The following is a 541,136-nucleotide window of genomic DNA, read 5'->3' as shown; positions in this document are numbered from 1 at the left end:
TGGGCAGCTTCCAGCAGATATAAAAGCAAAATAAAGCGTTAAGACATTAAAAAAACCAAAAACCTTCCCTATACAGGATTGCCTTCAGATGGCTCGGGGGTCGGATAACTCCATACCCTCCAACATTTCTGCAATGAAAGTAGGGGCATCCTAAGGAAAAGTAGGACATTCTGGGATCAAATAAGAATCCAGGATGGCGTCCCTAAACCAGGGATGTCCCAGGAAAATACAAACACTTGGAAGGGTCTGTTGTTGCGCTGGTTGGGTTTAGAAAGTTCCCATGTGCTGTAGGATCTTCTCCATTGCTCAGTTGCCCCCACAGTTTAAGGGTCACTTCTATAGTGCAGGAAGAACATGTGGTTTAATTTGGAGTGTTAATGTGGAACTCCCTTCTCCACATGTGGATCCTTAGGTAGTCCCTGCATACAACTGTTGAGCTGGGGAATTGGAAGAGGGAAGAACATAGCCTGCTGGGTGGAACCCTGTGCTGGGGATCTTGTTTTGGTTTCCGGTTGTTTTTGTGAACGTAAGAGCCCTGCTGGATCAGACGAAAGGTCCAGCATCTTGCTGCCCACTCTTGCCCAACCAGTGGCCTTCAAGGAGTCCACAAGCAGGGCTTGGAAGCAATAGCTGCCTTCTACTGTTCCTCTCCTTTTGGCCTCAAAACGTGAGCCTGTTACTAGTTTAAGCCAATTCATTTATTTCTTTTTGTATTGATTTGCATTTGTATCCCATGGGTGAACTCAATTTTAGAAGAGTTACAGGAAGAAAACAAAACCTGGAGCTCCCATGCAGCCATAATGTACTAGTAGCCGTCTGTGGATCAATTTGTTACCCAGATTGAGAACCTATTGTCACTTCTCTTGTGGCAGTGAGTTCCACCAGTTCATTGGGGGTTAGGCTAGATGACCCAACTCCAGGAGTGGTCACAATATTATTTATTATTATTATTATTATTATTATTATTATTATTATTATAATTGAATTTATATACCGCCCTATACCTGGGGATCTCAGGGCGATTCACAGAATAAAATATATAAAATATATAAAATCACAAAATAGATAACAAAAATAAAAACAACAACCCAATAAAAAACCCCCAAAAGAACCACATTTTAAAAGGGTGTTGGATGTCAATAAGATCAACCAAAGGCCTGGTTAAAAAGGAACGTTTTTGCCTGGTGCCTAAAGGTGCATAGGCAAACTTCCCTGGGGAGAGCATTCCAGAGATGGGGAGCCACTGCAGAGAAGGCCTGTTCTCGTGTTGCCACCTTCCAGACCTATCGAGGAGGAGGCACACGAAGGAGGGCCCCAGAAGATGATCTCGGGGTCTGGGTAAGTTCATATGGAAAGAGGCGGTCCTTGAGGAATCGCGATCCTGAGCCGCATATTGCATTATGTGTATCAGCGCAACAGCTCTAAAGTAGCTTGAGCTAAAGGTTACTGAGTTCCCAACACTGAGCAGAGATTCAAACTACCGGTAGTTGACGTCCCCTGCTCAAAAACCACCACTATCCACTGCATCACCTTGGATTCCCAGCTATGCTGTATGTCATTTCCTTTCCCGAAATCATTCTTTTTAAAACTGTTCGTTCATTAGAAAGGCCTCTTGCCTGACAGAAGTGCTTTGGGCTTTTTTTGTTGTTGCAGCTGCAAAACCTCTGAGTGCTCTCCACATTTTCCATCGATGGGACTTAATGTGCCCGCATTAGTGTCAAGGGGGTGGTATTATTGCTACTGAGCCCAAGGGATAGGAAGTGTTATGAAGCCAAATGAATATTTTAAAACCATTTTACACAAACCCCCCCCCACCAATTATAAAAGAGGCCACCTCTAGCTAAGCACCATCAGCCCCTGCAAGGCTTTTGGGCACAGAAGCCAGTCTTCTGAGTAATTATTTGATGCCCTGATTCAGAAACCTTTGTTGGAATCAGAAATATTTTAACAGAGTAGATCATCTAGTGGCGAGATGGGAGAATGATGGGTACAGCTGCCTGATGTGTGCTTGTTTTCTTCTCAGCATCTTATGGCAGAGTTGCCAGGTTACATACTGAGTCTACAAGTTTGAATTCCTTAGTTAAGTCTCTGCATGCCTCGTCAGAGGTATTCAGTGGAACTGACTCCTGGGAAACGGGCAGAGGATTGCAGCCTCCGTAGCCATTAAATGGCCTGTCCTTTTGACTACACTTTAAAAAAACAAAACCAAAAAACTGCTTTCTCCAAGGAGTTGTATTGTTTGCATCAATCAGAGAAGGGCAGGGAACGGATGAAGGAAGTTGGTGATATTGCAGCTGCTGCAGGTCCAGCTTCTCTGGGAGATGTAGATACGCAGTGTCAGTCTCCGGGATGCAACCTAGCAACCTGATCTAAAAAGGAAGGAAGCGATAGGTGCGCAAAGTATATTGTGAAACCCAACGCATGTTGAGTTAAAAATACACTCTCCGGCAGAGAATATTTCATTCACAGAAAGCTTCCATCAGAAAATGTGGCTGCAGAACTCCTGCAATGAATTTCGAATTAATTTTGATTCTGTGGTTCTAGATGCTCTCCATTGCTAAGGGTTTAATAAAATAAATACAAGGGTATCCTATGAAGGATGGCACTGCAACTTGACTAAGAATCAGAGTTGAAAGGGAACCTGAGAGTCATCTAGTCCAACCCCCAGCAATGCAGGACTCCTGCCCACAGAAGTTACTGGATGGGCTTGAACCACCAGTCTTACAGTTAACAGCCAGACACACGGGCCCATTGCGCTGCAAAATCGAAGTGGATTAGTTCTCTCAGAGGGAGGCAACCCAGCTTACCCAGCCTTCACTTACAAAATGGTCACAGTGAATCGGTGATGTCACTGGAGCTTATATGCTTTGGATGGAAAAAGGGGAGAAAGCCGTTAGCGATCTTCCTCTAATTACATATACAGTACAGCAAGGCAGAATTGTGTGGAGAGAAAAAGCAGCGAGCCAGTGGCTCCGTGTTTGAGGCACATGTGTGCTCACCAAAAACAGGTAGAATTAGCCTGCAGCAGCCTTCTGCCAATAAGTGGAAACAATCTCTGTTCAAAGGGCAGGCAAGAGAGGCTTTCAGTCACCATGGTTATGTACTCCCGCTCTCTGGGGAGAAAGCCAGCGGGAGCATTAATCAGCATTGATCGTGACCAGACTCACAGAGCCCACATGCTCCTTGAGCCGGCAGATCGCAGGTGCTTTTGATCATGGGCCAGAGAAGAGCAGAAAAGGAGCTGGGAATACAGGCCCCTTCAACCCACAGGCAGGCGCTGGCATTTGTCTAACCCCAAAAGAGCAGCAGGGGAACCTGTGGCTCTCCAGTTGTTTAGGGACTACAACTTCTGTCATCCCTATTAGCCATGCTGGCTGGGGTTGATGGGAGCCAGGAGTCCAGCAACTTATCCATTGCTGTGCCCTAACATATTCATAGCGCATGGATTCTAATTCCAGTAGTTGTTGTTGTTGGAATCTGTCTGTCTCGGGAGACAATGGATTAGTGCACCTTTGGGGTTGAAGTCAAAACGCTGGAGAGTTACAGCGCCTGCTGTGGCTTTAGAGACCGATATGGGAGAGACATGTTTTGTTGCAGCTGGGGCAGATGAATACATCCAGTTGTGCTGCTGCAGATGCACCATGGTATTTCTTCTCACCGCGCTCCTCCCAGTGGTCATTCCTCCTCTGGTCACTGCTATAGATGCACAACACGACTGTCTGTCTCCAAACACTGTGATCATCTTCCAGGGATTCTCACATGGCAAGTTTAAAATTGCCAGGCTTCGTGTCACATTTGCAGACATCTTTGAGTGGCAGAGTTTGTCTGGTTTCTGAAGCCTATTCCCTGTAGAGCACATCCTTGGAGATCCTACCATCTTCCATTCTGTGGACAATGACCAAGCCAGCTAAAACAGAAGTGCAAACATGCTGGGCATCTGTGATTCCTGAACTGCAAGAACTAGATGAGTCTCAGAGTGCTTTTGCAGCTCTACAATTTTATGATTCTATGATTATTTTTAAAGTAAAGCAAAGCAAGCCACCATCATGCTCAAGCTCATCTGGTCTGCATATGGTCAGGGCTTGGGGAAACACACACGGGCCACTTTGGGATCCATGACACAAGAAAGGTAAATAGATAAGAAAATGCATGCACACATAATGCAATCTACCACAATTAACTTTGACCCTGAGAAGAAAAGCTAAGCCTACAGTCTCATGCACACTTACTTCTGAACAAAAAAGGCATAGGCTACAGCTGTAAAGATATGCTTGCAACCTGAGCCTATGTTTTTTGTTTTACTCAGAAGTAAGTGCCACTGAGTTCAATGGGTTTGAGATCTCGTAAGGATTGCAAAGGATTGCAGTCAAAATATGTGCTAGATATAAATGATTGGTAACAGCTGTGTTTATCCTATGGGGGGGAGGGGGCATTATAAGGATGTGTTTTCAAAGATTACATTTTTTGTTAGGCCTTATCTGAACTCTGTCCAGATAACTATGCTAAACTGTTTTGTTTTGCACAGGTAATTCCTGACTCTGATCCTCCTTGGACCTGCTGGGGATGTAAGTGGCTCAGGCTCAGCCACACCCTGCCACAGATCATGACCTGGGGCTGACCCCTTCCCACATCTACATTCACTAAATTATACCGAACAGAAGAGGACAAGCCTTCCTCTTAATATATCCCCTTTCAGTTAAAAAGAAGGGAGGCCACGAAACAGGGTCAGGTCAGGCTCCCTAAATTTGTTCCCCCTGCATAAGGACACGGACCGCTATATATCCGCTGCAAAATCCTCCCTTCAGATTTGTGCTGCGTTGGGATAAGTTGCAAAGAGGAACAGGCTGAGCTGCTACTGTGCAGAGGTAAACAAGGAGGTAAACTCAGCAATTCACACCATTAGGCAGAGGTGTCTGTGGCTGATGTCGGCTGGCAAGATAACCAGCTTCACTCTACAGCCCACTGGAGTTGGCAGCAAATCCCACTGGCTTTAATAGCTCTGAATGTAACACCTCTGGCACAAGCGCCTACTAAAATCAGTCCCTGATGACAGCTTCCTTTCCTTGCTCCAACATTAGTAGGGGATTGCCTCTCTCTGACGATCACGTTGCCTTTGATGAATTAGCTCTCTGCTGCTGGGCTTCTGCGACATTTGGAGAGGAACCGGGAAATATATTCCAAAGCAGCATGTGGGAGCCTCTTTGCCCATGCTCTGACGTGGTTTCGTTTCTTTTTCCTAAAAGTTAAAGTTCTATTAAATATGGAATAGTGCCTATGCCTTCGGTCCCATATGCAAATCAGTTCTTCCGGGACGTTATAGAAAAGAGATAATTAATGAGGATATTTTCTCTCCTGCCTACCTATGACTGCAGCACGCAGACCCTGGTGAGAGAGAGAAAAAGGAACTCATGGGAACCAGTCACAGGTTCCGGAGGGTTGGCAATTCATGGCGCCTCTTCAAGAACGATGTGGTAACCCAAAAGCAAGCTTTTTCCCTGGAAACCTCAGTGTTGTGGAAGGCCCTCCCTGCTGAAATGGGAGAGGTCCATCCACATTCCCATTCCCTGTTTAGTTTATTTTTTGAGACGGAGGATGGATACTGAACAATTTAAACCAAAGCCTTTCAGAAGATCATCTCAACTCTCCTGTTCCCCCTCACAAAAAATAACAAAAAGTAAAAAGTACTGCTTCCTCTCTGTAGTTATGGAAATCCCACATACTCACCCTGTCCTGTGGGAGTACTTATTGAGCATATATTAGCTGCTGCAGTGACATATTTTGCCAGCCTGGCTTTATGGCTCGCATATCAAAGGAGCGCATGCTTGAGAATCAGTCTTTTGCCTGCGTTCTGACTAGGCCTAGCATACAGTTTCCCCTGAGCAGGCCTTTCCAGGAAAGGGTTTCATATTGGCTGTTTGCCTGTCCTCCTATCTCCCCCTTTTTTAAATGTTAAACCAGGCAGAGATGAAGCTGTCTAGCTTGGTTTCATGACACCATTCATAACCCAGCTCTGATGGGCTTTTCAGAATCGGAGAGGTGATTTGGCTCCCATCTTTCTATCCCTCCCTCTCTCCTTTTGCCCCACTGCTAGACTTAGTCATAGCTTCTCTGAAATTATTGCAAACTTTGGGCTCCTTTGTCATGGAAGTGTTTGGGCTTCAGATATGTTGCTTTATGAGGAATCTGTGACTCTCTAGACTCAGGTTGCTAGACAACAAATCCACCACACCTGCACGTTATCTATGCTGGCATCTCCCAGTGGTGCAGCTGGATTATTTTAGATCCTGGACTTAAACGGACATATGGGGACCTGCCTTAGACAGCCATGTTGTGAAGCACACAAGTAACATTTCTTTATTTCATACACCCACACCCACACCCATTCCATTATTTACAGTGAAAACTGTCCCCACGTTTCTGATACATTAGAGCAAATATTCCCCACCAACAAATGGTCAACCCTGATTATTATTATTTTTTAAAAAGGAAGATATACTCTTAGCATGCACAGTTTCCCCTTTAAAAAACTCACTTAAACGGCTGCACCATCTTCATTACAGGGAAAAAAAGTAGTCCTGGCTTCTACTGACCTGATGTTAAACACATTTACTTGATAACAAACTCCATTTTATTGTAGAGAAGGATAACATGTTTTTGCAATTTAAATTTAAAAAAACCCTCATGAAATTTCATCAACATTTTACTGCGGATTTTCCCCAATATACACATTTTTAGGTGTGGTTTTGACTAATTTACACATTTTGCAAGCAATTTCCTCTAATTGAATGCATTTTTTTGAATGTTCATTTCACTGAGGCATGTATTTTTTGCACACTTTTCCCCTAATATATATGCAATTTTGCACATGTTGTTTGGTTGGACAACTGTGCCACAAAATTTGAGGAAATGTAAGTTTCAAAGAATAATTGTGTTTTAGTTTGTGGATTGGATTGAGAAGTGCAAATTAAGTAGTTTCTCCTTAAAATGCAAACAAAACCCAAATTTATCCTCCATCCCTGAGGACATATCCATTGCTCTATAAGATTCCCCCCTAATATTCTTCAGTTTTGGTCACTCTCTGTTTTTGCAAAATGAGTTACAACTTTCTTCATCTCATCTACCTGTCCAGCAGCTGGTCTTGGACTCCTTAATTTTAGCTCATCATGTGGAGAGAGTGGATTCTTAAACCCATGTTTTTTCCATTCATCATGCTGAGAAATCTCTCTCAAAAGATTAATCTTTGGATGAAGTTGGACTTTAATTTAATCTGCTTGATGGCTTTGGGTGAGTGGAGAGGAGGGCAGGCATGGCAAACAAGGCAATATTCAGGAAGCTCTGCCAGATCTTGAATGCTTTCAAAACTGCATTATAAAAATGAAAACTCTCTTAGGGCCATTTTCCTGCGGTTGTTGTCTCTTCCTTTTATATGTTGTGGAAATTTAACTGGGCCAGGCTGGCTCATACTTCAAAATAAAATGCTGGTGAAATTCCAGTTACACAATTTCTCTTGTATCCCATCTGTTAAAGGGGACTCTTCTCTAGTTTCCAGTTTCAATTTTATACCCATCACTCGGGTTGTCTTTTCAATATTATTTCCAGGAACTTTTCCCTATCTGTGCAGAAAACTGGTTGCTACCCAACCAGAGTTGCACTGAAAGCTCTTCCCTATAGAAATTCAGTTTTGTCCTGAGAGACAACTCTTAGAGACTATCACCACCAACAGAGCTGGTGAAATTCAGAAGAAGAGGTGGGCCGATCCAAGAATACACCTGGTAAAGAGCTTCCTGTGTCAATAAGGGGCGGCGGGAGAAAGACTCAAACCCGCAGTGTCGCACATGCTTGAAAGGTATGAGTCAATCCACAGAGCATGTTTCAGATGCAGCAATGTCTATGTTCCTGAAGCCTCTACAATATACCACAAGGATCACAGACAAAGCAACAATCGAGAGCCCAGTGTTCACAAGCTGAATGGGAAGAAACCAGGGGAGAGGGGTCATTTTCTATCTCAAGGGCCGCATTCTCTAATGGGTAATACTCTGAGGGCCACATGCCAGTGATGGGGGAGACCAGAAGCAAAAGCAAAAAGAGTAACAGATGTGGTTCTTACCTTTGTACAGTAGGTTATATTTGAGCCATGCAAAAGTCAGAGGTTTCTTCCCTATTACACTGGCAACCAATGAAAACCATTTGTTTTGTTTTGTTTTGTTTGACCTGGTCCTGCTTCTTCTCTGTATCTAAGATGATGATGGTGATGATGATTCCAAATTATTACAAATCAAACCAAATTACTTTAATTTAATACAATTTCTTAAAATCAGGTTTCCTGCTCCCGTTGCAATCCTATGTCCAAGATAGTTCCCCATAGCTGCTTCCTTTCTTATTTAGTCTCCAGTTGACATCCTTCACTTGCCATTAAGCCATTCTTCCAGCTGTCTGCTTTTTCATCTAACAAACACCTACCATGGTTTCATCTTATACGTATATACAGTGGTACCTCGGGTTAAGAACTTAATTCATTCTGGAGGTCCATTCTTAACCTGAAACTGTTCTTAACCTGAAGCACCACTTTAGCTAATGGGGCCTCCCGCTGTCGCCACGCCAGTGCAGCGCGATTTCTGTTCTCATCCTGAAGCAAAGTTCTTAACCCGAGGTACTATTTCTGGGTTAGCGGATTCTGTAACCTGAGGCATCTGTAAAAGTGTCTGTAACCCGAGGTACCACTGTAATCCATTTCATGTGTGTAGTTCTTCATCTAGTGTTAAGCAGGGGTCAGCAAACTTTTTCAGCAGGGGGCTGGTCCACTGTCCCTCAGACTTTGTGGGGACAGGACTATATTTGGGGGGGGGGAGAAATGAACGAATTCCTATACCCCACAAATAACCCAGAGATGCATTTTAAATAAAAGGACACATTCTACTCATGTGAAAACACGCTGATTCCAGGACCGTTCGTGGGCCAGGTTGAGAAGGTGATTGGGCCAGATCTGGGCCCCAGGCCTTAGTTTGCCTACCCATGGAGAAGGGCATAGGAGAAGGGCTGGTAAGAAGCAATCCCAGCACCCAACGTGGGATGGTACAAAGTTTGAAAATAAGGATTTCAACCACAAAGGCAGCTGTGCTTCTTTAAAGCCTAACCAGACATGTAATTTTATTATGTACATGGATTTTATCATCATTTCTATCATTTTGTTGCGCCTGCTGTTTAAAGGTCTGCTTTTATTGCTATTTTTAATGATATTTTTGGTACCATTTAATGTATACCACTTAGAGATTTTATAAATGAAATGCTATAGAAGTCTTGTTATAATGATGATGATGATGATGATGCAGCAACGCCTAGATCTCAGCATTCCACAAGTAGCTTCATATGAAACAGAAGTAGAAAGAATTCCTCTTTCTATCTTTGTGGGGCGGGGGAGCGGTTTATGTATGCAGCATCTCCACTCTCTGGGGGAAACAGCAACTTCAAAACTGCAGCTGCCCTAAAGAATAAATGCTGGGAAACAGCATAAAAGCCAAGATACAGACTGTAATTAATTGGTCTGCTTTTTAGATGCAAATAAATAACCATGAGTATGAGTCAAGGGGAAATAAACTGCTTGATAGCAGCACTGGACTCCCACAAGCTCAGGCGGGGGAGAAAAATCTTGCTTTTATTTGTGGTAGTTATCTAGGGTTGTCTGTAACAGCTGAGTGGCAAGGAGAAATGCCAGGGGGCAGATCACTTCATCAAGACGTCCTCATACTGGGAAAAGCTGCACCCTGTTTTTTTTTTTGGGGGGGGTGGCCATCATGCAGCTTTTATAGGCATAGATAATCTAAATACTAAAGTGCCAAAGGCCTCCTTCCTTGCCTTTTTATTAGGAGGCATATTGCTGCTAATGAAAGAGAGGGGTCTCCATTTCAGCATGATGGGATTCAAATTCCTAAATCAGTGGAAAGGGGAATCTCCAGCCCTAATTAATTTTTCCAGGTCTCCCCATGTGGCCCACAAGGGCATTTTGGCCAAGCCATGCCCACAGCTTACAGATGACATCACATATAATATCAAGGGGGGGGGGGAGTAAAGACACCGCTGGGACCAATCACCAGCCCCTCCAAAACCCTATGCCATGCACAACACTTTGCAAGCAGCAACCTTTTTGTGTCAGGCCATGGGCTTCTCCACTAAAACCTCGTTTCCACCTGTTCCCAAGCTGTACATACTCAAAGACACATTTTCCCACTCCTCTTGCCGCCCCGCCTGTTTTCTGTCTCTCTTTACTTTCTGCCATAAGTAGTGCTGGGATAGCTCCATTGGTAGAGATGAACCCACAACTTCATCTCAGGGTTGTGGGTTCAAGCCCCACATTGGGCGAAAGATTCCTGCATTGCAGGGGGTTGGACTAGATGACCCTCATGGCCCCTCCCAACTTTACAGTTCTATGATCTATGCAGGAGTGGGAAGAAGGTAGATCTGTACCTAACGGTAGAGACGTGGACAATTTGCAGAAGATTGGCGGAGAATTCTGACTCCCAATTGTTTGACAACAGCAGCAATAAAATGACTCCTGAATTTTACTGCTGAAAGGAAGAACTTTGGAATAAATCCAGGAGTTGTGTGTGTGTGTGTGTGTGTGTGTGTGTGTGTGTAGAAGAACTCCATTCAGTTCTGCTACTCAAACTTGGGCTCAACATTCTTTTCCAATTCCTCAACATTCTATTCCTGGGCTCAACATTCTTTAATTCTAAGTGTATGTCTTTGGCTCCAAGCTTTTGTCTGAGGATCTTGGGGTTCTGCTGGATCCTGCAGAAAGTAGGTATTGCAAGACTCAAGTCTATCCACACCTGATCTCTGGGATAATGAGATTGTAAGTTCCTTGAGGGCAGGGTCCCATCTTGTTTTTGCCCATGCAGTTCTGTAAAGTGGAGAGTGTGCCCTGAGAGTGCAGCGCTGTATAACTCAAAGGAGAAGGAGGAAGACAGGGAAATTCAAGTTCATAGTCAATGTGGGACAGAAGGGAGATTGGGATTTCCCACTAGTAGTATATCATTGATGGAGATGTGGCAAGGGAAATGGAGCTGTCTCACTAGTGGCAAGTCATTGACAAAATAAAATGAATGAATGAATGAATGAGTGAGTGAATGGTGGTCAGCTATCCAAATGGGATTTATCAATATTTTAAACACAAACACTCTCCATGCATCACTAAGACTCCACCACAGAAGTCTGTTGTTATTTATCGCGTGTGGGCACGTTTGTGTTTAAAGCTTTGCTAATGCTAAGAAGGTGCCCGATTTCTTCCCCCACCGTCCACCATTGGCGAATGTGCAGCTGCGCTTGCAAGGACTCAGGGCAGCACGTATCGCATGGAAGTGCTTTTAAATGTGTGTGCCTTTACCTAAAAGTTGCAGGTGGTGGGAGAGCTCTGAAACAAAGAGGTTGCTCTCCCCCACCCCTTTCCTTTCTTTCCGGCCGTGACTCTAAATATCTTTAACGACAAAGCGGAAATTCAACAGGTGCAGCACAAGAGATGCCGCACGGAAAAACAGCGGAGGGGGAGGAGGGGGGCTGTCACCTGTGTGGAGGTGCTAGATTAATGATTTTCACTCGGAGCAGCCCTGGAGATCTTAAGAGCAATTCCTTTCCATTGCAAAGAGCGTGCTGGTGGTGGTGCTTGTTTATTTCCCTGAAAAACAGCCAGCCCCCGAAAACTCCTCGGCCAAAAAAGAGACAAAAACAAGCCCCCACCCGCCCAACAAACTGGGGCGCGCTCTTTCTCTTTCGATGGAAAGGGAAAGCCGCCTCCTCCCCCGCGCTGGGCGCCTTTCAGCCATTGTCCTCCACGTTCCACGGTGACGCTTGCCTGGGGATGCTCCGCGCAGCTGGAACGTGAGAGTGGCCGGGCGGGGAAAGAAGCGGGCTGCTGATTCTGGAGAAGGGTTATTAGGCTGAGCAAGCGCCACCGGGGCGACGCTTTGCTGCCTCCGCCGCCATCGAGGGCGGACTCAGCTGGGGAGCTCCAGGGCAGCCAGCAGCACTAGGGGAGAGGCAGGCCGCCTGGTTCCCTGGGCGCGATGGCGCCGCCCTGCCTGGGCTACTCCGCAGGGGCGCAGGGGAGCGCGTTTTCCGGGAGTGCCTCCCCTGGTGACGCCCGGCAGGCAGCGAGAGAGGCTGGCCGCCCAGGCTTCTGGAAGAGCCAGAGACCCAGGTAAAGAGAGCACCGAGAGGGTGGAGGGGGGTCCTCACTTTGAGGAGGGGGAGGTGTGTGTGTGTGTGTGTGTGTGTGTGTGTGTGTGTGATGTCGTCGGTGTATGACAAAATCTGCGTCTCTTGACAGTCCTGGGGAGCTTTGCTCCTCTGTGTTTGTGTGTTTGCGTGTTGCTGGGCTTCCTGCTCGGACGCTGCCTCGCCCCTGTGGGCTACTGAGCTGCCAGGAGGCCTGGCCTGCTCGTTGGCTGCCTGGGGGCTGGGAGAGAGAGCCCTCTGTGGGGTATTCTTCCCTCCTGGCTGGTGGAGAGGGAGTGCTTTCTGGAAGGCATCCGCGCCTGTTTGGTTTCCCCAAATCTGAGTCCCACCGTGACGCTTCTATCTTGGCTGATCGTGCCGAGACTTGCCTTCCCATCGTAGTGGGGTCATCATCCACCCTCCCCTCCTACCCCCTTGGGATAGGGTCTGGGGCTGCCGCATGGCAACGTCCCCGCTTTGGGGGATTCTCACCGCTGCGATATAAAGTGTGCGGGAATATGTGTGTGCTTAGGCGGAGCAGCGGCCCTGCGCAACAGTTGCTTGGAAGAAAAGCCTCCATTCCAATGAAACTTGAGAGGTTTAAAGAGTGGGGGCGTTCCTTGCAGATGCTGTGAACCTGCTTGCAACAGGACAACGAAGTGAGGTAGGTTGCTGTTACTCCTGTTCCTTCAGCTGGAGGAACAGAGAGAGAGAGAGAGAGAGAGAGAGAGAGAGAGAGAGAGAGAGAGAGATTGCGGGGAGGGATCATAGCTCAGGACTAGAGTACATGAATTGCATGCACAATGTCCCTTGTTCAGTCCTAGATGTCTCCAGTTATCAGGATCAGATGGCAAGTGATGGAGAAGACCTCTGCCTTAGGTTCTGGACAAATATACTAGCTAGTATTAGGCAACTTCCTAGGTTTCTAGAGAGTGCTGTCCAACATGCTATTGGCTATTGTTATTGGGACTACTAAATTAGGGCTGTGCTCCTACTCTTGTTTATGGTGTGCACTTACTGTGTTTGGAGTGCTGAGTTTTTAATCTGTTTTCAGGCAACATTCTCCAAAATGCATATATGTACTTTGTTGCAAGATGCTACTGTTTGATGCTTGTTGTTCTTCAAACTCCTTAAGCCACCAGTTCCTTATTCTCTCTAGCCAAGGTGTGAACACTGTTACATACAGGGAAAGACATCCACACCCACTTCCACACTTCCTGGGTGTGTACACAAACAGAAATGAATTTAAGCCCTGCTGATGTGAGCAGAAGAAGGGTGGGGAAGTGTGAAGCACACCAAAGCAGCAGCAACTTGACTGCACCCTAGGATTTGAGTTCTGGTCTTACAGATCCAAGTCCGAAATCTTCTGTCTCTGTTGGGCTTGCTTAATGGCAGACATAGATCTTCCCAATGGGCAGCTGCTAGAGCTTGGGGAGGAAGTCGGCCAGGGGGGGGAATATCGGGGGCAGAGCAGCACTGGAAATTGCCTTTTTATGATCAGCACATGGGTTCCAAACTAACTCCAAGCTCCAGGAGATACTTGAGCAGGTTGGACTCCTCCTACCCCTTTGAAGGTTGTGTGGTCAACAGATGAAATGCTTTCAGAATGTGGATGTTGCGATGGCAAACATCACCTGCTGAATTTCCTTCTGTCCGGCTGTTAAAGGCACAGGGGCCCTATCACAGAAACAGCTGGCACACCTGCACCCTGCTCCCTGTTCTGTTCCATTTTAGCATTCTTGCTTTCTAAAACCCTGTTTCTTCTTATCACCTGGCAAAAGTGCTTCAGATTCTTTCAATGCTAGTGTTTTCAAAAAGCCTTGGCTGTCCTCCGTGCTGTTTGAGGAAACAACACAGAGGAGGAGACAAAAATGAACTTGGTGAGGGGCTTTTGCAGATTTAAACTTGAACTATGTGGTGTTTGGTTATTCAGTAATCCCTAGCCTTGTTAATAGTGAAATTTTTATTTTACTTTTATTTATTTGATTTATATAGTACCCTTCATTTGAAGATCACAGTACACCAATAATACATGCTTTAGTACAATTTTATTAAAGAGATGTTAATTCTGCCGCTAAAACAACTGCACAAGTAATAAATGAATTAATTGAAAAACATTCTGATAACTTTACCTTCAGAATTTTCTCACTGGAAAGGAACCAAAAGATGATTCACCCTGAAGGCTTGAAAATCTGCGACTTCTTTGCTTGGATTTTTGGCTAGTAGAATCAGGACTGAAGGGAAAACCCCAGATGCCTAAACTTCCTGAAGTAGAAATATTTTCCCCAACCCGAGCAACAGTTTGATTCTGTCATCTTGGCAAACAGCGTAGCCAATATCTCCTGTGCAAAAAGTATTTTGATCAGTCTATTGTTGTTGTTGTTTTAAAAATGAGGTGTTTGTGTTATTCACATATTGATAAAAGTGCTGTGGGTGCCAGCACAGCACAAAATGGCTGTCATGGGGAGCAGAGAGAGAGAGAGAGAGAGGTGCTGCTCCTCTGTACTAGTGAAAACTGTCATAAAAAGACCTGGTTCCGATACTCTTGAGACAACCCAATCCTGTGTGTACTTATTCAAAAGCAAGCCCCACTGAATTCAGCAGTGTTTATCCACAAATTATGCGTAACACCATGGCTTATGGCAGGTCTGCAGGATGCTGAGAATATTGGCTGGGCTGAATGGAATGTTTCCATGAACGTCTCGTCTAGACCTTGAGGAAACTGATAGCCTAGGTGTGGGGAACCCGTAGCCCTTCAGATACTTTAGACTCCAACTCCCATCAGCTCTGGCCAGTGTGGCCAATGGTCAGGGATGATGGGAGTTGTAGTCCAGCATCATCTGGAGAGACCCAGTTCCCTGACCCCTGTGATAGTGGATTAGTCTGCAATCCTAACCCTACTTGTCTGGGAGCAACCTCACTGAATTCAACAGGACTTACTTCTGAATGGACATGGTTAGGATTGCACGGTTATTCCAGTAGTCCCAGAATTCCTTGTAATTAGTTAAAATGAATGTCAACAAGATGAGGTGCGACTGCTTGCAATTCATTTTTATTTTTTTTAGTGATTTTACATCCCATGCTGCTGAGAATCCTGGGGCATATTCCCAACTTAAGTACTTACAGCACAGGAAATTTGTGATCCTTGGTATACATGCATGGATGTACTGCAGAGGGAAGGTGAAATAATAGTTAAAATTCCACGGTCTTCCTTTCTGGCCATGCAGGTGGTACACAGCAGGCTTGTGCTGGTGTTGCCTTTCTTTGACAGGGTTGGTGGGTCAAACCTACAAGGGGGCTGTCCTGCCTGCCTGTTGGCAGCTGTGATTACACCAGGAGGCAGCATGCTGGGCTTGTCTGTATTCATTTGCATCGGTCCTTCTGAGTAATGCAGCTGGATTGCTGAGCCTGTTGCTTCTTGAGAGCCAGTGTGGGCGTGTGCAGAAAACAGGAGAAATGGAAACGACAAACCCCTGGGATTCGCAGCCAACAACATCCCCCACCACAGCAGAAAATGAAAACAGCTGTGTGCTGAGGCTAGCTTAATGGGGAAGGGCGATCCTGAAGGTTTTGCACCAGCTGCAGGGCGTTCTGTTGCTTGGGGACTGAAGAGCATTAATGAGGAGGGCCGATTGATCTCCACTCGCATAGGCAATTATAACCTTATTTCGCCTTACAGCTGCAGGCGGATCAGCTAATAGGAGGGCTGCCTGTGGAAAGTGTGAGGTTGACTTGGCTCTGCTGCTTCCTTGAAATGTGGAGGGTTTGGGAGGGGGCGTTGTTGAATTCAGCAAAGGTTGTGGAATCTCTTGTTATGCTTAAGTTTCTGCCTTCCCTCTTCTCTCTCTCTCCAGACCTGCTCCCCAAGGGGCTATGTAAACACACAGAACTCCTCCTTGGTTTCCAGCCAAGCGAGCAATATGCCCGAACAAAGTAATGATTACCGAGTGGTCGTGTTTGGAGCTGCAGGTGTTGGCAAGAGTTCTCTGGTTCTCCGCTTTGTGAGGGGAACCTTCCGGGAGACGTACATTCCCACCGTCGAGGACACCTACCGCCAGGTGATCAGCTGCGACAAGAGCATCTGCACCCTTCAGATCACAGATACCACCGGGAGCCACCAGTTCCCTGCCATGCAGAGACTGTCCATCTCCAAAGGCCATGCCTTCATGTTGGTCTACTCCGTGACCAGCCGGCAGTCCATCGAAGAGCTTCAGCCCATCTACGAGCAGATCTGCCAGATCAAAGGAGACATCCAGAAGGTCCCGATCATGTTGGTGGGGAACAAGAGCGATGACTCGCAGAGGGAAGTGCAGGCCAGTGAAGGGGAGGTCCTGGCCACCAAGTGGAAGTGCTCCTTCATGGAGACGTCGGCCAAAATGAACTACAACGTGCAGGAGCTTTTCCAGGAGCTCTTGAATTTGGAGAAGAGGAGAAGCGTCAGCCTCCAGGTGGACGGTAAGAAATCCAAGCAGCAGCGCAAGAAGGATAAACTGAAAGGCAAATGCTCAGTCATGTGAGATGCCTGGGTTCTGCGCCGCCTTTGCGGTTGAAACAGGACCTCTTCTTGCATTGAAAACTGTCTTGCCTGTCCTGGGGTGTGCCTGGAGTAGCGATTTCCCGAGGAGCTGACCCAGTATGTTTTTGCTTTATAGTCTAAATTTCGTTTAGGCTGTTTGAATATTCCCTTGATGGAAGCTGGGGTTTGCATGTTTGTTCTGCACTAGCAGGCTTTTCCAAAACAGCCGCCGCCGCTCTCCATGCCCTCCTGTCCCTGCAGCAACCAGTATTAGCCATTTATGTCACAGGACAAGCTGCTAGGGTCACGTGCGTTGAGGAAAAGCAACAGAGGGTACTCTTGTCCTGCATTTTGCCACTGCTTCTGAAACCATCTCCAAGTTATCATAGCCTCTCCCCTCCTGCCCTTATGCAAATGCTCAAGGAACCAAGCAATTCTCAGTAGGGCTCCGGTCAGTAAGCCAGAAACAAACAAAAACAGTACTGTGTCTGATATTTTGTATATACTTCAAGGGGATCTCTTCAGATGGATGCATCACCAGGGTAAAATTGAATGCTGATTGCGGTAAATGATGACTTTTGATCATTTACCGTAGAATCTGCACGCTTGTAGGGAAGGAGGAGCTGCATTCCTCACCAAAGAAGTGCTTGTTGTTTCCTATTACATGTTAAAACTTCATTTGTGGTGTTTGTATATTGGCAAGGATTTTATGTGAACGATTAAAGTGATTTGAGTACCTAGTGTGCATCTGTTGACTTCTTAACCATAAGCAGATCCAAGGTTGTCTTCCCCTAAAAGATAGAATCTGTGGTCAAAAATACTCACTGTGCTTTTCAAATTGAGGATGGCCAAGAGGTGAACTTTGGTGTACCTTGGGCAGGGATGGGGAAGGTGTGTTCCTCTAGGCATGGACTCCAACTCTCAACAGCCTCGGCCTCCATGACCCACCAAGCAGTATCTGGAAGGCTACAGATCCACCATACCTGGTCTTGAGTCATGCTGCACATTAAACATTCTCCATTTTGCTACAACTGGCTGCAAACGTATTCCACTGTCGTCGTCTTCTTCTTCTTCTTTGGCGACCACTCATAGCCAAGTAAGATTAATGGAGCAATGGCTAAGTTGTAGAACAAAGATGTGGCTCAGAGAAGCTTCCACACAAGACGTTTAAGGTGGGATGGCTGTGCCTCCTTTGCTCACATTTTACAAGGCGCCTATTTTGCGCTGTCCATTTGTAATCATCCTTTGTTTCCCCAAGTGTTCAAAGGTGGTGGATGGTTGGTTGGTGGTGGGAGGCTAACACCCAGAGCAGGGCATCTCCTAAGAAGTCTAATAAGCAAGAGGGTTCGTTGGTGTTTAGCAGCTCAAGTCTGTCCAGCCATCTGATGAGATGGACAGTTCATTTCTGGTATTGTTGAGGCTCCTTATTGTTACTAACATTCTGCCATACAGTTATAATAAATCCATCAGAACTGGTAAATGCATAATAACTGATAACAAACAAACGGAATGGAAAACCACAATAAAACTTTTTATACGTCACAGTTGACGTTTCGGCTTCTAGTTATCATTTTAAATATTTCATTCATTGCAGCAGACCTGCTGCAGTTAGACCTTCAAATATATCTGAATGGCAAAGATTCCATATTAAAAGGACATTTAGTTTGAACATATGTGAATAGGGCAGTGCGGGGGGGGGGTCATCTATGCAAGCCCGCAGCCAGCAATGATGTCCCCACTAGAGAAGATGCATTTAACATGAAAGTCTGAAGGAGAATCTGAAGGGAAGTGTCTCTGCAGTTAGGAACCTGTGCAAAGGCTGGCAGAGGCGGACTTAAGGCAATGCAACTGGCTCCGCTGCGCTGGGCGCTGAGCCTAGGGGGCGCTGCAGGGCTATGACGTAGTGAATTGAGCAGAACAGAAGACATGAGGCAGCAGGCACCGAATTTGGGGCTTGGACGGGGAGTCGTTGATGTTTGAAAGACCAACGTGCACCCCTGAAGGCTTGGGAGTAGAGGGGATGGTCTGGCTCAGTGCCTGACTGGGGCAATAAAGTATGTCAAATCTAGGAAGAGTACTCAATAGCTAGAACACCTTAATTCTCTATGACCAGCAACTTAAAACAAAGGCATCTCCTAATTCCCTTCTGAGGTTGATGATCTGCCGTCTGGTTAAATAAATAAAATATATGCCTATAATTTTGAGATACCAAAAATAAAGAACCAATGCAGTGAAGCAAGTCCATTCCATTTTGTTTTTGTTTTTTTGTTTTTTAAATGATATTTATTAAGGTTTCCAAAAAAAGAAAAGTTACATATATAAGAAAAAGAAAAAAAGAAAAAATACAAAATACAAAATACAGAAAAAATAAAAAAGACTTAAAAAAACAAATCATTCTTTCCATACCTTACATTTCATTTACTTGTTTCCCTGACTTCCTCACGCCTCCCTTTTTTGTATTCCAGTTCAGTTAATTAATTCAGCAATTCCTTTCCCTCTTTGTTTTTATCTTAATCCTTTAACTTAATATATTATAGGTTTAGATTCTCACCTGTTAACAATCCATTTTTACATACATCTTTATATCATTGCTGCTAAAACCACTTAACTTCATTCTGACATCATTCTAACATTCATTAATTTTACAATATTTCTGTAAATAGTCTTTAAATTTCTTCCAATCTTCTTCCACCGACTCTTCTCCCTGGTCTCAGATTCTGCCAGTCATTTCCGCCAATTCCATGTAGTCCATCACCTTCATCTGCCATTCTTCCAGAGTGGGTAGATCTTGTGTCTTCCAATACTTTGCAATAAGTATTCTTGCTGCTGTTGTGGCATACATAAAGAAAGTTCTATCCTTCTTTGGCACCATTTGGCTGACCATGCCCAGGAGAAAGGCCTCTGGTTTCTTCAGAAAGGTATATTTAAATACCCTTTTCGTTTCATTATAAATCATCTCCCAGAAAGCCTTAATCCTTGGGCACGTCCACCAAAGGTGAAAGAATGTACCTTCGGTTTCTTTACATTTCCAACATTTATTATCGGGCAAATGATAGATTTTTGCAAGCTTGACTGGTGTCATGTACCACCTGTATATCATTTTCATAATATTCTCTCTTAAGGCATTAGATGCCATAAACTTCATACCTGTGGTCCATAACTGTTCCCAGTCAGCCATCATTATGTTATGTCCAACATCTTGTGCCCATTTAATCATAGCAATTAAATTTTGGGGGTACAATGTACATTTTGGGGTACAATGTACCGTAATTTCATTTATTATGAAATGTGTGGAAGAAGTGTAGCCACTGATGACTGGGACAGCTGGAATCTTTTTGCAGCCAAGAAAGTAAAAAACAACACACACACACCAAAATTTCAGCAAATACGAATGCTAGGCAGTAATACATTATGGTAGAGGGAGATGTAATTTTTTTTTTAAAAAAAATTATTTTGCAGTGCAGAAAACATAATATATTGGCAGAATATAGTAAGCAGAAATTAGAACTCTGATGTGCAGTAAAATATTTTTGAAGTCTTATGACTTCAGCTGCTGAAAGGCCTGATTCTGCAGTAATATAAATGCTAAATAACAAATATGTCATCATCCAAAAGCACAGCTCCCCACAGCCAAACTGGCTTTAAAGCAGTTTAATTTTCTTGGCTTTGTAAATGAAAAGTGCAGTGCATTTTTTAAAAAGTGGTGCAGATGAAGGAATTTTGGCAGGTGTGGCTTGTAAAGGAGAGCTGAAAAATCTTCCATTTCCCCCTCCACAACTGTTAAATGTACAGGAGCCCTAACCCTTTGCACCAGCTCAACATACAGTCTTTTCGACAAGGTTTGCCTCAAATATTTTTTCTCTCAAAGGCCCTGTACCAGGCATAGGCAAACTCGGCCCTCCAGATGTTTTGGGACTACAATTCCCATCACCCCTGATCACTGGTCCTGTTAGCTAGGGATCATGGGAGTTGTAGGCTAAAAATATCTGGAGGGCCGAGTTTGCCTATGCCTGCCCTGTACAGACAAAACAATTTCAGGGTGATTAAATCATGGTTTATTGGCCAGAGCACCAGCCATGTGCTCCCTCTTCTCCACTAATGTGTCTGGTTTCAGTTTCTTGTTTCTTCAAGCTACAGTTTCTGGGTTACATATGGGAAACTGTGGTTTAATCTTGACTTAGGCCAAGAATCCAGGATCTGAGCCTGGCAGGGGCAATCTTGCAACACTCATACTAAGGAACGCTACCTTGTTCCCTTCCTCTGCAATACATTACTTTAAGGCTTCCCTCTCTCCTTGCTGAATGTTGTGCTTATTTAATCTGCAATAAAGTTGACAGCCTGCACCTGCATAAATATGCTCAGGTTGCCCCGTGCCAGGCTGCAGGCACACTGTAAAGCACAAGCAATCTTACAGCAGAATTTTGAACTAATCCAGATTTTTGGACCCCTCATACAGCGTTTCACAGCAGCCTGGTGTCATGGACTGCTTGGATGCAGAGGAACCAGCTGGGAAACCACCAAGAGCTCGGGAAGTGGTGGTGGGACAATGATGAGTGGTCAGAGGGAGAAGACTGGGAGGAGGAGGAGGAGGTGTCAGAAGCTGAAGAGGTAACAGGGCTTAGTGAGCTGGGAGAGTCAGTGGCAGAGAGCAGTCCAGAACCAGAGACAGAAGAGGAGCTTGGAGGAGGTCAGAGAAGATGGAGACCAAAAGATAGAGTCAAGCTGGTGAAAGAGTCATGGGTGTCCTCCCCCTCCTGCTGCGGCAAGTTCTCCTCCCCCACATCTCCAAGAACCAGAACCGGCATGAAAAGGACAGAGGAGAGATTGGTAACACGCAGGTGCAGTCTTTGATTGCTTGGGGGAAACCCATGGAGGGGGGGGACTTAGGCAGCTGTGGGGAGGTGGGGACTATCCATCTCACCAACTGCTTCATGGGGGCAAGACTTCCTGGAGATGAGTTGCTGTGCTCACTAGGCCTGCCGGTCCTGTGCAGATTGCGTTCTTGCTAATAAAGAGTTAACTCCAACTTGCACAGTGTGATTTACTGCTGGCTCGTTCCTGACACCCACATTTCCTTGCTACTTCTTTTGCACACACTTAGCAGAGAGAAAGCCCCAGGCCTTTCTCGGTGGGGTTAAGAAAGACTCCTCTCGGATACCTAGAGAGCAACTGACAGACAGTGTATATCAGGGGTGGTGGGAAACTTCAGGCCAGGGGTCAAATGCAGTCCACCAGGCCTCTCTAACCATCCCTTTGGGCAGCTTCTATGAGCCACAGCCCTTGCCAGTCCTGCTCCATGCCCTACTTAAGAACTTTGCTGAGTTGAGAAGTGCCCTTGAATGGTGCTGCTGCTGCTTCCTGCGGGATGGAAAGAGGGGGGAAACGCCTTAAGAGTGACTGGAATGTAACCTACAGTACAAAAGGAAGAGAGTCTGTGGCTGGCCATCAGGCAACTGCTTTTTTCACCTGCCTTGCCCCACCCTCCAACCCTAGGAGCCTTTCCCAGTCCATGACTTTACAAACAGCAGAAGGTAGCTGGGAAGAGAGCAGAGGAGTTCAGGGATATTTTTTTAATTAAAAAAAATATTTTATAAGTTGTGTGCCTTTGTTTCTCACTTTGATCATTTTACATGGTTTTGTGTGCATTGAGGTATTTTATGCATTGTGACTTGCTGTTATTTTTATTGGTTATAGTTTAGCAGTTATTTTACTATACAGTACAGTGGTACCTCGGTTTTCAAATGTAATCCTTCTGGCAGACCGTTCGAGTTCTTAAATGTTCGAAAACCGAAACCTCAATAGCCAACAGCTAGGCCTCAGGATCTTGCACTCAGCGGAAGCTGTTGTTACAGATAGGTAGCCGTGTTGGTCTGCCATAGTCAAAATAAAAAAAATCCTTCCAGTAGCACCTTTAAGACCAACTAAGTTAGTTCTTGGTATGAGCTTTCGTGTGCAAGCACACTTCTTCAGATACTTCGCGGAAGCTGCGAAACATGTTCGACTTCCGAGGCGTGTTCAAAAACTGAAGCATTTCCGGGTTTACGGCATTCGAAAACTGAAACGTTCAACTTCTGAGACACTCGAAAACCGAGGTACCACTATAATTGTTAAGAGTGAATTTCCGTTTAATTATTGTTTGCTGATATTTAATTTTATTGTGCACTGTTACATTCTCATGGGTTCTTGAATGTTACTTTGTTTGATATACGGCAAGTGGTTTATCTTGAAGGTATGTTTTTTATTATGACTTGTTTTGTTAAGTTGTGGGTGAACATATCAGATGACACAGCGATTCTTCAAGCAGCTCTTGTTTATTCACAGGCCAGGACAGAACTGAACTGAAGGGTTCAGTCAGCCTGCTTATATAGAGCTCCAGTACAATGTACCGTAACTGTAACAATTTTCTAAAACTATCCAATCACTGAACGTCACTTTTGATCCCTTATTTGCATAACTATCTACAGTATCCCCCTGCTGGCCCAGGGTGAGAACTTCAGTACATAACATGTTTGGTATTGGACCAGATTGCTCTAAGGTGTGTGGTTGTTTCTTCAGCCCGTGGACCACCTTACATATAGTAACGTAGAAAGGCGGTATACAAATTAAAAGTGAAATGAAAGTGAAGAGTCAACATCTTTGGGCCCATCCACCACTAATATTCAGTCCCTGGAAAGTTGCTCATGAGGTGCTGCAGTCCATGGGTTGAAACATGTTCCTTATCCTAGACAATACAGAACTAGACGGACCGTTGGCCAGACCCAGTCAATAGCAGCCTCCTATTGAAATCTCTTTTTGATCTATGCCCCTTTCTGCTAAGTAGATGCAGCCCAATTAAATGTTTATTTAACATGTTGCAGGCAGCTACATACCTTGTTTTTCCTAAAATAATTGGAGGCATGGGGGATTCTTGCTTAACCAGTTCTTTACAGGGTCCTTTTACAAGGAAGGCAGTATGCAGAGCGGAGAGGCTAATCTCTTTCTTCCCCTGCTGGGATTGGAATGGAGATTTTAAGGAAAAGTCAATTGGCATTGATGGGGATTTCCCCCACAAAGCCTCCTGGCTGCATGGGGAGCCTTCTCCATTACGGAGCTGCCTGCTGCATATTAAGCAAAAGTCTAGTTTGGCTCTCAGCAGTGAGAGAAAATCAATCTGTGCCTTATCCAAAGGAAGCCTTTGTTAATATTTCACATTTTGCAGGACTGAGCCCTGGAAAGGACATTTGTTGCTAGTGACTCCTAGTGAGCCCTGGTATGAATTATACTCTCTGGATAAGCCCTAGAAGTCATCTGATGGGCCGGGTGTGAGGGAATCTTTGGGGCTGTTACTCTTAGGGCTGTTATAAGAAAAAACTGCTCCTTTTCCCTTATGGGGTATCCAAGAGCCCGTATAGAGTTCTTAAGTGGGTTCCCTATCAGTAGCAGAAAATAACAGAGGCAAACCAGAGAATATTGAGAAGCAAAGCAGCTAGTAAGCCTGATCTTTATTAGACTGTAGCAACAGGGTTCTCACTCACCACACGCAGGAGGGAGGAGAGAGCCCAGCACAATTGTGTGCAAGTCCTTATAAAGACTTTTGAAGTTGCTCACCCTGTAGCTCGAGACGACCCCCCAAAACATCATACATACATCAGAGAAGGAAGCGGTCTACAACAGAAATCCTGTTTGCGTGGCGAGTTCCCGCCCCCCACCAGGATAAATAAAGACACAAGACACCATAATTAAGGTTAAATAGGCGAATTAGGCCACAACTTTATTGAATTCAGGAATGAGAGGCATTGGCTTAGGCATTGGTCCTATCGACTATCCGGCTCCAGCCCATTTGCTGGAGACACGGGAAGGGTTAACACCATAGAGGGGGAGTTTCCTGCTGAGGCATGTCAACTAGGAGCTCCCCCGGGTCACCCCTCGGGGGCGTGCCTTTGGCCCACACCTCCATAGGCTTCGGACAGGGCCACGCCCCCCCGGAGTCCTTTATCGGACCACCCTTCGTTCACTGGGGGGAGGTGATGGCGTTCCCCCCCCCCCACATCCTCTTAACCCCTTCTTACCAATGCCTAACCACCACACGAGCAATCGCTCGCCGCCAATACTCTCATGCCTGAAACCAATCCCTTATCCCCTTTGCTTTATCCATCAGCCAAACATCATTTCCAGCATCCGACAGATGCACGCCATCAAACCGGTAGAGGGCCTCACAGTTGAAACGTAGGCCCGGGTGTTCAATGACCGTCCCACCCAGGCCTGCCACTCTACGCACCACCGCCCAATCCAAGGCTTTCCTAGCCCTATTCATGGCTATCAGGCACCTGCAATCTCTCCAAATCCGCCTCTCCATCAACGAGACCCAAATAATTGTGATGTTCGGGTAAGAGGCCTTAAGCTCCTCAAAGTCACTAAATATGTACCACTGCAAATCAACTGCCTTTCTGTAAGCTAGGTCATTTTCTCCCAATTGTATCAGTAATGCATCTGGGGGGCCCTCCGCTGCTGCTCTGGCCTTAATTGCGGGCAACATCTCGGCCCAGTGCATTCCCCTCCGAGAGACCCAGGATATAGTGATGTCAGACGGTAAGCCTAGGCGCGGCCCGAGACCGGAATTGATGGCGCGGACCCTGGCCCAATGCACAATGCTGTGCCCGATTATCTCCTGTAAGAAAATTGAAAGAACAGGCCATGGTCAGTTAACCCCAGGTGAGCCGTCATAAATTTTTTCTAACATAGCGTTTGTAAGCATCCGATTCCCAGCGGCCTAAGTCCTTAATCCTCTCAGCAGTGAGGCCCAGGTGCATTGCTGTGGTGGCTGCTCCTATCCTAAAAGAGTGCGCCGCGAAATCTGCGGGGGGAAGGCCGCATGCTGCCAGTGTTAAGCGCACGACACGAGTGAACTGGTGACGCGTCAGGGGTAAGCCATGTGCATGGATCAATAGTGGCCCTGGCGAGTTAGCCCTGAGAAATAAGAAGCGCCTGGTGTCCTTAACTGGACATGGGCCTGGTTTTCCGGTTGCCAGAAGCCGAATCAGAGCCCCCCTCCCGTACTGATCTGTTTTGGAGCTACGTATCCACAAACCTAGATCCTCCCGTGAAAGCGTAACATCGCTTAATAGCAAACCCCGGGAGGAACCGCGCTGACCCTCTTCGTATACCACCTCACCAACACGCATTGCGCCGAAAAAGGCGATGGAGTATGCCGCTAAAAATAAGCGTGCTTCATACTTCGACCAGCAGACCGTTCTCAACTTTTTATGAATTTGGAACAGGATGTCAAATGATATTGGCCTCCTCATATCGCAGCTTGGGGGCTGCAGCCTGCGCCAGCCCTCTAAGGTCTTCCGTACGACAAAATCGGCACATGGATCAGAGGAAAATACCGGCTTGCAAAAGAATGATATTGCCGCAGCCTGTAGGTTGAGGGTTTTAGGGGTGCGGCCCAAGCGTCTCAAGTATACTAAGTAGGATAAAACCTCTGACTTGACGGGAGGGGCGTTGCTTCTGGCGGCGCAGGTTTTACTGCGGAATTTTAAGAAATCCGACCAAGCCTTCTTATAAGATCTTAAAGTGGAAGGTGCCAATGAGGCTAATACTCCCTGAATCACTTCTGGTTCCCAAGACTCTGGTTCCCAAGACTCCACAGATGTTCCGGGAACGGCTGAGGAAGCGGCTGTGCGTCCGGTGCTAACAAGCGGAAGCGGTCCATCTGAAAACGAGATAGGGCATCCGCGATGTCATTGTTAACACCAGGCACAAATTTGGCAGAGAAGTGGATATTGAGCTCTAAACACCGGAGAACGAAGGAACGCAGAAGGGCACCCACCCTTGGGGACCGTGCAGCCTGCCTGGAAAGGACTGCTACTACTGCCTGGTTGTCGGTGTGGAAGCAAACCCTATGGTTACTAAAGGCTTCAGACCACAAGTGCACTGCCACTACGATCGGAAAGAATTCTAGGAAGGTTAAATCTCTGGTTATGGGGCCCCCCTGCCAGGCTGCAGGCCAGCGCTGGGCACAACATTGTCCCCTAAAGTAAACGCCAAACCCTAGAGAGCCTGAAGCATCTGAATGCACCTAAAAGTCCACTTGCAGCGACAAGTTATCCTGCCACAAGGAAATACCGTTGTAGTTCTCCAAGAACTTCAACCAGACTTCCAGGTCAGATTTTACCTCCTTAGATAGGCGAACCCTATGATGAGGGGACCACAGGCCTGCTGACAGCTTCGCGAGGCGGCCGCAGAATGGGCGGCCAGGGGAAACCACACGGCAAGCAAAATTTAAATGGCCTAGCAGTGACTGGATCTGCCTGAGGGTAACTTTTCTTAGGGGGAGCAGCTGCCGGCGGCTAGAGGAACTCCCAACTCCCCCATTAATGATGTGAAGGCTTTGAGAAGCTCTGCGCACTTAAGCCTGCTATCAGCCACGAGGATAAAGTTGTCCAGGTAGTGCGACACGCCCTCGGAGCCAGTTCTAAAGCGAAGCGCCCAGTCCAGGAAGGTGCTGAATGCCTCAAAGGCTGCACAGGCCACTGAGCAACCCATGGGCATTGCTTTGTCCACGAAATAAGCCCCTTCAAATTTGAAACCAAGCCACCGGAAGTCTTGCGGGTGGACTGGCAGGAGTCTAAAGGCAGACTCAATGTCACATTTTGCCAGCAGCGCACCCTTACCGAATTTGCGAATCAGTTTGACCGCTTGGTCAAAGGTGGCATATCTCACAGAGCGAAGTTCCTGCGGTATCGCATCATTGACGGACCCCCCTTTTGGGTAAGAAAGGTTGTGAATCATACGAAACTCACCAGGCTCTTTTTTAGGGACTATGCCTAAAGGGGATATGTGAAGGCCTTCTAATGGAGGAACTAAAAAGGGGCCATCTACCCTTCCTGCTTTAATTTCCTTACTAATTTTCCTTCGGGCAACCTCGGGCATCTCCCTCACTGATTTTTGATTTGGTGGCTCACTTGAATTGGGGGGGAAAGCTACTGGGATCCTGAAACCGGTACTAAAACCTTCCCATAAATACAATGCTGCTGTTCTGTTAGGATAAAGATCTAAAAGGTTTTTTAACGGGGTCAACTTAATAGGGGAAAAGGCCAGGCCTAGATTGAAATTACTGGCGGTTTCCCTGAGGTCCAAATGGAGCTCCATGGCCACCTCTGGGTCCCTGGTTGTAGGAACCTCTCCCACCCCGAAAGGGCTGCCTCCCTTTAATGCAGGCAGTGGCTGGGTGGTTACCGAGGCTTTTCTCGCACTCGTGGCTGTACTTACATGAAGGGAAGTTCTTCTTTCTGCAGTTCTCTTACTGCACATGACTGTGGTATTGTGGGAAGTCTTGCTATGAAATCTTGCTATGCTTACTATGAGAACTCTTGCTTCTTTCCTCTTGCATTCTGGGAAGTCTCGCTCATAATCTTCTCTCTGCTTCTGCACAAGAGTCTGAGAATGTTCTGAACAGTTCCCATTGAGTTCATGAAACAGTGTATCCTGACCTGTTCTTAATGCATTGCTGACCACATCTACGGAACGTGATTGTTGTATTCCTTCATGTTATGTTCTCTCAATATCAATCTTTAGTTATAATTTAATTAGGAGGCTTCATGCCTGTCTAGTTCCAGCTCCGTTTCCCAGTCTTTGATCTATCAGTGATGGATGTTATATGTAATTCCCGCCTTGTACCTATGTTAACCAATCAGCAACAAGTTGCTTTGTGTTTGTATCAACCAATCAGCCACAAGCACACCTGTGGCAATGTTTGTAATATTCAATAAAAGAGAGTTCCCGGGGCTTGCCCCGGCAGACGCCTCTCCTTTGACACCCACCACTCGTCTGTCGTGATTTCAACCCAACACTTACAGACAGGCCGCACACAAACCCCTTTGTTGAATTCCCAACACAGTCACCTCTGTTTCGCAGCGGTCTTCCAGGGTTTTGATGACTCCTGGGGCTTCTTGTCTACGTAGGGACCCACGTGCTCTGACCAATAGTTTTGGTCCCTCAGATCCCAGTGCGTGGAAGATAACAACGAAGCATTTCTGTGGAAATCTTCATCATAATTTAGAGCAGCAGTATTCCCTGCTAATTCTCGTGCCCTCCTAACATGGGCCAGGTAAGCAATTAGATGCATCGCCCGTTTTGGGTACGCCACGCTGACCACACCCATGAACATCTGGAACCCGTCCAGCCAATTTTCAAAAGTACGTTCGGCTCTGGGTGTTCTGTACCTGCGTTTTCCATAGCTGCGCCTCTTTTCCCCTTTACCCGTCAGCTTAGCTGGAGGTAACAATCTGAATATATCTATAAAGTCCCCATTAAGGATCTTATTCCTCTTTCTCTGAGATAAATGATTACCTACAATGAAATCTGTAGATAGGTTAGTGGAAGTTTTAACATCCGGAACTAGTGCGCCGTCCTTCCATTCAAGGGACCCGTTAAAGGACTTGCGGTAGGAATTGGCCCTCCTTTCATGCACCCATAAAGGAAGACCCACACAGTCTTCCCCGTGGCCCCAGTACTCCTCCATAGGAGCATCGCTATCCTAGTCGGATGAAGAAGAGGTACCTGAATCATCCTCCGATTTCGAACGCCTACTCTTCTTACTCTTCTTCGATGTGTGCTTCCTCTTTTCCTTCCTCTTCCCTGAATGGCCATCTGGCGTGGCTTGAGCCGGTACACCAAAGCGCAAAGGATCCAACCTTGCTCCACGGCTCTGAAAAAACAAAGAGCTAAAAAAACCTAAAGGGGGAGAGACAAACAAACCTAATACAAACCTCCAAAAGAGGAAAGCGTGGGGGCTAGCCGGCGAAAAGAGGGTGAGCCCCCTCTGCGCCTGCCCTAAATAGGGCAGGCCACGCCCCCCCCAGCCAGCCTATTGGTTGGCTGGGGGGGAAGACGCGGCCGGGATTCCCCTGCTCTCGCAGGGGCTGAAACCAGCCCCCGCTCATGTGGGGGTGGGTGTGAAGCCCGCAACCCCACCTCCTGGGCAGGCCGGAAGTGGCTTTGCCAGGTTACCTGATAATGGTCACTGATTGCTTTACCTGGGCAGCCTGGCCATTTTTTTGTGATGGTTCCTGAATCCAGGTCACAGGCTCACCCTATTCATACACAAATATGCCCTTAAGACAGGATTTGTAAGCAAAAGACAATGGGGAGGCTTTCCCATTTCCTTTCTCCTTGCAGAGAAATATTTTAGGTCAATTTGAGAGAGTCAAAATGACTTCAGGATTGCTCTCCTGTACTATTTCAGACACATGGTTTATATACTTACATATTTATGAACATTTAATTTATATTTGAGACCTTAGAATTCTTATAAGAGGGCTGTAGCAAAATGAAAGTATTATTATTGTTCCACAGGACAGACAGGTACACTTTCTCCTTCTTCCACAGCAAAGACTGCTCAGTTTTTACAGAGCTACAATACCCAGTGTTCCCTGGGAAAAGAGTACCCTTAACAAACTACAGTTCCCATGACTCTTTGGGGGAAGCCATGTCATTTTAAAGTGGTATGAAACTGCCTTAAATGTATAGTGCAGACGGGGCCCTATAATTAATTTCAGTGGGACACCCAGATGTACATGCTTCATTCTTCTGTAGGAACCAGTGGGATTTAAAAGCACTTTGCTGTGGCTGGATTACATTTAATTTGCTTGCCTGCTTAATGTGTTTCTTTGATCACTCTGGCTAATATACCTTCAGATCTCATTTCCTTTACACAGATAGCAAAAAAATAAAAAAATTACATCTGTTGTTTCACAACTTTTAATGTCACATCTACCGTAGTTTCTCCCTGAGCTTCTCTGGTTAAATTATAGAGACATTGTTTGATGGACTGTGGGCTAGGATGCAACCAGCATGCTTGGTTTTCCTGGCTGTGACTATGTGTGGGAGTCCTAAATGGAAAAAAGGAGGAAGGCCCTGCTGTAGGGTGAGGTCTGCAGCATGTAAGTAGATTCGAAAGGAGAGTGATCTGTGAGGATGCTTCATTTCTGAGTACAGTGGTACCTCGGGTTACATGCGCTTCAGGTTACATGCGCTTCAGGTTACACACTCTGCTAACCCAGAAATAGTGCTTCAGGTTAAGAACTTTGCTTCAGGATAAGAACAGAAATCGGGCTCTGGCGGCACGGCAGCAGCAGGAGGCCCCTTTAGCTAAAGTGGTGCTTCAGGTTAAGAACAGTTTCAGGTTAAGAACGGACCTCCGGAACGAATTAAGTACTTAACCTGAAGTACCACTGTAGTAGCAGATAACGAATAATAGAATAAACCCTTGGCCTAAACTCTCTCTCTGTGTTAAATCTGTGTGTGATGGTGTTTTGTGTTAAGGAGTGCATGGTATTATGTTTTGGCTGTGTAATTTGATGGTGTGACACAATCCACTGCTGGAATGTGGCTTCCCAGCTTCACCTTAGGGTTAAGAAGGTTCCCCACCACTGGCCTATAACAATCATGTGATTTTGTGAACACAGAGGAGGGAGCCCCAAAGAACATAGGGCCCCTACAGATTCCTTTTTATGGGGCATTCATGGTTGGTTTTTCTCTTGGTGGTTTCGGGACAGTCACACTTGATCCCACTTTGCATACCGCTTGCACCTGCTTCATTTCCAAGCAGTCTCACTTCCTGCTAAAATCTGATAAACATTTCGGTTTAGTTTCCCCCCTGTTTTTGTTGCACTATAGCCCCTCCAGACAGCAAGAGTGTGGCAATGTGGGAGAAGCATCACAGAGCAAAGTAAAGTAGAGAAACTCCACCACCTATGCACTATTATTGTGTCGGGAACACATTGCAGAATATGTTCCTGCAGATAAAACACCAGTCTGCAGGGACCCATAGTCTATTCTCAGATCACATTCAAGCTACTTCAATTCCACTTCAATGTTATACTGACTTTCCAGCTGTGCTCACAATCTCACGAAGCCGAATGATCCGCTGATGGGATGCTTTCTCACACAGAGGCAGGCTTGAGTTTGCAACTCAGCTTATGCTCAACATGGCCCCGGCTGTGTTTGAAAGGTTGTGTTTGTTGCAGTCACACTTTGCATTTTTAGGTGTAAACCTACCCTGCAGGATCACACCAAAGGCCCACCCAGTTCAGCCTTCTGCTTTTATCCAGTGTCCAGACTCCAGCCAGATGCCTCTGGAACTGCCTGAAGCGGAGCATGAAAACAAACACCCTCTCATACCGCCTCTGACGTGTAATGTGTGAAGTGACTCTGATTCACTGCTGTATCACAAGGAGGGGAGACAACGGGGTAACATTGGCAATGAAATTGCCTCATATATGACACAGTATTTGACAACCGATTTGAAAGCCTGAATCAATGCTTAACATTGTGTTTTATGACCATTTCTACTAAAATGTGAGTACAGCTTTGAAAACTTGTTTATTTGGTACTCTATAGTTTCCAGCTCATGTTTACAAACACTCTCCCTCCTGCTCCACACACACACACACACACACACACACACACACACACACGTTAGAACTTTTGATGGAAAAGAAATGTCAGTGGGTGCTTCCAGATGGGGCTTAATTCTGTAAATGACTTGTTGAGATACTGTTTGTTCACAACAGGTTGCTTTTTTACCTTTTTGGATTTCGCCCAGAAAGAGTAAATCTGAGTTAAATGGGGGAGGGGTATGGTCTGGCATTTTGATGCTGAGATCATGTGGACAGAACACTTTGCCTGCATGAGGAATCTGGAATCACCCACTGTAATATGTTCCTGCCTACATGCTTTTGAAAAGTGTCAGGAAAACTTCAGTTTAATAATCCAGAATGCAGTGGCCAGATTGGCAAAAGGACTGGGCAGACCCTCTGCCTGCACATCATTAGTATTCCAAAAGGAACAAGCACCCCAAATGCATACACTTCTCACACAATGTGGTAGACTTACATTTTGCTAGGGGGCTACATGAATACAAAATCTATATGAGAATTGGCCTCTAGGCTCTATGAGGAACCTGCAGTTTGGTAGGAAGCAATAAAAGGAATAGGGGATGACATCCCTGCTCACTTTGCTTGCCACCAAAGCCCCTCTCCTCTGAAGCCCCCTTACATTCTCCTTACCCATTACTGCTTGCCGCAGGCCCAGCCCCTTTACTCCTTGTCCAAGCAATCCCTTCCCTAGGCCCCTCCCCTCTGCAGCTCAGTCACTCCACTGTGCCACCTTGCTCAGACCGCCCAGCCATTGCAAGTCCAGTTCGCTCATGCACCCTCTCCAATCCCATTCACATCTTCATGCATCTTCTCGCTTTACCTGCCCCACAGCTACATGCCCTGTTAGCTCACCTGTCCCACCTGCCTCCTTGCTCTCCCACACTGCCACACCATTCCTCTTGCTCAACTCACTCCCTTGCCACAAGACAACCCCACTCACCCACTTCAACCCTCTACTGCAAGACCAGCTTGCTTGCCCATCGCCCTGTCACTTGCCTGTCTCAGATGCCCCCCTCACCCTGGAGCATGCACAGACCATCATCAGCCTGACGACAGACTAGTACAAATATAGTATAGAGAGAAAGGAACTGCTCGGGCAGAGAGAGAAAAGCCTTGGTTCAACTGCTTCTAACGCCAAAATCCATTTCCAGAGATAAAGCACAAATTCTGAGCTTCAGGGCAAGACTAGAAGAGACCCCTTTCTGAACTACTGGAGGACCTGTGCTGCTGTGCATAGACAATATTGAACTAGATGGAGTAAATGTCTGACGTGGTATAAGGCACCTTCCTATGGTCCAGAGATCTACATAGATCCTTATCTACCTTCTGCTCACCCTTAATTTATGGGATGGGAGGCACAATGCTGGAGTGAAGGGTTCTAGGGGAATCAAATACAGGGCAAATTGCTAATCTTATAAACCTCATTTGCAACACACGGCTATGGAATGTGCAACTAGTTAATTAGTAATATTTAATCACTCCTCTCTCTCTCTCTCTTTCTCTCTCTAGGGGTCCTTTAGCTCTTTGCTTAATCTTATGACTTAAGAAGCATCCAGACTCAGGAACATTATAAAATATATAGACTGCTATAAAGTAATTACTCGTATAAATGCAAATTGGGGAGCATATTTAAAATGCAGCTAACTTGTTTTTAAAAGTAGGGTTTTAAAACTATATAACCAAGTTGGAGAAATTTCCCACCAGGACCTATTTATTGTTTTTAAGCAATTGCAGCCAGCAGTAAATCAATATTTCTGACAGCACGATTTAATGATGAGGCACTGTCTGAGTCATATTTCAGCATCGTGCGCATGCTTTGCTATTATTCACAGGGCTGGCTCCCTTTGATACACTGCAGTTCATAAACATGAATCAGACAGGTTTTCTCCAGAGGACTGGCTCCTTTCTGACGCCTGCCATGTTTCCTCCTTGCGTAAGTTCTTTCTAACAGTAGTGTGATCCCAGCCCTAGAGGCTTGTCATGAATACAGATTCTTCAGCCTCAGAGAGAAAGCAAAGGAAACATTGTGAAAACTGAAGTTTGAGGACTGCAAATCATAACTGTGCTTCATCCCCAAACTCTCAAGAAATGTGGGTTAATGGCTCAAAGGCTGGCCCTAGGAAAATCAGAAGATGATAGGCCCATGGCTTCTTTCTCTGTCTCTCTCTTTTTTTAAAAAAAATATGTAGTCCTACTGCATTTAAGAAATGATGCAGCAATTTCCCACTACCTGTACCAATTGGTAATTTGATTTACATTGTCTGATGCTATTATATGCTTACAGCACAATTCTATACGTGTATGCTCAGAGGTCAATCCCATTGTGTTCAATGGAGATTACTCACATAGAATCACAGCCCCTGTACATTTTATGTTGTCTATGAGTTTGGATGCTTTTGAAGTCATAAGCCTGTCTCTCCCGTCCATTCCCAGATTCTGCTTCTCTCACTGATGCAGCAGAATGAACAAAATTTGAAAGCAAGCTTCAATTAGGCAAAAACAGGATGTTTGTTGCTTTCATTTCTTCCCCATAGTAGAACCACGCGGACTCCCTGATGACATTTGTCTCCAATTTTCCACCATTGTCCTGTTACTAATCTTCATACATTTTCTGTGCTAAGAGCCACTGATGACAACAGCAAGTGAAATGCTATCAAGAAACTGGACAAGGTTATACCGCCTCCTTGTCTATTTTCAGATTGCACCTTCAGGCATAACCTTGAATACTTGGCTTGGGACTGTGTAGCTGTCATCTAGTCGTCATCTTCACATAGGAGTGTATTGTGAATTTGCAGGTGAGGTTCTGAGCCCCCCTCACCCTGGAGCATGCACAGACCATCATCAGCCTGACGACAGACTAGTACAAATATAGTATAGAGAGAAAGGAACTGCTCGGGCAGAGAGAGAAAAGCCTTGGTTCAACTGCTTCTAATGCCAAAATCCATTTCCAGAGATAAAGTGAGTGGGTTTTCAGAACAGGAGGTGGGAAATTTAAGAAACACGCATGAACATCGTTCCTAAAGCTTTCCTAGCTCTAAGAAAGAAAGCAGCGCAGATGAGAAACGGTCAGGATTTGGTGCCTCAAGAACATGGAAAAATTCTCTTGTCTTTCTCATTCCTGTGTAAAACAGGAATAGAGAATTTGTGGTCCTTCTGAGGCCGTTGGACTCAAATTCCAGTCAGCCCCAGTCAGCATGCTCAATAGTCCGGGATGATGGGAGATGTACTCTAGCAATATCCACCCGGAGTGGTCACAGGTTCTCCTGCTGTATAGGGAATCTATTTACAGCTACTTCCAGAGGATTTTATTGGGTGCCAGCCAGGGGTACTTATTCAGCGCATCTGATGCCATTATATATACCTGCAAGCTATATTTGGATAAGAGGAACCTTGCTATAATACAAGGAAATAAACTAGAGGACCATCATGTCACCTTCAGCTGTACATTTTTATGATCAAGCGCTAGGGAGGTGAGAGAGACAACTGGAATAATCAGATCTAGCCATTAAACTTCAGTCATAGGGTGAGTCAAAGTCTGGGAACAGAGAGTGACAAAGGAAGCTCTATTTTTGGCATCGGAACCTCTGGGAAGGGATTAATATCCACCTGTGAGCTTTTTTCGTAGAAAAACTGCTGGACATTGCTTGTGAAACTGGCACGCATGTGTCACACCCCCTCCCCTCCATGTCTCCGTCTCAGCTGGTGTGTCAATGGTACAACATGCCCCATGCCAATCTTTACATAGATTAGTGGCAAAATAAAAACATAATCCTCCCTCATAATGCAAGGAGGGATTTAGGGGGAGGTGGGTGAGCTTTGCACACCTTCGGATATGCAAAGGGAACCTCTTGTAGCAAAACTCTGTTCCCTGAAGTAATCGTCTCCTTCTACCCATGTTTTAAATGCTAGTTGGATATTGTGCCCCTGCCAGTGGATTCCCGTTACTGCTACATTACCACTAAAGTGTATATTTTGCATTTCCCACCCCTGTGCCTGGGGGAAAGGCCCTCAGATTTGATACTCATTTTACTAGCCCCACTCCTGTAACGAAGTGCCAAGCTCTTCCTGAGTTCTTAAAATCTGAGATCCCACAGCAAATTGCACAACCTGATTCGAATTCGTCATCTTTGGGAGGTAAATAATTGTTTCTCCTCATATTCACGAGACAGTAGCACAAAGCTCAAAAACATGTACTACATCTCAGCTTCTTTATTAACTAGATGTACCATCCCTAGGAAGTAGCTTTTATATTTGTATGACTGAAAGTGCACTTGGCAGAAAATCGCTATTGAAAACCAAGGTGAAGGGCCATCCATAGAATTAGTCTGAACCAATGTACAGCTGAGGCCAGTTCTTCCGTTTTCAAGGTTTATTATGCCAACATGTCCTTTGGCTGAACTCAACCCCCTGTTACATATGAAATAATAAGGGTTCTGCGAAGGTGAGTAATTGCAGCACAAAATGGAGGAGGCCGAGATGCACTTCTGGGGGGCACCAAATCCCGAGGGAGAGTGACTCACGCTCAAAACTGATTTTAGGCTCTGTCTCCCTCATGGGCAAACAAGAGAAGATTAGAGGGGGGCCAGGCAGAATCCTGTAGCAGCCTAAAGGTTCTGCAGTGGCTCAAGAAGAGATATAATTAAAGACACGTTTGATCTATTCATTTACTTACTTAGGGCTAGTTTACATGTTATCATAGCCATGTGGTGGTGGCTGCTTGAAGCAGCGTGTGATTATTGCTCCAAGCGATTGCTGTAATGTGCAGCCTGCTGTGTGGAGACTCTCACGACTGGCAGTGCCATGGAAACCCTCCGCGCAATCAGGCAGGCCACTTTGCACGTCACAGCAGCCTTGCAGAACACCTGCAGCCGCTCCTCAGAGGGCAAGAGATACAGGCTGGAGTTTGTTAAGTTGTGGGTGAACATATCAGACGACACAGCGATTCTTCAAACAGCTCTTGTTTATTCACAGGCCAGAACAGAACTGAACTAAAGGGTTCAGCCAGCCTGCTTATATAGAGCTCCACTACAACACAACTGTAACCATTTCCTGTAACTATCCAATCACTGAATGTCACTTTCAATCCCCTATTTGCATATGTGGACCTGAGTGAAAACTATCTACAGTATCCCCCTGCTGGCCCAGGGTGAGAACTTCAGTACATAACAGAGTTCATGAAAATGTGCATTATCATGAATCTGACACAGAGCTGCCACTGAGTCTTGCATTTCGTAGCTATTTGGTGCCAATGTTTATTCTGCCACCTACACACATACCCATGCACCCCCTTTCTATACTGTACACAGTTTTGGATTGCCTGGAGGCACCACCTTGCAAAAGAGTTTCAGCAGCCTGCCAATGTGTTTCCCTTGGAACTAATTTTTAGACGAAACTGGTGGCCTGTGGCTATATCTCATGCAGTCCACAGAATCCCTAGTGGCCCTGTCCCTTCCGTCCCAAGAGATTCCACATAGAGGTGAGCCCTGAAGAACTTGGAAAGGTATCCTAGGTAGATCTGAGCTCTCTGAATGTACGCATCCGGCATTACGTAAGAGGATGGTCTAACATCCACTTCATTTTGTTCCCCTATCGCAGAGAAGGTTAAGTGATTTAGAACTGCCTGCATTAAAGCACCATGTCTGTTTTAACACAGCAAACCATGAGAAACATTTCACGGGCTTCCTGCAAGAGGTATTTGGCTGCCTTAGAAGGGGAGGGAAAAGCCTGTCACTCATCGGTGGCACAGACACTCTCCAACAGGTCATGACACACAGCAACCGAGTTACCAGTGTGAGAGCTATCTGGAAGGGAGAATCACATACAATTTAGGCACTGAGAAACTCTGAACAGCCCAGCAGCAGAACTGTTACTTGGAGTGGAGAGTATCTCTAGCCACTGTGTTTCTGCTGGCCTCCAAAAGCCCAAAGCAATTGGTAAAAGAGTTTGCAATCTTTTAAGCTAAACAGAACATTCCGTTGTAGGCTGCATACGGAAATTCAACTCCCTGCCTGGAGGGCTGCCTGGGGCACTAGTGGTCACTAGTAGTAGTTTCTGGCTATGGAGGAGTTGTGTTGCTTTTTGTGTGTGGTAATGCAGGGGTGATATGGTGGGGCTGTATCCCTTTCATGGTTATGTGATATTAACATATGAGAGTGCTGGAGGTGAAATAGTTAAACAGGTTACCCAATCAGAACCCAGGGGGTGGAGTCAGAGGGACTATAAAACCAGCTCTGAGGGAGTTCGTTGGGAGTTGGGTGGTTGGTTGGAGTGGGAGTGAATTGGAATAGAGTCTGTGGGTAGGTTGAGTTAGTGTAGTGAAATAAGCTTAGTCAGAAACCGTTAGGGGCTAGGAAGACAAGTAAATATCTGAGAGGTGGTTTAGTAAGTGAGAGCAGGTAGCGGAAGTTATAAGTCTGGATAGGCACCCCATGATTGTAATTGACCGATACCATTTATGAAACCACACGCTTGTTAAACTGCAATAAATAAACAGAAGTTTATGTTCCAATTTAACCCTGACTGGACTCAGTATTGTACCAGGTAAGGGCCTGGGTGGTGGCAGCGAGAAATAAAGTGGTGGCACAGGGATCAATAGACAGTGAAACGTCCGGGGACCCTGTGTGATCGCCACAGGTAAATTCATTGGCTCCATGTGTAAGAATGACCTGGGTGTGGTCACAAGCAGTCCCTGATTGGTTGTCACTGATGTTGTTTCAAGGTCACTGTGGGGGATGTGTGTCTGTGATCATTGCACGTTTTTGTACTTTCCGGCTGTTTCCCCTCTCCTTTCCTGGGCTGAACATGACATGGCAGTCTTTCTACCGGCAGAAATCTGGTCTAACGCGAATATACCGTAGGATTGCTCTTCCCAAGGAAGGCATCTTCTGAGAGGGAACTCTAGACTTGGATTGACTTGTTGATACAATAATGCCAATAATCTATGTGATATTTCCCATAGTCTCCACTATCTGAAGATAGACTACCCGATCTATTCAGAGGTTATCTTTTTGCCTCAGTAGATTAGCCATCAGTAACACCAAATATATCTGCCTTTTTCATTGTTGGATCTCAGAGGTCTGCAAGCACGAAACTGTAAAAAATATTTTTATAAAAATACATTTTAAAAATTCCATTCAACTTTTCAAATGTTTTTCACGTTTATTTATTTGAAAACTAATAGAAGTCAAAAGGAAAGGGAAAAAGAACATAATATAAACAGGAGATCACAATCTATCCTGCCGGTGAAGTAAGACTACAAAAAATAGTTCCAGGATTTCATGCAGCCTTTGCATGAGATGTTTAATTGCACATGCACACGTACAAAAATATCCAATCAATTTATTTATTTTAATGTCACAGTTAAGCTTATTTGTATTCAATACATGTACAGTGTTTAGATCCCATTGCATCGAGCAGGATTTCGTTGTCTAGGCTTGTGGGTTCGGGCTGACATCCAAGCGCTGCATGTGATTCTGTGTGTGCACACAGAGGCTTTTCAAGTCTCTTCCTTTAAGCAACGGTTTCTATTTCCCAAATGCCACACCCAAGGTAGCAGATTCTCTAGGGAAGTATTCTATGGGGCACTGAGGGGCTGCCACTGTAAGGAGGAAAAATGGCACTCCCAAACCCACCAATGGGATCTGTCTGGATCCTATGTATAGTCATGGTGTTGGGAAAATAACCAGTGGCTATCTGTAAGAGTGGATATCCATTTAAAGAGTTTAGGGAAAGTATTTTATCTCTAAAACAAATAATCCACACTAATGTTTAAGAAGAACATGCATTCCACTTCCATTTCACAGTCAGTATCCAATTACTGTATCTTTGTAAAAAAAAACTGCCATGAAACTTTATTGGGGATGACAAAAGTGAAATGCAGAATCTGTAGTGCTTTCACCCTTGCTATAAGAATAAAAACAACTGTTTATGTACTTTTGCTGAAGAACGTTTTCTAGATTACCATTCTGTTTGAGTGACATCTAGCAAATGTTTCAAAAGTATTTCTGGAGTTCTGATAATCTTCTACTACTTCTATTATTACTAAACATGTAAAACAGAATTCTAAGTCTTACAGCATAGCCAGTTGTGAATTCCAGTCCCCCCCCCCCCGTTTTTTCTTTAAAGTATCTAGTCATCATGATTGCTGAGAACAGATGGAATATATGAAGGCAATGCTTGGCTAAAAACTCACTAACTTAAAGAAGCATTTGGAATGGACAGTGGTAAGGAAATGGGAGACCATGTTCCCCCCACATTTCTCATTCCTTCAGGCTGCAATCCTGTATCCACTTACCTGGAAGCAAGACCTATGGTACAAAATGGGAATTACTTCTGACACATATAGGCAACCCTTTACTTGTAGAGCATTGCACCTTTAGCTCCTAAATCTTGTCCCTGATATTTGCTGTCCTTGCACATGCATTTATTGCCTTCTATGACTCATACTTTTAAAAAAATCCATTCTGCGAAAACATTTCCCTCGTTAGAATAATTTATGCAAATAATACACTTATCTGCAATCTTCGTAATTCTGGGTAGTCTATTTTGAGTGCAACATTTGGATTCATTTGCAGGGTGGCACAGGAGTTGTTGACTTGTTATACACGGCATGCGTAGTTCAGGATCATTTTATATCGGTGGTACCCAGGGCTAGCCTGAGATAACCACAAAATTGTGCCCCCCCCACCCACCATGGAGGAAAGGGTGAACAAGGATCTACATCAGAAACCAGGAGGATGCGAAGATGGGAATAAGGGGGGGGGGGATAAAGATTGACTTTGAGGTCTGCTACCCCTGTGGATCCTGCGGCCAGATGTGTTCACCTCACCAGGCCTCATGTGTGGGCTGACCTTGATGCCACCCAACTCCCAACTCTGGATGACCTTTTCCAGCTGTTTCCTGTAGATGCTAAATAGCATGGGAGAAGCATGAAACCGTGAGAGACCCTGAAGGTCAATGGACCAAACCACAGAGTCCAGCACCACCTTCCAAGAAAGTCCTACATGGTTAGGGCTCATCTGCCCACACATTAATAAAAAGGTAGTGCCTACATTCTTGCCTTTTCAGGATAGTCCACTAGTGGGCCTAATGGTAACTTTTCAAACAAGATAGTGCCATCTCCTGGCCAAATGTGATTATTTGCACAAAGTACCACCTAGGAATAAATGTAAGAGCAAGCCTTTGGGTTGCATTCAACTTGCACTCACGGTACACCTATTGAAATTAACGACCGCGACTAACTTAGGTCCATTCATTTCAGTGGGACTACTCTGAGTAAAAGTTAGTTGACTGCAACCCTTTGAGAATGTTTAAATTATAGCAGTTTAAACACATCAAAAACGTTTATTTTATTTTTTTAAATATAAAATTATTAAATATTTTATTGGTTTACAAAAGTATGTGCATTGTCTGAGGGATCTAAAATTTAATGCTCTGATTTAAATGCCTTTATGTGTAGATTAACCACTTAAAGCAACACATGGCAAATAGATATCATGGATGCAACAGAACAATGGGAGAATTTTGGGTTGAGATGGATCTCCAGTAGTACCATCTGTAATCAACTGAGAGAATATTTGCACCATTTGAACAATCCCTTCCAGAAGTTTAAATTAAGCACTTTAAAAAAAAAAACCACACTAACAAGGCTACATATATATATATATATATATATATATATATATATATATATATGAATGACTTCCGGGGTGGCGCCATCGGCAATGGCGGACTCCCTCTGATCTGGAGGGACTAGCTCCACGCGAAACGGGTCTTTTCCGCTACGGCGAAGCGGGGACCCTTTCAAAAATCACAGGCGGATGAAGCCTGTGACCATGGGACTCGGCGGGCACCTTTAGCGCCCCCCCAACCCGCAAAAGAACCCACTAACGGGCTCCGGAGCGAAGAGGGGGAAGTGGCGCGGTGCTGAGAGTCAACTGCTTCTTCCGTGGAGCGAAGCCGCACAGCTGTTGCCGGAGAGCGCTGCCTTTTTCCTGGAACAATTTGGCTTCTAAAATAATCACCCGTGAGTACTTAAATTTCAGACAATTGGACTTTAAATAAGGACTTGCGAGCAGAAAGGAAAATTGGACTTAAAAGTTTACCTCAGTTTGGCACTGGAACGGGAAGGTCTAAACAGGAAGTCAGCCTTCCGTTTCTTTGTAGATAGATTAAAGCAAAGACATGGCAAACTAGAGCTCAGAAAATCGCTTGTAAAAGATTAACTTTCATCATTTAAAATTGTTGAACCCCCCTTCGGAAGCAGGAGAAGGGGGGGATTTTTTTGGACTGTTTAAACCTGCAGAAGTGAGTGTAAAGTAAAGTAACTTTCCACCGTCCTGATCCTGGAGCGGGGTGTCAGGACTGACTTTTTTTGAAGCTCATTGACCAGAGACAAACGTTTTTGACAGATAGCTATAAGAAGAGAAACATTGATTCCATTGTTCCCCTTCGCATTTTAAAGGAACAAATATTGACAAAATATCTGAAAAAGGAAACTTTGTTGTTAGACTTGTCTTTAAAAGAAAGAACAAATAGAAGTTTTCCCCCTAGAGGGAGACTGTGAAACTGTAACCAACTCCGGGGAGCTTGCAGCTGTTACAGATTACAATCGTGGGAATAGACTTCTGACCTTGCAGGACAATGTATTCAGAAGCTCTGTTGCGTGCTTTCTGTAAAACAAGTGCCCTACTGGAACAGCTACATGAGAAGACGGACTTGATGGCTGATGCGATCAGAAATTTTGAACAGGCAGTGGGAAATTATACAGAGCCCACCCAGGAATTAAATCAGGAGTGTGCCCTGACAGAACAGAGGAGGGAAGAGGATGTTGCTGAATCTTGGGTGCCAGAGATGAAGGGAGCTGTGGCCTAGCAGGAACATGAGCTTTTGGACTTGACAAATGAACTTGGAAAAAGCCAGATTTGGAAAGATAAAGTTTGGTTTGGTTTGGAAATGGGGGGTTGGATAGACCCCCCTATGCAGGGATGTTTGGACCTTTCAAGTCTGGCAATGGGCCGTGAGATGTTTGGGGTTGTGGGGGCTCTTAATTTTGGAGGGATTTTGAAACATGTTCTTAAATACCACATGGAGTTTAGTGTGGACTATGGAAAAGGGGCTGATTTGTCGAGAAGGGTCAAAAACATTGTTAAGCTGGAGTTCCCACGAGTGAAAGGAGCAGGAGACAAAGGAAAATACAGTTATAAATATGAAGAAGAGCTGCGGAAGGGACATGGAAGAGACTTAAGGGCCTCGGATACAAGGTTACCAGGTTAATGCGCTAGATTGATGGGATAATAAGGACTGACAAAACCCGGGACCAGGAGGAAGGGACGCTGGATGAAGACTGGATTGTTTTTATTTCTTTTTTTTACTACTAGGATTGTTTTATAAAATTGATGAATGTTAGAAAAATGTTGGAATGAAATTACTTGGCTTTAGCAAAAATGTTTAAATGGCAAAAATAAGATTTAAGTTTTAAGCTTTAAGGTTCTTTATAGTAAGATAAGATTAAAATAGATTAAAGTAATGTAATGACAGAATATTATGAAATATGGAAAGGATTTGCTGCGAGAATTAACAACTAGGATACAAAAAAAGGGAGGAAGAGGAGGTCAAAGAAAGAAGGTAATGACAGTTGAGGATATAAGAATGATGGATTTGTTTTTGAGTGTTTGTGGTGTATTTTTGTTTTTTGAATTTGTATTGTTTGATGTGGAATGTTTTTTCTTGGTTTTTTCTTTCTTTTTTTCTGTTTTGTTCTTTTTTGTAATTCTAAAAATTTTCAATAAATATCATTTAAAATATTATATATATATATATATATATATATATATATATATAATGGTGAATATTGACATTATTTCTCAGTTAGATTAGATTAGATGTGCCTTCCACTAGCAAAGTTGTTCTGTACAAATGTTACCATCTTAGGATTCATCATATACTCTTTTGTATTTGCTGGCCTGTTGCTTGAAATGTCAGATTTGGCCATGGTGGCACATGCCTGAGTGACATCCCAGTGGGACTAACATAATGCACTTTTCTTGGCTGCCTTTGAAAAGTCTTCAGAAGCTTCAGCTGGTCCGGACGGCTGACCGGGGCAGGTTACAGGGAGCACGTTCCTTCAGTTAAAACTACACTGCCTACAACAGGTCTATTTCCTGACACAATTCAAAGCACTGGTTATGACATATAAAGCCCTATATGGCTTGGGGCCAGGTAACCCGAGCAATTTATCTCCCTTTATGAACCTTGCCCAGGTGCTAAAGATCCTTGGGTGAACACCTTTCTTCCATCCCATCACCGCCAGAGGCCCAGTTGGTGATGTAACGAGAGGGCTTTTTCTGTGGCTGCTCCCACATGGTGGAACTGCCTCCAAGAGAGGTTAGATTGGCTCCCTTTTTGTCCTCTTTCCACAGCTTCCTATATTCCAATAGATGCAGACAATCTTTATTGAGCTGCTATCAGGGCAATCAGTATTTTAATGCTGCTTCAAAATGTATTCTCTTGTATTTCAACTATTGTTTTGAACTAGCTTGTTTTTATTACTCTGCATTTTATACCAATGCTTTTAAAACGTTGTAAGTCACCTTGAATTCCAACCTGGGAGATAAATAGATAAATAGGGTGGGATATAAATAGATTAAATAAATAATATCAATTGAGAAAAGCATTTCACCTTTCCTCTTTAGTATGTCAGCATGACTGGATGGAAATAAATGGAGACAAACATGAGACATGTTCTGAGGAACTGTTCCATTATTATCATCTTCAACCATTTTGACTCACATTTAAGAGAGAGGTTTTACAGTATTTTGAATCTACACGACCCTGAACTCTTAATATACTACTCAGCTATAGTTCACAACTAGTAAGTGTTCTGAGAAGAACATAGGCTATAAATACCTGTTTGTTGGTTTTTAAAGCAAAATCATTGCAAATTATTTTCAATAATATAATATATTCAGCAGCAGATTATGTTTTCTGCTTTGTTCTTGAAGACGTTCAAATACATAATTAAGACTTCAACATGATCTAGCCTAATGAATATGTCTCGGTTCAGTTATGTTAAGATTTTGAAGCTTCATGTCAGCTCCTTTCCTCTGTGTTGATTATAATTTTCGACTCTTCACTGTGTTTAGTTCATACTTCCACATGAGGTCATTTTTATTTATTATATACAGTTGTGGAATTGGGCTGACAGGGAAATGGGGGAGACTCTTTTTGGACTAAATGAGACAGTATAAATTTAACAAGTACATGTAATAAAAATAAATACAGCAGTTTGTTCAAGGTCATTGAGTTATGGCTGGGCATGGATTTTAACATATGTCAATAGCCAGAACTACAGAACCATGTTAAGCCAGTTGGGCTTTTTTCAAGCAAATCACAACAATATTAAAAGAAGCCCAATTTCCTGGTAAGTCTTCCTTCCAACTATTAGCTATGATGGGTAAATGGAACAATCAAATGCAGTGGGGTATTTGGTGGAATGAATAGATAGGGAAGGTTGTTGCCCTCATGCTTTGCATGTGGGGTTCCTGGGGGCATCTGGTTAGATAGCCTAAAGAGATCTTTGGTCCGACCTATTAGGACTTTTCTGGTGTATGTCTAAGAACCGGATACAGTCAACATGCAGGCCTACCAGGAGTGGGCAGACTTCAGGCTGGTGGGATCTACTGTGTGTGTCTGTGTTTATAGAACCCTGAAGTCCACCAACAGGTGCAAAACGTTATTATTTTATTTTTATAATTGTTAATTTATTAATTGCCTTATACACAATTGTCTCAAGGCAATTTTACACATCTGAAATCCAGCACATGCTCAGCCCAATAATTTCTTTTCAAAACCAGAATGGAGCTCACACAGCTTCTTACACAAACATCGCCTCCTAGTTTTACCCCAAATTTGAGAATGAACGCAGGAGAGGCCTGCCTTTCGCCTTGAAAGGAGAAGCCTGCTTGAGAGAAGGTATCATATCACATCTTCAAATATCTATCACATGGAAGATGGAAGCATGCTTGGTTTCTTCTGCCCCTGAGTGTAGGACCCAAACCAACTGGCTTCAAGTTACAAGAAAGGAGATTCCAACTAACTTTTTGACAGTGGGATGGGCTCCCTCAGACTCGAAGGGTTTTAAAGCAGAGGTTGGATGGCAGCCCCAGTTTAGGGGAGTATTTAATGATGTTTTATTGTGTTTTCAACATTTTGTTGGGAGCCGGCCTGAGAGGCTTTGGCAACCCAGTCTGAGGGGCAGCATACAAATGATAAAAGTGTTGTTGTTGTCATCATCTGCCATGGATGCTTTAGTTGCGATCCCGTGCTGCAGAGGGTTGGACTACTAGATGACCCTTCCAAGTCTACAATTCTTAGGGAGGGAAAACGACCAGCAGCCACTTCCCGCCCGCCCTTGGCGGTGGCCACGGGCTCAATCCTGTTCCTGCCTTAAAACGAAACTCTGCAGAGGTGCTTTAGGGCCGCGGGGTAACTCAGGGCTCCCGCCGCTCCCCAACCCCGCCTGGGACGGAGGCGCCGCGGACCCTGCCCGGGAGAGAGGCTTCCTGCTGCCTCCGAGGAGCCGAGCAAGGGAGGAAGGAAGGAGAGGGCGCTTCTTCCCGCCCCCGGATCCTCTCCCCGCTGGCAGAGGCGCTGCTGGGCGGACGAGAGCAGCGCGCAGTCCTGGCCCAGGAAGGAGCCTCGTCCCTTCCCCGCCCGGGGCCAGGCGGAGCCAGCAGCGGAGGCGGCAGCAGCAGCAGCAGGAGGAGGAGGAGCAGCGGGTGAGAGGTCGGCTAGCTCCGGTCGCCCATAGAGACGGCGGAGTCCCGAGTTGCGAGGGCGGCGGCGGCGGCGGCCGGAGAAGGGGCTGAGGCGGCGAGGCGCACGGTAAGGAGGGCGGGCGCGGCGCGGAGTCGCCGCCGCCGCCGCCGGAGGGAGCGGGAGCGAGGGAGGAGGGCCTCCCCGGGCCACAGGCAGCGCTGCTCTTTCCTGCTTCTTTCTCCGCCCGGGCGCTGTCCCCGCCTCCCGCCATTGCAGCCGCCGGGCCGAGGACTGCCCCCTCCGCGGCCGCCCGCTGCCTTTCCTCGGCCGCTCGAGGCGCGCAGAGCCGTCGTCGTGGGGAGCGGGAGAGCCGTCGGCTTGCTGCCCCCGCCGCCTCTTCCTGGCCGCGGTGCGGGGCGCTGAGCAAGGCGTGGTTGCCGCGCGCGGGCGGGCGCCTCCCGGGCTCGCTAGGCCACTGTTTCCACGCCACCAGCGCCGGGTCGTGGGGAGAGGGTGGGTTGGCTCCTTTTTCTCGAAACGAGGTGTGCTAGGGAGTCCGCACCCGGAGGGTGGCTCTTGTCCCGTGTTAGAGAACATGGAGGGTGATTCTGTGTATGTGTGAACGTCGGAAGAGTTTTCGGGCTGAAGGTCCGTCTTGTTTCCAAAGTGGCTTGTTTCCAAAATGGCTAGCCAGATGTTTCTGGGAAGCCCCCAAGCAAGGACCAGAGTGCTAATCTAGTAACTTGCCTATAGATTCTGGTTGATTCTAGGGTGGTGCACAACAACACCACCACCACCACAATATTGATAAAGAATTGCATCAACATACCTATCATAACAGTAAAACTTGTTTCAGGACCTAAACCTGGAGCTTCCATTTAGCTATTATGACTGTTACGGTAGTGTTGAACTGCCAATGGTGCATTTCTAGAATCCCCATTTAAAACCATCTTGAGTTTTCTGCTGTTGCCACATCTTGTTGGCTCTGATGGGAAGAAGCAGGGCAATGTGAGGTTGCTACCTGAGGTGCCTTGGGTTGCTGGATGGGTCTGTCTTCCATAATTGCACAGAGGCCAAAGTAGATACAATGGACAGATATAGACTAGTCCAGCCTTCTCCAACCTGGTGCCTTCCAGATGTTTTGGACTACAACTCCCATCAGCTGGAATAGAGTACCAGCAAAGCATTGTTGAGTTCTCGCACCGTGTGCATTATCTGCTTTCATTTCTGAGTTTCAGTTACCAATGAGACCTCACTGTAGGGTCAGAAACAGTATCAGTGCCTCAGACAGCAGGCAAGCACTGCATACAAGGCTGCTATCCTATTATGCTGCAGATCGGCTTTTGCTTGATGATGGATATTCGGCACTGATATATATTTATTGGCTGGAAGATAATGTGGCTGGCTGTAATGTTTAATAAAATGGTGGTTACCTACATAACCATACTGCATCGCTGGTGTCCTTGCCAACCATTATGGCTTAATGATGCTAATTATTCCCTTTTAGTTCTGTGGCTTCCTTAGTACAGTGTGGCTGCTCCTGGTTTCCAGTGTGTCCAAAAGACGATGAATGGTGCTGGCCTGCAACACTCCCAGCTCATTTTTGCTGATGGTTGGTGCTGAGCTACATTGTGGTGACTGCCGTGGAGAAAGGGTCACTAAAGCAGGGGGCCCTCCAAGATGTTGGTCTCCAGTTCCCATCAGCCCCAGCCGGCGTGGGCAGTGGTCAAAGATGATGGTAGCTGTCACCCAATAACATCTGGAAGGCCAGCGGATCCCCACCGCTGCACCAAAGACACGTAGTCAGCATTTACCTAGTGGTGTTTGAACTCTGCATTTCCGTAAGAAACACGCCATTCTTCTGTTGGGAGTTTCAGAAGGGTAGAATTTGTAAATGAAAGCAAGAAATTAATGCACAGTTGTGCAGAAGTGGCTCACCATGTGGGGCAGAGCTGCTGGGCTTTCCAGCATGTGGGTCGCTGTTGCTTACCAAGAGGGGCGGGGGGAGGACAAGGTGGCAAAGAGTTTGGTGTGCCATGCCTGCCTCCCTCCCAGTAAGCAACAGCATCCAGCCTACAGGGAAGCTAGTGCAGCAACTCTGCCCCACCCAGTGAGCCACCTCTGCTTCCGTGGAAATAAAATACAAGGAAAACAAAGCAAGCTATGGGGTCTGTGGTGAGGTTTTCCGTATTCTCCTGCTCCTTGAAGCTGCTTGTGTTTAGTTTCTACCAAACTCCCATGCTTTTATGAAGGAGAACCTGATAAAACTGCTCCCGTAAGTCATCTTGATGCTGTTGCAAGCAAAAGGAAAAGAGTGGTAGTTGTTCTAGCCTGAACTTAGTGTAACTCTTGACTGTGAGCTGCTAGAACAATAATAAGCATCATATAGCTGGTGTCTGCTGGATATTAAGTGCACTTTTCTCCCGAAGGAAACAGCATGAAAGGGAAGAGTCCACAAAATGTTGGCTTGACTTACTACCCAGCCGTACTCCATAGTTGCCGCTGACTCTCTCCATCCCCTTAGCCTTCTGCATCTGCTAGAGAGCTTGGGAAAAGAAGGGGGCATCTCATATCACACTGGGAGTGGGCTTTAATCTTGCATGCACAGTATGCTTCTGTTCAGTGTAATTTAAAAGAAACACCCCTTCCTGACTGTAGTGTGTGTGTGTTGTCACGGGGGAGGCGGGAGTGTCTCTTAACTCTCCCCACAAGCACTGCACAGTGCGAAGGCCCCCTTCTTCCCTCTCAAGGTGAGAGGCAGGAGAGGGTTTCTCAGGTTACACTGAGTAGGGGCCCTTGACCCAGCAAGCTGCAGCGCAGGTGGATTTATGGACGCCTACTGATCGGAAAGCCTAGTCACAAGAAAAATCTCACAGCGAGAACATAAGGGAGTTTATTTAACAAGTTCTGTCATGTTTAATGATAGTCTTGCTTGCTATGGAGGTGAAACATAAAGCTTACTGGATAGTGAAACCTTGCAGAGTGGGATTAAACTTTGCTTCTTCTTACACTTTAGCTGTTTCAGACCCAACATTTTTAATGCTGGAATCTTCCATTTTGTACACATTTGCTTCGTATACTTGTAATCGTCAACTCATTTTTACCTCTTTCCGCTTGAAAACACCCCCCCCCCCATTAAAGCTTTCTCTCAGGCTGAGGGAACCCTTTTCAGCCTAAGGGTCACATTTCCTCATGGGCTCACCTGCTAGCTGTGGGCAGGATCAGAGACAAAGAAAAGTGAGTGGAGCAATAGGTGTGACTCTTACAGTAACCTGTATTTTTAGCTACAACCCCCCCCCCAAGGTTTTTGCATAAACACTCCGCATGCATTGTTTTTGTTCATTATTTTGTTATGTATATTTTATACTGTAAACTGCCCTGTAAACCTGAGATGACGGGCGGCATAGAATTTTAATAAATATTAATAATAATATTTTTTTGATCCTCCAGTCAAGGAAGAGGCAGAATCACAGTTCAAGGACACATTTCAGTTGGCAGAAGCACTTGAGGAGAGTGCAGAACAGGGTTGTTAAGAAGCAGGGTCCTGGGATAGGGGGCATGGACTGGGAAGAGTTTTGAAAGTCAAGTAGAGAAGCTGCAATGTGGTTCTCCCCACCCAGGCCTGATGTTCCCAATTGCTACTTAAACTGCAGCTTTTATATTTTTATTAACTGTTGTTAAAGTTCCAGAAACGGAAAGATTTATGCAAGTACCAAATGAAGTTTGTCTCGGTTTTGGATAGCAAACTTTGTGCCCTTAAACATGGTGAGATTCCAAATAAATGCCTGTCTCCTCTAGATAATAATGTTAAAATCATAACAAATGATTCACAAAATAGAGAGCAAGTTCTCCAGAACTCTTTATCAGGCTAGTTCTTAAGCAAAGCAGAAGGGGAGGGGGTGTGAAATGAAACAAAACAATACAAAAAAGTAGGGAGATGTTGTAGCCATGAAGTCTGTGTTTAGACTCTCTTCCAAAATGGAGATTGCAGAATAAATTGCTGTCTGCTAGGTGCTGCAAATATCAGGTTACGTCTAGGGTTCTGTGATAAAGAAGCAATGGGTGATCCCCGTTTCTGAAAACATAAATCCTGTCAGTTATCCAGAACTGTATTGTGTCTTAAGCAACACGCGCAAGTTCTTGCTTAGGAACAGAGTTAAATATGTTCCAAATAGAGGAAGATCCATAGCTCAGTGGCAGTGCACATGTTTTTTATTTTCCATCAAGGCCATCAAGGCAGCTGACAAGATAACTCAGTAAAAGAATAGAGCTGAAACTAAATAAGACCACAGCGGCGGGGGGGGGGGGGGGGATCAGGAGTGGTTATATACAACATTTGTCCCAATATCCCACCCAAAACAGCTTTTTACTTTTCTAAAGTTTAGTTACAGTATATTATCAAGCAGTCATTGTATTTGAAAACAAACTGCAAAATATATAATAACTAAATCTTTGAATAGAGCAAATTAAACAAACCAAAGGAGTATGGTCTATTGGAAAATTGTACTGAAAACCGTAAAATAGGCACATATTACAAATTCAATAATAATGAATAACCAAATCAGTTGCCCTACCATGTCAAGGGAAATTCATCACAATACTAAGCTTACATTTGTTCATAAGCAGGCTGAGTCTCAGATGAGTCAGAGCAAAGCCTCTGATGTTAATCTGAGATCCGGGGTAAACTCTTAAGGTAGGTGTCCTAAAGATACGTCCGCTCAATGCAGAAAATCAGCACCCAGAGACATTTTTCTGAATGTTTCAATATTTTACAATATTTACAATACAATTTACAATACAATTACAATTTACAATATTTATAAACCACTTCACATCTAGAAGCAATGTACAATAAAATAAATGAGATTTGAAAATTATACAGTCCCTGAAAACAATAACACAGTTTCTACAATTGTGCAATTAATATTTCAATAAATGTCTGGGCTGCAGTTCCAGGAAATTACAGATATCAAAGTTGTTATATGCTGTCCACGATGAGCCCCAGTTTATACTGTGACCACTGTGTTTTGAATCCATTGTACTTCATGAAAATTCTGCAAATGGCAGCTCCACATAAAAGTGTGTTATTGTACCCTAATATGGATGATACTAAGACACGAATGGCAGTGGCCAGGTCTGTTTTATTCAGAAAAAGCTATGGCTATTGTGCCCGTCTGGGCAGAGCATTCCAGCCCCTACCCCACCCCGCAGTTCTGGGCTGTGGGGTGTTTGGATCGAGTAGAGGTGCCCCTCCTTTACTCAGCACCCAGGGACAGTGTCAGATTCAGGAGCAACCACAAACTACGTGCCTGGTTTTAAAGAGACTGTGCCATTCCTAGGCTCTGGTTTAAAGCAAAGCTGCACTGAGCAAATCTGTTGAAATAATGGACTAAAATTAATCGTGGCTAATTTAAGTCTGTTTATTTCAGTGGGATTATTCTGAGTGTAACTTGGGGAGCTGCTGCTCGCTGGGGTACATAACCCCAGTCTAGGTGGGCTAATGATCTGATTCCCCATAATCGGTGTAAATCTCTGGAAGGCTCTTTTTTTTCTTTTCTTTTTTTAGGAACTTGTGATGCACAGTAGGAACACGAATAATAATAGTTCCTGTGGGTTGAGTGGGTGGAGAACAGAAGGGGAGAATTTGTTAAATTGGAGATTATTCTGTCAAAAATTACCATTGTTACATGATGACTTTCGTAAAGCAATGGCTGAATTGTTATCAGTGTTCTTGTTTGGATAAAAATAGCTTCTTAGGTTTGTGAAAATATTTACAAAATAGTTTAGTTATGGGTGGCAAACCAGTGTTGCTCATTATCAGCACTGCTCTTTAATACTTCTGCAACCACATTCTTTACAGCATTAGGGACCTATTCTTCGTGTCTGTGAAGTAATTGCCTAGTTGTTTTTGTACACAATTCAAACATCTTCGCTCATGTCAGCACTGGGAGAAAGCAATTTTTGTCTTATCTAATGTGTCTGATGCGGTAATTAGGGCTATGCTGGCTGTTTCATTACAGTCCAATCTTGTGCATGTTTACTCAGAAGTAAGTCCCAGTGAGGCTTACTTCTGGGAAAGTGTTTAGACTTGCCGTCTGAAAACTTAGTACTCATGCTAAGTTTTGCTATATTATGATAACTAATTATACACTCAATATATTTCCCAAGCCTATTATTTCTTGCCTGTTCTAGACAAGCTCTTGCTTACACATAAACTGGTATGCAGTTCAGTATCTGTGGCCATGGGACACAATAGTACTTAATAGTATGAAGGACAGGGCTATTGAACAATTTTCAGTGCTCATCCTACTTTAAATTTACTACAATTTGTTTCCATGTCAGGAGGCTTGGGGGGGGGTCCATGGAAATACACGCCGCACAAAAGCAGCTGTCTTCAGCTTAACATGGGGCTTCTGTGTACTAAAGTTTGTCCTGTGTTCTTGAAAATTGTGGAATCAGACAGTTATTCATTTATGTTGCCCCCATTGCTTGATTTCAACTTTGGGTGCCACCATTATTGAGGAACACGCTCTTCTGTTTTTATGTTCCCATCTTCTAAAGGTCTCATTATGCTTCACCTGTAGAATTTCATTATGTCTCTGGGACATGAAACTATGCAAGAGCCTCTCTCCTCTGGAAAAGCCTTGTAGATGTTGAGCTGAACACGATACAGCTGCCTTGATGTGATGCTTACATGAGGATTATGTACCGGGAAGTCTTGTCCCAAGTGTTTAAATTTCAGCTGGGGTTCTGTACAACAGAAATAAAACACGTAATATTTTTTTATTTGTGCCTACTTTAATCAGATTCCTTTTTGGCAGTTTAAGAGTACTACAATTTGTTTGCCACATCTTACTTTCACTTTTAGCCATATAAAAGCAAGTAGTTTCAGTTGCTCTTTTTTCCTCGTTCCTGTTCTTGTTGTGTTAGAGATTTAGGCACTGGTAAAAGTTTATGCTTTCAGTGTAGGTCTGGAAGAAGCAAGTATCGTTTTGATCTTGTGTTAGCGGTCAGAAAATAAACAAGTGGTTGATACGTTGGCTAAACAATGTATTCCAAGGCTCAAAAGACAGGTAGAGTCAGTTAATGTGCTTAACTGTTCTCCCATTTCATGATGCACCCTTGCTAAACCAGAGTTGCAACAAAAAAAGACCATGCATAATCTTGCATTTCTAATCGGTAGTAATCTGTGAATGTTTTTATATCCAAACAGATACATATTGTGCCTATAACTTCCTTTTCCTTTGATCCCATTCCACCTCACCTGGAGGAATAATAGGATGCATTGTATGTAGGCAAATAAACCAAACGAGCCACTGACATACTTGGATGTAGAAATATCCAGGCTCAGAGCCATGCGTAGTCATTAAGGTTCCTTTCTGTTCTTGGTCAAGTCACTTAAAGTTCAGATATGCAGAAAAATAGTGGTAAGTTGGGGAAAGACAGGCTTGAATGTATACAACAACTTTCATGTGTCAGGGTGCAGATCAGTCTAAACTCATTATCCCTAATAAGGTAAAAGGTAAAGGACCCCTGGATGGTTAAGTCCAGTCAAAGGCGACTAAGGGGTGCTGTGCTCATCTCGGTTTTCAGGCCGAGGGAGCTGTTGTTTGCCCACAGTCAGCTTTCTGGGTCATGTGGCCAGCATGACTAAACTGCTACTGGTGCGTGGAGGACCGTGATGAGTGCCAGAGCACACGGAAACACTGTTTACCTTCCCACTGCAGTGGTACCTATTTATCTTTTACCTTTACCTTTTTACCTTACCTATTTATCTACTTGCACTGGTATGCTTTCGAACTGCTATGTTAGCAGAACCTGTGACAGAGCAATGGGAGCTCACCCTGTTTTGCAGATTTGAACTGCCAACCTTCCAGTCAGCAAGCCCAGGGGGCTCAGTGGTTTAGACCACAGTGCCACCCGCATATCCCTAATACAGTATACTAACTTTGCAATGCAGATTTTTTTATGTTATTAATTTAGAAAGACTGCACTGTGGGTTTTGGTTTTTTTTAGTAGATGCTTGTTTGAATCAGTTCCAGGTCTGTGTTTGAAATTCGTGGGAATACTGGAAAATCAAAAGAAGTGTTTGCATGAATATTGATGATAGCATCTTGAACTATATTAAATAATTGCTTCACATTCCTACATCTAGTAGATATTATTCAAAAGGTAAATGTGAGGCTTACATTTTTAACAGCATATTCCTAAGGAAATAATATATTCTGCATTTTAAAATCTAAATTGTATGAAACATTGATAATGTTTCTGTAGGAATAAATCAACCATTGGCAATGAGATGCATTAGCTGATCTCTTACTAGTCTATTCTAGTATATCGTATAAATGTATTTGTCCTCATTAGTCTACAAAATAACTTGAGTACCATTGTTCATGAGAGAGAGCTGTTTTCCTATCCCATTTCTGCCCCAATTTAAATTAATTACATACCACTTTTCTGCTGCAATATCCTTTTGACCTTAACCATATTCTTTTTAGTAATGGCATGGGAACACAAACACTTTTGGGTTTTTTAAAGCTTGTATACTTTTCTTCTACCTCTATTCCTTTAACGTGACTTCATGAGAAGTATTTGTAATGCATTATAATAGCATCTAAGGTTAACAGCAATACAGTGGTGCCCCGCAAGACGAATGCCTCTCAAGATGAAAAACTCGCTAGACGAAAGAGTTTTCCGTTTTTTGAGTCGTTCCGCAAGACGAATTTCCCTATGGGCTTGCTTCGCAAGACGAAACATCTTGCGAGTTCTTGCAAGTTTGTTTCCTTTTTCTTAAAGCCGCTAAGCCGTTAATAGCCGCTAAGCCGTTAATAGCCGCTAAGCCGCTACTAGCCATGCTTCGCAAGACGAAAAAACCGCAAGACAAAGAGACTCGCAGAACGGATTAATTTCGTCTTGGGAGGCACCACTGTACATGTTTTCTTGCCCTTTGACATTTTTAAATGGATGCTGTCAGTCTGTCCAGGCCCAAAGGCTCTAGAACTTTAAAATACTTTAATGAGCAATAATAAGCAAAGGTAGTCATGTTGGTCCTTAAGAGTTGGCCCCAGATTGTTGGCCCAAGGCCTGTAAAAGATTTAGCCATCATTGTCTTAAACAAAATGCAGAGGTTACTGGCATAGGCACAGAGCAGAAGTAAAGAGAAACTTGGCAGTCTTTAATTTAGCAAAAGCAGGGATTACCTTTGGATGGTGTTCTAGGTACTAATTTTAATTTTCATATTAAAATAATTTTAATATGAACTTTGGATGGTTGTCAAGTGCACCACCCAAAATTAATCCCTTACTTTGGTAAATGAAAGACTCTCATGTTTCTCTTTATTTCTGTTGTCTGTGTAGCTCAGGAACTAGTGTGTTTCATTTAAGTTTGAGATATCACAATGTACTTAAAGTGAGTAGTTAAAATATAATTTGCCCTAACAGCAGCCCAGTAATCAGCATCGTTTGTATGGTGTGCATCCTCGGTGTGTAACCTGATACCTGTAACCTGGTAACAGGAAGGGACTCAGCCTGCAGTCTCCATCATGAAGTCAACCTGACCTCATGGCTGCAACATCAACCTAATTTTTGTACTTAAAAAAATTATCCTCATCTCCCTTGCCCCCGGTTTTGCTGTTGTGTCTTGCTTGATTAAGAGTTCTAGAGAACTTTAAAGCTTGCCACTCTTGTGGACACTTTGGCTAGTCTCAATAATTGCATTGTAATGATTCTTCAACACCAACGTCCTTGGACTGGTCATGTTGTTTGGATGCCTGATTATCATCTTCCAAAACAACTACTCTTATTCCCAACTTAAGAAAGGAAAACGAAATACTGGAGGACAACAAAAGAGGTTTAAAGACACTCTCCAGGCAAATCTTTAAAAAATGCAATATAAGCACCGATAATAGGAAACACTGGCCTGCAAGTGCTCCAGTTAGAGAACAGCCTCTACAAAAGGCATTGTGGATTTTGAAGAAGCATGAATTCAGGACGAAAGGGAGAAACAAGCTAAGAGGAAGGCACATTTGGCAAATTCTCACCATGATCAACTCCCACCCAGAAACCTACATCCCCACTGTGGAAGGGTGTGTGGATCCAGAATTGGCCTCCACAGTCATTTAAGGATACACCGCTAATACTGTGTTCATGGAAGACAATCTTACTCAGCCAGAGAGAGAGAGAAGAGATTGCCCAACTAGATTTTGGAGCTTAATGATCGAAGCATCCTCAAAAGTCAGATAGAATTAAGTTCAATTTAAAATGCCAAAAAGCCTTTGATCCACAAAATAATTTGTTTTATGCCAGTACTGGTGACTAGTAACCTATTCTGAGAATATCCCCCACAGTAGGAGTTCCATTCATAAAAATGGCTGTACTTGCAGTAGGACGAAGTAAATCAAGAAGTCTCTTCTGGTTTGGCAGTATTTGCTCCAAGTAAAGGAGACATTACCAGTTTAATCTGAGTTGTGGGACTGTTAGCTCATCTACCACTTATGACAATTACAATTTTTAAGATCTGTTTTAATGTTGCTGTTTTTTCTTGCTCTCACTCTGTTGTTTTTAGTATTTTTTAAATATCCTTGATTGTTTTAATTGTAAGACACCCTGCACATTGTGAAACTGAATGACAGGATATACAGTGGTACCTTGGGTTAAGTACTTAATTTGTTCCAGAGGTCCGTTCTTAACCTGAAACTGTTCTTAACCTGAAGCAGCACTTTAGCTAATGGGGCCTCCTGCTGCTGCCGCACCGCCGGAGCACGATTTCTGTTCTTATCCTGAAGCAAAGTTCTTAACCTGAAGCACTATTTCTGGGTTAGCGGAGTCTGGAACCTGAAGCGTATGTAACCCGAGGTACCACTGTAATATGCTTTCATTAAATAACTGGACAGTGGGAGATTCAGCCAATGCATCTAGTGTTTGGGTATTAGATGTATATTTAAATGATACTGAGGCTGTCTTGTTTTTAACACTCGATTGGAAGCCGCCCAGAGTGGCTGGGGAAACTCAGCCAGATGGGCGGGGTATAAATAAATTACTATTACAATTACTATTACTATTACTATTATTATTAATCTTCGGGGGGTGGGATGTATGAAACTGCCTCTTATTGAGTCAGACCACTGGTCCATCTAGCCCAGGAGTCAGCAACCTTTTTCATCCGTAGGCCAGTCCACCGTCCCTCAGACCATGTGGTGCGCCGGACTATATTTTTAGGGGGGAAATGAATGAATTCCTATGCCCCACAAATAACCCAGAGATGTAGTTGAAAAAAAGCACACATTCTACTCATGTAAAAACACGCTGATTCCCGTGTTGTCCGTGGGCCGGATTGAGAAGGCGTTTGGGCCGCAACTGGCCCCCGGGCCTTAGGTTGCCTACCCCTGATCTAGCCTGAATCTCTGACTGGTGAAGACTCTCCAGAGTACCAGACGGGAGTCTTTCCCAGTTCTGCTGCCTTAGATCATTTTAGCTGCTGTGCCCTGGGACATTTTGCATATGAGGCACTTACTCCATCACTGAACAGTGTGCCCTCTTTCTCCTTGCTTTTGTTCAAAAATATAAATTCTGAATGCAAAATTCCAAAGCTTACATTAAAGGAATTTAAGTAGAATTGAGAAGAAAACAAGATGAGAAATCAGATTAATCAAAACATGGACTTCAAAGATGATTGAGAATTTCATTCTTACATTGGTGGTGTATACTGCTTGTATGTTAAGATTCATAGGCAGTTTATGGCAGGGGGCAGGGGTACCCAGCATGGTGCCCTCCAGATGTTGAACTGCAGCTCTTGTCAACCCTGATTGTTTGTCACTGATTCTTTGACAGAGCCCTGGATGCTGCATTTGACTGGAGAATTGTGATCAGTGATTGTGATCACCTGTTTGTAAGAGTGGCCTCCCATTCAGCAAGAAAACCGCATGGGTTTGGCATCTAGCTTGATCCTGAGTGCCATGTTTTAGCTTACAGTATGTGCTGGGCTTTCAGTTTATCTTAAGTTAAACATACATCCTGGGACATATTAAACATCAGGAAGAAAAATATCACATTTTCCAAACTTCATTGTTTCTGCTTTCTCATTCCCATGACTACCTTTATGATTTTTCAATACTTTTTCTTGTATACTTTATCTGTCTTGGTCAAAACAGTATCCATTAATTAATGAGACCTGCTCTAAACTATGGAAGTGGGGCTTTGGCTTTGCCAGGTGCTCTTGAGAGTAAACTAAATCCAGTGTTTCCTCTGAATCTTGTGGGTGGGTAGAAATCTGGGATCATCCACTCAGCTCCAAAATTAGAAGGGAGTCTGGGGCTCATCATACTTGCCAGAGACCATGTGACTTCTTCCTATGGTGAGTGTGGCTTGCAAAATTGTGGACCTTGGTTACTGCTTGTGGTTAGTTCAGAGAGAGTTAAATTTTGAGCCCTGGATTTCGACAATATGCTAAGTCAGTTCCTGGCTTATCTCAGTAAAGCAAGGGAGCAAGCTAACCAGGGAGGAGCAAAACAGCCACAATCTCCTTCCCAGGAGCCTGCAGGTTCTCACTAAACCATCATTTGGCTTATTGTAATGTGTGAACCAGAACTCTTGTTCTCTGGCTCCTGGTACAAAAGTGCTGCCTAGTCACTGACATTCTGAAGCTGAGAGGATTTCTAGCAGCAGAAAGAGAAAAGAGTTAGGATTGCAGTTATTTCTAGGAAGGTAAATATTTGGGGGTCAGGAGAAGAGACATGGGATTTGGGATATTTGGAAACCGGGTGTGGGTTACAGAAATCATGTATAAAACTAATGAATGGAACACATCTTCATTATTCTGCTGCAGACACTTTCTTTTTGCCTATATATTTCTTAAACATTCTGTTCATTTGGAGTTAACGAAGGCTGCTTTTCTGATATTTGGCGGAATTCAATGTCACACTCTTCCATTCGTTCTGCCTGCGCAAGCATTATAGCTTGCTAGATGCAGCAATGCCCCTTTCCCCTGTGCAATGTTATGGGTCATGTCCCAACCCAGAGTCAATTTTGGAGGGAAGGGGGGGAAAGCCCCATTGTGCATGTAGAAGTCCTTTCACAGGGCTTCTGTTGACAGAACTGGTTAGCTGAATCCCATCCTTTGCTTTGTTTAACTTTGTGTTAGGATGGCAGTTCATAAACCTTTTTTTTAAAAAGCACCAGGTCTTTTCATCAGGTCATGTTTAGTGCTAATAATACTGGTAAATTTGTACATCCTAAGAAGTAATTTTATACTGTTGCAGTAGGAAAACACACTCTCTCCTTTCCAGATGCTACTGTCTTCTTTTCTCATCATTCCACTTAATATCTGTTTTCCAGATTTTTCCAAAGGCCAAGTGCAAGATTTGTCGCAGAGCAAGAACTGGAAGCTAATCACCTGATTCCTTGTTGGTGCTTTAATAGCCAGACTGTTCCTGTCATTCACACTAGAAGGTAAATATTATACCACAGCAGAAACCTTATTTTTGAATTCAGATGTTCCTTGTATCTTTATAGATAATTAACATTTTTTAAAATTCAGAGATGAGGTTTATAGTGCCACCTGGTGGTTTAACAAGCAAATCTTCCATAGAAATATTAAGTGCAATTCTGTGATGAATTCTAAATTTGCCTTTAACTAATACCATACTAGCCTAGGGCTTGCCGAGCAGAAGGTCGGCGGTTCGAAGCCCCGCAACGGGGTGAGCTCCTGTTGCTCGGTCCCTGCTCCTGCCAACCTAGCAGTTTGAAAGCACATCAAAGTGCAAGTACCGTATTTTTCGCCCTATAGGACGCACTTTTCCTCTCCAAAAATGAAGGGGAAATGTGTGTGCATCCTATGGGGCGAATGCAGGCTTTCGCTGAAGCCTGGAGAGCGAGAGGGGTCGGTGCGCACCGACCCCTCTCGCTCTCCAGGCTTTGCGCACCTCTCCGCAAGCAGCGGGAGCCCAGCGCTGGGCTCCCGCTGCTTGCGGAGAGTTGCCTGCATGCTGAAGCCTGCACGCGCTGAGCTCAGCGCGTCCAGGCTTCGCGGACCTCTCTGCAAGCAGCGGGAGCGCTCCCGCCGCTTGCGGCGAGTTGCCTGCATGCTGAAACCTGCGTGCGCTGAGCTCAGCGCTCCAGGCTTCGCAGACCTCTCAGCAAGCAGCGGGAGCCAGCGCTGGGCTCCCATGGCTTGCAGATAGCTGCCTGTTTGGGGGCTGGGGTCGGGGGAAGCTCGGGCTTCCCCCGCCCCAGCCCCGCGTCTGGGGGGGAAATAATTTTTTTCCCTTTATTTCCCCCCAAAAAAACTAGGTGCGCCTTATGGGACGGTGCGTCCTATAGGGCAAAAAATATGGTAGATAAATATGTACTGCTCCTGTGGGAAGGTAAACGGCGTTTCTGTGCGCTGCTCTGGTTTGCCAGAAAGTGGCTTAGTCATGCTGGCCACATGACCCGGGAGCTGTACGCCGGCTCCCTCGGCCAGTAAAGTGAGATGAGTGCCGCAACCCCCAGAGTCGGCCACGACTGGACCTAACAGTCAGGGGTCCCTTTACCTTTACTTTGCACAGTACTACAAATAGGACTGTGTAGATGCATATGGAATACGTGCCCACACTCTCACCCCTCGACTAAAGTTTATATAACTTTTCACCTGTTTCGAAAGACAAAGAAAATGTTTTGCTGCTCAGTTTTCACTTTACAGCTGCAGAGAGGACAGTAATATTTAATTCAGATAGTGCGTACTCCTGACAAGATTGATCCCATTGGGTGGTTGGGAGAAGGTAGAACTAGCGATTGGTCTTCAGCTGTAAGTATTGAGTACCATTGTGGAGGCTGCGTATCACACCAAAGCCGAGTGGTCAGACATCCTCCAGAACCTTGGACAATTCTTAGAGACCAAACAACTTGTTCTGATGGGTTCCTAGTTCCAGACAAGTACTTACATACTCAGTCTGTTATGTTCACTATGTAGCCTACGGTCAATCTCCTTCCTGAGGAGTGGAAAGCTTTAAAAGGGCAGTCTCTAATAATTTCATTCTATGTGTGTTGGGAAGCAGGCATTGCAGCGAGTTACACTCTTGGTAGCAAGAGCTCTGGGGTACCAGGGGTTACTTTCTCCACCAGGCCAAGCTCAGGGGGTGGTGTTGGGGCCCAGGGACATCACCCCTGCAACTTCTGTCATTGGTCCTTCAGACATAGCTGGCCCCTCTCGTCAGTACCTGGGTTGCTGCTTGTAGTTGAGTTCATGAAAGACCACAGAGCGGTTCCTTGAGCTCCTCTGCTTGTCCCCTGTTCTGCTGGCAATCTGCTCTGTGACTTCTGAATTAAGCCTAGGGGGTTCCCCTCTCCCTTCAATAATTTACGTTATGTTTATCCATCAAATAATTTATTAGCTGTGCAGTAGATAAATACTGATTTTAAAACGTGTTTGACTTTTTCACCACACAATTTCAGCTCTGTTTTATTCTCATCTATTCTAGTTTAATGTAAAATGGAATTACCGGTAGTTTTCTGTTCATTGTCAACTCTGCTGAGTTGGCTCTTCCATTTGTCCACCAGAGGTCAGTCCTCTTCTGATACTAAATCCACCATTAAACAGTTCTGCAACCAGCATCCAAACGCAGAGGAAGATAGCTGCATAATCATACGTCAGAACAGAAGAGTACATAGATTTTGCCACTAAGACTCCTGAGCAGGAATTATAATATTCTGATTAAAAACCTTTCCTGAAAATTATATATATATATATTCTGATAAAATGTTTATTCATATAAAATGTTACTTGATAATCCATCCTGTTTAACATTTCATCACCTGAAATGTGATCATTCGTCTGAAATCAGTGCTTATTGTTTTTATTCTGATGAAGAAGATTATAGTTCATGAAAGATTTGTGGAGCTGGCATAGAATAATCTTGGGGCTGCCAGTCCCAAAAATTTGAAAATCATAAGATAGCCTTTAGAAGAGGTTTTTTAAATCTGACTCAGAGTTTTGTTACATTATGTATTTTAGTTTTGAACCTTCCTTGTATAGATTAATTGCTTTTTCTACACCCCGATCGTTTCATTAAATCTGGGCACTTTTCATGATTTTGGAATTTTTCAGTGTACAGCTAGAAATTTGATAGTTTTAAAAATAACTTGTCTGATATTCTTTGGCTACAACTGCTGTAAACAAAGCTTTCTCTTTTATAATCTACCCACAAAGGTTTGAGAACTAGTATAGAATATAACTACACATAGCTCCAGAGATGTTAGGTGCAATATTTATTTCAAAACATAGGAGACACAAATTATACCTTTAAGTGTACCAGCACACCTTGTTCTAGGAGTGTATGGGGTTTTTTTTTTTTTTTGCGGAATGCACAACCCAGAGTTTTTCTGCTTGGCCATTATAGTTTATCATGTTAACGTTAAGAGTGTTTGTACAAATAACCAAACTAAAAAACTTTGGACTTTGTGCCCGTTGTTCTGGGAATAAGACAAAATGTTTCGCAGTATTTCTTGACATCTTGAATAACTGAGTGATCCCCACCAAGAAAAAAGGAGGGCGAGCTTTCGAAAGCTTATTAGCGTAATTACCTTTGACTCGTATGTATAATAAGTATCATTCCTCGTTACGGAAAGGTCAGGTGCAATTGCATCGGATGGCTTGCTTTCTAGCCTGTATGTCCATTGCGGAACTACAGAATGCTTGGTGCCGATTCATACTACCTGTCCACGGGGGGGGGGGGGGGACCTATATGTAAAAGATTTGAGAATTTTAAAAATCCAACCTAAAAGAGAACTGGACAAATTCATGTAGATTAAGGCTGCCAATGGCTCCTAGCCAGGATGGGTATGTTATACCAACAGTATATGCCTCTGAGTAACAGTGGCTGGGAATCACAACTGAAGAGGGTACAGTTGGACTCAGGTTCTGCTTGTGGCTTTATGGGCATCTGGTTGGCCACTTTGAGAACAGGATGCTGGATAGTATGGGCCTTTGGTCTGATCCAGCAGCGCTCTTCTTATGTTCTTATGCTCTTACCCTTCAAGTGCAGAGAACCAGCTTTTTCTCAGGGTAGGCATTTCCCCAGTATTCTTCCTTTGACTAGTACTTCCCTTAGGGGATCTCAATGGAATAAACAAGATAGACTTATAACAAGTTTGTCAAGTTCCACAATTTACAGGCGTTTCTGAAAGCAACACATGGGAGTTTAATTTGTGTCGCTGACCTTTCAGCATTGTGACACATCAGTTTTCTCTAATAATTATTTGATGAGACATGAGTCTCATTTAAGTTTAAAATGGCAAAATGTTATATGGAGCCTAACAGGGTTGGGGCTTGAACCTTTTGATTCAGGGTGGTATAGCCTAGCTCAGGGGTCAGCAAGCTTTTTCAGCCATGGGCCAGTCCACCATCCCTCAGATCATGTGGGGGGCCGGACTATATTTTTTTTTGGGGGGGGGGGGAGGGAAGTGAACAAATTTCTATGCTCCACAAATAACCCAGAGATGCATTTTAAATAAAAGCACACATTCTACTCATGTAAAAACACGCTGATTCCCAGACCATCTGCAGGCCGGATTGAGAAGTCGATTGAGCCGCATTTGGCCCCTGGGCCTTAGGTTGCCTACCCCTGGCCTAGCTGCTCATTGGACACAGTTTTCTAGAAGTTTTTACATAAGGGAGAGAGGCTGGTGGTCAACTGGCCAGATGTCCAGGGAATGACAAGATTATACTCCGCAGAGAATTTTCCTGGAGTGCCTGTCTTTGTCCTGCTGCCTGAGCTCCTTAATCCTAGTCTCTCTGCATGCCATTTTTGGTATTCCCAAATTCAGTTTTTACCAGCTCATATAAAATCTGCCTGTTAACGCAGCTTTGCAACTAATAATAGAAGGAGCAGCCAGTCTCCTATTATCTGATAAAGCCCCTCGGCTTCCCTCTGTAGTGATAGCAACACTTAGAAGGGAGCCAGACCAGAGAAAACTACATATACAATCTGCCATGGTCTGGTACAGTATTATAGTTTCGTTGCTCAAGGGCATTTGTTCATTGCAACCAGTGGGACAAGCAGCAAACTTTTAAAATCCTGGGATTTTGCAAAATGTATTTTTGATGAGGAGATGACATCCCGTGACGCGTGACACATTTTCTTCTATTAACCAACATTGTGTAAAATAAAAATTTTGAAACCTGAACTTTCCACCTACACTAAATCATGGATTGTGGATGACAAGACTAGTGAGTATGAACAGGAAATGGTTGTGAAAGCACTGTGCAAATAGCAATGAACGAAACTGGTAACATGTAAAAAAAAGTTTCATGTAAAGATTGTCAGAGGGACCTTCAAAAGAGGACATTACCAGAACGGCTTTCACAAATACTTAGAAAGGAGTAGAAATTTTACTATTTCTATGAGAAGGCAAATGTACACATCAAACCCGCTCCTTAAATAGAGTTTTTGGAAAGTAACTAAACTCAGAATCTCCTTACCTTTTACCTTTACCTTAATGTCTTGGAACACCTTAAGAATGAAAACTGCCAATCTTATATGGTAATAACAACAACTGCTAAAGCAGACTGAACTAGATTCCATTCCTTTCTGTTATTGTCAGCAGAACTGTTTACCTGATCCAGGAGTTTAGTAATAGCACTGCACAGGTGTCTGCATTCATAACTGAAAGACCACAAAATGCCACTGAAGGAATTAGTTTGCCTGCAGAACATTTATGGGGAAAGAATGAGAGAACAAGAGTTTAGTCTAGACTAGAAAGCTTGTGTGGCTTGCCTTTCCCTCCCCCCCCCCTTTAAAAAACGCACTCTTAAACTTACCCTGCATGCCAGTTTGTGAATAAGCTGTCTTTAATTGTGCAGGGGAAATGATCTTTTCCCATTCTTACTTTATACAGTATCTGGAAAAGGTTGCTTCACTGTGAATTGGAGACCTAGACTAGTTTGTGATCAGTTATTGGAGTACCGTATGTCTTGTCCTTCTGGTTAAAGGGAAATACAGTGGTACCTCGGTTTTCAAACATAATCCATTCCGGAAGACCATTCAACTTCTGAAAAGCGTTCGAAAACCGAAGCAGTTACTTCCGAGTTTTTGGCATTCGAAAACTTTCGACTTTTGAGACATTCGAAAACGGACATACCACTGCAGTTAAAAGTTGATTTCAATGAAAAGGAGGTGAGGTGCAGAGAGAGAGAGAGAGAGAGATCATGGGCATGGCAAAATGGTTAGTATTTCATATTCAGTAAGCTTTTCATTAAAAAAAACTCAGGCAGGAGTGAAATAAGGGAAGACAGGGATAATACATCTAGCAGAATTTTTTGCCTCTTGAAACATGATTTTTATAGACTTCAGGCTGCCTTTTTCCTCTTGGGGTCCAGCAACTCTGCTAAGTCCCACTCAGAGTAGAGTCATTGAAATAAATGAACATAAGTTAGTTGTGATTATTAACTTCAGTGGGTCTACTCTGAGTAGGTCTAACATCAAATACTGCCCTATATAATCTCCTTGCTGTAGACTATTTTAGTATTTCTGAGGAAAAGGCTGAGGTGTGTGTGTGTGTTGCATCCTCCTTTTTTATTCTGGAAAGATTATTAATATTTATGATGTTTAAAGTGACATACATTTTCTAGGCACTGTGGGCCTCCAATTTCATGACACCGGGATGAATGTTTCCTATGGCAGTCTTCTGAAAACTAATTGTCTGATTTGGAATTGAGAAGCCATTTCGCTCTGGTCATTGTGGTTTAGCTCACAAAGAGTTTTTGCTTTCTGCATGTGTTTTATGCCACATATTTTCTGTCTTAGAGATACTTTTTCTGTAGTGTATCTTGGCCCCATCTGTTTTCTGTTTCTGGCAAATAAATTCTGGGAGATGTTGCCTAGTTTGTTAGAGACATTTGCATATAGAGGACTTAGGCTCCATACCAGAGTTTGGTCCAGATAGCCTTTTGAAGCTCAGAGCTTCACTGGAAATTGTTTCAAGAAACATACAAATGCTTCAGGGATCTATGATAATGGATTGTGTAATGGATTCAGGGATCCATGGAATGGGAAGCTAAACTGTTATGGTGGCAGTTGCCCTTTGGGAACACAAATGAGTTTTGGGATTGTCTAGGACAAAATGGGCATGGGCACAATATTGGTATTCTTAATTGTAGGGTCCAGTTACATTTTAATTTGGCTTGAGCTCTGGTTAGTCATAGATCACGAGCTCAGGCTTCTATGAGCAATGAAGTATGTAGTCCTTGCAAACAATAGACTGCAACTTTCTAAGGATAAACAAATTAGTCATTAGTAAGACTCTGTAGCTGGCAATTAAACATGGAGAATATACAGTAACTAGCATAATAAGCTTATTAGTGAAAGGTTTTGTTAAAGTAGAGCTATTAAGTTCTTTTTTAAATATTGCGTGTATCCTTGGGGTGCATGAATTTAGGTACAATAAGTGGATAGGCAGATGGTTTGAAATGCCAGCATTTAGTTAAGAAAATAGCAAACAACTACTATTAGACAGTACGGTGACAGCCACTGTGTTAGTCACACTCAGAGGCTATTTAAATAAATGGACAAGTTTACTCTTGAGTATGACTCACATTGGCTGGCACCCTGTTCGCCCTGTATTTAATATACAAGAACTTTGTTTTTGAAAAATCATTTAGAATTATGAGAATATCGCTGAGCATTGTTTTTTTTTTTTAAATGATATTTATTAAATTTTCCAATAAAAAGAACACATCAATGAAAGATTAAACATGAAGACATAGAAAAGAAATACACAATTCAAAGATACACCATACATAATCCAAAAAAGAAAAAAAGAACAAAAAAAAGACAAAAAAAAAAAAGACAGTTAAAAACAATATCACCTTTTCATCTCCATTTTTAAGTTTACTTATTTTCTGGACCTCCTCATACCTCCCTCTTTTGTATTCCAGTTCAAATTGTTTGTCCAGCAATTTCTTTCCCTCTTTTTTAATCCCAATCTTTAATCTTAATATAAGATAACATTAAAATTTTACCTCTTAAAAACCAAGTTTCCATTTCCTTAAACTTTTTTAATCCTAATCCTTAATCTTAATCTATCTATAACTTTAAATCCTGTACAGCTGGAAGCCACTTGTTTTCAATCCAACATCACATCGCTGAGCATTGTAGCCTTAAACTTAGATGTATTCTTTATAAAGTAGTTACCAGACTAGGATTTCACTATCAGTGGGAATATGTTGAATATCTTCTCCGGGTCCATTGTTTCTGCTGCACATTTGTTAGTTGTCTTTGGCATACTAAAAAAACAAAAAAAACAAACCCAGTGTTCAGTTGTTGCCATCTTGTATTCAGGGGCGTCTATGTGACATACATAAATGAAACAGTTTTTCAACAATGCCACGCTTCCTCCACCCCAGTAGCCAAAGGTATTGGTGCCATGAGAGTGCTGGAACTTCCGTGCTTCAGGTCTCCAAGCCCCATAAAGAGCTACATTTCCTTGGGGCGAAGCTCTACACTAGTTCTCCTCGAAGGAGGGGATTCGGGTTTATGAGGAGAGATGGGAGTGTGATAGTCTGCCGAGGACATCTTTTTGCCACACCTTGGTTTGGGGGAACTGTTGGTCTGAAAAGAAGTGTGCAGCCCACATTGGATGGGATTGCAAATGCCGGTTCACGTGTCACAGTTGAGAGGTGTTGCACTTCTTACCACATCCACCTTTTTGTGACTTCTTATTGCTAGATTGGCGGTTTTAAATTTGTTTTTTTTTTTTAATGTAATTGCTTTTTATGATTTATTTTGTAAGCTGCTTCGAATTTTTTTCTTAGGAAAACTGGGGTACACACTTCAAAAATAAATGGTTTGGCAGCTGACCAATGAAGAACATCAGAACTGAGCCAATATATGTCTGGAATTTGATGTTAAAGTGGAAGAAGTTATATTTTAATCTACCAGTAAAGATAGTTAGCCATACTTTATGGTTTCCTTCAGTCCTCTGCATTCCACTCTTAGTGACAGCTGTTCAGTAGTCCAAATTCATTTGTAAAAGAATGTGAGCTGAGCCTGGCTATGGGGCTATTAACTTTTGCTCAAAGGTCGATTTGGAGCCAGGAAAGAGAAACTTGGAAGTAGTGCAGGGAGTATTAATGAAGCAGGAAAGGGTCACGGAAGTTTACAACAAATGAATGCAGGCATTAAACAAAGATATTCATAACCTCCAAAGGTTCTATTCAAACCTTTTAATTGTTTCATAACAGAATGAATGTGGCCCATTTATTGAATAATACTTAAAAGTGGAAGAGAGATTTTTGTTTGAAATTGAGAGGTAGCTTGCAGATTACAAGCCCTGTAAACAAGACGCATCAGCCAGTTTACAAGGGCTTCTTCACACTTCATGCAACAGTCATGACTTGTCGCAACTACAATGGTGTTCTCTCGGTGTTTCTTTAGTAAACACATGAAGGCTAGATGCACATCCCTAAAAGGTAAAGGATGCACAACAGGGAGCATCAGTTGACTATATCTCCAAGAAACGTGGAATTTGTTTGAGCCCTCACCCCCCCCCAATTGTTTGTTACATAAAGTGTTGAACAGCATTTAATTCTTCTGAATTCAGTGTAGCAAGTGTGGGTGTGTATACACACATGTAACATATGCACACAAGTACAGTCGTACCTAGGAAGCCGAACGCCTTGGCACTCGGAACGTTTTGGCTGCCGAACGCCGCAAACCCAGAAGTGAGTTCCAGTTTGCAAACGTTCTTTTGGAACCCAAACGTCCAATTTTGGAACCCTGCAGCCAATCAGAAGCCGCGCCTTGGTTTCCGAACATTTTGGAAGTCGAATGGACTTCCAGAACGGATTCCATTCAACTTCCAAGGTACAACTGTAATGTATCTCCTCACAATCTCCACTTAGGAGTCCTTCCTGTAGCTTTTGTGTGTGTGTGTGTGTGTGTGTGTGTGTGTGTGTGTGTGCGCATGTTCTTCAAAAAGGATCATTTCTTGTGATTCCAAATGACTGGACAACATTCACAAAGGGATTGTGAATCAGGTGGGGCTTACAGCTAGTTGCAGCCATTTTCCTGTTGACATGACCAGAGAAGCATCTTCATGCTTTTAGTACAAGAGAGAATTTAATGCAGCCTCCATAGAGGTGCCTACCACAAGGTTTGCAAGTGACACTGTGGGATTGGTTTCATTTGATGCAGCCTGATGTCATAGACAAAGTGTTTGCATCTGTGCACCTAGCCATATGCTCCCTCAACCATTGCCCCTCTTGGCTTAATGTGGTGGCACCTGCCATCTTTTTACAGTCTTTTTGGCACCTACTGAAGACCTTTCAACATGCTTTTAAAATGGAGGTTGTCATCCCAGTTTTTACCTGCATTAGATTATATATGTAAACAATGTGTGTGTGTCATTCAGTCACTTTGTGATGCTTCATGGGAAGCAATTCATAAATAAACGCAGCTTTATATGGAACAGTACTGCGGTTTTTTTGTTTAACTGCACCTGCCAAGGTTCCTCATCTGCATGAGTTCGGGAACCCTGTCTTCCTTTGCAGCTGGATACTCTCTTTTCTGAATTTCCCTTTCTTTAGGTGTTTCATTTAGTGAACAGATGGGGAGGAAGGATGGCTTGTGAATTATAAGACAGAAGGGGAAAGTGGGAGTTCATAGACTTATTCTTGACTTCAGAGGTTTCCTGTGGAATAAAATGAGTCACTAAATCTCTTCTTTAACTGGGTGGTTCCTGTCTGCTTGCCAGAAACTTGGTCAAGGGTTAATTCAGGGATACTCACTGGGCGCTGTGACAACTTTTGACTGGTGGGGCCACCTCCTTCCTGGCTGAGGGTTGTGTTAAGACCCTGCTTTGAAAGAATCAGCACCAGGTTCATACAAGTTTTTAAGTCTGACACTGAATCCACAGATCGTTGGCTGCTTCTAAGCTTTTTGCTTTCAGACAGAATCAAGTGGTCTTTAAATGAGTGAGAGCTTTAAGTTTTTACGGTGGTGGTGAAGTGAATAGACACTGAAAGATGGTGTTTAAACGCTGAACACTAAATTGCTTTGTTCTGTTCTTGCAGTCTGAAATATTGGTCTGTAAGAAGGAGGAGTAAGTATTAATAGCATGAACAGTAACATTTTGAAGAGTACACGATCCTATTTTTTGGAGAAAGAATCACTTCTGCTCTGTCAGTCTGTGGTTTCGTCACTTCAGTATTGCCTCAGTGAGTAAGCCTAGAATGACCAAATCATGCTGAGTAATGCAAGACCAGAAATGGAGCGTGTGAATTGCCTTATATGGAAAGGCTTATGCTGCAATCATAAAGCAATGTCATCCAGAGGTTTTGATTTTATTTATTTTTCGTTGGGGCTTGGCTGATAATCTTTCCATTAAAGTTTAAACACAGGGGTCATAATCCAGCCAGAGTTAAGCACTTTCAGATCTGCTGAGTTCAACGAAGGTGGCATATACTGAACCTAAAAATATTCAACTCAGGCTAGATCAGGAATCTGGACCAAGGTTCATTCTGAGTGTGCAGAGAGCAGCTCACCTTTGAAAAAACCCAGAGAAGACATATGTTTTTGAACATAGTGCGCTGTTGGAGTTTCCCTGTTTTTGTGAAATCTGCCGCAGGATTGTTTCTCACAGTTATAGAATATTGTTGCTATTCACATTTTGAGACACTGTTAATCCTCAATGGAAAAGTTAGTGAGGATGCATTGGATAGTGCTGATTTACAGTCACAGCTGATTTACCTTCCTGTAGCACCATCCTGCTCTCTGAAATAATTATGGCTGGGAAAGAGAACCCAGCACCAAATCTGAACTGGGAGCAGAACCCCATTCTCATGCCTTGTGCCATTGAGCCACTTACAGCAGAGATACTGGATCTCGTTTTTCCATTGTTACCAAGTTATCACTGCAAGTTGGCTTCAGATCAGACCAAAGTGAAAGCTTGCAATTAATGGTAACTAACTGTAGTCTTATATATTTGTCTTTTGTTAGAACCCAGTTTCTAGTTATTTGATTTTAGAAAAGTTGTATGAGCTAAACGTTTGTAATTGTAGTGAAAAGCAAGGCTGCCCACAAAGCGACACAGGCACAATCTCCTGCATGCTTTGTCATTGTGAGTTAATTGCATTTCACTCAGCAGGTAGCTTGTACATTCAGGGTCTAAGAGAGTCAGTAAAATAAGCTAGGCTGACCTTTAATTACCTCATTTGGAGCTTACCTTTTAAATTTTGAAATTTAAACCTACTGTGAGTGTTTTAAACATTTGCACTGTGGCTTTGGGCAAATTTCACATAGTTTGTAAACAAAAGCAGAACAGTATTCTAAAATTAGTGCATATGATTCTTCTTAAGAGAAAAATACACCAAATGCACATCCCTGTGTATGTGTCTTGCTGAACACAGTGCAGTTTAGTATGTAATATTTGTTAGCTGTTCTGACAGGTAAATAAAGAAAAATATGGAATGGAAACTTGAATACTTCATGTATAGAAAATCTTTCTCTAAAGGTTTCTTAATTGATAGAGTACAGTCATACCTTGAGTTGAATGCGCTTCGGATTGAGCACGTTCAAGTTGCGCTCCGCGGCAACCCGGGGATAATGGAGCGCGTTACTTCTGGGTTTTGACTGCTCGCGCATGCACAGATGCTCAAAATGCCGCCATGCGCGGAAGTGGCAAAACGCGACCCGTGCACGCGCAGACACGCCGCCGCATCTTGCGTTCCGTTCGGGATGCGAATGGGGCTCCAGAACGGATCCCGTTCGCATCCCGAGGTACCACTGTATATGAAAAGAAAAAGAAAAGGCTTTAATGTGTGAGTGAGTTTGAAATGATCTGGAATTGCTTTGAATTTCTGGGAAGAGCAAGTAATTTTGTGGTGTTTTAGTGTTTAGAGTTTCACAATCCAGGCTTCCAGCACTTGTTTTTTTGCTCTTTGATTATTATTTTTAAGAGAAGAAGAGGAGGAACAATTATAATGAGCAATAGTTTATGATGCATATGACTATTCAGCTCTTATGCTATAAAATCATAATATCAGCCTCTAGTTTGTCATTTCCACAAAGCTTGTCTGGTCAGTTTTCCTCCAGTTGGACTATATAGTGAAATTAGCAAAACACTTCCAATGAGCACAGTGAAGTTAACTAATGTCGGGTACAAAAACATACCATTAAACCAGTGCTTTTTTCTGGGGGTACGCATACCCATAAACATTTTGTTAATCTCTGTACTTTTGTCCATCTACTGTATTTATTTTTCCCGATTTGAACTATAACATGATGATTTTCTTGAGCCGAAATGAGAGTACCCCTAAACGTGTTTTTTTAGGGGGGGAAGCACTGCGTTAAACTATAATTAAAATATCTGCTACTGGATGTTTAAAATGCACTATTTGGCAGTTATAGCTTTCTGGGCAAGTTGACTGACTAGAATTTATTACTGTATATCATAATTTCAATTGGTGGGTAGGTAGCAGATAGTATGGGTTGTTAGATTGAATTCCTGTTCTTGAGTTCTGACTAATGTAATTACATTGCAATTGGCTCAAAGCCAAATATTTATCTGAAAGTACACTTGCATTTCTTCCTGCTGAAAACTGATCTAATTTCCACAGTAATTGAGTCATATCTTTTGCTCTCATGCTTCTTTCCCCTTCCTTTGAAAGGTGAAGTCATATGTACTTTGAGTATCTACTCTATAAAATCTCCTAGGAAGTATATCATTTATAAATAGTAGTAGAAGAAGGCTGTAGCTGAAGAGTTGGTTGGATTAATCCTCCACTCGCTCCTTTTGTTTTCTTGGGGTTCATGAGTCATATCTCTTGCAATGGCAATAGAAGCCACAGGTACAGAATTCTGTGATTAGAATATAAACTCTATACATAGCAACTTGTGCCCTATGGCCCACATAGCCAAGCCTGCTTCCTTCCTTCCTGCCAGTAGGGCTACAGCTAGTCTTACTTTCTCCTTGACTCTTCTCCCGCCCCACCCTTCAGCTCCCATTTCCCACACCATAGAATTATACAGTTGGAAGAGACCCCAAGGATCATCTAATCCAATCCCCTGCAGTGCAGGAATACAGTGGTACCTTGGGTTACATAGGCTTCAGGTTACACACTCCGCTAACCCAGAAATAGTACCTCGGGTTAAGAACTTTGCTTCAGAATGAGAATAGAAATCATGCTCCGGCGGCGTGGCAGCAGCAGGAGGCCCCATTAGCTAAAGTGGTACCTCAGGTTAAGAACAGTTTCAGGTTAAGAACGGACCTCCAGAACGAATTAAGTTCTTAACCCGAGGTACCACTGTATTCAGTTTGCCTAGGTAGGGTAAAAAGGTAAAGGACCCCTGGACGGTTAAGTTCAGTCAAAGGCGACTATGGGGTTGTGGTGCTCATCTCGCTTTCAGGCCGAGGGAACCAGCGTTTGTCCGCAGACAGCTTTCTGGGGCATGTGGCCAGCATGACTAAACTGCTTCTGGTGTGACGGAACACCATGACAGAAACCAGAGCGCACCAAAACACTGTTTACCTTCCCCCCGCAGCAGTACCTATTTATCTACTTGCACTGGCGTGCTTTTGAACTGCTAAGTTGGCAGGATCTGGGACAGAGTAACAGGAGCTCACCCTGTAATGGGGATTCAAACTGCCGACCTTCTGATCAGCAACCCCTAGAGGCTCAGTGGTTTAGACCACAGCGCCACCCGTGTCCCCACCCGTGGCCTATATGGGGATTGAACCCATATAACGGAAAATAAAATGGCTTGGGAAACTGAATTGGATCTTCAAAAACTGGCTTGAAAAAATGTTCACAAATAAGTCAGAACTGTTTTGTTTTGTTTAGGTTGTGGACTAGATTGTTGGCAGCTAGTGTTTAAAAATTCTTAGGAGATATATTTTGCAATAGTGATAATCCCGAAAAGTGTTTGTATAATTAAACTATAATGGAAGTATCTGGCTTTGGATGTTTAAAATTTTTAGTTTGGTGTGCTTTTTAAAATTCTGGCCACATTGACTAGAGTTTAATATTTCGTAAATTGAAGAGGTGTAAAGAGGTAGGGGTTTGTATGGGTATTAGACTATTCTATCTTAAATTGTTTAATATGTACCGTATTTTTCGCTCCTAAAAAGTAAGGGGAAATGTGTGTGTGTCTTATGGAGCGAATGCAGATGGGAAGCTCTGTCAATGCTCCCTTTAAAGAGCCACACACACACTCCGCACGCTCTTTAAAGGGAGTGCGGCTCTTGGGGGAGCCTTAGCCGTGCACAGCCTCTCCTGGGCAGGGGATGAAGGCTCCCCTTGCCCGGGAGAGGCTGCGCGCAGCTAAAGAAGAAGCCAGGACAGCCAGCGCGTGGCTCTGTCCCTTCCCCCACCTCCCAGAAAAGCCCCCAAGAGCCGCGCTCCCTTTAAAGAGCGCACGGCTCTTGTGGGAGGAAAGCCAGTAGGCTTGCTTTCGCTGAAGCCCGGAGGGCAAGAGGGATCGGTGCGCACCAATCCCGCTTGCTCTCCTGGCTTCAGGGGTAGCCCCGCAAAGCCTCCTGAGTGAAGATGGAGGAGCGCTCCCTCTTAGCTCAGGATGCTTTGTGTTCCTTTCTTATTTCTTGTTTTCCTCCCCTAAAAACTAGGTGCGTCCAATCGTCCGGTGTGCCTAATAGAGCAAAAAATATGGTATTTGAAAAGCTAGATACAATACAGTGAAGCAATGCCCTTTTAAGCCTTACTAGCTTTACAGTGCAATCCTATATAGATTCTTATTCATCCTGTTTTAAGTCCAGTGGAACTTGTTCCTACATGAATGTGCTTGGGATTGCACTCTTAAATTTTGTAAAATTCCTTAGAAGCAGGACATTGGAGACATCTGTTTAATTAAGATTCCAACTAGAGAGTATAGCATGCATTTCAGTTTCTTCCATTGAATTCATTGGAATGTTAAAGTGATGAGCTTGGGATGCATTATGCCCTGTGGTTTTAGAGTACTGGAGAAGTCGTGAATGGGCACACAGCCAGATTTTCTGCCCTGTGAAAGCAATGTCTCCTTCTAAGTTGTTGTTGTTGTTTTTTTTAATAGTGACAAGTCACTGTCTGGTAATGTTTATCCCCCTGACTCAACTGGCCAGAGAGTAGTATAGTTATACTGACTGTGTTACTGGTAGAATTATAAACTTACTGGTTCAGGTGCTGCCCTTGGGACAGTGGCAAGAGAACTTTGGCAGTGGGCAGTCGAAATTCTGGTAAGGAGTCTTTTGAAGACCGTCCTGATTACGCACGCTGGGGCAGCCGGCATTCAGACTTTTATTTACTTAGTTTCACAACAGGAAATGTGATCTTGTTACAGGGGTTGTTTTTTTTGTCTGTGAACTGCATGCACTCCTGATTCTGTGGTACTCAAGCGTTTTACATGCATAGCTAGCAGAACTTCTAAAGCGAGTCAGTAAGATTTTAACGTTTTATCCTTTCCACACACAAAAAATGTACATGGTATTATGCATTCTTCAGTGACTAAAGTTTTTGTTTTTGGAAAAACAAAACGGTTGCTCTGAGCAGCCTTATCATCCATATATCTGGAAATGAGCAATTTCTGATTAATTGTCCAAATTCCAGTGGTAAAAGCAGTTCATTAGGTCAAATGGTAGAGCTGCAGTACTTGGCATAATTTGACACCATCCCTTCCTCCACTCCATCACTCATACCACTGCAATAGCATTAGCTCTGTATGGGATCCCAATCAGCTCAGGGTCTCCTCTGCAGAACAGGACTACGGTTTTGCAATAAATGTATTGTATAGCCGTTTTCTATGCCTCCAGTTTTATAGTAAGTTTCAGCGGCAAGAGTACCCCTTAGATCCCAAATCTAACAATGATCTCATTGTCCAAATGCTGAGCTTTATGTAGCCAAAATGGCAGCAGCATCTATTGGTAGGTTTGAGAGAACTCCATGTTTTGTGGAATTACAAGCAAATACTTTTTAAAAAAAAATTCCAACCCCCACCCCAAGCCAAATGAGGAACAGCTTGAAATGGTGAAAGTCTTTGGAGAGAGGCAAACTGGGCAGAGAGAAAAAATGGATTGGAATGCTTTGGAAGACACCCCCCCCACACACACAGAATCTTGGGAAGTGTAGTTTGCTAAGAGTGCTGGGAACCATAGCTATTTGAGAGGTAAACTACAGTTCCCAGGGGAGAGGGGCTTTAAATATCTGGTATGCATACAGTCCTGGTTCCCCGTTTTGAGAGGGGTAGCCATGTTAGGCTGCTCTAGCAAAAAGAACGAATGAGTTTTGTGGCACCATTAAAAAACTAATCATAGAAAGCAAACAAAAAAAATGTGATAGGCTTTATGGTGCCACAAGGCTTTTTGTTCTAGTTCCCCACATTTTTTATGAAATGAGTTTTTATCAGAAGACCTTTAACCTAACATGCCTATCCTTTGCTGTTCAGGATTATGGAGGCAGCCAGTGACTCAGTCGGAGCTGAAACTTCGGGTGTGGCGAGCTGCCATCACAACTTGCGGCATTGGTCTGGCATGCAAGCTACGCAAAAGCTATTGCACTGCACAATTAGTGACCCTCGTGTATGTCACCATTAAGGCTGGGGTGTTTGCTTGCAGTAGTGAGCGCTCTTCTCTGGCTTTCTAAAGTGAACCAAGTTCATCAGATGAGATTTCCTAACGAAAACAAAAAACAAATTGAAAGTGGCCCTCCCTTCCCTTATAAATAACAGCATGTCCTATGCTGCATTCCCTCTCACCTCCAACCCACAGAGAGATTACTTTGCTAGGAAGGGGTAGGAACTGAATTTGCTGCCAGGAAGCTTGGACGATGACACATTCGTGCAGTCTGGCACAAGCCGTTGCTGAGATCTGATACTCTAATAGCCACCTACACTGCAGCTGATCCCGTTAATACATGTTCTTACTGCAGGACTTTGGATTACAGTCCTCCCTCCCTTCTGGACACTATTTCTCATGGATTATACTGGCTGTGTACTTGTGTACATGTTTTGTTATGGAGCCCCTGCTCTTTTTCTATAGGTGTCATATGCACAGAATTGGCATGTGTTCACAAGAAAAACTAGCTGTGCCAGTGTAGGTGGCTTTTAGAGTGCCGGTGTCTCATAATGATCAAAAGGGGTAAATGCATCTAATAAGTAATAAAACAACAACTAAAAACAAGCAAGACAGAAAAAGGGGCTGGGTAATAGTAAAGATAATGGGACCCCTGACCGTTAGGTCTAGTCACGGACCACTCTGGGGTTGCGGCACTTATCTCGCTTTATTGGCCGAGGGAGCTGGCGTACAGCTTCCGGGTCATGTGGCCAGTATGACTAAGCCACTGGCGAACCAGAGCAGCACATGGAAATGCTGTTTTCCTTCCTGCTGGAGCGGTACCTATTTATCTACTTGCACTTTGGCGTGCTTTTGAACTGCTAGGTTGGCAGGAGCAGGGACCGAGCAATGGGAGCTCACCCCATCACGGGGATTCGAACTGCCAACCTTCCTATCGGCAAGCCCTAGGCTCTGTGGTTTAACCCACAGCGCCACCCGTTTACTGCCTAATTAAAAGTCAACATGGTTTTTAGAGGGCCAAAACCTTATTGCTGGATTAGCTGATCTTCTGCCGCTTGGACAAAACTTCAGTTTGTTAGCCCACATAAAATCCATTACTAATCTTGGATGCCCATTAAGAATCTCCCCCTTGACTGAGTTGGACATCTCAATAAGGCTATGGCTTTTGAAGACAGCTCCGTAATTCAGTAGGTTTACAACATACAAAGTGTTAGTATTACTGGGGGGGGGGGAGCTGTAACAGAATGCACTATTGGGAATATAGTGATGAAAAAATATTTTCAAAGCCTTAAGTGATTTACACCTTACTGTAAACTGCAAAAGGGTGAAAGTACCAGCCTGAGCTCAGACTGATAATGTCTTTGTGCTGCAGTTTGGTTTTAGGAGTTGGGATTTTTTGTCTTTGCCAGTCAGAGCCAGACTTGGTATTGTTATTGTTTTTCTGTGTTTTTTCTGTTTGCTTACACAAGATGCAAGAATCTTGTTTATTACTTCATAGAGTTTGGCTGTAACAGAGCATCTACGCACGTAACTATCAGTAAACGTTTTAGTATTTGGCACCATTTCAGATATAACCTTGAAATCTGTTCAGGAATTGCATTTAGCCACTCATATGCCATTGCAGAGGCTGTCATGTGCTACTGTGGTCAGGCTTTGGCTAAACACGATGATCAAAGTCTTGACGATTCATTGGAAGGCAGCCAGTCGTAGGATTGTTAAAACCCTGTGACTCAGTTGCTGCTTTGAACTCTTGTTCTCGGCTATGCAGTCAAGTCTAAAAGTGAGGAACAATACTGTTTGGATTGGCTAAAGAAAAGGGATTTGATTTTTTTTTAAAAAAAAAACCGTAGTATCTTTCTTCTGCTTTTGAATCACTTATATTCTCACATCACTGCAGATTTCCAACACAGAGACACCTTCTGTAGATGTATTTAGAGCTTAGAATTTAGAAGAAAATACATGGTATTTTGAAAAATGCCTTTGAAATATTTGAGTTCTGAAAAGGTCCTTTGAAGCATGGGACCAGATAATAATCTAGGGATAGTAATTAGTGGTGGAACCGCCAGGTGATGTTGGAAATACAACTCCCATGAACATTGGCCACCCTGTCTGGGGTTGACAAAAGTTAAAGAGTCCAACATCTAGAGGGCCACACAGCTTTCCCATCCCTGGAATAAACACTGATGAGCATTACTTTGAATCAGTTTTAGCACTGTCATTTTCTGAAGGAACACAAATTTAAATGGGGGGAAGTGGGTCTATTAGAACTTGAATATTGAAAAGATAAGTAGAAACAAAGTTGTGCATTTGAGCAAATGATTAAGATAATAAAGTGCTGTTAGCGTGATCTGCCACATTCACCCCAAACCTTAAAAAGGAAAGGAAGTAATATTTCTGCTTTGGATTGTGAAGGGGAGGAAAAGGTGAGGAATTCAGTGTACAGTGGTACCTCAGGTTAAGAACTTAATTTGTTCTGGAGGTCCATTCTTAACCTGAAACTGTTCTTAACCTGAGGCACTACTTTAGGTAATGGGGCTTCCCACTGCCGCCGCGCTGCCAGCGCACAATTTCTGTTCTCATCCTGAAGTAAAGTTCTTAACCTGAGGTACTACTTCCAGGTTAGCGGAGTCTGTAACCTGAAGCATCTGTAACCTGAAGCGTCTGTAACCCGAGGTACCACTGTATATAGAAATGTACCTGGGACTTTAATGCTACCATTTGTTTGGAGAGCAAGTAGAGATGCAGGAACTCACTCCACATAGCCCATCCCCTGCTCCCTGATGAGGGGGGGGGGGGGAGTGCTGGACTACGACTTTGGAGATGTGGGTTCAGGTCCCCACTCAGCCTTAAGGCTCCCTGGGTGACCTTGGGCCAGTCACAGTCTCTCAGCTTAACCTACCTCACAGGGTTGTTGTGACAGAGAAACTGGAGAAGGGGAGAAGTGTGTATACCACTTTGAGCTCCTTGGAGAAAAGATAGGATATAAAGTCATACCTTGGAAGTTGAATGGAATCCGTTCCAAAAGTCCGTTCGACTTCCAAAACCGAAGTGTAGCTTCCAACTGGCTGCAGGAAGCTCCTGCAGCCAATCGGAAGCCGCAGAAGCCACGCTGGATGTTCAGCTTCCAAAAATCGTTTGAAAACCGGAACATTCACTTCTGGTTTTCGATCATTCAGGAGCCAAAACATACGAGTTCCAAGGCATTCGGCAACCAAGGTATGACTGTAAACTATTTTTTAAAAGATGAAATTGTTCTATTCCTCTTAATTGATACTGGCACAAGCAGATGTGGGCAGATGAAATCATGGGGATCCCAACCCTAATTTCACAGGGGAGCAACTGAAGAATAAAACGCTTTGTACATTCATGTCGTAGAACTATTGCTATTGATGATAATGATGACATATTGTCCCTTCTTATTTTTTTAAGGTAGTGGAACAAGTAGATCTTAAACAGAAGTCAAATTCCCTTGGTAGTTTCCCTCTGTAACACATTTGAAAATGAAAATGTCTGTGGTTATGAACTGGAATAGCTGTTAAACTGAAAATTTATGTCTATAAACCCAACATTCCTAATAGTTTTTGCTGCTTTATTTACTGTACTGTGAAATCATTTTTTCTTTCCAGCTTAGTAGCAACCACAGATCAAAGACCATTTGAACAGATGGATTTTCTGAACAACCATCGCCAGTGTTAATCAGAAACCATTGTTGATATGTAGAAAAGTAACCAGTTGGCTTTTCTTTACAGTGCTTGAAAGAACTCAGTGAAAATGTCTAGCAAAACATCCGGCACAACAAACAACATAGCTCAGGCCAGAAGAACTGTTCAGCAGTTGAGAATAGAAGCTTCTATAGAAAGAATAAAGGTAAGAAGAACTTATTATTATTAGTTTATTTAAATCTGCCTTATAAAGCAAAAAATCGGCATACAATTTGGATAAGAAAATAGGCTTCCAGGTGGAAAAATCAAAATTAGAAACAGAACTGTTAGAACCCAAAACTAAGATTTTGTCAAAGATGTATAACTTGCTGTTGAAATGGAATACTCAGGATGAAACGGTTAAATCTGCTATGATTAAGTGGGCACAAGATGTTGGACATAACATAATGATGGCTGACTGGGAACAGTTATGGACCACAGGTATGAAGTTTACGGCATGTAATGCCTTAAGAGAGAATATTATGAAAATGATATACAGGTGGTACATGACACCAGTCAAGCTTGCAAAAATCTATCACTTGCCCGATAATAAATGTTGGAAATGTAAAGAGACGGAAGGTACATTCTTTCACCTTTGGTGGACATGCCCAAGGATTAAGGCTTTCTGGGAGATGATCTATAATGAAATGAAAAAGGTATATAAATATACCTTCCTGAAGAAACCAGAGGCCTTTCTCCTGGGCATGGTCGGCCAATTGGTGCCAAAGAAGGACAGAACTTTCTTTATGTATGCCACAACAGCAGCAAGAATACTTTTTGCAAAGTGTTGGAAGACACAAGATTTACCCACTCTGGAAGAATGGCAGATGAAGGTGATGGACTATATGGAACTGGCGGAAATGACTGGCAGAATCCGAGACCAGGGAGAAGAGTCGGTGGAAGAAGATTGGAAGAAATTTAAAGACTATTTACAGAAATATTGCAAAATTAATGAATGTTAGAATGATGTCAGAATGAAATTAAGTGGTCTTAGCAGCAATGTTATAAAGGTGTATGTACAAATGGATTGTTAACAGATGAGAATCTAAAGTTATAATATGTTAAGTTAAAGGATTAAGACAAAAACAAAGAGGGAAAGGAATTGCTGAATTAACTAATAGAACTGGAATACAAAAAAAGGGAGGTGTGAGGAAGTCAGGGAAGTAAGGAAATGAAATGTAAGTTATGGAAAGATCGATGTGTTTTTGTTTTTTTAAGTGTTTTCTATCTTTTTTCTGTATTTTGTATTTTTTTCCTTTTTATTTTTTTTATATTTTTTTTATATATGTTTATATATTGAAACTTCAATAAATATCATTTTTTTAAAAATTAAAAAAAAAAATAAAGCAAAAAATCCTCCTTTCCCCCGCTTTTCCAGAGCACATTATTATTATTATTATTATTATTATTATTATTATTATTATCAACAATAATTGAATTTATATACTGCCCTATACCCGGGGGTCTCAGGGCGGTTCACAGAATAAAATCAAGATATAAAACCACAAAAAACCTAATAAAAATCAAAACAACAACCCCATAGCCCCCCCACCCACCCACAAAAAACACATTTCTAAAAGGGTGTTGGATGTCAATAAGATCAACCAAAGGCCAAGTTAAAAAGGAATGTTTTTGCCTGGCCCCTAAAGGTGTATAATAAAGGTGCTAGGTGAACTTCCCTGGGGAGAGCATTCCACAGACAGGGAGCCACTGCAGAGAAGGCCCATTCTCGTCTTGCCACCCTCTGAACCTCTTGAGGAGGGGGCACACAAAAGAGGGCCTCAGAAGATGATCTCAGGGTCCAGGTAGGTTCATATGGAAAGAGGCGATCCTTGAGGTATTGCAGTCCTGAGCCGTTTAAGGCTTTACAGGTCAAAACCAGCACTTTGAAGTGGGTCCAGAAACTTAATTAGTAGCCAGTGCAGTCGGACCAGGATCATCGCATCACCATCTACTGTTAAGAACACGTTCCTTTAGTCTAGGCAGTCCCAGAGAGAAGCGATATCTTTCTCGTCATATATATTGGGATTGTGTTCACATATGTACAGTATGTGTGCCATCAGTGTGAATTTAGTGGAGAATTGTACTTAAAAAAGAATGCCACTGTGTGAAAATTGATGTACATACTGAGAAGAAATGTACACCAATTAAGAACACAAGGAAGAGATTTTGTTTATCGCCCAGTCAGTGCACATAATTTCCAGCAATACAGTGGGGAATATACAAAACATCTGACCATCGATTTATTCTTTCACATATTTTTTTATTTGCTGGTTTCTGCTGCTTTTAATTATTTTACAAAGGCATGCAGTATTATTCTAAATCCACGTAAGGCTCAATCAACATGAACTTTTTTCTGCCTCGGGAATTTTTTTCCACACAAAACGTAAAAATATCACTTTGAAATCTCGTAAGATTTTGCTTGTTGGCTGTTGTTGGCAACCTGCTCCATATTTACTGTGCCCCTTCTCACACATTCCTCAGGTGTCGAAGGCATCGGCAGATCTAATGTGCTACTGTGAGGAGCATGCCAGGAAGGATCCTTTACTAATGGGAATACCTGCTTCGGAAAACCCCTTCAAGGATAAAAAGACCTGCACTATCCTATAGGCTAAGCAGCAAAATGCCTTCAAGACCCTCCCCTGCAACCGAGCAGATCCTTAGAGAAGTAACCCGAAGGTTACCTGGTATCAACCGCATAAAACAGCAACTCATTTACATTTTGTGTTAAAATGAACTTTTAAGTTTTCTAAAAAGGTCTCTTTTCTTTATCGCATTCTAAATGGGGATGCAAGGTTTATAAAGTTACTTCTTGTCAATGGAATGGTTCTAAGAGCATAGTTGGGAATTGGATTATGTTGGCTTTGGGGGTTATAAAGAGAGGGTTGGGTTGGGTTGGGTTTTACTTAAAAGTGCAATGAGTGTTCACAATTCCAGGTGTGAGGTTGAACAATCAAGACCAAAGTTGCCTGAGCTTCATTTTCTGACTAGTGAGGCAGACCAGCGTAGAGTCCTAATCAAGCTTACTTTTAACATTTTGATTTTATACCAGCGTATAGCCTTGTATATGTAATTGGTGTCTGTATCTATGGTCCGTGCATATGTTTGTTTAGATATATACACGCATTACCAAGTGCATTCTTTAAGTACGCCCTTCAAAGTTTATTGCTGCATTTATCAATAACTCCTGCAGTTCATGCCTTTTATCATCAAGTATGTCTTAAGCTTTTTCACAATGTCTTAAGGACTTGTAGACTTGTACTTAGTATAAATTCTTGTTCTCAAAATGATTTTGAAAGGTGACATTTATAGCCTTTGGTTCTTCTGCCTTCTCGCATTTCCTCTGAAATTTAGACTGTCACACATGGATTCTGAAAATGGAGTCTAGATAAGTTTCTCCTTTTTCGTTGTGCTTTAAGGGGGAATCTGCCGCCTAACTTTCCTACGCACTTCCCTGTTGTGTTAATTTTTCGGTAAGCATCCAGGCTATTTTCTCTCTCTCATTGCTAAATTCACGTCTATCAAATGCCAAATAATATCTACAGAGGAGTGGGAGACTCTGGGTGCAATCCGTGGTGCTATTGCTTCTGCACAAGGCCTATGGAAAACACTGGTGGTTGTGCTGAGGAAATGCTTGAAAGGTTGCAGCAATGCACAGTACTAAATCTCTGATGAATGTAAATGGTATTAAAATGTTTGTGTAGCCTTCGTGTGTTGATGGAATACTGAGTGGAATGAATCAATATCAACTTCTAAACCCAGGTATGTATCAGTATTCTGTGCGCTGCCAGTCCTTTCATGTTTTTAACTTTGTGGTCTGCCATAGCTGTATATTTGCAGAATGTGTTAAACATTTGGGGTTCAGGGTTGTTCCATGTGCAAGGAGACTTGAGATGCATGGCTAGATACAACCTTAGCAGTTCTCAAGTAGCACAGAAAGCAAAGCCACTCAACGTTGTTTTTACAGCAAGGCCCAAAGGTTTCCATCTTTAGCCAAACTAAAGAAAAACCTCCCTAGTTGCAAAGAACTAGAATTCTCACTTTAAACTAACAGGAGTAATAGCTGGTTCGCTGCAGATGGGGGGAAGGACCCCAAAAGACCTGACTTCACTGTGACTGGATCCTGAGAAGCTGGCTGCAGAGCCAGCAAAGCAAGGTGCCTATTCCATTCTATAATGCTCTGCAATATATTAACTTGAAATTGCAGGAGCAAGGTCTTGCAGATTTCTGTCTAAAGGCAGATTTGGCCTTTGTTTCTTTTAGTACTGCTCTATAAACTTTCACACTGATTTTGCTTGCCATATACTTCAGTCTGCCCTCTCAAAAGGAAGGTATGTTTGTTGATAATATTAATTAATTTGACAGCAAATAATCTGTATTTGTGCTACCCATTGCAGCCATTTCACTTGCTACCCGAAACGTAGTTAATGGCTACTCCATCAAGAACCAGGATAACAGGTCCTATGAAACAAATACTCCCGGTTACACATTTTGAAATAGCGGCATTCCTTTCTCTGATGGTTTATTTCAAAATATGGTTTATTTCAAAATATAGGGCAGCTTTTGATTTGTGAGATACCCAGATCTGTCTTTCTAAAGGCTGATTCACACATCCATATTATTACATGGGCAGTCTCGCATTTTCTGTAGGCTTGTTCGCAGTGAATCAGTCATGCCAGTACAAGCATGGGTCTGGGTCATGACTTTACTACATACGAAGATCTTTAAGAAGTGTGTCAAATGAGGATGCGGTGTCTTGCCATCTTAATACCCATTCATAGAACTAGTTCACCACCTACAAATCAGTGTGGGAAGCCATAAGTTGTGGTCTTTACCAATTTTTAAAACATACTGATTTGTATGGCTGTGCTGAGACGTGACAGGCACAGAAGCTGTCTCCACTACCATGTAATGTGAGTATTGTGTCTGTCTGGCATTTATTCCAAGTAAGCCTCTAGCAGCAACTCCATGTCTATTCAGACATACCGTATTTTTCACTCTATAGGACGCACTGGACCATAGGATGCACCGGACCATAGGAGGGGGAGAACAGGGGAAAAAAATTCTCCCCCTTCTATTTCTCCTCCTGCTTCGCTGAAGGGGCGCTGCGCAGAGAGGGAAAACTGTGCAGCACCTCTCCAGCTAAGTGAAGCCTGGAGAGCAAGAGGGATCGGTGTGCACCGACCCCTCTCGCTCTCCAGGCTTCAGGCGGCTATCTGCAAGCCTTTGGAGCGCAGCGGGAACTCCTGCTGCGCTCCGAAGGCTTGTGAATAGCTGCCTGAAGCCCCCGGAGCGCATCCTTTGAAGCCTCCGCAGAGCAGCGGGGTGAAGGCACCCCGCCGCCCTGCAGAGGCTTTGCGCAGCTAAGCCCAAACTAGAACAGCGAGACGGAGCGCTGCACAGCGAGACGGAGCGCTGCACAGCGCTCCGTCTCCCTGTTCTGGCTTTGGGGTTAGCTGCGCAGCCTGCATTCGCTCTATAGGACGCACACACATTTCCCCTTAATTTTTGGAGGGGGAAAAGTGCATCCTATAGAGCGAAAAATACGGTAACTTCTGTGGACCTTGCTACAGATAAGTGCATATAGGGTTGTGGTCTAAATGTGGAGAAGTGCATGGGCACAATTGTTATGTAACTGTTCCCTCAGAGTGTTTGTGTCTTATACTGGACCAAAAGCTGAAAAAAAATCCTGTCTCAGTGTCTTAAAATGATGCTAGCTCCCTAAAAAATGGAGTTAATCCTAGGAATGTTATTCTCCTTACTCCAGAAGCCAAGCTGTTGCAGTTTTTAACTCATTAAATTAATGGAGGGTTGTTGTTATTGTTAAAATAGAAAAAACAAAAAGATAATTTTTGATGCATTAATCAGTTTGGTACTTTCATATTAAAATGAAGATGCTATGTCATCATTTGCAATCATTTTTAATTGCTTGCATATTAAGTTTAGGTGTTCTAATTCCACAAAGCGTTCCCCCCCCCCCCCCCCAGTACTGCATACACTACTACACTGTCACCAGCAACTGCTGCTGTGTATGCTTTATTGGACAGTAAATTTGGACACATTCCATTGTTGCAGGCGAGAAATTTATGTTCTGTGCATTGCTCCCTGCCTTCCATTTACACTCCATTTTGCTTGAGATAAGCCATGTCCTTAAACCTTAAAATCAAAGAATTAAACGTGACACAGTGCCGATAGAACCCGTTTAAAATATCTTCAAATTATTCAGTTCCCAAATATGTAAAGCTTAAATGCTGCATCAGTATTGCATACCTGTTGTCAAAGCCAGTGCCGGCACTTGCTGACCTAGGCAGTTGGCATGGTTCCAGCTGGACAACCATTCTCTCTGTCAGAAAATTCTCAGGCTGGATAGAGTAAGATTTGCAGGAAAAATGGGAAAGAAGTCTACGGAGGCTGCATTGCCACTGTCCAATGCCTTTCCTATTTTCTAATCTCTCATCTCCACTCCCACGCCCTAGTTTTCCTTATGTATGCCTAGAGGTGCGTACCCCTAGATGCCAGACCCATTTTCTGGGTTTATTGTTTTTTTCCTCGATACCAATGCTATTATAATCTAAGAGTATTTTAAAACCCTTTTCACGTATTTGGCATGCTCATGTGTTGCAGCACCAGGACAAAATAGCTTGGATCCAAAGGTGCTCTTTCGCACATGACAGAAGGTGTTTTGTGCTCCTAGATGGGCACTGTTTTATACCTCATGCTAAAGAGTTGCGCAAGAAAAATGAAATTATGGCTTCAATCCTGTACCTGCTTACCTGAAAATAAGCCCCACTGAACTCATTGAGACTTTCTTCTGAGTAGACAGGTATAGGATTGTGCCGTGAGGCTGCAATCCTAGACACACTTACTGTGGAGTAAGCACCGCTTAATCATAATAGGACTTACTTTTGAGTAAGTACATAGGATTGCAGGGCATACCTAAAGCTGATGGTTCTGTTTGGACTAGTGATTGCATGAGAACTGTTCTAGAACTTATCTGTTTGAACACTCTGTGACTTGCCAGCTCTTACAGCACAGAGCTAGTAGCTATTTTACTTCTGCTCACGGTGCTTTGGATCCAAACCAATATTTTCACCAGCAGTGCTTTAGAACTGTATTATACATAATGTATTTTACTAACTGAAGGAGAGTATTAAAAATGTCATGTTGTAAGGTGTGGGAACACAATTTTAATTAAGTAAAAATTGTGCCAACTTTGCATTCAGAAATGCCTTTTGACTTTCTCTTTAAAACACATGGTTTGAAAACTTTCACCCCAGTATTGGTTTCTTTTTAAGTTTTGGACCATTCATAGTTTTTAGTCACAGAACAGCTGTAAACACAACACCAAAATACAGCTAGCTGCTTCGGGACACTTCTATCAGATTTTAGATAACTGCTAAATGCATTGTCACATTTTTCCAGCCTTCCAATAATGGCATATTGAAGAGTCAAAACATGCATACATTGCCTTTTTTGTGTGTAAAGCAAACTTTGCGGTGATGGTTATAATCATAATGCAAAGCGTAGAAAATACTGCCGTCATATGCAATCCCACTTCTCATTTTCCATTTATTTCTGTGGGGTTTGTATGAGGCTCCCATAGACCACAATGGTGCTTAGATAATTGCACCTACTAGAATTCAACAGGGAAAACTGAACCAACCAAAATAATTACTGCTAGACCACTGTGAGGTTTTGAAATTAAAGACTATGATACTTAAACAAGAGTTTTCAACAACTGTACCACTACACTGCGTCTTCATGCTTTGATTAGAAATGCCTCAGAAGTAAAATATTACTCCAGTAAACGCTTTGTTTTCTTTTTTGGTCTTTTTTATTTAAAAAAATTGTAACCTGCTTACTTCTTACAGGCACACTTCTCTGGTTTTTCTTTGAATTGCTTTCACAAAATATTGCTTGTATTATCTTTGTAATCCTAGATTGACAAGAATAATACCATGATTTGCCTTTGGGGTGGGGGATGAAAAAGGATTTGTGAAATTATTTTAATAGAGCTAATTTGTTTTGTTTTTTTGCCTTTCACAAGCAATCGTTCTCTAATAAGATTGCATACCTTGTGCATCTGCATACAACCTGATCTTTTCTTAAAAGATGGCTTCCGGTTGCCATTATTAGAGGGGTTAAAAAAAACAACCCTGTAATTAAGATACCTGTTCACAATTAATATAGTACCATGGATATGAAACACTTTAATTAAACATCACTTCTTTTCATACGGTTCTCTGCTTTTCATTGTAGTTCAGTTGACTTCAGTTATGCTGGTGACCTGCCTGTGAAGGTAGCATGATATTCTAAGACTGCTGATTAACACTGTGTTGTGGCATTGTGCTGCAACTTTATCAGTTGGGAGGGCTGGGGAGTGTGGCTTTCTGTGTTGTTCATGAAGGCCAAATAAGGCCAGTGGAGTTGTGAGTTCAGAATCCTGTGTTCCACTGGACTTCTACAAATTTGACCTGTCGTTTGCTTTGAATCAATAAGATTCAGATCTCAAATGAGTCCCTTCTGGCTAAAAGGGAAGCTGGTTTCTGTTCCTCAGAGTACATCCTTCCAAGTTCAGCCCCTTTATGCAGACTCCCGGAAGAAAGAGCCACATTTGCAATCTGTGTTCCTGAAAGTGCTCTGAACAAGAGGGAAGAATGGCCGAGTGACATAAAAAGGCCTAGAGCAAAATGAGTGTCTTACACAGGAAGGAGCAGTTGCCTGTATGAGGTTATTGTGTCCTCACTCAGGTAACTGACCTATTCTTCAAGGTGGCTCATTTTGCTCCAGCCATCTTCATCCCATTAACTTAACTCAACTCTCTCGTGTTAATAGATTTTGTGATTATGTCCCATGCATTCATCAGTACATGCCGGTACCTGGATTTCACTTCCATGTTTTGCAGCAGGACTGCTTGATTCAGGGAGACTTTGAGTTGCTTGGGCTTCCACATAGTCATTCTTTATTAATGTTCCAATGGGACTGCCTTAGGTAACATACATACCGTCAGATTTACACCTGGTGGCAGTAAACTCAGTGCGCCTCCTTCAGTTCTGTGTGCTCAACATGAAGACATGGTGACTAACAAGTGGGAGGAGAGGGGGGATGCTTGCCATCCAAAGAACAGAAGTGCAACTGACGCAGACAGTTTTTATTGAACAGCATCAGTGATGGAGTGAGTGCTGACAGCACCACATGGGGAATGGGATTGCCACCTTGCTGTTTCTGCAGGGCGTCTGTGCCTGAGAAAGCCGCTTACCAGAGGAGCAACAGGTTCAGCTTTCCCATTCACTGTCTTCTTGTGCTGGGTCCCAATGTACCTGACACACTGCTGCCTGTCAAGCTCTCTAGAAAGTCACTGAGCCCTGAGAAGATAAACACCACCCCCACGCAAGGGAGCATTTGCTTCCCCACTGGCAGTTGCTGCTGCTGAAAGCTTCACGCTCAGTCTGCATGAAACTGTGGATGTGGAATTTCCTTCCATCTGTGCATGTTGGTTGTCCACCTAGTTTGTGGGAAAACAAAATCCTTCAGGGTTAGTAATGACCAGCAGGTAGAAACTGCAACAAATCCATTTTCTGATGTCTGGTTAAATGCCCATGACCACACACAGGTGTCATCCCACTTGCCCCAGATCCACTTCTTACTCCTGTCGATAGCCTCCTGGGGTCAACATTGAAGTGCTACTTGTTGAGCAGGCTGATATGAGCATTCAATAGTTTCTCATTCAACCTAGAGAGTTTGCCTGTGGTTGCTGTTCTGCTCGGTGTGCCTGCCTCTGGTCCAGCAAGAAACAATGAGTCGTGGACAGCAGTGGTAATCGGTGGAGTGGAATACATGCCGTCAGCTAGCAAAAGTTGTGGACATTCCATTGCTTTCACCAGTGCACGAAGGGAGCTCACCTGGATTTTGGCAGTCTGCAGCCTATAGAGGTCCCTTCTTACATTGCATATATTTCTGTGTGAAGGCTCCTGTTGCAGCCTGTTGTGTAAAAAAGGCTTGTTAAGCTAGCACACCCTTTTCCCTGCTCTCAATGCAGTAGGAGGCAATTTTCTCTGACTGAATAATCCGCTTGCTCATCACTGTGCATGGGGAGAGTTGGGATGAATGACGGAGCTGCAGTCTTCTGAAAAAGCAAGGTGTTCATTTACCCTTCCTATCTTTTTTTTTTTTTTTTTTTTTTTTTGCCTCCCTGGTTAAGGCATATTTGTAAATTTCATCCAGAGAATGCATGCCATATACCACTTGTGTATGTTTTGTGCATGCTGCTTTAACATGTTTCAAGTGACACTGCGTGGCACAATTAGACACGCCTGCAGAAAGATCCAAGGGCATTCTCCACCTGCAGCATTCCTAATGTGTACAGAACCCCAGTTGTGTGTGCACAGAGGATAAGATGGGGTTGATACCTTTCAGGTTTTCGTTTCGGCAGTTTCAAGTGATGACTTGGCAAACTAGTTTTCAAGTTTTTGCAGCTACACACATACTTTAGCTTCAGTTTCATCAGCAGTTAGTCATAGTTCTTTAACTGCGTGCAGGATTCTTGGCCATCTGGTTCCATCCATCTGGCATATGCTGCTGAGCAGTCTCCATTCCATTCCTTTCATTCAGGCATGCAGCATTCCATACCAGCAATCCTTGAATGATGGCTCTCTTGCTTACTACCAGCTTTAAAAAATAAATAAATAAAGTTTCACATACTTATTTTAATGAGCAGCATTTCTGCCTCTAAATTTTTACGATTAAAATACAGTGGGAAAATATTTTTGGAAGCCCAGTATGCTTTAATTGTATATATTTCAGTGTCAAACTGATACTTAAAACTGCATGCAAAGCAGCAATTCAAGGTTTCAAGGGACAGTGTCATGTTTCAAATAATTGCATGCTTTCTTTCATTGCTAATTTTTTGTTGTTCTTTGTGCTGCAGTTTGTGCTTTTGCTGCTTCTTTCCTTCAAGGCTCAATAGCTTAGGGTAAGCTGATGAGTGATGCGTGCTTTTTTTATCCCTGTTTTCTAGCTCCCAATAACATTATTTTTGACATATCACTAATGCTTTCTGGGCCTTGAGTACTGACCAGGTTCACAACAACATCCCTTGCACCTAAGTCTGGCCTTTGTGCAGCATCACTTCCTTGTTCGGTGCAGCGTCGGAAGCTGTGCAAGAGTGGTATGATGCCCAGCTCTATTGTATCATTGTATGGGACACTCATGTGAGATACTCCTTTATGAAACACGTTGCCCGAGGAAAGATTTGCACAATTAGGCTGCTTCCGCATGTCCCATTTGCAAAGGGTGGGGAACCTGTGTGCCCTCCAGATGGGACAGAAATAGCCTAGCTTCAGTTGTCTGCGCTAAGTTGTATTACTGCAATGCATTGTCCAAGGGGCCGCCTTTGGAAACTGCAGCTGATGCAGAACTCAGCAACCAGATTGCTGACTGGGGCAAGACTGTCTCCTGCCTCAAATTGCACTGGGTGCTAATTAGTTTCCAGGCTCAATCCAAAGTCCTGGTTTTGACCTATGACGCCTTCCGCAGGCCAGGCCTCCCAATACCTCAAGGACTGCCTCTATCCACATGAACCAACCCAGACACACTGTTGTGTACTCTATCCAAGGGAAGTGCTGAGAGTGGCGACATGGGAGCAGGCCTTTTAAGTGGTGGCCCCTTGCTTGTGGAACGCTCTCCCCAGGAAAGCACACCTGGCACCATCCATATCTGTCCTTGGGCACAAGGCAAAACCTTCTTTACCTGGGCTTTTGGTTTTTGGGGAGGGTGCCCATCTTTTAAGTGGGGCGGGTAGCTCACGTTCTTTTAAATATATTTTTGGATGAGTGTTTTCATTTTTGTTCATTTATACCTTATTTTAATGTCTTTGTTATTTCTATTTTTATTGTGTAAGTCACTTTGAGCCACTGGGGTGCAAAAAAAATTGTGAGTATTAAATAACAAGAGCAACAGTTACTAGGCTGCCACTCCCATCATACTGACCCACAGCCGCGCTGGCTGAGACTGATGAGAAATGGAAGTCCCAACATCTGCAGGATTACAAGTTGCCTTTTAAATGTAGTTGCCACAGCCTAGGAAAAAGCTAAGATCCGGACGTGTTCTCTGGAGTATATACTGCAATGTATGAGAGCAGCATAAGGCATCTGCTACGGGGCAGCTGTACCATTACTCAGGATGTAAGTAGTCTGCAGCAGATACTGGATTATGGGATGCCATTAAGAGAGTTTCTGCCTCACATATGAAAATGCATTGGGCTGTATCTGGTCTTGTATTGAATACAAAGAGCATCTGCTGCTTTTATAAATGTGATGGTTTAGCCTTTAAAGTCCCCGGTGAGTGCTCATACCCAGAAAATTGTAAATTTGATTTCCTGCTCACTGACCTTCACAATATGCCCTGACCTCTCTTTGTTTACAACCCTAGTGTTGTTGATCTTTTTGCCTTGTTCCAGAATATTCCCCTTTACTTTCAAAAGCTTCTGCAAAGTGTTTGCCTTTCATTTGCTTCTCATGTGTATATACTTAGGCAGTGCCCTCTTCAAAACATATCTCTTGTGCATAATACAAGCAGCTCAGTGGGTCTTTCCTAACAACCTGTAAAAATGAAATCATAATGTATGTAGCTATTGGGATGGTTTTCAACTGGCCTGATCTCTATGAAAAAGTTATGTGATGTAGCTTACTGAGTTTGGTGCATGCCATTCCCTAGATTCCACTCAATTTTGAAAATATCTTTCCTGATTCAGCTAGCTACGGTAATCTTTTTAAGACATTTATCAAGTGGCATTTCTCTTTCAAATATCATCCATCCTAGGAGACTTTCAGAGAACATTTGCAATTTGATTTGTTGCTTATTCAACTTGCAGATCTTAAATAATAATTGGCCCTTCATAGATGTTTAGGTCCTTTTATCAGAAATGTGCCTTTATTGCACACAACGTATGTTTCCCCCGCATTCCAGCGATGCCACATTTTTATTTTTTCCAGATACGCTGTGTAAAGATTTGTTATCTGGGAAAATACATTTCCTTAAAATAATCCATTTGCTCTGACTGTATACAGTTGAAGAGTGTCAAGAGGGACCATTTAGCTACTTCCTGGGAGGCAGGTAGCGACAACTTCTTCCCCCAATGTCCACACAAATTCTTTCATTTTGTTTGTGAATTGTTCATCTTTTGTGCAGGAGTGGACATCCAGTTCATGATAATGAACATCTAGGACCTTTCCAGCCACGTTTTGTACACCCTGCGCTCTGTGTGCAATGTCCTAGAGGCATGGTCCTAGATCAGCATGATCCAGGTATTTGCAGTTATCAGCTTTCCAAGAACTGCTTTGCCAAAACCAACTCCTTCTGCTCACTTACAAAAGCAAAAACACTGATTTGCCATAGCTTTGAAAATTTTATTTCAGCGAACACAGTCCAGTTTCAAACAATTTATTAAAATATAGCAGTTCAAACATTTTTAATACAAGGGGTGCAAGCAGGATTGCTCTTGAAAATCCCAAGCATAAATAAATCTTTCATCGGTATCATAAAATAAGTTAATATTTCTTAGAATAAAAACTTAAGAAATCAAGCATGTTGGAACAAAAGATTTAAGAATAATTAACCCTTTTAGCTCTTACAAGTGAAAGGTATTTAAAAACGGAAACTAAAAGTTGCTCTTCTACAACTCCAACAAAGCACATTTGATGTGTTCTGAAAGGAAATCGGCACACTGTTTTTGCAACCTTCTTGCAGAACTCAGACTTCCTCCACAAGGACTTCCTATTGCTCCCCCAACATAGCTCTGCTTCAGGTCCATCATCTTCCAACAGCAAAGTCAAATGTCTCTCCGTTTCTCACAACATGTAGTTCAACCTCAACTTGACACCAGTTACTGTAATCCTTGTGTCAGGCTGGGAAATTGCTTCCTGAGCAAGCTACTAAAGTATTTTGAAACTTCAGTGCAATTTTTCTGTTCAATTCAGCTTCATCCATATGCTGTCATCGTTCGGGAAGGTTAATCACTGGAACCCACTGGTCCATGTAGCGGCTTTCCCGGCAAAAGCAAATCAGCTGACTTAAGGCTGGATCCTTCCATTGAGAGGCATGTGGATTCTGAAAGGGGGAGAAAAGGGAAAAGGATCATTGTCAGCATGAAATAAAATTAAATGATACTGCTAACAGTAAAAGAGACTGAATATAAATGATCTGCGTAAATTTTGAGTTTGTAGCACATTCAACAGGGTATTTTGGAATTAATTATTTTCTTTAAAACCAGTAAAAGAAACATCATTTTTCAAAAACAAACCAATGTTCATGTGCTATGGTTAACAAGTCCACAATTCCCATTCAATTGGGTGAATTGAGTAACAGTGACGGAGTATTTTCATCACAGTTCAACTGAGTTATCTAATAATGACCTCTGAGCCAATTAGTAATAAGGAAAGACAAATATAGACAGGGAGTTACTGTAGATAGTGACTCATGGGGTTGTTTTCTCCTGCTGACAGCAGGATGAAACATGCTTGAACATGTCTTTGCCTCGAAAATCCCTATGAGCAAAGTAGGAAGCGTCGTATGATTTGTGCAGGGGGAAAGGTTAGTGAAAGAGATCATGCTGATCTTTCCTTCAAACCACAGAGGCAGAGATGCACCAGTGCAAGGACACTGAAGAAACCACTACAGTTTTTGTTTTAAGCCAGAGTGAGATTAGAGTATTTAGACAGATTTTTACAATTTGCAATTCAGCTTCTTTCAAAGAAATGCTGTACAGTCCAGAAGGAGACTCTGAAGCAACAGTGAGGTAATGCTGGCTGCCCTCTATGCCCAACATGTTAATGAAACACAGCACTTACTGTCACAAGCACACAGTGCAGGTCTGCAGGCTGCTCGCCCCCTCCACTCGCCCCCAAGAGCAGCAGCTCCGCTAGCCGGCTTGGGTTGCTCACTCGGAGTATGTTAATGTCATTCTCACAACAGAAAGCTTGGATCAGGGTGAAGTGAATTTGTAGCGCAACATCCTGGTTGTCTTCCTCATCGGCTGCCAGCAGACAAAGCACCACATTATCTGGATCCCTGGAGGGATAAAACAATGCCAGCTAAGTTAGTCACAGCCCCAACAAACAATGATGCATTTTTCAACGACATAAGGGAGACAAAACAGGAACCAAAGTCACAGGGCATATGAACACATGGTAATGCGACTGTCTATATACTATACACGGGGGGGGGTTCCTATTATGTTATTTTCTATGAACTGTACTCAGCTAAATTTCACTCACCACTGAAATCAATGAACATGATTATTATATCTATTTCAAGTCAAAATTCATTGGCTATCACCCAATGTGGTTGACCTTTCACACCCTGGATTTTAAGCGCTGAATTTTCAAGGGCTATGTATCTACAACTAAGGTCTGTGGAGCAAGGGGGAGGGTTTTTGTTGCACTTTCTCCCCCCCCCACACACACACAAAGGGGGAGGGGAACCCGATTACATTTCAGCACCAAACTAAAGGGGACGGGCACATTTTCAAAACCGCTGTTCAGCAGTTCCCATTGTGTCAACTGTCAACTGGGTGCTTGGAACTCTGGCATTGTGGGTAAAAGGGGGAGAGGTTTTTTTCTGAAATCTGTCCCACAGACGAAACTCTGTGCCTAAGTAGGGGCAGTTATGCATGATCAAGTATTCAATGTCCACACAGCTGCCCGGAAGTTTTCCTATCTGCACAGTGCAAGTTTGCCTCTTAACTGATCTAGTGTTTCCTCAGAAAAGTCCTCAGGCACAGCTGCCCTAAGAGAGGTGGGAGGACCTGTTTCTTGTTACTCATCAATACAAAAGGGCACCAGCAAGCCAGTTTCTCACTTACACGTTGAGCAGCTTGGCAGCCTCATACACTCCGATGGTGATGCTTCTCTGAGTCAGGGCTTTGCTCAGGACTTCCTCCAGGGCATCCCCTACCTTCTCCATGCTGATGGCATCCGAAGAAAAAATAAAAAGGGGGGTGGGGAAGCAGCGAGAGGCTCTAATTAGCGTTTTTATTTAAATAAAACACACCAAACAAATCCAAAGGGGGGGGGGGAGAATAGATCACCTTGCCTTAAGTAGCGCCCCCCCCCCAGCCCACATTCCCTCCTGGCGCCCTCATGCCCTGCAAAACTGAGGGGAAGCTGAGCCGGAAACTCCCCTGAATGGGATCTGCTCAGAAATAAGCGGGAGCCAAGTGCTCCCACAGGAAAATCGCTTCCAAGCGCAGGTTATTTGGAGTTAAAGGTGCGCTTGCTTATCCTGTCAGGAAAAAGAAAAGAAGGGGAAAAGCTACATCCCGCCACGCCTCTCTCTCTGCCTCCCTTTCTCTCTCTGACACACGCACACTCTGCAATCGACTCCCGGTTTTCTTCCTTACGCGCGGATCTACTTTCTTCCGCAGATCCCCTCCAGGCAATTTTATTTTTTTGCACCAGAGCATTTTTTCCTCCCTCCCCGCCACCGGTCCCAGCTGTGAGGCGACTGGCGGTCGCGGCGGCGAGCTGGGCGACCCTGTGCTGCCCCGATCCGGAGAGCTCAGCGAAATCTGCAGCAGGCAAACTCCTGTCCCTCCAACCTCCACACCGCCCGCCGCCACGCATCGCAAAGCCGAGCTGCAGCTGCTGCCATCGCGTACCTTCCGAAAGTCTGGTGCTCCCCAGCGAGCTCTTCCAAAGTCATATTGCAGCTGCAGATCCCTGCAAAGAAACCAATCCAACGGGGGGAACGGGAGAGGCAGCCTTCAATCCTCCTCCTCGCCTTGCTTCTCGGCTCCTCCGGCTGCCCTCAGGGGAATCCGGGTAAGTGTTCCTCCAGTAAGTCCTTCGGGGCGGCGGCGGTGCTGCTTCGCTCCTGCCTTTCGCCTTCCTCGCCCACCCGGGCACTTGCAGCCCCGCTGCTCAGGCCGATCCCTACGCGCACTTCCCCGCTCCTCCCTCTCCCCACACGGCGCTGCCACTCTGAGGGACAAAGGGCTCCCCGGGCCGGAGTTATCCTGCCAACCCCCAGCCAACCGTCTCCCGGCTCGTTTGCATGCGGCCACCCTATTGGGGCATGCAAATGAGCCGGGGCGTTCGACTTGGGGCCACCCTGGGAGGGGGGGGGAGAGAGAGAGATCCAGGCTGGGAAAGCTGGGTCAGTAACTTTCCCTGCCCTCGCCCGGCGCTGATTGGCAGAGGGAGAAGTTTTGGGGGGCGGAGTTTGCTGCGGGTGCCTGGTTGCTCTCCCGCCTCAGCTGTTTTTTCTTTGCTGGTTGCATATTCCGCCCCCCCTCCCCTTGCTGCCTCTCTCTCTTTGTTTTGAGAAAGGGGAGGGGGGATTGCGCGCGAGCTTCTGTTTGTGGGCTTAATGCTCTGCAGATCACCCCTGACAATAAATAGTTGTTAGTAAGCAAAGTTGCAAAAGTCAGGAGGGAGCGGGCTCGCAGCAGCGGCTGTTTTAACTCGATCGGCGCCTGGTGCTCGTGTAGATATGGGAATCGCCACCTCGGGATGAGTCCTGTTCCCCCACTTGCTGCTGCTGTTTTCCAGCTTCTAAGGACACTGTGGGTTGTTAGGATGGCACGCACGGCAGAATTTTATGAGCGCGTTTAATTAGACAGGTTGTGGGGATTTGAGTTTCGGGCTCTTGTTTCTTAAGCGGGCTGTGATCTGTGTGACCTTTGGGTCGTAAGATGCAGCTTGATTTAAATGGGGAGGAGCTGGCCGCTTGCTCAAGATCCGGGATGGGGAACTTGCCCTCAGGTGGTGTTGGGCTCCTGCTCCCGCCTCTCCCAGCTCCGGGGTGTTGGGAGCTGAGCAAAACGCCCAGAAAGTACCACAGGTACTTACACTTACACCCCAGCCCGCCTACCTACTGTAGAGGTGAATGTCAGGGAAGCAAACCGCTTTAGCCTATGGAGAATTGTGCTTATGCTGCAGTTTTCCAAGTGTGTGTCAGGCAAGTGACATTGAGGTAACCAAGCTTTGGAAGAGGCAGGGCGGCCTCCTCAGCTCGGGTCAGCTGAGGCCTTTGCACTATCACTCGATGACAGCTGCCCCAAGTGAGGTATTGCAGGTGTGAAGAGTGAGCCATCAAAGATAAAGCACTGCGACCACACCTTCCACAGACTAAAGGGCATTGGTAGCCGTAGGTCTGCTCTGAGGGCTTCTCCACACTTAACTTTTCCACTGCTGTTTCTAGGAAGATTTCTGCACTCCCCCCCCCCCACCTCCCCAAGCTTTCTTGCTCCGGTGGACCATGCCTGACAAGGGTGCCAACTTGAATAAAATATTGGGGGGCAGGGGAGTTCAACCCCACCCTGCATAATCACAAAATGTGGCACATACACACCATTTAAATGGCAATGCCCATCAACCTGGGGGGGGCACCCCCTCAAATATTTTATTTGGAGGCCAGGCAAGGGACCTCAGCCCCTAGGAGTTGGCTCCCAAGATGCCTGAAAAGAGCAGAGAAAAGGTAAGTGTGGATAACCCCTACGTTGGGGACAACCCAATGCAGTTCAGTCTATACCATTAGCTTTTTCAGCTGCCTGATAAAAGGGAACATGAACAACATGTACCGCTTCACTCAGTGAGAGAGGCCAGCCCCACTTGGCAGAATTCCTCATGCCCCACCTCCCCACACCTTTGCATGTTTGCAATGTGTGTAAAAGGGCTCTCCCCTGGATACTGGTATATGTGGGTGGAGCTGCAAGCAATGAGGGGCCACGATTGGGCCAGAGTCCAACTCTGGGTGGAGGAGTTTTACCTGCACACACCAGTATCTGGAGAAAGCCGTTTCCCACACTGTTTGAATGTGTAGGCAGTAGAGGGGCAACCCAGCAGTGAGGCACCAGTGCAGCCCCCAGCCCCCCCTCCACCAGTGTTTTGCCACATGGGGAGGGTTGTGTGAACACCATAAGTTAAATACATGCATGCATGAACCAATCCTGATTGTACAAATAACATTTTTCTTTATTTGTTGCATTTCTACCCCATATTTCCTGCAAGGAGCTCAAGGTTCTCTCCCTCCTCATTCTATCCTCACAGCAACCCTGTGGTGTAGGTCTGGCTGAGAGACTGTGACTGGTGCAAGGTCATCCAACGAGTTTCATGACTGAGCAGGATTTCGAACTCTGGCCTCCCAGGTCCTAGTCCAATGCTCTAACCACTAAACCAAATATTATAGTTCTATACACTGGGGTCAAGGGGGGGGCGCGACAGCGGGATGAGAGCAGCTATTTAAGATGAGAGCAGATCTTCAAAAGACTGATAAGGCAAAAGCACGTTCCCTTATTCTTCCCAGCAAGCACTCTGAAGCAGAATGAAAACCCAAAAGTTCACTAGTAATGCCAAGGAATTATTATTTTTTTACACAAACTGTGTGAAAAATATGTTTTATTCAATCATTCGGTGCAGGAGAAGTGGAGAATAAGAACCAAACAGGACAAAATAATCATGAAGTACGCATTCTTCTTTCCCTTCCCTAATTTACATTCTTCACATTTCACACTGTTAACTGGGGTTGGTGTGGATCTATATGCATAAATGCACGTGGTTTCAACAGATAATTTTGCAAGTTAATGACATTTTTAAACCTGTCATCTCAGGGCAAAATATGCAGGTTGGCTTGATGTAAAAGAATTCTCCTCTCCCATCCCTTTTGCATTCAGGCCAATGAGGAAAGCTTCTGGTCTGACTGACAATCAAGTGAAGCATTGAAGAGTCCTCCTCTCCAATTGAAAGGCCTATAAAGGGGAGGAGTCTCCTGCTTCCTATTTTCTTCCTAATGATATTACTGTTGTTGGCCAGAATCTAATCACCTCACATGGAGGTCACAGGTGATTGTTTTTCGAAGGCACCCATTCCATGAGGTGCCTAACGCAGGCACAGAGCGTTTCCATGTGACTAGGTGAAACCAAGAGTAAAACACATTTCAAACATTACAGCTTCCATGTTGAGAACAAGCTAACGTGACTTTTGTTCTTGTTAGTAAATCCCTCATGGAGGCCTTGAGGTCTGAGGCGGCTGTTAGGCCCGGTTCATTTCAAAAAGGAGCTGCATCCGAGGAGAACATTGTTTGTAGAACATTGTTTGTGTGAATTAGCTCCTCACGCGGTTGTGACAATTTCAGTCACACCAATTGAATCCCCCCCCCCAATTTTTTTTTTTAAAGAGTGTCACAAGTCACAACTACCTGGTTCACTCCAATTGTTTTATGCATTAAATTTACACAATTCCCTTTTAAGTGGCAACCACACCACTGTATTAAAGTGGTCATTAGGAGGCCTGACAGAGAGCAAGACTATTCATGGCAAGAACAACTCCAACGTGCTGAAATGTCATGTCCGGTTGGAGCTGTTGGACTATAGTTACTGGGGAGCGGGGAGAGCCACACAGAGTGTTATTTGTGCCAGGTTTTAATTCCTGGATCCGGTTTTGAATGTCAGGACTAAGCTTCAGCATTCATGAAGTGATAAAAAGGTGCCTCTGAGCATGTGCAGTGTGCACTGCCCTGACCACTGCAGTGTGCCTTTCTGCAAATCTCCAAGACTGGTGACAGGGGAGCAAGGCAGGCTTGATGCTGCATGTGCTCCTTCCTCCTTTGCAACCTCCAAATGAAAGAATACATACATAAAGGATGCAATGACTTTAATATGCCTCTAGTCAGTAGATCCAGGAGCCAGTCTCAAAACTCTTTCTCTTTTCTTTTCTTTTCCACCCCCGCCCCTCATAATCTGGTTGCTTTCTATTCCATACTAGTTTTTTATTTCCTCTTCAAGGCCACAATACCCACTTCCCAAATATTAATTTCCGCCTGGGGTCCTATATTAAAAATCAGCACCGTAGATACATAAGCTTACACTTTCAAACTACAGAGATTAAAAACCCACACAAATGATATATTCTTCTATATATGCAGCCTAATCATGTGTGTGTGTGTGTGTGTGTGTGTGTGTGTGTATAATTTCTTATCCAGCCTTTCATTAGTACACTGGGAAGTGTTAATGAAGGAAACACAGAAGATGTTTTGGAGTGTTTGCACAAGACCCAGTTGAGAGAAAACAGCTGAAAACTACCAGGGGGCCCTTTGGCTAGCTTGAGGAAGGTAAGGAGCCACTAAGCAGTGAAAATAAAAGGGGTGGGAGGAATTCTTTAAAAAAGGTTCCCCACCCCTATGTTAGGGGCGGAAGAAAGCAAATTCCCAGTTTTCTGTTTCTCCTTTTCCAACAGCTCTCAAAATATCATGGCTCATAGAGACCATTGAGCATGCTCAGTTTTAAAGCCCCTCCCTTTAATTTATAGGCATAAATACTTCAGCCTTTCTGGGCAATATCCTAAGTACCAAGAAACTACAATGCTATCCTGGTTGGTTTCAAACTGGTAGACACTCAATCCTCTCTCTCTCTTTGTGTGTGTGTGTAGCCCAATTCAATATATGTCGATTGAGAAGTACGTAATTATTGAATAAGGCTTTCTCCCAAGTAAGTGCATTGGATTGCAACCAGACAATGCAATTCTGTGCATGTTTACTCAGAAGTCAACCCTGTGCAGTTCAGCAAGGCATATGCCTTAGTAAGTGTGCTCAGCTTTGATTTGGTTTGGAACAGAAATGTGAAACATCCGTTTTTACCACATCATTGACTGGAATGAGAAAACTTTTTTTTTTAATGGTTCTGCTATGCTTTCACCTGCTGTTGGAAGGTTCTCACGATTCACTGATGCATTCCATGTTAGGAAATCCGTTCTAACCAAATCCATCTGCTTCCTTTCTGCCCTCCATCTGGCATCTCATTTCTGTTTTCCAGACCCATAACTGCATTTGCAGGATAAAGTTCTACCTCTTCTAATTAGCCCAAGATGAATGGAGAGAGGAAACAAAATAAATAAATAAAAATAGGGCACGTGTGCATTTAGAGCAAAGGACAGGTTTTGAGAACCATAGACGAAGGAAGCAGGTGGATATTAGGCTGTGATCCTATAGCCTGACTTGGGAGCAAGTCCCATAGAACTCAGTGAGATTTGTGTTGAAGTAGAAATGTGTAGGATTGCACTGTGTATACTGTGTATTGTTAAATGTGCATTAGCATTACAAGGCTTAATGGATGAGAGGCAGAGCACAAAGGAAAGGTGATTGCAATGCAGATTTTTAAGGAGTAATAAGGAAGTATGGTTACATGGTGTGTGTGAATTTTCTTTGCAAGTAGAGGAAAGGAAGTGGAATAAATTGGAAGAGGGGAATAATGGAGACATTTCTGCATGCTTTTTAAAAACTGGTTTCAGTTCTGCAGCCTAGCTCTGCTGGAGTTTGGAAGCGATATATCTGCCGTTTTTGTGTTTTTATCTTTGTGGTAATGAGACATATTTTACCCAACTTTTCAGTGTATGCTTATATAGAAGGTCACAATTCAATTTGTCTTAACCAGCATCCATGCTCATGGTTCTCCTGGGGGATGTGATCCACAAAAAGTTGTCATGGAACACTCCTCAATCCAGTAGTGTCCCAAATTAGGGTGCAGGCTTCTGGGCTATTCCTATTGGTAGAATGAAGGGCAGTATGGAAATTTGAACAACAACAACACTACGAAGCCATCTTCTCCAGCACATCAAACAATGCTCTCTGCAAGTGGATCTGCTTGCAAATGGCAAGCTGGAGCCTTCCTCCACATCCTGTAGCCAGGAGGTTTTCTAGCCCACTGCTTTGTACGTCCGGGTGCAGCTGTTCCCCACAAATGGGATCTGCTAAGAGGGAGCAGACCTTCTGGTGCAGAAGGGCTCTATCTCGACACCTTCCCATTTGTAAAGAAGAAGATCTGCAGTCTGCTGAATAGCACAGCCAAACGGAGCAAGGTTTTGAAAAGTGTGCTAGTGAGCTTCATACATACAAATAATCCTTGGGTTAGTCTTTGCAGGTGCGGACTCTGCATTCACAAAGGGTGCCCCAATAACTCACTGAGGCAAGGAAGAACAAGGTGCATATTCCTTGCCATTCCAGGAAGAAGCAAGCAGGTGAGGAGACAGCCCTCTTTTCAGGAGCAGGTTTAGGGAGTAAGGTGGTATCACAAAAGGGCTGCACATTCTTAGGTATTTAACGTATTATTTTTGCTCTCCATGAGAGACATTTATGGGATTTTCTGCTTCACGTGACAAGATAACTGGGCCAGCCTTGGCTTCATACCTTCCAACGCAAAACTGGAATGCGTGTCTTCCGGGACGCACTTCCTGTGCCTCACCCTTGCCCCCCCAAAACACACTTTTGTAGGGTGCAAGATCTTACACGGCGCCCAAAAACTTTTTTCAGCAAGATCATGGCACCCAAAATGGCTGCCGAGATCTTGCAAGAAAAGACAAGGTGGCGTGTTTTTTCCAGGGCACTTGGAAAATATGTTATGTGGCTACTTTAGATATCAACGGCTGTTGACCATTATGTTCCTCCAGCACTATCACAGGCAGTATGACTTTGAATACAAGTTTCTCGGAATTGCAAGTGAGCAGAGCGCAGGTGAACAGGCCTGATTCAGCCGATTCTTCTTATATTCTTAACTATCCACCTTGACATGGATGGTGGGGGCACTATCTGTTGTTTCATCTCAGATAACAAAATGCCTTGGGCCAGCCATACCTCTTTCGTTGAATTTCCCCAACTCGGCATGCATAGACAAGCGCCCACATCTCAGCATTAGGGAATGGGCTACATAGCCTTTCGTACTGCCTTCCTTTTGAAAACGCAGTCAACATCTTGAATTTCTCACTCCCTTCTTTTTCCAGTAAATTATTGACGTAAGAGCTGAGGCAGAAGATATGGTGAGAAACTTTGTACCTCTGTCGAAACAGGAAGGGTTGAGCCCTCAAGCTATTAATGTCACAAGGGTTGCTTTGAGAAGCCGGGTCCTGGAAAAAAGGATTAGGTATATAAATGGGTATCCTATTTTCTGCCCGAGAGAAGCACATAAGATTGTTAGCAAACAATACAAAGGGGTGCATTTTGTTCAATACCTTTACTGGGGGGCAGGGGACAAAACTACATGTAAGACAGGTTTTTAGATATCCAAGGGTTTGTGTGAAAAGGAAATTATTTTTATTTAAGTTCTACTTTCAACTTTGGGGTGTTAGGGGAGGGGTAGTACTTCTCATGGGGGACACGTCATGTTCCTTCTGGGGTAGTTTGTCCATCTTTGGTCCCCACCCTGCACTCATCTCCTAGAAGCTGTCAGTATGCAACAGTGTCTGAGAAACAGCTTTTACTGGCCAGCTAAACCACATGAGGGTAGCTGATAGGTCTTAAACCCTCAGTGAGTTAGGTGGTTTCTGCACATGCTGTAGAGAGAAGTGAGGGGCAGATGAGGTTTGTCAACCTGGGAAAGTAGCCTATCTTAGGAGAAAGAAAACTCTGATCCTAAGCCTTGTGGGATATATTTGGGAGAGGAAAAGGCTACACAAATCTGGGGTGGAGTCTCTAAGACAGTTGGACGGCGCCTTGTACACCTCCTTCCAGCAACTCCTGCAGCCAAGGTGGTACCAAATGTATTGCTCTGCTTTCCACATGGGCTGAGGCTGAGGAGGGGGGTGTCTTGTCTAGTCCAATCCCCTGTAATGCAATGATGATGGGATTGCATCCTCTAGTGCACCTGAGGCAGGAGTCTAGTTTGCAGAGTAGGGGAAGCAGAGCAGGTCATCTAGTATATTCAGACGGGAATAGTTAGGGCTTTTAGGGGGGGCAGCCAGCATCTGCTGCTACTGTCCAGCATCTGCCCTTGTCTTACTTCGTCTAATGGTAGGGCCGGCACTGGGAAGGGAAGAATGATTAGGTTTACTACCTATTTTTCTTTAAATGATTTGTTTTATACCACCCACTGACCTGTGCAACACAGCAACAAACCCTTTTCTGTGGGAACTTGATAACTAATCGAAACTCAAACGAATGATGTGATTTATGGGCAACCCTCCTTTACTTGCAGATTTAGCCCTGGTTGTCCAATGACATTGACATTCCTTAGCTACATGTTAGAGGTGCAAAGTTCTTGATATGCTCACCTCCATGAGTCAGCATTTCCTCCCCTTGGCCACGACAAAGAACATTAGCACAGAGGAGTTATAGGAGGGAAGCCAACTTCCTTCTATAGCTAGAATGCAGATTACAGAGGTACAAAGCAGGGTTGATAAGGGTGCTGGGTCAGTCAGTTTTGCGTCTTCTGCTGTGCTTCAGCTGTGCTCAAATACTTTTAGTCATTTAAATATTTGTCACCTTAAAAAAAAGAGAGATTTCAAAGGAGTTGAAAATATGAGGCCATCTGCTGAAGGCAAGGGGGAGTGGAAGTTTGCAGAAGTCCATTTAAAAAACCACTCTGGAGGAGTATCTCCAAACCAGCTCTGTGAGGACTGATCATTCTAAACAGCCATGAAATGCTGAGAGTTGCAGGGGTGGGTGTTTGGAGTAGACAAACCAAGGGGAGAGTGATTGTTCTGCTTAACTGGAATGAAACTTTAAAGAAAAAGACTCTTGCCATTCTTTATTCAAGCTATTTCTATACAACCTTTCATGCAAACATTACAAGGCAAAGAACAAGAAAGCATTAAAAAAAAGGAGATTATGGAATAAATAAGAATAAAGAAATAATTATTAAGAGGGAGGATACACTACCCGCAAATTTTCTTCAAAGTCCCAATGGCAAAATCTAGAGTGAGATCTTTTGACCGCATTTGGGGCATTTGAACAGGAAGTATGATGAGGAAATGGAAGGGGTTTTCTCAAGCGGCGGAGATAAAGCAGCACGTCTGGTTTCTGCGTCAGTGAGATGTGCAGATATCGGAACTCCTGAAATTACTGGTTACCAAATTCAGCTGTCTTCTTAGTATCACTGGGCTGCTGGTAGGAAGAAAGCAGTTCATCCTGTGCCAGAAGTTTACATGAAGGTTATGGGTACTTTATCATAGAATCAGAGTCAAAGATCGTTTAGCCCAGTTCGCTGCCAATCTAGGAAACCGATTACCTCATAATAAAACCTCTAGTAAAGGAGAGTCTACCCCCTTCTGATAAGGCAGCCTGTTCTGCTGTTAAACAGGCTGTACTATCAAGACATTCTTAGCAGTTCTAGCATTTCTCTCTGTTTTGAGTATTTTTAATTCTATGAATATTTCTGCGGACTTGGAACAAGGGTAGGGAACTTGGGGCCCTCCGAGGGACTACAACTCCCATCATCCCTGATCACTGCCCATCCTGGCAGGGGCTGATGAGAGTTGAGGTCCAACAACAACTGTGGGAGAGCACAAGTTCGCCATCACTGCCCAGAGTGATGCTAGCAAGACTATTGATTTCCTGTTTCAGGGCTCCCCAAATCCACCACCATAATATCACAACTGCAAAAACTGGAGAAACAATAATCCCAACAAAAATACTGTCCACATTCTATCAGTCCATGTCGACTGGGGTTGATGGGAGTTGGGATCCAGAAACATTTGGAGGGCCACAGGTTCCCATCCCTGCCTAATGCTATCCCACTTCGTTTGATCATTATTTATTACAGTGGTACCTCGGGTTACATATGCTTCAGGTTACAGAGTCTGCTAACCCAGAAATATTACCTCGGGTTAAGAACTTTGCTTCAGGATGAGAACAGAAATCGCGCAGCGGCAGCAGGAGGCCCCATTAGCTAAAGTGGTGCTTCAGGTTAAGAACAGTTTCAGGTTAAGAATGGACCTCTGGAACAAATTACCGGTAAGTACTTAACCCGAGGTACCACTGTACATTTATATACTGCCTTTATCTTCCAAGGAGCTCAAGGCGGTGTGCATGGTTCTCTTCCTCTCCATTTCATCCTCACAACAGCCCTGAGAGGTACGTTAGGCTGAGAGACGGTGACTGGCACAAAGTCACACAGAGAGCTTCACAGCTGAGTGGGGATTCGAACCCTGGTCTCCCAGGTCCTAGTCTAACACGCTAACCATTACACCACAAAGGCATATTTTGCTAGAGGAATGTCTTTAGGCCAGAAGTGGGTGGCATAATGGGGCAATGGCATTTAACCTGACCTCCTGATAGCTGAGTCGCCACTGCTTAATGGAAAAAAGAGGGCCAATGTTGGCATGGTGCCAGTCCAGGGCTGCTGCCAGTGTGCTGGCACCAACCTCCCTGCCCCCTTGCTCCCCTTTCCTTCCCAATAAGCAGCAGCAACTCGGTTTTGGGGAGGCCGGGTGAATGCCGTCACCCCACCCTCCTTTTGCTGCTGTGTTGGATCTGAAACATTCAGTGTAGTCTAACATAAATCAGATTTATGGAATCATAGACTGTAGAGTTGGAAGGGACCCTGAGGATCATGTAGTCCAAGCCTCTGCAATGCAGGAATATGCAGCTATCCCATACAGGGATTGAACCTGCAACCTTGGCATTATCAGCACCACGCTCTTAACCAGAATATCTTTATAATGTAGTTCTTATGTGTTGATAAGCTCCCTTAAAACCACAATGTCCGTTTTGTTACCAGTAGATCGTGATAACTTTATTTCCTGTAATCCTGGGTGAATCAGTGATTATAAGGCAGTCGCTTCTCCCAGGGCAAAACACAGATCTGCAAACTGAGGGCCACACTTCAACTTTTGATCTCGCTAGGTTAGCTCAGACTACGCCGCCGCCGTATTTCGTGACAAGATGTGATGTGACACATCGTCAAGCCTGATGCCTGGGAAAGCTGCTCTTGCAGCAGGTAGAAAGGGAGCAGCAGATGGTAAGGCAGCAGTAAAACAGGTGGAGGCATTGTTTGAAGATAGCCTGAATTAAGCTTGCTTAATTTGTTGGATCTCTGCTAAATCCCAGCAACGATTGTCTCTTGCACAGCATCAGGTTTATCCAGCGGGCAAGCAGTCAGAACTAGACCATCTGTAATCACTTATTGTGCTAAATCTTCTTTAAAGCTAGCCACCAAACAAATGTCTTCCCTCTCGCTCGTTCTAGGTGAGAACAGCCCCTGACACCAGGGCATGAGAAAATACGCTGCAGAGCTTGGAAAAATGTTTATTTTCCTGGGAGTATTTTCAGCTGGAGGGTAACTCCCTTCTCTTCTCACTTGGCTGAAGTGCAAAAGAGACCTCTGACAGTCACAGAGTTTGCCTTTCTACTGGGGCCCTCTTCCAAAAGGAGAAAAGCATTTTCCAAAACAAGGGCCTCCGAGGTTGCTGAGATTGCAGCCTTGATGTGGGAATCAGCTTCAAGCCACTCCCACACTCGATAGAGCTGGAGTAGCAATACAAAGGAGCTGAAACGAACCTTTGTGTTCTCCTTGGCATGGGCAATTCTGTCTTAAACTTTGGGGCCACAATTACAAGCTCTTTCTGCCCTACCCTTCCACCTCTTCCACCAGGATATCAAGAGATGTTTCCTTGGATGGTGCTCTTGCCAATGGCCAGGAGCAAAATAGGATGATTATTTGGAAGCAAGGCTCCACACAAGACTACAGCACCTGTTTTCCCATCTCAGGTGTGTACATCCCCACACTTGTCTTTGGGGGAGTCACTGTTAGTGGTCCTCCATGGTTCGGATCCACCAGAAGCCATTCTTTTTAGTATTATGGGCCCAGTTTTTCGGGACTCCCTTCCAGTTCAAGTCAGACAGGCCTCCTTCTCTACTTAACTTCCAGAACCTACTGAAGAGTTTTATTCCAGCAGGCAATTTAATATTTCCCCCCCTGGTTTTTAATTTTTTTTGTACTGTATAATTGTAAACCACGTGGGCATATTCTGCAAGTGTCCTGGAAAAACTGGGACATTTGGGGGGGGGTATCATGAGCGCATGATGTCCCCTCCACAATCTCGCACGGTGACCCAAAATGCACATTTTGGGGCACCATGCTCTCCCAAAGTGCTTTGGGGGGGACGGGACCACAAGGCAAAATCATGTGAGATCATGGCTGCCATGCTCTCACGGAAGGGGGGGGAGGGAAGATGTTGTCTGGGAAGATGGCATCCTGGATTTTGGCTTCAAAGTGTTGGAGGGTATGTGTGGGTATTATTGCAATTCAGCGGTACAAAAATTGTTTACATGAATGAATGAATGAATGGAGTAAATAAACAAACAAACAAATAAATGATATATAACATAGAATCCTAGAGTTGGAAGGGATCCTGAGGGTCATCTAGTCCAACCCGCTGCAATTATTTGGTGAAAACTTTGTGCTCTGAATGGACCTGCATAAACTGTTGCACCATGTGTCAGGGTGGATTAGGGTGTGTGTGTGTGTGTGTGTGTGTGTGTGTGTGTAAGTACCTCGGAAGTCGAACGCCTTGTGACTCAAACGTTTTGGCTCCTGAATGCCGCAAACCTGGAAGTGAGTGTTATGGTTTGCAAATATTGTTTGGGACCCGAACATCCGATGGGGCTTCCATGGCTTCTGATGGGCTGCAGGAGCTTCCTGCAGCCCATCAGAAGCTGCACCTTGGTTTCCGAATGTTTTGGAAATCAAATGGACTTCCGAACGGATTCCATTTGACTTCCGAGGTACGACTGTATCCCAATTGCCTTGCCCATCCACCCAGAGTAGCGCCTAAGCTTTTTCTGAAGAGTCGCTTGACTGCCTGATGCCACATTTCAGGTCATTTGTTCTCAGTCAGCACACTGTGCTTCTCTTGCTGATCCAAGCTGATCCAGGACACCAGATCCCCAAACACGCCTGTTTACCCTCCAGACAGGCAAGGGAGCATTTTATTCACACTCTGCAGCACCATGGTACCCTTTGGCCCTTTAAAAAAAACACAAAATCCCCCCCCCCCTTGTATTTCACCTTTAGGAAAAGGAACTCTGCGCATGCTGAGAGGCACTCTGCCAGCATATCAAAAACGGTTGTAGGTGTGAGCCAGAAATAGACTCTGGATAGTGCTGTGGGAGAAAGGCAGGCTAGGTCAGCCAGCCCAATGTACATTAAAACCTCACCCTTAGGACCAAATTAAACCTGGGTGTGTAAACACAGATCTGGCTCGGTTTCATCGGCTGTGTACTACACATGACCGGCTTGAAATGCAGACAAGGTTGTTCTTTTCCTCAGTACGGATTGAAGCTGGTTTCGGAGGGTAAATTTGCCAGTTGCGTTGCTAAAATGTACCACATCGTCATCCAAGTGACTGCAGGGAGCATTTCAATTTGAAATATTCTGGTTATTTCTACTTTTAGTTAAGCAATTTTATTTATTTACTTGATTGGAGGAGGAGGGCAGCTGCCCCCCTGCCCCCTGGCTACACCCATGGAGACTGATTGTGGTGGGAACACTCTGGGTACAGAGTAAAAGCAAGTTTGTACGCAGATACAGAAAGCGAGCAGTGATGGGTCTGAATTTAACAGCAAAGGGGGAGGCGTGGCAGACAGAAGTCTCCTCTGTCGGCAGCTCATGCCCCCTCAGGCCTTCTCCCATAACACTTCGTGCCAGCCAAGTGCCGATGTATTGGAGCTGGGCTGAGGAAGGAAGCGACTGGGGAGGCAGACTCTTGGAGGTAGGTTGTGCATCCAAAGCAAGGAAAAAGGGAGTGAATAAGTAGCTGATATGGGTGGTGTTATAAATACTTAATGAGGCGCTCCACTCATACTAACCATCCCAGGGCACTCAACCACTGCCACAATGTCCTTTCTTCTATCAGATCAAAATGAGCAGATAACAGCAAAGGTTGCTAGGTTCATAACAGGGGCAATCAGAATAAGGGCCACTAACTGATGGCTGATTCAGGACTTTAAATTGTGCTCTTGTATCAAATTTCCTTTTCTGCATACAGTGGTACCTCGGGTTACATATGCTTCAGGTTACATATGCTTCAGGTTACAGACCCCACTAACCCAGAAATAGTACCTCGGGTTAAGAACTTTGCTTCAGGATGAGAACAGAAATCGTGCTCCAGCGGCGCAGCGGCAGCGGGAGGCCCCATTAGCTAAAGTGGTGCTTCAGGTTAAGAACAGTTTCAGGTTAAGAACAGACCCCCAGAACGAATTAAGTACTTAACCCTGTATACTGTAATGTTTTACTGTTGCTATGGCCATTGGCTAATGCGAATAAAGTTTTATCTTATATAACAAGGAGGCGCTCCACAGGCTTAAATGTTTATTTGGGTAAACCTGAGGAGATCCTGGTTATGTGGCAGTAATGCCCGAAAACGAAACTTCCCCCCTCAGCCTCACCAGGAGAGGAGTCCAAGAGCTTTCTGACAAGCTTATGTCCAGCATGAATTCATACTCGCACATCAGTTTCCATCTGGCAGCTGTCACTTAAAGTACTTCAGATCACCTGCCAAGAAACTGCAAAGGGTGTTTCTTCCCCATATGGACCTTTGTGCTTTAATCTTTACTTTCATAATTTGCCAGGCTCCTGGCTGGAACTCCCTTTTTATGGTGCTCATTTGGCTCCATAAATATGGCGCGCAATACCAATCAGCCAATCGCAAATGAGGTATGGTAGGAGCTGGAAAGGGTGCAGAAAATCACATATGCATTAACTCTTAGACTGTGCCACTTCAGCAGTCACTCTGCATGCCTTAAGGCTGGTCTGCTGCCCTCATGTGCTGTGGAGGACTCTGCCCCATTGCCATTGGTGAGGTAATGTTCAGCTGCCAATCTGGTTAGTTTCCAGGTTGCGGAGAAGTTGCCGTCTATTCCTTTACTTCAGGCAGCAAAATATAGTATGATCAGCCTTGGCTGCTGGTTTCTGGGGGATAGATCTAATTTCTAAATGCTCACTGTCCCTAGGCAGTCTGTCTCTGAATACCAGCAACTTTAGGCTTACATTCTCTATAGATTTTCCAGAGGTTATCTTGCTGGCCACTTGTGGAGACTACAGTAGATGGATCCTATACCTGAACCAAAAGGCACTTATGTTCCTTGAACTCCTTGGCATCATGAAGCAACAGGTTTGCCTTGGATGTTGTCGTTTGCTTCTCAGGGTATCCTTCACAAAGGGTGTTTCTGGTTTATCGGTTGGTGGAGTCTATCCAAGTTGGGCTTTGCAGGTAAGATTTTCGCTTGGATATGTTTTCGCTTGGTGGTGCGGTCATGAGCTTTTTTTCCGCACACACCTCTTTTTTGGCAAAGCATAAGTGGCCACACTCTAGCAGCTTCTACTTGCCCATCCCGTGGTTCTGAAAGCCACCCAAAGTCTCAGAAAGCCACTCCATGTCCTTGCACTTAGAGATGGCAACCCATAAGCCACAAATTTCTGTGTTTTTGGCTCGTGAAGGGGGCCATGTCAGAATGTCCTCCCCTGATTCTTTTGCCACACGTAAAAACAGCTTACAGGAAGCGTAGGAGCTGAGTCCGGGTGCAACAACTCTGGTCCGAGTAAGCAATGAGTGAACTCTTCTTTATCACAGGTATCTCTTGTGGTGTGGCTGTTCTGATATACCAAGTTCTGCTACCCCACATCAACCAACATAGAATAGTTTAAATGAGATCAGAATTACTATTTCAGGTTTTAGAATCCAAGAGATAGATGAATTTCAGCAGAGCAGGGCAAATTTCAAGAGCCCTGATCTCAGATACATTGGTACCTCAGGTTACATACCCTTCAGGTTATATACGCTTCAGGTTATACACTCCGCTAACCTAGAAATAGTGCTTCAGGTTAAGAACTTTGCTTCAGGATAAGAATAGAAATCGGGCTCTGGCGGTGCGGCGGCAGCAGGAGGCCCCATTAGCTAAAGTGGTGCTTTAGGTTAAGAACAGTTTCAGGTTAAGTACGGACCTCCGGAACAAATTAAGTACTTAACCTGAGGTACCACTGTATATTCAATATTAAATTGCCTCAAAGCAGTGCGTGTGCATTTGTAGTGGTTAGGTTTTTTAAAAAAAACAACAACACCTTATGTGGAATCACGTGTGATCCAAACCATCAGGATGGTAGTGCTTGTTCTCTCATTTCCCTTAATGATGCCCATGCCAAAGCAAAAGCCATTGACACTTTCCTGGCAAACCGCAGAGAATGACTTCCTTAATGGTCCAACTGAGTGTATGTGGAGGAGTGGAGAATATGGGTGGTATGTGTTTGCATGACAGGAGAAGCTGAAGTCTTTCATTTACCCGAAGAACAGAGTCAACATGGGAATCAGAAGTTCCAGATTCTCCTAACCAGATAAGCCACCAAAATGGCTCAATCGAAGCTTCTGACAAAAAAAAGAGAGTTGACAATCAAAGCAGTCTTAACTACTCAGTTTCTGCAGACCTGTCTTAGTTCCTTGTCATGCAATGCAACACCTATAAATAACAATACAACTGGAGGAAATTGGAGCATGCCTTATGTAATGTAATATAACTGAGGGGAGGTTTCATCCAGTTATTCAGATTCCGGACCAAACGACACTTTATACAGAAATGTGTACAGCAAAACTCTCAACAGCTGCTTGGCAAAGGGAGTGATTTGAAGCGGGGAAGTAGCCTGTTGGTGGGTGTGGGTCGCTGAGGTTAATATTAACTTAGTCAGCTGCTTTTATTCTGAAATCCAACCCCCCCCCCAAGCTGTTCTCCTCCAATGGGGTTCTAAAAACATATCTGCAAAAGTGTGGAATCCCGCCAATGGTGGGGGATAGAAGAGGCTGCAGAGAAGTTGTGGTGGGCAAGGAAAGGGTTAAGGGCCCTACACTGCTTTTGCACTCCGCAAGCTGCTTTTCCTATTAAAAAAATATTTGGGTGCAATGTTTTGTTTGGCCCAGAGTTTACAGTGCAGGTATTCACAGTGCAGAGGGGAGCTGGGTCATGCTGGGATGGTAGTGGGCTGCCAACGGTGCAGGTTATATCCATGGAGGGACCAATCATGGACATGTGCTAATGCAATGAAGGCATAAAGAAACAACCTAACCTTGACTCTCGGATGTTCCAAGCCAAGATTCTTTCTCATGGGAGCAATGCTGCTTTCTGCAACTTGCTCATTCTTATGTTCCTATGCTGCCTTTCTATTTCAAATTGCAGTGCCCAAGGCCACAAATATCAAAATTTAACTCAAAATTTAACCCACACAAAGGGAGCAGCAAAGAAAATTGGGGAAGCAGAAGCTATAAATTCAAAGAAGACTCACCTGGCTGAAAGACTTGTCAGAACAGAGGCGTCTTTAGCTGTCATCAAAACATAAACAGGGACATGATAGATCATCTGCAGCACGGAGTTTCACATCCTGGGTACCACAACAGAGGACACCTTTCTGAACATTTAACTGTGCAAAATGGGCTCCTCTGAAAGTGGCAGTGGGACACTGAGAAGGATTTCGGAGACTGAGATTCTAAATGAGCAGGCAATAATATGGAGAGGACTTGGCCCTTTCAATTGCAGGATAAGCAACCTCATAACTAACCTGCTTAAGTCTAATTAGTGCACGAAGGACTTAAGACAATTAAATAAGCTGTCCTGCCAGGCTTAGCTCACCTTGGGAGGGACTAGGTAATCAAGTCACTGTTCCCCTCCAGTCTCCCTTAGAAGCTCAGTGGGTGAAGAGGCTAAACAGGTTGCTCTAGCTTAGCCGCATGGCTTTCACAAGCCATTCAGGTGTTCCTATATCAATAATTTAGGAACTTTCACCACTGTAACTAGGCCACGTTTTACTGCCTGTGCAACTTTTTATGAATGCTGTATGGAAAAGCACATGAATCTGACCTTTGGGGAGTTGGTAAGTAAACCATTTTAAACTTACCAAATGTGTGATTTATTTTTTTTATGCTAAGGGAAGAGGGAAGTTTTGGAACTCACAATGGCATATTTTAAAGGACTAACTACCTATATTTCCATGCTTTACTTTATTGCTTATGTTGTGATTCTCTCACCAAAGATTACTTGCCCCAATCTAAGATCTTGGCATCCAGGAAGTCTCCTTTTTATACCTATTTTTTCCCTTGCCACCAACAGAGTTATTGTGGGTCCAAGCAGTTTGGGTCTTTGAAGGTAAGCAGCCTTTTGAACTGAGCCTGGAAATGGTGGAGCTACTATAAGAGGGAAGTTGCATAAATTAAATAAAAAGAACCCTGGTTGCTTGTGAAGCTGTTTGTGCCTGTTGTATCATGCAGCGTTCACATAATGGAAGTGTGTGGGAGACCTGTGAGCGCTTCAGTTTTAATTGTAGGAAGCATGCATTGGAGAGAATACATGCAAGGCCTCTAGGGGATAAATTTGACAAGAAGAAATAAAAAGCAGAGGAGAAGTGTTGTAAACAAAAATTGCCATTTTCCCTTATGGGGTATCCAAGAGCCCATATAGAGTCCTTACATAGGTTCCCTATTGGTAGGAGAAAATAACAAAGGCCAACCAGAGAATATTGAGGAGCAAAGCAGCTAGTAAGCTTGAACTTTATTGATCTGTTGCAACAGGGTGCTCCCCTCACCTGCAGGAGAGAGGAGGAACCCAGAAAAATGGCGCACAAGGCCTTATAAAGACTTTTGAAATTGCCATCCTGTAGATCAAGACCACCCCCAGATACATCATACATACACCACAGAAAGAGTGTAAGCTAAGACCACCCCCCAGATACATCATACCTACATCACAGAAAAGGTGGTCTAAACAGAAATTTGAATGTTGTTTTTCTCCAATCCTTGTTTATCTCCTGTCTGGCAGGTTACTTGATTGGATTGCCTGGGAAGCCTGGCCATTCTTTTGTAGTGGTAAATACTTAGTTCCTGGGCCATGTCACAGGCTCACACCCTATTCATATCTTAAATGTGCCCTTAAGACAGGATTTGTGAGGAAAGAGACAATTGGAGGTTTCCACTTTGACCTTGCAGAGGAAACATTGGCTCAGTTTAGGAATCAAAATGGTTCCAGGTTGGTCTTCCTGTGCTGATCTATGTACGTGCTTGGTTGGTACACTTATGAACATTACCATATATGTAAGACCATAAAATTCCTATCACAGAAGATCAAAACTGGTGGGGATTTCGGTACCCTCCAACATTCTGCCGATCAAAATTGGACTCACACCTTTCACTACCACGCTCCTGTGTGAGCCAGCTGGGGCTGCCCTACCCCAGCCCGACTGGCAGCAGCTCCCTCAGCAAGCACCACACCGGCACCTCCAGCTTCTCCTCTTCCTCATCCTCATCCTCCTAATCTTCACTGGCTTTTTTCTCCTCCTTCAGCAGGGGTGGCGTCAGGAGGAGGCAGCGCAGCCTCTGGGACTGGCCTGCACCAGCAGCAGCTCCACCTCCATGGGTTCCAGCTCGGGCGCCTTCTTGAGTGCGAAAGACACATCTTTTAGTGCCGAACTCACATAGGAGCCAGCTGACTCATGCAAGAGCTCAGCACCGAAAATGGGACATCCAAGCCAAAGCCAGGGTAGCTTCTGTCATTCCAGGGTGTCCCAGTCAAATCGGTACTGTTGACAGGAATGGATTTCAAAATGGTGCAGGAGGCAGAAATGGAACTGTTGACGTCCCCTGTTAGATTATGGGCATTATCGCTAATTATACTAGCACAACTGCCATCTCCAGAGCAAAACAACCATGAGCGCTGCACTTGCTGAATGAAGAGTAGCAATTGACCAGCAACTTGCCTTAGTGGTTTCAAGTATGGGCAAACACCAATTCCCCCGCAAGCAGAGTGCTTGCTGAGGTCATTTTGTCTGGATAATTTACTGACAGCTTTGCAGTCCTGATGGGGGGAGGAAAACCCCCATGTATTTACAAAACTGAGGCCAGGCAGAGGTGTTACATTTTATATATATGAGAAGAGGCATATGTATTTTCAGAAAGAAATTTTAAGAGAGTGATTAGCAATTACAGATTTTTGTGGGAAGTGAAAAAGAGGGGGCATGCACAGGTACAAAACCTGAGTCCTTAGATGGCTTATGCCACCCTTTGTATAACCGTAAGAATCACACATGCTTCATTAAGCTAGGTAGACTAACAGAAGAGGTGCATTAAAAGTGAAAAAGCTTCTTGCGTGTCAAAGCAAGAGCCATCTGTTTGAGCTCTGTGGGCGGGGTGGAGGGGGAAATAGTAAATTGTTTAAGGGAAGCTGTTTGAACAGTAACCATGTCAAGAATAAATTGAGCAAAGTTCCTTGCCATTTATAAACTGGGCTTCTAAATACTGTAAAAAACGCCAACTATTGCTTGGGAGGGAATGGTATTGTTTGTTTGTTACTATCTTATGTATTTTTGTGCTTTTATCATGTAAACTGCCCTGGGATGCTTGGATGAAAGGCAGTATAGAAATGAAAGAATGAAAGAAAGAAAGAGAAAGAAAGAAAACTAAACTGGTTTTCCAAGCTATTTTGGGAAGTTGTTTGCATCCGCTGATGGGAGAGCCTCAAAATGCTCTTGAAATTTATGCAAATTGTGTGTGGTTTGCGTAAAACAAATATGCTGTGATAATAAATCTCATGCTTTCTGATGTTCCTCTTACTTCTAACTCAAGAAAGGTGAAGCTATCAGCAATTCCAAGGATAGTTCCCCTGTCCAAAAACATGTAGAATTCTATTAATGGACAATCCAAATGTTGCACCAAGAACATTAGGATTCTCTTATCCGTATAAATTATGCAAGTTCAGAATTTGCATTGTTTATCTTATTTTTCAGAACTTTTTCTAAAATTTTGACTGTTGTGCATAACTTATTCTGGTTTTTCTAGTTGCAGAACAGACAAGGAGCTGTTCATGGCACTGAAGCCCTACCCCAGCTCCTGGGAATCTTGTTCAGCCACCTCTGTTTACACACTTCCAAGCATATCTTATCTTCACAGCCATCAGGTCTAGGGTTTTGTTTCAGTTTTAAATGCAAGTTGAGATTTATCAGCCTGCGGTGTGGTGCAGAAGTCAAGTGTCAAATCAGAAACCAAGCAGATCCAGCTTTCAAATTCCATAAAGCCATAAACCTCACCGGGTGACCTTCAGCAAATCACTATCTCTCAGCCTGACCTACCTTGCAGGGTTATTGTGAATATAAGGTTGTGGGGAACCATGTACACTTTCCTAAACTCCTTGGAGGAGAGGCAGAATAGAAAAGAAGAAAAAACAAAAACACTTCTTCTGCACTCCTGTAGAATTGCAGAGTGCATAGCAGACCTGCATAATATACCCTCTATTCCCATAGGCTAAAGGCATCTGCTTTGAGTTTCAAGGATGGGGAAGAAAAGTCGTCTGGTGTTCACATCCTGGGCTTCATTTACAAAAATTAGGGTGAGCAACCAAGCTTGGAAGTTGCCCCTTCAGCAAATCTCAGGTATGATGCCTAACTGTGGTTGATTTGTAGTAGTGAAAGGGCTCTGACTGTGATTTATGATATGCCATTCTGCTGTATTATGATTTATTGACTGATTTTAGCATCTTTATGACTATCTGCCATTTAGGGTTGGTGGGTTTGTGGGTTGTTGTTTCTTGCTGTGTACACTGAATTCATGGTGAAACAGTTGCTATATTTTAGAAATAAAACAGACACACATCAGTTCAGCATGTGGGCAAACGCATTCTCATCCGTGTCGTTGCTCCGTGTCACCAAAGTGACCTGGCTCGTTCCTAGTGGCCCTTGCACTTTTGGCACTGCAGATTGGTGGAATTGCAGGCTTATTTACAGGCAGCAGAAAGATGCAATGATCCTGAGCAAGAGGATACCTTTCCTTCCGGGGTGCGTCATCCTGGTGTGTGCTAAAGGCACTCAGTCAGGAACGTGGGAAGCTTTTAGGTGGACCATAGTTAGTAGTATGTTCTTACTAAACTGGATCAGTTCATACCATCCTAGACATTCAATGTATGAAAAGAGCACTAGACCTCTAGCTCCACTGTGGCCTCCTAAAAACAAAAGCATGTCAACATACTTATTCACTAGCAATGTGTCAATTATGGCATGGGTTTCAACGGGTAGGAGAGGATATATTAATTGCAACTTATCCCTCCAGGCTCCCACGTGTGTGGGTTGAACAGAGTTTCAAAATTCCATCCTTGTTGGCAGCAGAATTAAAAGGAATTAGGCTGCAAAGCCTTGCTTTGAGCAAGTCCAGCTAAGTAAGCTGGTTTCTCCCCTTCTTACCCCGCTTAACAAAGAATCAGGCAACAGCTTGTAAAGTAAGTTTAAAAATAAGATTTACTTACTTTATAATTATGCATTGGCTCACAACAATGGCAGCAGTAAAAACTACGCAGGCAAAATACTTATATTTACAGTATAACCAGCTTCAGGCATGGGCCTAAAACTGGAGCAGTCAGAGGCATGTCTGTAACCAATGCTGGTCAAAGGAAGAGAGAAGGGAACAGGAAGTACTATATGCTCCTTCCATTCTAGGAGAGGAGGGGAAATGACATCACACAGAGCCCTCTCTACCAGTTGTATTTCTGTGGTTTGACCAGCTGCCTATCAGCAATATAGCTCTGTGGACTTAGCCCCTTCTCATGCTAACTAGCAAGACACAACACAGCACACACGGATACAACCCAGCCCTCTCCCACTTTTGTGGACTGCTCAACGTAAGAGTTAAAAATAGAAACTAGAACATCAAGCTGGGCAAATCTTAATCACCATGGCCAAGAGGATCTGGTCCATCATATTATATTCTTCAGGGCTTTTGTGAATCAGGCTAATTCAGGGGTGAGGAAACTATGGCTTAAATCTTTAAGCCTTGCTTCATGCCCCCATTAAACTGTGCCCCCAAACCACAATCTGTTCCAAGAGGGAATGTCACTGAAATACACTCGGAGTCCTGTAGGGATTTCATGCTCTTTATTGCAGCTTGTAAAAAAGTGAATCAATTGCCCCCCAAACCTCAGGCTTTTATATACATTATTTACACAATGAGTCCTGGCTGGTTGGCTGATTCTGCTTCCCTCCTGGAGCCTGATTGGTCTTTTCCTGCAGGCCAATCAGTTGTTGCATTCTAGGATCCTACTTGCCTATTGTTCTAGGATCTAAGCTTAGTACAGTGGTACCTTGGGATGCGAACGGGATCTGTTCCGGAGCCCATTCGCATCCCGAAGCGAACATAACCCATGTCCACGCATCTCCGCATGCGCGGGTCACATTTTGGCGCTTCTGCGCATGCACGTGACATCATTTTGACAGTCTGCACATGTGCGCACGGCGAAACCTAGAAGTAACGCACTCCGTTACTTCCGGGTCACCACAGAGCCCAACCCGAAAATGCTTAACCCGAAGCGTATTCATCCCGAGGTATGACTGTACATAACAGTCACGTTGGCAGAGGAGCCGATAATGGTAACCAGTTTAATAACAGTGATGCCTGAACAAGGCAGATACTAGTGTTTCTTTTTCCTATTTTCATTGTGAGCCAAATTCATTCAGACTTCACGCCTGTTCTGTTTCCAGAAGCATTTGAGCAAGCAATTGCTGCATTCCTAGATACCTATAAAAAGCATGAAGCATATTTTAGATCTGTAGATCAAACACGGGCATGAGAGTTTCAGAAGTGTCTTGTACTGTACATAGGTGAACAAGAGTTCATATTTATTCATACACACACATCTGTATGCTGCTGTGCAGATGTTAATGGGGAGGCTCCATTTCTTAGAATCATAGAACCATAGTGTTGTAGAGTCGGAAGGAATCCTGAGGCTCATCTAGTACAACTTCCTGCAATGCAGGAATATGCAGCTGTCCCAAATGGGGATCAAACCTGCAACCAGTGCTTTTTTTCTGGGGGGACGCAGGGGTCCGCATACCCCTGAACATTTTGTGACTCTAAGTTTGGCCTCATTGAGGGGCAGTATTTCAATATGAGTAGGAAAATGAGAGTACCCCTCAACATTTTTTAAGAAAGAAAAAAAAGCACCTTCTGCAACCTTGGTATTCTCAGACGATTTACCAGAGAAATGGGCAGTCAGTGTGGGAGGGCTAAAAAGAAATGGGATGTCCCAGATGGGCTGTTGATGACACTATCCATTCTGGCCAACAAGAACTTGCTGTCTTCTTTCCTTCATTGATCTTAGATTTCCACAGTCAATAAACTGCAGGACTGTCATTTTGCAGAAGGAAATTTTTCAACTAGTGTAGGTTTTTCCCGAGAACAGTGTGCAGTGGTGGGAGCAGCACCTTCTTCATGAGGCCTGGAAACCCTCTTTTGTTCTGTGAGAAATGACGCTTTGGGGGGCAGGGAGAGAAGCTGCCAGAAGAAAATCAGGTCTGAGGAAATGTATGTGAGGTTTCCATGCTATTTGGGTGACCCCTTTCTTAGGTTATGTCCTGGCTTGCAAGCAATTAGAAATGAAGTACTGGTATTTGACTAACAGAAAAGTAGTATTAAACATACAAGATGCAAAGGTGCAACTTGGTTTTGAAGCAAGATGCGTCTCTGAAAGCTCACTCTTGAAGTCTTGACATATTAGATACCTACAGCGTACAAGGGAGCTGTTATTTATTTTCTTTACTGGGGACAATGAGTTCTGTCTGTTTCTCTTCCTGTTTCATGGGTTATTCCTCCCCACCTACCTGCAAAAAAACCCCTCCTTACTGATGCAATTGCTGCCAGCCCAGTTTCTTCCACGCCATGAGTTCTCAACTATATCCCGTGTTGCAGTCACCGTACTGCATCCTTCCTGTTGTTGACTCTACAGCTTTGCCCCAACCGCACAGTTTCCCTCTTTTAGACACGTCACGGCAGCGCAAAAGCCTTGTGCTCCACTCCTATATAAACACGTCCATACAAAAGAAGAAAGAATGGATATTTTCTGCGGGGTGCCAGAGAGGAAATTAAGTACAGCCCACCCCGCCCTCCAATGTTGGGGCTTGCTCTTTTCTTTTTAGTGTCTAGGTTGCAATATCATTTTTTTTCAAATTCAACCAATACAAAATATTTTCAACAGCACCGTTATTTTTATTTATTTTTACATCTCAGCCTCACAAAGCAACCCTGGGTGGTTATTTTATTTATTTTAATAATAAAAAAGTAAAGTTACACTATGCCATGCAATTATTTATTTATTCTTATATTTATAACCTATCTTTTCCTCCAAGGAGCTCAAACTGGTGTACACAACTCTCACTCTCCCCATTTTACCATCACAACCACCCTGTGAGGTAGGATAGCAGGGGCTGGCCCAAAGTCACTCAGTACATGAGCTTCAAGGCTCAGTGAGGATTCAAACCCTGATCTCCCGGGTCCTAACCCAACACTCTAACCAGTACACTACACTGTCCAGTTGCCACACTACTGGTTATTAGCATTTGTATCTTTCCTGCAGTGTCCTAGGCATGGAAGCAGCCCAATCCCTCCCCAGTAGCCCTGCGGTTCACAAGAAACAGAAGTCAGGAAAACATAGGAATTTATTACACTTTCCCCTCCATTCTCACATTACCCACAGTAACCCTGGCTCATGCAAAATCCTGAAATCAATAACTACAGCTTGATGGTAAATAAATAATCCGTAACCAAGTTGTTGCTGGACATTTCCAGCAGCTATGACCTCACTGGACTTCCAAGGAATAAGCATCGTCATGGCATAGCTTGAATAAAATGCCCCAGGGATATTTTGTTTGCTTGGCAATGCACAGGAGCTGCTGCCAGGAGCTTCACTGCCCAGGAAGGAAGCCTTGCTAGAGGGGGAAATGCTGCCTTTACTCTAAGGGCATATTGAGCAATGGGGAGCTGTCAGGGCGAGAGCGAGTTGGACCCCTCTTAGAACATAACTGGCTGTGCACAGGGTGAGAAGTAGAAAGCCAAGGGGTAATTAAGGGGTGTGCATAACGGGTCACTCCAGAATGTTGTTTTTTGGCAGGTGCATTTTGCACAATGTAGTTGATGCAATAATAGTGCATCAGCAGTTTTTATACTGGACTGTCCACACATCATTTCTCTTCATAATTTGTTCTGCGATGCTTCTATGATGTTACTGCATTGTTGCTATCTGGAGGTGCAGTCTTGAACTATACTGCTATGTCCTCCTAGTGGCACAGCAGTAACTAGCATAGCTTGCAAAGCTAAGCAGGGTCCGGTACGGTTTCCAATTGGATGGGGAACCGCATGTTGAGATTCCTGCAATGCATGGGGTCGGATTAGATGATCCTCTGGGTCCCTTCCAACTCTACAACACTACCATTCTATGAAAAGCAAGCCAAAAAGTTTAAAAACAAAACCCAAAACCAGAGCATGTGTGGTAACAAAAAGTTACAGAATTTCAGTGAGAAGTTACGGGATATGCACTGACTGGAACTGAAGCCGTGTTATTGCTCCAAAACAGTTTCAGTGCAATCAGAATTGAAACTGCATTTGACTGGCCTGATACCATCATGAGCACATATAACCAGGAATAAAAAAATATGTCTTCAGAGGCCCTGGAATTTCAGCAAGAAGCTACGCAACAGGTGCTGATTGGAAATGAAGCAGTATGTCTATCTTGAAACTTTAGCAGGCTCAAACGGTGTTGAAAGTGGGGTTTCCTATAGCCATCATGAGCATAAATAATCATACATGCGCATTATAAAGGATACCTAGATAGGCGCTAAGGTTTCTGACTGGGGGGTTGGGGTGAGCAACTGAGGCCAACAGGCTAGACCCAAGCCCCCAGACTGATATTATCCTTCTCTCTGCAGACTGGCAGACTGACTGAACCAGAAAGATCTTGCAGCAATAATTGCTGTAATATTCTGGAAGAGAAACCAGCTCTCAAGCATTACAAATGCCTATTAAAATAAAGAGACATCTGGCAACCTGCAGAGTCTTGGTTTCTATTGCAGGGGAAGCACAATGGAGCTGGAGCTGCTGCTTCCTTTCTTCTCCTCGCTGGGCTTGCATGCGGATTCTTGGCCAAGCATAGAGAGTGGATCACACAGCTGGGAAAATGCAACCCTCTCCGCCTGTTTGGCTGCTCCTGCGCCATGTGGCTGAACATGAGAGCACGGGCAGTTGGCCAGCTGCTTTCCTCAAAGTCTGGGTCAAGGCAGTCCACTGGGGAGGTTTGTTTACGCCGTCAACTGCCGTCGCTTGCAAAGCTCTGCTCCGTGCAGAGTGCTGGGGAGCAACCAATCCAGGGCGCTCCACAGTATAATTTCTGCCGCTTGTTTGTTTACCCTCTGCACTGCTTATGAGGGAGGACCACCACACTGAGCTTGGCGACTAAGCCCTGTGGTCAGCATGCACGCAAGAACCTGCAGAGCAAGGGCTGGAAAAGGTCACAGAATCTGAGGGGCTGGGAGGGGCCCTGTGTTATGTACTGAGTTGAATAGGATCCAAACTGTAGCAGTCTGATTGGTCCTAGAACAATAGGATCCAAAAGGCAGCAGTCTGATTGGTCCTAGAACAATAGGATTCAGAATGCAGCAGTCTGATTGGTCCTAGAACAATGCAGCAGTATGATTGGTTGGCAGGAACCACCCAATCCTGCTCCAGATAGAAGTGAATCCACAACCTGATTGGCTTACAGTAGAATTCCAGACTTAGCCAATCATGTGCAGCCCATTGTGTAAATAATGTATATAAAGCAGATACTGTGAGGGGACATTTATTCATTCCTCCTCACCACTATGAGCTGAATAAAGAGCATGAAATCACTTTGCGACTCTGAGTATATTTCACTGGCGACGAAGGTGGGATCCCGCTGAGCTGACTGCCACACACAGCACCGCAGCACCGCCAACTGCCGCACCGCTGCCTCGCACCGTGTATCCAGGCTTCAGCTCCGGGGCACAAGGAACTCAGAATGGCAGCCAACAGCAGCTTCTCGCCATTCAACCCAGCATCTGGAGACTGGGAAGCGTACGCCTCCCGTTTCACCTTCCTCCTAGAAGCCAAAGGGGTCACCGACGAAGAAGACGCCAAGAAGAGGGCGATATTCTTCAGCGTCTGCGGAGAGGAGACGTTTGAAATCGCCCGGGCTCTCCTTGCGCCTGAAGACGTCGCTACTGTTCCATACAAAACAATAATGGAACAGCTGAAGGGGCACTTTTCGCCGCAGCCCTCAGTGGTGGCTCGTCGAAATGCCTTCTACGCAAAGCGGCAAGCCCCTGGGGAAACCATAACTGGGTTTGTGACCTCTCTCCGCCAAGCCGCCCGGTTCTGCAACTTCTCAGAGCTGGAGAACATGCTTCGTGACCGCCTCGTCGGTGGCCTGAAGGATGAGAAGCTGCAACGACGCCTGTACGCTAAGAAGGACCTAACGTTCCAGGTCGCTCTGGAGGAGGCCCTGGCAACAGAAGCTGCCGAGAGGTCGACCCAAGAGGCACGGCCGAGCCTGCCATCCCAACCGAGGGTCCACCATGAAGACCTCACCGACGACTCAGGATCCGACAGGGAGGAGGTGCACCGAGTTCAGCAGCGCACTCAAGCAGCGCACAGACCACAGCTGCCTCGACGAGAAGGAGGGAACTGCGCAAGCTGCGGGGAGAGTCACGAGAGGAGGACCTGCCGTTTCCGCAACGCAGAGTGCAGGCAGTGCAGAAAATCGGGACACATCGCCCGGGTGTGTCGGGCTCGGCCCACCCGACACCAGGCATCAGATGACCAATCCAAGAGCCCCAGGTCCCGGGGCCCAACGCACCAAGGCAACTCGACGGAGCTCACGGACTTCCAGGTATACCAGTTGCCCCACCCCAACGTAGAGAAAATTTATGTAGAGGTACAGATAGAGGGGGCCCCATGCCGCATGGAGCTTGACACGGGTTCAACTCTATCCATAATCTCGGCAAGGACCTTAAGGAAACTGTGTCCCACTGGGGGTCCCAAACTCAGGCCGGCCCCATTCACCCTCCGGGACTTCCAGAAACGTAAGGTCCCCACAATGGGGGTGGGGACCTTCAGGGTGCAATACCGAGGGCGGACGCGGCAACTGGACTTGCTTGTGGTCAAGGGCCCCTACATTAGCTTACTGGGATTGGCATGGTTTGGACCACTGGGGCTAGCTGTCACCGGGGTGAACCACACTAGCTTACAAGTGGACGTGGACGCCATATGCAAGGAATTTCCAGGGGTTTTCGATGGGAAATTGGGACAGTATACGGGCCCCCCCATTGCGCTACAGCTTGACCCCGCAGTACGACCGGTCAGGCTCAAGGCCCGCCGGGTCCCGTTCGCCTTGAAACCCCGTATAGACGAGGAATTGGACCGACTCGTAGAGCAAGGAGTGCTGGAGCCGGTGCCTAATGTTCCCTGGGAAACCCCAATCGTCACACCCGTCAAGCCTAATGGTTCGGTCCGCATCTGCGCAGACTACAAATGTACCATAAACAAGGCCCTCACGGCCCACGCATACCCAGTGCCAGTGGTCAGCCATGTCCTTGCCACCCTGGCTGGGTCGAAAATTTTTGGCAAGCTGGACTTGGCCCAAGCATATCAACAGCTGCCAGTAGATGAGGCCACAGCAGAGGCACAGACGATTGTGACGCACAGAGGAGCGTTCAGGGTAAAGCGGCTGCAATTCGGTGTCAGCGTGGCACCAGGCATATTCCAGAATATAATGGACTCTCTCCTTAAAGGGATTCCTGGCGTCACCCCCTTCTTCGATGATGTGTTGATTGCCGGCCCCACACCAGAGGAGTTTGAGGACCGCCTCCGCACCGTTCTGCACCGTTTCCAGACGGCGGGTCTCAAGGTGAAGCGGGAAAAATGTCTACTAGGAGTGCCTCAGGTGGACTTTCTGGGATTTATGGTGGACGCAGAAGGGGTCCACCCGACTGGGGACAAGGTACGGGCCATTTGTGATGCCCCAGCGCCCAAGAGCAAGACTGAACTTCAGGCCTTCTTGGGACTATTGAACTTTTACCATTCCTTCCTTCCCCACAAGGCGGCGGTAGCGGAGCCCCTACACAGACTCCTGGACAAGCGGGCCCCTTGGGTGTGGGGCCAGCGCCAGGAGGCCGCATTCCAGGCAGTCAAGGACTTGCTTGTCTCAAACTCGGTCTTGGCACACTTCGACGAGAGGCTGCCGGTGGTGCTAGCATGCGACGCCTCACCCTATGGCATTGGAGCTGTCCTGGGGCACCAACTCCCGGATGGAAGAGAGGTACCGGTGGCGTACTTTTCCCAGACACTCAACACAACCGAGCGGAACTACTCGCAAATCGACAAGGAGGGTCTGGCAATCGTAAAGGGAGTAAAAAAATTCCATGATTTCTTGTACGGGCGGCCCTTCACCGTGGTGACTGACCACAAGCCGTTGCTTGGCTTGTTTGCCCCCGAAAAGCAGACCCCCCAAGTGCTGTCTCCTCGCGTCCTCAGGTGGTCAATTTTCCTTGCCAGCTACCAGTATGCACTGATTCACCGACCTGGGAAGGCGATGGGCCATGCGGACGCCCTCAGCAGGCTACCACTACCGGAAACAGGCCCTGACCCAGCACCTGCACAAGAGGTTATGAGCCTGGAGCTGCTTCCCGACCGCCCCATTCAGGCACAAGAAGTTGCACACCATTCCAAGAAAGATAGGGTCATCTCCCGGGTCCTGGACTGGGTGTGGAGGGGATGGCCCAGCAGCAGCCCCGGGCCAGAATTCGCCGGCTACACAACCCGCAAACATGAACTGTCGGCCCACAAGGGGTGCCTGTTATGGGGAAGCAGAGTCGTTGTTCCCCAGCCCCTCTGCAAAAGGGTCCTCACAGCCCTACACGAGACACATCCAGGGGTAGTAAGAATGAAGGCCCTTGCCAGGAGTTATGTGTGGTGGCCGGGGATCGATGGAGAGATAGAGGCCTGGGTCAAACACTGCCAGGCCTGCCAAGAATCCCGCCCAGATCCCCCAAGGGCCCCAGTCCAGTCCTGGGAGTCCGCCCGAGCACCATGGTCACGCCTGCATGTGGATTTCGCTGGCCCCTTTCAGGGGAAAACATTCTTCATAGTGGTGGACTCCTACACCAAATGGCTGGAAGTCGCACTGGTACCGTCCACTTCCACGTCCGCAGCCATCCGGGTACTACGCAGGCTGTTTGCAACCCACGGGCTCCCTGACACTCTCGTCTCAGACAACGGGACTGCATTTACGTCAGGAGAATTCCAAACCTTCACAGCGCAGAACGCCATCCGCCACATCCGTTCGGCGCCGTTCCACCCTGCCACCAATGGCCAAGCAGAACGCATGGTGCGGACCACCAAGGACACCCTTCGCCGCATGACGCAAGGGGACTGGGAGTACCGCCTTGCCACATTCCTTCTAGCACAGCACAGCACCCCCAGCTCAACGACTGGCCGGAGCCCCGCTGAACTACTAATGGGTCGGCGCCTTGCAATCAGATTGGACCGCCTTCACCCCGATAGAGCTCAGGATGAGGTAGTGGTGGGGGAAGGCAGGAACCCCCGGACCTTCAAGGCCCAGGACCCAGTGTACGCAAAGAATTTTGGGGCAGGCCCAGCATGGGTACCCGCCACAATCACCAGGGTCACTGGCCCCGTGTCGTACGAGGTGCTAACGGATGGGGGGCAATGCTGGCGCCGCCACTGCGACCAGATACGGCGACGATTCCCGGGAGAAAACCAGGAGGAGGACAGGTCAGAGGAGTCCCAAGGGAACAGCGGGGCAGTGAGGCCCATAGAGCAGGAGGGGCCAGCAGGAGAGGCAGAATCAGTAAATACAGAGAGGACCCGTGAGGCCGAAAGGACACCGGAACCAGAACCACGACTGAGCGAGCCGGTTGCACCAGACCAAACAGCCGCATCACAGCCAGCATCCTTGGAACACGAGCCAGAACCCGGAGCCCGGACCAGGGAACACCCCAGGCCACAACGCACACGTAGGCCGCCGGCATACCTTGAGGACTATGAATGCGACCTCCCGGGCAGGACTGGAACTTAGAGGGGAGGGGTGTTATGTACTGAGTTGAATAGGATCCAAACTGTAGCAGTCTGATTGGTCCTAGAACAATAGGATCCAAAAGGCAGCAGTCTGATTGGTCCTAGAACAATAGGATTCAGAATGCAGCAGTCTGATTGGTCCTAGAACAATGCAGCAGTATGATTGGTTGGCAGGAACCACCCAATCCTGCTCCAGATAGAAGTGAATCCACAACCTGATTGGCTTACAGTAGAATTCCAGAATTAGCCAATCATGTGCAGCCCATTGTGTAAATAATGTATGTAAAGCAGATACTGTGAGGGGACATTTATTCATTCCTCCTCACCACTATGAGCTGAATAAAGAGCATGAAATCACTTTGCGACTCTGAGTATATTTCACCCTGCAAGGCTGCCATCAGGGTCGTTGGTAGGAATCCAAAGGGTTTGACCCATTTAGGCCTGCACAGTTTGCTCTGTCCTCCCTTAACTGAGTGGCATCTCAACAGGCCAGTTGTATAGTGTTGCTTCAGTGGCTGTGGTGTAAACAAAGGCTTGTGCTGCGGCAACTAAAGCAGCATTTTTGTGCAAGGCAACTCAGATCCTACAACTCGACCCCTTGGTCACTGGATACTTCCCCTTACTAGTCACTTAGCATTGCAAGTATCATGCTATCTTACTTATATCCCTCTAGAAAGTCAAGGCAAGGTTCTAAAGGGCCATAGTTCAGGGACAGAGCAGCTACTTTTCACGCAAAAAGGTCTCAAGATCAATCCTCACTCCCAATAGGGCTGGGGAGGATTCCTGCCTCGAATCAGCCACTGCCAGTCTGACAGTATTGAGCACTGGTCTGACTTGGTGAAAGGCATTTCCCTGTGTTCCCCCATTTTATCCACACAAGAACCCTGTGAAATAGGTCAGTCTGAGAGTGCGTCTGGCCCAGCAAGTTACATACATAGCTGAGTGGTGATGAACGGTGTTGTGTCTATTGAAAGAGCAAGGCAAAAGAATGTGTTAATCTTGTTTTGGTCTGCACATCTCTGCAATATCTGCGAATGTTGAAATAAGATGCTGAAATAGGTTTTGAAATGAGATTCACCTGCCAGGATGGCTGGATTCTGCACATGAATTGGGAGTGGGAGAGACATCTTGTCCTTCAGTTCAGGCAGTGAAATGCTTTGGGCTGACTGAACTCCCTCTCTCAGGTTGTTCTCATTAGAGTGCATCGAAGACGTGAAAAATTGAACTGGGTGGAATTTGTCATTCTGTTAAATTCTCAGAAGGATGAATCCTTCGAGCTGGGAGAGGTTTGGCCCAGTGCTGAAACATAGGGAGAGCTGTCTCCTCCCACCAGTGCTGGGACCACCAGAATTGGAGGGGGAGGGAGCTAGATGGAAAACAGGACAAAGTTTCTGCACTTTTAATAGTTATCCAGAAGGGATTTCAGCAGATGTGTGTCGTCTTCATTCACATGGCCGTCCTAAATCTGCACCTTTAATGCAGCAGAATAGAAGACAAGAGCTACCAGGGTGGATGCGGATAATTTTACTGACAAAATGTTGGACAGCGGCGCGCGCACACACAGGGCCATTGCATAAGCGGCGTTAATAAGCGGTGCAATCCTAACTCTGCTTACCTGGGAATAAGTCCCACTGAATTCAATAGCAGTTGAATTCTGAGGAGGCATGGTTAGGATTGCAACCCAAGTGCATCTTTGCATAGATGCAAGGTAAATGCCATATCTCAGGGGTAGGCAAACTAAGGTCCGGGGGCCAGGCCAGATGCAGCCCAATCGCCTTCTCAATCCGGCCTGCGAACGGTCTGGGAATCAGTGTGTTTTTACATGAGTAGAATGTGTCCTTTTATTTAAAATGCATCTCTGGGTTATTTGTGGGGCATAGGAATTCGTTCACCCCCCCCCCAAAAAAAATATAGTCTGGCCCACCACATGGTCTGAGGGACTGTGGACCTGCCCAGGGCTGAAAAAGGTTGCTGACCCCTGCCATATCTAATTTGGTCCTTATGGAAGGTTGGTGAGGAGCATAAACTGACAGCTTTCGACAGAACGAAGCTTACATAAGTGCTTGCAGTATTTTGGCCTCTGCGATCTGCACCGCTTTGCAACCTCCAATTGCCATTGAAGCCTTTGCTTATAATTGGCCTCTGCAGAAAGAGAGGGGAGAAACCACAGCAGATACTCGGAAAAGGTTGCTCAGGAACTTAATGAGGCAAGAGCAAGACTGACTTGGCAGAAGCAGAGTCTCTGCTTTTCCTGGAAGGGAGTGACTGTACAAAGCTGAAGCAAACCTGCACTTCCTGGTACGTTTTTCAAGGACAAAAAACGGTTGGGTATTTTGGTTGTCCCGATCAGGCAGGCAAAAAAAGGAAAGAAAGTTAAACTATAACAGGCAGTTAGTTATTGCCACTTCCTTAATTCCTTTGGCACCCAAAGTGTCCGCCGTTAAAGAGAAAAGAACTAAAAATGGCACTGTTGTTTGCAGTGATATTTTGTTCTCCACTATTCACAATCTGGGGTGGAGCCTGGATTATATGATTTAATTCCAAGTTGTAGCTTGCAAAGTTTTCCTCCCTTTTTAAGCAGAATGTTTATTCATGTTCCTGAAAGGTCATCTGGTACAGTGTTTCAAGTAGAGCTCTTGGCCCATTGAACAATATCCTTTTACATCCCACAAGTGGCACCCATTGGAGACAAGGCATTCCTCTCGTGCTGCTCGCTGGTCCACCCTTTTTAGCTGCTGAAGCCTTGGGAAAAAGTAACACAGTTTTGCACAAAGGCTGATAGAATATCCTTGTCCTCTGCCATTTGATATTTTTCTCCTGTGGTGATCTTGACACAAAATGTTTCTCGTGAACTGCAGCCACCTACCAGCGTGTTTTGAAAAGGGCTGGGTGCTGTTTGTCTGTGTCAGCCCCCACGTCCAGCTAGATTATCAAGGCAAACAAAACAACATGGGAAACTGCTGCTCAAAAGGCCTGCTGGGATGGGAAAGGGAGGCAAGAGCATTTTTTTTTTGCCTGTGTGGAATGAGGACATCGTTGAGTCGAGCAGGACAAAGAGTGTGTTGCTCACTCCTCCCAAAGCAACTTCCTGACGTCTGGATGAAGCTTTAAAGTTTTCAGAAGAGAAACGGCAGGGAAACCTAGAGAGATACTGTAAAGTGCAGCAAGGCCCAAAGTATGTTTGCTCAGGTGCAAGTTCCTGCTGAGCTCAACAAGACTTCCTCCCGGATTGGTGTGCATAGGATTGAAGCGTTGATTTTTGCAAAGTGCTTTATTATCCTGCTTGTGTTTTCCCTCCTCCTAATAGCCTCCTACATTAGGTAAAAATCGTTGCTCTCATTTCACAGATGGGAACTGAAATGGAAAATCACTTGCTCAGGACCCCCACTATGCTGCCGTGAACCCCCATCCCTCTAAACCTATGTCCGGGGTAAGGTAGCCGAGTGAAAAAGAGAGCTGGGCTCCCTGCACCTTTGGTAGTTGTGTAGAAGAGGGAATTTCACCAGGTGCAATCCCTCTTTTGCGCTGCCCTGTCCTCTTTTTCACCTGCCCACCCTAGTCGAGGACTGGGATCTCTGGCTCAAGTGAGACCTCCTAGGGCTGATTCCCCTTCCATCGCCCCATGAGGTGTGCTAGGATGTTGCTGAAGGGCTGGAAGCAGACGCTGTGCCTTTAAGATCACACCCACGTCATACAATTAAAGTACATGACTTTCTCCAGAGACCCCCCCAGGAGCTAGAGTTTGCCTCTCATAGAGCTACCACAACCAACACTCTCAACATAATACGGTTCCCAGGATTATATGCATCGTATGCAAGTAACCTAACTGTTTTAAGACAGAATTTCAACTGAACTGGCCTCTACCCAGAAACAGAACAGGAGTCCTCCAAGCATCCTTTTTAAAATCATGATTATTTGTGCTTATGATCTTCTTTCAATATTGTTTGTGCCTGCAGACGTTTTGGGGTGATCATACGACTTCATTTCCAATCAGTGCAGACCCTGCAACTTCCTTCGGAAGTTCCATAACTTTTCTTGCCACAATGTTCTGAGTCTGAGGGGTTTTTGTTTTTCTCTTTGTCGTCCTACATTTATTGTGCTGCAACTCCTCCGGACAGCAAAATGTGGTAGGATTGGGGAAGCGTCGCATAACAACTGATAAAGCAGAATAAATTTGCCACTAATGCACTGTTGTTGTGTCAAGAAGAGTTGAAGAATACACCCACAATAAAACACAAGCATGGCTTCTACTTTGGAGATAAGACACACTTTCCTTTTTCTGTGTCTCTCTGTGTGGGGGAGAGACAGAGAAAGATAGAGAGACCTTGCAGCTGCTCATTTGAGTGGGGGGAGATTGCTAGAAGCCATATTCACCTTTCTGCCCCCAACTCATGTCCAGGGCTTAACTTAAGCCAGGACTGCTTGCCATAGCTAATCTCCTTGGCCAGAGGATTTGCTTTCATGAGCTCTGGCAAGGAGCACTAGTTAAATGAAACCCATATACTCAAGGTTTGCAGCTTCACAACAGCCAGAAATGTTGCCCTTGTTGCTTCCTCTGCCTGCTGTGAAAGCCTGCTACACCTGTTGAAGCACAAGAGCTCTAAAGTTGGCAATTCTAGTGGATGGCACCAGCACTGCTCAGCCCCCCCCCCCCCCGGCCTTAGCTGCTGCTTTCCTCTTATCACTGCTACTTGATACAGCGTCAAAAATGTCTGATCTTTGGGGTCAGATTATCTATGGCAGCAGATGTTTTGCCGGGATTTGAGCCAAGTGCCTGGTCTGGGAACACCAATCCTATAGTAGTGTGGTAAAGCTAAGGAGGTCTGGACTGGGTCCAGCTAATGGGTGGGAGATCTGCTAGGAAGCCATTCAAATTTCTAAAGCAAGAATAGGCTCGAGTGTGATCAATAAATAGTTATAGGGCTGCAAATCAATCTACTAAAATTATCTCAGTCAAATGAAACATTCCTCCACCCCGGTTATATGTGGCTTCCCCTTCCCAAGCCAGCCGGACAAATTCCCAGCTCTTCATGGCCTCTACCCCTGGCCCAGTAGGAAACACAGGAGTTTAGGCTGTGGTCCAGCAGGGTAAAGCGCTCCATGTGGGGACCAGCGGGTTTGGGCAAGGTGAAAGGATCCTCAGGCATGAACTCAACTACCTTGCTATCAGAGCCACAGAGGCGTGGGAATAGCATGCTGGGCCCATCAGGATCCAGGCTTCCTTCGCTCTGATGATGAAGATAGGTCTCCTGGTGGAAAAAGGGAGAGGGCCTTTTCTGTGGTGGCCTCATAGCCTTGGGACTTCCTGCGCTGGATCTGTGGTGGTCTCCCATGCTTCAAGCCTTTTGGAAGGCCCTAAAGACATACCTCTTCCATCTGGTTTGTTCATGATTTATTGTATTTTATATCCTGGGCTGGGCTGTAGTCTATCACTTAGGCTTATTATTGTGTGAACATGGGTTGCTATAATGAAACAATTGGGGGGGGGAGTAATTGGACCTTATTCCTAGATCCCTCACTTTGGGGAAGCCTGTAAAAGCCTCTTTTTTGTCAAAAGGGGGGGAACCTTCTCATTTTAAATGAGGATTATTGATTTTTCTGCAGATGCACAATTAGTGGGAATTTAATCAATCAATTGGTGATTTACTGACTAAGATTTATTTAATTGAACCATAATGATGGCAACCCAGCAAAGCTTATCTTAATTGGCTAGCATCCAAGCAGCACCATTTTACAGTTTAAAAAGGCAGTGGAAGAACAAGAGAAAGTCAGAAATTAAAAGTTCCCACCTACAGGGAACATATTCGCAAAAGTATAAATCTGTTATTGAGCTTTTGGAGGGGGACAGATGTTAGGAAACCTCCATTTCCCCCCACAGAGATGTAGTACTGGTGAGTTATTTATCAGTCAATCCCTCTTTCCAGGGAACTCTTGAGAACTTTTGCTCTTTGAAGGAAACTCTCAGCACCCTTAACAAACCACAGCTCCCAGGAAGCCATGCTTAAAGGGGTATGATGCTGCTATAAATATACAGTGCATATGGGCCATGAAATCAAACTAATCATGCAACAATTCATATGGAAACATTAGAGCAATATAAAATCAAGCAATATAACTTCTACTCTTTCTGTGTTGAGTCATATGGAACAATGGTTTTGATTTGGTTTTCAGATTATTGCAGAAAAGCAATGCCTTCGTAGAGCTGAAGTGGAAGCAGCACATGAGAAGAGAGCAGTCAAGGCAATGGGGACCAGAGGACCTCTGACATTGCTGTGACATCACAGCAGATCAGGTAATGGCATCAAGAAGGAAGAGGCCTGTCCTTCTCCTGTCTCTTGCCCTGGTGTGGAAGTAAACATCATCACCTGCTAACTGCTGTTGATAAAAATATTTGTTGAAGGGAGGGCTACAGGGGTCAGCTGAAAAGTTGGCACCTCCGCAAGAAAGGTGATTTGCAAAGATGTCACAGATTGTGGAAGGGATTTAAAAAATAAAGTGATCCCTGAAGGTAGATGGGAATATAGGAAAGACAGACCCTTGTACTGATTTAAATAAAGATGTGGATGAGCAGATGGCACAAGTCATCTGTCCAAAAAATCTGTAAGGGTATGGATGTGCATATTCTTGTTTTCAGAGCAAACATGTTTGTATTTTATCCCTTGGCTGGTCAGACAGTTGAGCTTACTAAGTGCTAAGCACTCTGCAGCTGGGTAAAAGTCAGTCAAGTGTGCAAAGGGCAAGGGCTGAGGCTGGGGCAGGGTTGGCGCCTGTGGGACAAACAGCACAATCTCTGTATACATGTCTACTCAGAAGTAAGTCAACAGAGCTCACTCATAGGACTGCAGCCTAAAGAAACTTGCAAGGCATTCAAACAAGCCAACGAGATAGCTAAATTATTGGGGTGGGGTGGGAGCATATTGATTAAAAAAAAAGGCCCAGTGTGTTTTTTAAGGGCTTCCTTCCTACAGGATAGAAAACCAGTTGTGGATTTACAAACGGCTTCAACGTTTTCCCAAATGACAGGAAGACATTCTTGTGTAGTTGCAACACTCGTGTTCTAACACCAAGGATTAGTGTTCGGCACTATTGGAAATTTAATCGCTGCACGGTTCTGCTCTCTCTGCTGTTGCCCGTACACACTTCACTTCTAGATAATAGAATTCAAGTGCAACCAATTTCTGAAAAGCATATCACAGGACAAATAACACAACCAACACTAAAAGGTAAAAAAACAGAAACTCAAACCCAAGAGCAATAAGTACCGGTACTGTATGTGATTTTTCAAAGCATAAAGATAAACACTCTGTGGTACAGCTCCATTTTTTTCAAGAGTGGCAACCTTAGGTACTTAAACTGTTTGTGCACCAATTTTGCACACATGAAAATCCTGCAAAATAAAATGTTACAAACAAATGAAAAGCTAAAACGGGCCATCATATTATTGAAGCAAAACATTTGCAGTGCTTCCCCTACATCTCTAGTGCCATCTTGTGGCTATTTTTTTCATTCGCAGACTAATAATTATTGTCTTGAACATTAATTCCAACCCTAGTTTTTGTCTTTCCAGATTGATCTGTTGAAACATTATGCTAATTACTGCACACACCCCTACCTAGTTACTTAAGTTTTCCCCAGATTTGTCCCTAATGGATACTTCATTCTAGGGAAGGGATTTGCAACATCAATAGGAGAAATCCAGTTCCAAACGTTGAGCAATATTAAAATGATCTGCTGGATGGACAGAGTTAGGAACAGCAGCCCTGTCTTGTTGACAGGGAGGCTGCTCCTCTCACAGAGCACACAGACACCATGGGAAATAGGGCCAGCCTAGATCAACCACAAGCGATGTTGTGGGGCTCTGAAATGTGCATTCTGCAGGGGCAGGTGAGGTTGACTGGAATCTGCTGAATTATGACCTGAAGAGGTCCCAGAATCAATCCACACCAACCTAGAGCAGGTGTAAATTATTGATTCATCCCCTAGTGGAATCAGTTGGGGAGATTGCAAAAGAAACCTGCTTGGAGTTAAAAATTAAGGTAGATCTCCCAATATCACCTACTCCGGCTCCCGCTAGTCCAGGGCTTTAGGAATGACAGAAGATCTACCTCTTTGCACCCAGTCCAGCCCCATTTAGGATTGCACTGTAAGGTACGTGAAATATACTCAGAGTCGCAAAGTGATTTCATGCTCTTTATTCAGCTCATAGTGGTGAGGAGGAATGAATGAATGTCCCCTCACAGTATCTGCTTTATATACATTACTTACACAATGGGCTGCACATGATTGGCTAATTCTGGAATTCTACTGTAAGCCAATCAGGTTGTGGATTCACTTCTATCTGGAGCAGGATTGGGTGGTTCCTGCCAACCAATCATACTGCTGCATTGTTCTAGGACCAATCAGACTGCTGCATTCTGAATCCTATTGTTCTAGGACCAATCAGACTGCTGCCTTTTGGATCCTATTGTTCTAGGACCAATCAGACTGCTACAGTTTGGATCCTATTCAACTCAGTACATAACACCCCTCCCCTCTAAGTTCCAGTCCTGCCCGGGAGGTCGCATTCATAGTCCTCAAGGTATGCCGGCGGCCTACGTGTGCGTTGTGGCCTGGGGTGTTCCCTGGTCCGGGCTCCGGGTTCTGGCTCGTGTTCCAAGGATGCTGGCTGTGATGCGGCTGTTTGGTCTGGTGCAACCGGCTCGCTCAGTCGTGGTTCTGGTTCCGGTGTCCTTTCGGCCTCACGGGTCCTCTCTGTATTTACTGATTCTGCCTCTCCTGCTGGCCCCTCCTGCTCTATGGGCCTCACTGCCCCGCTGTTCCCTTGGGACTCCTCTGACCTGTCCTCCTCCTGGTTTTCTCCCGGGAATCGTCGCCGTATCTGGTCGCAGTGGCGGCGCCAGCATTGCCCCCCATCCGTTAGCACCTCGTACGACACGGGGCCAGTGACCCTGGTGATTGTGGCGGGTACCCATGCTGGGCCTGCCCCAAAATTCTTTGCGTACACTGGGTCCTGGGCCTTGAAGGTCCGGGGGTTCCTGCCTTCCCCCACCACTACCTCATCCTGAGCTCTATCGGGGTGAAGGCGGTCCAATCTGATTGCAAGGCGCCGACCCATTAGTAGTTCAGCGGGGCTCCGGCCAGTCGTTGAGCTGGGGGTGCTGTGCTGTGCTAGAAGGAATGTGGCAAGGCGGTACTCCCAGTCCCCTTGCGTCATGCGGCGAAGGGTGTCCTTGGTGGTCCGCACCATGCGTTCTGCTTGGCCATTGGTGGCAGGGTGGAACGGCGCCGAACGGATGTGGCGGATGGCGTTCTGCGCTGTGAAGGTTTGGAATTCTCCTGACGTAAATGCAGTCCCGTTGTCTGAGACGAGAGTGTCAGGGAGCCCGTGGGTTGCAAACAGCCTGCGTAGTACCCGGATGGCTGCGGACGTGGAAGTGGACGGTACCAGTGCGACTTCCAGCCATTTGGTGTAGGAGTCCACCACTATGAAGAATGTTTTCCCCTGAAAGGGGCCAGCGAAATCCACATGCAGGCGTGACCATGGTGCTCGGGCGGACTCCCAGGACTGGACTGGGGCCCTTGGGGGATCTGGGCGGGATTCTTGGCAGGCCTGGCAGTGTTTGACCCAGGCCTCTATCTCTCCATCGATCCCCGGCCACCACACATAACTCCTGGCAAGGGCCTTCATTCTTACTACCCCTGGATGTGTCTCGTGTAGGGCTGTGAGGACCCTTTTGCAGAGGGGCTGGGGAACAACGACTCTGCTTCCCCATAACAGGCACCCCTTGTGGGCCGACAGTTCATGTTTGCGGGTTGTGTAGCCGGCGAATTCTGGCCCGGGGCTGCTGCTGGGCCATCCCCTCCACACCCAGTCCAGGACCCGGGAGATGACCCTATCTTTCTTGGAATGGTGTGCAACTTCTTGTGCCTGAATGGGGCGGTCGGGAAGCAGCTCCAGGCTCATAACCTCTTGTGCAGGTGCTGGGTCAGGGCCTGTTTCCGGTAGTGGTAGCCTGCTGAGGGCGTCCGCATGGCCCATCGCCTTCCCAGGTCGGTGAATCAGTGCATACTGGTAGCTGGCAAGGAAAATTGACCACCTGAGGACGCGAGGAGACAGCACTTGGGGGGTCTGCTTTTCGGGGGCAAACAAGCCAAGCAACGGCTTGTGGTCAGTCACCACGGTGAAGGGCCGCCCGTACAAGAAATCATGGAATTTTTTTACTCCCTTTACGATTGCCAGACCCTCCTTGTCGATTTGCGAGTAGTTCCGCTCGGTTGTGTTGAGTGTCTGGGAAAAGTACGCCACCGGTACCTCTCTTCCATCCGGGAGTTGGTGCCCCAGGACAGCTCCAATGCCATAGGGTGAGGCGTCGCATGCTAGCACCACCGGCAGCCTCTCGTCGAAGTGTGCCAAGACCGAGTTTGAGACAAGCAAGTCCTTGACTGCCTGGAATGCGGCCTCCTGGCGCTGGCCCCACACCCAAGGGGCCCGCTTGTCCAGGAGTCTGTGTAGGGGCTCCGCTACCGCCGCCTTGTGGGGAAGGAAGGAATGGTAAAAGTTCAATAGTCCCAAGAAGGCCTGAAGTTCAGTCTTGCTCTTGGGCGCTGGGGCATCACAAATGGCCCGTACCTTGTCCCCAGTCGGGTGGACCCCTTCTGCGTCCACCATAAATCCCAGAAAGTCCACCTGAGGCACTCCTAGTAGACATTTTTCCCGCTTCACCTTGAGACCCGCCGTCTGGAAACGGTGCAGAACGGTGCGGAGGCGGTCCTCAAACTCCTCTGGTGTGGGGCCGGCAATCAACACATCATCGAAGAAGGGGGTGACGCCAGGAATCCCTTTAAGGAGAGAGTCCATTATATTCTGGAATATGCCTGGTGCCACGCTGACACCGAATTGCAGCCGCTTTACCCTGAACGCTCCTCTGTGCGTCACAATCGTCTGTGCCTCTGCTGTGGCCTCATCTACTGGCAGCTGTTGATATGCTTGGGCCAAGTCCAGCTTGCCAAAAATTTTCGACCCAGCCAGGGTGGCAAGGACATGGCTGACCACTGGCACTGGGTATGCGTGGGCCGTGAGGGCCTTGTTTATGGTACATTTGTAGTCTGCGCAGATGCGGACCGAACCATTAGGCTTGATGGGTGTGACGATTGGGGTTTCCCAGGGAGCATTAGGCACCGGCTCCAGCACTCCTTGCTCTACGAGTCGGTCCAATTCCTCGTCTATACGGGGTTTCAAGGCGAACGGGACCCGGCGGGCCTTGAGCCTGACCGGTCGTACTGCGGGGTCAAGCTGTAGCGCAATGGGGGGGCCCGTATACTGTCCCAATTTCCCATCGAAAACCCCTGGAAATTCCTTGCATATGGCGTCCACGTCCACTTGTAAGCTAGTGTGGTTCACCCCGGTGACAGCTAGCCCCAGTGGTCCAAACCATGCCAATCCCAGTAAGCTAATGTAGGGGCCCTTGACCACAAGCAAGTCCAGTTGCCGCGTCCGCCCTCGGTATTGCACCCTGAAGGTCCCCACCCCCATTGTGGGGACCTTACGTTTCTGGAAGTCCCGGAGGGTGAATGGGGCCGGCCTGAGTTTGGGACCCCCAGTGGGACACAGTTTCCTTAAGGTCCTTGCCGAGATTATGGATAGAGTTGAACCCGTGTCAAGCTCCATGCGGCATGGGGCCCCCTCTATCTGTACCTCTACATAAATTTTCTCTACGTTGGGGTGGGGCAACTGGTATACCTGGAAGTCCGTGAGCTCCGTCGAGTTGCCTTGGTGCGTTGGGCCCCGGGACCTGGGGCTCTTGGATTGGTCATCTGATGCCTGGTGTCGGGTGGGCCGAGCCCGACACACCCGGGCGATGTGTCCCGATTTTCTGCACTGCCTGCACTCTGCGTTGCGGAAACGGCAGGTCCTCCTCTCGTGACTCTCCCCGCAGCTTGCGCAGTTCCCTCCTTCTCGTCGAGGCAGCTGTGGTCTGTGCGCTGCTTGAGTGCGCTGCTGTACTCGGTGCACCTCCTCCCTGTCGGATCCTGAGTCGTCGGTGAGGTCTTCATGGTGGACCCTCGGTTGGGATGGCAGGCTCGGCCGTGCCTCTTGGGTCGACCTCTCGGCAGCTTCTGTTGCCAGGGCCTCCTCCAGAGCGACCTGGAACGTTAGGTCCTTCTTAGCGTAGAGGCGCCGTTGCAGCTTCTCATCCTTCAGGCCACCGACGAGGCGGTCACGAAGCATGTTCTCCAGCTCTGAGAAGTTGCAGAACCGGGCGGCTTGGCGGAGAGAGGTCACAAACCCAGTTATGGTTTCCCCAGGGGCTTGCCGCTTTGCGTAGAAGGCATTTCGACGAGCCACCACTGAGGGCTGCGGCGAAAAGTGCCCCTTCAGCTGTTCCATTATTGTTTTGTATGGAACAGTAGCGACGTCTTCAGGCGCAAGGAGAGCCCGGGCGATTTCAAACGTCTCCTCTCCGCAGACGCTGAAGAATATCGCCCTCTTCTTGGCGTCTTCTTCGTCGGTGACCCCTTTGGCTTCTAGGAGGAAGGTGAAACGGGAGGCGTACGCTTCCCAGTCTCCAGATGCTGGGTTGAATGGCGAGAAGCTGCTGTTGGCTGCCATTCTGAGTTCCTTGTGCCCCGGAGCTGAAGCCTGGATACACGGTGCGAGGCAGCGGTGCGGCAGTTGGCGGTGCTGCGGTGCTGTGTGTGGCAGTCAGCTCAGCGGGATCCCACCTTCGTCGCCAGTGAAATATACTCAGAGTCGCAAAGTGATTTCATGCTCTTTATTCAGCTCATAGTGGTGAGGAGGAATGAATGAATGTCCCCTCACAGTATCTGCTTTATATACATTACTTACACAATGGGCTGCACATGATTGGCTAATTCTGGAATTCTACTGTAAGCCAATCAGGTTGTGGATTCACTTCTATCTGGAGCAGGATTGGGTGGTTCCTGCCAACCAATCATACTGCTGCATTGTTCTAGGACCAATCAGACTGCTGCATTCTGAATCCTATTGTTCTAGGACCAATCAGACTGCTGCCTTTTGGATCCTATTGTTCTAGGACCAATCAGACTGCTACAGTTTGGATCCTATTCAACTCAGTACATAACAGTACAACTAATTAAACTGAACAAAGAGATGGAGAAAAACAGTGCCACCAGCCACTCCAAAAGGAGATGCAACTCATCATACACCTTTTAACCTGTATGATATATGTGATTCCAGATGCCTATTTTGTCACATTCATACTTTATACCATGATGTGTGTGTTGGGAGGAGCAGGCATCTGAAGGTGACAGGCTCATCTCAGCCTTCCCTTTGAACCCCCCCCCCTTTCCAATGTGCTTTGCAGCACTCAGAGGTTGAAGCAGATGCACCCTGGTGTAGTGGTTAGAGTGTGGGACTGGAACCTGGGAGACCACAGGGTTCAAATCCCCACTCAGAGCCATGAAGGTCGCTGGGTGACCTTGGGCCAGTCACAGTCTCTCACTCAGCCTAGCCTACATCACATGGTGGTTGTCTGTCTGGTACAGCCAGGATTTATGTTAGGGGGGCAGGCTTTACGGGGGGGGGGGACGAACCTCAGTTAGTTAAGTTTTTTTATTGATTTACTTGATGGGGGTGCAGTTGCCTCCCTCCCCCCTGGTTGTGAGGATAAAAAATGAAGAGGAGAACCATGTATACTACATTGAGCGCCTTAGAAACAAAGGGAGGAAATTAATGCTATAACGGTGGTGGTGGTGGTGGTGGTGATAATAATAATAATAATAATAATAATAATAATAATAGCCTTAGAGAGCACACTAGTCAGAATTTCTAGACAAAAACAGAACAGCCATAAGAACTGTGGGCCTCCATCTAGCTACAAATAAGCCCAGTGCCGCCTAGTGTTTAAATTAAATAATGACACTTTTTGCATATCTCTCATCAGAAATAGTCTCTGGAACTATTTCAGGTTAAGAGATGCTGTTTCAGCCAGGAAGCTCATAGATGCAGGGCTTTTGGCCCTCCTAGTTTGTAACCTTCTTTAATTATAAAACCATAATCTTCTAACTCTCACCATCTTCTTCTTCTTCTTCTTCTTCTTCTTCTTCTTCTTCTTCTTCTTCTTCTTCTTCTTCTTCGTCTAATTATACCCCACCCATGTGGCTGGGTTTCCCTAACCACTCTGGGCAGCTTACAGCATATACACAGAATGAAATATATTAAAAAAAAAAAAAAAATCAGACATTAAAAACATCCCGACAAAAGCTGTTTATCAACCCAACGAGAAATAGTTCAACATTAAATCATTCTCAGCCTTCTTTAAAGCAGGGGTGGACAACCTGAGGTACTAGACTACAATGCCTATCATCCTTGACCACATGCCATGTTGGGTGAGACTGGTAGGAGTTGCAGGTCCAGAACATCGGGGGGGGGGGGCAAAGGATCCCCATCCCTGCTATAAAGCAAAGAAAAATTACACCTGCAATAGTTATATTCCTAATATCATCAGTCTTATCAATGAACCTCTAACGTGTAGAGATCCACCCCCAACCAGCACCACCCAAATCAATGTAGATTTCATATTTCACTGCATGATTTGCAGAAAAATTCTAACAGTTAAAGCTTATTGGTGTGAAATTCCCAAGAGGAGGCGAAATGGGTGGAAGAAGTTGAATCATCGTAGGTGTTGTTGACAGGAAAGCCTCAAGTCGCTAGAGTGACGCTTTGTATTTTCAAGACAAAGAGAAAGTTCCAGAAGGAAGAAAGTCGAAACCTGAGGGAAATTTCACTTTAATGAAGGCAGCCTTGCCACATTGACAAGAGGAAACAACCTGCTTCAGGTGGTAATGGTGGGAGGAGGCACACTGGAATAGCTGTAGATGAAGGCAGGAGGAACTGAAATCTGAATAGTGCAGGGAAACTTTGTGAAGTGTTGGTTCTGGGGGACTGCTTACGGTAGATTCCACTTCAGGCAGCAAAATACCTTGGGCTGGCACTGCATGTTTTATGACAAAAGAGGGGAGTTGTTCTCATGTCCTGCTTTCAGGCTTCCCATAGGCATCTGATTTGTGAGAACAGGATGCTCGACTAGATGGGCCACTGGTCTGCTCTAGCAGCGTTTCCCCCAAGTTCTCGTGTTTATCTTATATAATTATTTATGTATTAGTATGACGTGAGCCATCTTGGAAGAATTAACTCTCAGGGTTCAGCATTCAGTAGAATGCAATGTTCTGGTCAAATTCTCTCAGGGTTCAGCAGGGTTCCCTGGGCCAGTGTGGTGTAGTGGTTAAGAGTGGTAGATTTGTCTCCGCTCTTCCACATGCAGCTGCTGGGTGACCTTGGGCTAGTCACACTTCTCTGAAGTCTCTCAGCCTCACTCACCTCACAGAGTGTTTGTTGTGGGGGAGGAAGGGAAAGGAGAATGTTAGCCGCTTTGAGACTCCTTCAGGTAGTGATAAAGCGGGATATCAAAATCCAAACTCCATATCAGAACACCAGTCTCTCAGTCTGTCCTCCAAATCATTCTGAAACTTTGGTGCTCATGTTACAGAATAAGGATGGGACTTAACATCTCTGATTTTTTTCTTCTTCTTGTCCATATGTGTTAGGAAGGGGAAACACTTTTCAAGAATTCTCTTGTATCAAGTATTTTCAATACTTCATCAAACCATTCCTCCATGGAAGGTGTCCGTCTGCATTTCCAGCAATCATGTAATAGAAATTTTGCTGCTGTTGATAAAAGACCAGCAGGGTCCCTTTGTATTATTGGGATTTGTTCTCCTTGTAAGACTGTAACTGCAATCAAAGTAGTCACATGTACTCTATTATACATGTGATGTATGCAGAGTTTATACTTTATATATTGTACAATCTGAGCCCAGTGCCTAATTACTTTCAGGTACGCCCACCATAAATTCTATAGGGATTTGTTTCAGGTGGGATATTTGGGAGGGAAGTAGCTGCTACTCAACTTTTTAATGGGTCCGTATATTTATAATAGTGGTTAATTCTGTAAACATGTCTACAGTTGATGACTTTTAAGTTCCATCTTCTTTTCTAGCCCCCTGTTATCATGCCCCAGATAACAGAATGACTTAGCCAGAGCACCATATTTTCAGCCTTTACTAGCCAGTGGCTACCCACCAAGTCTTGATAAATAAATTTGCATTCTCAACTGCCAAGGTCTTGAGCCACCATGAAATCAGTAGAATGCAGTGTTCTGGTCAAATTTCAAAGGAGCCATTCCATTGTCTGGCACAATGTGTCCTACTTTTCACTGCACCATAAAGCCTCTAATCTACATGCCTACTTATTTCCTCCCCCTCACCATCCCAAGCTGATGAGAATGATGTCAAACTTGGTCATGTGCCAGGCTTTTTTCATCCGGAACTCACCGGAACCCAGTTCCAGCACCTGTCAGGTGGGCGCCATTGCCATTACTGTATAAGAGAATGAGGGAGGTGTTCATGGTGAACGCGCCTCTTTTTCTAGAAAAATGTGAATAGTTCTGCTATCCTCTGAAGTAACCACTATTATAAATACATCTGACAATCTTGAAGAGAAAAGAGAGCATCTTAGATCTGCAAAAGTATAAAAATTAGATGATGGAAAGAAGACACACACACATTCTGGGATGGAGTCTGAAGCACAATCAAGCAAATAACAGAAGCAAATTTAAAAAATGCATTCGTAATTTCAATGAGACATTACAGGCAGCAGTTGAAAGTAGCTCTTTAAAAACCTGACATATTGGAAATTTAACAGTGAGATGGGACGGATGCTTAACACGTGGGGGATTCTGAACATGCTAAAATTAACTTGTGAAGCCAAGGGCTTAGAAAAATGTAAAGCTTTGAACAGAAATGGGAATGTTTTACTCAGAATAAGAGAGATTCTGAGGTAATTTGGCTGTCTCCTCTGAAGTTCTAATGGACCCCTGTGCTTATTGTGTTGCATATAGCCCTTTAAAGAAAAGGGGCAGGGCAGAAATGGTCACATGATTACAGTGGGTCACAGGCCATATAAGGGGTGAGAGCTGGCCTGAGGACTGAGAGAGACATACCCAGGCTAAAAGGTTGCTGGACCTTGCCTGAGATCTGAGCCTGGGCTGGCAGATTGAGTTTTGTGGACATGGATCCGGGTTCAAAGCTAGCATTTTGCTGCCTGGCCTTGGCTAAACCGCTCGCGCACTCTCTCTCTCTCTCTCTCTCTCTCCCTCTCCTTTTTCAAAATGGTAGTAACAGTCACACAGGCTTGTTGCGAGTGCGACACAGTAAAGTCTGTGAAATGCTTGGCACATCATGAAGGTTATAGAAATGATAAGATCCACCCACCATGCTCTTGCAGCCTTATCTGCAGCACGCAGGGCTGATACTGCCTGGCAGGGCGGGGGCTGCTCCAGGGTGGAGAAGTCAGATGCATGTGCAATGTCTCAGTCCAATGGCAGACATCAGGCGCAGCCTTGGAGGAGTTGTTTGCTTTGCAAGATTTTGGAGGGACTGCAGAACAACGAATGAAGGAAACGATGTGTGAACAGTCAAGTCCACACATATAAATCTGCCACTAACACACTATCATTGTATGCGCAACAACTACCCCCAAAAATAAAAAAAATGGCAGTCTCTCTGCTTCCCACCCTGTTGCTCCTTTGCTGAGTTTCCTTGCCTTGGCACCTTGGGAAATTGAGTTTAAAGGTGCCTGCAGTTGTGCTGGAGGTATTATTATTATTATTATTCCATTTGCATCCAAAGTGGATGTGCTTATGTGATAATTACTAGAATCCCACCACATGTTGCAGGAAGAAAAGTTACCCTCTCCTCCTTCCCTGCTGCAGCCTGGAGGAAAAAACCCTCAGGAGGGGGCCCCTCTGTGCTGTATATTCTAGGGTTCACGTACAGAGAGAGCTTAAGGCTTTCTGCTGTATTTTATCAGCCTATCTACCCATGTTCCACTTTGAATCTCTCACTCACTCACTCACTCACTCACTCACATGCACACACTTTACAGGGATTTGGTGGCAACCTCTGTTTTGCATACATGATGTTCTGCTGCCATGGCTGGTTTTGCCTTCCATCTTGTCAGATCATTTGGCTGCTGTCCTGCAGATGGGCAGCTGCCAGCTCTGCTAATAAAGAAAAAGGAAAACCTGGCAACCATGCAAAAATATTACTGGTTTGACTTGATTTTCTTTTTAACATAATGCTTGGCTAATTGCTTCATACCTTTTTAAGTGTTCCATGACTCAGAGATATTAAGCGCTTGCTTCACAAAGCCGAAAAGGGGTCTGCTGTGCAGAGCATTCAACATTTTTACTCTAAATGCAAAAGTCCCTAGGGGGCCAAATGGCAGCACCATTCTTCTGTAGGTATAATCAAGTGTTTGAATTCCCCTGTTTCAATAGCCTGCCTTATGAGAGTCACTGCCTCTTTTCATGAGCGTTGCATTGTTTTGTTCTTTTCCCCAAAAGCAAATAATAAAGACGAGAAGCATATCTCAAAAGTTTTCAGTGGAAAAAAATAATGTCAAAGGAAAGGAATGTGGATAATTTGAAAGGAAAGAAAGAGATAAATTAACCAATAAAATACAGTACAATATAGTCTCATTAATAATTTTTACATGTATTAATTGTATCACTTATGTACTTATATACTCTATTGCATACTCCATTGTACTGCTTTACGTTCTAGAATTGGAAGTCCTACGAAGAGGCCTGCTGGGATCAGTCCTAAAGCCCCCTTCATCCAGCGTTCAGCTTCCCACAGTGGTTGGCCAGATGTTTCACAGAAGGAGGCTGCTAGGAGGGCCTGAAGGCAGGGACCCTGCTAGGTACTTTGTCTCTTTCCTGGGTGTGCACACACTTACCTCCATCTCCTTTAGGGTGGTCATGTTTCATACTTCACAGAGAATAATAATCCACTTTTTGAAGGGCTGTCAGAGGAAACGCCTCTCTTTGAAGGTGTCCTCTACCAGAAGGGCTATCCAGTCCCAAGCTCAGATGAAAGAAAAGGACTCTCAGAAGGGGAAATGGGGTCTGGAACCTACCTGTCAGCAGCCAGCATTTGGACAGTAGACAGAGCAAGCACACAGGTCACTGTCTTCCCCAATAGGGCGAGATGTATTTCTATGCAAATGATAGCAATTGCAGTCGTACCTTGGATCTCAAATGCCTTGTGAGTCGAACGTTTTGGCTCCCGAACGCTGCAAACCCGGAAGTGAGTGTTCTGGTTTGTGAATGTTATTTGGAACCTGAACGTCCGATGCAACTTCCAATTGGCTGCAGGAGCTTCTTGCAGCCAATTGGAAGCTGTGCCTTCGTTTCCGAACATTTTGGAAGTTGAACAGCCTTCTGGGACAGATTCCGTTTGACTTCCGAGATATGACTGTATTTCTAAATTTGTATCGTGCATATAAATAAGCTTATGCAATTGCATGCAGGTCTGTGTCTTATCCTTTTTGTGATGGTGCATGTATGGGATCCTAATCTCCTTTTTACACACACACACACCCCACATCCAGCTACTACACAAATCTCTGGGCAAATTAAGATGCTCCCTGTCTTAAGACAATAGCCCTTTCCTGCTATTCCTCTCCAGCAACTGATCTTCAGTTGGTCTGCTGCCCCTTAGCATGTGTAGAGCATTGTGAAGCGAAATTGGAGAAAGAAAGTCCGCCCTCCAAAATAGGATTTGGGTGTGACCAAGAGATCAAATGGAGAGTTTTCTCTTAAATCATGTACAATGCAGATGGCAAAGCACAGGATGTGGCCACCAGTTTCTCTTACAGTACATTGCCGTGGTGCCACAAGGATGGCTCCAAGGGAATCATTTTTTGGTTTGTTTGTTTGTTTGTTTTTTTCCTTCAGAAGTAACCTGGTGATCTAGTTGGACAGGTGTTTTTAGTTGGGAAGGAAAGTATGTAATTTGCTGTTCAGCCAAACACAGCAAGTCTTGCCTGTGACTCAACAGCATCATTTGTGTCTAATCATGTATGGAATCGTTTTCTTTTCAGGCAAAAGTTCTCTAGTTTTGTATAATTTGGGGGCTCAGTTAGCCACGTGGCAAACGACTCCCCACTCTCCATTTAAATCTGGATTTCCCCTAAACCTTGCTGAGATTATTTTGTTTCCTTGGTTTTAGAAGGCGGGGTAATTTGATCTCTCTCACAAATCCACATGGGTTGTAATTTGGGTAGTGCAGTAATGGTTGAAATCTTCCTATACTTCAAAGAACTATCAGCTGCACTGTCCCCATGTGGTAATACAGGCTATTATCTGCAAAAGTTCATGCTGCAATGATTTAGCTAGTTTTGATACCACGGGACATTCTTCTTTAACCAGACTCAGAATGTAACATCATTGTTTATAGTTCAATTTCGGTTTCAAGATTCTCACTGAATGGACAGATACAAAAGAGGCCAGGGTTCCTTCATCTTCAGTCATGGTTTAGAAGAGGGAATTTAAAGTGCAGCAGCTATGGCCTCTTTTGTATCTGACCACCCTAGTTCCACTTAGAAAGAGCCAGTGTGGTGTAGTGGTTAAAGTGTCAGACTAGGACCTGGGAGACCAGAGTTCAATCCCCACTCAGCCCTGAAGCTCACTGGGTAACTTTGGGCCAGTCACTGTCTCTCAGAGTAACCTACCTCCCAGGGTTGTTGTGAGGACAAAATGGGGAGAGGGAGAACAACGGATGCCACCTTGAGCTCCTTGGAGAATGGGGAGGTATAATAATAAATAAATGCTGCTTTATGTCCATTAAAATTGCTCTTGCTATAGGTGTGTGTGTATGCAGCACACTAAAGTCAGAAGGAAATAATTATTCCAGGAGAGTAGATGTATTGGTCTGCATCAAGACAGGTGTCGTTGGAGCGTAACATCATGTGGGCTGTCCAAATTAAACGGGAACTCAAATTGCTGCCAACACACAGTAAACTCCGGTATGGACAAGCGATGGTATAGCACAAGAATGCAATGATTTGGGTCACCAAACCCCCAATCCCTCATTTTGTAATCCTAACCCTACTTACCTGGGAGTAAGCCCCAATAGGACTTATTGTTGACTATACATGGTTTGCACTGTTAGACTCTAAAATAGGGTGGTGTATAACTCAAACTAAAGTAAAACAAACACTGTTGTTCCTGGCAAAGGCATTGGAAGCAACAGCATTTAGGGTGCAATTATATACACACATATTTGGGAGTGGTGCTTACTTCTGCGTAAACATTCATAGGATTTCAACATTGGGGGTATACAACAGAGCCTTCCTTGCCTTGACTGCTGCTTTCAGTTTCCACACAGCACATTTGAAAACCCAACAGTGTCCTCTCCTCTCTGTTAAACGCCCGTGCCTTTGACAATAAGAAAACAAATGCCGCAGCCAGAATATTAGCATGAATACATTGTGTGGAGACTTAGAAGGAAAGCTGTGCTGCCCACTCTAAAGTGAGTCACAGTTAAACTGCATATGAGGATAACAGTGACGCTTATTAGTTGTGGCATGCCCTTGTGGAGAGTATTTGAGTTGAAGGGAGGGGAGCAGTGTGAGTAGTGCTCAGCAGAAAAAAGCCAGCTTTGGGCAATTAAATACTTGGGTGTGGTGAGAGAGACAGGTTCGGGAAGAATGGGTGTGACCCCAAAGTGTAACTGCAGCAGCACGGAAGCACTCTAAAGAACGTACAGGAGATGTGCTGTCTGTGGTAACTTCAAGGGCCAAGAGCAATGGCTTCTTAGGCCCAGTTCCCACCAATAGCTGCATGGTGGCCTCAGCATGGTGAGTCAATCAGAATTGTAGAGTTGAGGATTATCTAGTCCAACTCCCTGCCATGCAGGAATTTGCAGCTGTCCCATACAGGGACCGAACCTGCGACCTCGGTGTTATCAGCACCATGCTCTAACCAGCTGAGCTCTCCATGTGTAGCTGCTCATAGTGTGGAGGAGCAATTTTCACAAGAACACCTCTCAGCAATGTGCTAGGGATGGCATGATGGAAATGAGCTGTCTCTGCGGTAAGAGGCTTCAGACCCACTGGATCTCTTGTTGGCAAGGTGCTCCACAGGTCTGGGCCAGTGACACTAAAAGCTCTACTTCATGTTGGTATCAAGCAAGCCTTGCCAACACAGGAGACAACCAATTGCACTGCTACAAATAATCTCAGTGACTGAGAGTGAGGAAGCATTTTAGGCAGTCCCTTAGGTACTCTGGACCCAAATTGTCCAGGGGTTCCTAAACTAATTTTGAACCTGGCTCAGTAGTAGATGGTCAACTAGTGCAGCTATTATAACAATGGTGTCACATGTTATCGGCCTGAAGCTCCCATCAGCAACCTGGCTGTATAACTTTGCACCAGCTGGAGCTTCCAAACCAGACCCAAGGGCAGCCCCACATAGAGTGCATAGAGAGTCAAATCTGTAGAGGGTTACCATCACCTATTGGCTAGTAGCTGTGACGTCTCTTGCTATAAGCAGCAACACCACCTTTCCCCATACTTATTCTATCTGGAGAACTTTTTCAAAGTTCAATTTTACCTAGAAAATGCTTAGAGGGTATTTTGAATTATGAAAGAAGACTGTAAGCCCATAATGCCCTTTTATTTTTTACTTTTGCTCACAAACCTGGCAAATAACCGGCATATGGCTGATAAAGTTTGCAGGTTCTGCAGAACTAGACGTAATCAGAGATGCTGGCTGCAATCCAATGGCATGTGACAAGGCTTATTAGAATATTGTTTTTCTGCAAGTCTAAGCTTAAAATGTAGATTGTGGTTGAAGAAGGGAGAGCTGCAAAAGAAGAAAGCACCAGATAAACCCCAATGCCTGCAAATAATTATTTGCACATATGTAAGGCACTTTGCTGGATCATAGCCATCACCTTCATGGCCCCCAGGGAATCCTTTTGAAGAGTGCCAAGAATCTGTAGGGTTGCTTCCAGGTGACCTGTTTGTTGAGCATCCATCCCAATTTGCTTGCAGCAATGTTAGACAATAAACGCCTCCATACAACTTTGATGATACTGAGCATTCATAATAATTTGTGCTCATATGCTATTGGGGCAGCTAAGCAATAATAATAATAATAATAATAATAATAATAATAATAATAAATTTGTATGCCACCCCATACCCACAGGTCTCAAGGCGGTTCACAAGATAAAATCAAAATATAAAAACACAACATGCATAATCGAAACAAAACCAACCCCATAACCCCCACAATTGTGCTTTCAATACCATTTGCACCTCCAAATAATATGTGACAGTCAGACCGCTTCGTTTACAATACTTCCCTGCTAAAATCCTGTAACTGTTCACATCACAAATGTTCCACTTTTCTTCTGCTACAGCACAAGAGTTCAAACAGCAATAATGCAGTAACATTGGGGAAACAAAGTAGAATGGTTTGTGGATGGTCCAATAGGTATGTCCTCCACTAATGCGCCATTATTGCTTTAAAAAAAAAAAAGTCTGAAGGAGGCTGACATCAGCTATTTATTGTTCATTCATTCTGAATTTGTTTATAGGGAGGTTATATAACCAGCGGCGTAGCGTGGGCTGTCAGCACCCGGGGCAAGGCAAGTAATCTGCGCCCCCTAACCCCTAACCTGCCGCCGCTGCCAGCTTCTTCTTGCTGCTGCCTTGGCTGGTCTGGTGTGGTTCTCTGCCACGCTCAGCGCTGCACTGGGCGGCCGCTGCACTGTCCCTCCCCCAGATAGTCCCTCGCTCTCTCTCCGCACCGCACGCCTGGCACCCACCCCCTCCACAGTGGGCGGCGACCCAGCGGCTTGGATCAGATTCGCACAGCCAGCACTGCAGTGTGAGAGAGTGAGTGAGCCAGGTAGGGGCAGAGAGCTGTGAGTGCGAGCGCCCCCCCCAGATGTTGCGCCCAGTGCGGCCGGCCCCCCCCTGCACCCCCCACGCTACGCCACTGTATATAACATTGCATCAAGCAATTGTCACACAACTCTTCCCAGTGCATTTCCTAGTCACTTTCCTTACCACAATTTCCTGGGGGGGGTTTCCTCTTTTGGGGGGGGGAGAGGGTTTGTTGTGCAACAGCACAACTTGAATTTGCTGGTATAATAATAATATAATAATAAAAAATAATAATTTTATTATTTATACCCTGCCACTCTGGGCTGCTTCGAACACATAGAAAAACATAATAAAATCTCCTGTTCCAGGGCTGCCTTCAGATGTCTTCTAAAAGTTGTAGTGTTATTTACCTCCTTGACATCTGAAGGGAGGGCGTTCCACAGGGAAGGCACCACTGTGAAGAATAATAATAATAATAATAATAATAATAATAATAATAATAATTGTATTATTTATAAATAATATGTATGCATGTAATTGAATCCCACCCCAAAATACTGCAAATCATCATTCTCTTTTTAAAATTCCACTCCCAAGATTATTGGAAACTAAATATTAAATCAGTTTACGTAGTGATGTGTTTTCAATAAGTTCTGAAGCAGCTTACTAGAAAGATCTCATGTTCCCTTAGCATTCTAACTGAAAAGTTCTGAGGTAATAAGCCAGATATAATTGATAGCTTAAGTTATCTGAAAGGAAAAACCATGTATATTATAAAAAGAGAGACAGCAAACAGAAGCATGTCTTATGCTTATATACAAGGGCAAAAGGTCAATCCATTTCAAGATTGCAACATTTGAAGACTGTAACAAGGGGCTGTCCCTAAGAAATATGCAGGTTCTACCTAGTTACATTTGATTAAATTAGCACTTTTGCATGAATGGGCAGAGCAGGGGGAAAAGAAAGAATGTCAATGAAAAGTAACTAGATCATTCCTTTTTTGAAGCACACATTCTTTGAGAAAGGAGGCAAAGTAGCATGAACTGTTGTTACAGTTTGCTGGAGAACTCTGAGCTAGTGTCAAATGATACTTTTGCAGAAGGACATGAATAAAATGTCTTCATTAGCATCATTCAGTAAAATAATGATGCTGCACAGTCTATCAAAGTCTATGATGTTTTACTGAAGAAAATGACCCATTTTTTAATACAGTGGTACCTCGGGTTAAGTACTTAATTCGTTCCGGAGGTCCGTACTTAACCTGAAACTGTTCTTAACCTGAACCACCACTTTAGCTAATGGGGCCTCCTGCTGCCGCTGCGCTGCTGGAGCACGATTTCTGTTCTCATCCTGAAGCACAGTTCTTAACCTGAAGCACTATTTCTGGGTTAGCGGAGTCTGTAACCTGAAGCGTATGTAACCCGAGGTACCACTGTATATGCTTCCTACTGGCATCATGTAGAAGCAGCTATAAATTAAAAAAGCATACAAATAGTGTTCATTTGTTAAGTTACAGTAAAACAGTGAATATAATTTTGTTTTGTTTTTTACGTAGTTGTCCAGGGACAATTTATACATTATGTTTGCTGCCAAGCAGCAAATGAGGAGCCCCTGCCATTACATGAAAATAGAAAAGCTCATAGGCGTATCTTGATATGCAGATGAAATGATATGAAAAGCTTCATCTGATGGATTTCTGCCTGTCACAGTGGTACTCAGGGCACAGAATCCTGCTAGGGAAAAATTGCAACCGTATCCTAAAAGCAGTCTAAACATATGGTTAAAAGTTTGGAGCTGGGGTAGGCTATGTGCCTGAGCCCGCTTCTAATTCCTGGATCCAACACAGATTCAACTCCTGGAATAGCCAGGCTAGCTTCCTGGTGAGATAACGGTCCTATAAGTATAGGCCATTAAGGCAACAAAGGAAGTGCCTCTGTGCCAGATAACAAATGGGTGGGTAGATAGGCTGGGCAGACAGGAAACAGAACAATGCCTGATTTTTGCTAGAATCAAAGACTGTGGAAATGGAAGATGTGAGACCCTCTTGGGGTGTTAATCTGTGAACCCCTCCATTGTAGGCTCAGGTTGTATATGTGTGTGTGTGTGTGTGTGTGTGTGTGTGTGTGTGTGTAAATAAACCATATATCCTAAAGACACCACAGTCTCTGCTGTCCCTCATTCCAAAGGAAACATGAACCCTGAGTAAGCACCTGGAACCCCTGGGATCTTCTGCTGCTTGGAGATTGGGATGGCGTGCAATAATATATGTTGAAATAGGTGGAATTTCAGTTGAGATGGGGTATAAGTTTGATTCAGTTCACATTTAAAGGCGAACCTACCTAATTCACACTGTGTAAAACTGGAGCCAAAACACAGCTGCCTTTCAAAATTCAGAGTCATGTGAATTTCACAGTGCGATTCTCCAACCAATAAATGTGTGCAAAAAAAGCATATACTTGGATAAATTGTGTTAGTGAAAATAACATACAAAAATGCATTATATATGGGGAAATCGCTTTCAGAAAGGAGTGTGTGTATATCAGGGAAAAAATTGCAGCAAATTGCTGATATGGAGACCCATGTGGCAATGTGGGGAACTGAATTTCTGATTGGAAAAAATGAGAAACTGAAAAGGAACAATCTGAGCATCCTTAGTCCTTTTTTTTTTTTAATGATATTTATTAAAGTTTCAAAAAAAAGATTACATAGACAATAAAAAAAGAAAAAATTAGAAAAAATACAAAATACAAAAAAAGAGACACTTAAAAACAAATCAATCTTTCCATGCCTTACATTTCATTTCCTTGTTTCCCTGACCTCCTCACACCTCCCTTTTTTGTATTCCAATTCAATTAGTTAATTCAGCAATTTCTTTCCCTCTTTGTTTTTATCTGAATCCTTTAACTTAATATATTATAACTTTGGATTCTCACCTGTTAACAGTCCATTTTTACATACACCTTTATAACATTGCTGCTAAAACCACTTAACTTCATTCTGACATCATTCTAACATTCATTAATTTTGCAATATTTCTGTAAATAGTCTTTAAATTTCTTCCAATCTTCTTCCACCGACTCTTCTCCCTGGTCTCGGATTCTGCCAGTCATTTCCGCCCTGAGCATCCTTAGTCCTGACCACAATAGAAACCCAAAATCCTGTTTAATTTGGTGAGATTTGGGATCCAGCTGTCAGTCTGTTTAGGATTAGGATTCTCAGCTGAACTTCCTGCAGCGGTAAAAATTTTGTTGGAACTGAGCATACCCACTGAGCATGAGAATGTATGAGGGAGTTCTGCTAAAGCACTTAACGGAAGAAGCAGGTGATGATGTTTCAGACACAGCTGAAAAGGTAATGGGGAGTGTGTCTGCTCATATCTTTCATTTACTTAAGTCATTTTACTTGTCCCTCTAATAGAGGAGTAAATAACATGACCTGCTCTACGGGTTCTTTTAAGAGAAAGGAGTAAAGTCAATTAAACTGTATTTTATACCCACTTACCAGGAAGAAGCCCTACTGGACTCAGTGGGTCTTACCCCTGAGTTAGACATACATGAGACTGCATTGCTAGAGACCTGCTGCATTGTTGTGACTTTGTATAACTTATATATGCTTATAGAAGCTGAATATGATTCAGCAAAGCCTTTGCTTGGTAATGCTAAGAGGAAGAGAAGTGTATGTTGAAAGTGGAAGAAATGGTGCTAACCATTGAATTTTGCTGAAAGTGGTGCTACAGTTTGCTTTGTAGGGGTTTTACCTAGTGCTTCGAGAAGTACGCTTCCTGTTCTTCCTCTGTGTTGACCAAGGAAGACATGCCTAAGCGAGCCCCAAACTTAGAGCACATGTTTGAAGTTATAAAGGTAAAAGGTAAAGGACCCCTGGACAGTTAAGTCCAGCCAAAGGCGACTGTGGGATGTGGCTCTCATTTTGCTTCAGGCGGAGGAAGCCACAGATAGTTTTTCAGGTCATGTGGCCAGCATGGCTAAACCACATCTGGCACAATGGAACACTGAGACAGAAGCCAGTGTGCATGGGAATGCCGTTTACCTTCCTGCCACAGCGGTACCAATTTATCTACTTGCACTTGCTAGCATGCTTTTGAATTTTCTACCCAAGAATATTCTGACTGTGATCTCCTTGCTGCTGCTTGGCTAAATGCATGAATCTGACCCTTGGAACGTTTTGTAAGTACAGCTTTTTAAACTTACTTAGCAGTGTGTGGTCTGTTCACTGCAAGAGAGATAGAAAGAAAGGTGTGCCATTTGCAAGTGGACTAAATAGTATTAAAGGGTATAACAACTTATATTCCTACCACTTTACAGATGCTTGACTTTTGTGAGTTTAAACTCTGCTACTTAGGACTGTCTCCTACTGGAGAGTGAATTTAGCCCTGCATTTTGAATCCAGGGACCCAGCTGATTCTTTTGTTATTTACCCCACACATGAGTCACATGGATTATAATTTCCTCCCATAGCTACTATTAGTAGATGAAAGCCCTTAACAGCTTGGAACTAGTGTATTTGCTAGATTGCTTTACCTCATATATGACCACTTGACTGATTTGGTCAGCAGAACTGCCATTTTTTCCAGTTGCCGCATAATACTCATTCCACATTGGTAAGAAGTTGATCTTTCAGTACTGTACTCTTTTTGCCTCCTGCTAAAATGGACTTGCTGATCAGAAGGTCGGCAGTTCGAAACCCCGTGACAGGGTGAGCTCCCATCGCTCGGTCCCAGCTCCTGCCAACCTAGCAGTTTGAAAGCATGTCAAAGTACAAGTAGATAAATAGGTACCACTCCGGCGGGAAGGTAAATGGCGTTTCCGTGCACTGCTCTGGTTCTCCAAAAGCGGCTTAGTCATGGTGGCCACATGACCCGGAAGCTGTATGCCGGCTCCCTCGGTCAATAAAGCGAGATGAGCGCCACAACCCCAGAGTTGGTCACGACTGGACCTAATGGTTAGGGGTCCCTTTACCTTTTAAAATCATTTTTGTTTAGGCAAACCTATTCAGACATATCAAATGTCGGCAGGTATTTTAATTTGGTTTTTAGCTTATTTTTTTCCTTTTTTAAAAAAATCCAAAGGTTTATAGTAGTTTTTAGCTTTTTAAATGGATGGTTTTATTTATTTTGGGGGTCTTTTTGTAGACTGTTTTGAGGTTTTACTACAATAACGCAGTAAATAAGTAAAAATAAAGTAACAAATTCACTACTATTGTGCCAAGAACATGTTGCCAAATTCATGTGCAATAAAACTCCTGTCTGGAGAGGCCCTGGGTCTCCAGGATCAGTTTGTTACATTGGCTGCTGCCTGCTTGGTGCTGCTTTAATAAGGAGTCTGACAGCAGCTGTTGGCTCCCTGCTTGAAAATAGCACAGGCAGCACAGTGTGTCACAAAGCACTGGGCTCCACTTTTGGTAAAGGAGTGCAGGGGCAGTTCCTTAGGTAGGTTATGGACGAGTCTGTGTGAGCCAAGTTATGCTGCTTTCATTCTGTAGCCATAAATAGCTCCAGCTTCTTCTTTCTGTAGCTGCTGGAAGTGCTGGCTTTACTCCAGGGCTAAATAGTGACTAATAGAATAAGCTTCTTCTGCAGAAGCTCAGTGCTTCAGAAATTGATTGAATTCTTAGAAATCATCAATCTCTAGCTTGTATGAAAATGACTTATTTAAGTTTGTTAATGCTTTTGGGTGCACAGCTAATTTGAAGAGTGAGGCGCTGGTTTTCAAACCCACCCACGCCTGTGAACACTGCTTAAAAACAAATGTTACAGGTAGCAAAAGCTTCAGAATCCTGAGAATGCCTGGAAAGTCACAAGGAATAAACTGCAAATGTAATCACTTTTTATGATATATATATATATATATATATATATATATATATATATATAAAATGACCAGATTCTTACTCAGCTTTATTACATTAGAGCAACATCTGCATATGTCTTCCCTTTAGTTCTAGGCTTTTCAGTCTACTTCGTACTTTTGCTGTATGTTGTTCTATGTATTTGATTTTATGTTTTATTTGTATGTTTTGTGACATTCTGGAATCCTCTCGATGGATGGCGATTATTACTTTTTTAACACTAAAGGACGATGTTAACACAGAAATAATAATGGTATGTTATTCAGATACAAGTTAACATTTCATAGTGAATATATACAAGAGAGTTCAAAGAAAGCAATGCAATTGCCCTCAAGATAGATAATATTTAGCAATGGAGTCTTGAGGAAACTTGGCTCAATTTTCCATGCACTTTCCTAATTTGTTTCCTTTGATGGACAACAATTTAAAATAAAAGGTGATTTGGAGTGACGCAATCCATGACTTGACATATGTAGTATGCAGTGAGTTGCTCCAGATGGACAGACAGTGACAGCTGTTCAAAGGAGGTTCTTGAGTAACCAGCTAGAGAGAATGAAGGAAGGCTTGTGGAGAAGAAAAAACTGGCATCATGAGGGATGATCTCCACCAGGTATACAGTACTTAGAGGGTGGTATGTTGAAAGCCTTGCTTTCTATCACGTGGGTACTAATTTCTTTTGCCCTGCTGTTGCCTTTGATCAAACAAGATTCGAGGAGTTTAAAGCGGCAGGAAAGAGTTGTAAAACTAATTTTGACCAAGGATTACAGGGAGATGAGGATGTGTGCCATAGGCAATGAATATCCAATCTCAGTGTTGGAAGCGGTTCCATGAATGCATGCAATGAAACGTCTTTTTTAAAAAACCACAACCCTACTCTTCAGTCTGTGGCTAATTCAAGCATTTAGGCAAGACTACTCAATGGTGCATTGCCTTTTCACATGCAAGGAGAACTTTAAATAAAGTAGGTTTTGCTGGTGTTGGCGCCCCCCCCATACAAGTAATCCATGCACATAATTCAAAGATAAATGTAGTGCAGTCTATGGCAAGCTTCTGCAAGCTGGTGCCCTCTAGATGATTTGGACTACAATTCCCATCAACCTCAGCTGTGCTAGCTGGGACGGAGAGTTGTAGTCTAAAAAACCAGGACGACACTAGGCTGGGAAAGACTATGGAGAACTGTACCATGTTTTCAGTTAATTTTCTGAGCGACAACTCCAATATGTTGAATTCCCACTATTTCCTGCCTCTTCCTCCTTTCCTGTTCTCTTAATTCCTCCCACACTATCCAGACATCTTGCCTTTAAACATTTTATTTACTTTGGCCTGATGGCTGTAATTCAGGAATCATTTGTAGAGCTGATTAGTAAATTAAGAGTGTGGGTTGGGTTGGCTCTTACACAGATCTTGGATTGTAGTATTAAGCAAGCAGTCATATGCTTGCTTTACCATGTGCTTACAACTTGACGTGCAATGATACCACATAGCAGCTGCATGACGACTTTACATTTTCGGAGTTCTACATGGAGCCATTCATCTTGCTTGCTCACCACACCAATTCAAGTCAGCCCTGAATGTGAATTGCAGGCTTCAGAATGTTCCATCTTTCCGTTGATGGACTTTGGCTCTGAAGAGTGAATACCATTATGCAGAGTAAGCCAAAATACTTGGTGTGTGTGGATTGCTATTGGACTCAGTCACTCAACAATACCTCAGGGCTCAAAGAAATGGACTGAAAATGCAGAACTTTCTAGATAAAAGTTATTATCTAGAAATAACTTTATTGCAGTCCTATCCAATAAATGTCTATTCAGAAATATGCCCCAGAGGCAAACAAGTACCAGGGTGCAGTTTAGGTGGCTAAAGTGGGGAAAGTTACAAAATGAAATCTTAAATTTAAGTGATGCTAATATGGTTGCTTTCCTTGACTGCAGCAATTTAAGCCAAAGGCCAGTGACGGGTAACCAAAACTAAGCATTCTTTATTTCTTTTCCTCTTTCCTTTCCAGCTTGGAGAGAATTAGATTTAAGAATAAAGTCTTGCTTTGTTCCATTAGTTGCTTTCTAAATTTCAGATCACATTGGTTTAGGTCACAAGACTGGAAAATGTGTGTCCATTGCGTCTGGATTGTGTGCTTGTGTGTGTTTTACAAAGAAAGCGACAGATACCATTATACAAAACAAGGGAGTGGCATTTTATTCAATTATTAGTTCTCCCCCTGCTTATAAGCTGAAGATATACCTGCAAAACTTACAAATGTGCACCCGGCTTTGCATACGTCTCTGGAATTCCTTTTAAAAAACATGTACGTTATAATATCTAATTATACACATAAATAATTGGAACCAACATCTCTAGCTCTGCTCTTTACAGCTTGTCAGACAAGGCTAAAAAATTGAGAAAACTCGATCTGAATTACTCCTATGAATTGGAAAGGAGGATTTAGCAAGAGTTTCCTGTCAGATTCCTCTCTCTGACCAAGCTCTGCTTTAGGTATGAATGGAGAAAACATTTTGTTGCATAGCTACAAACACGCCTATTGTTTAGCCTTTGCTTACATTTAGGGTGCATGATTAATCCCATAATAGCAACCACACTTCTCTGACTGCCATACCTGTAATTATGCACCTGCTTGCCTTCATTATATTTTTTGAAAGCGAACACCAAAAAATTATGTGAATCTGCTCTTAAAATTTATTTTTTGAAGAGTGGCTAATAATTTTTTTTCTACAGCTGAGGGTTTTTGCACGAGAGCATCAACTTAGAATCTCATTTTTATTATGTATTTTGTTTCTTGTATTGTAATTTTATGTTGAGAACTGCCCTGAGATTTATGAATGTAGAGCAGTATACAAATTTAATAAATAAAGAAATAAAGAAGTGAATGTTTCTTGTTACCCCGCTCCTGCCTACAGCCCTCTGTACCACTCAAAAAGCTCTCCTGATGTCAAGTGGGGGGGGGGCACTGAGGAAGAGGAAGATTTGCCTAAAATTGAAAAGACTTTTGCCCAACTGTGAGCAATCTGCTCCTCCTCCTCCTCACCCCGTGGTTCATCTTGCATTGTTCAGGAGAGCTGCCCAACCTCTAGAGAAGCTTTTTCTTAGGGTTGGCCCCACCATTAAGCAGAGTGAGGCAGTTGCATCAGGGGCAGGGGCAAGGATAGTGGCAGTGACTGCCCAGCCATTCCTTCTACCCCCCCCCAGTCTTTCCCTTCTTCTGTAGGACAGAGCTGTGTGTGCCCTATATCCTGCCTTGTACCCCGTAAATGCAGAGGGTGCTAATCATCCAGTTGGTGTCTTTTAAAAAAACGATAATATATTTTATGGATTTTTTTGAACTTCAATAGAAGTACAAATAATACTTCCTCCCACCCTCCTCTCCCAAAGTGCCAGTTGATTTCCGTAGGTGGAATGAGGATAGCATCTTGTCTTATGCTTAGGGCAAGAAAATGTCTTTGGTCAGGTCTGTCTTTTTGACTGGTAGAAATTACTACGGGGGACAAGAAGTGATGAGGACATTTTCTCTCTTTGAATGGCCTTAAGTTACCATAATTTATCTGAGAATCCAGGGCAGTAGCTTTAGTCCTTATGCTTGTCTGTAAATAAAATGGAAGCAACCCCAAATATGAAAACAGTGTTGGGCTTTCCCAAGCCCCCACCATCACTAACAAAAAATATTATGAAATTGGTAGAGAAATAAATGTTTAACAAAGCTGTTCCCATTGCTACTGGGCACCCATACTTAAGGTAACAAAGGTTCCAGGCAAGTCTCCCTGGAGAGAGCATTCCACAAATGGGGAGCCACCACAGAGAAGGCCCGCTCTCATTGCCCCGCTCTGGACATCTTGTGGCGGCAGCCCATAAAGAAGGGCCTCAGATTATGATCGCAGGGTCTGGGACAGTCAGCTATTGCCAAGGTTAAGGTGACCTCAAGGTAAAGCTGCAGCCAACATATTTAGTGCCACCTAATACGTGGGATGCGGGTGGTGCTGTGGTGTAAACCACTGAGCCCTGGGGTTGCCAATTGGAAGGTCGGCGGTTTGAATCCCCGCGATAGGGTGAGCTCCTGCCAACCTAGCAGTTTGAAAGCACATCAAAGTGCAAGTAGATAAATAGGTACTGCTCTGGAGGGAAGGTAAACGGCGTTTCCGTGCGCTGCTCTGGTTTCGCCAGAAGCGGCTTAGTCATGCTGGCCACATGACCCGGAAAAACTGTCTGCAGACAAAGGTCGGCTCCCTCGGCCAGTAAAGCGAGATAAGCGCCGCAACTCCAGAGTCGCTCGCGACTGGACATAACCGTCAGGGGTACTTACTTTTACCTTTTTAAACACGTACACGTGGCTTCCCATTCCTCCTTTCCTAATGTGGGAAGATCATGTGGAACAAAACTTTAATAATTAGTTCATTATATATCTAGATGAATCTGTCATGATGCAGCAACCTTCTTTTGCCATGGTCAATTTGTTGCTTCCACAAATACTTAGATGTGCATGATCTCTAATAGAAGGGCAGCATTGTTTAAGAGACACAGTGATTTTATGTAAGCCCCTCTGGCAGCTTTTGGGGCTGATAACGGTGGATACAAATGCGCTAAAGAAACAAATAATTTGTTTGCCCAATGGGATATTGAGGCTAACCTCGTCCGCCTTTTTCTTTCATGCTTATGGGTGACCTGATTATGTGTAAACGTGGAATCAAAGCATGGTTGTTAACTCTAGAACAGTTTAATACTGATTTCAGATCCTGTGACAAGCATCATGTTGAATACAGAAGAGACCACAATTTTACTACCATTTTTTTTAGTTCGTAGATTGATTTTCTTTCTTTCCAGGAACCTGAAGGCTGTCATTTGTAGTTACAATCCTATTAATGCGTATTTGGAAGTAAGATTTTATAGGATTGCAGCCTTGATCGAATTCTGCACAGAAACTAGCAAGAGAAACTGGCAGTCTGCAAACAGCCTTCTTCACTTGCACAAACATTTACTGTACTGCATGCACATTACAGCGGACGGTATCTATACCGTCTATATCTATATGGGTGTTTCATATATTCACAAAAACAAAATAGCTGAAGCTATCAAAAAATAATCCCCCCTCACTAGTCTTTTGAGTTAGCAGAAAAGAGCCTTATTGACCTTTCAGGTTTTCAGCCTGATTTTTGTTTAAAAACATTCTAAGAAAGGGGGCAACTGCCTGCCGCTCTCTTTCCCGCTCCCCTCCCAAGAGGATAGTCTGAGGCTGGGGGAGGCGGGAACGCATTGGGATGTTCGCCTCTGCCTCCTTGTCTCTCCTTGCCGCAGTGCCTGCCGGGAATTGTGGTCCCGGCTCCTCGAGGCGCGCCGATTACTCCAGCAGTCGGAGGGCCAGGCCTCCGCTTCCCGAGACCCTTTGCGGGCGCCCGCGGCCTCCTGCCGCCTGTTTCCCGGATGTCGCTCTCGCCGGAAGAGAAGCGAGTTTCTTAGGGGGCCGGCCATCTTGTGTGGGCAGCAAGCGAGCGCGGAGGGGGTGGGCCAGGGGCCTGGGCAGCATCGGAGGAGGATCCCACCGAGAGGGGCCCATCATGCCCGGACACCTGCAGGAAGGCTTCGGTTGCGTCGTCACCAACCGCTTTGACCAGCTCTTGGACGACGAATCCGACCCCTTCGAGGTGATCCAGGCGGCCGAGAGCCGCAAGAAAGAGAGCGGCGGCGGAGGGGGAGGCGGCGGCGGCGGAGGGGGCCATCAGGGCGGCCGCGGCGGGCAGGCGGCCCAGGCCAACTCCTCCTCAAGCGGCGGGTCGGGCCAGCCCGGCTCCGGCGGCGGGAGCGGCAGCGCGGCCAAGCAGCTGCGCAGGGAGTCGCAGAAGGAGCGCAAAAACCCTCTGCCGCCCTTCGCCTCCTCCTCCTCCTCTGGGCCTGGCGGCGCCGGCGACCGAAGAGAGGATGGCGGCGGCGGCGGCGGGCAGCCTGGCTCCGCGCCCCTCAGGAAGGAAGGTAAGTGGAGGGAGGGGTGCCTCCTTTGAGGGGGGAAGCCAGGGCAGCGTCCCTTGCGCGGGCGGAGGCAGCCTCCCCCCCGTCACCCAGCGAGTCCGGCCCGCAGTAAGAGCCCCCGGCCCGCCTTTGACGCAGCACGTGGTGCTGGAGCAGGATCCCCCCCGCCCCTTCCTAGATAGATTTCCTAGAAAAGACACGATCCCTTTCCTCCATGCTTTATTAGGGCGGCCTGGGGTGCTGTGCTCGCGTTGCCTTGCGTGCAGGCAAGGGTCGACCACCGCGTGTCGACCAGGCGCCGTGTGAACGCGCGCCTCATGGGAGGGGGGAAACGGGGAGAGGCGGCTCGCTGGGCCCCTGCACTTCTTCTGAGGGAGGGAAGCAAGGAAGGTGAGGGTTGCTGGGCAGGTGTGTGTCAGGATACTTGGGCCTTGCCCGGGAAGGGGGGCAAGTTAGTGGCGGGCCTCCCATGTTTGTAATGGTGGCGCTTCTTTGAGAGCGAAAAAGCCTGCGAGCGGAGAGTGCTTTTTGCGAGGAGAGGGGCTCAGGTTGGCCAAGCTGCAAGCGCGCAGGCAGCAGCGTCCTGGATTGCCGCTGCTAATGAAGTTTAGCCCATTTGCACCTGGCCACGTGCGTGGCCCGCGTGTTGCTTGGCTCCAGCTATCTGCTGCTGCCGCCTACTAGGGGCTGAGGGAAGAGACAAAATGGAGTGAGCCCTTGGTGTGCTTTAAGTTGGGCCTTGCAGGCTAACGTGAGAAAGGCACTTTTTGAATATAGGTCCTAAGTTTTAATTGCAGGCATGCCGCCCAATGCTAGGTATGCTTATTAGGACGTAAGCTTCACTTCAGTAGGTGTTATTTCCAGTTGAGAGCGACTAGGATTTGCCATGGAGGTCTCTATTTAGTTCAGTGTTTGCACTTCTTTTCTGATGTGGATATCAAATGAGTTGTACATGTTCTGAGATGAAATTTTAAGAACTGTGCACTGCTGTGTGAACCTCTCACCCCTTTGTAACTTGTGTAGTATGCAGAACACACCAATTTTTTGTTTTAAAGTTGGAACCTAAGAAAGTATTGATATTTTTCTGTCACTCTGCACTAATTAAGGAACCCACATGTTTAATGTGATTAAGATTACAGTTACCGCGGAATACGTCCCACTGAATTCAGTGGGACTTATTTCTGAGTAGGCACATAAAGGTTTGGGCTATAAATGTCTAAATTTTCAGAACATTTGGTAAATGGTACCCAGCTTCATGGTGATAATTGGGTTTATTTCTCTGAACCTGAATAAGACAAAAAGAACCATGTGTTGCACTGTTTTCCCATGTACTTTCATTAGGAGGGAGAACCGTGGGCCTGTAACTTGATGATAAAAATTAAGTGTAAAGTTGTAATTGAGTTGTGACATATACAACATTCTAAAGTACATAAAGTGAACAATTAAGAGTTGGTTACAAATGAAGTAAACACTTAAAAAAAAAACCTTTTGTGTATTGGGCTTAATGCAATAACATTTTTCTTAAGACTGGACTGCTAGTGTGCATTTTCCAGATTACTTGCTACAAATGAATAGCTACTTAGTGTGATTAATTTACTGCTTTATGCTTACAAATAATTTGCAAAAAGCATGAAGTGTGTTCTTCTTTCAAAAATTGCTTTAGTACTTAAGCATTTTCTTGATCATGGGAACGCTGCTGTATCCCAACAGCAAATGTGCTAAGATTTTTGAATAGCACAGACCTGACATCTGTTAATTGACAGTGTACTAATGTCATAACTACCGTCCAAAGTATTTGAGAACCTGATAAATAAGGCACTTCATTTATTATTTATATGCTATGAAATAAGCATTTGAGCTGTAATCAGTAACTGCTAGTCCTTGTGTCATATGCATCTTTTTAAACTGCTTGTTGGCCCAATTATGGAGGCTCTTCATTTCTCTTCCCACCACCAGCTTGCAGTTGTACTGTAATCTTGTGGTGACTCTCTTTCAGCAGGGAGGGAAAATTGAAGAACCTTGTAGATTTCAGCTAGACTATGAAGTTACCAGGTTGAGCAAAAAAAAAAGAAAAAAAATGAGGGGGAAAGAGGACTTGTGAATATTGGAGTAGTGGCAGCAGTAGCATGTGGCTTAGTTAGGTGTTGGTGGGAGGATTGGCTTTTTGACAATTAACAAATAAATAAAACCGGCTATTGTAGAATGGCAACAGCAAATGAACGTTAAATTATTATAGCGAAATATTGGCTCAATGAATTAAGAAAAAACGTAGCTGTGGTCAGTGGATTAACCAATAAATAAGTATGTTTAGGTTGGTGATGATGGTCTGAGGGCACATGAGGTACCTGGATGACTGACTGTGCACGTGTGTGATGCCTTGGGCTTCACAGTGGAAGAAAGGCAGAGGATGTAAATGCAAGAAAATATATATATTTAATAATAATTTGAAACACTTCTAAAGCAGTTCTGAAACTGCACAGTTCTGAAAGTAAAGTGTAAAATTTTGAAATTCAAAATTATTGTGGCTTTTAGATTTTTGTGCTTATAAGTAAAGGTTTTTTGTATACAAGTAGCTTCAAATGGTAAGTAAGGCTGTTCCTCAGGAAGGGAGATGACTTTGTAATTAACACATTAAAAACCAAGATTTGGAATATTTAAGTTTACACCCTGTGTTAATACGGATACAGTGTCTTGTGTGACCGTCAGAGGCACATATAAAATAGAGTGGCAGAATCTGAAAACTTAAATGTCAATACAGCACCAGTGCCTGTAGGAAGTAACTAGATGCATATTCCCATGCATTGAATGGAAGAACCTCTTTCATTCACAAAAGGGACTGAGATCCACTGGAGCCTCCAAACACCCCTTCCCACAGCCTCCCTCATGGTTCCAGAGGATTTTGCAGCCCTCTGGAGCAGCTTTTCAGGGAGCTACAGAGGGAACCTCTACAGTAGAGGTTCAGCAGGAACCATCCCTCCCTTCTTTCAGATGTCTTTTGAAAACTATTGTTTAGATCAGGGGTCACCAAACTTAGGCCTGCGGACTGGATAAGGCCCGAGGGACTCATTTATCCGGCCTGCGGCAATGCCTGCTGCCACCGCCCGCTCTTACCTGCGCTGTGCGGCTGCCCACTTCCGGGTCGGAGGAGCAGCGGAAATAGCTTGTGCACAAGCGTTATTTCCAGTGCACATCTGGGTTGGAGGAGGGCCATGCTCATGCGCACAAGCTATTTCTGGTGCTCCTCCGACCCGGAAGTAGGGTGTGCGCACGCGTTTGGGCATGTGCTCCTCCACCCGCTGTGCGATCGGCGCTGGAGACACCAGCCCGAGGTGTGGTAAGTTTGCTGACCCCTGGTTTAGATAGACCTCTGCTATCTTAATTTTCTGTTTTTAAGCAATTAGTATTTATTGATGTCCTAGTGACATTTTTGTGGATGCTTTTTGCTAATTTTATTTTTATAAGTTGTATACTACTTTGATACATTTTTATGAAAGTTTGGAAAATAAATTAATAAGGAGGAATGTTGCCTTTTCCCTCCTTCCTCTAGCAGAGGAGCATCTTGTGTGTAGAGTTCAATTCCCAAGCACTCCGGATTCAACCCTTTGAGTCAGTCATGCTTGAACACATTTTTACATGAACTTTGAGTGTGGAATGTTTAGCTTTAGTTAAGGAAACTCGGGTGACTTGTTTTTTGCGAGATATGGACTTTTTTTGACATTACAGTGGTACCTCGGGTTACAGAGGCTTCAGGTTACAGACTCCGCTAACCCAGAAATAGTACCTTGGGTTAAGAACTTTGCTTCAGGATGAGAACAGAAATCGGGCGGCGGCAGCAGGAGGCCCCATTAGCTAAAGTGGTACCTCAGGTTAAGAACAGTTTCAGGTTAAGAACGGACCTCCAGAACGAATTAAGTTCTTAACCCGAGGTACCACTGTAGTTCTTACATCATTGTCCATTTCCAACCTGGCTGGGGTATGTGTGCTCTGCTCATTGCAAGAAATAAAATATTTCAAATTTTAAGGCACTTAAATCCGTTTCAGGCCCATGGTTTTAAGTAAGTTTCATATATTAATGGGCACATATTTCTGTAATGATTCCTTCACAAATGTCTTTGTGGAGTTCTCAGGAAGTCTTGTGGCAAATTTCCTTTCCAGGGCCAGTCCTGCTTACCCTCTTGAGAGAGTTATGGTGTGTGCCATCAACAATCTATGCCATTAGGTTTTTACAGTGTTCTTTTGTCCTAAGCCATGTCACGTCCTCCCATTTTCATGCTAATTTTTTGTTATAGCAATTAAAGATGTGTTTTTTTGGGGGGGGGACCCATCTGCATATTATCACTCCTCTTCACATATGAGTATCAAACTTCCAAAGAGATGAACAATCTGTTCATGTTGATAACTCATTTTACCTTGGGCATTGATACAGTATAATGAGAGGGGGGTTGTTGTTGTTGCTTTAAAAAAGCCCTGTATTTATTAAGTGCACATATTGCCTGGTTAGCTTACAACCCATGTAAAAGACAATCTGTAATAAATGAAATAACCAAAAAATCGCAAAAGCTTTAATTGAAACAGGATAAAACAGCCCCGATTTTAAAAACAATTAAACAGTCTCCATAAATGGGAGGCTAAGTACAAATGCTGAAAATGGAAAAAAATATTAGTGCAGTTGATACAAACATAAAATCAATATTAAGAACATAACAATGGCCTGCTGGATCAGACCTATTGCCCATCTAGTCCAGCATAGATTTCCACTGTTAGCAAAGGGTCCCTGCTTGGCATAACATGAGAATTTCTCCTTCCTCAACACAAAAGAATGTATCTGAAGAAGTGTGCATGCACACGAAAGCTTATACCAAGAACTAACTTAGTTGGTCTTTAAGGTGCTACAGGAAGGAATTTTTTTATTTCGACAAAAGAATGTGTTTGTGTCTCATTTTGAACAAGAGGACTGTTGGGGCCAGTGGCAATGGTAATTTATGGATCGCTTGTTATACTGTCACTTGAAGGGGGAAACTTAATTTTTAAAAAAATGTGCAGTAAACTTCCTTTGAAGAATGGTGGAACATAAGGGTTGTATACAGATTATAATTTTTCAGAAATTTTGAAGCCATTCTGCAAAACTGGTATTGACAGAAGAAGAGTTCATCTCATATGAGTGCTGTGGACAACTATTAGGTAGTGCAAGTAATCCTGCTGACATGCTCTTGCTGCTATACTCTCATCCTGTGCTTTAAGACTATTTTTAAAGTTTGCTTTAAATTTTGGTGATATTTTGGCCTAAAAATAATTTTATTATTTATACCCCGCCCATCTGGCTGGGTTTCCCCAGCCACTTTGGGCGGCTTACAGCACATGTAAAAAATGGTAAAACACCAGACGTTAAAATTTCCCAGTACAGGGCTGCCTTCAGATGTCTTCTAAAAGTCAGTTGTTTATTTCAGTCATTGACCAGTCTTGAGATCAAGGATCTGTTGATATGCGCACAAGTTTGTCCCAAATTATTCAAATTATTAAGTGACAGTTGTGTGTAATTCAGTGTATGTTATACTAGAGGGGAGAGTGTTGGATAACCATCAAACAAGCATTTCAACTGTAAACACAGCTTAAAATCTGCTGCTTCAGTGGCACAAGAGCTCCTTTTAACTGCCTTAAACTAGTTTTAACTAGTCTTGCTACTGCTGTTTTCTCCAGCTTTATATTCTGCACACTAAGGCATTTTACAAAGTATGTAACAGCAACAAAAGAGCCACAGACTTACACTGTAATCTGCAGCTATATACTGCTTTAGGAAAACATTTCATCTGAATAATTGGTACTACATCTATTTTTTTATTTAAAAATTCAATTATTCAAATACAGCTTTAAGTGCATGTCTAATTTATAGTACTTTGAATTCCACGAATTTACCATTTTAGCCTTGATTTCATGATAGCTAACATTCCTGCCTCTTCTCACAAATCAAAGCTTTCTCACCCTGCTCATTGGAGGTACTTGGAAGCAAAGATCAACTGCAAAGGCCAGTGTGACTGTCAGGACAAAACTCTTGCTTATGTCTCCACCACATTTTAAAGTAGACTTTGTAGAGGAGAAGCTCAGTTCTAGGCCTGCATAGACAAGCCAGGACAAGCTGCCACAGAGTGGCATAGAAGAGAAGAGTTGTCAGGGCAACATGAGCACATTCTAGCATGCAGTGACTTTGGAAGAACATGGATTGGATGAGCTGCCTGGGGATCTTTTCAGAGTTCACGGGTTAGGAAGAGAGCATGTTTGACCTGCTTGGGAGTTTGAAAGGGAGCAGGGAGAATAGACAAGGAGGATTTCCCCCATGATTCCTAAACATGTGGAAGGAGTATAATAACAGTGGTAGTTCAGAATTCCCTTTCCTGTAATTTGAAGCCACAGCAGGTAGCCTCAATAGTGGACTTGATCAAGACATAGATATTAAAAGATCCAGTCACCAGTGGCAACCTCTTGAGTGGACCTTTGATCCATTTCTGTTCAGGGAGAGCAGATTTTATTTCTCCTCTGCTTAAAAGAAGTATTAAATTTTACCATTGGTTTTCATTAACAATACTGCTCTTCCAGCTACCTTTTGGTAGTAGCCTACATTTCTTAACTGTAATGTACAGGAACCTTCTGTAGTGCAGCAAAGTTCATTGCATGTAATGTTAGGCCATATTTTAGTGCTATGTGAATGAGCCTGAAAAGAGTGTTGGGCTCACAAGCTCCTTCTCTCATCGCTGGAAGGAGGACTATGGCATAACTTAATGTTGCTTTAAAAGATGTATTGAAACCAGGAATCCAGGTTTGAAATAATCTCTGAGTAGTTAAATAAGCTATCTTCATAAACCATGGTTGAGCATTACGTGCAAGTTGAGCACAGGAGCTCAGGTAGAAAGTTGACATACATGTCTGTTTCACAGTGAAGACATGGATTTAGCATTCAACAGAGTTCTGGAAGCCACTCCAGAGTATCATTTTAATGTTAATTGGGGGTTTAGGCCTTTTGGTTTTGCATATGATATTGGTAGTAAAGTAATGTTTGCAGCAGCCCTTGGTGCCAAGAGGAAAATCCTTTGTAACACATAAATTAATGTAAATTTCATTTTGTATTTGAATGGAAACCTTGGGGGCTGATACACAGAGTCTTTAAGACAGCCTCCCCCAACCAGATGCTCCCCTGATGTTGTGGACTACAGCTTCTTTGTCTCAGCCATTGTGACCAGAAGTGTGGTCTGGGATGATGGGAGTTGTTGGTGCTGTCACAACTACTCCTAAAGAAGGAAATAGCCACAAGGTAGGGCTTATTGCTGCTCTAGCAGCTCGCTTTTTGGAGCTATGGGTCCAACTTTCTTACCCTACCACAGCACAAGCCATCATCCAGAATAAATAACTCAGTACATTTTCATACGTAATGAGGAGAGTGATGGTCCTCTCCTTCCCTAACTATGGCTGCTTTCCTTACTCTTGTATAAGGCTGTGGAGTGGTATTGATAGATCAGATTAGAAACAGCTTCACCCCTTTACACCACCAGAGGAGCTTAAAAATAAGAAAATGTTCTTATGGGTTTGGCAGTGTATGCTTCTAGGGGCTTAGATTTGACTTTTCCAGAGTACAGGTTGAAGTAGTATTAAAAAGCTGAAAAATTAGTTTGACCAGATGTCATTCTCCATGGTAAGCAGTCATTTTTATGTTCAAAAGCATAAAATACTATGATAGTAAAATACTATGAGACTATAATACTATGATTAAAATACACCCCATGAGGGTCTCATAACAATAGTCTGCATAACAAATACAGACACAAATCATACTAATTGAGTTTTAATTGCATACAAAAATATCTAAATATTACAGGTCATTGGTAAAACATCAGTTTCAGTAGTCTTTTTCAAGTTTCTCCAAATGAATTATAACTTCTAATTTCTTGAAGGCGGGGGTGGGGGGTGTCTTACCAGATTTCAGTGCATGATGTGCACTCGTCTTTCCAGGATAGTTGTGTGTTGTAATTCTTCGAACTTGATAAATCTTCTATATTGGAAAATTACTTCCTACAAGGTACACACAATTCTCTGCTTTATTATAGTCTATATCATGTTCTGTATGCTATCAAACGATCAAAGCAAAATTATACACACTTCCTAGTTTCCAGCTGTGCTTCAGTGTACAAAACAATCTGTCTGAAATGTTAGAACTCCTGACTGCCCCAAGGAAGGAATAAACTCACCCAATATCTCATATCTACTTATATCAGCTTGGGCAGGGGTAGCCAGTGAGCTGACTTCTAGAGGATGTTGGAATACAAGTCTCATCATCCCTCACAACTGGCTATATTGGTGTTGTATTCCCACCATGCCCCTTACACGGCGCAACCTTCATCCACACCTCTAAAGGCACATTGCCACATTTTTTGCCGTGTAAGTTTCAAATAACATGGTTATTTTTAAAATGAAAACTTCCATTAGTACAGCAGAGGTGTTACTTGGCTATAATTTGGATATCTTTATTTGTTATGTGGAGTAGTTTTATGATACTACCTCCAAGCCTTAGAACAACTAGTGTCTTCTACAGGATTCCTCTGCTGTGTGTTCAAGAATAACAGTTGCTTTGTGGAAGTAGCTAAATAACTTACTGATGCAGATTGCTTTCTATTTTAGGGATAAGGCGAATTGGCAGAAGGCCTGATCAACAGCAGCCTCAGGGAGAAGGCAAGCCTATTGAGAGGAGGCAAGAGAGACGGCCTCCTCGTGAACGCAGGTTTGACAAACCTGCTGAAGAAAAGGGTGAAGGAGGAGAATTTTCTGTTGATAAGTAAGAACTGAACATTTTAAGATTGATTGGCAGAGAAAATTGTATGCAGGATGTCCTCTGGTTATAGCAAAATGTTCTCTGATTAGTCTGTTAATGGGTTTTCATTAGGTAGTGCGGTATGTATTTGTTTTAATGTGGCATGCTTTTGTATTTTAATATGAACCTGTTTTAGGATATTTTGCTTCCCCTAAAGGATCAAAGTTTTGATATAAGCATTCTCCTGGATCATCTATTGTCACTGGAGGCACAGACAGCCTTGGTTGCTCAAAATGCATTTTATCTATCAGCATTGTTAGAAACTCAGATATGTAAGCTAATTGTCAAATGGCACCTTAAACCTAGGTTATGGTCGCCACAACGGGATGTCTAAACACCATGATTTTTTTTTTCAAACAATGAACATTATTATTACTGTTATCATCATCATCATTTCTATACCACTTTATCTTTTAAAGAAAAGAAATCCAAGCAATTTGCAACACATTAAAACAGCAAATGAAACAACCCAGAATAAAACAAATTAAGCTTCATGGAAAATATTTCAGCTCCTTTTCTATGCTTTCCCTGAATTTATTTACCACCTTAATTTTTTTTTAGCTGCCCCATAGCAGAAGTCCTCTAGGAAGCCAGTGTGATATAGTGTTTAGAGTGTCTGACTAGGACCTGGGAGATCAGGGTTCAAATCCCCACTCATTCATGAAACTCACACTGTGACCTTGGGCCAGTCACAGCCTCTTAACCTACCTCACAGGGTGGTTGTAGGAATTAACTGAGGAGTGGCATGAACCATGTATTGCTTGGAGAAAAGGTGGGAAATAAACGCAGTAACTAAGCTCTTCTGTTTACCTGCTTAAGAAAGAGGTGTCAGTTGCCAACCTAGCATTGAGAGACCTCGGCATGGTACCTGTGCCTCGTGAATTTCTAACACTGTATTTCAGCATATAGCTTAGCCACTCTTATTAACACTTGGGTAGTCTCTCATATGGATTACTGCAATATTGTATATGTATGGCTGCCTTTGAAAACAATATGGAAACTACAACTGGTCCAGAATAGGACTAAGATTACTGACAAGAACTGATGGATATAATCATGCTGCACTTGAGCTTTGCCATCTACACTGATTTCCATTTTGTTTCTGGGGCTAATTCAGAATGTATAAAGCATAAAAGCCATAAATGACTTGGGGCCAGGGTACCTGAAGAATTGCCTTTTCATACACACACCCCTACATGAAGCCTAAGATCATCTGGCTTTATACAGAAGTCAAGTCTTAGAGGACTTCACTTGAAAATTAGTATACAATTTATTAAATAAATAAAACAAAATCTTCTCAAGCCTTCTGTGTATCCTGCCAAGTGAGATGGGGTGGGTGGCTTCTTGAGAGAGGACCTTTTTATTGTTGATACCACAGCTATGTGATGCTTTCACCAGAGAGACTTGCCTGACACCTACTTTATGGTCTTTTCAGTGTCAGGTAAAAATGTTACTTTCCTAGGCTTTTTAAATCAGCTGTACTTAAAAAATTCTCTGCTTCTTATTTTATTTCATTGCTTTGTACTGGTTCATGTTTTCATGCTGTATTTTATCTGTGGTTATAATTATTACTGTTACATTGACCAGAGAACGTTTGTTGTTGGGCAGTATGTGAATACTGAAATGGAAAAAGATACAAATAACATTAATAGCTCTTAAGTAGTTGCAGCATAATTTTAGAACTTGATATAATATTAAGAAAGATGATTACTAGCACTGCCAAGGTAGAAGTAGAGTTTTTAGTGTCATTCCTAATTTCGCTTTATTTTACAATAGACCCATTATTGATCGTCCAATGCGTGGCCGTGGTGGACCAGGTGGAAGAGGGGGCCGTGGTGGCAGAGGACGTGGAATGGGCAGAGGAGATGGTTTTGACTCCCGAGGCAAACGTGAATTTGATAGGCATAGTGGAAGTGACAGATCGTAAGTCTTAAACTCGTTCTTTTTTAAAGTGCATTCATATCAGAATAATACTTTGAAAATTTGTGTTTGAAAATCTGTATTCCAACACTATTATGTTAACTCAGTTTTGTTAGTTCTCTTTCACATTCACATTTCAGTGGTCTAAAGCATGAGGACAAGCGTGGTGGAAGTGGATCGCACAACTGGGGAACTGTCAAAGATGAACTAACGTTAGTATTTTGTATTGAAATACTTGTTCAGAATAAACTAAATTAAAAGAAAAGACCATGGGTATTTTAAGTTTGCAAGATCACATAACGAGTGAAAAAATTCAGGAGAGGTAGTGAAAAGGAGCAGGATTTCCCATTTCATTGTTCTGAGTAGCTCTTTACTGTTCCCCAAGAAGAGCAGATTTACAAGAAACATACTCAATTTTGATTCAAACATTATTGGTGATACCTAATAGTCATAGCCTGCATAGGCCCTTTAAAATCAATGGAGTTAAGGAATGCCATTCCATTGATTTCAGTAGGTGGTCTCGTGAGTATGATTAATGTTGGATATCCCTAATGTATGCATCACCCATTTTTCTGGCTTAGTGCAGGATCATTTCCATTTACCAGTGTGTGTGTGTGTGTGTGTGTGTGTGTATATATATATATATATATATATATATATATATATATGCATCCTGCCTGTGTGCTTTCCTGAAGAGGCATCAGTATAGCGGCAGTATAGCAAATAGCAAGCATTTTTCTAAATTTGGAATTATAATTCTAGATCCCAAATTTGCCCCTGTTGTGTTGGCATAGAAAATCACCCATGCTTTTGTCAGCAATGCAGCTAGGGTTTGATGGTGGGGCAGTGTTTATATTGTGGAGTGAATATTCTTTGACATTCCACTGTAAGCTTTGGTATAATTTTGAGGTCATTGAATATCAGGTATCAGGTGGGTAGGCAGTGCTCATATGAAGCATCAGATATTTTTAAACTGTCTTTAATTCCAGTGATTTGGATCAATCAAATGTGACAGAGGAAACACCAGAGGGGGAGGAGCATCCACCTGCCGACTCAGAGAATAAGTAAGTATTACATTGCCAGAATCCTTGTTTGATCATTTATGAGGTTGCTAGGCTCCTTTCATGTCAAAAGGAGGTGGTTGGTTGTTTTTTGTATAAAGTTTTTCTTTTAAAAACAGGAAAATCTGTTTACTTATTTAAATTTCCTTTTTTACATGATTGGCAGACTCAGGTTGAGATGCTTAATTGGAATTTTAACTTAAAATCCTCAGAAATCTAAACTGGTGAAATGGTGAGTCTAGTTGAGAAGCTCTGGTCTTGAATTGGCGGTGATAAAACTGTGAAATCCAATGTTGGTGCTAGCTAAAAAGTAGCTACTTCAAAAACTACAGGATTATGTGTGTAAATAAGGTTGTAGGATGGAATCCGATGGTGTCCATGAATGACAGCAAAGGACCTTCCAGAGCAGGTTTGTGGAACTGCATGATGAAAGGGCGAGGGAGCCCTGTTGTGCATGCAATCCACAAAGTGTTGGATTTCAACCTTCCTATTTGAGCCTTTGTACTTGCACAATGATGCTGAATAACCTATTGGCATTTTGAGCTAGCTAAACATTTCTTTCTTGCATAGTGGCTTGTCATGCATTTGCCACTTCGTTTTGACATGTCACAGATGTGCTGTGTAAAATCGTAAAATTGGATGAGAAATGGGGAGTGGAGGTGGTACTTAGGTACAGGACTATCATAGACTGATGGGCATTGACGCAGATAACAATACTTACTGACTTGAACTTTTAGAGTGGAAAAGATCTTTCAGCAGCATAGGAAGCCTACATGCCTTGGTTAAGTGGCTGTTGTGCTGTAGATAACTCAGCACAATCATGCAATGCCATTATTTGGATGTCCTACATGTGAACTTGGCCCATGCATGCACTTTGGGAGCTTTCAGGCAATACTTACTTCGGAAATCAGTCTTTTATTCTTGGTTACTAAGTATAAGCTGGGATTTCATTTAACATTAACTAACTTTAATTGTGAGCCCTTAACAGAGATCATGAATGAAACAACTTGATTCATTTTTTAAGTCAGGAGGTTCACAGCTGATCATTGATGTAACTACTTCGGACAGGTTTCCATTTTGTTTTGCACATAGCAAGCTGCTCATTGTTGTTGCTGGTGAAGTTTTGAAGCCATTTTCCTTTTTTTCCCCCCTCCCAAAATAGATATGGCAATGAAATTGGTATACTGATATATCAGTTAAGTTATAATGGCTCTGGGAGAATCAGCATTTGAAGCTGTTGTGCAAAATCTTGCTTTGGGGGAATGCCTTAGCACTGATGTACGTAAGACATACAGTCTGTGCTTTAACTTGTCTTTCTCCATATGTCGAGCTGTCATGACATGACTGGAGGGGGTGGGAGGCAAACCATTGAAAACTGTTAAGGTAGCGTATCTGTTGGGAGAAACAATTGCTTTGTAATTGCTGAAGAAGGACTGGTAAGGAGGAATTAAGCAGAACTGTTCTGTCTCTGTGGTCTGCTAAAATACATATAAGGTTTAGCTGCCAGCTATTAGTTATCAACAATGTGTTGCACACTTGGATTAATGCAACTTGTCATGAAGCCAGAGTTTATGTGGTCACGTGATTTCCAATAGCACAGTATTTTGTCTGAATTGAAAATAACATCCATTAAAGTACAGCTTTTTGTGTGAACAATAAATTCTAGAAGTGTGGCCTTCCTGGTTGCTTCCAGCATTCCGATATTGAGACTTCACCATTCTGAGTGTGACAAAGACTATGAAATGAGTTTCCACCATTGTAAACTTATTTCAGAGAGAATGAAGTAGAAGAAGTCAAGGAAGAAGGTCCTAAGGAAATGACTCTGGATGAATGGAAAGCTATTCAAAATAAAGATCGTGCAAAAGTTGAATTCAACATCCGTAAACCAAATGAAGGTGCTGATGGACAATGGAAAAAAGGTTTTGTTCTCCATAAGTCAAAGAGTGAGGAGGTGGGTTTTTCTGGATTATCTTGTCTTCATGGAATCACTGAATTGTAGAGTTGGAAGGAACCACAAAGGTTATCCAGTCCAACCCCCCACAGTGCAGGAATCTTGCCCAACATAGGACTCGAACTCGCAACCCTGAGATTAAGAGTCTCATACTCTACTAACTGTGCTATCTGATGTTTTCATTTTACTCACACCTTTAAGAGTAAGTAGTTTAAGGTATCCTATCAATATTTACATTCTCTATAGCAGATGTTTTGCCTTTACCATGTGCAGAAACCAGTCCTGTTTTAATCACTTTGAAACAAACGTTTCTAGCCTTTGCTAGAAAGGCTAGAAGTTTTCTCTCTTTGAGAGAAAACCATGGAGACCCAGCTGCTATCTAGTAAAGTCTCCAACATAGGTCAAGCTTAGTAAAGCTTTCAGTTCTTGGTGTGTGGGCATTCAAGGTCTAGATGAAACTACGCATTCCAGGGCTGCTGAATTCGGTGGGAGGTTTACCACTGGGATGTTGATTGTGTCCATAATTTATTGAAACCTGAATCCTAGGGCACACTCAAAAATGCAGAATTCATGTGTGGGATACTTCATTCTATTATGGTACCACTTCTGATGAGTAATTCAAGCATGCACCACAGACACCATTTTATAAGTCCACAGAGAGCTAGCAGTGTCAAGGGAAAAGGTGCTTTTAGTTGACCTAGGCTCGGAAGTCCTGTTGTGAGTGGGGTTCTGCTTGTCCAACTCTCAGTACCTGGTGAAATATATTCAACTGTAGTAGCTTCCTGTCAGAAATTTCAATGTGATTAATTTTATGCTGGTGCAGATGAGGTGATACTTGCAAAATGACTTGGAATTTTCATTCCAGTGGTTTGGAGTTTACACTTATTTTTACCACCAATTCTCTCTGATTTTGGAATATTTGCTAAGGCACATAAATGTGGGAAATAATGGACACCTAACTGAAAAATCCATTGCATATTTACTTGGATGTAACTTCCCACTGTTGAGGCTTACTCCTGGTTAGGTTTGCTTGGAATTGCAGCCTTTAAATGTGTTTTACAGTTGTGCAGCTCCTTTAAGACCAACTAAAGATTACTACTTTATTCCATGGTTAGGAAACCAATGTAGGGACCTGATTAAGCCTGCCAGTCCTCCATATTTGGCCAAGCGACGCCCACTTGCCCTACACTTTGTTATATATGATGTCAGGTGTGAGGCTGGTAAAAATCTGGCTTGTAGGTACTGCAGATCAGCTGATTGTCTGGTATTGTGAAGCACTTTGAAAGGTGCTCTGTTAGCAGCATCTGCTGTGCAGTTTGATTACACAAACTGGTCAGAAAAGGTCATCCGACATCATTCTGGCAATTGAGTCAGGTGATTGCCCCCACCCTCCTTTCAAACTTGTTCCACAGAGGAGATAACATCAGACCCATTTGCCAGATTTAGTTATTCACCCCATTGTATTCTAATGTGATCCATTGTTCAGCCCCCCCCATGGTTTCTCAACACTTAATTGGTGTTGATATTGCAAAAAACAAAAAAAGCTCATAACCCTTAGGGTAATGTGCAAGCCAGAAATTAATAGCAGGCTTCTGTGTGCCCCTAAAATATGCTCCGGAGGGCTGGGGGACTCCTGGAACAGATTGGCGGGGTACAGGAGGAGAGGAAGGGGAAGTGTTGCATTTGCTGATGTGATGTTAGATTTTGCCCAGATTTTCTAGTTGCATAATCTGCTTACTTCTTTTGCTCTGTCCACTTGTTTAGTCACTTGTATCCTATTGGGTTCACCTACCTTGAACCATAGAGCATGTTATTTTAATATGCAAATTCTCATTTACTTTTTTCTCTCCTTTTGTATTGACATACAATTTGCATCAGACAAAGGGGGTGACAGAGATGCAAGGGAGTCAGATGGAATCCAATGAGGTACGAACACTATATGTGGCAATGTTGATGTTGTCCTTAAACAGTTATAAAGCATTAAATTTTTCTAAGTTGTGTGAGTGAGTGAATATATGAATATATTTCCTGCATGGTGAAGAGCAGTCTGTAAGTGCCAACAAATAAAATAAAAGGTAGGACAGGGAACCTGTGGACAGGTTCCTTACGTAATAGCTGTCTTATGAAAGGAGCAAGGAATGAAGAGGAAAGGGCTTTGGAGCAGCTGCTCTTTGGCTGCCTGGATGGGGCCAGGTTGGTCTGCCTCTTGCCATGAAGTTCTTCCTGGGAATCAGGTGGTGCAGCCTGCCAGTGGCGCTGGATGCTCTCCACAGTGGCAAGAGGCCAGCCTATGCCTCACTTTGGTTCTGTAGGTCTAGGGAAGCACCTTTTTATTACACCTTCCCCAGTCATGGCCATGGGAAGCAGGTTCCATGCCTGAGACAGCTGTTGGCTGTGTTGTAAGTGAGGAGCCAACATAAAGGAGAAAGTCCCATTGTGTTCACTGCTTTTACTGTCCAGTCAAGTAAGTTTTGTCTCTCAGTTGATCTCTGTTCTGTGATCTGTATACTAAAGTTCATTGCCTGGCAGTTTGGATGCAGTAATACACTAGCAGGTATATGCAATCTTATTTTAGGGATTAAATTAAAAGATCCAAGCATTCTCCACCTCTGCCATAGGAGGACACTTCAGTAACACAAGCCTAACTGATAAGCAGAAGCTGAGAGCAGCAAGGTCAGTATAGGTCTGCTTGAGGCTAAACATAGATGTTTGCAGGATATGGGGCGCTCCAGGAGACAGTGACTTTAAAAAGTACATGCTGCCTGTCACCTGATGGTTGGCACCCAGATGCCTCTTCTAGCTTGTAGAAGCCTTTCCAGTTAATAGAGATGCGTTGAATAGGAAATTTTAATTAAGTGGCAGGCAATATTTTGTTTTTGAGGCTTCTGAGCAATTTTCTCTGTATCACTTCTGAAATTCAAGGTGGTTTGCAAGAGGGTGAGGCAGGCTTGGGTACGATTTACCTAATATGGCGGCTTCTACTGGATTCCACCATCCCACCTCTGCAATTTTTTCTGCATGTTTTGGATACAATCATATCTCTTATTAGCTACTGAATGCTAAAATAGAGATGAATAAGTACCAATACCTGGAATTTGGTAAATATTTACTGTATATTGATATAGTTCCAGCATTCAGCTAAATAAGCAAACAATAAATGAAAGCACACTGTGCTTAGGTGTACATGTGCTACATTCTGCTTTTGCGCTTGGCTGTCCTTCCTGTAGTCAAAAGGGCTGGGGCCATTTGTGGCAGTTTTTGACCAGCATTTCATACAAGTGGTGTTTGAGTGCTGTAATCCCCCCTCCCCCACACCCAGTGTTGCATTATGGGTTGTATCTGGTATTTAGTGAAAATACCTTTTCAGTGGTGGTCCTGACTTTCTTATTTCATTTTAGTCTCATGCTGAAGACTCTGCAATGGATCATCACTTCCGCAAGCCAGCAAATGATATCACATCTCAGCTGGAAATCAATTTTGGAGATCTTGGTCGTCCTGGGCGTGGTGGCAGAGGTGGAAGAGGAGGACGTGGACGCGGGGGAAGAGCTAATCGTGGAAGCAGAACTGACAAGGTAACAGTTCTTTCTATTTAAACGAAAGAGGTTTTTTGTATACCTGTTGATGGTACTTAAAAACAACATGAGCAGGTTTCAGCGACTAAGCTGCTGAGCAAGTTACCATAATATTACGCATAGATCTATCCTCCTAGTCTTTCCCTTTACACCTGTGCCCTTTGTAGTGGAGCAAAAATTTAGTTTAAGAGGTGGTACTTATTTTAATATTGGTGGCTTTAATCCATGTGTGCGTGTGCAGAATACATTAGTTTGCCACCATGAGTTTGAAAGTTGACATAGGCTTGAATCCAAATCACCTGTCTGAACAGTAGACACTTCTGCAAGTACTTTGGGTGTTACTTAAGCTTTTCCCCACATGTGCATGACTGAAAACTATTTCATGGAATCTTTTATCTATGTGAAATACTAAGGGATATAGCTAGAAGGAAGGGACTGAAACACCCTCTAGACTGAGCAGAAGCACCCTCATACAAATTTCGGTTTAAGACATTGTTTTCTTGACAAAATGTAGACATGCTCATGATGTTACCATGTATATTGCATGTGTTGTCTTTGCACACTTTGGATGCAACTTAATTATGCCTATTTCTCATGCAAAACATGAAGTTCCCAAATATGCTGGGTGGGTACCACAGCTTGCAAACAGCAATTGATACTCCAGTGATTTCTCGATCATAAGCGGGAATGTTTTTCTTTATTGGCTTTAATGTGTTTAAAAAGAGAGAGAGAGTAGTCTATTTTCACTATGAATTCAGTTGCTGGATTTCTCTTTTTGAAAGGCTTTTCCAGTAGAACTAATTGAGAATCCAGCATTTCTGTTTTGTGATTTTGCTCATTATGAATGTGCAGATCCACACTAATACTTGTGTCTTGACTGTGTTTCCTTCTAGTTGGTTAAGGAGTTTGATGTGATCCACACACCCAGCCAGGTTGGTGACTTGTTTATAAATCTCTCAGGATGTGTATACAATTGTAGCCTTAATCCTGGTCAGACATTCTTCATTGGTGAAAGTCAGTGTTAAGGATGAATTAAATCATATGTAACACTTATCAGAATTTCTGGTTAAAGTGTTAGTTTTTGCATGCATTTTGGTACTCTTAATTTGTCTTTGTTGTTTGGTTAAAAATGACAACCTGCTTTCACATTTTTATTTGCTTGCCTGTAGCATTTATAGAGGACAACCATTTTTTAACCCTCCTGGACTTTCCCCCCGGCTTTGACATGTCTTTGTTTCCGTAATGCTTGCATGTCAGGGCTGTTTGAGGTTGTATTGGGTATAAAATAGAAACACTGTAACTGTAACCATGATGTTATTAAGGTATTGTTTTTAAAATTTAGACAGATCACAAAACCCACAGTAACAGTTTCCCTCCATTCTGGGAATTGTTCTTGGCATCTAGGCTATTGGGGTTTCTTAATGTCATCTAAAATGAAGATACCTGTTTACCATCAGCATACAACATAACATAGCATTTACATGTAGGTTATCTTGGAAGTAACATCCGGATGAAACTCTGTCCTTATGTGGAAGTAGGCAAGACTTCATAATTTACTATAATTTATTATAGTTACATGGGTTCTAAGAATCCATTTTTCTGCACACTATCTCCAGAAATAGGTTTTATAAATGGAGTGTTGCAGTGTTATAATGTGAAGCCGATCAAAGCTTGAAAGTCCTTGTCAAAGCAAGTGAGCTGTATCATATTGCAAATTTCTCCAACTTCATTTAGGGTTTATATTAAGATGTTACTGAGCTGAAGACAAAAGATACATGTGTAGAATTAAAGTATACAGCTCCCACATAAACAGGACTTGGCATCCTTTCTATCAGATCAGCATAGATTCAATTGTATCATGAGCACAGGTGTAAATATTCTTGCCAGTGATGGATTTTCCATTTAACACCAAATCACCTGTGCTCATGCCTCTTTCTCCTTCTACAACTGAAAAGTTGTGTGTGTGCAGTGTGTACAGGCATGGTCTGAAGGTAAATGATGCAACCACCTTGCTTGAAGCTAAGCAAGTCTGGGTCTGGTCAGTGCCTGGCAGGAGACTGACTGGAAATCCTATTTACAGTACGTTGAGTTCCGTGATGGAAGAGAGGTGTGATACAAATGTACATAATAACTAGAGCACACACTTCAAGTCTGGATTACTTATGGTTCCATACTACTAAACATAACAACAGAATAGAATTAAAAATCCCAGTTCAAGATTTTCTTGTAGTGGACTTGTGTATGAGTGCACATAATTGTCTACAAAGTATCTGAAGTAAGCTCAGAGAAGGCACCAAGAAGATCAGGGTCTGGTGGGTTTATATTGGGAGGGGTGTTCCAAAATATTTCAAGGTTCTGCGCCATATAAGGATTTATAGGTCAAAACTAGCACTTTGAATGGGGCCTGGAAACTTATAGGCAGCCAGTGCAGTTGTGCCAAGTTCAGTGTTATATGATCAGTTTGCCATGAGCATATCAGCATTGGGTAGCTACATTCTGCACTAGTAGTAGTTTCCAAACAGCGTTCAAAGGCAGCCCCATGTAAAGAGATCAAATACTGAGGCATAGCATAGATTATTGTAGCTGGGTTAACAGAGCATAGATTATTGTAGCTGGGTTATTCCAGGCCAGATAGGGTCATAGTTGGGCCACCAACCTAAACTGATGGAAGGCACTCCATGCCACCTGTGATGGCAATAGATATCTAGAGCAGGCTGCACACTGCTCAGCCAGACAAGACAACCACCCACTAGCAGTGACTGAGACTTGTCTAAATTAAGCTTCAGTTTGTTGACCCTCATCCAGTTCATCATTACAGCCAGGCCCTGATTCAGTGTATTAATTCAATGTGAACGTTCTGTTACCTTACAGAATGCCGCAAATGAAAATGGTTACGTGGACTCTCCAGATAACGTACATTCTGTTTTTCTTTCAGTCAAGTGCTTCTGCTCCTGATGTTGATGACCCAGAAGCTTTCCCAGCTCTGTCCTAAACTGGATGCCCTAAGCCAACCCTGCCCCTTGTTGGGCCCTCCTCTACAAGGCTTGCATGCTTAAGGATCCTAAAAACAACTTAAGAAATTAAAAAGGGGACTCTCATTCATACCATTCACACCTGAAGACTGAATTTTACCTGTTTTGAAAATGAACTTCTCTTGCTACACAGAAGCAACAATATGGTAGTCAGTTTTGTATTTAGAAATGTAATGGTAGCAGGGATGTTTTCATAATTTTTTTCAGAAATTATGCATTCTTCATGGATACTTTTTTGTATTGCTGCTTGAAAATATGCGTTTCCAAACTTGAAATATAGGTGTGAACAGTGTGTACCAGTTAAAGCTTTCACTTCATTTGTTTTTATTTTTTTAAGTTAGGTTTTTAGATGTTTTTCCCCGAACTACAAACAATTTAGCTCTTGCACACTCTTTTAATACTGCTTAGCAGATTGTTTTCAGTCCACAGTCAGCTGGGATATGTACAAAAATAATTTGGAAAATTGTTAGTACTGTGTGGAATACTAACTTCTGAAGTATTTTAAGTTTTTAATACTTAAATTCAAACTTGGAAAAGTCAATTTTCTTCTATCTTTGGTAGTTTGTGTATTCAAAGTCTTTATACAAAATTGATATCAGATACTTGAAAAATAGTCAAAGCACATTGGTTTTTACTCAAATACCTTCTTATGAATCCAGCAGCTCTGTTTGGATAATTGGTCTAAGCCATTTTAAAAAACTCGGTGTTACACCTCTCATATACACCTCTTTTATCTTACTCCCTTTTTTTCTTCAACAAAACTAGTTGTTTGTTTGGTAAACTTTGTTTAAACTTGTTAATATTGTTGCTACCAAAAATACTTTGTAGACTGGAGCAACTTTTTTTTTCAAAACATGGGAGGTTGGGGAGCGGCATCTATTTCTAATACAGTTCGTTTAAACTACATTTGATATTTGTCTGGCAGTGCAGTATATCTACACAAAAAATGCACCTATGCTGGATGCATTCAAACACTTTCATTAGATGCAACCCTGGCCTAAAGAAGAAACCAAAGGGCACTGTGTGCTACTTGGGAGGAGGATTACTTGACTTGTGTAAGTTGGAGAACAAAGAGCATCAAAGTGGGACGGCTGTGGTCTCCGTGGGACAGAAACCAAAACCTCTCCACCTAATTGAAATGTGGATTTTTGCTCCTACTGTTTCAGCTCCTGGTCTCTGCTAGCTGACAAGTGAATGTTTTATTTTCAGAGGGCGATTGTAAGAAGTTCTCCTTCCACTGTAGAATTTTCTTAATAGTTTAACTTAATCCCTGTGAACAGGAATGTTACCACTTTCAAAACACAAAAGGACTTGAACAGCAAATAATAAAAAGGACTACTTAGGCTTTTTGTCTGCAACTTTTGTTAGGAGGCTAGAGCAGGAAATAACCCATCTATTTAAGGTTTCGACACTTTGAGTAGTGTGTGTAGCATTCATGGGTTTCTTAGGTAGAAAGCTTAAAGGTGATGCCCTATTTTTTTTAAAGCTACAGGATGGGCAACAGTATTGGACAGCTGAATATAAACTCAACGATTGCAGTGTTCAGTTGGTTTGCATTATCTGAATGATTTTTTAATGAACATTTGTTTACATAAGCAAAGGTTACTGTATTTTATCGGACTTCTGGTACACTCAAAATCATCCTTGCAGCCAGGAAGAAGAAGAAGAAGAAATAATCACATTTTTAACTGTATGAAATCGATTTTGCCCCTAGGAGGGTGGTTGTTAAAAATGCTAAGCATTCTTTCAAAGTTTTCTTGGTGCTTAGCATGGAAATATCCCATTTTGGAGGTAGTCAAATTTCTTGCGTCAACAGGTACATACGTTTTCAGTAGTTCTTTGTTCCCTGCCCCTCCTCATCTCATAGTTCAGAATATGTTGGAAAATAGTGGATGTTGTCTGTATCCTTAAAGAGCATTTTCATATAACCACTGTGTAAGTATTCTGGTCCCCAAAGACATGCTTACTGAATAGTTTTTTTGCTGTTCTTTATATCCCCCCCCCCCTTTCCCCTTTCCAGGCTAATAATGACTTTTCCCACCCCAAACCATAGCCCTTTTATACATGTTATTCCTGAAAGCCACACATCCCATGCCATGCCAATTTGATACTTGACACATGCTTTCTTCATCTTATAGCATATATGTAATATAGAACAGGCATAGGAAGGCTTTTTAAAGACGACCCATTTGTGTTCTTTTAATAGCTGTGTTCTTAATTTGTGTCAAGCTGTGAATTTTTTTCTCTTTAATATTGGTGCGTGTTAAATACAGGTTTATTTTCATGCTCTTTTATAAAAACGTAATGGAAGGTAGGCATTATGAATGCCTCTAATGTCAGGCTTCTTACTTGATTTCCGGCCTACAAGCCCCTAAATCTTTTTCCCACAGGATGGTGCCCTTGTGGATCCATCAGCAGCAGGTTTGGCAAAATACCTACCTGTATATTCTAATTCTAGTATTAGCTATTAACAAATTTGACCTCATTTTCTCCTGCTTGCTTATCCTGCTGTTGCACCACTGCATTTAGAGATGATGCCTCTCTTAAAAAATATGGGTCAGTTGAATATGAATTAATTGACTTATTTTAGTGTTTGAGCATGAAAGTTCATCTTGTGTCAACTGACAGGCAGAGAAGTTAACCAAATTAGTAAAAGGGAAAAAGAAAAAGAGCACAAGACCTTCTAAGGTAACCCTAAGGATCAAAACTATGTCTGTTGTGAATATACATCGTCTTTCTGTTGGATGGGTACTACATCTAATGGTTGATTACATCTTGCCCGATGAGATTCACTTGCATACCATACCTGTTGACTTAATAAAAGCAGGACTGATGCTTCTCGCTGTCTTGAGTGCTCAGAGTATAGATATGCATTCACCTTCAGCTGAATACTAGTTGGGGTGTGAACTGAAATAAGAAAATAAATTGTAGTAAGGCAGCTGCCTTTTTGCAGGTTTGTGTGATCTTGGAAAATGCACAGATCACTGTATGGTGACGGTTTATTGCTGCTTTTCAGCAGACATGGGCAGAACATCTATCCTAATTCACAAGGTTTGCGGTGCACTGAAGAGAACTGTTGGCTACCCAGGGTCCTGCACTACTTCTTGACGCAATCCAGTTGAAGCTTTAGAAAAGCCACTAAGGGCTATGTAGATTTGGGGGGGGGGGGGCAGCAGCTCTAAAAGGGATGCATTGGTTGTCTTCACTCTTACAATAAGCATTATTTCACTTTCTTCTTGCCTGTGATTTCAGGTTCATTGCGTTTGTCACTGCTTCCACCAGTTTAGACTTTTATTTCGTAATTGCACCTGTAAACACTTGGCCTTGGCTCAGTTTTGTAATTTGTTGTAAGTTGGGGGGCGGCATGCCTTGAGACTTGGCAATGCATAAGGGAAGGCGTAAACAAAAACAAGTTAAAGAATACTGGATAACTTTTGAGCTCTGTTTATATCTCAGAAACACAGTGCAGAAGGGGTGAATGAGAACCGTATAGAAATACAATCTGTTAGCTCTTGCTGCCTTCTGGAGAGCTGTTAAATAGGCAAAACTCGTTTGTTGGGTTAAAAAACTAAAGTTGGGAGGGTACAAATAACAGTTAAAGGTCACTTTTTTTTTTTAAAGCGAGCTGACTCATAATTTAATAAGTGCCTTGGTTGAAAATCAGAAGTGGAGCTAGTATAATAGTATTGCAGCCACCACATGTTTGATTCTTAAGTGTGTGGGAACAGACTGGTTGCTTGGCAAGCAGAGGGAAAGAGTACTTTGCAGATGCTTAGAGGTATTTTTTTTTCCTAGTTCCATATTTTAGAACTCAAGTCCTGGTTGAGAAAAAACAAACTTGTTTGTTTTTAAAGCCTTAAAGCACTTATGCATTAAACACTAACCAGTGACGACCTCTCTCTCTCTTTTGGTAAATTGTGCATTGCTACATATTATTACATTTGGTTGTATGAACTATATTTCAGCTTGTCTTTAAAATTTTCTGAACTTGGACAGTGTTTTATGTTCTAGGCTGATAGGGGTGGACGAGACTTAAATGAATAGCTGTGTGCAGAAATACTCTGCATTTTCTGGAATTTGCAGGCTGAGCCTGTGCATATCTGTTCATAAGCAATTTTCCTACTGATTTGAATGGGGCTTTGTGTAAGTACTGTATTTTTTGCTCTATAAGACTCACTTTTTCCCTCCTAAAAAGTAAGGGGAAATGTGTGTGCGTCTTATGGAGCAAATGCAGGCTGCGCAGCTATCCCAGAAGCCAGAACAGCAAGAGGGGTTGCTGCTTTCGCTGCGCAACGATCCCTCTTGCTGTTCTGGCTTCTGAGATTCAGAATATTTTTTTTCTTGTTTTCTTCCTCCAAAAACTAGGTGCGTCTTATGGTCTGGTGCTTCTTATAGAGCGAAAAATACGGTACTTTGAATTGCATGCAGCTTTAGTTGGGTTGGTTCATTTTGGTTTTGACTTCTCACTCATTTTTATTTTCCTCACCTGTCTTTGACCAAGTTGTGCAGCTCCCCTGGTATATTTTTAATTGGAATCATTGCTCCATCAGTAGCTCCAGATGTGAATTGATTCCAGTAGGTGTGGTCACACAAGTGTACACTTTGAAGGATGCAGCATATTGTCACTGGCTCTGCCCCCGAGCCACCAGTTTGGCTCTTAATTGACAGAACCCAGAATTCTAGTAAAAAACAAACAAACAGAAATCTGAAATCTGCCTGCCTCTGCTATGAAAATGCATACAGTGAAGCTTCTGAGGTTTTGAAATAGTTTTCACTTGTGCGCACAAGTGACAAGCTGTACAGGAAGCTCTAGCATATTAAAATAATGGGAGGGGAGACAATTATGAGCAAATAAATATTTTTAGAAGAATATAGACTGCAGAGCACCATAAAGTCTTAGTGTTTGGAAATCAATGAACATGTATTTCTACAAAAAATAGGATGTGTAGATCAAATTCTGTTTGCAATTTTGCATACATTGCAGTAGAGATTTTGGGTTGCTTGTATCCACATATTTTTATTCATGTATTCACATTTCAACATTCCTTGCTATGAACCTAATACTCTGGAAGTTAGGATCCCTCAACCTGCTACGATTAGCCATCAGAAAACAATCCCCATTTGGGAAATACATAGACTACATTTCTCATATGTCATACAGTCATTTTGGTTGCCGGTCACAATGACTTTACTTCAATGTTGTAGGCTTTGAAGCAGTGTTCAAAACTGGGATAGAAAAGGTAGGAGCCATGTGGCTCCTGGGACCTGGGTTGTAGGCACCAAAAAAGTGTCTAGTTACCATTTTAATTCATTTATTTCTTCACACTGGCTTTCTTTTTAAGCACACATGCAGTGGATTGTTTGGGTTTCTGTATATAAAATGTCTTTTCTGAATACTTTAGGGGCTGTAGAGATGATCTCTTCAAGAATGGATACGATCATAGCATATTGGACTTTGTTGGTATAAAAGTGATGAAGAAAGCTGAAATACAGCTCTTGTTGGAATCTTCATAATATGTAGCCAGTTCTTTGGAAAAGCACTGTCTGAAAGTATATGTTCCAGCTCTTCTTTCCTCTCATGTTTCATGCTACTTGAGGTAACCTTGTACAAAGTTGAGAGAATTGGAGTTTTTTTAAAACAACAAGGACCAGTGTTCTACAGTCCTGGTGGCTGCTCCCAGTCACCAGCCTGGCAGCCACATTCAGGATTAATTATAGTTTCCAAATCATTTCAAAGATGGCCCCATGCTGAGCGTATTGCAGTAGTCCAAGTGGGAAATAACCGAAGCATGCACCACTCTGGCAAGACAGTGCTGTAGGCAGGTAGGATCTCAGATGGAGTACCAGATGGAGTTGGTAGTCTCCCTCGACAGAACCATCTTGTGAACTTCTAAAGAAGCGGGGATTGCTTCCTCTGAAAAAGAGGTATAATCTGAGCTAGATTTAGTGAGACACAAGGGGTAATGAAAAGGGGTTGATCCATGGTGCTCTTAACAGTAGGTGCCCAGCCAGAGAGTGAATTATTTACATGGTATTATCAACAGAAAGCTTCCACTGGAACGTGAATCTTCAGGCTTTTCCTTTTTCAAAAGTGTATAAATCATCATACAAGTCAGTGACCGCTCCAAAACCCTTCTGTAAGGGGATATTGACCACAAAGAAAGCTACCGTTCCCATTATACGGGTGAGATTGATGCTGCATGTCAAAAATAGGCATTTGGTGCCTCTTATGTTATATCAGCATTAAAACATTGCAAATCTAAGCTGCTTTCAGACACAAGCTTCTGTCAAGTGTGGCACTCTGCATGGTGGAATGCTCCCAACACCTGGGAAATGGCAGTTGTTAGATTTGGTCTATACAACCTTGGATCAATACAAATTTCTTTGGGAAAGTGGTGAGACCCATCACTCTGGGATAACACAATAGCATTTTAGGTGCATTTACGCTTTGCGTAAATCAATAGCAGCAAGGTTCTCTGTGTGCAATGCTCAGAGGTACTGCAGTACGTGGTGCTGGAGAAGAGCTCACAAGGCTACCTAAGAAGTGTGTCTAAATGAACAAGGTGCGTATGTAAAGGCAGAGTTGTAATTCATCTTCAGTGCCATAGAAAGAACAGTCTTCTACTTTTACTTCTGATGCAACTGTTAACTGCAAAGTATGGAGGGGTTAAGACATTGTTGATGTAAATGTTTGTGTCCTGTTGCAATATATCTTTGCTGTCTTGGAATTGTGTGGTACAAAATCCAGAATGTTGGATCCAGTCTGCCCAGTTCTATGAACGGAAGGGCTCCACTCTAGTTGTAACTCCCCACTGGAGCAATGTGTGATTTTTGCAGATTCCTCCTTCTGCAGGTTCCCCCAATACCACTTCTGTTGTGCTGGAAGGCCCCCCAGTGTAGCAGCTTGTCATCTTACTACCATTTTAACCTGGTCATCTTGCACTAGCAGAGACCCATGGAGCCTCTAACAAAACATTGCAACATGAGGTGCTGCTGTTCAGGATTCCAGCTGCTGCATTCTACTCCTCCCTTGGGGTCCCCCCCCCCCTTACAGACCTTTTGTAGTGTTTCCAAATTCTGGGTTCCCCCAAGTCTGCTTACACTCATCCCTTGTGCATTGGTGGTCAGTTTGGTTATGCAAGGACTGGCAGTTGGAACTGGGAGCCCTGTAACAATATGTTGCAGTATGAAGTGCTTTTGTTCAAAGTTCCAGTCACTCCATTCTATAGTCCATAGTTCCCTTTCCCCACGAGCATGCACTATTCTCACTAGGCAGCTTTGAACACACACACACACACACACACACACACACCCCGGTGCTTTTGGGTGAGGTTAGCACACACATCCAATTCCAGCTACCTTAAAATGTTCAATTTCTCCACCGATTTATGTGAATAGCTCTCACTTTGTCCTTGCGAACATTTAAAAATAGCTTCTCATTGTTAAGCAGGACTATCTAGACAATGAGCTGATTCTGTCTACATTGTGATAAGTCTCTTCCTCAGCTTTCATTTTCTAGTCACTGCATGCCTTTCCCCCTCCAACCTGTTTTCACACACACACGACTCCATGCCCTCTTAAGTCCTCATTGGGCTGCTTCTGGGGTTCCCCCTCTTAGGATTTTTCTAGTTATTTCCCCCCTATTCCTGCAAACCTCTGGGTCTCTCTCTCTCTCTCTCTCTCTCTCTCTCTCTCTCTCTCTCTCTCTCTGTGTGTGTGTGTGTTTTTATGCAGTTTTTGATACATCTGGACAACTGGGAAAGATGTGAATTGGAAATAGAGGGAGTGATAATGGAACCAAGTGTAACAAAAAGTGTAAATCCTTCAACTTGGTAAGCTCTGTTTTAAGGACCTGCTCTTAACGATCAGTTTATTCTTGGAGAGCAACCCATGAGCTCACTTCAAGAGATTTAAAGGCTCAAAGAAAACCATAGTTTGGCTTTAATCTCCTACCCTAGAAAGAACAAGAGGCAAGCTAACTGGTGATGGAACTATTATCCTTAAGTAATGTGGTTTAAAACTCCCATCAGCCCAAAGCAGTGTGACCAATGGGTCAGGGATGATGAGTTTTCGTCTGAAACCTCTGGAGAGGTTGGCTAGCCCTGCTCTAGAGAAACACAATGACCAAGGTATGTCTTGGGAGTAGGCATCAATATCACAATAAACTGACCTGGTGGAACAAGTTTTCAGGTTTGGAGCGACCTGGAATGGCTTGCTTTGTCAAAATGACAATTTTTATAACAAGGCAAAGTAGAAATCTCAGAATTTTGCAGCCATAACAGGTCAAACCTGCCTTAAGTTACTACTCATTACTACTATAAGAGCCTCACCTGCCTTACCTGAGGACACCCAATAATTGGAATTTTCTTTCAAGGAATTAGTAGCAGTGATACTCTGTCAACAGGAGTCAGCTGAAGTTGTGCAAAAGTTGCCAGGTGCCTATGATTAAATAGCTGCAGAACTCATTTCATGTCTGCAAGAAAAATGAAGGTTTCTGCTCTACTGTCACAGAGACTGAGTTGTTCCATTGAGATCTTCACCATATGGCATTTCATACAAGCATTTAGAAATTGCAAATTAGGAATAGCAAATGTTAAAGAAGGCGGAAAATTGAGAAAGAGCATGCTGTAAAGGTAAGATTGTTTTAGTAAACACATTTTACTGTGGAAGATCTTATAAGCTAGGCAATGCTGGTGTCTATTGGAAACTATTGGAAACCTGTTTCAGGTTTCCTACATTGAAAATGTATGGAGAATCACTTGAAAAGGCATGCATAGGATTTGAAAATTAAACCATGTTTTTAGCTCTTTACTTTTTAATTAATGCAATGAACTCTGAATCTGCATTGGTTCATTCATTTATTTCTGGCAGTACTGATTCATTCTCCCTGTTTCTTTGTTAGTGCTGCTACTGTTGGGGGGGGGAGGGTTTATTACACAGAAAACATTGTTTTGGGTAGATTTTTATTATTGCTACAATGGAAACTGCAAATACACTTTAGTGTCTAGAGCTACCTTTCCATGTGTGAGATGAGGAAGAGATGATGGCAGTCTTAATAACCTGTAGAAGATGAGAGGCAACTATTATGATGGTATTATGCTACTACCATAATAGCTGGCTATAAAGTGATGCTTTTCTGAAGATATTCAGTGGATATCTGTTAATAATTGTATCTTTTGTCACTTTAGTATCCTATCCTGGTAGTGTGTTATTCTTACCACAACCCTTTTAAGAATTGGGGCCTTATTTTTCCTGCATCTAAACCCAGTAGTCTAGACTGTGTAGGGAAATCATTACACAATATCATGATGTTGATTTAGATACATCCTCAGACAATGAACTGTGTCGGTAAGATGGTGGACCTCAATGCCTGTGCTGGACTTCAGGTTTTCCAGTCTCAAATTAATTACCTCTAGGCTTGAGAGGCAAGGGCAATGCATCACATCCACATTCTTCATGGACTGTGGACAATGGATGCTTGCTGTGCAATGGAGTAGGAGGCAGGGGGCTTCTACTTGAGAAGAGCCAACAGCCAGAAAGTCCCACTGGGATCAAACATCTCCCTCACACTCCTCTGCATTGCAACTTGTTTGGTTTTTTAATTGGGAGCTTCATACACATTCAGGATTGTGTCCAATGAAAACACCCTGATAGAACAAGGACTTTGACCTGCACAACAGGATTTCCTCTCCACATGTCCCCACATCTGTTCTAGGGGTTCCCTCAACCCTTGGGAGCAGATGGGGGCACACGGGGAGAAGTCTGGCTGCATAGGCAGAATTCCTTGCCTAAATGGGCTAACTTGGCTACAACCCACAGTTCTCTGAAACCACTTTTGATATACAGTGGTACCTTGGGTTACATACGCTTCAGGTTACATACACTTCAGGTTACAGACTCAGCTAACCCAGAAATAGTGCTTCTGGTTAAGAACTTTGCTTCAGGATGAGAACAGAAATCGTGCTCCAGCGGCGCGGCAGCAGCAGGAGGCCCCATTAGCTAAAGTGGTGCTTCAGGTTAAGAACAGTTTCAGGTTAAGTACAGACCTCCAGAACGAATTAAGTACTTAACCTGAGGTACCACTGTACATTCTCACTGTATTCTAGATGCGGCAACTTTTTAACTTGTGTGACTGAGCTAGTGCAGCAATTACTGCCTCATATTTATGCTGGAACCTAAATAAGGGACTTTGTCCTCATGAACTTCCTCATTCTAGGTTTCTCATGAAGGTGGTGAGGGGATTAAGGAAGGCCTGTTGTGCTATATCCTATCATGCCTACTCCCATTAAGTTTAAAGCATTCCTGGATAAGATGTTACACGAATGCGGCCTTACTCTCCGAAAGAATCACAGTCCATTTGTATAGCGTCTAGAGTAAGCTTTCCACCAAAGGGGAATGTCTGTGGTAGAAAAGAGGTTCTTTGGAAAATAAATAATGGGTTTAGTTCAGATTCGCCGTTGTCTTCCCCAGTGTCCATAATGGCAGGTGAAATAGTCGGTAAGTAGTCCACTGTTACATTGCCATGTGGACTGGCAAGGTACACTGAAAATTCCTGGCCTTGACTTGGTTCTTCAGGTCCAACCTTTCTGTACAAAGGCAGCAGCTGGTGCTGGCTGGCATCATCTGTCCTGCTAGTGATCAAAGGGTCATAGTCTTTCACAATTGGATCCTCTTCCTGGAAGCTGACAGCAGTTGGCCAGTTGTGGCTCCCTCCTCCTCCTGTAGGTTTGAAGAGGGACACATCCACAGATGGCATCTGTTGCCTCTTCATGAGGATCTCCTCTATTTGTAGAGTTTCAGGCTCTTCAGTGCTGTTCTGGTTCTTTAGGAACTGTGTAGAATAGAAGCTGTGTTCACCCTTTTTGAGGAGATAGGGGAGAAATTTCAGTTAATGCACAAGTATTTTCTACCTTTCCCTAAAAGCAAACTGCTTTTCCATAAAAGCCAGTGATTCTGCACAGTGGCCGGGGACTTGCTACAGCATGTAGCAGGCTATGAAATTTGTGTGTGAGAAATTTACCAGGAACAAAATGTTCCTGGTAAATTTCCTTCCTTTTTCCCTCCTGGCAACTGGGAGTAGCAAAATTATTTGCATCTTCTGCAGTTGTTTCTCTGCTGGCCAGCTATTTAAGGCAGCTATTTGGCTCTTTGCAGAAACTAGCTCATCAGCAAAGAGGTGACACCAGTGACAGGCAAACTTACCTCTACAGATGCAAACTCTTTAGTACATGAAGAGTTGGCTGGATCTGGAACAGCTTTCCCTTGCCACCCACAAAGCAGAACAGAAAGCAGTGAGGAAAGCCTAGAAGGAACCAGTACAAAACAATATAGTACTTGCCAATCTATTTGTGAAATACCAATCCAGATGGTTATGCAAGGAGACATGTTTCTAGCACAATATGCTGGGATTTTATACATGATGCTGTTTTCCTTATGTTGATGGGGTCTCTGCAGGGCCAAATGAAGTTAAATGGCTCGGCCTCTATGTCTCTGTTTTATGATAATCATATTCAAGTTTAAAATTGTGGTAATTATGGTTAGCATTCAGCTATGGTCCTTTATCTTATGGGACGCGGGTGGTGCTATGGGTTAAACCACAGAGCTTAGGACTTGCCGATCAGAAGGTCGGCGGTTCGAATCCCCACGACGGGGTGAGCGCCCATGGCTCGATCCCAGCTCCTGCCAACCTAGCAGTTCGAAAGCACGTCAAAGTACAAGTAGATAAATAGGTACTGCTCTGGCAGGAAGGTAAACGGTGTTTCCATGTGCTGCTCTGGTTCACCAGAAGTGGCCTAGTCATGCTGGCCACATGACCCGGAAGCTGTATGCCGGCTCCCTTGGTCAATAAAGCGAGATGAGTGCCGCAACCCCAGAGTCGGCCACAACTGGACCTAATGGTCAGGGGTCCCTTTACCTTTACCTTTATGGTCCTTTATCTTAGGGACTACTGATGTTCCTAAACCTAAGAAACTCCCACCAAAATGTCCCTTATCTATAAATGCAACATACACCACCCCTGCCACTAATTCTGCTTCCTCAACCACATTGTGGCCGCTCACTTTTATTTCTCCTTTTACTTTCCTTCACACTCAAGCCATTCTCTGTGCTGTTTCTTCTTCTTCCAAGAAACTGCTGTATCCATGGAGCCCCTTCGGTTGGACCTTCTACCTGCTAGTACTCTTGGCTGGGGGAGGGTCACATCATGAAGCTGTGTATCTTTTAGTTCTCCTGACATAAGCTGCCTATGAGCCACTATTGGCTCATTAACACTCTCCTGTAGCATAGATTTCCAGAGTATTCCTCAGAGATACACTGAAGTACTGAAATTGTCAAAATCAGATTTATTGATAGCTTGTGAAAGTCACAACATTTTTTATTCTCTTTGGAGTCTTCAGTTTAAAACCTACTGAGAAGCCAACAGGAGATTTGGAGTTTGGGTTTAATGAGCGTAGGGCCTGACTGTGTAACCTGAACACCTTTTTCTGTATGCATTTTTTTTTATCATTACTGTTCTTCAGTATACCATTTGCATGCTGTTAAATGTTTAGAAAGAAAGCATTCACTTACATTTGTCTAATGGATGGCACAAAGCAGAGACAGATGGAAAGACCCACAATAATGCAGATTGTTAGAGCAGAACCCCAGCTGGGTGCATCTGTAAGTGCAAGATATCTGTTACTTTAGAAAGACTTATTTATCACAATTATGCCAACTTCTAATGGGAAGAGAGCTTTAAAACATTCTCCAACCTATTGCTAAAAATCAGAGATGTGCTCCTCCGATGCCTTAAGCAATTCCTATGCAGAACTAGTATTATTTCAGATGTATGATGCTGTTCACTATGTTGAGGAAATGGCACAACTTTGTGGCAGAACAAATTATTTGCATGCAGAAGATTCAGTCTTCAGGTAAGGCTGGGAGAGACCCTTGCCTGAAAACCTGGAGAGCCATTGTCATTACAGACAATACTGAGCTAGACAAATGGCTTGATTCAGTATAGGCCAGCTTTTGCATTCCTAATGATGCTTGATAGGCAGAATTACATCTGAGCCAAGCTGATACATCCACCCACACCGGTGACCAAACTCTTCCCCAAACCTGTCTTCAATGCCAGTAGCTCATCCTGTGGTGTGCAAAGTTGGAAGTGCCTTCAGTGTACTACTATGGAGCCAAAACCTTTAATTCCCCCCCCCCCCCAATAATGACCTTTTATGTAAACCTCTTGTTTGTTTCCTTCAGGGCTCTCTCCAGCTTTTGTGGAAGCTGTCATCCATAAAACATATGCAGCACCAGGCTCTACACTTCTTACAGAGAACGGCTGTCGGGCTGTTCTAGGTATATCTGTTGGGAGTGGGGAGAGGGTTGAAAAGGAAGAGAATGAGGGAAATATGAGTATCAGCTAGTATCAAGTCACAAGTACTTTCTCCCATCCACACCCATCTTTCACCAAGCATTTGCAGTAGTCTACAACTTCAACAAGCACTTCTGAGCTGCTTCATCTGCTGCCAACCATTTCTGCCTAGGGTCTCAGCAGTTAATTTGTTTCTGAAGTGAAACCCAGTGTGGCTCCTGCTTGTGCAGCAGAGATTGTCCTTCCTTCCATCCCCTCTGCAGCTCCTCCTTGCACATCCCTGAAATCTGCTCCAGAGGATTGGGATCTTCTCCAGAGCGTATTTTGAGGGTGCATCAAGGGAAAAGAAACGAAGTCCCCTTACGCAAGCAGGCACCATCACTGGATGTCTCCCAATATCTTTTCATCCAAAATTTGCTTTCACAGTGATTTCACAGTAAAATGCCCAGCATTAATTAACAAAAGCTAAGCTAAAACAAAAGAATGACAACAGTGTATCGAAGTGATTTGTGCATCTGTTGTCATGTTGTGGGACGGGAGCACCCCTCCCCTCTGTTGAGAAACTTTGCTCCCATTTTTTTCCATAGAGGGACAGCTCCAGATGTTGCAAGGCCCCCACACCTATCACCTTTGACCATGATGGCTGGAGCCAATGGGAGTTGGAAGTTTCAGCAGCATCCATATGGCCACAGATTTGCCACCTCCAGTAGAGGGATCCAAGCCCTAAATTTTAACAGATACCTACCGTAGACTTTAGGGGCCACCATGACAAATTGCTTTTGCAAGTATAACTTGAAGTGAACAATGCAGCCCAATCGATGATCATCCGGAATTTCCTGCCAGGAGACCAAAATGCTTCTTTCTTTTACTGTTGTGTTAATTTGAGGTCCTTTTAATGGGGCTGCAAAACATGAAATCATCTTGAGAAATCTGAATTGACTATGCTGGGTCTCAAAGGTATGTTTAGGTCTGGAGTGCCTTTGCCCTTACCTTTTGCTGATACATCTTCTGTTGTGGAAGCGGCTCTTCCTGCTCTGTTCTGGTAGAGGGCAAACACACTGATTTGATAACAGGTGTTAGGCTTTAGGCTCTCTAGAAAGGACAATAATGGTATTTGATGCAAATCTGTCTATTGTGAGACCGAGTCCAAGCCTAGTTTGAGAAAGCATGGGCTGAACAACACCTGTTATTTAGTCATAGATTGGACATAGGTATAAAGCATGGTTTAGAGCACTGCATTTACAAAGCTGCTATTCCTGTGAGTCAGATGGAATGACCCGAATAAACAGGGAACAAAGGAAAATAATAATAATGCTTTAGTGGCGGATTTGTTCTGTTTTGCCAGTCCTGTGAGGCTTCCCCAATGCTATCACATTATTGCTGTCTGGAGGGGCTACAGAACTTCAAAAGCGAAAGGAAAATAAACCACAACTTTTGTGATATAAAAAGTTATGGCATTTCAGCTGGAAGCAATGGGCTATGCACTGACTGGAAAGGAAGCTTTTCCAAACCCCAAAACTTTTCCAGTTGCAAACGGTATTGAATGTGGGATCATGTATGCCCACCCTGAGAGCATCATTAGCACAAATCATCCTGAATGTGCAATAATAATAAAAAGGATGTGGAGGGAACCGAAAGCTAGCATTGAGTTTGGTAGTAATAAGGTGTTGAGCAGCTTGCTTTTATTAGATGAGCTCAGCTCATTGAGACTGACAGGACGCAAATTCCTCTTTTGCCTCCAGTGACTATGATGAGAGCTGCAGCTCAAAAGTGATAATCTTGTGCCATCTGGAAAAATTGGAAGGCAGAACGAACTATTGTGCAGTGCAAAGCTGCAGCCTAATGTGTGTGGGGGTGAAGCGCTATCCAAAAAACTGTAATTGTCCATCCTTTGCCAGGTGCACAGAGCCAGCCTTCCCCCTAATAAAGCCCACAGGGATGCCCGCTGCTCTCCTGTGCAACTTACCTGTTGTTGCTGTGAGATTGGAGACGGGGATTTTGAGCCAGGTTATGGGAGTTCTCAAGTCACTGCTGTGATGGAGCTCTGCCCACTGTAGAACATATCCATTGATAAAAGGGAAAGGTGCAATAGGGGCTTCCCATGCAACAGAGATTCTTCCGTTCCCCAGTGATACAGCAGAAAGATGGTTTGGGGGTGGCAGATCTTTTGAAAAGTTTTTTTGGGGGGAGGGAGGGAGAGACCAGGAAAAATATTAAATCCTTAGCTGAGCACAGGAGTACAACATCAGAAATCAAAATTATCCAAGAGTAAAAGTAACTTGAGATGGAATAAGAACTGGAACTAAGCAATATGGATTAAGTCTAGACTATAATAAATCATGTTTTAGTTCTGTTGATCATGGCTAACTTGTCCCATCAATTTCAAGTGGGACTAAATCAGAACTTTCTTAGCCTGGACCCAAGTGTAATTCTAAGTCATTTGTGTAGCATTGATAACAAATACAGTAACAACAACAATACATTATTTATAAAGCACCTAAAATTGCTAGGCACTATACAGGAACATGATAGTTACCATAGTTAATGCCACGGTCCTTGCCAGTTAAGGGTTTTCTCTTTCCACTAGGAAATTATGGGAGGGGTACCTGTGATCAAATACTAAACACAAATCTAAACAAAGCTGTGTGTGTTCCTCCTCAGGACAATGCTGACCTATTACTTACAACTGGAGTAAAAAAATCTAATAAACTTAAAATGATGGTTTGCCATGTATAAAACATCGCAGTGCAGCTTTGTAATAGACAGAATCATATTGAAATCAGATGAATCGGAGGAAAGGGTCTTACCTGTAATTCCTAGTTTAGTAGTGATATAAATGGGTTGGGATATTCCCCGTGAGTTGTGAGAACAAATTGTAATGCTATAGTCTGTCTTAGGAATGATTTGTGAGAATGTGGTCTGCACTGTAGAATTTGTTCCCGTGTCTCTTTGACGCATCTGGTTTAGGGCTGAAAACGTCACTCTATACTCAAGACTTTTCCTTCTCACTTCTAATACACTCATCTATTAAAAAATAAAATAAAATAGCGTATGTTTTTCTTTGCATGTTTCACCAACGCCCACACACGAAACAAGATTTAGCAGCAGTTTGAAGCCAGTGTTCATTCAGTTGGCCATTAGAGACTCGGGTTCAAATTCCCTCTCCTCCCCGCCCCCGCCCCCCCAACCATGAAGCTCTCTGGATGAACTTGGGCCAGCCACATATACCCCTTCCAAGCATAACTGGCCTTCCTTGCAGGGGGATTGTGAGGATAAAATGGGAGCAGAGGGGAGTCATGTAAGCCGCCTTAAGAAAAGGTGGGGCAGAAATGACAAGCTCCTGAGAGGTTACCATTTGTTATATTTTAAAAGGAATTTCTACAGCATTTTCTAACACACAAGTGTCAGTCTAAGAAACTTCCAAGGGAAGCCAGGCTGAGAGAAGGAGGCTTGTTCAAATAATCCTTGTTAGTATTTTGGGGTGAGTGCGGATGTGGTACTTGGCTTCCCATATTGAAGCAAGCTGCTGTCCCTCAGTATCGGTGCAGCATTTTAAGATGCAGGTTTCTTTCAGACTGCCCTCACAAAAGCCCTCTGGTGTTGTTCCAATTTGACAGATGGGGAATTGGAGCTGAGAGAGAATGAATTTGGCTGCCGTGGCAAAAGAAAACATCTCTTCTTCCCTCAGACTCCCTTCATTGTTTATATTACTGTACTACAATTTGATGAGAAGCTGGCTTGAGGGAAGTGGCTGAGTGTGTGTGTGTAAGAAGCTTCACCTCCCACAATGCATTGCATGGAAGGTGAAGTGGGCCCATGGCTGGTCCAATTGTAGCAAGTATATCCCCCCCCAAAAAAAAACCCTCTCAAAGTGCTCTTGACAAAAAAAATGAGTCAAGAGCATACTTCACTAGCTTGGCACAGGCTACTTTCATTTAAGAGCAGACTTGGGCACATGAAATACAAACTATCCTTATTAATTCCCCTTATATTGAGGCTCCATGTCCCTTCACATTTAAAGCAGTTTCAGGCCACTTTAAACCATCATGGCTTCCCTTAAAGAACCCAAGGAGCTGGTGTTTGTGAAGGGTACTGAGAGATGTTAGGAGAACCCAACTCCCCTCAGAGAGCGACAGTTCCTAGAGTTCCATGGGAAGAGGGATTGATTGTTAAACTACTTAGAATTCCAGGATTATTTGGGGAAGCCATATGTGTGTGTGTGTGTGTGTGTGTGTGTGTGTGTGTGTGTTGATGCTAGTATTATGAAGCAAAACATTGCCATTATTGAACTTCTCAGAGGGAATGTGAGGGAAAGACATCATAGTCTACTAGTGCATTTCATTGTAGAATTGTAGGGTGTGCCTCATTAAGGATTCTTAACTCTCAAACAGAGGCAAAGGTGACAAATGGGTGGAACCAAGAATACCACAAGCTGAAGAAAGCACAGGTGAAACTTCAGCATGGCTTTCCTCTCTTCTAAGAAGCAGCCAGTATGAATGAGAATCTGCTTTCAGTGTGAATAACAAAAACAGGTAAGAAACTGCTTGTTTGAGCAAAGCTGTACTAAGAATTGAGTAGCAGAGGGGAATGAGGGGAAGGCAGTGGTACAGTGGAACAGGAAGTGGGTATGTGGGGAGAGAAACTTTGCTTATGGCCTTTTCTCAGGGCAGGAATGGTGTTATCTGCCGGAGCAACTGATGTACCTTCATTGGTCTGGCATGTGCATGGTTTCTAAGTTTGCTTTGTGGAGAGATTGGCTTAGAGGAAGGGTGCCTGTATTTTGAGGTGGGGATTTAAGCACATTCCAGAACTTTAAGTTTGCACATTTAAAGTGGATTCAGGTGCTCTGTTACCCTAGTGCAAAACCACATACGCGAAAACACTTCTTGCAGTTTGGAAAGTGACAGGGAAATGCATTGAAAATGTGGGATGAATGAATTATCAACAAGATGATGTGTAACACTTTCTAAAGAAATCAGAATGAGTGTTTCATGGAGATCAGACCTAGTCTAACCAACATGTAAACTTTGTGCCAGTAAGTAAGGATGAATGCTAAGTATTTAAACACGCCTCATCTGGAGGCACCTAGAATTGGATCCTCATCAAAGGAAATCAGTCCCGAGCCCTTGATTATTTTCCTCATTCTCATACTACATGTTAGTGGTTTAAATGGTAGCACTTCTTTGTACTTCTCTGCATTTTGTACTTCTATGTACGTCTTTCTTCTATGCATTTGCAATGAAAAGCCAAAGGTTTCATTTCCACTAGGAAAAGGGTTTTTTTTTTTGGGGTTGTATGCCATGTTAGTCAAACTCAAAGTGGACCTGTTGAAATTAATGGAAATGACTAATTTAGGCCCATCAATTTTAATGGGTCTCTTCTGGCTACAACTTCCTTGAATTCAACCTGATGTGTTTTACAAGTTACACCTAGGCCACCAAAAGCACCACTGAATTCAATGGGGCAAGCTATTCATAGGATTGCAGTCATGCCATATGGCTGATCAGGGATGCAATCCCAGGTCTCTCCAGCCACGTTTTAACAGGCCAACTATTACACCACCCTTTGGCAGCTCACTATTCTATGGAATGTCAGCTGATCCAGAGAAATTGGGAACTCTGCTATGTACTTTTGCTCTTTGAAGAGGAGTTGCTTTTTTAATGCAGTAATGGGGTCGCTTACCCAACTCCCATCAACCCCAGCCAGCTTGGCAGTTGTAGTCCCAACGAAACATGGGCAGCCACAGATTTCCCACCCCTAAATTAGGGTAAGGAACTATTATGTTTTTGGTTTAGATACACATACAGCAACACCCTCAAAATGGTGTAGGTGCATAGATATTCTTACCTTCCAAAAAAGTGTAATATTCTGCATTTCAGAAGACACATCTTCCATTAAATACCAGACATCAATTGGCTGAAGTGGTACTGGATGAAAGGAGAAAGAAGAGCTTTATAACACATTGCCTAGTTGATTTGGGTGTGGTTTTTGCAAAGTATTGGACAGCACATATAAAACAAATGGGAAGGAATAGTTGTTTTATATAGTGGCAGGTCCCCCCTGAAGAATGAGGTAGGTTGGTGTAGTTGCCTGGCAAGCAACTATAAAAGCCCCCCTGCACTTCACATAACCATGACCTAGCCAAATGAGATTGGAGCTAATATTTTCATCCAAAAGATGTCATGGTGGTTGGGTCACTGTTGGAGCAAGCGGCGGGGGGGGGGGGGGAATAGTGGAAAGGTGATGTGCCTGAATGGCATAATCATCATGTGTTGTTGCTTCCTCCCCTTATTTAGCCATCTTTACTCTGTTTTCTTGGGTAACTGTATTATTACTTCCTCTACAACCAGAGCAATTTTTTGGCTACTTCTCCATGCTGACCTATGGCATTGTTTACCACAGAAACCAACCAGATCTTTCTGGGAAGCCCCTAAACCGAGATGAGGGCAACAGCCCTCTCTCACTGTTGAATTGTCACACAAATGCATGCTGTCTCTGATTCCAGAGGCAGCAATAGCTATCATGGCTAGTAGCTATTGATACCCTTATCCTCCATTTATTCCAAGCCCTTTTAAAAGGTTTGCAGGTACTACTATAAAATGTCAGTTGCCATGAAGGGGTGAGAGGGAGACGTTCACACCTCTTGCTGCATCTGTCAGTGACAGGAACTGATTATGTCACTAGTGGTCAATGATGCAAGGGTGACAATTTATAGTAACGTCTTTCTGTGCTTGACAGAAACCCACAAAGACATCAAAGACCATAAGCTACAAATTGCCATAGCTACAAATCGTTGCTGAAAGTTTTCTAAGTCACAGAGGAAATGAAGACTTTGTGGCATGGTTCTGTGCGATGGTCCAGTTTGAAGGAAAGTGGCCAATGTTTTTTATAAGTATGAAGCAGGTCTTGCATGTTAGAATCTGAATACCTTTCAGACTGGCCAAAGGCTGTTGTGCTCATGCATCAGACTTACTCCTGCAGTGGAACCTTCTCCTCTTACTTCCCTCCTGCAGCCTCCCGTATACCCTCAAAATCTGCTCTAGAGGCTTGGAGGACCCTCCAGGGCAGATATTGGAGCCTGCAGGGAGAGGACAAGGCTGGGAAGTTCTGTTGTGTAGGCCACACAACATTGGTTCCGCATCCTTGCCGTGTTAGTGGGTATTCTGCATGTATTGTTGCTGATTTGTGATGACTGCTATGAGAGCTTTTCACTATAGACCCTTGATTCTTCTGATCTAGTCTTGTGTATCTGTTTCACTGAACAGAGAAAAATGTTTCTTTCTTATGTCTTGTTTTGTTGCTTGGGTCTCCAGGCCATATGAATATTATTTCTATTCCTCACCGAATTCCTATGAGATGATAGTTTGGCTGCAAGCATGAATGTGTTATCCATAGCTGATTTCTTCATAGGTACAAAAATAAATGCTAGGCATTTCAAAATTGTATCACCTGCTTCTGTTTGAAACAACATACTCCAGTCACTCCATAATCCTGTGTTGGGCAGGAACCTGCAGGAAACCTGGAATTCATATGCTGTATCTGGCTTCAGGTCATGTAGATAATATCTTCTGCTGTTTATATTTTCAAGCTTGAATGAAAAGGAAAATACAGTGAGCATCAACACTGTTTTCTAAACCAAGTGCTGGGCCACTGTTTCCCAGACGTGGGTCTCTAGCTGTCTTTGGACTACAAGTCCCATCACCCCTGACCACTGGTCCTGCTAGCTAGGGATGATGGGAGTTGTAGTCCAAAAACAGCTGGAGACCCTAAGTTTGGGAAACACTTTGCTAGGTCAATACAGGATCACAGTACTGTATACTACTAATTGCTGAATGGAACGAATGGTGCGTCTCCTTTACCACAAGCTCTCATCCTGTCTCTTCAGAGTGTGTGTAACTGAGGAGTAATTAGCAGTGTTGGCGCCATGAGCACCTCATTAACACATTAAAGTTGAATGAAACAGCAGGTTGTGAGGTCATTTCTTTCACTGTCACCTGGAGAATCACATGATTTTTTACCTTATGCTTGGTGGTGGTACATTTAGGTAATTTTAGACCTCATGATCCTGGTGGGGGCATCTATTTGCATTGGGGTGGTGAGAATGTGGCACTTCAGACACATAGCTTCCGTCGTCCCTGGCTGTTGGTCATGCTAGCTTGGGCTGATGGGAGTTGGAGTCCAAACAAGGTTAGCCACCCCTGCTTTAGATGGTAATGGACTTTTGCTTCATCTCCTTAAGAGTGTTTTAGGACAGCCCTTCTGTGTTTAGGGGCCCTCCTCTTCCTTCTGCTGACAGGGGCCCTGGACACCAGCCCAAAGCCCTTCTCTAAATGCAGTACTTCTTTTACTATGATGAACTCTGTGAATGCAAGATTTACATATTATCTTTAGGCCTATAAAATGGCGAAGAAATGTATAGAGGAGCCTAGTGCCCAGGAACTTCTAGGTTCCTTGCTTCTATCAGTAGAAATCCATTTAGAAGTATGAGCTAAGTTGGTAACTGGGTTGTGAGTCTATGCAAAGTTGCCTGTTCCTGATCTGAAACTAGGATGACTGCAGAATTTGAAGTGTGTGTGTTGTGTACACACCAACCATATTTTTCTATGCTGCTTCTTTTTCATCCTTGCAATGTTCAAACAAGTATGTATACACAGGATCATCTATGAGCAGGTTGTCCTGGGAGATATTCCAAGTCTAGTAATTCTGAGATAAATATCCAAAACTTAATTCTGTATAACATGTTCTTAATTCCTTCAGTATGGGTTGCTTAGCTTGGGTATGGAAAGAGGAATTTACATTACTCTAATTTGTAAACAACCAAGTTGTTTTGCCATTTAGTAATACAAGAATACATTTAGAAGACATTACCGTGGTCCAAGAGCTGCTGTTCATTGGTTGATATCTTAATCTAAAGTGTTGTGCCTCTTGTTGATCTTGCCACGAAATGCTGCAGTTTCTTGCATCAAAACCATCAAATGCTACTGAGAGGTTCACGGGTGCACGTGGCTTCACTGATTTATGGTGACCAAAAATACATTTGAAGGAAATGAAATAAATGAAAACACAGAAGTTAGTATTCTTGAAATTGCCAGTGGCCATACGCAGAAAGCTTATACTAGTGATCCTTATTTTTTGAGGAATGAGCTATAGACCCCTCTGCTGGATTGGGAACAGCTCGTGAAAACATATTGCGTCCAGCAATGTATGCTATTTTATGAGTCCATTCCTGTTGCTGCAGTAGGAGCTGCCTGGTCAACCTTATGACATGGGGAGCCTTGACCATGTTCATTTAAAGAAGACAGAGTCCAACTCCTTCCCCCCACACCCTCACAAAAATAAATAACAGATGTCCCAGTCAAATACAAATGACTGACTGGTAAAATGCTGATATGTGCTGGCATGCATTAGCCCCTCTGCATTTTCACCTCCAACTGTTCTTTATTCCCACTGCTATATATCACTGTTCTTGATAACCTATTATTCTAACTATATCTCTACTTGGGACAATTAGGAGTATAGGTGGCTAACAAATCTAAAAGATAAACAGCACCTCTTTTTCTCTTTATGGGCGTCAGATTTTAATGGAAACAGGCAGGTTCCACTGCAAAGGACTTTGCCACCATGTGCTTTTTCAAAAACATGCTAAGCAATATGGCCACTACGTGAAGTCCTCCCTCTTCACATGACTCACTCATATGGGAACTCTGCAATTAAGGCTTTTTTTAAAAAATAAAAAGGTGATTCAATGTTTCGTGTGTGAGTCAGTGCTGATTAATAGTACTGCCATTCTCACAAGTTAACTACTCAACTGTAGCCCGAGTTTAACACGTCATTCTCTGTATACAGCATTTACTTTCATTTCTGAACAATTGTGTCCTATCGCACAGAAGCTGCACACAACCCCCCTATTTCTGATATACTGTGATAGAGTGGGAGCCTGCCGTTTAGACAAGAAAGCAAACAATCACCACTGACGGTAGGAGCCAAATTCTAGGGGGCAAGGTCCTTTCGCGCCCTCCCTAAAATATTTGAGGGGGCCAGGCCACCCCAAAGTTGACGGGCATTGTCATTCAAATAGTGTGTGTGTGCTGTGTCTTGTAATTGATTATGTGGGTGGGGCTTATCTGCCCCGCCCCCAATATTTTATTCAAGCTGGCACCTCTGCCACTCACCAAGTGAATTTTGGCACAGGTTTCTTTTGTTTCATTGGCTTTTTGGTGGGTGAAAGGAAATTGCACCCAAACAAATACTCTCTAGAAAGCCTTTGGAGTGCCAGCCAAATAATATGAATTTAATGGAGGCAAATTCCTGACATTTACCTATGTCAATTAATGTGAATTGAATTGGTTGGGAAGAAACCTTTCCCAGTCCATTGGTGGCATTGATGACAACTGTATAGGTGGACTGAAAATTCAACTTCACTCTGAGCTCTACTGAGCCATATGAGCTATTTTGATTCCTTTCATCTTTCCATACTGTTGCTTCATTGGTGTTTCCATTTGTTAGCCTGCAATAGAAAGATAAACCTGGATGAATAGGTCATCCCTTTTCTACCCTCAAAGAATGTTGCTTTGTTGCTGAGATTAGAATAATTTCACACCCATAAAACATTGTGCAACAGTTAATGGAATACTGCTCAGTACCATATTATATACAGTCAATTGACACTTCTGTTAAGCAGATTACATGATCTGAACCCAGAGCTGCTTAGGTCCAGGAGTTGGGGCCATAGCAGATGACACAATTAGCAACCCACAAAGTAGTTCAGAAAGTAGCAAGAAAATCCTAGAAGGAAACAGTACAAAACAATACATGCAAGTCCATTTGTGAAGGACTAACCCAGATGCTTTCACAAGGAGACATGTTTCCAGCACAAGTGCAATATGCTGCTGCTGGTGGGGCTTTAGGAGGTTAAGGTAGCAAGAACTCAGGCAACAGGCAGGTGCAAGTGAACAGGAATACAGTAAAAACTGAGACACAAGTGAGACTTACTGTAATGTATAGTTAGTATCAAGGTAGGTATAGTGTCCTTTATCCCAAGTGCAAATAGTACTTCCATCCTTTCCATGCTGAATGCAGAGTATATTTTTGGGCTGGGCTGGAGGAACTTAAAAGGAGACAACGTAAGTGGCTTAATATTTGTTAATATGAATCCTTCCGTTGGCATCTAGGACTTGTATTTATCCATTTATTCTTAATTAAATAGGCCTGTAGATTACATGTATGCAAAGAGTTCATATTTGCCTATTTCATTATTTTTTATTAGGCGAAAGTGTTAAGTGCAAAATAGGATTGTGCTGCTGACCCAAAGTTCTAAAGCGTAATTCAGAGTCCATCAATGAATGACTGGTATAGAGGCATAGAGGGGTGTGGGGGGGGGATGGATATCTAGCAATGATCAGATTTTGCCTGGTGCAAAAGTGCTTGTAAAACATTCTATCCCTGCAACAAAAATTTTGCCTTGAGGAAAGCCATGCTGCACAAAAGTAAATTTACTGCAAAAAGAAAAAGAAAGTGGGGGAGAGGAATGCCCTGAGTCTGATGCCCTTTTTATGCTAAGAGTTTGGTGCGCAATATAATATCACTAAAGAATAGAATAGCTAAAAAAATAAGATCCCCTCCCCTTACACAGGTCTGAAAATGACCACCCCAAGCTATGTCCCATTGATTTCAATGGGAAAGTAAATCACTGGCTTAAATCTCTTTGACTGAGAATGGGATTTATAAATGCTTGACTTCTAGCTGAAATAAAAAAATTCCTTCCTGTAGCACCTTAAAGACCAACTAAGTTAGTTCTTGGTATAAGCTTTCGTGTGCATGCACACTTCTTCAGATACACACGAAAGCTTATACCAAGAACTAACTTAGTTGGTCTTTAAGGTGCTACAGGAAGGAATTTTTTTATTTCGACTATGGCAGACCAACACGGCTACCCATCTGTAACTGACTTCTAGCTGGATTGTGCTGCTGGGCGCAGGCCAGGGATGTCTCTGTGAAAAGCTCCACTCAGTTAAAAAAAAAGTATATGGAAAGAGTAATACCTCATGTTTCTATGACACAACATTCCATTCCTCAGTAAATGAAAGTTATTGAGTGAAAGGCACCAGAGTCTCTTGATTTTGCTATCCCTGCTGCCGTGTTATATTATATATTTTTTGTTTGCACACACACATATTGTCTGTGAACACCAGCAAAACACTTACAGAAAAAAGCACTTCCTTACTTCCAACATTGACGTAAACTCCACATACGATCACTTTCCTTTCCTGCCGAGAACTCCGTTGGCATTTGAACGTCTGCCTCCCAAATGTGTGCTGTGAAATGTGAGCACTGACCAAAAAGCCAGAGCTGCTGCTTACTGCTGAGTGGTTGTGTAAAATAGTTATTGTATGTTTGTTCTGCAAATTGCTAATTGATCCACTGTTGTTTAGCCAGCAGGACAGAATCACAGTTGATCCATTTGACACGACTGTGTCACTAGCATTCATGCCTCCCCTATAATGCAGAAAACAAACATGACATGTGCTGCAATAATTTATTGGAAACTTAATCAACTTTGGATACCACAATGGAAAATTGCTTCACATATTGCCTTTATATGGTAAGAGAAATGTGTTCTAAATCAGGGTGTCTGGAGCAACCATCCTGATGCTGACGGCTGTTACCCCCCCCCCCCCCATGAAAGGATATTTTTGTCACCATATACTGCTAAACTTTAGAATTAAGGTTGAAACCTGCCAGTCCAGCATGCTGTGATTGGGAAGAAAACTCCCTCTCTCAAATGATTGATCAGCTGCAGAATGGTGGGATCGATTTCATCCCCGTCACAGGGGATCCCCATCGCCCACACTTAACTTTGTTCCGTGCTTTCTAGACACAGGTCTGGGCTTTCCAGGTCCTCTTGTCTAGCCTTTTACATAACTAATTGCACACCCCAAACCCTGTGCTACCAGCATGCCTGCTGCTCTTGCTTCCATCATTGTTTAGATTCAGGCAGACGATCAGAAAACCCCCACCTACAGGTGTCTGTTTCCCTTGCAATGAATTCCTGTGTCACTCAGGGCAGCCAGATTCCATGGGGTTTGGAGGGGGACTGAGCCTTGCTTCTTGTGAAGAAAGGAAATTAAGGGGAAATGATCCCTTCTACAACTACTGTATTTTTCTGTGTATTAGACAAGGTTTTTTGACTCAAAAATCATGTCAAAAAACAGGGGTCGTCCAATACACGGATATTGGTATGGGGCCAGCTGGTTGGCGGGAGCGCAATTTCCTCCAATGCTGCTGTGCGTGGGAAACGATCTCTAGGGAGTGTTTCCTGCCTGCAGCTGTGTGAGGGGGTGGGGGGAGACACTCAACAACTTTGGGCCATCTCCCCTCCTTTTCTTAAAATTGAGTCCCCAAAAATGGGGGGCCCTTATACATGGGGGTGTCTTATAGACGGAAAAATATGTTATGTGCCTGGCAGGCCTGATATTATATAATTACAACGTAGGGAGCAAGTGAATTCTTTCAGTGTATATACAGAAATAATACAGTTGGTGCTCATTTTTGCTTGAACAGTTATATTTTCCAGTGATTTGATCCTAATTAATTAATTTAGGGCTTGTCCATTAATTTTTCGGCTTGCCCTGTGCTTTCTAGGTAGGGGGTCTGAGCAGTTTTCTGTTTGCATTGCCCCTTCACCCAGGAAAACTTGTTCTTTAGCACTGAATCGGAGCAAATGTCAACGCGTGGAAAACCTGATTGATATTTGCTTCGATTCAGCGGTAAAGAGTGGGTTTTCCTGTGGGAAAGTTGTGTAGGGTTGCCATACATCCTCCTTTTCCAGGACAAGTCCTCCTTTTCAGAGTTAAATTTCTGTTTGGGTAGATCTTTTGAATTTGCCAAAATGTCCGGGGAGTTTCCTTTTGCACCAAATTTTCCTGTGTCACTCTCTGGTGCCCACCAATGTCATTCCCATGCGCACCCCACCATGGCGTGGCCCTGTTCCCGCATCCCCTCCCCCCTGCCCCAGTTTCTGGCAAATGTGTCCTCTTTTCTTCTTCTTCTTCAAAATATGGCAACCCTAGCTGTGGGACATACGGAAGTTTGGATGAGCCCCTACTTGCAATCAAAAGCAACAAATGAGCCATCTTATTGTAGCAGGACTTCTCAATAAACTGTAAAGTATATATGGCCATAGGGCAGATTCCTGCACTCTCGCACACAACTGAAAATGGCTGGAAACAATTATGGAAAATGAAATAATCATATCCCTTAAGGCTTAAGTAGTTCCTGTGTCAACATCAATGCAGGTTCTTTAGAGATAATTCAGCCTGTCCTTTTATCTGCAATTACAATTGCTGCAGCAATAGGCCCCACAGTCAATATGCAGTTCCTAGTAGGTAAATCTATGTATTGGCTCTGCAGAGTGCTATACAATTAGGAACTCTGATGGGTGGTTCTTAACAATGTTTTTAGCCTAATACATAAACAGAATATTTGTTTGAGAGAGAGAGAGAGAGAGAGAGAGAGCAATGCTACTCAACTGTTTACTGTTGCAAGCAACTGAGCTCCCAAAATGTACTCCTAGATTGAGAAAAGGAAAGGAAAATGTGATGCTTTCTGATAGAACAGTTCAAATAAAAGGAAGAGTTTCCCCCAGAACATGCAGTCCCCCCAAATGAGCAAGGTTTCTTAACAGATGGAAACTCACTGTGGCAAAGACAGTAGTCCCCAAAGGGTGCTGCGACTGGGATTTAGTGGCAGCCTGATAAAAGGTTGGTTGGGGACAGTATGCATTTGAATACCAGTGTCTGGAAACTGCAGGAGGCGAGAAGGCTCAGGACTCGCTTGCGGGCTTTCCATAGGTGTCTAGTTGACCACTGGGAAAACAAGATGGTGGACTAACTGGGCCACTGGCCTGATCTAGCAGGCACTCCTTATGTTGTTATGCTCATCACTCCCAACTGGGGATGGTACTATGCATCACGGCAATAGCAGGCCATGTTATTTGCATTCATGAGGATCTAGGCTTAACCTCTGAAACCTCCAAGTTAAAAACACGTTAGATAGCAGGTGATGAGAGAGACCTCTGCCTAAAGCCTTTGGGACTTGCAATAGGTCAGAGTAGACTGTACTGGACCAAAGGGAGCCAATCGTCTTACTTGGTAGGAACATCTTCATGAGAAGATTCTCAGGTTTGCGCCTGTCACGCACAGAACGCTTCCAGGTTTAGGAATCCTACTGAGGGTGTTTGGGGCCAAGGATCCCCCCCAACCCCAAATAGTGAAGCCACTGCATTTGTTTGGGATTATAAATACTTACCTATTCCCATATGTACTAAAAGCCAAACCTTTAAGGGAACATGTGCCGTGAAGAACATCTTGATGCATGGGTTTTTGCTGGGGTTTGCTTGCCCTGTTTTAAAACAAACAAATAAATCTCTGTGGTGGGGGAGGGGGAATAACCCTTTAGCTACTCATCAAAGGTAATGGGGTTGAGGGATCTTTTCTACTTCTCAGAACAGGAAGGCAGAGCTTCTCCACCACCACATCCCAAGCTCCTGGGACTTTTCAGTGCAACGTTGAGCATCTGGATTTTACAAGAAATAACAGACAGTTACAATAAAACATGAAGCTCATTCTAGGAGCAGGGCCTAATTTTAGGGATTCCCCAGTTCTTTGTAATTTTTTTATTTTTTATTTTGCCTTTCATGAGCAATATTTCTTGGGTTTCCTTTCTGGTTCATGACCAACTGCTGCTGCTTCTCTGTCTTTTCTGGAAGCACAAGTGCTTAAACAAAAACAGAGACACAGAATCATTCCAAAGGTCATAGCAGCCTTTGGGTTGCATCAATTCAGATAAACATCCTAGTGCTGATTTTTCCCCAAAATGTGCTGCTCATAGCGTTAGAGTTGCCAGGTCCTCTCTGAAAAGAGGGTGCCTGCGTCAGGGCGGTGGGCAACCTTCCTTCTATCAAGAACCACATTGCTGGTGGCGGGCAGACCCAGAGATGAAGATGTTTTGGATTGACTAATCCAGGATATTGTTATGTACTAACCTTGGATCCTAGAACAATAGGCAAGTAGGATCCTAGAATGCAACAACTGATTGGCTTGCAGGAGAAGACCAATCAGGCTCCAGGAAGAAGTTAATCAGCCTGTTAGGCTGGTAGGATCGTAGAATGCAACAACTGATTGGCCTGCAGGAAAAGACCAATCAGGCTCCAGGAGGGAAGCAGAATCAGCCAATCAGACGGGACTCATTGTGTAAATAATTCAATCACTGTTTTACAAGCTGCAATGAAGAGCATGAAATCACTACAGCACTCTGAGTATATTTCGGATATAGACTGTCTTGCTTCCATTTTCACCATGGGTACTACAGATAACCCCCTAATCCTATGTGATAAACCCTACTGGGTTTAATGGGGTTATTGTCTAATGATATTTACTGATTCATTTTGTACAGCAGACCAGCTACAGCCACTGTTCTGAAAAGCAAATAAAAGTAATTACTTTTTGACTTTAGTGTGATACACACACAACTGGATCCTGTCAGTTAGTTGGGTGGGAAGCCTTTCCCCTAAGCCATACACCAAGGAGGTATCAGTGCTGCATTGGATGCAGCTGCTGTAGTTTGCTCACTTGTGGTCTATATTCAAGTATGGTGGAACCATTGAAATGGTTGCCATCCCTTACCTGCCAAGGGGCAAAATTAGGGTTTTGTTGGCCTCTGCAGGCTTATGAGGTGGAAGAGCAAGAATAGTGGGGACAGGTTAGGACTGTGAAGGGTTGTTAAAGAGCAGCAATCCCATTCTATTTTGTTTGCTGTGCTGAAATAACTTAGATTGCACATTACGAGAAAAGGTACAATATACATGAATTGATCTTTGAATCTTTCAGAGGAATTGCAAGTGCAAATGAATCCAATTGGAATCATATGTATACTTAATTGGGGAGTATCATCAGCAGAAATCTGCACAAATGGAAAAGTTCCTCAAAAGTTGTTTTTGTCTGCAAAAATTATTTCTGCTTTCATATGCTTTGTGCCATAGGTAATATAATTGGCAATAAGAATGTAACAGCTTAACTAGTAATGTTGAACTAGAACAGGTGTTCATTATCTATACCTTCTGGAAAAAATGAATACATTTTTGTTTCGAAAAGCCTTTATAGCTGGATGAAAATGTCTCTGCCTTTAGGTGTTCATTTTGTTTCTAAATCTATCTCTAGTTATTATTTCTGGTACCTTTTTTTTAATGATGCAAAGCTGTTTTTATGGTTTGTAAATGAGTCGCATTTAAAAGGCAGTTCAAAAAATTAATAAATAATAATGATAATAACGGTAACAAATTGGATTTTTTCATTTATTATAATCATCATTTGCACAGGTCTCTTTTTGACAGTGAAAGTGTGAATGTATAATTGACCTGAATCAACAAGAAGGAAAATTCAGTCAACCCACATGGATCTAAAGCTAAATGTGTACCATTAATGTTTTCAGACAATGAGCTATTTAACATAGGGGTGTGTGATGGGACGATGAGCTGCTTGTGTGTAAAATCCTAGTCCCTCAGAGTTTGGTCAAGTTTGCAAACCTCTGTCTGTAACGGAGCCCCTTAAACATGGCTCCGTCAGTCGCTGGCAGATTCCGACAGTGGTTGCTTTCGGAATCGCTTCCAACATAAAAGCTCCTTAACGGAAACACGTCTTCTGGACTCTCTGCGTGACAGTTTCCGGCGAGGAGTGGGTGTCCCTACAGGAGGTCCTGAAACCTCCCCACTGTTTTCGCTGGAAGTGTCTCTGAGCCATCCCTCCAGCTCCCTTTCCCTCAGCCCAGCTCCTCTCCCCCTACTGGTTCCCTCTTCAGCTGCTGAGTCTCTCCCAACCTGTGTGAGCCCTTTCACTTCCCTTCCTTCCGATGGCAGTTCCCTGACATCCACCTCCCCTCCAGGGCCCCCTTCATCCCCTCTCGCCCCCTCCTCTACGGGCGGTGAGGAGGCAAAACCCCGGAATGAACTTCCTTCATCTTCCGATGTCCCGAACACTTCTCTCCACCTGTTGCGGTTCCTGGTCTCGAAGTACTCCTCCTCCTCAGAGTCCATCTCCCCTTCCCCTTCCGATTCCGAGAATCCTTCCAACTCCTCCTCCTCATCGGTGGTCCCAAAGTATTCCCTCCGGAACCTCTCCACAGGCTGAGGTTTCCTTGGGAACCTTTGATGGAACGTTTCTATCAATACCTCGTCATTGATATCTTCTGCCATTACCCAAGTGTTTTCTGACTCCGGTTCTCCTTCCCACGCTACCAAATACTCCACCTGATCCCCCTTCCATCTGGCGTCGAGGATTTCTGCCACATGGCTGCTGCATTCCCTTTCTTCTATGACCGGTCCCCGAGTGGCCATCCCTTCTCGTCCCCCCTCATACGGTGACAGTAACGACCTGTGAAATACTGGGTGCAGTTTCATGTGGTTGGGTAACCGGAGCCTGAAAGCCACTGGGTTGACCTGTTGAATGACCTCAAAGGGACCCAATCTCCTGGGTCTTAATTTCTTACAACCTCCTTTGAACGGCAACCCTTGGGTTGACAGCCACACCCTATCTCCCACCCTTATGGTTTCACCTTCCCTTCGGTTCTTGTCTGCCTGCCTCTTGTATTCTTCCTTCGCCCTTTCTAAGTTGAGTTGGAGCTGACGATGGATTGCTTCCATTTCTTCTACAAAATGCTCGGCTGCCGGGACACCCCATCTCTCCCCTTCTCCCCCTGGGAAAGCCCTGGGATGACACCCATAATTAGCCAAGAAGGGGCTCATCCCTGTGGACACATTCTCGGCATTGTTGTAGGCAAATTCCGCCAGCGCCAACTTTTCTACCCAGTCATTCTCTCTGTCATTGACATAACACCTCAGGTATTGCTGGAGGACCCCGTTTGCTCTTTCCGCCTGCCCGTTGGTTTCAGGGTGCCGGGCAGTCGAAAAGTTGACCTCCACCTGCAGTAAGCTCATGAGCTTCCTCCAGAACCTGGAAGTAAATTGTTTTCCTCGGTCTGAGACCACCCTCAATGGCACCCCGTGCAACCTAAAAATGTGTTCTACAAATAACTTCGCTGTCTCTTCCGCCGTGACTGCATGCGAGCAGGCTACAAAGTGGCACATCTTTGTTAGTAGGTCTACCACCACCATGATGGCTGTTTTCCCCTTGGACTTCGGCAGATCAGTCATAAAATCTATCGACACTGCCTCCCAAGGTCGTTCTGGGGTTGGTAAGGGTTCTAATAGCCCCGCCGGTGCCCGCCTCTCCCCTTTGGCTCGCTGGCATTGCTCACACCCTCTTACATACTCCCGTACATCTTCCCTCACCTTAGGCCACCAAAATTCCCTGGTGACCAACCACATGGTTTTGTGTTGTCCAAAATGCCCCGCCGTGGGGCTGTCGTGCAACTGCTTGAGTACCCTCCCCCTTAAGTCTCCTTCAGGGATATACAGTGCCCCTTTGTAATACAAAGCTCCATTTCTTTCCTCGAAACCCCCTGGTTCCTCTCCCTCACCCCTAAGACCTCTGAGCTTATTCTGGGCGTATTCATCATTCTCTGTTTCCTCTACCAGTTCTCTTTGTCCCACCAATGCCGCCCCACACACCCAGCGGTCCTCTGGAATGACATGTCTCTCTTCGGGTGCTCCCTCCTCCTCCAAATATTCAGGTTTGCGTGAGAGAGCGTCCGCCCTAATGTTCTCTGGGCCTGGCACGTAACAAATCTCAAAGTTAAATTTGGAGAACTCCTGGGCCCATCTCACTTGCCGTTGGTTGAGCACTCGTGCCGTCCTCCAATACTCTAGGTTCTTGTGGTCAGTGCACACTTGCACCTTATGTTGTGCGCCAATTAGCAGGTGCCTCCATCTCCGGAACGCCTCATGAATGGCTAGTAGTTCTCGGTCATACACCGTGTAGTTCCTCTCGGATTTGTTCAGCTTTCGCGAAAAAAAGGCACACGGTCTCCACTCTGACTCCTCCTTCCCTGGCTGCAGAAGCACCGCCCCAATCGCTCTGTCTGATGCGTCAGTTTCCACTCTCATCGGTTTTTGTAAATCCACATGCAGGAGTTGTTGTTCCGAGGCGAAGGCCCTTTTTAGTTCCTCAAATGCTCGCTCCGCCTCCTCAGTCCAAACGAACTTCTTCTTACTGCTGAGACAGTCCGTAATGGGCGCCGTCAGGTGGGCAAAGTTTCGGATGAACTTACGATAGAAGTTCCCAAATCCTAGGAACCTCTGCACATCCTTCCTTGTTTTGGGTGTTTTCCATTCCAGCACCGCCTGGACCTTGCCGGGATCCATGGCCAATCCCTTGTCTGACAGGCGATACCCCAGGAATTCCACCTCCTTGGTATGAAACTGACACTTCTCCAGTTTCACCCACAGCTGGTTGGCTTGCAGCCTGCTCAACACTTCTCTGACGTCTCTCACATGCTGCTCCTCATTCTCAGAATACACCAACACGTCGTCTAAGAAGGCCACACAATTCTTGTAAAGCAAAGGCCCCAGGACGTGGTTCATAAACGATTGAAAGCACGCGGAGCCTCCTTGTAGGCCGAAGGGCATAACTAAATATTCAAATGCCCCCAAAGGGGTGAACATGGTGGTTTTCCATTCATCCCCCTTCCTTATTCGTATCAGGTTGTACGCCCCCCTTAGGTCCAGTTTAGTAAAAATCTTTCCCTTCCTGACCCTTGTCAAAATGTCGTCAATCCTGGGCATAGGGAAAGCCACTGGTTCTGACACTGCATTTAAGGCCCTGAAGTCACACACAAGCCTCGGCTTGTTCGTGTTTTTTTTATCCACAAAAAACACTGGGCTGCCCCCCACCGCCCTGGACTCTCTGATGAACCCTCTCTTCAGGTTCTTGTCAATGAACTCTCTTAGCTCCTGCATCTCTCTGTCTGACATGGCGTACAGCTTGCCTACAGGGAGCTGTGCCCCAGGGAGTAAATTGATTTGACAGTCAAAGGGTCTATGCGGGGGTAATTGGTCAGCTTCCCTTTCGCTGAAGACGTCGCGGAGATCTGCGTATTGTCGTGGTACCTTCACGTTCTCCGTTACTTCAGTCCCTGCTAGGGTGGCTTGCGCCCCTGCCAAACCCTTTCCCTCTTTGCAGTGTTCTAAGCAATGTGCTGAACCAAAAGAAACCACTCTCTGATGCCAGCCCACCAGCGGATCATGTAACGCTAGCCAGCTCATCCCCAATATAATGGGAGCTCCTCCCAAGGTGGCCACATTAAACGCTATCAGTTCGGTGTGCCTTGCCACCTTCATTATCATTGGGACGGTCTGCAAGCTGACTTCTCCTCCCAACAGCTCCCTGCCATCGATCGTGGTCACCTGCAGGGGGTTGCTTAAAGGGATCGTCTGTATCTGGTGTTCAGCTGCAAACTCTTTGCTCATGAAATTGCAGGAGCTGCCTGAGTCCAACAGCGCCTTTATCTTTAGAGGGTGTCCGTTTGGCAGCTCTAGCGCCACTTCTATCACTAGGGCGGGTTTAGGAGGTTCTGGCGTGGGCACTTTCACTGCTCTTTGGCCTGACTGCTGTGCCCCGACGGTGGCAGCCAGGCGTTGGCTTTTACTTGCTTCGGTATTTCTTCCTCTCTTCCCTCCACAGCTCCTACCATCCCTTGCCATTCCTTCCTCTGGGGGCAGACTCTGGCAAAGTGACCTGGCTGTTGGCAGAGATAGCATTTCCGGGCGCCTTTTCCCTCCTTCTTTCCCCCCTCACTGGGCTTTGAAACTGCGCGCGCGCGCGCTGTTCCGATTTCCATCGGCTCTGCCGGCGGGAAAGTTGGCTCTGGAATGTCTGGAATGCGGAACTCCTTCCAACGTTCCCCCTTCCCTTCCCGCCTCTCCAATGCTCTCGCCTCCTGGCGCGCTCCTATGGTCAGCGCTGATTTGGTCAGCTGGTCCATAGACTCCGCCCTGGGCGCCCGGGAAAGTTCGTCTTTCACAGCCGAAGAAAGCCCTTCTTCAAAAAGCATTTGAATGGGTTCCGCCGATAGATCCCACCCCAATTTATGGATCAACATGGTGAATTCAGTCCAGTACTCACGGACAGATCGGCTCCCCTGTTTGCAAGCCATTAACTGTCTGCGGACCACTCCCTGTTCAATATCGCTGGAAAACATCAGATCCATGGCGCGAAAGAACTTCATCGTGTCCTTTAGGACGTCACTATTCGCTGCCATCAGGGGTCTAACCCAGTCTCTCGCCCCCTTTTCAAGATGCCCAATCACGAAAGCCACTCTTGATTCCTCGTCAGGGAATTCATCAAACTGCAGATTGAGGGCATATTGCATCTCTGTCCGAAAGCCATGATAGTCTTTGGGCTCCCCCCCAAACTTCTGCACCAATCCTGGTACCTTTCTGACGAGCTGGGTGTCTTTCCCCTTTTTGTCTGCATCCTGAGCCCTCCTCTCCTCAAGCCTCGCCGTCTGCAGCGCTAGCTGGACCTCCAACACCCGGTACCTTTCTTCCAGGCTTGGACCCGCTCCAGCTCCTGCTTCTCCGGTTCCGGCTGGGTTGCTCATGATGCCTTCTCCTGCACAAGCTGCTCACGAAGACTGTCGGAATGCTGTGATGGGACGATGAGCTGCTTGTGTGTAAAATCCTAGTCCCTCAGAGTTTGGTCAAGTTTGCAAACCTCTGTCTGTAACGGAGCCCCTTAAACATGGCTCCGTCAGTCGCTGGCAGATTCCGACAGTGGTTGCTTTCGGAATCGCTTCCAACATAAAAGCTCCTTAACGGAAACACGTCTTCTGGACTCTCTGCGTGACAGTTTCCGGCGAGGAGTGGGTGTCCCTACAGGAGGTCCTGAAACCTCCCCACTGTTTTCGCTGGAAGTGTCTCTGAGCCATCCCTCCAGCTCCCTTTCCCTCAGCCCAGCTCCTCTCCCCCTACTGGTTCCCTCTTCAGCTGCTGAGTCTCTCCCAACCTGTGTGAGCCCTTTCACTTCCCTTCCTTCCGATGGCAGTTCCCTGACAGGGTGGGAACATTTGACCCTCCAGAAGTTGTTGGGCTACAGTTCACATCAACCCCAGCCAGTATGGCCAATGACCAGGGATGATAGTGGTAGTTTGGCAACATCTGGAGAACCAATGGTTCCCCATACTATTTTGTGTTACCATATAAAAATTGTGAAAAAGGAAAATATAAGTATAAAGTGACCATTTAGAAAATAATATATTAAGAAATGCCTTCTTAGAAGCCTTACTCTGGAACTTGTGCAAATGTGGGGGGGAAACAACAACCTACTTTTCTGGATTCTCCCCTTTTCTCACACCGTGCTAATCTGTAAGTCAGAAACATCCCTTCTGTGACTGGAAAAAGCTTTAAACAGCACTTCTGGCTACACTGCAGTGTGTTCTTTTTTATGTAACCATACACCACCGGCTGTGTTCCGTTATGCTGGCATTCTGAGCACATGATTGTTTCACCAGAGATTTTGAATTGGTATGACAAGAGAGTCAACACCACTCACTTTGTGTGTCTCTGTGTGTACAATATCAGTCCCTCCCTCCCCACATCTGCTCAAACAGGTTTAACAGATTTCTGTTAACGTTTCAGAATTACAAGACCCAGCTAGAGAGAAAGGAAAATAGCTTGTGTGCCAAGAACAAAAATGGTTTAATTATGTCACCTTTGAATTTCTAAGCCATCTCATGTGGGTGACAATACCGTCACTGAGTACAGCTGTTTTGGGGGGGAAGGGAGGCAGGAGCAACCAAATAGGGCAGGGCTTTTTTTCCCAGCAGGAACTTACCAGAACTCAGTTCCGGCATCTCTCAAGTGGGTGCCATTGTCATTCTAAGAGAACAGGGGAGGCGTTTGTGGTGAGTTCCGGCAACTGTTTTTCTAGAAAAATAGCACTGAAATGGAGGATATTTTGCCAGGAAAAGTATTCTGTAATAGCAGTACTTCAATAATGTACTATATTTTATATTTCCACATCCTCCAGCATTTCCCAAATGAAGATAAGGATGGTCTTGTGTTCTCCTTTCTGTCTCCACACCAAATATCACTGGTCCTACCACTATTACACATTGCTGTCTACAACAGCATAAAATGATCACCTTAGTGGGATTACTACAGACTGCTTCCAGCTCCAGAGTCACTGTAGAAAATTGTTGTTTGTAGGAAATTTGGACCTTCTTTTTGAGCCTTTTCTTTCACCATCAGGAAGGAATATAAATTTATTCATTAAATCTTGTTCCCACAGTCTCTTTGGGAGATGGTGTATGGCTATCTGGCTTGTTCAGGTTGATACGTCAGGTAACAAAGCAAACCAGATGAATTGCTTTTCTTTTTGGTTTCTTTTTCTGTCAAGCACTCAGAAATGGATGAGTGAGCAGTCCAGGCCATTTACAAGAAAGAAGTGTGATTCCTTTTTACAAGAATTGTTTTTAATGTAGGCAGTTTGTTGAGGGAAGCAGGGGAAAATACCTCACAGGTTTAAGTCAGAAAATATCAAATGATCCTCTTTGGAATTCTTCCAGTGGGGACCAATTCATGGAATTCTGTCTTTAGAATCATATGTCCCTTTGCCTGAAACCATATACCCAGAAGCCTACTGGGTACCATACTGTCTCCAAGTCCACCAATGCCATGAGAACATAGGAAGCTGCCTTATAGCGTGTCAGACTATGGCTCCATTTAGTTCAGTACTGCTTACATCAGTCATAGGCAAACTCGGCCCTCCAGGTGTTTTGAGACTGCAGTTCCCATCATCCCTGACCACTGATCCTGTTAGCTAGGGATGATGGGAGTTGTAGTCCCAGAACATCTGGAGGGCTGAGTTTGCCTATGCCTGGCCTACATCAACTGGAAGCTGCTGTCCAGGGTTTCAGGAAAGCGTTTTTCCAAGCCCTACTTGGAGACCCCAGAACCTTGAACCTTGGACTTTCTGCATGCAAGGCAGATGTTGTCCCACTGGGCCATGGTCCTTTCCTAATGTAAAAATTAGAGGGGAGTGAGGATGGGAAAGTGAGAAACCAGTTGTGGGGCAATATAAGGCAGCAGCTTTATAAAGCTCCTCTGATCTTCAAATATATCTACGCACAGCCTGTAACCTCTTTCCCTCTCTCTCCACACCCTCTAAACAATATAGAAACCTAAAAATAAAGAAAAAGTACTTTTCACAAATGGGATTGTTACGGAAGGGAAAATTGTGGGAGCAACAACAATTGTTTGCAAGTGCCAGTTATACTAACTTCATCAAGAGGAGAATTAAACAAGAAAGTGGGCATACAAATGATTTTTAAAATTGTTACATTTGTGATAAAGAGGGGAAGAGTTGAGAACAAAGAAGATGTGCATTCAGCTGTGGGGTTTTCAAATGCTTAAATCCTTCGTAAAGGGATCAGTGAATTTGAGGCATTCCTTTTCAGTACTACACATTTCTTAAAACGGAATCTGTTTGGTAATTTTCCACATTCCCCAATCTTTGACTACGTCTTACACACAAACACACGCAAGTGATACCCTGATTTGTATAGCAGCTTTAATGTTCTAGTCTTCACTTTGAAATCACTTTGTACTGCTGATCATCTCTCATCCCCTGCTTCTTGCTGCAGCCACGCTTTGCACAGCAAACTCATCTCTCCTTGGCCCCTTTCTCTTTCAACTGTGTCCTCTGCCATGAAGCACCTGCCTAGAACAGCTTCCCCATCATTGTCAGGGACTTTTCCACTGATTTATTATTAGTTGTTACCCAGCTGTATGAAGACTAGGTGGGCACTTTTTGGATAGCGATCATACTATAATAATGAGCTCCTCTCTGCCCCATGCCTGCACCACTTAGATTTATTTAAGACAAAATTAGTGGGCTCAGCACCCCCATCTCCCCCCAAATCATTCGTGAAATGGCAAACACCAGCAAATCTCCTGTCACATCAGTGTCCTGATAGTTTACAAAACTTTTTATTTTAAAAACAATGCATTATTTGTAGGCGCTGCATTTCATCTCTTTTTTTATTTTTATTTTTTTGGGGGGGAAATATACACACACCATTTAGAGATTTTTGAAACATGAATCCACTGCAACGCCATTTAACCTGGCTTATCCACTTGGTGCAATTAGTTTATTGTACTGGCTCAAGACTAGCTTAATTAAAAAAATTAAATTAAATAAAAAAGCATTTGGAAAGCTTTTGGAAAGGGCCTCTATTCCCTCCTACAAGTTCTCCCTTAAGAGAGCTGCTTCCACACAAGGGGTGAAGTAGAGCATTTCCATGCCTTGTTCACCTGTTTGATTCTTTGGCAAGGCATCTCCACTGCTTATGTACATGCCTCTGACTCCTTCTCCACTCCTCAACTTTTCTCTTTAGCAAAAGTTTTGATACACCAGGAGCTGTAGCATTTCTGTGGGCACTGCCCATGCCCAGCTGGAACCTTACCTGCACTATGTTCAAGAAGGGCTCTAAACCCATACCCAATGACCTAAGAGTAAGCTCTGTGAACCAAATAGGACTCTCTATTTTAAAACCATAGATCTTACTATGGAATCAGAGGGAACAATTTGGCTTCTTTCTGCTTTAAAAAGATGAGGGGGAGCAAGCCACTATTCTTTTGCCCAGTAAGGAGGCTTATGTCCCTGATTTCTCCTCAGGTGCCAAGCAAATACGAGCTCCTTCTTCCCCTTCCTTTTCAGTTATATATCCAGTGCTATTTTTTCTTTTAAAAAATGTTTAGGGGTACTCTCATTTCGACTCAAAATCACCATTTTATAGTTCAAACCAGGAAAAATAAATACAGTAAATGGACAAAAGTACAAAGATTCACAAAATGTTCTGAGTATGCATACCCCTGCGTCGTCCCCCTAGAAAAAAGCACTGTATATATCTATTATCTGCATCTATGCGGCAACTCACCCCGGTTCACTGCAGATGTAAGTTCCTCTTCCCATCGGCACCTCATGGGCTGGCCTCACAGAAGCTGCTTAGAGTGCTGTGTGTGTGTCTGTGTGAAAGCAGCAGTCAAAGTTCCTGCCTGCTTAGACATCAGTCTCCCTCTCTCCGCCCATACTGGCTTCCTCACTCACCACCTGACAATTCTGTTTCTTGTCAGTAAGGTGCCATGTACAGCCACATTTCAAGGATTGCACGAAAGGTGCCTTGAGCCTCACTCAGCCCCAGGTGGCTATTTCCCCCCATTCAGCTTTCTCTGACAGACCTGGTTGGCTTCAGGCTACAAAACGGTGAATGGGGATAAAAATTAAAACTGTGGCTTCTTTTACCCTGTCATGGCACTTTCTCTCCCCCTCCCACCTCTTGAGCAGTAGCTGTTCTAGTATATTTCATAAACCAACTTTAATCATGAGGTGCTAAGTAATTCCTTTTTAGGAAAGGGAAGGAAAGGAGCAGGTTATAAACCAACTTGATAGTGAGGTTTTAAATCATTCGTTAAAAAAAGGGGGGGAGCAGGTCAGTGCTGCAGTTTAGCATCGCACTAGTTTCTTCTCATTGGCACTGCTTATCTGTGATGTGAATAACAATTCCTGCTATTCAGGAAGTTCCTTCATGGTGCATCTATCTTCCATTTGGGATGGGATCAAAGAATGATAGAACTGCAGAGTTGGAAAGGTGCAATGCAGGAATCTTTTGCCTAATGGGGGGCTCAAACCCTACATTAGCAAGATCGTGATTCTTTCCTGTTTCATTGATTAAAAACAACCAAAAACAATACACGTTCCCAAGTTTTGTTTGGGAACCAACACAACTCATAATCCATATTCTGCATTTCAGGTCACATTCTCGCAACTGTTTGAACAAACATGTTAATCTTTCAGAACCTATAGACCCATTTTGTGTATGTTTGTGTGTCTAATGGCAATTTATCCTCTCCATCCTTTTCAAAACATATGTCACTGGTTATTTTCTCATCTATTGTTCCAATTGATTTATTTTTTAGTAAATTAATCAAGTTCAGAAAGACAACTCTGTGCTCTTCCAGATTTGCCCTTGCCCCACTACTTTTCCCTGCGGAAACCTGATCTTTCTTGCTGAATTGGAGCAAACATCAATCAGATTTTCTTAGGACTGACATTTGTTCTGATTTATCGCCAGAGTTGGTTTTCCTGGGGAAAGCAGCAGGGCAAGGGCAAAACCAGGTGTGCTTAGAAAGCCCTCGTCTGAATTGTTTCCCACTTGTCTTGTGCTTTCTAGGTACAGGTACAGGTCAGTCTGAATTAGCCCTCATCTTTTACTAAGTGGGATTGGGAAAAGTCCACTTTTATTCCATTTGTAATTACTGAAGTTGTTTGAACAAAGGGATTTTAGAATGCGAGTACAACACAGTGACAAAGAAAATAAGAAGAATAGACAGTGGGTGGAAGAGATGGTTAGGGACCACGGAAAAACTGAAGGAGTTGGGTATGTTTAGCATGGAGAAGATACAAGTGTGATATGAAATGAAAGTTGTCTTCAAAGGCTAGAAAAATTGGATCCGATTTGCTTTTTTTTCTGCTCCAGAGGGTAAGACTTGAACCAACAGGATCAAATGACAAGAAAGGGGATTTTGGCCAAAAAAGGATTTTGGCCAACAAGCAGAAGAACTCCTTGTTGATACAAGCTGCTTAACAGTGGGGAAGACTGTTGCAGAAGGTGGTAGGTTTTCCTTCATTGCAGGATTTTAAACCAAGGTTTAAGGATGGCCAACTGATTCAGGGATACTGTAGCAGTGCCTCTTGTATGTAGTTTTAGAAAAAAGTGTTTTACAAAAGTTTTGTAAAATTTCATCATATACTTTGAAAGCATTTTCCAGAAAAACCAGGTGTTGGGCTGATTAACATTTGATGTCCTTTTGATTGGGTTTGTGGGAGCTGGGAGTTTGGTTTGTTCTTGTTTTCATTGTGTATTTTGTGTTCTTTTGTATTTTTATGTTGTGAACCTCCCTGTGATCTTTGGATGAAGGGTGGTATACAAATTTAATAAATAGTAATAGTAAATTCTGATTTACCACTTAGCTTCACGAGGAGATACATGTTGAAAGAAAAAGCAAGAGAAAGAGAGAGAACAAAAAACAAACTCCAATTTACTACTTACCTTTATAAAGAAACAGATGTTTGTAAGATGTATCCAACCTTCTCTTTTCAATATAGTAAAACAAATAGTGAACCTTGGGGGGTGGGGAATCAGCAGCACAAGCAATCTATTTCTCTGTACAACGTATAACTTACTATCTACAAAGGATACAATTTTAATGTCAGTTTCCAAACCATCACTGCTATTAACCTCAAGATAGCAAAATGAGCAAAAACTGACTGAGAATCTGAGACTGCAGGGATCACCAGTTTCTTTTCCTCTTCTTCTATTGTTAGACTTGGGTCTTCTAGTTGGTGTTGCTTTGCAGTTTCATTTACTTGAAAAGATTTGTTAGTAACCATTTAGCTAGACTAGTCACTTTCACATAAAATGTGCTTTCTGCAGTTATTCCTTTCCTATTGTTATAATACTGTACTGTTCCTTTAGAATGTTCAAAATAGCTTTAACAGAGGGCAGTCTCTAGAATAACGTCCACACCCAAACGAGATATTGCCCTATATTCACCTAGATCTTCAGTCCCCTTACTATCTAGCAGAACTCTAGACATCACTATGTTTTGTATATCCCCTGTCTCCCTGAGCCCCACTAGCAGCCAGTTATGTGGGGTGGATTCAGCTCCACATGACACAATATAAAATTCTACTGAATGTTAGAGATTAAATGGTTAACAACACATCCACTGTTTTAGGCAGAAACCAGACATCAGGATAATAACTAGTTTGGCTCAACTTCAGCAATGGGAGAACATCAAATGGTGCTAGACCATTTATTACAATTACCCTGGGATGTCCAACCAGCTAATCTCAGTGACTGTGTAAATCGGGCAACCATGGATAGTTAGCTTTCACATGACTGCCCAGATCTTCTTCTTCTCTTCTTCGGCGATCACTCGTAGCCGAGTAAGATTGTCTTCCATAAACACGGTTTTAACAATGAGTCCGTAAGTGACTGTGGAGGCCAATTCTGGATCCACACGTCCTTCCACAGTGGCGACATTGGTTTCCAGGCGGGAGTTGATCATGGTGTGGATTTGCCAAGCATGCCTTCCTCTTAGCACGTTTCCCCCTTGCATCCTGAGTTTGGGTGTCTTCAAAACCCATGACACCTTTGGTAAAGGCTGTTCTCCAACTGGAGCGCTCGCAGGCCAGTGTTTCCCAATTGTCAGTGTTTATACTACATTTTTAAAAATTTGCCTTGAAGACAGTCTTTAAACCTCACCCTCAACCCCATTCTGCTCCCCCTGCAGCTGTGAATATGAAATACAGAGTCTTAAATTCTGTCAACATTACCTGCTATAGGAAAATTGAGCATAATATTATTGGACTATTACTTCTTTGAATTATATATGCCTGGTGCTTTCAAAGTGTTCTTTAGAGGACATTTCATTCACACTTACAGTACACTGAACTAGTCTTACTGATATCAATTCATTGAGAATTTAAACCATTAACCAACTAAGGTTAATCTAGTTTGGAAGCAGCAAGTGCCATGTCAAAATGTTTAGAAAGGAAGCAGGACACATGGAACCTATCCTGTGAACCTTCATATATATTGCAATTGTTTGAAACATTAGGTTAGTTGCTGACTTAGTGATGCTTAGAGCTAACCAACTGAAATCAACAGAATGCAAGTTAGTCATGACTAACTGAAGTCTCAGTGGCTACAGTTAGTCTACTCAAAGTACACCTAAGTCATATCGCCTACATTTTACTTATAACTGGTTTTGAGATGAGATCTGTGAATAGCAGAGTCCATTGATCTTACTGTTCCCAACTCTTCTCTACAAAAATAAATAAATGTTGCAGAGTAGGAAAATAACTGGTTTGCATGCAGAAGTTCTCATGTTCAATCCTTGACATTCTGAGACACTGACCTAGTACTCCGCTGCTCAGTGTTGACAATGCTGAACTAGATTGACCAGTGGACTGACTCGGTAGAAGGCTGTGTACACATATTATATTCTAGAATCCATGGAGACTAGATTTTTTATATATGCAGACTACACACAATCTAGATCTATTGCATACACCCCCCCACCCCGAAAAGCGCTTCTTGAGAAACTGGTTTCATTCACTAAAGCTCATTACAGATTGATTCTGCATTAACCTGAAGTGTGTCCATTTGGAAACAGATGTAGGTGGTTTCAGCAACGGGTGGTGAATCCCCAGCTGCCCAATGAGGCTGTGGGTGGGTGAATGCCTAGAGCGCAATCACCACTTCCTTCTTCATTCGCCTGGGGCATGTGCAGACAGGAAAAGGGTGGATAATCTAATCAAGGGCAGGGTTTTCACACGATCTCAAGTAACACAACCATCCTTGTGGATGACAGGATCTAGAATCAATCTACATTAAAAGTAGCTTGTTGAGGACTATCACAAATGATTCTGGACTGAGAAAAAAACTGTATTTTTTGTGATACAAATGGAATAGTGTATACAGTGTCAGGCAGCTTCCTGTGTTCTTATGTTCACATTAATCCATCAAGATGTTTTCTAATAGAAGCTCCATTTAAATTCCTAGAAGCTGCACAAGAGCTCAGCTGTGGGTTGTTCAGGAAAACATCCCTTAATCTGCAGTACTATCAGCTCTGTGATCAATAATATAGCCCCAAGATAGCTCAGTCTGGAGAGCATGAGATGCTTAATCTCAGGGTTGTGGGTTTGAACCCCACGTTGGGCAAAAAGATTCCTGCGTTGTGTTTAGTCTTTAGGGTAACTCAAAGCTATTTTTTGTGTGTTTGTATCATTGCATTTAGTGATGATAATGAACACAGCATGAGTTGAAGAGGTGGATATGAAAGGATTATTTTCTGTTCCTTAAATTTAATTGCTATTTGCAATATAAGGTTATGGCTCTTGGCAAAACAGAAATATTACCCGATTATATAACAAGAACTGAGTGGATTTCTATTTGAGGTGCATAAAATGTCCTGAACACAACAACCAAAGAACTTTCTATATCATACGTCTTATGTGTGTGGCTTTCCTTTACTATTTCCTTCCTGCAAGAGCAACAACTACTAATTTTAGACCAACTTGCAATCTAGAGACTTATTTGTGTTTAGTGTCATTTTTCAGTTTCTAGGAAATCATGTGCCTGAGAGCCTTCAGATGTTAAATTTTCTAAAGTCAGCTATATCTTCTCACTAAGTGCTAAATTAAGGTTGTGCGTTTTAGACATCTTGAAAGCTTTTTGATAGGTATGTGACTTGTCTTTTAAAGGGCCCATGAGTCAACTCTGTGGGGACTGTCCCAGTCCTGGCTCATATGTGTTATTTCAGCAACATGGTTGCCACTGCAAATTTGCTTCATCATGGCTGGCTCTTACCTCACAAAGGAATGTAGGAAAACTGCCTGTGCCACCTTCTGCCTTGACAGAGTCCACTGATGTTGGCCAGAGAGGGATCTATGTGATGAGGGTTCTGTTGTGAGGAACATTCATATGCTACCTTGGCAAAATGAGAATGAGTCACAAGGAACAGTTTTAAGCAATGGCTTAGCCAGCCTGCAGTAGGTACTCCATGTCTGCAGGGGTAGGGAACTCACGTCATTCCTGGCCATTGTCCATAATGTGTGGGGCTGATCAAAATGGTAAGTTTAGCAACACCTGGTGAGCCAAGGCCTCACCACACCTGCTATATTACTTATTTCTATATTTAATTTCTACCCCCACCTCCCTCCCAAAGGAGCTCAAGACAGCAAACACACCCACATTTTAATAGCAAAAAAAAAATCATTTAAAACATTATTTTAAAAAACAGTTACAATTTAAAACATTATTTCATCCATTATTTCATGGCAGTATTCTGCAGCCACCAAATGCCTGGGTAAAGAGGAATGTTTTTCAAATTCCTCTGGAAAGTTAATGACGATGGAAGCAGAAACACCTCACTAGAGAGGGAATTCCACAAACAAGGAACCACCATTGAAAAGGCCCCGTCATGGGTCAACGCCAACTGGGCAACTGTAGAAGAACAGGCACTTGCAGCTGGAAAGGAATTGACCCCGATTAGAAACATATTTGATCAAGAGTTGGATAAACTGGGGGGGGGGGGAGCCTCATAATTAGATTCTTCCCCTTCTTGGTGGCATTGGAAACTGATACAACTATAGAGACAAGATGTCAGGTATGGTGGAATTGTAACCAAATAAAAATTTCTCCATGTCTTGATTTGGGTCACACTTGTCTTGCTGTTCATCATAATTGTGAATAATTTTTCCTTCAGCAAGACTATAGGGATCTTGAGATATCTTTGCCTTTACCTGGCTTTGGCTCACTTGGGTTATCTGTAGTTACTTGCTGTGCAGTTGCTTGGCTGGAAACCCGGCCGTTGCAGCTGATGCAGTTGATAACCATGATAGGCTCATATGATATTTTGCCTTTTAGAAGAGGATTCACAAGATGGCATTCTGGTTTCATCTCAAGGTAAGAAAGTGGCATGAGAAAGTAATGCTATGGTTGCAATTGCAGCTGTTTTGTTTTTTAAATTGGACAATGAGAACTGAGAATGTTGAGGATACTTTGAGTTATTCTACTTGAAAATGCAGAATTTTGTCATGGTTGCAGAAATCTTATATTCAGTCCTAATAAGAAAGTCACTTTGCAACGTTTTGAGGAAAGTAAGACATTATATCGGAAGAATCTTCATTCACAGCATTTAAGCAAGAGAGAAGTTCATCTGGTATTAAGGTCTGTTCTTGAATATCTTCATCTGAAAGTAGGGGCTTCCATTGGTTTTCTGTTGGTGTATGTGGCTCTTCATCTGTTGAGCTGACCATGTTGCTCTGTCCACTTTTACTGTTGTTCAAAACAAGACCGATTTTATCAAATAAAAATGTATTTTCATTGGTACCAACAATAGACCATGTGGTAGCCATGGGACTTGGGAAATCTTTTATTAAACTACTCACGGGCAGAGCTGGGGTGTTTGGTTTTTTATCTGGGCTTTGAGAATGTATTTCATAAGTACTGTCTTGTAAGACTGCTGGGCTGGAAATCTGAGGTTTGTAGCCATTTTCCTCCATCATGTCCGAATTGCCAACAAACAGTATGTCTTCTGGAATGTTAACATTATCCAGAACTGCTTCTCTAGTTTCCTCTTTATGATCTACAACCTTATACTCCTTGTGTACCAGTGTCTCCTCCACTTCAGTTACGACAGCATCCTCATGATCGATGAACAACCCAGTGGAATTGTGTGTTATGCCACCATTTTCCCCCTAAGAAACAATTACAGGAAAAAATAATAAAATGTAGGCGAGGGGAGGTAGCAAACAGCTATTCAGTTTCAATATCTAGTCTAGAGCAATGAACACAGAAATAACACATTGTAATAAAATAAATTGAGGCATCTGTAAAACTGATAGGAAACATGAATAAAAAGATAACTACATAAATGTTAAAATAAGGTTTGCATATGTGGGTACAGGCAAAATCTATGCAATGCAACTTGAACCAATCTATCTAAAGTTAAGTTGTGATTAACTTTATAGTTCCATTCTTCCCTCTCATGAGATGGGAATCTCCTGAGGGTGAATGCCTGGCTAGTTCTGTAGTTCTTATCCTAGGTCAGACTTGTCCATAACCTAGCCCACTATTGTCCACTCTGGCTGATAGCAGCTCTTCAGGATTACAGAGTTAAGGCTACTATATGGGCAAGAATTTCTTCGTTGCTTTTCTTTACTTGTTGTTTGATACTGAACTATTTCCCCTTTATGCTTTTAAGTCAGCAGTTAACAGAGTTGGTCCATTTTAATTACTGTAAGCCTTTGTTTATGCATAGAAAGAGAAGAGAGTATTCATACTTCAAAAGATTACTTTTTGTGATTTAAAGTTAAGGTTACACTTGAATGTAAGAATGAATAGCTATGGAACTAAGTTGAATAATGGGCGATGAATGCTGATAATAGTAGATCAAGTCATATATTATCTTGAGCAATTCCACATTCAGGTAAATTTGGATCTCCTAATCTGACAATTTTATGTTGCACTTGTAGCAAGGGGGAGGAGTGCAAAGTCCTGATCATGCCATGTAGAGAGATGAACATGAGAAGCAATAGCCAAATAGGCCCACAACATATTCTGAATGTAATGGTCATAAAATAAAGCATACAGGGCTGTTGTTGTTTTTAAAGTCATGCAAACATTTCTTCCTACAAATGCAAGGTGCCACCTTGCTTCACTCTAGTTTCTTTAGACACATTAAATAAATAGAATGTTGACTTGTGGAGTTACCTGAAGTGATTTGATCACACTGCTGTTCTGCACTCTAGGATAATCTTCAAAAAGCCATTTCGGTGTTATCGACCAAAATGCTGTTTTAACCCTTTTCAAAAAAAAAACACAACACATGGATTGCATTTTGGAAGAACTGATCATGGTTCAAATTCATTATTGGATTGGAAATGCTTATGTAGTTTAGATAAGGTTGAGAGCAGAATTATATGTAATGGTTGCAGCTCCTTGACTTCAAATGCAGTTACCAAGAAACACAAGTGAAATGGGGTCTGGAATGATTTTGGTGCAATAGTGGCAAGCGACTAGGAGGAGCGCTGAACCCTTTCTCTGTTCTTCCAGAGCCCCTTCCCAGATCACTCCTCCATCCCCAGCACATTTCTCGTTGAGAGAAAAATAACTCTGATGAGGAGAATGGAGAAAATCTTTTGTCAAATATGTCATAGAATCTTTCTCTTGCCCACCACTTCTATGCATGAAGTTGCCTCACATTCTGCTTTTCAGTTGTTTTACACTTGAATACACAGCTTTGCCATCAATTTCAGCCTAACTGCAGTCAGATACTGCACTACAGCTAAGGACCAATCTTTCACCAGCCCTAAATAACTTTACAAATCAACTACAAAACCATCACCCTTGCCCTGCTTTAATAAGGGAAAATATGCACGCAAACAGGCACTGCACACACATTTTCCAAGGCTGAAAAGTTTGCTCGAAGGCTAAGGAGAAAAGTCTGGGGAAACACTTCACGCTTGTACCTCTTAATGTTTGTAGCAATCAAACTCAAAATAATTATAAATAAGAAGAACATTCCAAAGCCAGTTCCCCACAGAACACCACCATCATCACCATCACCTTAAAAAGAGAGAGAGAGAGAGAGAGAGAGAGAGAGAAATGATCAGCACTTTGATTTTACACCATATGTGTATTTAGAATTAGCTCAGGGTACACCTCACTTGCTGAATAAAAACAATTCATCATATCTTTATGATGCTTGACCAATTGCTTGTGAAGTTCAGAGGTGTATCATCACAGTGCTTTGTTCCTGCTTTTGCTGAACCTGCATCTTAGAAATGTGTCCTGTATAGACAACCATGTGCTTCTACTCATAGCTGTTCACATGATGCCATATCAACCACTGAATAGCTAAGCTGATGCACCGAGGAGGGCTTTTCAAATTGTCAAGTTTTCTTATAATGTATTTCAGTACAAGGTGTCACTGAAACTGGCTGGGAGCCTTATGCTTATTATGAAGCTTTGATTTGACCATGCTTGACAAATTTAATAGAACTCATGAATATGATGGCAATGGCACTTGGTACTCAAGATACACATTGTTAGCCTTTCTTATCTTTAGCAGAGTGATAAAGATGCTTAACTAGAGAATTATGTTTCCTTGGCAAACTAGATAGTAGCATAATTAGATCCACAGTTGACAAATCAAGTCTTGAGTAAATTCTGAGAGGTATCATGCCAGTTTGATGGAATGTGAGATACTGTATGGAGCAAGATAGCAATTGGTGATGGCAGGTTATGTTTCCTGAAGAGCAAACACGTCATCTCACCCCTGTTGTTTTATGTACACCAAATCTCCTCTGTGTGCCTTTAGCCACTCAACTGACAATTTTAAAAATCAACCATTAAAAGTTCATATGAGTATTTTCATATTGTATATTCAACCCAGGATGTCTCTGGATTGAGAATAATTTGAGTTAGCTCTTTTATGTGTGAAAACACCCTGAACTTTCATTTCCCTATAATCACGTCAGTGAATGCTTCACTCAGTTCCCACCTCTTTGAGATGTTATCACTGGCTGGTGTAAAAAAAACAACCACCCAACAACCAAAAAAACCCTCCCAAATCTGGTAACACAGAAAACCTCTCTTCTGGAAACCTGACACAGAGACATTTCTTACCGTTGGTAACTGCAAACATATTTCCTGGACCATTATATGTGTCTTGAGTTTTCCCCGGCAATGCTATTCAGAGAACGGGAGAAAGAAAAGCAAAAAAGGAGAATGACTTCCACTGTGGTACAACAGCAAGTGTAGTGAATACTTTGTTCCAATTGCGATTGGTTTACCAAAAGCACTTTTTCCAAGGGATGAAACCCTTCAGTGCTTTCATTTAAACTGCAATTTGTATTTACTGGTTGTTGGATGAATACTCTCAAAGTTGCAGTTGGTGAAAATATGTCGCTCCTGTGAACAAGGATCATAGGTAACTTCCATAAAGCGAGGAATTCATCTAGTTCATGCAACACAATATTTGCCTACACCACTGTGAGAAGCTCTGACCCCCTCCACGTGCTATTGGACTACAACTCCCATGATCTCTAACCACTGGCCAGGGTATTCACTGGCAGGCAGCAACTCCCCATGATTTCCCAATTCTACCTGGAGAGGCTGAGGATTGAACCTAGGACTTCTCAAATGCAAAGCGTGTGTGTCATCACGGAGTTACGCTCCCCTTGCGGGACTGTATCTCTCCTAAAACTCAGCCTTAGGATCCAGCCAACGTATCTTTTGTAGTGTAGTGTGTGTGTGTGGGGGGGTATTGTCTACATTCATTCAGCAGCTCTGTCAGTTTGGGGTTTTTTCGTGTCCCACTGGCCTCCAGGTTTGAGGAGGTCCAGGGTAAAGCATCCTTGTCTAGTGCCGCCCTTCTTTGTCAGTACTAGGCTTACTTGGCTGTAGTGCGAAACAGCTGCATCTAGCCACCCTTTCCATTTCCCGCAATGCCCCTGAGTGATGCCAGGTTGAGGTCATTCTGCGAAATTGAAAAGGTAGCTTGATCCAAATGCTTTGCATTGCTCAAAGTGCTCTGCCAGCATGCGGGGGCAGGGGATGAGATGTAAGGGCACTGAGACCATAGCAGCTGCCTAAGGATACCAGGTGCCGACACTGGCTCTGCCAAAAAGAGTTATTTGTTGGTAGCCATCCTGGTAGGATCTGTAATTGAATTAAATGAAATTACATGTACTGGTGTCAACTCTGGTGTAGAAAGTATTATTATTTATCTATTTTGATAGAGTGCTTATGCATTCCAGACAATACAATCGGATTTCCTAAGCTTATTAATGTTTTAAAAACAACAAAAATGTTCTTCTTCTTCTTCTGATAAAATGTTTTATTCATAGGCATACTTTAACCAGTTTAGCTAACTAAATCAATTGCAACTTAACTGATTAATCAACAAATATTTCTGTAGTTGGATGACATGTCTAGTAAACCCACCCACACCTGCTGCAAACTCTGCAATAGCTGGCAATGGGAACTGCATGTGTATGTCTCTAGAATCATAGAATCATAGAGTTGGAAGAGACCACAAGGGCCATCGAGTCCAACCCCCTGCCAAGCAGGAAACACCATCAGAGCACTCCTCACATTGGTTGTCAAGCCTCTGCTTAAAGACCTCCAAAGAAGGAGACTCCACTACATTCCTTGGCAGCAAATTCCACTGTCGAACAGCTCTTACTGTCAGGAAGTTCTTCCTAATGTTTAGGTGGAATCTTCTTTCTTGTAGTTTGGATCCATTGCTCCGTGTCCGCTTCTCTGGAGCAGCAGAAAACAACCTTTCTCCCTCCTCTATGTGACATCCTTTTATATATTTGAACATGGCTATCATATCACCCCTTAACCTCCTCTTCTCCAGGCTAAACATGCCCAGCTCCCTTAGCCGTTCCTCATAAGGCATCGTTTCCAGGCCTTTGACCATTTTGGTTGCCTTCCTCTGGACACGTTCCAGTTTGTCAGTGTCCTTCTTGAACTGTGGTGCCCAGAACTGGACACAGTACTCCAGGTGAGGTCTGACCGGAGCAGAATACAGTGGCACTATTACTTCCCTTGATCTAGATGCTATACTCCTATTGATGCAGCCCAGAATTGCATTGGCTTTTTTAGCTGCCGCATCACACTGTTGACTCATGTCAAGTTTGTGGTCAACCAAGACTCCTAGATCCTTTTCACATGTACTGCTCTCAAGCCAGGTGTCACCCATCTTGTATTTGTGCCTCTCATTTTTTTTTTGCCCAAGTGCAATACTTTACATTTCCCCCTGTTAAAATTCATCTTGTTTGTTTTTGCCCAGTTCTCTAATCTGTCAAGGTCGTTTTGAAGTGTGATCCTGTCCTCTGGGGTGTTAGCCACCCCTCCCAGTTTGGTGTCATCTGCAAATTTGATCAGGATGCCCTTGAGTCCATCATCCAAGTCGTTGATAAAGATGTTGAATAAGACCGGGCCCAAGACAGAACCCTGTGGCACCCCACTAGTCACTCTTCTCCAGGATGAAGAGGAACCATTGATGAGCACCCTTTGGGTTCGGTCAGTCAGCCAGTTACAAATCCACTGAGTGGATCACTCACTCTGGATCACTGCCATTTTATTTAGGGGTGTTAAGTTTACATTCCTTTGATCTAGGGACTTAATAGCAGCTGGTTCAGCTTTACCATGAAGCAGTGTGCAGCAGTTCTTCAGGAAGCGCATTCCAGAGGGTGTGCTATTTTCTTTGTAGCATTAGAAAAATAAGAGAGCTCCAGTTCAAAAAAGGGAAAGTGTCATTTTGACTTTTCCTTTTTCTAGTGAAAATATTACTAGCACCAGCAGCAAATAGTAGAATGATTAGATATTCACCCTCACCAGTCTAAAAGAATGCATTTGTTTTCTTTATAGCTCCACATTTCTGCAGGAGTGAATGGGCCAAAATGTCATTTGTGATAGAAATACAGAATGGGCATTGTGCTCCATTATGCTTAAGAAATGGAGATTTTGTTCAAACAACAGAACTGTATGTAGGTAACGGCAGTAGCCCTAAAATAGTTACTGTACGTATTATAATTTTTCATTAAACACTGCCGCCTTGTGGTCTTTGGAGCCACAGCAAATTCTAACAAAAAAATGCAATATGATGTGGCAGTAAAAGGAAATTATTAGAGTAACTGGGATGTTGCCGCTATTAACCCTGTGGTGTAATTTCTAAATTTAGTTAGAGCTTTAGAGAAGCAATCTCAGGAACATGTTTTCTGCAAGGGTTTTAGTATGTATGAAATATTCATCATTTTTGGCTGGAGTTATGGATTTGCCAAGGAACCCGTGCAATTCCTGCATCTTCGTGTTCAGAAAACTTCCAGCTCTTGGTTTTCTGCCTGCTACATTGAGATTACCCCTAAAGATAAGGTCCCTTCAGACACTCCTGGGTGTTATGGTCAGCAGAGGGGGCCCTCTTGGTAGCCTCAGAAGTTTGGGTTGTGGTGGCCCAGGAGAGTGCATTTTCTGTGGCAGCCCCTAAGTTGTGGAATTCCCTCCCTGTAGAGGTGTATCTGGCTTCCTCACAATACAGTGGTGCCTCGCAAGACGAAATTAATCCGTTCCGCGAGAGTCTTCGTCTAGCGGTCTTTTCGTCTTGCGAAGCAACCCTATTAGCGGCTTAACGGATTAGCGCTATTAGCGGTTTAGCGGCTATTAAAGGCTTATCGGCTTATCGGCTTAGCTGCTAAAAGGCTATTAAAGGCTTAGCGGCTTAGATAAAGGGGGGAAAAGCGAAAAAAAAATCTCAAGACTCGCAAGACATTTTCGTCTTGCGAAGCAAGCCCATAGGGAAATTCGTCCTGCGAAGCAACTCAAAAACGGAAAACCCTTTCGTCTAGCGGGTTTTCCGTCTTGCGAGGCATTCGTCTTGCGGGGCACCACTGTACAGCTTTCACTAAATGCTGAAAACGCACCTCTTTACCCTTTGTGCTTTCAGGGCCACCCTGTTCTTGTGATTGTAATCTGCCTTAACTGTTTTTAATTTTCAGCTGTTTTAAACTGTCCTGGGACCTATTGATGAAGGGCAGATAATATATTTAATAATATTAAACCCATCTGGCTGGATTTCCCCGGTCACTCTGGGAGGCTTCCAGGACATATAAAAAACATAATAAAATTATTATTACTAATATTATTGAGGATACAGGGGTTGGATCTGTATGTAAGAGCACAGTAATACACCTTGATAGACAGAAGCATCCCCTGATTCAGCAGTTAAAGCCTGTGTATTACTTTGAATGAAATCCAGTAACACTTTACATAATTGTGGTGCAGTATCTACTATTTCACAATAATCTGCTTAATCAAGGCTAGGCATAAAAGTCATTCCAGCAAACTTATTACTTTTCATTGTCCTTGGCAAATTCGCCTTAATTCCTATCAAGGCCTTATTATTCATGGTGTAGAACTGCTTTGGTTATCTAACAGTCTTATACTGCATCTCTGATGGAAGAACTTTAAAATCATCAAAGGATGTAATACAACTAAAGGGAAGTTAACAGAAATGAGCAAGAATATCTGATTTAGTATGTTTCTTCTAATTATGTGAAAGTCATGCTTATCTTTAGTTTTTTCCTGTACGTACGCAGGTGAATCAGGGCCAGTTGCTGCTCTCTCTGACATATATACACACAGTGGACATGAAAGATTAGTATGGCTCTCTGCAGAGTAATATGGGTACATACAGCAAACAAATGTGTGTACTGTACATTATTTATGAAACATGTCCTCATCCACACCTTTTAAGGAAATGTTTAATTCCAGTTAATGCCCCGAAACTATCTTATTCCAGTTTGAATAAGATAATTACCATATATACATAAACACATTGAAAAATATTTTTAGTCAGGGAGATATGACCATTCCATAGAGGAAGTTTAGCTCAAACACAGTACACTATGAAATAGTGCCAGTCCCCTTACAGTGGCCCCAATGGTACTTACTCGGGATGGAACAGGCCTTGCTGGTGCCATCTTGATACACAGCATACACTGAAATGTTGAAGTTATGCCCCATTCTGACATTTTCTGTAAGGATGAGGTTTTATTCATTTATTTTAATCATGAAAATAAGTTCTACTGTATAATTTTTTAAAAAGGAATCATGAGTAAAACTTCAGAAATAAGAACCAATGAATTCTAATCCCATGATTTTGTTCTGACTTCTTGGGGAAGGGTGGGGGAGCAGACAGTCATTTTAAAATGTTTTATCACATTTGTATCCCTTTCTCCACATAAGCAGCTCAGGTGGCTCAATGTGGGTTTCTTATATTTTGTTCCCAAAGTAGCTCTATTTGTCCATGTTGATTTTGGTAGTCTTTGCTAAGTTTGCTTGTAGGTTTGGTATGTTTGTTGTCTTTTGGATTTTAAACTAGATTTCCTCCGCAAAAGATGCTTTCTTGGTGACCAAGGGTGAGGAAAACAGATTTCACTAAAAGTAATTCTTCATGTTTGCAAAATCTACTCCTGGGGTAGCAAACCTGGTGCCCTCCAGATGTTGTTGGACAACAGCTTCCATCATCCTTGAGTATAAGCTAGGTTGTCTGGGACTGATGGGAGTTGTTGTCTGAGAGCATCTGCAGGGCACCATGTTGGCTGTTCCTGAGCGGCTCAATTATTCTGGGTTTAAGAAGCTATGCATGTCATCAGCCCAACATATCATGAAGGTCACTAAAAAGAGTTGGCTTGTATTTTACCTTTGATATATGTTGTTGTGTTTTGGATGGGGACTTTTTTCCACACAAGTCCATGTCTGAAATCTGCAGACGTCCATTCCACTATGTACCACAAAACTACTTTTCCAATGGGTTGGGGAGGTTTCCATACAACAGAAATCCCTTTCTGTTCATCGCGGTTCATTTGCATGTTGGTAGGTGGTGGGAAATCTACAGGGGAAAGCAGCAGGGATGACTTGACTGTTGTCTAAAATCTAGCCAAATATTTGAAATAGTTTTGCAATAGGAAGAAGGTGCCCTTGAAATGAATGAAGGGTGTATTGATGGGGAGCATACAATGGAGTGCAGCTTCTTCATCTCTATCTGGCACACTGGAAATTAACCAAGTGAGGATATGGACCTTTTCTTTAAGCTAAGTGCATACACTAGAAAGATCAATGTCAATAAGGATCAAGGAAATTGTACAACTGGAGGGAAAGAACCCAGAGAAACATTTTCCCTCCTCCTCCTGCAAGCTCCCTGTCAGCTGTTATACTCATCCACCAATGGGCAAAAGAGGGCCTGGAACCCTTGCCTGTGATGTCATCCAAATATGACCACATTCCTCTCCTCAAATTCTGATCTGCTGTTCCTGCAGCAGCAAGATAAGACAAATGCCTTCATATACACACATGCATTCCAGAGAAGCTCATCAAAGCGATGGACATTTTGCAAGTATAATATATTTCCCACTTGCTGCAGTTGCTGAATGATTAATAATAATAATAATAATAATAATAATAATAGTACCTTTATTGCCAATGTACAACCTGTGTACAATGAAATTAACTGAGCCTCCCTCCCCCACCCACAAACACTCAGTCTCATTGCACTCTGTGTGCTTGTCGCACAACACACCAACCCCGAAAGTCAGTTGCACTATATTATTTTCTGTTCAGCAGCCTAACAGCCCACGGATAGAAACTGTTTTTTAGCCTGTTGGTATGACTGATTATACTTCTATATCTCCTGCTAGAGGGTAGAAGATTAAAGAGGTGCTGGCTGGGGTGTGAATCGCCCCTGAGAATCAGCCCAGAGAGTAAACTTGGGCACCTGTGTTAAGCACCTGTGTTCTCAACATTTCTAGGCCAACCTACAACCCAAGTGGATGGTGGTAAAGAGCTATAATTTTGATAAGGTCCTCTTCTAGCATCACATAGTTAACTGGAATAAAATTTCGGTTGCTCCTCAGGGATTGTTGTACTGAGCTGGACTCTCTAGGAACCATCAATTTCTAAGGAAGCGGAAAAGCCAGAAGCATCCTGTGAAGCTAGAAAGGAGAAGCAGGACAGAACTGTGGAATTGCAATACTAGCTTTCTCTCTCATGTTGAGAGAGCGGAAATGACAAAAATATTGTCGTGATTATTCTACAGGATCCATCTAGGAGTGCAATCCCGTGTCCATCTACGTAGGCATAAACCCCTCTGGCATTAATGGGACCGCAAAGGTGTATTTCTCAGATTGTCATTCACCTAGGGTGACCAGATGGAAAAGAGAACAGGGATCCTGCATCTTTTGTACAGAAGAGGGAATTTCAGCAAGTGTAGCTTGTCATACAGCAGAGGCGGATTGAGGGCAACATGGCTGGTTCTCTTTGCACTGGTTGTCCAGCGAAGAGAACACCTGTAAGCACTTGCCCAGCCATGGGAAGGAGATGTGAGGGCTCTGACAGCTTTCTAGGGTCCTAGAGTCCTCTGTTCTCCTTTCCAAAGCCTAGTTAGTGCTTGCCCAGTTTGGGGAGGAGGTGGGAGGGCTGTAGGACCCTGCTGGAGACCTCACACCTCTTTCCCAAAGCCCAGCATGTCCTGAGGGCTGGGGAGAGGCACCAACTTTTGGCCTAGCGCAGGGCGCCATAGTACCAAAGTTCATCCCTACCTATAGCTGTATCTGCTGAAATCCCCTCTTTTGCACAGCACACCAGGAATCAAGTCCTCTTTTGCATCTGTATATTCTTTATGAATTCCAACTCATTTAAAACTTGATAATAGTCATTCCCATATTGTCCTCAGTTGTTGTTTTTAATAGTCATGATGGCTAAGACATAATTTTAAAATGGAATTTGATATTTTTAGATGTCAGCTTTTTGCTTTATCTTTCATACTTTTGCTGAAATGGAATACTTATCTGGTTTGGCATCTCCAAAACTGGCATTGTAGTAATGGATGAAAGTGGTCCTGTTTGTGTGTTAATACATTATGCTTCCAAAGGGAGCAAACTAGAAGTCAAGTTAGTTATATAGTTGGGGGGGGGGTCTGAATGTTGGGAAATCATAGGGTCAATTTCTTCTCTGACACAATTTAACAATGCATTATCCATTTCTCAAAAGTTTTTAAGTACTGTACTGCTTTTATCTTACCATGGAAACTGTGGGGAGGTTGGTTCACTGTAATATTCGCAGCTTTGGAACTTCCTTTTGAATTATGTGCTGTCACATGGAGAGTGGTAACTGCTGGGGGAACCAAAACTTGGCATTTTGTTTCTGTTGTTTTACATAAATCCACAGTTTCTCCTTGGTTTTCACAGAACACCCTGTAGCCCAAAATTCTTCCTCTGCTCTCCTTAGGAAAAAATGGCTGGGATGTGGGAAGGAAGAGAAGGAAGAGAAAGCAAGATAATTGCCTTTAGAAAGCTGCATTGTGGGTTTTTTTTGGGGGGGGGGGTTCATGCAGTTTCACATGCACAGCAGCTAAGGGGAAAATGTGATTAAACCTGCATTTCCTTAGCTGCTTGCCAACCATTGCAACAGAAGCCACTGCAAAGAAGAGCCTCACTGTTTGAGGTCACCAGGAGTTTGGGAAAGCAGCTGGGGGAAGGCTTGCTTAACTCTTTCCCTGCTGCTTCACCTCTCCAAGTTGTCCCCTCCCCAGCTATTTTTCCTTATTTAAATAAATTCTTAGAATCAAGTAAGAAAGTGGCATTGCTAATGTTTCCTGTATGCAGTTGTGTATTTTTCCCAGCCTTTAAAGTGATGTTATTGAGTCAAAATACAACCCCATGGCAGATTCTTCCCATTATTGGCCCCAGCTGAAGAAACTGCCTTATATTTTTAACACCTTTCTGAATTCTAGACCTTATGAAAATAAGACCACCCTGGACTCTCTTAACCTGCAATGTGTTCAGTCTGGAAAGGGGGAAAATATCACCTTGATTAAGATGACCACCTCTTGGCTACCATTCGGGTAAGTTGGCCCCAGAAACCTCCACACATCGAGTATAGAAGAAGGTTCTACAGATAAACAAAAAAAATGCAAAAAAAAAAAAAAAAATCTGAATATGAGGGGGTTTTTGCCCACTGACTTTCAAATTTTTTTTTATAAGATATTTATTAAAAATTTCAATGTTTTACAAAACACACAAAGAAAAAGAAAAAAAAAGAAAATACATAGTAAAAATATTTAAAAACAATTCTTTCCTTCCATTACTTAACCTTCATTTACTTATTTCCAGGACCTCCTCACACCTTCCTTTTTTGTATTCCAGTTCAATTATTTTGTTCAGCAAATCCCTCCCCTCTTTTAATATCCTAATCATTAATCATAAAGATGTTGTAATTTTGGATTTTTACATATTACATAATAAACCCTTTTTTCATCTTCCCTTATAACCTTTCAGCTAGAGACCACTTAGTTTCTATCCAGCATCATTCTAACATTCATTAATTTTACAATATTTCTGTAAATAATCTTTAAACTTTTTCCAATCTTCCTCCATCGACTCTTCTCCCTGGTCTCGGATTCTGCCAGTCATTTCCGCCAGTTCCATATAGTCCATCACCTTCATCTGCCATTCTTCCAAGGTGGGTAGATCTTGTGTCTTCCAATACTTTGCAATAAGAATTCTTGCTGCTGTTGTAGCATACATGAAGAAAGTTCTATCCCTCTTTGGCACCAATTGGCCGACTATGCCCAAGAGAAAGGCCTCTGGTTTCTTCAAGAAGGTATATTTAAATACCTTTTTCAATTCATTATATATCATTTCCCAGAAAGCCTTAATCTTTGGGCACGTCCACCAAAGGTGGAAAAAAGTACCTTCATTTTCCTTACATTTCCAACATTTATTATCGGGCACATGGTAGATTTTTGCAAGCTTGACTGGTGTCATGTACCACCTGTATATCATTTTCATAATATTCTCTCTTAAGGCATTACATGCCGTAAATTTCATACCTGTGGTCCACAACTGTTCCCAGTCAGCAAACATGATATTATGTCCTAGATCTTGTGCCCATTTAATCATAGCAGATTTCACAGTTTCATCCTGAGTATTCCATTTCAACAACAAGTTATACATTCTTGACAGTCTTAGTATTGGGTTCTAACAATTCTGTTTCCAATTTTGATTTTTCCACCTGGAAGCCAATTTTCTTATCCAAATTATATGCCTCCATTATCTGATGGTAATGAAGCCAATCTCGCACGTTGTTTTTTAATTTCTCGAAACTCTGCAATTTCAGTTTGTCTCCTTCCTGTTCCAAAATTTCCCAATATTTCGGCCATTTGGCCTCCATATTGAGCCTTTTCTGAGCCTTTGCTTCCATCGGTGACAACCACCTAGGGGTTTTGTTTTCCAGTAAGTCCTTATATCTTATCCAGACATTTAACAATGCTTTTCTGACAATATGGTTTTTAAATGCTTTGTGTGTTTTAACCTTGTCATACCACAAATATGCGTGCCAACCAAAAACATTGTTGAAACCTTCTAAATCCAAAATGTCTGTGTTTTCAAGAAGCAGCCATTCTTTCAACCAGCAGAATGCTGCTGATTCATAATAGAGTCTAAGGTCTGGCAGGGCAAATCCACCTCTATCCTTTGCATCAGTTAATATTTTAAATTTTATTCTGCGCTTTTTGCCCTGCCAGACAAATTTTGAAATATCTCTCTGCCACTTCTTGAAACAGTCCATTTTGTCCACAATTTGCAATGATTGAAAGAGAAATAACATTCTTGGCAATACATTCATCTTTATAACAGCAATTCGGCCTAACAAGGAAAGCTTCAAGTTTGACCATATCTCTAAATCCTTTTTCACTTCTAACCAACATTTCTCATAATTGTCTTTAAATAGGTTTAGATTCTTAGCAGTCATATTAACCCCCAAGTATTTTACTTTCTTAACCAATGTTAAACCTGTCTCCTTCTGAAACCTCTCTTTCTCAATCGGTGTTAAATTTTTCTCAAGCACCTTAGTTTTTAACTTGTTCAACTTAAATCCTGCCACATGACTTTCAATTTAAATCATGATAAAAATTCTGGCTTGGTCTGTTACTTGTTGTTTTGGTCTTGCATATATATAAAAGAGCAAAGGCATCTATTGCAAAATCCTAACTGTGAACATTTGGAGCTAATGAGATGTTTTCTGTGTGTATGGTGATCTACAGCAATGTGGGAAATAAAGACTAGAGGTTGCCACTAGACCATCCTATTTGGCAGAAAAGCGCAGGCTCTACTAAGAAAAGAAAAATCAAATAGTACAGTGCTAAAAACATAAAAACTAACAAGAAAGAATATTTAAATACATTAGAATCAGGAAAGAGTTGCACCACTAGTAGGTGCAAATGTGTTCTTTATTTTTTTATCTCTATCCACATCTATATGTAGATTTATTAGAATCAGGTATGGGGAAGTCGTGATGGTCTATTTTGTTACTAAAGAAATCTCACTAAAGAGCACTTCAGTCACATGTGTTTATAGGTGGTGATTCCTTAGCACCCACTCAAACACATGGGTGAATTGCCTTGGTTGTATGAAAGACCTGTCTCAAGGTAATATACCAGCCATAGGCCACTTTTTTTGTGAAAGTTCCCTTGTCTGAGCTGACAATGACTTGTAAGGAGCTTAGCCCATAAACAGGTGTGTACCTGGAGGTGGGTACGGCTGACAAGGTTGGCCCTTGCCAAGGGTGTAGGGACAGGGTGTGTGTGCAAAAGTTGCACATCTCCACTCAGGCTTGGAGTGGCTAGGAGCTTGCCTGCCTTCCCGCATCCTCCCAGGCCCACTCCTCTGCTGCCCTGGGCAACCAACATCTCCTTGCCAAGGGCGCAAGGGAGCCTAGTTATGCCTCTGCCCATAACCCAGTCTCTCAGTCTGCTTCCAATGGGGCATTATCAGGCTCTTATCCAGAATTCAGGATCACTAGTAGTCTCTACTGCTAAGCCACATTATATTCCAAGAATACAGCTTTGCTTCTTTGTGAGTTAGGCTTTTGAACTCCTCACTTCCTCAGGCCAGGCTGACCCTAACCATTAGGCATAGTGAGGCAACCACCTGAGGCAATTTTTAGGTGTTCTGAAAGAGCAGGATATTGCTAGTTATTAATTTATTATGACTGCGCCAGGTAGGAAGAGAGACATGTGTGAGATAATTTGCCTCATCTACTAGAATAACATAACCACCATTAGATAAAACACACCTTGACTTAGATTATTTGGGCACTAATTGTTGGTCACCTTCAGAAAGTCCCCAAAGCCAGCTAAGTTATTCTGGCGCCTGAGGTAGAAAATTCCTCAAGCACCTCTCCCACCTACCAGGCAGTAAAAATATAAAATGAAAATCCACTGCTGCCTTTTCATGGCACACAAAACCAGCTGCAATGAGGTGGTCTCACTCTGCCTAATTAATGATGCAACTGAGCTTCAGGTAGCAAAGCATCTTGGGTCAGCCCTGATTCAGGCAACAATACTGTGGCTAATTATTTGACAAAACGACAAGTAATCACTAGTTGGCAGACTATGCCCACAAGTATTGGCTGAAACAGAAATAGGTTCTGCTGAGAGCCCAAAGACTTCCATGAATTTTAACAGCTAACAAATTCAAGAGGTGCAGCTTTTCTCTAGGGGAGTGAGGAGAATGGCTTCAGCTGATGCATGCCTCCCTGCCATGTATTAAAGGTGCAGCAAGAGGTAGTAAAAAGGGGAGGCTTATTCCTGAAAGCCAGCCATTTCCCCCTCAAAAGTGGATGAAGCACTTAGTAAGTTCTTTGTACTATTCATTTGTTTTGCCAGCAGGGGTCACTACTACTATTTCTACTAAAACAGCTTACAGTGCTACATCAGAATAAAAAAATCCTTCCAGTAGCACCTTTAAGACCAACTAAGTTAGTTCTTGGTATGAGCTTTCGTGTGCAAGCACACTTCTTCAGATACACTGAAACAGAAGTTGCCAGATCCTTCTATATAGTGAGAAGGTGGGGAGGGGTATTACTCAGAAGGGTGGTGGGAATGGGAGATTGGCAGATAGCTGGGATGAGCCTGCTGACGACTCTTAACGACTGTAATGGGTCTTACAGGAAAAGGCAAGGGGTGAGAAGGTGAGAAATGGCTTAGTCATGTATAATGGGATAAGAATCCAATGTCTTTGTTCAAACCAGGTTTCTCCATGGTTTTAAGTTTGGTAATGAGTTGCAATTCAGCAGCTTCTCTTTCCAGTCTATTTCTGAAATTCCTTTGTAGTAAAACAGCTACTTTGAGATCTTGTATAGAATGTCCTGGGAGATTAAAGTGTTCTCCTACTGGTTTCTCTGTTTTGTGATTCTTGATGTCAGATTTATGTCCATTTATTCTTTGGCGTAAGGTTTGGCCTGTTTGTCCAATATAGAGAGCTGAAGGACACTGTTGGCATTTGATGCCATACACAATGTTAGATGATGAGCAATTGAATAGTCCCGAGATGGTATGTGTGATGTTGTTGGGGCCAGTAATGGTGTTGTCCGGGTGTATGTGGCAGCAAAGTTGGCATCTGGGTTTATTGCAGGCTCTGGTGCCAGTGTCTGTGTTAAGTCTGGTTGTAGTATTATTGTGGGTTAGGAGTTGTTTAAGATTGGGTGGCTGTCTGTAGGCAATGAAAGGTCTTCCTCCCAGAGCTTGAGAAAGAGAACTGTCATTGTCCAGGAGAGGTTGTAGATCTCTGATGATGCGTTGTACAGTTTTAACTTGGGAGCTGTATGTGATGACTAGAGGTGTTCTGTTATTTTCTTTTTTGGGTCTGTCTTGCAGCAAGTTCTCTCTGGGTATAAGTCTGGCTCTGTTGATCTGTTGTCTAACTTCATCTGCTGGGTATTTTAGTTCTGAAAAGGTTTGCTGTAGATCTCTTAGGTGAGAGTCTCTGTCTGTAGAATTGGAACAGATGCGGCTGTAACGTAGTGCCTGGCTATATACAATGGACTGTTTGGTATGTTTGGGATGGTAGCTAGAGGCATGTAGATATGTTTGTCGGTCAGTTGGCTTACGGTATAAGGTGGTGTCCATGCGCCCATCCTGTATTTTTATAGTAGTGTCCAAAAAATGTATTTCTTGCATAGATTGATTCATTGTAAGGTTGATTGTGGGGTGAAAATCATTAAATTTCTGGTGAAAGGTGTCCAGGGTCTGTTGACCATGTGTCCAGATGATAAAAATATCGTCAATGTATCGCAGATACAAGAGAGGTTTGAGTGGGTAGGAGTTTAGGAAACGTTGTTCTAAATCTGCCATGAAGATGTTGGCATACTGTGGGGCCATGCGGGTGCCCATTGCTGTGCCGCTGATCTGAAGGAACAGGTCATCACCGAATTTGAAGTTGTTGTGGGTAAGGACAAATTGGCAGAGTTTGGTGGCAAGGTCCGCTGTGGTTTTATCTGAAATGGTGTTCCTTATAGCTTGTAACCATCGTTGTGTGGGATGTTGGTATACAGAGATTCCACATCCATAGTAGCTAGTATAGTGTTGTTGGGAAGATTATTTAAAGATTGTATTTTCCTCAGAAAATCTGTGGTGTCACGTACATAGCTGGGAGCACTGGTGGCATATGGTTTCAGAACAGAGTCCATATAACCGGAGACACCCACTGTAATAGTGCCAATACCTGAAATGATGGGGCGTCCTGGATTTCCTGGTTTGTGTATTTTAGGTAGAAGATAGAAAGTTCCTGGTCGAGGTTCTGTTGGTGTGTTGGTGAGGATCTGTTCTTGGATGTGTGGGGGTAGCTCCTTAACAATCTTGTTCAGTTCTTTCTTGTATTCTTGTGTGGGGTCTGAGTCCAATTTTGTGTAAAAGGCGGTATTGGAAAGTTGTCTGTTAGCCTCCTGAATGTAGTCAGTTTTGTTCATGATGACGACAGCTCCACCTTTGTCTGCTTCTTTAATTATAATGTCTGGGTTGTTTCTGAGATTATCTATGGCTCTCCTTTCAGCATGTCAACTTCACAACACAACACCTCTCAACCCACTGGAGAACAACTTCACAACACAACACCTCTCAACCCACTGGAGAACAACAACCACCCTCCCAACAGAACACTGGCCACCAACTACCTCCGAAAAAGTGTTACACAAAAAGGGACTCCACATGGACCCCTCCTGATGGACGCAATACCACACTGGACTTGTACATTGACTGCTTCCGCCACAGAATCCAAACAGATGTGACCAGAAAACACCATCGCTTACAACAAAATCTAAACCATGCTGAAAGGAGAGCCATAGATAATCTCAGAAATCTCAAAATAACCCAGAGATGCATTTTAAATAAAAGCACACATTCTACTCATGTAAAAACACGCTGATTCCCGGACCGTCCGTGGGCCGGATTCAGAAGGCGATTGGGCCAGATCCAGCCCCCGGGCCTTAGTTTGCCTACCCATGCCTAAGAGCACTGCAGTGGCACGTTAGGCAAATGAGGCTGTGTGGCTCAGGGTTTCACCTCCTGTTGTCAGCCATCCTTGGTTGTGGCCTTCCCCTGCCCTCTGAGGCTGCCACTGTTGCTGCAGGTGGAGGCAAAGCCAAGCCTAGTGCTGCTGCCCACCTTGCAACTCTCATGCCCCTTGGAGGGAGCCTGCTTAGAGCAATTTAGGCCTGGCCTAGTAGATTTGTTTAACTTCTTTCTTTATAGCCTGCTTAGCTTAAGATGCTGTAAAACACACACAAAAAATTAGGTAGTCAGCTTTGATAGAAAGAGTGGAGTCCAGTTGACGGATGTTGTACACACTGTGTGTGTACTTACTCATTAATAAATATCTGTACTTCTAAATTACTGTGTTGAATATGGAGCTTGATATAGAAGATAGCACACACATCACTTTGGGAAGTTTGTTTGCCTGCCTTGCTGGCCTCACAGCCCCCTTAGGATGGGCAGATTTCAGGCTTGCAAAATCTACTTTTGTTTCTTTTAACAAAAGATCAGAACCCCAAGAGGTCTGTGCAAAAAAGACATAGAACTAAACAGTTCTGGATCCAGGAATTTGTTTTAAGTACCAGAACTAAGCTCATAGTCCATCCACACAAAAATCCACTTCTGGTTACGTAAGGCTACTTGCCTTATGAGGAACAATTTGGGGGAACTGAATATGTTTAGCCTGGTAAAGAGGAGACTGAGAGGAGATATGATAGTCAACTTCAAATATCTAGGGCCGTCACATGGAAGATGGAGCAAGCTTGTTTTCTCCTGCTCCAGAGGGTAGGAGCCAAACCAATGGCTTCAAGTTACAAGAGATTGACTAAACACCAGGAGTAACTTTTTGACAGTAAAAGCAGTTTGGCAGTGGAAATGACGCCCATGATAGGTGGTGGACTCTCCTTTCTTGGTGGTTTTTGAGCGGAGATTGGATGGCCATCGGTCATGGATACTTTAATTGAAACTCCAGTGTTGCAGGGGGTTGGATGAGATAACTCTCGGGGTCCCTTCTGACTCTACAATTCTATGATTCTCTATAATGTCTAAGGTGGCTTTCCCATTCCTAATGCCTCACTGAACTCAACGGGACTTACTTCTTAGTGAAGATGCATAGGATTGTGCTGGAATTTACTTTTATTTGCATATAAAACTTCAAAGGAGGGGGAAAGGTTGTTGTTAACTCCTCTGCTGTAGAGACAGGATAGGCACAATCATTTCACTTTTCAATTTATGAATGAATTTCCAGCTCACAGAGTATTGTGCAACTGAAACTGAAATAGGGTATATGCTCTCTCTTATCAGGGGATTCTTCCATGGACTTTTAAGATTCATAATACCACAATGAGGTAATATTTGCTACCAAAGTGATACAATCTGTAGAAGACAACACAGGAAATAAGAGCGCAACCAAAGATATAATCAGGTATTCCAGTTCCTGAGCTGATTAAGGTACAGCTTCCTTTGCACACTTGGTGCTGAAAATGTGCTCAGAATGTTATGCTTGGTTGGCTTGTTGCAACTTAAATCCCTTGAAGCATTCCTGTTACAATCCTATCTGTAAAGCTGAAAAAAGGACTTGGAGGTCAGGGAAGAGAGAGCAGTGAAACTCACCTGCCTCAGGAGTCATATGCACTGCAGATTCGCTCCATTTGCTCCAAAAGCTTTGGGCATGAGTTAGCTTGCATCTAACTTGAAACTCATACTCCATGTTTGCTTCTAAATTGTACTCAGTTTGATGTTCCCTTTTAAAGTCAGCACCCCATTTTCTAACCTAAAATGGAAAAGCAACAGGACAATTATGTATTGTTCTATCCACTGTCTAGATCAGAGATTACAAAATCACCGCCATAAAAAGAGAAAAAAATGTTTTCAAACCATTTGCTCTTGTGAGCTCAAAGTCATGGATCTCTGTATATTTATAAACGTGAGGTGTATCTTCAGTTTCTTTTTGTTGTTGTTGCTGACCACCCTTCTTCAATTTCAGTTCAGAAAGGTAGTGTTCCTCTGTTATAAAAAATATATATGGGAGACACTGGTCTGGATTAACCTACCTTATAGCATGAGGACTGTTCAGACCACTCACAATTAAATATAAGTAAAATTGTACCAAAGGAATCTCTCTTCTATTTCAGTGGATGGGATACCACTATTAGAGTGAATTATGCTGGGTGTAGTCTGATTCACTCAGTTACTTTACATGAGGTAGAAGAGAGATACCTACAACTTAAATTGTTAGTATGGATTGTATGCTCATGATAACAAGCTCAAATAAGTGTGTGTCCCTTTCTGTATTGCTATTCCTAGTATAAACAACAACATAGTACTTTCAAGTGTTCAAAGTGCTTCACAAGCAATATAAAATTACACCTGTAAGCCAAATCACTCTTACCCCCCATGTAGCAGATGAGGGGACTTAGGTTGAAGAGTGGCTTGCCTAAGGCTACCTTGTGAGCTCATGGCACAAGGTCAGATTCAAACTAGGACTGTCTGATTATGTTCATCCTTTTAGCAACTATGCCCAGTCTTTTAGCCACTATGCCAACATCTGTAGTCCCAGATGTTTGTGCACTACAACTCCCATCATCCCTGGCCACTGGTCATGCTGGCTAGGAATGAAGGGAGCTGTAGTGCAATAGTATCTAGGGACCCAACATCTGGGAAGGCTGCTCTATACTATCCAGGTAGCATGTTTTCTTCATGTAGGTACAAAATATTATGTGTGAACTTTTTATGTATACTAATACATTCCCCCCCACCCGTACCCCCGTATACATACAGGAGAGTTGGCCCTGTATACATATAGTTGTGTATCCATAATTCAGTGACAGCAATCCTTACACTAATAATAAACATCCAAAGACAGTGTACTACAGATGGGCTCTAAGTCTTTGTTGGATGCAAGTTTATTTCATAAAATAGAGGTGAGGAAACTTTTTCCTGCTGAGGGTCACACTCCATCAGGGTAAACTGTCAGGGACACATACTATTTGTCTATAAAAAGGGTACAATAAGAAATTAAAAAATCAGTTTCACCAAAATGCAGAAGGTATATGAATATATGCAACATACGCATCCTAGGAGCAGGATACATTTCACATCCATGTCTTTATAAAACTCTTGTATTTGTAAAACTCTGCCCAGGAAGCTACTGAAATCTTACTACTATATAAAGTCATGCATGGAAGGTTTAGCACCAAAATCAATGAAAAGTGGCAGCCAAACCACTGCTTATGATACATACAAAACCCAGAATGGGTTGCCTCACCTGCCAAGTTTCGCCTGTCTTCTCCTTGTATCGTTCTTCACAATAAGTCTCATTGATTGCAGTTTGCTTTTCCCATTGTATTGTAGTCTTAAATAATGGAGAGTCTATAATCTGGATAATAATGGGTGTAGCTGGTACCACTAAAAGAAATAAAACAATGTTAAATCCAGTCTCTACTGATGAAACAACTACTACTACTACTACTACTACTACTACTACAATTATATTGCCTTTCATTTCAAGAATTAAAACCAAGGTCTTCTGCAAACAAGGTCAAGGAGCAACTAGAGGAAAGGCAAAAAGAGTACATTGCAGAAGGCCAGTTTAACCAACTCAGAGGAATTATGTCCTAGTGGCTAACTGGGATATATAGAACATCCTTTACCAAAGGTGTCATGGACTTTGAAGACACTCGAATTCAGAACACAAGGGAGAAATGTGCTAAGAGGAAGGCACGCTTGGCAAATCTACACCGTGATCAACTTCCACCCGGGAACCAATGTCCCCACTGTGGAAGGATGTATGGATCCAGAATTGGCCTCCACAGTCACTTACGGACTCATTGTTAAAACCGTGTTTATGGAAGGCAATCTTACTCGGCTACGAGTGATCGCCAAAGAAGAAGATATTGCTCTATGTGTAGTTGATTCTAGCTGTTTTTTACCTCAAGCATTTAAGTATTGGACCACAAGCCAAGATCACTGTCTGCCACAAGCATAGGACAGGTGCAGCACAGAACCCAGCTAGCAAGCCAAATAGCTCTGGATGAATTAAGAGGGACAACTAATTTCTAAACATTCTCAGTATGAATTCTGAAGGCCAGGTCCTGGTTTAATCTGTTTCAACTCAGCAGTGAGTGAAACAATCTCCTAGTGCTATTCTGATCCCCAGTAGGATAAACAGCAGATTAAGAAATTAGGGTGGTTGGGTCTGGAATTGTGGAAGGTGTGTGCTGCACAAAACCCAATGTAACTTCAGGCTATATGCAATTGTGTTTCCTGTACTTCCTCTTTTATAGTATGTGTAGCTGCTATCTGAGCACACTCCTAACAGGGCATCAATCATGCAGTCTCTAGTAGTTGTGCAAAGCACTATAGCCATAAAACTACTGCCTCTTCCAGATTATAGCAATGGCATGTTGAAACCTACACCCACAAGAAGGAAGAGGCACTCATGGAAGAACCTCTTCAGCTCTCAGGACAGAAGAATCCACAGAGCAAAGATTGGACCTAAGATCATGCCTATAAATATACACCAAGTATCTGTGCACCATTAGAAGTATCACTCCTTAGAAGTATCACTCAGGTGCTGAGGGCCTCTGTGAAAACAAGAGGTTTGCAGCAGTACAGAATAAACTAAGGGGACAAATCTCAACGGAAATAGTCCAGTGGGTACTCAGCAGGCTCAATAGCTGCAGAATGTTGACAGATGGTGAGGGGAAGAGGGGAAATTTGGGGTTGTGCAGACTTGTCTGCTGTAGGTGGGCAAGGCTGGCTACTAATATTCCTATTAGGAGGCATTAATAGGTTGGTGCATCTTGTAGGTAATTATTATTATTATTTTATTAGTTATACCCCTCCCATCTGGCTGGGTTTCCCCAGCCACTCTATTCTCAAATCTTCCGTCATGACCTTAATCTTATGAATTTAGTCATATACTAGACTAAAAACAAAACCAGCTTTTAAAAAATAAAGTTTAGAAATTACTGCACACCACCTAGATCATCAAGGTGAACATACAGTTCTTCTGAGCAGTTCGTTCCTAAGTGATTTTCAGCACAGACTCCAACATAAAATGTTTTGTTTTTCCACATTTGACTCAGAGGGATGGTACCTGAAGCATTGTTTGCCGGAAATGTTTTATTTTCTTCTCCCTGAAAACTATAAAGATCAAACAGTCAAGAAGCATATTACTCTGCTGTAACTGTAAACTAAAAATCTAAAGTAGCTGCTTTTGAAAAAGCAAATTACGTTATACTTGATCTTAGCCAAAAGGCCTAAAAGCCTTGTTAACCATACTAAAATATTTAAACATATAAAAGTAGATTAAAAAAGCAACAAAATATTATTAATAAGAAGTAGGTGTTGTTCTAACATTGTTTTAGAGGCATGTGGTCCCTTGCCTCTTCCTTTCTCAGGGCACTGTGATTAAACTGTGAGGCCAATGGCAACTTCGCTATGGGTGTTGAAGTCACCCAGAATTACTGTCTGGGATCCACCAATACCATTCTCAAGATGACCTCAGCCAGGTTGGTCAGGGAGAATGTTGCGCAGCTGGGTGGACAGCATACCAACGATATCCCTGTCTCTTAAGAAGCAACTTCAGATGCTGCCCTGCTCTAAGGCAGAGATTTCCCAGTGAGGGAGAACAAATTGTGAACAGCAGCAAACCCACTTCCCTGGCCCTCTAGCCAAGGTTTGTGCTGCGCCAAATATCCAGTGAGACAGAGCAGGGTAAGGTCTGCCCACCCATCTCTCCTACTCATATCCTACTCGTATCTCAGTAGCTACACCAGGTCAACTCATCCATAATTAGATGATAACTGACCTGCCATGTAACATGCCATTTGGCCCAAAGCAAATTTATCCCCTGAAGGGAGCAGAACAAGAGTTTTGTTGTTGTTTTTTTACTGTGTCTGGGGCATGCCTATTTGCTGCCATAATGTTTATATTTGCAAAAAAATAGTAATACAAAAACAGACTGGGAGAAGCTATTTTAAGTGTGTCCTGAGAGTTTGGGGACTTTTGACACTCCACCCCACATCCTGGGTTTGAGCTGGAACCACCCTGGGCCATCACATATCGCAAATTGTTTTTGAAACTCATGTTGAAAGTGCATTTTCATCGCAGACTGTGGACCTGCTGTTCAAGTGTTATACAAGCTCCAACCATCCTTGGCTGCTTGAAACTAATTTCAGCCAAAGCACATGCTGCTAGACTGCAGATTGAAGCATGTTTGCCGCTTCTGCTGAGCGTGGAACTCTGATATAAGAGGTGAATCATGACTACCACCAAAAGGACACCTCTGGTGACCTGCGCTCGCCCCCCGCCCCCACTCCCTGAAAATGTAAGTAGGACACCAGCTTTTTTTCAGTCATCAGCACTACACCACATGCACAATCGTCACTGGTTTGTGAGTTGTCTCTCACCACAGGTTTAGTCCACATAGTCAGACCACAATGTCAGTTGCAGCTTTGTCATGTCTTAATCTTTGGTTGAACTCACAGTTAACCTAGTTTTAGGAGCAAGCTTGACATTACCTGCAAATTCTTCTCACATAGCTTCCCAACAATGTTTTGTATGTACTTTAAAAAAGAACAGGAAAAAAAGAACGGGACTTGGGAGGCTGCATTTTTAAGCAGTGGAGTGCTGATTTACTTAAGTGTTTTACAGTGAGCTGCAAACGTTCACCCCAGCCAAATCTCTGCCTCTCTCCACAGTCACCCACCCAGTTCCAGGTGCATATTTACACATGTAAATAATCATCTGAAGTTCTGTGGGGGTGGGCAGAAGCTAGTGGTGATTATGTATAGCAAAATGATGCTGAGAAAAGCATCAAGCACCCTCCTACCCATCGCTTTTCTGCTCAAAACTGCAGCCCGCTAAAGGCTACTTTCCATTAAAAAATATGCAAAACTGTTGAAATTCATCATAGAATCATAGAGCTGGAAGGGACCCTGAGGGTCATCTAGTCTGATTTGAGATAGATGCTTCAATCCACTTTCTTACCTTTTCAAATATAGGTTGTACCTAGTGCTTAGTTGTGTGTTCTTGCCTGGGTCCCAAGTGCATGTCATATTATCCGAATACTCATATACAACACAGGTTAAGTTGGCTGGCATGTCCGGTGAATCTACAAATTACAAAGCATGTAAGATTCTGTTGATTCAAAACACATAAAGGTAGTTAGTGGGTGGCTTATCATGTGACTAAATAATTTATCATGTCTTCTGTTACTCTAAATCACATCTTTTCCAAATACTTTTAAAAGAGCTATTTTCCTTAAGAAGAAATAGAACAATCTGAGCAGTTTGAAGTTGCAGTCTTGAGCACACTAATGTGAAAGTTATACTGAAGTGAATGGGGTTCACTTATAGGCATGTAGTTTAGGAGTGGGCTACCAGGCTAGCAAAGAATTTTAAAATGTTCTGCAACCACTATGCAATCCTTTATTATCTTGCAGTTCGTTGTTCTAAGGTCAAAGCTTGAAAGAGCTTACAGGATAATGTCCTGTTTTAAATCCACCTCATAAATGGCCAATACTGGCCATTTTTAAAAGCACTGTAAGATTAGGTTTTGCTCATCTTTTAAACCATCTTTATGCCCAATCTGTGAAGTCTACTGGTCTGAAGTTAAAGCTCAGAGCTGTTCTTCTTCTGATCTGCCTTAACTTTTCAGTTAGTGGGCATCTCTCCTCCCAGTGGCTCAATATTATAAGCCAACTGAAGTATGTCCAAATATCCTACTTAGGCTAGTGATATACCGTATACTATCAATGGAAAAGTGTTCATGGTAATAGTTGTTAATTTATACAACCAGTGGCATGTATTAAATTTGTTGTTGGCTGTAGTAATATATTATTTACTTGGAAACAAGACATTTCTATGCACGTTAATTTCAGAGTAAGCTCCACTGCATACAGTAGAAGTTACTTAAAATAAATATACATGTTACTGAGTCAGTGAAACTTATATCAATGTGTTTGGCAGTGCGATCTTTATTTTTTTTACACACACACACACACTTTTTCATATGTAATAGCAAAGCAGCGTGCAATATCAAAAATACAAAAAATGTAAAATTATAAATAAAGCAGCTACTGCTGTTGAGTAACAAGTTTAGGCCTAAGTAAGTACTACTGTGTTCAGTGGGCTTGTTCCCTAGATATTAGGAGTGTTTAGGATTGCAGCCTAAGATCAAAGCCCTTAGCTAATAATTTTTAAATTAAAAATGTAAAGCCCCACCAGCAAAATGACATCCTCGCCTATTTCCAAAGGGGGTAGCCTTGTTAGTCTTTTGCCAAAACACACAACAAAGAGTCTTGTGATGCCTTTAAATACGAGCAGTTTTAATATTGCATAAGATTTCGTAGACTATAGTTTACTTCATCAAATGCTTGCCTCAGTGGCTGATCATTTCAGTCAGTAACTCATTTTACTTCCCAAATTAATGAAAAAGAATTACAAGCAGAAAAATTACCTACACAGAATACACATAAAATACTTACGGCCCACGCAAAATTCTGTTCCACATATTATTTGGTTTTTTTCTGGAGGACATACAGTATAACAAATGACTGTGGAAAATGAAATGTTATAATTATGAAGTTGAAGTTGAACTGTAGTTTTGTTTATAACCGACACCAATCTGTCCTCGACCTCCCTTTGATTTAGACGCATACGTTTTTTAGCATTCTGACAGACATCTTTATCGGAATGGCAGTTTATAGTAATATTCTGGCCCATTTGAATCGTTGAAGCTGGTTCCGTCCACACCTTCCCAGGACAATGTATAGTATCTGAGGGGGAGAAATAAATTAATTGCCATAAATATCTTAGCAATTATTATTTTTTAAAAAAATATGCAACCTGTGATGGGACGATGAGCTGCTTGTGTGTAAAATCCTAGTCCCTCAGAGTTTGGTCAAGTTTGCAAACCTCTGTCTGTAACGGAACCCCCTTAAACATGGCTCCGTCAGTCGCTGGCAGATTCCGACAGTGGTTGCTTTCGGAATCGCTTCCAACATAAAAGCTCCTTAACGGAAACACGTCTTCTGGACTCTCTGCGTGACAGTTTCCGGCGAGGAGTGGGTGTCCCTACAGGAGGTCCTGAAACCTCCCCACTGTTTTCGCTGGAAGTGTCTCTGAGCCATCCCTCCAGCTCCCTTTCCCTCAGCTCAGCTCCTCTCCCCCTACTGGTTCCCTCTTCAGCTGCTGAGTCTCTCCCAACCTGTGTGAGCCCTTTCACTTCCCTTCCTTCCGATGGCAGTTCCCTGACATCCACCTCCCCTCCAGGGCCCCCTTCATCCCCTCTCGCCCCCTCCTCTACGGGCGGTGAGGAGGCAAAACCCCGGAATGAACTTCCTTCATCTTCCGATGTCCCGAACACTTCTCTCCACCTGTTGCGGTTCCTGGTCTCAAAGTACTCCTCCTCCTCAGAGTCCATCTCCCCTTCCCCTTCCGATTCCGAGAATCCTTCCAACTCCTCCTCCTCATCGGTGGTCCCAAAGTATTCCCTCCGGAACCTCTCCACAGGCTGAGGTTTCCTTGGGAACCTTTGATGGAACGTTTCTATCAATACCTCGTCATTGATATCTTCTGCCATTACCCAAGTGTTTTCTGACTCCGGTTCTCCTTCCCACGCTACCAAATACTCCACCTGATCCCCCTTCCATCTGGCGTCGAGGATTTCTGCCACATGGCTGCTGCATTCCCTTTCTTCTATGACCGGTCCCCGAGTGGCCATCCCTTCTCGTCCCCCCTCATACGGTGACAGTAACGACCTGTGAAATACTGGGTGCAGTTTCATGTGGTTGGGTAACCGGAGCCTGAAAGCCACTGGGTTGACCTGTTGAATGACCTCAAAGGGACCCAATCTCCTGGGTCTTAATTTCTTACAACCTCCTTTGAACGGCAACCCTTGGGTTGACAGCCACACCCTATCTCCCACCCTTATGGTTTCACCTTCCCTTCGGTTCTTGTCTGCCTGCCTCTTGTATTCTTCCTTCGCCCTTTCTAAGTTGAGTTGGAGCTGACGATGGATTGCTTCCATTTCTTCTACAAAATGCTCGGCTGCCGGGACACCCCATCTCTCCCCTTCTCCCCCTGGGAAAGCCCTGGGATGACACCCATAATTAGCCAAGAAGGGGCTCATCCCTGTGGACACATTCTCGGCATTGTTGTAGGCAAATTCCGCCAGCGCCAACTTTTCTACCCAGTCATTCTCTCTGTCATTGACATAACACCTCAGGTATTGCTGGAGGACCCCGTTTGCTCTTTCCGCCTGCCCGTTGGTTTCAGGGTGCCGGGCAGTCGAAAAGTTGACCTCCACCTGCAGTAAGCTCATGAGCTTCCTCCAGAACCTGGAAGTAAATTGTTTTCCTCGGTCTGAGACCACCCTCAATGGCACCCCGTGCAACCTAAAAATGTGTTCTACAAATAACTTCGCTGTCTCTTCCGCCGTGACTGCATGCGAGCAGGCTACAAAGTGGCACATCTTTGTTAGTAGGTCTACCACCACCATGATGGCTGTTTTCCCCTTGGACTTCGGCAGATCAGTCATAAAATCTATCGACACTGCCTCCCAAGGTCGTTCTGGGGTTGGTAAGGGTTCTAATAGCCCCGCCGGTGCCCGCCTCTCCCCTTTGGCTCGCTGGCATTGCTCACACCCTCTTACATACTCCCGTACATCTTCCCTCACCTTAGGCCACCAAAATTCCCTGGTGACCAACCACATGGTTTTGTGTTGTCCAAAATGCCCCGCCGTGGGGCTGTCGTGCAACTGCTTGAGTACCCTCCCCCTTAAGTCTCCTTCAGGGATATACAGTGCCCCTTTGTAATACAAAGCTCCATTTCTTTCCTCGAAACCCCCTGGTTCCTCTCCCTCACCCCTAAGACCTCTGAGCTTATTCTGGGCGTATTCATCATTCTCTGTTTCCTCTACCAGTTCTCTTTGTCCCACCAATGCCGCCCCACACACCCAGCGGTCCTCTGGAATGACATGTCTCTCTTCGGGTGCTCCCTCCCCCTCCAAATATTCAGGTTTGCGTGAGAGAGCGTCCGCCCTAATGTTCTCTGGGCCTGGCACGTAACAAATCTCAAAGTTAAATTTGGAGAACTCCTGGGCCCATCTCACTTGCCGTTGGTTGAGCACTCGTGCCGTCCTCCAATACTCTAGGTTCTTGTGGTCAGTGCACACTTGCACCTTATGTTGTGCGCCAATTAGCAGGTGCCTCCATCTCCGGAACGCCTCATGAATGGCTAGTAGTTCTCGGTCATACACCGTGTAGTTCCTCTCGGATTTGTTCAGCTTTCGCGAAAAAAAGGCACACGGTCTCCACTCTGACTCCTCCTTCCCTGGCTGCAGAAGCACCGCCCCAATCGCTCTGTCTGATGCGTCAGTTTCCACTCTCATCGGTTTTTGTAAATCCACATGCAGGAGTTGTTGTTCCGAGGCGAAGGCCCTTTTTAGTTCCTCAAATGCTCGCTCCGCCTCCTCAGTCCAAACGAACTTCTTCTTACTGCTGAGACAGTCCGTAATGGGCGCCGTCAGGTGGGCAAAGTTTCGGATGAACTTACGATAGAAGTTCCCAAATCCTAGGAACCTCTGCACATCCTTCCTTGTTTTGGGTGTTTTCCATTCCAGCACCGCCTGGACCTTGCCGGGATCCATGGCCAATCCCTTGTCTGACAGGCGATACCCCAGGAATTCCACCTCCTTGGTATGAAACTGACACTTCTCCAGTTTCACCCACAGCTGGTTGGCTTGCAGCCTGCTCAACACTTCTCTGACGTCTCTCACATGCTGCTCCTCATTCTCAGAATACACCAACACGTCGTCTAAGAAGGCCACACAATTCTTGTAAAGCAAAGGCCCCAGGACGTGGTTCATAAACGATTGAAAGCACGCGGAGCCTCCTTGTAGGCCGAAGGGCATAACTAAATATTCAAATGCCCCCAAAGGGGTGAACATGGTGGTTTTCCATTCATCCCCCTTCCTTATTCGTATCAGGTTGTACGCCCCCCTTAGGTCCAGTTTAGTAAAAATCTTTCCCTTCCTGACCCTTGTCAAAATGTCGTCAATCCTGGGCATAGGGAAAGCCACTGGTTCTGACACTGCATTTAAGGCCCTGAAGTCACACACAAGCCTCGGCTTGTTCGTGTTTTTTTTATCCACAAAAAACACTGGGCTGCCCCCCACCGCCCTGGACTCTCTGATGAACCCTCTCTTCAGGTTCTTGTCAATGAACTCTCTTAGCTCCTGCATCTCTCTGTCTGACATGGCGTACAGCTTGCCTACAGGGAGCTGTGCCCCAGGGAGTAAATTGATTTGACAGTCAAAGGGTCTATGCGGGGGTAGTTGGTCAGCTTCCCTTTCGCTGAAGACGTCGCGGAGATCTGCGTATTGTCGTGGTACCTTCACGTTCTCCGTTACTTCAGTCCCTGCTAGGGTGGCTTGGGCCCCTGCCAAACCCTTTCCCTCTTTGCAGTGTTCTAAGCAATGTGCTGAACCAAAAGAAACCACTCTCTGATGCCAGCCCACCAGCGGATCATGTAACGCTAGCCAGCTCATCCCCAATATAATGGGAGCTCCTCCCAAGGTGGCCACATTAAACGCTATCAGTTCGGTGTGCCTTGCCACCTTCATTATCATTGGGACGGTCTGCAAGCTGACTTCTCCTCCCAACAGCTCCCTGCCATCGATCGTGGTCACCTGCAGGGGGTTGCTTAAAGGGATCGTCTGTATCTGGTGTTCAGCTGCAAACTCTTTGCTCATGAAATTGCAGGAGCTGCCTGAGTCCAACAGCGCCTTTATCTTTAGAGGGTGTCCGTTTGGCAGCTCTAGCGCCACTTCTATCACTAGGGCGGGTTTAGGAGGTTCTGGCGTGGGCACTTTCACTGCTCTTTGGCCTGGCTGCTGTGCCCCGACGGTGGCAGCCAGGCGTTGGCTTTTACTTGCTTCGGTATTTCTTCCTCTCTTCCCTCCACAGCTCCTACCATCCCTTGCCATTCCTTCCTCTGGGGGCAGACTCTGGCAAAGTGACCTGGCTGTTGGCAGAGATAGCATTTCCGGGCGCCTTTTCCCTCCTTCTTTCCCCCCTCACTGGGCTTTGAAACTGCGCGCGCGCGCGCTGTTCCGATTTCCATCGGCTCTGCCGGCGGGAAAGTTGGCTCTGGAATGTCTGGAATGCGGAACTCCTTCCAACGTTCCCCCTTCCCTTCCCGCCTCTCCAATGCTCTCGCCTCCTGGCGCGCTCCTATGGTCAGCGCTGATTTGGTCAGCTGGTCCATAGACTCCGCCCTGGGCGCCCGGGAAAGTTCGTCTTTCACAGCCGAAGAAAGCCCTTCTTCAAAGAGCATTTGAATGGGTTCCGCCGATAGATCCCACCCCAATTTATGGATCAACATGGTGAACTCAGTCCAGTACTCACGGACAGATCGGCTCCCCTGTTTGCAAGCCATTAACTGTCTGCGGACCACTCCCTGTTCAATATCGCTGGAAAACATCAGATCCATGGCGCGAAAGAACTTCATCGTGTCCTTTAGGACGTCACTATTCGCTGCCATCAGGGGTCTAACCCAGTCTCTCGCCCCCTTTTCAAGATGCCCAATCACGAAAGCCACTCGTGATTCCTCGTCAGGGAATTCATCAAACTGCAGATTGAGGGCATATTGCATCTCTGTCCGAAAGCCATGATAGTCTTTGGGCTCCCCCCCAAACTTCTGCACCAATCCTGGTACCTTTCTGACGAGCTGGGTGTCTTTCCCCTTTTTGTCTGCATCCTGAGCCCTCCTCTCCTCAAGCCTCGCCGTCTGCAGCGCTAGCTGGACCTCCAACACCCGGTACCTTTCTTCCAGGCTTGGACCCGCTCCAGCTCCTGCTTCTCCGGTTCCGGCTGGGTTGCTCATGATGCCTTCTCCTGCACAAGCTGCTCACGAAGACTGTCGGAATGCTGTGATGGGACGATGAGCTGCTTGTGTGTAAAATCCTAGTCCCTCAGAGTTTGGTCAAGTTTGCAAACCTCTGTCTGTAACGGAGCCCCTTAAACATGGCTCCGTCAGTCGCTGGCAGATTCCGACAGTGGTTGCTTTCGGAATCGCTTCCAACATAAAAGCTCCTTAACGGAAACACGTCTTCTGGACTCTCTGCGTGACAGTTTCCGGCGAGGAGTGGGTGTCCCTACAGGAGGTCCTGAAACCTCCCCACTGTTTTCGCTGGAAGTGTCTCTGAGCCATCCCTCCAGCTCCCTTTCCCTCAGCTCAGCTCCTCTCCCCCTACTGGTTCCCTCTTCAGCTGCTGAGTCTCTCCCAACCTGTGTGAGCCCTTTCACTTCCCTTCCTTCCGATGGCAGTTCCCTGACACAACCTAATCAGGTACCCACTATTTGGCCAAAATATTTCAGTGGTACTCCTATAATCCCAAAATCTAATAAAATCTTGAAAAGATAGAGCAACAAGCACAATCTGAAATGTTTGACAAGGCCTCAGGTATCTAGGGACTTAGGGATAAGTTCCATATTTTTGTTAGAAAATCAACAAATTCATATTTGAGTTTTATTAGAACACTTGAGTGGATACCATTCGGACCTGGTGATTTTTCAGTTTCCATTTTGCCAGTAAGGCCTAGAACTTTGTCTCTTATCGCCACTATTTGCTTCAGTTCCTCAGACTCCATTCCTGCCATTTATCTTCCACTGTGAATACATTTGCAAATAATTGGTTCAGCTTCTCTACAATCTCCTTATCCTCTTTTAGCACACCTTGAGCTCCCTGGTCATCCAAATGTCCAACCACCTCCCTAGCCAGTCTCCTACTGCTCACATATTTTATTTTATTTTTGTCTTAATGGTTTTAATGATAAAGCACTGAGGAATCTATTTAGAGGCATAAACTAATTCTCTTTTGACTGAGGAAAAAGATAACCTTTTAAATGATTTTTATCAAAAAGGAAATGGCAGTTTGAGCTGAATCGCTGAAAATACAAATACTATTTTAAAAATAAGATTAGAGCCCTTCATCACTGCTGACAAATGTATTTTTGGGAATGATATGAGTAGGAGATGGAAAGCACATCCTAGAACCATGTTTCTACACATTTTCAGCAATATCTAACTGAGAACGACATTAACATATCTTAAATCTCTAACCATTGATTTACACTTCTTCTGAGTGTGGGTCCCATGTGTTTGAAGACAACGTTTACTCTCCATAGAGCTCTATTAGGAAATCCCCGATTTGTATTGCAATCCAAAGCATGTTCACACAGAAGTAAATCTCACTCAGTTTAATGAGACTTATTCACATGTAAGTGTGCAGAGGATTGCAGCCTTCACCCCCCCACCCTGTATTTCAGTTCCATGTGTTCCCCTAAGATCTAGTCCTTCCTTTTGGCCCTCATGGGTTGTTGGTCCAATTCTCAAGCATCTTTGTTGAGTACATCTACTAGGAGTAACTAGGAGAATATAGGTACTCAACAAATAATGTTTGGTAATCTATCATGTTCCCTGTTTACCAGGACTGCCATACACCCGGATTTTCTCGGACATTACTGGGATTTCAAAGGTGGAATTGATGTCTGGGGGGGATTTCTGAAATGTGGTGCTTTGTGCTGGATCTTAGGCTAATCAATCGGAAAATCATTTGGGGTGTCCTGGTTTTTACTTTTTGAAATATGACAACCCTACTGTTTACATGATTGGGACACGGGTGGCACTGTGGGTTAAACCACAGAGCCTAGGACTTGCTGATCAGAAGGTCGGCGGTTCGAATCCCCACGATGGGGTGAGCTCCCGTTGCTTGGTCCCAGCTCCTGCGCACCTAGCAGTTCAAAAGCACGTCAAAGTGCAAATAGATAAATAGGTACCGCTCCGGCGGGAAGGTAAACTGTGTTTCCGTGTGCTGCTCTGGTTCGCCATAAGTGGCTTAGTCACTTCCACATGACCCGGAAGCTGTACGCCGGCTCCCTTGGCCAATAAAGCGAGATGAGCGCCACAACCCCAGAGTCGGCCACAACTGGACCTAATGGTCAGGGGTCCCTTTACCTTTACTGTTTACATGAAGGTTCTCCAGGTCAGCCTTCAGTTGTCTGTTGCAGTGACCCTAATGCTGAAATCAATCCTAAGATGTATACAAAATATTTTTCTTCCTCTCTCCTAACACTGGAACCCAAGGATATCCAATGAACTGAATGTGGGATGATTCAGGACAGATGAAAGAAGTGCTTCCTCACATAGTACATAGTTAAACTATGGCATGGCTACTATCCACAATGGCTATGTGCTGCCTCCACTGTCAGGGCAGTGTGCCTCTGAATACCAGTTGCAGGTGGGCAGAGTAATGTAGCAGTGATGTCCTGCTGGTGGGCTTCCCATAGGTAGATCTCGCTGGCCACTGTGAGAACAGCATGCTGGACTAGAAGGGCCATTGGGCTGATCTGGCAGGCTCTCATGTTCTTACAGTATGTGTCATGTCTTCAGAAATCTTTTCATCCATAGGATGTGGGAATTCAAAATTGGAACCCTAGGCAGTGAAGGAATGATAGGTACAGAAATGCATAGCTTGATGGGTTAACCCACTGTGTATCTGTAGTCATCCTTCCATCAAAGAATCAAGCTAAGCAGCAACTAGGGTAAGTTTACGCATTATATCCTTATATCACATTTGAACCACATTCTTTCCCTCAAATAATTCTGGGCACTATTGTTTGCTAAGGTTTACTGGGAATTGTAACTCTGTGGGGTGTAGGAGAAGTGCAGTGCCCATGATTCACTGAGGAAAAGAATGTGTTTCGAATGTGCTTTACAGGTATAGTTTGTACACAACTCTGTTTCCAGAAGCAGCTGCACAGAAAGATTGCCAGTTATGACAAGCCCAACTAGTCTCAAAGCCACTTCCCCACTTCTTCCTGGAGCAATGTTTCACATTTTTTTTAAAAAAAACAACAATTCAAATTGGCCAAGAAAGAAAAACCAGAGACACATATTTTTAAGGAAAACTAAAAGCCTGGGTAAAGGTAGATGTGTCAATACCAGAGAGAAGGGGGAAGCAGAGCATGTTTTGCAGCAGAAAAACCCACACTGGCCCCTGTAGGTAGGTACGTTCATAAGCAACCCAAGTTAATAACCAGTATTGGTTCAAAAGGTTGAATGCACTGTGAGCAAATCTCCACATTTGCACAAATATAAGTGCTATGGGTCTATAAGCTTTGTAGCTTGGATGTTTAATTTGACAAAGGATTTTTATCCATTTCACTGAGACCTTTCACTGAGTGTCAGGTACACTCAATTAGCCTGGCCACTTTACAGAAACCACTCAGACCGATATCTGCACTGAGATATGGCTGACTCTGCTGTATTGCCAAGTAGCCAAATCCTACCCTGGCTCCATTGAAGGCTTGCATATAGGAAACATGGCAGCTGATATACCGTAAATTACTAGATTTCACAAATTCATTATCTCCCAGTGTCTTAGAAGACATAATACTTAACTTGCTCTGTAACTGCTGAACACTGATGAGAAAGGACGACTTGGCATATTTTGCAGAAGAGTATGTATAATACCACTAAAATGTTAGCTGTAACCATCATTCTAACGATGTCATCTGCAAAAAAAAAAAAAAAAGCATAAAAACAAAGGAAAATAAATTATGGGCTTTTTCTATTAAACTATTTCCTAAAGAGTAAAGAAAAATAAAGCCATAAAACATCAATGACAGAATGTTGAACAAAGACCTATTCAACTGGAAGCAGTGAAATTGGCATAGGAAATAAATTTCTGCAACCATACTTACCTCTATAATTAGTACAAAATCGTTAACAAAAGTTCATTAACAAAAGTACACTGAATGTAGGTTAGGCCTTGTGACACCTTCTAAGGACAGTGAATATTCATTTGTGCCTTGTATTATCCTGCTGGACAATAGTTATATAAGGATGTTTCTATTTTAAGATAACCTCAGGAGGTAACATTGGGATACATGAATGAAGAATACTGTATATGAAAATCTGAAACTTGGGGTGGATGGTGTGTTAGGGTAGGGTACCCAGGTGTTTTTCTCCAGCCAGAACTCACCAGAACTCAGTTCCAGCACCTTCCAGGTGGGCACCGTTGCCATTATAAGAGAACAAGGAAGGCTTTCATGGTGAGTTCCAGCCAGTGCTTTTCTTCCAGGGGGAAAAGTGCTGGTACTGCATACACTTGAGTACCCCCAGAAAAAAGCACTGGTTCCAGCACCTCTTTTTCTAGAAAAATAGCACTGGTAGTACCTCTGGTGGGGGACGTACCTTTCTGGGGTAGTTTGTCCACCTTTGGTCCCCACTCTGCACTCAGCTTTCACCTGTGGCTCCTAAAAGCTGTCAGCATGCAGTGGTGCCCACACCCTAGGAATGACTTTGACTGGCTGGCTAAACCAGGTGAGAGTAGTTGATGGGCCTCAGTTAAGAACTTCCTTTGCAAGTGAATACTGGCTCCAGCAGATTGAGTGGATGAGACAAATAGTGGGTCCAATGGTCAAGAAGGCTTTTTTGCACATGTTGTAGAGGGAAGTGAGGGGCAGATGGGAAGGTAGCCCATCTAGGAGAGACCTTGCAGCATATCTTCAGGATAAGAAAAGGGTAAGGAGTAAACCCTACACAAATCTGGAGTAGAGTCCCTAAGAGGGTTGGATGGCACCTTGCACATCTCCTTCCAGCAACTCCTGCAGCCCAGCTGGTGCCAAATGTATTGCTCTGCTTTTCTTTGGACCACATCAACAAGGTCAACAACAAGGCTGGGGTGGAAAGAGCGACTCAAGGCTTAACTTCTACCTCCCCGCAACCCATCATCCCATCCCCAAACTCCTTTGGTATTGTAGAAGCAGTTGAGTGGTTCTTTAGTTCATTTCTTTGGATTCCAAGTTAAATGTAGGTTTGACAATACCATAGTACACCATGCAGGGTTATTTTCATAAGTATTGGAGGGAGCTTGAGATTTAACAGTTGAAATTTTACAGTTGGAGGAGTTTCAGGATAAGGGAGTCGATGAGGGAGGTGTGAGGGTTTCCAAAGAAAGATGAGGGCTAAATATTAATACCCACTGTCTTGTTTGTCTGGTGAACATCAGGAGAAGGGAGGCAGTAACATGCATCTTTAAGACCCTAGTGAAAATACCAGTATTTCCTTATGTACCCCTTTAATAAACCAATAAACTTAGTTTAAAGTTCATCCTGTCTCTAGCGTTGGTGTCCATCTCACCTCTAATCCTGCTGTACCAGCTATTAGGAGGTGCAACTGCAACAGTAAGATTCCCTACCTCTATTCCTGTTTTTATCATAGCAAGCAGTTAAACGTAAGCTGCTCTCTAGGCAGCCTAGGTTTGGGTACCAGTATTCTTTGTACAATTTTACTTGAACCACTTTACTATTCCGTACACACTGAATTTTGTAATTCAGGAGTGAGGATATAAAACTATCATACTCTCAAATGCTGTTTTAGTGCTGTAATTAAATGCAGATTTAAAGTTGCAGTGCAGTGTTCCCAGTGACGTGCAATGACTCTGGATAAAAGATCCCTAGATATCTTGTTTCTGAAGCTACATCTGTAGATACGCATGTTTCTCTGATGTGTGATTAGGGACACAAACAGTCCTGCTAACCCTCTCCACAAGAAATCTCGCTTGCAGAGAACCCGGTTGGAAGAGCAGAACCCTGAAAAAAAGCAAGGCATCCCCAATAAGCAAAGCCAGGGACAAAATAGGAACAGTAATTTACAAGGTTACCTACAGGATAGGTAACAAGAACAGGAACCGTCTCTGATAGCTAGGGACAGCAAGAGGGCGTGTAACCTTTATCTAAATAATAGTTAATCTTAAAATAGAATGCTTCAGCACTAGTACGTGCTTCACCACATCTTTCAGGGGAGGGGTCTATATCCTAAAGAACTCTAGTGTAGATGTGTGTACGTAGAATAAAGCAAGGGAAAGAATAAAAGCAGTATCTTAACAGAGGCAGGTGATAGAAAAAGGGATAAGCCTGTCATACAGGAAGAACTGGTTCCTATGGGAAGATCAAGACCATCTCTATTATACCAGCTAAGCACAAAACATCTTAACATTGCATGCTCTGAAATTTTATAACAGTCAAATGCTAATAATTTTTAACTGCTGTGGAAAATATGTACACCCGTCTATTAACAGCATAGTCAAAAAAAGCTGTGATACACGGTAGTTTAACCCTGCTAACAAAGATTTGGAAAACAACCCCACATAGTTCAGGCTTATCAATTGTCTTGAAGATATTGATAGATTTACCTTATTCTCCATCAGGCCATGTGCCCCAGTTCCACGCTTAACTTGATTTCATTACTAATAGTTGCAGAATAAAACTGTCCTTCTTCCCTAATGTATCTTATTCAGAATTCACGGCTGCATGAATCAACTGAGAGGGGGGGAAGAGAAGCAGTTGGTGACCTACATTACCAATAATTTGAGAACAGCATATTGTTTCTAGTTTAAGAAACTTCTACTCTGTATGAGTCAGTGTAGGAAAACCCACAGCTCTTTAAAAAAAAAAAAATCTGCCTCCTTTCTCCTAACCCCTCCCACCTCCTTGAAGCCTGGTTCTAAGGTAATTTTAAGTTACGGGTTTCCTATCAGATTTCTGTGAAGTGTGAGTTCCTTTCTGGGGTAACACCTGGCCATTCGCTTAAGTTTATCAAAAGGATATTGATAGCATTGATATCCCAGCGACCTGTCTCAATGGGAACTAAGAAGGCAAGCTAGGGATGGGGGCAGCTTATCTCTGTCTGAAAGAGAACAAAAAAATAGACTGCAGTTTAAGTAAGAGGAAATAAGATGAGTTGGGGTTCTGTATGAATCCTAGATTTGATATGGTGGGCTCTGGTTGTCTGTTGAGTGTTTGAGCTATTTTTCCAACTATGCTCAACCTGTGTATTTGTAAATAAACGAAATATTGTGCCAGTACATCTCTAGAGATTGCCTTCCAAAAGTAATGAAAGCAGAGTAAATGCTGCAGCCCTGGAACTCTTACTGCCTGGAGAACTGCAGCGAGCACAATATTGCATTTATAGCATGCCCTAAGCCAGGGGTCAGCAAACTTTTTCAGCAGGCAGCCGGTCCCTCAGGCCTTGTGGGGGGCCGGAATGTATAAAAAAATGAACAAATTCCTTTGCCCCACAAATAACCCAGAAATGCATTTTAAATAGAAGCACACACTCTACTCAAATAAAAACACGCTGATTCCCGGACCGTCCGCAGGCCAGATTTAGAAGGCAATTGGGCCGGATCCGGCCCCCGGGTCTTAGTTTGCCTAGCCATACCCTAAGCTGACTAGGTTTCTAATCTTTTAGGGTTTGAAAACAGTGAATTAAAAGTTAAGCATTTTGTCAGGGCAACTTTCTCTAATTATCTGTACCAGCGCAAGTTTTCAGCAGTATTCATACCAAAATTGTCCAGCCTTGGTTCTGCTAGGGTGTTTCTAGATAGTCAACTCTTTATTCAAACCAATCATTGTTCTTCTCTTCCGCGAGGATACCTGCAACTGGTGTTCCATACTACTAGATATTAATCGGTCTCTGCAAACACTCAAAGAACCACCGGATATAGCTGATGCCATGACAACCCAAAATGGAAAAGTCCAGCTCTGTGCAACCTTTGAGGAAATGGAGAAACTGACTTTTTGATTCAGTGTGATTTTTGCGGCGTGAATAGGACATTGATAGCTGGTCTGAGGATGAGGGAAGTGTCATCAGAAAATAACCAGGATATGAAATCCAATCTTATTGGATAAGAACTTACGAAGGACATCAAACAGCAACACAGCAGATGAGGAAGCCATAGCAAGACAGGTGGCAATGACATCAGTTTCTAAGACAAAGCTGAAATGGAATGTAGCTATCAGACAACTTGACAACATTCTAAGATACTGGTGACATTTTCCCCTGATAAAATTTAGGTAAACTGGGGAGTGCAAAGGTTCTCAGCCCTTTGTGCCCAGCTCTAGACAACACAGAAGAATCTGGTCTCACCTCTGATCAATATAAAACACACAGAATGAAAGAGTACAGGTCACTTCTTCCACTTATACACCCCCCTCCTTTCTTCTTCCTTTTTATGACAGGTTTGCGCTTTGGTAGCTGCTTATAATGCTGAACTGGGTCCAGGCCTTTCTGTGAGTGGAAGGGCTGCTTCTGCTCATGGAAGCAGAGGTGGTACCTAGGCTCCCTTCTGCCCTTGGTAAGGAGCTATATTGGCCTCCCGCTACCCTCATCCCTTATGGCCTTGGCAAGCAGTTGCATAGCAACCTCACCACATTTGTTGCAGATGTTTACACACACACACACACACACACAGAGAGAGAGAGAGAGAGAGAGAGACAGACAGACAGACAGACAGACAGACAGCAAAGTGTATAAATCAACATTTTAATTCCTTTCACTTGCAATCATGAGTCTACTGCCTTTTCTGATGGCTAAATTTAACCCACTTGAATGTATTTCCAAAACCAGATTAACAAGAAGGGTATTGCATTTGTGTGTGTGTGTGTGTGTGTGTGTGTGTGTGTGTGTGTATGTTCTACCCACAGTAGTGGTTGTGGACAGAGAAAAACAATTCACCTGAATAGTAAAGTTTTTATTGTTGCTTACTTCCATTAACAAAATAAATACCTTTAGTAGGTTAGAAAGAATGTTGGGGCATACTGGGGTCAGGGGAAGGATTTAACATGTTTCTAAAATGGTGACCAGAAAGGCAGAAGGGTGCAATGGGATTTTAATGTTGGAAACTGCAACTTGGAATGCTTTTCAAGCATATGTAAATAGCTGCAAAATATAAACAAATGTGATTTTTAAACCTAACAGTGTACATGGGTTTTTGTTCACAAAAAGACGTGTGTGTGTGTGTGTGTGTGTGTGTGTGAAGTATTTGAATGTGTTTAGTCCTGTGTTATTATAGACATTATTTACTGGCAAGCTGCATGCATTAACACCCTATTTATCTCAATGGAAAAGGCTGTAGATCAGCTTTGTAAAAAAAAAACTTGCTAAACATACCATATTTTTAAGACTATGTTTTTTCCTAAATTTTTGAAGTTTAAAATAAGGGGTCATCTTATACACGGATAGTGCATAGTGCATTTTTTAAATTTTGAGTCCCAAAAAATAGGGGGCGTCTTATACACAGGGGCGTGTTATACACAGAAAAATATGGTAATCACTTCTGCTTTGTAATGGGGTAGAAGAACTGAAAATAATGCCAATATATTTCACATCTGGCAACCAATGCAGCACTTGGGTTTCGTATAGTACATGGGTAGGTGGGTCTAAAAAGCTTGGGACACAAATTTTCACAGCCCTCTAGCAGCTATGGTGGCTCATTTGCTGGAAGTAATGTATTCAACATTAACTCTGAAAGTTAAAAAGTTTCTAACCTATTCATTTCTAGTCAAGTGATATTTGTTAGAATGGAAGCGTGCTTCTTCTGAAGCTGGGCTAGTCACAAATGATGATGACATAATGGATGTAGAGAGGTTCTATTAGAATATAACCTTCAGAGAACACTTGGGGGTTTGTCACAGAAGGCCTATATGGAGGCACAGCAGGTAAAGAATCCCCTCTTGATTCTGTTGCACCTTGCTCCATAGATTCCTGGGGCATTTCCTTTCTTCGGAGAATGTTCTCCTAACTTGCAAGGCCAACATGGCCTTTGATCTTGGCCTGGCCTCAAGGCACTGAGGATCAAAGGAATTTGAGCTTCAAGGAATCTTTCTTGACTCTGCATATGAATGACCTTAAAAGTCAAGGAAGAATTCAGTGCCTTAGGCTCCTTGCATCTCACTCTATTCACATACTTGGTGTGGTACTTTCTTTTTCTTTTCTTTTTTGGTTCTTGTTTTTCACCAGTCTCTACTACTGGAATTTCTCACACTGGAGAACTGGAATAGATGCCCAAGAGGCTAACATGTTATCTGGTCCGCAAATCCTATGAGCCTCTGGAATGAAGATCACCTTGAGAAAGCAGAGATTGTTTGCAGCCTTTCTGTTTCTTAATGATGTAGGTATTAAAAAGAACCAATTTCAGAGTCCTTTTAGGTTTGAACCTCGGGCCTTGCCAATCTGCTTTTTTCTTGAAAGATTCAATGGACAAGTGGACAACGACTTGTATTATATCACGGGAAACAACAGGCTTAGCAGCAAGAATAAGCATTAGGAAGCAGCTTTAGTCTGTTTAAACATTTTATTACATGTGTCCCAATTATTAAGCAGTGAGAGGTTTCAGGCATCCTCTGAACATGAGCCTTGAGTTTGGTGGCCTTGGACTGAAGGCCATTGTAGAGTGGTAAAGGTCCTGTGATGTAAGTTTTATTTACTGATATGTACAGTATACATCTTACTGCCAACCTAGCAGTTCGAAAGCATATCAAAGTGCAAGCAGATAAATAGGTACAGCTCCAGCAAGAAGGTAAACGGCGTTTCCGTGTGCTGCTCTGGTTCGCCAGAAGTGGCTTAGTCATGCTGGCCACATGACCTGGAAGCTGTACACCGGCTCCCTCGGTCAAGAAAGCGAGACGAGCACCGCAACCGCAGAGTCGGTCACAACTGGACCTAATGGTCAGGGGTCCCTTTACCTTTACCTTACAGTATACATCTAGGCTGAGAAGGAAGTCTCACAACAATATATTCCAATATATCTTGCTTCCCCCATTAGATTTCTAGGGGTCTCCCAAATGCTGTATGACTTGATTCACAGTAGATGGCAAGCCAAGTCTCTACCTTTTTCATGTCCAGTTTCAAGATGGCCCAAGTCTTTTGTTCTCTTTCACACAGAGACACACACACAGTGACATTACCTGCAGCTGAAAAGAGGGGAAACAAAAAGAAACACATATTTTCCAGAAGGATATCCAGATAATTTAGTTTCTTCACCTGTATTTGGCAATCTCTTTAGTTACAGGGACGTGGGTGGCGCTGTGGGTAAAACCTCAACACCTAGGGCTTGCCGATCGCATGGTTGGCGGTTCAAATCCCCGCGGCGGGGTGAGCTCCCATCGTTCGGTCCCAGCTCCTGCCCACCTAGCAGTTCGAAAGCACCCTTAAGTGCAAGTCGATAAATAGGTACCGCTTTATAGCGGGAAGGTAAACGGCGTTTCCGTGTGCTGCGCTGGTGCTGGCTCACCAGAGCAGCTCCGTCACGCTGGCCACGTGACCCGGAAGTGTCTCCGGACAGCGCTGGCCCCCGGCCTCTTAAGTAAGATGGGCACACAACCCTAGAGTTGGACACGACTGGCCCGTACGGGCAGGGGTACCTTTACCTTTCTTTACCTTTTTTAGTTACAGTATATGCAGGCAGTTAGTATAGGATTGGGGGAAGATCTTATCAGATTGGTTTCTATACTCCTGCTAATCATTGCTCTTTTACAGTCAAGAGTCACTGAGTTTATGGGATCGTTGAGTGATGTTTCAAACTCATCTCTCAGTCTGTACCACTGTAAATCTAAGCATTTTATTTAGTAATATCAGTTGAAAACATTTTGCTCTTATCAGGAAAAAATTGTGTGTTATTTCAAAATAGGTTACAGCGGTACCTCGGGTTAAGAACTTAATTCATTCTGGAGGTCCGTTCTTAACCTGAAACTGTTCTTAGCCTGAGGTACCACTTTAGCTAATGGGGCCTCCCGCTGCCACACAATTTCTGTTCTCATCCTGAAGCAAAGTTCTTAACCCGAGGTACTATTTCTAGGTTAGTGGAGTCTGCAACCTGAAGCATCTGTAACCCAAGGTACCACTGTACTTTAATTGAAATATGTGTAAAACATACTGATTCAGCTTTTCTTTTCTTTTTGCTAAATACAATGAAATCCTGAACTCCGAGAGGAATATGAATAAAAAATAGACTTATTCTGTAAGAGAAGCTTTCAGTAAAACTGGGGAAAAGCAGATTAAATTTCTCGTATTCTGCATAACAAAGGCCACCATTTTCTCTGTGACTTTCATAGCAGACAGTGTGTAGATTTTTTAAAAGCCAAAACATTGGTCAATCTGGCTGTTTCACACTTCTTGTTGTGTTGCTGCTCCTTTGACCAGTCAGGGCAGGGCTGCAATAGCAGTTTTAAGGCTGAAGTCTTATGAGAATTTAGGAGTAATTCCCCCGGTGAACACAGACTTACCTCTAAGCAAACCATTCATGAATAGAACAAGGAAAAACTTTCAGATCAATCCTGCAGATCAAACAGTTTCTATGCAACTGTGAGCAAAAAGGAAAACATGTAACATAAGCAGATATTTATTTATTTAAAAGCTTAAACACTTCCTGTTCTGGTCCCTATTTTCCCCATCTTTGAATGACATTTTTACGTTGTTACAAAGGTTGTGCACCACTCCCAATCTCTGCCAAGCAATAGCAGCAGATTCATTCTTGCTACTTTTTCCCTTTCTTTCTTTCTTTCTTTCTTTCTTTCTTTCTTTTTCTTTCTTTCTTCAGAAAAAAAGAACTTTGCCCTAGGGAATGAAGAATAAACATGGTCCAGAGAGTACTGGTAAAACTCGATGTTATGAAGCAATATGAGAAGAAAAGACTTAGCAAATATGAGCTAATTGAGGTACGTATAATATAAGCCACGGGAACAGTTATGACTTTGTTTTGAAATATATCAAAATCTACAGTTGGGCAATATCTTTATTAGGGTCAACCAAACCGTTGTAGAATAGGGAACAAGCTTTCAAGTTCTCTTGAACTCCAGGCTAGATGTTATGTACTGTAGTAGGGAACAGGCAGAGAGAATTAAAACGAAAACAAAACAAATAGAACAACAACAACAAAAATGGCTTCATGTCAGTATGCATTTAGACAAAGTCCCAAAATGGATATTGCAAACTTGACTAAATAACTCTCAGCTAGATACGGCAGGCTACACAGGCTACATGCAAGATTCTTTGGCAAATGTTTGACCCCTACTTTTGGAAACACCAAAGCTAGCAATTATGCAGACCTGCCTCTAACCTTAAGCAAAACACAGTGCCTTTGTTAGGCAAAGAGCAGAAGCAATGAAAAACATGACAGTATTTATATTAGCAAAGCTGGATATTAATTTTAGATGGTTTTGTAGATTAAAAATAAGTAAACTGAAGCCAAATTGGTTAGGATTACCTAGTGGTTGGAAGACATGTAACCTTCAAAAAGTGTATATTTGAAATATGTTTCTTGTGGTATAACTGTCAGTTGCAACCAAACCCTAGTGAATCCAGGGATCCAGTAGGGTTTTATCCTCTAACAGGGATTTTAAGCATTGAGATTCAGACCCACTTGGAATTTTCTGTATAACAGGGGTGATAAAGACCGAGCGTATATCCTCATAAAAACGACATCATAGCAAGACATGAGAGATGGCTTCTACCTCTATCAGGCCACAGGGGCAGACTCACTCTGCAAACAGTTTACCCACATATCTGCCCTACAATAAGGCAGATGGCAGCACACTGAATCTAGAAAGGGTAAACGAACATCTATATTTAGATATTTGTAATTTTGACAGATATATTGCTGGGGTAAAACTTCTCCCATTGTCTTTGATTTCTGGGTGTTTATTCATCTCACTCACATGACACTGAAATTCTACATCCCAGACTCGTTGGCGAAATGTTGCACTTTCTTGTAACCTGTGGCTATCAGTGCTTGTGGCAAAAACCCCGTCTTTTAGCTTTTCATATAATGTAGTTTTCCATTTTGATTGATAGAGATACCCTAGTGAATGGATTATTCATTAGGTTTCCAAGACTAAGTCCCTAGTATGCAGGTTCTACATGGGGAAAGTCGTAAGAGCAACTCTTGTATGTGGTCCCTTAGAACTCCATGTATATTTGTACATCTGTATGCCTTTATGCACATACAGTGTTCCTGTCACAAAAAGAGGGTATGGAGTATAGTGATGTGGAGCAGAATATTTCCCAGCGCTTTCTTTTTCCATTGAAAAGAATCTGATTCCTAGGCTTACTGGAAACAACAGATGGATGACAATTGCAAATAAAATATTAGGCAACCTTTGCCCCTCCAAAAAGTTTTTAGCTTTGTTTGCTACATACAAGTAAAGTAAACAACCTAAATTAAGCCACTCTCTATGGCATCAGAAAAATTTCCAGTGCGGACTGAAAATTTTCCAAGGCAAATTCCCCTGGTTTTCCAATTCAACATTTTCCAGAAGACCCACATCGGAACATCATGCAAGGAGGGCTTACACTTGTACATATCTGTATTCTTCTGCAGTAGGAGTTGTGCCCAAGTTTACATGATAAAAAACAAACAGGTTAAAACTAACATTAATATAAAGTAATAAAATTTGAAGCAGCGTTCAAACAAACTCCAAATTCAGATAAAATACAAAGAGCAAAGAATAACATTTAAGCGCTATAGGAAAATAATAAAATCGTGGCAATGGGACATTAAGGCCCAGGCAAACCAATCTGGCCGTACATTCCACAACCAGGGTTTCAAATTTCACTTATAACCCCCCCCCCACACACACACCTCATTTGGTGGGAGTCCTTGAAGAAGGGCCTACCTGCTAACTACCCGCTCACCCTGTATAAAAGTAAACAAACAGATCTTAAAATGCCATTGCTCTCAAACAAACCATTCCATAAAGCTGCCCTGGAACTTTCTGCTCTTAGTGAAAAGCATGAAACACTATATCAGTGAATGCTGTATCTTTTTTATTAACAGTGCCGAAAGCTGGGGAGAGTACAGGTAAACCCGTGTGTGAGAACTCCCCTGACATTTGACTTGAATCTGAATTATGAATTGTCTCGATCTGTAAAATCAAGTATTTCTGTAACTCCATCCACTCAGCATGTTATTCAAGATGATCAGAGCGCAGTTCAGCAGTCACAAAGGTGAGACACCCACCCACACCTTAAGTTCATACCGGTGTTTATTTTTGGTAGTTAAGTCCATCTGCTTGAACTATCTTCATACTATAGTTGACTCCACAGAATGCTTTGTATTGCTCCCTGAACCCTGAGGACTGGTCTGATACACTAGTAAGTAAGGTGAACACATAAGGTGGTTCTTTATGATTTAGTGTAGTTTCTCATCATTAAAAAAAATGGTTCTTATTTAGAAAGAGGTATGTATTCATATTCCTTGCTTAATTTAGAATCCTTTGTGGACATAATCCTTATGAATAAATGTATGTATACAATTTGCAGCACGTACAGGATAGGTTTTATGTTTAAATTTGTGTCTAATAAAAGAATGGATAAAAATCAAATCTATTTGGATGTGAGTCTTGGAAGAGCTGCTCCCTGCCTTGCAGGCCTTTTCCCACCTGGCCTGGGAGGGCAGGACACTGACTGACTCCAGCTACAAAAGCTGAGGTTGCTGAACAGAATCTTGGGCTGGGGTATTGTTTGTTGGGGGTGGGACTTGTTGCTGTTAATTATTCGCATCTTTATTTTGTATCACATTTTTATATGTGGAAATGGTTCCACATTTGGTTGTGTACTTTTTGATGTTTTCTTTATGACTACTTTTGTTATGTTTGTAGTTCTTTAATTCCTACAAAGTTGTAAGGCACCTTGAGCATGGTTATAAGTTCGGAAAGGAGGCATACAAATAAAATGATTGATTTGGGTAATGATTACTTATGGGAGTAAGACCTTGTCAGCATGTGACCCCTGTGCTCACAGACCTGCACTGGTTGCCAATCTGATACCAGATCAAGTTCAAGACAATACAATTAGTATATAAACCCCTTAACAACTTGGGACCAGTTTACCAGTGGTTTCACCTTATCCCATATATTTACACTGGACCGCTTCAGTCTGTGGAACTGGGACTGTTACAGGTGCCACACAATACTTGCTCTGCATTTGTAAGAAACCAGTCATTTTGTGTGGTAGCACCTACACTTTAGAATTCCCTGCCTATTAACATCAGGCAGATGCCTCCACTGTACCCTTTTTGGTGCCTTTTAAAAACATTTTTGTATAGACAAGCCTACTCAGATATGTAGAATATTTTACATGTGTTTTAATTTTTTGTTTAGCTTATCGCTTATTTTAATTATTATTTGAATGCTTTAAATTGCTGTTTTTACTAATAATTTTGTTGCTTCAATCTTTTCATAAACCGCTCGGAGGGTTTGGTTGTTGTTGTTTTTACAATAAATAGGATGAATTTATTTATCAGTGTTTTGGTGCAGAGGGAGACTTGTCATGTTGTGTCCAATCCTTCACTCATTTTTGTCTTCCAATGCAAGGACCTTGGCCAACAACAATAAACTAGCAAACAAGTGGAGGATTCAGCCCAGTTCCCCCATATGCTGCAAGCACAATGAAAGCTTACTAGCGTGGCAGGTCTGTTGAGTTTGTACAGAACAAACAAACATTTCTGTGGAACAAATGCCTTCCACCTTTCTGCTGAGGGTTACACTAACCCTTATCTTGCAGGAACATATTCATTGCGTATGTATGTAATATGGGTGGCGCTGTGGGTTAAACCACAGAGCCTAGGGCTTGCCGATCAGAAGGTCGGAGGTTCGAATCCCCACGACGGGGTGAGCTCCCGTTGCTCGGCCCCTGTTCCTGCCAACCTAGCAGTTCAAAAGCACGTCAAAGTGCAAGTAGATAAATAGGTACCGCTCCGGCGGGAAGGTAAACGGCATTTCCGTGCACTGCTCTGGTTCGCCAGAAGCAGCTTAGTCATGCTGACCACATGACCCAGAAGCTGTACGCCGGCTCCCTTGGCCAATAAAGCTAGATGAGTGCCACAACCCCAGAGTCGGTCACGACTGGACCTAATGGTCAGGGGTCCCTTTACCTTTATGTATTCCAAAAGTAAGAGATGTGGGCCTAAGCTTTGGGCCTAAGCTACCTCACAGGGAGCTGGGGGGAAACAAAAGGGGGAGAACCAGGTTTGGTGCTTTGAGTTTGTTGGAGGAAGAATGGGACATAAATTGAGTGAATAAGAACCCAGTGTGACCCTGTCCAACTACTTCACGTCTCCGGCTTCAAGGATTGCATGGCTGCCCCCACCCACAACGTTGTTTTGTTTCACTTGGGTTGTTTTGTTCACTGCTTTATGATTTTGTTGAAATCTGTCCTGAAATTTATTTTAAAATAATTTAATTCTTTAAAAAAGAACTTTATGTTGAAAGAACGGACTATAACATTTAAGAAATAAACTAGTGTGTAAATAAAAGTAATCCCGTGAAAACCAACATGTCAATTAAAATAATCTCTTTAAAGTTGACAAAATGCTGACATTCTTTTCTGCTGCCTTTCGCAAGCAATTTAACCGTATCCAGCCATATAATGTTTCCCGTAGTTTACAGCTGTTGTTATTGTATTACTGTTAGGCCCCAATCTCAGTCAACACGAAGGAAGGATCACTCTGGAAAACCTGTTGTGAGGCTATTTAGTGCTCCAAGCTACCTGAAACATAAACCAACTAATCAGAGAGGTATGTTTGCTGTTTTTATTTAAAGCAGGGAATTGGTTTGGAACATTCCACCCCCTCCCCCCCATTTTTAAAAATACTTCTGCAACTAGGGTTCCCCCAAGCCTGATGGTACCTTCCTCTTCTGTGTTGATGGCGCCATTTTGACTCCAGAAGGATCCACACTAGGAGAATGTGGTCAGTATTAGTATGCAGTATAATATAGGATATGGGATTGCCTTAAATCTGATGATCCGTCTGACCATTCCAGATGTATTTTAAGGCATGCAGAGATGTGTACTTGATGCTTGCACTGCATTCATCAAATTCTGCCCATTGAAGACAAACTCTGAATTATCCCAGTGGACTTCAGTGGTGTACAATTTGATTTTTAATAGAATACATATTTTTTAATTTGCAGTAAAATAGCATCGGTTAGTTCCAACAAAGCCTGTACAGTGTTACATGCATATATCAACTACATATAAAAATAAAAGTTGAGTGCGGACACTGTAAAATAACTGAAACATTGCACACATTGTCAAGGGTTTAACTATCTGTGACATAACCCCTCCATAAGGAAGCATGAGCAGTGGTCTTACATTAACATCACTTCTATTTACACGGTGATCACACATTATTGAAATGATCATGTCCAGTTTGACCTCTAATAACCCTTCCATGCTGCATTAGGTGCCCAGAAAGAGCCAGAAATCCCAAACATTTTCTAGCCATCCTGTCGGAAATTGTCCTTTGCAGTCCTTACAATGGGAGCCAATCTCTAAACAGGCAGCAGTAAACAGCATGGCAGTGAGTTCCTTTTTTCGTATGAGGGGAGAGAATTTAGATCTGTGTCTAGCGACAGAAGAGCCAGAGCTGGGCTTGAGTTCGGTGGGTGACCAATAACATTAGAGACGACATCAAAAATGTGATTTATTCACATTTTTATGTTTTTTCAGTGAACATGGAGGGTCTAGATGGAGGTTTCACGCTCCTGAAACTAAAACAAAGGCTTAAATCTGCTCATTCCGCCACAGAAGTTCAGAAAAGACCTGAGAGAATGTCAGAGGTGAGCCATGCTTCCAAGCGTTTTCTTGCTGTTTCTATAAAATAATTTATTGAACGATCTAGCACACTTGTATGGTATATGGGTCAACTGGTTCTTATTTGCTGAAAAATTAATCGGTGGTTGTGGTGGTTAGTTAGACATTGTTATTTTTGGTCAAAATGTATGTTTACATGATGTATTAAAGAGGAAACCAATTAGATTGGATGGCAACCCTGTACCACTGATGGAGGAAATTTGCATTGCTTTGACAGTCTCAAGCAGCCTGGATCGTTTTAACAGTGATGCACAGTGTTGCGTAATACACCAGTTCTGTGTTACTGCCAAATGTTCCCATAATAGTCTGCAGAAGAAAGGAATGTTCTCCTTGGGGAGGATAGTGTCGATAATTCTGGTTGCCTGCTAATCCCAACTACTTTTAAAAAAGATTATTTTAGATAAAAATCATTAAATGTTAAACTAAACAACACTGTCCCTCTTATGTGGGATGCAATTTAGAATGGCAGATTATATAAATGGGACAAATAAGCCTCAAGGGGGGAAATCAGAATAGTGAAAGAAATAGCAAAGGCTTTCTTGAATATTTATTTAACAAATATAAGTATAATTATAATACTTGCATAAGTAGTAATTTTTGTAATTACAAATTACATTTAGAGCCACACACTATTTTTCCTATGAAATCATCCTTAGCAATACAATCCTGTTTATAGGATCCTCTGTTTTAGGATCAAAGAGGATCTAAAAACCTGCATGTTTTACAATATATTAATGTGTTCAATACGTGGTTCCCCTTCCTTCACATTTTATCCTCTCAACATCCCTGTGAGGGAAGTTATGCTGAGAGGCAATGACTGGCCCAAGGTCACCAAGTGACCTTCATGGCTGAGTAGGAATTCGAATCTTGGTCTCCCAATTCCTAGTTTAACACTCTATCCCCTACACTTTAGTGCTGAGACACCACTCAAAATATAGCCTTATGTTGACTACAGAGGCATTTTGAATACAGAAGAAATGTGACTAGTTCTTGTGTAAATTGATATGGGACAATCTTGCATGTGACATGATAAAACCTAACTCAAAGTATTAAAAGAACATTTGCAATTTGAGTCAATTATATCAAAGACATGTTGTCTTCATATGGCTCTATATCATTTAATTGTAGCCCAAAGTGATATTGCCTGCATAGGATAATTGCTGTAAGTCCGTATAACTGCTTTGACATATGCACAAAAAAATGTTTCCCAACAACCAGGATGAAAGGAAATCTCTGAGTGGCATGGATGATTATCACAGGAGTGTATTTACAGGAACCAGTCGTGAGGATGGACGGACAACTGCTGTTGTGGGAAAAGGTTGGAGAAAAATAAATAATAAAAATGACTAACAAAAACCATAGTAGCCATTACATAGCACTTTGGAAGAACGATCTCAGTGAAAAACAGACCATCACTGAAAAAGTCATAGTCCAATTGTTGAGTTTCGCCCCCAAAGGCTGGGAAAACTAGCGATGGTTTTTGAACCAGCGGCATTTGCCTAAACTGGGAGAGCAGACGAAGATTTATTTCTGCATATATTATTCGGTACATCTCGTGCACTTCTTAAAACAAATTTCCTAACCTTTTGAGTACAAAATAAAATATTTGTTAGAATGTATTGACCTAGTTATATTTTGATTTATAGGTAATTATGATGAAAATAAACCAGATGCTTATAATTTCATTGAAAAACCGTAGTTTAGGGCAGGTATGGAGGTTCTCTTTGTGGCTAGCTTATAAGCAACTTATAAATGATAGAGGCTCCATGCTGAGCTTTCATATCTGAATCAGCTCTCAGACCAACCACGGAACCACAGCGGTGCTACCCTGCACCCTCATATTCTCGACTTTATCTAACTTCAAGCTATTATTTAATTTAAGCTACTATGAGTGTTCTCTGTGAAAAGCCACTTTTATCATGTCTATGCCACTGTATTTGTGAGATGTAATAAATTTCATTGTCTTTTCAGGTGTTTATGATGAAGCCAAACATGGAGTTGATCAGGAACTGAAGAGAAAGGGTAAAGTCAAATCCTGTACAAATGTCCATTTGTTACAAGATAACTTGAACAAAAGGTAACTATTCATAATCAGGAATAATAGTGCACATAGATTTCTTGTTATAATGTATTAGCATAGCATTTAACTCAGTGGTGGCTAAGCTATGGCCCTACAGATGTTATTGCACGACAGCTCCCATCTTGCCTGACAATGGGGCATGCCGGCTGTGGCTGATGCTAGTTCAAGCCCAGCGACATCTGGGCTGCCACAAGTTAGCTATAACCTGATCTGATTTCTTTATTTTTAGTCACATCTTTATTGTATGAGCTGCAACACCAAATTAAAACCAAATTGGGGGCCCTTGTGCGGTTCCCAAATAGCGGCCCCCTTCTCCCAAGAAGGAATGCATGAAATATGGTGCCAGAAAATATTAATCGATGTAACAAATGTACTACTATGTAAGCTTTCAGGGACTACAAAAAAAAAGCACGTGCAGTTTCACAGCTCTCACCAAAACACAATAAAAAAGCGCTTTGACAACTTGGATAAAAAGAGCATATTCTGAGCAGGTGCCGTTTCATATTTCACAATCCCTTTTCATTTTTGCTTGGGTCAATCACCAACTCTTAGCCTAACCGCCCTCACATGGCTGTTGAGAAGATGTAGAAGGAGGCATAAAATGGCTGCAAAGGAGGATATGGTGCTTGTATCAGGCATCAAATTTTGGTTTCTTTAACCAAAGTGATGTATATATAAATGTATATATAAAGGTCCATTTGGGGGGGATACCCCTGCAAATTAGGCTTGCAAATTCAAGGCTTCAGCCAATCTTAATCTAGCCTGACTACTGCATGTTTTACCAATGCACAAGTCCTACTTGTGTTCAACTACACAGGGGATTGATTCCTAAGAGGAGTTGTCTTAGGCCTGTAGCCACAGGAGAGAAGGAGACTGGAATGCAGAGGAGTCAGTATTTTCCTATGCCCTTTTAAAATGGGGCGTTTTTGAGGGGGTTAATGATTTGTTACTTTTATTTTGATTATGGGGTTTTATATTTTGATTTTATTCAGTGAACCGCCCTGAGACCTCCGGTTACAGGACAGTAAATAAATTCAATAAATAATAATAATAATTGCCCAGTAAAAGAATAAAGCTGCTCCCAACATCCAGTGTTCTGTCCCAACGGGGGGGGGACAAGGATTCTTATGGACTTGTGTCCAAATATCTCTCATCAATCATAGTTCTGACTTCACTCACTGGCTAAAAACACTGAAAGGCAGGAACAACCAGACTAGCTCACAGAAATTGCATATTTTGCTTTATAATGTTCCTTCTAGTAGGGCTAGAGGCTTACTTTTTATAAATGAAAGCTCATATAATTTATTATATAATAAAAATGCAAGGGTGTCACAATGCTGTAGTGTGCTTGGCCACAGACAGATGGCACTGTGGACCACTGGACCATTGCAACAGCATTGGAAGGCAAAGAGGAGGGAGACAGAGGCAGGAGGCCAGTGCAGGTGGGTGGGTGAGCAGTGATTTATTGATACTGATATATATTTTTACTTGTGCCTTCCTTGGGATTCTCCAGATTCTGCCCATACCTCCCCCTTTTGTGCTTGGGTGGTGTAATTTTGGCTAAAATTAGTGTGGGCACGATCCTCAAAATTTCAGAAATAGAATAGAAGGTTATATAAAGTAGCAGGGAGAGGACCGTCATTTGTAGGAGTTTTATATTGCTCTCCTCCCTATCTCTCTCCTGATGCCCTGCCATAAGAAATGTGTTAGTGTGTGTGTGTGTGTGTGTGTAGAGCTAGTGGTTTTGTTTATTACTAGTGGGACACATAAAATGCAAAGTCAACAAATTCCCATAAATACAATTGAATAAAAATCAGTAAATACTATTTTGATACAGTATCATTATTTCAAAATATATTTAGATAATATATTTAATATATATAAATAATATATATAAATGAATAGATAACTATTCATTTAACACAACAACCAATACATCATATTATTGTATTTTATCCTGTACCTTATGGTCCTAATATGTAACAAATATAGAACATTTTTCTATAAATACTTTGTTCTTTTTATGCCTTCTCTGACTCTAATAATATTTGTGAGTCTTTACATGTCTTTGTTTTATAGTCCACGGTCCATAGAATAAATTTCTATTTTATAGAATAAATTTCCTTCAATTATATGTTGAAAGCTAAGCTAAGAAGTCTTTTTCCTCCCTTTTGATTCCAAGAAAATAATACTCTGTCAGAAAATAAATAAAACTTATGACAAAATATAACAGATATACTTACAAAAGAGCACTTTGGCAATCTCACTTTTATTTCCTACTAACATATATGAAATTGTTCAGAGCCTATCAAAGTGCCACAGCTTGAGTACGAAAAATGCTCCTGTTTGCCCAAGAATGTGGAATCCATGGGGCATATGAAACTCCAATATAATTGCCCCTCCCTTTTATGAGGCTTACAGGGCACTTTTTTTTTTGATCTGTTTGACAGATCAAGGATCAAGAATACCTTTACTATATTATTTTCCTTGACAGGATCAAGAATACCTTTACTATATTATTTTATGTGGCTTTTGATGTCTGTTGGACTATACTGAAGGACTGCAGGGTGAGGTTTGGGGTTTTGTAGCTAAAATAAAAAGGCAAGTAAAATTGGGAATATGACAAAATCTTTTACAATTATTCATAGCGTGGATAGAAAGTAGGTAGGGAGCAGCTTTCTTCTTCTCCAGTAATACTAGAACCCAGACTCACCCAGTAAAGTTGAACTGGCCATCTGATTAGACAGAGCAGCTGTCTTTGGCAGCTATATCCCTGCAGAGTATGTGTGAATGAGCTATAAAATCGGGAGCACTTGAATAGATGGAATTACGGTAATAAAGTCTTTCTGAAAACCGGTACTATTGCTTTGGTTTCTCCCTCAGACCCTGAGTTGCGTTCACGACAATTTTTCTGATGCAAACAAGAAGACAAGGCAACTGCTTTATGTTCATTGTTTCTTGGATGCACCAGAACCTATGGAAAAAATGAGAGTATATTTAATGAAATGTGGGAGAGCTGTAGATGTAGGAGATTCCCTAGTTAAATTACAGCTCAGCCATGGCAGCTGAACTGCTATGCAATAGGAGGACAATGACAGTGACCTAGGGTTGTTGTAAGAATGACTGAGATTAACATGTGCAAGGTGCTTGACACATTGAAAAAGCATGTTGTTGTTAATAGGAGTATTACTACTGGCTTTGAAGCATACCAGGTGAATAATTGATCTGGTGCTCTTGCAAAAGGCATTATCTGAACACATACATTCATACATACAGACATTTATATACCACTGTATCATAAAAAAATATATCACAGTGGTTTACAACAATATAAAAACGTAAAACCAAACAATAAAATCATAAAAAGTTTTTTAAAAAAACTAGTTAAAAGATAAAAGGAAAGAGAAACAAACATCAGTAAACCATTGTGGGAATGTATTCTTAACTGCCTGCATAGGCCTGACAGAATAGAAAAGTTTTTAGCAGATTTTTAAAATTGGGCACAGAAGGCACTCACTGGCAGAGTGTTCCACAGGACTGGGCTGATAACACATTACTTTTGAAGAATGTAATATCAGGGTTGGGACTAGCAATATCCAGTAATATTGCTTATTGAATTGTTTGGTGACCACTTATTACTATCACTTTTTTTTTTAAATGCAGAGACGCTCTTTGGAAATATGATTTCACCAATGAGGAAAAAAATATTAAGACTTTTAGCCACTTTGAGGATGCAGTACTGAAAAAGAAGAAGGTTTCTGTACCTCTGTGCATTGAGGATGAAATAGAAAAACCAAATGCCAAAGTGATCAGAGCTGGCAGTTCAAGGCCAAAATGTGACAGTTTACCGGTAATATCATCTCCCCACCACTACCACTACCACCTGTTTAATGGTTTTTTTAAAAAATTCTATAGGTTAAGAAAGTAGTTACCTTAAGAATTTCCCATTCTGATCTCAATGTTAAGATATCCACTGGAAAAACAGGTTACATGGTTTGAAAGAATTCTCATTGCTAATTACAGAATGTAAGAGAATTCTTTATGAAGAACTGGTTGACAAAAATGGAAATCCCCGTGGCTTAATATATCAGTTAAATCAGTAGCTGTCTTAGGCAAGAGGCTGCTAAAATACATCATAAACCAATAGACTTCACAGTGCAACTATCCCTGTTATTCCTATTTGAAGGACCAAAAGAAGACATTTTTTGTTGTATATTTTAAAACTCTTTTTTTTTTTAATGGGGAAGTGTATTCAACCAACTACTGCTAAGCATGGACAATTGAAATTAATGAACTAAGTCATGTTTCTAACCTCAGTAGGCCTATTCTGAGTAGGACAAACACCACACAGAAAGTCCCATTTCTCATTGGATAGCAGCTAATCAGCATTCTGTTCAACTAATGCTGATGGTAATATACAATTTTTTTACATTCTTGCCATGTTATATGTTATCTTGACCATATTCACATGACCTTTAGCAACTGGCTTAACTGACATCTAAGCCCACAGATGTAATCTTTTTATGGGACCTGAGTGAAATGTGTCACAAAATACGGGGAAATGCATTTCTGCATGATTTACTGCTGAATTAAACCCTCATTGCAATCAGAAGACTTTGTTTACAAAGTACTACCCCCCCCCCACAAATGACTTCATCTGTTTTCAAAGCATATAGATTGGATTTTACTAATACTACAAATACAGAAATGGGGCCAGCGTCATACAGTGCCTGAGAATGCTGAGCTTGTATATGGGAAATCTCGTTTCAGTCAAATTGCTGCTTATCTATAAAGCAAGTCATTATCTCACAGCCTTGCCCATCTCATGGGGTCGTCGTGAAACTGAAATACTAGTCTGAGCTCTTTGAAGAATGGGTCATGCACAAAGGAAACTGCTTTAGTATGGCTCAGTATGTTAGATCACTGGTCCATCTAATCCAGTATTCTCTACACTGACTGGCAGCAGCTCTCCAGAGTTTCAGACAAGGGTCCTTCCTATCCCTACCTGGATATGTTCATGTCATGAGTCACTTAGTGCCTTTGGGTTCAGATCTGGGATGGCAGACTGGAGGAATGGGGAGGGGGGATTGAGACAGTAGAGCAAAGCCTTTCTGAAGAAAGCTCTTCCCTGTCAGACAACAATACTGGAACAGGAGCTCTAGCTGCTTCCTACCCTGTGCTGTTGGTGGCTGGAGAGACCTCAGAGCTATGACTTGCGGTGGCTGAACTGGATTTAGCGGGCACAGGTCTAATAAGCACTCCCAGGGTCAGACAATGCCTCTGCTGGTGAGAACAGACGCACTTGCCCCAGCAGTGTGCGTGCCTACAAGCTAGACATTCTCACCAAGCTAATAAAGCTTGCCAGGTGGGCAGGAGAACTTGCTGGGACACCTTCGCTGCTCTCATATGGTTGTGAACTTCATGCCCTGGTCTTGGACTTTGGGATTCTAGCCTGGCTCCTAACTCGGTTAACTCATCCATCCTGTTTGTAGGAGCTTTGGGATTGAGTTAACCCTTTTCTGCTGTTGCACCTGTACTGTACTCCGCTTTAATAAAGGTCTTTCTCTTATTCTGCTGTAATGTCTGGGACAGGTGCCAGGACTTTCAGGGACTGAACTGAACCCCAGGCAAGCAAAGAATGAGCTCTGCCACTGAGCTAGGCAGAGCATATTTGTGCAGAAGGCCCAGGTCTAATCCCTAGCATCTCCAACGGAGCGCTCCAAGAGAGTTCTGCCTAAAATCCTGGAGATTTGTTGCTGGTCAGTGTAAACCATACTGGGCTAAATGGACTAATATTCAAATTTAGTATAAGGCAGTTTTCTGTGTTTATATAATTCTAGGAAACAGAAGTTAAAAGTTTAGGTGACAGTACGATTTTCCCCTTACATATGTATGAATATATCAGTTTTGTTGGTGTGAAAGGTTTTAACATTTCTCTCCTCCTTTCTCTAGAAGTCAAGTGAATCATTTCCCGTCTATTGCCACAATGAAGGGTATGTAAAGAAGCATGCATTGAATACATGTCTTTCTATGTATGGGGATGGAGCGTTTTATGGTGTGAATAGGAGTGGTGAAATATGTATGCAACTAAACCCGGTCCTACGAAATAACTATAATGAATCCACTGCAATCACCAGAAGTAAACAAAATTCTCCCCCCAATGAAACTACAAAGAGGAAGAAAAAGCTAGCCCTGTCTGGGAAACCAAAACGCATCGCTGTTCAGATTTTATCTGTGAAGAAAACACCATGTGATGATATCTTCACAAGTTCTCAGAAAGAGATTGTTCAGAAGATGAGTGGAAGTGTCACAAAAACTTTCAGCAGACATATGGTCCCTGAAAGGAGTATTTCAACAAACATGTCTCAGCGTCAGAAAGAAGGCCTTATGGTATGTGGAGAGAATCCAACGCTGGCCATATACCGTACTATTTCATCTAGAAGCCTGATTTCAGGAATAAAATCCCAACTTCCAGATTTTTTTGAGAAGGAGTTAGCTTCCCCCGAAGAACCCCGTAAGAAGGATAGAGTGCTTTTTGTGGACTACATCCCCATCTCAAAGCCAATTCCAGTTCCAAGATCTGGAAGTAAACTCGCTAACCACCACAACTCCGTCCCTTCAGCTCGCAGTTCATGCTCATCTCATAGTTGTGCTAAAATCGTATCAGTGGAAAGCAGCAAGTCTGAAGTGAAGCACCAGGATAATTCACACCAGAAACCTTTTCTGGATGAAAACAGGGCAAGCAACATGGAAGTCTCAGCCCAGTCCCCAGCCCAAGAAGACAGCAAGAGGTTAATTGGGCCAACATCATCACTACCACTAAGGAGCTTTCAGGAAGAAATAAATAGTAGCCTTGAGCCCCAGAAATCAGAATTGACCGCATGTTCAGAAGAGCAAAGCGCTGGGTCTGCACACGCTCCAGTTATAAGCATACCAACAGCAGAATTCGATGTTTCCGAATCCCATAGGGATCCGAGCATGCAGAACCTGTTACCTGTGGGTAATGAAAAGTAGCTTCAACCTCTGAAATGACTGTGTGAAGTGCATAATAAATCTGTACAATAACCACTTCCCCCAAATCTGTTGCCACAATGTAGTTCAAAGGGATTGCAACCAGTGAGGGAGGTATCTTTGTCAATACATAGGTTTTTATTATTATTATTATGAATGATATAGTAGCTTGGCAGTAGAATATCAGTTGCACGGAAGCAGCAAATGCCGTGTGCCATCTGATGTTTCGCCAGAGTCTCACAAAATGTGATGTTGCATTGGCATTCCTGTACTAATTTCCACTCCGAGAGGGGAAAGTGAAGGCTAGTAAATGGGTTAACCAAAGCTGCCTGGTGAATTCCTAGGTGCATGCTCCATATTACGCCAGTATTGAAAGAGTGTTGCTGGCTACTAGGTGGCATCCAAACTCAGTTCAAGGTTCTGGCCTTTAAAGCTCTAAATGAGGGGTGGGAAACCTCAGCCCAAATGCCAAATGCAGACCTCCAGCCTTCTATTATCTCACTGTTGGGACTATGCCCAGGTCATGCTCCTCCCAATGACACACCCTTGATGTTTTTTCATGGCTGGAATGTGTCCTTGGAATTGTGATGTTCTGGACTTGCCAGGATAGAGGTGTGTGTTTGTATGTGTACATAGAGAGACTGCAAACTTCTAAGTGGATCGAATAAGCCTGCATTGTTGCACCCACTGCTCTACCTGCCCCATTTTTGCCTCTGGCCCGGGGTTGGATGAGTTGGCCCCAGGGAGGAATGCAGAAATCAGTGCCTGTCCTGTAGCTTCCTGCAAGAATAATATAATTTTTTTTATAACCCAAATGTTCTGGTTTGTGTTTGTTTGTCCTGTTTTTCACAGAATTGTAGAGTTGGAAAGGACCATGAAGGGTTCATCTAGTCAAACCCCCTGTAGTGCTGGAATATGCAAGTGGCCTGTATGGGGATTGAACCTTGGCCTTATCAGCACCACAGTCTAAGCAACTGAGTTGGGCCCAAGGGAGTCTGTTCTACTGTTGAAGTACTTTTTGTTGCACTATTCAGCATAAGAGTGTCCTTCCAGATAGCAATTAACATGTTATTGTTGGGGAAGTATAGCAGAACAACTCGCAAAGTGGAACATGTGAATGGTTCTGTACAAATCCAACGTTAACGTATTATCATTGCATCAATGACATGTTGCAACCCCCACCAATCTGGAGCAGTCCCCGAGCTCCAAAAAGATAAAGCTAAAGTAATTCTAGTGAGTGCATATGGGAATAATTACCACTATGCAGTCATGGAAATTGGTAAAGTAATAGCTATACCTTTTCAATTCGGCATTTAATGCTAACCACATAATATGAACCACCTATGTACTTAAGGAAACGCCTGTGGCTCCTTATATGTAAAATGAAACAACTTTTTGAACTTTTATATTAACTGCTGCTAAGCTAGTCTTCCATGTACCTTATAGTTGCATCCTTTATAACGCAATCATATTGGGGTGGGGGTGGGCGGCGGTATGGGCATAGCCAGGATTTGGGGGGGGCAAACTTCATGTTTGGGGGCTCCGAGGACCGAGTTATCTGCGCCACAATTGGTCAGTTAGTTTGGTATTTTTATTTATTCATTCATTTGATGGGGGGGCTGCCCCCCCACGCGGCGTGGCTTGGTAGGTAAAGCGCAGGAAGGAGCTCTATGAACCTATGTAAGTCTGCGCAAAGGGCCTCTTCTCACGCCCCCGACGGACGTGGCCAGCAAGCGCGTTGGCGGCGCTGCACGTGATCCCTTCTCAACACGTAATGGGAGACAAGAGACTCTTAGTTTCCTTGCTACCCTCCCGCCCCCACCTGGGCTTCTCGTGGTGGCGTTTTTCCCGCACTGTGACTAGTAGCAAAAAATAAGGGCACCCTGTGCGCGCTCGGGGGAAATTCTGTCGCGTGCTTCGCTTGCTCTGTGTCTTAGAACAGGTTCCGACGCTGTGGCTTGGCTGAAGCGACGCCGCCCTTTCCCGGGCGACTTAGGCGCGCAGGAGGACGCAGCCTACTCTTTCGGGGCTGGGAGAGAACGACCCCCTTGCCGCTCAGAAGAAGAACATGCCAGGTTCGCACGTTGCTGAGTGAGGAACAGAGCCCCGCTGCGCCCCTGGCGCGTCACGGCTTTGCGCGCTCCTCCTCCGGCTGCTGCGCCCTCCCTGCACGCCGTCGGGCAGCCCCCCTTGGGCCCAGCCTCTCCTGGCTTCGCTGCCGCCCGCGTCCCGCTCCGCCCCGTCTGACGTTCAGCTTGCAACCATGTCGGCGGCCGCGCGCAGACGTCAGGCTTCTGGCGTGAAGGGAGAAGCCCCCACCGCAGAAGCAGCAGCAGCAGCAGCAGCTCGCGGAGATGAGGAGCCGGGCATGGCGGCGGCGCCCAGCCTCACCGTCTGCCTCAAGCTGCTGGCGGCTGCCTTCTACGGCTTCAGCTCCTTCCTCATCGTCGTGGTCAACAAGAGCGTCCTCACCAGCTACGGGTAAGGGAGGCGGGCGGGAGAGCTCCGGGCAAAGTTCGCCGCCGCCGGCGCCAAGTACAGGGGCAGCGCCGGCCGGGTTACAGATTAACTCGCGCGGAGAAAGGAGGTGGAGCAGGCCGGCGTGGGCGCTGAGCTGCAGGCGGCCGCGAGGACTCGGCTTTGTGGCGGCTGCTGCTGCTTCTGCAGAGCCAGCTCCCAAGTTGCTTTCGGAGGGGGAACGCTCCACAAGCCTCCATGTTCAGTAGCGCGGGGGGGGGGGTGCCTCCCTCTCGCTCTTCCCAACTTCCAGGCACGGGCATTTGCAGTGGGCATAGCGCACGCATCCGCCCCTCCCCCCAAGGTACATCTATGAAGGCCGCGTGTAGATACGATGGCTTGGTCAGAAGTTGCCAGGCGCCCTCAAACCTCCACCCCCAAAACGGAAGGGGTATTTGGCTTAGAGAGCACAGGGCTGCGATTCTGTACCTGTTCAGCCTGTTGGCTCCATTGAACTCAGCGACTGTGTAGCCCCATAATTTTCAATAACGCGAATGTTGGGGTTCAGCTTTGCTTCGTGGCACCCAGTTTTAAAGGGTTCACTGGAGCCGTTAAACATTCCCTTCTGCATTTTTTTTAAAAAAATGTCCCTCCTACTGTGTACACTTTGTGTATACGTGTGTTTATTTCTAGAACAGACACGTTAAAAGAAGCGACTGATGCTGCCATCTAACTGCTATGCAAATACAGTTCAGCGTGTTAGGACTATGCATGCAAGAGTGTTGGTTGCTGGAGGCAAATGATTTTTTAAATACATTGAGTTCTTGGTTATTACTGTTCCATATATTCGTTATATCTGAGGCAGGAGAGTGAGCCACAAACAACTTTTCCTGCCAAAGGCTAGCCTTTTTCCATTATGTATGATTCGCTGAAGGTTGCCACTGTTTAGTTTAATTTGTCTGCTGTTTGTTACAGATTTCCTTCCTCGCTGTGTGTGGGACTAGGCCAGGTTAGTTGGAAATTTTGAATAAGGAAATTTCTAATTGGGCCGGGAGAGGGAGAGGGAGAGGCAAAATAGTGATCTCTCTTGTTCCTTTCACAGATGTTGGCTACGGTGGTTGTCCTCTGGGTGGGAAAGGCACTCAGGGTGGTGAAGTTTCCAGACTTCGACAGAAATATACCTCGAAAGGTATGATATTTCTCTCATTTACAAAGCCACTGGCAGAAGCGTAGTTCTTGCCGTACATGCCCATAATGGGGAAGAGTGGTCTAAATTGTTCTGGTGTATGTATATTCTGTAGAAAGAATGCAAGATAGACAACTTTCAAGGAAGGCATCAAAATGCATCAATACAAGTGCTGCTTTCTGCTCATGTCAAATTAGAAAACTGTTTTAAAAGTGCTGTTAGGTCATTCCAATGCATCTTTATTTTCCTTTTGTACAGGATTCATTTATTATGGGCAGCTGTGAATCTGCAGCAAAGAAGGCAGATTCCACTGTGTCTAACTGACTTGTTGTAGTATGACTTTCCAGAGTTACTATCCTACTTTGGGTGAAAGAATCTGATATATGTAATTATAGATGCTAATCTGTAGAGGTCAGATAAACAAGCAAACAAAATGATTTGGCACAAATGCCGAAATGGTTTCTGATTCATGTGATGTTAAGGTAACAAGACTAAATTTGTCGATGAGAATTGAGTCAGTGCAGCCGTGTACAGGGCTGAACCTTTTCTAGTAGTGCTGCAGTCCTCAAAAAACCACACAGACCCTGGAGCTGCTTGTTGTTTGCTGTGGGAGAGAGGCCCCTGTTGGAGCCACCCTCATTCCCTGTGCATCACAAAAGACTAGCTTCCCATCATTCATTTAATATAATGTTTGATTTGGCCCTCATGGGTATGTTCTGCTAGAGTTGAAGGGTTTTATTCCCAATTAAGAAGCCACATGGTACAATTCTATGCAAGCTATTTATTTATTTCCCACCTTTTTGCGTGACAGTGCTCAAGACAGCTTACAGATAAAATACGAACAGCTAAAAATATAGGAGATAATTTTAAAAAAATGATTAAATATTAATAGAATTAAGATCTATTAAAAATGCACAAATCATTACAATCAAAACAGCCCAGCACTATCCCTTTCATTAAAAGCAGTTAGTTCCCAAAAGCCCTACACTTGCAGAGGGGAAGACAACAAGGAAGGAGCCAATGTAGCTTCTCTAGGGAGGGAGTTCCAAAATCTGGGAGCAGCCACTGAGAAGGCTCTCTCCCGCTACCTGTGAGAGTCGCAGAATTGAGAGAAGCATCTCCCCTTCAGAACCCAGGCAGGTTTGTATGAGGGAATCCTGTCTTTCAAATAGCCTGGACGTAAGCCGTGTAGGGCTTCATAGGTCATAACCACCATTTTGCCTTGTGCCTAGAAAGAAGCCGGTAGGTAGTTGGAGCTGTTGTGGCAAGGGAGCCGTATGCTCCTTATAACCTGCCCCTGGTCAAGAATCTGACTGCAGCTCCTGGAGCAAGTTGAAGTTTCAGTGCTTTTCAAAGGCACATCGTGCATCACTGTAGCCAAATCAGACATCTCAAGGAACGGCTGCCACTAACGTGATAGCTTTAATTGTGCAGGTGCAAAATTTGCAGTCACAGTGACGTGGGCATCCGTGCTCAGGGCTGGGTCCAGAAGCACACCCAGACTATGAACCTGTGTCTTCAGGGGGAGTGTTACCCCATCCAGCACAGGCTGAATCCTTACTCCTTGTTCTGCCTTCCGACTGACCTTGTCTGGATTAAGTTTCAGCTTGTTCCTCCTCCTCCAGTCCAGAAGGAATGAAGCCACTATAAAACAGGCATTGACCACTCCCTTCATCTTCTAAGCCAGTCCCTCGCTGGCCTTTTCAATGAACCAGGAAGAGCAAGGATCTGGCACACATTCCAAGGATCCTGTCCAGGTCCTTGAGCGGCACAAGCTGAAAAAAATATCCCCTAACACTGGGCAAGCAAGGGCCAAAGTTACACCCACCAGACCTGTATCAGCTTATTTGGAAGGGAGTCATTTAAATCACAGGGACTTGCCTCTTAGAGTAATTGCCTGCGGAATACATGTCCATGTTTATATTATTTCTGAAGGTCCCCCCAATTACGCTTTCTGAGGTTGTATTTAAGCATGATCGGGCGTGTAAAAGAAACATCGCCATGTGGAGCATCATGCTTAAAAGAAGGTCAGTTTATACCAGTCTAGTTTACCATGAATTCCTGGTGTGCCGCTGCTGTACATGTACGGATCAATGACCTATTTAACATAGCATTAGCTGTGTTTATACATCTGAATACACTTGTTCCTCTTCCCATGCCCACTCTCTTGGTGTAACTTGGAAGACTGAATGTCTGATGTGACAGAAGATGTTATGTTTGTGTTTCTAGAATTCTACACGGTCTTGAGAAAAAGGAAGGATGTGTGTTGCTGGTGTTGTAAGTCAGAATGTGAAACCATACTGGCCTAATATGCAAAAGCTTTTATGCTACAGTTGAAGCATGATTGTGCATTTCCTAAGGCTTGCTATGTTGTGTGCCTGCTGGTGAAAACTGTTCCAGTTGCAAAAAAACAACAACAAAAAACAGCAACGACAACAAAACTGTGCAAATGTTTTGAAAGGTTACACAGCCAACTGACTTGACCTGTTTATTGAATGTTATTTTATCCCTCTTATAACTTTCTAGACTTTTCCACTACCTCTCCTGTATTTCGGGAACCAAATCACAGGACTGTTCAGCACAAAGAAATTGAAGTATGGATAATTAGATACAATTTTATTAAGCTTTTATTTTAAAAAAATTATTGAGCTTTTATTAAAATGTAATCTGAATTCTGGTTGGTCTGTACTTAAATTTGAAGGGCTTTTTGATTACTTCAAATTTAGTGAAAGAAAATTGTGTAGAACATTTGTTTATAATTTATTTATAAGTTTCAGTATACCATAATTCTCATATCCGGTGTCTTGTTGCAGTTATATATAACAAAACAATTGGCATTAATATATAACATAATTCAGCTATGCATATTTGGTAATAAATAATTTACAAGGACATAATAAGTAATCACCAAGTCATTTAATCAGCTCTTTCTGATTCTCTGTAAATCATAAAAAAAAAACCGAGATTACCCAAAAGGGGTGGGGTGGAGCTTCAGCTAGTTTTCTGCTCTCTTCCAGCACATCCTTAGTTACTCAGGTGAGTTCTGTTGAGTTTAATGAGGCTAATTCCCAGGTGAGTGGGTATAGAATTATAGCCTTAAGATGCTTTTCAATAGAGCCCTGTTGATTCAGTATTTTAAAAAGCAACATTGAAAACACTGAGATAAGTTTCTTGTTACTGCATAAATCTGTCAAGAGCTGTGGAATATCAAATGCCAAGGCCTACTACCCTCCCTAGCTATAATAATAATAATTATAATAATAAAAATACCACCCTTCATCCATAGATCTCAAGGCTATTTACAACATAAAAATACAAGATTAAAACCCAAAATACATTATTATTTTTTAAAAAACACACCAATAACTCCCTCTCCCTCCACAAACATATTAAAAAGTGTATAGGAAGTTAATCAGCCAAAAGCCTGGTTGAAGAGGAATGTTTTTGCGTGGCGCCTAAAGGTGTATAATGAACCTCCCCGGGGAGAACCTCCCACAAATGAGGAGCCACTGCAGAAAGGGCCTGTTCTCATGTTGCCAAACACAGCCTGCCATGGAGGAGGCACATGAAGAAAGGCCTCAAATGATGATTGCAGGGTCTGGGTCGGTTCATATGGAAAGAGGGAGTTCATGAGGTATTGCAGTCCTGAGCCATTTAGGGCTTTATTGGTCAAAACCAGCATTTTGAATTGGGCCTGGAAATTTATTGGCAGCCAACAAGGACTCTTGTTTATTAAAATATTTTCAGCCTGTCTCTTGTCTTCAAGCTGGCTCATATTCTATAAATAATTTTTAAAAATGAAGTATTTCAGACCAGTAAACGTAAAATACAGTGAAACCTCAGATAATACTGATCAAATTAAAAAGGAAGCAGTTCCTCAGATACTCTGGTTCCAAACCCTTTAGGGATTTAAAAGTGAAAACTAGTCCAGAAATAGACTAGCAGTCTATAACAAAGGAGTTTTATGCTTCTGGTGATTGGCTTCAACCCAAAGCCTTGCAGCTGCTTTGAAGTCCCTCTGAACCTTCCAGACAAAGGCCTGGTTTGCATGTCTCACTAAGTCAGAGTTTGGCTGAGCAAGACTTGTGAACCAGGCCTCTATCCAAGTAGAGTGTGCTACAGAAACTTTAGTGCATGCTAGAACCAGCTGGAGCAAAGGTACTCCTGGCCACAGCTACATCCTGGAGCAAGGCTTTGTCCAGGAGTACTTCCAAGTCTGTGAACCCTTCTTCAAGGGCAGTGTTGTCTCATTCAGAATAGATTGTATCCCCATTTCCAGATCAGTGGTTCTGCTAACCCTGACTGCTTTTGTCGTGTCTGGATTAAGTTTGCTCACCCTTATTTGAGCTTACCGACAATCGTTCAGAACCTCCATGAACTTCCCTAGATTCAATTGGAATGGAGAGAGAGAGAGCACTGTGTCATTTGCACACAACAGACTGGAAAGCTGCAGGTGACCTTTCCTGATGCTGCCATGCAGATTTTAAACACAGCATGTTCTTAGGATGCAAGTCTATGCACTTGTGTGTAGATCCACAGGGCGCACCACAGGACCTGTCTCCAAATTAAGCACATGCAACGTCAGGCATCTCCTTTCTGCTCTCCACCACTTGTGTGCCACCTGTTTTCCTGGCTAGGCAAGATGTGTACAGTTAAGACTGTATACCAAAGTATATAGAGATGAAAACAATTTATGTATATAAAATTTACTGTTGGGTAGTAACGTTAGGGTAATGGAATTTGCATTTCCTTGTCACATAATTTGTTTGTAGATCTTATGAAGCTGCTGAATAAGCCATTATTATATAATAGCCTTTCAACAAATGATTGCTCTCTGCATCCTAGTGTAGATGTGGGCAGGTACTTGCTTTAGTAACCAGCCTGGACTGGTGGTTAAATATAACCTTAAATGTAGGGTCTTGTAACTTGAGATCCCAACTCATTTCAAGGGCATGAACTGGAAGAGAGAGTGTGTACTTATAAATAGCTTTTCTGCGCATAGTTTCCAAGCTTCAAAATAGCTAATACAGTTGGGCTGCACTTGTGTGTAAAACAAAACTGTTAAATTTTGAAGAATTGAATTTTCTAGCCCGTTTTCCCTGCTTTTGACAAACGTTAGAGACAGTCTTTTTTAAAAAATAAATCACCTGTGACTTTCCCCCAGGGACATCTGTTCTCATTCACCACACCATGTGCTTTGATGTTGAAATTTATCCGGAGTAAATTTAAAATGGCTCTGTATAAACATAAGGAGTATCTATATGGCTAGCTCTGTCCATAAACATTATTTCTCTTACAGCCTGCCAATGTTTACAGTCCTGAGACGGTTTTCCATTCTGTTTACAATGTTTGCAGAAGGAATTCTACTCAAGTGAGTTGTGAGATGGTACAGTACTGTGTTGCTTCATGTGTTTTGTGTCATATGGGTGGATACAGCCAATGGCAGTGCCATTATATTTCCCTTTGGTTATGCCAGCATGCAGCCTGCACAAGGTCAAGCATCCTTTGTAGTTCTTAGGGTTGAACAAAGGAAATATTTCAAGCACATGGGACTCCACATTTGTATAGGAAGGCACCGATCAATCTCCAGTACTGGAGATACAATGCTGAGAATCCCACATATGATGTGGGCTTTGTTCAGCGATGTCTTCTTTTTGGTTTGAAGTTGTTATCTGCATCAGTTTTGCATTGGTGAAATCCTTCATACTGCCAGATGCTTCTGTATTTTTCAGTTATACTCCTGCAGTATGAGGATTAACAGCAGGACAACAAAAGTGGATTCTGTGAGCCCTTACGGTTGCTAAGAGACATATTTGGAGCCCTGAAGGACCAATGTCTGTTTTCCATTGTTTTGAAGACCTCACTGCCCTGGCTACATTTGAATATATTTCATATAGACATAAATATTGTATAGATGACTATTTGGTCATCGGGGGGGGGGGCGGGTTATAATAATTTATCTATTTAACTTAAGAAACAGGTAGCGATGGTTACTGTATCTGTAACATGAACTGATAGTGAGTTTTTTGTTTGGTTACTCTTGGTATTCATATATTTCTTCCTTGCTTTTCTTTGCTAAATTTTCATATGAAAAATTAATTAAAAGAATACTGTCAAGTGTCGTGGGTCTACAAGCTTAGGCCAGACTTATTAATGTGTACCAGTGACTCCTTTCTCAAGTCCATTTTGCATACAAGGGAAGTTGGAGAAGGAAATTTCTAAGAGCATGCTGAGCTTTGTGCCAAAATTCAACATTACAAGAAAACACTCTTCTCCTTTGGAAAATGGGAGGATGGGTGCAGGAGAGGGCTGGGCAATAATCAGCTTTCCAACATCGCAGTGTGTCGCCAGCCAACATTGTGGTTTAGTGATACATTGCAATGTTGAAAAGTGGAGGGAGGAACAAATTCTATTGGCTTGGCCCCGCAAGGTGCCAGGGTGAAACCGCTTCAGCTCCCTTGGTAGCAGCAGCAGCAGCCGCAGTTTCACTCTGGAGCCTCATGGGGCTGGGCCCAATGGAGCCTGTTCTTTCCTTGGCACTCCATTGGCCACTAAAGCAAGTTCTTGCTTTAGTTCTACAACCTCTGACAGCCAACCATGATTTTTGCTGTTGGCTTAGTGTTTTCTTTCATTCTTTGAAACCCTAGGAATTCTTAAATTTCGTTGCATCGTAGACTACTGTTTTTTATTGTTTGCAGGTCACTAATTTCTTATGTGACAGTAATTGCATAGGAGAATACTTAAGGACAGCTGTAAACTGGAGTGGGAGGCAGAGAGATAAATGAAACTCTTAGGTACATGTGGGCCTCCCTCCGCCCAGCTGCATACACAAACACAGACGTCGATTGGGTTTGACCTAAACAGAAAACCCTGGCTTTTTAGCGTTTTCCTTCAATGTTTCCTTCATGATCTCTTGAAAGGTTATTGTGGACCACAGTTTTAAAAACGCTGCAAGAACGCCAGCTGCAATAATGAGAAAGCTCTTCCATTTTTATCTTCTTAGGAAGAAATTTTCTTGGAGAATTCAGATGACAGTATTTGCAATGATAATTGGTGCATTTGTAGCTGCAAGGTACGGTATACCATTATTAAAAGGAGCTTGAATATTGTTCAGGTTTTTTATGAGCTTGTTCCTCAACTAGCTTCTTAAAATATTCTGGTTAGCTGTTGGAAAGGTGAATAGAAATTCAGTTTGAAGCCCTGGAAGAAAAGAGCTAAGGCAGTATACGATTGTCTGAAGTATAAATTAATGGACTAGAATAATTTGAGGTTTTTGTCGAAAATGAAGGCTTCCCTGGCAGGCAGTTCTGAAGCAGAGCTAGAAATGCCTGGAAGTGTCTAAAGTGGCCCCTAAGGTTTTGCACTCAGGAGACCAATATGGGAGAGACCTGTTTTGTTGCAGCTGGAGAAGATGAAGGTGTCTGGCTGTGTTGCTGCAGATGCACCATGGCTTTCTTCTCTCTGCGCACTCTCTCTCTTTCTTCTCTCTTCTCCCAGCAGTCATTCCTCCTGGTCACAACCTGTCTGTCTCCAGGCACTGCAGGCATCTACAAGGGATTCCTACACTGCGGAGTCAAGTTGCAGACATCTTTGTAACACAGAGTTGGTCTGCCAGTGGGACTGGTGCCTGAAGCCAGCTCCCCATAGAGCACATCCTTGGGGATCCTGACATGTACACCTGTAGATGGGTGATCAGTGCCACCATAAATGGCAGGACTGATCATGCATATACTGGATGCAGTGGGGTCTTCCCTTGTGCACCACCAGTGTGGTGTAGTGGTTAAGAGCGGTAGTCTCGTAATCTGGGGAACCGGGTTTGCGTCTCCGCTCCTCCACATGCAGCTGCTGGGTGACCTTGGGCCAGTCACACTTCTTTGAAGTCTCCAAGCCCCACTCACCTCACAGAGTGTTTGTTGTGGGGGAGGAAGGGAAAGGAGAATGTTAGCCACTTTGAGACTCCTTAGGGTAATGATAAAGCGGGATATCAAATCCAAACTCTTCCTCTTCTTCTTCTTCTTCTTCTTCTTCTTGTGGGATCTAATCTGCAAATGTGATCCTTGTACAGAATCCTGCTCTGCTTGCAGATTGCAGTTGTTCAGTAATTATCATGATTATGTTTTCTCTTTTATTTTAAATATTACCTTCTCTGCCCCTAGTTCTGATCTGGCATTTGATCTGGAAGGCTATGTGTTTATCTTGATTAATGATGTCTTGACAGCTGCAAACGGTGCATATGTAAAACAGAAACTAGATTCCAAGGTAGGTTCAGCTTGCTACTTCATTTTAAAACAGCTTTCCACTTTATTGATCAGTAAAGGATGAATAAGTTACTGCTTTCTGGGGGAAAATACTCATTTTTCAACAATGTGGCTGTCCTGTCCTATATATTATTATTTTTCATTTTGCTCTGCTGCCGCACAAACATCTGTAACACCATGTACATATTATTCTAACAATTTGCAAGTGTTTAGGATAGCGCGCACAAGTAAACATAGGCCAGAATTAGGCCCATAAGAAACATACTGTATTGGACCAAAGCCCATTCAAATACGGCATTTAATTTCTGCTGGTGGTTGGGGTTTGTTTTATTTGTATCATATTCATAAAACTAGAATCATTCTAACATTGTGTTCTATGACACCATGACCACTTGGGGCATGAAACTATTTCACACCACTATTAAATGATCAGACTTCCAAAGGGGCTTGAAGTTAATGCATGTAATCTGGTTCACTTGTACTGAGATAAAAGTATTTATTTTATGATTATGTCATGAAACTTACTGTGCCAATAGATGATAGCCAGGATGGAAAATATAAACAGTTAGACCAGTACAGTAATGAAAAATGCAATTGTTTATTAATGTTACGACAGCCTGCCAGTAACACATATGTTTAGGATAAAGTTATTAGGTTAGCTACATTATGTACTAGTTAAAAGGAAAAGTCTGTGGATCAGTACAGATATAATACTGCCTTCCTTTTAACTTTGGCTAGTTGACCAAGAAGCCAGCCTTGGCTCCCTCTTATCTACAGTTAGTAAATCAAGAGCCAGACTTGGGAATGTTTGTTCCTTCACCCTAAATCACAATGAAGCAGAGTGTTTGCATCAGTGCTATCTGTGGTTAAGACCTTAATAACCCCAGCAGTTTCAAGCTCTGTATTTAAAGGGTGGGTGGCAACTTGCTCTAGAGAGGAGACGCGTGGTGAAGAACAATATACATTCCCAAGGCAGGCTCCCAACTTACTATGTTTCGCAGAGTTTAAGTATTGCAGCTGTACTAGGCAAATGATTTTTGGGGGGCAGATGGTTTGTATAAAAATCGTATTTGTGCTTATGGTCTCTCTTTTATATCCATCGATAGGTAAGGTAAACAGTAAAGTATATATGCTTTAATAGCTATTTGGGGTTTTTAAAAAATTATTTCATATACTTTTGATTTAAAGTAGATGTTATCTTTAAGAAATAGAAAAAAAGTTTTGCCAGCTATATTATTTATATCATTGCTGATTTGCACCATGGGGAAACATGAAGCTGCTTTGTGTCTCAAGGACTCAGACAGGATGCTACATTTATGATGCTTGTAGGAGATGATGGATGAGGTCTCGTTTTGTGAACTTCTCTGTGTACGGATTTATCATTCAGCCAAAATAAGTACATAACTTTTTTTTTCATTTCCAGGAGCTGGGAAAATACGGCCTTCTATATTACAATGCACTGTTTATGATTCTCCCTACCTTGGCCATTGCCTATTTTACAGGAGATGCGCAAAAGGTAAGCCTTCGGTTTTTATTCCAGAATGGCAGCTCTAATTGAAAACTATATTGCTTCCTGTCAAGCAATGTCAGTAATTGTGAAATACAATTTTGTGGGCTTTTTTAAAAAAAATGCAGTTTATGGTGTTGTGTACCAGGATGTCTAAATACGTTACTGTTTAGTTTTAATTCAGAACAATTTTAAAAATCTTGGCATTTGTCATGACTGCAAGTAAGAAACTGCACAATTTCAAAGGTATATGTGGAAGGGAAACTTACCTATAATGAGACTGAGGAAGCAATTGAGAAAGGCCGACTTATATTGGCATTGGTTTCAGTGCGATGATACTAGTATGTGAATTGTCCCTGGGAAGCCAATACTATGGTCCTAAGTTATCTGCCATTGCCATTTTCCTTACCAGCGACCACTAAATAATCCATAGCAATGTTAAGAGTCGATGCAGGAATTGCAGGGGCAGTGCCTAGCATTTACACAACTTCTGTAATGTGTGTGAGCAGTTGGGGCAACAATATTTGCAGATACTGTGGCTGCGCAGCCAGTGCTCTGCAAGGTCCATGCTGCAGTCGGTTGTAGCATCTGTGGAGCTCTTCCTTGTCCTCTTGGCATAGGTTACTCCACCAAGGCAGTTTCTGTGCCTGAAGCCAGCATGGAATGGATCTAAAGAGTTTCATCCAAAATGCCTGCAGCTACCAGGAGTCACCCACTCCACAGCAACTTGCTTGAGAAGTGAATGTTCATTCTTGGCCAATAATTACTACAATCCTTGTTGCCTAGAGAGGCCTTCTTTAGGAGTGGCATTTTAATTGCCATTTTCAGGACAGACAGGGCCATTTCCTCTCCCAAGAAGGCATTTATTGCCTTGGGACCCAGGCAGCCAACCCAAGCGATAAGCAGACACGTGAGATGCTCTGCCCACATCCTCAGGTTGCCAGAGCTGAAACTCCACCAACAAAACGATGACTAAACAGTGCTTTGGGCACAATACTGTGTTACTATGACCTATTTACTTCTTTAAATTTGTAGCAAATATGTCACAGCATGCTTCTAAGGCATTCTTCACATCACTGTGAGGGAAAAATTGGAGTAAACCCAGAACACTTATGTTGTGTCATATATCAGGATATATGTAGCTGAAATATGAACAAGTCTATCATCAAGAGAACCACAGGGTTTTGTGAAAGAAGGCAATTTGTAGAGAACTGGTTCCCATATTTCTTCCATGTGTTAACGGGGGGGGGGGGGGCGGCGGAAGGTGTTGAACTTCCAGATCCACAGGTGCCTTTTTGGAGAGACTTCTTGACTTAGTTTGACAAGATGTATGCTTGATTAACTAATATCCATAAAGTTTCTGATAGGAACCATTAGTTCACCAATATCCAGTAGGCCAGTTTCCCCATACCCTGCTATAAACAACCATGGATACAGTATTTGATACTAAACACTTGCATTGGTCACAGCTAAAGAGTGGACTGAATAATTACAATTATATTTCAAATCCTTCCAGGGTGGCTTACAAAAAAATGGCCCACTAAGTTGCTATATTGGGGGGGGGAGGGGAGGAAAGCACAACAATATCAAAAGACACATCCTGCCATCAGGATCCTTCCCACTGGAGAGTTGATGGGAAGGAAACAGTCCAGCTGGAGCGTGCCCTGATGCCCTGTTTACCTGCATCCCTCTCACCTGGAATTGTTTCCTCTGGATGGTTGATGATAGATCCCCTGTGACAGTGGGAAGGGGAGAGTGCAGCTGGAGCAGGCTCCAATGTGGTCTTTGCCTGCCTCCCTCTCTCCTGGAATCCTTCTCACATTGCATTTTAAGAACCTCCTCTTGAGATAGAAAATAGCATCTCAGTGTTTATGTATTTGTGGGAGGGGGGAAAAGTATTCATTTAGAAATATGTGCACCAATTAAGTGAGGAGGAGAATACCAGCACTGTTCTAGACTCTGCAGTTTGCATTCACAGTATGTGTAAATATCTTAAGCTACTAATTTTTGAATAAACTTTCTTCTCCCCGGCAAGCTCTTGGCAGTTAAGGTGAACAAAGTCTGCTCTGTTAAACATCCAGGAAGCTCAACATTCACAGAGCTGGGAAATCATTGGCTTTGTCGTAGATACATATTTCTAAGGCCGTGGCTCTGCTTTTTACACACGGCACCATCCCCTCTTAATCCAAGTTGATAAACTTGATACAGTTAAATACGAGCCAAGAGAGAATTTGTGCCAACACTTGGCAGTTTAGTTCATTAAAATCTGTCTATAGAGCACTTGTGAGTAAATTTATCATCCAGCTATTAAAGCACTGGAAAAGTACACCTATGACACTTATTATTTACACCAGCAGAACCCAGCAGTAAGTTCTGTTACTTGATCATAACACATAGCTATTTCATATAACGACCCCATGCCTTGGTTTGGATGCTACAGCCAAAGACTGTGCATATAAGAAAGAAAGAAAGCCATGTCAAAAGGGAGAGGTTCTACAGAATTATTACCAGCTGTTTTCCTACAAAGAATTGCTTATCTCATATGTGGTTATGGGTCAAGCAAGGTTGTCTCTCATTCCTGCTGTTGCTTTTCTCTTCTGATTTTAGCAAGCTCTGAAAATGTTGGGAAAGGGTGCCACAAGGATACCCTTTAATTGATTTTACTACACATTTTAGTTGGACCTTTTGAGATATACTTTAGGGCTGTTGTCTCTTGCTGTTAATACTTTTTGCTGTTCTTGATGCTAATTCTCTAAGGTATATCAAATAGCTGATGACTGAAAACAGTTTTATATTTAAAAAAAGGTCTGACCTTGGGGACACAACCAAGCCTTTATTGACAGGGGACCTCTGTGGGTGCCAAATATTTGTGTGTACATAGACCACAAAGTGATGTAGAACTTACCCAGGATTTTAGCTATTGCTGGATTGTTCAGACGCTACTGGTAGTCATTTGACTGTGCACTTGTGATCCTGCCAGTAATATTATTCGTAATGATCACTGTCTTTGTAAGCTTTCATATACATTATTATAGATAACTGTATATTTACAAATGTCTCTTTTGATGCCAAAAAGGCCAAGAGGAATAGGTCAGTTCTGAGATGGGAAATAATGGAGTGATCTGACCTGCTTCTAGCACTATGCTTTGCTGTAGATTTCTAAATTCCAGCAGTTGAGCGTTGCTGCATTTAGTTTAAGCATGGGTACAGTTTGTGCAGTACGTTGCAGGTTGTCTTTGGAAATCTGAAGGTAGTGCTGGGTTTGAGCTGATGCATTTGCAACTTCCTCTTTGTAGCCAACTGATAAACTGGTAGGCTTATATGTCTATGTGTCAAATGTTCCTAGTCTAGATTCAACAGTAATTTTTCCTCATTTTTAAAGCAGCTGATTAGTGTCAAAACTACTATTTAATTTCTTTAAACATTTTTCTCCTGAAATGCTCATTATGTTACTTCTTTAATATAATCTTCTAATAAGTGGGAGGCATAGTTAAGGTGTACGCTGCAGAAATGATAACCGTTTTGCAGTGTTCAGGCTTCAACATTGTATTTTCACATCATTTGCTTCTGCTTACAGGGAGTGTATTCTAGTATTAGTAGAATATACAAGGTGCCCCCCCCCCCCCAACTGCAGCCACATACAGTGGTACCTCGGGTTACAAACACTTCAGGTTATAGACTCTGCTAACCCAGAAGTAGTACCTCAGGTTAAGAACTTTACCTCAGGATGAGAACAGAAATTGTGCGCTGGTGGTGCAGCGGCAGTGGGAGGCCCCATTAGCTAAAGTGGTACCTCAGGTTAAGAACGGACCTCTGGAACGAATAAAGTTCGTAACCAGAGCTACCACTGTATACTTCTTCCTCCAATGCTCAAGTACACATACACAGGGCATACTTGAGCATTACCACAAACACACTCAGAAAACCCCCAATCCCTAACCCCAGGGACACAAGAGCCCCACAACCTGCTACCTAGCTCATGATCCCTTTGATACACATTACATTTCTTCAGTGGAGATGCTAAGCACAGACTTAGAGTGCTTAAAAAAGCTAGGCCAAAGATGAGACTGTTGGTATAGATTCCCCATTGAATATGACAGTCATTTGGAATACTTGCAGATTGGCTCATTTGAGTAATTTCATGTGTAATTTTAAAGACATTACATAATTGAGGGTACGTTTGTGAATGCTGCCTGATGAGGTCTTTGGCATACACATATGGGATTGGGCACATATACAAAAATGGACATGTGTTGGCAAAGTGTATGTGAAAATATTGTACTGCCCCATTTTCTATTGCTCCAATATCCCTTTTTACCCCCTTTCTTTATGCCAGATTTATTTGTTCAATTGTAAGTTTCTTTTGTAAGGTTCCCTTTTCCGCTCTATTAAATTATGGGGATACGGAGATTTACTGCTTCTCGGAACCTGCATGAGGCTGCTCGTCACGGGCTGCTATTCTCTTGCGTCGGGACTGCCCCCCCCCCTTTACAAAAGAGACCAGGAAACTCCTCTTTGACGCCGCTGCTTCTATGCTGACCCTAAGACTCCCTCTTGGGGGTTGGGGGGACATGTAGCCTTCGCGTCTGCCGCCTCAAAGCCCGTTAGCGATAGAGCCCTTCTGAGCTCGTGCCATGTTCCGTCCTGCGGCAAACCGGAAGCCAGTGTTGGTTCAACACTTCTGCAATTTTAGCTGTTCTGCTAAAATTCTGTATTTGTTTTGCTTCTAGGCAATGGAATACAAAGGCTGGTCAGACAAACTTTTCCTTATACAGTTTACACTGTCATGTGTAATGGGGTAAGGATACTTGCCTTTTTTTCTCCTAAGAGACACTGTACTCTTAACAGCTATGCACTAGTGAGCGTAGCCGCTTTCGGTCAGTAACAGCAGGCTAGCCACACCAGCTGAAAAGAAATATGCAGACTATGCATATCCCTCTGGGCTGAGAGTCTGAATGCTGCTACTATGCTGTACATGTGGACTCAAGGCATATGAGGGCTTGAGGGTATGCTGCACTTAACTCATTTGCCAGTCTGGGTATTTGTAGTTCAACATTCTTTGCCAGAATCTCAGAAACCAGCAGGCACCAGAAATTGTTCAGTATACTACTTTCTGCCCAGCTTGGTACTATTTTACATGTTTTTTAAATTTTTCTTCTCCGTAGGTTTATTTTGATGTATTCTACAGTACTTTGTACTCAGTATAATTCTGCCCTTACAACTACAATAGTTGGTTGTATTAAGGTAAGCTCTTCAGACTTACACATCTACACAAATAATTTCTAATACTCCATGTTAGTTGTTTGGGATCTGTTGTGCCATAATGGTCTTGGTGCATCATAGGGAAGGAAGGGTAAATGATAGCTTTGAAAATGTTTTGTTGCCTCAAATCTGATATGTAGAAGAGCTTGTGCTCTGACTTGAAGGTTTGGGCTATACAAGAGAGAATGGTGTTTATGGGAAGATGACGAAAAGATGAAGTGTGAATACAAACACTGTGATTTGCAGTTTGTGCCACCTTTTGTAGAGCCCCTATTTACTTTCAGTAGAATATTCTGCTAGCTCTTTCAGTGTAAGGCTTAAGACTTGTCTGTAACATTTCCCCCATGTTAGCATCTCACAAATGTTGAAAAAGCAACAGAAAACTGTATGAACCTCTTTGTTTCCTTCCCAGAATATTTTAATAACCTACATAGGAATGTTCTTCGGAGGGGATTATATTTTCACATGGACAAACTTTGTAGGGCTAAATATCAGGTAAGTGCAAGACTGTTGGGGAGCTCATAAGTGGCAGTTATACAACAAATGTTGTAATTGAAATCAATATGACTTCTGTATAGAAAAGCATTTAGTTTTGTGCTGAAAGTGTCTTGAAATAAACATAAGGATTTCTGGAACTGCAGTTTAGAAGAAAAAATGAAACTTAATCTCATACAATTAGAGAACATTTCTTAATACACACATTAGGGTAGGATAAGTGCACCTTGATTCATAACGAGTGTGTCTGTATGTTCATTCCCCTACCTTTGGCTCCTTCCGGGTTAATTCACTAACAAATGATAAAGGAAGCTGTCACTTCCCACAGGAAAAGTTTTGGCTGCCTGGAGCATTTGACTGCTCCACTGACAACTGTTTCACTGGTTACTTGACTTCTGTACTAATGCTAAATTTACTCCTTCCCGGGTATATGCTTCCCAGTACATTTGCCTTCGCAGAGATTACCTGGTCTTTGACCATAGTTAAACAGTTGCCTTCTTTTCAGAAAAAAAAACCCAGAAGAGTAATACTTGACAGCTATAGATGCCTTTAGGAACATTAGTGATGTGGTGTGTGTGTGTCAACCAATCAAAGCTTAAGCCTACAGTCACTGTAACACTTGTTTAGGTATATTTATGTGTGTGATGATTAAAGTACTCATGGCAGGGGGGGCGGAGCTGGAAAAGCAATGCAGTATAGTATTTATAGTATCATCTTTCATTGAGTCATAGCTACAGAATAGGCCAGGGGGATGTATCAATATATTGTCCAGGACTGGTATGAGGGGCAGAATGCAATATTACAGGTGAAACAGATGCCGCTCCAGAGTCCCTGCTTTCAATATTGGGCCATTGGCAGCAGAGGGACTTGGTGGTGGCCTCACCTGTGATACTGCTGGGTAAAGTCATCACACTCTGCCTCTCATACCACAGAGGGTGAAACAAACTACATTGGCGGGCACACTCCTCAGTGGAGCCCCTGCCTCTGGTTCACATGACTGCCCCTCAGCTGAGCAAGCCCTGATGCCTTGCATGCAATCCAGAGAAGTATCAGGGCTTGCTCAGCTGGGGGGTGAGAGTCCTCATGCCCCACAGCTGAGCAGTGCAAGGAAGCCCCAATGCTCCTCTGACTCGCACGCCAGCTGGAAAGGCATTGGGCTTGCTCACCGTAGGGCTGGGCATGTATCTTGGCTGCTGCTTCTTCCCCTGACATGGGGAGGAAGAAATATCCGTGATATATCAGCAGATCATGGTATTTAGCTGCTGGTACATCGCGATATTGAAAACCTGACATCGCCCAGCCCTGCTGCAGAAGCATTTTACTTATACAGTTGTACCTTGGAAATAGAACGGAATCCGTTCAACCTCCAAAACATCCAGAAAACAAAGCCCCATCAGATGTTCGGCTTCCAAAAATAGTTCACAAACTACAACAGTCACTTCCAGGTTTGCAGCATTCGGGAGCCAAAACATTCGAGAACTAAGCTGTTTGAAAACCAAGGTATAACTGTGCTGCTTTTGTACTCAAACACAGAGTTTACAATATAATAGCACCCACTACAAGAGTTACACTGAATATGTGGTGTGCTTCAAGTGGTATGATGAACCATTGTGAATATACCTATTTAAAAAGCACCATACTTCCCCCTAGTTTGGAAAGTCAGTTACAGTTCCACTTACAGCAGGCTTTGTGTGCCATAAATACCTATGGAATGAAAGCCTCCTAACTTTATTCTGGCTAGGATCAGGGAGTTGTAAGAGGTTAGAAAAGAAAACTGCAGCTGTTGTGAAGAACCACACAACTGAAGCCAGGCAAAAAGGCAGCAGCAATTCATCACATTTACAGTTTACTTTTATCACCATAAACCTGATAACATGTTCTTGCCACCTAATTCAACTACCTGCTGTCCTTACATTAGAAGCAGACTACTATCGATTAACTGGGCTGCTAACATTTTCTACTTGTCTGTAGTGTTTAGTAGAATATAAAATACGAATTGAGTTTACTTAGTATGACTTGAGAACTGAGTTTAAGCTGTATTTTTCACCTGAAAAAAATCTGTGTCTTGCAGTATTGCTGGAAGCCTGGTGTATTCTTACATCACCTTTACAGAAGAGCAAATGAACAAGCAGTCTGAAGTTAGCATCAAGATGGACATTAAAGGGAAAAGCTCTGTATGACAAAAGGGTCACTTACCAACAGTAGCTCTTGATTTTCAGCCGTGATTGCTGACAAATCGCTAGAATGTGCCGTATCTCTGAATAGAATTGTATGTGCAAATGGAGAGTACCCAATATGAAGATTGCTCGCTGCCTTTTAGAATGAGATATTTAACTGATAGCACAAAATGTACAGCTGGTTATTAACACTAGGCTGAAAGGAATAAGGCTTAAACAGTCACAGCCTATCTTGCACCATCTGTGAAGACAAATACTTCTTATGCTCTATAGCTTTTATAATCTTGAGTGGAGCAAGAAAACATGTCCTAAATATTTCAAAATGAACTGAGGCTATTGTGCTAAAAGGCCCAGTGTTGACTCAATTCACTCAACATAAGATAGCAATCAATTTCTCATCGAAATGAAGCATAGACTGTAGTAACTAAGGATGCAATTCAAATCACTTAAATCCCAATGGAAATAACTTTTCGGCCCACAGTAAAGTATTATTAACTTCAGCAGTATTTATACCTAAGAGGCTTGTAAAGCACAGTAGTTAGGTGGGATTTTCTTATTCAAGAATCGGCAAGAACAAATGGATTCTTTTGCAAGGAATTCTTTTCATAACATTGTAATGCCCTCAGTATGAATCCCCCTTTAAGCTCAGACTCATCTGCAAAAATGAATCTAACTCTAAGCAAGTTATAACTTAAAACATTGTAACTAGGTAGCCAAAACTGTTGGGACTAAGTAGCTAAAGACAATTCAGATGTAAAAGAATATTGAACCAGTGCCATACAAATTCAGTTATTTGTAATAATTATATTTAATAAAGTTATTTGTAGTATTTGCATTTTTGCCCACCTGGGTACTTCCACCCTGTGTATCCAAGACTAACCAACTGACAATAAAAAGGTATAATAGTACTGATGCAGGTTGGAGAGGCCGAAACTCCCAAGTTCTATTAGAAACAGTATTTAACAGCATTTTTCTTAAGAAAAATGGTTAAGTTCCAAAAATAATTTGAAAATACATTTTTTTTGAAATTTAGATGAAGAAATTGAGGAACACAAGGTCTATAAATATATTCAATATATTGTGTCAGTTAAAAACAGGAGAACTACAGCTAATCTCTCAGTGCCAGAGATTTTAAATGCCTTTAACTAAAATGCAAAATAGAATTGGCTTTGCTAATTAGGGAAGCATCAGATTATATAGGTAGAGAGATCAACAACAATTTTCATCAGGTGTGGAAGAGAAATTTCAGGATCTGCAGCCAACAGAAGCACTTCAACATAAATAGGAACTTTGCTGCCTGCCCACACATGCTAATGACACTAAAGCCAGATGAGGCAACAGCCAGCCTCTTTTCATGAGCCAGATGAACGGGTTCTAATCTAGACTCCATGGTGATAATTTTCAATATGGTAGCTCATTCAGAGGCTGCTTTCCTTAACTTTGGTTAAAGGGCAGGCCAACAAGACAACTTGCATAAAACGTGTTCTGGGGAGAAAATTCCACTATAGTTTCTCTCGCTGCATCAAAGAAAAGTATCTTAATAGAAAAATCATCCTAAACCACCAAAAACTTCTGCATCCAAGCTGCAAACCTAGCTTGGAAGCTAGAAATCTGGACCCGACTTTGGACCAGCAAAAGCTAACACATTCCATATACTTAACTTTACATACCACTTCATACATTCAGGACTTGGTGTATCATGTTCCTTCAAGTGTCATTTAGTAAAGCACAGTATTTAAGGAACCTTGGCTACAGTTCTTAACCCCCACGTCCTGTGTACCTTTTATCAAATGGAGGTTGGTGATGCAACTGAGACTAATACTAGGATTTACCTTTGCAGTACCAAAAGAAGCAATTTATCAGATTGGTTTCTTTGGGTGTAGGTCATCACCTAGTTGATGACATTTACCAATGATTTTTACAGGGCTTAAACTTCAGTACATGTTTTATTTTCAGAGTAAAAGTCTCCATTCAATCCAGATTCTGCACTTTAAAAAAGGTGAATAATGTGATATAAATTATACAATTACTATTTTGCAAAGTTTAGGGAGGTTTCATTTGTTGAAGAAGCAAAGAGCAATTGAACCCAAACTCCCAACAACTGGAAATGTTCAGCCAGTAAACAGATTTTTGAGATTGTAGAGGACAAGGCCTGGTGCACTTTCAAGCATGGTTTGAAACAAGGGTGTGTATTATCTAATGCAACATAAAAATGGCCCAGGCTTGCACATAATAAATCATAGTTAATTGTGTACTGTGTTTACACAGATTGCTCATCCTCTAGCACAATAACCAGTGATCCCTGGTTAGTGTTAAGCTCATACCAGCAATCTTGGTAAGCCAAGTCCAACACTCAATGCTCTGCTTGGATGTAATGCAAAGCCAGGGTTCATGATTTGTTACTCCTTCCAATGTAAGGGGAAGAGCGTTAACCATTCAGACTTAAAACATACTGATGTGTAAACACAACCTACATATATGGCCACACATAGAATTGTAGAGTTGGAAGGGACCACAAGGATCATCTAGTCCAATCCCCCTGCAGTGCAGGGATTTGAGGGGAAAGGAATCTTTTTGTCCAACATGGGGCTTGAAGCCATGACCCTCAGTCAAATTTATTGTTGCAAAGTTATATATTGTCTCTGGAATCTGCATCTGTTACCCTTTTCTCTGCTTCTATGGCATTGGTATGCATTCTGCCCTGTTCATAACCTTTCATGTTACAGAACATTGGGGAAAATACTTTATAAACCTTAGTAAGTTTCTTGGTGTGTGATGCCCTTTCCCACCCATTTCAAAAGATCCACCTTTCAATGCTTTGAATATGAACACGCCTTATCCAAAAGGAAAAATGCACATGCTGCTGGCTACTGAGAAGAGACTTAAAAAGGAGGTAAATTTTAACAGCAAAGCAGTTGCACACCAATAGCCCAATAACATTTGGTCTATTTTTGTTTCAGAAGATTGTGTTATGAAAGCCACTGTAAGGGGGGGGGGCAGTTATTCCATAAAGTCTATCTTCCTGTATTATTCCAGTCTTAAAGAAAATGAAGCAGCAGTATAAAAAATGTAATCCATAAATTCAGCATCTTCCCCTTTCTTGTGGCACATCTTTCCCCTCAAATCCTTAGAAGTTTGAGGTTTCTTGATCACAGCTATATATTATGGGCTGAAAACAGGAGAGACTAGATACATAAATACTAAAGAGCCACCTTGATCTGAAGTTGCATGTTACAGTTTAATTGTTACCCTGTTCCCATTCATTAACCTCAACATATTGTGTGTGCATGCATATATAAGCCCCAGTTGCACACTTCATACATACTTGCTTTTTAGAGAGTTGGGCTTCTACAGCTGCAATCACTGGTCGCAAACCAATAGAAACAACACACCAGATAGTCATGTTGCACTAATGTCATTCATTTCAGTAGAGTCCTGTAGCTTCTTTTTGGGCCTCATTGAAATGAATGGTGTGTATCGTCTTTTTTGTTGGATTTGTACTTTATCATGTTACCTATAGCCACTTTATAATACTTTATAATACTTCAGTTCCCCTACCAACTTCAAATCTAAACAACTGAGAATTCGGCCTAAGTATTCATTTTTTAGGAAAGACTATACTGGCTTCTTATGCAGAATACAAGACATTCCATTCACTTCAAACAAACACCACATACATTTTACAACTCTAGCAATTATGTATGGTATTACTCACCACATCATTGCCTGTCTTACTTTCTTCCCTTGCACAAGAGTCCTGCCTAAAAGTACCAAACGCTGCAAAACACAAGTTCGTAGAGAATAATATATGTAAATATTTGTGCAAATAAGAGTAGTTGCATGGCCTGACTACAGAAAATGTCATCTATGTATAATGAATTCCTGATACAATCAAATTCTTGTATTTTTCTCTCTCTCTAATCTGCTGTACTGAGGCAGTTGCTCTCAGGGTATTTGTTACAGAGATTTTTTTTAAAAATCATGTAAAATTGTTCTGAATGCATTTGCATTTTGTAAAAACTTTGCAGTGCCAAGTTCTATAAGATACTACATACACTGGGAAGATAAAACAAAATTCTTACTAGTTTATTTTGTATGCTGTTAATTTTCCTCTTAACTATTTTCCTATATAGAATTTATTTACAAGATTGAGAATTCTAGCATTAAGGGTCAACTTTTTTAAAAAAATGTATATTCTGTAGGCTTTATATACTGTAAGTAAGAGGAAACCAGAAGGAATTTTATGTCCATATGTATTTTTGTACTGGCTTAGAAATAAATTTTGAGACAATTTTTCCATGTCTCAGTTTTAAAATTTGTTGGTTTTATTACTGGGTTTATCAGAATTAAAACCATTTTCTTTTTCAGTAACAGGTAAATGTGTTACTGGTAATGTTTGCAAATAAGTATATCTGGTTGGTGTATCACAATACAGGTGCACTATTCTACTCACCACTTCGATAGTGAATTTTGTTTGAATAGCATTTGACTTGAATTATTGTCACTCAAGACCCCAGCAGCATGTCAATAAGTGATGGATTCCGTTGTTTCCCATAATGCTTTGTAACACAGAAGTCATGGCTGATCATACAGTAAGCCTAGAGCTATGGCTTCAAGAATCTCTTCTCCTGACCTGAATTGTTTTGAAATGTTAATGATACATCAGTATAACACACATGTAAAGTTCAACGTGCAAGGCTGTGAAGACTTACTACTGAATAGTCCAAATACACCATCAGAAAAGTTCCACAAGCTTTAGTGACACAAGCTTCTCTTAAAAGAAACAGAAGTTCCACTCTTAATATATTCAGTTGTATTTATGTAAGCAATGTGTTTAAAAAAATACTTTATAATCAGCTTTTCCAGAATTGCAGATGGCGAACTAGGGAAGGGACACAGGGATTACCAACAGTGCAAAAGTACTAGGTGAAAAATTTATAAAAACTAATTTGCAAATTTTTAATTTCTTTCAAAATATCACTTTAAACCCTTTTATAAAGTCCAACAATCAGACCTGTTGAATTGAAGGTTTGATTCAGACTGCACACAATGCACTTCATGGATCATGACACAATAGTGCTTAAAAATATACATTACAATTACTATACACAAGCTGCACTGACTTTTCAATCCAATTTGGAAGCGTTTTTTTTTCCTTTTCCAAACAGAACTGAAAGCTTCTTGGACAGGTTACTATATTACTAGAATTTTAAATAGTACTACTAGTGCAATGTCTTATCAAGTTATAGTGGCTGCATTTTAAAGAACATGAATAAAATATTGTATAAACACCTGGATAAACAAAATGCACATTACAATTAAATACTTAATGAACAGCTGAGCATTACATATTGATTATGGAATGTCAGGACTTTTCTTAGGCATACCATTGAAAGTAAGATCAAAGACCAAAGTAAAATTCTGAAAATGTACACAGTGCTATATTTTACTTACAAGCCTGAGAACAATATACTTAGAAACTTTCCTATGAATTGTATTGCAAGCATTTCCACTTGCAAAATATATAGATAAGGAAGAAAAATAGTTGCAATAAGATTTCTAAAAGCATTGTGCTGCCTTGCTCTAACATACTTTATAGAGACAATCTTTGATACGAGGCTATGAAAACTTTGGATTCCCATATTTAACAAATCTGGGTCCTGCCAACTATGTCACCTCCCAAAAGCAGTTCAGTTTACAAGATGAAGGGTTTAATCTATAGAGGCAAGTCATGCCTGCTGGGAGATGCACTGCTTCTGAGCTCTAGACAATAAATATTAGCCCTGTTAGTTAGATCACATATTCTGCCAAAACATTTCAGGAGAAAGCAGGGGGCTCTATTAATAATTAAATAACTTAAGTGACATCTACAATGAAATGGAGGTTCACATAATTAAGACCAAACATCACACATTTTGCCAAGTTACAGAGTTATCGGGCCAACTTGAAACAGCATGGTTGTAACCTTTAAAGCAAGCCTCAAGACAAGTAGATGGAGAAAACTGCAGATAGCCTGATGTAAAAGCAACAAAAACAATACTTCCAATGAGTCATTTTACATGGCAATAAGGGACAAACATGGCAAACCTCTACCATGGCCATTATCCAAATCCTCTTATGGATGGGACTCATGGCTACAGGGACTATTCCTGCCACATTGTCAAGGACATCTGTCAAGCAAATTATTTTTTAAAAAAGGTTACCAGCCTTTACAGTACCTCACAGACACGGGCATATTCATACATACATATGCAATAATTATTCAAAGACTCTTCTGCTTCCTAAGAAGCAGTAAGCAGCATAAATCCAAGTGAATTCCTTGGAATGTATGATCAGGCCCAAATACGAGCTGTGCATTTGTCCTCATCAAGGCTACCAGACCCCTTTCACAACTACACTGTGCTCCCTGAAATGTGAAAATAATTAATGAACAATGTAATGCCTGACCTTGGCTAACAAGATTTAGCAACATTAAAGCATTTAAGGTTGTCTCATCATAAAAATAAATCTGAAAAAGAATTATAAAAGCAAGAACACTTGTGCAATCAAAGCATCGTCCTAAATTCCAAAATTCTAAGTCACCATTTGTCTCAAGATAGAAATTTGAAAAATTATGATATTCATAATTGGGTGTGAATTTTAAATATTTAAAAATTTTACCGCTTTCTGAAACATGACTATTACTCTTTTTTTTTTAATAAAAAAGCTTTAGCAAAATAAAATGAAGCTGACAGATCAAATCTCGTAAAAGTTTACCATACTGTACAAGTTATGAAAATTACACACTTGTTTTTAGAAATTACAGCTCAATCATGACTTAAGTATTGTAAAAATCTTTCAAAGGCTACAAAGAATCTGGAAAAATACAGAATGTATCTCTTATATCCAGATAAGAATATGGAAAGACATCACTGATGTCAACAATTTTACATATACAAACCTGACTTGGTTTATTTTTAAATATTTCTATATATAAAAAAATATTTTGTCACATACAACTTTCAGGATTTACAGGCATTCCTTAACCACCCAACACTGCTTCTCTTCCTATGGACTGATAAACTATCATCAGATCCTCACTTGTTTTATGAATCCTGCTTTACAATTTTAACTAATATTATGGAATTTGATATTGATGACTTTCCAGAGTGTATTTTGCACAGTAGTTTATGTATGCTTTCCTTGAAATGCTAAACAGGAAGCAGTCCTTTTCAATAGAACGTGCTCCAATTAAATGTATCATTCAAGATTTTAAAGGTATGTTGTAACTTCTTCAGTCAGGATTAGGAAGCAACCAAAATGTATTTCAAAATCTCAATAAATTATATTAAAGGATTTGAATCTGTAAGGGTAACCTACCAACCCTGAAAATTTTGGACACCCCAAAAATTGCTTGAAGGACTAAAGCCAAACATTCAGTCATCTACCATCTCCTGTTCTTCAAACTTTCCATGGGTCACTGCTTCTGGGTAAATCTCTGAGGAACCTGGGCTCTCCTTCTCATTACTATTGACTCTTCTCCTCTTTGCAGGTCTTTCGTTTTTTTCTTCAGGATCATTTTCATTCTTTGAATTTGAATGAGCAAGTTTAGAATGATTGGAAAGGTTTTCAGTTTCATAGCCATTTGTATCAAGATCCACAAGAGGCATTTTTTTGCCAGTTGTTGGTCCATTTATGTGCAATCCCTCAATTTTCACTTCTTCTTTACTTGATAGTTCACCTGGCCCATTCGTGGATACACCTATATCATAAAGGAAACAAAGAAAGCCTATGAGCAAGGACTGTAAAATTGCATTTTGGAACAAGTACTTAAACTTATGACCATTTACGGGCATAACGTAAGTAAATTCTACCATTACAAAGGCTATGTAATTGCCGCAATCCACTTTAGTTTATGAAATTTCCCATTTGAGTTTACAGCCCCACACCACTTGTGTCTGTTTGTGAATCAAGTGTAGATTATAGAACTGTTCACAATGCCCACGGGATATCTGCAATGAGCTTTGGAAAAATGTTTAGTTTAAGAGATTTCAGGTATACTAAGGACATATAAATTTTACATACCATTTTGATTACTGCTGCTGGTTGTGCTGTCCTCTCTCTCCGAATGGCTGGTGCTGCTGTTAGAAGTTGTGGGAGGTGGGGAGGGAGCCCGACTAGATGCAGCACTTTCACTTTCATCTAAGAGTCGATCCATGTAATCCCTTAAAGGCAGAAAGAAAACATTTGCTCTTCAGCATGGATAGACCTGCTGCAAAAAGATCTTGTCATCTGGAGGAGCCCTGGCTGCCTAGATAAAACACTATACCCTCACGCTTACCTGGGAGTAAGGCCCACTGAACTCAGTGTGGCGTTCTTCTGAGTAGACAGTTATTTACTTGATGCAAGCCAGTAGCACCAGACGACCCCACTCAGCTAGGCACCGGGGTGGATTTCACCCCATGCCTTGCAGAATTGGGCAGACAGCTCTGATACACTTGGGGCTGGGGTGGATTGCACCCTGTGGCTTGCAGAGTCAGCCCAGGTTGCCACCGGGCGCAAGCAGCTTGCCTAGCCCTACCCATTGCCACCCCACTACCGCATTTACCCGACCTGGGGGCTCTGGATCGTGGGCTCTACTGGTCAAAACAGCAGTAGAGTGATCGCCCTCTCCACTGGAAATGAAACCAGGACTGCTCCAAGAAAATGCACGGGGCAAAAAGGAGCACTAGGCCCTAGTAGGCCGCCCCCTTACCCACTTGTGATTGACCAAGCGGATAGTCGGCCAATCAGGATTTTAAAAAAGTGCTTCCCCCCCTTCAGTTCTCACTTCCCGCTGTGGCCCCTCGTGCTGTGGTGCCCCATTTATGCAATTTTCACCTGTGGCTCCACTGGAATATCCTGGGGGGCCCAGGGAGCCATATGGCCTCTGGTTGGGAAACACTGCTCTAGAACATCATTCCAGTATGACAAACATTAGTGGAAAGCACACAGCAGTCTATGTACAAATTAATTTTGCAAGGACATCAATTGTAGAAAGAAGCAGTACTGCACAACTGGCAAAAATATTGTTCATACTTGATAAAGAAACAAGACTTCATAAGACAACATCAACTATTTCTTGCCATTGGTGCTACACCATCTACGAAACTCAGGAAGGCTTGGCAGTGCCTGGCAAAACACCTTTAAAGTTTCCCCATGCTTTTATGGTATTTTATGCCACTCATATCTGTTCTTTATGTGTCTTATACTTCTTTGTAAGCAACCCTGTTCATTTTCCATTGGAGGGTGGCATACACATTCTTAAACTGAAGTCTCCATCAAGTCACTCACTCCAAAATGTGTTTTATTTATGCTTATTTTGCTGTTAAGTCACAGCAAACTTCTATGTAACAGGAGACTAACAAGTCTAATAAATCAAACTGCTTGGAGACAATTATGCCAGCTACTATTTTTCATGGAACTCTACTTCCTTGGTTTGACATTACATTGCTGGGTACTGTAGTATCGGGAGGTTTTTACTGCTTGATGTTTTTACCGTTTTTAGATATGCTGTAAGCTGGCCAATTATAATAATTGCCAGGTATTTATTCACCACTTTGAAGGCTCCCTGGCCAAAAAGCACTAAAAAAGACAGACAAGAGCTGCTGTGCTAGGAGAGCCAGCCTGCTGGATTTAGATCAGAATCTAACTGAATGCTAGACTTAGGGAGACCTAGATTCAAACGCTAGACTTTGGAGAGACCTGGCTTCTTCTACGTGGAACTCTGACTAGGAAGAGCACACATTCATTTCCTATTTCTACACAAACACAAAACCAACCAAAATTGATTCCAACTTACGTTACACCAGGATGCAAGTTGTACTTCTTTTTACCAAATCGTGTCTGTTGAGCAAAGAAGTCGTATCGTTCCGATTTTTTCCACATGTAGTAAAATGCTATGCATTCTCCAACAGATCTTGTCCGTACCTTTGAAAAATGAGTAAACCAAATACTTACTCTGCTTTGTATATAGACTTATGAAACACACTCTGAGATGACAAACCTTGGAGTTGAGGGATTGTTCAAAATGGGGACATTTAGGCAGATTAACACCTTGCTGAACGCCTTAGGGGTGTGCCCCTGAATGACCAGCCAAGCAAACTGCCTTTGCTTCTCCCTCCCAAAACACCACATTACATGTTAAGCTAGATAGGGTAAATAGCACAGTCTTGCTCAGAAGCAGATATGGAACGTTAAGGCAATTTTTGCTCTGGATTACTCAGTCTCTTGTTCTACACCCAGGTTTATTGCACTTTGGTCTTTAAATCATTACCCAATTCACTAACCTTGTTTGCCTGAATCAAGTGAAAATCCTTTCCATAAGCCTTCAATCCTTGTTCAAAATTTCTACATTCTTCTTCTGTCCAGACAGATAGTTCCTCTGAATTTAAGAAATATAATACAAAAGCATATAAATGAAATTATTATTTAGTTTATCTGTATACCACCCTTCATCCAAAGATCACAGGGTGGTTCACAACATAAAAATACAAAAAGAGAACACAAATTACATAATAAACCAAGAACAAGAAAACATTGAAAAGGCCATAGAATACTCATGGAAGGGGACACAAAGAAGGGCTTTAGATAATGTTCGCAGAGTCCAGGTTGGTATATACCGTATTGGCCTGAATATAAGCCGCACCCTCAAATAAGCCGCACCTTTAAAATTCGGGGTGGGGAGAAAAAAAAAGACAATAGCCAAATATAAGCCGCTCCCTTAAAATTGGGTTACAGGCTAAAAATTGCTGCGGTTGGTAGAATTCTAACTCCGAGCCCATTTAAGCCTTTGATCTTGCTAGCTCATACAATTGCTCAAATGGCAAATTGCTATTCAATTGCTACAATTCCGCAGGCACTCACACCTGCAAATGGCAAATGAACAGTCTTGAGCTTACAAATCGGCAATAAAACATTTTTTTTGGTTCCATTTTACCATATGTCCGTTTCAGCATTGAATCGTCAAAGCCCATTTTTGTAAGGACACGAATTTAAACTGCACCTTAACTTTTAATGGTTGGAATTTGGAAAAAAAAGTGAGGCTTATATTCAGGCCAATATGGTATCGGGAGAGGCGGTCCTTGAGATTATTGCATTCCTGATCCATTCAAGGCTTTATAGGTCAAAACCAGCACTCTGAATTGGGCCCAGAAACTAACTGGCAGCCAGTGTAGATGGGTCAGGATATACATTATATGCTCAAGCTATCTTGTCCTGATGATCACCCTAGCCACTGAATTCTGCACCAGCTGAAGTTCCCAAAGTGCCTTCAGAAGCAGCCCCATGTACAATGCATCACTTTGAGTAATCTAGCCTAGAGGTTCCCAGAGCACAGACAACTAAAGTTGGGCTATCCGTGTCCAGTTAGGAGTGCAGCTGGGCCACCAGGCGAAGCTGATGGAAGGTGGTCCACACCACTGAGGCCACCTGAGCCTCAACCAACAGCAAATGATCCAGGAGTAGCCCCAAGCTACAGACCTACTCCTTCAGAGGGAGTGTAACCTCATCAAGACCAGGCAACCTCCCATCCTCTGGTCTAGGGAACCACCCACTAACAGTGCCTCAGCTCTAAGTCAAAAAATTAGCCAATATACATAGTCATATGCAGACATCTCTTAACCATAACTTTGGGGGGATGGGTGGAGAGAGATTGAACAGGAGGGGATTGTTTACTATTTACACAAAAAGCACAAATGGGGAGCGAAATGCTTGCCTTGTTGCACCCTGTGCAATCTTATCTAATTAGCAGATCACATCTAATGTTGTATTCTGCTGCTTTAAACTTTAAGTTGTTTTCCCACAACAGTATTACAACATAGTATATATTAACCCCACCTCCACTTTATATATGAGTGAGACAGATGTGTGCATAGTTGCCGTATCAAATCTACTTAGGCATATATGTTATAGAAATAAATAAATAAATTTTAAAAATTGTCCAGTAGCACCTTAAGAGACCAACTAAGTTTGTTCTGGGTATAAGCTTTCGTGTGCATGCACATGAAAGCTTATACCCAGAACTAACTTAGTTGGTCTCTAAGGCGCTACTGGACAATTTTTAAAATTTATTTATTTATTTCGACTGTCAGACGAACACAGCTACCTACCTGAATATATGTTATAGTTGGACAATTTTACTAGGACTCAGTTATATTTAAAGAAACTAGAACTTTTAGAATCACAGAATTCTAGAGTTGGTAGAGATCTACAAGGGTCACCTAGCGCAAGGCAGCTAAAGCGTCTCTGCCAGATAGCCACCCAAACTCGGATTATTCCTCACCAAGGAAGGAGAGTCCACCACCTTCTGAAGCAGTCCATTCCAATCTCAAATAGATCTTACTGTCAGAAAAGTCATCCTAATGATTATTTAGAATCTCCTTTCTTGTTATTTTTATCTTTTGGTTCAGATTCTACCTTCCCGAGCAACAGAAAACAAGCTTGTTCCATATTGTGACAGCCCTTTAGATATCTGAAGATGGCTATCCTAGCTCCTCTCAGTCTTCTCTTCTCAAGGCTAAACATACCCAACTCCCTCAACTGTTTATCTTAAGGCTTGGTTTCCAGACCCTTGATAAATCTTGGTTGCCCTCCTCTGCACAGATTCAGCTTTTTGATATTCTCCTTAAACATTTGTCCCCACTGAAATGCATTTTGATAGTTTTGGCCCAGTTCTCCAACTTGTTAAAGGCATATTGAATGCTGATTCTATATTCTGAGGCAGCGTTTCCGAAAGGTACAATAATCGTATATGCCTTTTGAGTTTTGTCTTACCACTGCACCACCTTCTCAGGCGAATGTAATTTGGGGGTAGTTTTAATAATATTATTTTATATTTGAATTGTTTTATGCAACTAAAAAAACCTATGATAAAGTAAAACAAAAAAATTATGCTGCCCACCCTTTGAAACCCTTTCATGTACCCTAGGGGGCACACGTACAACACTCTGGTGGCACCTGCAATTTGATGAGCATCCCATCTATTCCTTCATTCAAGTCACAACACCAGGCCCAGGACAGACCCTATGGCACCCCACTCGTCATTCTTTTCCAAGAATAATGAGGAACCATTGATGTGCACTCTTAGGGTTCCATCAGTCAACCAGCCACAAATCAACATAATAGTAACTAATAAGTACACTTGAAGGGTGGGAAAACTCTCAAGAGTAAACTAAATTATTGTAATTTTTTAATGTACCTTTCATTTCCTTTTGCATTTTTTCATTTATTTTGTTTCACTGAAATATTTGCAATAAAAAAATTAAAACCATAAATATTAAACTGAATTATTTTAAGATCTCTAAAATAATGGATGGATGGATGATATATATTTGATATATTAAAGGGCTCTTAATGGGATTGTAATGTTAGGAAGCTTTTTAAATTGGCTGTTTTCATTAAAGGTATTTTTAATGATAAAATATACATACCTCGGGCTGCTTTTACATTAAATCTTAATCTTCTTAGTGCCTCTTCTATATCAAAACTGCATTTCACTAATTCATACAAAGCCTGGGAAAGAAGGAAGAAAGTATGATCTTCTCAACTATTGTTTAAAAACACTGGAACAAAATCAGCTGTTTCTGTTTTTAAAATCCAGTGTTAAGACAAAGCTAGATCCTGCTGTAGAATCATAGAATTGTAGCATTGGAAGGGACCCTGAGGATCATCTAGTCCAATGCCCTGCAATGCAGGAATATGTAGCTGTCCCATACGGGGATCAAACCTGAAACCTAGGTGCTACCAGCACCATGCTCTGACCCACTGAGCTATCCAGGTAAGGAACAGAGATTTCATATTTCCCAATACATATAAAATTCTGAATCCTGCACCACTCAAAAACATTAGGCAGCCAAGATGAGGGAGTATAATGTGACACACAACAAAATAACCACAAGGAATTTTAAAGCCACTAAGAGTTCCAAGTGTCTTAAATACCTGCTCATTGTCTTTAGTATGAGATCCTTCAGGAATTGCATCTATTCCTCTCTCATCACCTGTTCGTCTAGAGGCTTCATTAAGGAATTCGATCACTTTCTCTTCAGACAAGTAATCTGGATTCCACAGCAACTGGTCATCATTTTCATACACTAAATTAGAGAAATCAAGACATATTGTCTTAACATCATCTATCATTAAACCTATCTACCAAAATTCTTTCCATTTACCTCCAAAACAAGTTGAAATGCTAAACAGACTTCCCTGACAGCATTTCTGCCAATAATTCTACACAGAATGTATGGTTTTCTCGAAGAAAACCAGACTTATTTCTGAGTAGATAACACAGGGCTGAGCTGTAAAACTGGCAAACCTGAAGAGTTGAGTTCTACTGGTTCACTAATAATTGGCGGCAACTTGAAAGATATATATTCACTGGTGAAATTATGCAAAGTCTAACTCTTGTAAGTGGGCAACTCAGTTCTATCACTTTGCTCTGATGGGAAGCTGTGTGCAACAAAGTAAGTATTCACTCATCATTCATGACAAAAAGCATTGGGGATTGAGACTTCTAACATCTTTGCTTCCTCAGCACCTCTTGTACCTGCCACCAGAGCCAAATGCTACAAGATCAGCAGGTGTTGCCCAGTGATGAAGCCCTGGACTATGAGAGTCTTAATAGCTGTTACTTCATCTGTCAGTTCCAGACCAGGAAATTCAGCTGAATACAATTATACTATTGCCTAAATAAATAAATATTCCTTACACAGCAGTTTTCCAGTAACCAAAATAAAGATTCTTATAGACAGTCACTCTCATGATCATTTTTAACATGATAAAATTAATGAATAGTAACTTTTACCAATGGAATTAATGTGATAATCACATTGCAACATTATGAGAACGGCTAAAGTTTACCTCAATCATGAACCTCATTGGCCACCTTTTCCCCTAAACATCTTACCTCAAATTTGTCAGATCTCTTAATTTGGATCAAATTACCACCATAGCATTAACAGCAATTAAAGTTTACCTTTTTCATTTTCTTTGTATTTAGATATCCCAACTGGAATTTCAGCTTGAAACATGGAGCCCACCATGATTTCCTATATAAAAAAACACATTCACAATAACCAGAAGTGTAACTGAGCACCCATCTGTTGCTATCTATGTATATTATTTAAAAATATGTAGGTTTAACACAATATGAATGCATCCAATCACTAGAAAATGCAGTTTGAGAAAATTACCTCACTTTAATGAGGTAAGTACTCTGTATTGAGGTAGCACCATCCATTTAACCTGTGGACAAGCTATGAAGTGACAGCAACGTTCCCTTCTGAACAGTCAATTATCTGTCAAAATTGTTCAGTGTGCGGCTTTCAGATTGGATAAAGATGATAAAAAGATGTGGAGTTGTATTGTTTCCATTTTTTAAAGTGACACAAATGTGCAGAAGTTGCCAACAAAAACATGTTTCACAATACAGTTGATTTTGTCTTCTTATATACTACTTAAAAGTAATAAATAACCCCAAGGTAGTTTCCATCTAGCAAATCAAATGGCATCAATAAAAATAACAGCAAATAACCAACAACAATCATTTCAACAGCGCAAATTGAGACTAAGAATCAGGCATGCCCTTCACATGCTCATGTGAACAAGTGCCCTTCACATGCAGTGGGCACCCATTAGAGCTATGGCTAAGAGGAGGAAGAGTTCAATAACTGTGGCACCACTAAAGATAAGGCCCTGCGCCAGGTCTCCACTCAGTGAACTGGAGCTGCTAGCTGGACCACCAGCAGGGTTTTCTGCCAAATTCAAGAGTGTGGGCTGACATGGGGAGAGGTGGTTCAACAAATGTGTACCCACAAGACGTGAAGGGCTTTATATATTAGTTTAAGCACAAAGAATTGGCCCTGGTAACAAATATGAAGATGTTCAGATCCCACAGAATAGGTTTTACATAACATTGCACATAAGTGCCTGTAAGGACTCCTACAGCTACATCCTGCACTATCTGCAGTTTCCAGGCAGTCTTCTAGAGCAACCCAACATAGAGGGCATTACGGTAGCCTGAACAGGAGGTGGCCAGAACATGCAGAACTGTGGTGAGGGTGTCTCATTCCAGAAATGGCCTTAGTGGGCACACCAGCTGGAGCTGAAAATCACTCCAAACCCTCTGATGCCTGCACCCAAAGGGCACTCACAATGTTCTAGAATACCTTCTTTATTTATATGGTAGCCACATATGCTAATATAGTATTACCTTTTTCCAGTCTTCTGAAGGAATATAATCTTCGTCTTCTTCAGATTCCTCTTCTATTTCACTGTCTATATACAAAAACCAACAACTTTTGCTTAAATGTTAATAGCTACTCTGAGTTGCATTCCTTCAAATACAGTATATCCTAGAGACAGTTTTCTCAAAGTTAATTGGGCATTGAGACATGATGTCACAACCAACTCTATGTGACGACTTGTGGCAGAGATCTCCTTACTGAGTAATACAAAGAACTGTAAGAAGCAAGCAGATTACAAATTTGTAAAAAATTGAACACTCCTATATAGTCATTTAAATATCTGTGAACACCATGACAATGTATTTACCAAAGAACAGCTGCATATGCAAAGTCAGAGAAAGCATGAATTTTCAAGTTTGAAATAGATTTTAAAAGGTTTTGTAAAAAATTACATCCCATGTTGCTGAAACCATTTTTGCTAGCAGCCAAACAGCTAGTGACAATAACTATAAAAGAACACAGTTCTGATTGCTGTCAACAGTATGTTTTAATTCTAGTGAGGCCGCTAAAGAAATATTGGGCAGATTCACCAGAAACTTTGTGCAAGGACTGCCACTTGTACAACGGGGCTTGGGTCACAGGAGCATTACAAAAGCTTCCCTTTCCTTACCCTGTTCTCCAATGGAAGCTAGGGACACCTCAACCTTCAGGAAAGCACCTCATTTTCTGTAAATCAAACAACTGCATGTTCTGAATCCTCTACATAGCCAAGTCTGATGAACAAGAACCACTGATCTTGGTGGTTAAAACTGAGGAAGCCAGCTTCTAACACTACTGGGGCTGGGGGGCAGCGAGAAACTGATTGTAATGTGGGGAAAAATATTTCTACAAGTCCCAACACACATGCTGAAGTCCTTCCAGACATCTGAAAGGAACTAGAAAAGGCTCATTTCACTGCCTTTGCCTCTCACCAGATTTGCCAAATAAATGTTAAAATTTCTAGCTATTTCTTTATATGTATGGAGCCAACATGTATATGACAGATTTATGACTTGGCCCAAAATCTCCAATCGTTTCATCATTTCATAGCGTTCCTATCCCCACTAAGTGCCAGCAAAAGATTAACATCCACAGAATGCATCTTACAAGGTCTAGGAATGATCTAAATAGGATGAGTTTTCCACAGCTTACTAACCATCACTACAGTCCTGCCCCTCACCCCCCCCCCATTTTCTCCTAATAATTCCAATATTTGCCAAAGAGCATACATACAAAATAATTAAAATAATTAGTAATTAAAATAATTAAAATAATTAATTAATAATTAAAATGTGCCTATATAATTGTTTTTAAAAAGGAAGAACACAAACAAAATTACACCTTATTACTTGCAAGCAGAAACTTGCTTTTGGCACTTGTGAGAGTACTTAAGCTATGGGAAGTAAGGAAAAGGCTTATCTCATTCAGTTTTTGGTATGAGAATCCTCAAACACTTATATGGGATCAAATTACAAGAGCTGTTAAAATGTCTGAAAACAGGTTTAGATGACAATGCTTAATACTTTAAAAGACATACTTGCATCAAAGTATTTACACCGCCGTGGGCGAATTATCTCCTGTACAGCAGAGGGCACCGGATCATCGTTGGAGGACTGTGTCTCATCCTCTTGACCAGATGAATCCTTTATTACCTCCTCCTTACAAACAACGAAACAAGACAGCAGCTATTATCATTTCTGCCCTACTTACACAAGTTAACATACAAAATAAAATTGGTATAACTGACAGTGCATCATAACCCATAACAGTAAGAAGTGATGCCTTAAAAACCAAGTGGAAAAGAAAAATGAAGCAGATTAACAGACTAAAATCATACATAAGCTGCACACTGAAAAAAGATGTTTAACATGTTTTTTAAAACTAAAAGAGGCACAGCAGAGCTGCTCAAAGAAGACATTCCACAGTACCACTGACCAAAAAGGCCCTGTCACATCCCCACCCAGGATCAAAAAAAGGGCTTCTGATGCTAATCTTAATATCTGGCAAACTGTGCAGCAACACAGCTCCTGAGGCAACCTGGTCCCAAATCATTAAAGGCTAGAACCAATGCTTAAATCTGAGGAAGCCAAAAGAAAAGAAAAGAAAAGAGAAAAGAGAAAAGAGAAAAGAGAAAAGAGAAGAGAAAAGAAAAGAGAAAAGAAAAGAGAAAAGAAGAAAAGAAAAGAAAAGAAAAGAAAAGAAAAGAAAAGAAAAGGAAAGGAAAGGAAAAGGGAAAGGGAAAGGGAAAGGGAAAGGGAAAGGGAAAGGGAAAGGGAAAGGGAAAGGGAAAGGGAAAGGGAAAAGGAAAAGGAAAAGGAAAAGGAAAAGGAAAAGGAAAAGGAAAAGGAAGGAAAGGAAAGGAAAGGAAAGGAAAGGAAAGGAAAAGAAAAGAAAAGAAAAGAAAAGAAAAGAAAAGAAAAGAAAAGAAAAGCAGCTACTGTTTGCTAATATGTTGTTATTTTAAAGGGGGAACTTGCAAGCTGAAATCTGCTTTTGGCAATTGTAAGTGCAGATTTGGTGATGGGAAGTAAGGAATATGCTCCAATCTTTCATCCCCAGCTAGCAATCTGGCCACTGCATTTTTTACTAATTGAGGTTTTCAAGGCTTTATTTAAAGGAAAACCAACAGAGACAGCACTGCAGTAGTATAACCTGGAAGTAACTAGGGATGGATAACTGAGGGTGGGTCTGTATTGTTCATTAGCTGGCAAATCACCACTTTGAGACTATCTAGGAAAAAGCAAAACTACTGAAATAATATAATATAACATCATCACCGTTACAGAATTAGAGTTTGAGGGGTTCCATTTAGCGCAGACTTCACCAACCTAGTGCCCTTCACCAACCGAGTGCTCTCCACAGCCAGCATGTTGGCAAAAACTGATCTAGTCCAACCCCTTGTTTGACCTAGGGCATCCAGATTTACAGCATCCCTAACAAACGGTTGGACAGTGTTCTCGAAGCTACAAACATGAGTTTGACCAAGCTGTGGGAGGCAGTGGAAGACAGGAGTGCCTGGCGTGCTCTGGTCCATGGGGTCACGAAGAGTCGGACACGACTAAACAACAACAACAAATGGCTAGCTAGTCTCGGCTTGAAGACCTCCTATAAGGAAACAAATACCACCCCCTACGCCAGGGATGACTATTGTATGACTCTCCAGATGCTAAACTATAACTCAGGCATCCCCAAACTCAGCCCTCCAGATGTTTTGGGACTAGAACTCCCATCATCCCTAGCCAACAGGACCAGTGGTCAGGGATGATGGGAATTGTAGTCCCAAAACATCTGGAGGGCAGAGTTTGGGGAGGTCTGCTATAACTCTCATCAGCTCAACCCAGCAGAGCCAATGGTCAGAGGTGATGGGAGGGTCTCAGGTTTACCACCTCTGATTTGTGTAACTGATTCTTTTGTTGACTTGTCAAGAAGTTTCTCATAATGTTCACATGAATCTACTCTCCTGTAACTTAAACCCATTAGCTCTAATCTTGTCCTCTGGAGAAGCAGAAAACATTTTATTTTGCCCACAACCACATGACAGACCTCCAAAAATTTGAAGAGGGCTATCATATCCCTCCTTGGGCTTCTCTTCAGGAGGATAAACATACCCAGTTCCTTCAACCTTTCCTACATGCTGCCATCCTCTAAGCACATTCTAATGTATCAGTTTTTCTTACTGTGGTGCCCAGAGCTAGAAACAGAAGTCTAAATGAGCTCTGACAATTGCACAATAAAATTGTAACCATTACTTCCTGTGCCTTGCAATTTTTTTTGGAAATCTCTGACTTGGTTCAGTCTAAAACTGTATTCATGTATTGCAGATGCATCACACTAGTTCAGCCTATGATCAACTTCAGGAGGTTCAGAAGGATACCACGGTTGATGGTATCAAAGGTTGCTGAGAGATCCGAGAGAAGTAATAGGGTTTCACTCCTTCTGCCCATCTCTGGTGCAGGTCATCCACCAGAATAGCCAAGGGAATTTCAATTCCAAAATCAGACCAGAAACCAGCATGGAACAGATCCAGATACTAAATCATGGCATGTCTAGATGAGAAGCTAGAACATACTTGAAAGCTTGCCCAAATAATCCAGTTTTGACACAGATCAAGTTGACTTATAAGAGAGACTTCTCCATAGGTACAGGAACTATGCCATCTCTTAGAGGCTTTGGTCACCTCTAAAATACAGAATGGCATACCCAGAGTACCAAAATAATAATAATAATTGTTATTTATTAAATTTCTATACTGCCCTATACCCACAGGTCTCAGGGCAGTTCACAGGATAAAATCACAATATAAAAGCACAAGATACATAATCAAAATAAAAACAAGAACTCAATAACCCCCCACAAATAATCAGAGAAAGGAAATAAAACTTAAAACACACATATACAGTAATTGTAATAAAACATATAAAAATAAGGACCCATCAGGCATCATGAAGAAGTAGATTAAAAGGTCAATTTAACTGTCTTTCAAATCAAAAAATTTTAGCCATTGGTTTTTTTCCAATTGCATCCATTCATAGAAGCTCTTTGATCCAGTGGAGGCTTCCATGAAGGGGCACTGGGAGGCAATTTTCTCTTACTCCCCTTTCCCTCCACAGCCCTTGTCCCCATCCCCTCAAATGGGAAAGCAGTGAGCATGTAAGTGGTAAACTTCAACTAGTCAAGCTGCCTGCCATGTCAGCAGGAAAAATTAACTGAAAAGTATCCATTACTAGGAGCCATGCTAGTTTTGATTGCAATTTGCTTTAAGCAGTTTTAACGCTGTATTTTGTATTACTGTAACCTGACAGTGCAGGGCATGTAACAAATCTAAACAAGAAGTGCTCGTAGCAATTCTCATCTCTCTCCACCTGGGACAGTTCTTCTGCCAGGCAATCTTGCAGATGCAATGGTGGCAGAAAAGTAGGTTGTTTTTCCCCTGCCACCACTTACACTGCAACATGGGCTCTGTGTTAGGTTGGATACTTTCTAAAACTTCTGCCACCTGTGCTCCAACCATAGCACTAATCATTTCATTGCCCTCAATTACTAATTAAGTCAATTTCTTTCAGCTTAAATTATTCAGTTATATACCAGATGTTTCACTGCCACAGAGGAACACAACACATGACAACAGAACAATGGAAGTTCAGTTAATACTTATAACTTGTCTTATAGTCTTTCCCTATAGCTTTTCACCAATCACTCAAGCTGTCCTGAAACACATACAGATGAACAATGATGTGAGCTATTTTGTACCTACAGTGGTATCTCTGGTTACGAACTTAATTCGTTCCGGAGGTCTGTTCTTAACCTCAAACCGTTCTTAACCTGAGGTACCACTTTAGCTAATGGGGCTTCCCGCTGCCGCCAGCGCACAATTTCTGTTCTGAGGTAGAGTTCTTAAGCCGAGGTACTACTTCCGGGTTAGAGGAGCTTGTAACCCGAAGTGTTTGTAACCCGAGGTAGCGCTGTATTTTGCAAGTTTGTATTGAAAAATTGAGAAAGCTGATGATTTGTTTAGATTCAGGTTTCTTAAAAGTCTGAAACAAATTGCCATTAACCACCTAGTCAGAAGCACAAAATCTACTTAGTACTCCACTCCCCCTGAGACAATTATCCTGGAGTATCTAGTTATAGTTATACAATTTGTCAAAGCTTCTGCAATTCCTGACAAAACACAAAACATTCAGATGAAATTGCCAAGACTGGAATATGAACCTCAGGAGGCACTCAAAGAAAAGAAAAGATTGCAGCAGAGTCCCAGAAAGAAATTTTATGAGAGTATCTCTTTAAACCAGGAATGTCTTACTTGCATTATTTACTGTGAAAAATGTGGGGGCAAAATGTTCTAAAGAAAACTTAAGGTTCTTTATTCCACAGCATCACCAAAGCAATAAAGCACTGTCCATCTCAGGTAATGGAGCAAAAGGGGCAAGACAATATGCTTTAGTAGACAAAACGCTTTAGTAGACAAAACTCTAATGGCAAAATATTATGCAATGTTTTCAGTAACCAAGTGTTCTTTCTTGGGTAAACTTTCTGCATGATTCTCTGCACTATCCTAACCTGTAGTATGTTGTACAGATTTTTTTTAAAAGGTTAATATGGAAATAAGTCATGGAATTTGCCACCTAACTGCATGTTTGAATTGAACAGTAAATGCTATTGGCAATGGGAATGAGAGATGTGTTTGTGATCAACTACCCAGAGGACATTGTTATAATGGGTGGCAAATAAATTTCTGAATAAATAAATATATAAACTGCCCCTTTTTGTTTTCATGATATAAGCTTGCTTTAGTGCTATCCATAATGTTTATCTCAGTAGTTTAAAGCAGGGTAGACAATATATTGCTGGACTACAAATTCCATCACGACTGAAAGATTTTTCCTTCGAATTCCAGCTTGAGGTCAAACCAAGATCCAAAAGAAAAATGTTCCTTTGAATCCCTAGTCTGAAATTGAGTGTTCCTGATTCTTTCTCTGCATCAAAAAAAAGTCAACACTTTTGGAATTTTGCACCTTTTTCTATCACTGTGCAAGAAGGCAGAAAAGACGGCCAAATTCAAAAAGTGCTGACTTTTTTTTTACATGTTTGAGTTCTTCTTTCTTTTAGCCATAGCTTGAACTTGTTTTCGTTTTTCTTAATGCTTTAAAGTGTTTTAAATATGGTTTTGTGGGGGGTTGTTTTTGTTCTATTGTATGGTCACTTTATTGTTTGCCGCCCTGGGCTCCTTAGGCAAGAAAGAAATTTAATGAAGGAAAGCCAACATTTCTGCCCCAAATGTCATATATGATGTCAGGCTTGAGAAAGAAAGAAAATGGCCTGGTAGGCCAACTTCTCAGACCATGCCAGCCTAATGAGGCCCATAGGCCAGTTGCCCCAGCAACTATACTACACTCAGATCTTTCTGGGACTGTTCACCCATTTCTTGACCCTCAGATCATACTCTAAAATGAAACTAGGAGTAGATATTGAGCTTACATCCATCCTCACTCACTTTCCCCAGAAACCAAGATTAGTCTGAAGTTCAGACTACTGACTGAACTAAGGAGATTTGGAGAAAGAAGCATCAAGGTAACGTAGTCATTTAAATGTAAGCAAACATAGGTTCTTCACTGTTCATATGTTATTCCCAGGTAAATGGAGTTTAGGGATTTAGTTGAGATTCCTGCATTGCAGGGGGTTGGACTAGATGATCCTCGGGGTCCCATCCAACTCAACAATTCTATGTTTCAATGACTCCAGTGTCCATTCCACCCCAAGTAAATCTTTGAAAGCAAGTACATTTTGTGTCCTTAGTTAAAGGCAGAAGCTCTTTAGGTTTTTTCTATAATCAAGGAGTGTATAAATGTCATGAAATAAATAAATTCAAAGGGCAAAAGAGAGAGTATGCACTCATGCACACACAACAATCACAGCTATGCCTCCTTGATACAGTCCTATAGCAGCAGTCAGTTCCAGCTTTCCCTTTTGGCCTTTATCAACCTACACACACACACACACACACACACACACACGAAACTAGGAACCAAAAGCACAGTCCAAGTTTAAATACTCATCTTTACAGCAGCTTCACTAAATAATACTAGCTTTAAGGAACAGATATGCTAGCTTGCCAAAAGCAGACGATAGGAAGCACACAATAGCACAGACCAAGTTTTCAAATTAGTAAGTCTAACTCACTTTATTTTCTCCACTGCACCCACTGTTGTTATCATTATCTTCACCCTCACCCTCCTCCTCCTCCTCTTCTTCCTCTTCTGGTAGTGGCACAGTACCATCATAGCCGTAACGGCTAAGAAGCTCATGAATTGGCATATCACCTTCCTAAAAAGAATTAAAACAGGAAATTATAATAATTCCATGAATTTTATACCAATGTTGTAATCTATAGGCTGTCTGGTCAACAGTGGCTACAACTGTCCTCTGGAGAGCAGATGTCAGCCTGCATGTATTGTCCTCTGACTCAACTCTATCCTGCTCTTTTCAAGGCAGAGCAAAGACAGGATGAGGCACTAGTGTAGTTTGATACAATGATACCATGACAATCTACACCCCCAGGCACAAGAAAAGCAAAATCATTCCCTCTATAATGTTTCCTGCTCTGAATATGTAGAGAGAAAATAGCACAGAGACTGATCACTATCCCTTCTGTTGGACTTGACAATGGTAATGATGAGGACAAGGGGCATGACAATTGGAGCAGGGGTTGGGTGATCTCCATCTTAGTAATTAGCAGCAAAGTTTTTACAGTAGGCACAGATTACAACACATACACACATATAGAGTGGGGAGGGTTTCTACAGAATGAAATGACAATAATATCTAATCTTCAACAACTAAGGTGTGTGGGGGGCAAGGACACTGGGGCGGGGGAATAAGATTTATTGCCTTTGACATGATGATCCCATTGCTCTGGTTGGAAAATTTTCCCCCAAAGAAATATTTTTGCAGGTCAACAATGGATTTACACCAAAGAATAGAGAAATATTTTCAGTCCAAGGGCTACATTCCCTTCTAGTGCTTGGTGGATCCAGAGGAAAGAATGGTAACAATGAATGTACATATTATCTTTGTACATTAGGTTAGTTTCTACACATGCTCTCACACACCCATCTCTATCCTCCATCCAAGGAAGCAAGATTATCAGAATTCAGGGACACATTCTAGCCAGGCAAAAACACTCAAGGAGAGTGTGCAGTTGGGTCAATAGAGGTGTGGTGGGGAGGGGAAGAGGAGGAGGTGGCCTGGGGAGGAACTGAGCTACCAGATAAGAGTGGTTTGGAGTGACACATTTGGATCAAAGTTCTCAACCCATTAGGACTTATATCTCATCACTCCTGCCAGCATGCTGAAATTTATAACTTATGACTGCAGAGTTAAACTGAAAATGTTACAGAAAACATGAGAAAAAGAAACACGAAGAAAACTTCATTGTGTTTTTCCTTCCCCCCCAAATTATTTTTATTAATTTTCCAAATTATTACAAATCAAACCAAATTAATTTAATACAATTTCTTAAAATCAGGTTTCCTGCTCCTGTTCCAAACTCACAATCATCATCATTTCATCGCATAGCCAAATCATTTCTTATTTAAGTCCAGCTGAGAACCTTCATTTGCCATTAAACCATTCTTCCAGCTTGCCACTTCTTTCACCTTACAAATAGCACCTCCATTACATCTTATAAATAAATGATGGATTTCACCTGTGTGGTCCTTCCTATCTATTGTTGTTCCAGACCTGGTGTGCTGGGTGAGTTAATTACTATCTTCCATTGTTCAGTTCTTTGCAGTGTTTATCTGGATGGTACAAAGTTACATTCCATTCCTTCCGTTGTTTACAGACTGCAGTCATAAATAACTCACAAAGTGCATATCCAAACTCCACCATTAAAATTCCGCTCTGGAGTTCTTCCTCAGCACACAGTTAAAAGCAAGATCTTTTCTCAAATTCAGCCTCTTTACCGCATCTGTTCGACAGCAGTTCATTATTTTTTCTCCCACTGCATTTCTCCAACAACAGTCCATGAATAATTTTAAATAAAGTCTATTCAGCATCGGTCGAGGGGGGAGGGCATAGTAAAAACCTTGTAAAATTCCTTGTTGAGCATAGACAAAAGCCTTTCCCCTCTTTTCCGAAATAACAAACAGAATAACATAGCAGCGGCTACACATGTCCTTTTCATTATGCATGGGAGGACAGGGAAAAAGGAGACCACTTGAAAACCATAAAAAGCACAAAGTACCTTGTCCACTCCCTTATTTTCCTGGCTGTTGTAAGGATTCTCAAGCTTCAAATAAAATGTCAAAGAAACCTTCAAAGAGTCAAGTCCAGTCCTTTGGGCAGCTAACTGATTGCAGTCTATTGGCATATGTCAGTCCAGGAGCGCCTCTTGATTAATGCCAATTGTCCGAATTTTGGAGGAACCAGGCTCGTTCATGGCAGGGACACACACCCAGGTCACACCCGCTCTGCCTTTCAAGTTGGTAGACACAAGCTTGAGCGGCACAGCAGGATGCAGTGAGCTCCCCAGACCCCACTAGGGAACAATGCCAGGATTTTTGCCTCATAAATCCTGGCTTTTCCCTGTCTAAACCTCCTCACTGCCTGTGGAGGGCAGCGAGGAGCTACCACCATTGACTTGTGACGTGGCCAGAAAGCAACTTCATTGTGTTTTTTCAACTCTCATGATTTCTTAGGTTGTTATTATGAAGATTTATAAACATAGCAGTTTAAGGTTTTTCACACCTTGTGGATTAGGCTTTCAGGGTATCACCTAAGAAGCTTAACAACTGCACCATAGATTTTTCATCTATGTCCAATAAAATAATATGCAACTCATATTGTTATCCAATCATATGCAACTTAACTGTAGTTGGTTGACCAAAATATTTTTCCAAGGCTATTCTTAATATAAAATAAGCTTCTTAACATAACTGAGTGTATGCAGTATTTTTGGCACACATAACCTTGCTCGTACTAGTCTTCCACTAAAATTCAATGCTTCTGACCTTCACTGTTCTTTTCTATGAAAACTGACATCTGATTAGTGGTATAATACTCCATGCCAAAAACTGCAGCACTTTGAAGAGATACACATTTTGCTACTACCACTTATAACAAATATTACAGTAAGAAATCTGAGTTCTTGGCCATGTTTATGGTTGATAGAAGATGCCACAGTGAGTCTCAGGTTTGGATGCTCTACCCTCCAGTCTCTTCCCCCCCTGCAGTTGGGGGTTGTTTGGAAGCTTTTGCCTTCCATGTTTGTTAACTGTGGTTTGTCAGGTTGTCTGTGGCTACTGACTATGTTTTGCACTAAGGCTGCATTTGTACTTCACGGTAAGTCATAAATCATGACTTACCATGCACATGAGTGAATTGTACTTGCTTCACTCCTCCTTGCTTGCACTGGGAGAAAACAAACCACTATTACAGCCTGAGGATTATCTCCCAACAGGGAATAATGGTCTGTTCCACTCCAAACTACAACCAGAAGTCAAGAATCAACCTTGGCTTACTAACTATGGTTTGTTGGAGTCAAACAAACTACCATCCTGTTTAGATTTAACACCAAGCCAGGGATCTTAATTTGTTTTCCCCCTGTGTGAGTGCACAAAGCAGACTCATTCATGCATGGTAAGCCACAGTTTATGGCTTCCCATCAGGTACAAATGCAGTGTAACAAGGATTAATTTCAAATAATGGGCTATAAAGCTGTTAAACTAATCAATTAGTGTTGCCATACGTCCAGGTTTTCCTGGACATGTCCTCTTTTGGAGGGGCAGCACGCCCATCCGGGTGGATCTTTGCATTTTACATGAAGTGCCTGGGTTTTGGGGGGTTTATTATGACCATTATTATTATTAGTAGTATTATTTGTGTTAGGGTTGTACTTGGCATTGTGATGTTTCCGGCAGCTGCCAGGCTTGGCACAGCCTTCTTGCGGCCACTTAGCCTCCCATCATCTGGAGACGCAGCATCTCCTGAGCAGGGGCCAAAGACAGCAAAGGTAAGAGAAGGGAAGGAGGGTGGGAGGGAAGGAGGGAGCAGGTGGGTAAAAAAGGGGTCAGCGGCAGGGAGGGGGCGAGCAACGGAGATGTGGGATGGTGGTGGGGGTGTCTCGAATGGGTTCGGGTTTTTGCTCTTCAGACCATGATAACCCTAGATGACATGGCAAACTCATCTGCACTGCATTGAGCATGATGTGCAGATATGACCAGTATGCTTACTGACAGCAGAACCTTTAATGTTCTCATTACATTGCTAATCTGCTCACTCTCATTCCCCAAACCAGGCTTCCTTACCGTTCCTTAGGATTTTACAACTCATCCTAGGAACTCATTAACAAGTTAACTGATTGAAGGTATTTCCCCACCCCCTTCAGAATCCTCTTACTGAAATACTATATTTTCCCCCAGAGCACACCTGTATGTCAAGCATTAGGCAGTCAAACTGGCTGCCCACACAAAATAGCTTCCAACAAGTCCAAAAAATTATGTCCCCATCCCTTGGTCCAAAACTATTATTAATTTCAGAATTAAATAAGTAAGCTACATAATGATGAAAACTTTAAAAATGCAATAAAAATAAATTTAAGAAAAGTGAATCAATCAACTGGCTTAAATTAGACATACTTTAAAACAAATGAACAGCCTTATGAACTTTGTACTTGATATACACTATAGAAACCTCTACTTTGTACATCTCTTATTTGAGCTCCTGCCAAAGATCATGACTATGGATCATACTGAACTGATTCTAGGGCAACTGAACTGGGGCAATAGAAGATATAAAAGGTGCTAAGCAATGTTTGCTTAGTTGCTTGTTTCCCCTCTTGGTACTGGCACTTTTAAGTACCATTACACAGTTTCTCAGGCACTTGGGGAGTCTTCATTTAGTCAGCATGAGTTCCTCACATGACATCCCTATAACAAAATAAACAGAGGAGGATAAAAGTATACTGCTAAATCAGGACAGAGTACCCATGATGGAGAGAAGTGGTCATATAATGTAGATCAGTGGTACCCAATTGGTGGTCCATGGTTCCCAGGGGGTCCATGTAATCCACCCAGATGGTCCATGGCACCATTCACATAACAAAAACTCCCATAGAGATGTCAACATTTTCAATAGTAGGGTCCATGGATTGGCTTTTGAAAAACAGAGATCTGTAATACTTAGCTAATGGGGAACCACTGGTGTAGACTGAATATGGTGGAACTACCCTGAAAACACCTTGTGCCAAGGATAGGGAACATGAGGCCATCCAGACATTGCTGGGCTACAACTCCCATTGGTTATACTAGCTGACGTCGAAGTCCAACAATTGAAGAGCCACAGGTTCCCCACACCTACCCCTATGCCTTTCACCCAAAGACCATTTAACACAACCCCATTCTGCTGTTAACTAAGAAATGCATCTTTTCCCAGGTAATAGAATGTCAAACCATTTCCAAGACAAAACTACTTCCCAAACAAAATAGCGTTTTGTTCAAAAATATTTTCTAGCATTTACCCTTGTAAGATCTTCTATTTCAGAACTGAAGTTTGTTTCACCTTCCATCATTTCTTCCTCTTCTAAAGTTCGTTCATCATCAAAGTCATGAACCAGCATGTCAGCCGTTGGGTCAAATTCATGGTCATCTGATGTTGCAGACCCTCCTACAATTTGATTAACTTCACAGTTGATCACATTGTAGACTTAAGTGTTAAAATCATTATTACCACATGCAAATTATTTTAAAACCAAGATTAATATAGCAGTGAAACTTTTCTGCAAAAGCCAAATCTCTAAATAATTAGTCAACCAATAAATAAATAAATAAATAAATAAATAGTGTTATTTGAAGGCTACAGATTCAAAAATCATAAAGCATGAACATTGGTACTAGTAAGTGCAAGCCTATACACAATTCAGAAGTAACTCCTAGAGAGTTAAATAGAACTTACCCCTAGGTAAAAGACTGTAGCTTATAACTTTACCCAGTGTTACAAAGCAAGATATAGGTAGGTTTTTAATTCATCCCCAGAGTCAAGCTATAAAGCAGTGCATGTATAGAAAACTATGACCTCAGAATGTTGGCTTCCTGCTGGATTTTTAGCTTGAGAGTAGAAGGTAGAAAGATCAAATGTTCATGTTTTTGTGATGGGCAGTGCAAATATTTGGCTTTAAGAATTTATTGCATTGCAAAATGGTACAATTGTTATGTCGCTGAACAAAAAGCTTTTCCCATAATCAATACTAACCAGCTGGCTGTCTGGCACTTTGGAAGTGCTGTGCAAAACCCTTTGCAAGTTCTTTGCCCGGGAAAGCACAGAGCTTGGAAAGCACTTGCACAGCACTCCCCAAATGCTCAATAATTTTATTATAATAATTAAATGCCTGATTACTAGGCACCTGGGAAGCACTGTGCAAAATGCATTCCGAACTGTGTGCTCAGTGCTTCCTAACAACAATCAGCAGGTTGCTGGACATTTGTGAAGCCTTGCACCCAGGGCAGAACAAGCCCTCTGAACTATTACACACCATCTCCATAGAGATTTCATTATGGCATCAGATAGTGAGGTGGGTGATCCCACCTACCTGCCGAAGTTGACTTGTGAGGATGGGCAAAAATAAAGGTCTGGCCTCCCAGGCAAAAAAAAATCCCCCTCCTACTCTAAAGCATGAATCATACAACTCTGAACTTGCCAATACCTAGTGGATGGTGCAGAATACAGCACTTCAACAACAGGGAAGTAAAATTTTATTTAAGCACATGACTGAAAAGTAGCCTGTAGTACACAAAATTTTATATTTTGGACTACGGTGAGAAGATGTCATACTATTTTATCTGTTCCACATACAGGTTTTTGGGAAGTGCCCAGCACCCTGATTCACCATGCCCAACATGTATAATGTACTAAGTCTAACCCAGTGTGGATTCCTGGTTATTCAGTTCCACAGAAAAAGGACTAGCAGATCAGCACAGGGGGCAACCCCAGAATTGGGAATACTACAGACAAACACAGTTAAACTTGATGATTTGCCTCTACTTCATTTTTAACAATACTGCACTAGCTGTGCAAGAAGAGACTTTCAGTCTGGCAACCTTATGTTGAATAGTGGATGCTTTCAGACTTACAAATACAGTGATTTGTTAACATGGACAAAATTAGCTGCTAACAAAGATAACCCCTGGCCCAATCATACTATGCCTGAAAGTGCTCAGTACCAGTATAAGACTGCAAGTTGCTAATTTCAGCCAGCACTAGAACATGATTTTATCCATGACAAAGTGGAAACTTTTACCCCCTTCTTAACAAATTCATGCATGGGATTCTGAAGTATGTCAGATAAGCACTGAACCACCTTCACCATAGGTGGGCTTTTTTTTTGCACTAGTGCAAATTCAAAGGCATGTTAATGGCAACTGTGTAAGAGCAACATGGCTCACCCATGTTTTGCTTAGCAGAGAATGAAAATTAAGATGTAGGAATATCCCCTCAAGACCAGATTGTCTTGCAGAATAGAAAATAGTTAATTCCAGCAGTTACTGTGTGTACAATAAAATATATTCAAGTCTTGCCGGTTATAAAGGGCTCACTTTTCTATCCAAGCTTTGTAAATATCAGAATAAAACTTTACCTGGGCTTGCAGACTCAACAGAAGGCTATCAAAAAAAAAGAAAGAAAGAAAAGAAAAATGTTATCAGTGAACAATTGCCAAATATTTTGCAATACATTGTGAAATATTAAGCATAAACCAGAATATTTCTGACTTTCACTGCAACATTTCGATCAATCATATATAACAGCCTAGAAGTATTTACGTATTGAATAAATAAATATCTGACAGAAAACACACTATACCACAAGACTGACACTATGTAACAAAAGACCATAACATTTACCCTTTGTTAAAACATAAAAACAGTAAGAACTGAAAATATGTATATCACAGAAAGTTATCTCTAAGCTGCATTCTTACTTGGTATAAGCAATGAAACACAAAAATCTATCATCATTTCACGTGAAAACTTTTAACAAATGCCATTTCTACTTTCTAGTTTTTAAAGTTCGATAAAGCAGAACACATATACGTGCAAAAAGCCACAACCATGTGAGGGCGTTCACATTTCATAATGTGAGTAATGAATGCCTCACTACATGTTGTTACATCATGATAGTCCAGTAAAACAAGGTTGTGTTTTAGCATTTCTGCAACATACAGACTAGCAATGTTCAGCTCAATGAAACACAGCTTTTTCCATCCCTAGCTATTATTGGAAATTGCTTAAAAGTAAGCCGCTCAACATGCAAGACACATGACAAATAATATCAGTACACTATGTATTTAAATGGATCTCCAACCCAGTGAAAGAAATTAGCCAGACGTCAGGAATGTTTTGCGACTGATGCAGGTCGAATTGCAACCACGTGGGGATCTGTGGATGCCAGGTTGGTGACTGGGGAAAGCAAAATGGCAGTCAGAGAAGGATATGAAATATTTTCCTTGAAGCCTGAATTTGTTTTATTCTGGATTTGATGTTTTAATGTGTTGTAAACATTTTTGAGATTTTTTTCTTTAAAATATAAAGTGGCATAGAAATGAAAATAAACAACACCAATATCGGGGGGGGGGGGAGAAGACATTCCATTGTGGTAACTGTAACCTAGGTTTAAGGTGCCATTTGCTGATTAGCTTATATAGCTGAATTTCTAACACTGACCTCCCCTCCTTTTAAAAAATTAGCTTTTCAAATGTTACAGTCAACAATTCAAACACTTAACAGTGTCATTTGTGTCTCTACCAGCACAACGATCATTTTATTTTATTGCTAGTTGTCTTTCTGGATCACCCTTGTTCCCAAAGGAGCCTAAGGTGTACAATATAACATAAAAATAAAAATATTAGGATTCACCTGCACAAGAACTTCTGTTTGCACAACAGGGTTCCCCGTTCAACACACCCCAATTGGCTCTGGAGGGGATCAAAACAGCACACAAGGGGAGGAGACATGGGATTGTTTTATCTGGAAAGCTGCAATGCTTGTACAGATGAAACAAACGGAAGCCCACAGCACCGAATTCCACCAAAAATATACATAAGAAATAACAACAAACATACAGTCAACTTGCAACTTTCACACCATTAACTTGCACAACCTCAGCTTTATGTGCGCGGTGGCCAGCTAGCTGAAATCACACAAATGAAATGTATGCAAGGCATAGAGCTTTAAAGCTGTTTCTCAGTGTGGGAAGAGCTTTTCGCCTTGCTTATCGGGTTCTGAGAGACTCTTGTGACATCTCAGAGAGCCCCACAAGATCTTGAGAGAGCCTCCTAGAGTCCCAGAGCCCAATAATTAAGGCAGAGAGCATAAATGCTCTCAGCCTTGCATGGGGGGCAAGGCTGCTTGGCGTCAAATGGTTCCTTAAACCAAGGTTACAGTCGCCAAAACGGAATGTCTAGTTGCCATTTGGGGGAAAGATGGCTCTAAAGTCTTATTTTTCAAACAATGGACTGACTGTGATTATCAGTTAAACATCCAGCTAGTTTCGATGACAACCTTGAGCTAGGTTAAGAACTTTGAGAATTTAAGAAAAGTCACTTGATTGTCCAGTTGACTTGATAAAAGTCCACATATAAAAGTCTATGTATATATTGGCCTACGTCTACCTCTTTTTCTTAATAGTGAGACAGACCGTTCATAACGTAAGAATATTCTTCATAGCTTTGAGCAAGGTAGCGATGTGGGGTACAACAAGCTACAACAATTAACTATAATGTTGTTCACTGCTCCTGTTCAGGTTGCACAGAAAAAGCATTTTGGTTCCTGAAATTCATTCTAATTATGCAGATAAAATATAACTGATAGAATTCTACAGTATGTAGTATTAGTGTGTGAAAACTGTTAAGATCCAATGATTCCCAGGCATGCACCTTGAGATGGTGATATCAGGCACCATCCTGGCACCCAGGCATCTTCACTTGGTGACACGTGGCTGACAGCCAGGTGCAACATGTGCCTGGTTCCTGGCTAATTTTGATCACTGTTTGGCACTGAATGCCTCATTCAAAAGTGAAAAGTTAGACAAGAGGCTGAAAATATTTCATCACTATCTCCTATAATGTTAAAATAAACAGTTATGGGGAAGGCAACTTAATAGGGACTGTGGCATAGGGGCTGTTTTTATTCTTTAAATGCACCCAAAGCTGCTATTTTCCCATGGGAGAAACAGAGATTCCCATATTATGGTTGCTTGCTTTCCTGGTAATACAAATAGTAGCTGGTGGATGGATTTGGATTAGAAGAAGGCACAGGGAAACAATGAGCCCTTCCCCCAGCAATTGGAAGGCGGCTGTATGTGATTCTAATTTAGATTTTTTTTAAAGAAGATCCCAGTTATGGCTTTCCTGCATTGGAGATACACATCCAGCTCACATCTAAGCTACCCAAGACCTGTCTTATATACATCTGTACTAACCAGAGATCTCTACATATCAGCAGTGGAGAACATCTGGCCCTCCTGATATTGTTGGACTTCCAACTTATATGAACCCCAGACAGCAAGGCCTAATGGTTTGGGATTATGGAGCTGTAGTCCAACAACATGCGGAGGCACCAAGTTCCTCATCCTTGCTATGCCTCATCTACAAGTGCAGGTCACACTGAGGCATTTTCAGCTCTGAAGTTACATTACGCAGATAAGAAAGCAGCAGTCTGGATTATTTTAGTCAAGTACTTTATCCGTATTTTAGCAGGGAATGGATTATTTCAATTTACTAGATAAATTAACAATAGTTAAAATTGTATTTTTTATTAAATAATCAATAAAACTTAATTTTTAAAATATATCAGATGACACTGTATCATAAGAGGGTACAATTTTAACTATTCTCATGAATGTGTGAGATATTTCAGGCTCAAAGAAACTTTAAACTTGTTCAAAAAAAGCAAAAAAATTTTGTAAAAAATTTATTTCAAAATCAAATTATTTTATAACCACAAAAAACACCCTCCTTATTTTTAAAACATAACAAGTGCATTGTTAGCCCATTCTACAAAACAAGTCTGATACACGTCGTAGTTATGGTTTGCACAGGGATTCGAACCGCTGACCTACTGATCGACAAGCCCTAGGCTCAGTGGTTTAGACCACAGCGCCACCCGTGTCCCTTCATTATTTTTTTTAAAGAAAATCTGAGTCATGAGAGCATGGTCAAGCATTAAAATCAGGTGATTTGGCATGGAATGACCCTTCAATCTGTTTTTGTCTGCAGCTTCATCCATGTGCAATACTGGCACTTTTGCTTGTTGGTCTATTTTACATATCACTCTGACTAAAGCACCAAAGGGTGAAAAATGCAGACACAGTTCCGCCACCTCAGTTTCCATTAAGAAGTTATATCAATATCAGTGCTCAGATACAGTTAATAGGCTGCACATCTATTGAAGGTACAATCTACAGAAAGTTGCTTTGCTGCAAAGTAGACTCAATTCAAGCAGTGACCGGTTCCCTCTTCTTTGCATTGCCTGTCAGCGTGCACTCAAGATTAATAGTAATTTACCTCATCCTCAGGCAAAAAACTCCACAAACTTCAAGTTTTCGCAGGACAACACAGTTATCTAATTCCTTCACCCCAGGACTTTCAAATTCTCCATATTATGATTGTCCAAGGTAATGAACCACCACCTTAGGAAAAGATTTATTCTCTACCTTTACTTATACATGATATTAAGCTGACTGTCCCTGTACACTCAAGAAGATAAAATCATGTAGTGTTCCAAAAGTCATATTGAAACCTTAAAAATGCCTTTTCAATAGTAAAGCCTAAGTTCTCGTGCAGGTGCATTTATTATTTTAAGTAAAGGATGCTGATTTTAAAAAATGGAAATCACTGTCCATTCAATGTTAAATTTCTTTGTAATTTAGTGAAGTCAGCTGAAAAGACTTACAGAACAATTCTAACTAAAGGAAGCCAGAAAAACTTACTTGTTAACAAGGTCTAGGTTACCCCTTTTCCAAACTCTGTTCAAGAGGTGGACTACTGCCAGCTCAGTCAGCCTGAGCCTGGTAGAGGAATGTCAGCCAGCATAGCCCTGACTGAGCCTAACCTCATCCAGCTCAGCTAGAAATCTAATCACCTCAGTGGATCTTGGGTTTACATTGCACTGGACAGAGGGGGTCTGTGCACCTGACCTTGCCAGCCTCCACTGGCCTCTAGTTAACCACTGTTTGTGGAAATATACCACGCCATTGGCACAGAGCTCCCCCTTCCAATCAACACGCGTAAGTGTGCAGAAGTGCCATTGGTGAGATTCTCCAAGCGCAGCAGGTTTGTGGATGCAATGGTAGCCTCGCCATTCTGTAAAGCTTCACTGGTTCAAGTGGGGAGTTAGCATCGCTCCTTAACAAATCCTGTTGATTTTAACAGGACCTAATTTCAACTAATTTAGTCTGGAGCTAATCCAAAGGCAGAGAGTTGTAAGGTCAGTTATTTCCTAGTCAGTATTTATCATGAAAGACATTTTGCCTAAGAGAACTCTTAAAAGTATAAAATTAACAAAATTTTATTTGCTTTGTTGCAGAAGCTAAATGCTTTAGGTATTTATTTCTGCCCAAAGTAAATTATGTGACATCTGGCCTAGATGCATATTTATATTGTTGCTGGTTACAATTTAACTCAAGTTGTGATTATTTTTAATTCCTGCCCCCCAAAAAGATCAATTTGCAAAAAACTATGCATACTTGGGTTAAATTTTGCATTATCCCTTGAATAAGGAAATAATGATCTACAACTACGTGCAGACTTTCTTGACATGGGAATTTTTGTTTATTTCCTTGCTACATTTGTATCCTGTCCTTCCTTGAAAGAACTCTGAGCAGTGTTTTAGCCAGTATGTTAGCCTTGGGAAATGCATCTTGACCAAAACCACCCAGGAAGCTTCACAGCTGAATGGGTATTTGAGTCCGGAACTGCCAATTCTCAAATCCAAACTCTGCAGCCAGTACTTTTACAATGGCAAAAAGTACTCCTTTCATTTGCAAATTATTTATAGTCCATATGACGGGGGAGGGGGAGGGGGAGGAGGAGGGGTTAAGATCAAGCACATGTATCCTAAATTATGTTGTTTCTAAGGATATAATTACATGGTGACTACTTGGGATTTCTGAGCACTGCCATCAGTTATGTCCCACAAACAAAGCTGCTCCCACACTAATAAGCTTTCCACTAAATTCAGTCTTTTAACTTCCCTTCTACTGAACAGAAGCCATGTGCAAGTTTTCAAATGCTAACTATACCAAAAACAAATAAATGCACTTCAAACATTTTATCTTTATATTACCTCTCAAAATATATTAACAAATGTCAAAAAAACATGAGGAAGAATACAGTAAAAATGTAACTGAAATTCATGCACAGTTTGAGGAGGGAAAAGGTACAGTTTAACCATGGTGATATATTTCTCTCACCTGTGGCAAAGCCCAGGCCACATCAAGTTGGTCCACTACACCTGTAAGTATGCTAGTATGACCCAGGACTTACTACTGATATAAATTGTTTCAGAAACAGCTTTCCACCGGCAAGTGCAATCACTCACTCTAATAACAAACTCAGGAGGTGAATGAGCAGGATTAAAGACAAAATGGGGTCACTGAGAGACAAAAGGGTACATTGAGGGGAATCCCAAGGTCTGCAGAAGTACAAATTTAAGAATAAATACTTAAAAGGGAGCAAATGCCTCAATGAAGTACTCCTGTGAGAACTGAGCATTGTGACACTGACTCTTGACTAGAAAAGAAACAGAAATGGGAAGTACTGGAGAAATTGAATATTCTGAACTTCTGAAGGATGGTCTCTATCATTTCTGCTAAGCTGCAATGATACACTGCAACATTTTGTTGCAGAACTCACTATTCATGACTAGAGCAATATAACAAAATGCTGATTTCCAAAGTGCATTACTGTGCTTTTATCCAAAGTCACTAACCTTTGTACATTATTTTGTATTCCTACATTAGCTTGTTTCCTACCACAGAGGACGAGGTGTAACAAAAATCCCAAAAAATGTCTTAAAGCAATGGCTACTGGAGGCAAATATGCAAGCAAAAGGATTTTGTCTTAAAATGTGCAGAGTTTACAGGAACTCTCCTCAGATTACAATGTATCCTCAAAATCCCATTTTCAATAGTGATATGAACACAACTGTCCACAAAGTATAGACAATATAGTATAGCACATGCCACCATGAACTTTGATAACTTTATATATTACTCTGAAATGGCAATTCCTCATGTTACTAAAGCAGCAATATAATGCCAATGCATATGGCAACAGTGTACTGCCAATACCAAAATGATGCAAATATGTCCTGGCCAATTTTGGAACTTTAGCTCTCACACTCAAGTGTGCTGGAAGTTTTCCACTTGAATTTAGCACTTGCACTCATATTTTCAAGTGACTAATGAAACTTATCTACATTTCATCTTCATAAATATACAGCCTACAATGAACATACAAGCTTGGATTGTGACATACTGGCAACAGAAAGTGAAAGAACTAACTCCCCACGCCTCATTACAAAAATGAAATGGAAATTAAGCCTATGAAAACACATCTAAAAGTGTAGATATAGTTACGGGAAAAGGAGGTTTCCATACAAAGTGTTAATTTTGATAGGGCAGAATACATATTGAAATGTAACACCTTCCCACAATCAAAACTAGGAAAGAAGCACCATCTCTACAACAAAAAAATGACCAAGTGATCTAGAAAAGGTTATAAGTTGACCTTCCTGATTTTGATATTTAAATAAAGTAAAAGTTGCTTAATTAAAAGCAGCCTTACAAATAAATCCATCAAAGTTAGTAGCTTACAATAGTTTTGATTAGTCCATGTACTCACATCTACCTGTTTGTAGCCTTTTCAGAAGTGGTGCCCCAGGTCTGACATGCTTTTCCGAAAGAAACTTGCTTTATTTAGCATGGCCTTTTTGGCGCTAGGTAGGACCCCCCCCCCCGCCCATGTTGTACACAACTACTAAGATATTGCTTCATTCTTATTCATTGTTATAATTGCTTTTATTGCTTTGTTATGTTTTTAAAAATCATTCATAAACCACTCTAACAGCAAAGTACCCAATACCACAAATAAATTCAATGGGAAAATGTTCTAAAGCCTGTCACCAAGAAGTGCTATTTACTTAAGGAGACCAAGGCCTAAGAAGCAATGAAATATATGGGGTGGAGTAGCAGATGTGTCCCTTTTAACTCCGTTGCATATCTACAGATACATGTGTCTCAGGGAAACCACACAACGGCCAACAGTGATAACTCTCCAATTTACAAGATTCTTCCCTATCAGAAAGCTAAAAGGGGATATGGTGGAGAAGAGATCATATGAATTATGCCACTGCTTCAACTGGGAGCTTCACTTTTTTAGGTGCTTGGTGGGGGCACAATATAAATTGCATCACTTCCTGGATAAACCCCTAAGCTAGGCCTAGGTGAACTGTTATTTACAAGCCTGCTTTAAAGAGTTTGCCAAACTTTTATTAACCAAAAGGTCGTCAGATTTCAGCACCATATACTACTGCTTGAAGCAAACACACTCCCCAAACATTTTTATTATTATTATTTGTGGGAGCCCATAGGATATTGCATTCAGAGGTTCTGGGCAAAATCTCATCTCATAGCCACACAGTTAGTGAGGGAGCTTGAGCTAAAAACCACTTCGAGCTGCTCAGACTGAGGAGGAATGTGAATGCAAGAGTGCTGTGGATGATAACACATCATATTGCAGCCCAATTTAATTTTTTTACAACGTAATGTGCCAGAACAATGCTAGTCAAAGTGCATACTGCCTCTCCCTTTAAAAGGGGGAAAGAGCAACTCTCTTTCCGAAGAGACACGACTGAAATCTCCTACCAAGAACAGATTTGGAGGTGGGTTTTTTCGTTGGGGGGGGCGGAATTAAACGTAATGCGTCTTCCTAAAGATAAACAAAGCTTTCTTAATTCCCCAGGAACATTCCTTCTCCCCCACCCTCACCCCGCTTCTGTAGAAAGCAAGGGAGGTCGTAATTGAGGGGGGGGGCGAATCCTGACGGCCCCGAACAGGAAAAGCTGCTTCTCTCTCCCCACCCCTATCATAGTAAACGACCCTCTTCTTCCCCCACCCTAAAGAGAGACGACAACAACATTTCCTCTCCCGCCGGTCCTCACTCCCAACTCTCCCCGCACCCAGCCATCCTCCCAAGTTCCAGAAGGGCCGGTGCGCCCTCACGGACCTCGGTGGGCCGGGTGGGGAGGCGGCAAGTTCCCCACCCAGCACGCCAGGCCCGTCTCGGGACCTCCCTCCTTTCCCGCCCCTGGAACTTAACTTGTGGGAAGCGAAAGCACAGAGGCGGGCAGGCAGCGGCCGCGCAACAAGTTCCCGGCCGGGCCCCGACTAGACTCTCCCCTCCGGCCTCCTCCTCTTCCTCCCCGTTTCTACCCGCCGCCCTCCTTCCCTCCCTTTCCATCCCCCTCGCCGCCGCCCGCGGCTCTCGCTCACCTCCGCCATGTTCGCCGCGCAGCTGGGGCGGGCCGAGCCAGGAGAGGGGAGTCACATCGCCGCCGCGGCGAAGAGAGGAGGAAACGGCACGGAAGGGCAGCAGCAGCAGAGGAGGAGGAGGAGGAGGAGGCGACGACGGGTCACGGTCTCTGTGGGGCAGTAGTGGTGGGAAGGAGGAAGCGGGGAGCCACCAGGGGGAGGAAGAGGAGCCAACGTCACCGCGCAAACGAGGTGGGCGCGCCCGCGCCGCTGCCCCTCCTCCTTTCGGCGAGCGCGAGCGGCTCGGCGGAGTCACGAGACTCGAGCGCCCGCTCTCCCAGCCTCTTACCTCAGCGAGGGGCCTTGGGGCGGGGGAGACATTGCCTCGCCTCCCAACCGTATAAACGGTTTCCTCTGGTCCCTCTGAGAAAGGGGGGGGGGGCGCCGTGTTTCTAACGCCTCTTCCCCCCGCCCCGTAGTTTGTTATTCACACATATTCACTCGCTGCTAGCCAAAGCAAGGGGCATGATGCAACTTCCCCGGGCTGACAGAAACTCAAAAGTGGACCCGCCAAAATGAAAAAACAACCCCGAGAAGCTCCTTGCGGTTCAAGCCGGCAACGGAGCTTAACCAGTGAAAGCCGAAAGCTTGTACTCCCCACACTGCTTTTATTTCCCTCCTTCCCCCTCCCTTTCGATAACGTTTACGTATTTCAAAGCGTACATTTTTTAAAAAAACGTCGGCGGGACGAATTTCGTGTCATGAAAATAGAAATGCATATGCATCCAATGACATGTTAAAGTCTGCCTCTCCTCCCCCCCCCCACCCTATGAGGGGCAAGGAGGGTATTAAATGTGGAAGATACGTGAGAAGAGAATGGACGCCTCCCCCGCCAGGACCCGATCAATACTCTCCTACCTTCACGGCCATTGGTCTTTAAAAAAACGAAAAAAACCCGCAAAGGTCCGATCAGGGATCATTTGACATCACGTCTAGTTTCGTCCCGTGCATTTGCTCACCCAACTAGGGATAGCAGTTTTGGGGGTGGGGAGACAAGCTTTTCGTCGAAGACATGGCGGGAAAGGTTAAATTCTCCCCTCTTAGCGCGCCACAGACCGATCCTGACGCGACCTCCCCACCTCTGCTTTTTATTTTTTTTAAAAACCCAATACGTGAAGCCTCTCACGTATGGTGTAGTTTGGCCCTTTGCCTGAGGTGAACAGTAGTACTCATAAACTACGTGCGTGCGAGGGAGATGCAGAAACAGGAAGTTAGGCGATCTTGAGCTAACAAAACTAAGAAGCTATTGCCGCCTTGTTTCAGAAGACCTCTCCCCTCTTTTGAAATTAAAACCCTCTCCTAATCAGATTTGCTGCTTGTCGACATTGGTTTTTTTAAAAGTACTGCTCCCTATATGGAACTAAGGTTTAACCCGGTTTAAGCCTATGGGAAGAGTCTAGTAAAATCTGGTGCATTATGGGTAAAAGCAGGATGCTGTTGAGGTGACTTGATGTGCTATTGGTGGTGGTGGTGGTCAAAGTAGTAAACAATGACAAAACAGACTGGTTAGTAGTAGTAGTAGCTGCCGGGTGCAGAGTGCAACCAGAAATTACATGGCGTCTGTACGATCTAATTCTATACATGCACACTTAAAAGCGAGTTCCGCCGATTTCTGCAGGACTTGTATGGTAGTAATGGGGCATAGGATTGGAGTCATGTGCTAGTGGCCCAATCATAGCATGCTTGCTTAGGTTCTGTACACATTACTGGATTAAAACACAGCTAGGTTGTTCTTTTCCTCAATTCATATCTAAGCTTGGGGGGCACATCAAAAGCCAGTATTTCATAAGGAACAACACAACAGGTATGGATTGTGGCTAACATTGTGTGTACACTGCTTTTCCAAACCACTGGTGCAAGCATACTGGATGTAAACAGGAATGTGTACACAGACTAAGAGTAAGTCCCATTGAAATTACTGGGGTTCCTCCCAATTAAGAGTATATAGTATTGCAGCCTTACAATGTCATTGTTTGGAATCCCTCATCTTCGCTAAGTATGTATGTAACACCAAAGAGATTTCAATAAACCTATGCAAGTGTGCCTCAGCTTTATAAAGATGAAATCAGAGGTGTCATTTTAACTTGCCTGGACATGTCTTCCTTACTGAGGAATTCATGTATTTCAAACTGCCTCAGTTGCAACGAAACATGTCTCTCCCGTATTGGTCTCCACAGCTACTGTCTCCTGAGATGGACAGATGTCAACCATGAAACTATGTCAAAGAGAAATTTTGCCAGTATTGCAGGCAGATAAGCCACAGCAAATCAGGAGGCCATTGTTTTTATTTAAATAATCTAATGAGCCTGAATTATCACATACATAAAGAGAATTAGAGTTTTATGGATTATAATTTATATGTCTAGATACAGGGCAGTAACTTAAGTGTTAAAGGCAATCACAACATTTTAGAATCCACAGAGAAATCAAGGGATAAAGTGAAATAAAGTCTCTCTTAAGATTGCTTCATGGGCTTTTAACTTTTATTAAACAAGCTCTAATTTATTTATTGTTCCCAGCTATTAGTTTCACAATTTGATTGTGTGTTACAGATTCTCATGCATCTTAATTATTTGCCTTGGTTATATACTGTTCACAAGTACATGCATTTAATTATATGCATCTAAGCCCTTGAACTCAGTGGATTCAAATGTGCTTAAGTGAGCTCTGGATTGTGTCACTTCTGCATCCTAGACCTCATGGGACAGAATTGTGAGTTTCCAAGAAATCCCTGTTTAGATTTTGAAACTGAAAGCCAATTACATTTTGCCTACTCAGACAGGTGTTTATTAACATTCTGTGTGTGCTCTTTGGTCACATCCACACTACACATTTACAGAACATGGCTTCCCCAAAAAAATCCTGGGAACTGTAGTTTGTTAAGGTGCTGAGAATTGTAACTCTGTTAGGAATAACTACAGTTCACAGGACTTTGGGCCCGGGGGGGGGGGGGGGAGTCATGTACTTTAAACATACGTGCGAAAATTGCAAATATTGTAAACAATAGTGGCTTTCTAAAAAGAATCATAAAGGAAAAACTTGGGAGAGCCCAAAGGAGAGGGAATATTTGCATCATTTATAGACCACCCCTTCCAGTTAAGCTATCTTGCTAGGTTTAGCTTGCAAATTGTGTCTTAATCTAGCACAATTACCATACTATCACAGTGCACGTTAGTACATATACAGTATAACATGCATTGTGATAATATAATTATACATGAACATGCATTGTATCTATAACACTGCAATGGTATTTCACATGGTGCACATGGTATTTCAAGTAATAAAGATAATATAAACTGTATTTAGTTTATGGGAAATATTTCCTTGGCTGCCTTTTCTTTTAACACTATATAATTGCAAGTTGGTTCTTTTCCCAAATCCCGACTAGTACTGGTAACTAACAATCTGCACAAAGCCAGATATGATGGAAAGATTTTTTAAAAAAACAAAAATAATTACAATTTCTAAAAAAAGGTCCTCCCTGCAAATGTTACATGTACAGAAATGTTACATATGAGTTTCTAATGTGATCCAAAACCTTAGATGCATCACTTTAATCTGGTTTTCAGTTACAAAAGATATGTTTTAGAAAGTTGTCATTTCCTGTAGAATAAAATTGTGGTTAAAATGTCTCAAACAAGCTCTTTTCTGTTTATATTTGATTCTTGTGTGGAGTACAAAAGCATTGCAAGCTACTGGAGTGTTAACCATTCTTTAAGAGCAGCTGTCTCTTTCAAATCCCACAGCACTGTAGACTTATTTTTTACATCCCCCTTAGCATCAGATCTGCCTTTATTTCATGTAACAACTCGATAATTTTCAGAACATTTCAGAACTGATGGCAGGGTATGAAACACACTGCAGGGTCCTTGTTATCCAGAACAAGGTGCAACTGGCACACCAGCTAACATTACACTTCTGACCATGCCCACTATCTGACCATCTTCTAGGAGCACTCCCAAACCATCAACTTTGTTTTTCAGGGTGACCTCATTTAAGGCAGGCAGATCCAGAATCTAGCAGGTTGCTCAGCCTCCCACCAGAAGCAACTCCATCTTATTTGTATTGTGTTCTAGGGTTTGTCCAAAGTGAAGCAAAACAAAGCACTTGCTTGTAACTTTGTGTTACCTTATCTTTGCCTCTTTTAGTGCAGGGTTTTCAATCCTCTTAAAGTTCAAAATGGCAAGGATAAAACAACAACAACTTGCCTTTAAAGGGGAGGGAAAGTCCAGGATCCCACTGGGATGGGGAGGATGTCACATGGATGCCCCTACATTAATAGAGAGACAGGAAGGTGCAAATCCATGTTTTGCTCCAGGGTGGAAAGTCCTCAGTTCACCTTTATCCAATCTCTTTCTGACTTCAAACAGGTAAGTGCATTATCAAATTATTTATGAGGTGCTTTAGAGGGGGAGAGTGCATTTCATTTGTTCATAGATGTCCAGTGGTGTTTGTTGAGCACTATGAAATTATTTTTGTAGTCTATTAGCAGGGCTGGATCTCGACCAAACAGGGCCTTCCCTCCAATTGTTCAACTCAGAATAATATCTTTTTAGTGTTTGTAGCCAATTTCATTATTTTGACGAACAATTTTTATGCATGATATACCCCTGTCATGTAAGACAACAATAATTTGTATGGATCCAATCACTCATTCATGCATACACTATTTGTTGAACAGACACTGGTGTTCTAAATTTTTGCAGTGAATGCAAAAAACCACAACCAACCCCAAACACCCACATGACTATTAACTATGTTCACCACACACATCAATGCTGCCATCTTTACAAGTGCAGATGAATTCCTTGCATATTTGTAGCTGATTTAAGTTTATCAGAACTTGAACCATCCTGCGTGTTTCCTTCTGCATCCTTATATTATATGCTCAGCCTATAATTGTGTAATTGAACAAAATTATTACATAGGTATCAAACCAGCCTCCAGCAGTTTGTGCTCTAAAAGGCAACTCAGACTGCAGCCCTGTCTAAAGTTACTTTTAGTAAATATATATTCCTGCAAAAGTGACTGAATTTTCTGTCTCATGGAAAGAATGGCATGAAACAGTCTTACCAAGGTATTTCATCAGATTCAAAACATAATAAATGATATGAAACTTAGGTCAAAACCATTCAAGGCAGACTGGAAAGATAGAGAACCAATAAATTTTAATCATACATTTTTATGATGGTACTAGAAACAAATCTCATGCAAGATTCCCTCACTGCATTAAAAACAAACATTAATTTACAAGCCTTTTCTCTCTCTTTCCTGAAACTTGTATAGATATCCACATTATATATGGGTTTCCTTGCTGACAATACGAGCCAAGCATCTGGAAATGTATGATGTAGCTCCATAAAACAATGTACTTTTAAGTGCAATCATATTTCTCCTATCATGCACTTTGGTGACATTTAGTCATGCAATCATAGTATCTTTATGGAGTACTGATCTTTTTGGATTTGCATATAAAACAATTTAACATGCAACTAAGAACACCTACTTCTACATAGGGCAAAGAGGTGTGTCTTCAGCATTCAAAGTGCTGGACACACCTGTGTGGAGACAGTTCCACAACTTAGGCACTTCCACAGAGAATGCCCTCTCCTAGACCAACACCCGGAAACCTCTGAAGGCAGAGGGACTACTAAGAAAGTCCCATCAGCCAATCTTAGCACTTAAGAGGTTCTGAAGGGAATCACAGAAGTTGGAAAGGACCGCGAGGGTCATCTCGCCCAACTCCATGCAATGCAAGAATCTCAACTAAATCTGTCAGATATTTGTGGGCTTCAAACACTAACGTGACCACCCTGAATTGGGCATGGAAATGAACCGGCAAATCGTGCAGCTGTTTTAAAACAGGGGTTCTAACAGAGATCTAACAGAACTCAAGCCAGAGATCTGGCTGTTGCATTTTAAAGCAACTGAAGCTTCTTCATCATTTTCAAGGGTAATCCAAGCCTGGAAGCTACCAGAGCATGGAGTACAGTGGCCAAATCCAAAAGAGGTTGTAGCTGGTCAATCAGCTGCAGCTGAAAGAAGGCATTCCTAGTCATCGAGGATGCTTGAGCCTCCAGCCAGCAGTATTGGATTCAGGAGCACCCCTAAACTGCAATCCTGCTTGTTCCAGGGAAGTGTAACTGTATCCAGGGCAGGTCACTTCCCCACCTCCCAGACATGAGAACTCAGGACACATGAAACCTCTGCCTTTTCAGGATTATCATCGTTTTAACTGGAGATACCAGAGATATCCTGAGAGATATAACTGGAGATATCCTGGTACTTTCTTCATGCAAAAACGTGTGCTTCAACATTAAGGTATGTCAAGTTTTTGATGCAATAGGAATCTAACATTACTGAGGGAGAAATACTAGTAGATGGCATTGCATTGCATGGCAACTCAGGACTGCAGGAAAGAAGAATGGACAAGAGCGGGTCAAATTGTGCAATTTTTCCTTATATAAAGTGCAGTGGGAGGAGGAAGCAGCAGCAGCATTCACTGACCGTGGGAATTAAGTTTCTTGAACTGAGCAGATTCAGTTCCAGAATAATCCCTGGCACTTGCAGCAGCAACAAGGGGGCAAGGAGGTGCAGTTAGTATTTCTCCACAGGAGCAACAAGTCTCGGCTGCAGGCAAATGTAAGAGAGCCAATCTGTCTTTTGATCTAGCTTCTCTGTCTCACTAGCAGCCAATCACATGGCTGCATGCTCCAAAGGTAGCTGCCATGGTAACCATGTAAACAGTTTCTTGTTGAAGCAGCAGCTGTTGAGAGAAACAGGCGCTGCAGTGAATGTTTCTTTTGGGGTCTCAGATTTTAAACTGATATCCCAGTGGCCCAGGCACTGAGCTGGTCCTATTTTTTCAGAGCTCCCTACCCCAAGCCCTTCCCCACATTATCCTCTTCCATAGTGGTAACTGTGGTTGCTGCTTATTTTAGTGTTTTGTCCCACCAGAAGGCAGATACAACGCTCAACCATGTCCAACACTACCGCAGGCAACCTGATCAACAAGGGCAGGAAACAGAGCATCATCATCAATAAGTAAGTACCAAAGGGTTACCACGTCAAGTGGCAATGTCTAGGGAGAAAATGGGTTTGGGTTCACAGGAAAAGTACCAATAAATGTTAGTCATTTTGTGATGACATAACAGCTAAGCCTTTCTGATCCTTCCCACATAACTAGGCAGTGTTAGAAACTGGGATAGAAAAGCTAGGAGCCAAATAGCTTCTGGGACCTGGGTTGTGGGCACCAAAACAGAATGTCTGGTTGCCAGTGGGGGGGGGGAGCAACATTTTTTACTTATTTTGATAAGAGCATGAACTCATATGCAATTCACATAAGTGACACATGGTTAATATCATATTTTTAGCAGAAATTCTGAATACGTTTAATTTGGTGTTTACAATAAAAATATTGGTACCATACTTCGGTTTTCGAAACACTCTAATCTTTATGATCAAACTCCTTGAGTGTCAGCCAGGTGCAAAAAAAGGCACCCAGACTTTTTGAGGTGTTCGCAAATGGAGACTTTTTAGGTGCAAAATACGACTGGCGCCCTGCTAATTTCGAACCCTGTACCTAGGGTATTTATGCAGCACAAAAAAAGAGGAAATGTAGCATATATAAAGGTAAAGGGACCCCTGACCGTTAGGTCCAGTCGTGGCCGACTCTGGGGTTGTGGCACTCATTTCGCTTTATTGACTGAGGGAGCCGGCGTACAGCTTCCGGGTCATGTGGCCAGCATGACCAAGCCGCTTCTGGCGAACCAGAGCAGCACACGGAAACGCCATTTACCTTCCCGCGGGAGCAGTACCTATTTATGTACTTGCACTGTGATGTGCTTTCGAGCTGCTAGATTGGCAGGAGTAGCATATATACAGACACACATATAAAATTATTCATTCATAATGGACAAAGGAGGACATGGATTTTATTGAAATTTGTTTATGTTGATTTATATGCGTAGATGTAAACTTAGAAATAACTGCTACAATTTAAATGAAAATGTTCCCATGGTGGGGAAGATAGTGACCCATGCGCCTGCACTGATGCTGGAAAACCTTGAGGTCCTTCCTGTTCTCCCTTCCTGTGTTTCTTTATCTTTGAACCAGCCTCGAACTGGACAGCCTTTTGAAGAGAGGACTGTCCTCTATAAAGCAGGACCCCATGGCCACCGTACACATACTCCTTTAGCCCTCTCAACAGGAAGCTGGGATGAGGGAGGGATCTCTGAATTTCAGTTTTACCCCATGTGCATTGATTCCATTTGTCACCTTGTAAGAGGATGAATGCATCTGGGCACTTGCAGGTTCCTCAAGAGAACTGGGCCAAGGCAACTAGTATATCCTATATGATAATTGTATATGCTAGGAACCACAAGCATCCTTCTGTCACACAACTAGAGAAGTCACCAACTACTTCTTTGGCTTTACCCCATACCTTGAAACAAATAAGGTAAAAGGTTGGCTGCAACCCTGTACTTACATACCTTGGAGTAACTGCTGCCATCAGACTCAGTGGGGGTTACTAATGATGTATAGGAAAGCTGTGTAATGGTCATATAACTACACTGATTTTCATACTACAGTACTTATTATAGAAAAACATAACTCTTGGCAAAAGCCTTGATCATTCCTCCTTTTTCATTAGACCGAATTTCCCAAGCCCCAAGTCAAAATATTCTATTGTTGTCATACAGGCCTTAATACCTGCTTCCTAGCTCAAACCAGTATCCTTTTATGGGATGTATAGATGGCCCAAAGTTATTTTTTTCCACCTCCACATAATATTGATACTATCATTATACGTACCAACCTTACTGAAATGTTATCCTGGTTCAGTTGTAATGCAAAACTATAGTTTAGCGTTACATGCATGTACCTTAGGCTTGTGCACCCACTCCCTCTTCTTGTGTGGCCACAAGGAGGACACTAGAATATTTCACTTTGGTTTTCAATTATCTGCAATTTAGCCTTTCATCTGATCCCTCAACTGTCATTACTCTTATGTATGTTTTACTGAAGCAAGCTGATTAGGTAAATCACCATGAAGACTAACCACAGTTTGTCCAGGTTTGGACATAACACTAAACTGTGGTTAGTCAAAAACAGAAGCAAAAGTTTCCAAGCTTTCCTATGATTTCAGCAGACCCAGTAACATCTTGGGTCACGCTGGAGGCATGAGATTCCCCTTCTCTCCTCCTAACTGTGATCCCCTTCTTGCCCCAAATTAGGTCAATATGGAAGTCCTTATCCAACCCTTTCATATGTTGTACTATAGAGGTGTGGAACAGATGGTATAAGAAACTAGCCTCCACACCAGGGGTCAGCAACCTTTTCCAGCTGTGGGCTGGTACACCATCCCTCAGACCATGTGGTGGGCCAGACTATATTTGGGGGGGGGGAACAAATTCCTATGCCCCACAAATAACCCAGAGATGCATCTTGAATAAAAGCACATATTCTACTCATGTAAAAACACCAGGCAGGCCCCACAAATAACCCAGAGATGCATTTTAAATAAAAGGACACATTCTACTCATGTAAAAACACACTGATTCCCGGACCGTTCACGGGCCGGATTGAGAAGGCGATTGGGCCACATCCGGGCCACGGGCCTTAGGTTGCCTACCCCATCTCCACACCCTCACCGTTAATCCAGCTTCCTTATATACCACAATATCAAGATCAAGAAGAATTAACAATATCTACTATTCTATGCGAAGCAGGGCTACAATGCTGGTGAGACCATTATGAAAACAACGTAATACTTACAGAATCACTTTTGGAACACTTGATTCAGGAACTGATTGACTACTTAGCCACCAAATTAGCATGATCTCGAAGGATCCTATGGTGAACAGTGTACCCACAAGAGCGCTGAAACCTTGTGAATATCTAGCTGTAGCAAGTGCCCAGAAAGGCAGGGTCTCTGTGGTATACTACTGTATTCCCTACGGATACAATCTCAGTTCTCTCCACTGAGTATCTGCCTGTTTGTTGATTGTATAACTGGAGTACTCATATCAGCGCCCACAACCACCTCAATCTTGGGTCTTTTAAAAACACTGTATGACTTTTGAGGGTGGATTCACAAGTTATGATAGTATTGTGATAGTTAAAGGCTTGATCAGTTAGGCAGCCCTTCTGCAAGGATATTCATGGAAGGTGATAAACTCACACTTAAACTGAGTGTGTAAGACGACACAATCCCTGAGATTGAATCTCTTAATATTCTGTGGCAATTACTGAAAAGGATGAGAGCATTTACTGCAAAATGTTTTGTGAATTGTGAAATAAAATAAAATCTGCTAACAAAAACTGACAGAATGGTTCCATTTTGAAGCTACTGCTCTGGCACATAATCTCACTTCTTTTTTTATTAAAGCAGGACCTCAAAAGAGCAGAGCACAGTGAAGAAGTTAGCATCGTCTTCAGCTTCTGGTAGGAAAATGAGCTTCACCAGCACGATGCTTGCTAGCAGAGTTGGATCACTGGCTCGCAGGAGCATACTGATTTCTTCAGAGGGAAAGTCTTTCGAAAGGGGCTCCATAGCAAGTTGCAAACCTCCTATCCAGGTAATGGCATAACATAAAAAAGTAACACAGCTACATTTGATAAATAAATGGGTATGCTGGCGATGCCAGGCGTTTGCTGCACAACCTTTGTGTGTTAAGATCAATCTTATAACGAAAGCTAGCTATTTTCTGAGTAGAGACTTGTGGAAAAATGTGAAGGATACTGTTGATACTGTTTCCAGTAATAAACCATCAAGCAAAGTGTTTTGCTATATAATGTAAGAGTAATTATGTCTACATATTGTGCTTTGCACAATATGGACCATGGGTTGTAACCAGCTACCCAAGAGAGTAGGCTTACTGAAATCAATGGACATGACTTTTCTCCATTTAGTTCAATGGCTCTACTCTTGAGTATGACTTATTTCAAGACAACCCTATGTTTCCAGGCCATTGACCTGTTGTTTGAGTACTGGTCTGCTATCCGAGTACTCAGTCTCCCATATGCCAGTGAAGAATGTTTCTTCTCCATGACGCATCATGACTCTGAGCTAAAGAGCTCATTACACATATCAGTTGAGTACATACATGTGTTCGCATGAAAGTGTGATGGCATGAAGACTCTTCACAGGCCCACATACTCAGTCTATTATCAAATAATATGCAGTCAATCCTATTCAAGTTACTTTTTTGGGTCCGTCCCCCAAAGAAAATTGCCAATAGCCTGGAAAGACTACTTGCAAAAATACCACTACAATTCAAATAACAAGAAAGCAACAATATACTCTATTGATAGAATCACGTTTTAAATTTCCATATTAAAAAACAACACCATCCCCTTCTGACCATATGCAAAGATCCGGTGGAATGAAAATGCCTTAATCCACTTTATGAAAATCATCAAGGAGAGTTTGCTACAGACATCCAGGAGAAGTTGGTTACAGGAAAAAGAGTGTCAGAGGCTCCTGAATACCTGGATGTCATATTACATTCCACCAGACTTAGTCTCATACAAATGTGCATAGGAGGGAGCTTTAGGTTGCAATACCATAGCCATTTACCTCTGTGACACTTAATTCTGAACAGAAAAGGATAAGATAAGATGTTAGGCTGCAGTTTTGTGCACACTTACCTGGGAGAAAATCCAGCTGAGCTCAGTGCGACTTTCTTTTGAATAGATATGCAAAATGATTTGTTCTGTTAGTTTCAAAAAATTAGCTTGAAATCGATTGGTTTTAGCTGTGATGAGAACAAAAATCGGCTCATACATATTTTTTGTGTGTGTCTTGTAACTTTGTTATATCCACAGGTTTTTGATGACCTAGGAAAAGATGTGACTCCCCGTCCACTCTACCAACCTGAGCCAAGTGTTGCTGGACCCACCCCCGGGCCCATGCACAGACCAAGCAAAATCTTATCAACCCAAGATTTTGCTGGGGCAGTGCCAACAGAATTCTTGTCATCCCTCTCTCTGCAACAAGCGTCTGGGACAAGTATTAGCTTAGCAGGCCCATTCTCCAGGTATGACATGGCATCCCAAACCTGTTTGGGCTCCAACAGCAATACATAATATTCAGAAGTGAGTAGAAAAGGGATTTGGTGTTCTCTTACTGCCTTTTTTTGTCGCAAATTTAGTTGTATTGGCTGGGTAAAAGGGCAAAGGTCTTTATAGGCCTGTCTAATGCACCTGTGGGCTGTTTCTCCGATTCCAGTTGTATGAGCAGAAGTTGTGGATGTTAACAGGCTGCAAATTCTGAAGCCAACATCAGCAGCTTTGCAATAATGTGGGATGGATTGTTCTTGCCACAGGGGCTTTGTGCCATGAACTTTTGCACAAAAGGGCGTCTCCTTTAAAAGGATGACTAGTTAGATTTAGATATGATTATGAAAACTACAGTTCAAGCAGGATCCATCCATTTTTCTGTTTCATTATCATGCAGTTCAAGGATAATTGATTGAGTGTATCACCCTCCTTCTCCTAACATATCAAGCTTCTCTTGTGGCAGGCCTGTTCATTCAGCAGTTCCAGAATTAACTTCTTCTTAACCAGGAATCATAGACATGTCAAGCAAACTGGCAGTTATTCGTGGAGTCACAAGGATGAGACAGTGCTCATTCCTAATCAGTGTCCAATCAGTTCCACAGCTGTGACATTTCCCTCCAGTACAGGCATGCCTCATTTTATTGCTCCTTACAAGGACATGGGTGCAGCTGCAGGCAGCCCAGACTCTTCATGGGGAAGGAAATTCCACTGCTGCCCCTGCCCTTTTTCTGGCACTGGGAATGGAGCTGGCTAGGGCTGGAGCTGGGTTTTCCCCCTGCAGCTGAGGGACCTGGCTTAATAGGCTACTGTATAGTGTAAACGTAACTTTTATATGCACTGCAAAACAAAACAAAAAAAGTGTGACTCGCTTTATTGCGGTGGTCTGGAATCGAACCCACAATATCTCCAAGGTATGCCTGTATTCATAGAGCATCCTGATTCACATACTCAAAGACCATCCTGGGTTATTTCCCTCCTGCACTGGAGACACTGGCTCCATTCATTCTTTCACACACACACACACACACACACACACACACACACACACCAGTTCCAAGTCTGCCATTAGCCCAGAGAGGGAAGTTCCTATTGTCCCTAACAGATGCTTCCTTCCTGGGACAAATAGCTGAGGCTGGGATAGGGTATCAGTGGATATTTAAGTTGTGCATGTACTTAAATTCAGAGGTAGTACCATATGCCTTTTCTATGTCTGATGGAGCTCAAACACTTCTGCAGCCTAGTGGTTCTTCATCCGAAATAAATACTCTGTGGCAATTAAACTGCTGTGGGATTTTATTGGTTGGCACCTCATATTCCTGTTATAAGTGCTTTGGCATTCTTTGTTATTTTACTTCCACTACTAACTTCCTCTTTCCCCCCACAAACTACAGAACTTATGGTAGTAGCAGTATTACAAAGTCTACTACTTCTACTGAATCATTGGCAGAAGAAATTATAGAACCTGGAACCAGACATGAAGCGCTTGCTAGTTTTATAGGTAGAGTAAACTTATACAAATGCAATACACTGGAATTTTCTCATGTGGTATCACATTTAGGATGTCACGTGACATTCCAAAATGCTCAAAGTCAGTAAATATTCAGGGCCAACCACATGTTACGGGGATGCATGGCTGCTACTGACCCACATCTCTTCTGCTTTTGTCCCTAGTAACATCTGGTAAAAGAATGGTATATTGCCATTGCTTTTACTGTTCTCTGTCCCTGCTCCATTTCATGGCTACTGCTTGCAGAGGGCAGGGGAATGGATGTGGCGATGTCACATTTCACTGAACAAAATTTACTTAAAGCATGGGAAAACGTGAGTTGGCAACACCTGTGCATCCTTTGCACCATATAGGTAGGCTCTACTGGGCCAACACGCTGTCTCTTATAGTAGTGTATCTTATAGTAAAGACAACCCTTGTAATGTTTACATATGATTTCTTAATTATTTAGCACAAAACATTACAAACCCGTCAACTGCCCCAGAAAAAAAAGGGACATCCTGTTTTTTCTTGTGAGAGGACACTGGCCCCAATGGCCAGTGATTACGGGCTGCACTTTTGGGGGGCATGGCACCCCAAAACACACATTTTGGGGCACAGCATAAGATCGCTGTCCTGAAAAAAACTGTTTTTTTGAGGGGGTGATCTCACACGACTCCCAGGAGAGTACGGTCATGAAAAGATGGCATCCTGGTTTGGGGCCGCTTTGTATCGGAAGGTTTGACATTATTTAATTAATTCACATGGTTTTCTAATTTGGCAGATGTTCAGGTCAGGCGAGAAGCAGTGCCAGAGCCACTGACAAAGCGAGACCTGGAAAAGCGTGTGGATATTTTCCTTACGGAGACAGAAACAATTTGGTTATTTGACATGCCAACTGTCATGCTGTCGACAGAGTCTGAAGAAGCCGACTCTGTGAGGTAGGCACAATTTCTATGTAATGGGGCCCATCTATTGGGCCATCTAGTATTAGCTTTGCAATGAAAGTTACAGCGCAATCCTAACCATGCCTAAAGGTAAAGGGACCCCTGACCATTAGGTCCAGTCGTGGCTGACTCTGGGGTTGCGGCGCTCATCTCGCTTTATTGGCCAAGGGAGCCGGCGTACAGCTTCCGGGTCACGTGGCCAGCATGACGAAGCCGCTTCTGGCGAACCAGAGCAGCACACGGAAATGCCGTTTACCTTCCCGCTGGAGCAGTACCTATTTATCTACTTGCACTTTGACATGCTTTCGAACTGCTAGTTGGCAGGAGCAGGGACCAAGCAATGGGAGCTCACCCCGTCGCAGGGATTCGAACCACCGACCTTCTGATCGGCAAGTCCTAGGCTCTGTGGTTTAACCCACAGCGCCGGTTGGGGGAAGCTCAGTCCCAGGGCCTAATGTGGCCCTTTAAGCTTTCCTGCCTGGCTCCCCGGACTCTTCCTAGTCACACACCCCATACCCCCACTGAACCTGCTTTGCCCTCTCCTTGAGTGTTTTTGCCTGGCTGGAATATGCCCTTGAACTCCGTTAAGGCATCATGCTTTCCTTAATTAAACGGTAGAGCAGGGCTTGTGAGTGGGGGTTGAAATGTGCCAAGTGTACAAAGGTGAAATTTACGTTAATTGCTCTGTCTGCGTTTGCATCTGGCCCTGCCTACAACTATCATGTGGCCCCTGAAAGGTTGCTCAGAAGGGAATGTGGCCCCCAGGATGAAAACAGTTGTACCCCACCCCACCCCTGCCTTGCTGAATTGAATGGAGATTACTCCCAGGTATGTGGGATTAGAATTTCAGCCTTAAAATGACATCTCTCATGGTATTATCCTCAAAGTATTCTCTTTACCATGGGATTTGGGCCCTACTTCTCTGTAAATTAAAATAATGCAGCATTGATTTTACAAAAAATCCAAGCACTAGAACTTCTGAGACTAGAGAGGTTCTACCCCTTTCCTTTGGCAGCAATCCTAAACACAGTCCGCCCAACTATGAACAAATTCGTATTTACAAATCTGTTCATCACATTTACTTGGAAGTAAGCTATAACTATTAAAACCCTTGGTCATATTAACCTGCAGGAAAACAGCAGAAGATCAAGGTTAGAGCTTGGATTACATTGTTAACACAACTTTAATTTTCTGTGTCGGGAGGAGGCAATTCACATAACTTTTCTAAAGGCTACATAACTGCATTGCAGCATTTCAACAATCTGGTCAACAATCTTATCTTCCTCTGAAGAATCTTGTAATCTATTGTAATGCCATTTAAGCACACTGTTCTACAACTACTGGTAAAAACCACACCAGTGCATGCTTATTTCTAAGAAAATTTATGTCCCTGAAAGGAAAACAAAACAAGGAGGAGTTGGAGTACACAGGTGTTGCTGTTGTTGTTGTTAATATACATATGTATGTCTTTTGTTTTTCAAAGAAAAAAGAATGTAGCTTATATGGAACTCTGTAAAAACAGAGCTGGCAATGACCGATATGTCAACAGAATGATGCAAACTATAGGCGGTGCACCAAAGACTAAGGAAATGCAATGTGACAAAATTATCATGGATGACAAAGGTAAATTACAGTTTGGAAATGTTTTTGGAGCTCACTGAAAGAGGCATGGAGAAAGACCTGTAGACAAAACCAAAGCTTCTTTTTATGTGGGAGCAAAGTCCAAGCATCATCTTTTCCATACTCTCATGTAGGTAAATAAGAATGTATGTGGCTCTTGGCCCAAACTTTTTTTCATGTAAGCATCCATTCAGCAGGAAACATTCACATGGAACACCAAGATTTTGCTGCAGAACCCAAAGGAAAAATTAAGAAAACACTGTATTTCTAAAAATAATTCCATCTATCTACTTGCAACATCTTCTCATAAAATATCTGGATATCACTGTGGGCATAGGATTGCCACATTCCACCAGGGGTAGAGCTTCTGCTTCTTTAAGATATCTAAAGAGGACCGTCAACAGGCGGTACTTTTCCTGTCAGTCTAAAATGGTGGTTGGGCAACCTATATACAGTACTGCTGTCCCCATAGCATTTAAAGAAAACAGGGGTCCTTTACCAGATGAAATAGGCTTGGTGTTTTCATGTGGATTTCTCCCTCATTGCCCTGTAAAAAGTGAGTGAACATAAAAATGGCAGATGATAGGGAGATGTACCTGTCCAGGCCTCAAAACTGATATAGCTTTCACTGGGAAAATGATGATCTGACAGCACTAGTAACTCATACTCTAGAAGCACTTTAAGTGTGGTAGGGTATATGCAGGTGTAGATCCCTCTAGGGGACTATATTGCATTAAAATTTGAGAAGACCCTTTAGAAAGTTGGCAAACGTCTCAGATCACATTGTTTCAAATCTCCCAGAAAAATATGCAGCTGCAAACGCGAGACATTATGCACACGTAGAAAGGATTGCGCACCTTCCAACGACACTCACCTCAGCTGATTACAACGAGCTCGTTCAATGAATCTTGCCATTTGCTACTCCAAAGTATAACTACCCATTTAGTTGCAATCGTTTGTAGCATAAAGCCATGCACATGCAGAACAAGGAGCTATCTAACAATGTCCTTTGTCTATAGAGATAATGGCCACTACCTGGGATTTTTATGATTCCTTTAATGCATTGGAAGCAGCTATCGCAGAAAAAAGTACCAGACCAGTAAGTGTGACCAGCAGTAAGTCAACTCTATACAGGGAACGCGACAGAGCCATGTCTGTAGCTTCTGTAGGGAGAGGTAAATTCATTATTTCTGCATCTTTGCTAGCCATGAAAAGTTTCAAATATTACGTATATGCCATGATAATAATAATAAAAAAGAAACAAATGATCATATACATGCAATTACACAGGAGGGTGCTTGCAGCTAGGTTAGGACCCTAGAGATTATTGATGTTGATTTGGGGATGGCAAAGTATAGTAGGAAGAGGACAATTCTGTTTTAACCTCAGTAACTTAATATGGAATCAAGTAACTCGCGGTTAATATTTCAGCCTTTTTGAGTGTTTAAAAGGTAAAGGTAAAGGGACCCCTGACCATTAGGTCCAGTCGTGGCCAACTCTGGGGTTGCGGTGCACATCTCGCTTTATTGGCCGAGGGAGCCGGTGTACAGCTTCCAGGTCATGTGGCCAGCATGACTAAGCTGCTTCTGGTGAACCAGGGCAACGCACGGAAACACCGTTTACCTTCCCGCCGGAGCGGTACCTATTTATCTACTTGCACTTTGACGGGCTTTCAAACTGCTAGGTGGGCAGGAGCAGGGACCGAGCAATGGGAGCTCACCCCGTCGTGGGGATTCAAACCGCTGACCTTCTGATCGGCAAGTCCTAGGCTCTGTGGTTTAACCCACAGCGCCACCGAGAAACAAAACACATTGTACCTGAAACAAAAAAGGAAATAGGAATGGCATTTTTAGACCCAAGAAAAGCATTTGACATTTGGGAATGCAATTATCTGTATCAAGTTTTAGAGGAGTTCAGTGTTAGTAATTGGTTTATGAACTAGCTAAAATTCCTGCTGCTTAAAGTGAATCTCACAAAATCTGATTTATTTGGGGGCATACAACAAATAGGTCTGTTAGCGCTGTTGCTGTTTGTTATGCTGATTAAACTCTTGGTAAAGTGCAACAAGAGCTGTTGAAAATACAAATTGGGTTAAAGGAGGATAAGTAATGTTTAAGATTAATTTATATGCAGATGATGACTTCTATTTAAAATAAAGTTCTATTTATAAATGAGATCTTTTATGAGTCTAATTGAATTGCTTTAATATTTGGTCATTTATCCAACTATAAAGTAAACCTAGTCAAATTGGAATGGATGTGATTTAATATGGAAAAGGAAATTAAAACAAGATAGCATAAACAAGCTGGGTTAATTCTATGGAGAGAAATACCAATAAGAGATCCATGTATTTGGAGTACTTCTCAGTTGGAAGAACTAGGACAATTTAGGCTGCACTCTATCTCTGAATAGATGTGGGTGGGATTCCATAGGCAATCATGCATTGTTAAATATTCTTCAGTAATGACACTATGGGGAAAGTATTTTTAAGTTTAACATTGTGAGAGCATTTATATCCCCAAAATCTTGAATGTACAGTATCCCATTTCCTGTTAACTCTTATTTGAATCTAAGTAACCCCAATGACCTCTTGGTGGAATACACACACACACACACACACACACAAGGATTGGGGTTGAGCATACCACTCTTCATCAAATATTACAGATTAGTTCACAAAATTCAAAGCAAAATACAATCGCATAGTAGTCAATATAAAACAGTAGTAAAAAAGCAGCTGAATACTGCTTTTAATACATGTTTGCTGTCAGTTTTTAACTCTAGATAACAGGAGACCTAAAAGCAGTCTGGATAATACTGAAAGCAAATTATGAAGTTTCTTTTCCCATAATTCCTTCTGGGGGGAAATTAGATTATGCTATTAAATGACATATGTCTCTTTCTTTCCTCAGAAAGCACTACAAGTTCTATCATTGACTTGGAAAGTGTAATTCTTTCCCGGATTCACGAAGAGATAGAAGACCACTCAGAAGCTATACTGAAATCTGAAAAATTTAATCAAGATTTGTTTTATATGGAGAGGGTCCTAATGGAGAATATTTTCCAGCCCAAACTAGCAGCTTATCGGCAGCTTCCTGTCCTCCTAGGTATATTTTTCTTCAGACATTTTAATCTTGGTCTGAGAAACTTCCTTGCAAAAGTAACTGCAAGTATTTAGTTTAAATGAGACTGTTGCAACTTTCTCTAACTCAGCTAATGAATGGTTTTTTTTATCTTGGAACCACCCTTATTACCAACAGACTTTATTGAAATGGAAATGGATTTTCCATTGCTCCTGAAAACAAATTGTGTGATTTGTATAAAAACAAGCTTTTAAAACACTATTTAGAAGGCCCGGCCAACCCATGAGGCGAGGTGAAGCAGCTGCCTTGGGCAGCAGAAACGCCTGAGGCAGCGTCCCTGTGGGCATCCCACATGCCCCACTCACTCTGCACCATTGCCACCCTGTGAGGGAGACTATGCTAGGCAGGTAGTTCAGACACCAAGGTTGAGAAACTGCACATATTTAGAGTATTATTATTTTTTTGCTTGTTTATCAGGGCTGGCAGCTTTTGGGGGGGCCTAGTATTTAGCTGCAAAATTCAGAACTGAAATGTTGCAGTTAAAGCGAGGGGGAGGCTGCTTTTCTGGATTTTGGCATGTTTATGTTCCTTTACAGGTTCTGTGAATGACATTATACATTTGTATCTTGCTTTTCTGCCCCAGGAGCTCAAAGTTGTGCACCTCATTCTCCCTTCCCTGCTTTAATCTTTGCAACAGCCCTGTGAGGTAGGCTAGGCTAAGTTAATATAGTTATTTCCAACAGATTGTGGTGGCAGGGGTGGGGGGAAATACAGCGCCCCCAATCCACAAGCGGTGAGCAGGGACAAAGAAATCTTGCTGGCCTCTGTGCTTCCTCCTCATAATTTTCTTTCTAAGGAGCTCCCATTCTATCAGGTTGTCCCTTCTCCGCCTGAGACTGCTGCTAGGAAACTTGAGCTTGTCTGGTTTAGCAAGACTTGCTTCTCCTTTCTTTGAAACCACAGGAGGTGGTGACTTGGAGGAGCTTGGAAGGCACACAGTGCCCCCTCTGGGCACAACTGAACCCTGCCACTTAGTCATTTAACGTTCTTCCTTCCTTGACTCTGCAGTGAGGGAGGGAAACAGCACTGACCTGGATCTTAAAACAAGTGAGCACAAGTGAAGCCTCCTGGAAGCCACCTTGCCTCCCCAAAAGACCCTTGATAGAGAATCAGGTTACAGACACCGTTAACCCAGAAATATTGTTTCAGGTTAAGAACTTTGCTTCAGGATGAGAACAGAAATTGTGCTCTGGCGGCGCGGCAGCAGCAGGAGGCCCCATTAGCTAAAGTGGTGCTTCAGGTTAAGAACAGTTTCAGGTTAAGTATGGACTTCCGGAACGAATTAAGTACTTAACCCGAGGTACCACTGTATCCTTTAGCAACTAGGCTACTGCAGTTATGCACTCTGCCCTCCCGTGGATACGCTCCATCGTTGGTTGGGATGAGAAACCATAAGATCAGGACAGTCACAGCAATACTCAAAATCTTTGATTCCAAATCCGTGTTTGTCCTTAAAGATAGCTAAAGGTAAAGGGACCCCTGACCATTAGGTCCAGTTACGGACGACTCTGGGGCTGCGGCGCTCATCTCACTCTATAGGCCGAGGGAGCCGGCGTTTGTCTGCAGACAGCTTCCGGGTCATGTGGCCAGCATGGCTAAGCTGCTTCTGGCGAACCAGAACAGCACACGGAAATGCCGTTTACCTTCCCACCAGAGCAGTACCTATTTATGTACATGCACTTTGATGTGCTTTCAAACTGCTAGGTGGGCAGGAGCTGGGACCGAGCAACGGGAGCTTACCCCGTTGCAGGGATTCGAACCACCAACCTTCTGATCGGCAAGCCCTAGGCTCTGTGGTTTATACCACAGCGCCACCAGCGTCCCTTGTCCTTAAAGATAGCCGGTGATAACCGTAATTGTGTGGTTCTGAAAGTCAACCCTTTTCAAAGAACAGAAATCTTCATATCGATTTACACATATATTTGTGTAGATTTCAACTACACTATTTTTTTATTTTTTAAAAAACCCAATATAATAGTAAGTCATGGATCATTTTGGGCTGGAATCCTAAAACCAATCACGAATTCTAAATTCCATTGGGGCAAAATTTTGGGCCACGTGTATTTAAGTAGCAACAAAATGATAATCTGGCAGTCTATAGGGTGCAGGAAATTACGCAGAAGCACCTACCATCTGATCACAACCATGTCTTGTGGAAATTCAGTCTCCTCTGGTTACAGTCACAGATCAGTCAGTCAGAGTGTGGTGCTAAACGGCACTCAAAGAGCCAGCAAGCTTTCTTCTCCATCATTACCAGCATACTAAGGAAAGTTCTGTCCTAAGCATTCTAGTTTTTTGAGGGGAGGCAAATTTGGCTTTGATCATGCTAAGGGAGGAGCGAGATAAGCCTTCATTCCCTCCACACCACTGATGGGGGCAAGCTTGGAGGCTTCTGCTCCTCCCACACACCTGTGGGCTCATCACCAGTGAAATCATAAGAGGGGCACCAGGATTTTCATACATCCCTGCTGGCACAGACAAAACTCTTCCTCCTACCTACATTACTTAGCAAACATGGAGGACAACAAAACAGGTAGTGGCGTTCATATCAGAAGGAACAGAGAACGTCCCATATGTGGAGCAGGCATTGTGGCAGATACAGAGCTGCTGGTTTAACCTGATTATTGGCCTGTTCTAGTATAGCTATTTATATTTGGGGATGGAAGGACAGCAACGTTTTCTGTGTTTACATGTGTTCCTAGAGCCGACTGTCAAATCTGAACATAGCCTTTCTATATTTGAAGAGGAATCCATAAAGGAGGAGGAGGAGGAGGAGGAGGAAGAGGAGGATGCGCTCTCAGTTAGGTCATCACTTCTGTTAGACTTTAGTTCAGGACGAGAGGAAATCCTACCACCTTATATAGAAGGCTTGTGGACCTATGCATGTGATTTGATGAGAGGAAACAATGTGAGCTGCCTAGCTTGGAACAAAGTGAATCCTGTAAGTGACCTCTAAACACTTGGGAAAAATGCAAAAAATTGTTCTTTGCACTGTCAAAATTAAGTATCACTTTAGGAGTAGAATTTCGAAGCTTGTCAAAGCTGCATTTGCAAAGAGACTCTATTAATTATTATTATTATTATTATTATTATTATTATTATTATTATTACTGAAATTAATATACCACAGAAGAAAAGGCTGGCTTGTGTTTAGCCTGTCCCTCAAGATCATCTCCTGCGTTTCTCTGTCATGCATTTATTGGGAATGCTTGCCCACATTTGGAGAGTGACCAGTCTTTTGTTTGTTTGAAAGATGGGCTTTTCATTTTTCTCACAAAAGGTAGCCTACTTGCAAACATGCTGTTGGCCAGACCTTCCTGATCACAGCAGTTTAAACTGTTCTGTGGTAGCTTCATGACATCACAGTAGCTTAACTAATCACTGCCAGTTTTCAGCAGCATCAAATCCTTTAGCACTTAACAATATACGTACACTTGGACAGCAATAATGATAGCGGCAATAGATAGGTGAATGGAAGAAGGAGCCAGCTGTTAAAGGTTGCAGCAGGGGGCAGAAACACTGACCGGATCCTATGAGCTGTGAACAGTCTTGCTACTGACACTGCTCTGGATCCATAATGAGCAGCTTTTCACTCCAAATTAAATAGAGCCTCAAAGGCCATACACATAGCCATCTCAATGGTTGCTGTGGCTTGGTAGTGTAATCATGTGTTGTTGGTTTTTAGGATCTACTGGCTGTTGGTTATGGACAGTTTCGTTTTAAAGAGCAGAAGAAAGGCTTGGCTTGCTGCTGGTCACTGAAGAACCCAACGGTAACACAATACTTGGGCTATTCCTCTTGATTTTGGTCAATTTGATATTATTTACTGATAAGATACAACGGCGATGTAGCAACAAAGTTCTTTTTTACTCTTCCTTAGGCCCATGGGGCCTTCAGATTTGCTTCCCCGTTAAGACCACAAATAGCTCATTTATACCCTATCCTTATCTTAAGATATAAAGCAATCTTATAATCTAACCACCCAGTCGTAAGCTTACTTGTATGTAAGATCCCCTGAGTTGACTTCCTCCCACATACAGTATGCAAAAGCATCACTAAGCCATATTATAAATGCTATAGTAAAGAAAACATGCCAACCTTGAACCATATATTACAAAAAAGTAATCAGAAATGTAAAATCTCCATTTGTACCTGCTGATTACAACAGATGGATAAAGTTCCATTTTGTTTTATTTTAATTTATGTTATTTAACAGGAATTATATATCATTTAATCATCAAAACCTATAAGCAGTTTACTTAAAATGCATTTTTGTGGCATTCTTCCCTTCCTTTTCTGTAACGAATAATGTAAGGTAGCTTTAGTGTTCAATAACTGAATTTCAGAATTTTAAAGTATCTTATTTCTTATCAGTTGCTAGCAATTATGGGATGAATTCAGTGTCCCACTCTTCTTATTGTTCTGTCAGCAGAAGCATTTCCACTTGCCAGATGAACTGACAACCTTCCTCTGCAAACTGTTCTGAGGGTACTCCCAACTCTCCAGAGTGGATTAGGGGGAGACAGCAGGGCTCATGGGGTCAGGAGAGGGCAGAAAGCCCCATTGTGCTGGCTCTAGTGCACTGGGTTAGTTGAATCCAGTCCAATATTTTTTCTTTTTTAAACAAAATTCTAATCTACATGCGAAGAAGATACACTCAGCAACATTGAAGGTGTTTCAGAAATGCACCTTAAAAGGAAGCAAAATTTAATCACAGCCAATCAGACCCTCCCTCCTGAATTTTAAATAATTTCTGGGGTCCCTGATTGTTTATAAAGTGTGAATGCTCTCTTAATTAATACAGATTTGATTTTCCAGTGGCCAGAGCGTGTCTATCAATCTCATCATGGAGTAACTGCATTGGATTTCTCTCTAGCCAATCCAAACCTCTTAGCAGTTGGATTGTACAATGGGACAATTGCAGTCTACAATGTCCAGACCCATCATACAACTTCAGTTTTAGATACCAGGTAAGTCTTGTGGAGGCACCTCCACACATTGTTCATTACATTGCAAAGTATATTGTTTGTCTGGATCTAAACACACACACATCTCCAAATCCCACCTCTGTTTGGCTTTGACTATTCTGAAAAACTGGAGGATTAATTGGTTGTACTGTATTACACTCTCCCCACCTCTATGACGAGTTTCAGGCATATTTTCATTACCTGCATGTGTTGCTTCCTATATGTACTTGCATTCCCACCTCCAACTCCTGCAATCAGACATACTTGGAAGTCCAGAGAGGCCCAGTTCACTTCCAACTTTTGAGGCGCCTAGCCAGAATATTAAAAGGCGCACAAATAAAACAAACATAATAAGGCACACAAATAAGAGTGACACCCTTGTCCCACCCCTCTGATTGACCCTGCCTGCAATACCACTTTTCCCTTTTATTACTGTGTTGAGTTTAATTGTATGCATCCCAAAGCTAGTTTGGTATTAATCTCTTGTTTCAGCGAATCTTACGATAAACATTTGGGCCCTGTGTGGCAGCTGAGGTGGGTTGAGCAGGACAGGGGAATAACAGGAGAAGACAAAGGGGAGATACTAGTCTCCATATCAGCAGACGGCAGAGTGACTAAGTGGTTTGTTCGGAAAGGATTAAGCTGCAATGGTAAGCGTTGTCACCTTACTCCAAACATTCTGGAATTACTTAAATGGGGTGTGTGTGTGTGGGTTCTTCTAACCTTTCTTATGTTCTTGTCTTTTTAATATTATTGCCAGATACTTTGGCTGCTACATGTTGAAAGGTGGGATAAAGTAACGATTCAGTAAGTAATTAAGTTAGGGAATAATAAAGACACTCCAGGTTATACAGCACAGAGAATTACACATAAGGGCTGTGATGCCATTGAGTGCACAAAGAACTAGGGCTATTTGCACACAGCCCTCTTTAAAAAAAGTTGAAATCCCATTGGCCAGCTGCTTGGTGGGGAAAGAGGTTAATAATTCCAGTTTACTGCCTCCCCTTTCAAACAACTGATTGGCAAGATTTGGGCCTCTTTTAAAAAGGCCTATATGTATAGTTCCAGTTGCTGGATTTGGAAAGGTAAGCAGGAAGCATCTGTTTGCGGATTCACCTTCTGATTAGTGATACATGTACAGAAATCTGTTTCCATGTTCACACAGGCCGTGCTGTGGATGCGAGGGGTTCACTGGTTTACTATAGGGGTTTACTATAGGTAATCAGAGATGAAATAAATAAAGCCGTTTCTTATACTAGCTCCAATAGTTGACAAGGAGAGTTTGTAATGGCCATGTGTTGTGTAGAAGAGAAACAGTCCCTATAGCCCTCATAGTGAAACAGGAGGTCTCACCATCTATATGCATTTGTTTCTCAACTCAGATCTGATGAAACTCAAGCGAACAGCAAGTGACAAGAAAAAGGGAGGGGCAGAAAAGAAAAGTGAAGCACTCATATCTCGACAAGCTCCAGGATTATCCTTTGATTTCCATCCAAAGGTATCCTAATCTTTTATGATGTTTTCTGAATGTTTTGTCCACAGAGGTCAAAATGATAATTTAGCTGAAGACAATGGATAGCAAGAAATGGAGGTCCGCTTGTTCCTCCTACTCATTGGTTGTTTCTGAACAAGTTTTATAGTTTAGCATGTTAGATTGACATAAAGAGCAGAGAATCTCTATTTTGGACATCTTTCCAAAGACTGAAGAGATTTTATAACCCATCCAACGCTAAAAAATGTAGTAGTAGCCTCTCCTAGTATTTCCAGGGAACTAGATGGAGGGCTCCCATCAAACTAAATGAGGATTGTAGCTCTGAGCTGGTAGAATCAGCCACACTTTTGACAAGGCTGGATGTAGCGCCACTCTCTATCAAAACCCAATTCTGCTTAATCTACCTTCAAAGGAAAAGGAGAGGAGATACAAGCATACTCCAGGGGCAGGGAGCGTTAACATGGTCAAGAAATGGCTAAACTGGAGGTGGCATCACAATGTCATATTTCCCCTCTGCATGCACTGTCTTCCGAACATGTGACACATGCAACTCTTTCATGCATTATTAAGTTTTGTTGGATATTGTTTGTTGGATGTCTGCTCTATTCCTGGACACGTGGTTAGTTGGGACTTCTGGCTCAAGCCTTTGAGAATTCCATTACATTGGACTCTACTTTACCAGGAAAGAAGAGAAGCAAGCCTGACAATTTGCTGCAGTGAAAATTCTAAAGAATATGCCCAATCTGGATAAAGTCAAAGCCATTTACAGTAATTTGGTTTTCTTTCAGGATACTAATATATACTTGGTTGGAACTGAGGAAGGTTTTATTCACAAATGCTCTTGTTCTTACAATGAGCAGTACTTGGAGACCTACAGGGGACACAAAGTGAGTAAACATAAATAAAATTGGGTTGAATAAGTAGATGCACAGATACTCACACACTGTCTTTAGTACCCTTTACACCAGTGATGGGGAACCTGTGTCCCTCCACATGTGGCTGGACTACAACCCCTATAATTCCTGACCAATGGCCATACTGGCTGGGGCTGATGGGAGTTGTACTCCAGCTATTCATACCTGGAGGGCCACACAGGCTCCTAGCCCTACTTCACATATTCTTCTGACAGGATTCTTCAGGTACCAATCAAATTCTCTGTGTTGGGGAAATCAATGACTAATGAACCACATACTTTAATAATACTTTCTTGAATACTGCATAGTTTAGAAATCAAGGTTTCTCAACCAGACTAGGCCAGATGCCTCTGGACCAACCATTTAAAATCAGTTATCTTCTAGGTCATTATACAAACTGGAATGCCAGGTTGTTGACTATAAACTGAGAAGGTCCTGCCCTGATGCAAGATAAGGCAGCCACCTCAAGCAGCTGCTTGTGGGTGACAAGTGATAATGCACTTAGAAGTTCTCTGCCCCGCTGAAATGAACAGGAGGAACCTTGGCTTCAAGTGGCAGCCAAGACTCACAGATACAGAGGTGTCTTTCAAAGCCATGCTACCCATACCACTGGTAGGGGACTGAGGCCTGGTCCCTAACATCACATCTGACACTGGTAGCCTGGAACCATCAGTGCCCCAAAGGCAGCACCTCCTGAGCCTAGTGCCTCTGAAATATTGAGCCCCACAATACCAGATGCCCCTTATTGCCATCAGTGGTCAGGAAGTCAAACAGAGGCAACTGCTTGGCTCCAGGCTTATAGGCTACCCCTTTAAGGCTTTTCTCCTCTCAAGAAAGGGTTGGAATCTGGGAGGAGGTCAGGGCTGAAAAGGAGATAAAGGGCCTTGGATGGAACTGAAAGTCCCTTGGAGAAAGCTGCTATTCAATTGATCTGTCCAAGGTGCTGCAAGCCTGCTGTATCTGACCCTCCTTATCCTCTCCCAGACCTGCTTCCACACATCCTGCCTCACACTCTTGTGTAGGTGAAGTTAACAGCTGCTCTAGATTTCCAGGATTCTGACCACCATACCAGATTGTCTCCCCTGAAACCACTTTTTCTCTCAAGCAGCCCAGTCTGTTGCATTCCTTACCATATTTGGGTTCTGTCTTCCTAAAGACAAGAGGAAGAGCATAGTACAACTCCCATTGTTAGGACGGCAATCCGATGGCATTGTGTCCCTCATTAATAGCAGGATGGGTTGCCCTTTGAACTAGTGTGTCTCGGAACACCTCTGCAAACTTCCTTGACAGATATGAACTCAAAATGCTATCATATAAATTTAAACATGCAGAGAAACCAAAGGAGGAAGCTTACATACATGTGAGGAACCAAGCAGAGCCAGGGCGCCCTTCAGTTTTCAAGAACCCTCTAGCAGGGCCTAACTGTCTTTTTTAGCTAGCACAGCTACTGTGGTACAAACTGTAAAAGAGGCTTCAGCTATGCATGGGTCTCCCCTGAGTGTATGAATTCAGCATCTCCTTTGGATTCAGGCCAATCTGCTTAACCTAGCTAAAGCTGTGCCATCCATCACATACTGCTTAGAGAAGTTCAGTGTCTCCCAAAATCTTGTTGGGCTTCAGCGCTGTGGTGCTGCATGCTTCTGCGCTAATATTTGCATATGTATGTGTGTGTAAAATTTAGCAATTACTCTTTCTCTCTCTATTTCAAGGGCCCAGTGTACAAGATAGCATGGAATCCATTCAGTACAGAAGTGTTTCTAAGTTGTTCTGCAGACTGGAGTATTATATTGTGGCGCGAGGATTCAGTTCGTCCTGTTTTGACTTTCAGTTCCACTGCCAATGTTATTTATGACATAGTGTGGTCTCCCAATTCAGCATATGTGTTTGCAGCAGCGAACGAAACCAGGGTGGAAATCTGGGGTCTTAGTGTCAGCACGTAAGAATCAGCCATTTTCTTAAAAGCAATTTATACATCTATCTATCTATCTATCTATCTATCTAAAAAGGTACTGTATCCAGTTACTCTTGAACAAAGTAAACACAGCGTATCATACATGGAATGCATTACAAAATATGAGATCTTCTGCCATTGTATATATTTCCTATTTGCTAAGCAGCTATGTATCAATGGGAGAAACACTTGCACCCAATTCCTTAAAACCCAATTGGAAGGAGCTCTATGGATATTGTTTTTCTCCCCAGAGCTCAACGTTTCTTTCCAGGGGCCTAATCAGAGACTACACTTACTGGAATGGAGCAATGGTACAGGGCAGAACCAATGCTGCAGGTTCAAACAGCTATCTAAGGTTATACAATATGTAGCTTCCTAACTTTAATGGTGTTATATACATCAGCATTACTAGCAGGAATAATTAAGGTAGTGTGGTGGAGGAAAGTAACTTGTGAGGCAGACAGGCAAGCAAGCAAGCAAGCAAGCAAGCAAGCAAGCAAGCAAACAGCAAACAATAGTAGTAGTTGTGGTAGTAACATATCTCACAATGGGATGTCCCACAGAGCTCTGCAGCCATCAGTTTTATACTGTATGCCATTGTTTTGCATGTAGCCTGGATCCCCTGATTGTGCATCCTGCCACTGGAACTGTGAAATTCACGGCTGTGCTTTTTGCCAAAAACGCAGATTGCCTTCTAATTGGCGACAGTGAAGGATCAGTCACCGTGTACGCACTAAGAAATATGATCCCTTCAGACAGGAAGAAGGTATGTTCTGCAGCATTAAAAGCTGAAGTAGCCTACCCCAACCGGGGGCCCTTCTAACACCTGAGCCCCACTGTTGATTCACATGTGTGTAGTGCGTTAATCAGTGTCCCTATGTTAATCAGCTGGACTATGCTCTGTTTAGGTAGGCTTGCCATACGTCAGGAGAATTCCTGACATGTCCTGGTTTTGGGGTGTAAAAATGGAGTTGGGGGGGAATTCGGGGTCACTCCCAATTCTGATGGGAACAACTTTGTGGGTGTCAGGAATTTTACTTTTTGAAATATAGCGACCCTAGTTTAGGTGCTGCGACTATGCCACAGCGTTCTACTACAAATGCCTCACTATACATATTCAAGTTATGAGTGCTGGGAATGGAATAGCAATAGGATGGGACCATCCACGAATGAGGACAGAACATAGCTTGCCAAACAGCGGTGTTTCTGCCTAATAAGTCAAAGGCATGTTAGCAAAGCAGCCTGCAGAAGGACTAGCCATTCATGAAAGGCGCTGCTGCTTAAACTTAAGTTCAGCTGCATTCATGTGCAGAAGGCGGCGTAAGTGGCTTATTTTATTCCTCAGCGCACCAGTAACATCTTTATAAACCACACAAGCCCAGCTTTATGATGTAGATGCAACTTTGGTAATGGTGAAAATTGTTTGCAAATTATGAGACCACGCGGGTATAGGGAGTATATAAATTCTAATTCTAATATAAGGTTTTAGTTATAATAAGGCTTTTTCCATCCAGAACTTGTTAGATTGACTACACTCAGAAAAGACCTAATGCAAACTCTTCCTACTTTTTTACCACTTGCTTTCGAATGATCAGGTTTGTTAACGTATATATCTACCTCTTTTTTGTCTTTTTCAGGTGGATGCTTTGCATGATATGATTGGCTCTGTTCTAACCAGTCCAGTGTAGATTTTTTACAGCAATAGTCCATGAAAAAAGGACACAATATTTAATTCCTAGCAGTTAATTATGCAACAACCAACCATTAAGTGTGTGTGAGTTTATATATGGGAATAAATTTGTTGGAAATCATTTGAAATGCCACAGATGTTTGCTTGGAAAGTCCCAGTCTTTACAAACACTGCTAAAGGGAGATAATCAATCCTTGCTACCAATGTAGTATAGTAAAACAATGTGCTGAAGACTCTCCAGGAGGCAGAAGCTAAAGCTGCGTTATATGCTCTGGCAAGAAAATGCTTTTGTAAATACTATAGACACCTACATAGCATTTCAGAAGTTATTGGAAAAAAATGGATTATTTGGGCAGGAGAAAAGGCCTCCAGATTATTTCCCAGCATCTAAACTTTGCAAATCCCGTTTCCTGACTCAAAAGTCTTGCATTTAAATACTATTGCTTCCTTTGCAAATACAGTGGAACCTTGGTTTTCGAGCGTTTTGGAAGCTGAATGTTTTTCGTTTTTGAACGCTGAAAACCTGGAAGTAATTGCTTCCATTTTTGAATACACCTCAGAAGTCAAACAGCTTTCGTGGCACATTTCTCAATTTTCTCCATTGAAATTGCCAACCGCCCATTGTGCCTCAGTTGTCGAACGTTTTGGAAGTTGAATGGTCTTCTGGAACGGATTACTTTCGACAACCGAGGTTCCACTGTACAGTCCAGGAGAGCTGCCACACATGGGCATTATATTTAACTACAGTAACATTAAACTGGATTCAACAGTTTGGAAAAAGCACTGAATGTTTAAACAGATAAAAAATATAGACGATTAAGAAGCACATTATAACCCATTTCCATGTGCATTTTGCACATTTTTATGAAGAGACTGTGACGACTCTATTTCCTCTGTTTCTAAATATACTATCTATTAGTGTTAACAGTGTGTTAATCATTATCCCAAAATGTGATAAGATGTTAGTTCCTCTCTTTTATTGAGTGGAAACAGTTGTTTACTTACTGGTTCTACTAAGGAACAGAATGATCTTTTCAATGCATTTGTAAGCATCAAGGTAAATATTAGTGAACAAACATTTAGTTTTTTAATGCTGGAGAACATGAGTGATAATAGGAGTCAATAGGGGTCTTTCTGGCATATCTACTATATGCAAGGTGTTAATCAGTGAACTTCTAATCTCTACTGTTTAGTACAAGGATTATATTTTAGTCAAAAAGTATCAGACTAACCTACAATACCAGCATCACAGGAGACAAAAAAAGTACCATTTAGCAAAGTCTTAAAAAATCCACATAGCATACAATGAACGATAAATCAACATGAGTAAAACTGAAAATAGTTTGGAGCGGGATGATTTTGCTAAGAAAAAAAATGGGCCACACGGTAAGAGATAAGTACCTCTTCCCTGCCCATCTCTGAATTCTGATCCAGATGGCAACTTCCTGCAATCTGCTTTGGATTTAAAAAACACAAAGCAAAACCCTTCAATGAAAATATCCACTTGACTCAGTATCATCTTGGACTCTATGGTCCCATGATGCTCAACTCAACATGGTGATAATGGTAAGGGGATAATGGTAAGGGGTTCACTCTACCAAAGTTACATAGGAAGTGGATCACATATGGCCATCCCAGGATGTGTCCCAAAGGATGAAGAATCAAAGGAAATTAAGAGCAACCCAGTGCTAGTCTCCCTTGGTTGTGGGGATGAGAGGAACGGGATCCTTGGGAAAGACAAAAGTCAGCAAGATCTTTGCAGCTTGCAGGGATCAGGTGTTGTTTTAGTGATAATAAGCAGTGAAAGCAATATATATATATATATGAAGGGAGAAGTGCTGACCTGAGGGTTTGCTTTCATTGTCAGAGATAACTTAAAACAGATCCAGAGATTGTGAATACATAAAATCAGACTTACTTTGGGCCTGCTTAAAAATGGAGAGAATCTCAGAGCCACACACATTTTCCAGAAGTAAAACAGGACTGTAGCAAGATGCCTCTGCTTCATCACCTTGAACTGTCTGCAACAGTGACTTTATCCATGATAATGAAAAATTCAGTGGTCTCAGAAACTGACATGGTTATCTCAAATTAAGTGGTATAACATACAACAGTCAAGCATATGGAAAAGGCAATCAAGTGGAAATCTGTTATCAGGTATTCCAAGAATTAATCATAGACACTTTTCAAATTCTTTCCCAAATGTTAATAAGTACACTTGTAATATATATAAAAAATAGTGTTAGCTGAACAAAGACAGATATGATCATAGCAAGTTGTACTCTGGATCTAAATTCGGTGTGGGGGTTGAAATGAAGCCAGGAGTTCCTTCAAAGTGTATTAAAAAATGGCAAAGCAGCAAAGAATATATAAAATGGCTAAGTTTACCCACTATTAAAAATGTTATAGTGAGCTAATGGCATTTATTATAAGTGAAGTGTACAATAAAACTGTTAGAAAGTGCATATTTGCAATGTTGATCTAAGGTGCGGGGGCCTCCATAAACACGCCGCCCTGCTGTGTGTGTTGCTATTCTTAGACAATATAGCAATATATTATAACCCAAATCACCATTTGAGAGCAACCCAGGCATGAATCCTAAAAGCACCTTAAACTGTTGCAAGAAATATTCGGCAAACACTGTAAACATCATCAACCCCGTCATTTGGCAAACAAGAAAATAGGAGCAAGCTGTATAAATTGGCCTGTGGTCTTGGCTCCTGTCTTCAGAAGTCCCGTCCTTTTCTTCCCTGCTCTGATTAGTCAGATACCGTTTCGACAAGATGAAGGCTGCGGTGCTAGGGATGTTTTTGCTCTCTCTCTTTATGGCCATTTCTGAAGTAGCAGCTGAAAGAAGACTCTGCGGAAGGGACCTTGTAAGAGCTGTCGTCTTTACTTGCGGAGGGTCTCGCTGGAGGAGGCAGCTGACTCACTTTCCAAAAAGTCTCACAGGTAACAATTTGGATTATACGTGGTCCAAATGCACACGGAATGTTTTTGCATGCAAAAGCCAGGGTTAGTGGATTTTCTTTATTTTTTAAAACGGTCTATGCCACACTCCAACAGAAATATTAGGGTGGCCTACATAACTTAAGAAACAAAACAAAAACCCTGATCTATAATGACAAAGCAATTAAGTTTAAAACAGTAGGTAAAAACCGCCATGAACAGAATTACACTTTCATAATTAGGTGATAAAAGTCATTGGTGCTGAAAATATAAAGTAAGGTGTCAGTCAAACCTCGTAGGATAAGAGTTCCATAAATGAGGTGGTGACTGGTGACAACAGAGAGAAGGCCTGTACCCCACTTTGGATGGTGGGGGGCACCTGGAAGATTATCTTAGTGAATAAGCAGGGGTGTGTGGAGGCAAAAATCCCCACAGGTGCCCATGTCCCAAGCCATGCAGGGCTTTAAAGATAAGCAACAGGATCCTGTATAGTGCTTAGAAACAGCACAAATATTTATAATATAGTAATAAGCAATCTCATTTGGGGTTTGTACACAAGTATTTAATTCTGGAAAACTGAGGTTTATTCCTGTGTCTAAGATATACATGAATAGCTTTGCTGTTATTTAGGTTCAATTTTTTTAAAAAACAGTTTTGAAATAGTTTTTTAACAAGTATATCCTGGTACTGAGATGGTAACTGTCGAATCCTACAGAAGTCAAGCTGATTGGTTTTTGTATCTGTGGCCTTGGAAATGAAAATCCTATCTGGATATAGGAAAATATAGTTGAGGAGAAGCTGATCCCTCACTTCCTCTTTCTTCACATATCTTGTTTTTCAACAGAACTAGGACAATCCTAGTGATAGGCATCAATTGTGAAATTTAACTGTATGTCAAGTTTTCTTAGGATTGCATTTCCCAGTGTAGGCTGTAAATATTTCAGACCCAAATTAAAAGAAATAGATTGGGCAACATCAAAGTTGTCTTGATCACTGGACTGCCTGAAGTTCAACATCCAAAGTTTATTTCAGTTTATCTCCAGATTTCTTATTTTTTATCATTTGCACGCAACAGGTCAAGAAAGCCACTTGAATTCACCACCTGACACTAATGACTCAACAGGTGCCAATGAAAAGGTGATCCAAAAGCCAGAATACCTAAGCAAAGAATTCATCCAGTCCAGTTCTGAAGCTGAAGGAGATTTGTGGGGCATGGAACAAAAGTCTATACACAAAAGGAATGAAGATATTATGCGACTCATAGACCTTTGCTGTCTGGTCGGCTGTAGCGACAGCACTGTAAGTTCACTGTGCTGAAAATGTATCAGACAGTGGCATGCATGCTATTTCATAGCTAACAATACATCAGAAACATCTTGAAATAGGTATTTTTGATATCCTACTTTGTAGTTCCAAGCTCTGAAGTACTTCCTAAGTGCCATTCCATTTGGGATACTGTACAAATTGAGAAACGGTCTTTTAACATCTGTATTTCAAACAGCTCTCTTTTTTGTAGTTCCTGCTTTCACAATAAATTTGCAGCTCGCAACATGGCTTTTGCTGTTTCTTCTTGCCAGTGCAGTGCTAGGCTTGGAATTAAAAGAGACACCAAAAACCCTCTGACACTGAATAAGTTCTGTTTACTCAGGCAGTCTTAAGAGCAAATACCAGTTTCTAGATAAGGGACCTGTACCTTAAGTGACAGATCACATGCAAAGCATCCCAGGTTCAATTCCTCCCATCTCCAGGTAGAAATACTCCTATCTGAAATCCTGGAAGGCAGATGCCAATCAGAGTAGACAATATGGAGCTTGATGAACCAATGGTCTAACCATGCATGAGACAGCTTCTAGGAACATGCAGTTCCTAGGAACATGCAGCTTACTTCTGACGAACCTTTCTAGATTAACTTTCAGAATGAATGAATGCAGAAAAGCTTTTCCTGGGATTATGTCTACCATTTTAAAAGTCTTATTTTCATTGCTATATTTTTATTGCAAAATATTTGATGAATATTTTATACCTTTTGTGTAAACCACTTAGAAGTTTTTTTAAAAAAATTAAGTGCCATATAAATGTTGCTAAATAAAATGAGGGTGGGAAATTGGGATAGGGAAAACACTGGAGGAGTTAATCCAATGGATTGGGGGGGGGGGGCAGAAGGGCATGAAGTTTTTGGAGGCAGGGCTTACCAGTAAAGGCAGAGACAGCAGTGTCTTAAAAAATAATATATCAACTACTTTTTGCTTCAACAAAACTTTTGAGCTGTTTCAAGCGGTACAACAGCTGCAATCAGTGGTCGACTGAGCTGTCGTGTTCCCTCACAATGCCACGGTTGAAATAACAGCATGTCATGATGTAGCATTCATTCCACATGTGTTGTTTGGAAGACAAGATGGCAGACTCCATTGGCCCACTGTGATTTGAAGTAAATGTGCTAGTCAGCTTTACTGACAACAATCAGATATGTGACATCATGCTAGCCAGACAGCACATAGCCCCTTGTCATATTGTAACCCAAATACCAGAGGTGAGCCAAGCACTGACTCTCCAGGTTCTTCCTTAAAACTTTAGCTAAAAAATTCTCCACACTTTGCCTTCAGACTATTCAGTTTCAGCTACTGGACAAAGCTCACTTTTAAGAAGCTGGGTGCTCCTTTGCACAGTGGAGCCCATATCAAGCCTTTTAAAAGGGCTGAAAGGGAACATTAAGAAAGTAACCGCCACCATCACCCATTGTGTATGGTTAAGGGTGGGATTGAAATTGCCTTTTAACGGAGACATAATACACACCGTCTTGCAAATGCAAAAATGAGCGTTCACACGTAAAGCAAAAGGGCCACACTTCAAGGAAATCACCTTGATAAGAACAGACAAGTGTAAACTTGTTCTGTATTTTGATACTTTTTCAAGAACATAAACACAATGAATTAGGCCTCATGCATATCACTAATACGATACAGAATCCAACCCTGGGAATGTTTACATGATCAAACACTGCACTTCCACACCAGAAATGAGAATTGCACAAGTGGTATTAACACCTGTTATCTTCAGAGTATTCATGCCCCCAGAGAAGAACTAATCTACTGGTTTGGCCAGTCTACATATGCAGAGCGATGTTATGAAGGTTTACTCAGACCAATGACCCACTGTATTCAATGGAGCTTGTTCCCTGTAAGCGTACATAGGATTGCAGCCTAAAAATAGTATCTGTCTATTCAAAAGTTCATATTGAACTTTTATTGCTACTCAGAGTAAACTGCAAAGACATTTGCGAGAGCAAACAGAGATCTATTTTTGAAGGCGTATGAGCAAAAAGTATCACTTGTAGTATCCCAGAGGCACCTGCTTCCAATCTGCATGCTCTGCTTGTCTAGTTGTCCAATATGTATAATCACAATAATTTTATACCTTGGTATCATCAGGTCTTTTATTCGAGCCTTAATTACCTAAGAGAGAGAGGGGGGAGCAATTAAATACATGGTCTCATAAGCAAACTAATACAAACTACCTAGGATACAATACAGCTGTGTTCAAATGTTTAACTGATTTACTCTAGTGGCAGGAATCTAAATACACCAGTGATGCATTGCACTTCAAATAAGACAATTTCACATCTGCATGGGACTTAAAGGCTTAACTGGATGGATTTTGTCCTGTAAAATTAGCTGGTAGTTAACACAGCCTGTTCCTGTAAATGCTTTACCAGAAGCAAGTCCTGCATGGAACTTAATCCCAAGTAAGTGTAAATACGATTGCAGCCCTAGCATTTCTGGTAGCTGTGAGTGGGGGCATGGGGATTCTCCTCATCATCAGGGGCACTGATTGGTGGGTGACCTGTTTTCAAGTATTAAGCCTCCCTCCCCAATACAGAACACTACTACAAAGTAGTTTTTGGCAGTCTCCTTGATATAACCAAAACCTTGAGCAGAGGGTTCCCCCGCCCCCCCGCACTGCAGAGATTTCTATAGGATATACCTCGGATATACTTTCCAACTTTGCTTTACTAATAAATTGTGTACCTCAGAGATGGTCTTTGTCATTTGTCTGCACAACTCGGCTTCATATTTTTCCTCTTGAAGATAACTTGTTACTACATCCTTCAAGATATTATTCACAGTGCCCACTGGAAAGCACTTTGCAGGACCTGGAGCAGAGAGAGAGCTCACATCATTATTTTGGAAGGCTGTGATATTAACGGGGGGGTGGGGGTGGGACCAACTGTGCACACATTTACCCAGTGAAACAATGACTTAGTTCAGTGGTGGCCAAACTTGGCCCTCCAGCTGTTTTCGGACTACAACTCCCATCATCCCTAGCTAACAGGACCAGTGGTCAGGGATGATGGGAACTTAGTCCAAGGGCCCACACACTACAGTCTGTGGACCCCTGGGGGCCTGTGAGCTTCTGTCAGGTGGCGTGTCTGTGAAGAACACTTACAGTTTACCAAACTATAAAATAACAAGATTATAACCTTTTTAAAAAGAAATAACACTCCTTCCCCCCCTTAATTTAAATAAGTATTGCTACAAAAGTATAATGTATTTCCTAAGGTACTCAAGCACAATGCTTTTTGGAAATACTTGGTCAAATAAATCCACCTTTTTAATTTCAAAGCTTGAGCATTCTAGTTTTCCATTTTATTCTCCACCAAATATGGAATTATATCCTAACATGGAATATCTCTCATTGGAAAGAATTTCTTTTGCTATTTTATGCCAAAAATAGATCATGCGCTGTGTCACGCAGAATGCCCAGGTGACTCCTCAAGAGGCTTATGAGCAGAAGCTTGCCTCAGGCAGCTTTTTAAATTAGTTTATATATTTACACTGCATCTATGGCTCCCCCCCTTTGAAGCAAAAAGAAAAGCTCCAGTCTTTCCAATTTATTTGATCATTATACCACAATAGTCATACTTGAATGTTTGGTGATAAACTGCCTGTACGCTGCAGAAATTACCAACAGTAGGATATGCTTTGTCTGCCCTAAGGCTATTACTGTTGTATACAAAAGACTTAAGATTTAAATGGTTTATTTGTTACATACAGCTATTCTTGTTTGTTCCTCAGTTGCAATGTATTCATTGTAGGATGACTGCAATAATGTAAACAGCGGCATAAAATATAACAAATAAATACGGTAAAGATGATAATAATAATTACTATTACTTTTATTATTTGTATAGTGCTACAGAGAGTGGGACTAGATTATTAGCAAGAAAGTGAGTAAGATAAGATACTTACCCAACTGGTACGTGTTTTCCATCTGAACCCCAGGGCGAAGAATATCATCATGGTGGCCAGCTTCATCCATGTAAGACACAGTACTTATGGAGCTGAAACCGAACCCAGTAATAATTGTATTAAATGTGATTTCTTGAAAGCTACATTGATTTTAAAAAAAACCCACCTAATTTTATTTATTTATCTTTTACATATTTATAACAATGTCATGCCCCTGAAGACACTGAGTTATGATTCTGTATATATGACTGGGTCACATCTCACGGAAAACCTTCTTAAACAAAGAAACATTTTCAGTATGCGAAGCAATGCTCTAAAATAAAGCATGAGGCCCTTCTCAAACAGTGATTTGTAATATGTTAAATCCCTTTGAACTTGTCATATACAACATTTTAGGTGTTGGAAAGAATTAGGGAGAGACAACATTAATTACAGTCTGAGAATTTTAAGCACTTCTGAGATAAGAACAAAGTCAGGCAACACCAATGACACTGGAAGAGGGTTTAAAGCAGGACTGGCTAATCTGTAGCTCACCAGATATTGCTGGACTACAGCTGCCACCATCCCTGACCACTGGCCTTGGTGAATGGGGCTGATGGAAGTTGGAGCTGGTGTGGTGTAGTGTAGTGCTTAGAGTGTTAGACTAGGAAACCTGGGAAACCTGGTTTCAAATCTCCACTCAGCTGCTAGGTGACCTAGGGCCAGTCACTGTCTCTTAGCCCAACCTACCTCACAGGGTTCTTGTGAGAATAAAATGGGGATGGGAAAAACAATAAATGCCACCTTAAGCTCCTTGGGAGGAAAGGTGGAATAAAAATCAGATAAATAAACATCTGGAAGGGCACGCATGATTTAAACCATATTCCACAACGACACTGGACATTTTCAGTGTTATTAAGTCTGCAATACCATGCACAGTTACTGGAGGGGGTAGGCAAGGAGGTCCAATTGAACCTAGTGTGACTTGCTCCTAAGTAAACCCATAGAGGATGGAAGCTGGGCTACAAGACTACAGAAGTCTCTCGGTCTCTAAGCCAGGCATGGCCAAACCTGGCCCTCCAGCTCTTTTGGGACTACAATTCCCATCATCCCTGACCACTGGTCCTGTTAGCTAGGAATGATGGGACCTGTAGTCCCAAAACATCTGGAAAGCCAAGTTTGGCCATGCCTGCTCTAAGCCCAGTGTAGGGAACCCTTGGCCCTTAGAGAGAACAGGTGTAGGTAAACCCAAGCAGGAGTTTTGCAGTGGCTCCTCAGCTCCCATTTACCAGTGCTGCTGCTGTAACCCTGTCCTTGACCCACTATTCTAGAATTGGCAGCAGCACACGGTGTCTACTTCTTGAGACTCTGTACTTCCTGATTCTGGTCTAGTCGGGAATCCTTGTCAGAGTGCCTCCTAAGTGATTAGAAACCATCAGAGGAATGATGCTCCGCCTACCTGCCCCTTCAACTATCTTAGATTCCAAGTCACCGGTGAGGAACCGTTGGCCTTCCAGATGTTGCTGAACTGCAACTCCCATCAGCCCCAGCAAACAAGGCCAATGGGCAGGGATGATGGAGTTGTAGTTCAGCAACCTCTAGAAGGCCAAAGACTCCCAACATCTGCTCTAAGCTCTACCATTCCTTCCATTTTCCCTCTTTTTTAAAAAAATAATTTCTATTAAAGATTTATTTGTTTACAAAAATACATGCATTTTCTTTTTTTAATATAGTAGTACCTCGGGTTACAAACACCTTGGGTTACAAACACTTTGGGTTACAGACTCTGCTAACCCAGAAGTAGTACCTCGGGTTAAGAACTTTACCTCAGGATGAGAACAGAAATCGGTCAGGTTAAGAACAGTTTCAGGTTAAGAACGGACCTCTGGAACGAATTAAGTTCGTAACCAGAGGTACCACTGTACAGTAGTACCTCGAGTTACAAACGCCTCAGGTTACAAACGCTCCAGGTTACAAACTCCGCTAACCTGGAAGAGTTACCTTAAGTTGAGAACTTTGCCCCGGATGAGAACGGAAATTGTGTGCTGGTGGCGCAGTGGCAGCAAGAGGCCCCATTAGTGAAAGCATGCCTCTAGTTAAGAACAGTTTCAGGTTAAGAACAGACCTCCAGAACAAATTAAGTTTGTAACTAGAGATACCACAGTAAATGTGTTTTCTACAGACCAGTTTCATTTGTTGTGAGACATTAGTGTTGCATGCAGTATTAGGTTAGGAAGAAAAGAGGGGGAGAGTAGGGAGGGTCCGTGCGATGGGATGGGGTGGGGTGGGGTGGTAATGCTTCTATTCTTCTGCTTAGTGTATGCATGGGGTTTTGTGCCAGCATCACTTGTGTGGGTTCTCTTTCTATTCACTTGTTATATTTCCTTGGTGATAAGAGAGGTTGGGAGGTGGCCTAGGGTGTGGTTGGTTGGCTGTAGTGAGATTTCCATTTCCCCTTTCAACTCTCCCTGTGCCGAAGCATATGATGACACAGCACAGTATTTGTACATGGCCAGTTAGGGCAGAACTACATGATGTGAAGAAAATGTGAGTTCTGATTTTTAGCCCTTTCATCAGGCCATTTGATTGCTACTCTTACATCTGGAGCATGGGTGCCCCTCATTGCCCTTGCGTAACACAGCTCTTTGTTTACCTAAAGCAGGCACTAGGTTCAAAGCAGCTGAAAGCCAGGTGGGTTTCCCACCCATTACCAGCCACCCCCATGTAGAAAAAGAATAACTGAGCATGACATTTGCAAAAGCCTGAAGAGTATTTTTTATACTGTCCAGATGGAATGGTCTTCCAAAGAAACTGAAGAACTGGTGGGAAGAAAAGTCAGAAAATGATAAATATGCTACTCACTCTTTGTTTCTTCCAAAAAATTCTTTCGCCCTGACTTCATGGCTTCCTAAAGAGGATATGCTGCCTCTTTTCTTTAACAAGCGGGCCGCTTTTTCCTTCATTGTGTCCGACATGTTTTCTAGATACAGGAAATGTATTTTTTAAACATAATTGTGACCTAAAAGTATATAGGCATCTGGTATCAGAGCAATGCCTCTTACACAAGGTATTGTAATGAGAGTCTTTGGAAATGGACAGAGTCTGTGAAGTGGAAGCATGAGTGGTTATACCTAGGTATTGGGAGAGCTCCCCAAAGTATTGGCTCAATGGTTTCAATAATCATTCCATTATTGGGGGGAGTGGGGGTCAACAAACTAAATATAATTAGCAAAAAGTGTGGCAATTTTACTCAGTGCCCTATTCTGGGATATGTTGATTAATCTTCTGAGGCTTTAGGAAATGGCTGAAAAGCAACAAAGAGAGGGCTACTCCCTTGGGAATTGCATCTTCAGCTTGATCCAGGTTTGCTTCCCATCAGGAAAGGCAAAGGAAGTTTTGAGGAACCACTGCTTCAAGGTGTTGCAGGTTCCTCAAGAAGGTGGTACCCAAGCAAAGCCTTCAGGGGCTGTTGCTTCTTGGCAAGTAGTCAAGGCCTACAGAGCACTTCCACAGCAGCAGAAGCCACTCCAAGTATTCCCGAGGATGCTGGAAGTGCTGCAAGGCTTTGGAAATGGGTGAGAAGTGCTGTGGAGCATTTTTTTTAATGCCACAAAAGAGGCCACAGCTGCCCGATTCAGAAGGATTGTTTGTGGAACATACATAAGTCCTGACAGATCAGGCAAAAGGCCTCTCTAGTCCAGCATCCTGTTCTCACAGTGGCCAACCAGATGCCTATGGGAAGCCCAAAGCAGCACATGAGCACAACTCCCGACTTGAGACTCCCAGCAACTGGTATTCAGAGGCATTCTGCTGATGGCAAGGGAGGTAGAACATAACCACACAAACTTCCATCTCTGTCTCTCCTTACAGGGCTTAGTATCTTTTCAGCATTGTCCTCCATACTCCAAAAAATGATTTACTGTAAATAAATGCAATGTCCAAAAAAAAAAAAAAAAATGTGACAAGGCAATGCCTTACTCAGAAATAAAAAGCAACCAAAAGTCTCAACAAATTTATTATGGCATTATTCATAAACTAGATTCCACCTCAGAAGATGCATGCACTCTACTCTCACAACCTTATTCTATAAAAATAGTAAGTAATGCCATAATTTTTGCTGCTTTTGCTGTAATGGACTAATGTATAACCCTTCTGAAGGAAGAACGAAGTTTACTCATGAATAGTGGCATGTCACTTGGAAGAACTGGACCATTCATTTGGCTTGTCTCCTCCTCCTCCAATTCTTCTCATAAAGTGGCATTATGCATGCACACACATAGGAAGCAATACAAGTCCTTTCCTTACTGCTGTTGTAAGCTAAGGATCGCCTGAGGCCTCCTGAAGCGGACTGGCACCTTGAACAACAAATAACCATTCCAAATTGACCATCCCGCTTTGCAACGGGGTGGGCAGAGGAGAAAGAAGTGCAGCCACCTCAGCTGCTCTTGTGCAACTCATGAGCCACCTCTGGGACACACTTTGTGTGTATTTATTACAAGTCCACAAACTTCCTTCCACCTGCACATTTAGTCTCTCCTTAGGAAGACGCAGTATCTCTTCAGTATTGTTCCTCAGACTTCCAAGAAATGACTTCTTGTGGGGCAATGAGAAAAGGCGGGAGATACATTCAAATGCAAATGATTCGAACGGGGAGGCTGCAGAATAAAATTAGCCTTCGTCTGTACACAGCTACAGCATGAAGATTAACATCTCTCTTTCTTTTAAATACCAGAGCTAAGGGACCCTGTGCCTTCAACTACGAGTAGGACAGGCAGAAAGCCAATATACACGAAGAGTTCCCCCACTGCTGCAAAATCCCTGGGGTGGTGGGGAGTTTCAACAGTCTAATTTCTGGATTGTAGCCGCCCAAGTTCTCCTCGGAGTACGTGCACCAATGGACTTAAGTTTGTCACGTCCATTAATTTAAGCGGGCCGACTCTGAATGTAACCGCGCAATGGGTAGAACCCCCTGCCTGAGGCGCAAGAGCCCTGCCGGAACGGGGGCGCGTGCTGGTGGGAGGCCACTCCGCTTCCCGCCTTTCTACCTCCCCAGGCGACACCCCCGTTTTCGGGGGTCCCAACAAGCCTCCCGCCGGCGCGTTCTTACCTGTCCTCTTCCTTCTTTTGCTGCTGCAGGACGGAGCCGCAGCTGTTGCTGGTTTCCAGGGTGACCAATCACCCCGCGGAGGCTGTTGCAGCCGCGGAAGGCGGTCACGGCGCTGCTGCCTCCGCCCTCATGGGCGGGAAGAGGCGGAGGAGAGCCGCTCTCCGCTTCTCGCCTTGGCGCGCGTCCCAAGGTGGCTTTGCCGGGCGAGAAGAGGCGCTTGGAGCGCAGCTCTTGCAGCAGCTGCAGGGCGCTCGCCTACTTTTCTTGGCTGTTTCCCCGTTTCCCCCCGGAGCCTTGCTTTTTAACTGCGCGCCAGTGGAGCAGCTCCGGTCAGTCGTTGGGCTCGGGGGTCTTGTGAGGCACGTCCTGACACGGGTAGCAACGTCGGCAGCTGCCCTCGTCATTAAAAAGGAGCATTGGAAAGCCACCTCGCCAAAGGAACCGTGTGGGGAAAGCGCTATGGTCGCCAGGAGCTGCTGTCTGTGCGTCTTGGTAGCTCGGAGATTTAGCAAAATCCCTGCCTTGCTTTCTGCTTTTACATGCTACTACTGGCCGGTCCCTTTCAGGCCAAGTCCCGATTATCCACTTTGGTGCAGGAATAGAGCGCCCAAATTAAAAGTCGTAGCCTCGTATTAGTTTTACAGTATAAGCGCTTATGCCACGTGGCAGCCCCTGTACAGTGTAAGGTGTAGAAAGCCGATGATGAATATGCCAGATTTTCTACGCAATAAAAATGCTCTCCCAGCACCTTTAAGTGTTCTTGTGTATAAAATGATGAGCTAACCAAAGAATAATCTAGTGCAAACCTGTGGGCCTCCAGATTATGAGAGTGAATGGTACTCTCCCCAAAATATGGAGAGCACAAGGTTGGGAAAGGCTGGTGCAGACTTCCGGGCTATAATACTGTAACCCTAAATTCCCGTTTTTCAGTTTCCTCCAATATCCATCTCCTCATTTCAGATCTGCTTTAAATAACAGACTGTGGGAAGAGAGTCTGGGTAGTTAGTTGTTCAATGTACAGCAACCAAATCCTATACACTCTTACTTACTTAGGAGTAATTTCCATGGAATACAATAATTGTTTCTTAGTAGACATGTATAGAATGGCACTGTTAATATTGTAAATGACTTCTAGGAGAAAATAATTCAGCACAAACATAAAACATTTTTAGATTTGTCATTTATTTTCAAGGGGGAAAATCACATTTCAGGTACAACTTATTTAAATTTGTTCTTATGTATAGAATTTAATAAACTTTGTTCTGAAACGGGGACCCTATTTCTTGTATAATATCATGTATGATAAATAATTGCATATTCAGGATTTTGTGAAATGGATGATTAGGGGGAAATCATGATGGAAAGACATTTATAAAAATCATTATTTACAAAAAAAATAGACATTTGTATTCTAATCTATAAGGAAAGAAACACTGAAAATATGTGGTTTTATGATTATCTTCAACAAGTCAATACGACACATTCATATTACCAGTGGTCAGATATAAAGCTTTGCTGCAGTGTTTCTGATGCAACAAACCTATATAGTTTACAATTTTTCTCTGAGACCATCAGGTTAGCAGCAAAGCTTTCATAACAGACTAAGCAGTAAACAGGGCCAACTAGACTAAAAGGATAGTATATTTCATTGCACACGTAGGCTGAGAAGTCCAGACTTTTAAACAAAAATGTTTAAAAATATACATGTGTATTTTAAGTCCACAAATATCTATAAACAGTTTATACACAAGGTTTTTTTTTATTATAAAATGATATAGTTTGATATCTGATAAAACACCAGGGAATCTAATTCAGGTTTCAAAATTCCTTTAGGGTTGAAATCACAGCTAAGAATTAAGACCCAAGGCCTGCAAATGCTTATACACATGCTTAATTGCATGCAAGTCAATAGTGCCTTTGAAAACATGTGTACAACAGTTTGGCAGGATTGGAGTTTAGTATTTGAGTTTGATTGAGCCAGTTAAATGAAGGAAAAAAAAGTGTGTGCCTACAATTCCTTCATTTTGAAAATCCATCTCCCCTTCTAAGACACTAGCATAAGTGGTATTCTTAAGTGTCTAGTTGAGAAATGATGTGGTAGTTTTATAATCCCAATTTACCGGAGGTAACAGCTAAAACAGCTGTATTCCATATTCATACTAATTTGAAATACAATTTATTAATGTTAAACATTGTTAAGGTCACTAAAAGACAGATTCTAGACTTTCACGTACTGCTTGGCCTATAGTAAAATTCCTGCTCATGGGTAAACCCTTTGAACATCATCATCACACTAATCCTTGAAATCAAAAGTAAGAGTTCAGTAGCAGCAACAGTAATCCTTTCTTAAAGGTCAAAAGAGGTCAATTGCTTTGTGATGTAAATTTCTAACCACGTCTAATGGAGCAAAACGTTGAAGAGCATAAGATGTCCATTATCACTAGAAACGCCTCTTATATAAACTTTCAAGAAAGAAATTCCAGCTCTGGTGTAGACCCAAGATTGGGATTTTCCCATGGGAAAAAGTATTCATTATCATATTGCATTTGAAGTGATTTGGTTATCATGGTAAGCTTCCAAATTAAAAATTTAACAAGAAAAGCTTGTTAAAAACACCTTTTTTTAAAAAAAAACAAAAACCAAATACATCTACACTGCAGTGATACTGAACTGACTCGGCACCTAAGTAGATGTCAAACATGAATGAGATAACATTACTTGTTTAGTTAAAAAACAATGTACAACTTTTTCCAGAGTGCTCTATATATGCAGAGGTATCCTGTAACTTCTAATAAAGTTGTACACAGAGAGGAGTCTTTCCTATTTAGCTATGGTAAAGGTAAAAAATTGAAGAACAAGAATTAGAGGACAGAGGAGCTGTCACTACAATTACTCTAAATCTTTAAGTAAAAGAATTATTTCAATTTTCTTGTCAGGCTCTTTAAAAATATTGATCCCTTTCAACATGATTCAGCCATTTCAAAATTACTCCTATAAAAGATAAAGTAGTGATTGTTCATGTTAACTCTTGCAACCAGAAGAAGTTCAGAAAGCACCATCAGTATACTTGCACTAGGGTCAGTCAAGAGTAGCTCTCTTTGTTTGCAGCTTGTTGACGATTAACAATAGGGTTGATTGATCCATAGCAAAAGAACCCTGTTAGGTACATGCAAGAGTTAGTGTGTTTATATCAGCTTTTCTTTAGGATTTTTGCTGTTACCAGCAGAATGCTTGGGAGTCCCACTTAGGAAGGGTCTTCCTAGGCTTCAAGAGTAGCTTACTTAGGGCCACGTAAGAGCAGCTTCCCAAAGGTAAGTTTAGAAGTCCATGTCATGATTTAGACTGCGGTCATTGTGTGAGTGGAGTTCTGCTCACACAACAGGACCTCCCTCTTCTCTCCCTGCATGCCTCCCAAATCTGCTTTGGAGTCCCCAACACTCGAGCAGATTTTGAGGGCGTAGAGGCAGCTGGGTGGTGGTGGGGGGGGGACTGTGGTGGTGGGAAGTTCTGTTGTGCAAGTAGAAGTCTTACACACGTGGAATGGCAGCACTGAATACAACCCATTGTTGCAATGGCTTTCATATGTTCAAACAAACATCTAAGCACAATGGTTCTTTCCCATTTTAACAGTTTCAGGTCTGATTTTTCTTTATCACATACAGTAGAAGGTAAATAGAGGATGAGTATCAGAGATGCTCTATACAGTCAGCAAAAACAAGACCTGGAGCTGACTGTGGTTCAGATCATCAGTTTCTTATAGCAAAATTCAAGCTTAAACTGAAGAAAGTAGGAAAACCACTGGGCCGGTAAGATACAATCTAAATCAAATCCCTTATGAATACACAGTGGAAGTGAGGTTTAAGGATTTAGATTTGGTGGACAGAGTGCCTGAAGAACTATGGATGGAGGCTCGTAACATTATACAGGAGGCAGCAACGAAAACCATCCCAATGAAAGGGAAATGCAAGAAAGCAAAGTGGCTGTCCAACGAGGCCTTACAAATAGCAGGGGGAAAGGCTAGCAAAATGCGAGGAAAATAGTGAAAGATACAGGAAATGGAATGCAGATTTCCAAAAAAATAGCAAGGAGAGACAAGAAGGCCTTCTTAAACGAGCAATGCAAAGAAATAGAGGAAAACAATACAATGGGAAGAACCAGAGATCTGTTCAAGAAAATTGGAGACATGAAAGGAACATTTCGTACAAAGATTACCATAATAAAGGACAAAAGTAGTAAGGACCTAACAGAAGCAGAAGACATAAAGAAGAGGTGGCAAGAATACACAGAGGAATTATACCAGAAAGATATGGATGTCTCGTACACCCCAGGTAGTGTGGTTGCTGACCTTGAGCCAGATATCCTGGAGAGTGAAGTCAAATGGGCCTTAGAAAGCACTGCTAATAACAAGGCCAGTAGAAGTGATGATATTCAAGCTGATCATGACCATTGGGCCCATCACCTCCTGGCAAATAGAAGGGAAAGAAATGGAGGCAGTGAGAGATTTTACTTTCTTGGGCTCCATGATCACTGCAGATGATGACAGCAGTCATGAAATTAAAAGACGCCTGCTTCTTGGGAGAAAAGCAATGACAAACCTAGACAGCATCCTAAAAAGCAGAGACATCACCTTGCCAACAAAGGTCCGTATAGTTAAAGCTATGGTTTTCCCAGTACAGTAGTGATGTATGGAAGTGAGAGCTGGACCATAAAGAAGGCTGATTGCCGAAGAATTGATGCTTTTGAATTATGGTGCTGGAGGAGACTCTTGAGAGTCCCATGGACTGCAAGAAGATCAAACCTCTCCATTCTTAAGGAAATCAGTCCTGAGTGCTCACTGGAAGGACAGATCGTGAAGCTGAGGCTCCAGTACTTTGGCCACCTCACGAGAAGAGAACTCCCTGGAAAAGACCCTGATGTTGGGAAAGACTGAGGGCACAAGGAGAAGGGGACGACAGAGGACGAGATGGTTGGACAGTGTTCTCGAAGCTAGCAGCATGAGTTTGACCAAACTGCGGGAGGCAGTGGAAGACAGGAGTGCCTGGCGTGCTCTGGTCCATGGGGCCACGAAGAGTCGGACAGGACTAAACAACAACAATCAGAGATGCAACTTGGATGCCCAACTGTTGGATATGTTGGTGCACCTGAGTGTTACTCAAAATGTTTATTCTACAGTGGCCTGCTAAATATTTTTTTAGGCTGCAATCCGATGCCTACTTACCTAGCAGCATGCCGCACTGAACGTAATATGACTTACTTCTGAGCAGACATGTCCAGTACTGCATTCTAAGGATGGTAATTTGAAGTATAAAAAGAGAGAAAAGACAACTAGGTTGTATTTTTGTTACGATTTTATATATTTCTTCTGAGATATCATTTCTATAACTAGTAGCTGACCACTTCGATGGAACTAAGTGTATTCTGCCAATGAAGTCAATTAGAACTTTGCCTGTTACATAGTTTTAACTATGTATGCAACTTTGGACCAATTATTGGGAAAGTGGCTTATGAATGATATGAATAAATAAATATCTGAGCAGGTAAGATTTCAACTTCCAAGCACTTGGTAGCATCATTCACCTTTAAAATGTGTATACCTTAGCTAATGATGCTTGATTTGGCTTACCTGTAAAACAGTATTCAGCTCAGTTAAATAATTCAGAACCAAACAACAGATCTGCTGCGCCTAGGGTCTTAAAAACACACCTAAAATATTATGATTGTCCTAAGTACAATTCTAAGAACCAGTTCACTTAAGTCCCTGACAAGAGCAAGGCTCAGGGTCACATGTGCCCCATACTACTGGTATGTCATACATATGTATGGCTCTACAAATGTACACTCCATGCAGCATGTAGTATTCTACGTATGGGGGCGGGAAGCACAGATAGGATCAATCCTCACTCTCAAGTCTTCATGTCAATCAGGATCAAGTAACTAAGTAAAAAACAGCACTGACTTTTTCTTTAAACCTAGACTGCAGAAACTTAAAACACACATCCCTTTCCATCAGATGTTTTCATGCCAAAGGGTGTGACACATGCTTTAATACGTAGTATGAGCACTGGAGAAAGTTTACAGCCACTAAGATCATCCTAAACAACTGAAATGTGGAATGGCAAGAATGCTCTGCAATTTGGTAATAGCATAAACTATGAGTTAACTATAGGTGTTAACTGTGTAGCATATATAAATTAACAGGAATGTTTTCCACTTTGCTTAAAAAGAAAGGGACAATTTCAAATATAGTATGGAAGCCACGAAGAAGAATGAATTAGGCTGTAATTTTATACTCCCCTACCTGCAAGTAAGCCTCACCGAGGGCCTAAGGAGATGTGTATTGGATTGCACTGTTAAGAGTGCCTATTCATGCATTAGGCCATGAAAGTAAAGCCTTGTTTGAATTCTGTATTTTTTTTTTAAAAAATTACATTCAAATAAATTGATTCAAAACAAATCTAGAAATAGGTGGCCCATTGAAGTTTAGTTGGCTTACTGAATATTTAATATTGTATCAAATTAAAACAAAAACAAAAACCACCACACACCTCATGTGCTTCATTAATCCTGTTGAAGTACTAGATACTAGGTTAATGTTTTATAAACTTGGACTTGGTAGAAATGTAATCTCAACTTTGTATAGAAATAATGCTTTACTTTCTAATATAGTTTTAGAAAACCTCTACAGCCTGAACCTATGCATATTTACAGCAAGGACAGTTCCACATATTTCAATGGGACTTGCTCCTGAGTAAATGTGCATAAGATTTCAGCCCTACTTATACCTTTAAAACCTATTGTTTCCCTTCCAAATTTTGCATGCAATATAGAAAGCTGTTTCCATTTGAATAGCTTGCTTGGAAGGCATGCTGTGTTTTGATTCTGCTTGTTTTATTTTATGAAACAGTAGGCCTTTCTGAATATGCCTTGCATGAGAAAGTGTAATCCATCAGCAGTTACTACAGATACATGAATCCTCTTCACTCTCCCTGCTGATGATTTGTACTTATCACAACTGGCTCAGATAGTCCCCAATTCTTTCTTCACCCAAGAAAAGCTAAGATGAAGGAGTTAGATTTTAGTTCTTTTCTGAACTGGGTAACCTCCATAATGACACTCAATTCCTTGTGTATCTTAGCTATGCTTACTACTTGAAGATGACCCTGTAGGTGAAGCTGTTTCAGAGGTACACTAGAACTTTCTTTGCACAAGTGTGTGCTTGGGGCTGATAAGACAAACAATGTGTGCAACACAGCCGTCATGCATAGGCTGCATTTTTAATAATTGAAAATGTACTTCTAGAATCAGTATTCAGTAAAAAGCTTTTGATAAAGCCCGTGGGTGCTGCACAGAAATGCAAATAAAGCTTGCACAAGAGCTTCTTTTACTACAAAAACTTGGCGAATAACTTTTTTTTTTAAAATGACAGGACATGTTTTCATTCCCTTTTTCAATATCATTGGTGGATCAGGACTTTTGAGTTGTTACAGGGAGAAATATGGATGGAACTCCATGGTTGCCAGCAGTTGATATTGCACACCCTGTGGCAGAAAGTGCTGGAAAAAATAACTGTATTAAGAGCTAGGGCATGTTGGCCATTAGTTGGACCTTTTTGCGGGAAGATGTGAATACTGCTACATTAACTGCTAAATAAGGCAAATGGAGAAACTTTTTTAAAAAAGATCTTTTCTTCTATTTATAAATTATTTGTTTTTGAACATTTGCAGAATTTTTTCTAAGATTGGGGTAAGCTATATTTATGTTGGATACATATCAAATTCAATTGTATTGAACATATTTCTCTCCATTTACCTGTCTGCTCAGAGATTTAAAATCCCTAGTTTGCTTTTAGATTTTTTTTGAAGGTGAATTTCTTTCCAGCACTGAAAATGAATTTGCACACTAATATTTTTCAAATGCACATCATGTGCTATTTGCATGAAAAAAACTTTTTAATTCAAATCAGAATTTGTGAACTTTTTGTGGACAGTAATGACATTAGCTATAGTGTGTTTTTTTTAAGCTCACAATTATGTGACTGCCTGGTAACCTGTACATGTTGGAAGAAAACAAAAATTAGTGTAAGCAAAGTTCTCCATCCATTAGAGCAAGGCAAAAACTTGCTTTCTCTCACTCCACCTTTTGTAATAAGCATCATGATGATGTCACCAGAAGGCCACATTTACTTTCACATAGAAAGATCAGACACACGTCTAACATGGCAACTTTTAGGAACACAAAGTACAATATAAGACTGTTTTCCACCTCAAGCCACACAGAGTTCTAGCAATTCACAAAATCAACATCAGTGCTACAGAGAAACCAGTGGGGCCAAAGAAAAGTAGTTATATTTTTTTATATTTTCCTCAAAATTAGCTCCTCAGGTTTCTCATCCAAGATTCATATTAAAAGAAATTCTCTGTTGTTTTCTCCCTTCTGATGATATATGAAATTTCAGCTTCTACCACTTTAGGATATATATTTCCCATGCTTGTTTCCAAAGGGGTATATAATTTATGACCAGATTTCCTACCAGGACAGCCTCTGATCTTGCTTGCTTGCTTTAATGCAGACACAGCTGTTCCTCAAGCACAGCCATTTTCGCATGCAAATGAGACAGTTGGATGCCAACCTACTTAGACCTCAATGTAAAAAAATACTAGTTGTGTGTACAAAAAAAGCAGCATGGATACTATCCACTAGTCTCATGACCCTCTGCACAACTCCAGTGAGCCCTCTCATTAGCTCCTGCTGTACAGGCTGCAAGCTTAGCTGCCAAATGAACAAATGCAGCAGAACTAAAACACTATAAATATCTGGCAAGCATTTCAGCAACATAAGAGAACTGGACAGTTTTGTTCTTTAAAAAGTGCTGCACTCTCCTTTGCGATGGATGTTAAGAAATACCTCAAAACTGATTAGAAGCTTAAAACCCAAAACGTCTGTTTGAAGAAAGCAGAATATGCTGGCAGTTAAATATCTGCAGGGCAACTGAGAATCCAGTACGATTAATGATTGTGCCACCAATTCTGCCACACAAACTTAGTGCAGCTACGGTTTCTCACTATGAAGCCACAACACAAACCTTTACAGATTAAAACACACATGAATACATTACTTTCGAGCTCTTTCTCCCTTCACTTGTACCTTAGACTCTGACTAAGAAATGTAAATTTTCTTAGCAAGGAATCTGCATGCATATGGTATTGTAAAAATAAACAGGCATGCCTACCAAACTGGAAGAAAAACTGTTGCTGAAATAAAACACAGTCTCTTTTATACCCACATAAAGATGTATTTGTCAAAAGTTATCACATTTGTGTTTTAAACTGCTTATTTGAGCCCAACCCACCAGAGGCTTCTCCTGTGCAAGACTTAGTGAAAATAACTGGAACTGCTTCGCTGCCTGGCTGTGCTTTCATTCAATTCAATAGGGCTTGCATAGTGAGGAGGTTTCTAGTGGACAGCCCCCTACTGCCACATCTGATCATGTCAGACAAAGGGGAAGGAACTGAAAGCTTTTCCAACACATGCTTCATCACAATGGAAGTGTATCCAATAACTTATATCCAGACCTTAAAAAAATATCAACTTGTTTTTACAATGGAAAAGTGGGTGGGTGGGGGGAGATACATTTCTGTCATTGGGGGAAGTATGCTATAACCACCACCACATTTACTGAAAATGTTCTGGAGTTAAATCAATCAAATACTTAGAAGATAGACCTGTTCATTCATATAACTATTTATATGACATACTAAGGGCTAAAGGAAAAACGGAGTGAATTTGCAGGTCTTTAGTTAAACTTTCTTTTTTGAGGCACCCCCTTTCTCACAGCAATTAGCATGGTATTCAGATTGTATATATTGACAAAATGTTATCTACCTCTGAAAGCATTGCGCCATTCAACAGTACTACTATTAAATTTATATACCACAGTTTAAATTACACCCATTTCATGAATGGTAAAATGCTAAAACTCAAGTGTCTAACTGCCAAAATACAGCCTTACTGGAATGAGTACAATTTACAAATACAATAATTACAATTTAAAACATTAACAATATTACATCTAGAAGTAAATACTGTAGGACTGGTCAACATGGCATTTTCTGAGGGAAAATGTTGAAAGTTGCTGAAACTTCCAACAGAAATGTCCCAAGTACAGGATTTAGTTTTTCCTCAAACAGCGTATAAAACCCGTTCACCCACAGCAGTCCTCAGCTATATGGATTTTCCACATACTTGCATAAACTTCTGTTAGTTATCTGCCAGGTATTTTCCTGAAAGGAAAGTGATAAAAGGTATGTTAAAATAAAAGTTTCATAACATTAATAAAGCTTGTATTTATTTTTATAAACATGGCAATTTACAATAAGCCACTGTTCATGGCTTACCAGGTCTGAGCAGCATGCTTTTCCACACCAACCAATCACTCCCACCTTGCTTCTCCCCTGGAGTGCGTGGGACCAACAAGTCATGAAGACTTGGCTTGTTGCAGCCAAGCCCAGTGGATTGTTTCTCTCTAACAAATGAAAGCATGACTTGCTGATAATGATTTATTAGGGCAAAACAAGCCACAACACCAAGTTCAGACCTATTGATAAGCCAAGTCTTCACCACTTACTGTTCAGTCCTAATAAGCCATTAACCATGGCTTGTCGTTACATGCAAACTGGCCTATCAATTAAATTACTTAAGTGAAGGTGCGGCCTAGGTGGTTGATGACATTATCATGAAATGTGGACTTTCAGGTCTGTCCCTCTACTGCAGTTGAAACAAATCTAGATTCTTGACTTCACTTAATAATACAAATTGCTCAAATCTTTCACCTGGCAATAGTCTTCAAGTTACTGTTTACAGGAAGGTTCTTCTAATAAGAAACATACTGAGAAACATACTGAATGACTGCTAAATCAAGCTTGCATGTTCTTTTCCTTGTGAAAGATTGTGAATTACTTCTTTAGGTCCAGGTGCCTCAGACCGGTTGAGATCTCTCAGTGGGGCACAAGAAGGGGAAGAGATCAAACAACTTTTCATATCTTATTCATATTGGAGCTATTGGACAAGGCACAGGAAATCCAAACATGTGTGTTGCATCCTCATAGGACACTAGTGGCCAGGGTGGTGGGGAGGAGCTGCCCTCCCAGCACCAGAGTCACTGCAGCTGACCTGGGCAGGTCTACACATATGCCCTGGCATAGCCAATCTGGCACTCACAGTAGTGCATTCTGTGCCATCCCAACCTCACCACTGCTCTGCTCTGCTCTGCCCCACCCCACCCCTCTCTACGTAAACTGCAGTGATGCTGCTGTTGGGAGGGCAGCTTCATGACTCCACCCCATCACACCATCTGCGCCATAACTTCTTATCAAGACCTGTGGCTCTTGAGGCAGGAGATCCCAAAGGAATTCTCCATGGTGGTAAAAAGGAAGAAGTGGTGCCATATGTATGTATGCATGCACCCATGTGCGCTCACAGCTCAATAGAGTTTGAGCAACACATCAGGCAACAGCTTGGTTTTATAGGATGAAATTGAAAAGATGCGACCAGCATCCCATCCCCAAATCCTTATTACAATGGGAAGCATGCATCTTTTAACAGATGGCATGATGGGATGTAGGCACCCAGACTAAACAACCCTGGACACTGACCTTTCCAGACCTAACCACCCAGCTCCTCATTTTGCTGATACACCCCTACCCCCACTTAGAAGAAGAAAATTTAAGGCGCCTCTATAGAAACAAAAAAATTACCTGCTGCAAACCTCTTTTTAATAAGTGAAAAACGATACCCGGCTCCAACAAGTTCAATATCGCAACTGGACAGAGTGGTCCCTTCGCTGGTGAATTGCACAACCAGGGGGGAAGGTTTGCTTGGTCCCTCGGATAACTGGAATCGTGCCAGCAAAGAGCCCACACCTTTAAGGTAGAAAATACAGCAAATATGTTACAAAAATGTAACACAGTGAGAAAACCTATGCACATGTAGGAGACTCATTGGCAGCGGGATAAGCTTTCATTTTGCTAATTGTTAAAGCCAGATCACACCACTTCCCCTTCTTCTTCCTGAGCAACTGGTGTTTTTAAGCAGCAATCTTATGCACACTTACCTGGGAGTAAGTAAACACCATTGAACATAGTGGGACTCCTAGAAGCCAACTCCTAGAGGCCAAGGTCCCTTTACCCCCCCCCCCAATAAAATATTTGAGGGGGCTGACCCCCCCCCCAGTTGATGAACACTGGCATTCAAATGCTGTGTGCGCACAGCATCTTGTGACTGATTATGCAGGGTGGGACTTACCTGCCCACCTCAGATTTTATTCAAGTTGCCCCCCCCCCCGGGAACTTATTTCTGAGATAACATGCATAATCACACTGCACATACCAGTCTCATCAGTTTATTTGTATGCTTATTATTCGTAATAATTTTGTAACCAAACCAGTTCACAGAAATAGTGAAACAGTACATATAAAAAAAATAAAAAAAATAAATTCATAAATGTAATACATAAATAGCAATGACATTTCAGTAATTAACTCACCCCAATAACATGTTAAAATAAGTGCACAGCCCAGGGACTCTTGGCTTTATTGTACTGTTTTCAGTTTCATGTAAAAACTATCCATGGCTGCACTGTTCAATGAGTCTCCTCACTCCACACAGTGAGAGAGGAGTGAGAAGACAGCTATACATGATGACGCAGTAAGTGGGGCACATGTTAGTATGAGTAGAGGGAGAAAACGTAAGGCCGAAGAGGCTGATTTTTCAGAGGAGCATGTAAGCTTGCCTTATTACCTCCATTCTCTGATTTTTGTGAAATATCAGGAATCCTCCACAATATCTTTTGCTGTTCAGCATTCCTAAAAACAAAAGAAAGCTTGTTGATATGAGTTTTGGAGTGACAGGACACGTAGCAAGCAAATTAAGTGCTGCAGGAAGCAGGCAATCTGAAATTAGCATCATCCAGCATAGAAAGTCAGTACAGAACAGTGTAGTTCAGGAACCATCCCAGTTTATTGTTACAGTGCTGAGCAGGAAGTTCCCATAACTATTTGCCTTGTGTAAAGCTAGCATCCCCACTACCTTGGGGCAGCCAACTTGGTGCCCATTATACACTGTTGTTCTACAGTTTCCCATCAGCCCCCGCCACCATGGCCAAACAAAGGTCAGGGATGATGCAGCCCAACATCATCTGAAGGGCACCTGTGTTTGTTTGATTTTTGGCCAGAGGTTTCCCTGAGAAAACCTGCTCTTTAAAGCTGAATCGGAGCAAACTTCCATTTGGGTTTTCTGCAGGTTGATGCTTGCTCCAATTGAGCTTTACAGAACGGGTTTTTTCAGGGAAAGCTCTGGAACAAAAAAACAAAAAAGGGGGTGCTTGGACACAGAGCTTTAAATCTCAGACCATGCCTGGAAAAAGCAGAGGAAAGGTAAGTGTGGATAAGCTGTAGCATTAAGTTTCTCTCTTTCTCATTTGCATACAAATGTTCTAAATGCTACAGAGTTATTCAAACAGAACTGTGCAAAAGTTTTAATCACATAATGACAAGGGCTGATCAAAAACAGTTTCAGGTTGTCCATATGGAACCACCTTCAGCCATTAAGAACAGTGCATCTCTGGAGTGAGCGCTGGGAAGGATCAAAGACCAGTTTAGGTTCATACCAAATAGCAGGTGGAAGCACAGCTTGAAGTTTTGTCACTCCTCCGTCTATGGGAACAAGGAACTGCACATTGTTTAAAGCTACTGGTGTAGTCATTGCCTCTAGATTATATTTGTAGTCAATGCGTAGATCGGTGCTTGTAGGCTCACACCGCCAGTTCACTGCAAGGTTCAATGGAGTAGACTGAATACCCTGGGCTGATACCTTATAAGAAAGAGAAAGGGAAGATTTCATAGGCAAAGTGTAGTAGTAGAAGAAGAAGAGTTTGGATCTGATATCCTGCCTTTCACTCCCTTTAAGGAGTCTCAAAGCGGCTAACATTCTCCTTTCCCTTCCTCCCCCACAACAAACACTCTGTGAGGTGAGTGGGGCTGAGAGACTTGAAAGAAGTGTGACCGGCCCAAGGTCACCCAGCAGCTGCATGTGGAGGAGCGGAGACGCAAACCCGGTTCCCCAGATTACGAGACTACCGCTCTTAACCACTACACCACACTGGCTCTCTAGTTATAAACTTTCAGATTAAAAGGGGTTCTTTTGGCCTGGAATATACTTTGCATTGTTTTTGCTTTTCCTTTAGTACAATTCAGCATGTCCATTCATAAAAAGTTTTTTTTTTGGGGGGGGGGGGAGATACTGAAACCAGCAATGACTAACAAAAAGGAACTATATTTATCCAGCCCTTATGCACATTGAACATTTCACCAGATTATATGCTGTAAAAGGTATTACCTGATATTTAAGCATATCCACATTATAATACGTTGCTTGTGGTTTCTGTTCAGATACTTTCTTTAAATGCGTCATCAAATTTGGCATGTTTACCCAGAATTCCTTTGCATTGGCATCAGCTTGTGTACTGTCACTGCATCCATTTAGGAAAAAAAGAGAGAAAATGTTAATTTTGTAAATGGAAAACTTTTGTCAACAAGTAATAACACGAAGAGCAGGGTTGGGGACCCTGGGGCTCAGCTACGTATTGGATTACAACTCCCAAGCCCCAACCCAACCAACCATAATGTCCAGTGATCAGGGATGAAATACCACATGTCCTTCAGATGTGTGTTATATTTGTAGCATGTTCATTGTGTTAAGAAATGATGTCAAATTGTAATGGTCTTACTGGGGCAAAATTTGAATGCAAAGAATGAGAGACAGAGACTGATTCAGAGTCTTCAGCAGCATTGGCTGCTAGCAAACATAGCCGAACGATCAGATGATTCACAGTGAAAAGCTGAAGAATGGCAAGCAGGTTTCTAGCTATATTGTTAACAGTCCCATTTTCTTCTAGGAGTGCCGAATTTGGCATTGCCAAAAACTGGAAAGTGAAATAGTCATTTATTATAGCTGCTTCAGAATGACCCATGCTCAAGCTGATGGTGATCAACATGAACATTTTGTGTTTGCTTTCTGACAACAGCTTGACAAATGAGCATGCTGCTCATCTGTAAAATCACTATACAACAATAAAAGAAAACATTGTGAGAGTTACCGTTTCAACAACAGAGTATAAACTCCACAGGTACTTTTGTATGTTTTTGACATACAAAAATATACTGAAAGGTTTTAGATATTTATAAATTAAGAATGCTATTGATCTCATTTATGATCTATGCAAAGTTTCTTGTGCGAAAGTTACAAAAGCAACGTCCTCCTATAAATCTATAAGAGTTAAAATAGAAAGATATTTACCAGCAAAGCAGTTGGGGGTTTGGCAAGACGTGTTCTAACCTGTTGTAATTTGTTACACGGAATGTTAGAACAGCAGGGGCGGGATTATTGGCAAAATGTCTAGTAATTCCTGCAGGAAACGACAGCACCATCTCTCCAGTAATCTTCACTATGCATCTTTAATATCAAAAGAAACGTACAGAAAGAGAAAGAGAACAATTCATTCAGGTACATTTCCCTATACTTGGAGGAAAGAAAACTTTTTATTTGATTTTTTGTTGCATACAAAAATGTGTAGGCACCGAAAAAACAGGTAACAGAGAAAAAGAAAAGTAATACAGAGTTGTGAAATGAAATAAAAACAGCAAACCAATATACCAGATTACAGTCATACTTCACTGAAGATCAGATGATATTTAAATACCCCAACCACGCTGAAGATTGAGAAGCTGGAGCATCTGGTTTTTTCTCTTGACACAGTAATATCAGCATTCCCTAATTTATGAAAGCATTCAACAGAACTCCGATTGCATCATGCTAGGGTCCCCTTTTTGCAAAATAACTGATCCCTGTGCCCTCTTCCCACTCAGTACAGTGGTACCTCTGGTTACGTAATTAATTCGTTCTGGAGGTCCGTTCTTAACCTGAAACTGTTCTTAACCTGAAGCACCACTTTAGCTAATGGGGCCTCCCGCTGCCGCCGCGCAATTTCTGTTCTCATCCTGAAGCAAAGTTCCTAACCCGAGGTACTATTTCTGGGTTAGCAGAGTCTGTAACCTGAAGCGTATGTAACCTGAAGCGTATGTAACCCGAGGTACAACTGTACTTATTTACTGAATTATTTGTCAGCTGCCAAAGAATATTTTCTCCAACTTTGTTGCTGGTTTTACATCATCAGTCCCTAATGTGTGGCCCACCTACAGGCAAATAAGGGGATGTTCACATCAGCAGCTTAAAATTCAGTGAGGTTGTTTCCCACTGCTGCATTTGAAACCACATTTGCACAGTGCTGTTCATACCAGAGAGGGGGATTCAGCCAAGGAGTGGAGCCTTTTTTTGTTCCCCTGCCTTCTCAAATGTACATGCCATTCTTAAAGTACTAAGTGAATGCAGCAGGACTGAAGTTCAATTGAGAGAGGGAAATGCATCAAACAACAGTATTTGTCAAGAAGCTACAGCACCAATATGGGTTGAGGCTAAGGTCGTGTTCTGAATTTGGTTTCAGGGGAGAAAAACTAGCAGTGGGAGTACACAGGATGCAGAGTAAGCAGTAAAGGTGAGCATACTCTAACTGTGTAAGACCAACCCTGAACTGTTTATTATTGTATGGGGAAGAGATGGAGGGCAAACAATTTGATACCTACTTGTTAGGATCTGCTCCTTTGAAGTACGCATTAACTGTTTCAGTGAAAGCTGCAGCTACGGGAAGAGTGTCTTGCGCACCCATGGTTAAGGGGCTGGGTCCTCTAGAAGAGCCTGCAACCAATGAAAAATAGTCACTTTTTATGCACACAGAAACCTTTTCAATTGCATCAAGTCAACTCCATCAAGGGAAATGCAGAGAAATGCAAAGAGAAGGCAAAAAACAGTCATTTTATAAATCAAGCACTCTACTGGCAAATTACGTCAACTTTGTTTCTGGTCTAAAAAAATACTTACGTTTTTCTCTAAGCAAAAATCAAAACCAAAGCTTTTAATCACTGTTAGTAGCAGTGTGTATATGTGTGTGTGTTTAATGCAAGCCAGGCACAGTTTTGAACTTCAGCACCAGAGCAATCCACCCACAGTGAATAAGAGAATAATCAATGTAATTTTGTTGAAAGGAAACTCCTGGGAAGAAAAATTAGCTGAAACCAGTGAATCCATCAAGACAGAACACAAGAGACAAGAAGTGCAGGCGATGCAGTGCAGTTAGCAAGACGGCTTAAAAATGTTTTTAGCACTGGTGCTAGTGTAGTGTTAGTTTTCTCCCAGACTGTCACTATTTTGCCGGAGGGGTTCAATTACACACTGGAAAATTTAGATTTGTGCAATTCAGGTAGATTAAAACGCACTTGTGCAACAAACCCACTTTTTAAAAATAAAAACAACAAGCAGTCTGTTCGGGTAAGAAAAGCAAAGGGGAAAATGCATTAGAAAGTGTATGATAATTGACAGGAAGTTGTATAACCTGCACAAAAAATCAGGATGAATGTTCAATAAACAGTGGGTGTTGTATAACCTTCACACACAAAAATCAGGGGGGGGGGGGAGCTTAATAAAGAGGACGTCTGGAGGTGCCCCTTGTCTCACACTAACTTCGCCCCCACCATGGGAGGGGGTAAAAGATGTACCTTTGACTGTATGGGGTAATAGCTAACTTGCAGGAAGACCACGTCCTCATTTAAAACAGGGTACATGTGCAGTCCTGCACTGAAAAGGCAGAGTTCATCAGGAACATTAATATTTGTTTGTTGAAAAGGGGAGCCATTTGGGTGGAGTATCTATCCTGGTGATCATCATGGTTGGTTCTTGTTTTTCAAACACTTAAAATGGCTACTTGAGAATGTGGATAATTGTCTGGGTTTATTTAATGCACTAGAAACCTTCTAATTCATTATTTCATTCGGTCTGGTGACTTGCAATATTTCAGTGCCTGGACTTTTCTTCGAAAGCGGATATCCATCTGATTTCAATTGCCTATCCAGAGATAGATCTTTCCCATGGACACAATTACTGAGGTTCAAGGAAGGAAAAAACAACAAAGCAGGGGCAGTTGTGGGTGAATGCAGGGTCTCACTTACCTAGTCCTCTTTGGGCAGCTAAGTAAGAATCCCATTAAGTCCCAAAGAGGCCCTGTATAAAACTGCTCTTTCTGCATTAAGGCCAAACTAGGTATGTTGGGCAAGCTGCCCAAATGTCTGTCCCATTCACATATAAAGAGGGGCAGCGGTTGGGTTGCCATATTTCAAAAAGTAAAAATCCAGACACCAAAATTATTAAGCTTTCTTTGGCAAAATTCCCCCACAAAAATGTCATTTTGGAGTTATTTTTCAGGAACATTGGCAAAAACAACACTGCTGACATGGATCAACATGCGTGCGGATTTTCCCAGACATTTTAACAATTTCCGCCTGGACACTGCTTCTGACTGCAGTATTCCGGTTATGTTTGGGAGATTCCGGATATATGGCAACCCTCACGGGGTGCTGAAGAAAAGGGACACAGGAAGGGAAAGGAAAACCTACATTCTCTTCCACTTGATGTTGCTGGACTCCATTGCTTTAAGTTGTTTTCTCTGTCCAGTTCTACTACTGGAACTAAACCAACCTGGAAGAAAATGAAAGCTCTGGAGTACAGAGATATAAAGTGGAGGAGAGCCAACTTTTGCTCTTCTCCCTCATGCACTCCTTTTCACATAATGTCTCCTAACCATGATTTATAGGTGAACAGGGCAGACGTATGGATAACATACATGTGGCAGCCTCATCACACCTAGTTTGGCCTTTTGAAGAGTAGATGACTGCAGGGAAAAACCAAGAATTTCACGTATTCAATTGAAGTGTAGATAAAATGCCTTGTTTACTCAGAATAGAATCACAGAGGAACATATTTGGCAACAATTGCCTTATGCCTTCAATTAATGTTTGGCAAAGATATCGCAAGTTGCTCAGTGGGTATTACAATAGTTTAAAATTGTATGACTTAAGAGTCTCCTCCAAAAATATCCCAAACATTTTGATAAAATAAGCATTAGTGTGATCATTCTGGAAGCCTGCACACATTTTAACTCTCAAATCTCACACTGACGTAAGAGGGGAAAAGCAGCAGCCTAGGCACAAGGGAAATTTAATTTTATTTATGTGTATTGAACCCCTATTTCCACTGAAATATGCTCAGCAGATGCTCAACAGAAAGTCATGCTGAACCAAAAGCTAGCTGATGAAGATGTGATGCTTTATCTGGGTCTGGCTCAAAAGAAACAGTGATTACAATGACAAAAGAACAAAAAATAATTGCATGTATTCTCCCACTGTGAGCAGACGTGATCAATACCATTGGTGTTATCTGTCTAAGTCATGTGCAGAGTAGATATGTGTTTTCGGATATCACACCCCCATGGTTTTGCCTTTCTGGAAAGTACTGTATTTTTCTGTGTATAAGACTAGATTTCCCCCCTAAAAAATAATGTCAAAAATGAGGGGGCATCTTATACACGGGGCATCTCCCCCCATTTTCTTAAATCTGAGTCCCCCAAAATCGGGGGCGTCTTATATATGGGGGCATCTTATAGATGGAAAAATACAGTAAGTCTCCAGAGGATTAACAATATATTTAGTCGCTCAAGAAAGTAAAAATCCAATGAAATTCTCCCTTTATTTCAACAGGTATTCCAGAATGCAGAGAATAGAAAAATTGTGCAAACACCTATAAAGTTAGAAAAAAATATGGTTTTCATTTCTCACTGGAACACAACTAATCTCCACATAGGCTGTTAGGGTTACGTTATCTCTCATTAAGACGGAAAGGTTGAAATCCAAAGAGGAGCAAGTACTTGGTAAACAAACTGCAAGAAGCATATTTTAGACTTCCCTCTGGTGGTGGCTTTTGCCCTTCAGGACTGGTAGGGCAGACATACAATAAGTAGAGTTGTAGTCAATGACAGAGTCTGTAAGAGGGGCTGGCTGAGGTTCGTGGGGCAGTGCCCTATTCAATGTAATGGACATGCCTCCACTGCTTCTTCCTCTGAAGTGCCTTTTTTATATCTATTCCCACCATGACTATATAAATATGGAAGAAAGGACCAGTCTATTAATTCCAACCAGGTTCCAGGTCTATTCTGGAGCTTAATGATGAAAAGAGAGAGAGGTTTCTTCAAGACATCCATCAAGACCAAAGGAATGTCAGATTACAGGGTCTAAACAAACAGCAAAATAAAACTATTTTTAAAAGTTTTCCCCACACCAACAAGTTTCAAAGTATTGTAAAATGGATTGTGCCAAAGAATGTGGTACATAAAAGTTTTCCCCAAACCAACAACTTTCAAAGGATTGTGCCAAAGAATGTGGTAAATTTAAGTGAATCATATGACCAGTACAATGCCACATGCTGAAATAATACTTAAGTAAAATATAGCTGTTGTTGAGCTGGACATAACAAGAATCGTCTGAGGGGGAAAGATCACAATGAAACTCCCTTCTTCCCCCCTTCTAGGGCAGCGGCGAGGGGCTTCTAGCTGGTGCGGCAAATGAAGTCCCAATTTGGCCTGCAAGACCAATTCCCACAAATCATGCCAATTCACAACCAGGAGCTTAAAATGGCATTCAGCCCGTTTGTCTGCAGTAGCAACCAAACAACTTTCTAAATAAGCTACTTCCATAAATGATCGGGACATTTTTTTCTCCTTCTTCTTCTAAAGTTGGGGAGGGGGAATGCCCTGAAGGTCCTTCTGAGTAGAAATCATCATATGAATAAATCCACCATGTAAATCAGATTACACTTCCTAGTCTCTGTTGCGTTTTTCACCAAAACCCACAGAAACATACCTCATGGGGAAAAGATTAGCTTTCCAGAGGATATGAATACATATAGAATTGCCTTACAGAGTGCATTTCAAAAGAGATTTTTAAAAATTTTGGCTGTCTATTTAGCTAGAAAAAGTAGCACTAAATGCTTTGTAATATATACGCAAGCTTTACTATTGTTTCTTTTACCCTGCTATATGGTGCTACTGTTGTAATAATTCAGTATGCAGCAGGTTGTGGGCTATATGTTTACCACTTATGCAAAATATCTGGAAAATAACTCTGGCAGGAGTTAGGAGGCCAGCAAGAAAAACAATTACCATCATGATGTTGCAGTCAGAGACCTTTTTCCCCCAAGCAGTTCACACGGTGTCATGATCAATATTGCATATTAGTCTGAGGAGAGCCTGCTTAATTTAAAATCTTTTAATGTGGCTAACAAAACCTGGGAAAATGTTTCCCCAACACGCTTGAAAAAGAAAACCCATCTTTAGAAGAACACCTCTGCATAGTCATCTTCTCTTCAGTCATTATCAACCACACACCCTTATGATATACCAGAGATAAATATGATAATTACAAAAAAAGTTCATTTTCTAGTGTGTTTTACATTATATTTTCTATCATTGTATTGTTGAAAATTGTCCTTATTCTGGTCAAATATTTAAACTATCAAAAGTTCTTCTGATTTGTAACAAAGAGAAGATATAGGGAATATATTTCCCCCCCTGGGATTCACAGAACTTGGTTCGATGAATATTCAACCACCATGAAATTTAATGTGCAGATATTACGCTTCACATGGAAAGCTCCAATGTTGCTTCTGCATGAGGTTTGCAGGTCTCTTCTCTAGCACTCTTCTGCTAGAGGACAGATGATGACTGGCCTTTGTGATTCCACCTCCAACAGCAGCACTGTGTGATATGTGGAAACTGTCCCAGTCATGGTGTATAAAAGGGCCATGTATAACAGCAGAACATCCTAAGGGCACTTTCATGCCATAAAAGTCTATTTAAAACACACCCTTTTTGAGTAGTCTTCAAAGGAAGAGGTTGCAATTTAGCTTATGTCTAGTTACTACTGTTCTGGCCAAAGCACTCAAGGTGGGTTACAGGCTATAACAATGACTTACAAACTAAGAGAGAGGATAGAAAGGAATGGGAAGAGGAAATTAAACATATCCAGCTACAGACTTCGATATTATTACATAATGAAGTTACATAATGATGAGGCGGAGGGACCATTACAGGAAGCAATACAAGGAGGGGCGAAGCCAAATGCATATGTGTCCTAGTCGGGCTAATGGAGAACACTTCACAATATCACATTTCTTTCTACTGCAGCTGTTTAAATAGCTGATCAAGCAAGGAAATTTTCAGAGAGGGGCTACAGCAGTATATCAGGATGGAAATTTTCAGAGAGGGGCTACAGAAGTATATCAGGAAGGAAATTTTCAGAGAGGGGCTACAGCAGTATATCAGGAAGGAAATTTTCAGAGAGGGGCTACAGCAGTATATCAGGAAGGAAATTTTCAGAGAGGGGCTACAGCAGTATATCAGCTATATACTGCAGTAGGCATATAGGCATATAAAATGCAAGCCTTAGATTGGCTTACTGGCAGCAGTCCTTTTAGGCGCATCTGATACATGCCTGACCACACACACAGACATCATGCTGAACCCAGAACGGACCCAAAAATGACACAAAAAGGAGTGGAGCAGGACATGCTTGCGCGGGCTCTGCCAACATGTGCAGGGGTCCAGAACATACCCCCCCCACACACACACAAATTGGTTGTTGCCTGTGCCTGGAAGTTCCAGTAACATTAATGGGGATGTGAAAAGAGACACAGCACAGAGGAGAGACCATGTACAAGGGCCATGCAGAAGGATAGGGTGGATCATGCCCACTGTTTACGGGTCCTGACTTGTGTGTGCACAGACACATGATGAATGCACGTAAGCCAGGAGGCAGTACAGTGGGCATGACACTCTTCCCCTTCATACGCTCATTGCACACAGCTTTCAATGTTATGAGAAAAGCTTTAGGACTCATTTCACCTTAATAAGGAAATCCACACAGCAGAGTTAAGCTGAAAATGTCAAAGGGCTTGTATTTTGCAGCAAAAGGTGAAATTTCAGGGAGTGTGACGTTCACTCTGAAAGAGCGGTGCTCCTCTAGAAAAAAAACAGGTCCTTTGTTGGAAAGCTGCTATCCCTCAACCTCCTGTCAATGAAGTTGCAAAAGGAAGGGAGGGATCTTGCTGAACTGTGATATCTTTGCTGATCATTTTGCTTAAACTGATGCTGCAACTGTCACTTTAACAAAGTGATCTGAACCACAACATAACTGAACCTTGATCTTGTCCCACCCTTGGAAAGAGATAGAGTAGACTGTAATCCACTGAGGTTAAGTACACACAGAGAGAGACATTTTTCCCTAAAAGAACATCAGCATGGATGCAGGAGAAGGCTTTCCATGGGGAAAGAGCGCTATATTTTGGCTCATTCCCACCACAAAGCCAATTCTCTTAATTACTTTCCCTCTTTTTATTATTACATTTTTGTGCTCTACTAGATTGCTTGCAACCCTTCTTGCACCTCCATTCATTCTCTGAGAAATCTCTGAGTCACAAGGTTCATATTTTCAGCAGTGAAAGAACAAAGAACGATTTAATTTTAGGGAATATTGGTCCCAAGAGGGTTATACAGGCTTGAAGCTATTATTTTGCAACTATTTATTTTCATGCCCAAAGTCCAAAGGGAACAGTTTCCTGGTTTTCAAAGAGGAAAAGATCAAAGAATACATCACAAGGAGGTAAATTTTGATGGGTCTGTTGGAAATTCAGCCCAACCGCTCAAAATGAGGCTGAACAATAGAGTCTACAGTTACAATAGTCCCACATGTATCTATGCAATACTGTACCTAATGACAGTACTGACATGGACCAATATCCTCATGAATTCTTAGGTGCTCTAGCAGAATTTTGATAGCTACAGTGGTACCCTAGGCGCTGAGGTTTTACCCACAGTGCCACCCGCGTCCCTTGATGTGTGGTAAGCAGTAATTAATAACTATTTGGTTCTGTCTCTTTTTCTGTCTCCAACGTCCCAAGAATTTATTTTGTCACATTAACCATCAAGGTGTAATTTACTTTCATCATCTCAGTGGTGCTTGGGTTGTCACTGCTTATTGCCCATGTTATAAATTCAGCTGTTACCACTGTAATACATTTTTAAGTGTCACTTCTCCAAGTGCAAAAGGTAAATGTTTCAGTAGGACACATGTGGCATGACCTTTGTAAATCAAATTAAGCTAGCTGCCCTCAATAAATAGGTCATTTCCAGTTATGATAGCAATGTGCCAAATTATCCAACCTTATATTTAATCCGTAAAGGTAAAGGGACCCCTGACCATTAGGTCCAGTCATGACCGACTCTGGGGTTGCGGCGCTCATCTCGCTTTATTGGCCGAGGGAGCCGGCGTACAGCTGCCGGGTCACGTGGCCAGCATGACTAAGCCGCTTCTGGCGAGCCAGAGCAGCGCACGGAAACACCGTTTACCTTCCCGCCGGAGCGGTACCTATTTATCTATTTGCACTTTGACGTGTTTTCGAACTGCTAGGTTTGCAGGAGCAGGGACCGAGCAATGGGAGCTCACCCCGTCGCGGGGATTCAAACCGCCGACCTTCTGATCAGCAAGTCCTAGGCTCTGTGGTTTAACCCACAGCTTGGTCTAAATCCTTATTTATAGTACATATTTAAAATCCAGTAGATGTACAGAACAGTAATCAAGTGGCCCTGATCCACTTATAATCTCATGCAAGAAACCCCCAAAGGATTAGACAAATACTTTGGAAAGTGAAGTTGCCCACCTGCATTGCTGTACATTAGATGCCTTACATCCATACGTATAATGCTAAAGTATATTTGAATGTGAATCCCTCGGCAATCTGCCCATGTGGTTCTGAATGTGCATTCCTATGCAATTTGTCCAGGTAGTTTTAGATCTAGCAAAGAAATTATAAAGGATAGAAGTTGTTTCTCCATAGCTATTTTTCTTGATAGATTTAGGCAAGTGTATTTTTTTTGCTAAACTTTCATTTTATGCTTTATTTACACTATAGAATTACAGAGTTGTAAGGGACCACAGCGTTTATCTAGTCCAACCCCCTACACAATGCAGGCTGCGTAATGCACGAAGCATTTATTGTGTCCCCAATGGATAGCCACATCCTCCCAAGGCAGTCTTTGTTCCAGTCCTTACTGTTCTAACAGTCTAGAACAGTTCTTGCCATTAGGTGGCTTCTCCCAGTGTTTAGCCAAAATCTGCTCCCTTGCAATTTCCACCCATTGGTTCTAGTTCTACTCTCTGGAACAAAAGAGAACAAGTTCATCCCATCTTCTGCATGAGGGCCCTGAAGATATTTGAAGACAGTTATTCAAATGCTGGCTGGCCAGCAGAAAAATAGGGCAGAACTATTACTTCTTGTGGCCTGGAAGCTATGCTTCTGTTTATGTAGCCTGAATTTGCTTTTTTAGTCATCATGCAGAATATTCTCCTTGATTTGCAATCCTTAATCATCCTCACAGCTATTCAATAAGATAGATAACTCTGATTCACATCTTACAGACGTACAGGACCATTTTCACTGCTGAGCAATCTAACACCCAAAAACAATATTTATCCAGGTTATCACCCTGGTTTGTTCTGGAATTGACACTTGACCTGGAAGAACAATTAAAGAACAGTTAAAGTTGGGTCATATTTAGTCACTCTTAGGTAATTAATGCACAAGTGGTCTTAAACAGACCATAGGCATTCATGCCTCCCCTCTCTTTCACATCCAGATTCATAGCACAACAAGAAACAAAAAGGATTATAGACTTGCAGTTCATAGCAGGTGCAAATAGTTCAAAACATCATTCACAGGGGCATGTCCGCCTTGTGTTTTTAAGCAACCTTTGCCAGTGCTGTGTGTAGCATGAACAAATGGATCCAAACCACAAGGCTGTAAATTCTCATGTAGGGAGAACTATCATGTATGTAAGTAAATCATTGTTATGGATATATAGCAAGTTCCATGCTTCTCCCTCCCACTTTCTTCCTGAATAAGAAGCAGCCATGGGAAGCTGAAATGGAAAATGGAAAGGAGAGGCTGCTTAATCCTAACCATTCTTGCCATTTGCTGAAAATTGCTCTTTTAACCTGGGCTTTCCCTGCCAGGGGGAGATTCTGAGCAAACAAGCAGTAGAAAAGGAAATCATTCTTCAGCCCCTCCCTGTTCTGGTTCTCTGCTCAAAGCTTTGGCTTCCTAGCTGCTCAACAAGGAAGAAAAATTAGAGAATTGCCCATCATGTGTGGTTTGGCCCTTAGGCAAGTAATAAAAGCTTCTTGCGTAAATTCTGTCTTGTAGCCTATTCATGCCATCCCTTTTAGACAGGTACAAAGTACATCTATTATAGCTTTAATAGTACAAAATGTCCTCCTACAAATTGTGCTGTGAATATGAAGAGTATTAATAAAGAACAGCTAAGAATGAAAAGCTCATTGTTAATATCACAATTATACAATTCAAAATACTACACAAAATATGAAAATAAACTCGGACATTGAAATGTATTTTGATGCTCATATGACAGGTTCATTCATCACAACAACATTCAGCACATCAAAGTTTGTTAAAATGAGAAGTATGGTTAAGGAACTGGGGTTCTGTAACCTTGAAATTTTATTATTTTATACTGTTATGTTTTTATCGCTTAGGGACAAACAGAGATAGACAGAACCAGCAAAATTTCAGAGTACGCTGTGAATAAATCAATTCAAAATAGTCAAGATAAAATTACATGGCTAAGTAAAATTAATTGGTTCAAGTGTGTACCAATTATGAAGCAATCATCATGGAAATAGCAGTATCAATTAACATAAAATTGCCTGTTTAGTTGTTGAATGAATGTGAGTGGTTATATGGTGTTATATTTAATATCAGTGTTATGAATTGTATAAGCTGTGATATTTATTTACAAACAACAAGAGGGAATTTAAACCTGAAATTTTGTTTTTGGTCAGAACCGTGAGCTATGTACAGGAAAAACAATGGTTATTTCAACATGTGCAGAGCAGGTTAAAAAGAGAGAGGATGAAATTTTCCTCCAAGTCTGAAGCCCATGGGCACACAGTGGAGATCTGCTATAGTGCCTGCCAGGTAATCCTATCTTCTCTATGTTGCAATTGCTTATCAAACAGACAGCTGTCCCCTCTCTGCTAGTTTTTATCAGCCAAAGGGGGCAAGGGTAGAGAGCGCAAGTGGTCGCCCTGACTGATCCAAGCATTGGGTTGCCATACGTGTTGAATTTCCTGGACATATCTGGAATACCGCATCCATCAGCATAAAATCCATGCCAGCAGCGTCGAATTTGCTGTTTGGATTTTCACTGTTTGGAATATGGCAACCCTATCCAAGCACCCTTCCCACGTTCTTGAGCCTTGCTCACTGAAACTTATCCAACATAACAAGACTAGACAGTGCTCTGGACACAACTCAGGATTCATGTGCTGTAACAGATGCAAGCCATGCTGCCCTAAAAATGCTTTGCAAACAAGTCACAGCAAGCTACTGTCGTTCTGTCAGCTGCCTAAGGCCAGACTTTAAAAGGCCTGCATTACCCAGGAAAGCTATGCCAGGCGGCATAGTGAGGATGCAGTGGAGGTAACAAAGGATGCCTTCGTTCCTGTGCCTTCACTGCCAATAGGTAGGCTCAATGATGAGCCCTCACCACTGTTTGGTTGGATTCAGCCAGATATTTCCTCCACTTGCAGTTGTATCCAGCTTGTTTCCTTGCCCTAAGCTCTGGAGTATACCAGGGAGCCAAATGGGCTCCATGAAGCAGGAGGAGCAGCTCAGGGACAAGTGCATCAACAGTTTGAGCCATTCAGATGTTCCAGAGGTCAGGCAGGACTTTGACAGGAGCCCGTCATACTAGCTAGAAAATCCCCCAGAGCCGCCTGGAAGCTCACTCAGTCCATCAGCTTCCAGGGGCAAACCATCCTCATGCAGAGCGGGAAAGATGATGAAAGCCTAAATCTCAACAGGAAGTGATCTGACCATGACCAGAGACTGATTTCAATGTTCCCTACTTTCAGATCACCCTCTTCCTGCGCAGTTGAGAAAACAAGGTCCAGAGTGTGGCTTGCCACATGTGTTGGACCGGTGGCATGTTGAGAAAGCCCCATGGGTGTCATGACAGCCATGAAGTCCTGAGCCACCCCAGAGCCACTCGCCTCAGCATGGATGTTAGTCCCCCAAAACCAGCAGTCTGGGAGTCCTCAACACCACCTCTGAGCCCAGCTGTGTAAGCTTAGGCAAGGAGAAAGCTGAGCAGCGAGGTGGGAAGCAAGACAACAGAGAGGGAGAGAATTTCTGTAGAACACAGCAACTTCCCCTCCTCCCCCCCCCCCAAGTCTGCCCTGATGCTAACCTGAGTACCCAGATGGGCACAGGTCGGTGAGACCAACTCCAACCTGCTCATCCACCCAAGTCTCAGTGATACAAACCAGATCAACCTCCATAATCAAATTGTGGATGAGGGAGGTCTTACTCAGAGTTGACCTGCCAGCCCCATGAGCTGCCATAGATGCCAGTTTTCTCATACCTCTTTAAGCTTTGAAATTGTCAAGCAGAGGCTAGGCAGCACACTTCAGATGGATATAGTTGCTGTCCCATAGACTTAAGTACCCTTCTTCATTTTAAATAAGATTTGAAGACCCAATAAGCATAAACTGATACACCAGCCTTCTTGTTCACAAAGCACTTGATTTGAGAATATGTCTTCTAAGCATTAAATTAAGTTCACAGAAGAAAGAAAAAGTAGGGAACCAATATTTTGGACCCAACTATTGTTACTATTGGAGATTATGAAATACATTCACACTAAATGGAAAACAGCTTTTCTAAAATGTTACCCAACAAGTGAAGAGATAAATTTGCAGAAGCAGCAATTTTAATGTAACTTTCATATGTGATATTTGCAAGTAGTGTGATTTACAGTCATGACAAACCAAAGCGCTTCAGAGGCATGGATTATTTTAGTAGAGACATAAAAGCTGGGAAAATAAAGTATCACAAAATGTATCTGTAGATGAGAGATTACTTTTCTGTCAAATATGCTCCTTGGGGTAAAAAGTATTAGTATTTATTAAGCATCAGTTTGTTACGTGTCATACAAAACTCAGCAACAGATGACAGACTCAGAGGGGCTACACTTTAAGGCTTGACTAGGGACTACATTACAGTACAATAAAGTTGGAGATTGATAATTACTTAGGATGCAGGTTTGCAAAGGCAGCAGATTTTTTTAGGCAGTAGTTTAAAGAAGAGGATGGGAGATCAAACTCTACTGCTGATTGCTTGGGACTCTCTTTTTCTGTAAACTAAACATCACCTGTCTCACTTTCTGTATTACACTGCTTTATCCAAACAGAGTGAATCTGTCAAGTTTCTAAAACTGCAACCAAGAGGGTCCACCACACAACATTGGCTTGTTTTCAACAGACAGCAATGGTGCCATCAGCACAATGGCAGTGGCTTAATGTAAACATTAAACACTATGAACTACAATTACCAAATAGGAAGGGCCCTTTTTGATATGCTGGAGCGCCATTCCAAATCACAGCTAGATAGACCAACAAACTAATTTGGTATAAAGCAGCTTCCTAGGCTCCTGTTTTGAGAGCTTCATGTAGCACCAAACTTATGGTCATAGTGCAGGCTGCCCAATGATGCTCAGTTTGCATTTGGCATCTGAACAACACAGTGCCTTTATAAGCAATTGCAGAGTTAGTACAAAAGGGCATCCCATCCCAACTTGCAGATCCCACGTGAATGCAGGCTGACTCCTCCCTCTGCTGGGCCTAGACAATGGGTCACATGCACTGGGACACACAGCACCAGTACAATGATTTCCTTTGCCTTAGGTTCTCCCACGCTTAAAATTTTCTGCTGTCCCCGGGGACATTCCGGGGACAGATTTTGTCCAGGGACAGATTGGTGGATCCGGGGACTGTCCCCGGGAACATCTGGTGACCCTACCCTATAAGAAAGTCTAGTAGCACCAACTACCAGGCTTCTACCTTAAGGACAACTTCTATTTAGGATACAAATTGGCTTCAAATGTATCATAAACTTGAGCTTTGCAGAAATCCAAACAAACATCCTGCTTTGCCATAGATATTCATCAGCTTCTGATAGTGACACAGATGCAATTGCTGGGATGGGATTTCAGCACCATCTTTTTTTGGGGGGGGGGTTGGGGTAAACTTTTTCAGAATCTGCAGGATCCTGTCCTCCTCACTTAGTTCCTCAGGCTTCCTCTTTACCACCCACTTCCCATCACTCCCTTTCTTCCACTCCTCCTCCCACAAACGGGCAATTGCAGGAAAATACCCAACACTTTGTGGCTTATTCCCCTTGCCTTGAATAAACTTATTCTGTCAATGCTGAATGGAGTCTTTGTCAAAGAAATCCAATTAGAAACTAAGAAATCAATCCAGCTTTTTGGTAATTTGCACCACCTGCTCTTATTGTACTTGCTGCTGAAGTTTTTGTTGTTTTTCTACTGGGTTTGTTTACAGGTTATTGAAATTGCTTTATTGAACAGGCTTTATTGATGTGGTTGTTGTTTGTTTGTTTATGTGATGCCTCTTTGGCACCTGATGAAAACCTTTTAAAAACTATATTTTATAGTCTAGGACTTTCAGATTCAACCATAAGTGAGTCAATGTAAGAAGGGTTAGGACTAACTTGTGGTTGATTTTGCCCTAGTGACAAGACTTAGCATTTTGGCCATTTTTTAAATTCTCATGCCTGAGGTATAAGGCATTTCCTATTCTGAGAGATTTGTCTGTATTTTTATGAGCTGATTATGCAAAATTTAAAAATATATGGAAACTGATCAAATTTAAACAACAAAAAAATGTAGATAAGTCTTACCTACAGACAGAAATTGTTTACTTAACAATGCAAGTGCTTCAAGAACACCATTATAAATCATGAAATCACTAGCAGGAAATCATAGGCTTTGTGAATACAAGAAGTCAAACCACTGTCCATATTTGCTTTTTAAAGGCAGGCTGGAATGGCAAAAATGAAAGCCCTATTGAAATGCACTAAAAGTGTGCTGGATCAATGTCTGCTTGGGAGTGTGCATGTGTGAATGCTGCCTTTCCCCAATGTGCTGATAGGTTCTTTATCCACAGAGCCAAATCCACAGGGATTCCCTGGGTTGGTTCTACACATGTTTGGGCAATATTGATTTATTTATTCAAAATATATCTTGCCGTTCTGTCTACTGAAGGAATTTGAGGTGGTTCACAAAAAATAAAATGTAACAAAACACACAAAACTAAATTAGCAGAGGCACAGGTCAAAAACAATGTCCACAAAAGAAGATTGGGTCCGCCACTTGCTTAAAAGAGCAGTGCGCCTTGGCATTATGGCACCAAAAACAAGCACGGAGGGAACCAGGTGCAAAAACTTCTAGAGCTCCAGTGCTACTTTTGACAGGACTCTCAAGCCCAGCTTGAGTATAGGCCCAAACAATTAACTGCTGAGAGAAACATGTAGTCAATTAAAGCTGCCCCCCACAGCTGTTTTCCTACAAAATTAAAGTTTACCGGCACCAAATATGGACAATTTCCCAAGACTGATTAAAAAAACAACTGTTTGCAGATGGGCAACAACTTTTACAGATAGCATAATAGTTGTACTATGATGTTAGTTCTGTGAAGTACATTTAAGGTACATAAACCATTAGGGGGTATTTCTTTAACTTAGAAAACTAAAAGGATCGTGTCAGTATTTGCAAATCATAAAGACCTATCAGTAACTGGTTAAGATTAGGCAGAGGCTGACTTAACGGGAAGGAAAGATGCATTCGCTTTACCTAGTTTATAACAGAAAAATATTTCCAGAGCCATCAAACTTAGCTTTCTCAATCTTCATCAGGTGCCCTTCAAACATTTTGAACTATAACTTTATCAGCCCCAGTCAGCATGGCCAATGACTGGGGATAATGGGAGTTGTAGTCCAGAACATCTGTAGGGCACCTTGTTGGCTAACTGACTTACAAGTTCCATTTCAGACCACAACATTTCATGCTCATATGAAACTCAGTCATTCTAGTACACTTTCTTTTTCTTATAAATTTATCCCCAGAGGTGAATTAGAGGTAACAAGATATGTGGAGCAATTCCACAGAAAAAGGTTAAGAAGCTATCCTTCCATTCAGGGCAGAGCCCCTTCTGTGAGGAAAGGGATTGATAACCTGTAGTGTAGTTTCTGCAAAGGGAAGGTAGAGGGAGGTGATTGTGCTGATTCTGCGCCACTTCTCTGCAGTACATGGTTCAGGAGGTTCAACAATGCTCTGGAACACTTTTTTGGTGTACTAAAAACAACTTGAGTTGTGCCAACCAATTCTTACTCCAGGGGATATTTGCCACAGAATAAAACAGGTTCATGAAATCAAACATTTAATATAGGAAAGCTTTAACTCTCCTATATAGCCAAGCTGGAAAAAGGTTACATAAACATTAAAATGACACCACTGAAGTACCAAAGGGATAATGGACTTTTATTAATTGACCAATATTCAGATTGTAATACTATTTTTATCCACCCCACCCCCCGTCAAACGGTCTTGATACATGATCCAAGCACTAAATACGAATGTATTTTTCATATTTTTCTGAAATACTCTATTTATTAAGGGTATGGGAGATTGTCATGGTTAAGAATATTATGGCAAGGAAAACTCTAGAAATGGATAACAGGATAATAGAACATTCTACCTATATTTATAATGTGTAGCTGCTATGAGGTGTAAAAACTGCTTGCAAAGTGTATACAAAGAAGCCCTGGTTGACAGAGTCAAGTTCTTTGATAATCAGTAACTCCAGAAGATTTTTTTTTTCCAAAAAAATCAACAACAATTATTTCCCCATTCCCCCTTTAAATTATAACAATTGAAGGGACACAGTTGTACAAATCAAATTTTAAAATGATTCTGATTGAACTCGTCATGTCATCTAAGTAGCCATAGCATTACCATACAGAAAGGTAGAATGGGTTTGTTTGTTTGTTTGTAGGAAACCAAAGGGCTTCTATTAAATAATAAGAGCAAAATGGGGGCTTAAAGTTCCAACCCAGTATGCTATGCACTACTTACCTTCAAAAGTCAAATAAAACTTTCCTCTGTCAAACCAGACGAGGGAAGGCTGTTCATTCTCTGTATGGCCAGGAGTTGAAGCGGGATGGGAAAGGTTAAGGAGAAGGGAGAGAGAAGGACATAAGTGTAAGTCACAAAAGCAGGTTATTAATCTCACTACAGGGGAGGAAGAGGCGCTGTGAGCTGTTAACGTGCAAGGGGGAGTAGAAGGGAGTTTAAAACAATTTTCTTGTTTTATTTTGGGAAACAGAAAGCAAAAAAAAAAAGTAAAAAAATGGCAAGCTATGGAATCCTAAATGGAGATAATTTTTGCCCACTGGATTGCTGCCTACGTGTTTGTGCGTGGAGGGTGTGAGAAGTGTTCTGTTGCTGCAACAGACTATTAGTATGTTTGTTTTTTTGCTGTACTAGCTTTGGGCGGAATTTGTCACACAAGGCCTTGTCTCCATTTTAAAGATGCTGCTGTAATGTTGGAAGATGCCTCTGGGTATGAAAACAACATCTGAAAATGTAGCACTAAACTTTATTACATGAACCTGTCTTGAAGAAAAAGGCTGGTAAGGGGAAAACATGGCAATGATTCTGGCACTCACATGCTCTTGAGATAAGCATGCATTATAATTCTGAAAGTATGTTGCATGGATCTCCCGTATGGGTGGGCTTCCAAAGGCGGCATTTATCTCTGGTTTGACAGTTTCCCCTAAAGGTGCTAAATTTGGTTTAACTAACTACTGGGCAGGATTTCTGGAATGTTGGTTAAGTGCATGATTTTATTGAACCATATTATTTGATAAAATTCCAAACTGAACCAATAAATTAATATTTAAAGCTACCCTTCTCTCTCTCCTAGTCAAAAATTACCAGTTACTTTGACTCACAATAGTTTAAAGAGTCCAGGGTACATGTAAAACAAACTAAAAACACCTAAGGAAATACTACTGCTGAAGCTAAGAACATGTGGCCTTGTAAGCTTCCTTGGAAGCCTAGTCTTGTAAAATAAAGGTCGAGCTGGGTAGACAGAATATACATATGGGAAAGACCTGCTCTTGAGTAGTAGCATTATCCCTTACATAAAAAAGAACCACAAGTCAAAAAATTATCACCTCTCCAAAACTCTTGCCATTGGGAAACTGGCATGCTATATGCTGCATTTCTGAGTTTGGCATGAGTTCCTCTCTTTTACATATAAGTATATATTTGTATGCACTTGACACTCATGGTGGTGAGGGTGGCAGTGAAGGAAGCATTCAGATGACAATGGCTAGGATTTTAAATCCAGATTTCTTGAAACCACTCTGCTAGTACAGTACCTGCAGGAGTTTCACAATGCCTTTCAAACGTGAGCAGTTTGTCAACATAAGCATCATCTTCTGAAACCCATGAGCAAAAGAAATGTAAAAGAAAAACAATGAAAACACAAATTCCAAATGAAAATCAAGTAGCTGTTTATCAACTAAACCACAAACATTACAATGAAAAAAAGATCATAGACATAGAAATGGTGGACACATCTCTTTTTATTATCAAAATCATATGCAACAACCACCACAAGAACCCAAAAACAAATACAAAAAAGACAAACAGTAAATGAAATAATTTTGTGTCATATTTCCTCAGACAAACTCTCCATATATGGGATAACCTTTAGAGACTGGAAGAGTTGCACACAGGGAAGTCACAAAGGCTCAGAAATTGTGCTTCTTATGAGCTACTTAGGCCATAATTGTAGGGACACTTACTGGGAGTAAGTCATATTGAACTCAATAAGGCTTATCATAATCTTACTCTTCATGAAGAATTTTATAATGAGTATCCAAACCCTTCCATGTCTTAAATCAGGGGTAGTCAGTTTAGGAGTGCTGAAGAAACTCTACCTGCTGAAGTGTGACTGTAGCCCAGGGATGGAGGACCTGTGTTCTCTGGATGTTGCTGGACTACAACTTCCACCATTTCTGACTGTTGACCATGCTGGCTAGGGCTGATGGGAGCTGGAGTCCAGCAACATCTGGAGGGCACCATGTTGACTACTCTTGTCTTAGATCCATAGAATTTAAAAGGGGCTACTGCAACAAGGAAAAGTTCCCTACACTCTAAGCATACCTGGCAAAGGGTCATTTACTCTTGCTAAAATCCTCTTAAAAAACCAATCGTGTTCCACTGTCCAATCATTCCTACAATCAAGAGGTATTTCCCAATGCTGAACTCAAACTGAGTTTGCTATAACTGGGACCCATTGCTTCTTGCTAATGGCCTCCCATTTTTTTTTACTCTGCTAACCTGTTCAAGCCTAATAGTATCCCTGTAACCCATTAATCATTGTTCTCTGAAACAGGGAAAAATACAAAGGCCAGATCTTTAGCACAATTTTTTGAATCCTATGGTTTAGGATACAAACCAAGGACTCAAACTAGCCCTGGCTTAATCGGTCTGAAATTGCATTAGCACCTGAGCTCTGCATGTCCCACAGGAATTGCTGTTCCCTCTCCATGGTAAACGCCTGCCATGCTTTTGCCTTGAGCTGGAAGCTTTTTACATGCCAAGCCATTCAGCATATTAAGCATAATTTACTGCATTAGTTGTTATGGGCCACAAGAGCAGATTGGCACAATCCAGTCTCATCCAACACATGATCTGACAATACCACTTGCCTATTTGGGACAGGTGGAGCTTTCTCTGTTGCCAATAAACATGCATTCCTATTTTCAAGGAGTAGATGAAAAAATTCTCATTATTTTGTTCCAGAAGCCAATAAATTCTGGAAGCTACCTATATATTCTCACAATATGGAAAACTAAAGGGAGATTTTAAAAATTAAGGTACCTGTGGGGAATACGGTCCTTCCCTCCGTCCCTACTCAGGGAGAGCATTGAGGAGAACACAGAATTTGAGCATTTAACAAAGATTTCCTTTTATTTTACTACAGTGAATACAATTCTCCCCACAGAGACACAGACACCCAACAATATCAAAGGACAAAACAAGTTGATCTAATATTAATGTAAAATTGTGCCTGTGTTTAACACATTCAAGAAAACACTCCAGAAATAGTTCATCTTGTCTAAGAGTGTGACTATTTCCTTGGCTATCTCTAGAAGCGAATCCTAATTTCAGATTTTTTTTAAAAAAGGATGCATAAACCAAGCAGCCTCTTTTTATAAGCTGTGAAAGTGAACAGGCTTGCACATAGCATTAAACCAAACCATGGCTTAGCATGACTGTGTGAGCTCCCAGAAAGGAGCTTGCAGCTGCTTTGCTGCTCCCTGGTCTTTTTTGCTAATGTGCCATGCTGAGCTAAACCAAGTTTAAGCTTAGCATGTCTTCTGCACCCGGACTTAAGACCAGACTGTCTCCAGACTAGCTATGAGCTGTAACCAAGGGTTAGATGTGGTTAGTCTAGGGACCATAACCATGATGCCTAGGTTTGAGCAATGTGCTAATCAGGGTTACGTGGCAGCAAGAAGAACTCAGGAACAGCAAAGCAGCTGCAAGCTCCTCTCTGGGAACCCATGTACTCACACTAAGCCTTGGTTTAGCTTAGCGTGACAAGCAAATCAGGCCAGTCAGTGGGAAGTCCAACTATAGTGCTCATGACAAGACCTTCATATTGCCAGCATAAAGAATGCTCAGGCTAGTCACTATGAACAAATACACAATAACTAAAAATAGCTGGGATGTACAAATACAAACCAGAAACTCCTTATTAGCTATTTCAGCTGTTTTCTCAATCGTTTTGTATTAAAGCTTCTCTTTAATACACCCCAACAAGGGTGGTGAAATCTCCAAGGCCATCTGTAAAAAAGGCCACTTAGATAATTTTAATAAAATGCCTGATTACTCAATCAACTTCAACGTAAGAGCAATTTCTCTAAAAATCATATATGGCGAATGAATCATGTTCATGTCAAGACTATGAATCAAAGGCCTACTCGTGTTCTTGAATGGTTAGTCAAAAGCATGTGGCCTTCAAAGCTTGTAATGTTTTAAGTGTGCTGCCACCTAAAACTTGGATTATGTACTACCCTATCACAACTGCACATTCACATTGCTTCTAAAGTTTAGGTTAAATATTAGGCTTTGGGGTAATCTATAGCACTTTTAAAAGGTTGTGTTTGAAAGAGTGTCCTTGGCTATTGAGTAACTGGTTACTTCCATCCACTGAAAAAAAAACCTTAAAGAGTATCTGCTGGAGCTCATAAGCACAGGCTTTTAGAAAGATTATATAAAGCCTTTCTTTTCAGGCAACCCTTGTTTGATACTGATTTGATGGATATTTTAATGGTTGTTTATATTTGAACTGCCATCCGATTTTTCCAATATTGTATTTACAAGTTGGATGTACTGGTAGCTTTAGAAAAGACATGTAACTTTACAATAGGCATAATATAAATATTATGTTTTAAAATAAATAAATGGTTTGACATTTTTTGTAGTTACCACATCTATGAATATCAATTTGAAGGCTATCTAGATTTGTGGAATCATGTTGAATAACAACAGAATAATCCTGACTCTAATTCACCTTGACTTTCACAATTGTTATCCTAAAACCAAACAGAAACCAGCAATGGTCTCTATGGATCATTGGTTATTTCTTTTAAAAGCAACAAAATTTATCTAGAGGAACTTTACATCCATTAATGAAAATGTCCATAGTGACAGAGTCATCATGTTCATGCTTATATAGGGGGAAAATTATTATTTCAACAGAAAATTGTGTTTTCCTCCCCATCACCTATTTTACCTGCACAAAACCTAGGCTAACGTTTCAACTTAAAAGTAGCCCTTTTCACAAATCAGTTGGGCTTGATTCCATTGGAACCTTATGTTCTGAAACACAGTTACTGATAAGAACACACAACAGTGTGTCATAAAAACTACTGATCGACATCAGTTTCAGACAATTTACACCACCCCATGGAACATAATACTTCACATACAAGGAGTTGAGCCACTGATGACACAGCCTCTTAGTTGATAATACGATATTGTTAGTTAAGTATTTGAAATGCTATTCAGTACTTTGACTGATATGCATTTATATCACCCTGGTCATTGCATTGACCAAAGGACATAGGTACAAAAAGGGAAACATGAAGTCTGAAAATTGCATTAAGCACTCTTCCCCACACACTTCCATTTCACACACAATAGGCAGAAAGAAACAAGAGTGAACGGGTTTTTCAAAAAGACAAACTAAAGCTGAAAGCACTTCAAACCAGGTTCAGCATTTAACAAATTATCACTGGAGGCTTGAATATATGCCCCAGTTGACAGCATCTTCATTTTCTAATAAGCAAAACAAGTATCTATGAATTACTATGACTGAGTGAAGACTAAACACCACTAGTATGGGAAGTCAGTAGTATGCTCAATGTCTATTACTCAAATGAAGACAAAACATATCCATTTCAGCTCATTCAGATTTTTGATTTTTTCCCCTTTCTTGGAATATCCAATTTGTTGCCATTCTGAGTTCATTCAGAATAGTCAGAAAGACAATTTGAACAGCAGATCAAGTGCCCGTTCTCGTCTACACAGATTAGAAAATGCTTGATAAAAAAATTGAGGTTAAGAGGCACACAGCAGGAACACTACAGAAAGAAAGTTTAGACTAATAGCAGAACGGGTCCAAAGGGATGTAAAAGAAGGGAAAACCAATAAAAGAAAACAACCTGGCATACAGTGAGAACTGAAGGTGACAGAGATGGTCTGTAGAAGAGCAGAAGTGTTGATGAAAAGAGACGCAGGTCAAAAAGGAAAACCAGGAGTCTGCAGCACAAAAGAACTATATCAGAGAGAAGAAGGTGGTTTTAAGGTGTAAAGAAGATGAAGAGTATTGTAAATGAAATAAAGAATGACAAAGAGAATTCAAATATATGTTTGTCTGAGAAGGAAGTGGAGCAGGGAGCAGAAAGGAAGACCAGAGAATGAAGCAAAAAATGAAAAGCATCAACATCCAGGCATTGCCAGCCACAAAACATTTATCACTTTTGACAAGTGTAATCTAACCTCAGCTTAAGAAGAAAAAAACATGTTTTCAGTACAACTTTCCATATTTTCAAATTTCTAAGAAACTGGATTTGAAAAAGTTTAGAACTTTTTGAAATTTTTCATGTGTACCGTTTCTGCAATCCAAGAAGCAAATACAATTGGTTTGTAACATTGCTTTTTAATAATATCTGGTTCTAGAGTATACTTTCTGCTCCTGCTATCCTTTCCTATTTCTCCTTACTAAGATTAACTTTGTGTTAAACATTATTCATTTTTATTGCATTTATCTAGTTTTGCTACAGCTAACTAATCTAACAATGATTTATATTATTGCCCAATTGTGAGACTATTCGTCCTGCTTTGCAGCCACAGGAGTGACACAGTACTGTAAAACATTTTCTATCTATAGTGGTCAGAATTCAAAGGGAAACATGACTGTTCCACATCTCCAATGGCTTCTAAGAGACTTCCAGGAAATGCTGCATTGAATACTAAACTGTTGCTGCATTGAATACTACTAAACTAAAATACTGTTTAGAATTTCCCTCCTCCAATTCAAAAAGCAGTTTGGTTTGTAGGTAGAATAACTTTTCAGCATAGAAAACCTGCCAGCAGATGAGCTCCATTCTTTCCACTTTCCTGATCTCCCCTTGGAAAGTCTCCGATACCCAATGAAAACAGCTTCGTGATCTTAGCGGAATTTAGGAAATTATTGGGGGAAGGCACAGTTTAGGGAATAAAGGGAGCCTATGCATCCCTTCAGGTCCCTGCTATTTTATACACAAATATACATTGCAGTTACAGCAGTCTACAGTTAATCAAGAGTGCAATTCTCGTTTACATTAAAAAGTGCTTTAACATAACATGACCATGACAATGAAAACAAAGGAAAATATAAACCAAATAAAGGGTTTCAGAAATTAAAATATTCAAGCCATTCCACTCATGGAACCTATTCTTCAAACAAAGAAAAGCTTTTCGTTACCAATTGTTGGAGTAGTAGCTGCACTCAAGGAATTGGTGGACGATATGGAAGAGGTGCTTTCAGCACGTGCTAAAGGTGCTATCGGAGGAGGGCTGGAAGAGTGAACCGGAGGGCTAAAAGGTCTGGACTGTAGACAAACACAAACAAGATTAAAGATACACACAGTGCATTTCTGAACATGAACTCAAGCAAGAATACTCATAACTGCACACACTATCTTCTAAGGCCCCTAGAACACCCAGAATTAGTCCTTTTACACTGAGTGGATTTACAGATCCATTGATTTCTCAGCTGCTATTTATTGATTACTAGCCCAATTGTGTAGCCAAAGGTTTTACTGAGTTCTCTAATGCACGTGATCTATATTTGTAGTGCAGATGAGAAACATGCTGCAGAATGTAACTTTTGGGGGATGCATCTGAAACTGCAAACTATGGTGCACAAAAAACAGCTGACAGGTGCAAAATTAAGCAATGGTCCAAAATAAAATCACTGGGTTGTTTCACTACTGGAATCCACAATGATGGATTACTTTTCATATATAGCAGGGATGGCTACATAGGAACAGATATGAAAAGAGCATGTGGATGGTCAAGGATGGTAATGGTAAATGAGTTTCTTTCACTTTGTGAATGTGTACTTGGAATCCATGGTTGGCTGTGACTTCCCAAGATTGTGTTTATACATAGTGGAAAGTATATGCACATCTGTCACATGACAGGAACAAATATGTACACTTTTTCTGACAAAACAGTGCTTTTCATGTCAGAATAGTAAAAATTGAAGCATCCCTTTGGTGTGCTTATATATGTACAAGTTCAAGTGTTTCAGAAAATGTGAAAAGATACATGTCATCACTAGTGTCAGACAATTTCAATTTAACTGGGGCATAGCAGCTTTCTTGACCTTTCTTGACCTCCTACACAGGTGTAATAATTCTGACTTGTTTCTGGCATGACCAACAAAACTAGCCTGCAATTTCAAATGCGGACTTTCCATAACAATCTGCCTATTTACCGTCATCAACAGAGATTATTCTCTGTATGGTTTCAAATAATGAAGGAAATCAGACACTAGTTAGGGACATGGCAGAAGCCATTTGTTTATTAAGAATTCTCTATTTGTCTGTACCACGGTGAGCTGAAGTTATGTTGTCTCAATTTAATTAGTAATTTTGAAGAAGCTAAACCTACCACATCAACTCCAGGCTTCCCTGGAGGCAATTTTGGACGAGATGGGGGTCTAGGTGGAGGAGGAGGGGGAGTAGGGCTGCTGCAGGATGCCAACGGGGTTGCAGGTCGAGCAGGAGATGATGAACCTGAAATAAACGTACACTATAAACAAGGTGTTGAGCTGTCCTTACTGCAGTTCTTACCCACCTTTATCAAAAACCCCAACACATAGCAGACCATCAAGCAAACAGTTGCCCAAACAGTTTTTGACTTAGGCTGGCAGCTGTTGCATAACAAGACAATTCATATGTGTAGATGGGAATTGGATAAGATCAGAAAGTTGCTAAGTCACAATAAAAACAGAAAAGCTTATTTTCCTGCTTTTATGCCAATGGAAGTTTCACATGCTCTTGGCAATGACGATATTGTGACTACAGTTAACACACTGCTCCTACATAAACTTCTTTAACTTAAATGAGGAAGCAGCACTTGAAGTGAACCCACTTTAGATGAAAAAGTGATGTCTAAAAATACCAAAATATTGAAGTTTTTGGGGGGTATTCCTGAAACTTACCCATTCCATATTATGCTCTTGCAATAAAAGCATAATGTGTTCTTGTTATGCAAACGTAAGTGGTGCTGCAACAGAACGCAATGATGTAACAATGGAACACCCATTTATTCTTAGGGAACAATGGTGTACAGAGAGCAAGCCTGGCACAATTATTTTCATGTGATTGTAACTGTAAGATGCTAGCAAATAAGAGAATAGCTAAGAACACTAGAATGGTGAAAAGACTGATGTTACAACGACTTGGAATAAAATGCAGATATTTAGAAATTGAAAAATAATCTCTCTCATCTCACTGATGACTATTGAACAAAAAAGGAGGTTAAACTACAAAAGGGAAGATTATGGCAGTTTAATAGTTATTGATACGTATCAAAACACAGTTCAGCAATTCCATAGCAACTTATATAATTTCCTATGCCAAAATAGGATAAACGTTTTCTAAACTTAAGAGTAGGAGATAACAATAGAAAATGACTGAATTAGAGTCCAGGTTACCTTCAGTGGCATCTAAGCTACAACAGTGCTGCTCCTTTGCACCTGCTTGGAAACATCAAAAGTCTGCTGTCACAGGAGGAATTCCTGCTGTGTCTTCTTCCCATTCTAGCATTATTCTTCCTGGAAGTTGGAATAATAGTAGCATGGGAAGGACTCACAGCACGGGCTCCTTGTACATACTGTGAACATATGACAGATGTTACTGAGTGACGCAGGAAGGAGCTATGCTGCAGTGGCTCTCATGCTGCTAAAGGTAGCAAACCCCCTCCCCTCTTTATTGAGCCATTCTGGTGTGTGACATTTTGTACCTGTCCCTCCTTCCTCCCAAGGTTAAAATGGCAGGTATTTGTGAATGGTAAAAGGCAAAGCCGTATTCCAAATAGAAAAAGGAAGGGGAATATATTCCACATTCAACAGACCACCAATTCCTAAGTCAGTCAGTCCTTTAAAAGTGAAACAAGATATTTTACATCCAAGTTGTGTATGGGTTGGTTTTATCATATCAGCATTACAGTGTTGATCGTAAGCACTGACTGCATTACATGCTTCATGCAGTCAATGGAACACGCACACAAAACACACAGCTATCAGAAGATGATTGATGGAGTTTTAAAAATATAAGGCTAGATGATTATGTAATGATGCTGCATTTGCTAAGCATGCCCTAAATGCTTCCTTGCTTAAGGTAAATTCTTGGAAAAGCCTTGGTCGTTTAAAATATTTTGTATTTATTGGTGCATGTAAAACTCCATAGTGCCAAGTACCAAGTTCTGTGCACTCAAACCACTATTTCCCCTCCTCATTAAAACAACATAAAACCCCAATTATGCAAAACATGCACTACACAAATATTAATCCCAGATTACTGAAAAACAAATTATGGCAGCATGTGTGACCCAGGTCTCATAGAGCTACCAGATTTGTGTCCGATGAAACTTCAGTGAAACAGATGGAAGTTTTGTAAGAACCCATCTGTCACCTCAGTGATCAACTAAAAGAGGACCTCTTACTACAGGAACAACATTAGAGTTTTACATTTAGATGTTAAAAAATGAAACCTTTACAACACCTTGTAAAGCAGATATATATATATGAAGATATATATATTCACAGATAGAAATCACTATAGTTAAAACAAATATGGTTTCATTGTATTGCTGCAATTGCAGCTACGCTAAAAGTAATCTTCCATTTCAGCATCAGACCTAGGTAGGTTTCAATGTTTTCTACATCGATGGCATTTCACAGCAAGAATAAATTCAATTAAAATTCATTTACCGGTAGTTTGCTAATCTTGAATCTCTTAGCTTGATTAGACTAAAGTCTAATCAAGTTGTAGTTTTGGTGATAATTAAAACCTTTCTTATGAGTTATTAATTGAATCTGATCAGCTTCCTGTTTGAGCTCTACTAAAGAGTTAAGAAAACAAGTTGCATGAATCTTCATACTTGCCCAGTATTGGGACTCATTATTCTGAGCGGGCCTTGCATCTGCCTAAAATATGCAGAATATTAAAGACAGCTGTCCACACTTGGAAATAATCTTCCATATACAGACCAGCTCTAGTGAGAGCGCACACAGAGAAAGCTCTCCCACTTTCAGCAACTTGTTTGAGTACCTATCTTAAGAAGAATGCACTCACTGAAACTCCTCCAAACCAGAACTACATCATGTAGGTTTTTAAGTTAGGTAGGGATTGAGTCCTGGGAAAGAAATGGTACATGTATGCATGCATGCCTAGATCATTCTAGGTATCCTTTTCTCCTTAACTGGATTTATGAAAAGTTCTCTGCCTAAGGGCTACCAAATGACCTCTCTTGCCCCCAGTGGCTCTCAGAGAGCTGCATGCACAGTAGACAATGCAAAGACTCTCTTTCACACTTGCATATCTTGCAACCCAAGGTTGTCCTGAAACAATTACTCCTGCATTTTTTCCTGCTAATTCATCACCCACACTCACATTTAAAGCTGAGTTACTTACTATGCAATCCTATTCATATCTCCCCAGAAGTAAATCATCTCAAGTACAATGGCATTTACTTTGAGGTAAGTTCATATAGGACTGCAGCCCTAAGGTGTGTGGGAGGATGTGCAGCATGTTTGCTAGATAGTCACAGACAGGGGATTCCATGATGTCATATCTATTAAACCATTGTGGTAGGAAGGGGGAAAATAGAACCCTTAACCTCTACTTCTTCCTGTCACTATGAAATCTGTTTTCCTACCTGCAATGGGGGAAGACATAACACCCATAACAAACTATAGTTCCCAGGATTCTTTGGAGGAATCCATGTGCCTTGAATCTGCATTAATTGTATTGTGTGGATACGACCTTTACAAAACATTGAATTTGCTGTTGAGATGCTTTAATATTTCTTTGATGGAAAATTCCAGATTGACTTTATGGTTTTTAATCTGTAGCGAAGAACAGGAGAAGAGCCTGGTGGATCAGGCCAATGGCCCACCTAGTCCTGTCCTAAACCCAGGACCTGAGCGCAGCAGCACTCTTTTGACTTGTGTTCCTAAACTAGTTTTCAGATGCATCCTGCCTCCAACAGTGGAGGCCGAATATAGATATCATGGCCAGTAGCTGTAGATAGCTCCATGAATTGGCAGAATAAATGTTTGCTAGGCAAGCACAAGATCTTTCCTAGTTGTGGTACAGTATTTCCATCATATTGTTCATAGATTGCACCCAGCTCTAAATTGGAAGGGTAAGAAGAAAGCCTATTAAAAGCTTCACTGGTTTTCTGAGGAAGGTCAAGAAGATTCTGAAGTTCCTTAGCAAAAGGAGTATCTTTGATCATCACTTCCTCTTGGAGAAAAACGAGGAGCTGCCCTTTCCTTGAGGGGCAGAAGCTAAGCATGGTTGTACAATGGGAGAAGACAGAGTTTTAACTAGTTGCTTTGTAGCTCAGGAAGTTTTATAAATTCACCTTAAACTCTTAAGGTAATAGCTTTTCCAACTATGTCTGGTATTAAAGACATAACGCTCTCCTGTAAACACCAGACATTCAGCAATGGCAGGGAAAGAACACACAGTATCAAGGGTTCAAGGTTAAATTGGACCACGAGAGCACAGAATAAAAAGAAAATAAAGAAGCCACGGGGCACAGTACAATCAAACAATGACTGATGCTTAAAAGCCAACCAACTAAGAGTAGCTAAAAAGGTTTTGTGTTCACACGGCAGCATTCATGGCCACATTGAAGCACACTCAAAGCTGTTTAGACATACCACTGGTGCTTCCTGTGCCACCGCCAGAGCTGGGTCCGGGTGATGACACCACTGTTCTGTAGGTAGGCGGTGGAGGGGGAGGTGGTGTTGCTCTCTGTCCCACCCCAAAATCTTTAGGAGATGCTGCTGGTGCTAAGTTATCATCTTTAACGTGGGTCTGCTCAGAAACTTTCTTCTGAACCTCTTCTAAATTGAGTGGAGATGGAACACTGCGAGAGGTTTCAGCCTCTGGAGGCTCATCTGGGGTTTCTGATGCCACAGGTGGGGACACCACCTTCTCCCGTGAAGTCACCTCTGGAGTTACGTTTTCCGGGGACTGATCAGAAAAACTGATCCACTTATCCTCCGCGTCAGCAGCAACAGACTTGGGGGATAATACTGGGCCAAAAATGGTATCCAAGTCATTGATTGATGGTAGTTTGTCACTTTTGACCTCTGTTGCTGTCTGGTCATTTCCTGTGGTCAAAGTAGTTGATTTTAAACTTTAACATCAACTTGTACAGCAGCTAAGTCGTACTAATGTTCTACGTAAGTATGGGGCTTTTAAAATCAGCTACATTCTAGCACAGACATTTTCATAACGCATTTTAAGGTGCTACTAGGAACATAATTCATGTGCACAAATATCTACATAATAGGGTGTGATATATAAATACACAAACACACACACACAAATATTAAAGTGTGTTCCATGTTGACCTGCATGTAAATATGCTGTCTACTATGTATCTCGTTCATACTAATATACCCAAATGGAGCTATTGCTATCTAGGAAAACTGCTTGCTAGGGAAAAGACAACAGAGTGCCTTTATTAGTAACAAAATGGTAAAGTACATAATTTGAAATTCAAGCATGATGACGTGCATGTAGATAAGTATTTTTGTGCTGTGCAGTATACACTGTGGGATTATTTTAGCATGACCAATGAGAATATAGATGATCAAAGGGCTCTATTCTTGAGTTGAACAATCATTATTATCTGTAAATTCTGGGCAAATGGAGCGTCTTCTTAATGGAAAGGAAACCGATTTGGCATTTTCCCCTCTCCTCCATGGCTGGAAGGCAATTTGTAGACAAAAAAAAAAAAGCTATATGAAGGATATATAAAGAGTGTATTATAAGCTCTGTTGCATTTTGGAGCATCTGAAAATTACCACTCTTGTTCTAAAAGCACTAGGTATGATCTCAAAACTTCCACTTCTCTTCTATGCTTAAAGTACGCATCCTGTCTTGTGATTAGGTGCTCACTGGATCCTATTAAAAAAAAGTCCTGTCTTGTGATTAGGTGCTCACTGGATCCTATTAAAAAAAGAACTGATGTCCCGCTGAAGTCAGCAGGCATTTCAGAATGCTTTTTTCCCCTGGATTGCATCCAATGTTACAGTTTTGCCATTCTAACCCCATACTATGCACACATAATGAGAATGCTTGTGTGAACAGAGATGCATTTTTTCCATAGAATATCCAATCTTTCCATTGTCCTAGAACCACCGAATGAGCAGGTTGTCCTGTCTATGCATATGACTGTCCAATTATCTCTTTGGTCCACAAATGCTGCATGCTGCTTTGACTCTGCAAAACTGTATGTTGAACCTTTATCTGTAAATTCAATCTAAAAGGTATGGGAAAATTACATTTCATGTCATATTGTCATGTAGAAAATTTTATTTTACCAATTAATGTAAGGTTTGTTGGTAGGGAAAAAAATCCTATTTTTTTTTTTGGCTCTGTTCGTGATTCACATAAAATGCACAGTACCACCTGGGGAATAAATGATCACACATGGATGTGCATTTCATTTGCGTTATATTCACCCAGCATAGATACAGAGTTGGAAGTTGGGAATTGCAGTGTTTGTATGAATAAAACAGGAATGAATAGAGGACACAATTTGTAATTCAAAAGTTATAGACAGTTGAAGAGAAATACCCTTAAAACATCAAGTCTGCAAGTATTGTTGTACAAGGTAACATTTATGTTGCATAGTATGCTAATCTTTTTAGAAGCCATCTTTGTGTTTTCTCATTTAAGCAAAGCAATTCATGCTCAAATTTACAAGTCGGTTCATACAGCTAATGATGTTCACTTGCAACATGAATTATATGCTGGTAAGCTCCTTATTTCTTGTCTCTGAGTACCACAATCACTTGGATCCTGAGGATCCTTTCAAGAGTTCACATTCAGAGAACAGGGTTTTCCACCTCTCACTTCCCTCTGAGTCTCCTGTGTCCCAAAAATATAATCCTGGAGAATGGAAGAGGTATGAGAACCATGTGGGCTGCTGACGGAGGGGGGAGGTGAGATAAACCATTCCTGCCCTTGCATGACTTAGATCCTAAGTTGTTTCTCTGTTTGTGCAAAGGTAGGAGTGGATTTATCTCACCTTGCACGAACAGAGAAACAACTTAGGACCCAAGTCATGAAGAAACATGGCTTCAAAACATTCCTATATCATTTTAACTACATTAACTCATAGTTCTGTATGAAGACCATACTGCCAAGATATAACCTTTATTATTCTGAATTACATCTAGGCCTAAATGTGCTGAGATTCATGACGGGCTCACTAAAGTTCCTCCGACTTTTCTTCTTACCCAAACCAGGTATAACACAAACTATTAGTTTGCTGACAGGGTTATTGCCAAATTGTTCATACAAAATATTACTACCATAGCTATACTTTAGTGGGAAACGTGTTCAAAATCTGAATACAACACAGACATCAGAAATCATTTAAAAATCTCAAGGGGTTTAGAAAAAAAGATTATGCACTACTTAGGCTTGTAGTTATTTTTTTGCTGAATAAAGAAAATCTGCCATGGTATCTGAAGGCAGATGAAAATATTAAATGCTTAGATATCATATATGCATAAAATGCATCTAATTAGATGGTCGTTTTTAAGAAATGATTACAAGGTTTCATATTCTGTTCACATTACAAATTATAATTTGCACTGAATAGAAACACAGTTACTTTGCAGTAAAGCAGAGATCTTACACATCTAAAAGTCATTTATGCTAAACATACTTACCTACTCCAACTGTTAAAGGAGAACCAGTGCGGGGAGGTGTAGCTGGAATATTCTTAGGTGGAAGAGGTGGAGGTGCTGTGAGCCAAATGGAAGAATTTTAAGTTAAGAATGGACAACATTCGTCAAATAAATAAATATAAACTCACAGTCGTATCTAGAGATTCAACCAAATGATGGCTGAGATCCAAAGTCTGTTCCACAAGTGGAAGCCACTTCTGCTTGGGCAAGTCCCCTAATTTTTGCCAATTCCCTCCTCTAGCTGCAGCCACCACATTTCATTCCATGCTGTCCAGGAGGGTCCCTGAACCCTCAGAAGCAGCCCTCTGGTCTGACTGCAATGGAAGGACAAAGACCTGTTGTGTGAGTGGAATTCTGTTTGCGTTTCTCTGTATCTGCTACAGTCACAGGGTTGGGAAGCACAACTGTGTTGGGGAGGTAAAGTCAAGTAAACTTCACACGACTGTGTGTAAGGGTGCATGTGTAGTTCCCCATCCCCAGCTTCTACCTATTGGTGCAGGTGGCTCTTGAGGGCAAAAAGGGTTTGTCATCCCTAAGGAGAAGATAGGTAAAAAAAATAAATCCCTCTTCTCCCCCCATCACCATTACGATATGGCAGCACATGCCGCAGAGTCTAAGCACCAGGAATCACCTGCCTTTTGTTGTGGTTGATATTTTATGAGATGACAACTTTTTTGTTTCCATTCTCCAGTGTGAACTATATGTTTTAATATAAATGTTGTGAAGTTTTATTCTGCTTTTCCACATCCACGAATCCAATTTTTGGTTCTTATTAGGAGCTTGTGTATTTATGGCATGCTGCACTGGTTGCTAGGTGACTTGTCTTTTGGATAGGAAGGAGTCAGGTTTAGCTTTGCAAATTGAGATCACAGAGGCTTTTCTCCCCAGGGACTCCGAATCGTCTCTTTGCCTTTTCTGAAAGCTGCGTTTCCAATGCATAATTCAACTAATATCTCTTTGCTTCCATGACAGTATAATGAGCAATAACCCTCAACATTGCCACTTCCATCTCACGTTTCAGTGTTTTGTAGTGAAAAACAAAATGAAAAACCCCAACAATTTTTCAAATAGGAGATGCCTCAACTTACTTCCAGATGGAAAAGGTCGTGATGAATTCGGTGATTCTACACTTGGACTTGCTGGCTGCACAGAACCCCAGACCTCAGAGTGATCTATGGGAGCTGAAGTCACAGATATATAACATGATGCATACAAATCTAGAAGTAACATGAGAACTTAATTCCAAACAGAGCTTCTCTTTAGCAGCATCAGTTGAATCGAACACTGAACTGTAGGAGCTACTTGATAGATTATGGCAGGAGGAAAATGAGAAGAGAATGTATGGAGAATATGAATTTTTTGGAAATAAATTGTTAATAACCATTTTTCAAAACCCACAAATGAATTTCAGTGCTGGGAAATGCATATACCACCAAATCTGTGAATACCATTCTGAAAGTCTTTCTGCCCTGGATGCATGCGCGCGCGCGCGCACACACACACACACACACACGTGCGCACAGAAACAAGCATACATACACACACACACACAGAGAGAGAGAGAGAGAGAGAGAGAGAGAGAGAGAGAGAGATCAATGGCCTCCTGGTGCCTCTAGCCAATGAGGAAGTTAACTGCTTTTCTGGTATCAGGATTTCTGCCAATAAAAGTAACATGGTTGGAGCTGTCATATGCAAAACACAAAAGCTTTACAGTGACACCTAAATTACCACAAGCATTCCCCTAATTCAGTGCTGAGTTAGAATCAACACAAGAGATTTTCATGCAGGTCTGTCCATTTAGATTAATGAGTGAGGAAAGGAAGTATTCGGCCACATTCTCACCTCGGATGGCCTGATCCCATGTTTTTTCTGGGTCACATATAATAGGAATCAGCAACCCAGCTTGCTCTTGACCAAGGCCAGGACTGGGAAAGGCTAGGAAGCACTGGTGGAAAGTGGACTGTAAGGGGTGTTAGCTGAACCCTACACTTAGGCTTGGGACAAGATACCCTTAGCACCAACTACCCCACAGGGCAGAAAAGCAAACACTGGACAAATATTAGTTCCTTCTTGTCTGGGAATTAACATCATGTGGTTGCCTAGAAATTGCTAAACACTTCTTTCTTCCTTTTTAACTTGTGGCACATTTCACCAAGTGCACAGATACATACTCACAGACTCATTTGCATTCACAAACAGTTTATATTTAGGTGATTCACTGAGTTTGTAGCCCACACCTCTTCAGAGAACTCGGGCATTTGAAATAAAGATGTAAAACAAATTAAACAAAACGTCATGTCAGATATAGAAAGGTACACTGATAAAGTTAACTGGCAACACCTACCTTCTAACTTCTCTTCTTCAAATGCAGACTCCAGAGGTGGACCAAATAGTGGCGCTAGTACTGCAGGATCTTCCGGGGCTTTTTTGCTGCAGCACAACACAGATGCTGAATGATAATTACGCGCAAGGATCTTTTATTCAGCAGAGGTGACAGGCAGAGTTGATTTTTTATTTTTTACAGTAGGGGTGGGGAACCATTTTCAGTTCAAGGCAGCGTTTCCTCAAAGGAAAGCAATTGAGGGCCGCATTGCAGCGGTGGGCAGGGCCAGAGGCAAAAAGTGGGTGGAGCAATTATGTGACTTATCTTTGTTCAGTAGGCTACATTCCATACAGAAGGATAAGGGTCTGCCTTTTCCTATAATGAGGTGTGCACAGGCTTGACAGATAGGACTTGGTAAGCCAGAACAAGAGCACGTACATCATTTGGGTACAAGGATTCCACACCATCCATGACTTGAATGAGGTTTTTTAAAAATATAATTTAACATTTATACTCACCTTAGAAGCTCTGGAGTAGGTGTTGAACGCCTGGGCCTTGCTATTTCTTCACCTGGCACATAAGACACCATTTTAAGGTAATTTTCTCATAGTGTCTTCTAGAAAACTTGTTCACATAACTATTTGATAATGTCAGCGCCACCACAGCGTTCCTTCCGCAAGTCCATTTCTTACTAGTTTTAGTACTTATATAGTCCTAGGTCCAAGCTTAACTATGTTGTCCCTTTCCAGAATAATTTGAACCAGTTTTCATAATTCATGTCAACGTAACCCTGCATGCCCTTCCAGCTTCAAATTGCTCCTCTCACATTACCCATGGTGGGTGTCTCTTAACAGAACATAACTTGCTAAAAATATTATTCATTTGCTACCTTAAAAACATATAATGCATTTGTTGTGAGATAATAAACTGACTCCATGACTTGCCATTAACCTATTTTCATGTGGCCCAATTTTATGGAAAAGCTTTAGAAAATCCCATTTCAGCCATACCCTTCATCGTTCCAGATTACGAACATCTTGTAATTTTAGGCCCTGTTGAACTGGTTTGTGCATTCAGCCAATTGCAAATACTCCATATGCCTTTTCATTTAAAATGCGTCATCTCATTTTGAGACTGTCAGAGTCTGTTAATTTTACATTATAGATTCATGCATAATTTAATACTAGTGCATGGAATAATGTCCTCATAGCATTTTGAGGACTATCCCATCAACAATATATAGACTTTAGTCTCTTAAAAATTAGTTGTTCTGATGATTCTAGAGTTTGAAAATTAAGATGTAAAATTATGTAAAAAAAAATAAAAATAAAATTATGTAATCTTGATGATTCTAAATATATCCAACTTCCTGAGATATATTGTGTCCCAACAAAATTCAGTAAATAGATATACTTACTAGATAAATTCCTTTTAATTGAACCCTACAATTAAAAGCAAAAACTACAGTTTAGGACTATAGGATTATACTTTTAGACATGTACAATAAATGGCAGCTTGCCTTAGTTGAAAAGAAAGAAAACAGAATTAGGCATTAACACTGCTAAAATAAAATATACATTAACTTGGATTCACATTCTTCATTTTGGACGTTTGTACCCCAGTGCAGATTCATTCACACACATATACCATATATAGGCAAATGCACTGCCTGAGAATTTCAGGTTTTTGAATCAAGACAAACAAACAAAAAGTGATCATACATTTTGGAATTGCAATGATGTGCCAAACAAATCCAGAGAGCTTGACAAGTCATTTATTTCCTGTTCTAGAACTTCTGAATGACCACTCCCCACATAAAACGGGGGGGCGACCTTTGCGTGGACGCGCACAGCCCCTGGATCTGGAGCGGCTCCATTCAGCATAGGCTTGGCTTTGCCTTCCCTCAGGTGGGATACCTGGAGGTCTCCGCCTACCCCAGTCAGTTGTCCAATCCCACCTGGGGGAAGCGTTGCCAAGGAGATCAGGCCAGGTGGGGGAGGGATTACCTGCCCACACAATAGAGGGAGGATCTTACCTGGGAATCCTCACTTGGCTCCAGAGCTTCTCCCACCCTACCCACCCTCAGTTAATGCCTTATTTTGCAGGTTAACTTTTCTTCACAGGTTTTGCAGGTTAACTTTTCTTACAGGTATGCGGGCGCTGCTACGTTAAGGTCACTGTCAAAGGGCCGGAAAGGAATTTCCCTGCATTGGCAGGTTTCGCCTTTCCCGTAGCAAAACGTCACAACTTTGGCAGTATCAGGCCTTGGGCGGAATCCTTTTGTCCATCTTCCTCTTGCAGCGGCGATACCAGGGTTCGCCGTTAAAGGGGTTTCTGAAGGGAGGCTTTGACCGTACGCCGAAAGGTCGTCATTGCTCTCCCCTGCGGCGGCGGCTATCTCTGCTTGAACATATGTTCTCCAGAGCCGGCCCATCCCCCACACAAACACTGGATAACCCTGATGCTCCCTAGGTCCCTGGCTGGTGACTGGGGAGGGAGAACGCCCAATGCCTGAGCCAAGGTCTACCCACATTTGAAATTTAATAAAGTTGTGGCCAATTTAATCCCATAGCACGTTGTCTTGAGTCGTTATTCCACATGACGGGGGGGGGGGTGCTCGGGACCTGGGGACTCCGCCTGTCCACGCAATGCACTCATACATAGTCTCACACACTTGATCACCGGCTTTGGACTGAAATCAAACATGTTTCCAAGCAGGCTTTAATATTCCAGAAGATATAAAGAAACAATTGGTGGGGACAGGGGGAAGGAGATAAAACTTCTGAAAGTAGGAGGCAGGTGGGAAACAATGTCTGAATATGCAAAAGGTATCAGAACAGCTGTCAACAGTATTTGCCATAGCAACAGGGAAGATATGGCAAATTTACTGTCAGCCACTAATCCTCATATCTCTGCCACCATCATAACATCCATCCTTCATTCACACAATGTTCCTGCAAAATGCATGTATTTTCAAAGAAATTTTTTTCTAGGCAAATTCTTGCAAAAACTTCTCCTTTCAAATCACTCTTTGTGCAATAATATCTCCACTAAGAATACTTATATGCTACAGGAAGAGACAGTAACACCAAAGTTCAAGGAAGAGAGTTATTAAGGACAACAAAATTATTGTTAGCACTGTAGGCAGAAGTCTGGTGAAAGAGAATTGGTTCATAGCCAAACATGTCACTAGCTGATTCTTGCCAAGATATCCATTCTGTAGTCAATCCTCAGAAACATATTCTAATGGATATGCTAGGCATATTATCGGCCTATGATATATCTGATGTTAACATGTGCCAATTAAACAAATAATATTCCATCAAATTCTCTCTTTTGAAGCCAATAGTAAGCTGTAAGACCAAGCTATTTTTTGCACAGTTTTGTTAAACAGGTGCCTTATCACATCAAGAGAATACATTGCAGGAAGTATATGGATGTATTCTTATTCTGGAATAGCAAGTGTGAAAAAATTCTGGTCAGAACCTCAAAAACAAAAGAAAAAGAAAATCAACCAGGGAAGTTCATCTTGGCAATAGCTCAATTCAGTTAGCATAGTTGCTTCCTTGTTCTATGCAGAAATTGGTTTGAAAATTTTCTGAACAATCATGAGAGTTGGCAGACTGCTTTATTCAAAATGAAGTAATCCAAAAATTATCAGTTTCTCCAAGGAGGACAGTTTCTGTGTAGGACAGTTTCAAGAGTGGCACTACTCTTTAAAGACATTAAAGAATTCCTAAGCAATATTTGATTTATTTAATAAAATTTAGAAACTGCTTGACTGTGGTTTTTTTTTAAAAGATAAACAATAAAATCAAGAAAATTCACAACCCTACTTTAAAATATACACAAGTTTAAATACTAAAACAGATTAAAATTACCTCAGCTTTCTAAGTATCTAGGAGTAGGTTTGTCTAAACAGGAATGTTTTTAGCAGGCACTGAAAAGAGTACAGTGAAGGCACTTGCTTGATTGCAATAGGCAGGGAGTTCCAAAGAGGATGTGCTGCCACACAAAACAATGGATTTTTTTACAAATGTGGAACAGGTATTATGTGGAATCTGTAGCAGTGCCAGTATGGTTCCATTCAGTATTTCTATAACAGAAAAAGGCTGCTACAGATAGCCACACACCCCTGAAAGAACAGTAATTTTCACCCAATTACTTTTAAGTTAGATCAATTTGCTGTACTTGCAGTTCACAAAACTAATTTAAATTAAACCCAGATGACAAACACTCCCAGTCATTCCTGCTACTGATTTAACGCGAAAAGTCATGCAACGTCTTACCGGGCTGCGCCTCTGTTATCAGCAAAAAGGAAGAGAGAAAGGTACCTAGTCAGAGAGTGACAGATCAATAATAAAAAAAGGACTTTGGATGATGAGATCTTCCTCTAGCTTCACAAATTAAGTAAACAATTTCCCCAGATTCCCCCTGTCTCATGAAGACCCCGACCCTATCTGATGTCCTTTTAATGAGTAAGCTATATAGATGTCTGCAGAAATTTTGGAAACAAATGGTTAACTTTGAGGCTCCTTGAGGCCTATTGCAGCAATACCAAAGGGGCTGCCCAGCTTAGATACTCTGGTAGGATGGAACCTAGAATGGCAGCCTACACATAGCACTCCAAATTCTGGAACTGACCAGGGGGGAAAGGGTTAAATACTCCCTCAACTCAGAGCTGCTGACAAAAAAGATTATCCAATCACAGATCTACCTTGTCGTAGTTTGTAGTTTGACCCCTTGATACCCCATAAACCTAACTAAAGGAAGATATGCCATAGGTATGGAAGGGTGAGACATCGATTGTTAAGAAACCTAGCAAATTTTAATCTGCCCTCAAGGTCCCCTTCTCATATCTCTCTAGTAAATCCTTGTTAAAAAATAAATTGGCAAATTAGAGTTCGACTGTGTTGGCTTATTTGCAGCAAGAAATTAGTAGAGAAATACAGACAAACAGGCACACACGTCACGAGTTTTCCGAAGAATGATCACATTAATTCTTATAAATACAGGAAATGCTGTGGCATACAAAAGTACACAGGATGCAAAGAGAGATTAGGCAAGCCATCCTTCTTAGTTCCCCCATACCAAAATTGGTAATAATGTATTTATGACTGCCAAAATAAAGGAATATAGGTGAGACACTTGTTGAACATGAGTGCATAAATGTTCAAAAATGTTCTTGGCTATTGATTTAGATGAGATTATAAAAACAACAGAGCTGAAGATGCACAAGGATCAGTTTGGAATCATATTGCAATGCAAATCAAACTAACCAGGAAATGCCAAGTAATTTATAGCACTTATGCTCTTTTATGGGTGTGTTGTCTTCAGCACTTAGATACTTTGTTTACTGGTGGTATGTAAACCTCTAAAATAAATAAATATAACTGAAGCAGCAGTGCTCTCTGGAGAGAGTTGGGCTATTTTTGGCTATAGCTTGGATACTACTGTGCTCATGATCTCACACAGTTTCAGTAACTTCAGTGGAACAATGCCAATACACACTAGCCAAGAATTTGTCAATACATATTTTCCTTTCATTCTTTCCAGTAAGCAACTGCTTGCCACTTCTACTTATCTGTGACATTTAAGGCTGGGGAAAGGAATCTGCAAATATCTAGTATGCCACTAATTTAGCCTCAGATTTCATCAACATTTCTTTTTCAAAGTTTTGGTCTCAGCCCACCAAGAGGACACAATTTTCCTGGCTACTTTATATTTGTACAAAAGCAGACCATGGATCTGATCCAGGGGCAGAGTAGCCCCACCTCACTGCCTGAGACAAAATAGGAACGTGTCATGCCATGCCACCCTCCTGCCACCCCACAAAATCCTCCCTTACCTGGGTTGTGTGGCAGCACCTGAGAAGCAGTGGCAAGCTCTGGCAGGATCTTGCAAAGCACATGAGATCTAGCCAGAAACTGCCACTGCTCCTTCTCTGCTAGTGTGGGTGGGGTGCCCATGGGGGAGTCTCCTCATGGGTGGGCCAGCTCTGATCCGATCCTACAGAACATCATATGAAGCAGCTGAGACCGTGCACATATATAGCCTTTTAAACAAAGCTAAGATTCACTGATTAGCTCCTGGCCAAGGGGACTGAATCCTGTTCTTACTGCCAAACAGCCTATCAGCAGATTTCAGCTTTGTTTAGAGGGCTACATGCCCTCAGCTGCAACTGTTGTATCAGGAAGGGGTAGCTGAGTGGATGCCTGTTTACACACACATATAGTAGCTAGTTGAACTGCAGAAAGTGCGGAAAGTGGGCACATTATTGCAGGAAATAGTTCTGTCATGATGAGTCTACAGATAACAAGATGAAAGTGCCTGTCATGCTATGCTCTCCACGCCAGTACAGGTTGTTGCTGCAATTGTGCTTTTGCTCTAACTTCCACCACAAAGCAGAGTAAACCAAATAGGTCTAATTCTCATAAGTACACAGCATGTATTCCTTGGAAGGATGGGTACAGATGTCATAAGCCCAGTGAAGGCGAAAGAAAACTACTGTGGATGTAAAAGCTTACACATGAATTTAGTGGTGGAGGTGCTAACCCCCTTTTATGTCTCCATAATTTAGGGAAGGGGTCAAATTAGCATATCAATATAGCAAAGTCCTGGATGTCTGGTTGAACCAGACTGTATAGCAGTCTTCATGTTGTCTAAAAAACTTGGAGAAATTAATGCAGTGAAATGAAACAAAAACCAGCCCTGGATCTTCAGCTGATGAGTAGTATACAAATTTAGTAAATAATAATAATGATGATGATAATAGGCCACAAAATACTATGGCTGAACGATTTTATGAACAGTCAAGAAAAGTAGAGTTACAGAGGTTCATACTTTACTTGTGGAAATTTGCAATGTCCCCATTTATTCCAGCATTGTTATGGTTTAAAGCTTCATACCATTACATATATTTATGTGCAATATGAATTGAATGGGATTAGCCACCACTCATAAAGAAAGCCAAATGGAAAATTACCAGTACCTGTAAATAATAAGATTTTGCATTTTATATTCTTGGTTTTATAGACTGTTTTTTAAAAAAGATAAATAAAGTGAATACTTTCTAATGCAAATAATCCATTAAAATGATAGATACAAAGAAAGAAAACGGGATAGATAATTTCTTACCGGACTTTTCCTCTATAGAATGCATTAACAAATGGAGAAAAGGGAGGGAGAATAAGCATTTTCTAAAAACATCAGCATTTATGCATAGAATATCATTCTCCATGAAATGGCATATCCCAGTCTCCTGTCCAAGCAGGTCTGCTCAGTAGTAAAATGGGATTTATTTCCATGAAACTTACTTATAGGAAAGTATGCTTAGGATTGGATTACAAGCAAACTAACAAATTCTGAAATGCCTAAAAGGTTATCATATACAAAATAGAGTAAATACTCATACAGAAGTGTAAACCAATAATGTAAGTGCAGTCTGATCCCAGCTTATGCATACTCACTCAGAAATATGTTCCATTGAGATAAATGACACATACCCCCTAAATAAGAGTGCATACAGTTGCAGTCTTACATTGTAAATGCCCAGTTACACATTGCTGGTACACCAAATAAAGAGAAACTATATTTTCAAACCCCACAATCAATTTTCCATTAAAATATTATACTGCAGTAAACTGAGTATCCTGATGGACTTTAAAAGCTGTACCCTTCCAAAAAGTGTGGACTTGTTTTTATTCTCTCCACAACAGGCATTTGCAACAATTTTGGCTTCTTACTTTCGTGAAAAGCTATTTGACTTGAAAACAAACTTTCAATGTTATATTACTATTATGATGGTGATGTTACAGGTGCTTTGTATACAGCCAAATACTGCAACATTCTTCTGGCAGTTATCTTGAGACATCATTCTGGTAGCTATCTTGGGAACAGAAGTAGTCAGGAAAATGCCAATCATTATCCTGGCTTCCATTATCAGATTTACTTTGCTAATAAGGATAATAAAATAAACCATTTCCAGAAAATAGGGATGATCGATGTGATCCTCTAAGTAACTGAAGATACATGCATTCTCTTCTGCCTAAGTGGGCTAGTACTATCACCCCCACCCTATTTAAATGAGTAGAAAACTTGTGGGTTATACATTTAGAATAATGAGCTTCCTTTTGTAATCTAATAAGAGACCTATTACAACTCAACAGAAGGCTCTGAGTAGTTCCTCCATCAAATACTACAGAAGACACCTCTCACCAGTTTCAATCAAAAACTGTTTGTTTGCCATCTACTTAAGGCACGGAATAAAGCAAGATTCACAAGACAGGTTCTTGTCGTGAAAAAACAAATTCCTACTGTGGACTGCTGTTCTCAGAGGATGCTGAAGGTTATTTGGGAGGCTGGGCACCTCCTCTGCAGCCAGAAAGCAGAGCAAAATTATGGCCTTTCCATACTCCCCATAACAAGACTGGAAGTGATTGGGGAGCTGAATAAAGAAAGAAATATTCCTCAAAAACCTCCTTTACCTGGACCATCCTGACCTGGGAAAAGGTCACATAAGAAAAGCCTCCTTGTCTGGGCGTTCCCCAGTTTAGGAGCTGACATAATAAATGAACAGGCACATACAACAGCTCCACTGCTTTCTTGGGGAGGCAATGCAGCTTGTTTGCCAGCCTATGGACAAGCTTGCCCTTAGTTGGGCTTACCCACTCTGTCTTCAAAGCCTTAGGCAGGTGCAATGCCTAAGGAGGACCCCATGGGTGTGGCTAAGTCTGATAAGATCAAGTAAATCAACAAAAATACTTAACTGAGGTTCTGCGCCCTGCCCCTGCTAACATAAATCCTGGCTACGCCCATGGAGGACCCTGTGGGAAGGCGATTCTTGCTTCCTTCTGGGTGGCTTCTGCGGCATTCACCAAAAGCACCAGGAAAACTTCCAAAGGAACCAGCAGGGTAAGTCTTTCCCCGTCTGCCACTTCCTGTATTTGGGGATTCAGACCCTGCATGGCCTGGCTAGGAATGAACCCCAGGGTCAATGGGAACATGCTGGCTTAGCTTTGCGCAGTGGCAGTATCGTAGCCAGTGAGGGGAATGTGTTCGCTTGTTTCTTTGGGCGTTGCCTCTCCCCACCAAGGGGAGGGGGTGCCTCTTTGGAACCCATGGGCTGCACGCTTGTGGGAAGTACAAGAGCTCTGGAGGAGCTTCTAGAGGAGGAACCAGAGTGGTCCCTGAAGCTCCTATTTCCTCTTGTCCTAAGACTGGCCCTGGGACCTGCCCTTCCATCCCCTGCTGTAGACCTCAGGAAGTATTGTCTTTGCTACCTCAATCCTCCAATGTGCTGCTCCATTAAGCATGCATGCTTGCTATGGGCATGCAAGAAAGTTCTATGAGAAAGAGTTCTGTGATGGGTTCCACACACAGCCACATACCCTGTGGGTCAGGGATGCAAACGCAGTGCCCCATGGTAGATCATGTGGAACACCCAGCCTCCTTCTGCCCGTCATCCATCAGCATCAAGAGATTCTGGTACACACCTACCCAACTCAGATCGCTATCCTCACTCTTGGAGCCACAACCTGACTGCCAAGCCTAGGATGTGTTGGTAGGAAGGGTGAGGGGATACCTGTAGGCAGCAACCAAAGGAATAAAGGGATTTCTACCACCTCCCACCACAAAGGAAGCAGGAACCATTTCGGCTCTTAGGAGCTCCAACCAAGCACCACCTGGAAGCTTGGCAGGTAAAGCCAGTCTGATAAGTGCATAGAAATCCCTCCTATATAAGGAAAAAAATTTGGTTCTGCTTTCCAGCTCTACAGCAGGTTACTCCTTGAAGGTACTTAACACCTTATGGGATCCTCTAAAGAATATGCAATTCATATTCCAAAAGAGGTTTGGTTTATTTCTGATAACAACTTCTCATTTGTCTCTTATCTGGACTCCTGGTTGTCCTCCTTATTCTATTTATTTTGAGACACTGCAATATCCAGCAAATGCTACTCGCCTCCAAGTGCCTCAATCCTGTTTTATGCTTTGGTGTTTGAGCAGATGGCCATTGGCTAAAGCAGGTTACAGGGCAGAGCAAAGCACTGCTAAGTCTATTAGCTTAATTGACATGGAGGAAGAAGTAACTATATATCAAAAAAAAGAAAAAAAAGAAAAAAGAAACACACTAAAAAAGAAGAGAAAAAGTCCTATCGGTGAATGTGAACCCTCCCTGCTGCTTGTCTTGTGCCTCACTACTCCATCCACTTTTCTTCTTTCCTGGCTCCAGTGCTGATTCAGGAGCAGACAAAAGTGCCAAGAGAAATTAACTGTGTCACAGGGAAAGACCATCCCACCCCTAGCTTTATTCTGCGAACAGGGGCAGGCACATGAAAATAACATAGGTGCTACTGTCACATATAATTGAATAATGCAATTTATCTGGGGGTGGGGGATACCAACTATGTGCTGGAAGTCTCTACCTCTAGCATGTTTCAACATCTGAAGTAAGTGTATGTGCTTAGTGATGTCTCTACACAATTCAAAACCCGGCCTTTGAAGGATTCCCGGTCATATAAAGAGGTCCGTACACATGCACAAATGCCATGTGCATCAGGCTCACTTTAGTAACTCTAAATGAACTTGTGAAAGTTGGGGTAGAGTCTGCTATGATGCTGCCCCCACCATGCTTGTTCTGCCTTGTTAGAATACCTCTGAGGATCTAGGCTAAGGAGAATCAGGTGGAATGAATGTAAGGTCTGGCTAACTTGGCTTCGCTGAATAAAAATGTCAAACAGAAGGTATTCTAGGCCTATAGAACAGGATGACAGGACAGATTGGAAGAAAGGAACCCAAAAGAGGGTGCAAGAGGGACAGTGAAACCCTACACAAAAGGGCAACAGCAGGTCCTGCAGGCCTGGAAAATGTATGCCAGAGCTCCTTGGAGCCCTATAGACACGATAATAAATAAATGTAATTTTTGAAAGAATTGCCAATCATATCTGGAGTTTCCACCCTGCTTGACTTTTGTTAGTGTTTTGAAATTTAAAGAAAGACCCCTTGACAATAAAAGTTAAAAATGAAGCTGCAATCGCCTATCCTGTTGGTTTCTTGACCACCTTCATGCTTATCAGGTACAGCAGAAACAATAACTGAGTAACTAAAGTAACTGCCCCCCACCATCGTCTTTGCTCCTACCTCATCTCTTCTTAGCTAATGGAAATCCTCAAGCACACAGTCCTCTGCCTCTTATAAAAGCTTAAAGGAGCAGAGTAGTCAGCCATGTCCTCTATATACCACCCTAGGTGCCTTATGGATGAAATATAAAGATTTTATGAGGGTGCTGGCATTTACCCTTTAGCCAATAATAGGATGTGGAAAACAAATATACAATGCTTTCACACACTAGATGGAATCCAACTATTGTGAACCAAGTGTCGTGTTAGGCATCACTTCTATTGATCAGAGTACAGTCTTTTGAATTAAACACCCCAAATATCTTACTTAATTTACTGCTTTTAAATATAACAGCATGAAGTGCTGCTGTCTTAGAAAAGAATGTAAAGCAATGCAGTTTGCTTGGTATATATTCTGTCCTTATTAAAAGAGTGTAGTTATAGAGCAATTTAGTTCAGTTATTCTTATTAGCATCCTGCTCTCCATAAAGAGCATTACCGCTTTACATGCCAAGCTTCCTTAAGACGTACAACATCAGTAGATCAGGAAGCTGCATTTTCTGCAGTGCAACAAAGCCATCATTCTGATTTACTGCTCCCACATCTTCCACAGCCCAGGAAATGAGTGTCACAAATCAACTCTTGAACCTGGCTTCCATATACAACAATATAATGCACTGTTGTCTTGCCTCCAAGCCCAGCTGCAACAGCCTGGTGACTGCATAATGACTGCAAAGCTCACTTGCTAGAATCAAGACCAACCGCCACAGCACATAAGCAAAAAACAGAATGCAACAGCAAATTTAAAAACAACATAAATGTGATCCCAGCAGTATTGTTAAAACACGTTATGAGGTTTAATTTAGTACAACTTCAGGGTTCTTTTGCTTTGGTTTACAGGGTAGAGATCAACAAATAAATAAATATTTATTAAAACTTAAGTATCAGATGAAAATGCAATTGCTAAAAGTCAATCAACATTGGAAAATTTTATTTGATTACAAATTAAAAACAGCTAATGATAATTCATTTTGTTCTATTGTAAACTGAAAAGCTTTTAAGCAGTTATGTACCCACAGAACACTATTACTTAGAACAGCAATTAATTATAGATATAAGTTAGTATTAGCTGTGACGAGGGATCAGTTAGGGGCGTTCTATAGTTTTTCGTTGCCAGGATATATTCTGTCATGGCTTTCTCCCAAGAATGTCAGGAATAGTACTTCTGTGAGGGTACTGAAAAGTCCTGAAGCACTGTTCACCTCACATAACTATAAAACCCTGGGTTCCTTGCAAGGGGGAAAATGGGATATTTGCAATGTAGGTATGAATTAGTAGCATGTAAGTAAGTCTTACATTTACGTTTTGTTTGTGCACCCCTCTGACAGCAGTCTACCCTTGATTTTTAGAACAATGGTAGACTGGATAGAAAACAAAACTAAGGATTTAGAAGTGATCCAAGAGTATTATCTCTAGCATTTCTTGTCATTAAAGCAGCATCCCATTTTCCAAAAATAAGTTGATCCTTGCAGCACTCTCAACCTAAGTGGGTTTTCCCTAGCAAGCTACAAAATTCAGCCTTCCGCAGGTGCTGTGTGTTCAGCAGCACCTCCAGTGACCAGGTTATACAAAAGCTTTGAGAGAAAGTATTGCAATGTATTTATCAGTTTGTGTATGTGATAAGTCTGTTTTACTCAACAATGCCAGGCCCCTGGCCCTCAATGCAAAATCATTTATCAAAATAAGAAAACCTGTTTTAGCAGGGAAAGATAATCCATCCTCTTCCCCCCCCCCCAAAATGCTCTCTAAATTGAACAAAATTATATAGATTTGATTCAGCTGTCATATATGCTTGTCCTCACTTTACATTAAAATTTCCAGATGATAGAAGCAGAGGTAGCTAATCTGACATCCTCTTGATGTTGTTAGAATAGAGCTCCCATCATTCCTGACCATTGGCTATGGGGCTGATGGGAATCATAGTGCAACAACACATGGGCTACTTTGGATTTAGAGTAAAATTTTAGAGAAAGCATATGGTACAAGCATATGTACAAGCACACAAAACAGTGACTTCTGAGATTTTACTTACACATTTTTTTATTCCACAGTCCTCAAAACTCACAAGCAATACTATGGCCCCACACATAACACAATTTTTAAAAGGCATTGTTGCCTAACCTCCTTAACAAGGGAGCCTACAACTCCCACCCTCCAAATCTGAACAGTTATAGGGGGTGAGTAAGATTTTTTTGCAAAGCTTCAAGACACTGCATGCTAACAAAGACAAGTCAGATGAGACTTTAAAGAGATAGAGCCCACACTGAAATATACAAATTGCTGCTTGCCCTGAAAGGGGTTCAGTCTCCATCCCTGCTCCTTTGCTTTCCTATGAGTTCTGGAATATCCAGTGGGAAATGGATACTGTACAAGTAATTTCCACAAGGGAGAAGGTCCTCCAAAGCCTTTATCTCCAAGATCTCTCTCATGGCTGGCAAACTCTTTTTTATTTCACGTCAATAAATTATTTAAAACACATTTTTTCTTACTTGCTGTCATTGGATACACAAGGACTAGTAGCTTACCCAGCTCTGTTCTCTTTATGACAAACACTTTTGTTGTGTCCACACTTCATATCTTCACTCATACATTTAAAACATTTTACAGGGTAATCCTATGCATGCTTAATGAGGTCTCCCTGTGTTCAGTGGGGCTTTCTCCCTGGAAAGTGTTACAGGAGTGCAAGTCCTGCTTGTGTGCAAAATTTTCAAATGGAAATAGTATGAGGGGAAAGTGCTAAAGAAGTACCTCTCCCTCTGTGCCAGTATTTCCTTTCAAATTGCAGCCTTGTATTCCGTTGGGGGTGGAGGAATCCTCCAGATCGTATCACAGAACTACTTGCCATGTCTTCTCCTTCTCCAAGGGGCAAAACAATAGCATCTTCACTCATTCTCTGCTGCCCTTTATGACATAACAATCCAGACTATTTCCAATAAATTAGATTCTGACTTTACATGGAATCTTACGTTGCCAAATTACAGCTTTACACCTTTAAGCATACATAATGGATTGGCTTTCAAGTCTCAAAGGGTGGTTCAGCATAAAGCATAGGAGGGGGTCTACTTCTCCTAAAAAAATATCAAGGACATCTCCTGAGCTCACAGAATCAATATATGGCTATCTGGCTTGTGGGCATTATAATTAAAGTGTACCTACAAAAATGTGACCCTATTTTTAACAAGTAAAGTCATCTATAATTAGTAATGTATTATTTTTTGTTAAAGTGCTGCAAATGTTTTTTCTTTTGGCATGGATCAAAATAGCTGTGCCATTCACTGATATGAGAAACATTAGGCTTACTGAAATGTACTTGGCATGCGCAGAAAGTTGCTAGTGCAGTTCAGCAATATACTTAAAAAAGCAACCTGTCAACATGCAGAACACACTTTTCAACACATCCTGAACCAAAAATAGTTTCTGAAAAGCCTTGCCATTGTGTGATAAAACCAAGATTTGTTATAATAAAAATGCTAATACAAGGAACAAATATAACAAGAAAGCTAAGCAAAATTAACTTTTGAAAATCTAATCAATCACCATATTAAAAAAAGAGTTTTGCTTACCACTAGAGATGGCGAAAGTGCAATGTTGCCTATAGAGGCTTTCAGTTCATCAACGGTTGCCGCACTCTTAAGAACATCTTTAGACTGCAAGGGCTTAATCTTAATGTTGAATTTCTTGTGTGCCTCCTCTTCCTCTTCAGATTCACTTGAGGAATAAAAGTGCTTTCCTTTGGTAGGTAGATCACAGTTAAAGAGAAATGTTGTTGAATCACAAAATATAACTTTTGGAACTGATCGGCATGGGCCAACAATAATAAAAATAGATTTACAAATTCCAGAGAATACCTCCATCAGGATCAATTTCAGTTTCTTGGTCCCCACCCAGACCATCACTGCCTCCAACACCAGGCATGAGTGTTGGCTCCTTTTTTCTTTTTATAATGATTGCTTAAAATTAAATTTTACTTATGGCCACTATCTTCTCATTCATAAAGCCTCTTGAACATTTTAGGCTCCTTTGGGAGGAGGGGCGGGATATACATTTGATAAATATATAAAATAAAATAAACTTGAGATACTGATGTTTCAGGGGCATCCAGGGGTAGGGAGGATGGCAGCAGGTGGCCACACTTGAACCCACACTTGTTTCAGAGTTTGCAAACTCAGTTGTAAAACTGACCATGAAGGATATAGCCTGGTTCGTCTGGTCTGATGCTGTAGCCTTCTTCATCAAGCTCAGGTGAATTCTGGTGCAGCAAACACAGTGAAGCAATTAGAGTACTTGCAAAACATTAAGTAATCACTCTTTCTTTCCCCTCTCTACCACCAATTTCATATTAATAAGAAGCACTTGTTCAATAAAATATTGGTATGTGCAATGCTCTCTACGCTTAACTAAGAATGAAGAGTCTACCCAGGAACCTGTTTTCTCAGCCAGGCAGTCAAACAGTTGTGCTAACTGCTCTGATCTCTGTGCAGTAGGGGGAACGTGGGGTGAAAATATTAAATAGATAAGGAATATGTCCAATATAAGAAAATGGTGGCTTGGAAATATGGAAGACATCAAAGCATTATGTATGCAAACATTTGCATGAGGCCTTTTGCTAAAGAAAGGCTCATTTCCAGTGCCTGATAGAATTTTCTTTTTGCACCTTTGCCTTCTGGTTACTACTCTTTAAAAGTGATGTCCCTGTATCAGAGATCAAGTTGGCTCTCATTTAATAAAATAAAATCTAGCCTCCACCTTGGTTTACATGGCCATGACAACATTCATAACAGAACCAGATGCTTCTTTTCTGATGGTTTACAAAATTCCCAAGTTGCTTCCTTCTTCAAAAAGCTCTAGAGTGATTTACAACTAAAATTAAAATACAGTAATAAAATGCATAATCATATAAAAACATAATCAGAATACAAGCATCCTATCACTGGTGCTCCCAAGAAAAACATCATGGACCATCGTATGGAAAGTTGTCAAGCGATCAAGGACAATCAATGGGGACACATTCCCCCATCTCTCTGCTGACACAAGGTATAATACAAGATGGCCTCAGTGCCTAAACCAGGCCTAAACACAGAATGAAGTAGATCTAGAAAATCAGCTTCACCCAAGAGTGCCTGGAGACTAGAGCTGGTTGGTGCCCACCGACTCAAGAACCGGGCTCAGCAAAGGGACATTTGCAACCAGTCTATAGTTATACATAACTTTTGGGTCTAATGAATTTTATTAATGAGTAGTCTTGTTGCTGGCTCTTTCGTGGGACTACTCCCTCTCTCAGAGAGGCATTAATTATCTTCTTGGGCTAGTTGGCCATCCCCTCCCTACTGGATGTTATCAGTCATAACATGTACGGGAGCAAGAACACCTACACCTTTCCAAGCACATCATCCACATTCTCAAGCCTTATTAATTGAAACTCATCCATGAACATCTGACAAAATAGTGTTCTGGATACTCTTAGAAACTGGCCTGCTATAATAGTGAAATCTAGGTCTCTATGGATACAAGCAATCATATCCTCAACATGCCTTACAAATAATTCACAGCAGGGCATTGAGAGTTCCAGCATATCCTTCAGGCCAATATGTAAAAGCATCCTATAAAGCTCTGCTGGATGAGACACCAAGGATGATGGAGGCAGAGAAGTAATTTTTTACTGCCTTCACCAGCACAAAATAGGCTTTACAATGAGCACACACTTGCTTTCAACTGCATTCATTCCAATTCTTCTTCTACTTGCATTATAATCATATTCTAACCTGCTTTCTTGCTCTCAACTCCAGGGTATACCATGGTACTACTTGGGCTCAGGCAAAGCCCTTAGGGGTGAACATAGGGCAAATCCTAAATTGCAAAGATAGACCAGGACCTCAACCTCTCAGCAGAAAAAATACCCCAGAGTCTCCTGGAAGCCAATTGGTTCTATCAGTCTTCGACGGCAGACCATTCTAATAGGCCCCCGTCTCTGCAGAAGAGAAAAGTAATTGACAATCTAAATCTCAACAGGAGGGGATCTGACCATGACAAGGGAATGCAGTTACAGTGAGACACAGCTGGTTGATAAAGCCAAAAAGGTAGTACCAGAAAGAGCAGTTTATTTGAACTATACTGTCTCTATATCAAATCTCATTTATTGAAGCATTTTCCAAAAAACAATGTCTGGAAAGAATGCATGACACATGTGTTAAAAAAAAAATTGTAGCATACCACTCTATTTATAGATATTAATCATGCCAAATAATACTTCAACCCAAACACCCAGTCTCCTCAAACTGGGCATAGTAACTGTACTAAAAATAATAGTAATATTTTGATTATTTTACTTATAATGCATATATATATTATATATACTTGGTATACAAAGTGAAGAGAAAGAACTTCACACAAACACACACACACACACACACACACACACACACACACACAGTTAGGGACTACAGTAATTTTGTTATATTACCAGATCAAGTTGTGTGATTTTAAAGGTGATCATTGTAAACAGGAACACACTTGAACTTTTAAATTCTTGTCAGCTAAAGCAAGCAAAAACTATTCCAAAAGAAATTTTAATTTCTTCTAATTAACTTGGACACCTTCCATACTAACAGCACGAAATCTGTCTGAAATGGTGCCCACCTTATTAGCATAATTGGTCTTTAACATTTTATTGGCTCTTTCCCATTCTTCCAAGGCAATTTTGCACAATCTAATTAACACAAAAAAATTAGAAGATATTCCAAAGTAGGGCTAGGGCATCCCTTTGAAGCAAGGGTGCTCAAATATGCAAACACTCCTTCTCAAATGACTGCAAGGAGAACCAAAGTGGTCTGTTCTGCTCACCCTCCACTCCCCCCGCCCAGGCTAGTCCCCCTTTCCACAAGGCTGTGTGGGGCTGACTGCTTTTTGCAGCCCAAGATCTTGCGTTCTGACAGAACTGCTAACGACCATGTTCTGGGGCTGTAAAACCTAGAGCAGGTTTCCTCAACCTCGGCCCTCCAGATGTTTTTGGCCTATAACTCCCATGATCCCTAGCTAGCAGGACCAGTGGTCAGGGATGATGGGAATTGTAGTCTCAAAACATCTGGAGGGCCGAGGTTGAGGAAGCCTGACCTAGAACTTCAAGAATGGTTGTTGCAGGACAAAAACCAAAACCAAACAGTGGCTGGGGAAACCCAGCCAGATGGGCGGGGTATAAATAATAAATTATTATTATTATTATTATTATTATTATTATTATTATTATTCTCATGCCCCAAGGGCCTTTCAGAAGCAGGTTTGCTTTCTGCCCCACGCATGGTGTTTTCAGAGATGAAACATCTTTACATCCGCCTGGTTAAAATCATGGAGACCGTATTTCTGCTGATTTCAAGTAGGTATATTGAAAGACACTGCAGTTCAGACAATGGCTGGCAAACATTTTTATGTTTAGTATGTGCAAAAGCCCTCAAGCTTGTATGAGTACAAAAAGGAAGCAAAAACCTTTGAGGGGTTTTTTATGTATCTCTGTTCCAGAGTAAAGTGTAAACTCACATCCACATCTATATGAATGCACTATTTTCATTAAATAATTTAAATTGTTGCTGGTTTAATTCATTCAAATTACTCCAATATCATATCCTTTTCTAGCTCTAGTTGCAATTCCCAAAACCAGCAGAGATTTAAACCTGAAACAGGTGTGATACAACTCTCAATTTTGCTCCAAATTTGATGGCAATCTGCATGGTAATCTAGAAAAAGAAAGAAGCTGTAGTTTTCTCTTTTGTCCAAACTACATCACTATGGAGGGGAAACTCCGTAGTGTTTCATGTTCCATCTGTTTGTCAGAGGCAGAGTCTTAGATCACTTGAATACAAGTTTGAAGAAGGTAAGAAACAGCAAGAGAACGACTGGTATTTCTAACCTTCTCCAAACTGCTGTGGAAGAAAAGGCGCCACATCTTCCTTTAGCCTTCTGACAGGCGTAGGTGACGGGTGTGTGTGTAATAAAACTGATGTTTCATGCCTGCCTAGTTTGAATAAGATAGTGAGAATGTTTCCTGGCAATCTAAAGCTATGCACAAGTGAGGAAAGACTCTACCTCTCTTCTAAATTCTATGCATGTGCTGGTGGGCTTAGAAGGAAGGTGAGCTCTCACTTGCTCAGCAGTTTGAAGGTCATAAATAAACTGTGAGAAAAATATATTTCTACGTGGGCCAAATTTAAGATCCCAATTGGATAGCTGGGCAGCTGGACATGTCAGTGAAATCCTGAATATTCAAATATTGTTATCCGCTTTGTGCTGTGATTATGAGATGTACTAAAGTGTGAAAGAAGTAATCAAGAAACACAGTGAACACACACACACAAAACAGAGAGGCAAGTTCTCAGAAAATTCTTGTAATAAGGAATGTTCTTGGGAAGGTATGAATGCCAGGTGATTACTCTTACTTACATATCTTTCCCAGTCAATCTCTGAATAAAACCCATTTGGAGCACCATTGGTTCTCTTCTGTAATACACAGTTAAAAATGATAAGTTTTATATTAAAAAGGGGAGAACAGCAACATGCACTAGTTTCTTAGAAGATATGACAAAGTCATGAGTTTTCAATTTGGGATGGTCTCTTAACTAGAGTGGGTTCTGGCTCCCTGCTAATCAATCTCTAGAAAGAGAATGCCAGCCTCTCAATCTTCTTTGAGAAAGTAATTTCCAGTGTTTGAACTCTTGAATTTTTCAAACCTGATAAGCCAGGAGCAGGAATTGCAAGGAAAGACCACCATGCTGCAAGATATTATGGCTTATGGGCAAGACAAATGAGGATAGAGCTACAACTTGGTGGGAAAGCATGTGATTTGCATGCAGAAGGTCTCAGGTTCAACCTCTGGCATTGGTCAAGTAGCAAGACCCGAGAACCTGGACAGCAGCTACTAGTCAGATTATACAATACTGGATTAAATGGAAATTAATAATATGATCTGGTATATATCAGCCTCCTATGTTACAATTACTTTAATATGCTGTACTTCATTTCTGAAGCCTTCGAAACCAAAGCGGTCAGGTGATCAAATAGTGGGCCAGATTCAACTAATGAGTCCTGCTAGTGGAAATGAGCAGAAGGTCTTCCATGATCCCACTCCTCCCTCTCCGTGCAATCCCAAATTGGCTGGGGGGCACCAGGGAACCCCTCAAAACAGTGTACAGGGGTGTGGGGAGAGAAGAGGGTGAAATGCTTGTAGTGATGGAATCAACTCCTTAGAGCAATGCTGAATTCTTCCCATAGTCTTGAGCCATTTACAAAACCTGGAGAAGTATACAATACATAGCAGACTAATGAGGAGGAGGAAAGCTACAAAATAATCATATAGTTGTTCAGATATCAATCAAATATTTCATTTCAACCAGCTGTTACCTTCAACATTCAAGGAATGTCCTATAAAATATTCCATTTTTGCATGACACGTGTGAAATTATCCATGAAATTATCTACTTCCTAATGCATATTATGAATGCAGTCCTGTATTATTTATCTTATGAATGTAGTTTTCAAGGTGAGCCTGGCACACAAGGTAATCCATTTCTATTTCTAGTTACCTGTATCCATCACAAATGATCCAAATACTACTGAATATTAGGAAACCATTGTGAGTACCTAAACATAATTAGACATCTATGGACACACAGAAACACATCAGAATCACAGGGGCAAAAACATATGTGGTTGGGCATCCTATGCAGAGCACCTGGAGTAAAAAAATACATTGAAGTAAGTGATGCATAAACAATGCCAAACATAGATTTGTACATGCAAACTTTTTTTGGCCAGGCTTACACATTGTTCCAACCAACCCCCGGGAAGCTTTAAACCAATATTCATGTCCTTACCGAAACTGATTTTCCTCCTTCCTGTGCACACTCTGCTTTGTTATTGGAGGGTGGATCATGAGGATGAGGGCTGGGTGGCTGGAATGGATTTTGTTTTTTTATAGAAAAAGGGTTAAAGTATTGGGTGGTTTGGTTTTTTTAAACACATGAATCTACATGGAGTAAGCAAGCTCAGAATGCACTTTTCAAAGGCATTACTTGCCAAATGTAAATGCTGCTGTCAGCAGACTATTTTGGAACATATGATAGGTCTCTATTCAGCAGAAACTGGTTCTCTTATAACTGAGTGGCATGGACAATTATCTCTAATACTAAATGTTTTCCCCTTATTTCCTTTGAGTAAGATGTTTACAAGACATAAAATTTTCATGCATTTCAGAACTATGTCCTCATACAATTCTGCGGAACATGCTTTATTTAATGTGGCAGCCATTGCAGTGGGCCCTTAGAGTCTTGTAATATAACTCAGCATTTCTTTTGTAACTGAACACATACCTACAAGAAGTGACTCAGTGAGTGTTTTCATCCTGGTTTTGTGCAAGAAAAAGGTTAGCAGCGTTTTGGTATTAAGTAAGTCTTGAAGAGTTCTACGGAATATGATCGTTCTCTAAGTGCCAGCTCTTTTCCTATTGATCATCACCTACAGTCTTTTATGACCTCTAGTCTACAAAGTAATTAAAAAACAGGCCAATAACATGAACAGTTTTCAAGCATACTTTAAAATTCTGGTCATTTAGCTTCTTCATCTTTATTAATCTGATTAAAAATTGCAAGCGCATAATTCCAAAGTCAGCATAAAAATAAGGCTACATTATACTAAATACAGCACAATAAATTCTTCAGGTTCATGTTTCACAAAGTAAGCACCTTCTCTTAATCTTAATGTGAGAAGGGATTGTGTACAATTTTAAAGAGAATGTAATTTTTTGGTACTAAATGAGAAATGAAGTTAGCATCGTTCTCATAGCCTCCGAAAAGCAAAATGCTACATGAGGAACATCATCAACAAACGTAGAAGTGAAGGCCTTAAATGAAAAATCTTGGGAAAGCACTAGTGTGTCACAATGAACACACCGAGGTGGTGACAGTGCATGAACCAGCATGGACAGAGAGAGCCCTTTATCATTCGTGGTCAACACCAAGGAAAAAAAGTTGCTCAGCAGCTCAGCTTGCCTCACAGAGGATGAGAGTTACTAGGAGTTACTAGGAGACCCCAGCATCCCTCAGAGAGCTACAGTCCCAGAGTTCTATGGGAAGAGGGAGTTAAGCCACTTTACAGGCAGGATTCAACTAACTAGTCCTGCTAATGGAAGCCCACACAAGGACTCCCACTAGTGCAATGGGGATTTCCTCTTCTCCTCCTGAGTGTCTCCAAACAGGCTCAGGCGTGTGTGTCAGGAGAACCCCTAGAATAGCATACAGAGCTGGGGAGAGGGGGGTTGTGCCATCTGGCAAGCTGGAATGATAGCCATAGCACTACACTGAATTCCTCCCTGGGAACTGTAGTTCTGTGAGGGGAATAGGATTCTACTAACAACTCAGCACCCTTTCCAAACCACAGTTCACAGGATTCTTGACCGTTTAAAGTGGTATGATACTGCTTTAAATGTATAGTGCAAATATGGCCCATATCTGCAAAAAAAAGTCTCCTCTTCTGCCTTTCGTTCATCACTTCGGTGCTAAATTTAACTGGGTGGTGGTGAACAAGTGAGGAGATTGTTTCTTGCACGGGGTTTCTGTGTTCCCTTCCTCCCTTTTTACACCAAGTATTTCCCTCCATATCATATCATCCCTCTTCCAGTCCCACATTGTTGATCTGTTGGGGACAGGAATGAAGGAGAAAGACTGCTGAATGTGTGCAGGCTGTTTCTATGAGCTGGAACCCTGCATGCTCAGGAATTCCAGCTCATGGGGGCATTAGGAAGACTTCTCTCCTTCAAGACAACAGGGGGGCATGTGGGGACTCTCTACATGATCTCGGGTATGTGAAGTGCCTGAAGGGGCAGTGCACCAGTTACTTCTTTAAGTGTGCAACACAGACGGGGACTGCGGGTTGACTCAACGTGCAAGTTGGGAAAGTGAACAGCGTTGTTTTTCTTCTGCTGAACAGAGCCTTGGCTGAACCATTAAAAACGGTATAGAGTTCCAAATGTGGTCTGCTTTTTGAATCTTTAAGCTAAAAGCGCTTGACAAAACACAATGGGGATGCAGAAGGATGTGTGGATGCAGGCTTTTTTCAGTCTACAGCTGTGACCCTAAGCACATCTACTTGGACGTTCAGTTCTTCTGAAATCATTAATATTTACTTGCAAGTAAATATGTTTAGGATTAAGGATCTTGGGTCAGAAGTTTAAATAGACAGAAGTTGAAAGAAAGAAAAAATTAGTAGGGCCTTTCCAGAAGACAAAGCCCCACCAACCCCTTGAAGTTATTTATCAAGATACAATTGGGCTAGCCTCTATCCAGCACCACTAGTATGATATTTCACCCCATTTAAAGTTGTATAGTTCTCTCACCCCCATTCTTTCCCCCCTATGCATTTCAGCTGTATAGGGGACAGATGCTCAGCCCTTAAAAAATAAAAATAAAAACCTACAGGAGATGTCCACTCCTGTATTGGAGAAGGAATGGCATAGCCTCCTAAGAACTACGTAAATAAATGGAAAAGGGGATTTGCAATAGAGCATTGCTGCAGGAGGAAGAAAAGAAAAAGCAGCCTTCGTTTGTTTTGCCACTGTTTGTGAAGATACAGCACAATAAACACCAGAAATATGAAGAAACATGATCACAGGCAGGGAAGTCAGCACTCATCACTAATGGCTCTCTATCTGTGGTCGTGGCACTCATGCAATGCATCCTTGCAAAGCACTCGCGAAATAGCAAGGGACATGCTAAGTAGGGAAGAACCCAATTTCCCCACTGACATAGTACATGCTTGGACAATGCGCTATTCCAGACACAGATGCATTTTCTTTAAGGAAGACATCTGAATCAAGACCAATGAAACAACAGCTCATTTATTATGCAAAATAATGATCATCTGGAAAGGCCCTTACTACTCCAATTCCTTTAATTTTAGGAGAGAAATGACATTGTTTATGGCTGGTAGTGTTTCCATTCCACTGCTGAAAATCTGGTGAAGACTAACAAATGCTCCAATTTTCCTTAAAGTCTTCACAAGATAAATTTAAATGGGAGTTTTAAAGTCAGGAATCAATAAAAAGTGAAGTAAAATCCATATCTGAGCCCAACATTCTTCATTGCAAACTTAAAGCCTAATAGCTGATGTGGTACATTTCCTTCTAAAGTCCAGTTCTAGCAGAGACAGAAAACCTAAAACCATAAATAAAAGCAACAGTAACTCAACAGCAACCCTTCTCCTATTTCTATTCTCTACAGGAAGGCTTCCTGAATTGTTATTTTTAACCAATTTAAAATATTTGCAGGTATTAAATGTTTCTTCATCTTTCATGTAATTTTTTGTCTTTATTCATTGTATTTATGACTATTATTAGAAAATTTATCTCACTTGATAATCCTTTGGCCAAAAAAGTTTTGAGAGAAGGGCCTTAGATACTGGATATAAGCCAATGCACATCAGACAGTGTATCAACACTGATCATTTTAATATTATTAACTATATTAAAATAGAAATAGGGCAAAGGGTTCAAAATTGCTTATGACGATTCACAGGATGGGGGAAGCATTTTCCATTAGACACATCTAATTTAAAGTTAAGACTAATTCAATATATAATTTCCTTTAAATACTTACAGTTCCATCCCTGTCTGGTGATCCTCTGTAAGAAAGTAAAAATATGTACCATGACTATAAAACATCAAACCTCCTGCATTAAATTTTTGGAAATACTTTCTCCTCATTATTTTTAAAGGTTGGAGTTCTGCACTGCAAAACAATCAGCCAATATTGACTCTTTCACACATGAATCATATAAAAGGGGCATAGAAAGTGCTGTAGGGTCATGCCACTATCCTCCACCTTGAAGCTATGCTGCTCTTCAAGCCTTCTGTGCCTCAGTCCCTCTAGACATCTTCATGCACAAACCTCCCACGTGTTCCGAAACCCTACGTGACTGGGGTCCCATAACATATGGAAATATGTCCACACCTAACATACTGAAAGGGCGAAGGAGCTGCATGACCTCAGGGTTGAGGCAGTGAGGCAGTGCCACTGCTCCATTCATCCTATCATGCTCAGTTATGCAATTCACACATGAAGGCGACTTGAGTTGAGACACAATGCGGGCCTGTTTTTTAATCAAATTGACATAGATTAGTTGACTTTGAACAGAAGAAGAGGCAGCCAGTGAGGCAAACTACCACCGCAGCCATGTCTACCTGCTGCCTCACCAGCTGTTCTAGGCCCTTTCTCCCCCTCTCAGAGATCACCTCAAGAAACTGCCCTGTGGTGATGGTGATGATGATTATATTTATTTATTTATTTATTCATTCATTCATTCATTCATTCATTCACCGCCCATCTGGCTGAGGTTTCCTGTGAGGAAAGAAGTATCAGTCAATGAAGCAAACTGCTATTATATGGTCACTTTTCTTGAACAGCTCTCTTAAAGACCACATGCATAATTTTTACTTTTTAAATGTTTTATCACTGGTTTTAATTTATCTTTGGAAGCCTGGTCGACTGAAGAGTAGAGTAAAAATACTTTAATAAATAATGAATCTTCTCTCATTGAACATGGAACCCTGTCCTTGTCAGCTCCACTTCTGACCTTCAGAGTTTCTGTTCTGGGTTAGATTAGGAGCATGTTCTGCTGAATGTGTTTATAACCTCCCTTCTGATCTTCACAGTAAACTTACAAAAGTCAGAAATGGAGGAGCCAGGGTCAGGTACATAAGGCATAGGGGCTGGTATAAACGACACCAAACCCTCTCTACATACTCTTAAGATGCAACCCAAAGAATGCTTCTCCCTTTTCCTCAAATTTCTATCTATGAAATAAATAACAGCTTGCCGGCAGAAGGCTATTTGTCAGGCTGAACACAATGAAGATTGTGTGACATATATGAAGAGTAGTAGTACCGGAATAGAGCTGACAACACAAGACCCCTACAGTTTCTTAACAACAGAGGTTTAGAAAAGGCTCATTTCACTTCTGTAAGTCTGCATAGTTGGAGATCCATATTGAAACATAAAGAGAAACCCATAATGCCTGAACAGGAAAACAGCACAAGGGTCTTCAGCAGTTAATGTCTCTGCTAACTTACGTGTTTCAAAATTGTATTTTCGACCAGCCCATTATAATTACACACTTCCACTTTATGATACTATAAAGCTATACCATTAGTGCTCCCAGAGTGCCCATAAAAAGGGAAACGTAAATTATTAAAGATTATGTCGGGCATTCAGCTTGATGCAATGTAGAAGGTTAGTTGTTATCTCAACAATTGCCTCTAGAGAAAAATAGAAAAATATTTAAAACAGTTTTCGTTGTCTCTGTGCCATTGTTGCACGCTATCAACACTGAAGCTTGCAGGGGAGAGGCGGTTCTTAGGTATGAGCTGGTATAAGCTTTGTTGTTAGACAGACACATCAGTGAGTAATAATTTAAAACACACAATTCTGCCTGCTCCCTTCAGTTGGTCCTGCTCCCCTTTCACCTAATGTTTCATATGAACAACAAACATTCCACTAATAGTCTTATAGTGGAAATATAAATAATTGTCTCTTACGTTTTAGGGATTGTTGCTCAAGTTAACCCTGCTTAGAAGAATACAAATCCAGACATTTAATTTTCAAAATGTCATAAATAAAAAAATAATCAATTTGCCCTGTATTTTTTTGCCATGATCACTATTAAATGGCAGCAAACAATAATTTGCTACTGCATAGACATACAGCGGTGGAGTTGAACTTATAAAGTGATATCCAATGTTCATCATCCTCAGGTTTAGGCCCACTGAAAATCAATGGACAAGTTTCTTAGGCCTGTTGGTTTTCAGTGGGTCTAGTTTGAGAATGACGAACATTGCGTATCATCCATGCTTGCAAAGGGTTTGTTGTGCACATGCATTACATTTTTTAGGTAAATAAGGCATATATTTAATCAGAGAAGTGCCAGAACTCAAACTTGCTGAGAAAGTCAAAGATTCTAATCTCAGATGGGACAAAGGCTAGTTTTAGTTAGTGGTGAGGAATCTGTCCCTTGTTCAGGAGAACCATTATCCTTATTATATCACATGTTCAGGAGAACCATTATCCTTATTATATCACATGTTCCAGAAATGGAGCTGTAGCATTGATCAACTTCAGGCACTGAAGGTGGATTCTCTGTCAGCTTAAATGAATCTATAGTTGCAGCAACCTCCTTTACCTGTTGCTAAGCAACCCATTCACAGGCTAGGGCTGCAGTAGAGGCACACACCTTTAAAGGTGAAGCAACAACTGTTTCTCCCTACACTTGGGGCAGATTTTAAATAGGTTATTGGGAACTAACGTTGTTGTTCACTTTCACCCAGGTCACCGAAAGAATTTGGCATAAACAAATCCCCAAACCACCTAAGAAACTGACAAACTGACCTGCAATAATCACAGGGATAAAGACAGTATGGCCAATCTCTCTCTCTCTCTCTCCACCCCCCCCCCCCATCATGGGCTGGCTGAGTCAGAACAATACAGATGGAAGGTTTGCCAAGGACCCAGGAAAGGAGTCAAGTGGGATAGGGAATTCAACCTGCTCTTTTGCCTCACCCATTTCCACAACAAGATCCACAAGCCATGCTTTCCTCTCCACAGCCATCAGAGCCTTTCCCTGAATCTTTCACGGTGCCTATTGCTCCACTTAAACTGGTGCTTTCAGACATGAAGAGTAGCCTTGCCTCTGCCAGCCCCACCCAGCTCTCGGGGGGGGGGGGGAGGCAAAGACACCTCCCCTGTCCTCCAGGAGGAGCTAAAGGGGTAGGAACAGATTATTCTGCCTACTGGGTGTAGTGAGAGATTGATTGCCGAAGAGCAGAAATTTTTGCTGCACTAAGTTGAGCATGTCCCAATCCTATATAAAAGACAGCAAGGGGGTGTGTTAGTGTCAGATCAACTGTCCAAACCTTTTGTGTAGCTGTACCTAGGAATAATAGTGTGTATTGCCTATTATGGCTTAAGCTGAAGATTTGCATATGTATACAGCAATCTAAACATTAAAGCTTTTGGAAAGAATCCTCTTTCCAGTTCTTGAGCAACTGGGAGCCAGAACACCCCTTTCCCACTCTGTTTTCAGGGCAGGGGGAAATAGTTAAATTTGTACCTCCCGCCCCCTAAAAGTGCTATAGAAATAGAGGGCAGGAAAACACTTGAAATAGTTCAACCCCCCCCCCCCAATCATCCAGAAAGGTTAAGCATCGCATGTTACAAAACAGCTTAACATCAAAAGCTATTCACCAATCCCATTATGTTCTAAACCTCAGCTGGTGAACAATCACCATGACACTGAAGTATAGCTGAAAAGCCAGGACAATTCTGCATAGACAAAAAGTGTCAGAATGTTTTCTCTTTCTAAGAGATGTCCTTTGCCTACTGTCAAGGCTCATGTATAGATATACTATGCAATTAGAACAAGAAAGTTTCAGCCTACTCCTAGGCTTTCAGAGAACTATGTTTCTGAGGAATGAAGCATAGCCACTAAGACTTTTTTAAAGGGTCAAAATATAGGCCACCTATAAAACGTCCATGACTTGAAACACACAAAATTGTCTGTCATTCTCACAATATCAGACAGCTGTCTCACTCATGCAGGTGTAAGGTTGCTATGTATTTTAAAGTATGCATTACTTGATACTGCTTTGCTGGTTTTCCATTGTGCATGTCAAAATGCAGATTTCATGAGTTAATGGTGTAATCTTGTTAACCATTCAGCATTAGCTCCCTTGCTCTTCCACTCTACAAACCTAAGGACCACCTGAGCCTTTTTATTCCAGTCCAATCACCGAGATCATCAAGAGGAACACTGTTAGTTGTCCCTCATGCTGCACAGTCCCGATTGGCTTCAACTAGGTCAGGCATTTAGAATCACCACAGCCATGGTGTGAAACACTCCCCCAGCTGCGATTCAGCAGGTTTCCTTTGGTTTTGACTTCCATGCATCTCTTGAATATTTTTTGTGCTGACAGGCCTTTGCAGTTGTCTAATTTTTGATGAGTCAGTCACCTGAACTGATTATCCATATTAATCAGTTAAATGATGTTTTCTAGTGTACACTGCATTGATATATTTTATGATATGGTGGTATAGAAATTCTTCTATAAATTAATACTTACACAGAATTCATATTTTATTTTTAATTTTACATGATGTGCTATACTCCATAGTCTATTTCGCCTTGATATATTTCATATGGCAATACAGAAATACCGGTACTTCTTTAAACATAAATAATACTTACGTGGAATCAGTGTCCTTTTCTTTCTTCCGTATTCCAAAGGCCTTCCTTGTACGTTTTTTCAATCCTGTGGAGACAAAAGGAAAATATAAATTGAACAAATTAGGTAGCTTTAAATTTGTTATAAGCCTGCCTGAGTTAGTTAGGCTGGAAGATTTAACAGAAACTTTAAAAATATTTTTAAAAAATATTATGGCATAATGAATAAAATGCTATTTACGGCTCTATAAATTACAAAGTTGCAGTTAGAAAAAACACATAAAAGCATATTTCTTTCCAATCCTAAATCAGTGCAACATACTTTCAAGTAACATAAGTTAAGGTAATATTACAAGTGACACAGTAATTGAGAGAAGAAAATAAATGCCTGATATTTCAAGGCATGAGAAATGCATATTTTTGCCACGTTTTGTAAGCTGTTTAGGGAACATGTGGCATGTTCCAGTTGTGTTTATATGTAGAACAGGGGTGGGGAATCTTTTTGGCTCCACACTGCATGGGCTATCTTTGACAGGTGAGCAGGGAAATCACTTGTCAACTACATATCTTTATGACTTACACTATGTATTGCCTACCTGTGAAAACACATTGCATAGCGGTTCCCAAATGCTCCACAGCTAGCTGGCTGTTGGGCACTTGGAACCTCCTGTGGTCAAAGTGAGCAGGGTTGACTTCTCCATGCATCAGCTGTTGTACATAGAGGTCACTCCTGCTGTCTGTAGGTGTTTGATTGTGTGAATGCAGGGAACTAGCACACACAGCCAAACCTGGTAGGATTAAAAGCACCAGCTATTAGCTGATGAGCAGGTGGCTCAAGCCTGCTTTCTGCAGGGATCTGCTTGCCCCACCCATCACAGCTGACATCACCCGCTCATTGGAGTGACATCACCTGACTAACACCTGTGTGTGGTTTCAGGGAAAAAATGGATCAGCTGGTGGGCCTGAAGTTCCTTCCCCTGATTTAGAAACATACCCCCCCCCCAAAAGCATAAAACCAAGAGCATTTTTGGACCATTGACATTATTTGTAACCATTGGCTGCCTATACAGCAATATCCAATCATTTTCTTCTGCTGATATGAAAGTCTATTAAATGGGCTCTATGCCCCAGTCGCAGCAATACATAGCTCAGTCTCTGGAGAAGCTACATTATTTTCTTCCACAATTACAATTATGTTCTAATAACATAATTTCTCTAGCAGAAATAATTGTATTTTTTCAGCGCATTTCACCTGTAGCCCTCCAGTTGTTGGATTACAACTGCATACCCTCCAACATTTCTCCAATGAAAATAGAGACATTCCATTCCACAATGATAATCTTACTATTTATATCCCACAAATCTTACTGGGTTGCCCCAGCCACTCTGGGCAGCTTCCAATATATATAATAACATAATTAAACATTAAACATTAAAAAAACCTTCCCTATACAGGATTGCATTCAGATGACTCAGGAGTTGGATAACTCCATACCCTCTAATATTTCTCCAATGAAAATAGGGACATCCTAAGGATAAGTGGGACATTGCAGAATCAAATCAGAACTCAGGGATGTCCCTGGAATATAGGAACACTTGGAGGGTCTGCAACTGTTCTCTATACTTTAATAAAGCAATAATATCCTCCAGGTCTGCGATACTGGGGGGGGCGGGGATAGCACTCTTGGAAACTAAAGTGGTTTGTAGCTGCTCTTATCCAGTCCCTGCTTCATTCAATACTTCCTCTTCACTAGCGTTTAAGCCTGCATCCTATTCCACAAAATATTCCTGTGCTGCAAATATCTAGACCACTAGTCTATCCTTAGATATGAGAGAGAAATGTCCACCAAGGAAACTCTTAAGCATTTCTATGTGAGCATTATGTAAGTCAAAATGGAATGGCTACTGTTATACCTCCAAACTCGTTGCTACAGTGATACCTGCTCATTTAAGCTCCAGAGGCCAAGCTAATAATCACCTTGCTGCAAAAACACTCCCACATTTCCTGCTAGTATCTTTAGAGAGAGTCGAGCCTGTGAAACTCTGTCATGTTGCTGGGGAAAAGCGTGTCATCAGCACAAGTGATTCTGGAGGATTGAGAGGTGAGGGAGAGCAAAGTAATCTGATGTCATAAGCACTGCCTATAAAAAGGGTGCTTAGTCATGACTATTGGTGGAAAAAATACATTGAGCAGTCATCCTCATCAGACGATGAGCTATTTCATATATTACAAATCCAGGTTTGCCATAGGCAGCAACAGCCTATTCTGGCTTTCAGGTGGGGGAAGAAAACATTCTATATGTATATCTAAAAATATAATACATAGTGTTGTGAGTTGGAGGGGGAGGGTTAGGCTGTATGTCTGAGTCCCTTCTAATTCCTCAATCCAGCAAGGGTTACAATCTAATGGAGGACTCCATTGCTGAATTAGCCAAGCCAGCTTCTTGGTAACTGACCTTTAGTATAAGTATGGGTCATTAGTATAAGAAAGGAAGTTGTGGGGAGGCAATGGGGGGGGGCCTTCCTCTGCTGGCTGGTAGTGAGAAGAACAAAGTCCAGGGTAGGTGTGAGAGAGAGGTGGGTTAGAAGCAGGCAGAAGCCTGAGAATGGGAGACATGCTTGATTTCTACTTGAATCCAAGGCTGTGACTATGGGAGAAGCAAGACCTTCTGGGGTGCTAATGATATGAGCTCCCCCATCGTAGGCTCAGGTTGTATATATATGTGAATAAACCATTTATCCTAAAGACACTACAGTCTCTGCTGTCCCTCATTCGGATGAAACTGGACCCTGGGTAAGTGCCTGGAATCTTGCACTGCTCAGAGATAGGGATGGCATGCAACAATATTAAATAAAATATTATATTTAATGTAAGGGCACCAGTTTGGGGAAGGCTGGCATAGAATGACCAACCAAACCATTTACAAAAAGGAAACCACAGATAAAGCTTTAGCCTAACCCTTATGTAAGTATTTTTATATAAAAAATAAAGTTGTCAGGTAGTATATTTAAAAATATCTTTAGATAGAGAGATACATACATTCATACAAACACATCAATCCAGTTCTGTATAAGGATATCAGGACAAAAATTAAAATGCAACATCCAAAGAAAACATCAGCAAACATGTTGCAGGAAAAAAAGATAAAAACAAACAGGAAGGTTTTAGTCTGGTAACTAAAAACAAACCATGTTGGTAAACCTCATCACGGTGGGTATTTCATAGTTGGGGAGCCATGTGAAACTACCCAAACCGGCCACATTATCAGAACACATCCATCAACATTTGACTCAGAAGAAATGAGCCCACCTGTTTATTTGACTGGACCTAATGGTCAGGGGTCCCTTTACCCTTTTACAATGTGCTGCTAAGTTATAATGTAATGCACAGTGAAGGTTTCTTTATGCCCAGGTGGCATTTTCCTAAACTCAGACATCATTTCATATGCAAATGCCATGAAAATGTATTTTTGTCTTGTTTTTTTCTCATTTCATATTATCATTTTACATCTTCCAAGTAGTAGCTGTATACAAAGCATAATGCAATTTTAAACAGTTCCTCCACCACCTCATTTTTTAAAATGTTAAAAAGTAGCAGCCACGGGATCCTTCAGTGCAGACTGGGACCAAAGGACAAAACGGGAGACTTTAGTGCTTTCTCTTGTGCCTCGCCCCCCACAAAAGACCTCACACCATATTCACTTGCCCCACTTCTAAAGGTCTGAAGATACATGTCTATGTAACATGCTCTTTAAAGAACTGCAAGTCCCAGAATTGCTTAGTCTTTGCAGATTTTTGGCATGCCAAAGATGGTACTTTGTAGCACTCCAGATGTTGTTGGACTGCAACTCTGATCATTAGGGAAGGAACAGTAACATCCCATGTGGTAGGGTAGAGCCACCACCCTCCCACCACTGCATTTCATCTGAAGAACTGAAAGGTCTCTCCTCCTCCCGGAGGGGAGGTGTTGTGGGCGGGATGTGATTTCTGCGTCACGCAGGGGGCGTTATGCCCCCTGCCCCACTCACCTGGCTGGCGCACCACACCCACAGGTAAGCGCCCAACCGGGCGGCTTGGTGGGGGCGTGGTTTGCGGTTTAAGATACTGCCGCGCCAGCCATTCCGCCTCACTTCTTCACCTTCTCGTCGCGAGTCAGAACTGAAGAACTGAAACTGGATATCAGGGACAGGGAACAATGTTTAAAGGGCGTTTGTCAGAGCACTCTGATTTTCAGCTGTTTCCTTTGCTGGTGCTGCTGTTTCAAATTGTATTACACTGTTATTTTCTGATACATTGCCTTTATGAACTGCTTTGGATATTTTAACAGAAATATAAAATTAAAATATTTTAAATAAATAACACAACTATATGTGACACAGCAATGCCCGGCTACAAATACCAAGTAGGCAGCAAGAAACACAAGGAGCTTCAATAAATGGAACTGAAAGAAGCTAAGAGATACTTTTTCCAGAAGAGACATGGTCTTTCCACAGTCTGCCTCAGTTACAGCACTGTTTGAAGAACTAAATGAACAGCTAGATAAACTGCCAAATGCAAGTACTATGGTCTCTTTATGTTATTTCTCAAATAAAACTCGATGTTTCCTTTCATAACATACAAGATTGTATAGGTTTGGACCAGCTTCCAAGAAATGACTGGACACTGACTGAGAGAACAGTTTTTCAGTCTGGGACAATTTCATAATTTTCCTATGCAATTTAATCAATTGCCCAAGTAGTTTTCAGAAATGAAAGAGAGACCACGATACTACAGTCGATAAAGCACTTGCTTTGGATGTCCCTGAATGATCTTGGCCAAGCTGGTGTCTCCACACTAGCCTATTGCACTAGCGTGCTCTGAAGATACGGCAGAAAGAACACAAATCTCTTAGCCTAGAAACAGACAATGCTGCAATTCACATTAAAGGTTCAGTCTTGAAGAGGTCAAACTGCACTTTTACCCAACTGCTAATGACAATACAATTTTCTAAGAGAGGCAAATTGTGCCTGAAAACATTTGCAGCACCACTAATATGCTGCAGAGTCTCTGGACTCTGAATTCTTGCAACTGCATCCAAATACAAAAGACACTTTAGAGGTTGTTCAAGAATATGAATTGACATTTAACTCAAGAGAATAATCACCTTTGGGAATTCAGACACTAAGGTAAGCCAGTGAAGCACATGCTAGCAACTGCATGGAAAGCAGTTGCTTCCTTGTATATTAAAATAATTGCAAAAATAATTACGTTAGTTCTATACAAACTAAGTCCCATACTCACATACTAAGGATGATAAAAAACCCACTAAGATAATAGTGATTATATGCCATTAACTTTCATTAATATTAAATAAAAGCTTTTGTCTGCTACCAGCAGCCTGTCAGCTCAGTTTCCGTTACAGATAGGTAGCCGTGTTGGTCTGCCATAGTCAAAATAAAAAATATTCTTTCTAGTAGCACCTTAAAGACCAACTAAGTTAGTTCTTGGTATGAGCTTTCGTGTGCATGCACACTTCTTCAGATACACTGAAACAGAAGTTGCCAGATCCTTCTATATAGTGAGAAGGTGGGGAGGGGTATTACTCAGAAGGGTGGTGGGAATGGGTGATTGGCAGATAGCTGGGATGAGCCTGTTGACGACTCTTAACGACTGCAATGGGTCTTACAGGAAAAGGCAAGGGGTGAGAAGGTGAGAAATGGCTTAGTCATGTATAATGAGATAAGAATCCAATGTCTTTGTTCAAACCAGGTCTCTCCATGGTTTTAAGTTTGGTAATGAGTTGCAATTCAGCAGCTTCTCTTTCCAGTCTATTTCTGAAATTCCTTTGTAGCAAAACAGCTACTTTGAGATCTTGTATAGAATGTCCTGGGAGATTGAAGTGTTCTCCTACTGGTTTCTCTGTTTTGTGATTCTTGATGTCTGATTTATGTCCGTTTATTAGCTCAGTTTCCATTATGTCCGTTTATTAGCTCAGTTTCCATTCATCAAGAAGTTCAACTCTATCCCTTTGGGCCTGAATACAGCCAGTGGTTTCCTTTCCAACTGCAGATGTTAATTAGCATTTCCAAGTCCATTATTTTATCACCTATCACTGCCATGGTAAAGGATCACACTACTTATTTTGCATACATTCTGGCTCTAATTGAATTGTAACTATTTATATTTCATACATTTTATTTCTAATCTGGCTATTCCTTTGGAAACAAAACACCAAAAGAGTCATACGATTCTGTAAACACACTGATTATAGTTATTACGATGGAATACCCACAGTGAACTATAAACAGGAAACAGAAATTAACCACATAATATAAGATCAGAGTAGTTAGGCTCCAAGACCAATAATAATTTGTTTTTCTCAGGAGCTTGAGCATTTTAAAAGAGGGAGCTCTGCTCATCTAACTTTCATGTGTTTAGTTTAAAAAACCTGCAAAACCTTTTTGACTAGAGCAAAAGTAATGTGTTTCTACCTCTGTTCACTTACAGCTCTCTTTCAAACTGACTAGCTTTAATTCACTTTTAGTTGAGAGACATGCAATTCCTGCAATATTAATTAATTAACTGGGAAATTTGTTGCATTGATGTTTTAGCAGGAGAGGATTTGACTTGATACTAGAAGCTTCCTCTAGCATTTGATCAAGTTACCAAAATTTCTTAAAATAAGTGGTTGAAACTTCTGTTACATTAGCCCAAAGAAATAAGTGCATTTTTAAAATTTTGATTTTTTTAAACCAAAGGTTAGGAAAGGGGAGTAAGTAGTAATTTAATTATTTTTAGCAACAAACCTTGACAGAAAGAAAAATATCACTTTGCATTGTCAAAAGCAAAGGGATCTGGCTTTTGCAATAATCAAGCACTATTTTGCATAAATAATCTGCAGAGAAAACAGGATTAACATTTTGAATATGTGGAAAGAATATATTGTTAGCCGTAATGAAAAGAATTACCATACTTCTATTAATTATTAATTATTGGCTAGATTTTCTTTTAGACTATTTTCCATTCAACCTATTTGCTCCTTACAGAACCAGAAAAATAATTAAAAAGAAGCTTGCTACTAGGAGCTGCTATCATAGAGACACGTATTTCAGAGACGGATTTAGGACAGTGTGATCAGTTCCATCGCACTGGGCGTCAAACCTAGGAGGCGCTGCAGGGTACCGCATGGAAGCGCCTCGATTTAGATTAAGTATACAGTTAAGTAAGACCATACTTTACTGACCTCTTAAATATATTTAATTGTTGGAGGAGGAGAAGGGAACTGCAATGTGCACCCAGAGGCCGCTCCCTCTAACCCAGGAACAGGGATTTTCACCTTGCATCTAAATGAGGACAACGCAGAAGATAGCCAAATGTCATTTGGGAGGAAGTTCCATAATCCGGGTCTTTGGTTCACAAACCCAACCCATTACTATATGTAGTCCAAGAATACTATAACACTTCCGAAATAAAATTCGTAAGAAATGACAGCAGGACAAAAAAAATAAAAAATGAATGTGCCCCATAGACAATTGTAGTTCTATCATGTATAAATAGAGAGAGGGAGAGAGAGAGAGAGAGAGAGAGAGAGAGAGAGAGAGAGAGAGAATTGGTGCCCCATTTCATTTTTTACTTCATTTTTTACAAAGCGGCTTTGCAGAATACTGCAAATAGAAGTTGAATGTCTGGCATGACAATCTGATATGTTCATTAATATTTTATAGAACTCATTTACAAGTAGAATTGCAGATGTCACACAGTGGGGACGAAAGGAAAAATGCTTAGAAGTGCTGGAGTGAGACAATGGCCTTGCTATCGCACTGCTTTAACAGACCCATGGCTCAGAAATATAGATCAGAACAGAGTTATCTGGAAACAGAGGTCAGTGGAAGGCTAACCAGGTTGGATATCAAGACTCACAGATATAGAGACCTCAGAATTATAGCTACATGCAATACAGATGCAATGTAACTGATCATACAGAACATCACAAAGACACATCAGACAGTTCCTGTGAGGTTACCACACTCCAAATATATACCACCCATAAGGCATCAATTTTATAAATATCAACTCTTATTTGAAAGTTCATAATGAATAGTCTATAGTTTGTTTATGGAATATCACTGGACTGAGAAGCATTTCAGACAAAAATCACTAGATCATTCTTTTGAAAATATCTGGCACCATCCACTAAAACAACAAAGCAATTTTGAAACCAGAGACACAATAATTTAATAAGATATGACGAGGGGAAGCTAGTAAGCTGTTAGGCAAAGAGCAAAGTAATTTGTGTCCTACATAAGGATGGAAAGAGCCTTGTTGGTGCACTGTGAGGCTATTGACATAGCACAATATTGATATTTTTACTACACTCAGTGATAGGATAGCCTGAATGTTGTAGTCTCTGGTTCACCTACCCACTCTATTACTGTATATAATCAAAGAGTATTGTAAGTTTTATAGCACTCCCCCTCCCCCAAAAATCAAAAGAAATATGACATGACATTTAAGGGACGTGCTATCCTTGCTGTTTAAATACTACATAAATTATATTATTAAATTTGAGACATCCCCTCTTAAGGGCCAAAGCTACTTGTCTTTCCACTGGCTTTTGAGATACAAGAACATATAATACAAAAGCAGGTATTTACTGCAAAGTTATTAAATAAAACCATGCCATGTAAATGGTCCCTCCATTCTGTTGGTAGTTGGTTGTGTTTTGTGGGGGTGGGAGAACTTAACATGGTTGATGAGGCCTTGTTAAAAATCTATGGATCTTGTCACCCATTTTCTAGCCATAAATCCATGACTACTATTGGTTTCTATACAATTTAGCTATTATCTGCAAGTATGCCAAGCTCATGCTATTGAAGAAAAGAGCATGAAAAAAAGTATCTGTACTACTGTTGTACTGCTAATAGTATTGTATTACTAGGGAGAACCTTTGAAAGTAATCCAGTTCTAAGAATCCACAATGCCTGTTCTGTTATAAAATGCCATCATCCAGATTTTATTGGAAGATACATATCACAATTTGCATTGCAATGTGTGTGTTTTGTGGTGTGTGTATGTTATAAAACCATGTATTATCTTCCATGTCAATGAATTTTGCTTTAGCTCTTTGAGGATCTCAAGGCCCACCACTCTGTTTCTAAACCAACCTGGATCCTGTGATCATCATCTGAGGCCCTTCTTTGTATGTACCATCCTTGAGAAGCCTAGAGGGTGGCAACACAGGAACAGGCCTTTTCCGCAGTGGCTCCCCATTTGTAGAATGTTCACCCCAGGGAGGCTTGCCTGGCAGCTTCCTTACGTATCTTTAGGCACCAAGCAAAAAGTTTCTCTATAATCAGACCTTTGGCTAATTAAACATTCTATGACCTTTTAAAGGTGTTTCTGGGAGGGGGGTTATTGGTTTGTTTTTTTCTTTTGTTTTTTGTGTTCTTGTTTTGTATTTTTCTGTTATGAGGTGCCGTGTGATCTTCGGATGAAGGAAGGGTGGTATACCAATTTAATAAAAATAAAAATAATCTAAATTCAACTTGCTTTATTATTTTATAGATTTCACTATAATGTACTGTATATTCTCACAATACCTACCCCAGTAAGCATACACATTTGTTATAAATACTGTAATTGATGCAACACTACAGTTTGATGCCACTGTTTCTACTGTGAATGAAGCTGTACCTTTATCTGATCAAGTAATAAGAGGTTTTCCACTTGCAAAATGGACACAGAAAATCATGTAAAATAAATGCCACTTCAGCTCAAGTCTGCATGTTATATACTATAAGGGCTCCCACAATACCAGGGAATGTCACATTGGTTTACTTAGGCATAGATTTGACGAGGCAGCTGAGTAACAGCTGCCGAAGCATTAAAGGACATTTGGTGTGAACTGCAAAGACTCCAGTTCAAACCTCCAGTTAGCTATGAACTCATTGAAGGAACATGGGCATATTCCAGGCTCTACCCACCTCCTCCATATGAAATACAAGTATAATAATAACTAGTAGCAGTCTGTTATTCAGTTATTGTAAGCCTTACAGCATGCAAGGTACAGCATAGGTGAAGCTTTTAGGGGGAAACTGTAGTAATGAGCAAAGAGACACCGAATTCCATAGGAATCGCATCAGAGTGCACATGTATAAGATTATGCTGCAAGTGTCATTTAAATGGGAAAGTTGGCCGCATTTAAATGTATCTCACTGAAATGAGACTTAAAAGTCTTTGCTTGAACCAAGTCTACTGTTTGCTTGTAATGTGGATGCTGTTAAGTAAGGCAGCCTAGGATTTCCTGCTGCGGTATTCTCCCCTCTCAAATCCCTCCGGCTCAGCATCTATCAAGGTAATTAATGCTGTCATTTATCCAAACTCTGGAACTGTTTATCGTGTATTGTGATACCTCCTTAGCAAAATGTACCTTAGACCAAGATCACATTTCCCAGCCTTTGCCAGGCTGATACCCTCCAGATGTTTTGTATCACAACTCCCATCACCCCCAGCATGGTAGTCCAAAACATCTGGAGAGCACCAGGTTGGTGAAAGCTGACATTTTAAAGTGCTTCTTTAGGACTTTCTCCATTCCAGTTTATATGCACTGCCACAGTTTACAAGTTGTGTTTTTTCTGCTTCAAATGGAATTGCATCTCCCTTCAGCTAGTGAAGGTGACAATATTTATTCTCTTGCCTACCCCATATGCTGGCCTACAGTGGCCTGTGACTACATGCAATCCCATAGAATGGTAAGTAGACTCGCTTTTCAACATTACCAGCCTGCCCACCCCACCCTCAGCAGTATCTTGCCTTGTCAGTTTTTGGTATTTTATTTTATGGCCTTTTATGATTGTTGCTGCACTCTGTGCTCCATTTTGGAAGAAGGGTAAGATACAATATATGGTAAGTAACTAAATAAGCAAACCAAAAGTCATTAACACCTGTAAGTATAAGAGAGGCTAAAAAGCGGCATATTGATCCTAGACAGGTGTAATTGATCCTAGACTGTAAAGTTGGTAAATGTTCAGACAAAACTATACTGCAGAGACACAGAAGCTGTGAACTCCAGGTGTTGCTGAACTACAACAGCTCCTACCATACCTGAACACTGGCCATGCTGGTTGGAGCTAGAGAGTGTTGGTTTCCAATAAAATCTGGAGTGCAACACATTCCCCATTTCTGCTATTCTGCAATAATGGACAATGGGAAAGCTCCCACTGTTGAAACATCTTACTACTTCCAGGGTCCCTCCCCCAGACTTTGTGTCACTCTGCATTTTAAAAGCTACTCCACATATCAACCAGGAACAAGCAATTTTCATTCGTTCATCTACCAAACAAATCACCTTGTAGAAATGTTGTATCTGATGCCCAATCACTTTTCCATACCTTCCCAAAGAAAAATTAAGACTAAAATCACTTTTTGTTAACATTGGCAATGAAGAAAAACCAGCATATAAGTCAGATTTGAATCTCTGCCTTTCGCTATAGATAGGTGCTCCTAGCTTAGTCTTCAGCAAGAAACTGATGAGTTGGAATTCATTAGGATATTTGAAACTCTAGAACTCCGCAAGCACTGGAGGTGGCTTTCTCACTACAAAATAAAACTGTCCCACTTTTGGTGTCATATGATTCTCAGTGCTCTGCTAGTTTAACATCAGTGGCTTCCATTTATGGGTGAGTCACATTCACTCCATTTGGATTTTGTGTGCAACAGAGAAATGTAATACACCTGCCTATGTATACCAAACCCCTTTGGTTACTGGTCAGGTAATGGAAGCTTATGAAAAAGCCACTTGTTTGTATACTACCTAGTAAGGCTATAGTGAACATAAGATCTAAGCCACACAGCCAAATCCTATGCATATTCATTTGGAATTTAGTCTCATAATTCACTAAAAATTACTTCATGTTAGTTGACATTGATCAGTAGTCCTAGCCTCCCACCCAGATGGTGGTGGTGGTGGTGATGATGATGATGATGATAATGATAATACTCAGCCCCCACCACCTACAGAGGATAACAGTCCCTCCCAGCTCTCACCTGCGATCCCTCCTTTTCTTCCCAGCCTGCCCACAAATTGTAGCCTGCCCACAAACTGTCCAATCGTGGGCAGGTTACCCTGTGGGCAGACCGGACTGAGCCTGTGGGCTTCACTCCGGTCTGTCTGCTGGGTACTAAAGCCCAGGATGCTGGGGGTTGAAGGCAAAACTTGCATAAAATTCCTCCATTCTTCTGTTAGCAAAAACACCTGCCAGGTCAAAAGCCCATTCATAAGCACAAAGACACCATTTGGATTTCATTCATAGAACTGCTATTTATGTTACTCATAAGTATGTTCTTGTTCTTTAAAAGCTCTCTTATCTTTCATTATTTTCTATCATTCAGCTGAATCGTGGATGCTTGCTTCTAATAAAAATCTGAGCTCAAAATAACATTTTCAATTTATGTACATTCATTGAATATTTTTCTATTCTATGCGGTTGAATGAAAATGCCCCACATAACATGACATAAGCAGAATATTGCCCTCATATTTCATTCTCTGTTGGAATGCAGAAAAAGATGCATTTTAAGAATTCCACTTCTTTTGTTGTTTAAAAAGAATCACTCAGTCCTCCTAGGTCTGAACAGGTTCATACTGTGAATTTTCCACTGAAGTATAACTTTGTTCTTGCCTCCTTATTTGACATTTTGAGAAATATAATACTGTCAGATATTCATAGGTATAATAGCTGCCATTATTATTTATCTGGAACATCTAATCAGGAAGCAAGAACAAAGTTATTATTCATGGAGGAAACAGCAGGGCAAATTTCTACACTAAAACTACCTGCTCACTCATGTCTGAATTAGAAATACAGAACATGAAATATAGTCTTGCTTCTACTTGAGAAGATTATATTCCATTCCTCCCCATCCCACAATAATATATCACATCCCTTCTTTTCTCTGTCTAATTTAATTTTCTAGAGCCTCCTTCTGCAGCTCTTCCCTGTAATGATCCCATAGTTCTGTAAAAACTGCAAATCAAAACTTTCATTTAAGAGGAATAAGAAAACTCTGCATGAGATACGGGGAAATCTTATGGAAGTGTGAAGAATCAACTTTGACCCAATCCTAATTCCCCTGCTCCCTTTTATTGGTATTTACTGCTGCCAAATCCTTATGAAAGAAATTTGAGGAGATCTATGGGCAAGGTAATATGCTGCCACTATCATTGTTGTTGAAAAGCAATTTCCGCTTATCCCATCGGCTTCCAGGCATGGGCATATGGCTAGGCCCATGGGAAGGAAAACTCCTGAATTTGCAAACTATACCAGTCACAGAATATATGCTATTTAAGAAATTTGCTTAGGATCAGGATGCATAGAAAGAGTAGAATGGAGTCAAAACTGGTAGCAGAGCACAAAGAATTCACATTCTCTACATTTAGGCAGACCTGAACTTATAGCTCAGGAAAGTCCCCATCCACTTGGATTTATGGGCAACCTCTCTTTGGCCATGGATATGTCATTTCATGGGCACAGCTCCACAGAAAGAGTTTGACCTTGAGTTAGACAAGACTGAAAGGGGATTTGCCAACTTAAATGGGGACTGCCTTGTTCTAAAACAGGGGAGTTCGTATTTTGAGTTCTTTCTCTTGATCATTCCTGCTTTTGAGGTGAAACACAGAAATGTAGAAAAAGGAGACAGCAGGTACCCAGAAAACAACTTTAGTATTTAGCATTCAGATGGTGCTTTGTGATATCAAAATTGCTTATCGCAATTATTTTCATTTATAAAATGCCTAGTATATGCTTGGCACGCTACAGAAATAAAAACATCAGACCTCTGCCTGCAACTGGGAAAGGGAGAAAGAAGGGCAAAGAGTTAAAAAATCAATGAAGTAATCTACCTAAGGATGAAAGTACAGTGGTGCCTCGCAAGATGAAATTAATCCGTTCCGCGAGTCTCTTTGTCTTGCGGTTTTTTCGTCTTGCGAAGCATGGCTATTAGCGGCTTAGCGGCTATTAGCGGCTTAGCGGCTATTAACGGCTAGTAACGGCTTAGCGGCTTTAAGAAAAAGGAAACAAACTCGCAAGAACTCGCAAGACGTTTCGTCTTGCGAAGCAAGCCCATAGGGAAATTCGTCTTGCGGAATGACTCAAAAAACGCAAAACCCTTTCGTCTAGCGAGTTTTTCGTCTTGCGAGGCATTCGTCTTGCGGGGCACCACTGTACCCAATTTTGTGTGTGTGTGTGTGTGTAAAAATTAACATCAAACGGGAAGTGCAAGAGATAAAAAAAGCAGTTTTCAATAATTTATTAAAGACAAAGAATATTTTCCTCAACTGGTATATATATACATTTTATGAAATTAATGAATTCATTAACTAACTGTTCCTCCTTCGTTCAGCACCTATTCACATGTGTTCCTGATCTTCCTGATCCTTAATGCATACAGAATCTTGTCTAGCTAGATTTCTGGTGGGCAGTTGTATCACAGGCACAACAAAACAGGCAGAGGCAGCAGCCATCTATGGCACCTGGGAAGGAACAGAGTTATCTTGGGCACGGCTATAGAACAGAGCCAAGCAAACACTCCTGCTACCCTTTCCAGTAGCTTTGCTGCTAGAAGAAAATAAACTTTGCAGCACATTGGCCTGCACCCTTTTTATGAATGCAAGCACAGCATATTTTTGGGTGGGCATCTGGCACTATAAAATAAGTCTATCTATAAATCACACTCTCTGCCTGGAGCCTTTCACAGGATAAGTTTTAAAAACAGCTCTTCATGGAGTAATTTTAAAATCAACTGAAATTAATGATAACCGCTATAAATGATAATACTCCCAAATAGTAACCTGAGCGGCAGCATGAATTCTACTCAGTCACTAGGAGTAACAAGGAAGTTATTATTTGTTAGTGGAATGACATCAAGGAAGTAGTCTGGTGGATCTCCTCAAAAAGGACATTCCACAGTATTGGGGTTCTGATGGAAAAAGCTAGACTCCTTGCACTTTCCGATTTTACTTGTGTGAGCAACAGAATATGGAACGGAGCTTCTCCTGAGATCTGAGTTAATAACGGATGTCATCATGAGCCACCAAGTGCCAAGGTGAACAAAAAAAGTTGCCCCAACGAGAGCATAGGGACACATGCTTTATTTCTAGCAGAACCTCCTTAAGAACACCACATCCTGTCAACTTAGCTATCTTTGATGCAGATAACTGTCAGTGGCAGAGTCTGCATTCTGTAATCTGCACCTCCAGCATCTACCATTGGCTATCATAGTTTGTCTTCTTGGTGTTATATACTGCCTATACATTGTGTTTTGTGCATATTTTCCACTCCTATAATGATCATAATATAGTAGGAAATTCCACTTTGTGTAACAAATTACAAAATTAAGGAACCCAAAGGGTTGCAACAAGCAGCCTTATAAATGGACTATGTTTGCTTGAATGAAGGTAAGTTCAAAACCAAGTAGCAGCAAGCAAGGCAAACAGTTGGCATGCTACAAAGTTGACCTGATCTACTGGTAGCCAAATGGCACTCCTGAGAGGCTGCGGAAGCATGGAGAGGGTGGTCATGGCAAAGAAGCCGCTTCCCCAAACTCTCAGGCCAGCCCAGAAAAGATGGGATGGGGGTGAATGAAAAGCAGAGAAGGACAACTGGCTGGCATTGCTTCCCTCCTTTCTTCCTCAGAACATCAGTCAATAGCAGCAAAAGCAAGGGCAATTAAAAAAATTGTCCCCTTTGAAAAATTAGAGAAGGCAAATCTGCCTTCTTGAATTCACAATTCAACTGCACATTTGAAAAACTGGGTTTCACACAGTGTGAATGGGAGTAGACACAAGCAGCAGCTGAGCTATGATTTTGTAGGTCATGCTTCATTTGAGAAACAGCCTTTACAAGCAACTTTGGCACTTCTTTATGTTGTGAACCGCCCTGTGATCTTCAGATGAAGGGCGGTATACAAATTTAATATATAATAATGATAATTCTTGGCAGATAGCTAAAGATTGGTGATGGGTTCTTATTTTGCTTGCCACTGCAGAGGCTGCTTCTCATGATTATCTTTTTTAAAATTCACATAAACAGCCTATTTGTATTCTCTGATCACTAACGTTTTAACAACAGAGCTCTGGAACTGACCCCTTTCTTATGGATTTGACATTCTCTCCAAGATCTAGCAATTCTGTCCTAGTGCTGAGAGGTTGCCACCTTGGTGCATGGCACGTCTATCTATGGGAAAAGGCATTTGCTCAGCTCTAAGATGCTGGACTATGTAGGCCTTTGGTCTGATCTAAGGACTCTTCTCATGTTCATCATGCACACTGAATGAAAATAATAATGCCTCACTTCAGGACATTATTTAAATCTGATTTCTCCTTTCTCTCTTGCATTTTAACAACCATATCTGGGATCAAATTCTGGCAACTGGACCAGAGGCCAGGTAGGCATGTGCCCCCTCCCTTCCAGTTGATTGGGTAGCCTAGTTCAGCATGAGTAGCCTTGTGATGAAAACTAGTCTGACCATGCATGGCAACTACAGTACATGGAAATGTGTGGGTAGAAAAAGGAGCAATAAAGTCAGCTTTGCTGCATGGCTGCTCACCAGAGAGGGCTGGTTCCCCACAAGGATGCAGCTGCCACCCCATGAAATCTTAAGTGGCCACTCCATAATTTGCATGCATTTATTTGTAGGTAAGGGACGCGGGTGGCGCTGTGGGTTAAACCACAGAGCCTAGGACTTGCCGATCAGAAGGTTGGCGGTTCGAATCCCCGCGATGGGGTGAGCTCCCGTTGCTCAGTCCCTGCTCCTGCCAACCTAGCAGTTCGAAAGCACGTCAAAGTGCAAGTAGATAAATAGGTACCGCTCCAGCGGGAAGGTAAACGGCGTTTCCATGCACTGCTCTGGTTCGCCAGAAGTGGCTTAGTCATGCTGGCCACATGACCCGGAGGCTGTACGCCGGCTCCCTTGGCCAATGGAGCAAGATGAGCGCCGCAACCCCAGAGTCGGTCATGACTGGACCTAATGGTCAGGGGTCCCTTTACCTTTACTTTATTTGTTAGGTGTTGTCCTGTTCCAATAAGTAGTACATGAAGCAAGTTACAAAATGGTGCTTCCTACCACAATTAAAACAGGTAAAATACCTGGAGGGTGGTATATGTGTGTGTATGTGTGTGTGTGTGTGTGTAAACAATCCTAACAAAAAGCAAAAGAAACAGCAACCAAAAAGATTAAATGTCCAACAATTCAGACACTAGGAAAATCCTTGAGAATGTAAATACTGTATTTTCAAAGGAGAAAGGAAAAGAGGGAAATGGGCTGGTAAGTCTCTCCAGGCAAAGGATTCTACTGATGAAGCTCTTCTATGTGCCCAAACTGTTCTCACTTTAGGGAAAGATGGCATACGAAAGAGACTTCAATCCCACAATCAGAGGGAAGCGGTGATATAGCGAAGACATTCTGTAATGTCTGCAGGGCCCAAGATGTTTGGGAAAGGGCTGCAACCAGCACTTTGAAGCCATCCAATAGTCACAGCCAAGAGGATCTCCCACGTCACTGCCTGGGTTTAAGAAGTACCTATGGCAGTTCACTTACATACAGCACTGCAGACTCTGATTAATCGACATTTTGGCTCCCTTTCTTGCTTTCTTTTTAAAAGCTTTACTACATCACAAATATCAAATCAGCCTAGTCATTTGTTTTTCCAGATGCAGCACCATGGCTACGTCTTCCCTGGTCACAGGAAACAAGGCTAACACTGCACTGACTAGCTGGGAACAGACAGTGCTGTGCTATGTTGAATTGCAATCCACTCTTCTCCCTGGCCTGGTTTTAAAGGCTGGGAAAACTATGCGGGGGGGGGGGCGGCGATGGTAGGGGAGAGATAACAAGACTGGCAGCTGCCATCGCACAATGCTTCATTTCATCCATCAGGGAAAGGTCTTGTCGGCAAGGAGGTTAATATGAACTTGTTCTATGCAAGCGTTATTAAGCACCTTTCTGAACAAGAAAGATACTGTCCTTAAAGTGCTCTTTTCTTCCAGGTTTAGCAAAAAATGGAAAATCGACTGCATGCCAGAGTGCTTGGGGTTGCTTTTATTAAGACAGAAAGGATCTTCCTCCCGATATTATTACCACAGAGTTGGAAATGCTCCTTCTAGGCAATAGGCAATGAAAAGAAAGGAGTGATAACATAGGGAGGGTGAATACTCAACACCCCAATAAATCCACCAAGGACTGACATATCCAAATCCAGGGTGACAACCTCCTCGGTTGCAATAGGAAGTTGAATAACCAGGCTAAAAACAAACCCTGCCATGTAGTACTGCCCCCACCCCGTTAGAACCCCAACCTGAACTAGGGAAACTTTAGGCTGTTTCTGGATGCCATGGGCCAGCCTTGAACCAGCAAGCTGCACCCAGGCACGCATAGGTGTTGCAATCCACAGTCTTCATCACAGTGGGGGCCATTAGAAAAATGTCAAACTATTTTTACACAAAAAGGCCTGGATACAGGAATGCAGATATTGTTTAGCGCCCATCAGGGCCTAGGGGCATCCTTCCCAGCACTAGAAGGCATCCATGTTGGTTGACAATGAATTTCTTCACAGTCATCATGACCCTGGTGCCCTCTTGCATCAGACACTCACAGATGGCAAGATAAAAATAATTAATGCAACTCTTCCCCTCAGTGACTACCGCACCCAGAATTGTGAGTTTAAAACAATTTTAAAATGTGAAAGGGGGACTTCTTTATACGCGGTAATCAGACATGTTTTACTTAGAGCAGACCAACTCTGTGGTTCTGGGCATCATGCAGTGGCACTGGACCAGGGCTTTGTGGCATGTGATGCTCAGAAATTAGTGTGGCATTTGCCATAACTATATCTGACAAACAACTGGGGAGGTGGAACGGATTTACAACATAATTTTATGTGGGATGGGGTGGAACTGGTGAATTAACTGCCTCTTCCAAAGCTCTGCCAACTTCTGCTGGCCAGGGCAGGAGAGGACTAAATGTATTCCTCCCCTTAGATAGGGGGTAGAATTAGTTACACAAGCCTACGAAGAGGGAGGCTATTCTGGGGCTTCTCTGAGGAACGAAGGGGCTTAGATCCAGTGCATCTAAAGCCACCACTATCATGCCCCACCTCCAGAATCAGGCCCAGTGTTAGGGCCTACTGATGGCTGGTCAAAAACCCACCAGCAATAGATCTATGCTTACAGTCATATCATTATTCTTATTATTATTAAGCAGATGTGCTCATTCACCAGTGAAGCTCTTCCATGCATGGAGAGAGGTGCCTCCAATTCATCCCAAACTGCTCCCCAGGCCAGCTAGTAGATCCAGGGTTAGGACTGGAGTTTGCTTAAAAGTCAATATCCTTATATCATTCACACAATATTGTGAATCTGAATCTTTATATTTTGCCTTTATAGGGTTTAAAAAAAAAGAATATAGAAAACACCAGCAACTGATAATGAGCAGCAGAAAAAGTAATCTGAAGTAGCTTTTATGCTTCTTGTTATTTCTAAATGGATATTTTCTTTGTTTCTAAAAATAATATTATCTGTCATTAAGTAGTGTTAGTTTACAAATAATGATATTTTTCAGTCACTATGGGCCTAATCATAATTATGGTTGCTCTTTTTTATTATTCTTACATAGTCTTTTCCAGATAAATCACCACAGACTAAAGGCTTTATCTCAAGTGTAAGGAGCCATCTTTCTGAAGATAATAGGAACTGGCAGTTACTGACCATAGCTTGTAGCAGTGTGAACTGTAAAAGAAAAAGGACTGAGAAATCTTGGAAAGAAGTTAGATGAGAGTTTCATCTATAATGTTCAGTTTGTAGTTTTAAAACACCACCAGAAAAGCCAGAAGTATCTCTAAAACTTCAGTCCTATCAATTCTTGCCTGGGAGTAAGCCCAGCTGATTTCTCAGGCTACTTGTGCCGCATGTAAACCGTAAAGGGGACAGTCGGGTGAGTCTGAAAACCATTGGCAACAGTTCATTTGTTGCTTATTTTATCTTTCTCCACACTGCTGTCAGTAAGATGGGCTTTTCCTGCTTCTGCTACAGGAATATCAGAGTGTTTCCATAGCCACGGACACTAGGTTAATCTTTGGGATACGGACACCAAGTTCACAGAGCAGAAAAATAAATAAAATATCAAACACAACCAGGGCTGGCCCTACCATTAGGCAAAGTGAGGTGACTACCTCAGGGGGCAGATGGTGGTGAAAGCAGCCCCTTGGCTGTTCCTTCTGAGCCCCCCTGGCCATTCTTTTCTATTGGAGGACAGAGCTGTATATGCTGTACAACATGTCCTTGCACCCCCTAAACTAGCATGCTACCTCAGTTGTTGTGGAGTACACCATCCCGTTGTTAGTGATGAACTGAGGTTCCATTGCTTCTCTTAAGTGGAATGGGGAGGGGAACTGCCATTTTGTCCTTTGCCTTAGGCAGCAATACTCTGACCATCAACCCCCTCAAATACACAACTTACGCTCATTCCTGTTAGAGGGTGAACCAATATCTTCTTTCCTTTCCTCATTACCCTGAAGTGCAGCTATCTTGACTGTGTGTGCTGTATCAGCATCCAATTCCTGCACCACAGCTTTTGTATACAGGGAACATATAGCATGGGCCATTGACTTAAGCTAGAGTTTCAGAGAGTAAGGGAACGATTTTAAGTCCTTACCCATCTTCCACTACACTTTCCTGGAAGCATGATAAGAAGGTCCTCCCTTCTTGATCCATGACACTAAACGCCTCTCTAAGCAACACCATAGCAACCATGTTGTAGGAAGTGATGCTTGAGAAGTCCATTATGACCGGTTGGGTTTGACACCAATCAACAAACACACAAGTAAAGCTTCCTCATTTGGCTTGCTTTGGAAGCCAGTAAGAGCCTGCTCTGGTCTTCCAGGGAACAGGCAGGGTCAGCAATCAAGGGTCAGCACAGCAGTGTCCCTAATTTCCAGGGATGTCCCTGATTTAGAGAATCCGCCCCAGTTTCTGATTTGATCCTGGAATGTCCATCTTTTCTTTAGGATGTCCCTATTTTCATTGGAGAAATTTTGGGGGCATGGAATTATCAGCCCCCCGAGACGTCTAAAGACAATCCTGTATAGGGAGGTTTTTTAAAGATGTTTAATGATTTATTATGTTTTTATATATGCTGGAAGCTGCCCAGAGTGGCTGGGGCAACCCAGTAAGATGTGTGGGGTATAAATGGTAAAGTTATCATTATGAAATGAGACATCCCTATTTTCATCAGAGAAATGTTGGCGGGTATGGCACAGTCATGTGTCAAGGGGGTCACCCCCCACAAGGGACCTGATGACAATAGCTCCCTGGAGCTGCTGCAGTGAAAAAGAGACTTATGGTGTTGAAAGGACTATGGGAGTTCTTGCCCAAGGGCTCTCCTAAACCTGGAGCCAAGAAGGATTACAGACAAAGAGAAGCTTGATTCCAAACATCCTCTGAGCAAGTAATTCTAGTTTGGCCTTAGAAAGTAGGAAAATATTGACCTCTGCTCTGGATTTGCCTATCTTCTGAGGCCCATTTAGATACTTGATTCTGCACATTCTCTTACTAAGCAAGTTTCTCTTTGTCCACCATGGTCCACTGGAGAAGCAGAGCAGACTCCATTTTACTGGCTGCCAATACAAGCAACCGTGGCTGGAAAACACTTCCAGCATTCACCTTACCTTGTGCACTCCTCATGACCCCAGAGGCCAATACAGGCAGAAGGAGACTTCTTAATGATAAAACATGAGAAAATGGTCATTCAAGAGATAAAATGTGAATTGCCCCAAGAAACTGCAGTAAACGACCAAAATAAATGAACGAATGAGGGCACATATTTCCTGCTCGATGCAGCACAACACCAGAACACAGGGAAACCACAAACCAGCTTACTCAACAGCATATCAGGTAAAAGAACAGAAATCTCTACAGACCCACTTTGATTTCTATAGCACTAGCAATGTACATAGTGCTTTACGGTATCCCCAGTTGGGGAGACAGCTGAAGACAGAGAAGGGGAAATAATAAGAAGAGTAAGTACAAATGAAGTTCCTTAAACTGAAGCTTAGAGACAGTATTGGAGGACTAAGGGGGTTCAGCCAAAGCTCCAGGGAAGGGATCTGAAAGGAGGGAAGTAGTGGGTGGGGGAAGAGAGAGAGCAGGCACTCTGAAACTGGTTTGGGGAATCAAAGTAACTGAGGGAGGATTAGGTAAAGGTAAAGGGACCCCTGACCATTAGATCCAGTCATGGCCGACTCTGGGGTTGCAGCGCTTATCTTGCTTTATTGGCTGAGGGAACAGGTGTACAGCTTCCGGGTCATGTGGCCAGCATGACTAAGCCACTTCTGGCGAACTAGAGCAGCGCACGGAAACGCCGTTTACCTTCCCGCTGGAGCGGTACCTATTTATCTACTTGCACTTTGACGTGCTTTCGAACTGCTAGGTTGGCAGGAACAATGAAATTCAAAGACGCCTGCATAACCTTGCTAGCTTGTGAAATGAGTGCAATTGTGCGGTAGTTGGAGCATGCTTTGGCACTGCCCTTCTTTGGGATTGGGATGTAGACTGATCTTCTCCAATCCTCTGGCCACTGCTGAGTTTTCCAAACTTGCTGGCATATCGAGAGTAGCAGCTTAACAGCATCATCTTTTAAAATTTTAAATAGTTCAGCTGGAATATCATCACTTCCACTGGCTTTGTTATTAGCAGTGCTTTCTAAGGCCCATTTGACTTCACTCTCCAGAATGTCTGGCGCAAGGCCAGCAACCACACTCCCTGGGGTGTACGAGACCTCCATATCTTTCCGGTATAATTCTTCTGTGTGTTCTTGCCACCTCTTCTTGATGTCTTCTGCTTCTGTTAGGTCCTTTCCACTTTTGTCCTTTATTATGGTAATCTTTGTACAAAATGTTCCTTTCATATCTCTAATTTTCTTGAACAGATCTCTAGTTTTTCCCATTCTGTTGTTTTCCTCTATTTCTTTGCATTGCTCATTTAAGAAGGCCCTCTTGCCTCTCCTTGCTATTTTTTAGAAATCTACATTCAATTTCCTGTATCTTTCACTATCTCCCTCACATTTTGCTTGCCTTCTCTCCCCCGCTATTTGTAAGGCCTCATTGGACAGCCACTTTGCTTTCTTGCATTCCTTTTCATTGGGATGGTTTTCGTTGCTGCCTCCTGTATAATGTTACAATAGGGTTACCAGACGTCCCCAGTTTCCGGGGACAGTCCCCAGATTTGCAAATCTGTCCCTGGACAAATTCCATCCCCGGAATGTCCCCAGATTTGCAAATCTGTCCCCGGGAAACATGGCAGCAGCAGTCTTAGCAGTTGGCTCTGCTGGCTTCAGGAGCTGCTCACTGCTGTGGCGCCCACCATTTTCCCTGTGCCACGGCAGTGAGCAGCAAGCAGCTCCTGAAGCCAGCCAGAGCCAACTGCACTACCAGACTGGCCCCTCCTGGGCAACGGCCGCCCGCCTGTGACCCCCAAGCCTCCCCTGATCTGTCAAAACAAAGGGGGAAGGGGGAAGGAGATCGGGGAAGGCTCGGGAGTCATGGGCAGGCGGCGTGCTGTTGCCCAGTTTTTTTAAAAAACTCTGTGCATTTACGTTTCACAGGGTGCAAAAGAAGGCCTTTGCACCTTTATAAAATATGCACGTGTGCTTGGGCTCAGGGTCTTTTGCCTCACCATCCCCACTACTGACTCCCTGTTGCTACTCTGCTTCAAAAAAAAAAAAAAAAAAGTGTTCCCGGATTCATTAAAAAAAATCTGGTAACCATATGTTACGAGCCTCCATCCATAGTTCTTCAGGCACTCTGTCCACCAAATCTAAATCCAACAACATATGGATGGCCAAAGGCTCCTTATATCCCTGCGCAGTATGAAGCAACTATTTCTGCCACACTTAGTGCAAACAGAATATTTTTCTCCCAAGACAAATTGCAAAGCAGGAGTATGGTTTTTGTTGGGACTCTGACAGCAGGAAGAACCCTCACCCCTCTACCCACGTACCATGGCCCCAATCCAGATGAGGCTCGGCATGATAATGGTTCTTAAAACTTCACTTTGTAATCTGTCTCTTTTTCTGTACACTGTGAAGTACCGTATTTTTTGCTCTATAAGACTCACTTTTTCCTCCTAAAAAGTAAGGGGAAATGTGTGTGCGTCTTATGGAGCAAATGCAGGCTGCGCAGCTATCCCAGAAGCCAGAACAGCAAGAGGGGTTGCTGCTTTCGCTGCGCAGCAATCCCTCTTGTTGTTCTAGCTTCTGAGATTCAGAATATTTTTTTTCTTGTTTTCCTCCTCCAAAAACTAGGTGCGTCTTATGGTCTGGTGCGTCTTATAGAGCGAAAAATACGGTATATTTAAATATGTGAGTGGGGTCAGCCATCTTTTTTTGTGACCTAAAATGCCCACTGGAATGCTGCTGTGTCATGACATATAGGTAAGTACGCTGGCTGCAATGGATTGAATTCCACCCACTCCTTCACAGTAGCAGAAACACTTTAGCCTAGTTGCAGTTTTAACTGTCTCCTGGACTCCTTATATAGATACAAGAAAACAGATTTGCATAAACATCTTCACGCATGACCTATAATTTAACCTCATTTTCCTTCTCACAGCAATGGGTTTGCATCCCAGTCTTCCTGGACATCAAGACATAGTGTCAGGGGTTCAGGAGCAGAGGCAAGGGCAAGGGAGGAAACAGAGAGCGAGGGAGAGGAGGCAGAAGAAAAGATGAGTGATGACGACGACCCGAGATCTCCGAGTCTTTCCAGTGAATCAGAAGATTCACAGAAAGGAGCACCAGTGGCCAGGGCAAGGGGGGAGCCTAGGGGGACACCCCAGGAAGATAGAGCCAGAGGGGACTCAGAGGGGAGCAGTTGGAAATCAGGACCAGCGTCACCGCCAGAGAGCAGGGAAGAGGAAGGGCGCCAGGGATCAAGCGCTGGCAGCTCACAACAGGGGGGAGGGCACGAGTCAGGAGTGGCCACACCTCCATCGGGGAGCGAAGAAACGGTCAGACGGAAGGTGGAAGGTTGGGCGCGCGTGCCAAGTTCAAATGCACAGGAAGGTGGCGCAGTAGGCAGCCCGGAAAGGGAGCCAGGTCCTAAAGCCCGCCGAAAGGAGGGAGAAGAGTCAGGGGGGTCAGCGTCAGCGTCAGAGGAATCCCGGAAGGAAGAGACCCCGGGGGGCAGAGGGACCCAGAGAAGAACAGTCAGGCGGAAAAGGTGGAGCAAGGCTAGGATATTAAGTTGGTGTACAAGGGGCGGAGACTCAGATGGAGCTTCGCCGATCTAACCATGAGACGTAGAGTTGCACGCAGCAGCTTGAGAATGGAAACTGTAACTCAATAAAGACTTTTATTTAATGATCGCTGGCTAGCGTGATCCTCTGTGAGCTAGGATCTGGAAGCAGCTCTGACACATAGGTAGGTTGTTCCCTGCCCCCCCCCCCCTTTAAATACTTGAGCTTTGCTTAGAGATGTTCAGGTTAATATGTACAACTCGGTATGAAAGAAAAAAAACCCTTATTAACTATGTTAAATAACCAGAAGGTTATTTTAAAAGTTCAATTCACTGTGCCTGGTTTTATAACACAGAAAAGTTAGCCAGTGAAATGGGTGGTATATAAATTTAATAAATAATACTAAATAATATCATGGGTGAAGAATGTTGGAATAAATACAGGATAAGCTGGTAAAGGGACGCTCAACTCTTTCACGCACCACTACAAGTGTGTACTGAGTAAATGCAAGAAGCATCACTTCTGTATTTGACTGTGGATATTTGGTTTTTTGCAGGTGTGGAGAACCTCTGGCCTTCCAGATGTTTCTGGACTACAGTTCCCATCATCTATGACAGTCGGCGAAGCTGGTTGGGGCTGATTTGAGCTGCCGTCTAACAGTACCTAGGTCACAGGTTCCTCACCTCTGGTGTACTGCTCACCAGCAAACCATTAGTCTCCTATATAATGTGCACTCTCAAGTACTAAGATAATTGTAGTGAAATACTAGAACTATTGACCCAACTTAGACAAAGTGAAGAGAGCAGTTAAACCAAACTAGTATTAACTGAAGATGCTTATCCATAGGCTTGATTCTCTCACCAAAATAAATGGGACGTATAGGTGCTCAACTTTAGTTGGACTGCTCTCATTATTTCCAGAAGGAATACAACAAACACTATAGCTGCATACAGCTATACAGCTGCATACAGCTGTGTTAGTTGCCCATACGCAACTAACACAGTATGGGGAAAGTGGAAACCCACTCCCATTGCCCTGCCATTCCAGGGATTCACACTTTGCGGGGAAGTTCTAAACAGGGGAGCACCAGAATACAGTGTATTAGTACTGAACACCCAAATAAGAAACAAGAGGTTATGAGGCAAGATATATTAAATAGAAAATAATTTAGCGCACACATGCTTGGAGGGTGGGTGGGTGATAATATCTAAATTTTAGTTCCAAGTACACAATAGTAAACAGGGATTCATAAAAATTAAAACACTTCTAAAAATTATACAAGAAGCACATTAACTCAAACTGATTGACGTCTGGAAGTCTCTTTCCCCCACTACATGTATTTGACTGAACATAAGTTTGGCTATGTGCCATATACAGCTGGACAAGACACATAGGTTTTCCCCACAGACTAACAGACTAGCTCTGAGCAAACAATAAATACAGCTTAGAATAAGCCATCACAGAGGTGGATAGTCTTGCTAAATACTATTGAAAAGCAATATAATTCAAACTAACTCCAAAAGTCTTTGACTACCGAAATGAAATGGGAGATTGTTCCTCACCTTTTCACTTCCTGTGGGATTGTTTTTTTAAGTCCTGCATATTCAAAACACAAAGTTAGGGCAGCTAGGTGCTGATTGGTCACTCAATATGCTGTGTTTGCTTGTGTAGATTTTGGAAGCATCTTTGTGAGATTGACTCACCTGGATAGGTCAAAACAAAAGAGGAACACTATGCAAGGCACCGATTGTTAAGTGCACAAGAGTCAATGATGCTGCAGGTGGCCCTAGAACAGTATTTCTAGTTCTTGCATATCTCAACATCCTGCGCTGAAAGGTGAGGAAGGGGAAATAGTGTTGACTGGCTCTATAATATGTTGTATAAAGATGCTTTGCAATGAATACTCCTTTGCCTGTTTTCTGGTAAGACAAATTATAGGAAAAATTACTGCTATTAATATAGTTAAAGCTATGGTTTTCCCAGTAGTAATGTATGGAGGTGAGAGCTGGACTGCCGAAAGAATTGATGCTTTTGAATTATGGTGCTGGAGGAGACTCTTGAGAGTCCCATGGACTGCAAGAAGATCATTCATGATGACTGTATGATATCTCATGTTTTGGAGGCTGTATGCTACTGAATACCAGTAGCTGGAAAGCACAAGTGGGAAGTTTGTTGTTGTATTCAAGCCCTCCTGGCCATCTTCCCAAAGCCATGTGGTTGTCTAGTGAGAAGAGGAGGCAGAACTAGATGGGCCTTTGGTCTCATTTAGCAGGGCTCTTCTTATGTTCTACGTTTGGGTGCCATGGGAGACCTTGAATCCCACTCAGCCATGGACTTAGTGCCTGGCTTTATGCAAATTGCAGTTTTACAGTTTTAGTTCCTGATCAGCCACAGGGAAAACATGTGGCCTAGCCCACAGGATTGTTGTGAAGAGAAATTGGAGAATGACTGTAATGGAATGAACATGTTTAAAAGTGCGGTAAATGCTAAGTGCAAACAATAGCTATCAACTTTCACTGTCAAGAATCCAAGAAAACCACTAAAAAGATTTAGCATTCAATTAAAAGCAGAGGAATTAGAAAAGGTGGTAGAATAGTTCTGCCATTTATCTGTAGCACAGAATATAGCACAAGATAGTATGCTGCCTATTTGGAATGAATGCTGTCAAGCTGCAATGCTCCAAGCTTTACATTTGCACAATGCTATCTTGCCTGAAGGACAAACAATTGTTACTGATGCATTACAGTTGCCTAAGATACAGTAGTCATTTTAGGCTTTTTGCCATCTTGAAAAATTTCAATTGTCAAAATAAGTAAAAAGGAGTTAACTCGAAAGTAGAGTTATTCTACAAAACAAGTACAGACTGAGACAAAAATTCTGTTTGAACCTCTAATTATTTGGGAGGGGATCCTTAATGAGTGTGGGTGTCCATTTATATTCAGCTTCCATAAAATTAAAGTTTCCAGTTATTTGACCATGGAAGCTGTTCATTCACAAATGCTTTCGACTACGCCCCTCTTATCACCAGGTGCCAGGCAACAATGTTTTCATTTTCCCAGTCTTCTAACAATATTAATGGTTTTTTAAAAGTTTGTTGTTTATGCTTTATTTGAATTGTATCAGTTTGCCCTAGAAGCTCTGCGGAAGGGCAGTGGAAATATTTAAATAAAGAATATTAAATACACGGCAGACATTTAGGATTGGGCTGGCTATTCCAACACCCCACACATGCACCTGCAGTCCACACACTGGATACTGTTTACATGGGAATGCATCTGCTTAGTGATCAATGCATGTAGGCCCAGACTGCACAATCTATACACAATAAAGCAAAGAACATCTGTCTATATGGTATCTGCATGCAGCTTCAACTTGAATCAGTTTTGTTTTAAAATGTCTGCAAATATCAGTTTTTATGATAATGGAATTTCCAACTTTTGCTGAGCTTTCTTAGGCCTTTAGTATAGTCATACATTTCCTCTTTCTTCATTCATACTGCATTTTCCCCAAAGCCCAAACAAATCCAGTATTGGGAGTGTGCATTAGCCCAAATGATTTCTTAACAGTTCAGGTTTCCCCTAGCCAGCTCAAAAGAGGCACCATATACTACTGCTCTTGGGAATAAGAATTACTGTTTGCTGGTGTGATTATAAAACAGATCTGCTGACGTTAGAACAGCAGAATAGAAATCCAGCTCATGTTTAGGCACAAGATGGATCAACAATCTGTTTTTAATGTGATAATTTTCAGATCTGGTCAAAGTTGTTTGAAATACAATATGCATATAAAACACAGTAAGACAATTATTTTGTCTTTAAATTTTGGCATATGGGTGGAAAGAGGTGGCCTCATGCCTTGCAGCCAATTAGTTATTTATTTCAATTAGTTATTTATTTCAACCAATATATTACATCTCAGCTCAACAACTGTTGGCCATGCTCCACAGACCCAGCCTTCCCTTCCATTTTACCTTTCTTCCTTCCAATTTTACCTGGTCTCCCAGATCCTAATCCAACATGGAAGGAGCCCTTCCATTCAGAGCAACCTAGTTAGGATACAAGCCCCAGAAAATAACCACCACAAAACATTAGATTTTTTAAACAATCATCAAACTCCTATGGTAAACAGGCCTTCAGAGAAATATACCTAAGCAGAAGAGAGAAGTATGGGAGTAGAGAAGGCTTGAAGCTTTCTAGGAGGCTGGAGACCAAACACTGATGTATATACACTCCCAGGGAAGGGAGTTCCACAGCAATCCTATGCACATTGAACTAAAGGGAACCAACTTTTTAAGTCAACTTGCATAGGATTGTGCTGTAAGTCATAATTAAGTTGGTTCCATCAGCATCTTTCTCTTCTTTGACCCCGCCCCCCGTTATGATCCAATATATTCCTCTGTGAAAGAGGTTAAAGAATGAGCAGGTTAATTTCTTGGTCTCAATACCATTGGTTCCACGTGTATGTTCCTGTGTGTGTGTGTGTGTGTGTGTGTGTGTTACTCTGAAACAGCACACATTGTCTTGCACATTTTAAACACAATTTGTGGAACAGGTTAAATAACAAATGGTTAAATTTCAAATATAACAAACATTAAAAAAGGACCCTCATATCTGTTCACACGATTTAGATGCTTAACTTTGGGAAATATTTAAATTGTTTTGATTTGCTTCGACTGGAGTTCACTATTCTCCAGTCCAAATATCAGCTTAACAGCATTTGAAAATTCAGGAATTCCATAATTATGCTAATAAGAATGATTTTACCTTTCAGTTCTCATTTGCTTATGGCTCCTGAAAGCATTATGCAAATTAAAAAGGCTAGTAACTAGTTGACTTAGGCCACTCCAACAAGTATGCTATCTCTCTCTATGTGTAGCTTTCTCTCATCGCAAAAAACCTAAAATGGTATTATTTTGTCATCTCCAAGAAATGCCTGCAATGTGTCTCATGGGTACCTACAAATTTATGATATTACAGGCAATAAACTCACTGTACGTGTGTTTGTTTAATTCATATTTAAATTAAACAGAACTTTCATAAAGCTTAATAATATGCACTGAACTCCACACGTGACAGTGCAATATATAGCAGGAAAGAGGGAGGCAGGGAATCAAAGCTGTGTCTTACTGTGATATGATCTTCAAACAGCATGCTTAAATTGTTAAAAAATCTCAACAGACTAAAAACTGAGTTTGGTTTCTATTTGACTATTAATTCATATTGCAATTTAGGTAATTTATTATTTTTAAAGAAACACACAGGCCACAAACTGCAATGCATTTAAATTTATACTGGTTCTTCAGCTATATAGACTGCATATCTTGTTACAGAAAAGGTTTTATGAAATTTGTCATAGTCAAGAAAAGGCTGTGATATGGGATGACATCCATAGTTAGACACCTTACAGTGATGGTAGGGGAAATGGCAGGCAAATAAACGTTTAGCTGTGAAATCATCAATCTTTACTGAATATGCAGGATAAATGCAGTTTTCCCCTTTGAGCTGCCTACTTCTTCGGACTATTATATTTGTATTGGACACAAAACTGTATGGATCATTTTTACAAAAGCTAGTATCTCTGCAGCATGTTGTGGTATGAAAGCCACAAAAAATGCAGTCTCAGTATACCAGAATGCCTTTAACCTCATTACTAATTTTGTCATCATCTCAGAAACCGTAGAACAATTAAGAATTTTATCTTAGTTCAACATCCCAGGGTGGATTCCTTTCCCTCAAGAGCTCAGAATTGGTGAAACAAAAAATAGTATTTTCCACCTCAGAAAGATAAAGCCCTCTTGCAAGAGACCTGTCAAACTGAATTATGTTCCATATTTCAACCATACATGCTTATATGTACATGTTTCACTATACCAGCATGAGCCCTATGATACTTAGTGGGCCATGTTGTTTTACATAAAGTCACATACATTTCACTATAGCAAAGCTCTAAGCTAGAAGAGCCTAACATTCTATGACCACAACTGCTGCAAATTAAAGGGCTGGAGGATTGCTATGTTATGGCCTCCAAACACAAATACTACACTAATGGGAAAACCCAAAAGTATCCTTCTTTTCTTATGTTTGAATATATCTGCATCCTTCTAATTATTTCAGGTGTATGTCTAAAGAAGTAATAACTACAGAACAAAATAGATTCCTTCTCCAGTAAAAGATTAAGTGAATCTAACCTGAAAATGTTTTATGCAACCCTTTTCTCCCCCCACCCCCCCAAACAGGCACAAAAAAGTGTCAGTGATTTTTCTATAGAGTATTCAACGCACCATTCTTAATGCAATAAAATAAAATACTCCCATCTTCCATATTTGCTATGCAAATGTTTCTCCCCTTCTCTTTATTTGCACAGAGTATTTCAATGTGTCACTAACTGCTGGATTTTCTTCCACCCTGAGAAGATCTGCATGAATAAAAAAATGTCCACAACCACAACTGCATCAACAGAACCGAGAATTTGATCACTAGAGATGGTATCTGGCAAGTCAGTTATTTGTACCACGGAAGTTCGGCTTTTAATATTTTTAATCCTGCACCCAGAATGTTCCATAGATGATACCCATCTAAGGCATCAACAGTTTTGCCCTCCAAGCACTGCTGTAACACACAGCGCTAAAAATGTTAAGGCATAATCAGAGCAGAACCTACCTTCCATCATGGTGGCAGAATTGCATTCCTCAGTTTCCACAGAGCCTGAAAAAATACAGGAAATTATGATTCCAGTTATCAGATGCTTAATGTAAGCCCTTAAAACCAGTGTCTTAGATACATGATTGGTGCAGCAGCCAGAAGAAAATAAAATGCGGAGGAAAAAACAGAATGAGAGTGTGCTAAGGCAAAAGATAGGCCATGGATGCTGCTGTAGCTGTATCACCTACAGGCTCACAGAAGGATGCTGAGAGAGAGAGAGAGAGAGAGAGAGAGAGAAAGGGAGGGGTGGAGGGAGCTGGCTTAGCTCACACGCCTGCTAGTATCTCAGCCAATCCCTCTAGCTTTCTATCTCGTCACATGGTAGCTTGCTTGCATCTCCTGACACAATACCCCTGGAGAACACAGGAACCTATTTTCCCCCCTTTCTCCCCCTCGGTTTCACAACACACACACACACACACACACACACACACACACACACACGCCCTCAGCTTCTGTGCCTTGTGATGTACTTCCCCCCTCTATAATCTTGTGGCAGCATCTGGGTGAACAAGATTAATTATCAAGCACTGTCAGATTAGCAGAGAGGTTTGCTGTGAAATCTGCATGTAAACAGAGTTGGGGCAAAAATTGATTTAATTATATTCTTTTTTATTTAAAAAAAAACAAATTAAAAATAAATTCTGCTGGCATGGTACTGTATAAATGGAACTGCGCAGCTGCCTTCTGATAATGCCCATGTATCCAGGATGTCAGCTTCTATAGATCTCATAACACAGAGAAACTGTAAGCCTGGCTTCACATTTGTGTCGGCTGATTCCTCCCCCCCCCCCATTCCCCTCTCCTCCCTGCCAGTCCCTCCTTCCCTGCCCCCCACCAACCATTCAAGAGAAAAATCAATTGGCCTGACGTCACATCATAAACAATTATCCTCAGGAGGAGGATGCAGAAGGAATTTCACCCAGACCACCTTCCAAGAGTGCACTGGAATTAATTTCGCTTGGAGAGCATCCGCATCAAGGGGCAGGGAACTGCCATTAGAAAACCAGAGGAAACAAAAGGGATACAGACATGAGGGACTTTCAAAACCAGCAGGCTCGGAAATGCGCAAGAACGTCAGGAGAGAAGAAATAAAAAGCTGTGGGACCAGGCTGCAGCTTTTCAGGAAACACAACGGTAAAACACACGAACCAGCAGAGTTAACACTGGCATCTCTCACTTGTTACCTTGTAATGCAGTAACAAACTGTATATACAAGGCTAAACGATGGGGTGAGAAAACCTAGAGTGTTGCTGACGACCCCCTGTAATTCGTCTGTCTTCTCCTTCCATAGCAGGCGTATTTAATCATATCCTAGTAGTTCTTCTGTAGCCATTGGTATTGCTAAACATATTTACTACTGAAGTAAATATGCGAAGTGGGTAAAGGATGAGAGCATTTTTGCCACAGCCAATACTCACAGTGGAAGCAAATAAAATCTGTCTCAGTGACTGCTAAAGGAGACTTAGATAAGAGTTATCTATCTCTGCAACCGTCTTAAGGTATTCTTTAAAGTTCTGGAAAAATAATTATTTACTCTTTCACATAATACCAGGATTAAAAGGAACTTGGTGAAGTTAACATTTTTTCCATTTAAACACGCTGTGTTTTCTCAAAGGATCTGCTCTCTCAAATCCCTGCTGCAGGATTTTCCAGTGACCTGTGCTATACATGCTGGAGAATTTTTAAGTAACAGATTTATCCATCTGTGAGGAACCTTTGGCTCTACAGATGCTGCTGAACTACAACTCCCATCATCTCTGACAATTGGTGATGTTGGCTGGGGCTGATAGGAATTGCAGTCCATCAACATCTGGAGGGCCAAAGGTCTCTTATACCTCATTTAAGGTATAAGAGGTAGCTATAAGAGTTCAAACCAGGTACACATGGTTAACAGCTGACTTACAAGGGGCATGATTTGATTTTTAGTATGAATTTTGCATTAAGATTTTCAAGTAAGGACAATGTCCTCTAAATCTAATAATTCAATGTTCTTGGCAAACTTTCTAGAACACTAGCCTTGGTTTGAACCTTGATATAGGGATATGCCCTTGAAGCCATATGACATGGAGGCTATAATGGAATATTGCCCAATGGACCCACCACTCCCAGTCTTTTAGACACCTCAGCTCAAAATTTGTCTTCTTTGCAGAAATACAACTTAGATGCAGCAGCACTAGTGCACAGTCCTGGTCAGTGAAATAATGGCTTTGGGGGATTAGAGAGAAAGAAGTTTGCACAGTCTTGACTGACCAACTGGAAATTCACATGATCTTGGTATGAAGGTTAAGTTATAATAATGGAGCTTGCAGGACTGCCAACTGCTCTTATTGTTTCTTTGCTCTCTTCCAATCAGTACATACATTCCGCTGCTTTGAGACTTGTTGGCATCCGTCTGTCTCAAGAGACAATGGAGTGCACCTTTGGGGGTGAAGTCAAGCCACTGCATTAGCAAGCAGCGAATTGACCTGCCCGGGACACAAGCCTGGGCAGTGTGTATGGAGGTACTGGGCTGCCCAGACGACAATCTCCTTCATAGTTGCTGTTTTAATCCTAACTAGAAATTAATTTGGGACCAGCTCAAATAATCTGTAATTTGGAAATGTCATATGTGCAACGGCACCATGAGCCTGAATGCATGCCTATGAACATACAATGTTCAGAGCTACGCAAGCACATTGTACATATATGCTTTCACCTGCAGTTAGAGCTTTCCCATTGGAAAGAGTGACGGTGTCTGATCTCATGTGCACCATGGATCCAATTTTACATCGTACATGTACAGAGTACCTCCTGTAGCTGTATTCAACTATAAACCAATCAGAATAGCCCCTCTGAAATTAATGAAACTGTTATGTACTGAGTTGAATAGGATCCAAACTGCAGCAGTCTGATTGGTCCTAGAACAATAGGATTCAGAATGCAGCAGTCTGATTGGTCCTAGAACAATGCAGCAGTATGATTGGTTGGCAGGAACAACCCAATAATGCTCCAGATAGAAGTGAATCCACAACCTGATTGGCTTACAGTAGAATTCCGGAATTAGCCAATCATGTGCAGCCCATTGTGTAAATAATGTATATAAAGCAGATACTTTGAGGGGACTTTCATTCATTCCTCCTCACCGCTATGAGCTGAATAAAGAGCATGAAATCACTTTGCGACTCTGAGTATATTTCACTGGCGACGAAGGTAGGATCCTGCTGAGCTGACTGCCACACACAGCACCGCAGCACCGCCACCTGACGCACCGCTGCCTCGCACCGTGTATCCAGGCTTCAGCTCCGGGACACAAGGAACTCAGAATGGCAACCGGCAGCAGCTTCTCACCGTTCAACCCAGCATCTGGAGACTGGGAAGCGTACACCTCCCATTTCACCTTCCTCCCAGAAGCCAAAGGGGTCACCGACGAAGAAGACGCCAAGAAGAGGGAGATATTCTTCAGCGTCTGCGGAGAGGAGACGTTTGAAATCGCCCGGGCTCTCCTTGCGCCTGAAGACGTCGCTACTGTTCCATACAAAACAATAATGGAACAGCTGAAGGGGCACTTTTCGCCGTAGCCCTCAGTGGTGGCTCATCGAAATGCCTTCTACGCAAAGCGGCAAGCCCCTGGGGAAACCATAACTGGGTTTGTGACCTCTCTCCGCCAAGCCGCCCAGTTCTGCAACTTCTCAGAGCTGGAGAACATGCTTCGTGACCGCCTCGTCGGTGGCCTGAAGGATAAGAAGCTGCAACGACGCCTCTACGCTAAGAAGGACCTAACGTTCCAGGTCGCTCTGGAGGAGGCCCTGGCAACGGAAGCTGCCGAGAGGTCGACGCAAGAGGCACAGCCGAGCCTGCCGTCCCAACCGAGGGTCCACCACGAAGACCTCACCGACGACTCAGGATCCGACAGGGAGGAGGTGCACCGAGTACAGCAGCACACTCAAGCAGCCCACATACCACAGCTGCCTCGACGAGAAGGAGGGAACTGTGCAAGCTGCGGGGAAAGTCACGAGAGGAGGACCTGCCGTTTCCGCAACTCAGAGTGCAGGCAGTGCAGAAAATCGGGACACATCGCCCGGGTGTGTCGGGCTCGGCCCACCCGACGCCAGGCATCAGATGACCGATCCAAGAGCCCCAGGTCCCGGGGCCCAACGCACCAAGGCAACTCGACGGAGCTCACGGACTTCCAGGTATACCAGTTGCCCCACCCCAACGTAGAGAAAATTTATGTAGAGGTACAGATAGAGGGGGCCCCATGCCGCATGGAGCTTCACACGGGTTCAACTCTATCCATAATCTCGGCAAGGACCTTAAGGAAACTGTGTCCTACTGGGGGTCCCAAACTCAGGCTGGCCCCATTCACCCTCCGGGACTTCCAGAAACATAAGGTCCCCACAATGGGGGTGGGGACCTTCAGGGTGCAATACCGAGGGCGGACGCGGCAACTGGACTTGCTTGTGGTCAAGGGCCCCTACATTAGCTTACTGGGATTGGCATGGTTTGGACCACTGGGGCTAGCCATCACCGGGGTGAACCACCCTAGCTTACAAGTGGACGTGTACGCCATATGCAAGGAATTTCCGGGGGTTTTCGATGGGAAATTGGGACAGTATACGGGCCCCCCCATTGCTCTACAGCTTGACCCCACAGTACGACCGGTCAGGCTCAAGGCCCACCGGGTTCCGTTCGCCCTGAAACCCCGTATAGACGAGGAATTGGACCGACTCGTGGAGCAAGGAGTGCTGGAGCCGGTGCCTAATGCCACCTGGGAAACCCCAATCGTCACACCCGTCAAGCCTAATGGTTCGGTCTGCATCTGCGCAGACTACAAATGTACCATAAACAAGGCCCTCACGGCCCATGCATACCCAGTGCCAGTGGTCAACCATGTCCTTGCCATCCTGGCTGGGTCGAAATTTTTTGGCAAGCTGGACTTGGCCCAAGCATAACAACAGCTGCCAGTAGATGAGGCCACAGCAGAGGCACAGACGATTGTGACGCACAGAGGAGCGTTCAGGGTAAAGCGGCTGCAATTCGGTCTCAGTGTGGCACCAGACATATGCCAGAATCTAATGGACTCTCTCCTTAAAGGGATTCCTGGCGTCACCCCCTTCTTTGATGATGTGTTGATTGCCGGGCCCACACCAGAGGAGTTTGAGGACCGCCTCCGCACCGTTCTGCACCGTTTCCAGACGGCGGGTCTCAAGGTGAAGCGGGAAAAATGTCTACTAGGAGTGCCTCAGGTGGACTTTCTGGGATTTATGGTGGACGCAGAAGGGGTCCACCCGACTGGGGACAAGGTACGGGCCATTTGTGATGCCCCAGCGCCCAAGAGCAAGACTGAACTTCAGGCCTTCTTGGGACTATTGAACTTTTACCATTCCTTCCTTCCCCACAAGGTGGCGGTAGCGGAGCCCCTACACAGACTCCTGGACAAGCGGGCCCCTTGGGTGTGGGGCCAGCGCCAGGAGGCCGCATTCCAGGCAGTCAAGGACTTGCTTGTCTCAAACTCGGTCTTGGCACACTTCGACGAGAGGCTGCCAGTGGTGCTAGCATGCGACGCCTCGCCCTATGGCATTGGCGCTGTCCTGGGACACCAACTCCCAGATGGAAGAGAGGTACCGGTGGCATACTTTTCCCAGACACGCAACGCAACCGAGCGGAACTACTCGCAAATCGACAAGGAGGGTCTGGCAATCGTGAAGGGAGTAAAAAAAATTCCATGATTTCTTGTACGGGTGGCCCTTCACCGTGGTGACTGACCACAAGCCGTTGCTTGGCTTGTTTGCCCCCGAAAGGCAGACCCCCCAAGTGCTGTCTCCTCGCGTCCTCAGGTCGTCAATTTTCCTTGCCAGCTACCAGTATGCACTGATTCACCGCCCTGGGAAGGCGATGGGCCATGCGGACACCCTCAGCAGGCTACCACTACCGGAAACAGGCCCCGACCCAGCACCTGCACAAGAGGTTATGAGCCTGGAGCTGCTTCCCGACCGCCCCATTCAGGCACAAGAAGTTGCACACCATTCCAAGAAAGATAGGGTCATATCCCGGGTCCTGGACTGGGTGTGGAGGGGATGGCCCAGCAGCAGCCCCGGGCCAGAATTCGCCAGCTACACAACCCGCAAACATGAACTGTCGGCCCACAAGGGGTGCCTGTTATGGGGAAGCAGGGTCGTTGTTCCCCAGCCCCTCTGCAAAAGGGTCCTCACAGCCCTACACGAGACACACCCAGGGGTAGTAAGAATGAAGGCTCTTGCCAGGAGTTATGTGTGGTGGCCGGGGATCGACGGTAGAAACTAAGTAATTTTATCATTTATTGATTTATTTAATTTATATACTGCCCTTCATCCGAAGATCACAGGGTGGTTTATAATATAAAAACAGAAAAATACCATAATAACAAAAACAATACCCCTCCCAATAGTTTAAAAGGCCATAGACTGGGTTTAAACAATTAAACAAAGGCTTGGGAGAAGAGAAATGATTTTGCCTGGTGCCTAAAGATATGCAACGAAGGTGCCAGGCAAATCTCCCTGGGGAAGAGCAGGGAGTCACCGCAGAAGAGGCCTGTTCTCATGTTTCCACCCTCCGAAAATCATCAATGGGTCTATTCTGAGTAGAACTAGAATTTAATATCACCCTATATATACAAATTCCAGTTTAGAGGTTGTGTGAACCAACCATTGGCATGAACGTGGATGTTTCTTAATATTGTGGTTTGCTACAGAATATCAAAGACACTTTAAAAAGACATAACGGCTTTCTCTTGAAAACAAGACAAAAACTCTAACTTCAAAGCGCATAAAGAGATACTATTTCTTTCCAAGTTGAGACGTGACCGGGACTAAAAAGCAGATAATGTTGTGGTGACAGCCCACCCCTGCACAGCCACTTTCTCATACCCCACAAAACAGCTGGAAGATTGGGCCATTCCAATGCAAATTGTTTACACTGGGCAGTACTGGGCCTCAATAACTACCTATGGCCATCTCTTCAATGCTTCTCAGTTGAGTTGAGAAGGAATCATGCTGGTGCAGAGCATGTCAGAAGCCCAGGGCAGAAGTCTTGTTAGAATAAATAAATAAACTCAAACAAAAAAGCAGCCGATCCCTGGCGGGGGCCATGACCACCTTAGCTCTCCAAATTTGGAGCAAGTGTACCCGGTTCCCATCCTCCTCTGTACAGGCCTGGAAGGAATACAAGGTGTCAGCGGTGCCAATCTGAAAAAATGTTGTGGGGGGCCTAGGTAAGCCCTGTCCCACATCATCAGTGACATGACGCAGTGCACACACCATTTGAATGGGAATGTCCATGAACTTTGTGGGGGCCTGACCACCTCAAATATTTTATTGTGGGGGCTGAAGCCCCCACAGCCCCTAGGAGTTGGCTCCTATGCAAGGTGTGCATACAAGTGCAGAGAACTATTGCATACACACACAACTGGTCATCTTGATGGACACTGTCACAGAATAAATACCACATGTGTACCAGCTGTAGAATGGCATCATATGTGTTAACATTTTTAGTGCAGTGGTACCTCTAGTTACAAACTTAATTTGTTCCGGAGGTCCGTTCTTAACCTGAAACTGTTCTTAACTAGAGGCGTGCTTTCGCTAATGGGGCCTCTTGCTGCCACTGCGCCACCGGCACAAAATTTCCGTTCTCATCCTGGGACAAAGTTCTCAACTCAAGGTAACACTTCCAGGTTACCGGAGTTTGTAACCTGAAGCATTTGTAACCTGAGGAGTTTGTAACTTGAGGTACCACTGTATTTACACACCCATTTTACTTCAGCCCTTTGATTTACTAAAGGTTCCCAAGATAGCATGTAATAGAAATGGGGTGGGAGGTGGGGAGGTTAACTTAAGGCTCTTCATTCAAATGAATTATTGAACAAGAAAGCACTTTAGTGTGGGGTAAGAGACACACATGATGAAGTCTAGACAGATAGCAAAAGCAAAGTAGCTCTGAGAAACTGAATGGTACTGTCCTATGCACTGCCAAACTTCACTGCTGCTCCTTGACTTATAAAAGCAAAACACTGGAAATTTTCCATGTGAACAATGTGCTTTGCTTATACTGCACCCTATGGGGGGCACCCTTGAGTAATTGTAAGATAAGATAGACTTTATTCGCATTAGCCAATGGCCATAGCAACATAAAACATAAAAAGCAAATAAAATATACAAATAAAAAAGACAGCAATGGGTACATTGCGTAATTGTAATTTATGGTCAAGCTAGATGTTACCATGAATGTGTTGCTACTCACTATTTGTTGATTGCAATGTTATTCAGGACAACTAAATTTAATGGGTCTACTCTGAAAAAACTGGATACAGCCCAATGTCAGGAGATTTATTTATTTTTTTAAAGTAATAGCGGTTGTGGGTGGATGGAGAAAATTTTAGAGGAGTCACAACCATTTGTTTCCCTATGTTTTAATTTAAGTTGACTTTGTAATAGTTGCTTTACAAATTTACATTATTTCTTCAGCAGGTGTAATGAAACTTTGTTCTAACTTTCTTAGAACATAATATATCTACTAAATATATTTGAGGAACAATTTGAGGGATATTTGAGGAACAATATTTATAAAACAATTAAATATGAAGGAATGAGCAACCCAGGCATAATACTACCACACTGTAATGTCCTGAAATCTACATTCCATTGCCCAATAATAATAATTATAATAAAATTTTATTTATACCCCTCCCTTCCCGGTTCAGAAAACCGGGCTCAGGGTGGCTAACAACAAATTTAAAACACTTAATTGATGCAACAAAAAAACAGCATAAAATGTGAATAACAATAAATTCAGAATTCAAAAATCAATTCAGGGGGAAATCCATCCAATAAACATTAGATGATCACCAGGGCTAGCTGGCTAAATTAATCCTATTTGGGCCAGTGAGGAGACCAGGAGAGAATTAGCTGTGGGATCCTAGACAGGTAATCTTCATAAAAAGGGGAGGGGGAGGGAAGGAAGAGGAATAAAAGATCAGGCTAAGTTCAAATTGAAAGGCAGGCGGAATAGCTCTGTCTTACAGGCCCTGCGGAAGGAAGTTAAATCCTGCAGGGCCCTGGTCTCATGGGACAGAGCATTCCACCAGGTTGGAGCCATCACTGAGGAGACCCTGGCCCTGGTGGAGGATAATCTGACTTCCTTAGGACCCGGGACCTCTAAACTGTGATTATTCATGGACCTTAAGGTCCACTGCAGAGCATACCAGGAGAGGCGGTCCCATAAATACGAGGGTCCTAAGCCACAAAGGGCTTTAAAGGTCAAAACCAGCACCTTAAACCTGACCTGATACTCCACCAGGAGCCAGCGCAACTGGTAAAGTACTGGGTGAATATGCTCCCATGGCAGGGACCCTGTGAGAAGCCTCGCTGCTGCATTCTGCACCCGCTGGAGTTTCTGGGACAGCTTCAAGGGCAGCCCCACGTAGAGCGAATCACAGTAGTCAAGCCTGGAGGTGACTGTCGCATGAATCACTGTGGCCAGATCAGGGCGGGAAAGGTAAGGGACCAACTGCTTAATGCGGCGAAGGTGGGAAAATGTCGCATTGACTGGTGCTGTAACCTGTGCCTCCCTGGAAAGGGAGGCATCAAGGATTACACCTAAACCCTTAAGGGAAGGTACTGGCACTAATTGGGCCCCCGCAAGAGAAGGGAGTTGGTATTAAACAATACAAAGAAAATTCTAGCGCAATGTGCTGATTTCTTCTTTCCTTACACACCTAACTATATTCTGAGAGACAAAAATAGGCTGAAAAAGAATTCTTCAAAATCCTGGATGCTTTCATATATGTCCAAAATCCATTTCCACTTATAAAAGCCAACTATGGTTAAATTTGTCATATAATGGCAACTACAGGTAAGCCTCACAAAATTCTGCATGGAGGGCTGAGGCCTTTTGTGTTAAATAATAGGAAAGATATTGGGAGGTTCCTGAAAATTAGTAAGCAATGGAAGAATATTCTACGCAGACACACCAACACAGATACAGAGGGAGCTAAGGAAAAAGCAACAAGTATTGGGGTGGGTAGGTTACACATCAACATTAATATTTTTAAACAATATGATGGACTTCTGAAATACACACAGTAGGTGATAACCAATTAAGTCATACTCAGAGCAGACATACTGAAATCAATAGGATTACGTTACTATATTGTTTTCAATGGATCAAGTATAACCTAATAATCTGTAAATAAATAAAATTCCACTGTGTCATCTAGAAAAATTTATATTCCTTGCAATATATAAAACCCACCAACTTGTCTCCCTTGCTGGGTAATAGTGCAATAAATTCTCTTTAGCATAGCAAGAACAAAGAAGGGAGCTGAACACATTAGTTAGAAGCTATCATTTCTGAAAGTTATAGCAATGCCCATGAACACTGTGGTGTTTTATTATATCAACTTTAGCTTTAAAAAGAGAGCGCAGTAGTTTATTTAAGACACACTACCCAGAGTTTGGAAGGGGCCGTCAACAGCAGATTCTCAAAATGAAAGAAACAGTCAAGAATCTCAGTGGGTCCGCAGCTTACCTTAACAGCCTCAGCAATTCCTGAGATAATTATCTGCCATTTTAAGCAAAATAAGCCACCTCACAGAACGGTATTAGAATTTTAAAACAAAGTTCTCATCAGCGGTATCCCACTTTAGGACTTCCTATCTCTGACGATAGGGAAAAGAAAGCATCATAATGGATTGACTTCTAAGCAGAATTGATAGCCACCTCTCTCCAGCAGAGCTGCAGAGTATCCCTTCTTACAAATGAAGGAGGCCACTCATGCCAACTTTTGCAGCCTTTGGATCCTGCTTTATCTGGATGACTTGCTCATTTGTGAAATGAACAGCCTGCAGAATGCCCTCCCTCTAAGGGAGCTTGCACCAAGTTGGCTGGAGCTGGTGGTAGTTGTTACCCACAACTTCTGGACGGTATGGTACCAGCTTTGTGTAGGCTGTCCTAGGGGCACAGCTAGTGCCAGTACAGTTCTTCTTTTGGCACCAGGTGAAATTTGTCTGTTTGTCCAGGCTTTTTCAGGGGAGGGGGTTGGAAATTCCACCATTCCCACTGCAAATGAGGAGCTGAGATCATGACCCCCTGACCGTTTCTCAAAAAGATGCTGTATTTGTGCCTGCTTCTATAACATTGGGCTGCATTGTTTTATTCTACTTGAACCCACCCTGGAATCATATTATAAAGGGTGGGCTAGAAACTCTCTTATGCTTTAATTTTGAAAATTGGAGACCAGAGTTAGATTACACTTCCAAGAGATTTAAAGCCAAAAGAACACCCTTGTCTAAACTCACAGTAGACTAGGGTCTTGGCACCAGCTAATTTATTCTTGCTTTGGAGACACAAAGGGAGATAGACAGTCCTACACATACAATATTGTTACTACCAGACTGGACATAAAGACTTGCTTGACTGGGACTTGCTTAAGGCCATCCAATGACTTGCTGGTAACAGGTCATGGAAATATATCAGAAACATTTAAAAAAAAAAAAATCCCTAAGAGAAGCTCCAGGTAGCCAGAGTGTTTCTCCAAGATTCTCTAAGGACAAATGTGGCAAGACATTGCTCAGACATTGCATGAATAGCTCTTAAAAGGTAAAGAGTTGGTGTGGGAGGTGTAGATCTGGATGAGGAATACATCAGGAGCAAAGTTGACCACTGCCTTAGACCCATCTCATTCCAGAATCCGTATCTGAATTCTACCTCATACCTATCTCTAGACACCATTCATACAATTGGTACCTGTGTGAATAGTGTCTAGTCTAGTTTGACCATTAGTCAGAGACAATCCAAGGTAGTCAGAGAAGATTCAAGGTCTCACAGTGGCCCATTTCAGTTTTGCACCATTACTGTGTTCAGACAGCAACTTTTAAAGAAAAGTTTCCCCACCCCATAGCATGCTCTTTTTATCTTCCAATAGCATCTGAAAAACATATGGGCACTGTTCCATGGATTAAACTGTTTCATAAAAATTAGTAAGTGTGTGTGCATTTCTGGTGCCGTGGTAGGATTGCTGAAAAGTATTTGGCACTTATTCTGTGAGTTGAAACAGCACATAGATAGCAGGCAAACAGTTCATCTGGTCACAGTCATGTGTTGTACCCCATGTTGAAATACACTGCAATGATGGGCATGTTATGAATCTACTCACTACATAAATAAACAAAAAAGGAATTGTATTTCTGTTTATTGTATTTCTATTTAAATTATAGTAATCATTTCTAAATTTGTATCTATCTATAGCATATTATACGTAAATATATATTAGCACATGGAATTTTTATGCAGATCTGTGTTACCTTTCAGTAATGCATCTCCTCTTTTTTTTTGGCAATATGTAACTGGTGACCCTACCAACACTGCTCACTTTCAAAAGGAGAGTAAAAACTATTATTGCATGAATTTCCACGGTATGTGCTCCATAAATGGCTTTTACTGAGAACTGCTGTTTTTACATACTGCTTCATTTACTTTAGAATATTTCAACTCCCATTTTTATCTGTTGTTCCCCTTTTGGACTTTGGTGAATCACACTGATTACTACTCTATCTAGAAAAAAGCAGGACAAAAATCTTGGATGTGCTCAACCACTGAGCAACGGCAATTCTTACAGCTATCAACTGTCATGAACAAATCAGGATTTTCACAGCAATTTAAACAGTCCTGACATGTGAAGAGGCAGCTTAGTGAAATCCCTTGGATTTTAATCTGAACCTTTAAGGAAGGTTTTGTTTTTGCAACCTACATTCAGAAATTAAGAACAGCCTCAGTTTCCATGCAGAAACATTAAAAAATAAGATGAATTAGTCATAGCCAAAAGTGAAGTCATGCTTTATTACACGAGACAAGGTCCTGCTGGAGCAGCTGTATTCCTTGGTTCCTAGCTATTAGCTCCAAGTAGCATGCCCCATATGCGTTGCTAGACAAGGTGCCTTCTGGACAGTGCTTGCCTAGCGCAAGGAGCTTTAGGTTCTGATGGCAAGGGATTTGCTAAATAAAGCTTAAATCCGCCAGCTTCATCCCTAGATGGAATACCGTGACAGTAAATAACAAAGCATAAATCGAAATAATACACAGTAGCCACACATTTTTGTTTCACATATTGGCCTGCATGGCTTTATGGCCACTTAACTGATCCATAGCAAATGTCAACCTTTCTTCCACTGTAAACAACTGTCTCCTGCCATCTCAAAAGAGCAAATAATAGAAAGCTGTATTAGTACATGCAGAGCGCCACTGAGAACTCCGGCGAGGACAGTGCAGATCTCATTGGCTGGCCTTGGGCAAATCACTTCCTCAGCCTTAGCCCTTGCTTCCCCATAACTCCCACACCATGGACGGGAAAGTGGCTGGGGAATGTGATCAGAAAAATGGTCCAGGAGGAAAGGATTAGGCCCTCTTACACACAGCTGCTCCAACCAAATCTACTACTCCCCCATGACTGTATTTCACTTTTTAAAAATAAACACAGAGAGCTGAATATCTTGTCTTGGTTGACTTTGAGGCTTCATCCTTGTTTGCAAAGTAGTTTACAAATGGAATTTGCCACAATAAAGGGATCAGTTTTGGAGCATTTACCAAGTGGACAACACTGCTCCACATGTTGTGCTGAGATAAGAGAGGAGTTATGTACTAATCAGTTTCCTCTCATCCTTGAACTCCATACTTTCAGCTGATCCCAGACAAGGGTGGTGGCGAAGATGGGTGAGACTTTCAGTCCCTAGCTTGTATCAGCTAAATGAATGGCCGCAAACTGCCAGACTAGTCTCAGTAGCAGCTGCTGAGAAGGGGTAATAGCAAGTCTCCAAAGGTTATAGAAATATTACTAATAACTTTACTATTGTACTTTATAAAACTATCAGCATATATGAATATTCAGACTTGACAGCTCAACAGCAGTTGATTAGTCAAAGAACGAAACACATCATTTTTCTTTGCAATAAAATATGTACAGCCCATTTAGAACGTGTTTCAATAGAACACAAGAAAGGTAATAAAACTTCAATCTAGTTATCTGAGCAAGCCCATTTAACTTGTGTCTGTATTTGATGGGTTTGACCTTTTCAAGCATTCTGGGTCTGAAACAGAGTTTGTATTTCACTGTGTGTACATTTTAATTGCTCTCATATATGAACATAGAAGTTGGATGCTGGGCTTTCTTTTAAGAGCCTACAAAAATCAAATCTGACAGATACCAGTTGACAATGCCTGTAGTTCATCCCTGTATAGCAATTAGTGCAGACTAATTGACTTCCACACAGACCACATGGATATTAGATTCTAATTTAAGTTACATGCCATATTTTTCTTCTGAAGAGGTAACCTGCTTTAAAATCAATTGTGAAGTGAAAAAAATGTACCAACTCACACTCTGAGCATTAACACCTGCAGAACTGATTGAAGGCTAAAACCACTCCTGATTTTATAAAGTGAAGTGCATGTGTGGGGTAGGGATATACGATCACAAGGCTCTCTATATTTTGGGTTTTAAAAAAAAACAAACTCCCTTGCAGCTCATCTGAGGTTTTCTACAATATTTTGACTCAATCACAGTAAGACACTTTGGATCTAAATTGCAGCCAAAATCTGCTACCAAATTAGGGTTGTGCAAGATATTTTTGGCTCCTTACATGGAAAATCCAGTGGCACAATCCACCAGGAAATTATTTTTAGAAGCCTAAGCAGAATGAGTAGGAATTATGGCTTTGCACAGCTCTTATTCATTTCAGTGGGCCTTGTGCAGGGACACTTCTGAGTGAATTGTGTGCTCTAGGTTTGATCCATCTGCCTTGGCCTCTATGTGATCCTTAGGCTGCAGTCCTATATGTACTAACCTAGGAGTTGGTTCTCTTGAATTCAATGGAACTTATCTTCACCATAACTGTACTGTCTGATTTTGTGCTATGTCCTGCCCCCTTAACAACCATGTTGTTGCTGGCACCTACAGCAAAAGATTGGCAACCCGTTTTATTGCTTCCTGTTCAGTAGATGCTCAGAAGTCAGTCCCATTGACTTCAATGAGTCTTACTCACACGTAAGAGTATAAGATTGCAGCCTGAATGCAAGAGATTCTTTTTCTACTGAAAATATTGTGAAAGGTTACAAAGAATAGATGCTGCGAACTGGAAAAAAAAACCCTTTAAAAACCCAGGCTACTCTTTCGGCAGTTATTAGTGGCCTGTGTAATTACATAATCTTATTACCACTTGTGCTGTCATCCTACCTTCTTCCTCCTTCAGTGATAATCTCATTGCTGAGTCTAGCCAGTCTGATCTAAACATGCAAAGTTTAAAGGTAAAGATAAAGGGATGCCTGACTGTTAAGTCCAGTCGCGGATGACTCTGGGGTTGCGGCGCTCATCTCGCTTTATTGGCCGAGGGAGCTGGCGTTTGTCCAGTCAGCTTCCGGGACATGTGCCCAGCATAAATAAGCCACTTCTGGCGAACCAGAGCAGCGCACAGAAACGCCATTTACCTTCCCAGCCGGAGTGGTACCTATTTATCTACTTGCACTTTGACATGCTTTCAAACTGCTAGGTTGGCAGGAGCAGGGACCGAGCAACAGGAGCTCACCCAGTCATGGGGATTCAAACAGCCGACCTTTTGATCAGCAACCCCTAGGCTGTGTGGTTTAGACCACAGTGCCACCCTCATCCCTTATGCATCCCTTATGCAAAGTTTACTCCTGTGCAATAGAGAGCTTTATTCTTTTAGGCACTGTACATGCCACTCTTTATAATCTGGTAAGGAAAAGAGAGCATTTATTTAAGAACACATTCCAAAGTCATTGGCTACATTACGAAACCCACAGTCATTTACATGAGACTCCTACACAAAACTCAGTTGAGCAAAAGGTAATAGCAAATAATGGAAGGACATGATTCTGGTACCTTTAATAGTGTTGTAGAAGGGGAAATTTCAGAAGGTGGATGTTTTCATTCCTATTCATAAGAATCCTGCCAAAAAACTCTACATAACTAGAAGTACAGGATCTCAATCCAATATGTACCTAGCAGGTGACTCGCTTTGAGTTTGGTGCATCTATAAATAACTAGGAAACTTTTGGCTGCCTCTTCATTTGTTGCCCAGAAACTAGAGATCTACAGATAAATTCACAGTCAGTCTGTCAATACAAAATTTATGGGTTTTGTAAGAGTGGTGTACAGTGTACACTCAAGGAGAAATTTAATCAGCTACAGCACAACCTGCCTCACTTAATACCCCCCTCCCTGCCGTGTAAGTAGAGACAATTAACCTACGCCTTTGGGTACACAGAGCAGTTCAGGTCATACACAGGGATTCAAAGGCAGCATTTTACTTCCCAGGTCTCCTTTTTAAACACACAGCCCAATACAGTATTTCCACTTCTATAGAAATATAACCCCATAAACTAATAAAAACCCATAAACAACGAAAGCCATAGCATTTGTTAAGATGGTCTCTTATGGGCCTAGTTCTGGGAGAGATAGAAAACATATGCCTGAACTGTGCCACTATAAATTGCAGGTGGGAGCTTCATGGAACTGAAAGTTCCTCTCTATGCAAAAGCCATATAGTAAAAAATTCCTTCACAAAGAAAACCACGATGTCAGGGAGAGTAGTAAAGTTATAACTCTTCTCCCAAATACCTAGCTTTCATTATTTAGGAACTTAGTTTCGGATGTGACACACTCCTCACATACACTTGGAGTTGTGTGGGCAGCCAAACATAGGTTTACCACTTCAGTAAGAAGCAGGCTTTAGCAATAGCTGTTTTATTTTACATACTTTAACCAACAACTCCTGCTCAATCCATGCAAAACAAGTTTATACTTAAAACGATTGATTTACTTTAAATAAATTTAGGAGGTAAGTGTTTCATTACATCATTTAGGGTACCCCTAGTGGTCTAACTATATGGCTGGCAAAACAAAACCCCAAATTCAAGCCCTTTTGCTTTGTTTTTCATAAGTCAGCCACGGGTAGATTTACCAAAATTACTCTTTTCCACGGCCATTTCAGCTCTACAGAAAGACTTCCCATCTTTGGACATACTAAAGTGACATGCAGTGTCCATTCAACCTTTTCCTCCTCCATGGAAGGAAGCACTTCTACAAACATTATTTTATTTATCTCAGGGAAAAGACACTTCTATAATACTATGGAGATAGAACAAAGGCAAAACAGGAAATAAAACCCCACTCAAAGCTACAGAGCTACACTTTTAAAAAAAACAAAATGCAGAGGATAACATCTCTATCCCTCTGTTACATCATTTTCCACTATCCTGCCTTGCATAGCTTATCCAGTCTGCAAAGCCATCTTAATATAGTTAAACACACAGGTGGGGAAGCATCTTCTCTCCCAGTCACATGCAAGAATTACTGTCTAGCAGCACCCTCCAAGAATCTTTAGGATTCACCTGACAGCTAATATTTCCCCTTATCCAGAGCTTTTTAAAATGGGCAACTGTCAAGAGGCAGATCTTTTTTGACAGAACAGTCTGCTACAGTCTGATAAGAGAGGCGGTATCACCTCCTTAGTACATAGCGCCTCGATTTTTCAATGTAAGAAACCAAAGCTCACCAATATCTTCTGCACTTCCCAACTTTTGCACTGTATCAGTAAATAAATAATAATAATAAAATTAAGTCTAATTACAAGGATAATAGTAAGTTAGAGGCCAGCTGCTTGGGCTGGTTTAAAGCCCAAACCAGGGATATTTGTAAGCCTAGCTTCAATGTAAGGGAATTTCACATCTCTATATATTGAAAGAACTTACACACAAATCATTCTCTACATATTTCGCCGAAGATGCATAAATACTTCCAATGCGACTGTCACCAAATTTTCTTATAAGCAAACCCTACTAATAAAGCTTACCTGAAAATCAGGCTGCAGTCCTTGGTACTTCTTTGGGAGTAAGTCCATTCCACGGTAATCCATTTACTCCTGAATAAACAAGGACAGGAATCAGCGAATGCAACTGAAGTCATGAGAACTAGTTTCTTTCCACTAAACACAGTATCACTATCTGTGATTCTCAGGCATGCAGATTTAATTAACTGATATGTACCCCCCAAAAAAGTAGCAGGATGACTAATATAGATAGCGCCATCGCAAAACCTTCTGAAATGTATTTCACATTATCAAAGATCATTCAACTAAAGCACACCAATTGAGATGGGACATAGCTGTTTTTACGAAGGGCAGGCATTATCTGTAATGATGGCTTCTTTACACTGTTTGAAGGAACTCCTTTAAAATTCAGGCATACCACTAGACACAAGGACACGACTCCCTGAATCTTTGAACAGCTGTGTGGCTGAAGGTGCAGCTTTTCTCTGCCTTACCACTCTATTTAATAACCAGCTGCACCTGGTGGGATTCCCTTGTTGCACAAATTAAAGGCATATGAGCTCTGTTCTTGCCTGCAGCAGGTCTTCTGAGGCACACTCATATTTTGCTTTATTAAAACAGTCAGCAAATACTCTTAAGGACACATTGGAAACTGTATTTAGATTTTCTTTTCATAGTTAGGCGTTGCTTGGCATGCTTAAAAACAACACTTCCTTCAAATAATATATCTGAAACCTTTATGAATTGCCCTGTCCCATCTAAATTTGATTACAAAAATGCAAAATATCCTCAAAAGAGGCAGTGAAAACATGTCTTCATTCATTCGCTATGACATTTTAAACTACTGTTCTATACATTATAAGGCACATTTTAATGCAGCTTTCCCCAAACTGATGTCCTTCAGATGTTGGACTACAATGCCCATCATCCTTGGCCATCAACCATTTTGGATATGGCTGATGGGAGCTGAAATCCAGCAACATCTGAAGGGCATCAGGTTCCCCATGTGGTCTAGGAAACTATGCCAGTGCAAAAGACTATGACCTGGAAGGACCCCCATCCAATTTTTCTCAGCCATTGACTGACAGAAACACAGATGGTTAGCTAAAAAACACACAACAGAACTCTGAATATGTAGTAAACATAAAATGTGGTTGCTCTCTTTAAAATGCTTAATCTAGTAATATTGATTTAACTAAACGGGCACACTCCAAAATCTATTCAGAGCTACTTGGCTCTGGTGAGAGGAAGGTATGTTAGTGTCAGGACTACACAAGGAATTGAAGTAGCTTATTACACACAGTCCACAACCTTTGCATAGCTATGCTCAATAGATTAGTTTATCATTTCCATTTAGTTTAGAGAAGACAGCTACTCAGTTCAAGCACAAGTGAGACTAAGATCCACAGCATTCAGATATACTATTTTAATGCAAATATTAAAACTGGTGTTTTCTTGCTCATGCGTTATAGAGTTTTCCTGGCAGTGATCCTGCATTATTATTATTTTAAAAATCTGATTATGACAAGCAAAACTACAGCAGGTAATAGCTTTTCCCATCAATGGATCTTCTGGTTATGGAAAGCTTTCCCTGCTTAATTTATGTTGGCAACGCAACCATTAAATGCACACAAGCTCTATCAAATGTTAAAGGCACAGTAGTTTCCACAATGAAATTTGAACTAACTGACAGTTGCCCTTCAGTTATATACTCATGTTAATTAAGGCTGAGCAAGCAGGGCAAGAGTTTTCCACCACTTTCAGTTCTAGTCTGGGAAAGTAGAGAGCCCTTACCCTTTATAAAGTTAGCAGATTGACTTTGCCTTTTATTTATTCATTTATAAAACTATTTATATGCCACTATGTCACAAAAAATATCAAAACAGATTACAGCAATTATACATAAAGCATACAATTAAAAACATATAAAAAGGTTAAAAGCAGACATCAATTAACCATTGAGGAAAGATGTATTCTTAATTGTCTGCTCAGGCCTGGTGGAATAGAAAAGGTTTCAGCAGGCATTTGAAAGTTGGCACTGAAGCTACCTGCCAAATCTCTATTCACAGAGTATTCCATAAGGACTGGGCCAAAGATACTAAAGTGGTTGTCAAATGACCCTCACCAACTCATAGAATGGTCAGTGACACTCCAGTAGATGACCTCCGTGATCTAGTTGGAATACAAGGGTTCAGGTGATCCCTGAGGTACCCTGGACCTAAGTTGTTCAGGAGTTTGTAAATTAATGCAAGAACCTTGAACCTGGCACATCTGTAGATGGTTAGCCAATGCAGCTGTTTTAACCTTGGCATCACATGTTCTTGACCAGATGCCCCCACCAGCAGGAGTTTCCAAACCAGACCAAGGGCAGCCCCATGTAGAGCACATTACAGTAATCCAGCCTCGAGGTTACCAATGCATGGATTACAGTGATCAGGCTATCCCCATCCAGGAATAGCCATACAGTGGATGCTCGGGTTGCAAACGTTATCCGTGCAGGATGCACGTTCACAACCTGCAGTGTTTGCAACCCGCGTCTCTGCACGCATGGGTTGTGATTCGGTGCTTCTGCACATGCACGACCACCGAAACCCAGAAGTAACCCGTTCTGGTACTTCCGCGTTTTGGTGGTCCACATCCCAAAAAAGCACAACCTGAAGCAGCTGTAACCCGAGGTATGACTGTAGTTGCCAACCTGCTAATTTCCCAAACATGGGAATGACGCAAAGCGCCTCCCGTCTTCCCAGGATTCAGTTTATTGGCCACCACTGCATTCAAACACCGATCCAGAGCTTTCATAACCTCTCCTGATTTAGAGGACCAAGAGGTGGTGCTATTTCAGATTTAAAGGCTACACTCTAGACAGAAGAGTGAATTTACAGTGTAGTAAATTCCTTTATCTCTCTCCTTGAATGGATGCAGACATTGGCTAGAATCCAAATAATTGCACAACATGCTCCATGTAGCTGGAAGGCTTTTTAGGCCATGTCTCTTGAACCAGCTTCCCATTCAAAATGCAACACAGCCCTTTTGAAATGGAGAGGACTTTCAGAAGTAGTTTGTCACGTGGAAAGGGGTAACCTTACCTGGACTGGAACTACTCCAGACTCTGGTGAACTGGAACATATAAAACAAAGACCAGATTCCCTTAACATTACAGTAACCTACTGCTGAAAGTTTAAGAGCTCAAAAACCCCACACCCTTGAACATTTTACATCATTAAAGGGTTAACGACTGCCTCTTGGAACTGGAAATGAAGTGTTTATCATGGTGACTATCTGAGCTGGTGATTTGGCAGCTAAATATCAGTCTTGTACTGTGCACACTACTGACATCTAATGGTTAGGCTTGCTGCTGCATGTAAATACATATGTCAGCCTGAGCTAATATTTCATCTGATGCAAAATACAAATCTAGATTTTGTTTTGGTTATTTATTTTTGCTTTTGACAGTACATAATTATAGCTTTTTTGCTACAATAGTTATATGAAAGATGCAAATACTGTTTATTTTAAAGGATTTGTTTTAATTTAGGGGGAAACCAATGTCCTTCTTTGTGGCTTTTTCCATGCACCATATTTCAAAATACAGTTGAACATCTCCTAAAACTGGCTGATTTGATTAGAACCATGGTAGGAGATGCAATGTTTGAACATATGCACTGCAGCTCTAATTTCAAGTGCAATCTTATGCATCTTTACTCAAAGGTAAATCCCCCTGGATTCAATGGGGCTTACTTCCTAGTTAGTGTGCTTAAAACTGCAGACTTAATCTATTTTAACTGTGATTTTTCATCTACAGATGGCTGATCATTTTGCTGAAGGGCAGATTTTTTAAAAAAAATATTTAAATAAATAAAGCACCATGCATCAAGTCTTGCATCAGCTGCCATCTGTGCACATCTTCAAGGTGCTATACACCTTTGAAAGAGGAGAGGCCACCCATCATCTGCATACTAATTTAAGCTCTCAATACTCTGACTTAAACCCTTAGTTCTTTAAGTTGGGAGTGTGGAACCTCTTGCTTCCAGGTGCCGCTGGACTACAATTCCCATCAGGCCACAGCTTTGATTATACAGCAGCTGAGTGGGGTTGTCAGAGAAGTAGGGAAAGGATCAGGTCATCATTCCAAGCAGTCCTTGCTACTGGAATAGTATTCAGCACTATGGCTGTGATGAACCCATTGCAACCTTGTGAGTTGACTACTGCTGTATAAGGACCCACATGTGTAGGTGAACAACAAAAAGAAAATGGATGGGTGCCTAGATTCAAAACATGGGGCTAGCACACAGCGAGCTCCAGAAGCAGAATATTAAACTCACAAAAATAAGCAGCAATGTAGTCTTGGAGATATAGGTTGTTAAACCATTTTTTATCCCATTCAGTGGTGCATAACAGTTGACCTCTTTCTGCCCCTGGAGCAGACCACACACTGTTAAATAAGTTTAAAATACTTTACTTACAGATTCAAGGTCTCAGTCATGCATTGTTCCATGCAGCAGCAAAGATAATACAGGCAAAATTCTATTGGGTAGAAAGTACAGAATATATTTCCAAACACATGCTGTAAGCTCTGAAGCAAGTTTACACACTTCCATCTCCTTACATGTTGCAGGGAGAAAGAGAGAGAGGAAGGAAGGAAGGAAATCTTCACTTTCTCCCTCTCCAGAGGAGAAGGGGCGTGTCCTAGCTGAGTCTATCTAGCAATACAACTCTATGGTACTTCATGCATTAACAAGCCCTATGATTGTTAGTTGTATTTGACTTCAATCTCCCACATGCTGGATCCTGGTGTGGCACAAGCCAAACACCCAGGATCCCACTGGGCATCCAGGGAGGGGTTTAAGCCAGGCTAGGAGCTTAGCACTGCAGCCGTGAGGTCTAGGCAATGGACATACCAAGTCTACCGGTATGTCCCTGCGTGAGCACAGATAATTCTCACCCAGGCAAATAACCAACAGATTGGGAGGGCCTTGGTGCTGGATTTGCTTCTTCTCCACCAGGGAACACAACTTAAACCACTTTATCCCTACCTGGAGATCCAGGAAACATGCACCCATGGATGTAGTTGACTTGACCACTGTGTCAACTTCACATTTTCCTTCCTAGTGCACAGTGCTGTGCCTGAGGATCCATACACACTTCCATCCTATAACATATTCAAAAATTACCAGTGGTAGCTGCTATGATGAGCAGAAGTAACCCTTAAAGGCCCTTGAGTGCCACTGGCCTGTGTCCTGGTGAATGAAAAATTGCCCAGCACTGTTAGGTTGAATTCTTAAGTGGACCAGCCATCAATTCTAGTTGGCAGAGGGGTGGTGGATCGTTCCATCCAGCCTACTAGATTTCTGCACCAGCTACAAAGGAAGCACAGTTTATTCCTGCACAACCAGCATGGAAACACAGAGAGCTGGCAGAGGATGAACAAATCACTCCATTCTGCTTCCACCTGTCCTCTTGGTACAATGCAGTTATTTAGTACATTGCTAAGAAGCTAAAAGCCAGCATTTCCATAGCAGACCAACACAAAATGTGCAAGGTTTCTTTATAAGTCTGGTTAAGAGTTATGTTGTACTCAAGTCTCTGTATATGATTTGGGATGCTGATTCCTCCCTTGCCGCATACTTTAAATGTTAAGGACAGCTTTGTGGGCATCAATCGTCTGAGCACTTCAATTATTCTTATTCTCTGTCCTAGTTCATCATGTTCAATTTTATAGCATCTAAAATTGTTTCAGGGAGAAAAGCATTTCAGTTTCCAATGAAAATGGAAAGTTAGTTGCTTTTGGTTACTTCAAAGCTTTATTTTGCTGAAGGAAACAGTTGTCACATGACAGCTTCTTTTTAAAAAGGAAAGTGAAATTTCCCCCTACAGCTGATATTGCTGTGGTTTCTGAGGAATACAGTTTATAGACACCAAGCGAAAGCTGCCTCTAGCAAATCAAAAACAAACACTAAAAGGATATGGTCCATTACGAAACACACCACACTTAAGTATACAGAGCATTATGCATCAGTTATTTCTGTCTATTCCACCTACTTGTCCTTATGCTGCTATAAATCTGCATTTATCTAGTTTGTGTGAAGAGCTTGCAAAACAATTTACAGCACAAACCTATACATGTAAATTCAGAAGTAGGACCCACTGACTTAAGTGAAGCTTATTTCCAGCTAGGTGGGTATCGGATTGTAACCTTACTCCTCCTCTTCCCCCACCCCACATTTTTTAATAGTAGTTGTATAAATTTTGTCTTAGAAACTACGTCTTGAATGCACCATTAAAACAAAACAAAAACCCACAATATGTATAATTGTGTGGTTTTCCCATCTACAGTATTTCCATATACACTTCTCTGAACCATATACAGATATTGCAACATGGCTTAAATCTAAAACAATTGTTCCAGTTCAGTTCTTTAAGTTTCCGTTTCTGTCCATCAGACGCATGTTTATAGCCAGATGAAGCAATATAGCAGGTATGTACAGTAATTATTCACAAGGGACAAATACTTAGATTCTTTCCCATGTTTTGGGATCCAGTGTCCATTGTTATATGCAGTCTACTAAAAACCAGAGGCCTAAATCATATTAGAAATAAGCCCCCCTAGGTTTATTGGTACTTATCCCCATATAACTTCCTGAGATCTCAGTATTTCTGATTATTATAGTGCTTGTGCCTTCTCACCTGCTATCAGGCCATTGCCATGCCAAGTTATCCCCATATCCAGTGCTATTTTTCTAGGTGCTGAAACTCACCATGAACACCTCCCCTGTTCTGTTGTTGTTGTTGTTGTTGTTATTATTTAATTTTGCCCACCAGAGAGGTGATGGAACTCACCTGAGAGGTGCTGGAACTGAGTTCCTGTGAGTTCTTCCTGGGGGGAAAAACAGCCCTCCCTATATCACAGGTTGTGGGGTGTGCATGAGGGTAATTACTGTGGAATAGCCACTTCTTGTTTACCTTTTAGTGCCTCTCCCTCCCAAGTCTTCCCTGTCAAGATTCTGTTTTGTTTCTGTAGCTCAGAACCCAATGTTTTTAAACATACTGTAATAGTTGCTCAATTTCCCTAGATGTAGATAATGCATTGTGTTGCTCTTATGGTCGGGTTAAGGCCTGTATATGTTGTTCAGCCATTTTCTTCAGTGCAGTCTGTCTCTCCTCTCTAGGAATCAACTCTATTACTTTAAACCTTCCATTGCTAAAGTATAGCATTCCCCCTCCCCTCTCACAGACACAAATTGCAGAGGGGCAGGGAAATTATGATGGGGTGTATGGTGGGGGGGAAGGGTATTTAACCCTCTCCCAACCCACCCTCCACCCTACAACTGGGAATGGGGTGGAGCATGTGGTAGAGCACCTGTTTTGCATGCCAAAGGTCCCAGGGGAAAAATCCCTAACTGAAACCCCGAAGAGCTGTCACTGCCAGCTAGTAAACTAGGTGGACCAATGGTCTGACTCTGTAAAAGCAGGACTTTTTTAAATCTGGAACTCAGTTCCGGCACCTCTATTTCTAGAAAAAATAGCACTGAGCATAAGGCAGCTTTTTATTTACTTGTTATTAAATTTGTATACTACCCTTCATCCATACACCTCAGATCATGAAAATATAAAATAAGAACACAAAATACATAACAGGAACAAAGCAAAACAATAAACCTCCTTCCTCCACCCCCTCCCACAGACACATTTAAAAGGATATAGGGTGTTAGCCAAAGGCCTGGCTGAAGAGAAATGTTTTTGCCTAGCACCTAAAGGTATATAACAGGGGTAGGCAACCTAAGGCCCGTGGGCCGGATGCGGCCCAATTGCCTTCTCAATCCGGCCCGCAGATGGTTCAGGAATCAGCGTGTTTTTACATGAGTAGAATGTGTGCTTTTAATTAAAATGCATCTCTGGGTTTTTTATGGGGCATAGGAATTCATTCCCCCCCCCCCCATATAGTCTGGCCCACCACATGGTCTGAGAGATGGTGGACCGGCCCACGGCTGAAAAAGGTTGCTGAACTCTGGTATAATGAAGGCGCCAGGCGAACCTGGCTGTGCTTCTGTGAAGGAATCTTGTTTATTCGAATGAAGTGTTAACGGGCATTGTGTAATGTGCTCCGACATTTGTAGGGTAATGTTACATTGTAATGGATTCGCTGTGGGGAGTTTTTTATCTGGCCCAGTGAAATATTGCTTGGTGTTAGAATTCTCGTTATGCATAAGAATATGCTTGTTTTGACTGGTGCATTCGAGTTTTGAATTTTGAGTTGGACTGTGTGATTGACTGGGGCAGGACTAGACGTTCCAGAAGAAGTGCACAGAGAGAGAGAGAGAGAGAGAGAGAGAGAGAGAGAGAGAGAGCGAGCGCCAGGTGCTGGTGAGAAGAGGGCTAATTGAGAGTTGGTTGGTGGAGTCAGGAAGGAGCAGGAACAGGAACAGGAGGAGGAGGACCAGGGGTCAGGGAAGGAGGAAGAAGACCATACAGATAGGTAGAATGATGTGGTGCATGACGATTTGATTATTATCCCTTTCTCCACCAGATGGTGCTGTTGATTTATGATTGAATGCACAAATATAAGAAGTTAGTCTTTTCCAGTTCATGTTAGGGAAGGATGAGCAAAGGTTGGTCCTGTTTAGAAAATCACCATGCTTGAGCAACATCACTGATACGAAATTCAGAATATAACACAAGAATTATCAGTGGCCAAATAACTTGAGATCTGGTGTAGTTTAGCATAATGACTTAGCTATGGATCAGAACTACCATGAACTCAACTGGATGACTTTAGTTAAGCCCCACCCCTCATTTTGTTCCCTTCCGAACCATGTGGGTAATTCTGTGTGCTTTACAAGGATGCTGTGAGGATTATAACAGAATAATGTATTGAACACCTGAAAGCACATGGGGCCGTGCCCCTGATCATTCCTATTGCCATCTCCCCTGCCACCCTCACAATAACCTCTTAGATCAGGGCAACCCAACTTATATGAGGTGGGCTGCAAGAGTGCTTTGATGCAGAACCCATGGGCCACACACAGCCTCATGATGCAGGACAGGGGAAGCAAGGCCAAAACTGGACAACAACACCACACCCCCCCCAGCCCTCACATTCCCTTCATAAAGCTGGCTAAGCAAGATTCTGGGCTATGGGAAGGAGGCACAAAGCTTTGTCAGGGGCCAGGAGCCCTCCCACCTCCTTCCGAAAGCTGGGAAAGTGCTAAGTAGGCTTTGGGAAGGAGGTGCATATTCTCTAGCCTTTTCAAACCATTCCCATATCATCACAGCTCTTTAAACCCCTTATTTTGCAAACTGCCCTGAGATCGTTTGATGAAGGGTGGTATATAAATTTAATAAATAGATGAATAAAACCCCATCATACCCTCACAACTCCTCTGTTCCCTTCTCTATTCAAACCTCTTCTGTTATTTAAAACTGCCATTTAAAAAACTGCCTTTTCTTTTGCTCTCCTGCCAAGCCCTGAGTTTACACAAATCCAGGACTGTGATGAGGCATTTACATATCCTCTAGTGGGACTGCACAATGACAGCCTTACATTGTTATCTATATAGGAAGATATAACTCAAAATCAAAAATGAGGTAACAGCATGTTAACACTAAATGCAAAAATCTGTAGAAAAGATGTGCCCTGTGATATATGGCATGTAAAGGGTTAAAATGAGATTGACTGTTACACAATTGCTCCTCAGTGGGTGTCAGCCCTATACCAATTCAGTTTGGTGCAAGCCAGCCTCAGAGCTATTTGTTTTTCCTCTGTAGTTCAGCAACTGCTTTTTTGGGTGTATGCTGTGGTGTAGGGTTAACAGGAAGGTGTGCAACCATGTGAGTAGATACATAAAGGATCCACTGAACCATATTGCATGGTGTGAGAGCTGGGCCTGTTCCCCATAGACATCTCAGCACAGTGGTTATAGCATGAATATGAGTTTCCAGGGAAGCTGGTACTTCAGGGCAATGTGGCCAGCAACTGGAGAAAGTGGAAGCAGGAATCTGAAGTATACAGCATTGTTTGCGATGCAGTTATAAAGGATGGTGAATCAAAAGCTGCCCTATTTCTACATGTGCCTGGGGAAGAGGCTAGGAAGGTTTTCAATATCTTTCAGTTCATCAAATAGTCAGATAAGCAAAATACATCATTTGTTACCAGCAAATCTGAGGCCTACTGCACTCCTAAAAAGAATGACTTGACAGAAACAAGTTCTTCACATGAATTCAGATGGAAGGGGAAAGGACTAATCGCTATGTCACTGATTTAAAGATGCACAAACTTGTGAGTTTGGAAAATTGCTTGTCTTCCTCATTAAATAACCATGCTGTTTGTAGATCATGCTCAGGCAGGCTGAGGGCTAGGTTGCTAAGAAACCTTTATTTAAATCCTACCTTGTGCTGTAGACATTTGTTAATCAACTCCTGGACAAGGACCATAATCCTTTGTGGATGCTGTGCAAAAGGTATCCCCTGCTCCCTGGTGTTCCAGTTACTGTTGCTGGCAAGCCTATTTATTTCTAACTGGACACTGGTGCAGAGAATGTGGCCAAATTATTGCACAAGAAGGTGAAACCAATCCCAGCAAGTGTCACCCTGACTGCATTTGGAGGGACAAGAATTACACCAAGAGGAACATTCGTAGCCTTTTGCAAGGAAGGTGTTTTGAGGTGGACCATGCAGCATGTGAGACTATGCAACTCATCAGGTGTGTGAATGAAGATCATGCCACTTGGCCACTGCTAAAGACATAGATAGCTCCTTACAGCACACTCCTTTCCAGGTGTGCATCACATTTATGCAGACTAGTGCTTGCTTCGGCAGCACATATACATTTATGTAGACTAAGTTGTATCCCTAGTTGTTTAGGGATGCAGGAATATCTCCAACACCATAGAGGACCAACTGCAACCAGCCCCACAGTACCTCAAGTTCATTGGGTCATCTCTAAAGTGACTAAGTCTATGTCCTGAACCCCTGGCTTACCTGGCAGCAAATCCAAAGTCCAGGGTCAAGCCACACAACCAAAGTCCAAAGCTCAGGAAACGCAGTCCACGGTCAATCCAAGTAGCCAATTCTGAAGTGCAGCAGTCAGAATGCAGTCCAGAGTCAAACCCAAAGCAGACTCCAGGAGCATTCAAGCCAAAGTCTATCAACAGGGGCAGTTGAGCAGACAGCACCTCAGCTCTGCTTCCGTCTTTGCTTGTTGATTGCAGCATCTGGGCTTGATGAGGCTTGTGACCTTCACCTGTTCTGAGCCTACTCCAGCTGAGGAATCACACACCTTCTCCCAGAGCTAATGAGCCCCACCTGGCCAGCTAGGGAGCTGGGCTGCAGGCTATTGTCTGCCCCAGCCTCCTAGAATGCCCTTCCCTCTGCTCCCTACATCTCAGAGCCCACTGTGTTCATGGGGACAAGAGCCCCTCTGGCTCTGGTGATGGGTTCTGCTGCTCTGGTTCCTGTGCATTCACCCCCTGTCACCTTCTGAGTACTTCCTTCCCCATCCCCTGCTTGCCCCAGTGTGTCCCAGTCCTGGCTACACCCCTCGCTGGGACACTCTTCCTCCTCCCCATCATCCTGCCAGTTCATGACAGCCTATAGCATGGGTGAGTAGCTGAAGTATTATACAGAAGAAGAATGGGTCGCTTAGGCTGTGTCCTGACCCTAGAACTTCAAGAAGGCTGTCAGGAGACAATTTTACATTCACACAGATATTGATGTCCAGAGAAATTTGCCATCCTCAATGAAAAATATGACTACTGGCAATGGGTAGGAAACCCAGCCAGATGGGCGAGGTATAAGTAATTATTATTATTATTATTATTATTATTATTATTATTATTAATTCTCAAGTCGTGGACTGAAGCCAGGTGACAGCAAAGTGGATGCCATTAATGAAATGCCTCCACTGGATTATAAAAAGGGTTTGCAACAGTTCTTAGAGATTGTTCAGTATTTGGCTGAGTTCATTCCCTCTTAGGACTGTGCAGTGTGGCAAGTTGTCCAGAACTAGCTTTAATCCTTCCCGCAGTGGTACCTATTTATCTGCTCGCACTGGCATGCTTTCGAGCTGCTAAGTTGGCAGGAGCTGGGACAGAACAACAGGAGCTCACCCTGTTGCGGGGATTTGAACCACTGACCTTCTGATCAGCAAGCCCAAGAGGCATGGTCACAGTGCCACCCGCTCCCCTAAAGAGTGTCATAGTGTGGGGGGGGCTGGGGGGGGCGTTGACAGCAAGAGATCTGTCTTCATTACCTCTTCAGCTTCTTCTATGTTTAACCACTTCATGCAAATATTCTGCAGTAAAGAATGATATAATTTAATCATATTTCCTTGGCAATCCAAAATTTAGAACTGCAGGTACTTTCACATCATACCCGTAGCAATCTAGGTGACAAACCAGGGGAAGTGGCATTTGAATGTGCTCCACCTGACCTATTCATAGATTAGCAGACAAAAAGGTTATTTAAGAGGTTATCCAAGATAACCTGAGACCATATTTACCTATGACCTTTGTTCCTGTATCACCGGCACAAAGAAGAGTTGGGATTAGGAACTGAGAATGACTTACTTGTAGTGAATGGCTTCAGTCACATCACATTTTGTT

General features: G+C 42.3%; 14 protein-coding genes and 3 long non-coding RNA genes across 63 annotated transcripts; 11 read left to right on the top strand and 6 right to left on the bottom strand.

The window, feature by feature from the left end:
- The first annotated feature begins 11,708 nt into the window (after positions 1–11,708).
- On the top strand, positions 11,709–17,459 carry DIRAS3 (DIRAS family GTPase 3). 4 transcript variants are annotated; one of them, XM_081010862.1, is made up of 2 exons: positions 11,709–12,190; positions 16,062–17,459. In XM_081010862.1, the coding sequence occupies exon 2, from the start codon at positions 16,128–16,130 to the stop codon at positions 16,722–16,724; it is 597 nt and encodes a 198-aa protein (XP_080866988.1). In that variant the 5' UTR covers positions 11,709–12,190; positions 16,062–16,127; the 3' UTR covers positions 16,725–17,459. The 4 variants fall into 4 exon arrangements, with proteins under 4 accessions (XP_080866988.1, XP_080866989.1, XP_080866991.1 ...); XM_081010863.1 differs by lacking the exon at positions 11,709–12,190 and adding an exon at positions 12,339–12,871; XM_081010865.1 differs by lacking the exon at positions 11,709–12,190 and adding an exon at positions 14,369–14,560.
- Positions 17,460–46,577: 29,118 nt separating this feature from the next.
- GNG12 (G protein subunit gamma 12) lies at positions 46,578–86,083 on the top strand. 3 transcript variants are annotated; one of them, XR_013987323.1, is made up of 5 exons: positions 46,598–47,028; positions 60,234–60,347; positions 81,182–81,299; positions 83,618–84,432; positions 84,517–86,083. XR_013987323.1 is itself a non-coding variant. In XM_081008957.1 (4 exons), exons 3-4 carry the CDS (start codon positions 81,204–81,206, stop codon positions 83,741–83,743), a joined length of 222 nt encoding a protein of 73 aa, XP_080865083.1. In that variant the 5' UTR covers positions 46,605–47,028; positions 60,234–60,347; positions 81,182–81,203; the 3' UTR covers positions 83,744–86,083. The 3 variants fall into 3 exon arrangements, 2 of the variants coding, with proteins under 2 accessions (XP_080865084.1, XP_080865083.1); XM_081008957.1 differs by having other exon boundaries at positions 46,605–47,028; positions 83,618–86,083; XM_081008958.1 differs by lacking the exon at positions 60,234–60,347 and having other exon boundaries at positions 46,578–47,028; positions 83,618–86,083.
- Positions 86,084–94,518: 8,435 nt separating this feature from the next.
- GADD45A (growth arrest and DNA damage inducible alpha) lies at positions 94,519–98,174 on the bottom strand. Its single transcript, XM_081010232.1, has 4 exons — positions 97,788–98,174; positions 96,993–97,094; positions 95,980–96,199; positions 94,519–95,239 (listed from the first exon to the last, which is right to left on the bottom strand). The coding sequence occupies exons 1-4, from the start codon at positions 97,829–97,831 to the stop codon at positions 95,126–95,128; spliced, it is 480 nt and encodes a 159-aa protein (XP_080866358.1). The 5' UTR covers positions 97,832–98,174; the 3' UTR covers positions 94,519–95,125.
- A 2,213-nt stretch (positions 98,175–100,387) lies between these two features.
- Positions 100,388–149,761, top strand: LOC308479185. Of its 4 annotated transcripts, none has more exons than XR_013987534.1 (6): positions 100,388–100,592; positions 102,110–102,238; positions 104,043–104,139; positions 119,160–119,288; positions 135,955–136,075; positions 148,450–149,761. It is a non-coding gene; the product is annotated as an uncharacterized lncRNA (long non-coding RNA). The 4 variants fall into 4 exon arrangements; XR_013987535.1 differs by lacking the exon at positions 100,388–100,592 and adding an exon at positions 100,672–100,970; XR_013987536.1 differs by lacking the exon at positions 100,388–100,592 and adding an exon at positions 100,960–101,041.
- On the top strand, positions 113,060–118,463 carry LOC308479186. Its single transcript, XR_013987538.1, has 2 exons — positions 113,060–113,103; positions 117,208–118,463. It is a non-coding gene; the product is annotated as an uncharacterized lncRNA (long non-coding RNA).
- A 15,118-nt stretch (positions 149,762–164,879) lies between the features above and the next one.
- On the top strand, positions 164,880–188,625 carry SERBP1 (SERPINE1 mRNA binding protein 1). 2 transcript variants are annotated; one of them, XM_081008940.1, is made up of 10 exons: positions 164,880–165,400; positions 174,062–174,215; positions 176,028–176,174; positions 176,288–176,383; positions 177,161–177,235; positions 179,006–179,183; positions 181,062–181,109; positions 182,582–182,755; positions 183,649–183,687; positions 185,691–188,625. In XM_081008940.1, exons 1-10 carry the CDS (start codon positions 164,989–164,991, stop codon positions 185,745–185,747), a joined length of 1,380 nt encoding a protein of 459 aa, XP_080865066.1. In that variant the 5' UTR covers positions 164,880–164,988; the 3' UTR covers positions 185,748–188,625. The 2 variants fall into 2 exon arrangements, with proteins under 2 accessions (XP_080865066.1, XP_080865067.1); XM_081008941.1 differs by having other exon boundaries at positions 164,881–165,400; positions 176,312–176,383.
- A 2,492-nt stretch (positions 188,626–191,117) lies between these two features.
- IL12RB2 (interleukin 12 receptor subunit beta 2) lies at positions 191,118–226,096 on the bottom strand. The gene is made up of 16 exons (XM_081008918.1): positions 226,028–226,096; positions 213,667–213,706; positions 211,362–211,633; positions 210,131–210,245; positions 209,458–209,645; positions 208,007–208,149; positions 206,588–206,726; positions 204,986–205,065; positions 201,946–202,162; positions 201,105–201,302; positions 200,129–200,230; positions 199,884–200,039; positions 198,994–199,128; positions 198,355–198,442; positions 196,990–197,089; positions 191,118–196,645 (listed from the first exon to the last, which is right to left on the bottom strand). Exons 1-16 carry the CDS (start codon positions 226,071–226,073, stop codon positions 196,118–196,120), a joined length of 2,547 nt encoding a protein of 848 aa, XP_080865044.1. The 5' UTR covers positions 226,074–226,096; the 3' UTR covers positions 191,118–196,117.
- A 5,484-nt stretch (positions 226,097–231,580) lies between these two features.
- On the top strand, positions 231,581–293,262 carry LOC308478833 (uncharacterized protein C1orf141 homolog). Of its 7 annotated transcripts, XM_081008924.1 has the most exons (12): positions 231,581–231,789; positions 232,586–232,624; positions 245,022–245,132; positions 248,841–248,920; positions 278,051–278,168; positions 280,286–280,455; positions 282,921–283,024; positions 283,960–284,069; positions 285,322–285,421; positions 286,075–286,180; positions 289,847–290,033; positions 292,136–293,262. In XM_081008924.1, exons 5-12 carry the CDS (start codon positions 278,088–278,090, stop codon positions 293,195–293,197), a joined length of 1,920 nt encoding a protein of 639 aa, XP_080865050.1. In that variant the 5' UTR covers positions 231,581–231,789; positions 232,586–232,624; positions 245,022–245,132; positions 248,841–248,920; positions 278,051–278,087; the 3' UTR covers positions 293,198–293,262. The 7 variants fall into 7 exon arrangements, with proteins under 7 accessions (XP_080865050.1, XP_080865048.1, XP_080865049.1 ...); XM_081008922.1 differs by lacking the exons at positions 245,022–245,132; positions 248,841–248,920 and adding an exon at positions 275,473–275,623; XM_081008923.1 differs by lacking the exons at positions 245,022–245,132; positions 248,841–248,920.
- On the bottom strand, positions 232,768–267,719 carry IL23R (interleukin 23 receptor). The gene is made up of 14 exons (XM_081008919.1): positions 267,622–267,719; positions 260,089–260,379; positions 258,591–258,714; positions 256,579–256,742; positions 254,863–255,002; positions 253,209–253,368; positions 245,097–245,179; positions 244,310–244,526; positions 241,935–242,123; positions 241,183–241,266; positions 236,351–236,413; positions 235,192–235,288; positions 234,434–234,524; positions 232,768–233,418 (listed from the first exon to the last, which is right to left on the bottom strand). The coding sequence occupies exons 2-14, from the start codon at positions 260,324–260,326 to the stop codon at positions 232,795–232,797; spliced, it is 2,274 nt and encodes a 757-aa protein (XP_080865045.1). The 5' UTR covers positions 260,327–260,379; positions 267,622–267,719; the 3' UTR covers positions 232,768–232,794.
- A 2,170-nt stretch (positions 293,263–295,432) lies between the features above and the next one.
- Positions 295,433–315,371, top strand: SLC35D1 (solute carrier family 35 member D1). The gene is made up of 12 exons (XM_081010947.1): positions 295,433–295,675; positions 296,627–296,660; positions 296,754–296,840; positions 299,364–299,431; positions 302,137–302,208; positions 303,841–303,909; positions 304,994–305,096; positions 306,519–306,611; positions 311,333–311,400; positions 311,768–311,846; positions 312,277–312,359; positions 314,431–315,371. The coding sequence occupies exons 1-12, from the start codon at positions 295,458–295,460 to the stop codon at positions 314,537–314,539; spliced, it is 1,083 nt and encodes a 360-aa protein (XP_080867073.1). The 5' UTR covers positions 295,433–295,457; the 3' UTR covers positions 314,540–315,371.
- Positions 315,372–319,338: 3,967 nt separating this feature from the next.
- MIER1 (MIER1 transcriptional regulator) lies at positions 319,339–355,909 on the bottom strand. Of its 3 annotated transcripts, none has more exons than XM_081010945.1 (13): positions 355,714–355,909; positions 345,905–345,929; positions 343,793–343,938; positions 338,455–338,598; positions 332,312–332,432; positions 330,762–330,826; positions 329,526–329,598; positions 328,493–328,644; positions 327,985–328,066; positions 324,844–324,938; positions 324,357–324,484; positions 322,601–322,740; positions 319,339–322,277 (listed from the first exon to the last, which is right to left on the bottom strand). In XM_081010945.1, the coding sequence occupies exons 1-13, from the start codon at positions 355,723–355,725 to the stop codon at positions 321,952–321,954; spliced, it is 1,509 nt and encodes a 502-aa protein (XP_080867071.1). In that variant the 5' UTR covers positions 355,726–355,909; the 3' UTR covers positions 319,339–321,951. The 3 variants fall into 3 exon arrangements, with proteins under 3 accessions (XP_080867071.1, XP_080867072.1, XP_080867070.1); XM_081010946.1 differs by lacking the exon at positions 355,714–355,909 and adding an exon at positions 354,817–355,080; XM_081010944.1 differs by lacking the exons at positions 338,455–338,598; positions 355,714–355,909.
- A 414-nt stretch (positions 355,910–356,323) lies between these two features.
- DNAI4 (dynein axonemal intermediate chain 4) lies at positions 356,324–385,202 on the top strand. 7 transcript variants are annotated; one of them, XR_013987888.1, is made up of 18 exons: positions 356,324–359,228; positions 361,816–361,902; positions 365,249–365,438; positions 366,688–366,899; positions 368,313–368,419; positions 369,192–369,348; positions 370,838–370,977; positions 371,994–372,149; positions 373,887–374,081; positions 376,820–377,058; positions 377,803–377,889; positions 378,936–379,087; positions 379,577–379,734; positions 380,467–380,582; positions 381,365–381,463; positions 383,200–383,426; positions 384,128–384,207; positions 385,079–385,202. XR_013987888.1 is itself a non-coding variant. In XM_081010916.1 (18 exons), exons 1-18 carry the CDS (start codon positions 359,038–359,040, stop codon positions 385,127–385,129), a joined length of 2,715 nt encoding a protein of 904 aa, XP_080867042.1. In that variant the 5' UTR covers positions 356,324–359,037; the 3' UTR covers positions 385,130–385,202. The 7 variants fall into 7 exon arrangements, 6 of the variants coding, with proteins under 6 accessions (XP_080867042.1, XP_080867041.1, XP_080867043.1 ...); XM_081010916.1 differs by having other exon boundaries at positions 365,252–365,438; positions 384,054–384,207; XM_081010915.1 differs by having other exon boundaries at positions 384,054–384,207.
- Positions 385,082–393,400, top strand: INSL5 (insulin like 5). 2 transcript variants are annotated; one of them, XM_081010949.1, is made up of 4 exons: positions 385,082–385,215; positions 387,895–388,083; positions 389,156–389,379; positions 393,269–393,400. In XM_081010949.1, exons 2-4 carry the CDS (start codon positions 387,915–387,917, stop codon positions 393,287–393,289), a joined length of 414 nt encoding a protein of 137 aa, XP_080867075.1. In that variant the 5' UTR covers positions 385,082–385,215; positions 387,895–387,914; the 3' UTR covers positions 393,290–393,400. The 2 variants fall into 2 exon arrangements, with proteins under 2 accessions (XP_080867075.1, XP_080867076.1); XM_081010950.1 differs by lacking the exon at positions 385,082–385,215 and adding an exon at positions 385,234–387,288.
- DYNLT5 (dynein light chain Tctex-type family member 5) lies at positions 390,936–396,281 on the bottom strand. Its single transcript, XM_081010948.1, has 4 exons — positions 396,168–396,281; positions 393,327–393,418; positions 392,106–392,230; positions 390,936–391,532 (listed from the first exon to the last, which is right to left on the bottom strand). The coding sequence occupies exons 1-4, from the start codon at positions 396,278–396,280 to the stop codon at positions 391,329–391,331; spliced, it is 534 nt and encodes a 177-aa protein (XP_080867074.1). The 5' UTR covers position 396,281; the 3' UTR covers positions 390,936–391,328.
- SGIP1 (SH3GL interacting endocytic adaptor 1) lies at positions 396,176–535,877 on the bottom strand. Of its 23 annotated transcripts, XM_081010923.1 has the most exons (29): positions 535,586–535,877; positions 533,004–533,064; positions 531,627–531,657; positions 528,565–528,633; positions 526,712–526,825; positions 510,645–510,689; positions 478,749–478,812; positions 474,110–474,134; positions 470,336–470,413; positions 468,906–468,962; positions 464,670–464,724; positions 464,039–464,214; positions 450,716–450,740; positions 449,817–449,868; positions 449,320–449,405; positions 448,064–448,156; positions 446,958–447,032; positions 443,925–444,380; positions 439,640–439,764; positions 438,447–438,573; positions 432,781–432,840; positions 431,471–431,530; positions 415,107–415,218; positions 413,764–413,919; positions 412,804–412,936; positions 412,076–412,278; positions 411,208–411,272; positions 410,166–410,330; positions 404,436–408,692 (listed from the first exon to the last, which is right to left on the bottom strand). In XM_081010923.1, exons 6-29 carry the CDS (start codon positions 510,652–510,654, stop codon positions 408,670–408,672), a joined length of 2,481 nt encoding a protein of 826 aa, XP_080867049.1. In that variant the 5' UTR covers positions 510,655–510,689; positions 526,712–526,825; positions 528,565–528,633; positions 531,627–531,657; positions 533,004–533,064; positions 535,586–535,877; the 3' UTR covers positions 404,436–408,669. The 23 variants fall into 23 exon arrangements, with proteins under 23 accessions (XP_080867058.1, XP_080867049.1, XP_080867068.1 ...); XM_081010942.1 differs by lacking the exon at positions 526,712–526,825; XM_081010943.1 differs by lacking the exons at positions 526,712–526,825; positions 535,586–535,877 and adding an exon at positions 535,296–535,335.
- Positions 501,183–504,880, top strand: LOC308479917. The gene is made up of 2 exons (XR_013987893.1): positions 501,183–503,378; positions 504,157–504,880. It is a non-coding gene; the product is annotated as an uncharacterized lncRNA (long non-coding RNA).
- On the top strand, positions 514,275–516,401 carry LOC308478634 (uncharacterized protein). The gene is made up of 2 exons (XM_081008483.1): positions 514,275–514,861; positions 515,763–516,401. The coding sequence occupies exons 1-2, from the start codon at positions 514,373–514,375 to the stop codon at positions 515,799–515,801; spliced, it is 528 nt and encodes a 175-aa protein (XP_080864609.1). The 5' UTR covers positions 514,275–514,372; the 3' UTR covers positions 515,802–516,401.
- Positions 535,878–541,136: the final 5,259 nt, after the last annotated feature.

This window comes from Podarcis pityusensis (assembly GCF_964106645.2).
Source record: "Podarcis pityusensis genome assembly, chromosome: 6".
Classification (NCBI taxonomy): domain Eukaryota; kingdom Metazoa; phylum Chordata; class Lepidosauria; order Squamata; family Lacertidae; genus Podarcis; species Podarcis pityusensis.
This window is presented reverse-complemented; position numbering and strand designations above follow the sequence as displayed.

Bases quoted from the DNA above. Each gene is read 5' to 3' on its own strand.
- MIER1 (XM_081010945.1), bottom strand. The intron at 338,599-343,792 runs GTAAATGCTAGA...AATTCTTTTTAG, and splicing joins AAATAGAAGATCTTACAAGG to GAAGGTGATATGCCAATTCA. The intron at 330,827-332,311 runs GTATGTCTTTTA...TTTTGTATATAG, and splicing joins GTGTAAATACTTTGATGCAA to ACAGTGAAATAGAAGAGGAA.
- DYNLT5 (XM_081010948.1), bottom strand. From the start codon at position 396,280: ATGTCGGACACAATGAAGGAAAAAGCGGCCCGCTTGTTAAAGAAAAGA. The intron at 393,419-396,167 runs GTGAGTAGCATA...GTTCGGTTTCAG, and splicing joins TTTTTTGGAAGAAACAAAGA to CTCCATAAGTACTGTGTCTT. The intron at 391,533-392,105 runs GTACACAATTTA...TCTCTCTCTTAG, and splicing joins TGACAAAGACCATCTCTGAG to GTAATTAAGGCTCGAATAAA.
- DNAI4 (XM_081010915.1), top strand. From the start codon at position 359,038: ATGGCAAGGATAAAACAACAACAACTTGCCTTTAAAGGGGAGGGAAAG. The intron at 359,229-361,815 runs GTAAGTGCATTA...TTGTCCCACCAG, and splicing joins CTCTTTCTGACTTCAAACAG to AAGGCAGATACAACGCTCAA. The intron at 368,420-369,191 runs GTAGAGTAAACT...CTAATTTGGCAG, and splicing joins AGCGCTTGCTAGTTTTATAG to ATGTTCAGGTCAGGCGAGAA.
- SLC35D1 (XM_081010947.1), top strand. From the start codon at position 295,458: ATGTCGGCGGCCGCGCGCAGACGTCAGGCTTCTGGCGTGAAGGGAGAA. The intron at 306,612-311,332 runs GTAAGCCTTCGG...TTTTGCTTCTAG, and splicing joins TTACAGGAGATGCGCAAAAG to GCAATGGAATACAAAGGCTG. The intron at 312,360-314,430 runs GTAAGTGCAAGA...TGTGTCTTGCAG, and splicing joins TTTGTAGGGCTAAATATCAG to TATTGCTGGAAGCCTGGTGT.
- SGIP1 (XM_081010932.1), bottom strand. From the start codon at position 499,358: ATGGCCCATGCTATATGTTCCCTGTATACAAAAGCTGTGGTGCAGGAA. The intron at 468,963-470,335 runs GTAAGGACATGA...TGTGTATTACAG, and splicing joins AAGGAGGAAAATCAGTTTCG to AAGAGAACCAATGGTGCTCC. The intron at 464,725-468,905 runs GTAAGTAAGAGT...TTGCTGCACCAG, and splicing joins AGATTGACTGGGAAAGATAT to AATTCACCTGAGCTTGATGA.
- DIRAS3 (XM_081010862.1), top strand. From the start codon at position 16,128: ATGCCCGAACAAAGTAATGATTACCGAGTGGTCGTGTTTGGAGCTGCA.
- GNG12 (XM_081008958.1), top strand. From the start codon at position 81,204: ATGTCTAGCAAAACATCCGGCACAACAAACAACATAGCTCAGGCCAGA. The intron at 81,300-83,617 runs GTAAGAAGAACT...CACATTCCTCAG, and splicing joins CTTCTATAGAAAGAATAAAG to GTGTCGAAGGCATCGGCAGA.
- IL23R (XM_081008919.1), bottom strand. From the start codon at position 260,326: ATGGGCCAGAATATTACTATAAACTGCCATTCCGATAAAGATGTCTGT. The intron at 241,267-241,934 runs GTAAAATACAAG...TCATCCTTACAG, and splicing joins CACAACAACATATATCAAAG to AAAATGTCAGAATGGGGCAT. The intron at 235,289-236,350 runs GTAAGAAATGTC...TCTCTTTTTAAG, and splicing joins TATGTTTGCAGTTACCAACG to GTGATGGTGATGATGGTGGT.
- GADD45A (XM_081010232.1), bottom strand. From the start codon at position 97,831: ATGACTTTGGAAGAGCTCGCTGGGGAGCACCAGACTTTCGGAAG. The intron at 96,200-96,992 runs GTAAGTGAGAAA...TTATCCCTCCAG, and splicing joins GCTGCCAAGCTGCTCAACGT to GGATCCAGATAATGTGGTGC. The intron at 95,240-95,979 runs GTAAGTGCTGTG...TCCCCCTTTCAG, and splicing joins TGCACTGTGTGCTTGTGACA to AATCCACATGCCTCTCAATG.
- SERBP1 (XM_081008940.1), top strand. From the start codon at position 164,989: ATGCCCGGACACCTGCAGGAAGGCTTCGGTTGCGTCGTCACCAACCGC. The intron at 165,401-174,061 runs GTAAGTGGAGGG...TTTCTATTTTAG, and splicing joins CGCGCCCCTCAGGAAGGAAG to GGATAAGGCGAATTGGCAGA. The intron at 181,110-182,581 runs GTACGAACACTA...ATTTCATTTTAG, and splicing joins GTCAGATGGAATCCAATGAG to TCTCATGCTGAAGACTCTGC.
- INSL5 (XM_081010949.1), top strand. From the start codon at position 387,915: ATGAAGGCTGCGGTGCTAGGGATGTTTTTGCTCTCTCTCTTTATGGCC. The intron at 388,084-389,155 runs GTAACAATTTGG...TGCACGCAACAG, and splicing joins CTTTCCAAAAAGTCTCACAG to GTCAAGAAAGCCACTTGAAT. The intron at 389,380-393,268 runs GTAAGTTCACTG...TTATTTGTATAG, and splicing joins TCGGCTGTAGCGACAGCACT to TGCTACAGAGAGTGGGACTA.
- LOC308478634 (XM_081008483.1), top strand. From the start codon at position 514,373: ATGCTTCGTGACCGCCTCGTCGGTGGCCTGAAGGATAAGAAGCTGCAA. The intron at 514,862-515,762 runs GTATACCAGTTG...CTCTCCTTAAAG, and splicing joins CGGAGCTCACGGACTTCCAG to GGATTCCTGGCGTCACCCCC.
- LOC308478833 (XM_081008926.1), top strand. From the start codon at position 278,088: ATGGTCCAGAGAGTACTGGTAAAACTCGATGTTATGAAGCAATATGAG. The intron at 278,169-280,285 runs GTACGTATAATA...TTTTATTAACAG, and splicing joins GCAAATATGAGCTAATTGAG to TGCCGAAAGCTGGGGAGAGT. The intron at 290,034-292,135 runs GTAATATCATCT...TCCTTTCTCTAG, and splicing joins CAAAATGTGACAGTTTACCG to AAGTCAAGTGAATCATTTCC.
- IL12RB2 (XM_081008918.1), bottom strand. From the start codon at position 226,073: ATGAGGTGCCGATGGGAAGAGGAACTTACATCTGCAGTGAACCGGG. The intron at 213,707-226,027 runs GTGAGTTGCCGC...TTCTCAATCTAG, and splicing joins TACATCTGCAGTGAACCGGG to GAGTACATTTTGGGAGCTCA. The intron at 197,090-198,354 runs GTAAGTGAATGC...GGTTCCTTCTAG, and splicing joins GTGCCATCCATTAGACAAAT to GCTTTCCTCACTGCTTTCTG.